This window comes from Dryobates pubescens, chromosome 16 (genome assembly GCF_014839835.1).
Source record: "Dryobates pubescens isolate bDryPub1 chromosome 16, bDryPub1.pri, whole genome shotgun sequence".
NCBI lineage: Eukaryota > Metazoa > Chordata > Aves > Piciformes > Picidae > Dryobates > Dryobates pubescens.
In genome coordinates this window covers 6,308,615-6,871,800 of record NC_071627.1, presented here as the reverse complement: position 1 = coordinate 6,871,800, position 563,186 = coordinate 6,308,615, and the positions used below count along the sequence as shown (strand labels likewise).

The 563,186-nt window shown below is 51.9% G+C and overlaps 10 protein-coding genes and 1 non-coding gene across 17 annotated transcripts; 5 read left to right on the top strand and 6 right to left on the bottom strand.

Annotated features, from left to right (window-relative positions):
• The first annotated feature begins 143,842 nt into the window (after positions 1 to 143,842).
• On the top strand, positions 143,843 to 305,930 carry CTNNA1 (catenin alpha 1). Of its 2 annotated transcripts, XM_054168576.1 has the most exons (18): positions 143,843 to 143,983; positions 167,147 to 167,253; positions 170,102 to 170,297; positions 179,689 to 179,855; positions 181,133 to 181,252; positions 185,977 to 186,243; positions 190,113 to 190,316; positions 235,331 to 235,411; positions 236,220 to 236,372; positions 255,737 to 255,829; positions 275,222 to 275,378; positions 285,456 to 285,656; positions 287,163 to 287,314; positions 291,138 to 291,248; positions 293,029 to 293,210; positions 294,867 to 294,972; positions 301,269 to 301,403; positions 305,544 to 305,930. In XM_054168576.1, the coding sequence occupies exons 2-18, from the start codon at positions 167,149 to 167,151 to the stop codon at positions 305,829 to 305,831; spliced, it is 2,718 nt and encodes a 905-aa protein (XP_054024551.1). In that variant the 5' UTR covers positions 143,843 to 143,983; positions 167,147 to 167,148; the 3' UTR covers positions 305,832 to 305,930. The 2 variants fall into 2 exon arrangements, with proteins under 2 accessions (XP_054024551.1, XP_054024552.1); XM_054168577.1 differs by lacking the exons at positions 143,843 to 143,983; positions 167,147 to 167,253; positions 170,102 to 170,297; ... (2 more) ...; positions 185,977 to 186,243; positions 190,113 to 190,316 and adding an exon at positions 226,050 to 226,205.
• On the bottom strand, positions 222,916 to 225,939 carry LRRTM2 (leucine rich repeat transmembrane neuronal 2). Of its 3 annotated transcripts, none has more exons than XM_009896915.2 (2): positions 225,381 to 225,939; positions 222,916 to 225,006 (listed from the first exon to the last, which is right to left on the bottom strand). In XM_009896915.2, exons 1-2 carry the CDS (start codon positions 225,382 to 225,384, stop codon positions 223,460 to 223,462), a joined length of 1,551 nt encoding a protein of 516 aa, XP_009895217.1. In that variant the 5' UTR covers positions 225,385 to 225,939; the 3' UTR covers positions 222,916 to 223,459. The 3 variants fall into 3 exon arrangements, with proteins under 3 accessions (XP_009895217.1, XP_009895218.1, XP_054024557.1); XM_009896916.2 differs by having other exon boundaries at positions 222,916 to 224,578; positions 225,381 to 225,938; XM_054168582.1 differs by having other exon boundaries at positions 222,916 to 224,557; positions 225,381 to 225,938.
• Positions 305,931 to 310,001: 4,071 nt separating the features above from the next.
• SIL1 (SIL1 nucleotide exchange factor) lies at positions 310,002 to 430,854 on the bottom strand. Its single transcript, XM_009906265.2, has 10 exons — positions 430,700 to 430,854; positions 406,330 to 406,444; positions 401,161 to 401,296; positions 362,242 to 362,362; positions 360,321 to 360,417; positions 357,236 to 357,427; positions 351,087 to 351,208; positions 312,878 to 312,974; positions 311,270 to 311,434; positions 310,002 to 310,364 (listed from the first exon to the last, which is right to left on the bottom strand). Exons 2-10 carry the CDS (start codon positions 406,432 to 406,434, stop codon positions 310,014 to 310,016), a joined length of 1,386 nt encoding a protein of 461 aa, XP_009904567.2. The 5' UTR covers positions 406,435 to 406,444; positions 430,700 to 430,854; the 3' UTR covers positions 310,002 to 310,013.
• A 22,912-nt stretch (positions 430,855 to 453,766) lies between these two features.
• LOC128897980 (small nucleolar RNA SNORA74) lies at positions 453,767 to 453,970 on the top strand. The gene has a single exon (XR_008462650.1). It is a non-coding gene; the product is annotated as a small nucleolar RNA SNORA74 (small nucleolar RNA).
• A 3,931-nt stretch (positions 453,971 to 457,901) lies between these two features.
• Positions 457,902 to 489,088, top strand: MATR3 (matrin 3). 4 transcript variants are annotated; one of them, XM_054168581.1, is made up of 14 exons: positions 457,902 to 457,934; positions 472,706 to 472,767; positions 473,831 to 473,872; positions 474,141 to 474,244; positions 475,495 to 475,547; positions 476,574 to 476,699; positions 477,072 to 477,197; positions 477,751 to 477,921; positions 479,046 to 479,177; positions 481,022 to 481,065; positions 481,517 to 481,907; positions 485,105 to 485,498; positions 486,144 to 486,265; positions 487,918 to 489,088. In XM_054168581.1, coding segments are annotated over exons 3-14 (1,716 nt in total). In that variant the 5' UTR covers positions 457,902 to 457,934; positions 472,706 to 472,767; positions 473,831 to 473,870; the 3' UTR covers positions 487,969 to 489,088. The 4 variants fall into 4 exon arrangements, with proteins under 4 accessions (XP_054024556.1, XP_009904557.1, XP_054024553.1 ...); XM_009906255.2 differs by lacking the exon at positions 457,902 to 457,934 and adding an exon at positions 466,903 to 467,825; XM_054168578.1 differs by lacking the exons at positions 457,902 to 457,934; positions 486,144 to 486,265 and adding an exon at positions 466,903 to 467,825.
• Positions 489,089 to 493,822: 4,734 nt separating this feature from the next.
• Positions 493,823 to 503,505, top strand: PAIP2 (poly(A) binding protein interacting protein 2). The gene is made up of 4 exons (XM_054168585.1): positions 493,823 to 493,958; positions 498,188 to 498,347; positions 500,905 to 501,084; positions 502,819 to 503,505. The coding sequence occupies exons 2-4, from the start codon at positions 498,210 to 498,212 to the stop codon at positions 502,882 to 502,884; spliced, it is 384 nt and encodes a 127-aa protein (XP_054024560.1). The 5' UTR covers positions 493,823 to 493,958; positions 498,188 to 498,209; the 3' UTR covers positions 502,885 to 503,505.
• A 5,083-nt stretch (positions 503,506 to 508,588) lies between these two features.
• Positions 508,589 to 513,686, bottom strand: SLC23A1 (solute carrier family 23 member 1). The gene is made up of 15 exons (XM_054168587.1): positions 513,629 to 513,686; positions 513,111 to 513,182; positions 512,814 to 512,918; positions 512,546 to 512,703; positions 512,376 to 512,464; positions 512,230 to 512,297; positions 511,968 to 512,149; positions 511,744 to 511,864; positions 511,486 to 511,642; positions 510,986 to 511,133; positions 510,762 to 510,867; positions 510,555 to 510,684; positions 510,182 to 510,325; positions 509,004 to 509,099; positions 508,589 to 508,845 (listed from the first exon to the last, which is right to left on the bottom strand). The coding sequence occupies exons 1-15, from the start codon at positions 513,662 to 513,664 to the stop codon at positions 508,589 to 508,591; spliced, it is 1,869 nt and encodes a 622-aa protein (XP_054024562.1). The 5' UTR covers positions 513,665 to 513,686.
• Positions 513,687 to 514,087: 401 nt separating this feature from the next.
• MZB1 (marginal zone B and B1 cell specific protein) lies at positions 514,088 to 515,279 on the bottom strand. Its single transcript, XM_054168584.1, has 4 exons — positions 515,088 to 515,279; positions 514,693 to 514,799; positions 514,426 to 514,530; positions 514,088 to 514,327 (listed from the first exon to the last, which is right to left on the bottom strand). Exons 1-4 carry the CDS (start codon positions 515,277 to 515,279, stop codon positions 514,150 to 514,152), a joined length of 582 nt encoding a protein of 193 aa, XP_054024559.1. The 3' UTR covers positions 514,088 to 514,149.
• A 1,312-nt stretch (positions 515,280 to 516,591) lies between these two features.
• On the bottom strand, positions 516,592 to 521,093 carry PROB1 (proline rich basic protein 1). Its single transcript, XM_054168652.1, has one exon. The coding sequence runs from the start codon at positions 521,091 to 521,093 to the stop codon at positions 516,594 to 516,596; it is 4,500 nt and encodes a 1,499-aa protein (XP_054024627.1). The 3' UTR covers positions 516,592 to 516,593.
• Positions 521,094 to 527,560: 6,467 nt separating this feature from the next.
• On the bottom strand, positions 527,561 to 549,114 carry DNAJC18 (DnaJ heat shock protein family (Hsp40) member C18). Its single transcript, XM_054168583.1, has 7 exons — positions 549,055 to 549,114; positions 548,792 to 548,937; positions 545,161 to 545,346; positions 540,875 to 540,987; positions 538,514 to 538,623; positions 534,973 to 535,145; positions 527,561 to 529,111 (listed from the first exon to the last, which is right to left on the bottom strand). Exons 1-7 carry the CDS (start codon positions 549,090 to 549,092, stop codon positions 528,987 to 528,989), a joined length of 891 nt encoding a protein of 296 aa, XP_054024558.1. The 5' UTR covers positions 549,093 to 549,114; the 3' UTR covers positions 527,561 to 528,986.
• LOC128897972 (proline-rich protein 2-like) lies at positions 549,091 to 561,634 on the top strand. The gene is made up of 4 exons (XM_054168651.1): positions 549,091 to 549,296; positions 555,690 to 555,843; positions 556,928 to 557,167; positions 561,410 to 561,634. The coding sequence occupies exons 1-4, from the start codon at positions 549,091 to 549,093 to the stop codon at positions 561,632 to 561,634; spliced, it is 825 nt and encodes a 274-aa protein (XP_054024626.1).
• Positions 561,635 to 563,186: the final 1,552 nt, after the last annotated feature.

The window sequence follows — 563,186 nt, the reverse complement described above, 5'->3', positions numbered from 1 at the left end:
CCTCTCTTGCCTAGCTGTGATTTTACGCCTTATTGCCCCTCTACCCCCTGCCCTCATTTTCCTACTCTACCATGACTCTGTATTCCCCTTGGAGCAGCTCCCTGCCAGCCAAAGCACAGCAGAGGTTAGAGAAGGGTTTAATTCACACTCCTTGCCCTTGCTGCCCTCTCCTCTGCACCCACCATGCCCCTGCAGCTGGGACAGAGATAGAGAGGCGGTGAGGGCTGTGCCGTCCCAGGGTGCTTTCGCTGCGAGGGATCCCCTGCCCACGTGTACCCCTTGATGTTATAGCTCTGCAATGCAGCCTGAGCAGTAGCTGAGACCTGCAGGTGATGAGGAAATCAGGGCTAATTAGAACTGCTAATTAGATCTCTGCTGAAACACTGCCTCTGCTCTGTGCTCACGGGCTGTGCTCTGACGGGCCCCTCCTGCTCCAAGGGGTCCCTCTGCCACCCCGCAGGAGCACACACAGGAAGCAAAATAGATAAACAAAAATCAGATTCAGTCTTTTGACAGGACTGAATTATTTCACATCACACTCCCACTGACTTGGGCAGAGCTGCAGCTCTGGCTCCACTGAGGGCACCGAGCCAGGAGCATCCAAGGAAGATCTATTGCTCTTGCCATTTATTCAGCTCAACCTTTGGGAAGAAGCTGCCCAGGCAGTTGGGGTAGCTCCACACACATTGGAAGGAGCCCAGCCATCCATTTTTGCAGCACTAGTGGTGCTCAGTGGGGACCCACCTGCCAGGATGCCCTTGCCTTGGGGTTCTACGGTGAGCAGAAGTCCTGCAAGCTTTGCCACAGGGCTCTGCAGTATGTCTGCCCATCTCTGGCATCAAAACCCTTCCTGAAGAGCCCTTTCCTCCTCCAGGAGCAGCAGTGCACAGCACAGTGACCTCCCTGGGCACAGCCAGCTCCTGGCCCCTGGACAGACAGCAGTGTCATCTCAAGCATTTTTGCTCAAGGTTTTCCAACCCTTTCCAAGCATCAGCAAAGCCTTAGGTTAACTCAACTACTCCTGTATGGACACTCCATGGACCCATCACCTCCAGGAAGGTAGAGAACCACCTGCTCCTCCTCAGGGAGGGGACAAAGATGAAAAACTCCCCTGGACTGGCAAAGCACCAACCCACATGCAACCAGGAGCATTGGCAGTTTTGGGTTCCTCCCCAGGTTTGCTGGCAGGGGGGCAGTGCCAATGTGCCCACCGAGGACACCTGCAGCAGAGCCACACAGACCTTTTGGTTTGGTTGCCAGGACCATCAGCATCTGTCCTGCAGGATGCAGCAGTGACCAAGGCAAACGTAGCTGTGGGTCGATACTGCCGGCTGTTTATATCAGCAGCCCTGACGAGGAGTGCCAGGGTAGGCTATCAGGCCCTGATTTACCGGAGCACTTAAGCTGTGCCTAACTTTAAGTACAGAAGCAGCTCCATTGACTGGGGTGGTTTAAGGTTCGGCAGTTGTAAGTAAGTTGCTGAACAAGGGCCTACATTATTCATCCGGAGCCCCAGGTAATGCATTCTTAGGAAATAACTGTAGCAAACTCTCCAAATCCCTGCTGAAAGGGCACCCTAAAGCTCTGACTAGATAGAGAGATTAGCTGGGATTGCTTTGCAAGCGCTGTGCATGTGTGTGTGTACAAACAGAGAAATAGGCACACACAATACGTATTTTTAACTCAGGCAAGGCAAGGTTCAGACCTGGGGTGGTCCCAGCTGGAGCTCAGGAGAAGGGATGTGGCAGCATAGCAAAGCATCCTAGCACAGACCAGCCCTTCCCATAAGGCAGGCATGTAGGGGACGATGCCATTAAGCAAGCTAATTTAAGTGCAAATGGAGGTGCTTACGCCACAGACATTCAGGCAGCACCAGCCATAACTGCAGCCCCAGCTCGGCTCCTGGTGCGGAATCGAGATGATAGAAAACCACGCAGAGCTAAGAGACAGACATAAAACGCTATGAGCAGAGGAAGGAGACAGCTCCCTGATCCAGGGACACCCCTCTAGAGCAGCTGACTCCCCCTCCCGACAAAGTGCAGAGCCATAGTACCTGCAGGAGATGAGCATACAGCCCACTGACAGCACCAGCCACAGCCCAGGGGGTCACCAGGTCACAGGGATGGAGGAGAGCAAAGAATGAGCCTGGGGAACCATACACTCAACATAAACCATCCTATCACTCGAGCAAGGGACTCTGCTTAAATGCATCTCCCAAGCTAAAGGGGGAGGCTCCCAAATTAAGCTACTCCCACCTCATTAGCACCCACTCATGTGGCATCCACCCACCCTTCACACCTACCCCCACACCCACCTGTCCTTCACAACCATACCCACAGCACCCACCCCTCCACACCCACCTGCCCTTCACACCCACCCCCATAGCATCCACCTGCCTCTGCAGCAGAAGCCCTGGATGCAGCTGTGCCACACCAGGACCCTGATTCTCAGAGCTTCTTGAGCACTTTTATGGCATGCATCAATTAATCCTTCCCCCCCTCACCCCCCCCTCCAGGCTGGGAATCAGGTGGCTGGGAGGGAAAGCAGCGGTGGTGTGGGCAGGATGCATCCAGCTGGCTGCAGGGGTTCATAGTAGGAGGCTGTAGAGAGGTGGGGGTTAGTCTGCTCAACCAAGTAACAAGTGATAGAACAAGAGGATATGACCTCAAGTTGCTCCAGGGGAGATTCAGGTTGGATATTGCAAAGAATTTCTTCCCAGAAAGGGTTCTCAGGCACTGGAACAGGCTGCCCAGGGAGGTGGTGGAGACAGTGCTGAGGGACATGGTTTAGTCAAGGACTTGTCAGTGTTAGGATTGGATTTGATCTTAAAGGTCTGTGCCAGTCTAGGCAGTTCTGTTGATTCTGTGAACATCCATTTGCAAGAGACCTGGAGATGCAGTGACCCTGCTGCGTGCTTGCCCAGGCACTGGTTTTGGTGTCTGCAGCTGTGGTTCTCCCCTGCAAGTTGTCAGGAGCAACCTGCTTGGCACTGGTGAGGAAAGCACTGCCCAGGCTTTGCTGCCAGGGTCCAGAAGAAGGCTGGCAAAACCCAGCTGGAACAACACAGCTTTGAGCTATTTCACATCGTGTAATGGAGAACGCTATCCCCGTGCTGCCGTTCTAGGGGGAAGCTGCAGAGCCTCAGAAACCTGCCAGAGGCTTCTCGTCCTGCGCTCAGCCTGATGGGAGGGCTCCTGGCTGCGTGCAGGCAGGTTCCTTGGTGCCCCACAAGCTGCGCTGTCACTCTGCAGAGCCTTTCCATACCTCGCACCACCTCTGGGTGACCACCTGCGGCTGCACGGGTGGGGGTGTCTGTGCCTGCAGGCAGGTCCTGTGCCAAAAGGCAGGAACTGTGCTGCTGCTGCTGCTGCTGGTGAGACTGGAGCAGAGGGAAGGAGGAAGAACCAAACGTTATGGATCCCTCCACCACTGTTATTTGTCCCCCTGTGCATTGCTGGTATTTTACATTGAAATATATGTTGTTAAATTTATGCCTTAATATATATATCTCTCTGTGTAATATGGCTGAGATACGGTTGCTGGGGGAACTATAACTTTCTCGTTTCTTTCTTTCCTTTTTTTTTTCTTCCAAGAGGCTGTTACACGTCTTATTATGTGGTATCATCTGGAGGCTGGCTGGCAACAAGATTGCTGCTGTTAATCCTTCAGCCTGGAGGGCTGATGAAACCCAGCCGGCCCCTCCTCGGGGCTGGAGCGGCTCCTGGGCAGCCCTTAGCTCGCAGGCTCTCCTTAGAGCACTCCTTCGGGCAGAGGGGAGCATCACGGCGTGGTGCATCGGTGCGAGCTGGTTGTTGCTTGCTTACCTGCTGGGAGGTGGTGAAGGGGGTCGGCTGAGGACAAGCCCAGTCACACTCGGGTTGAGGACCAGCCGTGCTGCTGCTCCCACCTCTCCCATTCTCACTGCAGAAGACCGAGGAGCTCACGCTCCTGCTTCCCCCAGAGGGGCTGGGGACCAACAAGGTCTTTCTTCCTCCACAGTGACAGGATTTAGGTTGGAGCCCGTTCCTGCCAGTCTGAGCCTGTCTCCATCTCTCTCCTCTTGGGAGCTGGGAACCGGCAGAAGGGCAGGTTCAAGCCCCCGTGAGATGCAGCCCCATGAAACTGCCTGCTCCTGCCCCACTGCCATCCCTGCTAGTTGGCATCAGTGGGGCATGCCCAAGCCCCATGCCCCGGGGTTTGCCCCCAGGGGAGAAGCCCCTTCCACACCTGGTCCTAGCACAGCTCCACAGAGGACTTGTCCTCTCACCTTGCCTGGCAAGCTCTTGGGTCTTAAAGGTCTTTTCCAACTGAAACAATTACGATTCATCCTCACATACAGCGAGGAGGCGGCACCCGGGGGCACGGAGGCACTGCTGGGACCTCCGTCGCACCAGACACCACTGAAGGCAGAGATTTGCTCCCGAAAGCCAGGCGCTGGGTCCTGCCAGCGCCTCGGCAGGGTTTGTTTGTGTTTGGTCGGGCTGCGAGTCACCGAGGTGGCTGATTAAAGGCTGTAATGGGCCATGGAGCAGGCTGATTTGCTGGGAGGCTGCTGTAAAAAGCTGGGAAGGCTGCTCGGCGCCTCGGTCACTGGAGGTATAAACAAAGGATGGATTTTTGCTAGCGCATGTCCACTCTCCTCGTAATGAAACGCAAATTGCTCGCCGAGAAACTGCTCCGGGATATAGATGCTTGTGAGAGGCTAAATGGGCTTCTTACTGCTCAAATATTTATTCATTTTCTCCTGTTGATTTTTATTTTGTTTTGTTTTGGTTTACTTTTAATTTGCAGCAGGCACCCCCCCTAGAAAAGCTTCAGTGCCCAAGAGTTAAAGGGAAGTCGTTGCTAGCTGGGAAACGCTGCCCCACCGGGACCCTCCCTGGTTGCTGTAGCAGCTCCATCCCCTGTGGTGCCCTCAAGAGCAACACTGAGGGACCCCCAGGGCTGAAACTCCTGGCACTGAGAGGCAGCACTGCCTCCAAACCCCAGCTGCAACCCCCAGATGGCACATGGTGTGTGTGGGGGACAACCCAGCAGTGCTAGCTTCAGAGCGATCCTTTGGCACACTTGTGCAGGGCTGGGAGCTGTCAGCCCCCAAACCCACCTTGCAGATGGGATTTGGGGCACTGGGAAGCCTGGCAACGTGAGAGGCTTTTCCTTTAGAGCATCGATCCCAGGTGGGCTCAAGGGTCTGAGAGCTGGCCCAGAGAGGTTCCAACCCACAGTCACACAACTACACCTCCCCACAGAGGACAATGTCCCCCACACCTAGATGTTTCTCCAGAGCATCATGGTCTCCCATCTCTTTCCTGCTAGGGACAATTTATGCCAGACATAAATGATCCTCCAAGTGAGGTTCTGGGAAGGAGTTATTACAGAAGGGGGATGAATCTTGCTGCAGGGGGATGTTCCCACATAACTAATGGCTTTGGGAGCACTATTTTGAGCCTGATCCCACTGAAAGTAGGTCAAGAGGTAGGGGATGGGATGGGAACAGGATGGTTTTGGAGTGTTCTTAGCCCTGAGCCTCCAGAAGCAGTCTGGTGGGACTGTAGGAGGAAAACAGACAGGAGGGGCTTCCCTTGGGCTTTGTCTATGTTGGAGTATGTTCCAGTTCTGGGCCCCTCAGTTTAAGGAGGACATTGAGACACTTGAATGTGTCCAGAGAAGGGCAGCAAGGCTGGGGAGAGGCCTTGAGCACAGCCTTGTGAGGAGAGGCTGAGGGAGCTGGAATTGTTTAGCCTGGAGAAGAGAAGGATCAGGGGTGACCTCATTGCTCTCTACAACTACCTGAAAGGTGGTTGTAGCCAGAAAGGGGTTGGTCTCTTCTCCCAGGCAACCAGCACCAGAACAAGGGGACACAGTCTCAAGCTGTGCCAGGGGAAGTTTAGGCTCGAGGTGAGGAGAAAGTTCCATGGTACCAATGCAGGTCAGGTTGTTTGGGGCTCTAAGCAACCTGCTCTGGTTGCAGATGTCCCTGCTGACTGCAGAGATGTGGACTAGATGACCTTGAAAGGCCCCTTCAGAAACTCAAACCACTCTGAGATTCTATGATCCTTCCCTGCCCAGTCACAAAGCAGGGAGCAGGCAGTGGGTGGCACTGATGGAGAAGTGCAGTGGCAGAGATCTCCCTTCCCCAGAGCTGATATTTAACTTTTATTGATGTACTAAATGTATCTGGGTTGCTATTGTCTCCACAGCTCCATTTACTGTAAGGCATGCAGCATGAATTCAGCATCGAAGGCTGTGTGCTGCAGAGGGCTGCTGGGCAGCACAAGCACTGTGAGAAGAAGCTCCAGCATCCATGCTGCCCTTCCCACCACCCCACTGCTGCCTGACCTTGGCCCAGGGGCTTACTGCTGCATTTGAGCAGGGCAAATGTAGACATCGAGGTCTGCTCTCTGAAATTTGCTTTTCAGCTGTACTAAGATGCAAGAGGTAGAGGAGAGCCAGGGTGGCAGGGATGGGGCAGTGATGTTTGGATTGTGCCTGGGTGCTCCTGCTCCCATCCTGGCCCTGGGATGGCAGTAGGGTTGGGAGAACCTCAGGGACAACACATGGAAGTTCTGCTGCCTGCCCTCCCTACGCCTCGGTTTCCCCATCTGCAGAACGAGGTCGCTGAGCTCCTTCAGGTGGCCGCAGTGAGGGTGAGTTCGGTGTCTGGCAGCCCCGCGGCAAAGGCACCTCCCAAGCTCTGTTCCTGGAGCCACAGTGCCCCACTGTGAACGGAGCCAGCTCCCTGTCCGCAGCACTCTGCTTTCTTTGTCACCCGGCGTCCATCCACCTCAAGCAGCTGCATTTCCAGGAGCCCTGCCCGTTTGTGCTCGGCATGACATCACTCAGCTTTGCAGTGTACCTTCAGCTCTTCACGGTTTATTCCTGCCCTTGGTTCACTGTGTGATTTACAAGTCACTCCTGGCCGCTCTGCCCCAGCTCTGCCTCTCCTCTGGGTTTTCTCCTGGTGCCTGCCTGGTGTTGGGCTCTGCACCACCTCTGCCAGTCACCCACGCTCTCTTCTGCCTGATCCACGTTATTAATCCTTTCCTTCTTCTTGCCCTCCTCATCCTCCCCCCTTGTGTTATTTGTTGCAATTTGGGTTTCTGACGTTCTGTTGGGCTTTATTTTTCTTGGCATCTCATCTTTGGGGATTTCACTCACATCATTTCAGCCCCAATTTACATTGACATCATTCTGTTTCTTCTCTTCCTCCTGCTCGAGTCTCCTCTGCAGCCAGCCCTGTCTCAACCTTCCCTGGCATGGTCTGGGGACAGGGCTCTCTGCCCTTATCCAAGAGATCTCTCGTGGCGTGAGATCTCTCATGAGCACATGCCTGGCCTCGGGCAAGCGCAGCCAGAGCCTGCTGCAGCCTTTCTGGGCTGAGCTGGGGAAGCCTTCCCCAGCCTGGAACATCAGCAGCTTCAGGGCCATGACCCAGCAGAGAGCAGAGAGCTGCTGGCAGCCTGGCACCAGCCCCTCCCAAGCCAGCCCCTTCTCTCTGCCCCCAGCACCCTGAGAGCAGTGCCTATCCGCCCTGTCCTCCAGAGCGGTGCAGGGCTGTGGTGATGGGTGTTGGGTTTACAGTAAAAGAGGGAGATTTAAACTTGAGAGAAGGAACAAATCTTTTATTCTGAGGGTGGTGAGACCCTGGCCCAAGTTGCCCAGAGAGCTGGGAGATTCCCATTCCTGGAACCATTCCAGGTGAGGTTGTTTGGGGCTCACAGCAACCTACTCTAGTAGCAGGTATCCCTGCTGACTGCAGGGGCTTGGACTAGATGACCTTGACAGGTCCCTTCCCACCCAAACCACTCTGGGATTCTATCTTAGGTTGACAGTTGGACTCAATGACCTTGGAGGTCTTTTCCAACCAAAACAATTCTATGATTCTGTGATCATTGAAGGTTGCTGCTCACCTTAAGGTAGGTTCCAGGACAGGTGAGAGGAGGATGGGTTGGCAGCGATGCCACCCAAAGGCTCTAGGGTGTCTATACTTCTGGTCCTCACCTGCTGAATGGGCTTAGGAAGCCTGATAAGCTTCCTGGCATCAGGTCCTTCCTCCCTGGAAAAACACCATAATTATACACAGCATGAATTGTCTGGTCCAGGACATGCAGAGATGTGACAAAGCAGAGCAGGGAGATACCAGCAGCAATGCAGGTACTAGGTCAGTGCTCAGGTAAGGAAAAGCACATAGATTCCCCAAATGATCATGGCTGTATGATCTACTCAGTTACTAGTTCTTATCAGGGAGAACACTCCCTTGCTATATAGCTCCTGGGGAGGTGATTAGGAGGAGCTGGACAGGCTGATTGACCACCCTCAGGATGTACCAACCATCACATCAAGCCTGGGAACACCCCAAGGAAAGAGGAGAGGGATCCTCAGCAGCAAGACCACAAAATTCTGGTGGACTCCAAGGTGGAGTCTTACAAGAGGCTCCAAAAAGCAGCAGCAGGTCCCCTGGACCCCTCACCACATCATCCTGATGCCTGTGAACAGACAAGGTGTCATGGGGGTGCAGCCATGAGGGTTGCATGGCCACTGCTGTCCATAGGCAAAGACTGTGGCCACGTAACCCTGTGCCAGGCTTTGCTCCAGGGCCAGCTGCCAGGGCTGGGAGCAGGCTGAGCCTCAGCATTGTGCTGCTTGTGGTGTGCACAGCTTGGGGCTGCGCCTGGGAGTGGAGGCGCTCAAGGAGGAGAGCTCCTCCACCGTGCTGTGTGATCCTGACTGCCAAGTGCATCCTCCCAGGCTGAGCCTGCCAAACAGAATTGGAGCCTCATCCTACCCCAGCTCCAGGCACTTGGGAGCTCGGCTGGAGCCGCCAGATTTCACATTCAGCACACACACACACACACGAAAAAAGGAGGTGGAAGATGCATGGAGGGAGCCAACAGGAAACCAAGAGGACCAGACATCCTGAATGGCAGAGCAAATGACAGCATGGCATGTCTGAGCAGAGCATTGCTAGCAGCCCATGCCCTTTAGGTCTTGCTGTGGAGGAGAAGGATCTCAGCATAGCAGCTCAGGGGGGAGCGGCGAGTCCCTGCTTGGCCAAGTACATCTGAGGTTTACTTTTAGACTCTCTGGGAACTGCTGGCTTAGGGGAAGCTGGCAAGACATCTCCATTTGCAGTCACAGTGGTCTGGGGAAATCAGTCTCTCTAAAGTCCTTTGGAAACCTCGGTCTGGTTGCTTTACATATTTACTGGATTCCTGCAGAGTAGATCCCCAAATGGCAGGGCACCTGCTCCCAGGCAGCAGGTTGGTTTTAGATGCTGTAAGCCTCCAAAGCAGGGACGATGGAAAATAATCCTGAACGTGATTGTGATTTGCAGTTGGGAAAAAAACCAACCTGAAATGCTTTGGAAGTCGGGAAAAAGCAGGAATGTCCTTCATGCTCTGGGCTGGCAACGAGAGCAGGACAAGGAAAACCCACGTTTCCCCCACCTGTGCATCTCCTGCTGCAGGCACCAGCCAGAGAAATACCAGCCTGAGGCCATCTCCTGGCGCTTCTGTGGGTTTGGATGACCTGACTGGGGAAACTGGAAGGCAGAGATAATGCTTGTCCTGCTGTGTAGCTAATGACATTGCCATCTCAAAGGCTTTAAAGTGGCCGGAGTGAGCATTAGGAGTCTTTGGGATCCATCATTTTCCCTCTTAAGCATAACAGCAGGTAACAGCTATTTTCCCTCCTTTAAAGATGCCTCTGATGTCCCTTCCTGCATCGCAGAGAAGCTTTAATCAAACCCTAAAAATTCAACAAGACTCTGGAGAGGGAACTTTTCTCACTTCATTGTGACCTCTCCCAAAGTGACCAAGCCCCTTGCCTGCTCCCTCACCTTACCAGCATGGGGTGGGAGGACAGGATGAGTGGCTTCCCTGCACTTCAGGCCACCAAAATCCAACAAAATTGCTGTGGTTTGCTTTACCTACACCTAGAGCCCCAGCCTCATCCAGCCTGACTTTCACTAGCGCTATCAAAGGAGAAGCAGAGGAAGGTGGTGTAAAACCAGAGCACTGCTTGAGCCCTGCCTATCTGCAAAACCACCTCACCCATCACTTTCCATTCCCCTGGTTCCTGCTGCTGTTTGCCTCCTGCCAACGGTGATCTCGATTTTAAAGCTGAACCCCCGAAGAGGGGGCAGGTTAAAAACCACGTTGGCAAAGAAGGTAGAAACACCAGGGGTGGGGTTGAGCAGTTACTTGTGATGGAGCTCTCCCCCTGCTTGGATGCACCTTCACTGCAGAGCCAGGCATGCACGGGGCTCCCCAGCATCTCTGCAGGGATTTCCCAGGCACACGTGGCAACTGGGGAGGGTAGTAAAGGCTCAGCCTCTTGAGGGCTTGCTGTGACATGGGGACAGGGCACCAGGCTGTGCAGCACCAGCAGGGCTAGAGCAAGTCTCCTTGTGCTGAGGATCAGAGTGAGCCCTGCTCCGCAGTCAGAGCTCTTGGGTCCAGACAGCCAGGGAAAACCATAACAGGCTTATCAAAGACTAATTAGGGACTATCCTAGCTCCTCTCTAGTCAATAAAGTTTTGCTATTAACTATTATCAGGGCTCGATTTTACCCAAGGAGATTTCCTGTTAAAATGCAGCTTAATTAATGCAGGTGGAAAGTCCTCCTAAGTCTCCCTACTCCCACCCCAGCGACCCAGGCAGTTGGGTAACAAACACACTGACTTACAGACCTGAAACAGGGATTGAAGGGAGATAAAAGGAACACAGAGAGCCCAAGGGCTCAGCTTTCACAGGGGAGCAGGGAGATGGTCCCCTTGAGCAACCTCGGAGCACAGCATCACCCCACACCCCTTCCCCGACTTGCACCCCCAGCCTATTCCCTTCTGCCCTACCAGAACATTCTCCGCTCAGCAAAGCCCTCCCAGCTCCTGGCCTCCCCCAGGAGCCCTTCCTTTCTTTAATTGAATTTTTTTCTTCTTCCTGCAGATATTTTAAGCACCTGCTGTCCCCAGACTGTTTGCTCTCTGATGGAAGCAGGCAGCTCCACTCCTGTCTGTTAGGGTAGGCACAAGCGGAAGGCAGCAGGGTATGGGCCAGCTCTCCTGAAGCTGGGTAATAGCTTTATGTAACTGGAATAAAAGAGCCAAATTCAAGAAAGCTCCTTTTAGCCTCATCCTGCCACAGACTGGAGGGTATGGATGTGCCAAGAGCTCTGCTTGTGCTGTGGTTTCCCAGCTGGCAGCAGTTCTGGGGTTTGGGGCTTGTGGGGTACACAGCCCACCTTGGCTGCTGAGTGGGTTGAGCTCTCATCTCCCTCCAGACCAAACCAAAGCATGATTTTCCTTCAGCCTGGGGAAGCTTGAACTCCCCAGGCTCCTGCTGGCACAGGGGGTTGCTGCAAAGCTCCAGTTGGGATGTTTAAATTCAGGCTTTGGAGGACATATTTTGCATTAATCACACAAATGCATCATGTCAGGCATTTTCCATTGCAACCTCTGAAACACGTGCTGACTAAATGACCAGGACATGAGCAAATGGTCTGGGTCTAGAGGATAGGGGAAGCAGTGGAGAGTCTCCCAGGCTGTGAGCTCTGCGCTGAGTGGCCTGCTGAGGACAGAGCCTTGATTAAGTGCTGGTTAATCCATGGATGTAGAAAAGGTAGTTGCTCAAACTTGCTGCCCAAGCTGAAGAGCACTAAGGGAGCTTTTCTTTGCAAGACCTCCTAATTCCCTGTACAACCTGCAGTCATCTCTTACAAAGAGCCAGAGATAATTAATCCAGCTCTAGCTTTCCACAGAAGAGTTTGTGGTGTGCTGAGGCCGCACAGGAGACTTCCCTGCAAACCTTCCCAGCGCAATGAGGTTAAGCTGTTCAGACTTAGGCTCCTGCATGCAATAAATGACTTGAGCTGGTGGCTGAGCTGCTTGTGGCATGAGTGGCAGCCAGGCACTGCGGAGAGAGGGGCGACAGCCCGGCTCAGGGTGGTGCAGCAGCTCATTTAGGTAAGCATCCAGCAGGACAGGAGTTCAGCTAATCCTCCCCTGTGCTTGCTGCTTCTGCAAGGAACGGGGGGAACGTGGTGAGAAGAGGATTTGTTGCAGCAGCACTGGGTCTTTCCAGGAAATGCTCAGAAAATGGAGTGTCCTAAGCTGATCTGGGAGCTCGGAGGGACTGGCAAATACAAAATAATTGCTGGAAAGGAATGTGGAAATGATAGCTCCTTTTTTCTGCCTGGCGTTAAGCTTCACTTCTCCTGATGGAGAGTTCAAGAGCCAGCTCTTTTTCCTCTTTTCATTAACTCCTCTGACTACATACATTTGAGAAAAGCTTCCATTAGTCACAGCTGCTTTCCTACTCATCCTTCATGCCTCTCAGCTCCGAGACCAGGCTAACCAGCACCCGTATCAAATAGATTTCATGATGACAAGCATTTCCCTAAGTCCAGCTCTGATCTGAACCTCGTTATGTCTGCATAGCATTACCTCTTCCTGAGGAGTCACCATTAGTGGAAATGCAGAACAGAGTGATTTGGGACAGAGAACTCATGTCAAACAAATCCTCACTCCGACTCCTATCATCTCCACTTACCAGTGAGGAGCACTGGGCCACGAAGTAGCATCGTTGGTGGGATGATCCCTTCCAGTTTCCTGGAACTTAGCAGGTCTGTGCACTGGGAAGCTCCAGCCTCCTGCCAGAAGACCACCAGCTATTTACAAAGGAAAGCTGGGGAGGGCTGAGGGTGCTGGGGTTGTTCAGCCTAGAGAAGAGTCCAGGAGGACCTTAGGGCTGCTTTCCAATACCTGAATCCTACAGGAAGGCTGGGGAGGGACTTGTCATGAGGGGGTCTAGAGACAGGACAAGGGGCAATGGTTTGAAACTAGAGCAGAGTAGGTTTAGGTTGGACATTAGGAAGAAGTTCTTTACTCTGAGGGTGGTGGAACACTGGAACAGGTTGCCCAGGGAGGTGGTGGATGCCTCATCCTTGGAGATATTCAGGTCAGGCTTTATGGGGCTCTGAGCAACCCAATCCAGTTTGGGATGTCCCTGCTGACTGCAGAGGGGGTTGGACTAGATGACCTCTAGAAGTCCCTTCCCACCCAATGCATTCCATGACCAGCCATCTCTGGCACTCCTTCTGATCTTGAAGCTGCCAAAGCCATGGAGGACCTGAGTGACTTCCCCATCAAGGCTTCCAGTTTAAAACCAGAGGTTTCCATACCTGCTCCCTGGTGAGTGCAATGTTTTCATAGAATCAACCAGGTTGGAAAAGACCTTAGAGATCATCAAGTCCAACCTACTACTTAATACCTAACACCTCCTGACAACTAAATTATGGCTTCAAGTGCCACGTCCAATCCTTTTTTGAACACCTCTGGGGACAGGGACTCCACCACCTCCCTGGGCAGCACATTCCAGTGGCCGATCGCTCTTTCTGTGAAGAGCTTTCTCCTCACCTCCAGCCTACATCTCCCCTGGTGCAGCTTGGGACTGTGTCTTGTTCTGCCATGGGTTGCCGGGGAGAAGAGATCAACCCCCAACTAGCTGCAACCTCCTTTCAGGTAGTTGCAGAGAGCAAAGCCTATATAATGGGAAATAAATCCACCTTCTGTGAGCAGAGGGACTGCCTTCCCCAGGCAGGAAGAATTCACAGTGAAGGCGAAGGGGCAGCTCAGCAGCTGGAAGGGAGGGAGGGAAAGCAGCAGGAACATCAGAGGAGCCAGCCCTTGGCACAGGCTGCCCGAGAAGCTCTGCTCCAGTGAGTTATCCTTTGCCCTTGGTCTGAAAAGCTCCACGACATATTTTTGCCTTCCCAGCTCACCACCCACGTGCGGAAACGTGGGCGAGGAGGCAGCGCCGTGGCACGTGCCAAGGGTGCCGTGCCCGCCAGCCGCTCCAGATGCCCGCTCTGCTGAGAAGCCAGTTGCCCAGAGTTGGCACTGTTTGCAAACAGGAGGAGCAGGCTGCTCCCCTCCACGCTTGTTTAGCTGGCACCTCGACCGTGGCACACCCTCATGGGCTCGGTGCCACCCTGGCAGATGGGCGACGTGGCAGAGCTGCAGGAGGAGCGGCAGGCAGGGCAACCAGCGGGCTGTGAGCAGAGCATTTCTGCTTGGGAATGTGGAAACAGCAGTGCAGTGCCCTGGCCCCTCTGGTGAAGAGACACTGTGGTGGCACCACCAGCTCCCTGAGCCACTGCAGGGTGAGCAGGGGATGTGATGGGGACTGGGAGATACCTGGGAGTGCAGCTACTGCCATACATCACCATGGTGCTGCACCTCTGCTCTGCTGAGACCCCCCCCAGCAGTGCTGGGGCAGCCCTGGAGTCCTCAGCACAGACAGGGACCTGTGGGAGCAGGGCTAGAGGAGGTCACAGCAATGCTGGCAGGGCTGGAACCCCTCTGCTGTGAGGCCAGGCTGAGAGAGTTGGGGTTGTTCAGCCTGGAGAAGAGAAGGCTCCAGGGAGACCTTCTGGTGGCCTTGCAGTGCTTCAGGACCTGTTGCAACAGGACAAGGGGCTTAAACCTAAAATAGGGGAGATTTAGATTGGAAAGAAGGAAGAAATGTTTTCCACTGAGGGTGGTGAGATGCTGACCAGGTTGCCCAGAGGTGGGAGACGCTCCATCCCTAGAACCATTCCAGGTCACGTTGTTTGGGACTCAGAGCAACCTGCTCCAGTTGCAGATGTCCCTGCTGACTGCAGAGGTGTGGACTAGATGACCTTTAAAGGTCCCTTCCAACCCAAACCATTATAGGATTCTGTCCTTTCTGAGCCACACAGACTCTGCAGTGGACCTCTGAGGTTCTCAGAAGAGTCTCCATCTGGATGTGCTAATGCTCAGCAGAGCCTCTGACCAAGGTCCTTCTTACCCAAACTGTTCTTTGATTTTGTGATTCTAAATCCCTGCACAAAGCCTTGCAGCTCTTTCCCAAGTGTTCAGCACTCCTCTGGGCAGCAGCCACAGGCACTCCCAAGGCTTCCACATGAAGGGAATGTGAGCATCCTTCTCAGCTCCAGCCAAGCTTTTTATAGATGCCTGCAGCCCATCCCCATGCTGTGCAGAACATGCTCAAGCCTTGGCCTCTTCGATTATTGCAGCTGGAGCTGGGGAACAACCTCAAAATAACAATAGGGACATGCTGTGAAATTCCTGCATGAAACAACAACAACAAAAACCTTTATTGCTGTTACTAAAAGTACTAACAGCAGCACTTTGTTCAAGCTGAGTTTTAAGGCCAGGCTCTGAAAGCCTGCCCAGGGGATACATGCCCATAGTGCACAGCCTCCACCAGCCTCCTTCAGAAGCTCCAGCCCCCCAGAACCTTATGGATTGCTTAGTGGATAGTCTCCTTCTGCAGTTTTTGTGTCAGTCTTCATTTGTGCAATGAGGAAAGGAAAAAACCCAACAGTTTTGGGTCCCTTTGTGCCAACCCCTGAAGATCACAGAATGTTAGGGGTTGGAAGGGACCTCAAAAGCTTACCCAGTCCAATCCCCCTTCTAGAGCAGGATCATCTACACCAGATCACACAGGAACATATCCATGTGGGTTTTGAATATCTCCAGAGAGGGAGACTCCACAACCCCTGCCCTGGGCAGCCTGTTCCAGTGTTCCATCACTCTCACAGTGAAAATTTTTTTCCTCCTGTTTCCATGGAATTTCCTATGCCTCAGCTTCCACCATTGTCCCTTGTGCTGTCATCAGGCATCACCCAGCAGAGCCTGGCTCCAGCCTCTGGGCGCTCACCAGGGTGGAGTAGAGGGGAAGGAGAACCTCTCTGACCTACTAACTGCAGCCCTTCTAATCCACCCCAGAATGTCATTGGCCTTCTTAGCCACATTGCTGGCTCATGGTCAACTTCCCATCCACTAGGACCCCCCAGGACCTTCCCCCCTTCACTGCTCTCCATCAGGTTAGTCTCCAACCTGTACTGATACCTGGGGTTGTTCTTTCCTAGGTGCAAGACTCTACACTTGCCCTTGTTGAACTTCATTCAGTTTCTCCCTGCCCACTTCTCAGCCTGTCCAGGTCCTGCTGAATGGCAGCACAACCTTCTGGTGTGTCAGTCACTCCACCCAGCTTGGTGTCATCAGCAAACTTGCTGACAGTGCTCTCTGTGCCCTCATCCAGGTCGTTGAGGAATATATTGAACAGCTCTGGTCCCAGTGCTGACCCAGGACTGTAGGATTACTGTATCCTAGTGAAAAGGAGTAAGCAGGTTCCAAGACTTTAAGAGCCAGCAAAACTGGCCACCTAACCTTTGAATGCTTCTTGTCACCACTCTCTCCACCTGTTTTGTGCCCATTTAACTGTGGTGTTAGGTACCTGGCCCTATCTACCCAGCAAGTGAAGATCTGATGACAAGGCTCACTAGGTTCCTGTGTTCGCTGAGCTACACGAGCAGAATGCCACTGGCATGGAAGGGGAGCACAGAGGCTTTACTGAGATGGAGACTCTTCTGGGAGCCTCAGAGGTCCACTGCAAAGTCTGTGTGGCTCAGAAAGGACAGAATCCTATAATGGTTTGGGTTGGAAGGGACCTTTAAAGGTCATCTAGTCCACACCTCTGCAGTCAGCAGGGACATCTGCAACTGGAGCAGGTTGCTCTGAGTCCCAAACAACCTGACCTGGAATGGTTCTAGGGATGGAGCGTCTCCCACCTCTGGGCAACCTGGTCAGCTTCTCACCACCCTCAGTGGAAAACATTTCTTCCTTCTTTCCAATCTAAATCTCCCCTATTTTAGGTTCAAGCCCCTTGTCCTGTCACAGCAGGCCCTGCTCAGAAGTCTGTCCCCAGCTTTCTGATCAGCCCTTGAAGCACTGCAAGGTCACCAGAAGGTCTCCCTGGAGCCTTCTCTTCTCCAGGCTGAACAAGCCCAACTCTCTCAGCCTGGCCTCACAGCAGAGGGCTTCCAGCCCTGCCAGCATTGCTGTGACCTCCTGTGGCCCTGCTCCCACAGGTCCATGTCCTTGTTGAACAGTTATCTGTAACTGTTTTTTGTCTCCTAGACCCCACACCTCCCCTCTCCTTCAAGTGCTTTTCCATGGTTTTGAATGGAAAGCCATGAAGCTTCTCAAGCAGTGTGCCCACAGCTCTCTCCACTTACAAGCAAACAAAACTACACTGGATTCTGACCACCCCTTGTTGCCTCAGCAGTGTGCATTTCATGTATGGATGGATTAGCTTTTTGGTGGCTTTGAGGTCTTGTGATAAATCAGGGACAGATCTCCAACAGCCCTCTGTGAGCTCATTGGAAGAAATCAGGGGGCAGAGGCAGGAGGATTTCCTTCTCTAAATCACAGAATTGTCAGGGTTGGAAGGGACCTCAAGGATCAGCCAGTTCCAACCCCCCTGCCATGTGCAGGGACACCTTACACTACATCAGGTTGTTCACAGCCACATCCAGCCTGGCCTTCAAAACCTCCAAGGATGAAGCTTCCACCACCTCTCTGGGCAACCTGTGCCAGTATTTCACCACCCTCATGGAGAAGGACTTCTTCCTAACATCCATCTGAATCTATCTAGTTCTAGTTTTGCTCTGTTCCCCCCCAGTCCTATCACTCCCTGACACCCTCAGAAGTCCCTCCCCAGCTTTCTTGTAGCCCCCTTCAGGTACTGGAAGGCCACAAGTCACAGTGTTTGGAAGCACAGATTCCACCCCACTTGTCTGGTCCTCTCTTGGGCAAACAGGAGAAGCTCACTGAAGAGCTGGAGGGAGGTTTAAGAGAAAAACAAAAGCTGGGTGAGGAAAACAAGGCATGCACGGTGACGCTCCTCACAATCTCATATCCAGCCTGGTGAGAAAACCCATTTGCCTCTTCTACCCAGGCTCTGTGCAGTGCATGAGAGGAGACAGGATAATAAAATGTGCCCTGGTTTTCATTTTTGCTGTCAGGATAAGCAAGATGAGAAGGTAGTGCCATGGTAGGGCACGGAGAAAAGCTGTCTCTGAGTGATGCCGCACGACTCAGGGCTCAGCTTTGCTTCTGCACTTCAACTTTGCTTAAGTCTTTAACTTCTAATTTTCATGCACTGTCACACCAGGGGATGGAGGGGCAGATGCAATCCAGGGCACCTCTCAAAGGTTACACATGACTCTTCTAGGAGAAAAAAGACAATCTATTTTCTTAGTGTCACGATAGCTACGGAGCTGGCAGAGCGCCCATCAATCAGCCAGGAATGCTCTGCAAGGGTAGCAAAGCACATGAGAATGAGGAGCTGGAGAGTCTTAGCTTTGAGGTGGATGCAATCAAGGCCCTTCTGAAATCACAATGCTTCTCTGATAGCTAAGTGAAAACATCCCTGGAGTGGTGCTGGCATGCCCGCAGAAAATGAACATGCTCCACGCTCTCACCACTGAAGACCCAGCAGTCTGTGCCCCTAAAATAGTGTAACCAGGAGCTCTTCACAGCTTCTGGGACATCATAGAATGGGCTTGGATTGGAAGGGACCTTAGACACCATCTACTCCAACCTCCCTGCCATTGGCAGGGGCACCTTTCAACTTGACTGATCAAGTCCTCATCCAGCCTGGCTTTGAATACCCCCAGGAAGGAGGAATCCACAAGGTCCCTGGGCAGCCTGTTCCAGAGTCTCACTACCCTTGAGCTGAATAACTTCTTCCTAAGATCAGTCTAAATCTACTCTCCTTCAGCTTCAAACCCTCAGCACCTCTTCTGTTAAGACAGTTAGTGCTGACTGTCCTTCAAACCAGCCCCAGTGCTGTCTTGCTTTTTAAAGACCCAGCTGCTCAACTCATCCCTCGGCCCCAGAGGGGTTGTGGAGTCTCCCTCTCTGGAGGTATTCAAAGCTTGTCTGGATGCATTCCTGTGTGATCTGCTGTAGGTGACCCTGCTCTGGCAGCGGGGTTGGACTGGATGAGCTTTGGAGGTCCCTTCCAGCCCCTGAAACTCTGTGATCCCTTCAGTAGCACTTCAGTAGGCAAGAGCTGTCACAGTATCACAGTATCACCAAGGTTGGAAGAGACCCCAAGGATCATCGAGTCCAACCTGTCACCACAGACCTCACGACTAGACCATGGCACCAAGTGCCACATCCAATCCCCTCTTGAACACCTCCAGGTACGGTGACTCCACCACCTCCCTGGGCAGCACATCCCAATGATGAACGACTCGCTCGGTGAAGAACTTTCTCTGTCGAGCTCACCCTGATATTTACTGCTGGACCCTGCACTCCGTCAGCGCCTGCACCAGTCTGGTTCGGTTCCTCCAAGCTAGCTGCGCAGAGGGACAGCCCTGTGCCGTGCTGGTGCTTGGCCGTTTGGCCGAAGGGGCTCGCAGGCGGCTGTCTGAGTCCTGCCGGAAAGCCCGAGACGCTGGCGCCGGATCGTTTCCCTTGCAAGCCCTCGTTAAAAGCGTGCGGCGCGTGGGGACTGCTGCCAACGGCCCAATTACCGTGCCTGCCCACCACGCAGAGGCATGGTGAGAGCACCTCCCAGCCAGGCAAAGTGCAAATCAAAGCAGCACAAGTTCTCTCATTTCTGTGGGGTCAGAGCTTCTGGCCGAGGACCAGCAGTGCTGGCCGCGTCCTCCTCCCACGTGAATCCCCGGCACAGGGGCGTCTCGGCACGCAAAAGCTGAATAAATGAGCAAACCGAGATTGGGAAAGGAAGGGGAAGCCTGTTGGAGCTTGAATATAGGTACCAGAGCAACTCCAAGCTTTACCTGCTTCTCCTTGATGCAGAAGCTGTAGCCAAGCCAGGGAGGAATGCTGCTGTGCCTCATAGATGTGTATGGAAGGTAGCTGGGTGGGTTTTCAGAAGGTTTCTGCCCTGGAAATTCCCTGTTTCTTTGGCCAGGCCTCACCCACTGTGATGGCACAGCTCAGGAGGTTGCTGCCATGCTGGCTGAGGGCACTGGTTTGCCAAGTGAGAGTCTGGTCTTGGCTCTAGAGAAGTGCAGGTCCCCGTCGGTGCATGTGGCAACTGTGTGAGGCCTTCCCTGCAGGAACAGAAGCCAAGAAGAAGTGTCCAAATCTACACATGGGATCAGCAGCAGAAACAGAATTACAGCAGAAGTCTTCCCCCTTCCCCCCTCTCCCTCCCCCCATTCTGTTATCCTACAAATGCGATCAGTGACAGAGCAAGAGGGAACAAACCTGAAACCCAGTTACAGGATGCAGTCAGTGCCCATTGCCTTCTGCACGCTGGACACTGCTCACTGGACTCAGCACCTCCCAAGAGCCCCAACAGCTCACCACTGGCATTTTGAGATGTGAAGGGTTCAGCACATTTCCTGCCATCAACAGCACCAGCAGACAAAGTTATTTCCAATCAGCACAAGACCCACAAGCAGGTCGAGATCAGCTCACCTCTCAGATGGCTGAAGAGCAGGAGCTGTGGAGCCCAGGTGTCATGAAGACAGAGCTGTCTTTCCCCAGACCTACCCCAAAACTAAAGAACCAACCCAAGACTTTCCTGGGCTCTATGGAAACAGAAAAAGAAAAAACAACAACAAACTTCGATGTGCCTACCCTTGACTTTCATGCAGGATGAGTAGAAGCTGAGCCAGCAAGGGTGCTTGCCTGCCCTCAGGTCCGTCCTCGGGACAGCAGAGCAGCTTGAATGGGCCCCAGAGTTGTGAAGGGGGCTGGAGGAGCTGTGGCTTGGGGCTGGTGTCTCTTGGCTCTTTTCCCAAGGCACTGGTGATGCAGCAGGGATGTGCTTGCTTCTCCACTGGAGCTGCATCACGTCAACCCAATGAGAAACAGCCCCCCTCTGAGGGCTCTGTTCTCAGGCTCTGGTCATCCTAAAGGGAGGCTGCAGCCCAGGGTGCTGGAGGTGGCCTGGCTTTAAACACTGTGGAGAAGACCACCACAGTGCCACCACTGCTGGGAAGGGCCTCAGCTCCACACACCATGTTCTCCAGTGGAGAGGACCAGGAAGAGCTGCAGGGGTGCAGATCTGACTTTTCAGCAGAACATTGCCCAGGATGACCCTTCCATCTCTCTCTGACCATACCTGCCCCAGGGCTTCAGGCACTCTGCCCAGGGCTGTGAAGAGCTGCTGGCTCCCAGCTCCAGCTCTCTGCAGCTTTCCCGTCTGCAAGCTGCTGTTCTCAGAGCCCCGCAGCCATCGCACTGCGCTGCACTTGGATCACTCCTGGAGGTAGCCATTAGCTGCAGTCAGGTGGGGAAGGCTGCTGAGCTCAGCACCAGCAGTTGGACTCGATGGTCTTTGAGGTCTCTTCCAACCTTGGTGATACTGTGATAGATGTGGTCAGTCCCATAAAGCAGGCTCTAAACTCAGCTACCTTAACTGGGGTCCTCCATTTGTCAGGTGGTAAATCTCTGCAGAGACCATGGTCCTCCACCGTGTAACAGCTGAGGAGCCAGGGATGGGTGAAGCAGCTCCTCCACCTGCAGTACCTAATGGCCTTCTTCAGTCAAAATCCTCCTCCTCAACAGGCTTGGAAAGACCTTTTTTTTTTTTGGCTGGCAAGTAGGAGCTAAGTTCTTCACATGGGAATAATCCTACAGGAGTAGAGTCCACAGTCAGCAAGGAGTTGCCATGCTGGGTATGACCTCAGTTGTGTCATGGGGAAGATGCACCCAGCCCTGTCAATAAAGGTTTTTACCAGTCAGTATTCTCATTGAGTCATTTTAGTTGGAAAAGACCTTCAAGATCATCCAGTCCAACCCCTAACCTAGCACTGCCAGGTCACCACTAAACCACATCCCTCAGCCACACATCTACACAACTTTGAAACTCCTCCAGGGACAGGGACTCCACCACTGCCCTGTTCCAGGGCTTGACAGCCCTTCTGGGGAAAAAATAGTTCCTCATGTCCAATCTAAACCTCCCCAGGCACAACTGGAAGCTGTTTCCTCTCATCCTGTCACTTGCTCCTTGAGAGAAGAGACCAAGCTCTACCTGGCTCCAACCTCCTTTCAGGGAGCTGTAGAGAGCAACGAGCTCTCCCCTCAGCCTTATCTTCTCCAGGCTAAACACCTCCAGCTCCTTCAGCTGCTCCTCTCCAGCCCTGTTCTCCAGACCCTTCCCCAGCTTGGTTGCCCTTCTTTGGACCTGCTACAGCCCCTCAATGTCCTTCTCAGAGTGAAGAACCCACAACTGATCTCAGTATTCAAGGTATGGCTGGTGCTGAGCACAGGAAAGCAATCCCTGCCCTGCTACTGCTGGCCACACTGTTGCTGATCCAGGACAGGATGCTGTTAGCCTCCTGGGCACACTGCTGCCTCATGTTCAGCTGCCATCAACCAGCATCCCCAGGTCCTTTTCCACCAGGCACTTTCCAGCTATTCTGCCCCAAGCCTGGAGCATTCATGGGGTTGCTGTGACCCAAGTGCAGGTCCCAGCACTTGGCCTTGTTGAACCTCGTCCCACTGGCCTCAGACCATTAAACCAGCCTGTCCAGAACCCTCTGTAGAGCCTCCCACCCTCAAACAAATCAACTCTCCTGCAGTAATCTGCAAACTGAGGGTGCCTTGCTCCACTCAGCCAGATCATTTATAGAGATATTGAAGAAACCAGACCTCAAACCTGAGCCCCAGGGAAGTTAAGTCCAGACACCACCACTCTCATTATTATTTGCATTCTTTGGGTCTGAAACCCTTTGCTTCTCTGCCATGCTCCTCTTCAGAGCTTTTTGCTCTTGCACTAGGTCTGTATTTAGTTCATATCTGGAGCTAAACTGTCGCAGCAGCTCTGCCACCTGATGAGCCCTCCCCAGCAGAGAAGGAGGATGGGGAAAAGGAGAGGAGACCTGTGGGCTGAAATTCAAGTGGGTTTAGTGAAAGAGCCAAACTCATCCCAAAGCAAAGCAGACAAAATTCTACTCAGCCTGCTGAACCTGTGGTGGTCACAACAAATAGGACAACAGCCCTGGGGAGCAGCACGGTAAGCAAGCCCCTCCAAGGATAAAAAGAACAAAAAAGGAGGAGCTCCATCCTCTGCAAACTTCCCCTTTTATATTGAGGATGGCCTGTGTATTATGGGATACATCTGTCAGCCATCTGGTGAGGGGTTTGGAACACAAGCCCTGTGAGGAGCAGCTGAGGGTGTTTAGCCTGGAGAGAAAGAGGCTCAGGGGAGACCTTATTGCTCTCTACAACTACCTGAAGAGAGGTTGTAGCCAGGTGGGGGTTGGTCTCTAATTCCAGGCAACAGTGACAGAACAAGAGGACACAGTCTCAAGCTGTGCCAGGGGAGCTTTGGGCTGGATCTTAGGAAGAAATTCTTCCCAGAGAGAGAGAGAGAGATTTGCCATTGGAATGTGCTGCTCAGGGAGGTGGTGTAGTCACCATCAATAGAAGTGTTTAAAAAGAGACTGGATGAGGCACTCAGTGCCATGGTTTAGTTGATTGGATGGTGTTGGGTGATAGGTTGGACTTGATGATCTCTGAGGTCTTTTCCAACCTGGTTAATTCTGTATTCTGACTCAGCTGCCCTGGCTTTTGCCACTCTCAAATTAAGCTCCTGGCTGCCTCCAAGCTGCTAATGACCAGCAAAAGCAGGACATGTGGTGATGACCAATAGCTTGCTGTTACACCCCCCTCTCCACTCCCACTCCCCCCACCCTTACCCCCAGCAGTGCAGCCCCAGCCAGTTTGACATTGCAAAGCATCCTCAGTGATTAGCCACACCAGCTACAGGAGCTCTCAGGCTTAGGCTGGGTTTAAACATATCTCATGTTAAAATACAGCTATCTTAGCTTTAATTTCTTTTTTCCCAAACATCATTTCAGAAGCTTTTGCTCTAGCTGGGGCTTTCTGTGGGGTCAGACAACTCATGCAGCTTGGCCAAGCGGTCAGATGTCTCTTCTCTCTTTCCTGTCCTTTGGGTTTATGTTAATTATATGATTACCAACGCCTTTGAGCTTCAGTTTCTCTACAGCTTTGTGCAATTGCATGATTTTCCCCTCCATTACAGAGCTCCTATCTGCAGAGAGAAGTTCAAACAAACCTCCTTAATCGTGGCACCACTGCACAGACCAGTGGGAGACTGCAGGTTGTAACCCAGCTGGCCCCAGCACTGCAGGAGGGGTCTCAGCAGATCACAGCAGAGGGGCAGAATCCCCTCCCTGCCCCTGCTGCCCATGCCTCTGGGGATCAGCCCAGGACATGGCTGGCTGTGGCCTGGCAGCACTTGGTGCTTGGGTATCAGCAACCCCAAGTCCTTCTGACATGGATCTTCCAGCCTGCATTGATACCAGGATTGTCTCCACCCTGGATCTTGGCTTTGTTGAACCTCATGAGGTTCACCTGGCCCCACTTCTCCAGCTTTCCAGGTTCCTCTGGATGGATCCTGTCCCTCAGGTGTGTCAGATGCAGCACTCAGCTTGAACCTCAGGAGGCAGGGGAGAGGTCTGGTGCTCTGCCTCTTGAGACTGGCTTTCTGTGGAGCAGGAGTTTGCAAACAAACACACAGACCTGTAATGCTGTCCAGTGCAGACCAGTTAAGGGAGTGATTTGGGAAGAGAGTCCAAAGCGAGGGGTTTTTCACACTGGACCTGTCAGCCTGGCCCCTGCTGCTGTGGTCAGAGGAGCAGCTCTCAAAACACTGTGCCCCATAAGTCCTAACCTCCTGAACCAGGAAGGAAACCAGAGTTACCTCCTGGCTACAAATGCTTGGACACCAGCTTGTCTTCCCAAGGCTTGCTTGAAAACCCAAGTGGACAAGAGTGCCTTTGTCAACAGCCAGCCTGAAATGCATGGAGGGGTTTGGGTTTTTGAATGATGAATGTGACTTTGAAATTCCAAGCTAAACATCCAGAGTCTCCTTCCAGCTGGTGAATGGCAGATGCTGAGTCTTACTCCACTGGCTTGGCTTTGGGTTTAGCTGTTCCTCGTGGAGGACATCTCTGGGCTAAAAAGCCTCAATGATTTAGATGCACAGCTGTCTTTCTGCTCCTGGGCAAGCAGCACCCAGGATGCCCAAAGCAACTGGTGGTGGTATGAGTGGTTGGAGCAGAAAATCAACCACACCTCCTCACTCTGCTGCTCCTGGCAGAGGACAGGGCTGGTGTGTCCCACCCCAGGAACTGACAATGCAGAGTATCCCTAAGGCACTTACAGCCCAGAGGTAACAGCTCATTTGCAATGTTGCCTTAAATCGACAGCTTTGTGTGGAACAAGGTAACAGCTTGTCCTAATGAAGGTGTGATTTATGAACTACAGAGTCTCACAGTGGCTTTACTGCCACATAGGAGCCTGTGGAAAGGCAGATTAGGGGCACAAGTTACCTGGGCTCAGGTCACAGCTGCCCCACCATGGCAGAAACAGCTCAGCTGTGGGTTGGAGAGATGGGTTTGCACTGAACCCACCACATCTGATAAGTTTAAGTCAATCCCTGAATTTCTAATTAGGGGATTAACTGGAGAAAAGATTGCCTTGCACAATACTTAATCATCATTTTGCTAATTGTGAAGGATCAGGAGTGAGGACCCACAGCTGCCTATTAGTAGCAGCAATAGAATCATACAATGATAGGGGGTTGGAAAGGACCTCCAGAGATAATTGAGTCCAACCCCCCTGCAAAGCAGGGTCACCTAAGACAGGTCACACAGGAACATGTCCAGGCAGGTTTTGAAAGTCTCCATAGAAGGAGACTCCACAACCTCTCTGGGCAGCCTGCTTCATGGTCCAACACCCTCACAGTAAGAGGGTTGAGATGGAATTTCCTGTCATTGAGTTTACATCCATTCTCCTTGTCCTGTCCCTGGGTATCACTGAAAAGAGCCTGGCTCCATCCTCCTGACAGCCACCCTTCAGATATTTGCAGACATTTATAAGGTCCTCTCTCAGCCCTCTCTTCTCCAGACTCAACATCCCCAGGCCTCTCAGCCCTTCCTCATAAAAGACATGCTCCAGTCCCTTCATCATCCTCACGGCCTTCTGTGGAGCCCTCTCCAGTAGTTCTCTGTCCCTCTTGAACTGGGGAGCTCAGAACTGGACACAATATTCCAGATGTGATCTAACTGGGACAGAGCAGAGGCAGAGGAGAACCTCTCTCGACCTGATGGGTTTACTCTTCTTAACACACCCCAGGATACCAGTGGCTTTCTGGACACCAGGGCACATTGCTATCCCATGGACAACTTAGGACCAACCAGGACTCCATCAGGTGCTAGTGCAGCTGCTTCAACAAGGATATTGTCACTCCCTTAATTAACCAACACTAGAAAACTCCCAATGCTTTCATTTGTCACAAAATGCAACATCGCAGTTCCCTGGGTTCACAGGCTCACAGGATGTTAGGGCTTGGAAGGGACCTCTGCAGATCACCAGGTCCAATCCCCCTGCCAGAACAGGACCATAGAATCCAGCACAGGTCACACAGGAATACATCCAGACAAGGCTGGAAAGTGTCCAGAAAAGGAGACTCCACGACCTCTCTTCCAGTGCTCTGTGACCCTCACAGTGCAGAAGTTCCTCCTCATGTTGAGGTGGAGCCTCCTGTGCTGCAGTTTATATCCATTGCTCCTTGTCCTATCCCAGGGTGCAACTGAGCAGAGCCTGTCCCCTCCCTCTTGACTCCCAGCCCTCAGTTATTTATAAACATTGATTAAATCCTCTCACAGTCTTCTCTTCTCCAGACTAACCATCCCCCAGGTCTCTCAGCCTCTCCTCATAGGGCAGTGCTCCAGTCCCTCAATCATCCTTGTAGCCCTCCATTGGAACCTTCCTCGATCTGCTGGCCACGCTCTTCCTAATGCACCCCAGGATCCCATTGGCCTTCTTGGCCACCAGGGCACATTGCTGTGCCACGGAGAACTTGTTACCCACCAGCACTCCCAGGTCCTTCTCCATGGGGCTGCTCTTAGCAGATCACTTCCTAACCTAGACTGGTGCAGGACTCTGCACTCACCCTTGTCGAGCCCCATGACGCTCCTCTTGGCTTTGGCTTTCCAACTCCAAAGCATTTCGATGATTTCTGAAACGTGCTCTAACGAGGGAACAATTTCCTTTAAAACAAAAGCTGGATCTCTTCCAAATCGTTTAGCTTCCAACAGTTTGAATTCTTGAGTTTAAAAAAAAAAAGGGGGGGAAAAAAACCCCCCACAACTAAAATCCAGCTCGAGGACTTCTAATGAGAGCATCACAATTATACTTAGCCTGCCACGTGGGGCTTCTCTTTACAGCAGCTTGATTCATGGGGGAAATTAACTGGTTTAAAAGTAAGAGTTTTTAATAGAAACGTTCTGCTGACTCTTCTCCCTCTCACATCAGCTGGAATCTGCTCTGCCGCCGCAGCACAAGGTCCTAGCGGCTGGGCTGAGCGCCTGGCTCCCGCAGCCCGCTCCAGCGACAGGGCTCGCACCGAGCAGGCTGTGGTAATTGTCTTTAAAGAAAATAGAAACAAAGAGGCAAAAAAACCCAAACCCAAAACCCCTACCCCCCAAACAATTTAAAGCTTTGCAAACTTCCAAAGTCAGCACTTGAAGGCAGATGAAATGCGGTGGATTGATGAGCAAGGGAGAATGAATCATTAAAATTGCATCACCCCGACGCGGTCCTGAGTGCATCTCCCTTAATGTTCTCACAGTCTGAACAATTGATTAAGAAAAACACTGCAGCACACACACACACACACACACACAGAGGCAATTGGAAACGGTTAAGAAGAGACAGGATTAGCAAAGTCTTACAGCAAAAGGTCAATTATTCCTCCCCATTTATTGCTAACCTGACATCTGTAAACAAATCGCTAGAGGAACTCCCCGAAGGCTCCGCTCTGTCAGACAAGACATCCTAATTAATGAGGATGTGCTATGCAAAAGCAAACAGAAGGGGAGAGATAAGATCTAAAGCCAGCCTTCAAAAGATGCAGTAGAAGAGGGTCACCCCGGGAGGTTGTGGGAGATCAATAAAGGAGAAGAAGGTTCGGGAGGCTCAGAATTTGCTGCGAGATGAATGGGAGCAATCTGTGAGGTTATCAGGGCTGTGGTGGCTACAGCAATTGAAGGATCTGAGAGAGGACTTGGTGAGACTGGCTTAAAAATGGAAGAGGGTTGAGCTGAGGGCTCAGCAAGGGGGTTTGGGTGCCCTGCCTGCATGGCTTTAGATGCTCTTGCATTTAGCGAGCATCAAAGCCAAGTCCTTGTGCTCAGAGAGTGCTCCAAGGAGGTGCCTGATCCCACCATTGCTTCAGATGAATTTCCAGACCCAAAGGTTGGGTTTTTCTCCTCTCTGGCTGCCATCTGTGCCAGGGGAGACCTTATTGCTGTCTACAACTACCTGAAGGGAGATTGTAGCCAGGTGGGGGTTGGTCTCTTCTCCCAGGCAACCAGCACCAGAACAAGAGAACAAGCTTCACAGGGAGAAGTTTAGGCTTGATCTTAGAAGGAAGTTCTTCACAGAAATAGAGATTGCCCACTGGAATGGGCTGCCCAGGGAGGTGGTGGGGTCGATGACCCTGGAGGTGTTTAAGAAAGAGCCTGGATAAGGCACTTAGTGCCACGGTCTAGTTGATGAGATAGGGTTGGGTGATCTTGATGATCTTGGAGGTCTCTTCCAACCTGTCTGATTCTGTGATTGAGTGCCATGCACCAGGGAGGCATCCTCTCCACCAGCCAAACCTGCTGGCCCAGAGCCCTCTGTGAGCAAAGCTGGCCAGTGGCAGCTCCCATTAAAGATTCCTCTTCATCAGCATCCCGGCGATTAAAAGCGTAGAGAGGCAGCCGAGATCTAATTTATTTCTTTTGTGTTGGAAATTCCTCTTCTTGTTGGCTTCTTTTTTTATTATTTCCCCCCCCCCCCCCACCCTGAGCTGCTTATAATTGAGACCTTCAGACAGAGCTCAGCATGGCTGGCAACCAGCCACCCTGCTGCTGTAGCCCACCCATTTAACGTGCAGCCTCCTCCCCTGCTCCTCATCAGCCACGAGATTCTTTTTTTACTAATTCCAGTAATGATTTGATTCCCTTCTCTCTTAATGAGCAGAGTGACACTGCAGTGAGTCACTGATGGGCAGCTTGCTGCTTTATCTTTTTTTCCCCCCCCCCCTCCCTTTGGAAAGTTTTCAAAATATTTATAAATGTTCACAGGAGCAGAGAAAGGAAGGGAGCGGAGTTGTGTGTTGTGTTTATTTGGCTGGAGCTCCCCCTGCTCAGTCTCAGCTGCAGGGACTGTCGTTCAGCCCCTGTCCTGGCTGCCACTGGGTTGCCTTCAGCAGATGGATGCTCGGTGTGCCCTCATCCCTTCTTGATGGGCAGGGATGCCAGCCAAGCGTGAGGTGGTGTAGTGGGTGATGGAGCTCATCTGAGGGTAAGGGCCACCACAGGAAGGATTGGAGACACATGCACCCACTGACCTGCACCTTGGGGTTATTGCATGGGTTGTCCTTGGGGAGTGCTTTGAGGTCTTTAGGCTGACATGAATACCACCCAAAGTGCAAACATCCCAGAGGAGCTGCTGGAAAACCCCATACTGGAGAATGCCCCACAGTGATGGCATGGGCAGCTCTCCTCTGGAGGGTCTTCTGCTGCCCTCCCAGCTTCACTACCCCAAAATGTCAGGGAGGAGAAGTCACACAGAATCACACAGAATCACAGACTGGTAGGGGTGGGAAAGGACCTCTGGAGTTCATCGAGTCCAACCCCCCTGCTAAAGCAGGTATGCCTAAAGCAGGTTGCACAGGATCACAATGTCCAGGTGGGGTTTGAAAGACTCCAGAGAAGACTTCCTCTTGCCTGACATCATCACATGTGAGCAGATTAACAGCTGAACTTAGTGGTCTTAAAGATCTCTTCCAACCAAAGGAATTCTATCATTCTACCAATAGCCATGAAAGCTTTAGGAGCTACAGAAGTGCCCAGAAAGTGTCTGCATCCAAACACTGGCAGGTCTTATGGGAATTCTGCTGGAGCATCATGGTTAGGAGCTGCTGGTTCAGCACCATGTCCCCAGGACAATGCTGTACCCAGGATGTAAGCCCAGCCAGGAGGAATCTGCATGAAGTATTTCAAGAGCTGTCACCCACATGGGGGGAAAAACATAGGTGCTGAGCTGACTGCAGAAGGAGATGACACCAACCATGCTAGCAAGGGATGCACCAGGCTCATGCAGAAGGTCACTACCCAGCTGGATGATCAGGGGACTGCTTCAAGGCAGAGAAGTGTAAGGAAGGAGATGTCTAAGGAGTAAGATGTCTTTGGTAAGCTGAATCATGGTCCTGGAGACTGTGGATGGACCTTCAGATCTGATTCAGCTCTTCCCATGTGACATGAGATACTCTCTGAGTACCTGGGGCAGACCTGAACCCTCAACCCTCAAATGCAAACACCAGTGTTGATGTGCTCAGCAGGGCTAGGGACATGCAGGGAGTGTGGCACTGGGGCAGCGTGACCCAGGCAGTAAATGGAGATGCCCAGTGAGCTGTCAGCTCAGAGCTTCTCAGTAAGGGGACTTCCATGTCTGTTCCTGCTAAGACAAGACTTCAGAAGCTATTGCACAGAATCCCAGCATGGTGTGGTTTGGAAGGCACCTCTGGAGATCATCCAGTCCAACCCTCCTGCTACAGCAGGATCACCCACAGCAGCTTGCCCAGGATCACAATGGCTGGGTGGGGGTGGAATCTCTCCAGAGAAAAAGACTCCACAATCTCCCTGGACAGCCTGCTCCAGGCCCCCAGCATCCTCACCATAAAGCACGTTCAGATGATGCCTCCTGGGTTCCAGTCTGTGCCCACTACCTGTCCCTGGGCACCACTGACAAGAGTCTGGCCCCATCCTCTTAACCCCCACCCTTTACCTCTTGCTGGGCATTGATCAGATCCCCTCTCAGGTTGCCCCAGGGCTCTCAGTTCCCCTGTGCCAACCTGGCTCCTGACACCCCAAGGACACCTCTGTACCCCAACATCCTCCACCACCCAGATCTCCCAGGCTGAGTTGAGGCTCTTGGCTCTTTCCTGGCACGGTGCCTCCAGCTTTCTCCACACCAGCTCGTGCAAAATCTGCCAGCAGAAGCACAGCTCCCTCCCACAGCCCCGGTGTGCTCTGCAGCGAGGAGTGACTCTCCCTCCAGATGGCTGTAAAGGTTAACAAGGAATTTATTCAAAGTTCCATACAAATCAGATTGTCTTTTTTTTTTTTTTTTTTTTTTTTCATTTCCCCCCCTTTTCCAAGAGGGAACAAAAACAACCACATAATTTCAAGCCCACACAGGCAGCACAGCCTTCCAAGGTGGTTCAGTTGCTATAGACGACCGCAGGCAGCCGAGCTGTCACGCTGAGCCCCGTGGCATCGTGGGGACCCACCGTGAGTCAGGGGATGGGGGTGAGCTCTGCTTCCTTCCCCCTGTGCCACCCCCAAGCTTGGCACCCTGCTCCCTCGCCCCCCTCTCCCAGGATGTGCTGGGAGAGGGATGAGCTGGCTGCCCAGGCTGCCTTCCCACGGGCTGAGGAGGAGCTGCGCTTCTTGAGGCTGGTGTCCAGCCCCATCTGGTTGTGGCTGGTGGAGACAGGAGGCCCGGTGTGGCACCTGATTAAGAGGATGGGGTGGGTTCCTCCATAGGGTGCTGCAAAATTGAGGAAATGGAGATGTGGAGCAGAATCCACCACTGGAGGTGTTCAAGGCCAGGTTGGATGAGGCCTTCAGCAACCTTCTAGTGGAAGGTGTCCCTGCCCAAGGCAGGGGGTTGGAACTGGATGGACTTTAGGGTCCCTTCCAACCCAAACCATTCTATGAATCTATGAATGTGAAATCTAATGGTGGGTTTGCCATCCACCATAGACACTCATCTTGGAGCTGCTCTGTCCCCATCGGTCTGCTCCCTGTCCCCCTTAAAGCTTTCCTCACCATCACACAGGAGCCTCAGAGCTCATGGCCAAGCCAGTCCCTACAGAAACTCATTATGCCACCTGCCAAACCTTGCCCATGGCCAGCCAAACAGCTGCTCCTCACGGCACCCTCACCACTGGTGGCTCATGCACCAGCTCTTAGGGAGCAGAACCACCAAACACTTTTGCTACAGTCTGCAAACCACCCAGCACATGTCTGGACTCCAGGTAGAAATGGGTAGATGCAGAGACAGAGTAATAGAATCACAAAATTCATTAGTCTGGAAAAGACCTTTTAGATCATCCAGTCCAGCCATTAACCCAGCACTGCCAGGACATCACTAACCCATGGCCCTCAGCACCACATCTACATGGTTTTAAATGCTTCCAGGGGCAGAGACTTCATCACTGCAAGGAGCAGCCTCTTCCAGGGCTCCTCATGTCCAAATTAAACCTCCCCTGGTGCAATTTGAGGCCACTTCCTCTTGTCCTATCACTTGTTTCTTTGGAGAAGAGACCAACCCCCACCACACTCCAACATCCTTTCAGGGAGTTGTAGAGAGCCAGAAGGTCTCCCCACAGCCTCCTTTTCTCCACACTGAACAACCTCAGTTCCCTCAGCTGCAACTCACCAGCCCTGTTCTCCAGACCCTTCACCAGCTTGGTTGCCCTTCTATGGATCCACTCCAGCCCCTCACCACATGAGCTACAAGAACCTCCTGCTTTGCACCAAGACCTGCTTGTGGACAGCTCATCAGTGACCAGGAGCAGCCTGCTCCAGTGTTGGATCTCCCTGGGGAACGGTGCTACAGCAGCTCAGCAGCTCAGCACAGAATGGTGGCAGTGGGACTGAAGTGGTGACAGGCTGGCTGCATTCCAGGCAGTCAGCTCCCAGGTCGCCCAGGGCTGGGACATGAATCTCAGATGTGGAATTGTTTTACCAGCCTAATAAACCTCTCCCAAACTGTTAATAAAATCAGGGGGTTTAGACATTTCAGCTAGATATGTAAAGGTCACTGAGGATGCGCTCGAATGAGACCAGCACAGTCATGAAGGACTGTGGGGGACACTGATGGGCGTCAAGCATCTCATGCTGCTTCACTCCCAGCAGAAGGCTTGGCCAGGGATGAAAACCTTCCCAATTTTTCACCCAGGATTGCTCTGCTGAAGGGGTGGTGGCAGCAGGAACGTGGCTCTCACCACTTCACATTGACGAGGAGCGCACGGAGGCTGGATTAGGGGGAGGAAGAGGAAGAATGTTTCTTCCTCCCCTCCAAGGGAAAAGGTGATTTATCACCAGGTTCCCCGTGCCTCCTCTGGGCTTGTTAGTGGGGATGAAGAGGAATGGAGAGGTTTCATTTGGGTTTGCAGAAGGCAAACCCCACGCTGTCAGCTCTGCGGGGGCTCGACGCATCATCTGACATTTTTAAGAGAAGTATTTCTGGCCAGATTGAATCCTGCTATTCCTGCCACACAGCCTTATTGATCAAATAAAGCCAATGCCTAGGCTACCTTGGATGGAAGACAAATCCCCAGCCCTCCCTTTCGGATGGATATAGCAAGCGAATTTGTTCATCCCACCCAGGAGACAACTGTGCTCCGTCGGCGGAAGCCCTGCAGGTTCAAGGCAGCCCTTCAGAACAACCACTCTGTCCACCTGGGAACGCTTGGAGCTGTTTAACAGCAGCTGGATCCCCACAGCAGAGCGGTGGGAAGCAGGAGGAAGAGCTGAAGGAGGAGCTGTGGGTAGTTATTAGCAGCAGTGAGAACGAGCAGACCACGTGCCGGCGTTAGGAAGCCGCTTCTGAAATGTGCTCCTGGGCTGTGGGTTTGCAACATGTGTGTCTTCTTTTTTAGCACTGATGTGCAGCACAATCCAAAAGATCTGGCACTGTGGGTTGGGTGGTTTTTTTTATTTCTCCCCCCCCCATCCCTCCAGCCTGTCCTGTTTCCCAAATTGCTTTGGCTTCAAACATTAGTTCCCTTGGGTGTCTGTTATTCGCAGACCTCCCGATGCCAACTGAACAGCTTCCAGGAGCTCTGATGTCTCTCTCTCTCTCTCCTCTCTCTCTCTCTCTTTTTTTTTTTTTACATTTTATTTTATGTATTTTTTTTTAATACTGTGGTGAATCACTTCATTCCATCCACCTTCTGGAACAATTCCCTGGGGAGCATCGGTTCTGCCGAGCATCTGCTTGGTGCAGGAGAACCGCAGCCGCTCCGCCACCCGAAGTTTTCACTCCTGCTCGTTCAAGGCCCTTCAGCCCCCCCCATTTCCTGACAAATCCTGAGGGAAATGCACCAAAAGATGTTGTCCCTGCAGATATCTGTTGCTTGGATCAACAGCTGGCTAGATATGAGCCAGCCTGTGCCCAGGTGGCTAAAAAGGCCACCAGCATCCTGGCCTAGATCAGCACTACTGTGGTCAGCAGGCGCAGAGCAGGCATTGTCCCCCTGTACGCAGCGCTAGTGAGGCTGTACCTCAAACACTGCGTTCAGTTGCACTCCAAAAGGTCACTGAGGTGCTGGAGAGGGTCCAGAGAAGAGCAAGATAGTCGGGGAAGGGTCTGGAGAACAGGGCTGAAGGAACTGGGGTTGTTCAGCCTGGAGAAAAGGAGGTTGAGGGGAGACCTTCTGGCTCTCCACAGCTCCCTGAAAAGAGGTTGGAGCCTGGCGGGGGTTGGCCTCTTCTCCCCAGGGACAGGTGAACGGATGAGAGGAAAAGGCCTTAAGCTGTGCCAGGAGAGGTTTAGGTTGGGCATGAGGAACAATTTCTTCCCTGAAAGGGTTGTCAAGGCCTGGAAGAGGCTGCCCAGGGCAGTGGTGGAATCCCCATCCCTGGAGGGAAGCAATCCTGGGTGAAAAACTGGGAAGTTTTGTATCTCTGGTCAATCCTTCTGCTGGGAGTGAAGCCATGGTTTAGTGGCAATCTGGCAGTGCTGCATTAATGGTTGGGCTGGGTGACCTGGAAGATCTCTTCCAACAAAAATGATTCCACAGAATCATAGAATTATAGAATCATTTTGCTTGGAGAAGACCCTATAAGATCATCAAGTCGAAGCATTATCTCACGATAACCGATTCCTGGAGCCCACCCCCACTCTCCCAGACTCTTGATACCCACTGGGACCATGGGCAGCTGGAGAAGCTGTTCTGTCCCATCCCCTTCCATGGGTGACAGTTTTCCCATGAGTCCACAAGTCCATGGCTTTCCCCAGAGTTTCCCTTAGACCCTACGTGGAGGCTCAGTGGAAGAGGAGAGGAAAGGACTGGAGAGTGAAATGACAGCTTTGATGCTTCTGAATTATTTAGGGTATTAAGGACAAGGGCTGGCTGTGAGGAATTGCAGAAGGACCTTGTGCTGAGTGACTGGCCAAGAATGTGACAGGAGAAATTCAGTGTGGATAAATAGAGGTGCATGTGGGGGGAGCCCATTCCCAGCTTCAGAAGGAAAATGATGGGCTCTGAGCTGACTGTTAACTCTCAGGAATGAGATCTTGGGATTATAATGGATAGTTCTCCAAAAACATCAGCTCAGTGCTCAGCACAGGTAGAGGGGAAGAAAAAACCACCCCAAAACCAAGCAGCATCCTGAGTGCTAGGGATTACTCAGAGAAGACCAGAGAAGGAAGCAGCAGCAAAATTCACCGTGCTGCTGTATCAATCCCTCATGCACCCACACATTCAACACTACACAGGTGAGAAGGGATGTAGTAGAGCTGGGAAAGCTTCAAAGGAACCTGGGAAGGATGATCCCATGTGCTGAATGGCTTTTGGGCAGGGAGTGAGGATGTAGGTGGGGAGCTCCGAGGCTGGACGGAGCTGCACCATGGCCTTTTCCTTCTGCTGGAAGACAGCCAGTGGCCGTGGCTCAGCCACTGACTCGGTGGCTCCTTATCAGGGGGTGATACAAGCCCACAGAAGGTGCTTCACCTGGGTTTCAAGTTGGTATTTCTGCCACCCCCTCCTCTTGCCACAGAGAAGCTGATGTCCACCACGCACAGCACTGTGCTCCATGGGCACCGTGAGTCCCCCACGCTGGACAAGCTGGGCAGGCAGCGTGGGCACTGGGGAAGAGGAATTGGAGGAGCTTGGCAAAAGAGCAAGGGATGGGTGCCAAAAAAAGAGGAAAAGGAGGAAGATCTAGCTTCACCTTCTGTTCTTATAATTCTTCTGTGCTAGCAAATTGGGTGGGAGGAGGAAAAGGGGGAAAAAAAGGCAGAAAATCCAGCCCATGGTGGAGGCAGGATTATTGCTCTGGACAGACACAAAAGAAGTGAGAGAGTTTGGAGTGAAACCCATTCACCACCACTGGAAATGCTCCAGCCCAAACTCCTCTTCCCAGCCAGCCAGTGGGGGAAGTTTGTATGTTTGTAGAGGGAGGGGACAAACTCCAACACCACACATCTTCTGGTGTTTGGGAGCAAGGCAGTGGACAGCTGAAAAGAGAGGCAGAGATGCAGAAAGAATGATGAGAGGAAGGGAACACTTGTGCAACAAAAACCACTTGTGCAAAGTGGCACTAATGAGGAGGAGGACACTGGGACGCACCCTGGGGACTTCTGATCAGCTAGGGTGGCATGAGTGAGGAGCATGACCTGCACCTGCACTGCTGGTGCCACAGCATCTCCCTGGCCAGTCCCTGTTCAGGGCCTTGCACTGAGAGAGGTGCCCTTTGCAAAGGCAGAGCAGAAATCAGGTGTGAACACATGTTTGAGCAGGTCTTGAAGAAAAACTGAGATGCAGGAGTGGAAAGACAGACCCAAGAGCATGCCTTGATCTGTGGCACAGACAGTCCCAGCCTGGCGCTGCTGTTCCCTGGCTTTTGAATGATGCATCCCCTGAGGTCCTCTGTGCAAAGGTTCAGCACTCCACCAGGTCCTCCTGACAAGGACAGAACAGTCCTGGTGAGGGAGAGGATGATATTTCAGCTCCTGAGGACTGGTCATAACATGTGTCTTCATTTGGTACGCATGGGTTAGTTGGGGATATTTATTGCTGGGGTGACTTGTCTGCTCCCAGCACAGAGCTCCTACATTCCTGGGGCAGCAGACACTGCGCCAGGAGGATGGAGGCTGCTCACTCAGCCCTTTACAGGGCCATCTTCATCTATTCCCATTATTTCTTCCTTGGGTCTCCTCTGGCATCCCCTGGTGCTGCCGAGGAGGAATCAAGGCTCACAAGAAATTATGAGGAAGTCACTTTGTCCCCATATAAATTATTAACTTTAATCACATGAAGAAGTAATAGACTCCACCACACACCAGCCTTCGCTCATCAGGCAGTGTCCTTGTGGATGCAGTGACCAGAATTCGCCCTCCTTGGAGACGTTTGCAAGAGTTGGCCATGTTCTGGAGCAGGGGAAGGATTTCCACCCGCTGCTGGAGATCTCTAACTTCCTGTCAGAAAAATAAGAAGGTCCTCATGCTTGCAGTGAATTGTTTCTCCTTGGTCTTCTGCTGCCCAAAGTCGAGGAAATTACCTTTAGGAGGACATCACAGACATGAAGAATGGGTTGGGCCTGAGGGCTCTTTTAAAGGTCTAGAGCAGGTTGCTCAGAGTCCCAAACAACCTGAACTGGAATGGTTCCAGGGATGGGGCATCCACCACCTCTCTGGGCAACCTGGGCCAGGGTCTTCCCACCCTCAGCATAAAAAGTGTCTTCCTTCTCTCCAGTTTGAATCTCCCCTTTTTAGTTTAAATCATCATCCCTTGTCCTGTCACAACAGGTCCTGCTCAAAAGTCTGTCCCCATCTCTCTTGCTGGCCCCTTTAAGGACTGAAAGGCCACCAGAAGTTCTCCTTGGAGCCTTCTCTTCTACATGCTGAACAGCCCCAACTCTCTCAGCCTGGCCTCACAGCAGAGGGCTTCCAGCTGAGAATCCCCTCCCACCTGCTGCCCACAGTGCTGGGGATGCACAGGGCATGATTGGCTTCTGGACTGAAGATGCTGCTCCGTGTGTGAAAGCCCACAGGGAAGCCTTTAAATGCTGCTTTCCTCTTGGGATGTGTCCACACCTGAGCTCTGGTGAGGAAGCCACCCAGCAAACTCCTGCAGTAGCACAGCTGATGGTCCCTCTCCAGCCTGCTCTGTGGGGGCTGGCTGTGCAGTCTGTGCTGGGTGGGGGTGCTGAGCTCCTGGTGTGATACTGGGGACAAGCTATCCTTGGACTGAAGTTCATGGAAGCAGGATGCAAACCTGCTGCTGAAGGCAGACAGAGTGCCTTGGGGTGGCGTGGATCGCTCAGTCAGTCAGATACCCCAAACTGAATCAGGTGCCTGGAAACACCCAGAGTCTGCAAAAAGCCTTCCCTGTCCACACCCCAGGAGCAAGCCTGCATATCAGTTCACCAGCTGCCTAGCACCTTTCCAGCAAGAGGACAATATGTATTTATGGCTTTAATCAAATCCACTAGGTCAGCACAAGACAAGAAGTTGCGGAGTCTCCCTCTCTGGAGGGAATCAAAACCCCCCCAGACCATTGTGATCCTGGGCAAGCTGCTGTGGGTGCCCTGCTTTAGCAGGGGGGTGGTGGACATGGCACCTAGGGACATGGCTTAATGGCCTTGGTGATCTTAAGTTGAAGGTTAGACTTGCTGATCTTAGAGGTCTTTCCCAACTGAAACAATTCTATGATTTTATGATCAGATGTTCTCTAGAGGTCACTTCCAAGCCCCAGCAAGGTGGGGTTGTGTAAGAGGCAGCTTTCTCTGGTTGATGCCTGGAGTGTGGAAGGAGGGGAGGAGGCATAAGTCTGCTAGGTGCTACCAGATACAAGGCAAAATCCAGATGTCCTCTGCTGTCCTGCCCTCTGGCCACACTTCCTACCACTGCTTCTCCCAGCAGACTGGGATCTTCACTGAGAGAGTCGTTTGCCATTGGAATGTGCTGCCCAGGGAGATGGTGGAGTCACTGTCCCTGGAGGTGTTCAAGAGGGGATTGGACGTGGCACTTGGTGCCATGGTTTAGTAGTCATGAGGTCTGTGGTGGCAGGTTGGACTTGATGATCTTTGAGGTCTCTTCCAACCTTGGTGATTCTGTGATTCTGTGATCTTCTCTCCCTGGAGATACTCAAGGTGAGGCTCAACAGGGCTTTGGGCAACCTGATCTAGCAGAGGAAGTCCCTGCTGACTGCAGAGGGGGTAGGACTGGATGACCTTTGGAGGTCCTTTCCAACCCAGCCCATTCTGTGGTTCTGTGCTTCTCCCTCTCCTTTTGCAAAGCTCCTTTGATCGCCAGCCTTGCAAAGGGTCCTTTTGCAGCACCATTTCGTTTCCCTCTCCTTTCCCCCCCACCCCCCTCCCCATCCCTCCTATTTCTGTGTTTCCCTGGTTTCCCAGGGCTGTGCATGGGATTATGAATAAGGCATTGTGAGCCCAGCTGAATGTGTTATTTAATGAACTGTATGAAATATTAAACCACGCCTGGCATAAAGCAGGCTGACTTCTGTAAGAAATAATCTATCACACTTGGGGAGGGCTGTGAGGATAATCAAGTGTAATGAATGAATTTTTAGCATGGGGGCACACAGACCTTAAAGAAGTCGAGCTGGGTTCGTTGCGAGCCTGAATTATACGCAACGGCCGTGGAAGGCAGGTTCCTCCACTGCTTGTTTTCTCCTGGTGTGAATGACATTATTGTATTTTTTGTTTTTTAACCCCATTTAACATAAATCTATTTTACAGAAGGCTGCTTTCCCCCCCCCCTCCCCTCCCCAGCCCCCCTCCAAATGGCATCAGCAGATCCCATTAATCACGGCGCTCTCAATCACTCAGAATTATTTAGAGCCTCTTTTGTGTGTCTCTGGCTCTTCCCCCTCCTCCCCCCCCCCCGTTTCTGATTAAACTTAAACTAAACCAACTAAATAAATAAAACTGCAAGGATCCAAAGAGCATCTCTGTGAAGGTCTCATTTAAGTGAAACACATGATGACAGCTTAGGAGCTGTTCCTGTGAAGGTTGGGAATTTTCTGCTTCTGGAGGTTTGAGGTGGAGCAAAAAAGCCTCTTGGCTCCCAAGCAGGAAGCTCAGTGTGGAAAGGAGCTGACGTCTTGACCTCGGCACACCTCCTCCTTCTCCATTCTGGGACCTTTTCATAGAGCCAGAGAATTGTTAGGGTTGGAAGGGACCTTAAGCGTTATCTAATTCCAATTCCCTCCCTGCCATGGGCAGGGACACCTCACACTACAGCAGGTTGCTCACAGCCATATCCAGCCTGGCTGAAAAAGCCTCCAGGGATGAGGCTGCCACCACCGCCCTGGGCAACCTGTTCCAGTGTCTCACCACCCTCATGGGGAAGAACTTTTTCCTAACATCCACGCCCCATTCTTAGCCCCATGGCTACCTGCAAGGGTGGGGCATGGAGATGGATCTACTTTTGGGCTCTGCTCTGGGTTTCCATGCCAAACTGAGCCAACCTACTCATGAGATGTGAGAGCACACCGCTGCGCTGGCATTTCTATACCTCTCTGTTTCCCAGGTGACGATTGCTATAGCAATGCCACCCCTGCCACCTGCGAGGAGCCAGCTACACCCCAGCAAACCAGCCCTGCAGGTGCTTCTCTGGCAAAAATCCCCAGTAAATCTCCAGCTGGACACCTCCATGTACAAAGGTGCTGCTGTTCCTGCAGCTCAAGCAGTGGCATTGAAAAGGTGCTGGGTATTAGAGCCCCCAGTCTGAGCACACTTGGCAGGCTGTGCACCAAGTGGACTGCCAGCAGAGACAAACTCTTGCCTGATACCTCCTGGCAGAGACAGACCTGGACTCGAAGAGAGTTGGAAGGAGCCATTTAATTCTCAGTGTCATGGCCAGGGAATGCTGCAGTCAGCAGATTAGTACAGTGTTCATATTTTAGAGAGAGCCTTTCCTTGATGGAAACCCCAGGATGCTTGATGAAGCATGTCAACAGCACAGACAGAGAAAAATATCTTTGCTGTGAGGGTCCTGGAGCCCTGGAGCAGGCTGCCCAGAGAGGTTGTGGAGCCTCCTTCTCTGGAAGAGATTCCAAACCCACCTGGACACATCTGGGCACCCTGCCATGGATGACCCTGCTTTGGCAGAGGGGCTGGACTGGGTGTTCTCCAGAGGTCCCCTCCAACCTCCACCATCCTGTGACATCTGTATGACAACCCAAGTCCTACATCTTCATGTTAGTTAGTGATATATATTTATTTCTGCTGTTCATATCCACATTTGGGGCTCAGAAATATCATGGATGTGTCACAGACCTCACAGCCACCAAGGCCTCCCTTCTGTTCGACTTCCACAGCCCCTCACCAGTGCACTGCTGGCCAAGAGGATGATGTGTGCTGCAGGGGTGTCCAGGATCCAGCCTAGCCTCCCAAACCACCAGAGGTGAAATGAAGTACTTGCTGGGTGTGGGCTGTTAGGACTAAACCAGGCAAAACCCCAAAGATTGCTTTAAATGCGCATCTCTGATGCTCTGCCTCCTCCCTTAGCATCCCTTCACTCTTGGTCTGGCTTTGGCTCTCACTAATAAACTAATTGATGCAGCTTGGCTATCCAGAGCCCTGAGTCACTTCAATATTGAACCTCAGCTGAAATGAATTCAGGCAGTGCCATCAACAAGCCATGGGCAATGCAGGGACACTGCTGCCACCTCAGGCAGCTCTAATCCCCTCTGTCCAAGCTGAGCACAGAGAGGGGGGGACAGTGGCTACAGCTCCCAGGTGGGGTAAACACCCCAGGAAAACATGGATGGAACACCAGGGACTCCTGTCTACTCAGAAAACATATAAAGGATCCAGCACAGATCACTGTGGCTGGAAAAGACCTTCAAGATCATCGAGTAATTGGCCAGGGGAATGTGCTGCCCAGGGAGGTGGTGGAGTCACCATCACTGGAGGTGTTCAAAAAAGGATTGGATGTGGCACTTGGAGCCATGGTTTAGTTGTCAGGAAGTGTTAGGTCATAGGTAACAGCTTGGACTTAATCTCTGAGGTCTTTTCCAACCTGGCTGATTCTGTGATTCTATGAAGTCCAAGCACTACACTATGGCCACTTCTACACCATATCCTTGAGCACCATATCTAGATGGCTTTTCAATACACCCAGGAATAGTGACCCCCATCACTTCCCTGGGCAGCCTGTTCCAATCTTTGAGAACCCTATCAGGATAGAAATTTTGCCTTATGTCCCACTTAAACCTCCCCTAGAGTGACTTGGTGCCATTCCCTCTTGTCCCATCAGCTGTGACTTGTGAGAAAAGACCAACACTCACCTCTCTGTAATCTTTTTTCAGGTAGTTGTAAACCACCTTCATCTGAGACACAGCCCAGGCTCCCCACTGAGTGCTTGCTTCCTTTGGAGCTGTCATTTTAGGGTTTGGAGGCCAAATTATTTTAAATGCAGGAGCTTAACAGCCCTGAAATCAGGGCAGAAGTCAAGTGCTGAGGTGAGGATCCCACCCCATCACACCTTGATTGATGTGCCTTCCCCAGCCATGCTCAGCCAAGTGTCCCAGGCTGCCTGGAGCATGAGGCCACCCTTGGGCATACAGGAAGGCAGGACAGGGCTGAACAAGTGCCTGTCATGTCTGGAATATTACTCCTGAGCCATGAGATAGGTTTTTTTGGAGCCTTGTGAAGTCATGGGGGATGGGGGCTGTGGAGCAACAGCATCATGTCTTGTTCAGAGAGCCCAGTGAGGAAGCTGGGGAGGAGGAAGGACTTTTTTGCCAGGAGACAGAAAGGCTGCTAATAAATAATAGAGGGCAGTGTTATTACTTTTTTATCTTACGAAGTCAGACCAGCTTATGAAACCCAGACTGGAGCAGAATGCTAATCAGTGAGACTTGGCAAGATGAAGTTGCTGCTCCTGACCCACACAACAGTTAACTGGAGCCCCAAGGAGCAGAGCCTCCCTTCCCTGGGGATTTCCATGCACAGATCCTGTCTCCCTAAAAAACACTCTGCTCCAACCCCTGGAGCACACCTGGCTGCCAAGCAGAGCCTCCTCCCAGTCCTTTTCTTCTTTATTGCTCCTCTGATAAATACCAAGGAGATAATGAGAGCCTTGAGAAGCTCTGAGACCTTGGGATCCCTGGCTGGGCATGAGTGTGGCACACATGCGGAGTGCAGCACACATCCCGGATGAGACATGGTCCTTGTCCTGTGGGGTGAAACCACCATGGGGATGGCCAGCAGCTGGGGACTGGGAACCCAAGAGCTGCTTCACTTCTTTGTCCTCCTCCCCAAATAGGCTGGGTGGTCTCTGGAGGCCAAGGGTGGTGCCCATCATCACTGGAGGCAGTGATGCCTGCCCTGGCTGGGCAAACTCCCTCTGCACAGAGTTCTGTGCACACTCCCAGTGGATTGCCAGCTCCAGAGATTCCCAAAACCTCAGGCACAGCCAATGAACTCCAGCAATTAATGCTTCTGTGTCTTGCTTAGAGAGGAGCAGACAGGTCAGCAGAGGAAGCACCACAGAGCAGTTGTAAAGAAAGGCAGCGCAGGTCAGGAGGAAGGGGCAAGCAAGGCTGGGAAACAGAAAGAAAGCAAAGACTGAGATGCTTGGGATGAGAATGTCTCAGAGGTAAGAGATCAGCTGGCTTGCAAAAACCTCCTGATGACTTTGTCAATCGTGTACAGAGTGTGCAAAGCTGTGGGCTGCAGCCATTGCCCCTAACTGCACTGGGGGCTGGGGAGGGGTCTGCTCAGAGTCTGGGCAGCAGAACAACAGCCAAGTGCAGCAAGTGCATTCTAACTTCAATGCTGCTGCTATTCTGCAGCTCTCAGGCTCCTGTGCAGTTTGTGACCCCCCTCCCCCAGGCTCCCAGCCCTTCACACAGGCTGATTTCAGATAATTCCCCAAGATTTGTTTTTGATAACCTGCTCTTTAGGTGTGCTATTTACAGATGGTAGAAGGCACTAAATTAGGAGCCTGCAGAGAGCAAAATACTCTGTTTATACACATAGGAGGCAAATCTGATCCTTGGCAGTGTCACCTTCACTGCTGTGCTGGCACTGCCTGTGGGGAGGGTCCTTTCTCAGAAGGACCAGAGAGTTATAGAACCAGCTGAGGGTTGGGACCTTGCACTTGGCCTTGTTGAACCTCATGAGGTTCACATGGACCCACTTCTTGAACTTGTCCAGGTCCCTCGAGATGGATCTTGTCCCTCAGGATGTATCCTGTTCCTCAGGTGTGCCAACTGCACCACTCAGCTTGGTGCCATCTGTAAACTTGCTGCAGGCGCACTCAGTCCCACCGCAGTGTTGTTGCTGATGATATGAAGCAGCACCAGCCCCAGTATGAACCCCTGAGGGACACCACTTGTCACTGACCAGACTCACCCTACACGCTCAGAGACATGGTACTAGCTGCTTTCAGGGCAGCATCTCGGTGGTGGTTCAAACAGGAGCTGTGGGTGATGCTGGCAGAGGCAACATCACCTCTAGGCTTGTAATGCCACCTCGCCTATCCCGAGGAACCAGCACCCACACCACAGTGGTGGTCTCATGGTCCCCTCTGTAGCAGCCCTTTCCTGGTCCTGCTCATGCCTCAGGGCTGCCCTGGGCTGCCAGGGCTGCCACAGAGTGATGCTGGCTGCAGGGAGACTCATCTGTCTGCCCAGAAGAGTTGCAGGGCGAGCATCGGAGCTCTGTCACCCTCTGAGTGATTTTGCCTCCTTCCATTGGCAGCCTGGCGCAGGCAGGCCGGCAGGGCTGTTTGTCTCATGATTAGATTTTACTGGAAATCAATAAGCAAATAAGGGGATTTTTGGATCCTAATCCCTCCCATAGCTCTCCTCGCAGAGCCCCTGGACTGCCAGCCCCGCTCGGGGACTCTTCCAGTGCTGTGATGGATGGCTCCTGTCTGACTCCGCTCAAGAGGTTTGCTGGTGGGGGAGGTTGGATCAAGAGGGTGAGATAGGGTTAACCATGATGTGAAGATGAAGCCCAGGATCATAATCCAGGATGCTGGATTCCCTACAAGCCCTGCTGCCCGCTCAGAAGGACGTGCGTGTCCCTCGCTCCCAGAGCTGCCTGAATTGCCTCTTAATTTGAGCCCTGTCGACACAAGAGCTAAATGAAGAGCCATTTGCTGTTTGAAGGAGTGCTCTGAGGCAGAGGCAGGCTCTTCTCCTTCACCATGCATCTTGGAAAAAATTAAGAAGAGGAAAAAAAAACCACACATATGCATGTTAGTGCTGCAGGGGACTCTGTTTCAAAACCCTGGCCTCATCCTGTGCTGAAGCAGTGGAAGAAAACAGTGAAACAGGAGTGGTTAGAATCAAAGAATCACAGAATGTACTGGATTGGAAGGGACCTCTAGAGGTCAGCTAGTCCAAGCCTCCTACAGAAAGCAAGGACATTCCAAACTAGATTGGGTTGTTCAAAGTCTTGTCAAGCCTGACCTTGAATGTCTCCAGGGATGGTGCCTCCACCACCTCCCTGAGCAACCTCTTCCAGGGTTCCACCACCCTCATAGTAAAGAACTTCTTCCTAATACCCAACTTAAATCTCCTCTCCTCTAGTTTCAAACTGTTTCCCCTCTGTCCTAGTGCTACAAGCCCTTATACACAGTCCCTCCCCTGCCTTCTTATAGGCCCCTTCAGATACTGGAAGGGAGAGGGAAGGAGGCAAGTCATGAGAAGTGCTCAGCACAGCCAAACCCACATGATCCCCACTGTCAGGGTCCCCTGGGGCTTGCTTCTGGGCACCCCAGTTGTCTGGGGAACACCCAAGTCCCTGGCTGAGGAACATGGCTTACAACAAGACCTTGTGGAAAAGAAAAGGGAAAAGGGGAAAGAAAAGGGAGAAGAAAAGGGAAAAGAAAAGGGAAAAGAAAAGGGAAAAGAAAAGGGAAAAGAAAAGGGAAAAGGGAAAAGAAAAGGGACCCCCCCAACAGACCAGCCAACCATCCAAAACCACAACCAAACCAAAACTAAAACCAAACAACACAAACAAGCCCCCCTACAAACCCAGAGAAGGCTGGGCTGATTTAAACAACCCTGGAGTGAATAAATGAGTGGGGGAGCAGGAAGGAGCAGGTGGATTACACAGGAGCCTGAGATAAAAGCAGCTGATGAAGGGTGGCTCCTGCAATTAATTCAGCCCGGGCTGAGCAGCACTGAAAGCAAAGAGTAAGCGGAGCTGGAGGGTGGTGCGTGTCCCTACCAGGGCTGGAGTTAATGAACACTCTTGGTCAGGACCTCTACAATATGTCAGTGAAAATACTCAGTTATAAGGGCAGACCTAGGAGGAGGGGCTGGAGAAATAATGAGAGGGGGGCAGGCAGAGCAGAAACACCAAGAGGGGGGCATGCTTGCAGCTCTCTGCTGACTCCTTTTCCCTCCTTTTCCCCAGCCTTTTCCCTGTTTCCCCTAAATCTGGAACAGGGACCCTCTGAAGGTGACCTCAAAATTTGTCCAGCAGAGACATAGGGACCCAGGGCTGGAAGAGACCTCCTCAGTCACCATGCTCTGTGCCCATGGCAATCTCACAGGCATCATCTGTGTTAGTGGCTCAGCTCCTCCTGGTGGAAAGCAGTCCAGGGAGCCACGGCTTTGCTGGCCAGAGCCATGCTTCTGGCTGCCGGCAACGCACATGGGGCACTGAGACATGAGAACAGGAGGTGACCCTCAGCTGCATCTCCTAGAGCCTAGAAAAGGGGGAAAGCGCAGTGATCTACTGTGAGAGGCCATTGCATGTCACAGCACAGAGCACAGCAGTGCTAAAACCCACACTCCAGCCCTCCTCAGCCTCTGAGCACTGACCCCCCGATGGCATTGCTACTGACCCCTGATGGCATTGCTACTGACTCCCCGATGGCATTGCTACTGACCCCCGATAGCATTGCTACTGACCTGATGGCATTGCCACTGACCCCCCGATGGCATTGCTACTGACTCCCCGATGGCATTGCCACTGACCCCCTGATGGCATTGCTACTGACCTCCTGATGGCATTGCTACTGACTCCCCGATGGCATTGCTACTGACCCCTGATGGCATTGCTACTGACTCCCCGATGGCATTGCTACTGACCCCCGATAGCATTGCTACTGACCTGATGGCATTGCCACTGACCCCCCGATGGCATTGCTACTGACTCCCCGATGGCATTGCCACTGACCCCCTGATGGCATTGCTACTGACCTCCTGATGGCATTGCTACTGACTCCCCGATGGCATTGCCACTGACCCCCTGATGGCATTGCTACTGACCCCTGATGGCATTGCTACTGACTCCCCGATGGCATTGCCACTGACCCCCTGATGGCATTGCTACTGACCCCTGATGGCATTGCTACTGACCTCCTGATGGCATTGCTACTGACTCCCCGATGGCATTGCCACTGACCCCCTGATGGCATTGCTACTGACCCCTGATGGCATTGCTACTGACCTCCTGATGGCATTGCTACTGACCCCTGATGGCATTGCTACTGACCCCTGACGATATTGCTACTGACCCCCTGACAGCATTGCTACTGACCCCTGATGGTATTGCTATTGACCCCCCGATGGCATTGTCACGGACCCCCTGATGGCATTGCCACTGATCCCCTGATGGTATTGCTATTGACCCCCCGATGGCATTGTCACTGACCCCTGATGGCATTGCCACTGATCCCCTGATGGTATTGCTATTGACCCCCCAAAGGCATTGCCACTCACCTCCTGATGGCATTGCTACTGACCCCTGATGGCATTGCCACTCACCCCCTGATGGCATTGCCACTGACCCCCCAATAGCATTGCTACTACCCCCCCGATAGCATTGCTACTGATCCCCTGATGGTATTGCTACTGACCCCCTGATGTCATTGCTACTAACCCCCTGATGGCATTGTTACTGACCCCCTGCTAGCTTTGCTACTGATCCTGTGATAGTATTGCTACTAACCCCCTGATGGCATTGCAACTCATTATCTCTGGGGCTTAAGAAAGAGGCTCCAGGGCAGAGCATCATCCTACCACCAGCATCCCCTTGGATCTCAGGCACGCAGGGGCTGCCTCTCTCGAGGATTTGCCATCCTGCCTCTGGGCTTCCCCCCAGCGACTGCTGCTTCTTCTGAAGGTGCTTGATCTGCTCACACTGAGGCAGCTCCCACCGTGTCAAACCTAATGCCTGTAATCCTGTTAGTTGCTGTTCAGCCTGCCTGGCGTGTCCCCTTTAATGCCCACCTCCAAGTGCTCTAACCTTTAGATGGCTTCTGCTCCGCAGAGCACACCCGTGTGCGAAACCCGTCCAGCCCTGCGAGCTGGGGAGAGGAACAGGCACAAGATCACTCTGATGACCGAGAAGCTTTGTGCAGGGCTGGCTGAATTCGGGGTGAACCCAAAACTTCCAAGCCAGAGTGCCATGGACACCACCAGCCCAGCTCTGAATTCAGGCCGGCACTCCTGTGACCTAAGACGCTGAAGCAATCTTCTCCCGCAGCCTTTCCGTTTGATCATCTGCGATCTGGGGGAGGCTCTACTTCATAATCCATATATCTTGTGACCCTCTGGAAGCCTGACAACTATTTCATGCTCTGATGGCTCCTTGCTCATCTTCGCCCATGCACGAAGAGCGTGTCCTGACTGGCACAGGAGTCGTCGTATTTCCATCATGCCCAGACAGTGATTAAACGCTGCCAGCCAGGCACGAGGCAACTGCAGCTGGGTTTGTTCTTTGAGGACTGGGAGGGCTGGGAACGAGGCCAGAGAAAGAGCAAGAAGGCCCTGACTGGGCAAAGGCTGGAAAATGATACTTAGAGGTAGGATTGACACCTCCGGCAAATCTTGCTGGAGCCTGTTGGAAAACTGAGGGTTGTCTGAAAGCCAGGACTGCTCCCTGCTCTCCTGGTGTGCCCAGAGTCCCCTGGGCAGGTGACTGCCACCTTCTGGGTGGCAGTGCCAGAGCATGGAGTCTCCAAGCCTCTTGTACCCCTCCTCAACCTAGGATACAGATTGCCCAGGGAGGTGGTTAAGACCCCTTCCCTGGAGGCAGTCAAGGCGAAGCTCAACAGCACCCTGGATAACCTGATCTAGTTGGGGATGTCCCTGCTGACTGCAGGGAGGTCAGACTGGATGACCTTTGGTGGTCCCTTCCAGCCTGGACTGTTCTTTGGTTCTATGATACCCCCCAGAGAGGAAAGAGTGTGGGGAAACCAAGGCACCACTGAACCCACTCACTCTCCTTGACTCATTTTTGACGCTTTGCACATCACTGTGCAACAGAGAGTTGGCGTGGCTGTGCTTCCCGTGGCTCAACCCCTGCTCCTGGCACCGTTATCTGGCAGCACCCCTGCGGGCACAGCACCCAGCCCAGCCCAGCAGCTCTCCCCAGGCAGGAGGCCAGGCGGTGCCCAGGCAGGAAGGTTGAGGAGCAGAGGCAGGATTTACTCTGTGAGTACCAAGCCGCCGGCCGCAAATAAACCCTGCTAATAGAAAACCAGTACAAAGGGAGCCGGGCTCTTGGGGCCAGGCTGGAAGTGAGAGCAGTAAATTGGAGGATAACACAGTTGCTGTAGCTGCTGGTCAGCCCATATTTCATCATTTCAGCTTGCAGTAAAAGAGGAAACGTTGATTTCACGGTCTCATGCCGGCGTCCCTGAACCCGGCGCGTGGAAAGAACCAGAGTCCTGCACGGCCTCCTGGGCTTTGCAGGCGATTAAATGCTTTTCATGTATGCCCTGCCCCCACTTCCCCTGCTCATGGTGCCAACCTGTGCCCTTCCCATCCTCAGCGGTCATGCCGCCACCAAGATGTCTGCCCGAGCCTCCAACACCCATCCAGTGCAGGATATGGAGGTGATTCTCCCCCTCTGCTCTGCTCTCATGAGACCCTGCCTGGAGTACCGTGCTCAGTTCTGGTGCCCCCAGCACAGAAAGGATGTGGACCAGCTGGGGTGGGTCCAAAGGAGGACCACGGAGATGATCAGAGGGCTGGAGAACCTCCCCTCTAGGGACAGGCTGAGAGCGTTGGGGCTGTTCAGCCTGGAGAAGAGAAGGCTCCAGGGAGACCTTAGAGCAGCTTTCCAGTACCTGAAGGGGGCTACAGAAGAGCTGGGGAGGGACCTTTTACAGGGGCTTGTAGTGACAGGATGAAGGACAATGGCTTTGAGCTGGAAGAGGGGAGATTGTGACTGGAGGTTAGGAAGAAATTCTTTCCAGTGAGGGTGAGGAGACACTGGAACAGGCTGCCCAGAGAGGCTGTGGATGCCCCCTCTATGGAGGTGTTCAAGGTCAGGCTGGATGAGACCTTCAGCAGCCTGGGCTAGTGGAAGGTGTCCCTAGGCATGGCAGTGAGGGTTGGAACTGATGATCTTTAAGGTCCCATCCAACCCAAACCATTGTGTGGTTCCATGATCTAAAGCAAAAGTGTAGCTCTGTGTGGTTTGTACTTCTGATTTTCCTAACATTAAGTTGGGTATTTCTCCTTCAGGGAGTGTCACCGTCCCAAGGTGCCTGTGTTGGGTGCATAGGCCAAGAGAAGGGATGGGCATTTTCCCAGGAAGCCAGCTGTGGGGTGCACAGAAACCTCAGTACTTTATTTGGAAACCACCAGGAACACAATCCCACAACCCCAGCATGATGGAGGTTGGATCTCTGCCTCTGGAGATCATCCAGTTCAAACCCCTGCTAAAGCAGGATCACAATGGCCAGGGGGGGGTTGGAATCTCTCCAGAGAAGGAGACTCCACAACCTCTCTGGGCAGCCTGCACCAGGGCACCAGCACCCTCACAACAAGAAAGATTTTCCTCATGTTCAGATGGAACCTCCTGGGTTCCAGTTTGTGCCCACTGCTTGTCCCTGGGCATCACTGACCAGAGTCTGGCCCCATCCTCTTTCCCCCCACCCTTTATCTCTTGCTGGGCATTGATCAGATCTCCTCTGGGGCTGCTCTTCTCCAGGCTCAACAGCCGCAGCACACTTTGGTTGCTCACAGCACTCTGCAAACATGGTCTGTGCAGCCAGCAGTGCAGGACCAGGAGATTTACCAGATCATATTTCAATATTTTCACAGTTTTCCAGCCAGTCCCTCTCCCTGCAGCTCCTTACAAACACTGCTAAGCCTACTGCTGCTCTCCAGGCAGACAGCTTCTCCCTTCTGTAGCTGCTGCAGATCAAGCCCCAGCCGTAAGTGCTGTGCCAGGGGCTGGACCAGGGCTCCTTGGCATAGCTGCCCTAAGAGGTCAGGATTTTCTCTGTGCCTTCCAGCTCCACTTGCACCTGCAGCACTGCAAGGCTCTACCAACACACCCTGCTCCTGCAGCCAGACCTTCCTAGGCTCCTTCCCAACTTCCATCCACACCCTTCAACCAGCACTGAGACCTTCCCAGCATTCTTAACCTTCATCCAGACCTTCCCAACCTCCATCCAGATCTTCCTAGTCTCCTTCCCAATATTCATCCTCACCCTCCAACCACTATTCAGCCCTTTCCAGCCTCCTTCTCATCCTCCATGCCTTTCTAACCTCCGTCCAGACCTTCATGCAGACCTTCCTGGTCTCCTTACCGACCTCCTTCCACACCCTTCAACCTCTTTCCCAACCTCCATCCACACCCTTCAACCTCCTTCCCAGACCATCTTGACCTCCCTCCCAGACTTTTTAGTCTGGAGAAGACTGAGAGGGGATTTAGTCAAACTCTATCAATATCTGAGGTCTGGGGGTCCAGAGGGAGGGGGCAGGCTCTGCTCAGTTGCACCCTGGGATAGGACAAGGGGCAGTGGATATAAACTACAGCACAGGAAGCTCCACCTCAACATGAGGAGGAACTTCTTCACTCTGAGGCTCACAGAGCACTGGAACAGGCTCCCCAGAGAAGTTGTGGAGTCTCCTTCTCTGGACACTTTCCATCCCTGTGTAGAGGTGTTCCTGTGTGACCTGTGCTGGATTCTCTGGTCCTGCTCTGTCAGGGGGGTTGGACTTGGTGATCTCCAGAGTTCCCTTCAAGCCCTAACATCCTGTGAGCCTGTGACCCTCCATCCTCCTTCTCAGCCATTCCCAGCCTCCTTCCCCATAGGTCAAAGCTCGCCCAAGGACTTTGCTGTTGCCCAGTAGCCTCGGAGGAGCTGTTTCCCTGGGAACACTCAGCTTCCTCCATATGTCTGGTGAAAGCATGAAATATGATAAAAGATGGAGATTGATCAGGTTGGACAGCTTGGCCCTTTCCTGCTGCGCCTATAAACGCCGGGAACGATGCCATCCATCAGCGGGTCGGGCGGCGGCGGCGGCGGCTCTGGCCGAGGAGCAGGCAGCTCTGCCAACCCCTTAAGTAATCCCAGGTTTCATTAAGGAGGCAAGCTGGAGGAGGGCATCACTTTGAATTCTCCCTCTATTCTTTCTTTCTTTCTTTCTTCTTCCTCCCCAGTCAGCTGCAGGACTCACACAAATTAACCATGGAATGGATGGCGGTGGGTGACTCGGTAAAATTAATTACGGCCGTAATTAGGAAGGTCCAGGAAGAAGAAAACCACAGGGAAAAAACCCCCCAAACAATTAAAAGGTCCATGGAAATATACTCTTCTATAGTCATATTTTAAAGTGAAGTGTCCCCCCCCCCCAAAAAAAAATAAAGAAAAAAATAATTGTGCAGCTGCTTTATTAATTTAAATTAGAAGAGGTGGCTTTGGTTTTTTTTCCTTGCCTGGCTTCAGAGGGTTGCTAATGGAGGGGGGCTGCTAGATGAGGCATTTCAGAGGAAATCAAATAACCTCATAAATAAATGAGGTTTCTTCTTCCCCCCCCCCAGCACATAACCAGCTTCATTCTTGCAGTATTCACAGAGCGTCGCATTACAAGGGAAAAGAGTGAGGAGGAGCCTTCAGGCTGCTCCTGCATCCTAAGGACTAGCTTATTCTCCAAGCTGAGTCCATCCTGCCTGAGCTTGCAGCAGGGCAGCTCTGTGAGAAGCTGCTCCCTGCTTCAGTCCTTGGGTCTGCTCTGAGCAGGGCAGGGAGACAAGGTTGTGCCTGTGGCTGCTTCTCACCCTCCTGCAAGCATTTCCCTCCCTGTTAACCTGAGCAGAGATCTCCAGCAGTGCCATGTCCCTGCTCCAGTGACAACTGGTGGCAGACCCTGGATGAAGAAGAGGAGGTTGTGGAGTCTCCTTCTCTGGAGGCTTTCAAGACCCATATGGATGCATTCCTGTGCGATCTGTGCTAGATTCTATGGTCCTGCTCTGGCAGGGGGGGGTGGGACTTGAAGATCTCCAGAGGTTCCATCCAACCCCTAACATCCTGTGATCCTGTGATCAATGCCACACAAGGTCATGAGGGCCACAGGTAATGACTCCTTCAATGGAGGAAAAAGGTGAAAAGCAAAGCCCAGGTACCAGCATTCCCACCTGCAGATTACTGGGGATTAGGAAAACCACATCACTACTGCATCCCACTCACCCTGGTGATGGGCTGGCCACAAACGGGGTTGTGGACCCAGCCACAGCGTGAGCACTGTGGGTCAGCAGAGCTGCAGTATCCAAGCTGCCCATCAGCCAGCAGTGTGCTCTTGTGGCCAAGCATAGTCTCCTGGGGTGCATTAAGAAAAATGTGGCCAGCAGATCGAGGGAGGTTTTCCTCATCCTCTACTCTGCCCAGTGAGGCCACATCTGGAGTACTGGATGCAGTTCAAGAGAGACAGGCAGCTCCTGGAGAGAGTCCAGCAGAGGCTAAAGACTAATGATCTCCAGAGGTGCCTTCCAACCCCCACCACACAGCTGTGATCCAGCTCCTTTGCAAACCCTCTTTGCTGCTGACAGCCCCACCAGCCAATCCCCCCCACTGCCAGCACGCATCCCACTGCAGGTCGCAGTGCCGTGTGCTGCACAGCCTGGCCCTGGGTTCAGTGACCGTGCTGATGGAGGCAGGGAGCATCCAGCAGCAGCCAGCTCTGGGTAACGCCGCCAGCAGCTGCAGCGTGAGCTGCTCTGCTCTAATTCTGCAATGCTCTGGGGTAAGGAGGACACAGGCAGTTCCCTCTGACAGAAGTGTTGTCCTCTATGTCCAGACACCAGCTGGTAACAAAGGCATCACACCCGCTCACGGCAGGGAATGGCAGGGTCAGCGCTCGCGGTGCAGAGCGGGGCAAAAGGGGCATGGACAGATCCAGAGACACAATCACAGGACCCACCTCGACCTTCCCACAGCAGTGGTGAATCACAGAATTGTCAGGGTTGGAAGGGACCTCAAGGATCAGCCAGTTCCAACCCTCCTGCCATGGGCAGGGACACCTCACACTACAGCAGGTTGCTCACAGCCACATCCAGCCTGGACTTCAAAACCTCCAGGGATGAGGCTGCCACCACCTCCCTGGGCAACCTGTGCCAGGGTCTCACCACCCTCATGGGGAAGAACTTCTTCCTGACATCCAATCTAAATCTACCCATTTCTAGTTTTGTTCCATCCCCCCCAGTCCTATCACTCCCTGACACCCTAAAATATCCCTCCCCAGCTTTCTTGTAGCCCCCTTCAGATACTGGAAGGCCACAAGAAGGTCTCCTGGGAGCATTCTCTTCTCCAGACTGAACAGCCCCAACTTCCTCAGTCTGTCCTTATAGGAGAGGAGCTCCAGCTGTCTAATTGTCCTTGTGTCCATTCTCTGGACACCTTCCAGCACCTCCAGATCCTTCCTGTAATGGAGGCTGCAGAACTGGACACAGTACTCCAGGTGGGGTCTCACCAGAGCAGTGTAGAGGGGGAGAATCACCTCCCTGGCCCTGCTGGCTATGCTTCTCTTGATGCAGCCCAGGATGTGATTGGCTTTCTGGGCTGCAAGTGCTCACTGCTGGCTCATGTTGAGCTTCTCCTCCACCAGCACCCCCAAGGTCTTTTCTTCAGGGCTGCTCTCAAGCCAGTCCCTGCCCAGCCTATATCAGTGCTTGCCCCAACCCAGCTGCAGAATGTCACACCAGCTAACAGCATCCTCGCATGTGCAGGGGGCCAGGCTCACCCTTTTCTCAGTTACCTTCTGTATCAAGCCACAGAGATTATCTCACTGCCCAAATGGTCCTAAGGGTCCTTTGCACCAGTAAGGTGCCACAGACCCCTAGCCTGCAAGCATCTACCCAGCAAACCCATTGCTAGGCAAGTGGCATCTCTCCTGGTTTCCTTACTGATCATCCCATCCCTGCTAAATTTGGGTTCAGCAGGAAAATTAGACCTTTGAAGCAATTTGAAGGCACTAGAGCTGTAATGAATACAAAAGCTGGCTTGGGCTCCATAGGGATCTTCCTTTAACTGCCTACCATCTCAGTCCAAAGCACTCAAAGACCACATGCCCCTTTGCAAAGGCTCAGCAGGTTTTGGATCCCAGCACCAAACCCCAGGTCCTTCTTCCCATGAAGGCAGGACATTCACAGACGTAACAGAGGTGACTGCAGCACTGCGGTCATTTGGCTGGGGTACACACCTTGTTGATGAGCCCAAGACATGCTCCTGGGAACAGAATAGAATAGAATAGAACAGAATAGAATAGAATAGAATAGAATAAACCAGGTTGGAAGAGACCTTCAAGATCATCGCGTCCAACCTATCATCCAACACTGCCTAATCAACTAACCCCCTCTCAAGTCTCCTCCTGAACACCTCCAGTGATGGTGACTCCACCACCTCCTTGGGCAGCACATTCCAGTGGGCAATCCCTCTCTCTGTGTAAAACTTCCTCCTAACCGCCAGCCTAAACCTCCCCTGGCGCAGCCTGAGGCTGTGTCCTCTTGTTCTGGTGCTGGCTGCCTGGGAGAAGAGACCAACTTCCACCTGTCTACAACGTCCCTTCAGGTGGTTGTAGACAGCAATAAGGTCACCCCTGAGTCTCCTCTTCTCCAGGCTAAGCAACCCCAGCTCCCTCAGCCTCTCCTCGTAGGGCTTGTGTTCCAAACCCCTCACCAACTTTGTTGCTCTTCTCTGGCCTCGTTCCAGCAAGTCAACCTCCTTCCTAAACTGAGGGGCCCAGAACTGGACACAGGACTCGAGTGCAGCCTAAGCAGTGCAGTGTACAGGGGCAGAATGACCTCCCTGCTCCTGCTGGCCACACTGTTCCTGATGCAGGCCAGGATGCCATTAGCCCTCTTGGCTGCCTGGGCACACTGCAGGCTCCTGTTCAGCCTACCATCAACCATCACCCCCAGGTCCCTCTCTGCCTGGCCGCTCTCCATGCACTCTGACCCCAGCCTGTAGCCCTGCATGGGGTTGTTGTGGCCAATGTGCAGAACCCGGCACTTGGATGTGTTAAATCCCTGCAAAGCTGCCCCAATGTCCTCCACTGGAACACCAATCCCTGAGGGAAAATCAAAATTAAACCAGCACAGCAAAGCAGAGGATGGCACCAGCACGGGGGAGGGGTGGACAGCAGCTCTGCAGAGAGGGACCTGCGAGTGCTGGTGGACAGCAAGATCACCAGCATGCTCTTGTGGCCAAGAAGGCAAATGGTCTCCTGGGGTACATGCAGAAGAGTGTGACCAGCAGGTCACAGGAGGTTCTCCTCCCCCTCTACTCTGCACTAGCGAGGCCACACCCGGGGCCACACCCAGAGCCAAGAGCCTTCAGCTCAGGGATGCTGCTGCCTCAGTGTGTGTGCCATGGGCATGTTAGCCCAGGGGGAAAGATCTCGGGGATGCTCCGTGTGGAGGAAAGCCTGGGCTGTGCTCCTGCACATTCTGGCATGGCAGCAGACCCAGCTCCCTTCACACTGCTGAACCGAGCTGGGCCAGGTCTCTGCCCCACACCCCACCTCTGCAAAGCAGGGATGCACCTCCAGCACCCGAGGGCAACAGCAAACACAAAGATGTCAACCTGCAGATCCCAGGGGATCCGTGCCAAAAGGCTCAGGAGTTTCAGCTTTCTTTGGCTTTGTTCACTGGTGGATTTTCAGCCTGCTTTGCTATTCTGCACTTCCCTCCACTCAACAGCCCAATTTCCTCCTGACAAAGAAATTCATTAGGAAACTTTCAAGCCGATCCCGACCATGGCAGCTAGTTGAAATTGCTCAAATCCTCTCCAGAAAACCTTCTCACAATACATCCATCTCTGTCTCCCTTTGCATCCCCCTGGTAGCCGATTCCAACTCGTAATGACCTATGAGCCGCCTGCCTACTTAGGCCGGCTCCGCCGCTCCCCGAACCTGGCAGGGCAGGAAAATATTCTCACAGATTTATTTCCAAGCACTATTTCTGCACTGGGGTTGTTTCTCTCAGCCACCCTCTTTCATGCCACCATGGCAGGAGAATTTGCAAAGCAGCAAAAAAACCCCAAACCTTTTCAAAGAATCACCAAATTGTCAGGGACCTCGAGGAGCATCCAGTTCCAACACCCCCCTGCCACGGGCAGGGACACCTCACACTGCAGCAAGTGGCTCACAGCCACGTCCAGCCTGGCTGCAAAAACCCCCCAGGGATGAGGCTTCTACCACCTCCCTGGGTAACCTGTGTCAGTCTCTCACCACCCTTATGGGGAACAACTTCTTCCTAATGTCTAATCTAAAGCTCCTCTCCTCTAGCTTGATCAGCTCTCCCTCAGTCCTATCACTCCCTGACACCCTCAAAAGTCCCTCCCCAGCTTTCTTGTAGCCCCCTTCAGACACTGGAAGGCCACAAGAAGGTCTCCACGATGACACCTCCTTTCCCATTGATTACTCTTCACTTTCAGTGTAGGAAAGGAGGGATTCAAGCAGACAGCACCTCCTGCTACAGAGGGGCTGGGTGGCCTCTGCAGGATATGGAATAGCAGCAGAAGCAGCATGGTTGTGAGGATCATAGAATCATCATAGAATCATAGAATGGCCTAGGCCAGAAGAAATTTTAGAGATCATCTAATCTAACCTCCCTACCATGGGCAGGGACACCTTTCAGCTAGACCAGCTTACTCAAGACCCCATCCATATTGCATCCAGTTCTGGGCTCCCCAGTTCAAGAGCAACAGAGATCTACTGGAGAGAGTCCAATGGAAGGCTGTGAGGATGATGAAGGGCCTGGGGCACTGCCCTATGAGGAGAGGCTGAGAGACCTGGGGGATGCTTAGTCTGGAGAAGAGAAGACTGAGAGGGGATTTAATCAATGTCTATAAATAGGGCTGGGGGTCAAGAGGGAGGGGACAGGCTCTGCTCAGTTGCCTCCTGGGATAGGATAAGAGGCAATGGATATGAACTACAGCACAGAAGGCTCCACCTCAACATGAGGAGGAACTTCTTCACTGTGAGGCTCACAGAGCACTGGAACAGGCTGCCCAGAGAGGTTGTGGAGTCTCCTTCTCTGGATACTTTCAAGACCCATCTGGATGCACTCCTGTGTGACCTGTGCTGGATTCTGTGGTCCTGCTCTGTCAGGGGGGTTGGACTTGGTGATCTCCAGAGTTCCCTTCCAAGCCCTAACATCCTGTGAGCCCGCGATCCAGCCTGGTCTTGAACGTCTCCAGGGAGAAGGATGAAGAGATGGAGCTGGCCACACGCAAACCATCATCCCCGAAGGACCACGTGGTGGCTCATTAGCCAAAGAAGAAAGGGCTAATTTTAGCTCGGGTGGCAATTAAAAAGCATTGTGTTATCCTTCCTGTGCTAAAACAGGCTGTCAAAATCTTTGGGTAAAACAGCAGTTAAATGAGGGGCTGACGGAGCCTTACAATAAGGCAAGACAATGGCATCATTATATTGGGATTTATCTTCCTGAGACAGGATTGTCCTCATTATTCAGGAGCGGTGTACCCAAAAGCTGCTAATAAGGCTCCCTCCCAGGGTGCAGATAAATCCCAAACCTTTCCAAGACTTTTGAATGTAAATGCTCTGCAGCATTCAAAGCACCCTTTGATTTCAGTGCCTGCATCGCTCATGCCAGCGCTGCTGGTGCTGCTGGAGGTTAAATGGGCTTTGGGGACTTTGTGGGTCAGGCCAGCCGGGACTAACCTCTAGGACAAGGAGGCCAAGCTCCTACAGAGCTCCAGGCTCCTACAGACATTTAGATCAGCTCAGTGGGGGGAGCTGGGGAGTCCCAGCCACATGGGACTCAGCTGAATGTGCTCCTGGGTGACCTGCAGCGGATTCTGTTGTCCTGCTCTGGCAGTGGGATTGGACTAGACAATCTCCAGAGGTCCCTTCCAACCCCTAACATCCTTTGAGCCTGTGAATTGCTGTGGCTGTAGTGGCTGTGGTGAAGATCAAAGGGCTGCAGAGAACAGGATCATCTCCATGGGGTGGTGAGACATTGGCACAGGCTGCCCAGGGAGGTGGTGGAAGCCTCATCCCTGGAGGCTTTCAAGGCCAGGGTGAATGCGGCTCAGAGCAATCTGATCTAGTATGAGATGTCCCTGCCCATGGCAGGGGGATTAGAGCTAGATGATCCTTGAGGTGCCTTCCAACCCTAACAATTCTATGATTCTGTGATTCTATCACACAGAGGCTCCTGATTTGGGGCAGGTCAAGGGTGCTCAGAAACTGTCTGCTAAAATGCAACAAGGAAGGAAACTGTAGGAATCCAAGCAAGGGGAGAGAAGTTTGTAGGATGATGCCAAAGCAGCTGACGATGTGTCCCTGTGCTCCCCAGTGAGCTGAGGGCAGTGGGAGGCCAGGAATGGCAGCTCAGCTCTTCAATGCTTTGTAGCATAATTAAATTGTATTGACCAAAAGAACTCCTTCCCATTCATCATGCAGAAAAATCTATGCTTCAGATATAAGTAGGACACTTCCTATTTTAATGTTGTAAAATAATAGGGTGTTATATATTCAATCCATAGAGGGGAGGTACTGTGCTGGTTCAACTGCTGGGCTTTCACCTTTAGCCTGTTCCAATAAATCTCTCTCCCCCCCCCAAATAAAAGAAAACACAACAAAAATCCCACTAAAAGCTGCAGGTGTTGGTATGGATTTGGACAGACACATCAGCTCAGCTGTCAGCAGCAAGGTGGAAAAGAGGAGGGCTTTTTCTGCTTGGAAAAGGGCTTGATGGGGTGCAAAAAGTGCAGAGCTGGATCCTACATGGTCAGTGCTGAAGCTGCTGGTGTCCCCTAGCCCAACACCAGCCTGCTTTTCTACCTTCTGATAAGGGCTGGCATGGAACTACAAAGATCCTGCTAGCAGAAAGGATGTGGTGCCCACTTTCCAACCTCCTGGTGGAGTTCAATTCCACCCACTTTCTTCAACAGCACCCAAGGTGCCCGATGCCTGAAGCACAGCCCATTTCCCCCACATAGCTCTGTGCCCATCAGAGCTGCTGCTGCTGCAGGGAAGCTGGAGGAGGAGGAGAGTCCATAACTGTCTTTTTTTTTTCTTATTATTTTTAGTTTTTAAGAGGTAGAGAAAGCACAAAAGACTTTTTAATGGAAGGAAAGGGCAACTTCAAAGGTGGGAATGTGGCACCCTGCCACCAGAGAGGCAAAACCTGAGCACAGGCAGGGCGGTGGGAAACGCTGGCAAACCCCCCCTCGCTGGGCTGAGGTTGGGGGGATTTTTAACAGCAGAAAATGTATTTGCTGAGGGCTTCCTGATGGCTGCCATGGTGGAGCCACAGGAGACAGGTGTGAACAGGCAGGCAGATGAGTTAGAGGGTGACACTGCTGAGGTTGCCCTCACTGCTGGAGCCTCTGAGGAGAGCAGCACCACCATGCTGGTGGAGCTCTTTCTTTTGTGGTGGCCAGAGCAGGGGATTTTTCTGGGCTTTGAGAGCATAGCAGATCTGATGGTAAAACCCCTAACCAGTATCCCTGCTTCTTCCTCCCATGGCAAACCACCACAGCAAACCATGATTCTCTGATTCTAGAGAAGAGAAGGCTTCAGGGACACCTTAGAGCAGCCTTCCAGTACTTAAAAGTGGGACTACAGGGAAGATGAGGAGCCTAGACAATAAGTCTTGTGAGGAGTGGCTGAGGGAACTGGGAGGGGAGAGACTTCATTTCTGTACCTCATTTCTCTCTACAGCTACCTGAAAGGAGTTTTAAGTAAGGTGTGGGCTGGTCTCTCTGCTATCAGATGATAGGATGGGAGGAAATGGCCTGAAATTGTGCCAGAGAAGGTTTAGATTGGATATTAGGAAAAGGGGTTTCTACTGCAAGAGTGGCCAGACATTGGAACAGGCTGCCCAGGGAGGTGGCAGAATCACTGTCCCTGGAGGTGTTCAAGAAACCTGTGGATGTGGCACTGCAGGATGTGGTCTGATGGCCAGGGGGTGATAGGTTGATGGCTGGACTCAATGATCTTAACAGGTCTTTTCCATCCAAAACAATTCTATGATTCTATGACTCTGTGATTTTGTGATTCTGCGATTCTATGATTCTATGACCCTGTGATCCTGTGATTCTGTGATTCTGTGATTCTATGACCCTGTGATCCTGTGATTCTGTGATTCTATGACCCTGTGATTCTGTGATTCTATGATTCTATGACCCTGTGATCCTGTGATTCTGTGATTCTATGATTCTATGACCCTGTGATTCTGTGGTGCTATGACTTTGTGACTCTGTGATTCTGTGATTCTATGACTCTGTGACTTTGTGATTCTGTGATTCTATGACTCTGTGACTCTGTGATTCTATGACTCTGTGACTTTGTGATTCTGTGATTCTATGACTCTGTGACTCTGTGATTCTATGACTCTGTGATTCTGTGATTCTATGACTCTGTGACTTTGTGATTCTGTGATTCTATGACTCTGTGACTTTGTGATTCTGTGATTCTATGACTCTGTGACTCTGTGATTCTATGACTCTGTGACTTTGTGATTCTGTGATTCTATGACTCTGTGATTCTGTGATTCTATGACTCTGTGACTTTGTGATTCTGTGATTCTATGACTCTGTGACTCTGTGATTCTATGACTCTGTGACTTTGTGATTCTGTGATTCTATGACTCTGTGATTCTGTGATTCTATGACTCTGTGACTTTGTGATTCTGTGATTCTATGACTCTGTGACTCTGTGATTCTGTGATTCTATGACTCTGTGACTCTGTGATTCTATGACTCTGTGACTTTGTGATTCTGTGATTCTATGACTCTGTGACTCTGTGATTCTATGACTCTGTGACTTTGTGATTCTGTGATTCTATGACTCTACGATTCTATGAGTCTATGATTCTGTGGCTCTCACCCTGCAAACTGTGGGCACCAGGTCCCCATGTCAGCTTACACAGATCTGACAGCTCCTGCAGGCTCAGCATCACCCAACATCACCCACCCAGTAACAAAGTCCCTTGGTTCATTTATCTGATGGTGCTTGGGGATCCCCCCCCGGAGCAGCCCAGAAGCTCACAGCATCCAGCCCTGCATCCCACTGAGCTACACAGCACTCTGTGCCTTCCTCCAAACTGTTCATCTTAACAAAACCATTTCACCACTGCCCTTTTCTATTTCACCACTGAGGGATAAAACCCCCTTTAAAACAAATATCTGGTGGCTCCTGGTGGGTGCTGGGATGGTAATGGGGTTGGTACACCCGCGGAGCGCCGCGCCAGCAAACAAAACCCACCGCAAAATGAAGTCTCCTGGTTTATTGTTCCTGATGTTATAAAGATTGACTCTGCTATTAGATCTTCCTGGAGGATTTCTCCCAGATAAAAATCTCTGACTAGCAGAATTTAATCAGTTAGGGATGAAAAACAAATTTCAAGTGGCAGCAGCTTTTAAATAGGTGTTAACTTGCTTTCGGAAAAAACCAGGATCTGCTCTGCTAATAACCCCTCCTGCACAGCCAGCCTGTCCTGCCCAAGCCTGCACCACACACAGAAGGAACAGCAGCTCATTACTGACCTCGAGGGACTGGGAACACTCTGGCCCCACCACTCCATGCCATATGGAAAAGCCAGAGCAGACCTCAATGAAGTGCTCTGACCTATGGATGGGAGGGCAAAGGATAGAATCATAGAATGCATTGGGTTAGAAGGGACCCTCAAGGATCCTCTTGTCCAAACCTCCTGAAGTGAGCAAGGACATCTTTAACTAGAATAGAATAGACCAGACCAGGTTGGAAGAGACCTTCAAGATCATCGTGTCCAACCCATCAACCAATCCAACACCACCTAAACAACTAACCCATGGCACCAAGCACCCCATCAAGTCTCCTCCTGAACACCTCCAGTGATGGTAACTCCACCACCTCCCTGGGCAGCCCATTCCAAAGGCCAATCACTCTCTCTCTGTAGAACTTCCTCCTAACATCCAATCTAAACCTCCCCTGGAGCAGCCTGAGACTGTGTCCTCTTGTTCTGGTGCTGGCTGCCTGGGAGAAGAGACCAACCTCTGCCTGACTACAACCCCCCTTCAGGTAGTTGTAGAGAGCAATAAGGTCACCCCTGAGACTCCTCTTCTCCAGGCTAAGCAACCCCAGCTCCCTCAGCCTCTCCTCATAGGGCTGTGCTCCAAGCCCCTCACCAACTTTGTTGCCCTTCTCTGGCCTCGTTCCAGCAAGTCAACCTCCTTCCTAAACTGAGGGGCCCAGAACTGGACACAGGACTCGAGGTGTGGCCTAACCAGTGCAGTGTACAGGGGCAGAATGACCTCCCTGCTCCTGCTGGCCACACTGTTCCTGATGCAGGCCAGGATGCCATTGGCCCTCCTGGCTGCCTGGGCACACTGCAGGCTCCTGTTCAGCCTACCATCAACCAGCACCCCCAGGTCCCTCTCTGCCTGGCCGCTCTCCATGCACTCTGACCCCAGCCTGTAGCACTGCATGGGGTTGCTAGATCATGTTGCTCAGGGTCCATCTACTTTGACCTTGAACATCTCCAGGGATGGGATCTCCACCACCTCTCTGGGCAACCTGGCCCATTGTGAAGAACTTTCTCCTGATGTCCAACCTAAATCTCCCCTGCTCCAGTTTCAAACTATTGCCCCTCATCCTATCCCCACAGGCCCTTCTAAACAGTCCCTTCCCAGCCATCCTGTAAGTCCCCTGCAGATATTGAAATGCAGCCCTAAGGTCTATTCAGGCTTTAGGTACAGCATTCTTGGACCAGAGTAAAGTGGTTTTCATGCTTGGTGCCATTCAAAAAGCCCAGCCCCAGATAACATCGTGGGGAAGGGAGGAGGAGAGCTTCAGCCAGGCAGAGGAGGAGACTGGGGCTGCTGCCACAGGCTGGGCAGCATTGTGGCTGCTGGGCTCCCAACACACAGCTTGGAACTGATGGCCCTGGAAGCCTCCTGCAAGGTGGAGAGGCTCCATCTGCACCCAGCCAGACATGGGACCCTTGTGAGGGTGGGGGGCTCTGCCCAGGGGGTGTTGTCCCAGCTCAGAGCTGAGGGTCTCCTGTCCTCCTGCCTCTCTCCACTCCATCCCTGGCTTGGGCAGGCCAAGTTCAGCTATTACACAGTGTCAGGAGATGAATTACATGAAATTGTAATTACATTACCCTTGCCTGCTCTGGGCAAAATGCAAAAGGTCATCTTCCCTCCCCTGCCTGCCTGATCTTTAATATGTTAGGCCACTTATAGACACTGCCATGACATTTACAATCAGTCCAGAGAGAGATGCTGCACAGGCAGCTGCACATCTTCCCTCTTCCAAGGGACTGGGCTCAGCTGGAGCCAGGCAGAGCCAGGCTGAGCCCTGCAGCTTTGGGAGCTGGGCTTTGCTGGAGGGCTGAGTGCTCAGCACCCTGCTGTTATGAGAAAGCCATCTCCCAACCCAGAGGGGTGCAGAGGTCTGGGGCCATCACCATAGCACACAGCAGGTTTTTCATCTCTTAGCTTGGAAGCAACTGTGACTTGAGGAGTGGCAATGCCTGGGTGGGGGTGAAGTGCTGCCAATGGGAACAGTTTGCAGGGCAGAAGAGCCCAGAACTGTTCAGAGCAGGAGGCTGCAGGGGTCTGTCCTCCCGGGCAAGCAGCACCAGAACAAGAAGACACAGTCTCAAGCTGCACCAGGGGAAGTTTAGGCTTGAGGTGGGGAGAAAGTTTTTCACAGAACGAGTAATTTGCCATTGGAATGTGCTGCCCAGGGAGGTGGTGGAGTCACCAGCCCTGGAGGTGTTCAAAAAGGATTGGATGTGGCACTTGGAGCCATGGTTTGGTTGTCAGGAGGTGTTAGGTATTAGGTAATAGGTTGGACCTGATGATCTCCGAGGTCTTTTCAAACCTTATTGATTCTATGTTTCTGTGAAATCAGAGGTGGCAGCTGCAGGGAGGAGCAGCCAGGACAGGTGAGCCTCAACTGCCCAACAAGGGATTGCAGCCCATGGATGGCCTCTTCAGGAGCAAGCTGAGGGTCAAGCCTCTTCTTCCATTGCAGGTGTCCCAGGAGGACTCTGTCTGATCTGTCTTTGATCCTGATCTGTGTGATCCTGATCTGTGCGTTCCTGAATGCAGTTCCAGAATCCAGCTCCTGAATCTGGTTCCTATCTACTGCTGAGTCCAGTCTGGGACTTGCCCAGTGCCTGCCACAGCATCAGTGGTGCCAGTGGTGCCATCATTGCCCTCAGGGGTTGGGTTCCATATTGGCTTATGTCTCTTTGTCTCTCTTTCATTGGATTGTTCTCATTTCCATCCCAGCTGGTTCAGTTTCTTTCCCATCCCATCAGCCTCTCTCCATCTTCCCTTTCTCTTCCCTCTGGGCAAGCACAGGGGTTCATGGAGGGTATCTTTATCTGGTTAGGGCTGGCCCAGCCCTAACCCTTGACAGGCCTCCATCCTCCTGAGACACATCCCTGAGGATAACCACATCATTCAAAGACTCTAGGTACCATCCAGCCTGAGCTGACACTGAGGTTGGTGACTTGTGCCTTGCTAGGTGCTGCAGCACCAACCACCTGAGGCAGACTTGGCAGCCAGTGCCAAGCACACCTTGCTGTGTACCTTCAAGCCATCAGTGGAGGTCACTTCAAGCAATCCTGCAAGACCTGAACTCAGAGCCACATGGACCAAGACAAGAGACTGATGCCCTGGCTGGGAGCTAAGGCCACCCCATGGCACACCTGTGCTGCAGTGAGTTGGGGCTGGGGTCCCTCAGGGGCAGTCACAGCTCCTGGGCATGCAGCTTGCTCTGTAAGGTGAGAAGCCAGTTTCCTGCTTTTCACAGCAATTTTCTTCAACTCCAGTGGCTGCAAGCTGCTCTGCTGATGGTAAATAAATACAAAGGGAGCTTGGCCCAAAATAGAAAGCAGAGAAACCTCCCTGGCTCAATAAACTATAATAAGCACTCGCAGGCAGAGAGAGTGTAATTTGCAGGGCCAGCTCTCCCTGCGGGGTGCGACTCGGCCGGGCTCCGGCTGGCTTCCCTTCATCCTGCTCCATCAAGGATGGCAAGAGAGGGCCCTGGCCCCGAGGCAGCTACTCTGGGCTGTCCAGCTCCTCCCTCTAGTGATGCAGTAAAGAAAGCCGGGGAGGGACTGTTTGTAAAGGTGTGTAGCACCTAGGACAAGGGGCAATGGTTTGAAACTAAAGCAAGGGAGATATAGAAGGCACATTGGGAACAAGTTTGTTACTGTGAGGACTGGTGGAATGCTGCAACAGCTTGCCCAAGGAGTTGGTGAGGCCCCATCCCTGGAGACATTCCAGGTCAGGCTTGATGGGGCTCTGAGCAGCCTAATCTAGTTGGGGATGTCCTTCCTTACTGCAGGGGGGTTGGACTAGATGACCCCTAGATCTCCCTTCCAACCCAGTTCTATGATTCTAAGCTTGGGGCTAGAGGCTGGTTCCTGCCCAGGGCTGTGCTGGGAGGTCCCTGAGGGTCTCCTCCATGACATATGTCCCTGCTCAAAGCTGAGGTCATATGTGAGTATGGCTCCCCACCCTAGAGACACTCACTCCTAGGACAGCCCTTGCAGAGGGCTCAGTCATGGCTGTTTCTTTGGGCATCACAGAAGAGAAGCAGTTCTAGATGAAACAAGTGTCTGCATGCACACCCCCTCTCCTGCCCCACATCCTGCCATGTGCTCTAAGGCCAGAGCTTCTCCTCCACCTCCTCCCCATGCCAGGAGGCCACTCACTCCCTGCCTCACAATAAGCAGGATCCCCCTTCCACCAGCCCCCATGTTCTCCAGGAGTTCCAGGCAGCTCTGCCCTGGGGTGCTGCTGTACAGGGCAGCAGGACTTATGTACCCCACCAATGCCACACCTAGATGTCTGGTGCCATGGCCCCAGGTGTGGTGAGTGTCCCCACAGTGCCTGTCACCCCAAGAAAGGTTCCAGCTTGAAGGGCACCAGGTCCTCTCCCTTTGATGCCCAAAGCAGCTCTTGGGGGCATGCAGCTTTCCATGCAAGAGAGGCTCCCATGGAAGGTAAAGAGCAGAGGCAGAGATTTTTCCAAAGGAGCCAGGGATATTCTAAGGCAGCCACAGATGTGTGTGACAGTGGCTTTAACAGTTAATGAGAAGGAGAGGTGATTAGCCACGGGAATAAGTCACTGGGACATGGTGGGAGTCACCAACTCCTGATTTTCCATCAAGTCCCAGCCTCCTTGTCACCCACTTCAGCCAAGTATGTGCTGAGCTACTGATCCTGGATGAAGTCTGTGAATAGCCCCCCCCAAAAGAGCTTCACAACAGCTCCTTGCCACCACAAGGCTTCACTAGAACTCCTCACCCCCATGATGCTCCCATGCAAGGCTTCACAAATGCACCTTGCCACACCATGATTCTCCATACAAAGCTACACAAGAGCATCTCACCACCCCAGTGCTCCACACCAGGCTATCCAAGAACATCTCACTGGCCTCTCCCTGCTTTCAGCACCCATCACATTCAGGGGAAATAGCATTATTTCATCTTCTGTCATCCTTCTATGCTCCTAAGAGATTTTGTGGCCCCACCAGCTTGGGACCACGGGGGCCCTCTGGTCACCTCCATCGCTGGCAGCTTTGTGCTAGCCCAGCATGGTGGTTTTAGCTGTTTGACCGTGGCAGGTTCCTTCAAGTTTGTGGTTTGCTGTGGTTTCTCTCCTCTGATCATTTGCAGGAGGCTTTTCTCCTCTAAGCCCAGACCTTTGCAGCAGTGGTTTGCCATCCTATCCACAGTGTCAGACATTCTCTTCCACTGTAGGGACACTGGGAGGAAGATTTCAGAGTCCTCTGAGCTATGATGCAAACCTTTGCACCACAGCAAATGGTGGATATTTCCACTCACTGATGTATTTCTATCTTCCCAGGGAGGTCAATAACAGACTATCCCCTGAGCTGGGGGGAAAAAAAATGATGAGTGATGTCTAGTAATTACAGAGACCATAAGGCGACACCAAATCTCATTTTGACATTAAAAATCCCGAGCAGCACCTCCATCTCCTGCTTTATCTGCTGGTTTGGAGGGTGAGGTCCACTGCTGTGTGCAGGGAAGGGATGTCTGCACACAGGGCACGTTTGGGGGCTGCTGGAATCTAAAGCAATTAACTGCTTTTGCCTCTCTCGCTTCGCTGGTGTCGCGCCTGACCTTGCATACGATTCGCCTTCCTCGTTTGTGTTAGATGTTTGCAAGTCATCTTGCTTTGAGCCATGCAGGCTGCAGTGGGGATTGGAATGTCTGATCCAAGCCTCCTTCCCCTGGTGCTCAGAGTGGAGGCAGCCAGAGTGCCGGCGGAACCAGGGGTAAGAGCTGAGTGCTGTGGACCAGCACCGGGAGCATGCTCCCCGGGTGGATCGTGCCCAGCAGCTCTCCAGTGAGGGGCACTTTGCCCTGCAAACACCAGCACTCCTAATGCCCAGATGTCTGTGCCAGAGGAGGAGGAGGATGGAAAGAGTGTTTTCCTTCCCATTTCACAGAATCACAGAATTAACCAGGTTGGAAAAGACCTCAGAGATCATCGAGTCCAACCTATCACCCAACACCATCCAATCGACTAAACCATGGCACCAAGTGCTTCATCCAGCCTGGTTTCAAACACCTCCAGTGATGGTGAATCCACCACCTCCCCTGGCAGCCCATTCCAATGGTCAGTCTCTCTTTCTGGGAAGAAAGAGCCCAAACCTCCCCTGGTGCAGCTTGAGACTGTGTCCTCTTGTTCTGGTGCTGGTTGCCTGGGAGAAGAGACCAACCCCCACCTGGCTACAACCTCCCTTCAGGTAGTCATAGAGAGCAATAAGGTCTCCCCTGAGTCTTGTCTTCTCCAGGCTAGGTTTGTGCTTCAGTTGCAGATATCCAATACTTTGCCAGAGCACTAAGACCTCCCCACCCAGGCTTTCCAAATGCTGGAGGAAGCCAGCAAGACCTCCAGCACATCTGCACACAAGGAGGCATGAAAGCCAGGGTACTCCATCTAGGATCATAGAATGTGTTTGTCTGGAAGGAATCCTTAAAGGTCATCCAGACCAACCACCCTGCAGTGAGTGGAAACATCTTCAACTAGATCACGTTGCTCAGAGCCTCAGACAGCCTAATCTGGAATGTGTCCACAGGCATCTATGACAAAACCCCAGCATGGTGGGGTTTGGAAGGGTCCTCTGGAGACCATCTAGTCTAACCCTCATGTTAAAGCAGAGCCACTCAGAGCAGCTTGCCCAGGATCACAATGGGTGGGTTGGAATCTCTTCAGAGAAGGAGACTCCACAATCTCTCTGGGCAGCCTGCTCCAGGGCTTGCTCACACCAAACAAGTTTCTCCTTCTCTTCAGATGGAACCTCCTGGGTTCCAGTTTGTGCCCATTGCCCCTTGTCCTGTCACTGGCCACCACTGACAAGAGTCTGGCCCCAGCCTCTTGCCCCCCACCTTCTGTTTCTTGCTGAGCATTGCTCAGATCCCCTCTGGGGCTGCTCTTCTCCAGCCTCAACTTCTGCCCCTGGTTTGGAGAACTGGGTTAATCAACTGAGATGTTGGTAAATAAAAGCAGGAGGCTTTCTCTCTAAAGCAATCACATCTTTTCAGCTCTTCCATGGCTTTTAGGGGAAAGTATGAAAAATGCCACAGGAGATGTGACACTGCTTTTGGAATGATGCAGAACAGAGGGCTGGATCGGACCTCCAGCGATGACCCTGCCTCCGTGTAGGGTTGGCTCTTGCATTATTCCCCAGAGATGTTCCTCCAACCTCTTCTTAATCAGTTCTAATGATAGAAACTCCACAGCCTCCCCAGGCAGAACCTCCCAGTGCTTAATTGTCCTTACAGTGACAAGATTAGAAATCTCCTTCCCTGCAACCGCAGCACTAATTCCCATCTTGAACCTCTGCGGCTGGAGCAGAGAATGTTCCATCATCCAGGTCGTTAGGGAAAATACTGATTCCTATTAGAGCTGGGATGGATTCCCACAGAAACTCACCCAATCCATCCTTTCATCTGACAGCAAATCATTGACCTCCCTTGCCTGCTTTCCAGCCATGTTTCTTGCCTCTCCCACAGCAGCTTTGTGGGGACCTTTTCAGGAGGAGTATCTTTGTAGCACAAGAGAACCCTTAGAGAAACCAAGACATCAGGCATCTCTGGCTTCTCAATCCAAAATACTTAGTCTCATCACACAAGGAGATCAGGTTGGCTTGACATGTGTGTGTGCTTCTCCTTTGGGGAAGGATTCTTTTCTTTCTGGCACTCAGCAATGATTTTGTTTCTGGGAATTGATTTCAAGCTGTTCTAACACAACATGAGCAACAATTCTGCAGAAGAGAAGACTCCAGGGGGACCTTAGAGCTGCCTTCCAATACCTGAAGGGAGCCTACAGGAAGGCTAGAGAGGGACTTTTCCTAAGGGTGTCTAGTGGCAGGACAAAGAGGAATGGTTTGAAGCTGAGGAAGAATAGGGTTAGAGTGGATCTTAGGAAGAAGCTCTTCAGTATGAGAGTAGTGAGACTCTGGAACAGGTTGCCCAGGGAGGCTGTGGATGCCCCCTCCCTGCAGGTGTTCAAGGCCAGATTGGATGAGGCCTTGAAGAACCAAGTCTAGTTGAGAAGTGTCCCTGCCCATAGCAGGGAGGTTGGAGTAGACGATCTCTGCAGTCCCTTCCAGCCCTAGCCATTCTCTGACTCTATTACCTCTCTGTAACTACAGGATTTACCTTTACCTCTGCTCACTCTCTGGAGCATTGTAACAGCCTGGAGATGGCTCCTGCCCTTCTGGATCAATCTGAAAATACTTACCTGCAGCTTATCACCATTTATAGTCCCTGTTGATTGCTCAGCATTTTGCATCAGCATCAGGCTGAACTGGGTTCTGAGCAACCTTGCTCATCTCAGAGAGGTTGGACTAGCAGACCGTGAAAAGTCCCTTCCAACCCAAATCATTCTACACTTCTATTCTCTGGAGATATTCAAGACCTGCCTGGGTGAGTTCCTGTGTGATCTGCTCTAGGTGATCCTGCTCTGGCAGGGGGGTTGGACTGGATGATCTCTTGAGGTCCCTTCCAGCCCCTAACATTCTGTGATTCTATGACTCTGGTTACAACCTCCTTCTTCACCCCTTACTAGGCAAGGAAACACCACCAGATGGAAAGGTGCAGCGCATGCATGCAGCCTGGTGTCTGTGGTGCTTCCTCTGCCAAGCCAGACAAACCAACAAATCACTGTCAAGCACATCTTCTCCCGGCGTCTGGTCACACTGACACGCGCAGAAGATAATCATTCCAAGCAGCTCATCATCCCTTGCTTTCCGTCAGGAGAGATCAAAAATAGCGTTTGCTACGGGAGGCTTGTGGCTGTGACAGGCTTTTGTGCGACGAGACAAGAATAGGTGCTCGCAGGCTGGGGAGGGAAGGAAGCGCAGCTGAGCTCTGGGGGCTCTGGGCAGCTGCGTGCGAGCTCCAGCCCGAGCCGCGGCTGCAGCCCAGGGCATCAGGGGGCCGCGGCCAGCCGAGGCGGCGCACACGGGACCCAAGCTTCCAGCTGGCAAGGCTGCATACGGGGGAAGGACAACTGCCCTGACATTGCCGTTGTGGCACACAGAGCTCTTTGTAATCAGCCACTCTTTCATAATTGCATCTGCCCCCCAAAGGATTTGCTGCGGCTTAGGGATCCCAGGCGAGCGCCGGGAAGCAAACTGTGATTAATTCTGCTCAGCTTGCTCAAGGTGTGCTGGGGGTATGCACACAGAGGCAAAGATGGGAAATAAAAAGGGAAAACAAAGTAACTAGGCTGCCTTATTTTTCTTTCTTTCCCTCTTTTTTTCCCCAGCAATGAAGCTCTGAGTCGGGAGGAATCCTGCCAAGCCCCACTGTGTTCCCAGGCAGTGCACCTTGAAGGCTTCCTCCCTGCAGCACCCTAACAGGCTTGGTTTGAACGGGGGATACTCCTGGGAATATCCCATGTCTCCCAGAGTGCATGAAGGAGAGTGTGGCCAGCAGGTTGAAGGAGGTCTTCTTCCCCCTACACTCTGCCCTAAGGAGACCACAGCAGCAGTACTGGGTACAGTTCTGGGCTCCCAGTTCAAGAGACAGGGAAATACCGGAGAGAGTCCGGTGTAGATACAAAGATGCTGAGGGGCCCTGGAGCAGCTCTGTGAGGACCAAAGGCTGAGAGCCCTGGGGGTGTTGAGCCTGGAGAAGAGCAGCCCCAGAGGGGATCTGAGCAATACTGAGTAAGAGATAAAGGAAGGGGGGCAAGAGGCTGGGGCCAAACTCTTCTCAGTGGTGCCCAGGGAGAGGACAAGGGGCAGTGCGCACAAACTGGAACCCAGGAAGTTCTGTTTGAACAGGAAGGAAAAAAATCTTTGGTGTGAGGGTGCTGGAGGCCTGGAGCAGGCTGCCCAGAGAGGTTGTGGAGTCTCCTTCTCTGGAGAGCTTCCAACCCCCCTGGCCATTGTGATCCTGGGTGAGCTGCTCTGGGTGCCCTGCTTTACCAGAGGGGCTGGACTGGATGGCATCCCAAGGTGCGTTCTAACACTCACCATGCTGGGATTGTCCCTGGCAAAGTTCAGCAGAGCTTCTGTCCACTTCAAAGCAAGCATTAGAGTGCTTTGCTAGAGCTGGGTTTAGTCTGGGAGGAGACTGGATGGAGAACATAGAAAAGCAGAAGGACTGACTGCCAAGAGGTAACCCCCATAGATTGCCACCAATAGTGCCTGGAAGTCAGGTGGGCCCTGCCTCAAGGACAGTGACATACCCCTCCTTAGCAAGCCCCAAGAGAAAGGAGTAGGACAAGGCTCCCCAGAGCTCTGCTGCCCTCCCTTCTGTGTTCTGCAGGACCCACGCCACAGGGTCAGAGGCCACATTTGGCCAGGTCCCCCCAGCTCTCCCCAGAAGCAGAGACAGGGTTCGTTAGCAGCACAGCCCCCGTGCAGCTCTGCTGGCTAATCAATAAGCCATTTCTCTCCTCAGCTGAGGGCCATTTGTCACCGACACGCTGACAAATACCCTGCTCATCAGGAGGCACTGCCCCCAGTCACCACCCCACGGCCGGTGCCCACCGCCAGTTCTGAGATCTCCAGCCTCGTCCATGGTGGCCTCAGCCTCCACCTCCCAGGCAGCACCAGTTTCTCTTCCTCTCCTTCACACACTATCAGAAACAGATGCCACAGGAATATCTGACCAGGAAACAGGGAGGGATCCCCTCCTCTCAAGGCCCTTACCTTCAAGCTTAGGTGGGAGGTAGACCCTCCACATGTGACTTGGTCTTAGAGATATGAACCACTGCAAGATCACAAACAGGTTGAGAAGAGACTTTCAATCACTGCACAAGTGCCACCACACTGGGGTCCATAAAAGCTCAGAGATGCCTTCAATCCACCCATCAGAGTCCTCTTAGCTGGGCTGGGACACCCAGCCATGTGCCTTCAGAAGCCCAGCTGAACTCAGGGGGTGTGTGTGTGGAGATGGCAATGCCCTAGTTACTTCTTGGTCATCAGCTGAGGAGCACGGGAAGAAGGTTTATGCTCTTGGGAGAGAGGGATGGTAGTCCCCATGGCTTCCTCCCTGCACCAAAGCAGCACACCTCATTCAGAAGCTGCTCTGGTTTTGCTTTCCAGGCACTGCCTCTGTCTGCTTCTCAGTCATCTGTGAGGCTGCTTCCTGCATCCCTCAGGGCCACCTTTGCCAAGAGGGATGATCCACACCCCCCCTAGTGTGTGACACAACAGCAGCTGAGAGGCAGTGAAAGGGTTAAGCAGGGAGTCAGGGTTTGAAAACAATTCGATCCAGGCAAGAGCATTATTTTAGGATGGGGAATTTCTCCCTCTAATAAATATATATGGGAAGGGAAAACTGCTGCCAGTAGAATTACTCATAATGTTATAAATGAAAATGGATCTGGGGAGGCTGGGGCTTCTTTTTTTTGCACAGCAAGGAAGACTTTTAGACCATTAAGCTAGAAACATTCATTACTTTCTTTCCATATACGTGGCACAAAACAAGGATTCTTAGATCTGAATGTTCAAGAAAGCCTCACAGTGGTTGGTTTGAGCATTATGAAGAACACAGCTTTAAATTACATGAAAAGCAAGAGAATGATGAAAACACAGAGAGACATTCACTCCCTGTTGCATTTCAGGTGAGATTGGTTGGCAGTGCTCATCTGGGGCACAGAATGCCAGCATGGTGGGGCTGGAAGGGACCTCTGGGGACCATATAACCCAATCCTCCTGTGGGCACCAGAGCAGCTTGCCCAGGATAACAACAGCCAGGGTGTAGGGGATGGAATCTCTCCAGAGGAGATTCCACAACCTCTCTGGGCAGCCTGCTCCAGGGCTCCAGCACCCTCACACCAAACTTTCTTCTGTTCAGATGGAAACTCCTGGGTTGCAGTTTGTGCCCATTGCCCCTTGTCCTGTCACTGGGCACTACTGAGGAGAGTCTGACACCAGCCTCTTGCCTCCCATCCTTTATCTCTTGCTGAGCATTGCTCAGATTCCCTCTGGGAAACACATTTGGAATCATAGAATTGTTAGGGTTGGAAGGGACCTCAAGGATCAGCCAGTTCCAATCCCACTGCCACAGGCAGGGACACCTCACACTACAGCAGGTTGCTCACAGCCACATCCAGCCTGGCTGCAAACACCTCCAGGGATGAGGCTGCCACCACCTCCCTGGGCAACCTGTACCAGTCTCTCACCACCCTCATGGGGAACAACTTCTTCCTAACATCCAATCTGAATCTCCCCATTTCTAGTTTTGCTCCATCCCCCCCCAGTCCTATCACTCCCTGACACCCTAAAAAGTCCCTCCCCAGCTTTCTTGTAGCCCCCTTCAGATACTGGAAGGCCACAATTAGGTCTCCTGGGAGCCTTCTCTTCTCCAGACTGAATAGCCCCAACTCTCTCAGTCTGTCCTCATAGGAGAGGTGCTCCAGCCCTCTAAACCTACCTCTGGCAGGGCTGCCTGGGGCTGGAGGCAGCAGCACATGCACTGCTGCAGGGTGGAAGCTGTTTTCCAGACCTGTCAGCTGGGCACTAAATTCCAGCAGAAAAAAAAAAAAGAAAAGAAGAAATGAAAGAGCCAGGCAAACAGCTTAAATGAACCCAGGAGGCACATCTGAGTGACAGAGCAGGGAAGGGGACAGGCATTCTGGAGCCTGTGTGCTGAAAACATTAAGCAATAAAAATAACATAAAAAGCCCCCAGTTTCCTCCCAGCATTGCAGTGTGAGTGAGCAGGGAGGAGATGGCTGCTTGGGACGTGGTGCTGCTGAGCTGGAATGTTCTGCTCTGTGCTCCCATCCACTAAGAGTCACAGGGGAGCAAGCTGGTACTTGCTGCTGGCAGTTGTACTTGATGGAAAGTGGGACCAGACCGTGAGAGGGAGCAAGGCAGAGTGCCATCCATCATCTGAAGCTGGAGGGGCTGCTGGTGGCAGCTCCTAATGCTGCTGAGAAGCTAGAAGCTGGATGCTATCAAGAAGTGTGGTGGTCTGCCAAAGCTCATCCCTGCCCAGGAGAGCTGAGACAGGAGGGAGCTGGGAGGACCATGGTGTCTGAGCTCAGCCTGTGCTGCTGGAGCAACTACAGCCACAAGCCTGGAGAAAAGGCAGCTCTGGAGAGACCTTAGGGCAGCCTTCCAATACCTGAAGTGGGCTACAGGAAAGCTAGGGAGGGACTTTCTACAAGGGCTTGTAGTGATAGGGCAAGGGGCAATGGCTTGGAGCTGAAGAGGGCAGATTAAGAATGGAGATGAGGAAGAAATTCTTTCCAGTGAGGGTGATGAGACACTGGCACAGGTTGCCCAGGGAGGCTGTGGATACCACCCTCCATGGAGGTGTTGAAGGCCAGGCTGGATGAGGCCCTGAGCAGCCTGGGCTGGTGGGAGGTGTCCCTGCCCATGGCAGAGGGGTTGGAACTGGATGACCTTTAAGGTCCTTTCCAACCCAAGCCATTCTATGAATCTATGGATGTAAGTGGAGGTGAAGTGGTGGAGCTGAAGGAGCTGGCTGGAGCCACTGTGGGCCACCCACAAACATCTTCAGAGGAGGTTAACAAGTGCCTGCCAGGTGACCCATGACAGCCCCACAGACCACCCAATTATATGCCCAAGGCTGAGAAAGGGGAGAAACAGCAAAGCCTAAGAGGGATGCAGGCTCATAGCTTTGTAGGTAGGACCAGTCCAAGCTCCCCTGAAGTGTCTCCCTGAATTAGTGATTTTGAACGTGGAAAGCTTCCACTCTTCCTTTTGAAACCATGGGTGAAGGAGAATCCATCACGAGCCCTAGCAAATTGCTCCAATTGCTGATCACCCCTCCTGTTACCCTGGATTTGTCTGCCTTCACCTTTCAACCAGCAGATCTTTGCATGTGAAATTGAAAAGCCCTCTGTCAACAATTTGCATCCTTTAACCTTCCCCTGGAGAGCTGCAGGCGCCGCAGCGTGAGGAGTTTGCGCTAACCTTGAAACAGCCTCGGAAATCACAACGAGGAAACTCTGTGCCAGAAGTTAAGTGGGGCAAGCAGGAGATTTGGGGGTCTAATGAAAAGGCAAATACTCCAAACTGCTGTGGAAAAGGGCTTTCTGAAAGAAACCCTTCCTCCTCCTACACCGCTGGGCTGACGGACACGAAGCCTGGGAGCGTGGAGTGGATACCAATAGCTCTTGGCCTCAGAGCAGAGCAGTCCGGGTGCCTGGTGGGGAACTCATCCTTCCTTTTCATCCCAAACTCCTGTGGGAGCTACCAGGAAATCAAGAGGGTTCTGAGCTGTTGAAAAGACATGGTGTGAAATGCCTGTGGGAGGTGGCTTGCTGTGATGGTGACACCACCCTCTCTGGCCCTTTCTGCCCAAGCAGAGCTGCCAGGTGCTTTCCCTTGCTCCATCTCTGCTGGCTAAACCAAGGCACAACATCCTCAAAGCCAAAAATCAGCTCCTGCCATGCACTGTTTCCCCATTCTGAGTGCAGCCTGGCTGGGTACCACAGGATGTTAGGGGTTGGAAGGGATCTCCAGAGAGCAAGTCCAATCCCCTTGCCAGAGCAGGACCATAGAATCCAGCACAGGTCACACAGGAACACATCCAGATGGGTCTTGAAAGTCTCCAGAGAAAGAAGCTCCACAGCCTCTCTGGGCAGCCTGTTCCAGTGCTCTGTGACCCTTACAGTGAAGAAGTTCCTCCTCATGTTGAGGTGGAACCTCCTGTGCTATAGTTTATATCCATTACCCCTTGTCCTATCAGCTATGTTCCCTGCATACCCCTGCCCATGACACCCTGATGGGCACCCACAGCCTAGGGCTGCTGACCCCTCTTGACTCACCAATGGCACAAAGTATCCTTTTATGCTAGAAGCTTTTATGAGGCTTCTCCTCCCAGAAGCTGAAGATGAGCCAAAGAGTTTGGGTTTTGCATGTACCTTGTCCCACTGCTGAGGCTTCAAGATTTTGGCCATGCTGGTGGCACAGTGGGCTCCAAGGACTGGCCAGTGGCCATGGGGACATACACCCAGCCCCATTCCCTTTGGGAATGAGACCTGCAGTGCATGGTAGAGCTGCTGCTCAGGGATTGTTTCCCATTCTCTAATGGTGTGGGGCATCTCCTGATGCACACCTTGGCCAAAACTGGCTCTAGGTTCCTTCTTTGGTCTACATGCTGGGCTGGACTCTGTGAGGAGGGATAAGGTGGTCCTGGGGTTTCCCTGGTTCTGTACCCAGAGAAGCTGTTGCCTGATGAGGTAACCCATTGAGGTTGGCAGCTCTCAGCCTTTGCTCCTCACAGAGCTGCTCCAGGCCTCTCAGCATCGTTGTGGCTTCCACTGGACTCTCTCCAGTAGTTCCCTGTTTCTCTTGAACTGGGAAGCCCAGAACTAGACACAAAACTCCAAGTGTGGTCTTCTGCTTACATCTCAGGCAAGCTTTAAGGAAGGTGGCTTTGGAGACCAGCAGCACACACTGTGCTTGAGGACATGTTTCAGATTGCCAGCAGCTGGGGGCCAGGATGCTTCTTGAAGGCAGGATGCTCAGGGACCCTGATTGGATGTGCCATGGAGGCATATGACCTGCTGGGAAGGGGTGCAGCATATGGTGGGCTGTCATCCAGCTGGGGATGAGGATGAGATCCAGGGAGGAAAGAGGTCTTCCAGTATAAACTGGAGCAAGCTGTCCAGAGAGGTTGTGGAGTCTCCTTCTCTGGAGGCTTTCAAGACTCATCTGGATGCATTCCTGTGTGACCTGCCAGAGATGACCCTGCTTTGACAGGGGTTTCTGGAGGTCCCTTCCCACCTCCACCACTCTGTGATTTTATCCTCTGCACACACAGGCCAGCAAAGCCTGACCGTGGGTTGAACGCCACGGTGAGATGCTAGTTCAGCTGCTGTGGAAAACAGCTGAGGAAGAGATGCCATAGGATGGTGAGTGGCACTGAGGGGGACAGGGCCACCAGAGCAGCCCACTGGTGGGATGTGCCCAAGCCCCAAGCCTCTGCCCACATCCCTCAGGGCAGGCAGAAGGAGATACTCTGCTCTGGGTACTCAGAGCTGTTTTACTGCAGCCTTCCCAAGGGTGCCCTCGGCCAGGGGGTTGCCTGGCACCCAGCAGACCCCCTCTCTGGGGTGCAGGGCTTGCTCTCTGGCTGGCACACTCTGCTCCTGCCCTTTGGGGGCCTTCTGTGATGCCATGGCTGTGCTTCATGCTCCACTGAGTCATTGCCAACTTGGTTGCTAATTCGCATCAGGAGCTGTGAGCACTGGCAGGGTGTTTTGGGGCTGATCTCAGCCTGTTTATTGCTGCCATGTTTCCATGGTGATTAACAATGCTCTGCTCCATGCTACGCCCCTCAAACACCTACACCAGGGATGAGCTCCCAAAGTCCTTGGGAGCCTTCACCCAGATCCCCCCTGCCCACGCCACGGTTCTCCCTGCACCTCGTGCTCAGCCGCATCTCCTCCTGCCCCTTCCCTGGCCCCAGAGAGGGCCACAGGGACCGCTGCAGGGACTCCTTCTGTTTTGCCACACAGAGACTTGACATCCCCAGGGAGTTTCCAAAAGTCTATGGAGTACACAGAGGCTGACAGGAGGGTGAATGCAAGATCAGAGCCAACTCTGCATGCTGGTCCTCGCACAGAATCCCAGTGTGGTGAGTGCTGGAAGGGACCTCATCCAGTCCAGCCCCACTGCTAAGGCAGGGGCACCCACAGCAGATCACAGATGACCACAGTGTCCAGGTGTCTCCTTCTCTGGAGAGATTCCAAAGCCTCCACAACCTCTCTGGGCAGCCTGTTCCAGTGCTCTGTGACCCTCACAGTGAAGAAGTTCCTCCTCATGTTGAGGTGGATTCTGTGCTGTAGTTCATATCCATTGCCCCTTGTTCTATGCCAGGGGGCAACTGAGCAGAGCCTGTCCCCTCCCTCTTGACCCCCAGCCCTATTTATAGACATTGAGTAAATCCCCTCTCAGTCTTCTCTCCAGACTAACCAGCCCCAGGGCTCTCAGCTGCTCCTCATAGGGCAGTGCCCCAGTCCCTCTGTCATCCTTGTAGCCCTCTATGGACTCTCTCCAGCAGATTTCTGGCCCCCTAGTTTCAGAGGGACAGGAACTGGATGCAATATTCCAGGTGGGGCCTCACTGAAGCAGAGTAGAGGGGAAGGAGAACCTCCCTGAATCTGCTGGACACACTGCTCTGAATGCAGCCCAGGACCCCATTGGCCACCAGGGCACATTGCTGCCCCATGCAGAACTTGTTATGCACCAGGACTCCCAGGTCCTTCTCCACAGGGCTGCTCTGCAGCAGCAAAGACCATTACCTCTGCCTGCCCTGCCCATGCCTTGCAAGGTGAAAGCATCAAAGGATGAGCTCCTTGCTCCAGGCCAAATACTGAGACAGAGCAGCAGGCATCTTGCCTGGCATGGCTGGCCAGAGGCACAACCCACTCCAGAGGGGAGCCAACCTCTGGCCAACCCCTCAGCCTGGCAAGTATTAATCTGCATCCCGAGGAGACATCTATTTAATCTCCAACTCTTGTGTTTTTCTGACATATTTATGAGGGCTCTGTCTCATTAATCTGGTGAGTATGCACAAGGCTTTTCCTTTCCTGAGAGAATAGCTAAGGGCAAAAGCCTCTATTTATCTGTTCAGTGCCAAGGAACCTTCCTCCAGTCAACTGGATGGAAGGGTTTCACCTTTTAAAATCCTTAATAGAGTTTTCCCAGCAATATGTCTTCTGTGTTGGACAAAAGAGCCAGCTTCCCCTTTATGGCACGCTGCAGGTTCATTCCTTTCATTACCTTGACAAGATCCAGCTCCCCTCCCCACGCCTGCCTCTCTTCCCCAGCCCACATTGCCCTCACACGCCTTTCCAGCTCAAGAGTCATCTGTCATGGTAACAGCCTTATGGCAGAGGCTTCACAATGAAAAATCCAAGCTAAAGGCCCCACAGAAGGTTGTCTGAGTGGCTTTGTGCTCAAATCACCTTGGGTGGGATTGCCATGGATGGGTTGCCCACAGCAAGGCACCTTCCTGACAACCCACCGCTGGGAACCACTGCGCTCTACCCCAGCCAAGGCTTTACCAAGTGGTTTGGGGCTTGTTGGGGGTGCAAATGTTGCCCCAGGCATGTGCTGCAGACAACCTTCTTCCAGAACCTGAACCTGGAGAGAGTCACAGGATCACAGTACATTAGAGGTTGGAAGGGACCCCCAGAGATCAAGTCCAAAGCAGGTTCACTTTGGGTAGTCTGCACAGGAATGCATTCAGGTGGGGTTTGAAAGGGTCCAGAGAAGGAGACTCCACCTCTCTGGGCAGCCTGCTCCAGTGCTCTGTGACCCTCACTGTAAAGAAGTTTCTTCACATAGAATCACAGAATTGTCAGGGTTGGAAGGGACCTCAAGGCTCAGCCAGTTCCAACCCCCCTGCCATGGCCAGGGACACCTCACACTACAGCAGGTTGCTCACAGCCACATCCAGCCCGGCTGCAAAAACCTCCAGGGATTAGGCTTCCACCACCTCCCTGGGCAACCTGTGCCAGTCTCTCACCACCCTCATGCTGAAGAACTTCCTCCTAACATCCAATCTGAATCTACCCCTCTATTTTTCTATTCCCCTTAGTCCTATCATTACCTGACACCCTCAAAAGTCCTTCCCCAGCTTTCTTTCACCTCGTGTTGAGGTGAAATCTTCTGTGTTCAAGCTTGAACCTGTTGTTTCTTGTCTTATTAGTGTACACCACTGAGCCCATGGTGACCACCAGCAGGTCCCTGTCTGCAGGCACTGGCCAAATGTCTGGGTGGTTTATTGATGGAAGCAGCCTGCCCATCCATAACTCTTCATGCCAGGCTGGCCAAGTGCTCATTTCCAGGGCTCCATAAATAATAATAACTGCTGAGGTCCCCACGTGAGGATCCTTTCCATTAGAGCACTCTCTAATAATTGCTTTTCATTTGCTCTTTCCTTTTTGCTTTTCCTTTAGCAGGGGTCTCCTCAGCATTGTCTCTAAATCAATATTGTAATTAAAACCAAAAAAAAATATCTCAGAAAAGCCACAAAGCAGTAAAAAAAAAAAGCACCCAAAACAACCCCAAAAAACTAAACAACAACAAAACAGGGAAGCAATTACAGGAAAGCTTCAAGCATTAGCTCTGAAAGAAATAAAGGAATCAAAGCTCACAGAGCCCCATTTGAAACATTTACAGAAACATTGCAGTGCAGCAAATGGCCTCTCAGAGCATTCCCTCCTGGTCAGGCCACGGAGTTCCCATTTGCTGCTATTTCTGTGTACTCTGAGCTTCATGAAGCACATCAGGATCATTTCTCCTGGGTTTCTGTCCTCACTTTCCCCCCCCTCCAAGCCCGTGTCCATGCACATGTGTACCCACCCGTGGAGACTTGGGCTCCTACCCTCTTTCAGCCCCCATTCCTGGAGACTCTCAAGCTTAAGCTTGATGGGGCTCTGAGCAGCATGCTCTAGTTCAAGATGTCCCTGCTTAGTGCAGCAGGGTCAGACAAGATGACCTTTGGGGGCTCCTTCCAACCCGATGCGTTCTGTGATTCAGCAAAGACTCAAACCAAGCCCAGCTGCTCCCCTCCCCTGTTTGCCTGATCATCTCCCACCTCCAAGCCAGCACCACCCATCCCACAGCAGCTTCATCACCACCATCTGATAGATTTCATCCTCAGATGTTTGTGGGTGGCCCAGAGTGGCTGCAGCCAGCTCCTTCAGCCCCACCACCTCCACTTAGACTCATAGAATCATAGCATCACTAAGGCTGGAAAAGACCTTTAAGATCATCGAGTCCAACCATAACTCAGCTACCATCACCACCAAGCCATGTCCTGCAGTACCTACATCTACACACTCCTTGAGCAGCTCCAGGGATGGCAACTCCACCACCTCCCTAGACAACCTGTTCCAGTGCCTTACCACTCTCTCAGTAAAGAAGTTTTTCCTGACTTCCAACCTAAACCTTGCCTAGCACAACTTAAACCCACCTCCTCCCATCCTACTGCTGTTTGCCTGGGAGAAGAGACAAACACCAGCCTCACTCCAACCTCTTTTCAGATAGTTGTAGAGAACAAGAGGATCTCCCCTCAGCCTCCTCTTCTCCAGACTAAATACCCCAGGTCCCTCAGCTGCTCCTCATATGATGCCCTCCAAAGCCCTCATCAGCCTTGTTGCTCTTTTCTGGACAAGCTCCACGACCTCCATGTCTTTCCAATGCTGTGGCACCCAAAACTGAATCCAGTACCTAAGTTGGGGCCTCACCAGGGCTGAGTAGAGGGACACCATTGATTCCCAACTCTATGACAATTCATAAAGTCCTAGTTTCATAGAATGGTTTGGGTTGGAAGGGACCTTAAAGAGCACCTAGTTCAAACTCCCCTGCCACGAGCAGGAGCTCTTTCCACTAGACCAGGTGGCTGAAGACAACATCCAGCCTGGCCTTGAACCCCTCCAGGGAAGGGGCATCCACAACCTCCCTTGGCAAGCTGTTCTCCTTGTGCTCTGCCTTCATGGCCAGCCTCGATTAGAGCCACAACATCACATTTCCCCCCTGACAGGCTGCCCAAAGAAAGGGAAGCGACGGTGGGCAAAGCCCTACCCAATGATTGGATCAGGCAATGAGAGGGAGCAAACACGCAGCAAACAGATGGGGCTGGTGGTGGCTTGAGAAGTCAATCTGTTTATCTACTAATTATTTAATGTACAAGACAATTTTGATGCTTAACCCCCTTGATCCTGGGAGCTGCTTTGGTATTAAGTATGGGAGTCAGGCGATGTGCTGCTCATTAGCATTTAGCACCGGGAACTCTGGAGTAGGCAGCTCTGAAGTTCTGAATAACAAATGAACAGGAGTCAGACAGCTTATTCATCATCCAGGAGGAAGATGTCAGCTTTGGAGATCCCAGCCATTATCATAATTGCCAGCAATAGCCATCCATAAATGCACATCCAGCAACACCTCTGCCCAAGAGGCTGACTCTGCCCTGCCCCTTCTCCTTGGGAAGGTCTCAGCTTCTTTGGGAAAGACACAGAATCACCCAGGTTGGAAAAGACCTCGGAGATCATCAGGTCCAACCTATTACCTAATGCCTAACACCTCCTGACAACTAAACCATGGCTCCAAGTGCCACATCCAATGCCCTCTTGAACACCTCCAGGGACAGCGACTCCACCACCTCCCTGGGCAGCACATTCCAATGGCCAATCCCTCTTCCTGGGAAGAACTTTCTCCTCACCACAAGCCTAAATCTCCCCTGGTACAGACTTTGTCCCCTTGTTCTGGTGCTGGTTGCCTGAGAGAAGAGACCAACCCCCACCTGGCTACAACCTTCCTTCAGGTAGTTGTAGAGAGCAAGAAGGTCTCCCCTGAGCCTCCTCTTCTCCAGGCTAAGCAACCCCAGCTCCCTCAGCCTCTCCTCACAGGGCTTGTGCTTGAGACCTCTCCCCAGCCTCATTGCCCTTCTCTGGACCTGTTCAAATGTCTCAATGTCCTTCTTAAATTGAGGGCTCCAGAACTGGACACAGTACTCAAGGTATGGCCTAACCAGTGCTGAGTACAGGGGCAGAATGACTTCCCTGTAGGGAAGGTGTTTGCTGGCCATGAGGAGGGCCCTGATGTCTCCTGCATTGTGTGTGGGTGCTCACAGCTAACATGCATGAGTAGAGAGGGGCTGTGATGTTAGTCATGACACTGAATGATCCCATTCAAAGGAGACAGAGCTCTTACATCAAATCCTCAGAGAACAAGGCTTGTGAGGAGCAGCTGGGGGAGCTGGGGGTGTTTAGTCTGGAGAACAGGAGGCTCCATGGAAATTTCTGGCTCTCTACAACTCTCTGAAATGAGGTTGGAGCCAGGTGGAGGTCAGTTTCTTCTCCCAAGTAGCAAGTGACAGCACAAGAGGAAACAGACTCAAGTTGAGCCAGAGGAGGTTTAGGTTGGATGTGAGAAAATTTGTTCCCTAAAAGGGTTGTCAAGCCCTGGAACAGGGCAGTGGTGGAGCCCCCATCCCTAGAGGGCTTGAAAATCTTTGTAGATGTGCTGCTGAAGGCCATGTGGTGACCTCATAGTGCTGGGTTAACAGTTGGACTTGATGATCTGGAAGGTCTTTTCCAAGTAAAACAATTCTGTGATTGTAAGCAATCAAGCATGGTCTGAGACAAGTGATAAGAAGGGCAGGCTAGAAATGAAAGCTGCTCCCTGTTTCCTCTACAAAAGGATTGTTCTCACAATGAGAACAATCAGCTGTTGCAACAATCTGCTCCTCAGGGAAGTGGTGGAGTCCCCAGCATTGGTCACTTTAAAGATTCATCTGGGCAGGAGCTGGGCCAGCTTGTCTAGAACACGCTCTTGCCAAGAATGGCTGGGCCAGATGACCCTTGAGGTGCATTCCAACCTGGAATTCTGTGGTTCTGCGAAGGACACGCGTTGTGACAGCTGCAGAATGAAGCAGCAAAGGGCTGGCCCCACAGCCCAGCAGCTCTGCCCTGCAGGCAGCTACCCTTACCCTGCCTCCAGCTGTCAGCAGTATCACTGCCCCAGAGCAAACATGACATGGGTTCTAATGGGATCTGAGAAGCAGGATCAGAACATGAGCCTTTGGAGGTTCATGGGCACCTTCCCTCCCTGGCAGTGCTAAGAAGAAAGTTTGAATAAAACATGAAAGAGGCTGGGAGTGAAGACACTGCCTGAGTTGCTTTGCAAGGTGCTGCCTGGCCAAGAGCAGCCCTGAGAAGGGATGCTTGTGATTCTGCTCAACCTGTGAGCATCTCTGCCCTGATCCCCTACCTACATCCAGACTGGCCACAGTGACCACATTTGCTCCAACATGGGCTGTGCCCAGGCCCAGACTCTGTTGCAGGAGCTCTGATCCCTGCATGCTGACATCTCCACACCCATCCTTGCTGCTCCACTTGTCTTCATTGGGGACAGAAGGTCCTTGCAACTGCTCCTTACAGCATCCATCTCCTTCCTCCAGTCCCTCCCCTCGTCCTGGGGCTCTCTCCCTGTCCACAGTCCCCTCTAACAGGTACCAGTCTGGCCACACACCCTTCTCCAGCAGCTCCCAGCCAGTAAAGAACAGCAGCAGTTTCCAAGCAGTCAGGAGCTCTAGCAGCATCCTTCCCTCCAGGAGCTCAACAGCAAGTATGGAAGGGGCTGCTTTTATGACACCCCATAATTTTCGAGTGTCCCAGTGCTAGCTCTTCCCCTTGGCTTTACAGCTGCGGAGCCACATCCATCTCGGTGCAGTATTTCCCCATCGTGGGCAGCTCTGCCGGCAGCAGCCGCGGCAGCCACAGGCGCTGACCAGCACTGCGTTATGCTGCCGGATGCTGACTCCCGGTTTACATCCAGGGGAGATGCTGGGAACTTCAGCACTGCAGATGAGGCTTGCTGGGAATGGGAGGCTGGCATGTAGACAGCCCAAAGAAGCCCTGCCTCTTTGCTTGCCCTCGCTGAGCAGACCTGCCAGTAACACCTTCAAAGCACCTTGGGCTCTCAGATCCCAGGTGAAATCCCAGGTCCTGGAGAGAGCTGATGGCCAAACTCTGCATTAAACCAAAGCCACTTTTCTCCTATCCCTACAGGTGTGTGCTGCTCAAACCACCTGCCCAGTTCATACCTGCCCTGCATCCAGGTGAGGGCTGGAATCCAGCATCACACTGCCAAGCAAACCGGAGCCAGCACCACCTCCTTCCGAGAGGGCTCCCGGGTCTCCCCTGGCTTTGGAGGGACAGATTAGGCTCCTGTTTGGCAGCCTTTATGAAACCATCACTTCCCTCCTCTGTTTTATTAAATTCAGCATCTGCTTTTTATGAGAAAAGGATAATTACAGCCGGAAAGGTCGCTGTTATCTCTGCTCTGTGGGCAGGGATCACCCAAGCTTATTGCCTCTCCCCTCAGCTGAGCCAAGCCCCAGCAGCTCTGGGACCAGCTCAGAGGTGCCCCCAGCACGTGAAAAGCAGTTGGGCTGCCCTTGACCAGGCACTGCTAACACCTTGCACAAAGTGGCTTATCCCCATCACAAAGCCATGTCCTGCCAGCCTGGGGACCAGCTGCATTTGCTGACTGCAGGGGTGAGACCCTCCCAGCAGCTCTCAGCTGGTGCCTACCACCAGGCTGGCACGGAGGGATGCTCTAAGGAGGCTTCTTCCTTGTTTTGCTCTAACTTAATCAGCTAAATGGAAAAGAAAAAAACCCAAGCAAACAAAAAACCACCCCAAACAAACAGCTAATTCCTTTGATTTATGACTCCCATACTCAGCAGGGTCCCCAGCAAGGCTTGCTGGAGAGGATGGTCAGCATGGGAGCATGAGGCCAGCCAAGGCCCTGGAAAGAGGCACTTGGTGCGTTGTTCTGCCAGAGATTTTGTCAACAAGGGCTCCTCAGCTCAATGGGTCCAAGGCAGTGAAGAGACAAAGAACCCCCACAGAGTGGTTACCAGGCTTGTGTCAAGCCCTGGGTCTCTGCTGAAGCCCATGGGCATGGTGGTGCTCTGGGCAAGCTCTGCCCAGAGGCAGGGCAGGTTTGTGGGGGTTGTCTCCCCATCCAGCACATGGATCTGCTGCCACCACTCTCCTATAACATCTGTCTGCCAGGAGCTGGCAAGTCCTTCCCTGCTGCTGTGAATCTACATGCCAGCTCTATACCCACCCCACAGTCACAGCCCTCCACCTCCCAAGGGAAAACCATTTCCAGCAGAACATGGGGACACTGAAGGGAAGGTTTCTGCACGGGAGCAAGGCTGAGAATATGAGTACCACTGCAGGGGGGAGGGAGGGAAGAAAGGGCTGCAGTTCTTCCCCAGTCCTGGCAGCACCTCTCACCCCCTACTTGCCCACAAGCTTCCAGGGTCCCACAGATGTTGCCCTCAGCCACACACACATCCATGCCACAGGGGTAAGAGGGTGCCTCAAGCCTCATGTAGATGCTGTGCTGCAGTATGCTGTCCTACAGCCAACTCTCTGGGGTGATAGCCTCACTCACTGCCATTTTGGGGTCAGCTGTGGCTCCTAGGAACACTAAGCAACCTAAGCCTCCACCACCAGCAAAATGCCTCTGGAGAAGACACATTTTGAGGACCTTTACTGCAGGATCTCACCCTGATGCAAGTGATGCAGCAAGCTTGTTCTTTCCTGCCCATGTTTTTCTCTTGATGCTCAGTGGCTAAGGATTCATGCCAGGACCTATCTTCTCTCTCTCCCTTCCTGGCTGTTCCTCTCTTCTGCAGCTCAGCAGAGGGCTGCAGCCAAGTCCTGATGGCTGGATGGTGGAGGGGAGGTTCTTCCCTCAGCCCTCTCTTCCCCTCACCCTCCCGTTTTCTCTTCTGAACTGGCAGCAGAGGCTTTGGGCAGAAAAAAACCTGATTTGCAATGAACTGGTGGCCTGCCAGCACCTGACTCACCCATTCAGTGCACAGCCCCACACTGCCCAGTGCCCACCCTGCCACCCAGCTGGGCAGGGGCACTGCCAGAGACCACAGGCACTCAGGAGTCCTAAAAGGCTTCCAGACAACACCAGCATGAACCCAAGCCATGCAGCAGGAGTCCCAGCATGCAGAGACCACACCACAGACCTACACAGCAGAAGGCAGGCAGCAAAAGGTGAAAGCTGGGAACCAAAACTCACCAAGCAAGAGGAGATTCAGAGCTTTAAATACACAATTAATCAGGCTGGAAAAGGCCTCTAAGATCATCAAGTCCACCTGTCACCCAACACCATCCAATCAGCTAAACCATGGCACCAAGTGCCTCATCCAGTCTCTTCCTAAACACTTCCAGTGATGGTGACTCCAGCACCTCCCTGGGCAGCACATCCCAATGGCCAATCACTCTTCCTGGGAAGAACTTCTTCCTAACATCCAGCCCAAACCTCCCCTGGCACAGCTTGAGACTGTGTCCTCTTGTTCTGGTGCTGCTTGCCTGGGAGAAGAGACCAACCCCCACCTGGCTACAGCCTCCCTTCAGGGAGTTATAGAGAGCAAGAAGGTCTCCCTGAGCCTACTCCAGGCTAAGCAACCCCAGCTCCCTCAGCCTCTCCTCACAGGGCTGTGCTCCAAACCCCTCCCCAGCTTTGTTGCCCTTCTCTGGACACCTTCCAGCAACTCAACATCTTTCCTAAACTGAGGGGCCCAGAACTAGACACAGGACTCAAGGTGTGGCCTAACCAGTGCTGAGCACAGGGCACAATGACTTCCCTGCTCCTGATGCAGGACCAGGATGCCATTGGCCTTCTTGACCACCTGGGCACACTGCAGGCTCATGTTCAGCCTACCATCAACCAGCACCCCCAGGTCCCTCTCTGCCTGACTGCTCTCCAGCCACTCTGACCCCAGCCTGTAGCTCTGCATGGGGTTGCTGTGGCCAATGTGCAGAACCCGGCACTGGATGTGTTAAATCTCATGCCATTGGACTCTGCCCATCTGCCCAGCCTGTCGAGGTCCCTCTGCAGAGCCTCTCTACCCTCCAGCAGATCAACTCCTGCCCCCAGCTTGGTGTCGTCAGCAAATTTACTGATGATGGACTCGATGCCCTTGTCCAGATCATCAATAAAGATATTAAAGAGCATGGGGCCCAGCACTGATCCCTGGGGCACACCACTGGTGCCTGGCTGCCAGCTGGATGTGGCACCATTCACCACCACTCTCTGGGCTCGGCCCTGCAGCCAGTTCCTAACCCATCGCAGTGTGCTCCCATCCAAGCCATGGGCTGACAGCTTGGCCAGGAGTTTGCTGTGGGGGACGGTGTCAAAGGCCTTGCTGAGGTCCAGGTAGACTACATCCACAGCCTGCCCCACATGCACCAGGCAGTCACCCGATCACGGAAGGAGATCAGGTTGGTCAGGCAGGACCTGCCCTTCCTGAATCCATGCTGGCTGGGCCTGTCCCTTGACCATCCTCTAAGTGCTGTGTGATTGCACTCAAGATGATCTGCTCCATAATCTTGCCTGGCACTGAGGTCAGGCTGACAGGTCTGGAATTCCCTGGTTCCTCCTTTTGGCCCTTCTTGTGGATGGGCACCATGTCGGCCAGCTTCCAGTCTTCTGGGACCTCTCCAGTGAGCCAGGACTGCTGCAAAATGATGGAGAGCAGCTTGGCCAGCTCATCTGGTGAGAGCATGGCTGGAGAGGGCAAGGTGCTCAACTGATCCACATGGAGAAGCAGGAAGATGGAAAGCTACAGCCCCCTGCACAGCCTGCAATCCAGCTGGATCCCTGGTAGCCCAGAACCATGTCCTGCATGCCATGCATGGCCCATGTGCCAGGGGGCTGGAGGAGTCTGTGTTGGAGTAACTGACATAAGCCTGTCCCTGGCTCATGGAGAGGGCACCAATTTGCCTCCAAGAGCAAGAAGGTGTCTAAGGCTGGAGCTGCTGTTAGTCAGCACCAGCTTTCAGGACCCCACTTCTACTCTTGACTGTGGTGGTTCATCCTGCCCCCACACTGGCTGCCTTTCCCTGCTCCCAGCATGTGGGATTAAACAGCACTGAATTATTGCCACTGATGGGTGTGTGGTTGCTGGAAGTCACCACACCACATCCTTGAGTTTATTTATCCCAGTGCTCCTGCCCAGCATGTGCCCATTTGTCAGGACCCCCAAGGAGTGGAGAGGGAACAGGCATCCTCCAGAGCCACAGTCACCCGCCCTTCACACTAGTCAAGGACACCCCAAATCATCCTCCAGAGCCACAGTCACCTGCCCTTCCATTAGCCAAGGACACCCCAAATCATCCTCCAGAGCCACAGTCACCTGCACTTCCATTAGCCAAGGATACCCCAAATCATCCTCCAGAGCCACAGTCACCTGCACTTCCATTAGCCAAGGACACCCCAAATCATCCTCCAGAGCCACAGTCACCTGCCCTTCCATTAGCCAAGGACACCCCAAATCATCCTCCAGAGCCACAGTCACCTGCACTTCCATTAGCCAAGGACACCCCAAATCATCCTCCAGAGCCACAGTTACCTGCCCTTCCATTAGCCAAGGACACCCCAAATCATCCTCCAGAGCCACAGTTACCTGCCCTTCCATTAGCCAAGGACACCCCAAATCATCCTCCAGAGCCACAGCCACCTGCCCTTCACACTAGCCAAGGACACCCCAAATCATCCTCCAGAGCCACAGTTACCTGCCCTTCCATTAGCCAAGGACACCCCAAATCATCCTCCAGAGCCACAGCCACCTGCCCTTCCATTAGCCAAGGACACCCACCACACACTCCAAATCAAAGACACTGGCATCCAAACACCTTCAGAGCCAGCACAGGGATGCAAGACCCACTGGGATCTGAGACTGAGAGCTTCCCTTGGCTGCTGAGAGTGGGGACTGGCACAGCCGGATGGGCTGAACCTCGGGGACAGGATGGAGAACGATGCTCTGGAGGGAGGTGAGAGATGGGCAACCAAATAACCCATCAGGACACCCAGCCTGCTGGAGGGAGGGGGGGGGTGTGTGAAGCAGCCCCATCCTGATGCCCCACTCCCTAGCTCTCCATCAAAGCAGAGCAGCAACGTTTCACATGAATCCCAGATAATTAAAATCAGGGCCGGGGGGAGGGGGAAAAAATCTGACTCTGAATAGTTAATATAGCCACACTGCTCTGCAAGAGAGAGGGGGGAAAAAAAAAAGAGTCCCTCAACAGGCCTGTTCCAAATAATAATTCAAGTTCTTTAGAAAGCAGGTCAGCAGCACTGAGTAATAAGTTCATTATAATCTAATAAAGTTCATTAGTCCTTGAGAAGTCTCAAACGCAAGAGCAATATCACCGCCACAAATCGCCCTCTGGCGGGATCGTTCCTGGGTGGGAAAAGCAGGGATTTGAGATAAAAGGGAATAAAAATAGGCAGCAAGAATTGGAAGCAGGAGAAGGCATCGCTGGGAGGGGTGGGAAAGGCCCCAAAGCACAACCAAAGAGCTGCTGCTCGCCCCGCAGGAAAAGCGCCGGGGCTCGCCCAGCTCTGGGCAGCGGCGTGGGGGGGATGGCAGCTGGCTGGACACAGACACCGCCCTGCAGAGGGTCACACAGCGCTGCAACAGGCTGCCCAGGGAGGTTGTGGAGTCTCCTTCTCTGGGGGCTTTCAAGCCCTATCTGGATGTGTTCCTGTGTGACCTGTGCTGGATTCCATGGTCCTGCCCTGGCTGGGAGGTTGGACTCAATCTCCAGAGGTCCCTTCCAAACCCCTCCCATCCTGGGAGCTTATGATCTAGGGGAGGAAACAGCCCTGCACAGGGGAGGAGAAAAGCCCTAAACTCAATGTCAGCGTGGTCTGGTGGGGGGGGTGGGAAAGACAAAAGAGCCAATACATGATTCAGCTCCCAGCCACTCAGGGACATCTGTATTCAGGTCCCTACACAGGCAGAGTGTTCCTGCAAAGTCAACAAGAGGAGTAAAGGAAAGCAAACAAACAGCACAGAGGCTCCTGGCACTGCCAGCACAGGCACTCCTGCCAGCCACTGCTACAGAGCCACCAGTCACCTTGTGTGCACACATCTGCTGCATGGGGAGCACAGGGAAAGGCAGGTGTGAGTCACACAGCCCAGGCACGCAGAGGTTGGAAGAGACCTCTGGAGATCCTCCAGTCCAACTCCCCTGCTAGAGCAGGGCACCCACAGCAGCTTGCCCAGGAGCACAATGGCCGCAGGGGGTTGGAATCTCTTCACAGGAGAAGACTCCACAACCTCTCTGGGCAGCCTGCTCCAGGCCTCCAGTGCCCTCACAACAAGAAAGTTTCTCCTCCCGTTCAGATAGAACCACCTGGGTTCCAGTATGTGCCCCTTGTCCTTCCCTGGGCACCACTGACAAGAGCCTGGTCCCAGTCTCCTGCACTGCCTCCCCTTCCCCCTTTATCTCTTGCTGAGCTTTGCTCAGCTCCCCTCTGGGGCTGCTCTTTTCCAGGCTCAACACCCCCAGGGCTCTCAGCCTTTGCTCCCCACAGAGATGCTCCAGGCCCCTCAGCAGCATTTTAGCCTCTACCCTCTAACAGTTCCCTGTCTCTCTTACACTGGAGAGCCCAGAACCAGACCCAGTTCTCTAGACATGGCCTCAATAGGAGAGAGTGAAAAGTTGCAGGAAAGATGGGAAGTCATCATATGCATATGTGCAGGATGGGACCTGCTTTCAAGAAGCATCCCTGTGTTGAGATTAAAAAAGCCCAGGAAAGCAGCAAATAGCAGTCCTAGGCTCAGGAGAGGCTGTGAGCTTCGTGGGGTTGTACCTGAAAGCAGCTGCTGAGTAAGTGTTGCTCCCTGTTCTGCTCTTGCTGGGTTCAAATTAAGTAGGCAATGCAGAATCAGCTGCAAATCTGATTCATCACCCAGCAGGGACACTGCCCTGAGGTAGCTCCCTGGAAGAACAGGGGTTCTGGGGATGGAGCCAGTGCACTGGCACCCACCACTGCCCAACCCTTGTGACAGGCAGGGCCAGCAGGAACTGCCTGCAGCATGGGCAGCTCACCCCCCCAGCTGGCTGCAGGAGTAAATCCCCACTAATGAGAGCTGGGGACAGCACACAAGTAAAAAGGCCAGGAGGATGTGTCCTTTACTGCAGGTTTGGTGGTTGATCCACTGGGATTCAGCACTCTGCAGAAAAATTACCACTTGGTCTAATTTTGGACACTTCAGCAGAGGCACCGCATCAGAGGCGGCTTTGGCAGCCAATCCAGGGAGCAAGGGCTCTGCCCCAGGATGGAGAGGGGGTACCAAGTACCAAGGGCAGGGACCTGGCCCCTAGGCAGCTCCCAGGCCTTTCAGTGCCCTGCTTTCCAAGTGACCCTTAGACCTTCCCCTGTGGATGGAGCCCCCAGATGCTCCTAGGACTTTCCCAGGTGGATGGAACCCTGTGGGGAGAGCCCAGAGCTGCTGTCACTCCGTGGAAGCAAGAACAGCATCTCTATGGGCAGCAAGGATGGGTCAGACCAAGCAGAGAGTGCTGCTCCCTCCCCTGCTCTGCCTCTTACAGTCTTTGTCCTGAGGGAAATGTGTGAGGGATCAGCCACCAAGAAGAAGAACAGCAGCAATTTCGCCAGCACATATTGACTAATTTTTCCTCTGTCTGCCCCCCAAAAGACAGTTATTGCTGTCCCCAACACCAGCAAGACAGTGGCCAAACAAGGTTATGGAAACTCACTTTGCTTAACAGGAGCAGGGATAATGGGGATGGTAAATAAATACTTCACTGGAGGCTTTGTGTCTCAAGCCTCCTTCTTCCAGGTGGCCTCCACATCTTCATAAAACCAATTGTTTGTAGCTATGGAGAGTTGCTCTCTGGATCCTTAACGTGACCCACAGCCTCAGCCCTCACCTGCTGCCACAGTCAAGGGACATGAGATGGTCCCCAGCTCTTGGGACTGAACAAAGGGCTGTGATAAAAAGCCACAACTACAGCAGTGAGCCCAGCTCTGCCACCAGGACAGCCCAAATAACATCTCACTAGCAGCAGCATCAACACCCACAGCCACTTCCCAAGCAGGATGGAGGAGCTCTGCGGTGGAGAGCAGGAAGGTTCCCAGGAGTCAGTCACATTTTCATACAACCCCAAACTGGTTTGAGCAGGAAGGGATCTTTCAAGGTCCTCCAGTCCAACTTCTCTGCGGTTATCAGGGACATCTGCAACCAGAGCAGGTTGCTCACAGCCCCAAACAACCTGACCTGGAGTGGTTCCAGGGATAGAGCATCCCCCACTTCTCTGGACAGCCTGGGCCAGGATCTCCCCACCCTCAGTGTAAAAGAATTTCTTCCTTCTCTCCAGTCTGAATCCTCTCTTAGCTTCAAACCATCACCCCTTGTCCCAGGGGAAAGCATTTGTCACCAGGCTCCGTCTGGTCTTTGAGCCACCAGTCCCCTCTGGATGTGATCATCCAACCAATTCATTATCCAATGAACAGTGCAACAGTCACAGCCATGTGTCTCACGTAGAGAGAAGGATGTTCTGAGGGTCCAAAGGCTTCACAGAAGCCAGAGGACATCTATAGCTCTTCCCTTGTCCACTGATGTAGTCACTCCATCACACAAGGCCACCAGGTTGGTCGTGGAAGGTTTGCCCTTGAAGCCATGCTGAATGTCTCAAACCACCTCCCTGCCCTCCATGTGCCTTATGAGAGCTTGCAGGAGGACCTGTTGCATGATCTTCACAGGCACAGAGGTGAGGCTAGCAGGTTGCTAGCTCCTAGGGTCCACCTTTCTAAAAACAGATGTAATGTTTCCCTTCCTCCAGTCACCAGGGACTTCCCCTGTCTACCAGGACTTGTTAGCTGCTCTGGAGAGTGGCTTGGCAGCTCCATCAGCTAATTCCTTCAGGACTCTGAGGCCTCTATCTCAGGCTAAAACAGTTACATTTAGTCTTTAAAGAGTAACCTGATGAAATTCTACAAGGCCAAGTGTAGGATCCTGCACCAAGGGAGGAAGACCCTCCAGCACCAGTACAGGTGGAAAGCAGCTCCATGAAGGATGCATGAGTGCCGGTGGACAAGTTCACCATGAGCCAGTAGTGTGCTCTTGTGGTCAGGAAGGCCAATAGTATCCTGGTGTACACCAAGACTGTGACCAGCAGGTTGAAGGAGGGTCTCCTCCCCCTCTACTCTGCCTTGGTGAACACACATCTTGAGTACTGGATTCAGTTCTGGGCTCCCCAGTGCAAGAAGGGCAGAGAACTGCCTGAGAGGGTAGAGCCAAGGGCTACAATGATAATGAGGGGACTGGACCATCTCTTGTGAAGAAAGGCTGAGGGTTTTGGGGGTGTTTGGCCTGGAGAAGACTGGGGGGGTGGGATCATCCCAATGCTTATCAGTACTTAAAGGGTGGGTGTCAGGAGGATGGGGCCAGTCTTTTTTCAGTGGTGCCCTAAGCCTTGATGGTTCAAGGGGTGGTTGTGACCCGAGTGCAGGATCCAGCACTAGCCTTGATGAATAACAGCTGGCCTCAGCCCATTGCTCCAGCCTGTCCAGGTCCTCCCACAGAGCTTCCTACCCTCAAGCAATCAACACTCCCACCCAAACTGAAGTTGTCTGCAAACTTGCAGAGGGTGCTCCAGTCCCCTCATCCAGATCATCAATGAAGGTATTGAAGAGAACAGGTCCCAGCACAGAGCCCTAGGGAACATCACCAGGTGTTCTGCAGAAATACCAATCCCCTTGTGGAGCTTCACTCAAACTCCACAATATCACCAGCAGACATCCTCAGCAAGCAGCTCCTCAGTGGATGTCTCTCTGTTGGGGCCACTCTGAGCTCACTGAAGCCACTGCTGGTGATGCTCAGCACTGAGGACACAGCATCAGCTTTGCTCCTCACCCCCAGGGTAATTTGTCTGACTCAGCCACAGAGGAGGAAAATAAAGATCTGAATGAAGAACACCTCTATCTATCCAGGCTACAGGAGAACATATTGAGAAAGAGCTTGAGGTAATGAACTTAAAGATTGATTCTCTTACCCAACGCTGCGATGGGCCACAAATTAAAGCTAGAGGGGAAAGGCTGCGGTTGCCCATAATAGTGTGGAGCTGAGGAAAAACAGACAATGGCAGAGGAAAACTTCATTGTAATTAGAGAGAGGTGGTCAGATTCTGATGGCAGTGACACAATGTCAGTCCAAAACCATTGCAGAGGAACAAGCTGTGTTTCCTCAGAGGAACATCATCATCTTCAGGAGACAAGGGAGAAAGTGCCCCTGGACTCAGCACTGGTGAGGCCATACCTTGAATGTTGGAATCAGTTTTGGGCACCTCACTCCAAGAAGGACATTGAGGAGCTGGGGCAGGTCCAGAGAAGGACAACAAAGCTGGGGAAGGGTCTGGAGAACAGGGCTGGGGAGAAGCAGCTAAGGGAACTGGGGCTGTTTAACCTAGAGAAGAGGAAGCTGAGATGAGACCTCATTGCTCTCTACAGCTCCCTGAAAAGAGGCTGGAGTGAGGTGAGGGTTGGTCCCTTCTCTAACAAGTGATAGGATGAGAGGAAATGGCCTCAAGTTGCACCAGGGGAGGTTTAGGTTGGAGATTAGGAACAATCTGTTACCTGCCAGAGTGGTCAGAGATTGGCACAGGCTGCCCAGGGAGGTGGTGGAGTCACCATCCTTGGGGGTGTTCAGGAAACCTGTGGCCATGGCTCTTGGGGACACAGTGGTGTTAGGTCAGCAGCTGGACTCAATCTTGGAGGTCTGTCCCAGCTGAAATGGTTCCATAAAAGGTGAATGCATTTCTTTGTCATTTCCTGCAGAGTAGATACATCCCTCATGGTCAGAAAAATTCAGAACCAGACCGTTTTGGGGCAGCAATGAGTGGTTTGACAGAACTGGGAAGTGCCATGGAGATTTTTATCAAGTGCAGCTGGAAACCAGGCAGGGTTGGGACTGCCCTTGGAACAGATCCCTAAAGCTCCAACGGTCCTTAGAGCCAGGAGAGAACTTCATGCCTCTCCAGGGAGAGCAAGATGGTATTTTTCCAAGTCTGAATAAATCTCAAATCCAGAAAAAGAAAACCCTGAGGGCACAGATGCCTTCAGACATCTGCTCTCAGTGCAGCTCCCTTCAGAAAGCACATCTGACACAGCACCTCCACGTGACAGCCCTTTGACAAGTGATGCAAAACCCAGCTTAAAATTGCTCATCAAATGCTGTTAGGGGGCAAACTCAGCCTATTGCAACCCAAATATAGCTGCAGACTGTGCAAATCATCCGGAGTTAAAAGGGAAGGATATCTAAAGGTCCAGGAGCTGAGTAGGAAGGGATGGGAGATGCAGGCGCAGTGTGAAATCATTCCACCTTTGAAGCCAAGAGGAGTTTAGTCTTTGACTTCAGCAGGGTGAGGATTTCACAGGTGTCTATGAAGAGATCTGAAGCAGCTCTTCAGGGGAGCATGGACAACACAGGCTGTATCCTGGTTTCACCCCAGGGAGCTGGGTGGTAGTGCTGGAGGCTGGCAGGCAGGAGCTGAAGCAGTGCAACGCTGAAATGGAGCCATCAAATGCTTTGGGTGGGAAGGGACCTTTCAAGGCTACCTAGTCCAATCACCCTGCAACCCCAACTCTCTCAGCCTGGCCTCACAGCAGAGGGCTTCCAGCCCTGCCAGCATTGCTGTGGCATCTTCTGGCCCTGCTCCAACACATCCCTGTCTGTGTTGAGGACTCCAGAGCTGCCCCAGCTCTGCAGGGGGGGTCTCAGCAGAGTGCAGCAGAGGGGCAGAATCCCCTTCCTGTCCCTGGTGCCCACACTGCTGGGGATCAGCCCAGGACAGGCTGACTCCAGGCTGGCAGCACTCGGTACCAGCTCCTCTCCAGCTTTGCACTCCCAGCACCCCCAAGTCCTCTCCACAGGGATGCTCTCCAGCCCTGCATTCCCCCATCTGGATTGATACTGGTCCTGACCCAGGACCTTGCACTTGGCTTTGTTGATCCTTATGAGGTTCCCCTGGCCCCACTGGATGGATCCTGTCCTTCAGCTGTGTCAACCACACCACTCAGCTTGGTGTCACTTGCTCAGCTACAAGATAGACTCAAGACTAAGGTCAGAGCAGAGCTGGAGGACTACACACTTCCAGATCTGCCTGCAGATGGGCAGCACAACATGGCTGGTCCATGAGTAGGTGCAGGGATTGCTGTGGGGGAAGAGATGCCTTGCTTGCATGGGCTGCCCAGCCATGCTTGGGGATGCTTTTTCCAAGGCTGGAATGGGATGTGAGGCTAGCACAGCCAGTCTGCAGGTGAAAAGGGTTTCTTTCAACTGGCCTTTAAAGAAGCATGCACTCCAATTTTGTATCAAACTGGAGAGGTCTGGCCAAGTCCACATGAGGACTCTGGTCCCAGGACTGCATGCAGAAGCAGATTTCCAGGTGACATTCTGATCCTAGCAGAACTCCTTAGCATTCAGAGCAGCAGAAGTGCTTCCAGCTTACATCTCAGAGAGAACTGGCAACCAAAATACCTCCAGCTGGTGTGAGCTCGGTCTGTGCCAGGAGGGCTTGCAGGTCTACCACTGGCCATGCTCACACTGTGAGCAGGACAGATGAGACACATCACATCAGATTAGTATGAAGGTAAACCGCTCCTAACAAACCTGCAGGAGCAGGGACTTGCAGAAGGACTGTGTGGAGGGCTCCCAGCAATGGGAACTACCCTAGGAATGGTCCCCACTGCTGTCTGCTCGAATGATAGCACAGTGATGGGACCCAACAGCATGCAAGTGTCTCCTCTCCAGGAGCCACTGCTTCCCTGGAGCTGTGGATGCATCTCCCAGCCCCTCAGCTGACTCAACCTTCTTCCAGCACATTTCCCAGGCACTGCAAATGCTCACACTGGTGTTTTGTCCTCCTAACCCTTGCCAGCACCAAGAGTGACAGCAATGATAGGATCTTTCCACAGCTCCATGATTCTGGGTGAGGGAAGAACACTTGCTACTTGGATCAATAATTAAAGATTAAAGGAGAGAAAGCTCACAGCACCAAGATATGGGATTGTATCCCAGTTTCTGCAGGGATCATGTGCAGACAGTGAGAAGTATGGTCCAGCAGCAATGGCACCAGCCTTAGGCTTCCAAGGTCTGGTTCTGCTGCTGACCATTTGGGGCAGAGGTTGTATTTCTCAGGTAGCATCTCCAGCCTTCAGCAGCAGCCCCTCATACCTCTAAGTAAGAGGCACCAAGGGGGATACTGATCTTTCCAGGGGCTCCAGGCCTGCAGCTTGATTTATTCACTGCTTATAGCCATCCTGAACTGGGAACATTTGTTGCTGGAAGTGGCTTTGCCTGTTGGTGACTCTTCTTGGAAGTAGTGGCTATGGACCAGGCAAGCAGTACTGGACCAGCACAGGACAGTCCTGGGCTTCAAACTAGAGGAGAGAAGATTTGGATTGGATGTTAGGAATAAGTTCTTTACAATGAGGGTGGTAGAACCCTGGAACAGGTTGCCCAGGGAGGTAGTTGAGGCCCCTTCCCTGGAGATACTCAAAGTGAGGCTCAACAGGGCTCTGAGCAACCTGATCCAGTGGAGGATGTCCCTGCTGACTGCAGAGGAGGTTGGACTAGATGAGCTTTGGAGGCCCCTTCCAACCCAGACCATTCTATGGTTCTATTATCAGATCTCTGCTGAGGAGTTTCAATCAGATGCCAAGTCTGAACATGAAGAACAGCAACAAGAAGGGGAGAAGAGCTGGTTCCAGGATGGGGTAGCTTGGATGGGGACCCTGCCCCAACCTTGCTCCCAGGACAAGGGTTGAATCAAGCTGCTGGCTAACAGCAAGGTCAGGATTGCCTTGTTTGGGCAGTGAGTCTCTGCTCACACAACACAGTACAGAGTCCCCCCCTGCTTTACAGCCCCTGGCACACAGGCACCACTTGGCCTCGGATCCCCTTTTAAGTTCCTCTTTGATTTTCTGCACTCTGTGTTTGGGGCCCAAATTGACTTCATGGATGATAACCCTCTGGTTTATGGTTCCAAGGAGCACTTCCCCAGCTCCCTGCCCGGCTTTATTTAGAACACTTCTTCTGATCCAGGTTTTTCAAAGAGGAACACAAGTGTTTCAAATACCAATACAGATCCAAGACCTGCACAATGATATTTGACATGGAGATGGTCTTGGGGCAGAGCATCCAGGTGCTGTCACTGCAGTTGTCCACTCTCAGGGCAGGTTCCACCCATTGCACATCACAACAAACACCCCTCCAGGATGGTTTTCTTTTTTCCCCCATGGATGGTTGCCACAGGCTGCAGGGGGAGATGAGCTGAGACTGCCAAGGTGGGGCAGAGCCTGAAGCTGGAGGTAGGTGTCCTGGCTTGCCATATGCTGTGTTGACCCACAGCTTGCACCACACCTCCATCTCCAACATCCACAGACCACCCTGAACATCCTAGTTTGCACTCAGCCACTTGCAGGGTTGAAAGCAGGGAAGGAAACCAGCGAGCACAGGAAGTAGGAGTCAGTGTGGGAGTTAGGTTTGAAGTCAGGAGTGGTGTCAGCATTCACCACTCTGCTGTAACTGCAGCAGAACATCACCACCTCTCCAGCCCTGACCCAGCCACCTGCCGCCCAAAGGCTTTCAGTGCTTTGTGAGGCTTTGCTGAGCTGCAGCAGCTTCCTGGGGCGCAGGCAGGGGATGGGTTTCCAGGGGTATGGATCAGATCATCCCAGGCACAAGCTCTGGCAGCTCCCTCACCCACCACAAGCTTTGCATGCCAGCAAGCATCACACCAGTGGCTGATGCCACCCCAGCAAATCAAAGACCAAAAAGAAGCCTGCTGAGTGACAGCCTACAAATAAACCACTTGTCTTTGCAGAAGGCACTGGAGCAGGGGCCAGGCTGTCACCAACCACCCCGCGGGCTTCTGTGATGGCCTCCAGCTGTTTCTGAGTAGCCTCCCCAACAGCCCAGATGTTCAGACATACATGGACCCACAGAGCCTACACCTCACCAACACCCCTGCATGGGCAGGTGCTGCCTTGGAGCAGCAATGGAGTAACCTTGCTTGCTGGTTCAGCAGCCCCTGCTGCACAGAGCATCTCTTTCTCAGAGTCCCTGCCCCAAATCACTTCCCCAACAAGCCAACCCCCAGGCTCCAGCACCTTTGGAAGGAGCTCACACCTGTTGTGACAGAACAAGGGGTGATGGTTTGAAACCAAGAGAGGGAGATTTAGACCAGATAGAAGGAAGATGATTTTTACACTTGAGGGTGGTCAGACACTATCCCAGGCTGCCCAGGCAGGTTGTAGATGCCCCATTCCTGGAACCATTCCAGGTTAGGTTGTCTGGGGCTGGGAGCAACCTGCTCAGTTGCAGATGTCTCTGCTGACTACAGGAAGGTTGGACCAGCTGAGCCTCAAAGGTCCCTTCCAACCCAAGCCTGATTCTACACCCAAACCCCTGCTGCTCACTGCATCAGAACTTTCTTGCTCAGGGGCTGCCTTTTCCCCCAAGTAGATCACTAACTCTATATCATCACCTTCACTACTCAGGCTTCAGGGCTGTCCACAGCCTCATTTTCTACACAATATGAACCCTGCCCCACACTGGGGAAATAAGTGCCCAAGAATCTCAGGATGTGCAGAGGACATCAAGGTGGTGAGAAGCAGGAGATGCTGCCAGCCCATCGGTACTGAGCCCAGCGTGGGTGCTCACACCAGGGCCACCTCAGACGCCACGCAGCACCCTAATGCCACCACCATGGACACAACCCTCCCTAGAGCAGCTTTGCTGTGCCACACAAATTCCCTCAGATGCCAGAGGGGTGGGTTTGCATGAGCCAGCCATGGGCTTTTCATCACTGCAAGGTGCCAAGGCAAGGAGCCAGGGACAGCCACACATGCAGGGGAGCAGGCCCAGAGAGCAGCAATCGGACTCGGTGATCTCAAAGGTCTTTTCTCACCTGGTTAATTCTATTCTAATTGGTGCCCATCTAGGGCACACCTACCAGCACACCCCTCAGCTCTCCAGCCCTGCAAGACATGCTGCCATGGCAAGCAGAGAGAAAGAGCTGCTAGCCACAGCTGGGCAGGAGCACCCAGCAGCACGCTTGCATTTCCCTGGCCACCTCTCAGACTCACTTTGCCTTTGAAATCACAACGAGCAAAGCAACCTGAAGCTTCAAGCAGGTATGTGAAGCAAGCTGAGTGCTGTTCTCCAAGGAAAAAAAACCACAAAAGAAATAAATCCCAAAGCCTTCTTCTCTGGAGAAAGGGCAGGTTTCCTTTGATTAGGTTGGAATCACACTTTGGGCTTGCTCCTGTGACATGCTTTATGCTTTCCAAGCTCTGCATAGGATTAGCTGGTTAATTAATACTTCCTATTATCCTCACAGATGGAGAGAGCTTCTGAGAACTTAAGGTAAAATATTTTAGCAATACAGATTTGTGCCAACCTATATTTATACCTCTAAGGATAATGAGATGAGCAACAGGGAAAAACAACAAACACCACCAACAAAATGAGTACTAAAACACAGATCTTTTGTGCTCGTCCTGCTCTCTGCCTTCAGAAGTCTCATTCTCGCCCTGCACAGCAAGAAGGTTTCAACTCAGGAGCTGAATGAAAGCAGGGGTTAGCAGCCAGGGTGCAAGGACCATGCAGGAGATGCAGAGTGGCAAGTAGCATTGCAAGGGAAGGTCTGCAGGGGCTGGGTCAGGCATTGGAACAGGCTGCCCAGGGAAGTGGAGTCACCATGCCTGGAGGTGTTCAGTAAATGGGTAGACATGGCACTTTGGGACATGGTCTAGTGGGCATGGTGGTGGTGGAATGATGGTTGGGATTAATGACCTTAGAGGGCTCTCCCAACCTGTGGTGGGTTGAAATCACCCCCCCACCCGGCTAATCTGGAGAAACTACCTCACCCCCCCAAAAAAAACCAACCCTAAAATCACCAGAGTAGCTCAGTTTGGGATGGAAGCAAATGAAGCTCTATTTACAAGAAATATGAAATGCAAGGAACAGGCATAAACCAGAAAATATCTGCACTATATATATTTACAGTTTATAAACACTAACTCCTCAGACCCCCCATGGATGGATCCAGGGCACCATTCATTTCCCCCCCTACTCCCTCCCTCCTTCCCATTACCTCACACAGCAGTCAAAACAGAGATCCCCTGGCAAGGCCACAGCAGAGACAGAAGTTGCAAGCATAAGCAACAGGAGAAATGAGCAAGAATTGTTTATGCCACTACTCTATATCTCCATTAGCAAGCCAATGAATTCTGTAGACCTTATCATTATTTTACCTCCAATGGTAATTTATTTTCCTTTCAGTCTTTGCAGTCAGCATCTAGGCTAAAGTCCCCTCTTCAAATGGTAATACAACCTTAGCAACTCTATATTTCAAATCACAGCTGCAGAGGGTCCACACCTCCTGCTCCTCACCCCCATTGCTCTGTGGGTCTGGACTGAGCTGTGCCCATGGCAAGAAAGCTGGGGAGGGACTTTTTAGGGTGTCAGGGAGCAACAGGACCAGGAGGAATGGAGCAAACTAGAAATGGGGAGATTCAGATTGGATCTTAGGGAGAAGTTCTTCAGCATGAGGGTGGTGAGAGACTGGCACAGGTTGCCCAGGGTGGTGGTGGAAGCCTCATCCCTGGAGGTTTTTGCAGCCAGGCTGGATGTGGCTGTGAGCAACCTGCTGTAGTGTGAGGTGGAGTTGGAACTGGATGATCTTTGAGGTCCCTTCCAACCCTGACAATTCTATGGTTTTATGCTCAATACCATCACCTACCTGCTCTGTCTGCTTGTGCCACAGTGCCCAGGCCAGTCACTGCCCCACAGCCACCAAAATGGCTCAGCACAGCAGAATCATCCCACGTGGGAGTGCAAGATAAGGCTGGCTCAGCCACAGCTCATTTCCCACCTCCAGGCCTGAGCATTTTACAGCATTTCCCTGCTCTAAGTCAGATAGAGCAGGAAAAAAAACCCCACAAACCAACAATAAAACAAACTAAGACTCTCTGAAAGGAATCCAGATGAGGTCAGTAAACATTTTAGTTTGGAATCCTTCTCTTCACACCAGCCTTTTCCAGCTCCTTTCAAAGAACCTTGCAGTTAAACTGTTTTGACAGAGATTTTGAAGGTTCCTTCAAGACATGGGGAAAAAAAAAATCCCACCACCAAAAAAAAAATCAGATTTGCACTGAAAACCAACAATGAGGTCTAAACTCAAAGCTGGATCTAGCTCAGGGTGGGTTTGATCTTGGCAGAGGGGCAGAACAGATGATCCCCACAGCTCCTTCCAGCTTTTTCCATCTTTCCATGCAAACTAGTTTAAAGCACTTTCAAATATTTTGTCAGGAGGAGCCTCCTCAGTAAATAGCCTTTTAGCCAGCAGCTGAATCTTAGCAGCAAAAGAGCATTTTAACTTGCAAAATGCCATGGCACTCTGCAGGCTCAGTAGCTTCACACAATCACATCTCAGATCCAGCTCAGCTGTGACTTGCTCCCAACTTGCATGGCCCTCTGCTTGCCTTATTTAGGAAGTTAAAATCCTGAGCAAGCAGGACTAAGTTTCATCTTTTTCAGGTAAAGTTCATGGATTTGTAGAATGGTTTAGTTTGGAAGGGATCTCAAAGATCTTCCACTTCCAATCCCCCTACCATGAGCAGGGACAGCTCCCACCAGCCCAGGTTGCTCAAGGTCTCATCCAACCTGACCTTGAACACCTCCAGGGAGAGGGCATCCACAGCCTCCCAGGGCAACCTGTCCCAGCATCTCCCCACCCTCAGTGGAAAGATTTTCTTCCTCCTCTCCAGTCTAAATCCCCTCTGCTCGAGCTTAAAGCCATTCCCTCTCATCCTGTCACAGGCAGTGAAGATGGGACCACAATAAGCAAGCTCAGGGTCTGCTGAGTCCCTGGAGATGCTTTTTTTGGGTGTAGACAGGTTGCCCACAAGCTGCTCTAGCTATCTGGGGTACTGGCAGCATCTGGCACTCCTGTTTCCCAGCATCCAGTCCCAAGAACTCCACACTGAGACAGCCTCTGAATCACAAGTCTCCCATCCTAAATCTGCCACACCTGCAGAGCAGCTTAGAGGGCCCAGCATCACACCAGCCCATCCCACTCAATACAGAGTATCACCAGTTGCCAGCCACACAGGTGCATGAGTCACCCCAGCCCTTTCAGGCTCTATTTCTGGCTCCCTACATGCACAACAGGATCACACACTGATGTGTCAACATCCCCTTTTGGTTTCCCTTCCCCAGAGCAACATCCCATCCATCCGGAGCTGAGGGCATGCCCATGGTGTTGGTACCACAGCTCACTTGCCACCAGGCTGCTGGGGCTGTCTGCTCCCCTCAAGTATTTTTCACTCTGGGGGGAGATCACAGTATCACAGCCCCACAGATGGGGCTGGTATGGTCATGGTTGGACTCGGTGATCTTAAAGGCCATTGCTAACTGAAACTTCTGTGATTCCATGAACTGGGGTTCAGAGCAAAAAGTTGGTGTGGGTGGAGGGAGAGCTGCACGTCTCCTGCTGCCTGGGCATGGCCAGCTCCCAGGTGTGCACAGCAGCCTCTCACCCAAGTCAGGGCAGCTGAGCCTGTGTTGCTCCTGCCACCTGATTTTGTGGGAAACAGCAAATGCTGGCAGTCTGGTGAGGGGAAAACCCCTAAATTCTCTGGGCACTTCACTGGAGAAGCAAGAGTAACTAAGCTAGGGCCACAAAAAGTCTCCTTACTGGAGCCTGGGACAAGAGCAGCCCTGGAGCAGCTCCTTTCACTAAACACCTGCTCCCATAACAAGGGAAGGAGAAGGAGCATCCCCAGGGCATCTGCAAGTTCCATTTGTTCCACAGGAGAGAGACAGCAGATCCTGCCTTGGTCAGGGGACACCGATGTTCCTCCCTGCAAGGATAGCCTGGCCAGCCTGCATGTGGCCCTCCTTTGGGGGTTCCCAGTGAAGACAAGCTGCTTCTCTGATTCTGGGCAAGGAAAGATGATCCTTTGAGCAGAAGTTTCCTGCAGCCTTCCCAGCTGTGCAGGATTATCATCTCAGTTACACCTTAAAATAGAGCAGAGCATTTGCTGCTTCCACTCTGTGTGGAGACAGTGGTAATTAGAACAAAGAGGAGCCTGAACTTTGCAGTGATGGGAACTTCAGTGGGGAGAGATCACAGTGGTAGAGGAGGGAAAAAAACCACGTATATCAATCCTCTGCTAAAAGGGAAGAGAAAATAAACCAAGCCATGAGGCCAGGGTTGCTTCACTCTGACTAGCAGCGTGTTCAGCTGCATTAGAAGCCCACAATTAGCTCAGATGAAGGAAAGACTGACAGAAAACCTGCATGAATAAAAAGAAAACCCTGACCTAAATAAGATTTTTTTCCAAAGGTGACATCAGTGTGGAGAGCAGCTGTGGTCCAGAGCAGCACATCCATCCTCAGCTGGGTCAAGGTCCAAAGCAAGAAAAATCTCGTTTAGAGGTCAGACCAGATGAGCTTTAAAGGTCCCTCCCAACTCATTCTGTGTTCCTGCCCTCCCTGGCCCCAGCAGCACTGGTGCCTTTGGAAGGAAAGCCAGGCTTGCAGGGGAGACACAGCCACCAGGTGAGACAGCCCAGGAGGGGTTAACACACCACACGCTGCAGGGATATTAATTCAAGGCTCTTGTTTGGAGTCCTCAGGGTTTAATTTTAGCAATTACAGCTCATCAGGAGTTACTCACTGAACCTGGAAACAACACACTGAAAGGAAGAAGCAGAGGTGCTCCTGCCAGCCACATCTCAAAACCAGCACAGCACAGGAGCCAGCCTGGAGAGGGAGCAGAGCCACCTAAAGCCTTGACAGAACCCCAGAGCAGGCTGCCCAGAGAGGTCGTGGAGTCTCTTTCTCTGGAGAGATTCCAACCCCCCCTGGCCGCTGTGCTCCTGGGCAAGCTGCTGTGGGTGCCCTGCTGGAGCAGGGAGGGTGGACTGGAAGATCTCTTGAGGTCTCTTCTAACCTCACCATTCTGGGATTCTGTGACTGGGAGCAGCCCTGCAGGATTCTGGGAAACTCTGGCAGCATGTAAAGTGCTGAAGAGATGACAGAGAAGGTCCCACTGGTGTGGGGTCCCAGGGTCTCCCTGGCTGGGAATCTCTGCTGCAGGGTGCAGCTTCCCATGCCAGCAGCCAAGGGTCTGCTCCTCTTCTACAGTAGAGGAAAGTCTGCACCTGCCCAAAGCACACAAGAGCCTGAAAGCCAAGCTGAGACAGGCACAGCATCCCCAAATTCCCAGGTCAAAGGCTCAGCCCCTGCTAGGGATATCACTGGGAATCACTAGGAGATATGTTGTGGTTTGGGGTCTGTGAGTGGTCTCTTTCTGCTTCTAAAGACCATTCAGCCCTGGTGTGCACATTGCTTGAGAGCACAGCCCAATCTCCCTCAAACCCTCCTGCCTCTGTGTGGGGGAGTCAGGAGCTGTGAGAAACCCTCAGTGACCAGCACTAGGTGGGAAATGAGCGCAAGGATGCTGGGATGGAGGAGAACACCATGGAAGCACTTGTCATACCTCCTCTCATAGTACCATGCTGCAGCAGCTACAGCATAAACCTCTTTAGGGCCTGGACATGACTGTGGATCAAGCAGACAGGACCCAGGACTGGTGTAAGCCAGTATCATCCTTGCTGACTTCACTCAGGCCAGGGCAGGGCTCAGGGAGCCCAGCAAAGCCCCTGGCATGGGACAACATTCCTTACCCAGCACTTGAATGCTTGGAGCAAGCATCTGCAAGAGAGAAATTGCTGTATGGGGGTCTGGGGTGGTTTCCAGGAGGGCAAGGATGTATTTAAACCTGCCCCATCTCACTGTGGTGTGTTGCTGCACATCACCTTCCATCCTGCCCCACACTCCTGCTGGGTTCTGCCAGGGATGGAGACCAACCCAGTGAAACCACTCCTGCATCCCACTGGGGATACACCTCTATCTCTTCCCCAGCTTTGGGAAGAGAGGCTGGATGGGCTCTAGGATCAACACCCCAGGAGGAGCCCATGGCTAGGACAGACAGGAAGGTCCCCAGGACCTGCCATCACTCCCAGCCCAGTTCCTGCAGTTGGAGCACACAGAGGTGGGTGACATACCTGCAGGGCCCAGGAACAGAAAGCTCCCAGTGCTATATTTAGCCTCTTGCTTATGGAAATACATCATTTGGTTTCATAATGGATTTTGTAGCCTATTGAATTCATTGGTGGTGTTTGGAGAGGACAGAAGTTACCCCAGACATGGTAACCCACCTCACCCTAAGCTAGCACAACGTTGCAGGGTCACCCAGTGTCATGGTCCCAAGCCACCCTCCACCTTTCTTCGTGCCTCTGGCATCTTCAGGAAAGTATCCACTGCTATTAACCAGCCTTGCTCTGACTCAGCCACCCATTTTTGAGGCAGCAGGGACCATTCCCACCCCTCCAGCCTCTTCAGTATTACCTCCACTCTTGATGAGAGCCTGAACCCCCAGCTCAGCAGCCCCCCACCTCCAAACAGGCTCCACAACCCCTGCACCCAACACCGCAGGCTGCAGCCAGCACTCCCAGTCTGCAATTCAATTAAAGGCAACATTTGTTTTGCTGTCACCCAGTCAGAAAGCATTACAAAGACACTGCACATCAGAGGCAGTTGGAGGCAACACAATTCCTGTGGAGAAGGGGGGGGGGTGGTGTCTCCCTGGGTGCTGGCTCTAAGTGACACCCATTTATGGAAGCTTTGGAAGTTAGCAGTTGGGTGAAACTCATTATCTAAATCATCAGCTAAATGGCACTGCTTAGCCTCTGAGGCCTCCACAAGTTCACCAGAAGGGAAAGCTTCATGAGTCAGCTAAACTGATAGGAAGAGGAGCCCCAACCGGTGGCTGGTACCAGCCCAGGACCACCTCAGCCTTCAGCCCTCCTCTCCTGGGAGCAGGGCATGGCGCAAGGGGACGCCCACGGCAGCTGGAGGCAGCTCCCACTGCCCCCTCTCCCTTTCCCTCCCCCAGCCCCTCTTGACACTCTAATTCCTGCTAGAACCCTAACTTTAATTTGAAAGGGCATAATTTTTAATTTATGTGTTGCCATGAACAAAGAGAGCAGAAGTAGGTCATTACATTATCTGCTGCCAGCCTACGCTGCCAAGGAGCCAAGACATGGAGCTAAACAAAACCACCACCCAAGGTTCAGGATTTTGTTTGTGGGGAGGAGAGGAATAAAAGGAGAGAAAGGAAAAGGTGGGGGAGGGGGGAAGGGAAGGGGGGGAAGGGAAATGGTTATTTTTCTACTTGCTTGATTTGCACATCTTGGATTGCAGAGCATATTTAGTTTGGCTTTATAGCCTGCATTTATTGTGACTGTCACATTCGATAAGGCTGCCTATGGTGGAGCGGCAATCTTTCATGGCTACACTGTCTCCATTTATAATTCAATATCACAGCTCTGAGAACTCCTACAATAAGTCAGCCAACAACAAAACAGCCCCAAATCTCTATGCAAATAAACACGTCAGTGCATGAATGAACACCTTCCAAGGAAAAGGCACTGCCAGCTTCCCTCCGTGCTTCAGACCGCTGCAGCCAGCTGAAGGGCAGGGGAGAGGCAGCAGCCCAGCTGGTGGCAGCTATGCCCAGGTCCTGCCAGGCTCCATCAGGATGCGCTGTGAAGGATGGGTTGAGGGAGCTGGGGCTGCTCGGCCTGCAGAAGGGAAAACTCCAGGGGGGACCTTGGAGCTGCCTTCCAATACCTGAAGGGGGCTCCCCGAAAAGGGGCAGGGAGGACGTCTCCTAAGGGCCCCCCCCCCAGAAAGGGGCAGGGGGGGGGCTTCTCCTAAGGGGGACCCCCCCCTGGAAAGGGGCAGGGAGGGCATCTCCTAAGGGGGACCCCCCCCGGAAAGGGGCAGGGGGGGGGCGTCTCCTAAGGGGGACCCCCCCCCCGGAAAGGGGCAGGGGGGGCTTCTCCTAAGGGGGACCCCCCCCAGAAAGGGGCAGGGGGGGCTTCTCCTAAGGGTGTCTAGAGACAGGATAAGGGCTAATGGTTTGAAGCTGAAGGAAGAGCAGGTTAGAGTGGAGCTGAGGAAGAAGCTCTTCAGTACAAGGGTGGAGAGACTCCAAGAGTTTGCCCAGGGTGGTTGTGGATGCCTCCACCCTAGCAGTGTTCAGGGCCAGGTTAGATGAGGCCTTAAGCAAGCAAATGTAGCTGAGAGATATCCCTGGCAGGGGGTTGGAGTAGGTGGTCTCTGAAGTCCCTTTCAACCTGAGCCACTGTATGATTTGGGGAGATGCTGGCAGAGTAAAGAAAACAGCTCAAGCATAACAGAGACTGCACCATCTGAGTTTATGTGGTGCCATGAAGGATTCCTCTCCTGCAGGCTCACCGCCTGACAACAAGCACCTGACCACCTCTAAGCAGCACCCAGGAGGACCTGACTAGCTCAGGACTTCCCCAAGACTCAGCATTTCCACACTACACAAAGGAAGCCAGCCCACTAGTGGCACACACTCCGTGAGACACAAAGCCACACACAGAAGACCACCCAAAACCCAACAAAAGCCAGCTGTACGCCAAGCCTATCAACCCCCAAACCCTCTGCCCACAGGTAGGAGCCCCACTGAAACCCAGACATCCCTCCCAGTTATAGCCATGCTCATGTCCTACCTGCATGAAGGGACCACTCTGGTGTAGAATGATGCTTCCTCTCCTCTACTTCCCAGCTCATGAAATGGTTTCCTGGAGGACAGCAGACATGCTGCAGCTGAACTTATCTTCAGCTCAGTCTCCTGCACAGCTCCTGAGAATTACAGCCTTACTGTCACCTGTTCCTGGGGTCACTTCACAATGCTCAAGACTGCCAATGAAGCTGTCATCACTGAGCTTCTGCTCAGTCCCAGGGCACGGTACTCAGAGCAGTGAGGGCACTGCTGGGGTAACACCAGCAGAGTAACCCAGCTCCAACCACCCTCTGAGATAGCTTAAGCTGAAAAGCAGCAAGGGAGGAGCTGGAGCTTCTATAGAGCTTTGTCCAGCTGGGGCTGGTCAGGGAAATTAAGACCAGTTATAAAAGCAGGGTGTGGTAGGTCCTAACTGCTCAGACAGGTTTCCTGCTTGTAGCTGGGGTTTTCTGGAGGGGTTGGTAGCTGAGAATGCTTCTGGGACCTGTGGGGTCTTTGGTAGGAGTTGCTGTTGTTATGTTTCTTGGCCATAGTACCTCTTGGAGTGCCTGAAGAGATAGGTGCAGTAGCTTGGCCTCAATAAGCAGGGCCCTGTCTTTACTAGAGCAGTCTTTCTCTGAACCCTGTGGGGCAGGAGAGGAACAGGTCCTAGAAAAACCTAGTCTGGAATTGGCTGGGTGTTAGACCTGAAATCATACCCAGTTTGCCTGCTGAGACAGAGCTTTGGGTGCTTGCTCTGAGCCCTTGCTTGCTGGCAACATTTTGGCTCAAAGGAATGTGCTCCTGTTTCCCACTGTGAAACTGTCCCCATCCTGTGCAGAGCCTCTTGAGGTAGGTCCTGTGGGGAGCATGGCTGTGGCTGACCACAAAGCTTGGTAATGGAGGACCTCCAAAAGCCTCAGGTGAGCAGGAAAGACAAAGAGCAGCTTCTGTATCCATCTTCAAGTCAATTTTGTGGCTGGTGTATGTTGAGCTGAGAACCTTTGTGTGCTTCCCAGGACAGTGCTTCTTGAGTGAGCTTTCAGTGGGAAGGGGAGAGCAGACCTGAAGGACCTCTCAGCTTGCAGGGGGTGAGGTGCAGATGGCACCATTGCCCTGAGACCTGTCTTGGCTGCTTGGGAGTGAGACCTTTCTCTGCTTTAAAGCAGCCCTGTGTCTGTGGTGAGGGCAGGCTTCACAGATTAGTTTTAGAAGGAGGGAAACACATCCAGTCCTTGTGTGGTGCTGGAGGAATGGCAGAGCCCTGGACTAAACAGGGATGTTTGGCATCTATCTACAGGTGGCATCCAGGGTGGGAAGCTTCACTGCCTGGCACTGTGCTGTGATGGCAGAGGAGGGCTTTGCTTCATCTGCAGAGGTTTCTGTGGCCACCAGCATCTGCACTTGGCAAAAGGAGTTATTGTGTGGTGGAGGTGGCTCCTCAGGCTGCAAAGGCCAGCAGGTAAACTGAGCCCCCTGGACCCTCTGCAGGTGCAGTAAGTATGCACCAGGGAGACAAAAGAACACTCAGCTCTGCAGCCAGCCTGGGGATCCAGCAGAGCCTCCAGCAGAGGGCTGCCCTGGGGAATGCCTTGCATATGGGGAGGGGACTGTGCTGTAAGACTCCCCCCACAACGCGGCTCAGAAACCCCCAGGGCAAAGCTGCCTCTGGCAGGAGCATCTGCTGCCAGTTTTGTCTGTGGAGTGGGGGATGCCCCAGCACACTGGGGCAGGTTGCTTGAAGTGGGGGGGGGAACTGAACAGATGGAATAGCTTTGGCTCCCAAGCACAACTGAAGAGATGGTGACATTCTCAGAGTCCTCCCAGACTGAGCCTCCTGTTGTCTGAGTTACTGCTCTGGCCTGACTGGAGGTGGCCACCCAACCATCTCATCCTACTGCCAAGGGCAAATTTCTGCTGTAGGCTGTGGTTTGCCCTCCTCCAGTGCTGCTTGCTGCATCTGGGTGCTGTGTGTAGGAAGGTTCACCTTGATTTTGAAGCCCCAAGACACTAGCAGGTCATTGATCCCCAGTTTTAGGAGCTCCCTGAGCAGGCACAACATGATCCAGTCTACCCTAGAGAGAATCTGTGCCTTCCACTCGGCCCTGCATCCCCCAACTCCCCTGAGAGAGGGTCTGGAGGAGGTTTCACAGACCTTCCCTCGAGTCTGATGGCTAGCAGAGGACTGCCAGCAATCCTTTTTAAACCAGGCTGATGACCTGGCAGAGCAGAAAACCCAATTGCACAGAGCCCTGAAGGATAGCCTGCAGTCATTCTATCTCCTGCAAGGCAGGAATTCCATCTCCAGAGGGCTGGGTGCTGAAGGATGCTGAGCACTTGCATTTTTCCCTGGCAGCTGGATCAGTCTGTAGCAGTTTAACAGGCTGAGGAGTTTTGCTCTTGCCCACTGACATATGAAATGGTTTTGTGTGAGGATTAGGGAGCAGAGGTGGTGAACATCTTTATCTGCTAATGAGCCTCTGAATTATACATGTTTAGTGTGCAGGCATCTGAAGAGGAAGCAAACACAGCCATTTGCTGTGGGATGACCTTTACAGCAGCCAATACATTTACATTTAATTTAGAATTACAATTATTAGGTCAACTGGGGAGCAAGTGGAACTTACATTTCTTGAGAAGAGAGGGAAATTGGTCCTTCTGCCTTCACCCAGCTAAAAGCTGCTCTTCTCTGGCATAAACCCCATGTTAACCACTCAAAGGGGGATCTCTGGGAGGGAGCCAAGAGCAGCCCAGAAGACTCTGAGCAGCATCACTTGTGTTCGAGCTGGGTGAAGTCTGGAGACTTGCTCTGGGCTTTGAGTACCAGTCCAGGGGCTTCCATCACCCACTGCTGCACTCTGGATGAAGCCACTTCATTCCCCTCCCCCCATCTCTTTGCCACATTTATGCATGTGGGCAGAGCCTGTTCTGGGAAGTCCCTCATGGACAGACCACCTGCTCTGCCACAAGGCTCTTGTGCATCTCCCACACTCCATGGGAGGCAGTGGGGCTCCTGACTCAGCACAGATATATCCATCAGGGCTTCCCACTGCCCTGGTCTCCATCTAGCCAGAAGTTCACCTCAGTTTTTTTAGGGTAACCTCCCTGAAGGGTTTGAGATTGCCTCTAACCATTTATGAGCACCACACCTTGGCTGGGTTGTTGCAGGTACTCTGTGTGCACTGAGCCATCAGGGGTGGCAAGGGGCTGCAGTAGCACAGAGGGGTGTTTGGGGTTGGTGGCAGCATTGCTGTGTTGTGGCTTCATGCACTGCAAAACTGATGTGCTGCCCTTAAAAGTGGTACTGAAGGGCTTTTTGATGCTCCCTGGGGGCAGCAAGCTCCTGGGAGGTACAGGTCTAGCAAAGGGCTCTGCTGGAGCGTGGGGGAAAAGAAGAAGAGAAGCTACAGCAGGCAAAAACCTGGCACTTTGACCCCCCAAATTAGCAGGTGGAAAGAATTAATGTCAGTTCACAGTCACAGAATGGTTGGAAGTGACCTCTGAAGATCAAGTCCAACCCTCCTGCCAGATCAGGATGACCTGAACACAGGCACACATTCAGGAAGGCCTTGGAAATCTACAGAGATGGAGGCTTCATCACCTCTCTGGGCAGCCAGCCCTCGTGCTCTGCCACCCTCAAAGTACAGAAACTCCTCCTCATGCTTAGATGGAACTTTTTACATTCAAGTTTATGCCCATTACCTTTTGCCCTCTCATTGGGGACCACTGAGAAAACCCTGGCCCCACCTTCTTGACACCCACTCCTTAGACATTTGTAAGCATTGCTGCATTGAGGACTCCAGAGCTGGACACAGTACTCCAGGTGAGATGTTCTATCATGCCCAGAAGGACTTTGTGCCCTTTGGGGTAAGTATGCCATGAGTATGTGTGAGGGATGGGTGTGATGAGGATGGAGCAGGGTGTCAGACCTCCAGCATGATCCCAGGTGCATGCCCAGAAATGTGACCCTGATGAGAGAGCTCAGCATGTGGAACTCTCACAGGATGTTAGGGCTTTGAAGGGACCTCTGGAGATCAAGTCCAACCCCCCTGCCAGAGCAGGACCATAGAATCTAGTGCAGGTTGTACAGGAACACATCCAGAGAGAGCTTGAAAGTTTCCAGAGAAGGAGACTCCACCACTTCTCTGGGCAGCCTATTCCAGTGACCCTCACAGTGAAGTTCCTCCTCACGTTGAGGTGGAACCTCCTCTGCTGCAGTTTGTATCCATTGCCCCTTGTCCTATCCCAGGGTGCAACTGAGCAGCGCCTTCCCTCTTGACACCCAGCAAGCAAGAGAGGGTACAGCCCTTGGAGCTGGCAGGGGTGACAAGGGGCTCTGAGTCAGCATGGCAAGTAGAAATGCAGCCTTTATTTTATGCATAGTATGAGAACAGTCCAGAATATCCTCTTCTGTTGGGTTTGTCTCCACCCTGCTCCCTCAACACAGCTGTCCATGGTCACTCCTATTGGCCACCATCCTATGGAGTCGTCATCCCTGGAGGTATTTAAAAGGTGTTTGGACAAGCTTAGGGATGTGGTCAAAGTTGTGAGAGGGAGATGTTAGGTCCTGGCTGGGCTCAATGATCTGAAGGTATTTTCCAACCAGGTGATGTTGTGATTCTATGATTGCTGGTACCAAGGGCCCTGCCATTGGCCAAGGCCATCCTGAGGGTTTCAGGAATCTCCCCATGCAAGCCCAGGCCAGCTCTCCACCATGACCCCAGCCCTTCCAGTGGGTGCCTGGTGCCTTTCATCCCAGCTCTTTCATTCCCAGCTCAGAGGGAGCAGCTGAACCTGCTCCAGAGCTAATTGGAAGCCACATCAGAGGAGGGTTGGGGAGCTGAAGGCAGCAGGCTGCTGTTTCATCATCTGGCCTGACAGAGACAGGCTAGCTTAAATCTGGTGCTGGATTTTGATTTCCAAGCCTGTCACAGTGCTGAGAAGGTTATTGAAGCTGTTTGGATGCAGTCTCACCAGGGAATTCAGCTGAAGAGCTGCTTTCTGTAAGCCAGCACCTTCATGTCCCAGGCTCTGTGATCACAGCAGCACTTCAGCTCAAAGTTCCTTGTTTGCCAAAAGCTGCCTCTCAGGGTGGCCAAACCCAGCAGCAGTGGGTGGGATGTGTGGCTTTTCCCACCATGTGCATGTGGTTCCATCCAGGAGTCCTCAACAGGCTCTCCCCACCCAACTCAGCCTCACTCTCATTTGTAGTGGTCTGAATTCAGAGCCCCTTTGAATGCTGGCCCCCTGTTAACAGCTGTAACCACAGCTCTGAAATGCTCACCTTCTCTGTGCTGCTTGGAGAGATGATTCCTCCAAGCAAAATGCCCAACAGCCTCCTGCAAAGCACATCAATGCTGGCTTTGGTGTATTTCTGGCCACCTGCTACCCCATGCCTTGGTCACTCATTGCTGCCTGGGCATGGAGTCGGCAATGGTGGAAAGCTCTTCTGCTGCAGAGGAACTGCCCACTAAGGTGCTCAAGGGATTGCTCTGAGTTTCTCAGGGAGTGAGGAGAGAGGTCTGTGTGAGGTAAGAGGAGAGGACATGCCAACCTGGAGACCAGCATTGGGCATCTGAGCTGGTGAGAGGCTCTTCTCCAGGTAAGGGGAGAGCAGGAGCACCTCTGTCTTGTGATTAACCTCCCCAGATGTTGAAGTGGCAGGATGTCCCACAATCCATGGACTGACCTGGATGTAGCTGGGGCAAAAGGAAAAGGCCAGTTATCACCTTGGCTCACCAACAGTGCAGCTTCCTCTCTCAGTACAGAGCTGGTAGGAAGCCATGAAGAAGTTTAAAAAACCCCTTCCCAGTTCCTTGTCAGTGGTGGGAAGAAGTCCAATGTCCACAAATTACTGAGGATCCAGCAGCAAGTGCAAGAACCTCCAAACACCTGCTGAATCCCACCTCAAGATGGCCCTTGCAGAGGGTGACAAGCTGGTTGGTCTCTGCCAGACAGGAAACATCCTTATTGCCCCAGAGGCAAGCCATGAACCAGAAACTGGTGGCTCCACTGCTGCTGGTCATCACACATGGCTCAGAAGCGAGCCTTCTGCCAGCACATCCATGACCAGATCCACCTTCAGCATCTGCTGACCTTCTCCTCCCATCCAAGCATGGACCAGGGCCAGAAGAACAATGACAGGGAGTGAGAGAGCAGGCAAACAGCACAGATCACTTCAAAAACATTTACATCCCAAGCAAAGCCCCAGACAATCCATGTGCATGAACAGGCTGCTTGGAAGAGCTCCAGCCAAGCCCTCAGCTCAGGTGGCTTCACCACCACCCCTCCATGCCACCTTTCAGCCTGAGAGAGATGTTCAAACCCTGTCTTTGCTCCTGCAATTGGCTTTGGCAGCACCACGAACCCCTGCAGTGATGAGGTTTCACTCCATGCACCCAGCTGCTTCCCCTGGGAAAGAAAAAGGCTTATTGTCAATGAAGAAAATAAGCCCAAGCAGGGGATTGGCTGCACTGTTAACCCTTTGAGTGCCACAGCACTCCTGGCACAGCAGCTGAGGACAGACACGATCACACAGGATATCAGCATGGAGGGGCTTGGAAGGGACTGCTGGAGATCATCCAGTCCAATTCCCCTGCTAGAGCAGAGGAACCCACCACAGCTTGCCCAGGATCATAATGGCCAGGGAGGGGTCAGAGTCTCTCCAGAGCAGGAGATTCTGCAACCTCTCTGGGCAATTTCCCCAAGCCTGGCATCCTTTCAGCACATTTACATTAAGTGACAGAGATCTTCCAGGGAGCCCAGGAAGCGTGAGTGATGATCCTTGGCTCAGCAAGACTGAGATCTGATAGAGGTGAGGCTCAGACTGATAAACTCCAAGTTAACTAGCTAAAAAGATAGGGTTAGTGGCCAATTGTGTGCAGGCAAGGAGCCCAGTGAAGAAAAGAGATAATCTTCTTATGATGGGAGTGTAACCACCACTTCAGGTTCCCTGCAAGCAGCTGGATCTTCAGGGAAGTGTCACTCTGGCAGGGCTTATTTTGGCTTGATGCCTTGGCTAGGAAAAGAGATGTCTTCTCCAGAGGAGTGGCCACAAAGCCCAGCCCAGAGGTCCTCTCCTGTGCCCTGGCTCCCACCCTATTGTGCCTGCAGCAGAGGAATAAGCAAGAGCCCATCCCCAATGAGATGACAGAGCAGGGAGCAGCAGTGACTCTGCACTGGAGATGACTCAGATCACACTAAGCAGCAGCTCACTTTTAGCTTGGGGACAGAGGCAAAGGTCAGCTCTGGCCAGGAAGGGGTTCAGAGACCATCCTGGTGTGATACCTTTGGACAGTCTGGGCACTGGTTCAGCCTTCTCCCAGCAGGGACACCCAAAATTGAGCTGTGCCTTGTTTTGCTGGAGATGAGATGACTGCTTTTTATGGACAAGTGCTCTTTAAAGGGGGTGGGTAGTCTGGCCAAACAGGACAGGGATGCTTGGAACAAGCTTCATGGATTCTCACTGAACATTGAAGCAGGTGGCTGGCTCAGAGCATCTCCTCTTCAGCAGAGATGCTGGGAGACAGCTTAAGGGAGGGATTCCATTCTGGGTGGTGACACAGCCACTGACAACACCTTGGAGGGACAGAGGGTGAAAGGGACCCCCAGCTTCAGCATCACCCTCCGGGGCAGCCCCTGCCTGTGCCACCAGTGGTGGCTCACTGGGGTGAAAGGGCCCCAAGCTTCAGCATCACCCTCCAGGGCAGCCCCTGCCTGTGCCACCAGAGCCATTGCTGGTGGCTCTCTGGGTGAAAGGGACCCCCAGCTGCAGCATCACCCTCCAGTACAGCCCCTGCCTGTGTCACCAGAGCCATTGCTGGTGGCTCTCTGGGTGAAAGGGACACCCAGCTTCAGCATCACTCTCCAGTACAGCTCCTGCCTGTGCCACCAGAGGTGACTCACTGGGGTGAAAGGGACCCAAGCTTCAGCATCACCCTCTGGGGCAGCCCCTGCCTGTGCCACCAGAGCCATTGCTGGTGGCTCTCTGGGTGAAAGAGACACCCAGCTTCAGCATCACCCTCCAGGGCAGCCCCTGCCTGTGCCATCTCTGGTGTCTCTCTGCAGCCAAGGCCCAGCCTGGATGGGCACTGAGGGAGGAATAAGGATTTTCTGCATTTGCAGCAGGTTTTTCCAACCCTTTCCCAGAAGAGGCTTCACCACTGAATCCAAAATATCATTTACAACCAAGAAACTCTTCACCTTGCCTTTGGGCATGAATTTTTCCTCCTGCTTAGATCAGCCCACTGGGCACCCAGGGTTATTTCACAGCATCTCTTGGTGGCACCATGGCTGATTTGCTTCCAAGGAGCATGCTGTGCTGCCACGAGGAGGGCAAGCTTCATGTGGACTTTCCCTCCTCTTGCCTTTGCCTGGTGGAACATCTTCTTGATACATGGAGCCCAGTGATGAATTCCTGGCAGGACACAGGGGTTAGTCTGAGGTGGGAATGTGATGAAGCAGTTGAAGAGCTTCCTGGACAGAGGAAACTGCAGCTGCAGTGGTGGGTAATGAGAGTATCCACCTGCTTGGAGGAGGTGTCAACATCTTCTGCCCTGTGTTTGGTCTGATAGCTGCATGCTGGGTGGAGCACAGACAAGGGGCACTGGCTGGAAGCTGAGGCAGAGGAAGTTCCATTTGAACATGAGGAAGAATTTTTTTCACTGTGTGAGTGACAGAACACTTGGAACAGGCTGCCCAGGGGGTGTGTGGAGTCTCCCTCTCTGGAGATATTCCAAACCTGCCTGGATGTGCTCTGTGTGATCTGCTCTAGGTGATCTTTCGAGGTCCCCTCCAGCCCCTGACATTCTGTGATTTAATAACAGCACCTGAGTCTTCTATTTATACAATGCCAGGCTCTTGGTGGAAGATATAAAGGGAGAAATATTTCTTCTTTTGGTTTTTTTTAGCATCTATTTCAGAGATTCACAGAATGGGTTGGGTTGGAAAAGACCTTAAAGATCATCCAGTTCCAACCCCCCTGCCATGGGCAGGGACACCTCCCACCAGCCCAAGTTGCTCAAGGCCTCATCCAGCCTGGTCTTGAACACCTCCAGGGAGGGGGCATCCACCACCTCCCTGGGCAACCTGTGCCAGTGTCTCCCCACCCTCACTGGAAAAAAATGTCTTCCCAATCTCCAGCCTAAATCTATCCTCTCCTGGGTACATCAGCCTGGCTTCATAGCAAGCGATGGGACAGGAGATGGTGTGGGAGCATCTCCTTCCACTGCCACCAAATGCCACAACACAGGAGACTCCTCTTCTGCAAAGAGCAAACTTCTAATTTTGCCTCAGAATTCATCACAGAATCGCTCATTTCCCCCAAATCCCTGTGACACTTTGTCAAAGGGAAGTCAGGCTTGCTCAGAAAGGATTCCTCTTGCCAATGTTGTGCCCAGGGCAGGTCCCACCAGGACCGGGTTGCAGAGCCCAGCCAGTGGGCACAGACTCTGCTCATCACCCCAAACCCACCTGGGCTCTGTTCCTGGCTGCTCCCCTTTGCTTTGGGCTCTTGGCTGGCAGCAGGTCCCATTGGGGCACACAGAGCTGCAGCCTGACTTGGTGGGACAGGGGCAGGCTGCCCGCGGGGGCTTGCGCCACCATTCCCTCCTGTGCAGCAGCCTGAGAAGTGCTGGGGCAGCGCTGCCGTTCAGCACTGGCTATTTATATCCCGAGAGGCAGATGAGGAGCAGCCCTGCAGCTGAGCCAGCCCCTGCCAGCGGGGGATATTTTTAAGCACGGGGTTTGAAAAGGTTGTAATGAACCCACAGCTTCTCTCAGCAGCAGCTGCACCCAGCCCCAGCCTGCTGCCCCTGGACCCAGACCCTGCCCAGGGATGCTCCAGGGGAAGAGTGTTTTGTCCTAGGTTCAGAAAGGGGAGGTCAGGGCAGACTGAAAGGAGCTGGCACAGCCCTGGTGGCTGCCAATGCACTGCCTGGCTCACTGCTTGTCTCTCCATGCCCACCAGCCCAGCTTTACCCTCCCCACAGCCCAGGATGCCACAGGTGGGGCAACCACAGCTCACTTGTATGCAGGTTATCAGGTGCCATTTGGGCAAACCAAGTGTGGCACAGGAGCCCTTTGGTCAACAGGTCCAGCAGCTCTTCTGGTTGACAGCAGCTGAACATGAGCCAGGAGTGTGCCCAGGTGGCCAAGAAGACTGATGGCATCCTGGCCTGCATCGGAAATAGTGTGGCCAGCAGGAGCAGGGAGGTCATTCTGCCCTGTACTCAGCACTGGTTAGGCCACACCTTGAGTCCTGTGTCCAGTTCTGGGCTCCTTAATTTAAGAAGTACGTTGAGACACTTGAACGTGTCCAGAGAAGGGCAACAAGGCTGGGGAGGGGTCTGGAGCACAGCCCTGTGAGGAGAGGCTGAGGGAGCTGGGGTTGCTTAGCCTGGAGAAGAGGAGGCTCAGGGAAGACCTTATTGCTCTCTACAATTGTTGTAGACAGGTTGGGATTGGTCTCTTCTCCCAGACAAGCAGCACCAAAACAGGAGGACACAGTCTCAAGCTGCACCAGGGGAACTTTAGGCTGGAGATGAGGAGAAAGCTCTTCCCAGAAAGAGCAATTGGCCATTGGAATGTGCTGCCCAGGGAGGTGGTGGAGTCACCATCCCTGGAGGTGTTCAAAAGGGATTGGTTGTGGCACTTGGAACCATGGTTTAGTTGTTAGGAGGTGTTGGGTGATAGGTTGGACTTGCTGATCTCTGAGGTCTTTTCCAGCCTGGTTGATTCTGTGATTCTGTGAAGCATCAGCCCTCAGTGTCTGGCAGGTCCCACCACCTGCCCATGTCCTTGAATGTGGCCTGGTAGGATTGGTGCCCCGTGTCCTTGTTAGCCAGGTCCCCAGGCTCTGCTGGTGGCACTGGAGATGACTCAGTCATGACAAGCCTCTCCTGCCCTCTGGACCCATGCTGGTGCCAATGCTGTCCTAGCACATGGGGAATTCACAGTGCAGGGGCTGCATGGTGCTCCTGCTGTGACTCCAGTCCAGCAGCATCCCCTGGCCAGGCAGCTCATCCTGCCAGCCCAGCCCTGCACAGACAGAGAGGGGATTAAGGCAGACACGGGGCTCAGTCTGAGCCCCTTGTCTGGTGCAGATGAGCTGATGCTGCACTCAGCTCAGCTCTGCAGCCCTCTCTCCATTACTCTCCACAGCCCTGTATTGATGAAAGCTTCATCAAAGCCCCATTTGTGCTCCCCAGGTGTGGCCAGGCTGTGGCTGGTGTCCCTGTGAGAGCCTCATTTGGCATGTCCCAGTAGTGAGCAGACAGGGACCCTGCCTCTCCCCAAGGCCAGCACCATAAGTGCCAACAGCACCCCTTCCCTGTTCTCTCTGTGTACCCACTGCCAGCTGTCCCAGCAGGTGCCAGATCCCTGGGGCTGCACACTGAGATTCATTTGGACCCTTCTGGGGGCTCCTGGGCAATGGGAGATGAGTGCTGCAGGGAGGACTTGTCACCCAAAAGGCTCCTCAAAGCAGGAGAGGAAGGAGGTGGGGAGAGGTGTGGGAGATGGGGATGCTGGAAGCACCTCTGTGCGAAGGCTTCCCAGAGCTGAGCCCATGGATGCTCCCAGCACCCCCCTGGGAGGGTCCACAAAGCACCCCCATGCTCAGGGATGCTGCAGGGGCTTTAGAGGGGAATTTGAAGTGTCCCTTCTGCTTCTCCTCTGTCCACAGTGCCAGCCATGGGGTGTCTGTGTCCTCGCTGGGGCAAGAGAAGCTGTCCCCAGGGCTGGCAGGGAGCTGGCTGGGTGCATAGGTGACTTTTTCTGCTCTAAGGGGACACCTGCAGCCATGCTGAGAGGCAGCATCTTTATTGGGCATTAGCAGGTGGAAATCAATGCAAACAATGGGAGCAATTTGGAGAGGAAAACAAGGAGACATTTTCAGCCTGGCTTGGGGAAATGAACATTCCCTTGAGCACTGAAATGAAACCAAACATTCCAGGTTCCCCTCTTTCTCTTCCATTTTCCTCCTGAGAAAGCCAAGTCCCCAGCTCAAGTCTGAGCTTCTGCCCAATTTCATGGGAAAGCAGCAGGACTATAAAGTAATTACAGCTGATTCCCTGAGATGAAGATGAGTCCTGCTCTGGAGCAGGGGGTGTACAGGGACAGGAGCCATCCCTGGTTACTGCTGAGCCCCTGGGACAGGATGACTTTGAGGACCTGTCCCCCCACAGGGACAGCCTGTGGCCACCCAAACAGCCCTGCACTGCCCCACCTGAGACTTCCTTGCCTGCCAAAGGGTGGGAAGGGGATGCTGAGTGCCTGGAGTCTGAATCCATCCCTTGTGCTTGGGGAGCCCCCAGGACAAGAGGAAGGGGACAGAGAGCAGCATCCTAAACATGCCAGACTCACCTCTTTCATTTCCCCATCCCTTCATGCACTCATAGTGAGGGTTTTATCTTCCTGAGGCCAATCCAGCTGGCACTGAGACCAAGTGAAAAACTCCAGTTGATCCCAGCCAGGCAGGCCAGGACCGTGGGTGGGGTGGTGGAAAGCAAGCTGGGTACCCCGTTTGGGGATAGACCTCTTCATCCCTTGGGATACACTGGGACTGTGAGGTGGAGGACCTACCAAAGCAGATCTTTCCTCCCCAGCCAGCCACTTTGGAATCCCTCTGATGTGTTTTCATTTCCCAGACTTTTTCCTCCGAAGCCAGGTGGGTTTGAGCCTCTGGGCTTGGGGGAGGGGGGCTGCTGGGGCTCTTCTCTCTCCATTAGCTTTCTTATTGAGTTGTCTCTCGCAGCAGAATCCGCCACAGGCATATTAAGGATTCTCCATGCAAAACTGATAAGCTGAAGCCTCATTATTATCCCACAAAGTGATTATCTCTCCTTGATGAAGTCTCATATTTGCCCAATTTCAGACGGAAACCTTCCCCTTTTTCAATTTGAGACTAATTCATTCCTTGACTCCTGGTTACAGTGCAAGATATCACAAACACTCCCAGCCTGGGCTGGCTCTGATTTATATCGTTAAGAATCATTTACTTGCAATTAAAAGGAGCCCTGGGGGCTTTTGCAAACAAGCAGGATTAGCTCCCAGTAAAACATTTGCTTTTTGCAAACAACCACTCCAGGCGATGAAACTGGGAGGGCAGAGAACCAGACAGGGCTGCCCCAGGGCTGGGGGTGGAAGACAGCCAGAAGGGACCTTGCAAATTTCCCCCTAAATCCCCCCCAGCAACCCTAAGAGCTGGGATGCTGCAGGCAACCTCCCACGGGGGTGCTTGGGTGCGTTGCCAGGCTCAGCTCTAGGGAGCCCCCAGTTCCCACCCCTATGTTCCACATGTTTCCCTCCTGCTTTGGGGAGCCCTTCGGGTGATGGGTTGCTCGCCTACTGCTCAAGACTTGTCCCCCATTGCTCAGGAGCCCCCAGAGAGGGTCCAGACAAGTCTCCATGTGAAGCCCTCAGGATTTGGGACCAGAAGGCTGCAGCGCAGGCCTCTGGTGGAGCTGTCACCTAACAACACATCCTTCATAATTAAGATAATTAACAATAGGAGCATGTAATTGGCAAACCCTCCCGCCCTTGGCTCCTCTTTTACAGCTGCTCCAGGCCCTGAGCAGTAAGAGGACAAAGCTGCACTGTACACATCAGCAGCTTATTCCAACAACCTTCTTAAAACATTCACTTGGCCAAATCCTGTGAATGCAAAGAGCACAAATCCCAGCTTGGAGACCCCACACCATGGGCATGGCATGGAACTTCTCTGCCCTAGTGTGGCCACATCTGCTGTACTGGGTCCAGTTCTGGGCTCCCCAGTTCAAGAGAGGCAGGGAACTACTGGAGAGAGTCCAGTGGAAGCTACCAAAATGCTGAAGGAATTGAAGCATCTCTGTGAGGAGGAAAGGCTGAGAGCCCTGGGGGTGTTGAGCCTGGAGAAGAGCAGCCCCAGAGGGGATCTGAGCAATGATCAGCAAGAGATAAAGGGTGGAAGGTAAGAGGATGGGGCCAGACTCTTGTCAGTGATGACCAGGGACAGCATAAGGGGCTTTGAGGACAAACTGGCACCCAGGAGGTTCTATCTGAACAGGACGAGAAACCTGCTTGGTGTGGGGGTGCTGGAGCCTTGGGGCCCTGCCCAGAGAGGTTGTGGAGTCTCCTTCTCTGGAGAGATTTCAAAGCCCCTGGCCATTGTGACCCTGGGCAAGCTGCTGTGGGTGCCCTGCTTGAGCAGGGGGGTTGAACTGGATGATCTCCCCAATCCCAACCAACCTGGGATTCGAGGATTTTCTTATCCTCAAGCCTTCCCTAGGAGAGGCTATCCCCATAGTGCTGCTCACCCACAGCTGATGTCCATCACATGTTATTTAAGGGACCCAAAGCAGGTGCCCCTTGTTGTGGTGAATGGAATGGTAGAGCTCATCATTGTCCTCAGCTGGTGGCTAGGGAAAGAGGCCCCCTGTGTGTGCTCATCTACAAATAGCTCAGAGGGAGCACCTAACCCATACCAAAGACATAGGTGGGGTGGTTTCTGCTTCCAGGCCAGGAGAGCACATCCTCTGCTGGCCTAGCCCTAGCATGCTGCCTGCAGCTAGCAAAGCTGTGCTGAAGCAGTGAAGATGGTGGTACAGGGTTCTGTGGCCATGTCCCTACCTGTCTCCTCTCTGTACCAGTGTGCTGGGAGTCCTGTGGTGTCTCCTTTGGAAGCCTGGGGTGGAAATGAGAACAATCCAAGGAAACAGAGGCAAAGAGACACAAGCCTATGTGGAACCCAACCCCTGAGGGCAATGATGCCACCATTGGCACCATTGATGCCAGCAGGCACTGGGGAAGTCCCAAACTGGACTCAGCAGCAGACGGGAACCAGACACAGGAGCTGGATTCTGGAACTGGATTCAGGAACACACAGATCAGGATCAAAGGTAGAACAAACAGAGTGCTTTTGAGACACCTGCAATGGAAGAAGAGGCTTGACCCTGGGATCCCTCAGCTTGCTCCTGAAGATGCCATCCATGGGCTGCAATCCCTTGTTGGGCAGCTGAGGGTCACCTGTCCTGTCTGCTCCTCCCTGCAGCTGCCACCTCTGACTTCCTGCTCCCCAAGGTGAGGCACAAGCTGTGGCAGTGCCCTTGGTCTGCAGAGGAGCAAGTCTCAGGCAGAGCCTTTCTGCAGCCCAGCCCTTGGCAGGAACTCTTCTCATCAGCTTCTCCCGGCTGGAAGCAGCCCCTGGCTGTGCCAACCTGCCCTGAACTGCAGCAAGTGCCAGGACTGAGCAGAGCCTGAGCTGGGAAGTGACAGCACTGAGCAGAACTGGTTCTGGTCTAGCTCAAAGCAGCACAATTCCCTTGAAGGAAAAAACCTGGGCTGTACAGAGAGGCTGGTTGTGGGAGAAGGGTCTCCTCGGTGAGCTGAGGTCACTGCTCAAAAGCCACTCTTGCTTTCTGAAGACCTCTGAGCAGGACATGAATTCCCTCAAGTGATCAGCTGCAGCTTCCTGTGATTACATGTGGTATTTATTTGGTGACTGGATAATTTGAACCTTTAGAGTTATTAATTATGGCCTTAATCTGATCATCTCTTTGTTCCACTTTTAATTAGCTCCCTAAAACTGGAGTCATTTAACTGGGTAATATACTTGCTTAAGTGCACCTCTGATTGCACATCCTTTTTATATCCATCAGAAGCACTTGGGACTGGCTCATTCCATCAATCTGCAGCCCAGGGCAGGAACTCTGAGCAAATCCCAAGTAACATTAACTTTACTAGCAGGCTGCTCCACTGTGAAGGAGCTGAGTAGGCCCCTGGACTTGTGGAAGGGCTGGCAGCAGGAGCCAGGAGATGGATAAAGTGGTCAGGCAGTGGGGGACGAAATGGGGATTTGAGCCCCAATGACTGTGCAGTCAAGAATAGAATAGAATAAACCAGGTTGGAAGAGACCTTCAAGATCATCGTGTCCAACCTATCATCCAACACCACCTAATCAACTAACCCATGGCACCAAGCACCCTGTCAAGCCTCGTCCTGAACACCCCCAGTGATGGCGACCCCACCACCTCCTCAGGCAGCCCATTCCAGTGGGCAATCACTCTCTCTGTGTAAAACTTCCTCCTAACCTCCAGCCTAAACCTCCCCTGGCGCAGCCTGAGACTGTGTCCTCTTGTTCTGGTGCTGGCTGCCTGGGAGAAGAGACCAACCTCTGCCTGACTACAACCTCCCTTCATGTAGTTGTAGAGAGCAATAAGGTCACCCCTGAGTCTCCTCTTCTCCAGGCTAAGCAACCCCAGCTCCCTCAGCCTCTCCTCACAGGGCTGTGCTCCAAGCCCCTCACCAACTTTGTTGCCCTTCTCTGGACTCGTTCCAGCAAGTCAACCTCCTTCCTAAACTGAGGGGCCCAGAACTGGACACAGGACTCGAGGTGCAGCCTAACCAGTGCAGTGTACAGGGGCAGAATGACCTCCCTGCTCCTGCTGGCCACAGTGTTCCTGATGCAGGCCAGGATGCCATTGGCCCTCCTGGCTGCCTGGGCACACTGCAGGCTCATGTTCAGCCTACCATCAACCAGCACCCCCAGGTCCCTCTCTGTTTGGCAGCTCTCCAGCCACTCTGACCCCAGCCTGTAGCTCTGCATGGGGTTGCTGTGGCCAATGTGCAGAACCTGGCACTTGGATGTGTTCAATCTCATGCCCTTGGACTCTGCCCATCTGCCCAGCCTGTCGAGGTCCCTCTGCAGAGCCTCTCTACCCTCCAGCAGATCAGCTCCTGCCCCCAGCTTGGTGTCGTCAGCAAATTTACTGATGATGGACTCAATGCCCTCATCCAGATCATCAATAAAGATGTTAAAGAGCATGGGGCCCAGCACTGATCCCTGGGGCACACCACTAGTGACTGGCCGCCAGGAACCACTTCATCCCGGCGGGAGGTTTGGAGGAGCACAAACCCAGCACCGCTCCTCCTGAGCAGAGGGCGCTCAGTCTCTGCAAGCTCTCGTGGCTGTGGGTCAGTGGAGCAGATGGATGCTTTGGAGTTATCTACTCCAGAGATTTTTAGTGACACTCAGGGGAAGTTTTTATCCCAGAGTCTTGGAAGGAAACTGAAGCTGCTGGCAGAGGGCGTGGGGCTGGGCAGTCCTGGCTGCATCTTGGACTTGCTGGCATTGAGATAGCCCCAACTGCATGGGCCAGCTGGGCTCCGATTTTACAGTCTTTGATGCTGCAAAATGACATCTTGATGACATCTGATGACTTGTTTATGGCCCAAGGGCTGATATTTCCCTGACTTGGGCTCTTTCTGCATTCCCAGCTCTCCTGGGTTACACAGGGCAAATAATTTTCTTGGTGCCTCCATCTGTAAGGAGAGGGTAATGATGCTGGTAGCACTGCTGGGCTCTTTGAGAGCCATGGATTCGAGATGCTCTCACTGAAGGCAGTTTACTATTGCCCTTTCCAACTCCCTCACTTTGAAACTTCTATGGAATTTGGGATGGCTTCTGCATGTATAAGGAGATACTGTGGGGCTCTGGCTATCCTAAGGATATGTGCTGCTGCTTTGCACCATAAACTACCTCCTGCACCATCCCCCAGGGCCACATCCATGCCCTGCAAAGCCAATACAGGTGCTGGAGGGGAACACATGGCACAGATGGGATTTGTAAGTGGTGTATTAGAACAAGAAGGTCACAGCAGTTCAACAAAAAGTGGTGTTTCTCCCTTTTTCTCCTCACTGCACTGCTGGCCCTTGCAGGAGCACTTGTCCCAGGAGCTGGGGTGGTGAAGAGTTGTGGCGTGGCTGTGGCAAGCCAGGAGCGGAGTCTACACAGGTTTGCCCAAATGGTGTTGTAGTCACACTTGAAGCAGACAGAGGCACTGGGCACAAGAGCACTGATGAAACACAGACACTTCCCTGATGTGTTTTCCCCTGCCTTCTGCTTCACTGCTTAATTCTCAGCAGGGCTGCTCCACAGCCATGCTCTTGGGACTGAGTTTAAGCAGAACTGTGTTTAATCACCTGTCTCATTAATCCCTGATATTCTCTGTGCAGGCCATGCTACCAGAGCCGTGTGGGATGGCAGTGCTCAGGTGGGAAGGAATTAAACAGAGTTTTCTCTTATCCTAAGAGCAAACCAAATCACCAGCTCCTCAGCTGCCAAATGCTGTACCTCTTACTGGTTTCACTGGAGGATCATAGGATCACAGGGTTGGAAAGGACCTCCAGAGATCGTCGAGTCCAACCCTCCTGCCAGAGCAGGACCAGAGAATCCAGCACAGGTCACACAGGGACACATCCAGATGGATCTTGAAAGTCTCCAGAGGAGACTCCACAACCTCTCTGGGCAGCCTGTTCCAGTGCTCTGTGACCCTTAGAGTGAAGAAGTTCCTCCTCATGTTGAGGAGGATGTGGCCCAAAATCTCCCAAGTGCCTGAGCATCATGTGGTGACAGAAGGATGGATGCTGTGGAGTTGGAGCAGGGTGATGCATGTCCCAGGGTGATGCTTGTCCCAGAGCTGGATCCAAAGGGCTTCTTGCTGGCATCTGCATCCAGCAGGTCCTGTTACGGCATGGTTGTCCCTAACTCCTGGGAGCTGTTTGCACCTGACTGGTGGCACAGGTGGTAGTGCCCATCTCCAAGTTATCCAGGGGGAATATCTCCTTCAGGTTGCACCTTTTTACCCTGGAAAATGCAGGTGGCAGGAGAAGTGCCTGCTTGCTGGGGGGCAAGGGGTTGCAGCAGGGAAGGATGTGGCTGAGAGGATTGCTATGGTTACAGGCACTTTCCTCACCAGCCTTTTGGTTTGTAACCACTGCTCAGGGTGCTGCATCACAAAGCTGAGCGAAGGTGCTGGGATTTCAGAGCCTCCCTGATACTCATCTTCCCTAGGACAGAGAAGATAAAGTCTGTTCCCCAGCAGAGAGCAGGGCCCCCCAGCTAGTGGTTCCCTTCACTTGTCTCATTTAGACCAGAAGAAGATGCTTCATTTGTCTTCAAACCATCCACCTCTCCCCAGGGTTCACCTCATGCCACTGCCTGGCCATGAGCACTAGTCAAAACCAGCAGGGAACTTGGTAAGGGAGTCTCTGTACAGCCATAATTATGAATTTATGTCCAGCAGTCACACAAAAATCGTTCCAGCTCTTGCCTGGCATGTGATGCTTGATGTCTTTCTGTCCCCTGGTCTCTCATATTTGCCCTCTTTCATCTGCTCTTGCTGCCATGTGTCATGTCAGACTGTGGTCCCTTCCTTCAACAGGCAGAGACCTGCGATGCCCACCCGCTGCGCCAGGCCCTTGGCAAGCAGCAGCCCTTCCAAAACACAGGGAAAGGAAAAGAGGCAAGTGTAGGTAGATGATCCTCCTCTGGAGGAATTCCCACAGCTTCCCTTCTCCAAGCTGCTGAATCTCCAAGGCATGCACTGGTCACAACCTTTGGGTCTCCCAAACCTGTCCTTTCTCCCTGACCTGCCAGGAGCAGCCTGTACTTAAGGAGCCACCCACCCCACTTGGTAATTAATACTCAGGCAGGAAAGCAGCAGTGGGCACACCTCATGGGGGTGATAATTTAGGGCTATGTGCCTGGGTGAACTGGCTCTGCTTTAGGTTGTTTGCACTCTGCTTTTGAATACTGCTCCTTTCTCCTTGCTCCTCATAACCCTGACCTGACCTCCTGACTGTCACTGTGTGAGTGGTGGGCGATGGGGACCAGGCACACTCTGCTCTGGCAGAACAAATGATGTTGGTTTGTTTGTTTTCCCCTCACATTTCAGCTATAAAAAATTAGAGCATTTTCAGACTCCATTTCTGCCACAAGCCTCTAGAGGGAAGGGTTTGGATCTCATCTACAGGTAGATTTGGAAGCAGTGAGAGATGGATTTGTACTGCTCCTGCCTGGCTGGCACCTGCATTCATTCACCTTGGAAAGGCTCAGCCTGCTCCTGCAAAAGGAAAAACTGCTGGCTCCTGAGCAGCCCAGCAGCAACACCTGTGCTTGGGGACACCTCTGTGTCCCCAGCCCTGGCAGTGGCACCTGAGAGGTTTGCTGCTCTGGGTAGGGCACAGCATCAAATTCACCTGGAATACTGTGTCCAGCTATGGGAACCCAGCACAAAAGAGAGATGGACCTGCTGGAATGGGTCCAGAGGAAGGCCTTAAAGATGATCAGAGGGCTGAGGCACCTCTCCTGGGGGGACAGGCTGGCAGAGTTGGGGCTGTGCAGCCTGGAGAAAAGAAGGCTCCAGGGAGACCTTAGAGCTACATTTCAGTATCTGAAGGGAATCCACAGGAGAGCTGGGGAGGGACTGTTTAGAAGGACCTGTGGTGATAGGATGAGGAGCAATGGTTTGAAACTGGAGCATGGCAGATTTAGGTTGGACATCAGGAGGAGGCTCTTCACAATGAGAGTGGTGAAAAACTGGAAGAGGTTTCTCAGGGGTGTGGTTGAGACCTGTCCATGGAGACATTAGAGATCAGACTTGATGTGGCCCTGGGCAACCTGATCTAGTTGGACTTGCCCTTCTCATGACAGGAGGGCTGGATAAGTTGACCTTTGAGGGTCCCTTCTAATTCAATGCAATCTGTAAATCTGCCCAGGACATCCCACAGCAGAGCAGAGCATGTGTCAAGGGCAGCCAAAGCCAGGGCAGAGAGGTCCTCTGCAAGGACCTGTCCATGGGAACAGACCCATGTCCCCTGGGATGGGCATGGAGCAGAAGTCCCCCATGGCTCAGGGTGTTTCTGTGTCCTGTGTGGCTGATTTTCAAGGAGGAACAACAGCCTGGAGCCTCAAGGCCTTTTAACTGGCACTTCCTGTTGTTCTGCAAATAACAATAGTGGGAGGCTTATGTTTCTTCTTTTCTTCCTAATTCAGCCTTTCCAGTGGTGTTACAATTGCTTAAGTGGAGCTTTCCCTGATGTGATATCAGGGTAAGCTCTGTGGCAAAATCATAGCCAGCTGAATTAGAGCTCCGTTTTCTGCTGCTCTCCAGCATTTGCAACAACTGTTAGCTTTCTAGTGCCTAAGTGAGCGTGATCCTTTCACCAGCTAAAACTCCCCAGTGCCCTGGATGGCACCAAGACCTGTCCAAAGCTCAGCATGAGCTCCAGGAGTGATTTAAAGTGCCTGACATTGTGCCTGCCTGGCCAGCCTTTTCCATGCAATACCTCCCAGCATAGAATTGTTTCAGTTGGAAAAGATCATCAAGTCCAACCATTAATCAAACACTACCAAGTCTGCTGCTAAACCATGCCCCTCAACACCACATCTGCATCCTGCCTTTGAGTCCTGCCAAGAAGCTGGTGAGCAGAAAGATGCTGAAGTTGCCAATACTTTACCAGAAAGATCCAGAAATGAGCACTTGCCAGGGGTACAGGTTACCTTCCAGGCTTTCAATAGAATAGAATAGAATAGAATAGAATAGAATAGAATAGAATGGAATGGAATGGAATGGAATGGAATGGAATGGAATGGAATGGAATAGAATGGAATGGAATAGAATAGAATAGAATAGAATAGACCAGACCAGGTTGGAAGAGACCTTTGAGATAATCAAGTCCAACCTATCATCCAGCACCACCTAATCAACTAAACCATGGCACCAAGCACCCCATCCAGTCTCTTGCAGAAGATGGGTGAGACTCTACATCTTCTGGACATTCACCTCATGCCCTGTGAGCCAGGCTCAGGCAGACTGAGGCACGCCTCTCTGTTCTGCCCATGCTTTAAAGCCATGTAACTAAGCTAAGGCAGCTCCTTGCCCACCCCTCCCTCCCCCCCAAACTGGAATTTCTCTGAATTTGCTTCAGCAGACTGAACAAAATGGGATTAGATAAGTAAGGAAAGGACAGGAGATGAAACATCTTCTTGAATGAGAAAGCTGGGGCAAGGCTACTGCTGTTCCTGGGATCACAGAATCATTTCAGTTGGAAAAGACCTTTAAGATCATGGAGTCCAACCATTATCTAACTCTACCACGGGCAACTGCACACAGGCTGGATGGGTCCAGATGGATAGGTGAGACCTGAGCTCTGTGTTTCTACCTCTGTGTCAAGTGTGCAGAAACATCCCATGCGGTGTCCAAGCTTGCAGAGAGCTGGGAGTGATCATGCAGAGGCATGGGAAAGCCCCAGACACCTTATGTAGGGGACATCATTGAATCCAGCAGGATGCTTCCTCATTCAATGTTACTTTGTCCTTCCTCATGTAAGAAAAAGCAGAGATCAGCACACACACACACAGAGAATACAATCCTGCTGGGTGTGATCTTCATCCCCTTGTTACAGTCCTCCTTGTTTGGGAGGTTTGATCTGGATGTTAGGAAAAAAATTCCTAAACAGAAAGAGGGATTGGCCATTGGGATGGGCTGCCCAGGGAGGTGTTGGAGTCACCATCACTGGAGGTGTTTAGGAAGAGACTGGATGTGGCACTTGGTGCCATGGTTTAGCTGATTGGATGGTGTTGGGGGATAGGTTGGACATGAGGAGGGAAACCCAGCTAATTTTTCTCCTGGTTAAACAGGATCCTGGTAAAAGGATTCATTCAAGTCTTGTTTGAGAATGCTGCCCCATTCTTCCTTCCCCCTGGGGTACAAACACAGCACAGCCCAGTTCAAAGACTGCTCTGGTTAGGCCACACCTTGAGTCCTATGTCCAGTTCTGGGCCGCTCAGTTTAGGAAGGAGGTTGACTTGCTGGAAGGTGTCCAGAGAAGGGCAACAAAGCTGGGGAGGGGTTTGGAGCACAGCCCTGTGAGGAGAGGCTGAGGGAGCTGGGGTTGCTTAGCCTGGAGAAGAGGAGGCTCAGGGGAGACCTCATTGCTCTCTACAACTACCTGAAGGGAGGTTGTAGCCAGGTGGGGGTTGGTCTTTTCTCCCAGGCAACCAGCACCAGAACAAGGGGACACAGTCTCAAGCTGCACCAGGGGAAGTTTAGGCTGGATGTTAGGAAGAAATTCTTCACAGAGAGAGTGATTGGCCATTGGAATGTGCTGCCCAGGGAGGTGGTGGAGTCACCATCACTGGGGGTGTTCAGGAGGAGACTTGATAGGGTGCTTGGTGCCGTGGTTTAGTTGATTAGATTTAGTGTTGGATGATAGGTTGGACGCGATGATCTTGAAGGTCTCTTCCAACCTGGTCTAATCTATTCTATTCTTATTCTTATTCTTATTCTTATTCTTATTCTTATTCTTATTCTATTCTATTCTATTCTATTCTATTCTATTCTATTCTATTCTAAAGACAGTGCGGAAATATGACTTTCCCCCGGTGTCTTTCCTCCCACTCATCCCAGCTGCCATTTGTAACAGCAGTGGACGCCAGACCCTCAGACCCCAACCTGCTTTTATTCCTCAAGTGATGATGTCCCCTTTCATAACAAATGCTGCCAGCTCCCAGCAGTGACAGCTCACAAACAATCGGCGAGAGGATGGCGGGGAAGGCTCTTGGAGCTGCTGCATGGAATAGATCATCCACTGTACAGCAACAAATCAAATTTAGGAAGAAAGAATTTGAAAACAAATTACCAGCAAGATATTTCAAACTGACAGCAATTTGGAGCAACTTAGGTCTGTCTGGTAAGAATTGTATTCCTTTTATTTCCCTGTCAATAGCAGCTACCTCCTAAGATTGGTTTCACGTTGATAATTCTCTTGCCTGGAACAGGAACTCCTGAGTACACTTAAGTTGATAACTCTCTCTTTGATCACATTTTGGTGGCAATGCTTCTCACCCTGACAGCAGGTTTTCTCCCTCTGCATGAAGTTTCAGTGCCTAAAAGGCCCTGTGGTTATGGGACTTCCAGCCTCAGGGCCTTCCAATGGAGTGCAGGCAGAGTGGTCTTGGGTTTGTGTCCTGGTTTGAGCTGGACTAGACCCATTCTGCTCAGTGCTGTCACTTCCCAGCTCAGGCTCTGCTCAGTCCTGGCACTTGCTGCAGTTCAGGGCAGGTTTGTACAGCCAGGGGCTGCTTCTAGCAGGGAGAAGCTGATGAGAAGAGTTCCTGCCTAAGGCTGGGCTGCAGACAGGCTCTGCCTGAGACTTGCTCCTCTGCAGACCAAGGGCACTGCCACAGCTTGTGCCTCACCTTGGGGAGCAGGAAGTCAGAGGTGGCAGCTGCAGGGAGGAGCAGACAGGACAGGTGACCCTCAGCTGCCCAACAAGGGATTGCAGCCCATGGATGGCATCTTCAGGAGCAAGCTGAGGGATCCCAGGGTCAAGCCTCTTCTTCCATTGCAGGTGTCCCAGGAGAACTCTTTGTCTCTTCTGCCTTTGATCCTGATCTGTGTGTTCCTGGACCCAGTTCCAGAATCCAGCTCCTGTGTCCAGTCTGGGACTTGCCCAGTGCCTGTCCCCAACATCAGTGGTGCCCGCAGGGGTTGGGTCCCATATTGGTCTGTGTCTCTGTGTCTCTTTCTCTCCCTTTCATTGGATTATTCTCATTTCCATCCCAGCTGGTTCAGTTTCTTTGCAAGCCTATCAGTCTCTCTCCCTTCTTCCCTCTGGGAAGCAGAGGGACTCACAGAGAGCTTCTGACGCTCATCTAGTGGCTAGCTCAGCCTTGTCCCTTGACAGCCTGGACTCAGGACTGGAAATGGTGGGGATACAAGATCAGGGCAGGAGCTACAGGGATATAATCAGTAACCTGCTCTGCCTCAGTTTCCCTGCTGCCACAGGAGCCTAAAAACTGCTCATGTGCCCTTCTCCCTTCATGAGAAAGGGGTAATGAACACCGGGCAGTGATATCTTCCCCTGGGTAATGCTGAGACACTAAGGGTTAAGGGTACTCCTCCCCAGGGCTGCCTGTGCAATCACACAGCCCTGCCCTTGCTGCGTGTTAATGTCACAGGTGGAGCTCAAGTGCAGTGTGGCCATCAGAGATGCTGGGGTGGAGATGGCTGTCAGGAGGGACCCCACTCTACAGGCATGAGCTATGCATTTCTCCAGCACCCTGCTGACACAGCACTGAGGGCTCATCCCCTGCTGCTAGATGTGTTAATTATGGAGAGGGGTCATTAAGAGCCGTCAGAGACACGGCAGGAGGACTGTGTAGGGGGTAGAGGGAATGCTGCAGCAGTGCTGACATGCCCCGAGCAGGAGAGACATAAAAAGAGCCCCCGAGTCTGTAATTTGCCTGCAATTTCTCCTTGGGAAGCAATCAAAGTTTTACAACCAGCCATGGCAATGCCCCTGCATCTCTCCCAGAGACTGCTGGTTAAAAATAGCCTGGAATTGCACTGGGCAAAAGAGAATTTGGACGTTCCTTTGAAAATTCTTTGGGGCCAAATGCTCCCAGCCCGTTTTGGCTGAGTGCTTAGTAAGAGGGATGCCAGCTGTGGCTGACAGCTCTTTGGTTGGCTTTGGTTTAGCACAAGCCACGCTCATGGGCAGGAATAAGTCCCTGCTGAGGGAAGGCAGCTGAGCAGGGCAACTGGACTGGTTTAATGTTTGGAAATAGAAAGGAAGGGGATTGTTTTGGTGGTCATGTCAGTCCTGGCACGGGAGGACTCTCTCCATGTTGCTCTCCCACTTACCCACTTGGTGCTTAGGGCCGTCTTTTAGCTCGCTGAAGCCTCAGGCAATGCTGCTGAGCTTCCAGGGAGTTTGGTGCTCTGAGTGTAAGGTCAGCTGCTGTCAGCATGGGATTTGCTTTCTCCCCTGGCTGCTCCTTTGGGTCTAGCAGTTGGGAATAACTCACTCACCAGGAGGGAGGAAAGCCTTGATCCAACCATGTGTAGCTTAAGATGTGGTCCTTGAACACCCTAAATTAAAATCACCCAGCACTTGTTTTGCACTGTATCCCCCTTGGATAAAGCCAGCAATCCATGATGCAATTCATTCAAGCAGTGCCTTAGAAACCAAAATCTTACTGTCTGTTCTCCAGGGATGTGAAATAATGATGTAAAAAAGGTCTATTTAAGATTAAGAATCTGTTCCCCCCCAGTGCCCTTGGCTAAGCTTTCCTTCCCTGCAAGGTCCCACCTCTCTCCCCGGGAACCACATTTCATCCCTTCTGTACCCCCTTAGTCTTTTAGGATCTTTCTGGCTTGGAAAGTGCCATAGAAATGTAAAACCTTATTAATTAAAGGCTGAAATAGATGCAGTGTGTGGAGGTCAGTGACTCATGCAGTTGGATTCTCAGGCTTCTGCTATGCATTGCCTCAGGGTGCTTTTTTGAATGTTTCCTTCTCTGGGGCTATGACAGTTTATTACACAAAGGCTGTGTGAACTGGAGGTGAATGCAAACTGCTCCAGCAGAGCAGCAAACAGTGAACCCAGTTCAGGCTGAGCCTTTTGGGAGAGAATAATTTCTCCTTATTATGGTTTCTACCTGTTTTGTTCAGGGTGCCTGTGCTGTGCAGTGTGCGTGCATGGGGGGATGTTGCGCCGTACTGGCTCGTGGTTATGGATTGCTTCTGGGTTGCTCTTTCTGGTGGAGGAAGAGACAGTGGCTTTTGGTAAGGCTCCTGTTCTTGAGTATGAACTGGGGTTCATACTTTTAATTTTTAATTAAAAATTAATTTTATTTTTTAAGCTTTGGATGGAGCTTTTGACAAACAGGAGAAGGAGAGACACATTCAACTGGGAGTCCAGTTCTGGGCCCCTCAGTTTAAGAAGGACATCGAGATGCTTGAACATGTCCAGAGAAGGGCAATGAGGCTGGGGAGAGGCCTTGAGCACAGCCCTGTGAGGAGAGGCTGAGGGAGCTGGGGTTGCTTAGCCTGGAGAAGAGGAGGCTCAGGGGAGACCTCATTGCTCTCTACAACTACCTGAAGGGTAGTTGTAGCCAGGAGGGGGTTGGTCTCTTCTCCCAGGCAACCAGCACCAGAACAAGGGGACACAGTCTCAAGCTGCACCAGGGGAACTTTAGGTTTGAGGTGAGGAGAAAGTTCTTCACAGAGACAGTTGTTAGCCGTTGGAATGGGCTGCCCAGGGAGGTGGTGCAGTCACCATCCCTGGAGGTGTTCAAGAGGAGGCTGGATGTGGCACTTGGTGCCATGGCTTAGTAGTCATGAGGCCTTGGGTGACAGGTTGGACTTGATGATCCTTGAGGTCTCTTCCAACCTTATTGATTCTATGATTCTTCATATCTCCTTTCCATCCACAGCTGCCTGAACTTAAAGCCTTCCAAAAGGGATTCTCAGGCACCTACATGAGTAATCAAGTGGTTGTCTTGTAAGTTAGAGAAACTACAAGAGAAGAAATTGGGGGAGAATTTCCCTTTGCAACCTCTTCTGGGTCAGATCTGCCCATTTAATAATTTCCATCACTTCATAAAGCACAGAGAAAAGGTTACTCCCTCCCCATCCCACCAGAGCTGTTTATAAACTCAGGACAGAGTCTCAAGCTGCACCAGGGGAGGTTTAGGCTGCATGTTAGGAAGAAGGTCTTCATAGAGTGATTGGCCATTAGAATGTGCTGCCCAGGGGAGGTGGTGGAGTCACCATCACTGGAGGTGTTTAGAAAGAGACTGGATGGGGAGCTTGGTGCCATGGTTTAGTTGATTAGGTTGTGTTGGATGATAGGTTGGAATTGATCTCAGAGGTCTCTTCCAACCTGTTTAATTCTATTCTATTCCCATGTCAAAGGACTAGCAGATGTTTGCAGTAGTCCATCTGGGATTAACCAACAAAAACACTTAATCAGGTTCAGAGAAACTCTCCTCACCGAGCGAGTCATTTGTCATTGGAATGTGCTGCCCAGGGAGGTGGTGGAGTCACCATCCCTGGAGGTGTTCAAGAGGGGATTGGAAGTGGCACTTGGTGCCATGGTCTAGTCATGAGGTCTTGAGTGATAGATTGGACTTGATGATCTTTGAGGTCTCTTCCAACCTTGGTGATACTGTGATAAAAATCAAAGATCTGAGCTGAGTTTAAAAAGATGCAACAGATTGGGAGTACAAGTCCTTTCCATATCAGGATGCCTTAGCAAAGAGCTCTAAGAGGAAGTCTGGAGAAGAGAAGGCTCTGAGGAAACCTTATTATGGCCTTCCAGTATCTGAAGGGGGCGTACAAGAAAGGTGGGGAGGGACTATTTATGGTGTGGTATTTATGGTGTGATACTGTGATACTGTGTCAGGGAGTAATAGGACTGGGGGGAATATAGAAAAAATAGAAATGGGTAGATTCAGATTGGATGTTAGGAAGAAATCCTTCACCATGAGGGTGGTGAGACACTGGCATAGGTTGCCCAGGGAGGTGGTGGCAGCCTCATCCCTGGAGGTTTTTAAGGCCAGTCTGGATGTGGCTCTGACCATCCTGATCTAGTGTGAGATGTCCCTGCCCATGGCAGGGGGTTGGAACTGAATGATCCTTGAGATCCCTTCCAACCCTGACATTTCTATGATCCTATGTTCCTAGTAGACAGTTATACTTGGAGAGGGTGAGCAGTGATGGTGAACACAGCAGCCCTGGAGCACTGAGCACCAGTGGCTGCAGCTCTGGCTGCCCGTGGAAAGCAGTAAGGGCTGATCCTTGGGCAGTCAGTGGTGCCAGGAGGAGCCCCAGTATAGAGGCAGGTGTACTGGTAAATCCATTCTCACCCTTGGTGAGGTTGATTTCATGGAGGTGGGTGTTTAGCTGTTCAGCTTAGGTGGCATAGCTGCAGTCCCACCAAAACCACCACCTATTTCCAGCCTGCTAGTGAAATCCTGAGGCATATGTGGCCCTGGGACACTGGGACTTTCTTCCTGGCTGTGCAGATGTGGATTTCTGACTGGATCTTGGGAGATGTTTTTATATCTTACTTCTATCTTACTTCTTTTTGTATCTGAGCTCTGAAGAGGAATGTTGATGCCTTCCAGCTACATGGGAATGCTGAGACCAACGCTGAAGAGCCCCTAGGATTTGATGTCATAGCATCCATGAGGTGATGTTTGTGCCAGATCTTCAGTTTTGTCCCTTTGCTGTGTTGTGGGCTTCCTCAGAGCCACCAGTCCTCATAGGAAGCTGTGTTCTGGGAGAGGGGCCTCCATAGAGAAGCTCATCCAGCTGCAAGGTCCCTTACCCTGCTCTTGGCCCCCTTGTTGACACCTCTGCAGTCAGAGCAGAGGTGACAGCACTGCTCCTCTGCAGTCAGAGCAGCTGGTGGCACAGCACGGCTGCCCTGGGGCTGTCCTCCCTGCACAGCATGACATCAGCTTGCAGATAACCTCAGCCTGCTGGTATTTGGACCCTGAGATTCTTTTATCACAGATTTTTTTTTTCCTCTTTCTATGTCTGACTGCTGCCTGTTCACCCCTCCTGCAGCAGCTTCTGCCCATCCTGACACCGCTCTACATCTTTTCCACTTTTATCTCCTTCCCTCTCTCATTACCATCTCCTGACTGAGCAGTTCCTGTCTCTGCACCACTCACTCCTGTTTCAAAGCTGCCTTCTCACAAATAACAAAACTAATCTAACAAAAACCCTGCAAAGATTAAACACATTCTGAAACAGACCTGAAAGGATGCATGGAGCAGTGACTTCATTTCAACAATGTTGTGACAGAAATGGAAAACCCAGTTCCAGCTGAAGCATTTAATTTAGATGCCATGTGTGCTGGGGCTTGCAGACAACGTAGCTGCATAAACAAGGAGTGTGGCCAGCAGGCCAAGAGAGGTGATTTTTGCCCCTTGTGAGATACCACCTTGAATACTGCATCCAGTTCTGGTATCCCCAGCGTAAGAAGGACACAGAGCTGTTGGAGTGAGTCCAGAGTTCACAAAGATGATCAGAGGGCTGAAGCACCTCTGCTATGAGGCTAGGCTGAGGCAGCTAGGGGTGTTCAGCCTAGAAAAGACCCCAGGGGAACCTTAGTGCTGCCTTCAAATACCTAAAGGGAGCCTACAGGAAGGCTGAAGAGGGATTTTTCATAAGGGGATCTACAGATAGAACAAGGGGGAATGGTTTTAAGCTGAGAGGGAGTAGGTTTAGATTGGATCTTAGGAAGAAATTCTTACCAGTGAGGGTGGTGAGACACTGGAACAGGTTGCACAGAGAGATCATGGATGCCCTCTCCCTGGGTGGGGGGTGTGTGTGTTCAAGGGCAGGTTGGATGAGGCCTTGAGCAACCAAGTCTAGTTGAGAGGTGTCTCTGCCCATGGCAGGGGGTTGGAACTGGATGATTTTCAACATCCCTTCCAACCCAAACCATTCTATGGTTCTATGAATCTCCCCTGACCACCCCCATGTGTGGAGCAGGAGATCACTAATGTTCCTCCCAGCCTCAGCCATTCTATGATGACCCTTCCTTGCTTGGCACACAAACCTGCCTCAGGATTAACAGTGAAAGGGCAGCTTTCCTGCTGTGACTACACCCACACAGGTGTCTTCAGGCACAAGTCAGGGACTGACCCTGTGCACACATCTGACTAATGTGAACTCTCTGCCAGGAGCACACAATCACCAACCACATTCTCTGACGTGCTGCACCTTGAATCAGCCTGACAGAGGAGAGACTGGAAGCCTTGGTTTACATTGTGCACTTGACAACCTTCCTGTGGCCTCTCCTTGCCTGTCCTCTTCCTGGGCTTAATGTTTGGTTTTCACCAAGAGAAAAGGGACAAAAGAAATGTTAAAAAAACAAACCAAACCACAGCACAACACAACAGGAAAATGGGATTGCTAAACCTGCAAGCACAGTTAAAAGGAAGATTCAGGGTCAAGCAGAAAACTTCCAACTCATTGTAGAAAATGGATTAGCTTTCAGGCTGCCAGCACAGCCTGATGCTGTCTTAATGACATTTACTGGATGGGAAATGTTAGCTATTGTTCCTGGGTGCCTGTCGAAACAGCACCCTGCATCTTAGGCTCCCTGACAGAGCCTGCCACCGTGTTCCAGAGAGAGTTGTTAATTAAGAGACAAAGTCCAATCTCCACCTAGCTGGCTCTATCTCTCTCTATATATATAATATTTTTTTGTTTGCTGAGTCTTTTAACTCTCTCCACGAGCCGACAGGGCTGCCAGCTGATCTACTTTTTGCTTTGCTTTTCAGCGGCGCGGTGCAGAACGTGTGGCTCTCCACAACTCCAAGTCTTCTACCTTTGAATCTGGAGTTTGAAAAGGGCTTTTAAAATTTTATATATTTTTTTTTTATTATTTTATTTTATTTTATTTTTTTTTTCCCCCAGATCTGACATTTTGTCCTGAAAGGCTGTGAGACGTGCAGAACTGCCGAATGTGGAAGCCACCACGGGAGACCAAGGCACGATATTAAAAGGAGTAATGAAAGCAAGCAAGCTATTGAAGTGTAAACTCAATTTTACTGAGAGTGTGCTGCAGATCAGAAATGAGTAGTTTGAATCCCTGGTGCAACTGACACACACACACACACACAAAAAAAAATATTAATGGTTTGGTACAAGCAGAAAAATAAAGAGCTTAAAAAAAATATAACAGTTTTCTCTGTGTTTCCAGAGGAGAGGCTGTTTGTTAAGGCACTGCAGCCCCTGTATTATTTCAATAACAGGTATCTCAGGCAGTATCCTAATTACAGATTTCACTTTCAATTAGCTTCCCTCACTGCCAGGACTTGGCTCTCGATTCCCATTTGCTTGCTGGATTGTAAAACAACAGTGCTCCGTTTATTTCCTTGTCTGGGATCCCTGTCTTGGATTAAACCTGCAGGAAGGGAAAATGCAATCTCAGTCGCCGCAGGACACTGCCTCTCTTCCTGCACAAATCGGAAACGGGGCCCTGCTAAAGCTGTTGAACCGGGAGTAGAGCCGTGGTCTGGTGTCCCCATCATAAGAAGGACATGGGACTGTTCTAGTGAGTCCAGAGGAGGGCCACAAAGATGATCCAAGGGTTGGAGCACCTCTGCTGTGAGGATCGGCTGAGGGAGCTGGGGTTGTTCAGCCTGGTAAGATTCTGGGGAGACCTTGGAGCTGCCTTCCTGTACCTGAAGGGAACCTTCGGGAAGGCTGCAGAGGGCCTTTTCAGAAAGGTGTTTAGTGACAGGACAAAGGGGAATGGTTTTAAACTGAAGGAGAGTAGGTTTAGACTGGGTTTTTGGAAGAAGTACTTCAGTGCAAGGGTAGTGAGACTCTGGAACAGGTTGCCCAGGCTGGACAAGGCCTTGGGCAACCAAGTCTAGCTGAGAGGCATCTCTGCCCACGGCAGGGGATTTGGAGTAGATGATCTTTGATGTCCCTTTTGAACTAAGTCATTTTATGATTCTATGAACCTTGTGTGCCTTTGCTGTAACATTGACATGGGGGCCAGACACCTTGGGAACTGCATGGGCTGCCTGTCTGCCTTGGCTACATCACCTACCTGGAGTGAACCTCCCTGGGAGGCTGCCCAAACTCTCTCTGTTTTGCTTCGTATCAAAGGATGGAGCGAGTAGATTCAGATGCCTCAGAAGTGCTGGCAAATGATTCATGAAACGTATTAAATTTATGCAGCTGTTCTTACAATCCAGTACAAGTGTAAGTTCTGTAAGAGACAGTTGTATTAAAAACCTTCTGAAAACACACCATGAAAAATCCCAGAGTAATTTGTTGTAGGATAAAAACGGTCACTCTCACATGAGAAGCTCACTGAGGCTTTTCAAAGAAGCCTTTGAAACAAATTACCTCCTAAAGACAGCTCTCCCGCTCTGCAAGCCTATCCCTCTGGGGTGAGGCTGGGTCCTCAAAACCTCCCTCTTGTCTGAGAGAGGCTCTGCTGGCCCTGCTTGTACTCCTGGGATTTCTTCTCCCCTGTATTCTTGTTCTTAGAGACACTGGCATGAAAACAAGACTTTTCCTAAAAGTTCTCAAGAAGGTTAATGTACTTTAGGTTTCCAAATCAAAACTCCAATTCACAAAACCCAAGAGGTAATAAGCTGTATTTTTTTCCTTCCACCTCTTTCTAATGCCAGTATTCAACAATGGGTGGGAAGGGACCTTCAAAACTCATCTAGTCCAACCCCTCTGCAGTCAGCAGGGACATCTGCAACTGGAGCAGGTTGCTCAGAGCCCCAAGCAGCCTAACCTGGAATGGTTCCAGGGATGGAGCATCTCCCAGCTCTCTGGGCAACCTGGGCCAGGGTCTCACCACCCTCAGGGTCAAACATTTCTCCCTTCTCTCCAATCTAAATCTCTTTCAGTTCAAACCATCACCCCTTGTCCTGCCACACCAGGTCCTGCTCAAGAGTGTCCCCAGCTTTCTGCTCATACCCGTGAAGCACTGAAAGGCCACCAGAAGGTCTCCTGCAGCCTTCTCCTCTGAAGGCTGCCCGAGCTGAACTCTCTCAGCCTGGCCTCACAGCAGAGGGTTTCCAGCCCTGCCAGCATTGCTGTGGCCTCCTCTGGCCCTGCTCCAACAGGTCCCTGCCTGTGCTGAGGACTCCAGAGCTGCCCCAGCACTGCAGGGGAGGTCTCAGCAGAGCACAGCAGAGGGTCAGAATCCCCTCCCTGCCCCTGCTGCCCACCCTGCTGGGGATCAGCCCAGGACAGGCTGGTTCTGGGGAGCCTTGCGTTTCTGCTGCGGGGGCCGTGGCCCCTCGCCAGGAGGCTTCTGGCCCTCACCTGGCGGCGGGCGGTGCCGGGAAGGGCGCGGGGGCGGCGCGGCGGGCGGTGCCGGGAAGAGCGGCCGGGCCGGGCCGGGGCCGGCGGGGCGGGGGAGGCGCCCGGAAGAGCCGATTTCCTCCGCGGGACGGCAGCGGTGTCGGGAGGCAGAGACAAAGCGGCCGGGGCAAAGCGGGCGGCCGGCGGAGAGGCGATCCTGCAGCTTGCCGGTAAAGTTGCGGGGCGCTGGGGCGCTGGGGCGCGGGGCGCTGCGCTCGGGCTCCCGCGCTTGGAAAGTTTGTGGCGGGGCGGCGGGCTGGGCCCCGCCGGCTCTCTGCGCGGGGAGGCGGCGGAGCGCAGCGCCGCGGAGAGGAGCGGGCCGCGCCGCTGCCGCCTCCGGGGCGTGGGCCTCGGCCGGCTCGGAGGCCGCGCTGGGCCGGGCCGGTGCGGAGTAAGGGGGCACCCGGCTGCGTTTGGGCTTGGTGCGCCTTATGTTCTGGAGGAAAGGCGCCAGGCCAGCCCGGCTCCCGGAGAAGTTTCGGTGGCGGTGGGGCTGTGCGGAGAGGCTCCTCCCCGCGCAGCCGGGCACAGCCCGGCGGGGCCGCCCCGGCGCCGCTCTCCGGCCGAGGGCCCGGGTAAGGCGGAGGCAGCCCTGCCCCGGTGCGCTCCTCCTTCTCCTCTCGACCCCCGAGTTGCTGGGGGCGGTGCAGCTCAGGTGAGCAGGCTGCCTCCCGCCCGAGTTGGTGTTTGTGGCTGAGCGCTTAGCCCCCAGCCTCTGCTGGCTGGGAGCACCGCGCCGCCTCCTCGCCCTCGCTTGGCTCTGGCACGTTTTCTGACACCCACCTCTAGTGTGGTAGCGTGCAGCAGGGCGAGCGCTGCGCCTTCGCTGACGAGAAGCTGCCTCCTACTTTTTACGGCCAAAAGGGAGGGCAGGTATCAACTCCCAGCCGCCCGTTTGGCCACGACCCTTGTCCCCGCTGCCTGTAGCTGGGGGGTCAGCGTGCAGTGGGTGTCGGCCGGCTTTGATTCACCCACCCATCGCTCTTGCTGCTTCAACACGTGGGATCCTCCAGGCTGGAAAGTTGGCAGGAAAGTTCAGTGAGGAACTACTGCACTGGGTGTGATCCAGTCTCATTCTCTATCTGCCCTTGGCCCTGCCCCGCCCAGGAGGCGACTGATTGTGTTCTGGCGAGAGGGTTCGATCGATCGCTCCCACCCAATGTGGTGTCCGAGCCTCCGTGACCCTGTCCTCATTCCAGCGTTCGGAGCTGTGACCTAAGGCACTGTCTGGGTTATCTGGGTTAGCTGTATTGAACTAGTGTGGGAGCTCTTCCCCCCCCCCCCCCCTTTTGTTCTTTTTCTCCTGGCGTTGTTGTTTTACTTTGCCTTTTGTTTTTGCGCTGGGGGTTGTCGGAGGCACTCGTGGTGCTGGAGTTTCCTGCTTTTTTTCCCTGCGCTGTGAGTGGGGAAGGGGGGAGGTGGGAGAGGCTCTGGCAGTTACACCCTTTTGCTAACTCCCATCCTCGGGCTTGCAGTGCTTTCCAGCCCGGCTGCTGGCTGTGGGGTTGTTTCGTTGTTTTTTCCCCTCCAGGTTGGTTTGTAAGCAGGTTTGCGTTTAAATGGAGGTGAAGCCCAGTTTATAGTAAGCCTGTTAAGTGCCCTTTGGTCTGTCTTGGGGTGCTAAGGCCAGGTGTGAGTGTTTCATGGGACTGGTTTCTCCCTGCTGAATCGAAACTTTGTTTAAAAAGGGCATAACTTTGTGTTGAGTCACTGTTCATTTACAAAGACACTGTTTTTAAAGCATCAAGGAAATGGAGGTTGTTGGTTTGGTGGGGGTTTTTGTTTTGTTTCGGGTTTTTTGTTTGGCTTTCCTCAGGAGAAGAATGACAAAGGTTTGTTAGGGCAGAGGGTTTTAAAACACCTAACCTTTTCTGTACTAAACAACATGCCTCTAGCCTTCGGATTTTATCAGCCAGCTCTAATAATAGGCCTCTGCATCAGAGATTAAAAGTTTACCCAAGGTGGCAGGGGGGGAGCACAGCGGGCAGGGATTAGAAATCCCCCTCCAAACCCATGGTTTTAAAATCCCAATGTAAATATTTACCCACGATGAATTCCCGAGCTTTGTGAGGCATCAGCGTTTTCTGTGCTGACAAGGGGTAATGGCAGACATTAATGTGCAGCTTCTTTGTAGGGCTTCCATTGGTTTGATAAAGTGAACTGAAAGATGTAATAGAAAAAGTAATTTGTGGTGGTTTTCTTTTGCAGCGGCAGCAGCATGAATGTCTGCCTTCTGCAGCTGTAAGATGGAGAAAGTGATCCTTAGGAAGGAATTCACATTAGTGGAAATGCTCGAGCTGGAAATGTGCTTTAAGTGGGGCTTAAGGCTTCCTTGAAATGAATATCCACTATTTGATTTCTGAATTGCCTTTCTTATGCAGAGAATTAGTTAAATATTTAGCAGCATAATAAGTCTGCTCGTAGGTGGATAGTTAGACAGGTGGCCTGTGTTTCTGTGAAAGGATTTGCTGTGTCCTGGTTTACTGGCGTCTCTTGGCTTTGCTGGACACCAAAGGAAACAGGATGAAGAAAAGAGGACTGAGGATGATTTTGTTAGGCCAGTGCCATGTTGAGACAGTCATCCAGCACTGTGATAAATGCCTGTTGTTTTCTGCTGTTGTGCCCTCGTTGGAAGTCACTCAAATCACCTGCAGCACTGCATCCAGTTCTGGGGCCCCCAGCATAAGGAGGACATGGAACTGTTAGAGTGGGTCAAAGGAGGCCACAAAGATGATCAAAGGGATGGAGAACCTCCCCTGCAGGGACAGGATGAGATAGTTGGGGCTATTCAGCCTGGAGAAAACTCCAGGGAGACCTTAGAGCAGCCTTCCAGTACTGAAGGGGCTACAGGAGAGCTGGGGAGGGACTTTTGACAAGGTCTTGGAGCAACAGGATGAGGGGCAATGGATTTGAGCTGGAAGAGGGGAGATTAGGAAGTAATTCTTTCCAGTGAGGGTAGTGAGGCACTGGAACTGTTTGCCCAGTTAGGTCATGGATGCCCCCTCCCTGAAGGTGTTCAAGGACAGTTTGGATGAGGCCTTGAGCAACCTGGGCTAGTGGGAGGTGTCCCTGCCCATGGCAGGGGGGTTGGAACTGGATGCTCTTTTAAGGTCCCTTCCAACCCAAACCATTCTGTGACTCCTTGAAATTCTTGTGCTGTGAAACTCCACTGTGTATCATCTTGAGGAGCTGAATGCCTCCCTGCTCTGGGAGTTCACCCCGATTCAGTTCTACAGCTGATCTGCAGCAGCTCTATTCAGCGAGTCTGCAGCTTGTGTGCTGGTTAAACAGCAGAGCTGCAGCTATAGAGAAAGTGCAGATGTTTGATAATTACTACTTTTAACTCTGCACTATTTTAATCCAGCGTATGAGACTTAAAATAGAGCCTACCACAAAATTGTACAGCAGCAGGCTTGCTGGAGGAGCCACGCTGGGAAGGCGAGGGGTTGAGAGGGACCTGCTGTGCCACAAACAGAGGTGGGTGCAGGAGGATTTGTTGAGGTGAAGGAGTTGCAGAGGAATGCAGCCCGTGCAGCTGCCAGTGGGAGCTTTCTCCTTGGATGACAGAGACTGGTTATCTTGCAGTGGGGGTGAGAAGGGGTGTTAACGCCCGTTTCTGGTGTGCAATGGGTTGGTGTAGACTCTTCTGTTGGCAAAGCTGATACATCAATATGATTCATAGTTCCTCCTTGGCTGTCGTATTTAAAGAGCCAGCTACCTTTTCTCTGAACCTGATTAAGTGTTTTTGTTGGTTAATCCCAGATGGACTACTGCAAACATCTGCTAGTCCTTTGACATGGGAATAGAATTAACCAGGGTGGAAGAGACCTTTGAGATAGAGTCCAACCAATCATCCAACATAACCTAATCAACTAAACCATGGCACCAAGCTCCCCATCCAGTCTCTTCCTAAACACCTCCAGTGATGGTGACTCTACCACCTCCCTGGGCAGCACATTCCAATGGCCAATCACTCTATGAAGACCTTCTTCCTAACATGCAGCCTAAACCTCCCCTGGTGCAGCTTGAGACTTTGTCCTCTGAGTTTATAAACAGCTCTGGTGGGATGGGAAAGGAGTAACCTTTTCCCTGTGCTTTATGAAGTGATGGAAATTATTAAATGGGCAGATCTGACCCAGAAGAGGTTGCAAAGGGAAATTCTCCCCCAATTTCTTCTCTTGTAGTTTCTCTAACTTACAAGACAACCACTTGATTACTCATGTAGGTGCCTGAGAATCCCTTTTGGAAGGCTTTAAGTTGAGGCAGCTGTGGATGGAAATGAGATATGAAGAATCATAGAATCACCAAGGTTGGAAGAGACCTCAAGGATCATCAAGTCCAACCTGTCACCCAAGGCCTCATGACTACTAAACCATGGCACCAAGTGCCACATGCAGTCTCCTCTTGAACACCTCCAGGGATGGTGACTGCACCACCTCCCTGGGCAGCCCATTCCAACGGCTAACAACTGTCTCTGTGAAGAACTTTCTCCTCACCTCAAACCTAAAGTTCCCCTGGTGCAGCTTGAGACTGTGTCCCCTTGTTCTGGTTCTGGTGCTGGTTGCCTGGGAGAAGAGACCAACCCCCTCCTGACTACAACCACCCTTCAGGTAGCTGTAGATGAAGGATATTATAGCTGTGATTCTTTTCAGTTAATAAGCTGGTAAGAATTAATGCTGTCAGGAACTTCATGGCATGTGGGTTTTTTTTTCTCCCCTCCCCTGCTTTTCCCACTCCCCCAGGGTTCACAGAGCTTTTGTTTTGTTTTATTCTGGTTACTTTTAGTGGCAACATCTCCACAGATCTAAGGCTTTCCCTGTCTCTTTCTGGGTGGTAGAAACCCAGCCCAGAGGATCCACTTAAACAAATGGTCTGCACAGGGGTTGCAGTAGCAATATAGCTTTATGTAGCCAAAAGGGTCAGGTTAATTTTTCATGTAAACAAGGCTGAGCTGTGTGCCTATAAAACGGTGTTTAACCTGTGTAACACTGAGCAGGTCAGTATTCATCTTTGTAAAGTGGAGCCTCTAGATGGGTAAATGGTTTCCTTAATTGACTAGAGTAACAAATTCAGAGGCAGTGTAGCAGAGGACAGAGCTGGTGGTAGGCTGAGAAGCAAGAAGGTGCAAGCAGGCATTGCTGTGTGTGAGCACTACTAATCAAGATGTACAAGCTGCCTGGACTTCACTTGCTTTCTTTTTGAGTGTGTGCCTCTAGTATATCCTTGCAAACCTAATTGTTTTCTTCTTGACTTAAAGGCCTAGTGAGTTGTGTTGAAGAGTTGTTCTGCAACCTTGGATAATTCAGGATGGGCTCTGGACATGTATGCAGGTGACAAGTCTCATATAAAACTCATGTACAATTTACTGTCAAGTTAATCTCAACCCATGCCTGATGTCCAGGTGTTTCAGAGTCTTGGCATCTTAAAAATGAAGTTATCTATTCATTTAGAGGATGAAAAGTTGAACAGGTGCACGGGGGACTTTGTGACCTGATTAGTGAAGCCAAGAGCCTAGTGTCCTGTCCCAGAATTACAGGATGGTAGGGATTGGAAGGGACCTCTGGAGATGATCCAGTCCAACCCCCCTGGTGAAAGAGTCACCCACAGCAGCCTGCCCAGGATCACAGTAGTCAGGGTGATTTGGATCTCTCCAGAGGAGGAGATTCCACAACCACTCTGGGCAGCCTGCTCCAGGCCTCCAGCACCCTCACACTAAGCAAGTTTTCCCTTTTCAGATGGAACATCCTGGGTTCCAGTTTGTGCTCTTTGTCCCTTGTCTTGTTATTGGGCACCACTGATAAGAGTCTAACCCCAGCCTCTTGCCCCCCACCCTTTATCTCTTGCTGAGCATTGCACAGATCCCCTCTGGGGCTGCTCTTCTCCAGGCTCAACAGCCCCAGTGTTCTCAGCCTTTCCTCCTCACAGAGATGCTCCAGGCTCCTCAGCATCTTTGTAGCCTCCCTTGGACTCTCTCCAGCAGTTCCCTGTCTCTTGAACTGGGGAGCCCAGAACTGGACCTAGTATTGCAGGTGTGGCCTCAGTAAGGCAGAGTGGGAGGAGAACCTCCCTGGATCTGCTGGCCACACTCTTCTTAATACACTGACCCCATTCACCTTTCTGGCCGAGAGGGCACGTTGCTGGCTCATAGTGAACTTCTTGTCCCCCAGCACTCCCAAGTTCTCTGCAGAGCTGCTTTCCAGCAGCTCAACCCCTCACCTCTGCTGGTGCAGGGAGTTATTACTCCCCAGGTGTAGGACTCTATGCTTGCCCTTGTTGCGCTTCATGACTCTCATCAGGAGGTTTCGGCTGTTCTGCTGCCATCAGCTTATTAGTCTGGCTCTCATCTGAGGCCCTAAATTCCAGTCCTTTGCTTGCCCTTGGCCAAGCTGGCTGTTAACACTATGAGGGGGCAAAAAGGCAGGAACTTGGGGGGTTATTTCCATTTTCACTGCTTGTCACACTGTTGAGCACTGTCCTCTGGCTCCTTTGATGCCTTAGAGGAGTGATGCATGCTCTTGGGTTGTCTGGTGTCCCTTTCTGGTTCCCTGATCATAATCTTTGACCCTTGCCTCCTTTCTTTTTATTGACCCCTACAATTGTTTGGCTTTCCTTTCCTGTATCCTGCCCCTACCTTTTTATTTGAGTGGTGACAATCAATGTGTATTGCTTGCTCCTTAAAGAGCAAGCAATAAAGCCATGAGTGCAGGGCAGTGGAGAAGCACTGCTTGCCTGAGGTGCTGTGCCAGGCTCCTGCAGTGTGGGAGCTTCCTGAGCCAGGAGTTGGGGCCCAGGCTGACTTCTGATCTGCAGATTTGTCCAGAGGCTCTCATGGCTGTGCTTTGAATGCTGGTGGGCTTGTCTGCAGGTGCACACCACCTGTCCCTCTGCTGTGTCCAACAGTTCAAGGACTTCATTTATTTTGCATTTAGAAACCTGCTTGAGAGTTGGAAAGCTTCAGAGCAGGTACAAGTGAGATGAAAAAGACAGTGTATTTTTTTTTTTCCAGAATAGAAAGCAAGGTTCTGGTTTGGCTGTGTGAAAAAGCTCTGGAGTGGTTTACTTTTCTGGTCAGAGTATGGCTTTGTAGTCACTGCCACTTCCACTGCTTGGGAGCTGTTTGGTTACAAACTGCTGCCCCACAGCTGGGAGCACATTTCCTGACTGGTGTTAAACAGGATGAAAGCAGAGATGTGGGGAAGGCTCTTAGGGAAGGAGACATGGTCCTGATTTGTTCCACTGCTGCTGCAGTCCCCAGTCACAATACTCTTTGTATAGAATTACAGAACTGCTTGCTTTGGAAGAGACCTCAAAGATCTTCCAGTACCACCACATGGCCATTAGACCATGTCCCCAAGTGCCATGTCTGCACATTTTTTGGACACTTCCAGGGATGGTGACTTCTCCACCTTCCTGGGCAGCCTGTTCCAATGCCTGACCACTCTTTCACTGCAGAAATTTCTCCTAACCACAGAATGTTAGGGGTTGGAAGGAGATCTAGAGATCATCTAGTCCAAACCCAGTATCCAATCTAAACATCCTCTGGTACTTCTGGCTCTCTGGCATCCCCAGCACTCTCCACTGGTATAGTGAAGAGTGTCATATCATATTGTGAGTGGTTTGCTTTCTCCCCCTCTCCAGATGAGATTAGGGATAAAAATGACCAAAGGTGCAATGAATAGTAGCAAACACTCCAACCCAACCATCCAGAAGGCTTATTTGTAGCTAAACAGAATAATGCAAAGGAGTTGTGTGTGGTTAAAAGTTCATAACCTCAAGGAAAGATCCATTTCTGGTCTGTGTGCATCAGTACTTCAGCATCAGGTGTTTTAAGCTGTTTTACTTAGTTTGCAGGAATAGGTGAAGACAATTTGATGTTGAACAGAATATTGTGGTGGGCCCAGGGAAAAAGCAGCAGAACCAGAGGCGAGGTGCTGGTGCAGAGCCAACTGAAGGGGATTTCTTAGCTCATCTGTTTGCTTCTTGTGTGTGTGTGTGTGGTAGCTTTGTCTTGTTTCCTGTTTCTGGGGGTGAGGAGAAGGGGTGGAAAGAGAAAATGAATCAGATCCAAGTTGGGTTCTGCTCAAGAAGTGGCTGTGTTGCTAGCTGAAAATCCCTGTGTTTTCCTCCAAGGTGAGCCAAGCAATGACACCTTCCTGTTGCTTTTATGAAATGTGGGTGGCCCATGACAGTGGTGGTGTTTAACCAGAAGTTGCTTTAATTGGTCGTCCAGTGGGTGTAAGCTGGAGCACAGGAAGTTCCACTTCAACTCTAAGGAGAAACTTCTTTGGTGTGAGGGTGCTGGAGCCCTGGAGCAGGCTGCCCAGGGAGGTTGTGGAGTCTCCTTCTCTGGGGAGATTCCAGACCTGCTTGGATGTGTTCCTGTGTGACCTGCCCTAGGTGATCCTGCTTTGGTAGGGGGGTTGGATCTGACATCTGGAGATCCCTTCTAATCCCTAACATTCTGTGATTCTATGATCCACATGCCAAGGCAGTGACTGGAGCGGATTCCTGCCCAGGCAGCTGTGGATTTCATGCCCCTCTGTGCACCCTTAGCGAGTTAGTACTTGATAGAAGGTGGTTGTGGCTTTGCAGGTAACTCTTAAGTATCTAAAAATGAGCTACACCAGTGTGTTTTTATTAGTACTTGTTTGCTGTCCTGGAGGAGCTGCTGAGTTCCTGTCAGTCTCTGCCCTCTGTGTTCTCAGTGTCTGCAGCCTTGTTTGCAGTTTGTGGGAAGAGGAAATTGCAGATTGGTTGGGGTTGGAAGGGACCTCTGGAGATAGTCTAACCCCCCTGCCAAGGCAGGTTCACCTAGAAAAGTCACTCAGGAACACATCCAGGCAGGTTTGGATGCCACCACCTCTCTGGGCAGCCTGCTCCAGGGCTGCATCACCCTTAAAGAAGTTCCTCTCTATGTTTAGATGGAGCTGCTTATGTTCCAGTTTGTGCCTGTTACCCCTTGCCCTGTCACTGGGCACCACTGAACAAAGCCTGATCCCATCCTGACACCCACTCTTTAAGTATTGATCAGCATTGATGAGATTCCCCCTCAGTCTTCTGTTTTCCAGACTAAACCCCTCCCTTTCTCTCCTCCTTTCCTCACAAGAGGGATGTTCCAGTCCCTCAGCATCTTTGCAGCCCTCTTCTGTACCCTCTCCAGCAAGTCCCTGTCCTTCTTGAAGTGGGGAGCCCAGAACTGGACACAGTACTCCAGATGTGGCCTCACAAGGGCCTTGGCCTGGTGGCCACACTCTTCTGCATGAACTCCAGGATTCCATTGGCCTTCTTGGCCACCAAGCCACATAGCTAGCTCATGATCATCCTGTTGGCCACCAGGTCCTTTCCCCAAGGTGTGAGCTAGAGCATCCATCCTACCTTACATGTTCTTCCTGAGAGCTGCAGTCACTTCCAAACCTGCTAAACTCATCGTGACAACACTTCTGCATTACCTTCATGCTCACTTTTCTCCCTGCCATTTGTGTTTTGTGATAATGTTCTTTTTTCCTTTCGTTCCCAGCTTGTGTTGGTGGAGCTGCAAGTTGAGAGTTGTGTGTGGGTGTGCAGTGATGGTGCAGTTCTTCCTGTGAAACCAACCATTGTTTGTAGCTAAGAGATGTTGCTGGAGGTTGCCGTGGGCATTGAGTGAGATTCTTCCCCTCATTGCTTGTGGGTTTTATTTCTTTTTTTTTAAAAAAATGATTGGTTTCTAATGCTGAGGTAAGACTGACAGTGTTCCTGAATCAAAGGGAGTGACTGAAAAAGGAATTCTAAATGACTTCTCCAAAGTTTCAACAGTGTGTTACTTTGAAGAGTTGTCCTGCTTTGAGTTGGAACAGAACCCATTCTGTTCAGAGGTTTGACTTCTCCGCTCACTGAGGCAATTCCTGCAGCTCAGGGCAGGTTTGCAGAGCCAGGGGGCTGCTTCTAGCAGTGACAATGCTGATGGGAAGAGTTCCTGCCAAGGGCTGGGCTGCAGACCAAGGTCTCTGATAAGTCGTGTGTACTATATGTGGGAGCAGAGTGAAAGGCTGCATCTGTGGAGCAGAGGGGACAGTTCAGGTGACCCTAAACTGACCAACAAGGGATTCTGTCCCGTGGACATCATCTTGAGGATAAAGCTGAGGGATCACCATGGTCAGGTGCTTTGCTTCTCCTCCACTCTGCTTCATTGGCCCTCGTCCCAGGAGGACTCTTTCTATTGTGCTTTTGGTCTTGGTCCTTGAGTTTCTGAATCCAGCTCCTGAATCTGGTTCCCCATCTGCTGCTGAATCCAGCCACAGTGGTGATGATGACCAGTGGCTATCAGGGTGTTGGGCTCAGTATTGGTTTGTGTCTGTTTGTATCTGTTGCATTTTATTGTGCTGATTTTCATTAGTTTCAGTTTCCTGCCCCATCAGTGTCTCTCCCTCCTTGCCTTTGGGAAGGCAGAGGGCTTCACAGAGAGCGTCTGGCACTTGTCTAGTAGCTGGCTCTGCCTTGACCCTTGACAAGAATCTTTACCCTCATGTTTTCTCCAGCTTCAGTGGGTGCTGCCCTTTTGGTAGCTTTTAGAAATGGAAAAAAGCTGTGGCAGACTCTCCCCCCTCTTGTAGCACTGTGGATTTTTGTTGCTTGGGCTGGGCATGTTGTATGAGAGGCTGGTATGTGAGCTGTGTTAATGCAACGCTGTCCACTTCTGCTGAAGCAAATTGTCTGATCAAACCTTTAATTATAGGAGTCTCTCTTTTATTTTATTTCTTTTTTTAAATAACCCACACAGCAGCTCAAACAGCTCCAGGATTTGTGCACTTCTGCCTGCTTTCAAGTGGTTCCTGAAGGGCTGGATTTGGGAGATGCGGCCAGCTGAAGGCAGGGGAGGGTGTTGCATAACAACATATCAATTTAGCAATGAAAATGCAGTTGGAGTGGGGTCAGATTCTGATCATTTCTGACTTTCTAGCTTAAATAGCACTTTTCAGTGCAGATTTCATTCTGATCCTCAGCACTCAAATACCTAGGTTTCCTTTTATTGCCAGCCATCAGTGGGGTTTTTGCAGGCTAAGCAAGAACTGCTTTTGCAGCACTGGCAAATTCTTGTGCCAGCAGATAAAGTAGGCTAATTCATAACAAACTTGGTGGTTTTCTCCTTATTTGAGGAATGCTCGTGGCAACCTCTTAACAAATTAAGTTTTGCCCCTTCTTGCAGTCATTGCTGACTGCAGGTTGGTAATTGGAATCTGTGCTGGTGGTGTTTGGAGTTTGAAGAGCTGTGCCTAGTTATTACATCTTCAGAGGCTGTATCATCTTCAGTGACTGTATCCCTAGGGTCTGAAATGCATCCTGTGGTTCTGAGAGTGGCTGTAAGCTGCTCTTCCATTCTTTCCCGATGATTTTAGGGAAGCTTTACACAATTTTCTGCCTCTAGGGTGGGAAGAAACCCTGTGAGGTTGGAAGAGTTCTCAGTAGGTGGAATCAAAGAGGTCCAGCAGACATATATTCACAGGTTGTATTGGGTTGGAAGGGACCCTCAAAGGGCATCTTGTCCAACCTCCCTGCAGTCAGCAGGGACACCTCCAACTAGATCAGGGTGCTCAGGGCTGCACTGAGTCTTTGAGTCTTGTCTTGACTGTTTCCAGGGACAGGGCTTCAACCACATCTCTGGGCAACCTGTTCCAGTATTTTACCGCTCTTAGTGTGAAGAACATCTTCCTGATGTACAACCTAAATCTCCATTGCCCCTTGTCTTGTCACTCCAAGCCCTTCTAAACAGGCCCTCCCCAGCTTTCCTGTGGGTCCCCTTCAGGTATTGAAATGTAGCTATATATCTCACCTGAGCTCTGCTGTCCTCTCTCCAGACTGAGTCCCCTTGTTTTGAAGTTCTATCCCTACACACTTCAGTGTGGGAGATGTGACAGACAGGGCTGGGATTCTAATGTTTGAAATTAACCATTGCTGTGGGGATAACTTAAGTTGAAAGTTGCTGCTTCCTGCTTAAATGCAAGTGTGTTGCCTTGCTGTGTGGCCTTTCTGGGGGAGATCATAGTATCACAAAGGTTGGAAGAGACCTCGGGGATCACTGAGTCCAACCTGTCTCCACAGACCTCATGACTGGACCATGGCACCAAGTGCCACGTCCAGTCCCCTCCTGAACACCTCCAGGGACGGCGACTCCACCACCTCCCTGGGCAGCACATCCCAATGGTGAATGACTCTCTCAGTGAAGAACTTTCTCCTCACCTCCAGCCTAAACTTCCCCTGGTGCAGCTTGAGACTGTGTCCCCTTGTTCAGGGGCTGGTTGCCTGGGAGAAGAGACCAACCCCCACCTGGCTACAACCACCTTTCAGGTAGTTGTAGAGGGCAATGAGATCACGCCTGAGCCGCCTCTTCTCCAGGCTAAACAACCCCAGCTCCCTCAGCCTCTCCTCACAGGGCTGTGCTCAAGGCCTGTCCCCAGCCTTGTTGCCCTTCTCTGGACATGTTCAAGTGTCTCAATGCCCTTCTTAAACTGAGGGGCCCAGAGCTGGACACAGTACTCAAGGTGCAGCCTAACCAAAATCCTCTCTGAAGTGGTGTTTTGGTACCCTCTCGGTTTTCTTTACGTAGCTTGAGTTCTGGTCCCTGCAAACCATGCAGCACTAAACTGGATGCTTGTTGGGAGATACCAGGGTATTCATCTGGACACTGAGCTGCTGGCTATGAGCAGCAGTGTGGTCCTTGCATTCTTTCAGGATGCTATCTATGAACTGGAGCCTTAGTGGGACATAAATAAACCACTAAGTGCCTGTGCTCGCTGTCATTTGGCTTGCCATGCGCTTCCTTTCTAGCTCCTTTGAGGCAAAGCAGCCCTGGCAAAAGGAAACCACTCAGAGCCGAATGCTTATGTAACTGAAAGCAAGAGGCCCCTGTTGGCACTGGTGGCTCCAAAGAGTGGCTTATTTGTGGTTGTGAAATCAGTGCTGTGGTTCCAGGAACGCCACCGGGAAGCTGTTTGCGCGGAGCGTGCCTCCTGTCCTCTTGACAAGAGCCAGAGCAAAGTGAAGGGCTGAAATCCTGTTGTGGGAGCGCATCCCTGCCTCTGGAATGGAGATCATAGAATGGCCTAGGATGGAAGAGAACTTAGAGATCATCTAATCCAGGGACACTCAGGTTACTCAAGGCCTCATCCAACCTAGACTTGAACATCTCCAGGGAGGAGCCATCCACAACCTCTCTGGACAATCCATTCTGGAGTCTTGCCACCCTCATAATGAAGGCTTTCTTCCTAAGATCCAGTCTAAACATATTCTCTTTCAATTTAATTCGTTTCCCCTTGTCCTGTTGATGGACACTGTTGTAAAAAGTCCCTCTGCAGCCTTCCTGTATGTTCCCTTCAGGTATTGGACGGCAGCTCTAAGGTCCCCCTGGAATCTTCTCCAGGCTGAGGCTGAACAACCCCACTTCCCTTAGCCTATCCTCATAGCAGAGGTGTACCTCTGAATCATCTTTGTGGCTTGGATCCATGGTCTTGCAGCAGTTGGTAAGCTGCAGGAGATATCATGTGCTGCTTTGGCATGTGTGGTGCTGCTTCATCTGATGCCATGCCCTGTGCTTGCTTCCATGTGAGAGTGCATCATGCAGGGTAGGTTGTGCTTCCAGATGGGACAAGGTGACAGGCTCTGTGGCACTCTGCTGGCTTCAGTAAGAAGGTAGCAGGCAGGAGGTGACACCTCCTGTGTGGAGGAGAAAACAGAGTTACAAACCTCACTGTAGGGACAGCTACAAAGGCTGCATCTCAAGTCAGCAGCTAGGCCTGAAGATTTGCTAAACAAAGGGAGAAGTAGAGAAGAGTTTGTTTGGTAGTGGCTGTGGAAGGCTTTCTGATGAGTGCTTTCAGGTGCTTCTCTACAGGCCTTCTCCACAAGAGCAGAGGGAACAGAGGGGAAAAGCATCCCAAAACAGATCTGAGAGCTGGAATGGTGAGAAATAGGCTGATCTGAACCGGAATTTCTTCTTTTGGCTTGGCTGGTTACTGCAGTCTGGGGGGAAAATCACAGCACAGCTGAATAGACTGATGTGGCAGAAGTGTGTGGAGAATCACACAGAATGCCAGGTTGTAAGGGGCTCCAAGGATCATCTGATCCAACCTTTCTAGGTGAGAGTGGAGTTGAAATGAGTTGGCCCAGGACTCTGTCAAGCTGAGTCTTAAAACTGTCCAGGGTAGGGGAATCCACTTTTTCTCTTGGGACATGATTCCACTGCCTGACTGTCCTCATGGAGAAACATTTTATTCTGGAGTCCAGTGGGAATCTCTCCAGCAGTAACTTGTCCCCATCACCCCTTGTCTTTTCCATGGGACTCTATTAAATGGGAGTCTCCATCCTCTTGGTAGCCACCCTTCATGTACTGGTCCACGGCAATAAGGTCTCCCCTAAGCCTTCACTTCTCAAGGCTGAACAAACCCAGCTCTCTGTCTTCCCTCTCCTGGCAGGGCTTCCATGGCTCTGATCATTCTCGTGGCCCTTCCCTGGATACTTTCCAGCCTGTCCACACCTTTGGTTTTTTTTGCACAGTGGGCACCAAAGCTGCAAGCAGTGCTCCAGGTGTGAAACAAGCACAGAATATAGGCGATGCAATGTCTGAGTTTGTATTCATGCTTCAGGTTGGAGTTCCAGGGGTTCCTAAGAAGGTGGCACTTTCATGGCACCTATGGTAGAGGAGAAGACTTGACAGCTGAGCAGAAGATGAAATTTAAGATTGAGTGCTGTGTTAGAAGAGGGTAACTTTGTATTAAATAAACCCAGCTTAAATCTAACCTGCCTCAGTCCTCCTTGAAAAGCATCACGTATCCCAAACATCCTTGGCTAGCTGAGAGGAGTGTGGCTTTGTTTGTGGAATGGAGCAGATAAATTTATTTGGAAACTGAAAGGAAAGAGGAAAGAATGAAACTTTTTTTTCTGGGTACTCTTAGTTCTGTGGAAAACAGTTCTGAACTGTCAGTGAGTCGTCATGAACTGCCTGCGTGTGAGCTGGGCTTTGAGGTGAAGTGGGTCTAAACCTTTTGGAAACCAGCACTGTTCAGAAGTTTAGTGTTAGGAGTGTGTGTTAGATACTCCTCACAAGTCTTTATCTGTTGTCAGAGGTAAAGGATTCTGTCTGGCTCTCATGTGGGTTAGGTAGCTTAGCTCGGTAGCAAACCCCAAAGGATTCCCTTGGGAACTAGGAAGTTGGTTCATTTTCTGGCTGGAAGTTGAAGCTGAGTCTTTGTTGTGAATCCCACTGTGAACCAGCCTCATGACTTGGGTGATGGAATAAGATCTATAAGGTCCCAGTAAGAGTGGCAGAGGCCAGGATTGTCATTTGAAATGCCTGTGACTCCCTAAAGAACTAGGAGAGAAAGAAACAAGCTGCAAAATAGTATCATAGAATCATTAGTGTTAGAAAAAGACCTTTTAAGATCAAGTCCAACTATAATCTGACTGCTATGTCACACCACTAAACTCTATCCTGAAGCATGACATGCTTCTTGAACACCTCCCAGTGAAGCCTGTTCCAATGCCTGACCGCTTCTAATCAGCCTAAACTTCCCCTGGCACAACATTTCCTCTTCTCCTGTGCCTGGGCACAATCATCTGCCCTAAAAGGGGAACAACCAGGCAGGCAGCACAAAGGGTGTTAAGGTGGAGAATGTTCTCTTAGGTATAAAATGTTCTGTACTATGCTCTTTTATCAGTTTTGGGGTAGCATAATGCTTAAATCCAGCCTGTGAGCCTGGCCCAGGTCAGCCCCACACTGTGCTGGTGAGGCCAGTTTGAGTATCATCTTCCCTGAGAAGGGGAACTTTAGGCTGGATGTTAGGAAGAAGTTCTATATAGAGAGTGATTGCCCATTGGAATGGGCTGCCTGGGGAGGTGGTGGAGTCACCATCATTGGAGATGTTCAGGAGGAGACTTGATGGGGTGCTTGGTGCCATGGGTTAGTTGTTTAGGTGGGTTGGATTGGTTCATAGTTTGGACACGATGATCTTGAAGGTCTCTTCCAACCTGGTCTATTCTATTCTATTCTAGAAGAGTACAGCAAGTGTAGCTGAAAGCTTGTGGAAAGCAGCCTGTCAGGATAGCTAGAAATTGAAGACTGATAGAAGATGGCATGTGGAAGACTCCTCAGGTAGCACAAGGTGGTGGGGCTGAGGTTGCAGCAGCAGAAATGGGCAGTTGGATCTTCCACTGTGCAACCAAAGGGAGTTGCTGTGGTCTGGAGCTTGGGAGGTACTGCTCTTGGTACAGGGCAGGTGGAACAAACTAGCTCAGCAGTGCCTGAGGGAGAGGCAGCACTGCCTTTGGGGGTGTGTGGGAGTGCAGCCTGGAAAAACAGGACCATGAGCACTGGATCTTTCCATGATGCTGTTGGAGCTCGCTGCTGAAACAATGCCCTTCATGGGCTTCTGGGAAACGTCTCTGGTGCCTTCGGGATACTGCTGGGAAGAAGCTGCAGAGTTGCATTCCTGTGCTTCCCAAAGTCTAGGAATGATTTGCATGCCAGTATTCTGAAAGTAGGCATCTGAAGGTCATCTTAAAACCTTGAATTACCAGTTTGTGAAAGCCCTGTGACCTTTAGTTGGGGCCTTTGGAAAGAGCACTGCGTTCATCACCCCCAGTGCATCCACACGGGCCAGCATGTGGTGAGTGTCTGTAGCCCTCAGCAATTTGGGACTGCTGAGCAGGGCCTGGGTTTGGGGCAGAGCTCATGGCACTGCTGCTGCAGGCACACCTTCTTCTTCAGGATGATAACCTGGCAAGGTACTTTTGACAGCTCTTGGCTTACTCTGAGGCCCTCTTGGCTCCACAAAGTGTCTCACCACATAGGTGGGTGCTTGTCCCAGCAGGTGTGTGGCAGAAAAGGAGCAGTAGGACTGTGGCAGTGTTTGCTTAAAGCCTAGCAGAGACTTCTTAAGCTTTAGCTATTGCTGAGGTCTCGATTCTTTGTATCAAGCAGAGCCACTTGTTGGCTGGGAATTGTGGAGGTTCTGGAGGCACCAGAGCGATCTGGAAGTGACTTCTTTAAACTCCTGTTCTTTCCCTCATGTCCTTGCAAGCACACTAAACCCCAGCAAGATATAGTTGTAGTAGTGAGCACCACCAAAGGGTTTGCAGTTACTATGCTAGGCTGTTAACATGGTTGGAGCTTCACGTGCCTGAGCATTCCATGCTTTGGGACACATCCTGCTCCCTGCAGCAGCTGTGCTTGATGCTCTGTTCACAGTGGCACCAGGTTGGACTCAGTGTGACATCTGACTTTGCCCCATGTTTGTACTTGAAGGGCTCTGCCAGTGGTGCCAGCTCCTCTTGCTGCTGGCAGTTCTGCTCGCAGTGGTATCTGTGGTGGCACAGTGAACCAGATGGGCATCTCAGCCCACCCCACAGAAATGGATTCCTCCCCTCTACTCAGATCAGCTCTTCCCCATCTGGTTAATCACTCAGCCATGGGGAAGGCTGTGCCAGTAGCGAGGGGGTGTGATGTGAAGATGAGAATGAGTTCCTAAAGGGGTGTGGGAGGATGAATGTTGGGTTTTCAGCAGCTTTTCTGCTGCTTATGAAACCATAGGCTGGGCAACCACAACTCCTTGTGTGCTGGTGGCTTTCTATATATTCCAGCACTTCAGATTCAGTGTCACTTGCTCCCTTCCACTGCATGCTCTGTGCTGCCTGGGCCCTGAGATTCCTGCTTTGAGTGCCTGCCCTGTGCATTACCATGCTCTGTGGTGTGGAGAACCTCTTTTGGTTACAACAACTCCATAAATGCTCCAGGCTTGGGGAAGAGTGGCTGGAAGGTTACCCAGAAGAGAGAGACTTGGGGGTGTTAGTCAATAGCCAGCTAAAGGTGAGCCAGAGTGTGCCCAGGGCACCAGGAAGACCACCAGCATCCTGGTCTGGATCAAGGATAGCATGGCCAGGATGACCAGGAAAGTGATTGTTCCTCTGTGCTGGGCACTGCTGAGACCACACCTTGAGCACTGGGATAATTTTTGGGGCCTTCACTTCAGAAGGACATTGAGGTGCTGGAGTGAGTCCAGAGAAGGGCAATGAAGCTGGTGAAGGGTCTGGAGAACAGGGCTGGTGAGGAGCAGCTGAGAAACTGGCAGTGTTCAGCCTGGAGAAAAGGAGGCTAAGACCTTCTGGCTGTACAACTCCCTGAAAGGAGGTTGGAGCCAAATAGGGGTTGGTCTCTTCTCCCAAGGAACAAGTGGGAAGATAAGAGGAAATGGCCTCAAGTGGCACCAGGGATATTTAGGTTTGATATTAGAAGAAACTTCTCAACTGAAAGGGAACAGACTGCCCAGGGAGGTGGTTGAATCCCCATCACTGGAAGTGTTTAAAAGCAGATGTGGTGCTGAGGGATGTGGTTTAGCACCAGCCTATCAAGTGAGTTGGTGGTCAGACTCCATGATGTTAAAGGTCTTTTCCAACTGTAAGGATTCTGTCAGTTTGGTCACCCCTGCTCTCTGAGACCAGTGCTATGCTGTCCTGCACTTGGGTCCAACTTCCAGAGGATGCTCTGTTTGTTCATGAGCTGCTGCAGTTATTGCAAGTGTCGTGGAACTGTTGTGTGCTCTCCAAGGGCCAACGATGAAGTGCTCTACTACAGCATCCTCTGGCTTGCTTTACTCTGTTACCAGTGAGGTGAGAGCTTGAGCAGTCATAGGGACAAGGCAGATTCCAGAGAACTGGAGTGTTCTCATGATGGGTGCTTTAAGGTAGCTCTCGCAGTTAGACTCATGGAATGCTTTGTGTAAAGGTTATCTAATCCAACTCCCCTGCAGCCAGCAGGGACATCCTCTACCAGATCAGGTTGCTCAGAGCCTTGTCAAGCCTGACCTCGAATAGCTCCAGGGATGAGGCCTCAACTACCTCCCTGGGCAACCTGTTGCAGTGTTCCACCACTCTCATGGTGCAGAACTTGTTCCTTGCATCCGGTCTAAACCTTCTCTTCTCTCATTCCAAACCATTGCCCCCATCCTGTCACTGCAGGCTTTTGCAAACAGTCCCTCTTCAGGTACTGAAAGGCTACTATTAGGTGACCCTAGAGCCTTCTCCAGGATGGGAAGGTTGTCCTTTTATCCCCCACACCCTCCCCACCATGCACACTTCTGTGCTTTCACCTGCTCATCTCTTCTCCCCAAGGATTTAACCGAATCACATCTTTGCTACAAGGCACAAACGCTACCCAAGTCGTTGCTGCCAGCCAGTGCAGTGGATATCGACCTCCTCTTCCTGGGTAAACTCAGCTGAAGTTCATGCTGAGTGGTTTTCTAGTCCATTACTTTGGGCTGAGTGGTGAGCTAGCACGCCAAGGTGGCTGCAGATGAATTGCCCTCATTATTCTAAGCCTACAATTAATGCATCTTCTCACCCCGTGCCGTGGCGCTGCCAGAGGCAGAGCAGCAGTAAATAGCTGGCAACAGCTTTTACCTAGAAACCTAATGGGCTTTCCAGAGCCCTGGGTGTGTTTCTCAGAAACCATGAAGCCTTTCAGGGTATTTTTCTTGCCTGCTTACGTAGGAAGCATTCCCAATGAGCTAATGGGGAGGGAAGCAACCGGTGACATTCCTCGCTGAGGACTTCACGCAGCTTGCTGGAGTCTGGGCTTTGTCAGAAGCCAGCGCAAAGCTGGAGCAGCAAAAGTAAAAAGGGGTGATGAGAGAAGGATGTTTAGTGAGTTCACAGGACTTATATACATGTCAGAGGTAAGGGGAGGAGGAGGAGGTGGTCCTCCTTCCTGCCTCCTGCAGCTAGCTCCCTGAAGAGTCTGGTGCTGCAGCCTGACATGGAATCATAGAGTGGGCCCTTAAAGATCATCCAGTTCCAACCCCCCCTGTCATGGCCAGAGGCATCTCCCACTAGCCCAGGTTGATCAAGGGCTTATCCAACTTGGCCTTGAACCCCTCCAGGGAGGGGGCATCCACAGGCTCCCTGGGCAACCTGTTCCAGCGTCTCCCCACCCTCACTACAAAGAATTTCTTCCCAATTTCCAGTCTCACTCTCCCCTCTTCCAGCTCAAAACCATTGCCCCTCATCCTGTCACTACAAACCCTTGTAGAAAGGATCCTTGTAGGATCCTTCAGGACCTTCAAGCTTTTGGATTTAAAACCATCAGGTATGTTACATGTTTGCTAGCATGGATCAGTCTCAGCTGATAATTCTCTTGTGTGTTAGGCTTTCAGCTTTCCAGTGTGGGTGTAAGTGGCAAACTTGAGTACAGGTTAGGTGACTATTCCTGCTTTGCACTTTGCAAGGTTGTGCTTCAGTGGGTAACAGCCTGCAGGCTTTTCAGGGCAAAGATGTGATTTCTGGTAGGGTAGTGAGAGCTTGGTCCCTCATGTGGTGTCTGTGGTGTCAGACAGCCTGTGTGTTGCCTTGGGATCAGCTTGGCAGGAAGGTGCAGGTGGTGCCAAGCCTTAACTTCTTTTTGCCCTCTCAGTCTGAGCTGCTCGAGTGCCAGTGGGGAGGAAGGTGCCCTGCCCAGGCTGTCTGTGCAGTGTTGGTACGAAGGGGCTGGTGGTTGGTATGTGTCAAAACCATCATTAGCCACCAGAATTGGTGCCTTGCCTCCTGCTCCTTCAAAATAATGGGAAGTCATGCTGGCAGCTTGGGGACATCTGGTGCTGTCAGAGCAATCTGGCTGTTGAGACACCATGCAGAGACAATGCCCTGTCCAGAGAGATTAAAAATAGTGCCTAAGAAGCTTCTAAATTGGCTTCAGCAGTAGGTGTTGGGAAAAGGGGTAAAAGGACTTTGGAAATGTTTCTCCTCATGACTTTTTAAAACCTAAAAGTTACAAATGTGGCTTTAGTCTCATCCTGACTCTTCAGGGCAACCCGGGGCAGGAGGGGAGCTGGAATCTGTTAAGCCTAAAGTGGTGTGAACTGGTTTTATCATAGAATGGCTTAGGTTGGAAGGGACCTTAGAGATCTAGTTCCAACCCCTTTGCCATGGGCAGGGATACCACTCAAATAGACTTGCTTGCTCAAGGCCTCATCCAACCTGGACTTGAACACCTCTGCAGAGGTGTTCCAGCATCTCACCACCCTTGTACTGAAGAATTTCTTCCTAAGATCTAGCCTAAACCTACTCCCCTCCAGCTCAAAACCATTCCTCCTTGTCCTGGCTCTAGACACCCTCATGAAAAATCCCTCTGCAGCCTTCCTGTAGGATCCCTTCAGGTGTTGGAAGACAGCTCTAAGGTCCCCCCAGAGTCTTCTCCAGGCTGAACAAGCCCAGCTCCCTCAGGCTATCCTCATAGCAGAGGTGCTGCAGCCCTTGGATCATCTTTGGCCTCCTCTGGACTCATTGCAACAGCTCTGTGTCCTCCTTGTGCTGGGAACAACAGAACTGGATACAGCATTCAGAGTGGGGGTCTCACAGGTGTGGAGGGGAATAATCCCCCCCCCCCCCCCCCATAACCACTTAAAATCAATTTCTTACTGACATTGTGGGTCTGGATATTCCTTTGCTGTGCTGTACAGCATCACAGTGTTCCTCTAGTGATCTGGTGTAGTTTATTTTTAATACTTCTCTGTCTTAGGCTGCTGCTCTCAGAAGCAGAGCTGTCTTCAGTAGTTGGAGTAAAGTTTTCCCATAGTCATATTTGCTGTTCCATTGGGATGTTGATATCAAACTGTAACAGGAAGGAATGACTCAGTGACAGCTCTTAACAGATCTCTTCATGCAAATCTGCCTTTTCCTCCTATGTAAATGTTAAAAAAGAGGTGTAGTAGATATGGAAGCTGTTGAATATGAAGCAACTGGATCTTCTGGCTTTATAAGGCTTTGATTCACTACTTTGCCTTTATACTCCAAAGGGTAAATTGGGTGAAGGGGCAGGTTGAATGGTGTGGGTTAGGACCTGGTGCTGTTGCAGTTGAGGTGTTGCCTTCTGCTGCCCTCAGAGCTGGTGTGGGAGCACAGGCTGGCCATTCCAGTACCTGAAGCAGGCCTGCAAGAAAGGGACTTTTGGCAAGGGATTGTAGTGATAGGACAAGAAGGAATGGGCTGAAGATGGAGGAGAGCAGATTTAGACTGGAGGTTAGGAAGAAATTCTTTCCAGTTAGGGTGGGGGAGACATTGGAACAGGTTGCTTAGCGAGGTTGTGGATGCTTTAGACTGAAGGTTAGGAAGAAATTCTTTCCAGTTAGGGTGGGGGAGACATTGGAACAGGTTGCTTAGCAAGGTTGTGGATGCTTTAGACTGAAGGTTAGGAAGAAATTCTTTCCAGTTAGGGTGGGGGAGACATTGGAACAGGTTGCTTAGCGAGGTTGTGGATGCTTTAGACTGGAGGTTAGGAAGAAATTCTTTCCAGTTAGGGTGGGGGAGACACTGGAACAGGTTGCTCAGCAAGGTTATGGATGCCTCCTGCCTGGAGGTGTTCAAGGCCAGGTTGGATGAGGCGTTGAGCAACCTGGGCTGGTGGGAGGTGTCCCCATCCGAAGCAGGGAGGTTGTAACAGGATGATCTTTAAGGTTCCTTCCAACCCAAACAACTGATAAACAGACCAACCACCACCTGTCATGCCATTGCTCTGACAAGATGGTATGGCTTTTAGGCAGAAACATGGCCAGTAGATAGAGAGAGGTGATTCTCCCACTTCACTCTGGTAAGACCACACCTGGAGTACTGTGCCCAGCTCTGGAGCCCTCAACCAGCAGGGTCATGGACCTCGTGGATTGGGCTCAGAGGAGGGCTATGAACATGATCAGGGCTGGAGCACCTCTGCTACGAGGATAGGCTGAGGGAGCTGAGGTTGTTCAGCCTGGAGAAGGCTCCAGGGAGACCTAATAGCAGCCTTCCAGTACCTCAAGGGGCTACAAGAAGGCTGCAGAGGGGCTGTTTGCAAAGGCCTGCAGGGACAGGATGAGGGACAATGGTTTGAAACGAGAGCAGAGCAGATTTAGATTGGATGTGAGGAACAAGTTCTGCAGGATGAGGGTGGTGAAACACTGCAACAGGTTGCCCGGGGAGGTGGTTGAGGTTCCATCCCTGGAGCTATTCAAGGTCAGGCTTGACAAGGCTCTGAGCAATCTGATCTAGTGGAGGATGTCCCTGCTGACTGCAAGGCAGTTGGATGAGATAACCTTTGGAGGTCCCTTCCAACCCAAATCATTCTGTGATCCTGGTGTGATTGTTTTGTTTTGATTTGGTTTTATTTTCTAGCAAGAATGTCTGTAGCAAGCAGCTGTTAAAGTTCTCTCCAGTTCCACCCAACCCTGAGACGGCGTAACCTCCATTTACAGCAAGTGACCACATTGTGCATCTCTCCACTGTTTTATAGTAAAGAAATAAAGCAGCATCTGTGTTCTTAACAGTTCTTTTTCTTCTTCTAGAAATGACTGCTGTTACTGCAGGCAACGTGAACTTCAAATGGGACCCCAAAAGCTTGGAGATAAGGACGTTGGCGGTCGAAAGACTGCTGGAGCCTCTTGTTACACAGGTAGGAAGAAAAAAGGGGGTGGCAAATGAAACCTTCATAAGGATGAGAAGGCTCTGAGGAGACATTGTTCTGGCCTGAAAGGGGCCTACAAAAAAGGTGGAGAGGGACTTTTTTAGGGTGTCAGGTAATGATAGGACTAGGGGGAATGGAGCAAAACTAGAAATAGGTAGATTCAGATTGGATGTTAGGAAGAAAGTTGTTCCCCATGAGGGTGGTGAGAGCCTCATCCCTGGAGGTTTTTGCAGCCAGGCTGGATGTGGCTGTGACCAACCTGCTGTAGTGTGAGGTGTCCCTGCCCATGGCAGGGGGGTTGGCACTGGCTGATCCTTGAGGTCCCTTCCAACCCTGACAGTTCTGTGATTTTATGATTTACTGTCCTGATGGATTAATTAATTAATTAACTTCCAAAGTTTAAATTCCAGGAGTAAAAACACTACAAAACTAAAGATGGAGAAGTTGTGTCAATAACTCCTTCACTTCTATTATAACAGAGTTATGGCTTAGTGCTGCCCCTTGAGTTCTGGATCAGTTTGGATTGGATGATCTTGAAGGTCTCTTCCAACCAAATATATTCTGTGATTGGGCACAAGACTGAAAAGGTGCAGCTGATGAAGCAGCAGATTTCAGTTAGCAGTGCAGAAATGCATGCTGGTAACTCACCTTCCATGGCTGCTGAGCTGTTTCTTGCCTGTGTTTTGGGTGCTCTGCTGCTGATCTGTGGAGTCTTACAAAAGCTGTGTGGTATCACATAGAAACTGGTGTCTGGGAGGGATGGAAGTCCCTGCAATGAAGGCTTTAGTGCTTATAGAAGGAGGGTCTCATATGTGTGGTAGGGTGTGTTTGTATATTGGTTAGTCTTGTTGTTGTTTGGGGGTGTTGGGTTTTCTGGGGAGTAGGGAGTGTCTTGGAGGAGTTCCCTCCCTTTTTTGGGGGGGTGTGTGTGGGTTTTTGTTGTTTTGGGGGTTGTTTGGTTTGGTTTTATTGATGTTGGTTTAGGGTTTATTTAGGGGGTTTGGTTATTTTTGTTTGGTTGTTTTGGGGTTTTGTTATCATTTGGTTTTTATTTTTGGGTTCTGGGGTGTTTTGGGGAGGGGTTGTGGTTTTGTACAATTTTTTTTTGTTTATTTGACTGTTTTGTTGGTTGGGTTTTTTTTGTTTTGGATGTCCTGGGTTTGTTTTCTTTCTATCTGTGTTTTGAGTTCCCTTTGGAAGGAGGTTCAGGTAAACTGTGAAATGCGTGGTGGGGGATGTTTGCAACCTGTCTAGAGCAGCCTCAGCTAGGTTATTGACCCCTCTTCCACCCAAGGAGTATGCTTTGATGACTTTTGGTACTGTTCAGGGTATCTTTTACAAGATGCACATGCTTGCTTCTCATTTCTGCTGATGCTTGTGACTAAAAGCCTATTTCTTCTGCATGGTGTGCATTGCTCAGTGAAATGCACAGGAGAGCCTAGAGTAAGTCTTGTGAATGTAAGCTGCATGCACTGGGTGTTCTGAAGCTTCTTGGAAGAGACTTTCTAGGAGGCCTGAGAGAGGAGGTGCACTTGGAGACAGGGAACTCTGTCTTCTTCAGCATCATTTCAGTGATTGTAGGAACTCGTCACAAACTCCTGCCAAGCACAGCCTGCAGCAATCAGGGTTCTGTTTCCAGTATTAACATCCCTTTAATCACCAAGCTGCTGCTCCTACCTGTCCAGATACTCAGATGGGCAGTTGGATCATCTTCTCTGTAGCTTTTTAGCTGGAGCTACTGAGGGAGTCTGTCTTTATGAGAAATTGCCCTAATCTGGTAAATGTAACTGGGCAGACTTGTTTATAAGACCTTTCTGTCAGTGTCTGTAACCTGCTCCTCCAGTAGCTCTTCTGGCAATCCCGAATGTTATGAATGATGGGGCTGCCAAAAAGAGAGGAAAGAAGAGTAAGTTGCCATGTTGCAGCTTGTCTGTGGAGCACATGATGAACTGAAGCTACCCAGTATGAAAGCCTCCTGTTAACCATGAGGGCTATTCCCAGCTGATGGCTTTCTCTCGCTAAATCAACCTACTGAGAAAATGGATTCAGCCCTGAGAACCTTTGTCAGTGGTCCTTGGGCTCTCTAGAGGAGACATTTTTTAATGCTGTGATTTCATGTCCCTCTGAAGTAGCTTAAACTTAACAAAAGGAGAGGGGGTGAGAAAAAGGCAAATGGAAAAGCATCTGTGTGGATTTTGTGGCCTCTTTCTGATTGAAGGGAGTGGATCCTGAGCTGATGGAGAACCCGGTGGTCATCTGGCTGCTGCTGACCGGTGCCTAGCAGGGTTTCGGTCTAAAGCAGAAAACTTGGAAGTATTTGTTTGTTGCAGGAGGACTGTGAGAGTTCATTTTGCGTTGTGTAAGGGAAATAATGAGCTGCAGGAAGCCCTTTTGCTCTGCATTCAGTCCATTGGCTATAGAGCTGTTTTGGACTGAATAGACACCGTGTTGCTAGCTTCCTGTACATAATGACTGCAGCCTTGTTTGGGATCCTTTATGCCTGCAGAACTATCCCAAACTAATTATCCCAACTTGGTTTCTTTTTATGTGGTGCCAAATAGCTCTGGCCTGTTCCTGAGACAGCAGTTTATGAAAACCACAAATAGATCTCAATGCTCCAAATCAGATTTTCAGGCCTGCCACTGATAAGCACTTTAGACAGATTTATAATGAGAAACACTTGTTCGAGTTTAACCTTTGGAGCTGGCAGTAGTGCAGGTATTGATACACTGTCTAGAAAATAATAGTTTGCCTTGCTGTCAAATTGATAAACTCCTCATTTGCTTCATGGGTTGCTTTTGTTCTGTTTTTCCCCCCCCTTCTTCCATGCCTCTAGGTGACAACGCTGGTGAACACCAGCAACAAGGGGCCCTCTAACAAAAAGCGAGGGCGTTCCAAGAAGGCCCACGTTTTGGCTGCTTCAGTTGAACAAGCAACAGAGAATTTCCTGGAGAAAGGAGACAAAATAGCAAAGGAGAGCCAGTTCCTGAAGGAGGAGCTGGTGGCAGCCGTGGAGGATGTCCGCAAGCAAGGTAAGAGCTGTGCCTGATGGATTGTACGAGTTTGGGCTCTCAGAGCAGCTACAATTGTTCCTATTTCTCTTTTGCTGATGTTTCTCATGACTTGGTGCTTCTCTGCTTGTGTGGATGCTCACTTGACTTCCTGGCTTCCTTGAGAAATAAATAGGATGAACTGGGCAGAGCTGGAAACTGGATGTCCCAAGTAGAGACTGAGAAGAGAAGCAGAAGGGCTGATTCTTCAAAGAGCATTTAAAACTCAGTCTAGGGTAAAAAGTCAACTTCCCCCCCCTTCCCTTGCCTATTAATGTTATGGAATCACATCTTAAATATGTCAATAACTTCACCATTTTAGTGTGTACAAGGCAGCATTGTAGGAGGAAGAGCTGAGTGTTGACTTGACAGAGCCTGGTGTCTTGCATATGCAAAATGTAAACAGCAACAAACAGGATGCAAGGACCTTGATTAAATATTCTAGGCTTCCTCCTCCACCACTGTTGGTTTTGATAATTTTCTCTTTTACTTTCTTGGAGAAGACCTGCAAGAAAAGCCCATGGAGCTGGCTTACTCTAAAGTAAATATTGCTGCTCATAAATCATTTATCATTCTTCCAGTCGTGAGCCTTTTCTATGCTTCAGTGGAACCCAGTCAGCTGGTATTAATGGTGATGGCTGCTGCTGCTGCTGCAAAAAAGGGAAAACTCATTAGCATTAATTACTTGTTTGTAGTTGAAGTTACCCAGTGATGAAATATTAGTTGAAAATGGGTCTTAAGTTCTGGATGAGTCTGGTTGATGGACCAGAGAGAGATCAGCGTAAGGAGGTGGCAATATAAGGGGCTAATTGAGTTGGCTTAATTTAACAACAGCAAACAACAGCAAAAGAGACCCCTTTGTCCTGAAGCCTTTAATTCTTGGTGGTTGCTTGATTGCTGCTTGGAGCTGAGAGTTGGATCTCAGCTGTGAGTACCTTCAAATGACTCATGGTGATGTTAGAGAGCGAGGGAGCTGCACTCAGTCCTCAGGATTGGGAAGTTCCATTAGCTGAATTTGTGTTAGCATATTGCAGTAAGAAGCTGGGAAGGAGGGGAAGAACAACCTTCAGGGTGACCTTTCACTTGTTTCTTGGTCCCTGCTTGATTCTGAGCCTACACACAGACAATGCCAAAACCTCTTTGGCTCTCTTGATCTTTGAGAGAGGAGGTGGAGCTTGTAGCTGAGAGGTGCTGGAGTGAAATAACTCTCCATCTTAATGTTGCTTCATTTCTTCCTCCCTTTATAGTCTTTGTGCATAGAGACAAGAGCTGTGTCTGCTTCCTGAAGCTGGGTAGATGATGGTTAAACTTCAGTGATTTGACTGAACATGACACATGAGGGAAAGTTTCTTTGGTGTGAGGGTGCTTGAGCCCTGGAGCAGGCTGCCCAGAGGGGCTGTGGAGTCTCCTTCTCTGGAGAGCTTCCACCTTCCCCCTGCCCCCAGCCATTGTGCTCCTGGGCAGGCTGCTGTGGGTGCCCTGCTTTAGCAGAGGGGTTGGACTGGATGGTCTCCAGAGGTCCCTTCCACCCCCCACCATGCTGGGGTTCTGTGACTAGTGCCCACAACTGTTTTGGGAATGCAGTTGCAGCAGGGATGGACTGCTGGGGAGAAAAAACCTGTGCCCTGTCATGGTGCCAGTGTTCAGTCAGGTTTAGCAGAGCAGCTCTCCATAATGAAATGAAAAAGCCCAAACCTTTAGAGGAAATTAGAAGCAAATGGTGAAAAATGAGATAGAGCAGAGGGCAGGTTTATTGCTGCCAAAGCCTAGGGGAGAAAGCAGCTCTCAGCAGCACTGATAACAGGAGAAAGGAGACAGGCTCACAGTGTAGGTGTTTATAGAGGTGTGCTCCTGGGAGGAGCAGCTGAGGGAGCTGGGCTTAGTGACAGGATGAGAGGAAGCAGCCTCAAGTTGTCAGGGAAGGTTTAGGTTGGATATTGGGAAAAATTTCTTCCCCAAAAGGGTTGTCAAGCCCTGGATCAGGCTGCTCAGGGCAGTGGTGGAGTCCTCATTCCTGGTGGGAATGAAAAGCCAGGTGCTGAGGGCTTGGTTTAGCGGTGGGCTCGGCAGTGCTGGGTTAACTGTTGGACTGGATGATCTCAAAGGTCTTTTTCAGCCTAAACACTTCTGTGATTCTGTGTTCCACAGTCTATGCACTTCAGAAGTGTTTTCAGCAGTGTGGTGGACCAATTCAATTAACAAACTGGAGACCTGAAGGCAGTGCACCACACAGCCTCTGCACGCATAGAGCAAAACTTCCAGGTCCTGAGACCCTCCTCTGCCTTTTGCAGTGGGGGGGCAGAAGTGGAGAGGAGTGTCTTGGTCAGCAGTGGGGTGATCACAAACTGGCAGCCTCTGGGTGGCTGGTGGCAGCAGTGGGATTCCTGCTGTAGAGCACAATTTCTCTTCAGCAGAAGACAGGAAAATAGGATTAATAATGCCTCTATTTGGAGTGGGGAGCGCTTTAGTTACCATAATAAAAAAAGATGAATGAATGTAGACAGAGGTTATGAAGATGATTAGGACAATAGATAACTTGTCTCATCAGAGAAAATTAAAATTTTTTTTTATTTTTTTTCCCCCCAGCCTGGCAAGAAGAAGATGGAGAGGGTACATGATTGTAGTGAGCATGCTTGTTCATAAAATCTCATTTGCTGGGGGTAAAAACAAAGAAGGGAAGAAGAGCTCTTTAGGATGAGTGATCGTTCAGCTCCGTCCTAAATCAATGGAAGTGGAGCTTCAAAGTCTTCCTCATTTTTTACAGTGGAAGAATAAATGACAACTTGCTTTAAATATTAAGCAAGTTTGTGAAGTATCCTGAAGTAAGATTCCTGGTGCCTTTAAAGCTTTGCACTTTTGACTTCTCTTAAAGTAGTGCAACTTGGAGAGAGTCCAACGGAGGCTACGAGGATGACTGGGGATCTTAGACATCTATGAGGAAGGACTGAGAGCCCTGGGGCTGCTTAGCCTGGAGAAGGGAAGGCTGAGAGGGGATCTTACTCATGTCTCTAAGTATCCAGAGGGTGTCAAGATGAAGGGGCCAGGCTCTTTTTTTGGTGGTGCCCGCTGATAGGACAAGGAACAACCAAAAGTTCCACCTGAACACAAGGAGAAACTTCCTCACTGTGAAGGTGCTGGAGCCCTGGAGCAGGCTGCCCAGAGAAGTTGTGGAGTCTCCTTTGGAGACTTTCAAAGCCCACCTGGATGTGTTCCTGTGACTTGCCCTAGGTGACCCTGCTTTGGCAGGAGGATTGGACTTGATGATCTCTACAGGTCTGTTCCAACCCCTGCTGTTCTGTGGTTCATCAGGTAAATTTTGAACAGAGCAGTGGAGACAAAGAACCAAAGTGTTTTTCAGAGCAGATCCTGCTGCAGTTACAGAAGAGACTTAGGACTGGGGAAGTGTCTGGTGTGAACATCTCGGATTTCAGCCTCCTTACAGCCTCTGTTCCATTGATTTCTGCTGCTGGAGTTTTGCTGGGTAATAGAAGAGGCAATACTGACCTTGCTCAGTCGTAGTCCCTGTACACTAAGCTATTTGTAGAGTTTTATCTTCATCGAAAGCCCTGAAGATCAATTGTGCAGTGAAATGATCTTCTGGAGCTGTTAGGGGGTGTTTTGGAGCTGAACTGCTTTCTTAACAGGTGTTTGGCACTGAGAGAGGTTACAGACCTTCAAGGTCAAGAAGGAATTCCAAACCCACCTGGACATTGATCCTGGGCAACCTGCTGCTGGGTTTGAATTAAAAAGCTGCGTAGGTGTGGTGCTGAGGGACATGATGTAGTGGTGACCTGGCAGTGCTGGATTAACAGTTGGGCTTGATCTCAGAAGGGTCTCTTCCCTGACCAGGCTGTTCCTGGTCTCCCATACTTCACTGCTTCTATACACCTGTGCTGGTGTGAGGCTCCATGGTATTAATCTGTGCTCTTACTGTTGTGCTGCTTCCTATGATAATTTTACAGGAAGGACCAGAAATGAAAGCTTGAAATTAAAAAGCTGCAGCCTGTGTATAGGGTTTGAGGTAAGAGGATGGATGGATGGATGGTCTTGGCAATCTTGGGGACTCTGATCATGTTTCATGGCTGCAGATGCAGGGGTGTGAACCTCCTAATGCAGCGTGCTGTCGTCCTGTCCTGTGTTGGAGCGAAGCTTTCTCAAAACTGAACAGTCATGCAAGCTGTGAAAGGGCAAAAACATTTCTTCAGCCGCCCTTCACATGAGCTGTGCGGCTTAAGGGTTTCCCAGGAACAGGAGGAGGCCAGCTGCAGAATTACTTCAAGTTAAGCACTGACTTCTTCTTGGAAAAGCAACTTTAGAAGTCTGTTGTGACCTGCGAGCTTAATTTCTTGGAAGGAGGCAAAGAGTTCTCAGCTGTTCTCCTGCAAGAAAAATGTTGAGAAGTGTGCCACTTGTATTAGCAGTGATCCTGCAGCCAAGGACTGGAGTTCTTTGACAAGCCATAACCTCAGGGAGCTCTGAGACAGCTCTTGGCAAACTGTAGGAAGAGTGTTGTAGGCAGGATATGGATTTAATTGAAGGTGAAGGAATTAACAGAAGGTTTTGATGCCGTAAGTATCAACTCCCCTGTTGGTATGGCATTACTGAGGGCTACAAAAATGATCAGAGGCCAGGCTGAGAGACTTGGGCTTGTTCAGCCTGGAGAAGAGAGAGCTCCACAGGGACCTTCTGGTGGCCTTTCAGTGCTTAAAGGGGCTGATCAGAAAGCTGGGAACAGGCTTTTGAGCAGGGGACAGGAAAAGTGGTGATAGTCTGAAACTAGAAGGAGACTTAAACTAGATAGAGGGAAGAAATGTTTCACAATGACAGCTATGAAACACAGGTTCAGGTTGCCCAGAGAGGTGGTAGATGTCCCATCCCTAGAACCATTCCAGGTCAGGTTTTTTGGGGCTCTGAGCAACCTCCTCAAGTTGCCGATGTCCCTGCTGACTGCTAGGGGGTTGGACTTAGGTGACCTGTAAAGGTCCCTTCCCACTCAGACCAGTCTGGGATCCTGTGACTGGGAGATCCAGGGCCTTGTCAGTCATGGTAGAAAGCAAAGGCAGCCTGTTGTGACACTCGTGGTGAACAATGAAGATAGGACTCCAGTATCCAGTCCAGTGGAGTCTTGAAATTGATTCTGCAGGGAGCTGTGGCAGTGCTGTGAGCAGGCAGGAGGATGCCCTGATGTTACTGCGTTCCAGTGCTGCCAGCAGAGCAGCCTGGGGACTGGCTGTGAGCTGGGAGGTGCTGAAGGGCACAGGGTGATGTGTGGGCACATTTCTAGCTTGGGGATAAAGGCATCGGTGTCCCTGTATGCCCTGGGGCCAGCCTGCCTTGCCTTGCTTGTCCCTTTTGCTGCTGTCCCATTCAGTCAGGGCTGGAGCAAGCCCTCTCTGCTGTGGTCATCCTGCACTGTGCTGCTGGGGAGGATTAATGGTGCTGTCTGAAAATGCCATCGGAGCCTCTGGGCATGGAGGGAATGAGGATGGGAAATGGTAATTTTCTTCTGATGGACTAAAATCTTACAGTTTCAGAAATGGGCTTTGTTCCATTAGATTTAATTGAATTCTTAGTGCTTTATTGACAAGATCAGAGCATGGCTACCGTGGCCTTCTCTTTTCTCAACTATGTTTTATTAGCTTTCCCTTGTAATATCTGGTGAAAATCTAAGGTTATATTGGAAAAACAGATTACTCATACAAGAGTCTGTCCCAGCTCTATAATCTGAGCCTCATAGTCTGACACATCTGCAGTGTTTCTTTTAACTCTTGAAATCCTGCTTTCAAACTTGCTGAGTTACCTCTGAAAATGGGAGGATGGTGCTGGATCCAGTCTGAACTGCAAGTGCTTGCATGTGATGCACTCACTGCATGCTTAGGGCAGAGCTCTGTCCAGGGGCAGGGCTGTGCTGGCCACCAGATGAATGCCAGGGGCTGTGAACTCCTCTGCCTTCCCAAAGGGAAGACAGAAGAGAGACTGATGGGTTGAGAAGGAACCAAACCATCTGGGGTGGACATGAGAACAATGCAATGAAGTAGAGAGAAAGAGACAAACCAATATGAAATCCAACCCCTGATGGCAATGATGGCACCATTGGTACCACTGATGCAGGGGCTGGCACTAGGGAAGTCCCAGGATGGACTCAGTGGTAAACAGGAACTGGATTCAGGAACACACAGATCAGGATCAAAGGCAGAAGAGACAAGAGTTCTCCTGGGACACCTGCAATGGAAGAAGAGGCTTGACCCTGGGATCCCTCAGCTTGCTCCTGAAGATGCCATCCATGGGCTGCAATCCCTTGTTGGGCAGCTGAGGGTCACCTGTCCTGTCTGCTGCTCCCTGCAGCTGCCACCTCTGACTTCCTGCTCCCCAAGGTGAGGCACAAGCTGTGGCAGTGTCCTTGGTCTGCAGAGGAGCAAGTCTCAGGCAGAGCCTGTCTGCAGCCCAGCCCTTGGCAGGAACTCTTCTCATCAGCTTCTCCCTGCTGGAAGCAGCCCCTGGCTGTGCCAACCTGCCCTGAACTGCAGCAAGTGCCAGGACTGAGCAGAGCCTGAGCTGGGAAGTGACTGCACTGAGCAGAATTAGTTCTGGTCTAGCTCTAATCAGGCCAAGTTCCCTCTTAGTCTTTGGATCCTGCTAAAATCTACCCCATGTTGGTTTTTCTGTGTAAAAGCAATCTGAAAGCCAGCTGTCTTGAATTTGCAGGGGGGAAAAAATAGATATGCAACAACTTTAAATATAAATTTTGCTTTAATTCTGGGAAGCTGGTTATCTTTTGACACCCTGACAAGTTGCTTGAAACTCTGAATCTTTCGAAGCCTCTGGTTAAAAATGGATCATGTTTTATTTCAGGACTGGCTTGCAAGGTTGCAGTTGATGGGATGGGTGGAGGATAATTTTGGTTTTTAACTTTGCTACCAGTTTCAGAGACTCTCCTAAAGTGAGTGGCCACCTCAAAGTTGTTCAAAGTGGGAGATGAATGAAAACAACCTCCCTTTCTTTTGGCAGTTGGAGAGGTGGGAATTTTACCTGGAAGTAAATAAGGGAGGAAACAAGGGGCAGTGGATGTAAACTACAGCACAGGAGGTTCCACCTCAATGTGAGGAGGAACTTCTGTACTGCAAGGGTCACAGAGAGTTTGTGGAGTCTCCTTCTTTGGACACTTTCAAGCCCTGTCTGGATGTGTTCCTGTGTGACCCGTGCTGGATTCTACGGCCTTGCTCAGGCAGGGAGGTTAGACTCAATCTCCAGAGGTCCCTTCCAGCCCCTACCATCCTGTGAGTTTTGTTTCTGACATCTATCCTTAAATCCTGAGTTTGCTAATCAGTGTCATACCTGTGGTGCTGACCTGAATTTCACTGCTGTTAGCCTGTTCCAGAAGGAATCCTGAAAGGGGGATGCCAGCCCTCTCAGGGTTTTATAATCTCAGGGCTGGTTGCAGTTTTTCAGCACTGAAGATGCATCATCTTCCACCCATCTGGAAATCTGGGGCTCTTAACACTTGATAAAATCAAGAGTTGTGTTCCTCCAATGGCTGGGCCAGGGATAGCTTTGGGTTGATATTTATAGCTGGTCTGTACTTGGACAGAAGCCTTTTCCATATCTCACAGCACTGAAGTAGCATATTTTTTTATCTTAAAATGTTGTGTGCCACTCTTGGTTGTATTATTTAAGATGATGGAAGGGTGTTACATGGGAGGGAGCAGTGGAACAAAACTGAGTTCTTGCTGTAGCTGCTTGGACAAGCTGGCAGCTGTGTTTGGGCTGTATTTAGCTATGAAGGTGGAGAATGCTTGGGGGGCTAGAAACTCTTTCAGGGCTAGATATTAATTGCTTAATGGTAAGGATGTGCATGGTTTACCCCAGGCTCTCCAGCTGTAGGTAATCCTGAGTAGTTAAAATAGTCATTACAGTGCAAGTGAAGCCCTTCCCATCCTGTGCATATGCTGTGCTGGTTGCCTAGCTGTAGGAGCAGGAAGCCCTTGGCAAGGTGAGATTCCAGTGGGGATCTCACCCAGCCCCATTTGGCAGTGGGCTCCATGGAGCCTCTGTCAACTTTCCCTAATGAAGCGCTGTCAAAGGTTCTTTTCTCATCTGAGCCATGCTATTTTGGTCTGGTGTCTGGCCATATGGCCACTTGTGCTTGCAGGTTTGGGAAGCCCCTGACACAGCAGTTAGCTGTGACATAGCTCACCTACGCTCTGGTCATCTCCAGCTGCCACAAGTTTTTGGCCTTGAGTACCTAGGGTTTTCTCGGCTAAATCCTAGCTGATCACCAGATGTTTCTGAACTGCAAAGAGATCCAAGAATAATAATGTGGATTCCAAAACTTCCTGCTGTGTAGGAGCTGTGGTACAGGAAGCAAAACACTGCTCCAGAAAGTGGGAGAGGGATCCAAAATTTCCTCCTCTGCCTGTACACAGACGTTCCTTTTATGCTTTCCAAATGCCTCCTGGAGGAATTTCTGTAGCTCTGTAAAGTGGCCTTTGCTTTTTCAGAGTTAACCAATTGCATTGTTCCCATCTGAAACCCAAGTTCTTTCCTCCTGCACCAGATGCAGGCCCAGGGGCTATGGAACGCTGGAGCATTTTAACGAAGCGCTGCCTTGCTCTGAATGCAAACCGGGGACCATCCAGCCAGGCCAGCGCCCTGAGGTGCTGACAGTCCCAGGAGCTGGGGCCTTTGCTCGTGTGCTTGCAGGACTCTCTGCTGCTTTCTGCTTAACTCCTGCATGTACACAAATCAAAACTGTTGCTCAAGCCTCAGAAGCACTATAGTTTGGGAAATGCCTGCAGTCCTGCAAGCTGAATTCGGCTCTTTGGAGGATTCTGGTGCGTTAAAACACCTGTGCAGTTGGAAGTAGAATCATGGAGTGGTTTGGCTTGGAAGGGACCTTAAGGATCATCTGGTTTCATCTCCCCTGCCATAGGCAGGGGCACCTCCAGCTTGCTCAAGGCCCCATTCAACCTGCCCTATGAAGAGAGACTGAAAGCCCTGGAGCTGTTTAGTCTGGAGAGAAGAAGGCTGAGAGTGATCTGATCAATGTCTATCAATATCTGAGGGATGGGGGGCACTCTTTTGGGTGATGTGCAGTAGTAAGACAAGGAACAATGGATACGGAGTTGGACATAGAAGGTTTCAGCTCGACATGAGGAGAAATGTCTTTAGAGTGAGGGTGCTGGAGCCCTGGAGCAGGCTGCCCAGAGAGGTTGTGGAGTCTCCTCCTCTGGAGCCTTTCAAACCCCACCTGGACGCATTCCTGTGTGGACTACCCTGGGTGACGCTGCTTTGGCAGCTGCGGGGAGTTGGACCTGGTGATCTCTGGAGGTCCCTTACAAGCTCTAACATTCTGTGATGATCTGCCCTTGCACAGGTGAGCTGATGAAGAGTGCTTCAGGGGAGTTTGCCGATGACCCCTGCTCCTCAGTGAAGCGCGGGAACATGGTGCGGGCGGCGCGCGCCCTGCTGTCCGCCGTCACGCGCCTGCTGATCCTGGCCGACATGGCAGATGTCTACAAGCTGCTTGTCCAACTCAAAGTAGTAAGTGAGGTCCTCTGCTGGGGTTCTTTGCCAGGCAGTGCTGGGTGATGGTTTGCTCAATGTGTGCACACAGCAGGTCGCTCCTGTGGCAGGGAGGCTCTCGGGGGTTTTGTCGTGAGCAAAAGGAGTGCAGCGGAGCTTTCTCGCTCGTTTGCACGCTCCTGGCCAGCAGCTCTGGGCATGGTGTGGCACTTCATTCTGAATTTGTAATATTGAAGCTAGGTGGAGGAAGCAGGGAAGTCATTCTGCCCCTGTACTCAGCACTGGTTAGGCCACACCTTGAGTACTGTGTCCAGTTCTGAGCCCCTTGATTGAAGAAGGACATTGAGACACTTCAACATGTCCAGAGAAGGGCATCAAGGCTGGGGAGGGGTCTGGAGCACAGCCCTGTGAGGAGAGGCTGAGGGAGCTGGGGTTGCTTAGCCTGGAGAAGAGGAGGCTCAGGGGAGACCACCTTGCTCTCTACAGCTTCCTGAAAGGAGGCTGTAGCCAGGTGGGGGTTGGTCTCTTCTCCCACGCAACCAGCACCAGAACAAGAGGACACAGTCCCAAGCTGCACCAGAGGAGGTTTAGGCTCAAGGTGAGGAGGAAGTTCTTCCCAGAAAGAGTATTTGGCCATTGGAATGTGCTGCCCAAGGAGGTAGTGGAGTCATTGTCCCTGGCAGTGTTCAGAAAAGTATTGGATGTGGCATTTGGAGCCATGGTTTAGTTGTCAGGAGGTGTTAGGTATTGGGTTGGACTTGATGATCTCTGAGGTCTTTTCCAACCTGGTTGATTCTATGATGCTCACAACTCTGGGTCATAACTAGAGGTTTTTGTTTTCCTCTGAAATAATTTGGCTTGCTTATAAGCAGCACTCCCTTGTAGCTCCTAGGGATGAGTAGCTCTGGTAGACTAAATAAAATGAGTGTGGCACATTTCAGGAAGTGTTCTCTTCCCACAGCTAAGAGGGAGGGTGGGTGTTTGGTACAGAATTTGGAATGCCATGAGATTTGATTCTGGGCCCACTTTCATGGCAGGGCTTTGAGGACTTTCCTTGTGCCTGTTGGCTGCTGCCAGGGCCCTGGACTCCTTCACACCCTTTCAAACTGGGATGTCTCCGGTAGCTGGTGACTAGGAAAGGAGTAGCTTGAACACTATTAACCTTTGAATAAAGAAAAGATTAAAAGGGCTGGAGGAAGATTGCTTTTTCTGTCTTTGATGGAGTACATTTGGAATGACTTCCTGAACCTTAGCCTGTGTGACTTGGAAAAACATGTGACTGTGTGTTCTTTCAGGTGGAAGAAGGCATCCTGAAACTGAGAAATGCTGGCACAGAGCAGGATTTGGGTATCCAGTACAAAGCCCTCAAACCAGAAGTGGACAAGCTTAACATAATGGCAGCCAAAAGACAACAGGTACAGTGATGGCAGCTCTGTCTTCTATGTTATTTCTTCTTTTTCAAACTAAGAAGAAAAGGCAGCCTTGCTGCTGTTGGGCACCACCCCTTGCTGTTGGGACTTTAGCACCGAGTGCTTTTGTCTTGCACTGGGCTGTGTTTAGGAAATTGGAGCTTGCCTGGCAAGCAGGAAGCCAGCTCAGCTGTAGTGTGCTGCTTCTGGCTGAATTTGGTCTAGGGGCATTTGTTTATGTTGATGCTCTAGTACCTTAATGGAATGCTGCTTCCCAAGCCTGGTTCTTCCCATTTTGAAGCAGTGCAAATGTGGGTAAGGAAAGAGAAGAGAGCTGTGGCTTGGTGCCGGGTGCACTCACCGTTAGACCACACTGGGCATGAGCGTGTCCACAGGGAGTGAAAGTCACAGAATCCCAGCACAGCAGGGGTTGGAAGGGGCCTTTGGAGATCATCCAGTCCAACCCCCCTGCTAAAGCAGGGCACCCACAGCAACTTCCCCAGGATCACAATGGCTGGGGGATTTGAAAGCTTTCCAGAGAAGGAGACTCGGCAGCCTCTCCAGGGCTTCAGCACCCTCATACCGAAGAAGTTTCTCCTCCTGTTTAGGTGGAACCTTCTGGCTTCCAGTTTATGCTCTTTGCCCTTTGTCCTGTCCCTGGGTACCACTGAGAAGAGTCTGGCCCCGTGCTATTGCCCTCTGCCCTTTGATATCAAGAAGCATTGATGATATCCCTTCTCAGGCTGCTCTTCTCTAGGCTCAATATCCCCAGGGCTTTCAGCCTTTGCTCCTCACAGAGATGCTCCAGGTCCCTCAGCATCTTCATAGCCTGTGCTGAACTCTCTCCAGTAGTTCCTTGTCTCTCTTGCTGGTCACACTCTTCTTAATGCACCATTGGTCATCTTGGTCCTGAGGGCACATTGCTGACTCATGGTAAGCTGCTTGTCCACTGGCACTCCCTGGTCCTTCTCCACAGAGCTGCTTTGCTGCAGATCACCCTTCACCTGTCATGGTGCAGGGGCTTCTTCCTTCCCAAGTGCAGAACTCTACACTTGCCCTTGTTGACCTTTATGGAATTTCTTCTGCCCACCTCTCCAGCCTGTCCAGGCCTGACCAAATAGCAGCACAACTTGATAGGGTGTCAGCCACTGCTCTCGGTTTGGTATCTCCAGCAAACTGGCTGAGGGCCCACTCTGTCCCTTCATCCAGGATGTTGATAAAGATGTTGCAAATTGTGGCTGGGCACTGAATTACAGCTCTTTCCCAGGGACTGAGGGGTGGTGCTGGGTAGTCCTGCTCTGAAATGCTTTGGGGAAGGGCTTTACACTGCTGTTTGGTGTGTGTGTGTTTTGTGTTTGCATAGCTTGTGCTCAGCCTTAAATTGCCTGTGAAATTTGTGTTGTTCAACACAGCACTGCTGTGACTCATTGCTGTGTTCAGAAGAAAGGAGAGGTGTAGGCAGCCCCACTTATCAGAAACACCATCATTCCTGTAGAGCATTTTCAGTTTGTTCTACTGTTTATACAAACCAGAACTGCTTCTGCCCCTCTGACACTGCTGGGTTGGCTGGTTTTTTTTGTTGTTTTCCCCCCCCACCCCCATTCAGCTTTGCAAGTAAACTGGGTCCAGTCTAAAATGGATTGTCAGTTGGTTATGTATCTCCAATCTGATTGCAGTAAATGGGAGTAGGGTTGCGATGGCAATGCAATAAATGTTCTTAAACTGCTTTGTGATGGATTGTGCCACGCTTTGGGAAGTGCTTGTACTAAATCTGTACATCTGTAAGGCTGCTTGGAGTGCCCTCCCTGCTTAGTATGTATCTTACAGAGGTCACACATTACCCATTCATTTTCAAGAGTCTGTCAGAGTAGTTTTTCCCTCCTCTCGGTAAGGCAGGCCTCTGCTTCATTTTCATCACACATTCGTCTTGGAAGGGACCCTTGAAGGTCATCTTGTCCAACACCCCTGCAGTTAGCAGGGACACCTCCAACTAGATCAGGAGCCCAGGGCCACAGCAAGTCTGATCTTGAATGTCTCCAGGGAAAGAGCCTCAACCAAGTCCCTGGGCTATGTGTTCCAGTGTCACCGCCCTCATGGTGCAGAGCTTCCTCCTGATATCCAACCTAAATCTCCCCTGCTCCAGTTTCAAACCATTGCCTTTCATCCTAACCCCACAGGCCCTTCTAAACAGTCCCTCCCCAGCCTTTCTGTAGGTCCCCTTCAGATATTGAAATGCAGCTCTAAGGTCTCCTTAGAGCCTTCTCTTCTCCAGGCTGCACAGCCCTAATTCTTTCAGCTCTCCCTTAAATTTAAGAGGTGACTTTAAAATGATGACTCAGCTAACAACTGTGTTGATTCTTCCTTTTCTAAATTTGTGGCTCATGCTGGACTCAGAAGCTTTGACTAACCATAGTGCTTCTATTCCAAAATGGTGGTGTTGGTGCTTCGGAGAAATTCAGCAGTAACTGTTTGGGAAAAGGTGTGAACTTTGCTCCCTGATATTAAATTAGTGGTAGTTAGTCATTGGATTAATTTCCTCTCATTGGAGATTAACAAGAAGGTGAATTAGGTGTGAGAGTTGTTCCTGTAAAATTAAGTACTCAAATCTCTTGAGGAATGTCAACTCCAGCTTCTAGGTGTGATTAAAGAAAACATTCTGCTTGTGAGGCTTGGAGTTTAAATTAAAGATGATCTTGCTCCTCATGTGCAAGCACAAGACAATACTGCAGGGGAAGGCTCTTGCTAAATTGATAGTTTACAATTAGCTTGGTTCTTAAGTTAGCTAAAAATGCAGGGTGTTCTGGTTTGAGGATTTAGGTTTCTTTGTGGTGTGTGTGTGTTTGGGTTTTTTCCTTGGTTTAGATGTGGTGGTGGTGAGAGAAAGTTCAGTTCTCCCCCCCCACACACAAAGAAACCACGGCTAACTCAGTCAGAGAAGCAGAAATGAGAGAAGTTATATTTACTAGCAGGATGAAATGCTATATATACACAATATACAGTATTTACAATAGATACAGAAATACACAGCAAAGAATGTAATACAGAACAAAACTCCACCCTCCAACCAGGAGGGTCCCCCCCATACACACCCTCTCCCCCTACCTCCCTTTTTTCCCAAAAAGGGTTAGAGAGAGAGAAAAGGTAATTATTAAGGAGGAAATTCTGTTGGCTCAAAGCATATGCAAGAACTAGTTTCTTATCTCTTAGTTCAAGGTTAACTCCATCCAGCAGCTGTTGCTCAGAGAGAGACTGAAACAGGCTGAAAAAGAGACAGACAGACTGAGACTGAGATTCAAACTGAACTAAAACTTAAAGTTGCATTCTACCAATCTACTAAAGAAATTTGTTTAGACTTTATCTTTGTTTTTGTTATTATTCCAAAACACTCATCCAGAGTGTTCCAGCCACTGTCCCGTTCTTAAAGGCACAGCCTCAAACGGTCACAATCCACCCCTTCTAAGCAATTTCATTGGCTGGTCGTGCTGTCCATCCAGTCTAAAACAGTATCTGCAGTTTGTAAGTAAAGTTCATAGTCCATTCCAGCTATCCTCAGATGTGGATGATTCAGAAGTCCAAGAAAAATCAGGAAACAAGAAAATGGAAAACAGCTTGTCTCCTCACAGACAAAGCGAAGAAAAGGGAAACAGGGACACAGGGACTCTCAGTTGACTCAGGGCTCTCAGGGTTCGTGCACTGTAGATTCCTCAGGGATTCTTCCTTTGGGCACAATGTACCTGTACAACACTCTGATATCAAACTCTTTCAGCTGAAGTTAAATTTCTTTGGTGAAATTCAGTGTATCCCACATTCTCTTGCATTACACAATAAGTGTGACCCAGACCTTCAGCTGAAACCACCCCTCGGACAGGTTTAGCCTCTCCTGAGGGCGAAAATACCCAAACAGTTTTACCTAACAGATTCTTTTCTCTAACAACAGGAACTCTATCACCTTCTACTTTCTGTAGCATATCTGAGTGTGCAGGTCCAGCTCAGTTCACTGAACCTCTACTTTTCACCAGCCAGGTTGCTTGTGCTAAATGTTTTTCAAAGATCCACCCCCCATGGCTTTAAGAGTGGTCTTCAACAAACCGTTGTAGCGTTCAATCTTCCCTGCAGCTGGTGCATAGTAGGGAATGTGGATTTGGTTGTGGTTTTTTTGTTTGGTGGTTGTAGGGTTTGTGTTTGTTGGTTTTTTTTGTGTGTAATAGGAATTACAAGGAGTGGGGAGGAAAATGTGTGCTTACAACTTGTGTGTGCTGACTTTACAGCTTTCAAAACATTCTCTAGTGCAGAGAGGAGCAGAAATGCAACTTCAGATTTCAAACCATGGAGTTGTGAATCGCAGAATGCTAGGGGTTGGAAGAGACATCCAGAGATCATTCAATCACCTTACAGTAAAGGGTTTTGTCTTTATGAAGCTCTTGTGTTTTGAAGACAACTGGGAAGATCTCTGCCACCTCCCTGGAAGTTTTCAAGGCCAGGTTGGATGAAGCCTTGAGCAACCTGGGCTGGTGGAAAGTGTCCCTGACCATGGCTGGGGGGTTGGAACTGGATGATCCTTTCCTATCCAAAATATTCTGTGACTCTATGAAGCTAGTTGACCCCTTAAGAGGAGTGATCCTCCATCAGAAGGTTTGATCAGACTAAGAGAAGATGCAGGGAGGTGGTGTACGGCTGTTAAATGTGGGGAATGTCCTCCAGTGCCATTTCTGCTTTACTTTTCCTAATAGGAATTGAAAGATGTGGGTCACCGTGATCAGATGGCAGCAGCCAGAGGAATCCTGCAGAAGAATGTCCCCATTCTCTACACAGCATCCCAGGCCTGTCTGCAACACCCTGATGTAGCTGCTTACAAAGCCAACAGGGACCTGATCTACAAACAGCTCCAGCAGGCAGTCACGGGCATCTCCAACGCAGCGCAGGCCACCGCCTCAGATGATGCTGCCCAGCAGCAGGGTGGAGGTGGAGAGCTGGCTTATGCTCTCAACAACTTTGATGTAAGTTTGGAACCCTTCCTCTGAAACAAACAAGTAGTGGTAACTCCTACTTTTGTCTTTGTTCACCTGATGCACAACATCTTGCTTTTGTTTGTACTGCTGATCACTTCCTGCTGCAATACAGCAGGTCCCAGGTAAACCAGGCTTTTATTTCTTTAAAAAGTCTTCTTCCAGGCAAGGATTGATGGGATGTGAGGAGTTACACAAGTGATTCTAGAAGACTGAAGGCTGTCAAATTAACCTAGCTCTGAAATAGCAGCTAGCCTCCTGCTACATTAGATGTAAGGGCTGGGTTTATTTGAAATTGATTATTTCATCATATATTTATGTAATGTGTTCTTGCAGGTGACAGAAATGACTTATTAAAAGTGAATAATGCATTTGGAATTGCCCAAACAGCCTACTGAGTGAAACATGAAGTGGGAAGTTTAATGTGATCTTTGGGTGGGAATGAAGTCCTTTCAGTGTTGGACTGCTCTGTCGTACACCTGATCTTGTATTCAGGAGGGTGCTGAGCAGAGGCATGCATTTTTACTGAGAACACTTCCCTTTTGAAGCCAGTATTCTCTGTCTAACACTGATCCAGCCTCTGAATTTTAAACACCTTGGTGCTAACTTACCTCTAAAACTTAATTTAATATTGCAAAGCCATCACTCAAAAGATGTTGAACGCTTTGGGGTTTGCCAGATGTTCATGGAATGGTTTGGGTTGGAAGGACCTTCAAAGGCCATCTAGGCCAACCCTCCTACAGTCAGCAGAGAGGTGTTCAGCTAGATCAGGTTGCTCAGACCCCCAAACAACCTGGAGTAGTTCCAAGGGTGGGGCATCCCCTACCTCCCTGGGCAACCTGGACTTGGGTCTCACCACCCTCAGCACCACAAATTTCTTCTTTCTATATCTGGTCTAAATCTGACCTCTTCCATTTTAATCCCACCACTCCTTGTCCTGTCATAAGTCCTGCTCAAAAGTCTGTCTCCATCATCCTTAGAGGTGTCTTTTAAGCACTGAAAGATCACCAGAAGGTCTCCTCAGAGCCTTTTCTTCTCCAGACTGAACAACCTCAACTCTCTCAGCCTGGCCTCACAGTAGAGGGGTTCCTTTGGGTCATTTTTGTGGCCTTTTTTGGATCCCTCTGATAATTTTTGTTGCTCTTTTCCTGTTTGCTCTTACCTCTCTTGTTCCTCCCCTACATTACTTTCTGCTTGTCTTGATCTCTGTGACTAAGTTTGCTTTTAAATCTCATCAATTTTATGTTCAGCTATGTAAGCCTTCAGAATGTGCCTCAGGTTAGCAGCCAAGGGATGTCAGGTTTGAGCAGGGGTCTGTGGGAGGAAAGGGCAGGTTCTGTCCCAGCACACAGCCTTGAGGACTGGCTGGGGTTCTGACAACTTGAAGAAGCAATTAGTTCAGGTTCATGGACTGGCTAATCTAGCTCAAACCATTTAATGTGGTTTCTGATGTATGGCTCTATTTTACAGATGAAGTTTCTAATAAGACTTAAGACTTTTTTTTTTTGAGCCTTGCAGTTCAGATGGAGCTTTTGGATTTTCAGCTCTGCTTTGTGAGGCTGTCTAATAGCAGCAGGGCCTGTTGAGCAGGCCAGCCTCAATGCCTTGCATGTGATAGCTTTGTCATCTCCTTCCTGCCAGAGGAGACTGACAAAACAAATGTCTTCAGGTTCTTGGCAGATGTTATCCCTGCACTTCATTTCCTGCTGATGTTTGAGTGTTATTGCACCCTTGTAATAAAGGCTGTGCGCACGCACACGTGCCCCCAAGTGCTCCAAAGCTTTTGCTGCCTTGGCAAAATATTAAATGGCTAGCAGAAGATAACAAGGTAATCATTATCTCTGGGGTTGATGCCACAGCTCTGGACTCAGTGTGCTACCACTGTGTGATCACCATGGCTAAAAGAAGGCTGTGGAGAGGCCTTAGAGCAGCCTTCCAGTACCTGAAAGGGGCCTGCAAGAACGCTGGGGAGGGACTTTTTGCAAGAGTCTGCTGTGATAGGTTGAGGGGTAATGGTTTTGAGCTGGAAGAGGTCAGATTGAGATTGGAGATGAGGAAGAAATACTTTCCAGTGAGAGTGGTGAGACACTGGAAGAGGTTGCCCAGGAGGATTGTGGGTGTCCCCTCCCTGGAGGTGTTCAAGGCCAGGCTGTGTGAAGCCTTGAGCATCCTGGGCTCCTGGAATGTGTCCCTGCCCATGGTGGGGGAGATTGGAACTAGCTGATTTTTAAGCTCCCTTCCAACCCAAACTCTTCTATGTTGTTTTCCTTAATAAACTTTAAACCTGTTTAAATGGCCTGAAAGTACTTACAAGGTGATAAATCTGCCACTGCTGCTTCCTGGTGACCTTCTGTGGGTGGTGGCATTGGCCTTTTGGAAAGCAGATCCATCAGCACTGCTGCTGCAGCCTTAAGCCTCTCCAGTATGAACTGTGGTTGCTAACACTCTGTCAAGAGAAGCCTGTGACAGTTTTCTGCCCTGAAGAAATGAATTTTTGTGCTGTGGGCAACATCTGTGGTGGTGTTTCACTCAGGGCTTGGAGAACACCATTGTATTTACCTGCAGCAGCGTGGAGGGGAGGAAGATTGGATAAAGTAGGACAACAGAGCAGTCCACAGAGGGCTAATTCTGGCCATTTGTTTTCCTTGTTATCTTGTTGCTCATGATGGGATAATTCTCTCTGACAAGTTAGCTAGTGAAGCCATGTCTGGATTGACATGTAGTTAAGGAGAGTTCTCTACTTTGAACCTTATTTGTGCTGGCATGGTGGGTTTTATTTTTTTTTTGCCATTCATGTAATGAGGCTTCCTGTGGCCAAGTTGTGTTTAGCTGTCAAAGCAGCTCAAGAAATGACTAGTGTTGTCATCTGCTGGGGAGCCTTGGAGTAGTTTTACACAGCCACTCATGCAAATCCTCCTGGCTGCCAAAACTGGGCCTTGTTTGCTGCTCAGGCCCCATCAAGCATTTGCTGTTCATGGTGGTGGTCTTGATGACCTGGACCAGCTGGAGAGGTGGCCCAGGTGAAGCTCAACAAGAGCAAGTGCAGGGTTCTGTACCTGGGCCAGAACAATCCTCATTATCAATACATGCTGGGGGATGAGATGTTAGAAAGCAGCCCTGTGGAAAAGGATGGGGGTGCTGATGGATGAGAAGCTGGACATGCGCAGGCAGTGTGAGCTTGCAGCCCAGAAGGCCAATGGCAGCCTGGGCTGCATCTAAAGTGGTGTTGCCAGCAGAGCCAGAGAGGTGATTCTGCCGCTTTGCTCTGCTCTGTTGAGACCTCACCTGGAGTACTGTGTCCAGCTCTGGAGCCCTCAATACAGGAAGGACATGGACCTGATGGAGAGGGTGCAGAGAAAGCTATGAAAATGATCAAGGGGTTGGAGCACCTCTGCTGCAAGGACAGGCTGGGGGAGCTGGGGTTGTTCAGCCTGGAGAAGAGGAGGCTCCAGGGAGACCTAATAGCAGCCTGCCAGTACCCCAAAAGGCTACAGAAAGGATGGAGAAAGACTGTTTACACAGGCCTGCAGTGACAGGACGAGGGACAATGGCTTCAAACCAGAGAAGGGCAGATTTAGATGGGGTATCAGGAAGCTCTCTGCTATGAGGGTGGTGGAACACTGGAACAGGTTGCCCAGGGAGGTGGTTGAGGCTCATTCCCTGGAGATATCCAAGGTAAGGCTCAACAAGGCCCTGAGCAGCCTGTTCTAGCTGAGGATGTCCCTGCTGCCTGCAGGGAGGTTGGACTGGATGACCCTGGGGGCTCCCTGCAGCCCGGCCCATTGTACAATTCCCTGGCTTAACACTTAGCTTCCTGCTCGTTCTGCATCCTGATTTCTCGCTCTTTCTCTTCTGGCCAGAAACAAATCATCGTGGACCCCTCCACCTTCAGCGAGGAACGTTTCCGGCCGTCGCTGGAGGAGCGGCTGGAGAGCATCATTAGCGGGGCGGCGCTGATGGCCGACTCGTCCTGCACCCGCGACGACCGGCGGGAGCGCATCGTGGCCGAGTGCAACGCCGTGCGACAGGCCCTGCAGGACCTGCTCTCCGAGTACATGGGCAATGTGAGCCTCTGCTCTTCTCTTTTGTTTTTCTTTTTCTGGCTGGGGTGGGTGACGCAGCAGAAGGTTGTGCTGCCGTTCAGCCAGACTTAGGCTGGAGAGCTGGGCAGGGAGAAACTTGATCGAGTTCATCAAGGGCAAGTGCAGAGTCTTGCTCCTGGGAAGGAACAACTCTGTGCACTGGTACAGGTTGGGGACAGATCTGCTGGAGAGTGGTGAAGGGGAAAAGGACCTGGGGGTCCTGGTGGATGGAAGGAATGGATGACCATGAGCCAGCAATGTGTTCTTATGGCCATTGTCCCTCATCCTGTCACTTCAAGCCCTTGTCAGAAGTCCCTTCCTGGCTTTCTTGTAGTCCCCTTCAGATACTGGAAGGCTGCTGTAAGGTCTCCCTTGGAGCCTTCTATTCTCCGGGCTGAACAGCCCCAAACTCTCCCAGCCTGTCCCCACAGGGGTGGTTCTCCAGCCTTCTGATCATCTTGGTGGCCTCTTCCGGACATACTCCGGCACTTCCATGTCCCACTTATGCTGGGGACACCAAAAGTAGACACAGTGCTGCAGGTGGGGTCTGAGCACAGCAGAGAGACAATCCCTTCCCTGTCCTGTTGCTTTCACTGCTTTTGAGGCAGCCCAGCACGTGGCTGCCTTCTGGGCTGCCCGCAGCCACTGGTGAGTTTGTCATCAGCTGACACCCCCAAGACCTTCAAGTTGAGACTCCTCTCGGAATTCAGATTGTCAGACTCAAGCTCCTTACTGCTGCTGTTCAGTTTGAGTGGAGGTGATAACCAAAGTGAAACATTCAGTAAGAAGCCTGAGAAGGGTTTAGGATAAATATTGGCTTCTGAGGAGTTTTTTCCAGTGTTTAGGCATTTAATATGCACACAGCATTTGAAGCCCAGGAGTGCTGCTGCAGTTAGGGTAAGCATCATGTCATGCGGATGAGCTTCTGCATCTGAGGGCATCATGGTATAAAATTGGACTTCTTTCCCCTCATTGCCTCTTTGTTCTTATCCCAGTGGGTTTTAGTCTGAATAGCTCTTGCTGTGCTGAGAGGTGAGGTTGGGCTATCAGAAGATTTAGATCCTGTCTAGACTTCAAATACTGTCAAAGTTGATTTAGGAAAGGAAAGTTGCAGAGATGGTAACAGCTTGAGCAAAGCATGTGGCTTGTAGCACTGTGACAAGTAAAACTGACTGAAGAAACCTTCCTGGCATAAGGTGAAGTCTTATTTGTGCTTTTGAGCCTGTTTGAGGTGGAATTTATTTCAGAGATGCCTTTGTTAGACAGTAGAGTTGATTGAAGAACACTGCTGTGTTGTGCTCTTCCCCCATGTGAGTACAGCCTGGGGGCTGATCTGTTGGAGAGCTGCTCTGGGGAGAAGGATCTGGAAGTGCTGGTGGCCAACAGGATGATCAGGAGCCAGCAATGTGGCTTTGTGGCCAAGAAGTCCAATGGCATTCTGGGGTTCATTGAGAAGAGTGTGGGCAGCAGGGTGAGGGAGATTCTTCTACCCTTCTACTCTGCTCTGGTGAGGCCACATCTGGAGTACTGCGTCTGGTTCTGGGCTCCCCACTTCAAGAAGGACAGGGACATGCTGGAGAGGGTACAGAAAAGGGCTGCAAAGATGCTGAGGGAACTGGAACATCTCTTGAAGGAAAGAATGAGAGAATTGGGGGGGTTTAGTCTCAGGGGGAGAAAAGAAGACTGAGGAGGGGCTCTCATCAATGCTGATCAATACTTAAAGGATGTCTGTCAGGAGGATGGAAGCAGGCTTCCTTCAATGGTGCCCAGTGAGAGGACAAGGAGTAATGGGTGCAAGCTGGAACATAAAAGTTCTGTTTAAACATGAGGAGGAACTTCAAGGGTGCTGGAGCACTGGAGCAGGCATCCCAGAGAGGTGATGACATCTCCAGAGATGAAGATGTTCCAAACCCACCTGAACGTGTTCCTATGTGACCTTCTCCAGGTGACCCTGCCTTGGCTGGGGGGTTGGACTGGATGATTTCCAGAGCAACTTTCCAACCCCTTCTATTCTATGAGTCTGTGCTTGACCTTGAAATCCTTGGGTGAAAACCTTCAGTGTGGATTAAAACTGGTCCAGAGGCAGATTGGGGTGAACTAATTTGGAGAACAGGTGCAGCACATGGTAGAGAGGGAGTAAAACAAGGATTTCTATTTACCACAGACAAGGACAAAGTAATTGAACAAAGCTGTAAGCCAAGTGTCCTGTAGCCTGCAGGCTGAGGTAGGTGCTTGCTGTAGTCTTAATTGCCTGTGAAAAGTGGCTTGCACTCAACACTGACACGAGCTAGAACTTCACACTGCAGCTGGGAAGCAAGCAGCTAAGTTGTGCAATTCTACAATCCCTTCCAGAGCAGGGTGTTCTATTAGTCTGTGATGCATCTGTAGTAATCCCTCTAACAAATGTGCTGCTGTCTTCATGATTCAGAAGAAAACATCCACCAAATGCTCATTACAAATGTGGCAGAGGGAAATGCTTAGTCTGGCACATCAGAGCTGGTGGCATTTCTCTCCCTGAGGGTTGGTCAATACCTCTGTAGGATTGCAGAGCTGTGGTTTCCTTTCACAGAGGCGCCTGGCCTCTTCCTCTGCTGTGTGCTGTTGTCTCTGATATGCAAGGTAAAGCCACGGTGCTGTGCTAGAAAGAATGTATCCCCTCTGTTATCTCTCTTAACACATTGTGAAATTAGTGGAGCAGGCTGAATTTTGTCAAGTCACTGCTATGTTATGACTGTAGACAGTGGAGTTGGGGAAATGAGATTAGAAATTCAGTGAAATGGAGTGGAAAAAGCAAATGATAAATTATGGTGGAGATGTGGGATGGGGTGTAAAAAAAAAATTAAAATAAATCCATACTGAGGGTAGGGGAGGAAAAAAAGAAACCTCAATGATTAAGCTGAAGAGTGGATAATTGGGCATCTCAACAGTGAAGAGGAGCTGATGCATCTCCAGCAAGAGTGGGGATGTGCTGGCTTCCAGTAGCAGTAGAGGAGCTGTCATATCATGTGTATGTATGATAAACCCACAGCTCCAGTACCCTGCCACCTCCTGCTTGCCTTTTCCCCAGGCTCCTTTGAAGGAGGAAGTGGATTGGACATTATATCTGTTAATTGCACAGCATTTGCAGTGCATCGCAAATCCCAAGTGCTGGAATGAGAGGGATTCATTGGCCAAGTGCAAAAATGCAGAGGGAAGATGGGTTGAAGAATACCCTGGAAAGGCTGAAGCACAGGAATGTCTTGAGGCAGATTCCCTTTTCATTTTCAGTGCCTTCTGTTGCTGACTTCCTCTGGCTTTTGGGGTTTCTTTCAGGTCTCTGGCAGTAGAAAGGCTGTTTCCTAGACAGGTTACAACTCAGTGTTTAGGTTGTTGGACCCATGGTTGAATTCCTGTCCCTGGGGGTGTTTAAAAGATCGACACATGCTTAAGGACATAGAATAGACCAGGTTGGAAGAGACCTTCAAGATCATCGAGCCCAACCTATCATCCAATACCACCTAATCAACTAAACCATGCAACCAAGCACCCTATCAGGTCTCCTCCTAAACACCTCCAATGATGGTGACTCCATGGACATGCTTTGTCACCAGTTACAGTTAGATAATGGTTGGACTTCATCTTTTCCAACCAAAATGATTCTGTGATTCTGAGCCAAAATGCTGATGTAGACATATTCTGTAGTCTTCTCCTGCATCTTGTCTGGATCTTCAGATTCCCTTTGAGGTGTGGAGCTCCTAGGAAACCTTAATATGGCCTTCCAGTATCTGAAGAGGGCTACAACAAAGCTGGGGAGGAACTTCTTAGGGTGTCAGGGAGTGATAGGACTGGGGGGAATGAAGCAAAACTAGAAGTGGGGACATTCAGATTGGATGTGAGGAAGTTGTTCCCCATGAGGGTGGTGAGAGACTGGCACAGGTTGCCCAGGGAGGTGGTGGCAGCCTCGTCTCTGAAGGCTTTTAAGGCCAGTCTGGATGTGGCTGTGAGCAACCTGCTGTAGTGTGAGGTGTCCCTGCCCATGGCAGGGGGGTTGGAACTGGATGATCCTTGAGGTCCCTTCCAACCTTGACAGTTGTCTGATTCTGTGACCAGAAATGCAGCTGCCCTGTAGGCAGTGCCAGGGTCTCTTCTGCTGCTGTTCTCCAGTCTGGTGTTAACAGTGCCTAACACTTGATATGCTTTTTGATAGCTGCTGAGGGCTGAGCTGGGATCTCCATGAAACAGCCACCATCAGCATTTAGCTTCTGAGCCGCAGTGGTGGGAGTCTGTTCTTGCACATGTTAAGTTAGATGTTTTTCCCTTGAGCATCACTTACTACCTATGTCCACTGAGCTTCAGCTGCCATTTTATGACCCAGCCTCTTGGTTTGTAAGCCAGATTCCTTAAAATGCCAGCTGTTCATCCCTTAATTGTAGCAGCTGAGTCTTTTTGCTTTCCCCCCCTCATCTTCTCTTTCACCTAGGGAGAGCTGGTTTCCACTATGGCTTTTGCTCACTTCTCACAATTCCAGCAACAAATACTTTTCCTTTTTAAACTTGCATTGCAGATCCTTCCTGGATTGAAACAGCAAATACAAGTGTCTGTATGCATTTGACTGTCATTGCTTGGTGTAAATTCTTACTGGGTTCTTGCTGCTGGTGGTGAGACACTGGAACAGGTTGCCTAGGGAGATGGTAGAAGTCCCATCTCTGGAGGTTTTTAAGGCCAGATTGGATGTGGCTCTGAGCTCCCTGCTGTAGTGTGAGGTGCCCCTGCCCATAGCAGGGTGGGTTGGAGCTAGATGATCCTTGAGGTCCCTTCCAACCCTGACAATTCTATGATTCTATGAATGGTAGAACAAAGATGGGAAGGCCTAAAGAATTTAGTTGACTGACTACTGGTGTGAAAGTGGAGTGGTCCAAGGACTTGAATCTGAGATCAGCTGCCTTGAATTCACCACATCTAATGACCACATCAATCCTAGCAGAGTTTGTGATGTGCCTGATTGATGGCAAGGTGCAGATCTCTGTGTGGTGTTGCAGTCAGGTGTGTGGTAGATCAGTGAAATGAAGACACTTCAAGGCATGTTTGAGTTCAGCTGGACATTGACACCAGATTTAGGTAAGGACAAGGACAGCACAAGGCACCTACTTGAATGATTGCAAGATTGTTAGTACACCAGTGAAGGAATTTGTAAGGAAGCAGAGTCCAGCAGGACAACAAAATACAACAGAAGCTGGAGAGGGACTTTTCATAAGGGTGTTTAGAGACAGGACAAGGGGGAATGGCTTGAAACTGAGGGAGAGCAGGGTTAGACTGGATCTTAGGAAGAAGCTCTTCAGTATGAGGGTGGTAAGGCTCTGGCACAGGTTGCCCAGAGAGGTGGTGGATGCTCCCTCCCTGCAGGTGTTCAAGGCCAAGTTGGGTGAGGCCTTGAGCAGCTGAGTCCAGTTGAGGTGTCCCTGCCCATAGCAGGGAGGTTGGAGTAGATGGTCTCTCTCTTCCAACCTGAGCCAATCTGTGATTCATTTGGTGTCAATCTTGTGTGGGTAGACATTGACCACTTGCAGTTTGCTCCCCATAAAGGTATGAAGCAGAATATTTTTTGACAGTACTACCAATTTATCTAGTGTTACCTTTGTACTAGCAGCTAGTGATGCCTCTCCCAGTGCAGAGAGCAGGTACAATTCCCCTCAACATCTCTGCTTTTCTGTGCTGTACTTATTAACTGCCTCAAATTTAGGGCTGTAACTTTGAGTGCAGTTACATTATCCAAGCTACTTGAAGTAGGTCCATAAAGTAAGAACAATGGGCTGATGGAGCTCAGATACTCCTGCATCTCTGAGAAGCTGGTGTGTAGAATGGAGAGTTCATAGGTTTGTAGAATGCTCTGGGTTGGATGGGACCTTAAAGATCATCTAGTTCCAACCCCCTGTGCCATGGGCAGGGACACCTCCCACCAGCCCAGGTTGCTCAAGGCCTCATCCAACCTGGCCTTAAACATCTCCATAGAGGGGGCATCCACAACCTGTTCCAGTGTCTCCCCACCCTCACTGGAAAGAATTTCTTCCTCATCTCCAGTCTCAATCTCTCTTCTTCCAGCTCAAAGCCATCGTCCCTCATCCTGTTACAAGCCCTTGTAAAAAGTCCTTTTCTGGCTTTCTTGTAGACCCACAGTTGAGAAACTGTCTACAGGCACAAAACCTCACAGCTCTTAAGTCATGACATGGTGTGTGCTGTGCTGAAAGTCTCCAAGGGTGTTATTAGCACCAAGCCTGGGCAGCTTGCCTGGATCTCAGCTGCTGTGTGACACAGGAGGTGGTGAGTTTTGAGCCTGGGGTTTTGCAGTCAGGCTTTAGCGAATTAGGAAACGCAGGCCAGAAGTTTCCACTCTGCTCTGTTTGACTGTGGTGAAATTGCAGAAGACATCAGTTAATCCAGCTGACATGTAAGACTGGAAGTAAAAACTTCTTCAGGCTTTTGCCAGTCCATTTTTATTGCTTGATGCAAGTGCCCTGAGGGACAGGGACAGTTCAGCTTCTCTCTATCAGCACTGGTTTAGAGCCATTTCCCAGCAGTGATCTGAGGGGTCCAGCTCTGTTTGGTATGCACAGGAGCATGCAGAGAGCTCTCATTTTAAGCCTGTTCTGTACCACATCAATTTTTGCTGTATGTAGCCACCCTTTCATGTCCACCCCAGCAACTCAGCCATGTGCTAGCAGAAAGGTTGTCAGCTATTCCAGTTTGGCTGGTGTGGAATGTGAACCCAGAGCCCCCCTTGTGCAAAGTGCTCTCATACAATAAAATCCCTTGTTCCTACACTTGGAAACCATAAATCATGTTACAGAAAGTAGCTTGACAGGTCCCATTTTAATGCTTTCATATTAACAGTCTGATTGTGTCCTTGAATGTCTGGATTGCATGAGAGGTGCTTGACAGCAAGTTGAGGAAAACCATTGGGGGCTGATTTCAGAGCAGGTGTTCCAGGCACAGATTATTAGTGATAGGATGAGAGGGAATGGATTGAAGCTTGAGGAGGGGAGATTGAGACTGGAAATTAGGATGAAATTCTTTCTAGTGAGGGTGGTGAGACACCGAAACAGGCTGCCCTTGGACGTTGTGGATGCCCCCTCACTGGCAGATTGGATGGGGCCTTGAGCAGCCTGGGCTAGGGGAAGGTGTCCTCACTCATGGTGGAGGAGTTGGAACTGGATGATCTTTAAGGTTCCTTCCAACCCAGACTATTCTATGAATTTCAGCTGACACTTTTCTTTCCCCTCAGATTCCATCTTCTGCTTGACTTCATGTGGTTGAGTACCATGTCTGGGTGGGTTGTGTTTCTCTTAGCTTTTGATGTGATTTGCTCTTGTTAAAGCACAGCTTTTGGAGGTGGGCAAGGCAGTTGATCTCTACACTGCCTAGCAGGAACTCTTGCAAGCTGACCAGTGTGATCTGGCTCTTAGGGTATCTGAAGTAGGTCTCTATGCTTCTGTTTTCAGTCTTTTTGGTCTCACAACTTGCTAACTGCCTGTTCAGCACCCTGGTGCTGTTTAATGTGCTTATGGAATTGCACTACTCCAAACAGGCGTGTTTTGTCCTCAGTCTTTATTGCACTGTTTTGTTGTTCTGCCCTAGGTCTCTGAGCGTCAGTGATGCTTGACAATGAACAGGCAAGCTTATCTATTTGATGACAGGGAAACACAGAATGCCAGATTGTGGACTTTGGGGTCTCTTCCAAATATCTTGTGGCAGAAGATATGTTGTCTCCAGAATTGCCAGGGAAGGGTATTTCTGTTCCTGGCACACTTGTGATTTGCAGAATCAAGTTGTGTTTTCACTCTTAATAGTGGAAATCCATAGCTTTGTATTGCTATCAAGGATCCAGGCTTGGAAAGGAACATGTCTGAATGGTCATGTTTTCTATGTTCAAGCCATAGAATCACAGCATGTTAGGGATGGGAAGGGCCCTCCAGAGATTGAGTCCAACTCCCCTGTAGGATCAGCCAGGGCAGGTTACCTGGGGATGCATTCAGAGGGGCTTTGAAACTCTTCAGAGGAGACTCCACAACTTCTCTGAGCGGCCTGCTCCAGGGCTCCAGCACCATCACAGCAAAGAATTTTCTCCTTATGTTGACATGGAACTTCCTGGGTTCCAGCTTGTACCTGTTGCTCCTTGTCCTATCACAGGACATCACCACAAAGCCTGGCACCTTTGTCTTGACACCCACCCCCCCAGGTATTTAAAGGCATTATTAAGATCCCCTTTCCACCTTCTCTTCTCCAGGCTCAACAGCCCCAGGTCTCTCAGTCTTTCTTCATAGCAGAGATGTTCCAGTCCCTCAATCATCCCCATAGCCTCCATTGGAGACTCTCCAGCAGATGCCTGTCTTTCTTGAGCTGGGGAGCCCAGAACAAGACCCAGCCTGTGTGCATTTGGAAGGGCTCTGGTGTGGCTCGAAGTGGAAGGCTGTGTTTGTGGGGAAGGAGATGTGAATTCAAATGGCAGTGTGATCAGTGTGCATGATAAAGATGCTGACAAAAATTCTGCCTTGAGATAATCTGCACTTTCTTCTTTAATATCGTTGCTGTCAGTGTAAGATGCTTGAACGCTGACGTGATGGACGGGGTTTGAAAGCCTCGATGGCTTTTCCTGTCGTGGCCCTGCCTGCTCTGCAAAGAGAGCTGTGCTGTGGTGCTGGGCACTAATTTCCATAGACATTATCAGCTTGACAAAGATGCTGCTCTGAAAAAGAGAAAGATTCCTGCAGTGATACAGTTTTGAAGTGTAATGCTTACAGGCTGACACGGGGTAAATAATTCAGCATGCTCAGAGTGGAGCCCGATGAGGAAGATGAGAATCTCCCACAGCATCAGTTAGGTGCTTTCAGGCCACAGAAACAAGCTTCCAGGTTGCTTACCCAACATCATCCTCTTGGGGACTGAGCAGGGAGCATGTTTGCAGAAGACATTCTGGAAGCTTTTATTTCTTAGGCAGTAACACTAGGAGGATGGAGCTAGGAGGATGATGAAGGGACTGGAGCATTTGTCTTATGGGGAAAGGTGGAGAGATCTGGAGAAGAGAAGGCTGAGAGAGGAACTTATCAGCATCTACAAATACCTGAAAGGTGGCTATCAGGAGGATGGAGCCAGACTCTCTTCAGTGACACCCAGTCCCTGGGTGAGGGGCGATGGATGTAAACTCAATCACAGGAAATTCTATCTCAAACAGGAGAAAAAACTTGGATGTGAAGGTGCTGGAGCACTGGAACAGGCTGCCCAGAGAGGCTGTGGAGTCTCCTTCTCTATAGATCTTCAAAACCCACCTGGACCCATCCCTGTGTTACCTGTCTTAGGTGATCTTGCTTTGGTTGGACTCAGTCTCTGGATGTCCCTTCCAACCTCTGGCATTCTATGATTCTATGGAAATACACAGAAACCACCTCATGCAGAGCTTTCAGCCCTAGGAGCTTTGGCTTGGAAAGCTCTTCTGAGCTCTCTTGTCAACCCAGCAGCTGCTCTGGGCTCATCTAGATGTGATTGTGGAACTGCTGCTTCAGAGATTCCAGACAGGTGTTGCCATGAGAGTGCTCAGCCTGGCAGGGGCCTTGGGCAGCACATCTGGGCTCCAGTGGTTTGTGGTGGCTGGTGGTAAAGGCACAGCAGCCAGTCTCTACTGAGACTCCCAATTCATTCGTGCAAGGGGCACAACTTGAAAGTTGTCAATACTTTTCCTGGCTCGGAGCAGTGTTTGTGCCACATGCTGAGGGTGCACTTCTTAAAAACCATAGAATCATTAAGGTTGGAAACAACCTCTAAGATTGAGTCCAACCATAACCCAGCTCCCATGACCATTAAACTCTATCCTGAAGTGGCACGTAGTCCTTGTTTTGAAGAACCAAACAAATCCCAAGGCTCACACCTGAAGTCTAGTTCCAGCACAAGCCTAGCATTCTATGGAAATCTTAAATCATTGCTCTTCTCTTTCCTTTACCTTCAGCCTTTCCTGCTTGTTTGGTGCACAATTGCTAAGAACAACTGTGCCGTGGAGCAGATTTAACAGTAGCTGAGACTTGGTCTAAACTGCTGTGTCCAGCAGTGCTCAGCCTTGCAGGTTTTCCATGCTTTGTAGACTGCTAACACATGTAAAAGAATGCAAGTTGCTGCCCTCACTTCCAACACTTACTCCTTTCATGTGTGCAGTGGAAGTGAAGTCCAGTGCTGCCTCAGGTTGGGAATTGAGTCCTGTGTGTGGCAGCGAAGGCTTCTGGGCTTCCATTCTCTCGTTCTCTCCTCACCCCTTTAGGTTTCTGCTGATGAAACATCTCTCTTTGTTTTGTTTTGTTCTTTTCCTTTCTTGTGAGACATACATCTATCTCCAGTGCTCACACACATCTAATACCACTTCAGATTGAGGAAGATCTAGGTTTATAAAGTGGATCAAATAACGTGTAGACCTGAAAGGAGAGCTGAGCCAGCACGGTGTGCACACTTGTTTGGGATATGGCAGTAGGCATTTAGCAGCATTTTACTTTTATTGAGCTGTAAACCACTTTACATAAAAATGCCATAAGGTGATGCATGGATTCAGCTTTAAAACTCTGTGGTTTGTGACTCAACTCACTTGAATCCCACTGATTTGGAGGAAGAGATTTGAACTCCTGTCTGCCTACGTAAGGTTGAATACATCCTCGCTCCTAATGAAGCTCCATTTGGTGATACTTGAGTGTGCTCTCAAAGCCCAAGCTGAGGAGAAGAGATGGAGCAGAGCATGTAAGATTGTACAGCGCCTACTGATCTGTGGATAAATAGGCTTTTAGCCTCCAGCAGGATCATGCTCTCAGTGTGCAGAAGTATTACACACACAACTGGGCTTTTGAGTTTCCCCTCTTGGAGGCAAGAGCTTATAGAATTATGACAAAGTTGGAATAGTCCAATTCTTGCTTTACAGCTAAATATTTTCATCTCAGATCCTTGAGTTCCCCTTTTTAATATTTTTGAGCCTTCATCTAATACAAACTCTGGATTAAGTTCCTGTCTTTCTGCAGGATGAGCTTCAGAAGATGATAAAGTGAGAGATCCCAGTGCCAGCAGTACAGGTCTTGACAGGAACCCAGAATTTCTGTGCTAGATGTGGTGTTTAATGTCTGGACTGTGCTCTTTTTTACCTCCTTTATGCTGGGTAAGGAAGCTGATGTTCTGTAATGCTTATAATGTGTCCTGGAGCTTTAGACCTACTTTGTCCCAGAAAGTCAACTCAATACAGAATAAGTAGCTGTTGTGGCTTATCCAAGTTATGGCAGCCCACTTGAATGTAAATGGAGGCACAAGAGTGACTTAATCCTTCTCATGGTGGAGGAAAAGATGAAGGTTAAGCTGTGTCTTCGAAATAGAGGAGAACTCTGCTTACTGCAGAGCAGGTTGGACTAGATGACCTTCAGGGATCACTTCCAACCCAGCCCATTCTATGATTCTGGCTTTGTTCTGCTCTGTACAGGGACACATTTCTTCAGCAGGAGGGACAGGAGCTAGAGGCCAACAGGCAGAGGAGAAAGAGCAGGGAAAATGTGTATATGCCAGGCTTAAGAAGCTTGGAACTAGATGGTCTTTAAGGTCCCTTCTGATTCAAGCCATTCCCTGATTCCTCTGCTCAAAGCTATTTGAAAACACTTCCTGACTTTGGAGACCATGCACTCCAAGAAGGATTTTTGCTGAACTGACCCTCCAAAAGAGTGGTGTCTTTACAGTGACAGCAACAAAGCTATGGGCTCTCAGGGCAAGAACTTGCATGCTAAGGTGTGCTACAAGGGGCATTTTCCTCAGCACCAACTGCCAGTTACCCTGGGCTCGAGGTCCTGAGAGGAAAGCCAGAAAGAGCAGCAGGCAGAGAGAGGACAAAGCTGTGTGGTTCTGAGCGCGCCTTCAGCACCAGCTCTGCCTTTCAGCAGTGGAGTGCATTTTTCTTTGCTGCCTGCGTGTTTCAGAGGGAATGCAAATGCTGTGCCATGTGCAGCCATTCGTGGATTATTGACTCGTGCTGCAGCTCTGTTAACCTCTGACTGTCAAGTGAAAAAGGGTTTGCCATTCGCTGGGTGCTCCGCTGCTGCCATATGTGGCCAGGGTGGGGGAAGTTTCTCAGCTCAGAATCTCTTCTGTATGCCTGAGGTGCTGTCATCTGTGCTTTACTGGATATGATAATTTGGATTGACATTATCAGTTACTTTGTGGAACCTGGGGAAAGAGTGTGGAAAATGAAGCCTGGTAGCTCTTGGGGAATAAATAAAAAGGCTTTGCAAACAGGAGGTTCTTGGGCTAGGAACTGTTTAACTTTCTGGGTATGGTATCTGGAGAGCCAAGGTCTCTGTGGAGCATAGAAAACCTGGGTGATGTGGGAGCCTGCAGTGGACTTACTGGAGAGAGATGAGGCACAGGTCTTGTGGCTGCACACAAGTTAGGCTTGGTGTTGCCAGCTCTGCTAGGCTGAGGTGTTGGCAGCAGGCAGGTGCCTTTGGTGGAGGGTTCTCTGCCCACCTAAGCCCTTCCTGCTTCTTGTCTGCTCTAGATTTTCCTTCTAGCTTCATTTTAGGGACTATATTTTGGTCTCATATTTTAAAGATTACAGAATGGTGGGGGTTGGAAGGGATCTCCTGAGGTCATTGAGTCCAACCTCCCTGCAAAGCAGGACCATTTAGGGCAGGTCACATAGGATTGTGTCCAGGTGGGCTTTGAAGGTCTCTCTTCTTCCTAACATCCAGCCTAAAACTTCCCCTGGCACAGCTTGAGACTGTCCTCTTGTTTTGGTGCTGGTTGCCTGGGAGAAGAGACCAACCCCCACTTGGCTGCAGCCTCCCTTCAGGTAGTTGTAGAGAGCAGTTAAGTCTCCCAGATGTCCCTCCCTGTAGTAGAGAGGTTGGACTAGATGACTTTTAAAGATCCCTTCCAACTCCAACCAGTCTGTGATTCTATGATTCTAGTGTTGGGAGGTGTGTGGATGTTTCTCATTTTCAAATGGTACCCCGAGTTATCTACCTTCATTTACTTGCTGTCCCCTAATACTGATCCTCAAAACATCTGAACTAAACCTCAGCTATTCATTCTACATGTGCAGAGGTTGAGCAGCTGGCTACATTGTCTTGCCCAGGTGCCTTCTCTGTCTGTGGCTTCAATTTCATTCCCCTTTTTCATGTGTGTATCATCCCCACCTCACCAGTCAGCTGCTTGAACTGTGTAGGGAAAAAATCCTGGGGCTTGCTTGCTCTTCACTGCTGTGCCTTTTAAACCTCTCCTTTGAGAACTTCCTTCTTTGAGTCATTCTGGGGAAAGAAGGTGACATGAGAGCTCTGATGTCAAGTACAAAATCAGATTGCAGCTATATCATTTGATACTGTTCCCCTTAAATGCCAAATTGTGAATTTCCTTAGAGGCAGAATGAGTTTTTGGGCACCTCTCCAGGAGTCAAAGAAGCCAAATTCTAGAGGTCACTGGACTGAAAAGAGCCAAGAAAACGAGAAGTTAATGCAGAAATAACTGAAATGCTTTAAAAGGCAGAAAGTCAAAAGCCCTTTTGTCTTGCACCTCAGCAGTCTGACCCCGTTGGAGCTAATGGCCTACAAGATGGTTGTGTTTGTTCCCACAGGAGGTTTTAATTGAGGAAGGCAGGGTGTTCACAAATCAAAAGTTTATGTTCCTGTGTTGTGAGAGCTGGTTTGGAGCAGGCTTGGCTCTCCTGTAGCTGCAGGTAAGATTGCTGCTCAGGCTCACCTGGCTACGGAGGGCTCCCTGCTCATCTCCCACGGCTTTTTCTCACCCCAAGAGGCGGCGGCTGCTGTGTGTGCAGGTGCTGTGGAACTCTACTCTGGGAACTGTGACTGAAATGAATGAGGAGATCCTCTGAGGAATGTGTGTGCAGAGAGAAAGGTAGTAATTAAGCAGCAAATCTGTGTCCTGATACTCCCCCATACGCTGTCATGAAGGCGTATCCACAGAGAACGCAGAGCTGGCGTTTTGCTGAGAGAAGCTGAAGTCTCCACGCTTCCTGGAGATTTTTATCCTCAGTCAGTTTTCTAGTGCTGGGGAAACATTTTCCCCACCACCACAGAATCCCAGCATGGTGAATGTTGGAAGTCCAGTCCAACCCTCCTGCTAAAGCAGGGCACCCACGGCAGCATGGCCAGGGGGGTTGGAAGCTCTCCACGGAAGGAGATTCCACAACCTCTCTGGACAGCCTGCTCCAGGGCCCCAGCGCCAAAGAAGTTTCTCCTCCTGTTCAGACAGAACCTCCTGGGTGCCAGTTTATGCCCATTGCTCCTTGTCTTGTCAGTGGGCAGTGCTGAGTCTGGCCACATCCTCTTGCCCCCCACCCTTTTTTGTTCAGCACTGATGAGATGCCCTCTCGGTCTCCTCACACAGACAAAACGCTGCATCCTTTCAGCTGGAGCTGAGGAGATCTTTTCGAAGCAGCAGGACTGCATTAAGTACACAGAGAACTTGAGTCCCCTGAGAGCATTGCTGGTGTCATTTCCAGTAGATGGATTAATTTATTGTATGCATTTGCTAGCCTTGCTGCGTGACTTTGGTCGTAGTACCCACTCCTGGAGCAGTGAAGCTGCTCTCGGGCCCAGGCTGCGGTGAGGTGCAGCTTCACTTGAAGGCTTGTTTCTTGGTGGAAAACCGAATTTAACCAGCTGGCTTTTTCAAATCACTGTCAGTTTAAGCACATCCAATTTCCCTGCTGCCTCTCTTTTTTTTTACCCTGTGCCAGATTGTACAGTTCTGTACACGAATTCTGTTTGCTTTGAATAGCTGCTGCTTTATCATCTCGCTAATGCTAATTTAAGTCATCTATCTAACGATTGCTTTCCAAGTGGGGGCTGCTAGAGCACAAATGCAAAGCACCTCTGCAGCCCTTCGCTCTCTGCCTTGCTTCCCACAGGTGATGCCACTTCCCCCCCGCCCTCCCCTCAGATGTGCTGACTGCTCCTCGGTGCTTTATTCCCTTTGACATTTGTTTGCTTTTGAAGAAGGGCAGCCACTTTGTATGTGTCAGGCTCATGGTGGAATTTCAAATGCTTTAATGCAGTCTCATTATCTGCAAGCGTGGCTAGCTAATTAGTTAGCTTAGTAAATAATGGCTTGATAATGTCTCTGTAAAGATGACGTTACACGTGCCATCATTTCAGTGCCTTTTGAATCCTCACTTGCTCCAGGGAGGTGGGAAGAAGTTTGCTGGCTGGCTTTAACTGCAATCAGTGGAGTCAACCTGCTGGTCAGAGAGAGGCTTCTTGGCTTCTCTGGAGGCAAGAAAGTTACTAAGATGCATATTGATGGACATGGAACTGCTGGAGCAGGTCCAGAGTAGACCATGAAGATGATCAGGGGGCTGGAGAACCTTCCCTGTGGGTTTGAGAAGAGTTGGGGCTGTTCAGCCTAGAAAAGAGAGAGCTCCAGGGAGACCTTAGAGCAGCCTTCCAATACCTGAAGGGGATGTACAAGAAAGCTGGGGAGGGACTTTTGACAGAGGCTGGGAGTGACAGGACGAGAGGGAATGGCTTGAAGCTTGAGGGGGGCAGATTTCAACTGGATGTAAGGAAAAAATTCTTTCCAGTGAGGGTGGTGAGACACTGGAATAGGTTGCCCAGGGAGGTGGTTGATGCTGCTTCCTTGGAGGTGTTCAAGGCCAGGTTCAATGAAGCCTTGAGCAACCTGGGCTAGTGGAAAGTGTCCCTGCCTATGGCAGGGTGTTGGAGCTGGATGATCTTTAAGGTCCCTTTCAACCCAAACCATTGCATAAGTCTATGAATATGGGGGAGGGAGAGGAGACCCCTGTGCTCTTGGATGCTGGTGAGACTGGAGGTGCTTGATAACTACTGATGCTTTTAATGCAAATTTCCAGTGTTTAATGCCTCTGGCTTCTCATCAAAGGCACCTTCATATCTAGGGTTTTTTGTTGCTATATTGCAAGTTAAGGCTGCTGAATCCCTTGTTACAGGAAATGCTTAAAAGCCTGTCCCAAACTAAAGCTGGATGTATTACTAATAATGAACAAAGGCTACAGGAATTCCAGCCTTGAATGTCTTCTGGTTGGATTGGTTTATTATCTGTTTCTAAGCTGTCTTGCCAGGAGTTAGGTGGCTTTATTCCCAGATTTAGAATGCATTCTCTTCCTCTTGGAAAGGGCATATGCTGTCTTGGCTCACTCTTTTTTCAAGTTGAGTTTTGCAGGGGTCTGTGTTGTTCCTATTTTAGTTGTTCTATTTCTAAAGCTTTTCACATGCATGTAAAATATGATTAAAAAAACCTCAAGTGCTTCAAGGCTCTTACAACTGCTGAGGGTGTAAACTTCAGCCTGCTTTTCATATTTTTGGATGTAGCTATTAGTTCATGTAATCTGCAAAGGAAAGACTTGAGATGTTCTTTAGATAAGGTTACTAATTAACATCAAAAAAGCAAAAATCAAGCCTTGTAAAGGCAGCTCTGCAGTAGTGGATTACTCACCAGCCCCAGCAGCTGTCTCCTGGCTCCTGCAGAAGTGTTTTGTCCCTCTGATTTGGTATGCTGAGACGCTCCCCCATCCATCCTGTGACTCCCTTCTACCCAGCCATGCTGAAAGTGAGATGAATTGACCTGTTGCCAAGCTTAACTAGTCGTCATTCAACAGAACCACTTGTGAGGAAACAGCTCCAAGTATTGACAAAATATTGTGCTGCCCTCCTTGAGCTCCTGGCTTGTCATTCCCGAGCAGCCTGCAGTAGACCTCACCTGGTCTGAGGGCTCAGCAGCCTGCTCCTTGTCTGCATGCTGCATGAAGAAACGCTGGAGACTTAGAGCAGAACTCTCACCAGCAGTTCTGACACCTCTCCAAGGCCAGTGTGGGGCTTTTCCATCATACGCTTTCCCCTATGAGCTGCTGCAGCTTGTGGCTGTGGCCCAGGATGACCTCAGAGGAGATGCCTGCCTGGGGTCAGCTCTTGTACTGTAGAGGCACAATACCCACAGCAGAGCAGCTTAGACCTGGGATGCTGGAGCCTTGAGCCCCAGCTCCTGCACACAAACTGCCTGCTGATGGAGGGAGAGAAGAGGAATGCAAGCCTGGGAGTTTCTGAAGGAGCAGGATGCCATTACCACCACAAAATAACCCCTTCATGGCTGGAGCTATGTCAGATAGAGCTTGAATGCTCCATCTGTTGAACAGGCATGAACTGCCAGGCCATGGAGGTCTCTGGGGAGCATGCATGCTGCTGCATCACAGAATGGCTGGGGTTGGAAGGGACCTCTGGAGACTTAGTCCAACACCTTCTGAAGGGTTGGGGGGTGGTCCATCACTTTTGCAATCCATTTGTGTGAGTTGTCATTCTTTTGCCCCTCTCAAGGGCAAGACAGGATCTGCCTGGCCTCAAACCAGGACACCAATGCAGCTTAGAGCCCTTCAGCCTGGCTCTTGGAGCCCAGCTAGAGATTACCCTCAAGGTAACAGGAACCACAAACCTGTTTTTGCAAAAGATTTGAGATACCTTCACTTTGTTCATGCTGGGGCCAAAGCCTGGCTTGCAGAATCTGACCTTTGCCCCAGCATCGTGATTTCATGGAAGCTAGGAAAACTCAGTTCAATCAAAACTCAGTTTTGGCACATGATGTATTACTGCTGCTTTCAGTTTGCTTTTGAGCTCTTAAAGAGAAGATGCATGGTCTTGCAGGGGGATTTTTTATGTTTCCTTTTGGCACCCTGGCACTTTCTTCCCATTATTTTGCTGTATGAATAGATAGCTTTGCCTCAGTGGTGGAAATGTGCTGCAGAAGTGTGTGTGTGTATATGTTTATATGTATATAATGATGTGGGGCTGTTCAGCCTGGAGAAGAGACAGCTGCAGGGAGACCTTAGAGCAGCCTTCCAGTATCTGAAGGGCGCTACAGGAGAGCTGGGGAGGGACTTCTGACAAGGGCTGGGAGTGACAGAACAAGGGACACTGACTTTGAGCTGGAAGAGGAGAGGTTGAGACTGGAGATGAGGAAGAAATTCTTTGCAGTGAGGGTGGGGAGACACTGGAACAAGTTGCCCAGGGAGGCTGTGGATTCCCCCTCCCTGGAGGTGTTCAAGGCCAGGCTGGATGAGGCCTTGAGCAAGCTGGGCTGGTGGGAGGTGTCCCTGCCCATGACAGGGGGGTTGGAACTGGATGATCTTTAAGGTCCCTTCCAATCCAAGCCATTCCATGAATCTATGAACCTGTGTGCTCTATACTCTAAAATCCCTCCTGTTCACTGCTTTAACTACAAGAATAAGAGAACACCACAGGCTCACAGGGGTTAGGGGTTGGAAGGGACCTCTGGAGATCAAGTTCAGCTCACCTGCTAGAGGAGGACCACAGAATCTAGTGCAGGTTGCACAGGAACACATCCAGATGGGTCTTGAAAGCCTGCAGAGAAGGAGCCTCTGCAACCTCTCATGACCTCACCAGCAGCTTCATTACCTGGCAGTGGTACAAAATGTTTGAGAATCTATTGTTTTCCAGACCAGACAGACATCTCTCTTCATCCTTTCACCTCCTTCCCTGCAGCACAGGTCAAAAATAAAGCAAAATTACTTTGTGCTGTTGCATTGCCCTGGAGTGGGAATTCTGGAGCAGGTTGCAGGAATTAGGAATGGGTTTTGGCCTGGAGCAGTCCTGAAGATTTTGGTCAGCTGCCATTAAAGTTACAAGGTGTTATGAAATTTGGAAGGAGAGTAAGTTGTGTGTTCTGTAGATTTATTTCCCCCCCACACCTTTTCTTTTGTTGGGGAACAGGCTCTGCAAGGGGCTGGTTACAAATTACAGCTCTGGTCCAAGGAAGTAAGATCCTTTGGAGGTGTTTGGTTTTTTTCTTTACATATTAATGAAGTGACTGGAAATATGCTCCTGAATTTGAAATATCTGTTTCAGAGGCAGTGGAATGCTTTTGATGAGGGGCTGGTAGATTTCATAGAATCACAGAATTGTTAGGGTTGGAAGGCACCTCAAGGCTCAGCCGGTTCCAAACCCCCTGCCATGGGCAGGGACACCTCACACTACAGCAGGTTGTCCAGACCCCCATCCAGCCTGGCCTTAAAAGCCTTCAGGGATGAGGCTTCCACCACCTCCTTGGGCAACTTGTTCCAGTCTCTCACCACTCTCATGCTGAAGAATTTCTTCCTAACATCCAATCTGAATCTACCCATTTCTAGTTTTGCTTCATTCCCCCCAGTCCTATCACTCCCTGACACCCTACAAAGTCCCTCCCCAGCTTTCTTGTAGCCCCTTTCAGATACTGGAGGGCCACAAGAAGGTCTCCTCAGAGCCTTCTGCTCTCTAGACTGATCTGGCCAAATTTGGCCTTCCCTGATTGTTAATTGCATTACAGAAACCAAAAAGGAATAACCAAACCACTTGTCCAAACAGTGCTCAGGCTGTGTGATAGCTTCTACCAAGGCTCTTTTAATAATCACAAAGGAGCTCTTTTTTTCTTCTGTTCAGGATGGTTGTGTGGTGGTGGTGGTGGTTTTTTTTTCCCCTGGCTCAGATCACTGAAACCTGTTCTCATGTTCTTTATCCTATTTTTCACCTTGTCTCTGTGAGTAATCTGAGGCACATGTGTGGACTTGTCACTTAGACCCGATCCTGGCAGTGCTTGAAAACGTTTCTCTTGCATAAGCAGGTGTAGGAAACAGTATGTACTAATTATTTTTAACAAAACCAAAACCTGGGAGAAAAATACAGTGATATTTTTAGTTTACTTCTGTATGGCAACTGAGCTGGAGGCTTAGGCACCAGGAGATAGCTGAAGTTCAAAAGGGGTCATCTGCAGCTGGTAATGGGTAAAAAGGTCAGGGAAAAGCTGACTGTGAAGTAGCAGAGAGACAGTTTTAACAGATAGAGGTTAGGATAAGATCATCTGATACTTCTGTGTAGGTAAGGATAGCATTAAGTAGTTGGTTAACATAGTAGCAGAGATGTCTGGTACTAAAAGGATCTCTGTGTCCTGGAATCTGTGCAGAGGGCCACACAGAATTCCAGCATGGGTGGGGATTGGAAGGGACCTCTGGAGATCATCCAGTCCCACCCCCCAGCTAAAGCAGGGACACCCATAGCGGCTTGCCCTGGATCACAATGGCTAGGGATGTTTGGACTCCCTCCAGAGCAGGGGACTCCACAACCTCTCTGGGCAGCCTGCTCCAGGACTGTAGTAAAGCAATTTCTCCCCCTGTTCAGATGGAACCTCCTGGGTTCCCATTTGTGCCACTGCCCCTGCAGAGGCCCAAACTCTTCCTAAAACTCTTTGAGTTGTTTAGAAGCTTTTCTGCCTTCTATAGATGAACTTCACCATTAGTGAGATGTTTTATGAGATGAACTTTAGATTTGAAATCCAGGATCACTGGTTGCATCCATTTCATCTTGCTTTAGGTGCATTTACTGTGTTACATATCTGTTAGATTATCATCTTCATCATTGCATGTGTGTGTGTGATTAGTGTTTTAGAGGTAGCTGGGTTGTTGTTTACATAGCCTTGTCTTTTTCAAGTGGTTTCCTTGCATTTTCTGGTTCCCAGTGGGTGTCTGATGGTCAATGAGCACAGACTAAGTTCTGTTCTTGGCAGTTACAGCACAGAATGAAGTCAGAGGAGATGCAGTGCACAGAACGTGCTGCAGCATAGCCAGGTTTGCATAAGCAACTGAAGCTGTTCTTCAAAGCTGATGATCACTTCCTAATGTGCCTGAAGATTGCTGTTTCTGAAGGAAGGGGCAGTAAAAGGAGGTGTCAGAAAGTTCCTCTCTTGATGATGCAGCTTCACTGTGGTATATTCATATGATGGAGTGCCCACTAAGAAGAAGGAAGCAGTCTCAGTCTGGTGGCATCAGCTCATTTGAATGTGGTATAAAACTTTGGGATGGGTCTCTGGATGCTCATTGTTGTGCTTTGTCAAGGTAATTGTTGTCCACAGACAGTTGCAAATATGCAGGGGTAATATCCCTGGAATTTATCTGCACGGTGCACTGCAGTCCTCCTCCACTCTGGCAGGGCTTTGGTTTGCAGTGTTTTATGGCCTGCTGTCAGACAGCTTTTAGTCATGAGGAGGTCCTGGAGCAGTCTTCAGCTGTTACAGGAGGGTGCTGAGCACCTTCACATGCCATGTCCCTCTGTAATGCTACTCCTCTTTTGGCACGAGGACCTTACAGCGTGTCAGGTGGCTGTCCTGGTCCCTGCTCTTGAAGGTACCTTTGCAACATGGGAGCAAGAGCTTTGAATTCATTCCACAAACACTTGTCAGAGATGGAACAAAGTGCTGATTTCTCTCCAGGTTTCAGATTTGTCAACAAATATGACAAGCATTTGTAACAAATCCAAAGCTTTGAGTGGAAGAGGCACTGCAGCTTGTTCAGCAGTTCCCAGCACTGAAGGTATCTTGAGGTTGCAGATGTGGTCTGTAGATACCTGACTTGCCTTCATCCTCAGGTCATGGTCACATTCTGGTGTGTGTTGGGCTGTGTGGGAGTTCAGGTATCTTAACTATGAGCAGCAGGTGCCCCTCATCTGGAGGCCTGACATGTTTTAGCAAGCCTCTAGAGGTTTGCTCTCCACTCACAGGCAGAGAGCAATACCTGGCTAAAGCGAGTGACACCCTGAGCATGCCACTGTGCCTTCAGAAAGGATGCACAGATCATACAGTCCTAGAGTGGTTTGCATAGCAAGAGACCTTAATCATCTAGTTCCAACTCCCCTGCTCATAGTCACCTTCCACCAGCCCAGGTTGCTCAAGGCCTCATCCAACCTGGCCTTGAACATCTCCAGGGAGGATGCCTCCACAGCCTCTCTGGGCAGCCTGGTATCTCCCAGAAGTGAACTGTCACTGCAGAGCACGGTAACTTGCTGCAGGTATGTGGTACTTCTGCTCTCTAAGGAGAGTAGTGTCATGTTAGACATGTAGTACCTGCCAGCACTTGCTGTATCTTTTTTTTCCTCTAGTTCAACCTAATCCAATGTCTAACCTTAGCCTTTTTTGAAGATTCTGGTGTCTCAGGACTGGATGCTAATTCCAGGCAAAAGGCATCTGTCATGCAGTCAGAGCTCTCTCGTTTCTGAGCTCCACAGCTGCCACAGTGCTAATAGAAGTCCCAGAGCTAAACCAGTCGTCCACAGAGAATAATGTAAACTAGAGATGGCTTTCTCTCTCTGCCTGTCTGCCTTGTGGCTGTTCAGTTCTTGAAGACCTGAACCCTGAAGATAGGCAGTTGATACCCACAGAGCTTCCAGCCCTCGTTAGAGCTACCAAATTTGGCTGGCTGTGCTCTGGGTCTGCCTTGCAGTGCTGTGCTGGGAGTCTGGCCCAGCAACTCTATTTCCATCTTCAGGACTATCTGGAAAGATTGAGGAGGAATTTCTTAGCCTTTAAATTATTCAAACAGAATTTCAAGCATGGAGTTAATGCTAAGTCTCTGCAGACCTTTATAGAACAGATGTTGCTGTTGGTTTGGGGACAGCTTCAGGGCTAGACTCAATCAATAAGTGGTTCCACGTCTTTACTGAAGCATGTTGTCTTGTCCTGAGGACAACAGAGATGATGCTTTAATATCTCTTGCTCTTTAAATGAGAGCTATGCAGCTGGGCCTGGGGGCTTGCAGAATGGCCTGCTGTCTGCTTTTCCCAACTTAGTAGCTTGTTCCTGGCTGGCATCTTTTGATAGCTGCCTGCTGAGGATATTCATGAAAACCATCGGGGGCTGGAGCACCTCTGCTATGAGGACAGGCTGAGGGAGCTGGGGGTGTTCAGCCAGGAGAAGAGAAGGCTCTGGGGAGACCTAGTAGCAGCCTTCCAGTACCTGAAGGGGGCTGCAAGAAGGCTGCAGAGGGACTGTTTACAAAGGCCTGCAGTGATAGGGTGAGGGGCAATGGTTTGACATGTGAGAAGAGCAGATTTAGATTGGATGCAAGGAGCAAGTTCCACACCACGAGTGTAGTAAAACCCTGGGACCGGTTGCCCGTGGAGGTAGTTGAGGCCCTATCCCTGGAGATATTCACAGTCAGGCTTGACAAGCCTCTGGGCTGCCTGATCCAGTGGAGGATGCCCCTGCTGACTGCAGGGGGTTGGACTAGATGACCTTTGGAAGTTCCTTCCAACCCAAACCATTCTATGATTCACTGAGTCAGATGTTCTGGGTCAGGTGAGTCAGCCTGGGGAGCAAAAATGTGATCTGAAGTTGAGCTTGTTAACCAAGCTTCTGAAAGTGTCTGCAGTGCAGGGGAGTGCTGATGTGTTTGCACCTTGTTAACTGCTGTGTGCTGCCTGGAGAGATGGAAACTCGCTTGGAGTCGGTGTCGCTGTCCCTTTCCATGTTCTCCCTGCTAGCAGCTGCTGTCATTATTAGCTTCACTAAGAGCTATCTTAATTTCCTAAGTGGCTTTTGGTGTTTTCTTCTCTAAAACTTAAGGTGGTATTAGGGTTGAAACAATCTATTTGAGGGCAGGAGTGGGAAGTCCCAGCTAACAGCACATGGCTCTGGAGGCAGGGTATGTGATGGATTATTTAGGAGTTAGTTAAAGGGAAGAGAGCAAATGCATCCTGGTAAGAATCCTTGCTGTAGGGTAGAGCTGGGTTGTGCATTAACACTCCTCTCCAGGTTTTGAGCTCTTTGCAAACACACAAGTAAAGCTGCTTGTTGCAAGGAGCCTTTCTGCAGCGTTTTGTACATTTCGTGAAGGGTGTTTCAAGACTTGGTAGCTATGAAGGATCTTGGAAGGACCTTTCTGCTTGAAATGCATTTCCTGTATGTAGTGCTGTCTTTTAATCTCATGTGGTCTCACAAACCCATTCTACCTATTAAATATGCAGTGAAGCTGTTCTGTTTGGTAGGATATTGTGTTTAAACAGCAGAAGTCCTCATTGCTCCTGTACTTGGAGATTAAAAATTCAGCTGCAACACCACCTGCAGATTCAGGGCCATTAAAATGGGGGTTCCAGATTTATTCTCCTGATTATAATGCAGAAAATTAATTGCTTTTGACTGTAAAGAATGATGGCCTATTCATTATTCAAGGGCCTTCTTGATGGATGAAGCTTTTCCACTTGCTTCAAGACTTTTCAGAAGCTGAGGCTGCTTATTTAAACTGGGATGGAGCACAGTGCACCTGTGCTGACCAGGGGATGCACTCTTGAGGGGTAAGGACTGGTGGAAGAGAAACCCAGTGCTTAACTCTGTCTGGTTTGCTTCAATATTCCACATACAAGTAGCAGAGACTGCTACAAGCAGTGAGTGACTTGAACAGCATTTAGAATAAATGCTTTGCTTTTCTAAAAGGATTTATTAGCTTTCTAAAATCCTGGTAGGAGAGAGCACCACTTTAGTTCTGCTTGTGTGTGTTTTGGAAGTGTTTGTGTTACACACTGAAGAGAAGACCTTGCATTTAGCTTTAGACCTATTCCTCTCTGCTCCTCGTCGTCTCCTAGCAGCTGTTTTGTATGCTGCCAGCTCAGGAGGTCTCAAATGATTTTTGTGTATATTTAAGTCTTTGGTCTTGTCCTTTTAGCAGGCTAAGAAAGTCCAATTTCTTAGACCTTGTTGATTAAAACCAATTAAAATACTGAACGAAAATAATGTTTTGGTTACCTTTTAACCCAGGAACCTTTGCTGCATGCTCTTAGCAGCTGAACCTCCACAGTCATGCATCACAGAAGAAAAGTTTTGTTGATGAGGCAATTGTAGTAATTTATGTTGTTTCACAGGATCCCAGACAGCTTTGGGTTGGAAGGGACCTTTAGAGGTCATCTATTCCACAGGGACATCTGTAACTAGAGCAGATTGCTCAGAGCCCCAAGGAACCTGACCCGGAATGGTTCCAGGCATGGGGCTTCTGTCACCTCTCTGGGCAGCCTGAGCTGGTGTCTCACCACCCTTGGTGTAAAGAAATTCTTCCAAGGTGACTTCCAGAGCTCCTGGTTCCTCATGTCTCTTCTGACAGATAAAGCTTGAATTCATTATAGTCCAGTAGTTTGCACTCAAATGTACAGATGGCACCTTGCCCAAAACCCCTGCAGTCAGCAGGGACCCCTCCAACTAGATCAGGCTGCCCAGGACCACATCAGGTCTAATCTTGAACATCTGCAGGGACAGGGTCTTGGCCACATCCCTGAGCAACCTGTTCCAATATTTTACCGCTCTCACTGTGCAGAGCTCCCTCCTTAACGTCCAACCTAAATCTCCCCTGCTCCAGTTTCAAACTGCTGTCCCTTGTCCTATCACTCCAAGCCCTTCTAAACAGTCCCTTCCCAGCCTTCCTGTATATTTTCTACCATCTTCATGGTAATGAAGCTGTGATTAGGTAGGGATGATTTCATGAAGCCTTTTTTGCTGCAGAGCAGCTTCCAGTGACGATGAGCGTCGGTTTTCCTGGTGGGTGCTGTCCCTTAGCCTGTGCCCTCTTTGGGGGAGGGAGCTGGCACCTTCCCAAATGTGCTGCAATTTTCACTTCATTTGTGCAGTCCACTGAGGTCAGGCTCTTGAGTCTCAGGTTTTTTTGCAGTTGTCTTAACACAGCCTACATTTAAGAGGAAGTTGCTAGTGATGTTGACATTTCCTTGCTACTAATTGGATTTAATGGTTTTGCATAGTCAAATACTCTTTTTTCCCCTTCTCTTATCTATCTTACCTTTGCTTGTGCAACAACTGGGTTTGCATTTGAGACAGAGACTTTTTCCCCTTTTATCTCAAAATGTGTCTCTTTGAGAGTTTAAGAGAATAGATTTATCATGTCCTGCTTTGAAGTGTTAGAAGGATTTGAGAGGCAGTTAGCCAGCTGACATTTAAAACCCTTGAGAACTTGTTCCAGCCAAACCTTGTGCAAAAAAAAAAGTAAATGCAGCTAAGGCTTAGTGACTAAAATGATTTTAGCTGGCAGCTTGGTGTGTGTAATCATCTCAGAACATCCTGCAACTTGTTCTTTTGTTCAGCTGTAGTAGCAAGGCTTTGGGCTTGTGCCTGTGAGCTTGTCCCCGCTCTAAATCCCAACTTTCCCCTGTTGTTGGAGCACTCTGGCTCTGAACGCCCTGTTCATTGCTGTTGCCCATCAAAAGGACACTTCTTGCACAGGGACTGCATTTCTGACGCTATGTAGATGGCTGTAAGTCAGAGCTGAAGAGATGTCTTGTTAGCTTGACATCTCTAAATGGTAGGGATTGTTTGTCCTTGCTAAACTCCTGGCAAGGTAATAAAAAATGTTTCTATAAATACATCACCAGCAGAAGGAGAGCTCAGGAGAATCTCCAGCCTTGAATAGAGCAGGGAGGAAAAGTTCTGATAAAGGCTGAGGTTCTCAATGCCTCCTTTGCCTCAGTCTTTTAAGAGCAAGAGCAGCTGTTATCTGGGTACCCAGCCACTGGGCTGGGAGACAGGGAAGGGGGAAGGCAATGAGGCTCCTGAGCTTCAAGGAGGTTTGTGATCTGCTGCACCATTTAGATGCACATAAGTCTATGAGACCAGATGGGATCCACTCAAGGGTGCTGAAGAAACCGGCAGAAGAGCTCACCAGGCCACTCTCCCATCATTTTTCCACAGTCCTGACTCACTGGTGAGGTCCTGGTGGACTTGAAGGGCTAGTACTTGTGATGCCCATCTACAAGAGGGGCCAGAGGAGGATCTAGGACACGACAGGGCTGTCGGCCTGACCTTGGTGCCAGGGCACATCATGGAGCAGATCATTTTGAGTGTCCTGTTGGACATGTCATGCTCCTGGCTGGTATCAGGATCAAGGAGTGGGTATGGTGGTCCACCAGGCAGCCCAAGGGGAGCAGCTAGGGTCACACCCAGCAGCCCTGCAGGCAGCCTCTGCTGGGTTGTGCTGGAAAGGATGCTACTACCTGTGCTGTTTCTCATGCAGGTGTGCACAGGGCTTCAGTCTTAAGAGTCTGGATTTTACTCTCATGTCTTGCACATACAAAGAGATTTTGCTAGTCATGAGGCCTCTTACTTGGGGAGAAGCCACACAGCAAACCAGAAGGTGCAGTATTCCATATGGTTATGGCAAATCACTGACCTAAACCTGCCTTGTCCGCTTTGGATGGTGGGTGTGGACTGGTCTTTATGTATTGAGAGGATGAGCTTTGCACACCTCTGTTTGCAAAGGGAGGAAGGAAGAGGCAGATGCACTTTTTACAGTATACACAATTTTAATAACAAAATTTGTCTGTACACTGCACTTTGTTTTACTCCATTATTTACACCCCCTCCCACCACAAGTTGGCTCTTGAAACAGAAGTTAAATACAACACGTCTCGGACTCTCTTTCATCTCCGGTTGCTAAGCTGGTAGAATAGTTCACTTTCTAATGTTTTCATTAGTAAAAACCAAAATGGGGTGGCTTTTGCTTGGGGTTTTGTTTTCTTTTTGAACAGAGGAGTGGTTGAAGGATAGGAAGTGCTGCTTTCCAGTGCTTACACCTGGGCTGCACAAGTTGTGCAGGGTTTTGCCCCCCATCTGAGGCTTCATTATAACCATCAAAGCTGCTGTCACCTTTCCCTAGATACCTCTCCAAAAGATTTGAATGCAAGATGTGAAATGCTGAGGTTCCAGCTGACTCTGAAATGATCTTTAGGCATCCTGCTAGTGTGATGGCTTAAAATGCAAATCCCAGCACCAGTTTTAGCCTGCAAGACTTCTTGCAGGGGAGGGAAGGTGTGGGGAGGGAGTAGCTGCTGCTCTGCAACTGCCTTTGATATTTTTGTTGTTTCCTTGATTGTTCTTTTATTATATTTTTTGGGGGGGTGAGGAGGAGAAATACTGTATTCCTCTCTGAACTTTTAATTTTTATGGGAAACTTCATAAGAAAGATGAAATTGAGCTTGTGGGTAGGTTTCATAGGTCTGAACAGATGGATTTTGATAGCTGTGCAGATCACAAAATTAAATCAGCTTTATTTTCATGGAAGTAGTGCAGAAATGAACTTAGCCACATTGAAAAAAAATAAGTGTGCAGTGCAGATTTCTGGTGGTTTAAAGCCACTGGGTAGTTCTGACTTGACATGTTAGTACTAGGCCGCTCTCAAAGGACATGGACCTGATGGAGTGGGTCCAGAGGAGGGACATGAAAATGATACGGGGATTGGAGCACCTTTGCTAGAAGGACAGGCTGGGGGAGGTGAGCTGAGGGTGTTCAGCTTGGGCAAGAGGAGGCTCCAGGGAGACCTTAGAGCAGCCTGACAGTGCCTGAAGGAGGCCTACAGGAAGGATGGAGAGAAACTGTTGGCAAAAGCCTGCAGTGACAGGACAAGGGGCAGTGGCTTCAAACCTAGAGAAGGGCAGATTTAGACTGGATATCAGGAACAGGCTCTTTACTATGAGGGTGGTGGAGCACTGGGACAGGTTGCCCGGGGAGGTGCTTGAAGCCCCTTCCCTGGACATATTCAAGGTAAGGCTTGACCAGGCCCTGGGCAACCTGCTCTAGTTGGGGATGTCCCTGCTGACTGCAGGGGAGGTTGGACTGGATGACCTTTGGAGGTCCCTTCCAGCCCAGACCGTTCTATGATTCATCTAATGTTGGGAGTCATAGGATACGAGGTTGGATGCTTAGATTCGCATTCAATCTGGGCATATCAGTGAAAAATCAGATCATTTCTGCTTGGGGGGAAAAGCAAACAAAGCCAAACATTGATAGAGCAGCACTCATTATGCTTCCATCTGATAGGGAACGGGAGCTCTGTGCAGGGGAGCGCTTCAGCTGGAGACTAAACGCTAACCCATTTTACTCCTTCTCCGGTGATTCTTAGTTGTGTGCATTTAAAGGATGATCTAATGCCGAGCGACTAACGAGAGGGGAACTGGGAGCATTAATTCAGACCTGTTCCACTGTGCTGACTCAAAAACTGAACTTGTGCTGCTGGGTCTGCCTGTCACTGCCGTGAGGGTGGGGAGGAGGGAAAAGCTGCCTGGAGATCAGTGAAGGCTGGAGGAGGTCTTTGGATGGCGTGAGGATCTGCAGAGCAGTAGAAGACATTTTTATTTCTAAAAGGCCCTGAACGCTTGTACGAAGCTGTGCCTGGAGGTTGTGAAGCACCTAGAATGCCATTTAGTGTCTGTAGAAGCTGAGCCCCTTCAAAGGGAGGTGGTGCTTGGAGAGCCAGTTAACAACCTCTTGTCATCAGGCAGCGCTCGTTCTGAAATAGGAACCGTTTAAACCAAATCATTGTGGTCCTCGTTCCATAAACAAAATAAATCAAGGACTGCTGAGTAATACAATTATTACACTACCCTCCCTGCTTGGAAGAGTCACAAGCCATTGAGAATGGAAGACAGTAATTTTTTTTTGTTGTTTGGTGGTGTTGGTTTTTTCTTTTTCTTTTTTTTTTTCACAAACCCAATAAATAAAGCAGAAATTAACAGCCTCTGGTCGTGTCCTTGGGTAGAAGTGATGGCTCTGCCTGCTGCTTGCTGTCCCTCCTGAGGGAATTCAGGCTGACTTCACTGCTAGTGTTTGACATTCCGTGAGTTTTATGATACCTGTTACCCTAAATGTAATGTTTGCAGAATTGCTTTGCTTACGCCTGGAACCTGGCAACAAATGGGTTTGGAAATGGCAGACATAAAGCACAGCATTTGGGAGCCTGGCTGCGCATTAGTGTCCTAGGGAGAGCCCAAGTGCAGGGGGAACAGGGTTGTTCGAGGGTGGGGCTGCTGGCCTCCTGCTTTGCTCCCTGGGCATCTTGGCTTCTTGAGTGTGTTTGCTTTGAGAGATGCTGGAACAGTGCTTTAATGCTTGGGAAATGGGGAGGAGTGGTATGGAGAAGAGGATTACAGCCAGTGCTGCTGGAACATCTGTATTTACTCTTTTGGGGCACAATTATAAACTAATGAAGGTGGAGTTGGGTTCCTGTGCAGAGCTGGGGCAGGAGCTGTACAACAGGGCTGATTAGGAGTGGCTGAGGGAACCAGGATTGTTCAGCCTGGAGAAAAGGAGGCTGAGGGAGACCTCATTGCTCTCTACAGCTCCCTGAAAGGAGGTTGGAGCCAGATGAGGGTCAGGCTCTTCTTCCAGGGAACCAGTAACTGAACAAGAGGAAATGTCGTCAAGTTGCAGCAGGGGAGGGTTAGGTTGGACATTAGAAGAAACTTCTTCCCTGAAAGGCTTCTTAAAGATTAGAACAGGCTCCGTAGGACAGTGGTTGAATCCCCATCCCTGGAGGTGTTTAAAAGCCACAGGTGTGGTGCTGAGGGATGTGGTTTAGCACCAGACTTGGAAAGAGAATGGTTGGACTCGATGAGCTTAAACATCCTTTCCAACCAAAATGATTCTATGAAAGCACCTCCTGGGGAGGGACCTCAGTGCTTCAGTCAAGTGGCCAGGTGGCCAAATGACGTGGTAGCTTCAGAACTGTCTTACAGCAAGGGCTCCTCCTGGCATGGAGTAGAAAGGTGGAATTCCTTCCTGCAAATGCAGTGAGGCCATCAGTGCTCACTATTGACATCTGATGGTGTTGCCAGCTTATTTACCTGCCAGTGTAATTAATGAGGTCAATTATAACTCTCAGCTGCACATGATCATCCCCAGTGCAAGCTTTCCAGCTCCCCCCAGTGCAGACCATCCTGTCAGTCACCCAGAGGTGCTGCGGCATGGGCTAGCTGCTGGGGAGATAGTGAGGTCCCTTCTCTTGCCCTGAGCATAGCACTTCCTCATGGTAAGGAACACAGCAAGGTTTTCTACAGCCAACTGGAGACACATGGACACCAGTGCGATTCTGTATTTACTGGCTTAGCTCTGGCCTTCTGGCTCAGGTGGGATTTAAGGGTACAGAATATTTGCTCTTTGCCCACCTGCCCCACAGGATTTATTGTGCTCGGCTAAAAGCAGTAATTGATTTCCTAGAATAGGTGTAAATCGGCTCATCTCAGTCTAAACAGTGAGGAGGGTTCAGAGGTACCTCTGTGGAGACCTGTTAGGCTCCTCTGAGCCTCTTCCATCGGAGCACAGAGTCACAGGAAGTAAACAAAAATCTGTGTTTTGTAACAAGGGCAGCGCAGGTGAAAGCAAAACGATGCCAATTAATCTCTTCAAACCCAGTCATTGAAAAAAATAAAATCTTTTATGTCAGATGGGAACAGAAGTCACACTTAGCTTGCTGTAATTGGCCTTGGACTAATTCATTTCACAATAAAACGTCAAACCGCCGGCTAATTGCACCCTAAATACCTCACTGAGTGGTTAACACAGACCGAGAAAAGCCGAGTGAAACAGCAACCAGGTTTGGGACGCGGTGATTGTTCTGCTGGCAAAGTTTGCAGAGCAGTTGTTGAGTACAAAGACAATTAGCACACTGTCATTAACTGGTTTTGTTCAAGGTATGGCAACACCGAGAGGAATCCCTCCGTTGGGGGTGTGCTGGTAAATTGTTTGAACACTGCAGCATCGGACACAACACATTTTGTTTAGTTTATACATACAGGTATATATAGAGCTTAAAATAAAAGTCACCCTCCCTCTGGTCCTTTCAGCTTTGGTTAGAATGGTTTACAATATTGGAGCAGTTGACTTCAAAGTCATGGAATCCTTTATTATTTTGTTGTTGCTGACCCTCCCACCACCACCCCCCCTCTACCCCTGTGGCATCCGAGTACCACCCTGGCTGCATAGATCTGCAAATATTTACATATCCTTTCATCACCTAGCATCAACAGCAAGATCATACTTCTGGCTGAAGAAATCACATTACTCCTTCCCCGTGAGGGGTGTGTTTGTGTGTGTGTGTATGTATTTATATAGGATTTTCTGCTTGTTTTTTTCTAGTTTAGATTCTGTCCCACATCCAGTAAGAAAAAACATTTCCTTCAGTGAACTATTCTATAAACTAATCATTATTATCCTAGCTTATCAGAAGGTAGGTTGGATTTGGGGTGGTTTGGTGGCTCGTTTGCTTGCTTTTTTTTTTTTTACCTTGAATTTTGAAAGAGGAGGACAAGTGAGAGCTTATATTACAGGGGCTAATTCTGTTTCCAGAGAAACCAGCAGAGTTAGTGCATGAAAATAGCTTCCAGGCTGAGAGGAAGCCTCAGCTCGGGGCAGGGCGGGGGGGAGCTGCGGGGGGACAAAGAGAGGCTTCTTCCTTCCTTCCTTCCCTCTTCTCCTTAACCTCCTGGTTGATATTTACTTTTAATTAAGCAAAAGTTGATTAAGGATATTTACACATGAGCAGGTGTTGAGATGCTGTTTGTTCCTAGCCTGAGTTAATGGAAAGCATCATCCAGCCAGAGCAGAGAGCTGACAGCAATTGAATGCACTTCATATTTCGAATCCATCCCCTCGCCCTCAGCCTTCCTCCACTGCCTGCTCTGTGAGCGCCGGCAGAGCTGTCCAGCTCATTTGTGCCCAGCCTGCTCCCTTGTGCCCAGCTGAACTGCTCCTTTCTCTGGCTGCTGGCAGCTTCAGCAAGCTCCTTTCTAACAAGCCAAACTATCAACGTGCAGATAGAGAAACCGTACTTCAAATAAATTCACCAGTCCCTGCTGCACTGAAATCCCCACCTGGACCTCAGCTGCTCTTTTTGTTTCCCCGGCCCTTTCTTACTGGAGTGAAATTATCGGGAGGGAGGTTTGGGGAAGGGGGTGGGGGTGGGGGGGGCGGGAATCCTCCTCCAGGGCTGACTTTCGAGTGAACGCAGAGCCAGCTGGAGTGTTTGGGATCCTCCAGCTGCAGTGGAACAAACGTAGCGTATGTCCCCCCGCAGAGCTCTGCACAGCCAGCCACTGTCCTTCCCTCGCTCCCTTTTCAGTAGCAAAAGTAGAATATGGAGCCTGGGGTAGAAATGTTTACACACGGCCACATAATTACAGAACATGGAACAGTTCACATCGTTTGAGGTGAGCATCTCTTGAGACTTCTCCACACCAGCAGTGCAAGTTTAAATGCAATCATTGCTTCTGTACCACTGAAAATATTATGGATTCATATATATATATTTTTTTTTTAAATCATCTTTAAAAGAAAAACACAAAACAAGAAAAACCCAACTTAAAAATAGGGCACCACTCTGTGAGCAATGGTTCCAGTAAGGAGCTTGGGGAAATTAGGCTCTATGTCAACGTTTGTAAAAATTAGACTCTGCTGTAGGTCCCCTACAAGTTTAAAATAAGGTTACTTATCTGACTTGAATTTGAGAGGGCACGTGGGCATTATACCTCACATTCTTTGTACGGCAGCTGCTGGCACTTGCACTGTCCGTAGCCGTTGATGATGATGAAGGGTCCTTCGTGGGTGGGTTCGTATTCGTTATAGGGTCCTTGGTCTGACATGTTTGCCATGTGCAGCCGCGTCTGGGACCGGAGCTGCCTGTGGTTTTGAATCATGGAGCACTGCCGAATTCTTCTTAATGTGGGAGGGCAGCACTTCCTGGAGATGAAGACTATAAAAATGATAAAAAAGAAAGAAAACAATAAAGCCATTGTTCCTGTAATTACCCTCTGAGTGAAGATGGCATTGTTTGACTCGGGGAACTGTTCTTCGGTGGTAACGACCATGCCTGCCGTAGTTGGAATCTCTTTGTCTCCCGTATGGAAATGAGAAGAGCTGATCCTTTTCGTGTACTCAGTAGTTGGAGCCGCGGACGTGGTAGCCACGGGCGTAACAACAGTTGATAAATTCCAGCAAAGCTGAAAACCATACACTGCATCCAGAATATCCTCTCCCTGGGTGTGGTCGGGGCTGTGGCAGAGGATGGAGTGCTCCCACCGACCTTGGAAGCCACTCAACCATGTGGCCAAGGCGCAGATCTTTGGGCTGCATTCCCACAGATTGCCGGAGAGGCCCACGGTGGTGAGGGACGTCAGCGATCCCAGGATCTTGGAATCCAGAGTGGTGAGCTTGTTGTTATCCATTAGGAGGGTTTTAAGGTTAGGCATGGTTTCAAAGACGGTGAGGTCGATGGCTTTGATTTCGTTCCCAGTCAAATCGAGCTTCTCTAAGGTGCCCCAGGTCCACTCCATCCCGCACGTCAAGTTGCTGATTTTGTTCCACTGCAAGAAGAGCGTGTGCAGGCTGCTCAGCCGGAGGAAGTGAGCAAAATTAATCTTTGTCAGCTGGTTGTGCTCTAGGTGCAGCTCCCTCAGCTTGATTAATCCTGCAAATCCGTTGCGAGCCAAACTTCGCAAGCGGTTTGTGCTCAAATCCAGGAACTCCAGGCTACGACAGTCCCAGAACAGGCGGACCGGGATGGTCCGCAGGGAGTTGGATCGCAAGTGCAAGGTCTGTAGCTTGCGAAGGCCGTAGAAGAGCTCGGGGTGCAGAGAGGATAACTGATTAAAAGAGAGGTCCAAATTCTGCAGGTTAAGCAGCTGGCTAAAAGTTGTGTTTGGCAAATGAAAGATTTTGTTGGAACTTAAGACTAATTCCTTAAGTTTATACAGTCCTTGAAAAGAATCTTCTCTGACTGTTGCAATTTGATTATGATCTAAGTGAAGCCAAGTAAGTTGACTGAAGCTTGCAAATTGATCCCTTTCAAGTTCAGAAATAGAATTGTGCCTCAGTGACAAACCTAGCGAGCCCTTTTCAGTGGTGTTTGGCACTGAGTGAAACCCCTGAGAGTCACAGTAAAAGAGCAGCTTCTCACAGCGACATTTTGGTGGACAAGCCATGCCCAAGGCAGGCAGCATTTTTAAAACCATACTCATTGCATATAGTGCTGCCAGCATACGAGCCCCTAATGGCCACTTGAAATGTAAGCCTGCAGAATATAATTTAGGAAAACAACAAGATAGGACAGCCTCATCAGTACACTTGGAACATCACGGTGGAAGATTTCACTGCAGATAACATTGCCATGCATTTCCGACACGCTAAGCTTCTAAAAGCAAGAAACAACTTAACTACCAAACACGGAATACTCGGGTATTACACTTAGGAGGAGTCTTTAGCTCCATCACTGAGGGTTACAGTGTCACAATCAGAACAACAGTGGTAATTTTTATTATTATTTCTTTTCTCTCTCTCTCTTCTCAGTAAGGCTCAGCGCAGGGAAACCTGCTTCAGCCCCCTAACTCTCCTTTCAAGCACAGCCGGTCACTCGTTACACAAGGGATAGAGAAAGGCAGAACTTACCCATTCTTTTGAGTACATTGGAGGTTGCATTCAGTCGTAGTTTTTAGACCCAACGCCGTGAGTCTGTAAAAAGGCTCTAACGTGAGATAGCCTTTGAGTAACTCACTGGGCTCAGCGTCCTTTGATATCAGTGCAAAACCGAATCCACGATGCCCTCTCGGGATATTCCTGGTGAAATCGCCGGCTCAGTCCCCTCTGACAGCTCGGCGATTTCCGAGTCAGTGCTTCAGACAAGTTCTCATCCTCAGAGGCTGCTCAGCTGCTCAATTGAAGCTCACGTTTCCTTTTCCCGTAGCTGTGGCTTCCCTTAGTCCTAACTTGTTGATGGCAGATGGGTGGCTTATTGCTGGGAGAAGCTCCTGTAGTAGCATGAGTGCATTTACTGAAAAGCTTTTCAGGGAAGCGGTACAAGAATGGGTTTGCTTATGCGCTGCGACCACACAGGGCTGTATATAGGCTGACGTCACCCGGTGACGTTCCTTTTGTTTGGGTTTTCCAGAAGCTTTGCTGCTTTAAAGCATTGTGCTGCATACTGCCATCCTGTTCCAGACCACTGGTGGGGGGGCGGGGGGGGGAAGAGGAACAGCAGTAGGAGTCCTTGGTCCCCGCGCTAGAAGGAAGAGGGAAGGCTTGCCCCAGCCCGCTCCCCCCCGCCTGCAGCGGTGCTTGGCCGGTGAGAGCGAGACGCAGGGCTGCGGGTGGAAGTGGCAGAGCGCTGGCAGCTGCCAGCTTTCTGCTCGGGGTCGCTGCAGGAAAGGAACTTTCAGATGCAAAGTGTGCACGGTAGGAGCAGAGGGTGCTGGCTGCCACCGGCTCCTCACAGAGGTGAGAGGGGGTTTGGTGGCTTAAAGCCGCGCATAACAGCTGCGTGCGACTGTGGTCCCTGCAGAAGTGTGAAGGCAGAGAGCAGCGCCGTAGCCGAGGGTGCTGTGTCCAAGTGTAGCACAGAGCTCCCCGGGCAGGGGACAGGAAGGAGCCTCTCAAGCCGTGAGAAATTTCTGGAAAAAGTAAATCTTGCATTAAGGTACAGGAAAAATGGAAGTGGATCCCGGCTTGACAGCACGCGGTTATGAAACTAGAAAAGCTGTTTTTTCTCCCCAAATGGTGGCTTCTGTGCTCGCTTTTTCCTGAGGACTGGAGCGCAGGAGAGAAAATCCTGAGGTTGGCATTTACCGTCGGGGCTCCGAGCAGCCTGAGGGCTTTGCTGTGGCCACTGATGGCATTTTGGCATCGTATGCCCCCTGTGAAAGGGGGGACAGCGCTGCCCCTAGCATCTGCCCGCGGGGTTGGTCCACAGCAGCTACCCTGGGAGGTTCAGAGTCGCAGGAATTTGCATTTGCAGGAAGGGTGACCCTGTAAAGCTCTCTGTGCTGTTACAGCCTGGCTGGTCTGCGGCTGGGGGGTGCGCGCACAGAGTGGAGGAGGCAAATGTGCTGTTGGGGCTGCTGGCTTTGAAAGTTCATTGCCTCTTTATCTGGAGGGACAGCTGGTACCAAAAGGTAAATGCTGAAGGAACAGGTAAAGAAATAGACTTGATTTAAATCTTTGTATCAGGAGTTTTTTGTGTGCCTGTGCAGGAAAGCCTTGGAGCAGCTGCTCTGGCCATGATTCAATGTGGATGAGGCAGGGGGGTGCTAGGTTCCTGCTCCAAGCAACTTGGGTTATTTTCATCTTGAGATGCAAAGCAATGAAGTAGTAGAAGGCACCTGAAAATGTTTGTGCTGTAGCAGCTGAGGTATCGCTTACAACCTCAAGGTGTGGAATGAGCTGAGAACAACGAACCTGCCATGCAGGTGGAGGAAGTGATGAACTATCTCACAGGATGTTAAAGCAAAATGGCTCTTCAGCTTAGTTAGTAAACTTTGGCTCCTCAGAAGTGCTTATTTAAACCAGGACTTGCTTTTTCCTGCGTGCTGCTCCCATCCCTGTCCCAGTGGCCTAACTGTGATCCTAACTGTGATGGGAAGTAAAGGAATGGAGAAGGTGAACTCTTAGAAAGCAAACAAAAAAACCCCTCAAATCCACCCATAAACCAAACCAAAGCTGAAAATCCATTTCCAGACTTGGAGCCTTCACAACCTCTCCGGGCGACTTGTCCAGGGCCTCACCACCCTCATGGGGAGGAATTTCTTCCTAATGTCTCATCTAAATGGAGCTTCTTCCAGTTTAAAGCCATCACCACTCAGCCTGTCACTCCATGCCTTTGTTAAAAGTCCCTCTCCAGCTCTCCTCTAGGCACCTTCAAATACTGGAAGGCTGCTCTAAGGTCCCCATGGACCCCAGCTCTCTAAGCCTGGCCTCACAGCAGAGGGCTTCCAGCCCTCCCAGCATTGCTGTGGCCTCCTCTGGCCCTACCCCAACAGGGTCCTGTCTGTGCTGTGCTGAGGACTCCAGAGCTGCCCCAGCGCTGCAGGGGAGGTCTCAGTGGAGCGCAGCAGAGGGGCAGAATCCCCTCCCTGCCCCTGCTGCCCACCCTGCTGGGGATCAGCCCAGGCCAGGCTGGCTCTGGGCTGGCAGCACTCGGTGCTGGCTCATGCTGAGTTTCTCATCAACCAGCAAATACATGCAAAGAAATTCCATAAAGAGTTTCCTCATGTTTAACGTTCAGTGTACAAAGCATGCAGCAGCTGAAACCCAGCCTCAGCTGTCAGTTGCCAGCTGTCTGAGGAAGCTGCTGCACCGAGGTACCTGTGCTTGAGCTTTCCCATAGCAGCTCATCTGGTGCAAACCCCTTGTTTGAAGTGTTGATTTGAGAGCATTTGACTATGAGAATGTTTAAAAGCAACACTCCAAAGGGTGCCATTAATAAAATGCCGAGGGCTGGAAGGTCAAGTGTGGCTCCTCTCCTGTGCCACCTCTTTTTTGCTATTATGGGAGGCTGGAATGAGGTGTCTCTTGGAAACGTTTTGCCGTTCTGCATCAGTAGCTGTTGGTGGGTTCCTCCCACATTAAGATTGTGTAATTTGGCACAGAGTGAAGAGTTAATGTTCAAACATGGGAAGTTGCTTCCCTTCTGAAGCTCTCCATTCTTTGGCCTGTAACCAAACAAGGGCTATTTAGCACCTTGCCAGCCAGTTTCCTGTTTGGGAAACCGGTACCGTGAACTTTCTGGGCGCTTTCCTTAGCTAAACGCTCGTCATGAAATAGCAGGTACAGCCCTGAGCCTGCCTCTGATGGTCTGAAGCGGGGCTCTGCAGTAACATTCACATTGTTCCCTGGGAGCTGCCTGAGCTGTCGAGATGAAATAGGCTGGGAATAGACCTCAGCTGCCCGCAAAACTCACTCCATTGTGCTTCTCCCCAGCCTGAAAACTTGCTTGCGTGCCAAGGAAAACCACATACCAGTGCCATCTGGGGACTTGTGCTGGAGTGGGTGCTGAGAGTGCAGAGCCCATGTGCACCACGGGGAGGGGAGCTGGCATGTCCACTGCAGGAAAGGGCCTGCTAGGACCAAATCAGCCTTTTGGGGGCTTCTCCCTTACCCCACTCTTCAAGCAGCAGCAGCACTGGTTTTCTGGCTAAGCGGATTGGAGAAGTAGAATTGCACCCTGAGGCCAGTGTTGTCATTTAGTTAGGCTGACATCTTGTGGAAGCCTTCCTAGTGCATTAAGAACAAGACAAAAGCTGATCTTCCCTGATGTGGTTGTGGGCTGTGTGGTGCTGGGAGGCCGGGGCAGCTGGGGTTTGCAGCCGTGGCTCCGGCACCACGCAGCCAGCCAGCTCGTCCTGCTGCCTCAAGAGATCAGTGCTAATTTTGGCTGCATGTTAGCACATGGGGGCTCCTGGGAGGAGTTGCTGCCTTTTTGCTAAAAGATAAAAGTTGTGCTGTGTCAGTGAGGTGGTGAGGTGAGGAGGTGAGCACAGGAGTGTAGCTGTAGCGTTACTGTGCTTGTACTGCCACTGGGATGTGCTGCCATGGAGCTGAGAGCGCAGTGGACATGGGAGATGCTCCACTGGGCTGGAGCATCTCTGTGAGGGGGAAAAGCTGAGAGCCCTGGAGCTGTTGAGCCTGGAGAAGAGCAGTCCCAGAGGGGATCTGAGCAATGCTCAGGAAGAGCTAAAGGGTAAAGAGAGTGGCACCAGACTCTTGTCAGTGGTGCCCAGTGGCAGGAGAAGGGGCAGTGGGCACAAACTGGAACACAGGAGGCTCCATCTGAACAGGAGAAACTTGTTTGGTATGAGGCTGCTGGAGGGCTGAAGCAGGCTGCTCAGAGAGGCTGTGGAGTCTCCTTCTCTGGAGACCTTCCACCTCCCCCAGGCCATTGTGATCCTGGGCAAGCTGCTGTGGGTGCCCTGCTTAAAGCAGGGGGGTTGGACTGGACAATCTGCAGAAGTCCAGCTTAGAAGTCAAGATTACCTGAAGCAGAAACCTCTCTCTCTGCAGGGGCGGGTGGGCTGTGAGGGCTGGTGCCAGGCAGGAGGAACCATTTTTCTCAATAGCTCTGTGGTCTTGACTTAATCTGAACTGCTGCTGAAGCATTGAGATCAGTGTTGATATTTAGATATAAAAGGATGTTTTTGTGAGTAGCTTGTTGTCATACCTGTGCTGCTGGTCCTGGTGGCTTTAAGACTGAATTCATGCAGCACCACCACTGTGCCCCATCGCCTCTGTATAAATCAGTTGAGGCTAGATTTTAACAGCAGCAGTGATAGGAAAGACTTGGTTCAGTGTTTGTTTGAATTTGGATGGCAGGCCTACAAAGGGAACGCTTCCTGACAGGGATGGTGATTCCACTTGCCTCCATGTGTATACAAATCCCCCTGCTTTGCTCTCAGCCATTAAAATAAACCCCACTGGGGATAGCTGTGCGAGCTGGAACAGCAAGGATGCAACTGTGACTGCTTGTGGTGTTCTCCAAGCAGCAGTGATGGTGGAAGACTGCGGGGGCAGGGGGGAAACCAGCCGTTTTTCACTCCAATTCTAGCCTCTTTGATAAAGATCTGATTTCGTTGGAAGTGAAATTGCTGTCTGGGTGAAGTTGTTATCCATGATACTAGACACAGCTGTGGTATCCTACTGCAAAATGACTGGCATGGTCAGCCTGACCCTGTTAAACCTGCTGAATCTCTGAGCTGCTTCCTGACTGCAGAACTGCTGGTCCCTCAGCAGAGTTTCGTGCTGGAGATCTAAAAATCCCATTAGTAATCTGAATATTCAGGCTTTGGTATTGTGAGTCCTCCTAATCCCATGGATAAGAGAAGCTGATAGCTGGGAAGAGTTGTGCTGCTGAGTCATTGGTTAGCTGGCTTCTCAGTGAAGGTTTGGAGTGAAAACAAGGACCAGCTTTCAATAGTGAGGGAAACTGGTTACTGGAGAAATGACCCAGAGGTGGAACACTGTCACCTGGAGCCTTGCAAACATGTTTTATTACTTGAGAGACAGAGACAGACTACCCCAAAGTGGACATGTAAAGAAACACCGGGAGGAGGTGAAGGGAGGGGATTCTGCCCCTCTGCTGCACTCTCCCGAGACCCCCTGCAGTGCTGGGGCAGCTCTGGAGTCCTTAGCACAGCACAGACAGGGACCAGTTGGAGCAGGGCCAGAGGAGACCACAGTAATGCTGGGAAGGGCTGGAAGCCCTCTGCTGTGAGGCCAGGCTGAGAGAGTTGGGCTTGTTCAGCCTGGAGAAGAAAAGGCTCCAGTGAGACCTTCTGGTGGCCTTGCAGGGCTTCAAGGGCTGATCAGAAAGCTGGGGACGGACTTTTGAGCAGGGACCATTGTGACAGGACAAGGGGCGGTGGTTTGACCTGAAAGAGGGAGATTCAGGGTGGAGAGAAGAGAGAAATGTTTGACACTGAGGATATCCCTGCCCAGAGAGGTGGGAGTTGCCCCATCCCTGAAACTATTGCAGGTGAGGTTGTTTGCGGCTCTGAGCAACCTTCTGAGCTCTAAGGCTTTTCATGTGTTCCAGCAATCACTGTTCCATTAGCTGCCTCCACTTGTACCTAATGAGGTGTAGCTGGTCCCATAGTTACTGCTTTTATGGATCATTTTATGCAAGAAGAGGTCAACAAAATTCAGATGAGCAGAACTTCACATTCCTGTCCCCAGGCCAGGTTAGATTGACTGTGATCATAGAATGGTTTGGGTTGGAAGGCACTTTGAAGATCATCCAGTTACAACCCCCCTGCCATGGGCAAGGACACCTCCCACCAGCTCAGGTTGCTCAAGGCCTCATCCAGCCTGGCCTTGAATACCACCAGGGAGGAGGCATCCACAGCCTCCCTGGGCAACCTGTTCCAGTGTCTCCCCACCCTCACTGGAAAGAATTTCTTCCTCATCTCCAGTCTGAATATTCCCCTTTCAAGCTCAAAGCCATTGTGCCTCTTGTCCTATCACTTCCAGCCCTTGTAAAAAGTCCCTCCTGAGCTTTCTTATAGTCCCCTCCTTGTACTGATGATGGTTTAAGATGTTCAATGGTGCAGATGTCCATCAGGCCTGTCCTGCTCTGCCCCAGCCCTCAGGAAGGAGCTGTGTCCATAGCTGTATGTGCTAAATGGTTCGATTCCCTCACCTATGTTTACAGGGGGGCTTGGTGTTGCAACCTGCAGGAGGACTTTCTGTTAGTACCTATGACAAGCTTCTGTGCTGAGATGTCTGCATACCAACAAGGTGGAAATCAGCTGGAGCTGCCTTGCTAAACTCAAGGGGGTTTAGCTTGTACAGCTCTGTCTGTGCTCAGATGTGGTATAGCTTAACAGGAACAGATCGGCATCCTGAGGTGGTGCTGCCCAGGCTCTGCTGTCTGTATTGCACACTCTTCAGGGCATTTACAAAGCACTGGCTGAGCTCTGGTCTCATGAACCCTATGTCCATTAGTAGAAGCAATCTCTTGGTTTTTTGCTCATCCAAAAGGCATCTGGGCCTCGTGCACCAAGGCTGCTCTAGGCTGTGAAGCCAGGGACAGCAAAGTGGAAGCGATGGGCGGACTCATTTCAGCAGCGTGCTCCTGCCTCATGCTAAAATGGTAATGGAGGGGCACCCAGGGAGAAGTAAAATGGCACTTCTTGAAACAGCTGAATGTTTGCCTTTCTGCATAATACATGAGCCTGTATCTGAGATCCAAAGATATTCCTGAAATAAAAAGCCACCCCACATGTACGGGGGGCGTGCCATGGGTTGGTGATACGGTCATGCTGCAGTGGTGTGAGAGCATCAGGAGCAAGCAGCTGCAATCACAGCCTCGTGTCTTGGAGCAGGCATTTAGTTCTTGCTGTGCCAATTAGCAGGTTTCATTTTGGGGGGTGAATCACCTGCTACCCACCTCAGGGTGCAGGCAGCACCCACCAGCACCAGCACACCCAGAGCTGCCACTTGGGACAAAGCCATCGTGTTCAGCACACACAGAATGGAAACTTCACAGTATCACAATATCACCAAGGTTGGAAGAGACCTCGAGGATCATGGAGTCCAACCTGTCACCACAGACCTCATGACTAGACCATGGCACCAAGTGCCACATCCAATCTCCTCTTGAACACCTCCAGGGATGGTGACTGCACCACCTCCCTGGGCAGCACATTCCAATGACGAACAACTCGCTCAGTGAAGAACTTTCTCCTCACCTCGAGTCTAAACCTCCCCTGGTGCAGCTTGACACTGTGTCCTCTTGTTCTGGTGCTGGTTGCCTGGGAGAAGAGACCAACCCCTTCCTGGCCACAACCAGCTTTCAGGTAGTTGTAGAGGGCAATGAGGTCACCCCTGAGCCTCCTCTTCTCCAGGCTAAACAATCCCAGCTCCCTCAGCCTCTCCTCACAGGGCTGTGCTCAAGGCCTCTCCCCAGCCTCGTTGCCCTTCTCTGGACACGTTCAAGTGTCTCGATGTCCTTCTTAAACTGAGGGGCCAACTTCCTAACCTAATTGCGGTTTGGTTGTCATGTCCACCAAGCATGGCAAGAGCAACAAAGGAGTAGAATCATAGAATGGGTTAGGTTGGAAGGGGCATCAGAAATCATCTACTCCAACCTCCTTGTCATGGGCAGGGAAGCCTCTCAACTTGACTTGGTTGCTCAAGGCCTCATCCGACCTGGCCTTGAACATCTCCAGAGAGGGGGCTTCCGCAACCTGTTCCAGTGTCTCACCACCTTTGTACAGAAGAACTTCTTCCTAAGATCCAGTTTAAACCTGTTCTCCCTCAGCTTCAAACCATTCCCCTTTATCCTGTTGCTAGACACCCTTATGAAAAGTCTCTCTCCAGCTTTCCTTAGGTGCTGGAAGGCAGCTCTAAGGCTCCCCCAGATTCTTCTCTTCTCCAGGCTGAACAACCCCAGCATCCCCAGCCTATCCTCATAGCAGAGGTGCTCCAGCCCTTGGATCATTCAGCTTTGATTTATGGTTAAGTTAAGAACAAGCCAACACTGGGTCTGCTGGGGCTGCGGTGTAGTCAGAAGGAGCTCCTGGTTTTGATTTCAGTCACTTTTCAGTTACCTTTTGTGAGGAGAATCAAATTACCTGATCAGGGAGGTGACAAATCTTCAATAATTCATTAAACTCTAATGACATTACAACGTCCTGATTCGTTCCCCTCTGAGTTTGTTTCATTTTTATTTCTGCTGTAGCATGGACTCCATGTTTTAGAGCCAAGGCTGCTCAGGCAGGTATTGCAAACCAGCCTGTCACCTGGAGAATTGATAGCTGGCATAGCCTCACTGTAGAGCTGCTAAATGAGTTTGCTTCTCAACAGGATAATTATATTGATCGTGGCTTAGAACTTAAGCAATTGGATTGTGGTTGCATAAAGTGTGTTTCAAAACTCTGATATAAGCTGTGCTAGAGAGAAAAACCTCCCAGCAAACCCAGATCACCACCATTGTGTGATTTAACACTGCCACTCTGATACAAATTAAGGGATTTTCAACCCAGAGTCTGCTTTAAAAAGAGAGAAGCTGCCACCACTTCTTGGCCCTTTGCCCTCTCTGACAACAGGGCTAATGCAGAACTTGCTGTGTGGAACCTTAGTGCAATCCAGCTCTCAGCAGACACTTGGAATGTTGGATTTCAGCCCCAACGAATGTTCTGTGAGGATTTTACCTTGAAGAGAAATTATCTGGGGCTTTGGAGTTACTGCTCCAAAGCAGTCTCCTGGGATAGTGGGGCATGAAGGTGGTTTGGGGTATGGTAGTGGGGTGTGACGGTGGTTTTGGGTATGGTAGTGGGGTGTGAAAGTGGGGTTGGGTATTGCAGTGGAGTGTGAAGGTAGTGCTGGGTATGGTAGTGGGGTGTGAAGGGGGCATTGGGTATAGTAGTGAGGTGTGAAGGTGGTGCTGGGTATGGTAGTGGGGTGTGAAGGTGACATTGGATATGGTAGTGGGGTGTGAAAGGGGCATGGGGTATGGTAGTGGGGTGTGAAGGGGACATTGGATATGGCAGTGGGGTGTGAAGGGGGCATTGAGTATGGTAGCAGGGTATGAAGGTGGTGCTGGGTATGGCAGTGGGGTGTGAAGGGGACATTGGGTATCATATTTGTGTATGAAGTTGTTGCATATGTAGTAGGGTATGAAGGGAGCACTCCTGTGTTGGATGCACAGCCCTGCGGACTGCTCTCCTGGTGGTCATACCTGCAGATTGAAGGTAGTACGTGAGGTGTGCATGAAAGTTCTGAGCTCAGTGCAGTGCCAGGCATGGTTGACTGAGCTGGCAGAAAAGAGAAATGTAAAACTCAGAGGTTGAATATGGTCTCCAGCTGATCAGGAGCAAAAAGACCAAAAAGGCAAAAAGCTTGCCTTTTCTTCTGAAGGCAAGCTGAAGAGTGTTAGAGGTATCTTAAGATGTCAGATGTTACTGTTCTGCCCAAGACAGCCAGCAAGACAGAGCCTGATCAGGGAGGTGGAGACTTGACTTGTGGTGTGCATAATCACTTTGAAGAAGCTGACAGCATCCTTGAGATGAATACCACTGGCTTGACTTTAAGACCCTGCATGCCCATTTACCTCCTTGCCTCTTGTTTTTCAGGCTGGGCGCAAAGAAAGGAGCGATGCCCTCAACTCTGCCATTGATAAGATGACCAAAAAGACCAGAGACCTGCGGAGACAGGTAACTCACACAGAAACTGCCTGCTTGCTGGGACAAAGGAGAGCATTCCTGCATGTCTGCCCTCCTCTGTTGCTTTGTGTCCTACTGGGCAGTCCTTTTACCTACTGAATTAAAAGCTAGAAGCTTCCAGGGGAAGCGCAGGGTGGAAATGTAGTCCCTTGTTGGCTGTGTAATAAAGGTGTGGGATTCATAATCATCCTGACGACAAGAGAGCTGTAACAAAGCAAAACCAACTCCCCTTTTATGGATTGTGAAGCTAATCAGGTATGGGTTAGGGATTCTGATGGCATTCAGCTCCAGAGAGGCTGTTTGCTTTGAGGGCTGTATTTATGTAACACGAATCTTTTGTCCCTTTGGGTTTTAAAGCACTGTATTCCTCCTTTCAAGTAAATGTGACTATGGATCAGGTTTGTTGGGGGAAAGAAAAAAAAAAAAACAGAAAAAGAAGAAAATGTTTTTATTCCAGTAGAAAAATAACACAGTTAAATCAGCATGTTGTTTAATCAGCCAAGGGAAGGCAGCAAATTTACTCAGGCAAAACCAATATGAACTGTTAGATCAATATTTGTGGCCAAACTGGTGACTTGCACTTATATAACTAATCCAGTTTTTTAAGGAGATTTAATTTAAATTGACAAGATATAGACAAGACTTAGTGCAGGGAAAGCCTTGACCACACAAAGGAAAAAGGATCAGCCACAAAAAGTGCTTAAGCTTTACATAGTCATGCAGTAAAAGGGAATCAGCAGTGGAACACTACCTGAAAACCTCTCCCTTTCTTTCCTGCTTTCTTTGCTTTTTGTTGTAGCTCCGCAAAGCTGTAATGGACCATGTGTCAGACTCCTTTCTGGAAACAAATGTTCCACTTTTAGTATTGATTGAAGCTGCCAAGAATGGGAATGAAAAAGAAGTGAAAGAATATGCCCAGGTTTTCCGTGAACATGCCAACAAATTGATTGAGGTAAGGTGGGACAAATACAATTAGCGCTGGGTAAATGGAGGAGGAGGCCTTCGGGGCCAGGTTGGATGAGGCCTTGAGCAACCTGGGCTGGTGGAAGGTGTCCCTGCCCACGGCAGTGGGGTTTGAAGCGGCTGATCTTGAAGGTCCCTTCCAACCCAAAGCAGTCTATGAATTTATGAATTTTTCAATTCTGCTGAAAGAAACAGCAAATTCTGCAATGAATCTGCTTTTCAAAGCTCTTTGCAATGAATTGAAGTTTGAGTTAATATTTAACTAAAAATGTAAGCTCACCAAAAAGCAGCAGGTACTGTAACATAGCCCAGTTAGCTTTAGATGTTACACTATGGGAGTATGTGATGCTGTTACCTGTACTTGAGTTGTTAATTGGCGATCACATTATCACAGACTGGTGGGGGTTGGAAGGGACCTGCTGGCCACACTCTTCTTAATCCACCCCAGGAGACCATTTGCCTTCTTGGCCAGGAGGGCACACTGCTGGCTCATGGTGAACTTATTCCCCAGCGCTTCCAAGTCCTTCTCTGCAGAGCTGCTTCCCAGCAGGTCCAACCCCTCACTTGTACTGGTGCAGGGGCTTCTTCCTCCCCAGGTGCCAGGGAACTTGCACTTACCCTTGTTGAGCTTTGTGTGGCTCCTGTCCATCCATCTCTCCAGCCTGTCCAGGTCAATATGTTGATGTGGAGAAAGGGAGACTGTGGCATGAAGGTCCTTCTGTACAATTTGAAGAACTGGAGCCTGGAGTTTTTTTCTTTTAAGTCAAATACCTGGGAACATATTCTTCTTCTGTGGAGATTTTTGGATGCAAACCTGCTTGTGTTTGTAGACAGCAAACAAGGGCCAGGCAATGACAAGAAAAGTGCTCCCTGCCACCTTTTCCTAATAAAACCCCAAAGTCTCTCCAACTGATGTTCCTCCAGACTAGAGGGAGGATCAGCATAGATAGGACTGGCCTCCCTGAACTGAAATGCATTAAAGATCTGCTCTCAGATGTAACAGTTTTCCAACAGGTAGCAGGTTTACAAAGAGCAACTAGAGTTCATACCCTGAGCTCAGCTCGGTAACCTTGTCCTCTTGCTGCTGTTTTGCCTGAGAGTTTTGTGTCTCACGCTAAATGCCAAGGAGCAAACATCTGTAGGTATTGCTGAGGAGCCATGCCAGTAGGAATAAACTTCAAAACCTCCTCCTGTGCATTTCAGGACCCTTTGAGGCACCAGCTGGCTCCTCTGCTTGACCTCAGCAGCTACCCAGGAGCAGCCAGGCACTGGTTAATGTGATTTTGCTCTTGGTCTCACTGCGTTTGACACTCCATGTGTCTCCTAGGCTCGTGGGGAATACTTTCACACAACTTGACAGATTTAAATTACTCAAGACACAAGTAAAAGTCGTTTCTGTCTCTTGCTCAATATGGTTTTCTCACTTTTTTTAAAGCCTTGAGGGCTCTAAGCATGGTGCTCAACTGCCCTGTAACTGGTGTGACACCAGTGTGGGGTGTGTGAAGCTAGCCCAGCTCCTCAGAGCTGCTGTCTGAGCAGTCAATAACTTTACTTCTTTGAAGATCTCTTTTTCACTCTGGGTGCACTGTGTTGCAGTGTAAATGCCACCTTCATACCCTTTCAAAGTTATTTTAGTCTAAATTGTAAGTAACTGACATTGTTCAGCAGAACAAGGCAGTGCTGCTGTGCCCTGCCCTGCCCTGCCTTAGCAGCAGGACGTGGCCATGCCATGTCTAGTGGTGGCAACACTTTGGAAGGTTTTGTCTGAAGCTTCCCTTCTTCATGTTGCAAGCCTGATTTAGCTAGAAAAGTCTTTTTAAGGCTTGTTTACAGAAGTTGACTGGCAGAAGGAGATGAGTGCTTGTTCTGTCATAGTTCTGCCACCTCTTCAGTGGATGGTTGGTGTCCACACGTGGGTTTATTGGCTTAATTACAAAGGACTAATTGTACTACTCCATCTGCAAGCTTCCCTCCTGCCCTGGCTAGGGAAACCCTTACTCCCTGCTCCTTCAGAATCACAGAATGGCTGAGGTTGGAAGAGACCCCAGAGATCATCTAGTCCGAGCCCTCTGAGGTTGGAACATGTGTGCTGGATGAAAAGCGACGAGTGGCTGTCCTCGCTGCCACCTAAGAGTGGTTTCTACTGACCTTACCTTATGTGCAAAATGCCAAGCTGCAAATGAGTTTTACAGCACTTCCATTCAGCCCAACAGCCTGTCTCTCAAGAAAGACTATTCCCCTGGAAGTGTGCATTAAACAATATTTCTGACTGGCATCAAAAGGTTCTGCTAAAATGATATGCTGCCGCAACAACGTTTTGAAGGCTTGCTTATTGCTTTTGCTGTCTGAAATGTAACTATAGCTATAGAGGAGCATGATCTAGGTGGCTTATAAACCTCTTCCATGAATGTAGATGGATTAATATATACACTCAGCTTCGACAGCAGGGGAATGGCACTCCTGCAGAGCCCTCGTCTCCGGGGGATGGAGAGCCACTGCGGGGCTGTATGCGACGTCACATTTACTGTGAAGGAAGACAGGTCGGGGTGGGTTGCACTTACAACATCTCGCTGTGCCTCTGCCAAAATGGAGAAGGATGTTTGCAAGTTGCCATCTGATTCTGCTCTCGGGCAGAAAACTCAACTGCAGGTATCCAGAGAAACAATAAAAGATTGTGTAAGAGCGGGAGAGAAGATGTTCCACTTGGTGAGATGAGAAGTGATTGCTTCCCCCTGTTTTCTGAGGAAGATAAGTGTGCAGGGGAGTTTGTCGTAACTACCCTCAGAAATGCTGCTGAGTGACTCAAGACATCAAATGTGACAAAACAGCTGCAGTGCAGAATGGAGCTGTGTTGTGTATCATGCTGTGATTGACAGCCTCCTGTGTTTTACATGTAGAAGAGAATGTGTCCTTCCCTCTAATGCAAGGAGGGTTCGTGAAGGAAAGGCAGAGATCTGCTCTGCACCAGATAACTTGTAAGGTCCCCATCAGAATTGTCCTGTGACCTGGAGGACTCTGTGCTGCTCTCCTGCTGAACCAGCCCTGGAAGGGACTGTGATAAATATATATATATATGTGTATATTGAACACTAGAAACTGCTGCAGGTGTTGGCTGGATGGGAGAAATGGCAGTGCTGGTTCTGCCCTGGGTTAGCACAGGGAGCTCTTCCTCCTGCAGGGCAGAGGCATGTGCAGGCCTTCCAAGCAGCTGCAAATCCCAGAATTCCTGCATGGTGAGGGTGGGAAGGGACCTCTGGAGATTATCCAGTCCAAGCCCCCTGCTCAAGCAGGGCACCTACAGCATCTTGCCCAGGAGCAGGGTGGCCAGGGGGTGGTGGAAGCTCTCCAGAGAAGGAGACTGCACAACCTCTCTGGGCAGCCTGCTCCAGGGCTCCTGCACCTGCAAAAAAGTTTCTCCTCCTGTTCAGGTGGAAACTCCTGAGTTCCAGTTTGTGGTTCTTGCCCCTTGTCCTGTTGCTGGACACCACTAACAAGAGACTGACCCCATCCTCTTGCCCCCCACCCTTTATCTCTTGCTGAGCATTGCTCAGCTTCCCTCTGGGGTTGCTCTTCTCCAGGCTCAACAGTCCCAGGGTTCTCAGACTTTCTCCTCACAGAGATACTCCAGGACCCTCAGCATCTTTGTAGCCTCCACTGGACTCTGTCCAGCAGTTCCCTGTCTCTCTTGAACTGGGGAGCCCAGAACTGGACACATTAATCCAGGTGTGGCTTCATACCTGCAGATGCCAGCACATGATGCAAGTACCTGAAGGGGGCTACAAGAAGGCTGCAGAGATGCTGTTCACAAAGGCCTGCAGTGATGGGACAAGGGGCAATGCTTTGAAATTGGAGAAGTAAAGGTTTAGGTTGGATGTTAGGAACAAGTTCTGCACCATGAGGGTGGTGGGACACTGCAACAGGTTTCCCAGGGAGGTAGCTGAGGCCTCATCCTTGGAGATATTTAAGGTGAGGCTCAGTGCGGTTCTGGGCAGTGTGATGTAGTGGAGGATGTCCCTGCTGACTGGGGGGGGGTTGGATTAGATGACCTCTGGAGGTCCCTTCCAACCCAAACCATCCTGTGATTTGGGTATTTTTATTTTGAAGCCCTACTGGCAGCAGAGCACTGTCTGCTCTGTGCTCCCTAACGTCCAGGCAGCCAAATATGACCAAAAGGTGCAATAACCACAAAAATCAGATTTGCCTGCTGGATCTGTACCTTCCGGTGAAACCATACCAAAGCCATGACTCAAGAGGCTTCCACCTGATTTGTTTCTCATGTAGGAAATCCTAAGCCCCTGAGCCTGCCTTTTGAAAACTGAGTGATGGTTGAACAGTGAAAGGAGACTTGTCTTGGCTAAGTAACACGTTTCAAAACGGCTCTGTGCTAACAGTCCTTAACTAGCCAGCACTCTTGCCTGGCTTTTGTTGTAGGAGTTCAGTTCAGGAACTGAGAAGCCAGTTAAAATGCAGCCCACAAAAACAACCAGAGAGGCAGCATTTTGGGAGCCAGCATAAGAAAAAGTTTACATTCACTTGTGAACTCCTGAAAGCCTGCCTGATTTACGGCTCGTCAAGTGCTGATTTGTGTGCCAGTGGTTTTTGTAATGCTGGGCAAAGTAGCCTTGGCTGTCCAACCTGTAGCTTTGCTCTTGAGGCACAGCTTGGCACTGGCATCCTTAGATTCAGTGTTCCTCCGTGAAGAAGCAAGGCTGTCCTGCGACGTGGTGCCTGTGTTTAATGATGTCACTTAGCACCATGCTGACTCTTTTGTGTGTTCCAGCCTCTGAAGTGTGCCTCCTGCACAAGTTGCTTTTGTGCTGCTCCCTGTAGTCACTGCAGGCACAGTTCTGGGAAATAAAAAAAGCCACAAAGGTCCAGAAGCAACTTTGGCTGCGCTGTTGAATGCTTTAGAGAAACAAAAAAATTAGGTTGTCAGCTTGTCACTGGTTTTATACTGGGTGCTTTACATTGGAAAAGCTTTTCAGACCTTGAGAAATTAGGTAGTTAAAAGGTAGATGAAGGGCAGAGTCCAGTTTAAAACCTTCCAGTAGCTGTTTGCTTCACGAAGAAGATTTTGGAAAGGCAGGGTTTGTAATTCCTTCAGAACATCAAATAATCTTCTCTTATTCTGCAAGCCAGTACCCCTGTGTCAAATATTTGTCTTCAAATTTCATTTTGAAGCCTCTCTCTCAGAGAAGCTTTGGTAGGACCAGAGAGGCAAAAGCTCTCAATGATGTTTCATAAGCATCTTTATTTTTTTTTCCCCCAATTGCTTTAATTTATCCAAAAAGACTGCTCTGTGCCTTTTTTTAATGCACTGGGCTGTATCTTGCATATGGAGAGCTGATTTTCTCATCTTCACTGAAAAACCCATGAACAGATGCAGACTGCAAATTTATTTGCTTGGAAAGAATCACATTTGGGCACTTAACTCCATAAGCTATCTGTAGCCTCTCGCGCTGACATTTTCCCCTTCTGTTGCCCTAACTGCCTGGCCCTGATGTCCCAGAGTAATGCCTCAGACCTGACTCTAAAAATACCACTCTCCAAAAGCCCAAAGCCTTGCACTCTTGACAGCATTTCTCTGATAATTTGCTCTGATTTTGCCCATACTTGCGGCCTAGATATTCTTCAGAGAGTCTTAACAGCTGCAGGTTTTACATGTGAAAGGCTTTGTAAAGAATCTGAAGAGGGTAAAAATGTAGCTGGGCTTTGAAAGAATCGCTGCCTTTTGGACTTCAGGCACAGCAGAGGTGTGGGGAAACTGAGGCTTGCCTGTCCTCCCTTCGTGAGCAGTGACTTGCCTGGGCATAGCTTCATGATAAAGGTGTTTGTGCATCATGGAATTGTGGAATAGAATCACAGAATGATCTGGGTTGGAAGGGACCTCCAAGGGTCATCCAGTCCAACCCCCTCTGCGCTCAGCAGGGACATCCTCCACTAGATCAGGCTGCCCAGAGCCCTGGCCAGCCTCACCTCGGATATCTCCAGGGACAGGCTCAAACCGCCTCCCTGGGCAACCTGTTCCAGTGTTCCATCACTCTCACAGTAAAGAAAACATTCCTAACATCCAACCTGAATCTGCTCTTCTCCAGTTTGAAGCCATTGCTCCTCATCCTATCACCACAGGCCTCTGCAAACAGTCTCTCTCCATTCTTCTTGTAGCCCCCTTCAGGTACTGGAAGGCTGCTGTTAGGTCTCCCTGGAGCCTTCTCTTCTCTAGGCTGAACAACCCCAGCTCCTTGAGCCTGTCCTCACAGCAGAGGTCCTCCAACCTCAGCACCTTTGGAGGTGGGAGCAGACTGGCTTTGCTCATTCAATAGATGTTCTGTCTGCACACTTGCCATCAGAGGTCTGTATCAGTACTGAAAGACAGGTGATGGATCTTAGGTGAAAAGGGCAGACAAGCAGAGCACTTGACAGCCAGATCAGATACTGATTTGGAATGTTTTTCTGAACTCTGGGCATGTTAATCTCTCAAAACTCAGCATTTTCCAGGCTGCAGTCATTATCAGTCATTACTGTGCTATCCTGAGCACCTCCTTTTTCTGTTCAGTAAGCTAATTTATAGGGTGGGGGGTGGGGAATCTACAAGCTCAAGTTTGTCTTTGACTTGCTTTTATTTGTAAAGTAATTGTGTATTATAAGAGCAGTGTCATTGCAGTTATGGGCTGGCAAAGAGAGGCAAAGCCAGGCCAACTCCAGGGTAATTTCCCATGTGAAGGAGAGCAAAATGCCTCTCCCAAAGAGCTTGCTTTCTGTAATTTGTCTATAGATAACCTTGGCAGCAATTTAAAACAAATGGCTTCAGTAAATGGCCACTGGAACTCTTAATGTGCCCTCTGAAGTCTGACACTCTACAAGAACCCATGCACTTCCCTTGCAAGTTCATTTTATTAGTCAACTAATTATAAATAAATTAAGTTCTGCTTACAGAGCAAGCTTTCCTCACATTCATAACCACTAAAGCAGGAAAGCCTCAGGAGGGGGAAAAAAAAACCCACCAAAACAGTCCTTCCATTTTCCCACAAAACTGGCTATACAAATTTAATCCATCATACATAAGTAAAAGCAAGTGACCTTTTAATAGGATAACTTTTGTTCTTGTAACTGGTTGTTGGGCGTTTTTTGTGGCCAATCTTCTTAATGCTGCACCAAATTCTGCCCTGCTGAGACCTCACCTGGAATATTGCATCCAGTTTGGGGCTCCCCAGTTCAAGAGGGACAGGGATCTGCTCAAGAGAGTCCAAGGGGAGGCTACAAGGATGCTGAAGGGACTGGAGCACTGCCTGGGGAGGAGAGGCTGAGAGCCCTGGGGCTGGTTAGTCTGGAGAGGAGAAGACTGAGAGGAGATCTAACAAAATCTATAAATATCTGAGGGCTGGGAGTCAAGAGGGAGGGGGCAGGCTCTGCTCAGCTGCACCCTGGGGTACGACAAGGAGCGATAGATACAAACTACAGCACAGAAGGTTGCACCTCAACATGAGGAAGAACTTCTTCACTGTGAGGGTCACAGAGCACTGGAATAGGCTGCCCAGAATGTTTGTGGAGTCTCCTTCTCTGGAGACTTTCCAGCCCTGCCTGGATGTGTTCCTGTATGACCTGTGCTGGATTCTGTGGTCCTGCTCTGGCAGGGGGGTTGGACTCCAAGATCTTTGGAGGTGCCTTCCAACCCCTAACATCCTGTGAGCCTGTGAAATCACATATGAAAGGAGAATGCTGGTAGAGATTAAAAACCATGTTGGAAGAGGAGTAAGAGACCTCAGGGGTAATCTTTCTGTCCAGGTTTCATTGTAAGTCCACATGGGAGAAGCAAGGGTCATCAGTAATCTGACAGTGAAACTGGTGAAATGTTTAAAGATTAATTTGAACCTTCACATATGTGGACAGTGATTGGGGTGTTGGAGACATTCTGCTGCTTGAAGAACGTCCTGGTTAGCTGCCGCTACACGGAGGAGAGGCGTTTCTGCCATACTTTTCCCATAGAGGCAGTCATCATGGTAGATGAGTGTGGGGCCTGGTGTTCAAGTACTCAGGCCTAGGGAGGTGCAAAGGTGTAGAAGTGGGAGGTGAATGAGGTTCAGGCTTGAAAAACTATTCATAGAATCATAGAATGGTTTGGGCTGGAAGGGACCTTAAAGATCATCATGCCTCCCACCAGCTCAGGTTGCTCAAGGCCTCATCCAGCCTGGCCTTGAACACCTCCAGGGAGGAGGCATCCACAGCCTCCCTGGGCAACCTGTTCCAGTGTCTCACCACCCTCATTCTGAAGAATTTCTTCCTAATCTTCTTTCTCAGTCTCCCCTCCTCAAGCTTCAGTTCATTCTCCCTCTTCTATCACTACAAGCCCTTGTAAAAAGTCCTTTCCTGGCTTTCTTGTAGGTACCCTTCAGGTGCTGGGAGGCTGCTCTAAGGTCACCCCAGAGCCTTCTCCTCTCCAGACTGTTAATGTCCTCTCACCCCATCAGAAAATCAGCCCTATATTTACTCTGTTCATTTTCCCTTTGGAAACAGAAGCACTTGGCAAAATGGCTGTCTGGGAAAGAGGTCAGGAAGGATAAAGCACAGCTGAGTGTAGGCGCTTTTGACTTGATGTCTTCAGAAGCAGGTAAAAAGCAACAGAGTCCTGGGCTGCTCCATTTTCCAGAGAGAGAGTGTTAATTCCAGCAGCATTTTTAAGTAGCTTTTTGGGCAGCTTTTAGGGCTGTGACATGAATGTTTTAATTCTTGCTATACAACTAAAAGCCTTGATGCCACGTCTGGATTTTCATCATCTTAGTCATTAGCAATATTGGATTATTAGTCATGTAGTGTCATCAAGGAGTTGTCTGAAGTCTGTGTAGAGCTCATTCCTCTTAGTATTTTGTCGCCTCCTTCAAGAGCATAATGGACTTCTAATTACCGTTAAACTCGCCATGAAGGGTTGTCTGAATCACCACAAACTAGTTTCAACAGCACCGAGCTGGAAGCCTTTAGGCAGGCCATAGTGCGGCATGCTCTGAGTGATCAGCAAAATGAGATAGGGAGGAATTATGAATTCCCACTTCAATCAACACAGAGGCTTTGTTATCATAGAGTCACAGAGTGACCCGGGTTGGAAGGGACCTCCAAAGGTCATCCAGTCCAACCCCACTGCAGTGACCAGGGACATCCTCCACTAGATTAGGTTGCCCGGAGCCCTGTCAAGCCTCACCTTGAGTATCTCCAGGGATGGGGCTTCAACCACCTCCCTGGGCAGCCTGTTCCAGTGCTCAGCCACCCTCACTGTAAAGAACATGTTCCTAACATCCAAACTAAATCTCCTCTCCTCTCATTTCAAACCATTGCCCCTCGGCCTTTGCGAACAGTCCGTCTGCAGCCTTTGTGCAGGCCCCCTTCAGGTACTGGAAGGTGGTGATTAGGTCTCCCCAGAGCCTTCTCTTCTCCAGGCTAAGGCTGATTGTTCAGGTGCTGTCCAAACATCACTACTAGAAGCACTTTTATTTGCTTAGAGGCATCCAAGATGAGGATTTGCTTTGCAAGATCAGGTCTATGTTACATACCAGTAGGGTGATTTCTGTCATGGCAGCTCAGAAGGACTCGTGTAACTAATGTGTTTTGTGCTCATAACAACATTTCATCCCTTTAACTTGTTTGTCTGGGGAAGCAATCCTTCCTGTGCCAATAGTTACATCTGCTGCTACAGCTGCATGGATGAGGGGCACGGTGCCCACGTAGCACACTGCTGTTCCTTTACCAGCTCTGCTCTCTGTCAGGCCTATAGGAAGGATAATCCAGCAGTTTGGAAAGAAAGGTATTCCTGTGCTGCTGGCACTTTACTGCTGGGGGTGTGTTCTATGCTCTAGATGTATTGGTTCCCTTCAAAAACCTCTTCCCCCCTCTTTGATTGAAAACCCTTCCTCTTGGCACGAGAGAGAGAAGTGCTCTTCCTCCTGCACTTGCTGCTGAGTAAATGGAGCCCAGTTCAATTTGTCATGTTGCACAAGCTCTGGCTTTGCCCAACTGTGTGAAAATTTTCCCTTCTTGATGAAACTTCTGCCATCACGTGGGGCTGCATGTGTTGGAGACATTCATTTCCTGGGGGGCTGTAAGGAGCCTGCCAGGGCTTCACGGGACAGCTGTGCCGAGAATGGCAGCAGGTAGCTGGAGATGGCTTGCTAATGAAAATGCAAAGCTGTAATCCTCACTCAGATTTTCAGACACACAAATACAACGTGAGAGGTGCTGGGTTTGAGATTTAATTCCAAAAGAAAGGTGGTTACCCATCAAAATATTAAGCAGCTGCCCTCAGCATTCTGGGGAGCAGAAATTTACCATCTCTGATCCCTGTCCCCTTTCAGTCGGCTGCCAGCCTATTGAAATAAAAGCCCCTGAAGCCCCCCATTTCTCATGGTCTAAAAGTTTTGAATCAAAGATGAAACTGTTCTGTTGGCCAGTTTTGTCCCATCTAGCTGAAATCTCCCCTCCATGTGTGCCTACCCAGACTCGAGGCTGCAGAGCTCTGGAAATAGAAATTCTCTCCGTTTTAGTCCTTCGTTCCCCTCGGTGCTTTACATCTGGAGTTTTCCTGTGTGCAGCCTCTTTTACTTAAAGACTTTTACTATTTTAAGTTAATACATTTGGATTCTGTTGCCTACAAGAAGCTCTTGCAAGGTACCTTCTGTGGAGCTGCAGCCACTCACAAGTCACATAAAATCACAGAGTAGCTGACAGTGTAACTCCTGGTAGCTTACTCCAGAGTCCCAGCAGGCTTGAGCTGAAGTCCTCCTGCCATCCCTTCATGCACTGGAGAAGTGAAAGTGTTTTGAGTGATTCATAATTAGCAAAACTAAAGAGTTTATAGGGAGTACAGCTAGAACACAGCCTCATGCAGTACCTCTTAGGACTGGACGTTAAAATGGTCACATTTGTCTTGAATATTGCCTGTAGTGTACAAGGGAATGAATAAATGTATGGGCTTGGTGAATAATAAAAGCCCTTTTGAAAGAGGGATGGAGGTTACATAATTGACATCTCCTCTGTGAGTCCTCAGAGCCCTCAGTTGCCACTTAGTTTTGTCAGAACAGTTGTTTCTGCAGATAAATTAATTTCATGGGCTTTGACCATCATGACGTGAATTTGGGCTGTTTTCTTAATAGGGGGGGAGGAAGGAATTAGCTGTGCTGTATTGGTGTTCTGTGAGAATGTCAGATGCACTCTTCTTTAGCAGGTCCTCAAGAGGAAAATATTGAATGGCTGCCTGTCCTTTTTTTTTTTTTTTTCCTTTTTTTGAATTGCATTTAAAATGGGTGATTTTAAGCTGCTTAAGAGTGGGAATTGGCATTCCCAGAGACGGTATAAAACAAAAGGCAAAAAGAAAAAAGCTAACAAGAGCAAGAAGCAGAAGTTTTGTAGTCTCATCAGGAATTCAAATGCCAGGAACACTTTTGAAAAGGTTTGTTTCCATGTTGTTGAGCTTCCCCCAGTATAAAAGGGTTGCAAATGGGTGTATAAAGGGGTATGTTAGTTTTGCATGAGGGTCTGTGGGGGTGAGAGTTTGTGTATCCTCTCCTCCCTCAGTTGGGAGAGGATACACAAACCCTCACCCACAAACTCTCTCCAAACTGGTATTTGGAGAGGCTACAGGTTAGTGCTAAACTGAAGGAAGAAAAAAAAAAGTTTTTCAGTGGTAAGGCCATCTGAAAACTCTTTATTTCTGCAGTGCTGTGTTTACAGCTGCAGCTTCTGAGTAGTCAGGCTCTCAGAATTCCATTAGTGTTTGATGTAATCCTTCCTTATAATAATGCTGTGTGGCAGAGGCAGCTCTGCCCATTTTAAATTATGCAGCAATAAACACATTACTGAAGCCTTCTCCAGGTTGCACTGTTGCTGGGGGATTGCACCCAGCACCCATTTGGAAGGGCTGGACCTCTCTGAGAAGCTGTCCTGAAAACCTGACCCGTAAACGAGGAGGAGAAACTCAAGGTTGCATCTCTGATGTCAATCCAGGTGCACAAAGCAAAGCCTTCGATACCAATCTTCAGTGTCAGCCTTTGAAAGCCTTGGGAAAGATGATTTTGTGTGTTAGAGATTCTGATTCCTTTTTTTTCCCCTCTTGTGTCTTTTGTCTCTTATTAAATAAGCAGTTTGTTGATCCTTGAGTCAACAGCTGCTGTGAAGAATCCCTTCTACCTGAGCAGCCAGGGCATCTGTACACGGGGAAGGTTTAGCAGTACAAAGCTGTAGCAGTTTGCTTGATTGTTTCCAACAGTGTTATGTAAGACTCACAGAACCATTTTGCTTGGAAAAGACCTTTAAAAACGTTGAATCCAACCGTTATCTAGCTCTGCCAAGTCTGGTGCTAAACTGTGTCCCTCAACACATCTCTGCATCTCTTAAACACCTCCGGGGAGGAGGATTCAGCCATCTCCCTGTTCCAGGATTTGGAACTATTCCAGTATTTCCCTTTCAGGGAAGAAGTTTCTTCTAATACCCAACCTAAACCTCCCCTGATGCAACTCGAGGCCATTTCCTCTTGTCCTATCACTCACTACTAGGGAGAAGAGACTGACACCCACCTCACTACAACCTCCTTGTAAGAAGACCACGTAAGAAACTTGGCTAGGACCCCAAAACTCCTGTAACTGAGGCTTTGCATTGCTGGAAAACACATCTCCTTAGTCATTATTTGAACAAATTTCAAGTGAAAGAAAGAAAGGAGAGGCTGAGGGAGCTGGGATTGTTTAGCCTGGAGAAGAGAAGGATCAGGGGTGACCTCATTGCCCTCTACAACTACCTGAAAGCTGGTTGTGGCCAGGAAGGGGTTGGTCTCTTCTCCCAGGCAACCAGCACCAGAACAAGAGGACACAGTCTCAAGCTGTGCCAGGGGAGGTTTAGACTCGAGGTGAGGAAAAAGTTCTTCACTGAGCGAGTCGTTCGCCATTGGAATGTGCTGCCCAGGGAGGTGGTGGAGTCACCATCCCTGGAGGTGTTCAAGAGGAGATTGGACGTGGCACTTGGTGCCATGGTCTAGTCGTGAGGTCTGTTGGGACAGGTTGGACTTGATGATCCTTGGGGTCTCTTCCAACCTTAGTTATACTGTGATACTGTAAAAGTACTTTAGGTGCTAAAGGTACAACCTGCCCATTGTTAGAGAAGGCAGTTGTCTCCAGCAGCTGCCAGCACAAACACAGGCTGGCAAACTGTCACTAAGGGAGAATAAAACTGCTTTAGAAACACCAAGTTTTTTAGCTCATGCAAAATAAGTAAATTCTGAAGAAGCAAACTAACTGGAAATTGAGATGAAATCACTCTGTGACAGATGGTGCAGTCTATTTTTCATGTTGGGATTTGACCTTCTTGCTGCTAAGGTGTTCCTGCCTGACCTTGTGCACTGAGGTAGCACCTGTCTCTAGAAGGAACCAGTTCAGGTGAATGCCTCCTCCAGAGAATCACAGAATCAACCAGGTTGTAAGAGACCTGCAAGATCATCACGTCCAACCTATCGCCCAACCCTAACTAACCGACTAGACCATGGCACTGAGTGCCTCATCCAGTCTCTTAAACCCCACCACCTCCCTGGGCAGCCCATTCCAAGGGGCAGTCTCTCTTTCTGTGAAGAACTTTATTCTAAGATCAAGCCTGAACTTCGCCCTGCACAGCTCAGGACTGTGTCCTCTTGTTCTGTTGCTGAGGCAGCATCCCATCTTGCGGTCCTCTGATGTCATCATCCATACCAATCAGATTTGAGTTTCAAAACTGCTCAGTGCATGAAACCCACTTTCCAGCTGAGTTCATCCAGCTTGGAGTTCTACTTGGCACCGGTTCCTGAGTTCAGCTTGAGAAAATGGTTGTGCCTCTGCGCTGGTGCTCAGTGCTTTTGTCACGGGGTGGAATGAATTTAAGCTCCTTCGGCCAACCGTGGGCAGCTGCTTGGGGTCCATCCTGCCTTTTGGGCTGCATGAAGCCACCTGTGGGACCTGGTTGCGTACTCTGTGAGTGGAGAGAGCCTGGCTATTGCAGCAGGAGACGCTTTAAATGGCTGTGTCAGTGCTGAAGAGGGATCTGAACGGCGTCAGTCTGGTTTCTCCAGCCTGTCTTCCTTCCCAGGGTATTTTTAACTTTGTTCAAGAGATTGCTCGTTATGGCTGATTGCATTATTGGCCATTTTTTCTTTTTTTGCTCTCCTTTGATGCCTGTGCCAGTGGTGCTTATGTAAAGGGGCTTGATGATGTTGAATGGTAAGAATGAACAAATGCAGCGGGGATTCAATTGCTGTTTTGCTCTCGAGCACAAGTGTTCTTTCTAAATCAAGGCTGACCACTTACTGTGTCAGTCAGCTATGTTTGTTGGAGACATGGAGAAACTATTCCATTTGCATTTGATTTAAGGAGAAATTTTGTTTGCTTGAGGTTCTCTGTTCTATTTGGAAGTTTTAGAAGTGTCTGATTTGTGAGTGCTCTGCATGCTTTAAAACAGATTTGGTTGCACCTGATCTTGCGCTCAGCTGCAGAATCCTGCATGTACCTGTCAAGTAACTGGACAACAGTACCCTGTCCTCTTTCCAGAAGGGGCATTGGAAGTTATCAATGGGTTATTGATGAAGGGCTCTTTCAGGTAGTCTGAAGATGACTCACACAGCCATCCATCTCAGGTGGTCCATGCAATTCTGGAATTCATAGATTCAAAGAATGGTTTGGTTTGGAAGGGACCTTAAAGATCATCCAGTCCAACCTGGCCTAGGACACCTCCAGGGATGAGGTATCCACAACCACTGGGCAACCTGTTCCAGTGTTTCACCACCCCCACTGTCAAGAATTTCTTCCTTGTCTCCAGTCTCAAGTCTCCCCTCTTCCAGCTCAAAGCCATTGTCCCTCGTCATGTCACTCCAAGCCCTTGTCAAAAGTCCCTTCCCAGCTTTCTTGTAGGCCCCCTCCAGGTACTGCTATAGAGCACCAGATAATGATGCTTGAGAACACCTCCCTGCAATGACATTTACTACTTGATTAATCAGTTGACACAGCTCTTACATTTCAAGCTTTAAGAGCTTTGTGAGTGTTTTCCAGCAGTTCGGCAGAGTCTTCCCACGGATGCAGTAAATGCTGGGTTGCTGTGAATTGAGGGACATGTCATGCTCCAAAGTCATCTCTGCTGCTGCCACATCCCTTGCTTTGCTCTGATGTTTAGCAAATAGCTGGCTGGGGAGTTAGGCTGCTACTCTGGCAGGGAAAGTCACCCTCCAGAGCGAGTTAGCTTTCTTTTGGCCCAGCGGGCTGAAATGAAGTGTGGAGATTGGGAGACGCAGCAGTGGGATGGGATGTGGCAGCCAACAGTTGGATTGTCTTGAACTGCCAAAGCCCCTCAGTCAGGGAAGCACACACACTTCTTTCATCGAGCTTGGCAGGCCCGGCCAGGCCCTTTCTGAAGAAGAATTGCCATCAGTGAGGTATTCAGGAGAAAAAATGACTGTTCAAAAATGACTGTGCAAAAAAAAAGAGGCAAAAATTTCATCATACCATGGCGGGGACGCTCGATTATCAACTTCTTTGCCTCTCTGTATTCAGACAGAGCGGGGTTTCTGTGTGCTTGATTCATCACACTTGGCTTGAGAGAGAGCACAACATCTCCAGATAGCGGCGAGGCTGATTTTGTAGTGCTTCAATGTCCCTTTTATTCGGCCCCTGCTCAATAGAGCTTTGTGGACTTCTCTCTCCTAGAGACTGTAACTGCTGCGGCAGAGGCAGGAGCGGCGTGGAAATATGGACCATAAAAAATATTGGCAAACTGGTGCTTCTCAAAAATATGACCTGTGCTTAAAGCAACAGCAAACTCTTTATTTGACTTTTAAATCATGGCATCTCGGTGGCTTTTGATTCTTTGGAGCCTCTAAACAAAAGCGTGATATACTGCAGCTGGCTGGGAGCTAGGGGTTTAAGCCGTGGCAGATCTACAGGGGGAAAAATACCACTATATTCAAGCTGAAATCCCTTCCTGATAGGGCATTACAGCTGTTGGTGGCAGTGCCATGCAGAGAGGAGCTGAGCTGGAGCCTGCAGCAAATGTGGCACCAGAAAGGAGGAAGAAAAGAGCCTTGGCTAAGCTGGGTGCAAACTGCACAACCTTGCAAAGAACTGAAGACTTGCTCCTATTCCACCTCCTATTACATAGGTCTTGTCTGAAAGATGGTGGAAAAGGAGGTTGAGGAGTAAAGCACTAATGTTCCTGACAGCTGGCAGAGTGTTTTGTTGTGGTAATGCTGTGTGGTCTTTCAACTTCAGTTTGTTTCCATAGAATCTTAGAATGGTTTAAGCTGGAAGGGACTTTAAAGATCATCTAGCGCCAACACCCTGCCTTGTGCCTCCTACTAGACCAGGTTGCTCAAGGCCCCATCCAACCTGCCTTTGAAAACTTCCAGGCTTGGAGCCCCAAAAACTTCTCTGGGCAACCTGTTCCAGTGTCTCACCACCCTCACTGGAAAGAATTCTTCCTAATATCTAATTGCATTAAAGCTTCTTCCATTTGAAGCTGTCCCCCCTTGTCCTCTCACTCAATGCCTTTGGGAAAAGTCTCTTCCCTGCTCTCAGGTCCTGGAAGGCTGCTCTAAGGTCTCCCTAGGGTCTTCTCTTCTCCAGTTCTTTCAGTCTGTATTCATAGGAGACGTACTCCAGCCCTCTGATCATCTTCATGGCCTCCTCTGGACCTGCTCTAACAGTTTGATGTCCTCCTTGTGTTGGGGGATTCAGAGCTGGACACAGCACTGAAGATAAGGTCTCATGAGAGACCTTTCTCATCCAAAGAAATGCTGTTGCATCTGTTTACTTGGTTGGTCAGTGGGGGAAACCTGTCTCTCTTCCTGACAGCAGACTGTGTTCTGTCCTTTGGAACTTCATTTGGAACTGGAGGGAGGAAGTGGCACTGCACTTTGGGTTTTTGGTCCCAAAATTAATGATGGGATTGATGGAAAAACACTGCTCAAGTCTACTGGCACAGGGTTGATGGTTTGTGGGACAGTGATGTGTGCTAAGTGGGAACATCTGCCATAAGGGAATGGCTTGGGGAGGAGGCAAAACATGGGACAGAGCTGCAGATACGACTACAGAATGGCTTGTGTAGAGGGCAGCTTAATTAAAGGAGAATGGAATTTCTCCAGCCTACAGAGAAAAGTGTATGGAGAAGTTTGGTTCACTGGTGTTGCCGAGTATCTGCTGGCTTGTGATGATGCTGCACATTGCTGAGGGGTTTTGCAGGTTGCTGTGTCTCTGAAAGGACAGCACTCGGTGTTCATCTCCCTTCACTTGGTGCTATTTTTACAGCTCTCTGTGTTCAGCTGGCTCAGAATAACGTGCTTGTCATTCACCTGTCAGCCAAGAAATGTAACTTACTTCAGACTTCCTTCCCCTGAGAGTAGCTCCAATAGGAGGAATATCTTAATTTACCAAAAAATTCTGTGCTGTCCCCTTCCTGTGTGCTCTTAAAAGGCAGGTGTTTACAAAAAGGCCTCTGTTGCAGGGTGACCTAGTTCAGGATGCTGCTGTGCAGCAGGTCAAGGTCTTGCAGGAAAGTTTTTAGCATCGTAGGATGCTGTTGGAATTGTGGATGGGATCTTCCAGATCACCTGTACCAGCAAATGGGTTTATTTGATGAACTGAAGCATAACTCGAGGAGCATGTGCCTGATTCTGCAGTCTCTGAGTAGATTAGAAGTACACTGTGTATCAGAGTGGCTTAGTTTGGAAGGGACCTTAGGGATCATCTACTCCAACCTCCCCACCATGGGCATGGACACCACTCAACTAGGTTCAGCTGCTCAATGCCTCATCCAGCCTGGCCTTGAACATCCTCAGGGAGAAGGCATCCATAGCCTCCCTGGGCAGCCTATTCCAGAGACTCCCCACCCTCCTACTGAAGAACTTCCTCCTAAGATCCAGTCTAACCCTGCTCTCCCTCAGCTTAAAGCCATTCTCCCCTTGCCCTGTTGCTAGGCGCCCTTAGGAAAAGTCCCTCTCCAGCCTTACTGTAGGCTCCCTGCAGGTATTGGAAGGCAGCTCTAAGGTCCCCCTGAAGCCTTCTGTTTTCCAGGCTGAACAACCCCAGCTCCTTCTGCCTGTCCTCATAGCAGAGTTGAAGACAGCTCCTTCACGAACCTGTGTCCTGTCGCAGAGGTGTGCTCTGTGCAGCATCAGCAGAACAGCTTGAGCTTTGCAACCCCACTGCACCACTTGCATGGCTGAATTGCTTGATGAGCCTCTGAGTCCTTCTGGGCTGACGTGCAGGAGGGTATAGAAATGTTGCAAGCAAAAGGGAGCATCCCTATGGACATCAGAATCCTTAATCCTCAGATGCAGGGGAGCTGGACTAGGTTTTTGAGCTGTATGGTTGCTGCTGTCTCACTCAAGTGGGAATAGACTTTGGAGCTGGAACTGCAAGGGCTGCCAGTGATGCTCCTGCTCCTTTGACTGGAGAGAGCTTAACCCGGTCAGTGGTAAAAGCAATCTGGCTGCCCTCTTTGCTTGACTCTGGGTTTGTGATGTGTTATGATGTTATGGCCAGAGAAGGAACACATCTCACCAGTGGTCCAGAACTGATTGGATGTGAGCAAACCTGGATGCTCTGTAGCTCACAGAGTCACAGAATGGTTTGGGTTGAAAAGGACCTCAAAGATTATCACAGGCTCACAGGATGTTAGGGGTTGGAAGGGACCTCTGGAGATCTTCAAGTCCAACCCACCTGCCAGAGCATCTGGCACAGGTCACACAGGAACACATCCAGACAGGGCTGGAAAGCCTCCAGAGAAGGAGACTCCACAACTTCTCTGGGCAGCCTGTTCCAGTGTTCTGTGACCTTTACAGTAGAGTTCTTCTTCATGTTGAGGTGCTGTAGTTTACATCCATTGCCCATTGTCCTATCAGAGGCACAAGTGAGCAGAGCCTGTCCCTTTCTTCCTGACACCCAGTGCTCAAATATTGATATACATTGATTAGATCCACTCTCCTCCAGACTAACCAACCCCAGGTCTCTCAGCCTTTCCTCAGCAGGCAGTGCTCCAGGCCCTTCAGCATCCTTGTAGCCTTCCCTTGGACTGTCTCAAGTAGATTCCTGTCCCTCTTGAACTAGGGAGCGCAGAACTGGATGCAGTACTCCAGGAGAGGCCTCACCAGGGCAGAGTAGAGGGGGAGGAGAACCTCCCTCGATCTGCTGGACACACTCTTCCTAATGCACCCCAGAATCCCATTGGCCATGGGCAGGGACTCCTCCTACTAGACCAAGTTGCTTGAGACCCCACGATGGGTTACTGGTGATGGCTGGGGGCAGATAAAATGTTTCCTGCAAAGTAAACCCCAGTTCTGACACCTGTGTTCTGTTTTCTCCCACACAGGTGGCCAACTTGGCCTGTTCCATCTCGAACAACGAAGAAGGCGTGAAATTGGTTCGCATGTCGGCCAGCCAGCTTGAAGCCCTGTGTCCACAGGTAAGGAAGAGAGTAAGAGCATAACACATACCTTAACAGACTGGGCAGCTTCTCCTCTTAATGCACGGTTTGGCCTCTTAGTGCTGTCTGTAGACTAGCTGCAGAGCTCCACTTTTTCCTTAGTACATGCAAAGAATGCTGGAAGGTGTCCAGAGAAGGGCCACGAGGATGATCAGGGGGCTGCAGCACCTCTCCTATGGAGGCAGACTGAGACAGTTGGGGTTGTTCCGTCAGGAGAAGGGAAGGCTCCGAGGAGACCTTCTTGTGGCCTTCCAGTATCTGCAGGGAGCTACAAGAAAGCTGGGGAGGGACTTTTTAGGGTGTCAGGGAGTGATAGGACTGGGGGGAATGGAACAAAACTAGAAGTGGGTAGATTCAGATTGGATGTTAGGAAGAAGTTCTCCACCATGAGGGTGGTGAGACACTGGAACAGGTTGCCCAGGGAGGTGGTGGAAGCCTCATTGCTCGAGGTCAGGCTGTGAGCAACCTGCTGTAGTGTGAGGTGTCCCTGCCCATGGCAGTGGAGTTGGAACTTGCTGATCCTTGAGGTCCCTTCCAACACTGACAATTCTATGATTCTAAATGAAGTTTGAGCATCAAGACCTAGCCCCTTTAATGTACATGACAAAGGAATTAGTGAGAGGAAAAAGTCCTTTTTCACAGAATAGCTCTAATTTCATGTGGCCAGAGCATTCCAATAACCAGCAAGTCAGTGAACTGGGGAGGCTTTGGTGGTTTACTGTGCACGGTCGTGCTGCAGGGAGATGTCTTCTGAAGATGTTACCACTGCTCCTGTGCATGCTCTAAGATGAATTATAGATAAGTTATGTTTTGCCTGAGTAGAATATAAATACATCCCTAATAAAATTTTCTTCAGAGAGCAAAAGCAAGGGAAGCTGGCAACATGTGAAGAGTTTGAACCTGGCTGAAACCACCATTAAATTAATAACCTTTTAAAGGAAACAAGCAAATGAACTTTCTCTAAGCACTGGACAATCCTCTTCCATTTTGACAGCCCTGATGTTTCAAATGCCAACCACCAGACACTTGGATGAACCCCTGAAGACTACAGTCAGCTCTTGCAATTCACATCCTTGAATGCAGCAGGAAATTCAGATCTAAACCAGACAAACAAGCTGTTGTTGTTAACGAGGAGCTAATAGAAAATGCATGCTGCAAAAATCAGTCCAGGGACATTTTATGAAAGTAAAGTTTATTAGCTCAGGATTATTTGGAATGTGTCCAGGTTTCCCCATATTTATTGGTCTCTTTTAAAACCAGTTGAAAGGAAGAGAATTAAGTTCATCTATACCTGCCTCAGCAGGATGGGAATTTGAAGGCAATAGGTGCAGGAAGTGTGAAGAGCAGAGCTGATTTACCTTTTTATTACTCTTAAGGGCTATAAAATAGGTGAGGATTCCAACCTTAATGATTCTGAATACAAACCATTAAGTACTGTCTAGGAGGTCTTCTGTCCTGTGCTTCATAGAATGGTTTAGGTTGGAAGGGACTTTGAAGATCATCCATTTCCAACCCCCCTGTCATGGGCAGGGACACCTCCCACCAGCCCAGGTTGCTCAAGGCCTCATCCAGCCTGGCCTTAACACCTCCAGGGAGGGGGAATCCACAACCTCCCTGGGCAGCCTGTTCCAGTGTCTCCCCACCCTCACTGGAAAGAATTTCTTTCTCATCTCCAGTCTCAATCTCTCCTCTTTCAGCTCCAAGCCATTGTCCCTCATCATCCCCTACAATCCCCTGTCAAAAGTCCCTCCCCAGCTCTCCTGTAGCCCCTTCAGATACTAGAAGGCTGCTCTAAGGTCTCCCTGGAGCCTTCTCTTCTCCAGGCTGAACAACCCCAACTGTCTCAGCCTGTCCCCATAGCAGAGCTTCTCCAGCCCTCTGATCATCTTCATGGCCTCCTCCAGACCTGCTCCAGCAGTTCCATGTCTGTCTTATGCTGGAGACACCAGAACTGGAGGCAGTGCTGCAGGTGAGGTCTCAGAGAACAGAGCAGGGAGGCAGAGTCCCCTCCCTGTCTTGGTGCTCACACTGCTTTTGATGCAGCCCAACACATGGCTACCTTCCAGGCTGCCAGCACACATGGTTCACACTCCTAGTGTCAGCCCCTGGGGCTGGTGCCTCAGCTGTGCTGGCTGTGCAGTTCTGTGCCTCCTGCATCTGGGGCAAGTGGTGTCTATTGCTCATGAATACTAAAGGTCAGTTTTTAGAGTGGGAACAAAGCATGTGGAAGGAAAAGCTTTTAAAAATACATCTTACCTGGTATAAGGTCTTGCTGTTTCCTCCAGGAACCAACTGGGCCTGGTGGAGTACTTTGAGTTCTCACCAAAATACAAGTGTCTAATGTGTGTTGTTCCAAACAAACACTGCTGCTTTGGAAAGTCATCATCTTAAGGAGAGCTTTTCTTTGAATCTCAATGTTTCTGGTAGTTGTCCAAGTCTGTGGGGGTGTTTTCCCCTCCTCAAATGCAGAAATTGTGTGTATTTCAAACTCTTCTATCTTTGCTTTTCCAACAACTACCTATTTAAATAAATCTCCTCTAGAAAATAAACACTGTGCCAGTCAACATGAAATAATGAGCAGACTCCAGTCCCCAAAGCCTGGGCACGGCTGCTGAAGTGCCGTTGTTAACCTTTGGCTTCAGGGATTATGGAGAATATATTTAACAGACCTTGGAAGCTTTGATTATCTATAAATGGGCCAGGGCTATAACTACAGGATTTGGGCTGTCCAAAGGTCACATCCGAACCTCCAAGCCTGCAGTTTAGATGCTCCACTCCACAGTCTCGCCTTAATTTCAGGGTTGTCACCGAGAGATTAGTAAATGACACTATAGATGTTTGTAGCACTTGAAGGAGTGCTTTTAAGTTCCATTACATGTTCTCTGCTTGATTCCTTAATGCTCCCAGAGTATTTAAACATGTTGCAGATCCTGAGAGATAATGAGGGGCACTTGTCTAAACTGTTTTACAAATGGCATCTGTGTTTTCTCCTAACAATGCAGAAGGCTGGCTTGTGCCAGTCTAAGTGACACAGCACACTTCCATCCTCCTCAACAGCCTCACTGCACGCTCCCCCAAACTTGGATTGTTCTATGGAACCTCTAGGTATAAAGAACAGCCAGAAATGTTAGGCACTTCTCTGTTTATTTTGCTGTTTGTTCCTGATGAGATTCCCAGCTGCCTCCCAAATCTTTTTATCATAGTATCAGTCAGGGAGGGGAAGGGACCACAAGGATCATCTAGTTCCAACACCCCTGCCATAGGCAGGGACACCCCACACTAGATCAGGCTGGCCAGAGCCTCATCCAGCCTGGCCTTAAGCACCTCCAGGAATGGGGCCTCAACCACCTCCCTGGACAACCCATTCCAGGGCTTCACCACTCTCATGGGGAAGAACTTCCTCCTCACCTCCAGCCTGAATCTCCCCACCTCCAGCTTCATTCCATTCCCCCTAGTCCTATCCCTACCTGATATCCTGGGAAGTCCCTCCCCAGCCTTCTTGTAGCCCCCTTCAGATACTGGAAGGCCACAATTAGGTCACCTAACTCCTTCAGTCCCAACTCCTTCAGTCTGTCCTCACAGGAGAGGTGCTCCAGCCCTCTGATCATCCTCATGGCCCTTCTCTGGACACGCTCCAGCAAGTCCATATCCCTCTTGTAACAGGGGCTCCAGAACTGGAGGCAGTACTCCACCAGAGCTGAGCAGAGTGGGAGAATCACCTCCCTTGACCTGCTGGCCCCACTTGTGATGCAGCCCAGGATCTGATTGGCTTTCTGGGCTGCAACATAGTATCAGGGTGGCTGTGCTGAACAAATGTGTGAATGAAGCAGGACGTGTCAAGAAGGCTGGGGAGAGGCCTCCAGCACCGCCCTGGGAGGAGAGGCTGAGGGAGCTGGGGTTGCTTAGCCTGGAGAAGAGGAGGCTCAGGGGAGACCTCATTGCTCTCTACAGCTACCTGAAGGGAGCTACCTGCCAGGAAGGGGTTGGTCTCTTCTCCCAGGCAACCAGCAGCAGAACGAGAGGACACAGTCTCAAGCTGTGCCAGGGGAAGTTTAGGCTCAAGGTGAGGAGAAAGTTCTTCACAGAGAGTTGTTAGCCATTGGAATGTGCTGCCCAGGGAGGTGGTGGAGTCACCATCCCTGGAGGTGTTCAAGAAGGGATTGGACGTGGCACTTGGTGCCATGGTTTAGTAGTCATGAGGTCTGTGGTGACAGGTTGGACTTGATGGTCTTTGAGGCCTTTTCCAACCTTATTGATTCTATGATTCTAAGTACAGATTTAATCCAACATTATCTGCTGCCTTTTGTTTTGTGTTGTTTTGCTTGGAGGGGATTTCTCCAGGAAAATGCTGATCTCACAGTCAAGTCAATCAGTAATTAAAATAGTCTCTGAAACTCAAGTGACTCTATCGATACCACCCAGAAATGTGATGCATGAAACTTAATTCAAGGTATTGCTGTGGCTGCAAAGATGAAACTGAGATTTAATGCACTTGAGTCCCAGGTAACCTCTTAAAGAGCGTGGCTGAGTGGAGGCCAGTCTGGGAGCAGGGAATTCCAGGGGTAAAGAATGATTTCTGCAGAAATCAATCCTTAGAGTTAATTATAAAAGCTGACTCTCCAATAGAGCACTTACTCAATCCTGTGCCAGAGCAAGGCTCTCTGAGCCTGCAGCAGAAGTAAGGAACGTGCCACACTTCAAAGTGGTTAGGGAAAGCTGGGGAGTTCTGTTACACAGACAAAACAGTCACTGCCAGTGTCACCCACATCTTCAGGCATCCTCAGGTTCGAAATGTAATTCTTTGAGGAAGAAGAAGATGCAGCAGATTATTCATCTGAAAAGTCTCTCCAGAATCCTAGAACAGCTTAGGGTGGAAGGGACCTCAGACCTCAACTACTCCAACCTCTCTGCCATGGGCAGGGACAGCTCTCAGCTAAACTTGGCTGCCCAAGGCCTCATCCAACCTGGCCTTAACACCTCCATGGAGGGGGCATCCACAAGGACTCTGAGCAACCTGTTCCAGTGTCTCAGCACCTACCACCTTCATACTGAAAATATTCTCTTTAAGCTCCAGTTTAACCCTGCTCTCCTTCAGCTTTAAACCATTCCCCCTTGTCCTGTCTCTGGACACCCTTGTGAGAAGTCCTTCCCCAGCCTTTCTGTAGGACCCTTTCAGATATTGGAAGGCAGCTCTAAGGTCCTCTCTTCTCCAGGCTGAACAACCCCAGCTCTATCAGCATATCCTCATAGCAGAGGTGCTTCAGCCCTTGGATCATCTTTGTGGCTTTCCTCTGGACCCTCTCCAACAGTTCCATGTCCTTATGGACAGTTCCATGTCCACCTCCCTGGAGGTGTTCAAGAGGGGACCGGACGTGGCACTTGGTGCCGTGGTCTAGCCATGAGGTCTGTGGTGACAGGTTGGACTCCATGATCTTTGAGGTCTCTTCCAGCCTTAGTGATTCTGTGATACTGTGGTGATGGGCAAGCAAGCAGTTAAATTTCTTTAGTGTTCCTGGAAATCAGAAGAGTAAGATCATCCTTCCTGTTTGTGAGCCCCCAGCCAATGAACACAGAAACTAATGTGAGGTTGAAGACTCAGTGTTTTATTTAGAGCTCCCTTTTGATGGTGCAGAAGGAGCTGTGCCTGCTCCACAGTAGCCTGCTGGGTGACTTGTGTTAGTCTGGGGTTACAGGGAGGGAAGAAGGCAGCATTAGGAGGTCACTGGTGTTTTTCATGATGGAGCCATGACTGACAAGCCTGCCTGCCTTCCATTTGTTTTTTGAGAGCACTGCATATCCAAGTGAAACAACTTTGTCAGGTATCTAAGCAGGAGCCACCTGCAGCTTCATGCCTTGCCTGGGTGGTGAGGGAAACAGGCCAGCCTGTGGTGGGTTAAGATGAAGGAAGAAAAGTCCTCCAGTTAAATGTTTATAAAGGGGGAAAAAAAATTGCTGAAGGCATCTTTCATGATGGAAATGGAAAAAGTACTGCTGTGAATTGCTTGGAACCATTGCCTGTGCTTCCATTTGCCTAGCAGAGCACTGGGGGAGGTTTCCTTTGCCTTCTTGCTAAACACAGAGCTTGCCAATGGTAAATTAGCGCAAAGATTTTGTTTATCTCAACTCGAAAACCTGGATCCTCACTCATAACTCTGGCTTCTGAGTGCTGTTTCCAAGAAGCACTTGCTTTGGAAGCCTGCAAAAGCTGTTTTGTAACAGCATTTTGCATTAAAGATGTCTGAGAAGAGAGCTGAAGCTTTGGAGTGTTTCTGATCATACAAGCTGTAGGTGTTTAGAAAGCAACAGTGAAAATGCCCCAGTGCAGCTCTTGAAAGGGAAGAGTGTTGCTCCAGCCTTTTGATGTGACAGTCTGCTGTCACTTGGAGCTGCTCTTACCAGCTATATGTTGACTTGCTGGTGCTTTAAAGCCTCTCTGAGGTTCATCTCTCAACTTCTAACCCAAGCTGAGAGTTTTAGAAGGTAATTGTGGATTAGAATTTCTATCGGGTTGGGGGTTTGCTTCTGCTGGCAAGAGCTGGAGGCTGTTGCCCTTGAGGCTTACCATCTTCTGGGAGGTGGGTTGCAGGAACAGGGTAGATCCTGTACTTACCTGATGTGGACATGCAAGACCTGTTCTTCCATCTGGAAGGTTCTGAGCCAGTGCTGGGTTTTTCCCATCTGCTGGCCAAACAGCCAGCTCCCCCTCTGCACCACTCTGTTGAGGCCCCACCTGGAGCACTGTGTCCAAATCTGGAGCCTCTAGTACAGGAAAGATCTGGAGGTGCTGCAATGTGTCCAGACCAGGGCCACGAGGATGGGCAGAGGGCTGGAGCTGCTCTGCTATGGAGACAGACTGAGACAGTTGGGGTTGTTGAGTCTGGAAAAGAGAAGGCTCCAAGGAGACCTTCTTGTGGGTGGTGGAGTCACCATCACTGGAGGTGTTCAGGAGGAGACTTGATAGGGTGCTTGGCTGCATGGTTTAGTTGATTAGGTGGGTTGGATTAGTTGATAGGTTGGACGCAATGATCTTGAAGGTCTCTTCCAACCTGGTTTGTTCTGTTCTATTCTAATATCTGAAGGGGGCTCTAAGAAAGCTGGGGAGGGACTTTTTAGGGTGTCAGGGAGTGATAGGACCAGGAGGAATGGATACAAACTGGAGGAGAGTAGATTTAGATTAGACATTAGGAAGAGGTTCTTCCCCATGAGGGTGGTGGGACACTGGCACAGGTTGCCCAGGGAGGTGGTGACAGCCTCATCCCTGGAGGTGTTTGCTGCCAGGCTGGATGTGGCTGTGAGCAACCTGCTGTAGTGTGAGGTGTCCCTGCCCATGGCAGGGGGGTTGGAACTGGCTGAGCCTTGGGGTCCCTTCCACCCCTGACAATTCTGTGGGTGGGAGGGCACCAGGCAGCATTCCCAGCTGCCTCTGTACCTGGCCTAGCCCTGAGAGCAGGCTCGGCCTGGCTCCCCGGCACGCTCGGCTGAGCGCTGCCCATTTAACAGACTCCAGACAATTCTGGGATTAAATTACATTTCATATATTTTATATTTTTTTTTTAAATGGAAATAAATTGGCCTTTCTCTTATTAACATCTTGTTTTAATAATTGCTGTTCCACATCCTTACATTCCAATTTTGAAATGCATGCGAAGTAATTTGCTGCTTATAGATTTCTGATGAGGCAGATGGTTACATATGCTGAGCACACCTACTGACACAGATAGACAAAATACCACCAGAGCAGAAGGGATTCCATGCACAGCTTCCAAATAGCATGGGGGGAGAAAAAAAACCCCAACAACTTTTGTTTCAAACTTGCAGCATCTTAGAGCTAAAACAGCAGCCCTCCCCTCCAGTCCACCCCCTCAGATCAGCCAGCCCCAAGTGTGACTGGCAGACTTTCTCTCCTCCCTGAGTCCCCAATTACTGCCAGTTCCCTGGGGGCTGTTGGGGAAGGAGGTAACTTCATTTTCATTGCAGTTAAAGACTTAACAACACTGAACAATTGTCCCCCTTTTTTTTTTCCCCCCCCTTCTCTTGGAAAGCCTGTCAGATATTTTGAATGTACTAATGAGCAGATCTCTCTCCAGACTTTAATTACAGGTGTTTGAAGCATTTTATTGGCATGGAGTAGGAATACTTCTATTAAAAACTTAACACTTGGGTAGCAGTTTGGTGTCGTGCAGGCTTGCTGTGAAGAAGAGTCAGCACAGGACAGGAGTTGCCATCAAAAAACACTATCAGGAGCTTGAGCAGTTACTGATGCATAAAAAGAAGCAAAGACAGGAGGAAGGGATGAAATTCTGTAGAAGGAGATAGTGTTTAGGGACCCTGTGTTTTTGTTGCGGGCACAGTGTGATCTGTACTGTGCAGCAGCAGAACAGCTTCCAGAAAAGGCACACAATCCCTCCAACCCCCAAAGCCTCCAGCACCTGAAGTCAGTGAAATACAAAATGAACACAAATGGACACCAAAAGAAACGGTGCTGAAGTTCCTACTCTCATGAGCCCCCACCTGGAGCACTGCCTCCAGTTCTGGTGGCTGCAGCATAAGAGGGACATGGAGCTGTAGAAGCATATGCTAAGGAGCCACAAAGGTGATCAGAGGGCTGGAGAACCTCCCCTGTGGGAGCAGGCTGGGAGAGTTGGGGCTTTTCAGACTGGAGAAGAGAAGGCACCAGGAAGACCTTAGAGCAGCCTTGCAGTACTTGAAGGGGGGCTACAGGAGAGCTGGGGAAGGACTTCTGCAAGGGCTGGGAGTGACAGGAAGAGCGTTGATGGTCCCTCCAGTATCAACCATGGGTGCTGGCTGGGCCTCCTTACTGGGGCTGAGCTCCTCTCTGTGGTATCTTGCAGCAGCACAGGGAGGGGATTCTGCCCCTCTGCTTTGCTGAGAGCTCCCATGCTGCACAGTGCCCACTTCTGGTGCCCCCAGCATAAGAGGGACATGGAGCTGCTGGAGTGGGTTCAGAAGAGGCCTCAAAGATGATCAGAGGGCTGGAGAACCTCTCCTGTGGGGACAGGCTGGGATTGCTGAGGGAAAGAGAAGTGTCTGGGGAGAGCAGCCTCCCAGTGCCTGAAAGGGGCTACAGGAGAGCTGGGGAGGGGCTTCTGACAAGGGCTGGGAGTGACAGGATGAGGGACAATGGCTTTGAGCTGGAAGAGGGGAGACTGAGGCTGGAGATGAGGAAGAAATTCTTTCCAGTGAGGGTGGGGAGACACTGGAAGAGGTTGCCCAGGGAGGCTGTGGCTGCCTCCTCCCTGATGGTGTTCAAGGCCAGGCTGGCTGAGGCCTTGAGCACCCTGGGCTGGTGGGAGGTGTCCCTGCCCATGGCAGGGGTGTTGTAACTGGATGATTGTCAAAAGTCCCTTTCAACCTAAACCATTCAAGGATCCTTCTAGCTTCTGCATTGGCTGGCACTACAATACCAGTCCTCAGCCACACGTGGAAATGCCTTTTCTGTCTGTGGGGAACTTGACAGAATAATATGCAAAGAGCACATAACTTGCCAGCAGTAGGTGCTAACCTGGGGAAGGTCACGTTGTGCCAGTAACCGTATCTGTGGGTCGTTGTGGCACTTTAACAACAAGAGTAAATCATCCAGGAGCGCTGCAGAGGTGCCCCCAGTCACTCGGTGCCTATCTGGCAGGAAAAGGAAGTGCTCAAACTCCCTTTCATACGCTGGAACAAAGTATCGGCTATCAAAGCAAACTTCTCCTCCTTCTTGTGGTGCCTCTGTACACTTGCTGGTCACTGCCGTTATAGCTCGTGACAGTGCAAAACAATCCCTGGGCTGTTTTGCTTGCAGGCATTTCAGCTCAGCAGAGCCTGCAGAGTGCTTTTTGCTGTCTGGGAGTAGGCAGAGGCTGAGCACACGCAGACATGTGGGTGCACGTCCGGGCTTGGATGTAACTGGAAGCGACTGAGATGTCCTGCTTGGGAACCTTTTTTCCCCACGCAGAGCGAAATGCAGTTAGGAGCAGGGAAGGAGACATGAGCAGGGTGAACATGAGCTGGAGGTAACTGGCATCTGGCAGATGTAAAATTAAATGATGAGCAGCTCCCTACAAAGTGCTGGTAAGCAGGCTGGGCTTGCTCTAGGACAGAAAACCAGGGGCTCTGAAAGCCACCTGGGCAAGGGCTGAGTCCTGGCTGGGCTCAGCTGCTGTGGCAGCTTTGGTGATACAGTCATGACTTCAGTTGCTGAGCATTTGGAAAGCTCTGATGTGGGAGTTGTGGGTTTGCTTCTTACTACCTTACAACCAAGCCTCCATGTCACAGGAGTGTCTGCGAGGCAGCAATCAGAGTCACTGAGGGGCACTGCCTGGTGCAGTTAGTGCTTTGGGCAGGTGGAATAAGAGGCTTCTTCCACCCAGCCTTGTGCTGAGGTTGCTCCAAAAGGCCAAGCTGAGATCACTGCTTCTGCTCTGCCTGCACATGCTCAGATTCATAGGATGGGGTGGGTTGGACAGGACCTTAAAGATCATCCAGTTCCAACCCCCTGCCATGGGCAGGGACACCTCCCACCAGCCCAGGTTGCTCAAGGCCTCATCCAGCCTGGCCTTGAACACCTCCAGGGAGGGGGCATCCACAACTTCCCTGTGTCTCCCCACCCTCACTCTAAAGAATTTCTTCCTAATATCTAAGATCTTCTTCCCAAACCAGACCTGATCCTGTGGTGTGCTTGATGAGCTCCCTTTGAAATCCTCCAGACCAAAACTGATTGTGTGTCTTAGCTGAGGCTTGGTTTGTGCATGCCCCTTTTTCCTCTACCCCTGAGCTGCTAGTTGGTGGCTGGGTGTTTGGTTTAGCTTTCATTCTCCAAATGCAAAGCATCCTGGAATTTAAGGCCATGGTGCTACTTTCCAACTCATTACCCAAATGCCACCAGCAAACTGGTAAATCAGGATCTCTATTTAAAAACAAACAAGAGAGTTATTTAGGAAGTGCAGATATTTTGGTTGTAAAGAAATAGTGTAGTGAGGAGAGGGGAGAGGACTGGGTGTTTGGTTTAGAGCTTTGGAAACTGAAAACCTCCTCTCTCTCTTGTGGCACAGTAGCAGCCTAAAACCAATCCTGCAGGGAACATGGCAGAGTTCAAGCACCTGCAGGAAGAACATTCTCCTGTAAAGAGCTAAAAGCCTCTGTCAAAAAGAGTGAGGCAAGAATTAAGCAGTGCTCACAGCCATTGAAATGGGGAGTTGTGTGGCTGGCAGGCATGGTCTGCACTGAGAGTGTACTAAGCTCCAGCACCTAGGAATTGCTGTGCAAAATAAATAGGTGATAGATCTCTTCTCCCAAGTGATGGTTTTTCCTATGGCCATGCCAGCCAAGTGTTCAAAACTTCATTGTGGGAACACCATGACATATAAAAGCTTTCTTCTAGCCTCTGTCAGTCTTTCAGCTGGTTGCTATAAAGGTGAGGCTGGAAGCCATCCTAAATGAAGCCTATATTTGAAGAAACTTCTTCACTGGAAGGGTTCTCAAAGACTGGAACAGGCTCCCCAAGAAGGTGGCTGAAGCCCCATCCCTAGAGGTGTTTCAAAGAGGCAGAGGTGTGGTGCTGAGGGCCATGGTTTAGCCCCAGCCTTGGTAGAGTTAAGGAATGGTTGGGCTGGATGATTAAATGCTTAAAGGTCCTTTCCAACTAAAACAATTCTATGATTCCAAAAGAAAATGATTTTTGGGGTGCCTCAGTGACTTTAATTTACCCACAAGAAGAATACCTAAGGTTAAGGTGGTTTCTGTCCTGGAATACCTCTGCTTTGTAAGAGAGCTTGAGGGCAAAGTAGCTACAGTCTTCTAACTCAGGTAGGATAACCTTAGAGAGTCCTACCCTGCAAAGGTGTAGCTGTAAAATCAGAAGTGAGGGAAGAAAACAAGAAATGGATCTTCATGAAAGACACAAGAAGAGGATTTATCCTGGGCTGCATCCAAAGCAGTGTGATGAGCAGGATGAGGGAGGTGATTCTGCCCCTCTGCTCTGCTCTGCTCAGACCCCACCTGGAGCACTGCATCCAGTTTTGGGGTCCCCAGCATGAGAGGGACATGGAGCTGCAGAAGCAGGTCCAGAGGAGGCCACAAAGATGATCAGAGGGCTGGAGAACTTCCCCTGTGGGGACAGGCCAGGAGAGTTGGGGCTGATCATTCTGGAGAAGAGAAGGATCTTGGAGAGAACTTAGAGCAGCCTTCCAGTCCAGAAGGGGACTGCGGGAGAGCTGGGGAGGGACATTTTGCAAAGGCATGGAGTGATAGGATGAGAGGAAATGGATTGGAGCTAGAGGAGGGGAGCTTGAGACTTGAGATTAGGAAGAAATTCTTTCCAGTGAGGGTGGTGAGACACTGGAACAGGTTGCCCAGGAAGGCTGTGGATGCCCCCTCCCTGGAGGTGTTTAAGGCCAGGTTAGATGAGGCCTTGAGCAGCCTGGGCTGGGGGAGCTGTCCCTGCCCACGGCAGTGGGGTGGAACTGCATGATCTTTCAGGTCTCCTCCAACCCAACCCATTCTGTAAATCTGTGAACCTGTGTTTTGAGGGACAACTTGTGACATCAGTTGTAAGCATTTTGAATCTGGACCCTTGCAGGAGGCTGGGAGGTGGAGGAGGGCAGCTCCAAGTAACCTGCTGGCAGCAGGTTGGGGAGCGTTGGGCTCCGAGTCGAGCGCCGCAACTGCTGCACGAAACAAAGCACCGATAAAAATAGTCTGTTTGCTTGCCAGGCTTCATTTCCTCCTGCATGGGCTCAGAATGTCCCTGCTTCCTTCTCTCCTTTGTACCACTTCAGTGAGTCACTGTGATCACACTGCTCCAGCAGCAGTTGGAAAAGCTCTGGAATGCAGAGCGTTGCCCTGAAATTGCCAAATGCTTTACGTTTCAGGTAGGCTGGAGATCTTCTTCCTCTATTTTGAGCTACAGATACATAGAGATCTCCTTCCAGTAAGGGTTACTCGTGTTTGAAATGAATTCCCCAGTGCTTTGAGTCTTTGGAGAAGAGTTAGTGTGCTTTAATCAGTCCCTTCCCCTCCCCCTGCCCCCCCCCCCCCCCCCCCCCCCCCCCCCGAGCTAATCATATGGAGGAATCAGAGTCCTGCTCCAGAATCACAGAATTAACCAGGCTGGAAAAGACCTCAGAGATCATTGAGTCCAACCTATCACCCAACACCGTCCAAGCAACTAAACCATGGCACTGAGTGCCTCATCCAGTCTGGTGTTAAACACTTCCAGGGATGGTGACTCTTAACACCTCCCTGGGCAGCACATGCCAATGGCCAACCTCTCTTTCTGTGAAGAGTTTCTTCCTAACCTCAGCTCAGACCTCCCATGGTGAGCTTGAGACTGTGTCCTCTTGCTCTGTTGCCTGGGAGGAGAGACCAACCCCCACCTGGCTACAACCTCCTTTCAGGTAGCTGCAGACAGCAATAAGGTCTCCCCTGAGCCTTCTCTTCAGGCTAAACACCCTCAGCTCCCTCAGCCTCTCCTCACAGGGCTGTGCTCCAAACCCCTCCCCAGCTTTGTTGCCCTTCTCTGGACACCTTCCAGCAACTCAACATCTTTCTTGAAGTGAGGGGCCCAGAACTGGACACAGGACTCAAGGTGTGGCCTAACCAGTGCTGAGCACAGGGCAGAATGACCTCCCTGCTCCTGCTGGCCACACTGTTCCTGATACTGTCTAGGATGTCATTGTCCCTCTTGGCCACCTGGGCACACTGCAGGCTCATGTGCAGCCTCCCATCAACCAGTACTCCCAGGTCCCTTTCTGCCTGGCTGCTCTCCAGCCACTCTGACCCCAGCCTGTAGCACTGCATGGGGTTCTTGTGGCCAATGTGTAGAACCCAGCACTTAGACTTCTTAAATCTCATGCCCTTGGACTGTGCCCATCTGTCCAACCTGTCAGGGTCCCTCTGCAGAGCTCTCTTACCCAAATCAACTCCTGCCCCCAGCTTGGTGTCATCAGCATACTGATGATGGACTCAATGCCCTCGTCCAGATCATCAATAAAGATGTTGAACAGGATTGGGCCCAACACTGACCCCTGGGGCACACCACTAGTGCCTGGCTGCCAGCTGGCAGTGGCACCATTCACCACCACTCTCTGGGCACGGCTCTCCAGCCAGTTCTTAATCCAGCCCAGAGTGCACCTGTCCAAGCCGTGGGCTGGCAGCTTGGCCAGGAGTTTGCTATGGGGAACAGTGTCAAAGGCCTTGCTGAAGTCCAGGTAGACTACATCCACAGCCTGCCCCACATCCACACAGACAATTTGAGATCCAGCTTCCCTTTTGCCATGTCCATCTCAGGCTCTGCTGGAAAACAAACCAATCACTCGGTGCCAGATAGCAGGCATTGTGTAGGAGCACATTTACTCAATGGATAATTAGCAGGGGGTTCTCAGTAAACCCCTGGGACATGCCCTCAAGCAGAGGTGTGGGACATGCCACATAAATGCTAGGCTGGGCAGAGTGAAGGGTGCCAAAGTGGAATGTGGTGACCACTTTGTACATGTGCTACTGAAAACAAGGCTGGTGAGCTGTGCCTGCTCCCCAGCACACACCTGCCTGGATGGGTTTCCTCAGCTGGGGTTTTGTCTTTATCTCCACAGTGACAGTTGATAGCCTTCCATTTCCTCACTGGGTTGTCCACATCTCCAGCACTGCTGGCTGCTTTCCAAGGGCAGGACACAGCTGTCTGTAAGGCAGATCTCACAGACTGGTCTTGCTTGGCCTTTCTCCTCAGACACCTTGTCCTCAGCCATGCATTTCTGCTGCTGTAATGTATTAAGAAACTGCTTTTTTGTCCAGCTGGAAGGCTGCCTGTTGGGAGGATGATGGTGCAGCCTGTGCCTCCTGCATTTAGATTTGGTGCTGATGCCTTCTATGAGTTTCTTGAGCACATGCAGAGCCCTCTATCTATGACAGCTCTTCCATTACATGTGAGGAGTTGCTTAATGCAGGCATCTGGGGCTGAACATGTGCTGTTGACAAGGATTAATTGTCCAGACAGATGCTGCTGTCCAGACATACATCAGGCAGGTACATGAGCCATATGTTCCTTCAGCTTTAATGCTGACCTGTCTCAGTGCTTAAAGGATGCTCTCATATCTGATATTAGCCAAGGCAGCTAGAAGAGAGCAGGAGAAAATGTCCTGACCCCTGGTATCACCATCCTCTCTCCTCAGTGCTTGCAGTTACTAGCAGGATGAAAGCTGAAGCAGATTTCTGGGGCATTGTCTGGTTTACCCTTATTTCCAAGGCACTTGATAGACTCATCAAATGCTTTGGGTTAGAAGGAACTTTTAAAGGTCATCTGGTTCAACCCCCCTGCAGTCAGCAAATATATCCCCAGCCAGAGCAGGCTGCTCAGAGCCCCAGACAACATGACCTGGAAGGGATCCAGGGATGGGGCATCTCCCACCTCTCTGGGAAACCTGGGGCAGGGTCTCACCACCATCAGTGTAAACATTTCTTCCTTCTCTCCAGTCTGAATCTCCCTATTTATGTTCAAACCATCCCCCCTTGTCCTGTCACACCAAGCCCTGCTCGAAAGTCTGTCCCTAGCTTCCTGATCAGCCTTTTAAGCACTGAAGGGCCGCCAGAAGGCCTCACCAGAGTCTTTTCTTCTCCAGGCTGAACAGCCCCAACTCTCCCAGCCTGGCCTCACAGCAGAGGGCTTCCAGCCCTCTGTTCATCTTTGTGGCCTCCTCTGAACCCTCTCTAATGGGTCTGTGTCCTTCTTGTCCAGAGGAATCCAGAGCTGGCCCCAGCACTGCGGGTGGGGTCTCAGCAGAGTGCAGCAGATGAAATGGCAGATTTAAGAAGCAGGGCTCTTGGGCAGAGGACAGATTTCCCTTCATAAAACCTCTCTTTCTGGTTTTAAACATCACTTTGGTGGGTGCTGCAAGGCTTTTGGGGGGGGACTTGCAGGCCTTGAAATCCATGATCTTAGCAGGCAGTGTGAGTGAGGGTAGCAGAGCATGGATCCTTCTTTGAAGGGCCATCCTGATTACTGCAGCTGCCTACACACCAAATGTGTCTTCAGTGGCTGGTTTGAGAAAGGAGAAGCAGCAGAGGGCCTCACCTTCTTCATGAAGGACAAGGACTCTGTTGCTGCTGCCAGGGTTCAAAGCAGTGTCCCATCCATGCAGGTCTCTTGAGGAGGTTGCTGTTCATGCCAAATTGTTGCTCACATTTGTCTGTGCTGGCAAACCCATGGAGCTGCTTGTGATTCGTGACCCAGACTCACAGCCTCCACCTCCAGAGCCAGGATGGGAGGGTGGAGAGAAAGAGCAGCAGAGCTTTGCTGGGGATTTTCCTCAGTCAGTGCTAACTTCTAGCATCCCTAGGGTGAATCGGCCTCTTTCTGCCTGATTCAGTCAGTGCCATCCTGATGTGTTTGCCATCAGCACCATTTCCCTCCTTAGCCACTTAGATAGGCTTTAAAATGCTTTGTGACACTGGAAAACAAAGCAGGTAGAGGGAAGTGGATTTGGGGGGACCAGGGCCATCTGGTGCTGGCGTGTTTGCTTCAGCAGCTTTGTGGAATTCATGTGGTCCTAAAGAACAGGAGAAAAATTGTACCCTGGAACTTGTTAAGTTAATCAGCTCTAACTCCCAGGTGCTTGGAAACAGGGTTGGGATTGTTGTGCTGGTCTGACTGTGGGTGGTTTCTCATGCCTGGTGCGTTTCCAGGTCGCTCTGCTGAAGCACAGTGCAGCAAGAACAGGAGCAGGCTCTCACATTGCTTTCTTCCTGCCCAGTCAGTTGATACAGCACAAACTTTGTCACCCAGCAGTGTGTGTAGCATTTGTTCTGCTTTGGGGGGGGGGAAAAAAAAGGATCAGGAGTAAAATAAGCACAAATCCAGGCTGGGCGAGGAGTGGCTTGAGAGCAGCTCCTGGAGAAGGCCTTGGGGGTGTCAGCTGGTGACAAACTCCCCATGAGCCAGCAATGGTCACTGGTAGCCCAGCAGGCAGCACTGTGCTGGGCTGCATCCAAAGCAGGGAGAGCAGAATCACAGAATTAACCAGGCTGGAAAAAAACCTTCAAGATCATCAAGTCCAATCTATCACCCAACACCACCTCATCAACTAAACCATGGCACCCAGTGCTTCATCCAGTCATATTTTAAACACTTCCAGGGATGGTGACTCCACCACCTCCCTGGGCAGCCCATTCCAATGGGCAATCTCTCTTTCTGGGAAGAATTTCTTGCTAACACCCAGCCTAAACTGCAAAATGGTTTAGAATCACAGAATTGTGAGGGTTGGAAGAGACCTCAAGGATCAGCCAGTTCCACCCCACCTGCCATGGGCAGGGACACCTCACACCACAGCAGGGTGCTGAGAGCTGCATCCAGGATGCCCTTAAAACCTCCAGGGATGAGGCTGCCACCTCCCTGGGCAACCTGTGCCAGTCTCTCACCACCCTCATGGGGAACAACTTCTTCCTAACATCCAATCTCAATCTACACATTTCTACATTTTTTCCCATTCCCCCCAGTCCCATTGTTACCTGACACCCTAAAAGCCCCTAACCTGCTCCATTTCCCCCCTTTTTCCCTTCAAATCCCAGAGCACCTGGGCTCTCTTGGAGTCTCTTCCCACGCCAGATGAGGCCACTTGGCCTGCCCCACCCACTCCCCTTTTTAACCACACCCCACCTCCACCCCACCCCCTGGGAAAGGCAGAAGCCCCATGATGAGCCCATCTGGGCTGAGGGATCCTTCTCTCATCACTGGTGAGTCCCCATGGTGCACACCAGGTGATGGTGGTGGTGGTAACAAAGGCTGGGGGGCCTGGTGATCCCCTGCTTGGACAGGAAGAGGTTGATGGTCCCTCCAGTATCAACCATGGGTGCTGGCTGGGCCTCCTTACTGGGGCTGAGCTCCTCTCTGTGGTATCTTGCAGCAGCACAGGGAGGGGATTCTGCCCCTCTGCTTTGCTGAGAGCTCCCATGCTGCACAGTGTCCACTTCTGGTGCCCCCAGCATAAGAGGGACATGGAGCTGCTGGAGTGGGTTCAGAAGAGGCCTCAAAGATGATCAGAGGGCTGGAGAACCTCTCCTGTGGGGACAGGCCGGGAGAGCTGAGGGGAAGAGAAGTGTCTGGGGAGAGCTGAGAGCAGCCTCCCAGTGCCTGAAAGGGGCTACAGGAGAGCTGGGGAGGGACTTCTGACAAGGGCTGGGAGTGACAGGATGAGGGACAATGGCTTTGAGCTGGAAGAGGGGAGACTGAGGCTGGAGATGAGGAAGAAATTCTTTCCAGTGAGAGACACTGGAAGAGGTTGCCCAGGGGGATTATGGATGTCCCCTCCCTGGAGGTGTTGAAGGCCAGGCTGGCTGAGACCTTGAGCAACCTGGGCTGGTGGGAGGTGTCCCTGCCCATGACAGAGGGGTTGTAACTGGATGATCTTTAAGGTCCCTTCCAATCTGAACCATTCTGTGAATCTGTGACTCTGTGAAAACAGGGTCTGAAGGAAATTAGTAGAGGGATGTTCAGGAGGAGCATCAAACAGAATCCTCTTGTCCTGTCACCTGGCTAATCTGACTCTCTAACAGCTGTAACAGAGATCCTAAGGCACTGTAACAATTTCTGCCAAGGTAGAGAGTGAAGCTGTAGTAAGGTAAGGATGATTAGGGCAAAATCCATCTTTAATTTTATATTTGCATAGCTCTTCTGCTTTCAACTCTGCAAGGGTAATCCTTTTTTGACCTTTTTTCTCAGGTTCTGTCAAGTAGCTTAGGAGATGGAGTCTCCAATGTACTAAATGTCATCCTGTCTGAAATCCTTAACAGCACAACCTGCTCTCAGAAAGCAACAACTTCTTAGCAGGAGCTGCTAAAGCAGGGTGAAGCTCACTCCTGTGAATACTTGCCAAGTGTTTTGCTTGTGATGGCTAACCCTAATAAGTGTGGAAGCAGGCGTGGGAGCAACACAACAAACACTTTTGGTTTTAAACATCAGGCTCCTGAAAACTTATTGAACTCCCTTGGTCTGCTCTTGAGTTCTTTGAGAGGGGGTTGGAGCAAGGAGTGGGACAGCCTCTTCTCCCTGGTGGCAAGTGATGTAAGTAAAGGAAATGGTTTCAAGCTGTGGCAGGGAAGGTTTAGGCAGCATAGCAGGAAATATTTCTTCAGTGAAAGGGTTCTCAAACCCTGGAATGGTCTGCCCAGGGCAGTGTTGGAGTCACCACCCCTGGAACTGTTTAAACACCGTGTGGACCCGGTGCACAGGGACATGGTTTAGTGTCAAGCTCGCAGTGCTGGGTCAGAGGCTGGACTGGATGATCTTGAAGGTGTCTTCCAACCACAGGTACCCTGTGATAAAGGTGGGGAATGTCACTGTTTCTTGAAGGGCGTGTTTTAAAAGCCAGGGGTGTTTTGCAGGTCATCAATGCTGCCCTGGCTCTGGCTGCTAAACCCCAAAGCAAGCTGGCCCAAGAGAACATGGATCTCTTCAAGGAGCAGTGGGAGAAGCAAGTCCGTGTGCTGACAGATGCTGTGGATGACATCACTTCCATCGATGACTTCCTGGCTGTATCAGGTAAGCAGGGCTCCCGCCTCAGCAGCCAAGCCTCTGCCAGCGGAGCTCATCCCTGCTAACAGGTGGTTGCAGCACCTCTCAGGGAGTCTTCTGGGGTTTGGAGAAGGAATGCTGTTGGTACACTTCACCTGGCAAGCATCCTCTGCTGCTGAGCAAAGTGTGAAAGCAAAGCAGGAGCTTTTGGCAGGGGGAGGAGAGGTATTTTTGTAGTGTGAAGGCAGCGACGGCTCCGTTGGGCAGGTACCCTGGAACCCTCCCTGCGCTGCCTGCTCCAACGGCTGTGTTTACGGCTCAGCACCCACAGCACCTTCAGCACAGGGGAGGCACTTCCTGGCTCGAGCTTTGGGGGTTGCTGCCTCAACTACCCATGAGCTACCAGCTAGCTGCTGCACACAAACCTCACCAGAACATCAGTGCATAAGGAATTGGTTGGATGATAGCATCTGAAGGGTCAGGGGCTCGATGTCCAGATGGAGACGGGTGACAAGTGGTGTCCCTCAGGGTCTGTACTGGGACCGGTGCTGTTCAATATCTTCATCTCTAACACCAACAGTGAGATTGAGGCACTCTCAGCAAGTCTGCAGATGATAGCAAGCTGAGTGGTGCAGCTGATGAGACTGAAGGACAAGATGCCATCCAGAGGAGCCTGGGCAGGCTGGAGAGGTGGAATGAGGAGAACCTCATGAGGTTCAATAAGGCAAAGTGCAAGGTCCTGCACCTAGGTTGAGGCAATCCTCAATATCAGTCTGGGCTGGAGTGTGATGAAATTGAGAGGAGCCCTGCAGAAAAGGACTTGGGGGTGCTGCTGGATGAGAAGCTAGACAGGAGCCAGCAATGGGCACTTACAGCCTGGAAGACAAATGGCAGCCTGGGCTGCATCCAAAGCAGTGTGGCCACAGATGGAGAGAGGGGATCCTGCCCCTCAGCTCTGCTGAGACCTCATCTGCATCCAGCTATGGGGCCCCCAACACAAGAGAGACATGGACCTGCTGGAGCAGGTCCAGAGGCCACCAAGATCAGAGAGCTGGAGCACCTCTGCTATGGGGACAGGCTGGGAGAGTTGGAGCTGTTCAGCCTGGAGAGGAGAAGGCTCCAGGGAGTCAGAACTACCTGAAGGGAGCTACAGGAAGGCTGGGGAAGGACTATTTAGAAGGGCCTGTGGGGCTACAGTCTGGGGCAATGGTTTGAGACTGGAGCAGGGAAGATTTAGGTTGGACATCAGAGGGAGTTGTGCACAATGAGGGTGATGAAATACTGGAACAGGTTGCCCAGGGATGTGGTTCAGCCCCTGCCCCTGGAGACATTCAGTGTGAGACTTGCTGTGCCCCTGGGCAGTCTGTTGTAGCTGGAGGTGTCCCTGCTGACTGCGGGGGGGTTGGGCAAGATGACCTTTGAGGGTCCCTTCCCACCCAGTGCAATCTGTGAACCTGTGAGTCAGGGGAAGGAGTCTGTTTGTGTTCAAGTCGTGAAGTAGCACAAAAGATGAGCCCTCAGTTCACTTCAGACTCTTCTTATGTAAACAAAATGAATACCAAACCAGAGTCACACAAGTTAATTGCAGCAAAACTGTTCGTGCAGAAATGTTCTCTGAGTGTTTTCAACTGCCTCAGTTTTAGGAAAATTATAAAAAGATCATTATAACAGAGCAAGGATTCCATTTGCAGAGGGCTTGCCAAGGTCATCTGTTTTAGCACCACCACTGATAAGACCTCCTGTTGGCTGCTGTCACCTGTAAATGAGGGGGGCCTTCTTCTTTCCACACCCTCTAATTCTGCTCTGCTCAGAGGGCATGGTGATAGAACCACAGGAATTGTGTCTGCAGTAATGTTCCAAATGACTGCTACACACTGAGGGGCTGATTTTGCTGGTGCAAGCAAGCTTGGGCAACTCAAATTCCAGTTGTAAAGAGAGATTGCACAGGAGGATGTGTGGAGTCAGAAGTACCAGGTGCACACAGCTAGAAAACCTACAGCACAAAATCCCAGCACGGCGTGGGTTGGAAGGGACCTCTGGAGATCATCCATCCAACATCCCTGCTCCAGCAGGGCACCCACAGCAGCTTGCCCAGCAGCACAGTGCCCAGGGGGGGTTGGAAGCTCTCCACACAAGGAGACTCCACAACCTCCCTGGGCAGCCTGCTCCAGGCCTCCAGCACCCTCACACCAAACAACTTTCTCCTCCTTTTCAGAGGGAACCTCCTGAGTGCCAGTTTGTGCCCATTGCCCCTTGTGCTGTGCCTGGGCACCACTGAGCAGAGTCTGGCCCCAGCCTCTTGCTCCCCACCTTTTATCTCTTGCTGAGTCCCCCTGGGACTGCTCTTCTGCAGGCTCAGCACCCCCAGGGCTCTCAGCCTTTCCTCCTCGCAGAGCTGCTCCAGGCCCTTCAGCATCTTTGTAGCCTCTGCTGGGCTCTCTCCAGCAGCTCCCTGTCTCTCTTCAACTGGGGAGCCAAAATTGGACCCAGTCCTCCATCTTTGGCCTCACTAGGGCAGAGTAGGGATCAAAAACTTAAGGTCCTGAATGAAAAAGAAACAAACCCAAGCCATGTCTGTGTGGTGGGCCCCCTCTGTCACACACCTGTTGTACTGTGTTGCCCTGGGTTCTGAGTCAGTTTGCAGTGGGCACAGACACAGAAGGTGGTTGCAGATGCCAGCTCCGTGCCTGCCTGGCCTTGCAGTGGTGGGTGAGATCACACAGCTGTGAGGAGCCTATTTTGGGGGAAATCTATTTAGAGACAATTGCCTGCTGAAGTTCATGGCTCCACCAGTGAACAGCACGTTTCCAAGAGAACAGGCTGCTGCTCTGCCTGGAGCTGCTTTGGGGTGTTTCACCTTCAGCTGTGGCTCAGAATTGGGTCAAGCCACGGGAGCTAAGTGGTGTCCACCCCCTGTATAGGTCATTCAAGGAGATGGGTGCTCTGCTTTTGAGGGGACAGCTGATGGTGTTGGCCCACTGCTGAGCTGCTCTGAAGGCTTTCAAGGGCTTGGTAGCGAGCAGGGAATGCTTCTTTTCCAGGGGGGTGGCAGGCTGACACGTGAGAGAGTTGCCCTCAAGCATGTCCTGGTGGACAGCAAGTTATCCATGGGACAGCAATGTGCCCTTGTGGCCAAGAGGGCCAATGGCATCCTGGAGTGCATCAAGAAAAGTGTCTAGCAGTCTGCCCTGATGAGACCACACCTGGAAAACTGCCCAATTTTGGGCTCCCCAGTTCAAGAGAGAAAGGAATCTGCTGGAGAGAGTCCAGTGGAGGCTACAGGAATGACTGGGGGGACTGAAACATCTCTGCTGTGAAGACTGAGAGACCTGGGGCTGTTTAGCTGGGAGAAGGGAAGGCTGAGAATCAATCTGATCAGTGTCTATGAATGTCTGAGGGGTGGGTGCCAAGATGAAGGTGCCAGGCTCCTCTCAATGGTGTCCTGTGGCAGGACAAGGAACAATGGATATGAGCTGGAACCCATAAAGTTGTTTGGTGTGAGGGTGCTGGAGCCCTGGAGCAGGCTGCCCAGAGAGGTTGCGGAGTCTCCTTGTCTGGGGACTTTCAAAACCTGCCTGGATGTGTTCCTGTGTGGCCTGCCCCAGGTGACTCTGCAGGGGGGTTGGACTGGATCATCTCCAGAGGTCCCTTCCACCCCCTGCCATTCTGTCCTTCTGTGTGTTGCCCCCCACAGTGATGCCCTGGAAACGGTGTAGCTTGAGACTACTTCTGCTGCTCGAGTGCACCCAGCAGTTGTTTCTCTGGGCTGCTTTATCAAAGGGATGTTAGAAAAACATGAAAGCAATAAGCACTGTTTGTGTGAACTTTGATGAATCTTTTCCATCTAACTGCCACAGCTCTGCTCAGTCTGCTGGAGGTCTGAGCGTCCCCTTGGATACACTCATGATGAGTGTGATTTATACCAGCTTCAGTTCAGGGTTATTGGGGTGTTTGTCTTACTTTGTATCCCTTCCTAACTGCAAAGGAAGCAGAATGTAAAAGAGTTCTCCTGAGTGTATCTTGTGTGTGTGTGTACACACAAACACCCTCACAGATTCCTACCATGTGGAATTGTTTTGGTTGGAAGAGACCTTCGAAATCCTCAGGGCCAACCATTAACCCAGCACTGCCAGGTCACCACTAAAGCATCACAGAATGCCAGGGGCTGGAAGGGACCTCAAAAGATCATCCAACCCAACCCCCCTGCCAGAGCAGGATCACCTAGAGCAGGTCACACAGGAACACATCCAGGCAGGTTTGGAATGTCTCCAGAGAGGGAGACTCCACAAGCCCCCTGGGCAGCCTGTTCCAGTGTTCTGTCACCCTCACAGTGAAATCATTCTTGCTCATGTTTCCATGGAACTTCCTCTGCCTCAGCTTCCACCACTGCCCCTTGTGCTGGCATTGGGCATCACCCAGCAGAGTCTGGCTCCAGCCTCTGGGCACTCACCCTGCACATCTTTATCAAGAGGAATGAGGTCACCCCTCAGGCTCCTCTTCTCCAAGCTAAAGAGTCCCGGCTCCCTCAGGCTCTCCCCATAAGGGAGATGTTCCACTCCCTTGGAACCATGGCCCTCAGCATCACATTGACACAGGTTTGCAATTCCTCCTGGGGTAGGGACTGCACCACTGCCCTGGGCAGCCTCTTCCAGGGCTTGACACAACCTTTTTGGGGAAGAATTTGTTCTTCATGTCCAACCTAAACCTCCCCTGGTGCAACTTGAGGCTGCTTCCTCTTGTCCTGTCACTTGAAGAGACTGAGCCCACCTCACTCCAGCCTCATTTCAGGGAGCTGTAGAGAGCCAGGTGGTCTCCCCTCTGCCTCCTTTCCTCCCAGCTGAACAAGCCCTGCTCCCTCAGCTGCTCCTCACATTACTTGTGCTTCAGAAAAAGATTTGTGCATCATGAAGTGTTTGTTTCATTGTTCAGCTTCTGCTGCAGAATGGCAGCAATTATCCACAAGTAAAGGCGTGATGAAGGAGGTGTGTGGTTTAGATAACAGCACAGTACCAGAGAAGGAGGATGCTCAGTGCACAGTGCTGCAGATCAGCCTGCAGCCTGCAACCTTTTACGAAGGGCCTAGCACAAGGAGGACCCTGTTGAGTTTGGACAAGGGCCTGGTGATGGCAGAGGCATAGGAGATTAGTAGCAGAGGAGTCCTGTAGCCTGAAGATCTCTCACAGAATCACAGGATGGCGGGGATTGGAAGGGAGCTCTGGAGGTCATCCAGGCCAACTCCTCTGCCAAGGCAGGTTCACCTAAAGAAGGTCACAGAGGGACACTTGGGTTTTGAATGTCTCCAGAGATGGAGACTCTGCCACCTCTGTGAGCAGCCTGCTCCAGGGCTCTGGGACCCTTAAATTCAGCAAGTTCCTCCTCATGTTTAGATGGAACTTGTTGTGTTCCAGTTTGTGCCCATGATCCCTCGTCCTGTCCCTGGGCACTACTGAAAAAAGCCTGCTCCCATCCTCCTGACACCCACCCTTTAAACAGTGATCAGCATTGATGAGATCCCCCTCAGTCTGGTCTTCTCCAGGCCAAAAAAGGCCCCAATTCTCTCAGTATTTCCTCATCAAAGAGATGTTCCAGTCCCCTCAGCATCTCTGCAGCCCTTTGCTGTACCCTCTCCAGCAAGTCCCTGTCTTTCTTGAATGTGGTAGCCCAGCCCTGGACACAGTATTCCAGATGTGGCCTCACCTTTCCTGAACTCTCCCAACCATGAGTGATTTGCAGCTCAGAGAGCTCCACCATCAGAGGGGCTATCTACTGAAGATTTCTTGACTGGTTTCTCTCCTTTCACCTTGTTGCCCTTCCAACCACCATAAACTAGTGGCACCTCTGGAGAATTCACAGCTCGACTGTGCTCTGTGTGAAGAACCAGCTCAGTTTTGCAGTGTCACCTATTTGCTTCATTTGATGCCCCAAGATGTAGTGGCTGGTGAAAGGGCTTTACTTTTTTTCCCCTGCTGGCTTTGTTCATGCTGTCTGTAAACGTGCAGGCTTCCGTGGTGTGCTCAGTCAGTCACCTCTCACTTGACTGCAGGGCCTTTGCCTGTTTCATTGCTCCTCCTTTCAAAGCTCTTCTGTACCTCCTGCGATTCTTAGTCCTCTCGTCAGTGCCTTCCCTAAGCACTCTGGGTGTGTTTCTGTGCCTACTATCTCCCTCCTTTCGAGCAGCTGCTGATAGCACCGTGTAAGTGTCGCATTCAATGTTCTGCAGTTACCTGGATCTCCTTTGAAGCCCTCTAAAAAAATCATTCCGTTTGCCGCCTTCTGTTCCTGCGCTGCTGACGGAGCTCCACGTGGGAGACTGCCCATCACAGCAGAGCTGGTTTGTCTTCAGAGCCCCCAGATGAACATTGCCTGAGCCTGCTGATTGTCCTCCTCCAATACAAGCGGAGTAGTGTCTTTACAAGTGCATGAGCACTCGAGTATTTGTTCCATAACCCTGTCTCCTGACACTGCTGCTTGACCTGCTTCCTCCTGAGTGCCTTGTCAAGAGAGGGTCCAACGTGGAAACTAAGACCTTCCACGGGGCACACAGCAGAGGAGCAGCTGTATTCATGCATCTCAGGCTTGGTCTCCTGACTACTGCTCCTAGCTTTTGATCTCCTGGAGCTCTCAGGCTTCCTCACAGCCTTCTTGGGATGTTTGGAAGAGAAATTCTTAATCCCTGTAATGGGGATGTGGGTGGAAGTGGAAGGTGTTTCGTGGGAGTGGATTGAGGATTGACAGTCAGGGGCTGAATTCTGTTAGCTTCTCAGGTTTATGCATTTCCTTGCTTGCTCTAAAAACCCTTTTTGTTGGAACAGTGGCATTCCTCTGACCACCTGCCTTGCTGCCCAACCACACCATTTCCCCCTGCAGTTGTTTTGATAGGGCAGGTTCCCTTTGCCTTGATGCTTGTGGTGGATTCTGGGTGATGTTCCCTTGCTGCGAGGGCTTTCTCAAGGCTGCTGGCTTTGATGCAGGCTGGCATTGCCACGTCCCCCAAGGTGCTGGTGCTGCACCTGTGTGTCAGCATTTCCTGGGCTCTGCCACCCCCAGCCTCTGCAGCTGCCATTTGCTGCCAGGCGCTCGGGGTCCATATGCCTGTGGGACGGGCAGCGGCGTGCGCGGATACAAGCGCCCAGAACAGTGTCAGCTCCTGTTTGTTACCATCCAACCAGGAGACTCTAACCAGAGTGGATGCCCCTGACAGCCCCCTGACTCCCCAGGGCCCCTCACAGACCGCCCATGGGGGGTGACCCTGCCTCAGAAGTGTCTCTGTGGCTGCTTTGCATCTGCAGCAGACGTTAAATGATCGGCAGGTGTTTAAATCTCCATCCTCATTTTGTCCCTGCCCTTTATTAAAGTTCCCGCAGTCCAAACTGGTTTTTACATGGTCTGTGGCTTAATGGTTAAGGAACTGAAGCACTAACCAGGCTGTCTTTTGGCCTGCTGCCGGGGCTGCTCCTTGCCCTGGCAGCTTTCAGGGCTCTCTGCCTCTTGCTTTAAATCCCCGAACTCTGCGTGCTGCTTGCCGCAGCCCTGTGCCTTGCCTGCCTGCTCACCTGCCTGTCAGATCACTAATGAACCTGCACTCCTCCTCTCTCTCAGGGCCACCTCCTGCCCTGGGCTGAACTCCTGGAGGCTGGGTTGCTTCAGAGGTGTTTCACAAGGGTGGGATTGTGTCCAGCTTGCTTACAGCATTGCAGCTGGCTCAGTTAATTCCCTGTCACTGAAGCGTAGCGCTTCCAGCAGCAATCCCTCTGGCCATTTCATACAGTCCTCCATCAGTCACCTCAATGTGCTTCTCCCCTCCACAAACTCCTGCAAAATGGCTCTTTTACTACCTGCATAGGGAGTAAAAGCCACTCCAGGGGCTGCACAGGTTGGCACTGTGCCTTTATGAAGCCAGTGGTAAGTAATGCTGGAAACTGTGTTAAGTGACACAGCAGAAATGTTTCCAAGCTGGTTTCTTACCAACCATCCCAGCTGCCGATGCTGGCTGGCAGTGTCAAAGTGTTGACACTGACATATTACAGAGGCCACTAACAGAGTTTGGAAGACCAAAAGGTCTGACTTTCCAAAATGGTCTTCTAATGGGTTCCTTAAATCATAGATTCATAGAATGGGTTGGGTTGGAAGGGACCTTAAAGATCATCCAGTTCCAACCCCCCTGCCATGGGCAGGGACACCTCCCACCAGCCCAGGTTGCTCAAGGCCACATCCAGCCTCTCCCCTCCAGGAAGGGGGCATCCACAACCTCCCAGGGCAACCTGTTCCAGTGTCTCCCCACCCCCACTGGAAAGAATTTTTACCTCATGTCCAGCCTCAGTCTGCCTTCTCCCAGCTTAAAGCCATTGCTCCTCACCCTGTCACTCCCAGCCCTTGTCAAAAGTCCCTCCCCAGCTCTCCTGCACGCCCTTCAGGTACTGGAAGGCTGCTCTAAGCACTCCCCAGACCCTTCTCTTCTCCAGTCTCAACAGCCCCAACTTGCTCAGCCTGTCCCCTCAGGGGAGATTCTCCAGCTCTGTGATAATCTTGCTGGCCTCCTCTGGACCTGTTCAGTGTGTTGGTGGCCCCAGAATGAGACACAGTACTCTAGGTGGGGTCTCACAAAAGCAGAGTAGAGGATCCTATCCTCTTTAGGCCTCTTCAGAAATCTCTTAGGAGGTTTTACTCATTCAGGGCTTCTTAGACATGATAAATGGGGGGAAATATCTCCATATAAAAGCCAAAATGTACCTCCTGAAAGTAAATTGTGGCGATCCTGGCCTTGCATTTCGTTTGCCGAAGAGGCGATGAGTGCTCTGTGCCTGGAACACCTTCTGCATACATCACCACAGGTGTTAGAATAAACCAGGTTGGAAGAGACCTTCAAGATCATCGCATCCAACCCATCAACCAATCCAACACCGCCCAAACAACTAACCCATGGCACCAAGCACCCCATCAAGTCTTCTCCTGAAAACCTCCAGTGATGGCGACTCCACCACCTCCCCAGGCAGCCCATTCCAATGTGCAATCACTCTTTCTGTATAGAACTTTTTTCTAACATCCAGCCTGAACCTCCCCTGGCGCAGCCTGGGACTGTGTCCTCTTGTTCTGGTACTGCTTGCCTGGGAGAAGAGACCAACATCCGTCTGTCTACAACCTCCCTTCAGGTAGTTGTAGAGAGCAATAAGGTCACCCCTGAGCCTCCTCTTCTCCAGGCTAAGCAACCCCAGCTCCCTCAGCCTCTCCTCGTAGGGCTTATGTTCCAAACCCCTCACCAACTTTGTTGCTCTTCTCTGGACTCGTTCCAGCAAGTCAACCTCCTTCCTAAACTGAGGGGCCCAGAACTGGACACAGTACTCAAGGTGTGGCCTAACCAGTGCAGTGTACAGGGGCAGAATGACCTCCCTGCTCCTGCTGGCCACACTGTTCCTGATGCAGGCCAGGATGCCATTGGCCCTCTTAGCTGCCTGGGCACACTGCAGGCTCATGTTCAGTCTACCATCAACCAGCACCCCCAGGTCCCTCTCAGTCTGACTGCTCTCCAGCCACTCTGACCCCAGCCTGTAGCTCTGCATGGGGTTGCTGTGGCCAATGTGCAGAACCCGGCGCTTGGATGTGTTCAATCCGCGGTTTACACCTGGCTGGAGGACTAACAGTTTAATATTCTCTGCTGGCACGTGTGTGGTTGCAGGCAGGCACCGTGCAGGAAGCTGGGAGCGTGCAGCGAGCACCCAGTCTGTCAGAGCAGGGAGCGGCTTGGGTGTGGCGCTGGGAGGGGAGGGGGGAGGGGCTTGTAAATGTTTGGAGTAAGGGCTTCGGCAGTCCAGGGGAGGAATATGGGAAGAAAGAAGTCCAGGGAGAATTCAGCCGAGCTCGGCTTTTCTGTTGGGGTAATTGAGTACAAAGAGGGGCAGGAAGTGTGGGTGCCGGGGGGTGGGTGGAGTGCTGAGGCCTTTGCTGCCTGGCGTGGAAGGGCAGCTGTTCGCTGCTGGAAGCTTCACCATTAGTGCTTGACAGCATCTTGGTTTATAAGAGCAGGTCACGGGCTGAGCCAGTGCCATGCTGACGACTGCAGCAGAAAAGGAGATACTGCCATCTAAATCCTCCTTCCTTTGCCCCCAGAGAACCACATTCTAGAAGATGTAAACAAATGTGTCATCGCTCTGCAAGAGAAGGACGTGGACGGCCTGGACCGCACAGCTGGGGCCATCCGGGGGCGTGCTGCCAGAGTCATCCATGTTGTCACCTCTGAAATGGATAACTACGAACCCGGGGTCTACACAGAGAAGGTCTTGGAAGCCACCAAGCTGCTGTCCAACACAGGTAGGAGCTGCTGGCTGCCAAGAGCCCCGCCTTCATCTTGCTTACAGGCAGACGGGCCAGGGATACTAATGTAGCCCTGCAATGTATTCAAGGCTCCATTTACATAGAGTAATGGGAATTAGTGGGGGCTGTTTGCAGAGCTGTTGCAGTAGGAGAAATGTAATTTTCCTGTGTTGACTGCCTTAAAACTCCACGGCACACAAGGTCTCCCTTGGTGCACCCGCTGTCATCAGCTGAGCTGCTGGATGCTGAAACACCAGGGAAATGAGTCCCAGGCACTTGAGTCAAGGCTTGAAAGTTGTGCTGAACCTCTTGTGCCAGGCTCTGCAAAAGGGTTCAGGATCCTGAAAGAAGATCTCTGCCATGCTATCATAGAGTGGCTTAGGTCGGATGGGACCTCAGAGGTCATCTACTCCAATCCCCCTGCCAGGGAACGCCTCTCAACTAGGCTTGGCTGCTCAAGGCCTCATCCAACCTGGCTTTGAACACCTCCCGGGAAGAGGCATCCACAATCTCCCTGGGCAACCTGTTCCAGAGTCTCCCCACCCTCCTACTGAAGAACTTCTTCCTAAGATCCACACAAACCCTACTCTCCCTCAGCTTCAAGCCATCCCTCCTTGTCCTGTCTCTAGACACCCTCATGAAAAGTCCCTCTGCAGCCTCTCTGCAGGGTCCCTTCAGGTGTTGGAAGGCAGCTCTAAGGTCCCCCTGGAGTCTTCTCCAGGCTGAACACCCCCAGCTCCCTCGGCCTGTCCTCATAGCTGAGGTGCTCCAAGCCCAGTAGAAAAAACTTGGGGTGTGAAATTTTGTAAAACACCTTTAAAGCTGCTAAAAAACCCATTGAAGGTTGGTGGTGCCCAGCACCTGAGCAATAAACCTGGGTGTTTCCTGTGAACCAACCGGTAAGTAACATCCATATAGGGTAAGGAATGCTTCGGGTTGCCGCAGCGAGCCCTGTGCCAACTGGTAGTTGTTGGGTTTGCTGTAATTACTTTGCTGAAGAATCAGGGGTGACACTGAAGAAATGAGCAGACTGTAAATGGTTCTCTGATGTTCTTCCCGGGGTGCAGTGAGTCACTGAAGTACAGCACTGCAACCTGCCCTCTTCCACTGCCTTGTTAAGCTTGAGCTGGGTGCTGGTAATAGCTGCTTGGTTTGCTTTGGGTTTTACCCCCGAACCCAACCTGCAGCTGCAGGGAACATTAAACAAACGCTGAGGATTTTATCCCATAGCTCCTAGCAGCTTCTCCTTGTCCACTGGAAGGGGGTGATAAACTTTTACTGTCTAAGGGGGGAAAACCCAAACAAATAGCAGCAGAGTAAATAGCAAATGAAATGGAGAGAGAGTCGGTGTCCTTCTCTAACAAGTGCTTTGAATTGAAATGGAAGCGGCGCCCAGCTCCCAGCCGCAGCTAAGGAGGAGGCACAGGCATGTCTTTTACGGGAGCATGCAGCAGAAGTGGCGTTGGGGTGGGGCCTGACCGCTCTTTTGTCTTCTCAACGCAGTTATGCCGAGGTTTACTGAGCAGGTAGAAGCTGCTGTGGAAGCCCTGAGCTCAGACCCTGCTCAGCCGATGGACGAGAACGAATTCATCGACGCTTCGCGCCTGGTGTACGACGGCATCCGGGACATCAGGAAAGCCGTGCTGATGATCCGGGTGAGCACAGCCTGCTCCAGCAGCTCGCTCGCTCTCGCTCTCTCTCTCTCTATTTTTTTTCCCCACTCACTTTCCCCTTACTTTAGTGAACTGACAGGCATCAGTTTTATTGGGAGCAGACAGCGTGGAAGATCTGCGTTTAGCTCCTATTAACATGCGGAGTCTTAAAAAGCGCTAATCGCTCTGTGGAGTGCTTCAGAAGCAGGCTGTGATTCACGTTCATTAAACAGAGCTGAGCGCCCATGATAGCCCGAGCTGTGATGCTAAACACCCTTCATGCATCTTCTGTAATGTCATGTTAATGTCTTGCTTGTTAATGTGCTAAAATCACTGACCTTTGGTTTAACAACAGCAAGTGGATTCCGAAGGAAAGATGCTTTTTGATGGGTTGAGAGCCTGGAAGTAAAACTTGATGGCTGTTAAGGAAATGTTGAGAATTAATGCCAAAACAGGTTTGGGCTGCAGTTCCTGGAGCATGTAATTCGTTAATTGGTTAACCTCAGGAAGCAGGGAGCAGTTCGGAGAGGCTTTGTCTCCTCAGGTGCAGTGAGTGTGACTTGGAAGTCCTTTGGTTTCTGGCAGGTCAGGCAGCATTTCGGCTGGCAGGAGGCATGGGGGAAAGGCACAGAAAGGCTCCTGAAGTTCATTGAAGGGGTGCAGAACAGAAAGTTCTGGGGCACAGTTCTTGAAGCTGAGTGTGCTAAGACTGGGCAGGAGTCAGGCACAGCAACAACAAGTGTCTAGAGGTGGTTCCTTCTTTTGTTTTCCCCTTGTACTCTGACTCAAGCACAGATGCCTGGCAGAGGAGCTGGCTTTGTCTTTCAGAGTGGCAACTATGGCACTTCGGTGAGAAGCAAATTAGGGCCCAGAATATGTGTGATTATAGTAACCATTGCAATAGTATCTGCCATGTTTGCTGCTCCAAGCAAAGAATCAGATGGGAAAGCTGACAACCACATATGTGCTCTGCATGTCATTCTCCTCAGACTTCAGGGCTTTATAGACAGCCAGTGCTGGATGAAGCTATCAATGCACTCCTGCTATGCAGACAAGCTACATTGATTCACCCCCTGCCACAGGCCTTGTTATTCAGGACATGAAGGCACCGCTGCCAATGCCACGTCGCCAGTAATTAGCTGAGCTGGGGCTGCCAGGAAGCCTGACGTTTCCCCTCATGCCACCTCTCTGATGCCAGGGTGCCAGGGCTTTGTTGCAGCTGCCAGTAGCTACCGGCGGCGCTGCTGACACATCCCTGACCTATAAAGGAGTTCAGACGCTGGCGTTTGTTAGCCAGAGGTTTGGGATGTATTGGGAATGGAGAGAGCTGTCCAAATGGAGGTACCAGGCCACCCCTTCCCCAGGGCTTTGTCTGACACTGCAGCACAGGAGGAACCTTGCTCACAGGGGGATGCTGCCAAGGTTGGCTGGGGCAAAACGAGCCAAGTCCCTTGAAACTGTGTCTGGTGGCTCTTGCTCCTTACACAGGATCCAGGAGGAATAGTCACTCAAGCACCTACTTGTGCTTATGCAAAAACATTTCAAACCAAATCTTCCTGTATCTATGAGTTACTGGAGAGAAGCTTTTTCCTTCCCGATCCCCAGGCAGTCCTTCATCACCCCCAGAGGAGATTTTGCCCCTGGTGACAAGTTGAAAGGCAGAATGACACTGAGTATGCCTCAGGTTGTTTGAGCTTTGGGAGGGCTGGGCAGAAAAGGGGGCTGGGGAATCACAGGACGATTCCTAAAGCTACAGCAGGACTGTTGGTTTCCCTTCTTTGATTGTGTAAATACTGATACGCTGAGCTGCTACTTAGCACATGGCCTTACACAGCTTTTGTGGATGTACTCTGTTCCTCAAGACTTGGAGAGGAGATGGCAGCTGCAATCACAGAGTCATAGAATTGTAAGGGTTGGAAGTGACCTCAGTTATCATCTAGTTCCAACCCCCCTGCCATGGGCAGGGACACCTCACACTGCAGCAGGCTGCTCACAGCCACGTCCAGCCTGGCCTTCAAAACCTCCAGGGATGAGGCTGCCACCACTTTCCTGAGCAAGCTGTTCCAAGAAATACTCTGGGTCTCGATGGTCAGGGTGCTCACCTTTGCTTTTTGGCAGCTGTTTTGGGTATCCCTCTTAATTTTGACTGGATCACAAGATGCAGACCTATTGGAAAACAAGTAAAGCTCAAACCATAGGGAAAAGAATCTGAGGAACAGGGACTTCATTTGCATCTTCTCTCTTGATCCCAATTTATTGCATAAGCACAAGAATCAGGTGTTTGAGTGACTGTTCCTCCTGGAGCCTGTAAAGAACAAGAGCCACCAGACATAGCTGCAAGGGAACTGGCTCATTTCATAGTATCAGTCAGGGAGGGGAAGGGACCACAAGGATCATCTAGTTCCAACCCCCCTGCCATGGGCAGGGACACCCCACACTAGATCAGGCTGGCCAGAGCCTCATCCAGCCTGGGCTTAAACACCTCCAGGGATGGGGCCTCAACCACCTCCCTGGACAACCCATTCCAGGGCTTCACCACTCTCATGGTGAAGAGCTTCCTCCTCACATTCAGTCTGAATCTCCCCACCTCCAGCTTCATTCCATTCCCCCTAGGCCTATCACTACTTGATGTCCTGGGAAGTCCCTCCCCAGCCTTCCTGTAGCCCCCTTCAGATACTGGAAGGCCACAATTAGGTCACCTCAGAGCCTTCTCTTCTCCAGACTGAACAGCCCCAACTCCTTCAGTCTGTCCTCATAGGAGAGGTGCTCCAGCCCTCTGCTCATCCTCATGGCCCTACATGGATCTAAAAGCATTTCACTAACCCAGGCAGCCCCTACCAGACACTGAACTCCTGCATGGTTTTGTTGGGATACTAAAAGGAAGCAGCTTCCCAGTCTGCTGCTGCCAGGACAACACCCTCGTTGGAACAAAGTGCTCCAGGACACTTGAAGCAGCACACAGCTCTGGCATGGAATGTTGGCAGCACTGCAGGAAGCTTGTACCTCTAGAGAGAAGGAAATGTGGAGCAGCCAGTCCCAGCCAGCTCACCTTAGCAGCATCCCCCCGTGAGCGTGGCCCTTTGCTGCTCCACCTCTGCATAACAGTCATGAGGTGAAGGTGTAGCATTTTGACAAACATGCTGTTTAAACTTGATAAGCTGCATAAAAACTCTGCCAGCTCTTAGACTGGCAGTAGCAAAAAATAAATGCTAGGCAAGCAGGAACTGGGTCAGATGTGTTTAGCCTCCAGCAGAAAAGCTGGCCCTTCCTAGCTAAAAATTGCTCAGCTTTTCCTGGGGGGAGGGGGGGGGGGTAAGAATAAATTTCTCTGTGTTTTGTATCTGTCATTAATTTGGCTAATGCTTTGATGCATAATTGTGCTTGAAGACAAGGGGCTGTGGTTTTGAACCAGGCCTAAGAGCTCTTTGGAGCTCTGTAGCTTCAGCCTGGCGAGCAAAGCTCTTACAGTTAACCAAGTGGCAAAAATACCACTCACTGCAAAGGGGAAAAAAAACACCCCAGCACTTGTTTTCTGTGTCTCAAACCCTGAGTGCATTAGTGTCCTGACAAACCTCAGATGTGTAGTTGCTTGGTGTGTAATTTTGGAGATCCCCATGGTGTCTAACAGGAGCAGCCAAGCATTTATAATCACACGTGTTCAACAGGCTGGATGCAGTCCCTGTATTTACCTTTTTGTGGAACACATTGAATAATTTTTGCCTTCACTGACTTCCCTTCTCTCTCTGCTTGAAAAACAATATTCTGGTGGATTTTGAGAGCCATCAGATCTCTTGTTTGACTCTGCCTGAATTACTCTTTCCCTCAGACTCCTGAAGAGTTGGATGACTCTGACTTTGAGACCGAGGACTTCGACGTCCGGAGCAGAACGAGCATCCAGACCGAAGACGATCAGCTCATTGCTGGACAAAGCGCCAGGGTAAGGAGGAAACCTGAGCATTACAAAACCCTGACCTTGCTTCCAAGAAACAGTCCAGCTTGCTTTGAAAATCCAGGTTAAAGCTTTGGGGGGTGGCAGTGAACTGGCTGGATCAGAGAAGCGGTGTTCTTTGTTCCCAGTTGTCTTCTGAAAAGGAGGTTAAGTGGCATGCCAGGTGTGTTGGGCTGATGGATGTGAGAAACCGCTGGTCTTTCATTTGGGATGCTCTGAAAGATCAAAATCCCTTCAGTACCCATGAACTACTTTCTGCTTTGACACTGCAGACGTTGTGGGCACTGCCATTTCGTTGGGTGGGCTCCTGTGGAGAGATGCAGGGTGAACTCTCCCCTTGTTCTCACACCTTCAACGGGCAAACTCTAAGTTTGTGGGCAGGGAATGCTTTACCAAATGTCCTCTCATGAATGTGTGGGGTTTGGCCACTGGGCATTTATCAGGACAGCGTTGAGAGGAGCTCAAGAATAAAACCATTCAAACTTACTGCATTTCCTATGACTGTTGAAAATGATGGGCAATATATAATCATTAATAGGTGAAAACTTAAAATCAGTACATTGAGGGGAAAACCAGGCCTTCGCTCTTGTTTTTATTTGACATGTCCCCTTCTGGATCAATAGCAATTTACACTCCTGGGAAAGTGCCATGGAGGAGATTTTGTGAAGGCTCTTCTAGCTTGAAACCAGGCAAGAGGCAGCTTGGGCCATCTTTAGCCAGCTTCTGCCACGTTGGTTTGGGGATGACACTTAACTGAGAGTGGGGTTCACGCTCCCCTTCCTTGCACAAGCACTTGAGAGCCCTGCATTCCCCTCCCCCTGTTATTGAAATGCAGACATTTCTAATTTACATTTTCACACTGCTGCTGCCAGGGGCTTTTTAGTACTGAAGATTCCTTTTCACCTGCTCCTGAAGGCATGAATTCTCCTGGTATTTATGAGGGCGAGAGCACTGAGTCTCATACAAGGCTGGAAACCTAGCCTAATAGATTTTATTCAGGAGTAAGCACATACTCTTTATTTTCACTCACCCTTTCCTCAGCTATGCATGTTTCAAAATAGTACAGCTAGCTTTTTGCAGGGAAGAGCTTCATATTTCTTCTGTGCACTGCACCACTGAAATATGCCCAAGTGGAAGTGCCTTTTAAAACCCTCACATTCTGCAGAAGAGGCAAATCCCCTCCCTCTTCATGCAGCTGAAATGTACCCAAGTGGAAGTGCCTTTTAAAACCCTTACATTGTGTAGAAGAGGCAAATCCCCTCCCTCTTCATGCAGTTTTGCTTTGAGGGATGCTAAGATGTGGCAAAGTTGTCTGGAGTCTAATGGTTTTATCATGCAAATGGCCACGTTTCAGGTGTCAGTTTGTCTTTCTGGGCATTCTGTCTTAAGAAAGAGGTGGTAAGAGCCTGGCACAGGTTGCCCAGGGAGGTGCTGGAAGCCTCATCCTTGGAGGTTTTGAAGGCCAGGCTGGATGTGGCTGTGAGCAACCTGATCCAGTGTGATGTGTCCCTGCCCATGGCAGCACAGGGCTTGGAACTGGCTGAGCCTTGAGGTCCCTTCCAACCCTGACAATTCTATGGTTCTATAAACCTCGATTCCAAATGGAAGGAAATGGCTCTGGGAAGCCTCTAGGTAGAGGCTTGCAATTAAATTTTATCCCCCATCTGTGTGACTTAAATTAGTTATTAGTGAAATGTTCCAAAAAGCCTTCTCCAAGTGGCAGCACAAGGTGACATGAGAAAACTCTCTCTCTCTCTCTCTCTTGCAGGCTATCATGGCTCAGCTCCCTCAAGAGCAGAAAGCTAAGATTGCTGAGCAAGTGGCCAGCTTCCAGGAAGAAAAGAGCAAACTGGATGCTGAAGTATCAAAATGGGATGACAGTGGTAACGACATCATTGTCCTGGCAAAACAGATGTGTATGATTATGATGGAAATGACAGACTTCACCAGGTGAGGCTTGCTCAAGCTGGGCCCTCAGCAGCTGGCTGGGCTGCTCAGCTTCCAGAGAAATATTGTGCAAGAGTCTTTACTTCTTGTAATTTCCTCTAAGTGTTACCCTCTGGAAGCCTGTGTGTAACTCAGGAGATGCATTACTCTGCAGTGCCTGGGTGGTAATAACTGCTGGAGTTGATCTGGAGATACCCAGCAGTTAGTGCCTTGTCTGTCTGTCTTTCTTAGGGGTGATTCTTGTCCCAGGCAATATAGATAGATAGATTTTTTTATAGAGATATTTTGCTCAGTTCTTTACAACATTAAATTCTATAGGTTCTCTATATTACTGTGGTGCAGGAAGCCTTCCTGGCACAGTCATTTGCAAAATAAGGAGAAAGTTCTTCCCAGAGAGAGTTGTTGGCCATTGGGATGTGCTGCCCAGGGAGGTGGTGGAGTCACTGCCCCTGGAGGTGTTCAAGAGGGGATTGGACGTGGCACTTGGTGCCATGGTTTAGCAGTCATGAGGTCTTGGGTGATAGGTTGGACTTGATGATCTTTGAGGTCTTTTCCAACCTTGTTGATCCTATGAAAAGAGAGAGAGGGGGTTGGATGCCTTTGGAAATTCATTTCCCAGGTTTTATCCAGCTCTGGTCACAGGATCACACAGGCTCACAGGATGTTAGGGGTTGGAAGGGACCTCTGGAGATCTTTGGGTCCAACTCCCCTGCCAGAGCAGGACCATAGAATCCAGCAGAGGTTGCACAGGAACACATCCAGGCAGGGCTGGAAAGTCTCCAGAGGTGGTTTTTAAACCTGGTGTGAGAGTGCCATGGAGATTGAAAATGTGTTTTCCAAAAATATTATCCCCTATTATCGTTAGGTTGCTCACACACAGTAACACTGGTGTTTAGTCTTACACTTACCTGAATGTGGGGATAGGCTGGAGGGGAAAACTGCCCTGAAAATGAAGGAAGTTCTCCTCCCAATTTATTCTACCCTTGTGAAGCCATAGCTGGGGTACTGGGTCCAGTTCTGGGCTCCCCACGTCAAGAGGGACAGGGAACTGCTGGAGAGAGCCCAGCAGAGGCTACAGAGATGCTGGGGGGCCTGGAGCAGCTCTGTGAGGAGGAAAGGCTGAGAGCCCTGGGGGTGCTGAGCCTGGAGAAGAGCAGCCCCAGAGGGGAGCTGAGCAATGCTCAGCAACAGATAAGGGGTTGTGGGCAAGAGGCTGGGGCCAGACTCTGCTCAGTGGTGCCCAGGGACAGGGCAAGGAGTAATAGGCATAAACTGGCAGCCAGGAGGTTCCATCTGAAGTTGTTTGGTGTGAGGGTGCTGGAGGCCTGGAGCAGGCTGCCCAGGGAGGTTGTGGAGTCTCCTTGTGTGTGGAACTTCCAACCCCCCCATATCGTTGTGCTCCTGGGCAAGCTGCTGTGGGTGCCCTGCTTGAGCAGGGACCTCTGGATGATATCCAGTGGTCCCTTCCACCCTCCTCCATGCTGGGACTGTGGGCTTCTGTGTGATGATTACACCTGCCTCTTTCTGTGCAGCCCTACCCATGCAGTTTGGGTGAGGAATCAACTTCCAGTCCTGTATGGAGCAGGAAGAGAAAAGCAGTGTTTACTTCACTCCTCTGGTCATCTGGTGCTAGCAGGTAGCCTGTGTTCTGTTTTGCAGAGGTAAAGGTCCATTGAAAAATACATCAGATGTGATCAGTGCAGCCAAGAAGATCGCAGAGGCTGGGTCAAGGATGGACAAGCTGGGACGGACCATTGCTGACCATGTAAGTCACAACTCATCTTCATAAGCCTCCAGCACCAATGAGCCATGGGAGGTGTTCTGGTACTTGCAGGCCTGATGAGCAGAAGACAGTATGCTCAGTTTTGAGCTTTGGGGTGGGTTTTTAAGCTGAGCTTCCTAATCTGCTGCTGGAAAATTCTAGCCTTTTCTTTCTGGCTGCTGTCCTGCCCCCTTCAACAGTGTAAGCAGTGAAATAGGCCCAGCAGTGAACCCAGCAGCTCCTTAGCTTGCATCAAGCACTTCACCATTTTAAGGCAGCAACACCTCTTGACATCACCCAGTATCCAGGCCAGCTTCTGCACCTGACCAGGACTGGAGCTGAATTCCTGGTGCTTCTCTCATGGCCAGAGTGTGCCCAGTGCTTTCCAAACCAGTGATGAGGCTGCACAAGCAACACCATCATTACTGCCCCTGTTGCACAACCTTCAGTATCATTTTTGAGGCAGCTTTTTGATACTAAGTTTGCAGATGCCCCCCAGAGTGAATGGAGAGGTGATCACAACTTTGGTATTTTGGTTGGTGTCCAGTCAGGCTCAATGAAGACTCTGAGCCAAGCAAATGGCGACCTGAATGTTTTCTGTGCTGTCTCAGGCTGGTCTTGTGAGACATATAGAAAAGGATTCCCTAGGCTGGGCAGGGACTGGCTTGAGAGCAGCCCTGGAGAAAAGGCCTTGGGGGTGCTGGGGGAGGAGAAGCTCAGCAGGAGCCAGCAGTGAGCACTTGCAGCCCAGAAAGCCAAGCAGAGCCTGGGCTGCAGCAAGAGAAGTGTGGCCAGCAGGGGAGGGAGGGGATTCTGCTCCTCTGCTCCACTCTGCTGAGACCACAGCTGCAGCTCTGTGTCCAGTTCTGGAGCCCCTGGTACAGGAAGGCTCTGGAGGTGCTGGCAGGTGTCCAGAGATGAAGGTATCCACAAGGATGAGCAGAGGGCTGGAGCTGCTCTGCTCTGGAGACAGCCTGAGAGAGTTGGGGTTGTGCAGGCTGGAGAGGAGAAGGCTCCAGGGAGACCTCCTTGTGGCCTTGCAGGATCTGCAGGGGGCTCCAAGAAAGCTGGGGAGGGACTTTGTAGGGTGCTGGGTAGTGACAGGACTGGGGGGGATGGATCCAAGCGAGTGGAGGGGAGATTAGGATTAGACATTAGGAAGAAGTTGTTGCCCATGAGGGTGGTGAGAGCCTGGCACAGGTTGCCCAGGGAGGTGGTGGCAGCCTCATCCCTGGAGGTGTTTGCAGCCAGGCTGGATGTGGCTGTGAGCAGCCTGCTGTAGTGTGAGGTGTCCCTGCCCAGGGCAGGGGGCTTGGAACTGGCTGATCCTTGGGGTCCCTTCCAACTCTGACAGTTCTGTGAGTCTGTGATTTGAGCTTAATTCCTGTAGCAATGAGCAGGCATGGCCAGCTCAGGGGTTTTATGCAATGCATCTGCCTGTCCTGAGCCACTTCACAGACTGGGCTGGGCCAAGCAAAAGTGCCTTTGGTCTCAGTCCACACCCAAATTGCAGAGAAACATCAGCATTAGTAATAGTATTACGCCTTGCAGAGAGACCCTGAAATGCAGGTAGGTCAAGTCTGAGGTCATGGGCCAAACTTTGTTTTGTACAGCTGACACTTGCCTTTCAGCCCTTCCTAATGCAAGGTTCTCAACAGAACCCTGGCACTTTGGAGGTCAATCTTTGTACTGCAGATCTCTCTTTAAACCTTTCATCCAGAGGATGTTGCCTTCCCCCTAACTTATGAATGGTGCAGTGAGAAATACTCAATGGGCAGATGAAGCTGAAAGGTGTTTCCTTATAGAATCACAGAATTGTTTGGGCTAGCAAAGCCCTCTGAGCTCATGCAGTCCAGCCATCACCCCAACACCACCATGGCCACTAAACCGTGCCCCCAAGTGCCACGGTCACAGCTTTCTTGAACACCTTCAGGGATGGGGACTCCACCACCTCCCTGTTCCAGTCCCTGACCACTCTTCCAACAAAGAAATTGTTCCTAATCTCCAACCTAACCCTCCCCTGGCATAATTTCAGGCCATTTCCTCTCCTATCACCTAGGAGGAGAGACCAACCCCTGGCTCCAGCCTCCTTTCAGGGAGCTGCAGAGAGCAATGAGGTCTCCCCTCCGCCTCCTCTTCTCCAGGCCAACCCAACCTCCCTCAGCTGCTCCTCATAGGACTTTTTAGCTAGATCCTTCCCCAGCTGTGCTGCCCTGTGGGCAGCCAGGAGTGGTTCTCCTTGCTGCAGCATTTTGGCAGCCCTGTTTTGGGAGGCATCTGGGTGCACTGCTGCTGTGGGTAAGGGAAGCAAGGAGCAGTTTGTGGTGCAGGTCTCGGGAGGAGCTTGGGCTGAGGATTTGCCGTGCTTTGGGGGGGTTTTGTAACTCACCTGCTTTATGCAAACTCAGAGCATGGCCTTCTGCACCAAGCCAAAACACAGAAGAAAACCGACTGGCTCCCTGCAGCAGAAGCAGGGGCCTTAAGGATGTAAAAGATGAAGCCCGTGCTGGAAGATAAATCCCAGCAGGACTGCACAGTTAGTCATCCTGACAAGGATATAGCCTTCCTCTTTCCCACTCCATACTCTGCTAATACTTCCAGCCTGCATATTTCATTAGCTGTGCTCACAGCCTCTTTAGGAACTTGTTCCTGCAGAACTATCTGACAGTTACAGAGGAGGTACAAGGGCAGCCTGGCAGCGCAGCACCGCTGCCTGCCTCTGCCTCCCAGGGGCTCCCAGCAAAGTGCTGGGGATTGTGTCCTGCTGGCTGGGTGACAGCAGGTACATCATGACCCCTCGTGTTAGTGTGTCAGGAGCTCCTAACTCCTGCCCCCAGGCAGTTTTACAACACACTGCCCTGGAAACCAGGAGAGCTGTTCCCCTGGGTAGCTCACTTCTGTTGGCAAGGGTCTGGCCGTGGCCTCAGAGCTGTCCCGGAGGTGCTCCAGCTGGGGAGGGGGCAATGTGGAGCAGCTGGGAGCATGGCTCAGGTGGAGGTGATTTGCAGCAAGGCAGTGAATGGTTCTCTGTGGGGGGCTTTCCCTGCTCCTTTCACAAAGCAGAAGAGTTCTGTTGGTTTGTCCCTTTGGCAGCAGGGGGAGGCTGTGGTTGCACCAGTCAGTGAGCATGTCACAGGTAGGGGTTACCCTGCTTCCCTGTCAGACACTCCAGCAGCCTCTTGCTGGCGGGGCTGGTGCACACACTGTGGGGGCTGGCACAGGGACATGCCCTGGACGCAGGCTGATGGCTCTCCGGGGTGGCAGCTGCTGGCACACATCGCCATGTGCCCTGCCTGCTTCCCCTGCCTGCCTGCCTGCTTCCAGGTTCTGTGCCCAGACAGCACCAAGCCCAGCACTGAGCCCAGCTGCCACACTCTCTGGGGAGCATCTTTTTGTGAGTGATGGTTACAGCAGTGCCTGTGCCCTAAGCTGGAGATGGGTGGAAGGAAGAAACCTCTCCGTGGCTGCTTGCTTACACCTGCCAGGCACAAGGGGATGGGGGCTGTGTGCTTGTCTCAGTCTGCACACACCATGGGGCAGCTCTTCTGTCCTTCCCTGCCCCTTTTCTTTGCAAAAAGGGAGAAGGAAGTGGCTCTGCTGCTCCTCAGGCTCAGCTGGGGCCGTAGGAAGTGTCCCTGTGTGTTGGCTCTGTCTGGGATGGATCCTGGTTTGACTTGGAGCAGCCACCTTAGCTTTTGCCACAGCCTCCCCCAAGTGTGTGGCAGCATCTCATTCTGGGGGGCTTGTGGAGGTGGGAGTGTGCCCCTCCCCCCCCCCCAGCATTTGTTTCTGCCTGTAATGCAGCTGCCTGCTGGGGCTGTGCTGTGGGAATCCTCCCAGCCAAGCTCTGCAGGCAGGGGGTTGTGCAGTCAGGTGATCTTAATCTGGGTGGAAATTGTTGCTTTGAGGGGCTTTTGGTTGTTATTGGAGTACTCCTACATAGGAAAGGAAGACCAGGGCTCACATAGGCATCCACAGTGCCTTTTGATGTTGTTCCTTCTCCTCTTGTGTTCCATCCCTGGCACCTGCCTTTGGGTCCTCCCCCGTGCTGGTGGACACAGCACACATTATAGGCTGTGATCTATACAACCACATCACCTTCCCTAGCCCACTGCTTCCCCCACCAACCTTTCCCTGCCTTCTTCAGCCAGCATCAGTAAACACAGGGCAGCCTCTTTCTCAGAGATGCCTTCCCTGAGATGGTTTCCATAATTCAGAGCCCCAGAGCCCCGCAATGTCCTGCTCCATTGTGTGGGTGTCACCACCCCAGGCAGGCCTTTGTTTGCTGAGCCGTTTGGGAGATGGAGAAGCCCTTTCCCAAATGGTAATTCCAGCTTTTCATTAGCTCTTTGGCCCAGGCTATTTGTGGTTTTCCTCTAAAACATCTTGTACTGCTGACTAATATTGATTAGCTTCAAAAAAAACCAACCTGCAAGCTTTGCTGCTCCCTTCCTCACTGCCTCGATGCCTGGGGAAGGGCTGCAGGCTCAGAAACGCTGGGGGGGTTCATTTCCTTCCTTGGGAAGGTGATTTCTGTTTAGGCAGAGGTGTTTGTGCTGTCAGTGTGGTGTCCTCAGCCCCAAGCAGCAGGTTATGACCTGTTGGATTGTAATGTCTCCTGCATCCCTTTTGCAACAGCTTCTGCCAGCCTAGAGTCACAGAATGCTGTGGGCTGAAGGGACCTTCGAAGGTCATCCAAGTCCAAACCCCCTGCAGCCAGCAGGGACATCTGCAACTGCAGCAGGTTGCTCACAGCCCCACACAACCTGACCTGGAATGGTTCCAGGGATAGGGCATCCACAGTCTCTGGGCAGGCTGGGCCAGGCTCTCACCACCCTCAGTGTCAAACATTTCTCCCTTCTCTCCACACTCTTTTAGTTCAAACCATCACCCCTTGGCCTGGCACAGCAGGCCCTGCTCAAAAGCCTGACCCCAGCTTTCTGATCAGCCCTTGAAGCACTGCAAGGCCACCAGAAGGTCTCCCTGGAGCCTTCTCTTTTCCAGCCTGAACAACTCCAGCTCTCTCAGCCTGACCTCACAGCAGAGGGCTTCCAGCCCTGCCAGCATTGCTGTGGCCTCCTCTGGCCCTGCTCCAGCAGGTCCCTGTCTGTGCTGTGCTGAGGACCTCCAGAGCTGCCCCAGCACTGGTCTCAGCAGAGCACAGCAGAGGGGCAGAGAATGCATCCAGGCTAGTTTAAATTCTGTCCTAGGTGCAGCACCATCAGCTACAGCCGAAGGTCAGAGCCTCCCCAAGTGTTCAGCCAGCCGTGAGATGTTTGGTGGCCCAGGCTGGGGTGCAGGCAGCCACCAATGCCTTGTGACTGCTACATGCCTAGGGCATGGCCTTGGGTTTATTCGGTATCATGAGTGTCTGGTGGGCAAGGGGGGTGTGGAGTTCAGTGCCAGCTGCTTTATTGCCCAGTCTGTATCCCCCAGTGGCTCTGCCATGGCTCGTTGCTCTCTGGAGCAGCTCTGCTGGCCACCATGCCCTGTGATGGTTCTGAAGATCCTGCAGGGCTGGCATGGGTAGGCAGGGACTTCCCAGAGCCCTTTTGTCTTAGGCTGTGCTGATCCTGTTTTGGATGGCAGCTGCCCCTCGGCAGGGCTCCTGTTGTCACATCCTGGCTCATTAACCCCCCCTGCAAAGCCAGGGACGGTCCTGTCCGAGGAGCAGCTCTCTGAACTGCACTGCGCTCTCCACTACCTGCCCAGGCTTTCAGCTTAAAGCTGTGACAAAGTTACTTTGATCTCCCGGATGAGTGCTTCAGCCAGCACTTTACAAATGTTATTTCATGCCTGGTGAGGAATCTGCTTTCCACACTGCTGAGAAATGGGAGAGGTGTCGTGCAAAACATCTCCTTCACTGCCTGTAATTGAGTGGCCGTGAGGTTATCCTTACCTGCCTTAAAACACTGCAGATGGAGAACTGAGGCTGCAGCTGGTAACATCTGCTGGCTGCAGCTTGACGTCTTGGATGTCAAATCATTGCTGCTGCGTCATGTGCAGTGTGCAGGAAGGACCTCTTAGAGTTAACAGACCTGGAAGGGTTATGCGGCCCTCCCCTTTCCCTCCCCCCTCCCCGCTGTCCCCTCTCCCCTCTCCCCTCTTTATTGCTCCTGGGTTTCTCTGTGCATGTGGTGGTGCTCAAGTTGTCTTTTGAAACCCAGAGCACAGCAGGAGGAGGAAGGATCCGAGGAGCACGTTGACCATTCCAGAGGGGGGTTGTGCAGCGCCCCCCTCAGTGCTGTCTGCTGTGGTTTCTGTGGCTGCACAGTGACTCTTGGCCTCTGTCTCTGCAGTGCCCTGACTCTGCCTGCAAGCAGGACCTGCTGGCCTACCTGCAGCGCATCGCTCTCTACTGCCACCAGCTCAACATCTGCAGCAAGGTCAAGGCCGAAGTCCAGAACCTGGGCGGGGAGCTGGTGGTGTCCGGGGTACGTATGCACTGGGGGGGCTGTGCAGGAGGCTCTGGGGAATCACAGAGCTGGTCCAGTTGGAAAAGACCTCTGAGTCCAGCCACCCACCCAACCCCACCGTGGCCAGCAGACCATGGCTCCAGGTGCCATGGCCACAGGCTTCCTGAACAGCTCCACCGCCTCCCTGGGCAGCCTGTGCCAGTCCCTGACCACTCTTGCAACAAAGAAATCATTGCTTAATCTCCAGCCTAAACCTCCCCTGGCACAACTTCAGGCCATTTCCTCTTGTTCTGTCACCTGATACTAGGGAGAAGAGACCCACCCCCACCTCACTGCAACCTCCTTGCAGGGAGCTGTAGAGAGCAGTGAGGTCTCCCCTTCTCTTCTCCAGATTAAACAACCCCAGGTCCCTCAGCTGCTCCTCCCCAGCCCTATTCTCCAGACCCTTCCCCAGCTTTGTTGCCCTTCTCTGGACCTGCTCAATGTCCTTCTGGGAGTGAGGGACCCAAAACTGAACCCAGGATAGAAGCTGTGGCCTCACCAGTACAGGGAGACAGTCCCTGCCCGGCTCCTCCTGGCCACACCATTGCCGATCCAGGCCAGGACGCCATTGTCTTTCTTGGCCACCTGGGCACAGCCTGTCTCATCTTTAGTGGCTGTCAGCCAGCACCCCCAGGTCCTTTTCTGCTGGGCATTTTCCAACCACTCTTTCCCAAGCCTGCAGCATTCATGGGGTTGCTGTGACCAATGTGCAGAACCCAACACTTGGCTTTGTTAAACCTCATACAGTTGACCTCTGCCCATGGATCCAGCCTGGCCAGATCCTTTTGCAGAGCCTCCTGCCTTCAAGCACATCAACACTCCCACCTGGGTTAGTGTCACCTGCAAACTTACTGCAGGTGCACTCAATTCCCTGGGAGAGAGATTTTCTTCCAGGGGTAACAATGATTCCAAGCCAAGTGTTTCTGTCAAACATTCTGCAACACAGGAAAGAGGTTTGGGAGCATTCAGCCAGAGTTCTAAGGCCTGCAAAGTTCAGGATGCTGCCTGCACTGCCACTTTGTTGTGGGAGGAACCACTGAAAGGGGCAATACAGCTTCACTTCTCCTCACTCCACAGTGTTTTCAGGCACATTCCCTTCACTTTGGTGTAATCTGCTGCTTTCCAGGCCATTTTCACTCTTGGTGAGGTTAAATCACTTTAATCAGTGCAGCTGAACCTGCCCCAGGTCTCTGCACAGCTGTGGACCATGCTGAGTTCCTGCAGTGCTCCAGAGGTGGTAATAGTTCAAACCTGCTGTGCTTTGAGCAGGGGCTTTCAGGGGCTGCTCTGGTTCCTGGCAGCTGAGGCTGCCCCAGGCCGGCCTGCTCCCTCATTCCAGCAAACCATTTTGTCCCTGCAGTTCAGGAAATGCTTTCTCCTAGGAGCAGTCTGCATGATGGGTGTCTGGGGGAGGGGAGTGGAGCCAAATTCTTGTTTCTTCTGGCACTGCAGGCAGCTCTGGAGCCCTCAGCACAGAAAGGACACGGACCTGATGGAGCAGGTCCAGAGGAGAGCCATGAAAATGATCAGAGGGTTGGAGCAGCTCTCCTACAAGGACAGGCTGAGGGAGCTGGGGGTGTTCAGCCTGGAGAAAAGAAGGCTCAGAGCAGCCTTCCAGTACCTGAAGGGGGCTACAAGGATGGAGAGAGATTGTTTGCAAAGGCCTGCAGGGACAGGGCAATGTCTCCAAACTAGAGCAGATTTAGATTGGATGTTGGGAACAAGTTCTGCACCATAGGGGTAGTGAAACACTGCAACAGGTTGCCCAGGGAGGTGGTTGCAGCCCTGTCCCTGGAGATACTCAACAGGGCTCTGAGCAACCTGATCCAGTGGAGGATGCCCCTGCTGACTGCAGAGGGAGTTGGATTAGGTGACCTTTGGAGGTCCCTTCCAACCCAAACCATTCTATGATGTTCTTCCTTGCCCTGGATGAGTATGTTTGGTGACTGGTGCTTTGTCCTTTCACATCATGACTGAGGGAGGAGGGGTGAAGAAAGGGCTTCAGTGGCTGATGGCCCAACACTGCTGCTGGAATCCTTAAAAGCCAAGGGAAGAAAACTTAACCACCCTGTGCCTGTGAGGTATTTAGCAGCACATCTTTTGTCCCTGCAAACAAGCAGCAGCTGTGGAACGAGTGCTGTGGCAGGTCTGCAGTGGTGGTGCTGGTGGAGCACACAGGGAGCTGGGCTTGTCCCTGCACCAGGCTGCTACCAGGCGCACCTGCAGCCCAGCTAGGAGGTGTGGTGACAGCATGTGGCTGTGTCCCTCTGTCCTGTTAGCTGGCAGGCTGAGGGCAGGCTGCTGTCACAGCAGTGGATGTGGCATTCTGCAGGGCTCCCTGCTCCAGGGTTTCACTGCAGCTACTCTGTGTCTGCAGAATTTACAGATCCTTCCCCTTGGAGTTACTGCCATGAACAGGCTGCTGCCTGCAGTCTCACCTGGGCTGAGCTGCTCTCCACCACTCTGCCCACTGCCAACAGCAGTAGTGTGAAACCTCTGTCACATTACCAGGTGGAGACCTCTGCCAGTCCAGGGACTTCACCAGGCTAAGAGTGAAGCTCTCCTCAGTGTTACCATCCTGCCCCATCCACCTACTATCCGAGGCAGGCAGGGCAGTCCCACAGTTCCTTTAGGAAAGTGCCTCCATGCCCTCCTTGCATTTAAAATGGTTGTTCCTGCTGTGGAGATTCCTGGGAGTGCACTGGAGGTGTTTTCCAGCATGGGGGCTGGGGTGGGGAAAGCAGACAGCACTGCTTTGCTGGGGGGCACAGACCTGCCCTGCTGTTGCAGCACTCAAAGCCCAGCCTGATGGAAAGCAAGGTAGCAGTGCTGTAAGAGAAGCAGCTTGGTGTGCTGCTAGGCAAGCAATGGCTTCCAGCTTTCCCCCAACACCCTCCCTAGATGCCCACAACACAGGAATTTCAGGGTGTAGACCCTGCCCAAGACCAAAACCCTGCTGAAGACCAACACTTGAGCCCAGGCCATTCAGTATTCACAAGCTGAAGGTCCTAGCCAGAGCAGGGCACTAGGCCCTGGAGCAGTGGGATGCCAGGTGAGGTGTCCTGCCCCATTTTTTTGCCCTCCACCTTTGCTGGCACTAAAGCTTCAGCTTTTTTTCTCTACTGTTATTGTTTTTTCCCTCATTCTAAAGCTGTAACTCGGGAACCTCCTGGGGAAGGGCTGCAGGCCTGGCTGAAGATGCAGTCCTGCTCCTTCCTTTCAATGTAACTCAATATGCTGGGGTGATTTAAATATCTATTAGCAGTGATTAAGACATTATTACAGCTTGATTAACTTCATTAGGGAAGAAGCTACTGTTCAAGCTTAGTCACTGTGGAGGGTTGGTCCTGGCTGGGTGCCATGTGGCCACCAAAGCCACTCTGTCACTCCCCTCCTCAGCTGGGCAAGGGAGAGAAGATAAAAGGAAAGGCTCATGGGTCAAGATAGGGACAAGAAGGTCACTCAGAAATTGCTGTCATGGCCAAAACAGACTCAGTTTGGGGAAATTAGCTTAATTGATTGCCAATCAAGTCAGAGTGGTGATGAGAAATAAAGCCACACTTTAGAACAGCTTCTCCTGCCTCCCTCCCCCCCACCACCACCTTGTTCCTGCTAAGCTTCACTCCTGACTTCTTTACCTCCTCCCCACCAGCAGCACAGGTGGATGGGTTGTGGTCACACCACATCTTGACTCTGCCACTCCTCCCTCCTCAGGCTGAAGGAGTTGGGGCTGTGCAGCCTGGAGAGGAGAAGGCTCCAGGGAGACCTTAGAGCTGCATTTCAGTGTCTGAAGGGGACCTAGAGGAAGGCTGGGGAGGGACTGTTTAGAAGGGCCTGTGGGGATAGGCTGAGGGACAGTGGTTTGAAACTGGAGCAGGGGAAGTGTAGGTTGGACATCAGGAGGAAGCTCTGTACCATGAGGGTGGTGAGACACTGGAACAGGCTGCCCAGGGATGCGGCTGAGGCCCTGTGCCTGGAGATGTTCAAGATCAGACTTGCTGTGCCCCTGGGCAGCCTGATCTAGTTGGAGGTGTCCCTGCTGGCTGCAGGGGGGTTGGACAAGATGCCCTGGGAGGGTCCCTCCCAACCCCATGCGCTCTGTGTTGCCCTTGGCAGGTGGACAGTGCCATGTCTCTCATCCAAGCGGCCAAGAACCTGATGAACGCCGTGGTGCAGACCGTCAAGGCCTCCTACGTGGCATCCACCAAGTACCAGAAGTCCCAGGGCATGGCCTCCCTCAATCTGCCTGCTGTCTCCTGGAAGATGAAGGCACCAGAGAAGAAGCCTCTGGTCAAGAGGGAGAAACAGGATGAAACCCAAACCAAAATCAAGAGAGCCTCCCAGAAGAAACACGTCAACCCCGTGCAGGCTCTCAGCGAGTTCAAGGCCATGGAGAGCATTTGAAGAGGCCTCCCCGGCCTGCTTCTCTGTGGGCTCTGCCCTCCCACTGCTACTTCCCTGAACTCTACTTTGAATATTCCAAGGAATGATTGTTTGGTTGGTTGTTTTTTTTTTTTTTCCCAGCTCCAAATGTATTTACTTAATATAATTTTGGTAACTTTGTTTTAGATTCCCTGGGGCCATCCCCACCCTTCCCAAGTCCTGTCAATCACTGTGGCCCTCAGCCTGCAGCAGTGTCTTCTGTTAGGTGGCTTTTTAGATTGCAGGGGTGCAGTTTTAGCTGAACCTGGGTTGGTTTGGGGGGGTCTGGTTTGGGTGGGGGTGGTTTTTTTTGTATAATCTTGCTTTAAATCAAATATTCTATAACCAAAGAGGGTCTGACAGCAACACTAACAGGTTAACTCTGACGGGTGAGGCGTGCTGCTCGGAGACAGCACAGGTTGGGTTGTGAGCCGGAGAGGATAGCGTAGATCTGTTCAGGAAGGGGTAGAAAGAATTAACTCTTGGTCTCTCTTAGCGGCTTCCTGCCGTGGGGTGCAGAGGGAGCGAGCTCTGTGCGCTCAGAGCACACCAGGGGCTGGTGCTGCCGCGGCTGGAACACAAACCCTGGGCTGGGCTGGGGTTGGGGATGTCCTCGGTAGTGAGTTGGTTATGTGACGCTGCCTCCCCGGGCTGCCTCGGGGCTGGGTCGTTGTGACTTTTCGCGGGGGGGGGGGGGGTTTGGTGCTCCCTTCAGCTTGAGGGAGGCACCCAGAGCAAAGCCAGCTCGGCAGGCGAGGCTGGAGGCGGCCGATCGCTTTCTGTGTGACACCAGAGGGGAATTTTAATGCCTGGTTACAAATGACTAATGTGTTTTTTTTTTGCTGCGGGACACTAATAAAGTTGCTTTTACCAGCTGGTGCATTGTGGTGCTGCGAATGGAGCCGCCCCTGCTCCCCCTCCCCACCATTCAGATGCAAATGGAGCTCTGTGCTCACCAGCTCCTAATTGCTCCGGCTCCCGGTGCCACCCAGCAAAGAGCCTTCGCGGGGGCCGCCGTTTAGCCTCCGCGTTATTTGTGCTGAGCGCGGCTCCAGGGTGCTCATCCCCACGTTTCTGTTTCAATTTGGAGAATTCCAGGGTGTTTTACACTCGCCAGTGGGGCGCGGGAGGGGAGGGGACGAGCTGGCACAGGTCAGAGCCGCCCTAAAGCAGCCATGGAGCTGGGAAGCAGCCTGCGCTGTGGCCTTCCAGAGCCTGGGCCGTGGGCTGCTGCAGTTTCATTTCTCTTGATCGGCTCTGACTGACTGTACCAAGGTTGTTGCTGTCGTGGCACCAACACACCGATCAGAATTAAGCTAAATTAAGCTAAGGCTGCGGGGTGGGGTGGGGTTTGCCACGTTTGTTATTATTTTCAAGCGTTTCAGCCTCCTGAGTACAAATAATAAACAGCTCAATTCTATCCTGGTTTTCATAAGCCACCACAGAATCCCGGGGGGGGGGAGGGGGGCTGGAAGGGGCCTCTGGAGCTCACCCAGTCCAACCCCCCAGCCCCAGCAGGGCACCCACAGCAGCTTGCCCAGCAGCACAGTGCCCAGGGGGGGTTGGAAGCTCTCCACACAAGGAGACTCCACAACCTCTCTGGGCAGCCTGCTCCAGGCCTCCAGCACCCTCACACCAAACAACTTTCTCCTCCTTTTCAGAGGGAACCTCCTGGGTGCCAGTCTGTGCCCACTGCCCCTTGTGCTGTGCCTGGGCACCACTGGGCAGAGTCACCACAGCCTCTTGCCCCCTCCCCCCCGCTTATCTCTTGCTGAGCATTGCTCAGCTCCCCTCTGGGGCTGCTCTTCTGCAGGCTCAGCACCCCCAGGGCTCTCAGCCTTTGCTCCTCACAGAGCTGCTCCAGGCCCCTCAGTAGCGTCTGAGCCTCCACTGCACTCTCTCCAGTCTCTCTTCAACTGGGGAGCCCAGAACTGGATCCAGTTCTCCAGCTGTGGCCTCACAAGCAAAGTTTCTCCTGTTCAGATGGAAGCTCCTGGGTTGCACAGACACATGCCTCTGTTCTTAGCTCTTCAATAAATAGCAGCTTAGTTTGTGCTACCATCTTGGAGCACCAGGTCACAGCTCCACCTGATGCAGGCTGGTCTGAAAAACCCAGCTGGGGAGCAGGCCAAGCTTAGGCCTCTTAGCTCTGTGAGGACAGAGGGGACCAGCAGCAGCTTCGGGCAGGGAAGTGCTGTGAGACTCTGCAGATCCACCACCTGCATGGGTGAGAGCTGCCCATGGCTGCTCCCTGTCACCACCTCCAACACCCTGAGAGGGTTGTGGAACAGGAGCTGGCTGTGGCTGCTCCCTGTCACCACTTCCAACACCCCAAGATGCTGTGACATGTGGAACAGGAAGGGTTTGGGATGGTTCTGCTCTGCTGTGGCACTGGAAGCACTCAGTGAGGCCATGCCTGAGCCCAGCAGCTCTCCTCCCGCCCTGGGAGAGGGGACCTGGCTGCACAGGGCAGCTCAGGAGGCTGAATCCTGCATCATCTTTTAAAGGGTGTCAGTGGAACCACAGCAAGCCCCCAGGAGAAGGCCTACTGCCAAATTTCAAGTGCTCTGAATTCAGTTCAGTGGTGAATGAAGTCACACTGAATTTATGCTGCTTTAACAGCTTCTCCTGCTGCCTGGCTTGGAGATGGGGGATGGGGGCTCCCCTGGCTGGCAGGGAGGGCCTCATGAGCAGGGCAGGATGGGTGTGGAGAGGGTGAGCAGAGCACCCTAAGCTGCATTGATGGGCAGCAGCCAGCATGGATGCCAGGATCAAACCAAGCCAAGGAGGCCAACCCCCAGCCATGCAATTATGTGGGAAGGCAGAGTGGGGGAGGGTCCAACCCCCCAGCACATGGGCAGGGAAGCTAACATCAGCTGCTGGAGTGCTGAAGGCTCAGGACTGCCCTGTGCTTGGAGCCTGGCAAGCATCCCAGGGAAGCAGAGCCACTGTTGTCTGCTCCAAGCCCCTTCCCTGCCCACCCCATGCCAGCATTTGGGGTTGGGGGAGCTGAAGTGGGGCCATCGTGACCCTCTTGATGTTCCTGTGGGCACAAGGAGCAATAAGGCTGCTGCTGGCCAGGCTGTGTGTGCAATGCCAGCCCAGACAGGCTGCTTAATGCTCTACACCTTGGCCATGGGGACACTGGCGGGGGGGGTCCTGCTATTTCCAAACCATACCTGGGGTCCCCATCTGCCCCAGGACTCCCCTAGTCCCTGCTTGCTCAGTGCCAGGACCATGGTGGCAGTCCCAAGGAGCTGCTGGGCCAGGCTGTGCCAGGCTGTGCCAGGCTGTGGGAATTTGGGTCAGTGGGATGTGAGTCAGTGCAGCAGGACAGGCCTGTGACAATCCCGTGTCTCTGCTCCCTGTGCACAGCAATCCTGTCCTGCCCCTGTCATTGTCCTGCCCACAGCCACTGAGGGAGAGGCTGGCAGCAGGGCAGCAGCCCTGTCATTACCCCAGGCTGTGGACACAGACCTGTCATTAGCAGGGACACCAGACTGGGCTGGCTTTTGTGACAGGGACATTGCCCCAGTGCTTGCCTGCACTTCTCTGTCACCTTCCAGAGGCACGTGGGGACAGGCAGGACACCAGACATCTTGGCTAGCACCAGCTGGGCATGGTCCCCATGCAGGACACCAGACACCTGGGCTGTGTGGGCCAAGAGAAGGCAAAAGCCTGGTGTGAAAGGTTCCCCTCCATGCACATGGCACAAGGAGAGGACAGCAGGGTGGAGCTCTGGGGCTGTCCAAGTGCTGAGATGCATCCTGCAGAAGCCAAGCAATGATGACAGGCACCGTGGGTCAGCACCAGGCAAGACCAAGAGCAGGGCAGGGCTGCCCAGCAAGGACAGTGCCTCATCCCCCAGTCCTTCCCACCCCGAGCAGTCCTGCAGGCAGGCTGAGGACACTCCTAACTCCATGGGTGGAGGCAAGGTAAGCTGAGGCTCTCCCTGGCTCCCTCCAGGGCTGTGTGCTTCCAGCAGGAGGCTGTGTGAAAGAGGTGGCCCACACAGGGCTGGGAATAACGAAGCCATCAGCACCCCCAGCCCCTGGTGGGACCCCATCCAGCCCAGCAGTTTATTCCAAAGTGCTTTTACACTGGGGCCAGCAAGCCTCCCTCAGGCTGCTGCCTCGAGTCCCTGAAGGGCACCTGCAGCTGCCCTCACCCTAGCTGCTGGATGATGGTGTTGACAGAGCCCAGGAGCTCACCGAAGTAGCCGTCCTTGTCCCCTTCGCTCCGCTCCTGGGCCGCCAGCTCCTCGTACTCGCGCCGCAGGAGGCCCAGGGTGCTGCTGAGGGCCCGGTCCCCCCGGTAGCGCTCCCTGCAGAAGGCCATCAGCACTGCCACCGTCTTGAGCGCCTTCTCCCGGGTGTCGTGCTCGGGCGCCGCCAGCAGGCCGGACACCGCCGCGCACCAGTCCTGCTCCACCACCGCCGGCACCAGCCTCACCTGCCGGTACTGAAGGATCTTCTCCTCCAGCTGGTCCTCCTGCTGGGAGTCCTCCAGCAGCAGCTGTGGGGAGCAGGGGGACAGGGGGGGGTCATTAATACCTTCACCAGAGAGCAGCTGCTTCCAGGAGGTGCCAGGCTGTGGGGGAGGAGGCTGCGTGCCCCAGGACGCCTGCCCAGGAAGGTGACTCGCCACAGAAGGTGGTGACCTAGTTCCTCGCTCTCTGTGCGTGGAGTTGGCTACAGAGCTGGTTGCCCAACCTGCAAAACTCAGATTTGGGCATCACAAAGCCCAGAGAGGGGACCCAAGGGAAGGAAGGTCAGCAGCAGGGCAAGAGCACGGGGCCAGAGTCTGCCCAGGGCCTGACAACAGGTCAAAGGACAACAAGAAAAACTTGTTTGGTGTGAGGGTGCTGGAGGCCTGGAGCCCAGGCTGCCCAGAGAGGCTGTGGAGAGCTTCCAACTCCCACTGGCCACTGTGCTCCTGGGCAAGCTGCTGTGGGTGCCCTGCTGGAGCAGGGGGGGTTGGACTGTGTGATCCCCAGAGGTCCCTTCCAACCCCACCATTCTGTGACTCTCTTCTCTGAAGGGGCAAGAGATACGACAGGAGGAAAGGGCCTCAAGTTGCATCTGGGGAGGTTGAAGTTGGACATGAGGAACAATTTCTTCCCTAAAAGGGTTGTCAAGGCCTGGAACTGGCTGCCCAGGGCAGTGATGGAGTCCCCATCCACAGAGGGACTGAAAACTCACATGGATGTGGTGCTGAGGGACATGGTTTAGTGGTGGCCTTGGCAATGCTTAGTCAATGGTTGGACTTGCTCCCCTTAAAACTCTCTTCCAACATAACCAGTTCTGAGACTCTGAAAATATCATCATTGTAGCTGAAACTCCACAGCCCCTTCAGCTGAGCAAGGGGGTGAGGGTTGGGAGTGCCTGGCTGGGTGCCCTCCCTCCCTCCTGGCTCCTCACCTTCTCCACAATGAGGTCGTAGAGCAGCGTCACCACACGGACGTGAAGCGTCTCCATTCCCTTCTGCCTGAAGAGGCTCCTGAGGACCTGGAGGCCTCCCAGCTTGAGGAACTGCTGCTGGGCGTAGGGGAAGTGTCTCAGCATGGAGGACAGTGCAAAGAGAGCCTGGTGGGGAGACAGGTCCTGGTATCAGCATGGTGGCAGCTCCATTGGCACAGCCTCTCTTCACAGCACCCCATGGCAACAGGAGAAACAGACTCCAACTTGTTGGTGCAGAACCCCTCAGGAGATGCAAACTTCCTCTCGTTGAGGGTCTCTTCCCTTTTCTTCTGATCCCAACCCAAGCCACAGTCTTGCCCAAACTTGGGTGACTTCCACCCAGACTCCAAGGCAGACTCTCACCATGTTTGCTAGAATGATAACCCAGAGGGACCTGTGGCCAGCACCTGAACAGACCCAGCACCATCACCTCTCCTACTTCACCCACACTGCTCCTTGGGACAGAGGCTGGCTACAGGCTAAGGACAGGGTGAAGCAAGGAGGAGGCATCCAGCACTGCTCAGCAGAGCCTGATCCTCTCAAGATGATCACAGGATGTTGGGAGTTGGAAGGGACCTTTGAAGATCAAGTCCAACCCCCCTGCCAGAGCAGGACCATAGTCACAGGACAGGTCACACAGGAACACATCCAGACAGGGCTGGAAAGTCTCCAGAGAAATAGACTCCATAACCTCTATGGGCAGCCTGCTCCAGGGCTCTGTGAGCCTCACAGTGGCAATGGGGTGAAGGAGGAGGGGTCCAGCACTGCTCAGCACAGCCTGACCCCCTTGAGATTATGAGGCACAGGGGAACATTCTCTCTTGTGCAACCAGTGGACATGACCATGATGGGTCCCAGCCTGGACCTCCTCATACCCATGGCCAAAAGCAAGAGAGCTCCTCAGCCTGCCCAGTGCCTCTCCCTGGCTGGAGGACTCTCCCCACGGCCCGAAGGGGCCGGCGCTTGTGGGAGCCGCTTACAGCACGGCCCTGGCTGGCTGCAGGCCGGCAGGGGCACCAGCGCTACGGGCAGGGCCGGCGGCTGCTGGGGCTGCAGAAGCCCCTCCGGCAGGAGGGCAGCCGCAGAGCCGTGGGGCCGTGTCTCCGGGAGCAGCCAGCCCCATAAGCAGAGGTGGCAGGGCACGCTGCGGCAGGGTAATCGCATCTCATGCTCCAGGGAGCCGCCGAGCAGGGCCCCCCCGCCCGACGGACAGCGCTGCACATCTGCCTGGGGGCTCCGCAGCCGCCGCCGGGGCAGGACGCGGCGCTGGCCCCGCAAATTAGCTCCTTCCAAGCCTCACCTCCCACGGCTGTTGGCCCGTGAGCCTGCTGCCTGCCATGGGCACCCTGCCCTCTCCTCCCCCAGCAGCCCTGTCCCCTGCAGAGCTCCTGTGTGTGCCAGGGCTGAGACTCGTGGCCAGCCAGCGCGGCTGGGGGAGATCTGAGCCACTGCACCCCTGGGGAGCAAAGCCCTCCCAGCGTGGAGTGCCACACGCTGCCCATGTCAGTGCTGTCCTGAGGAGCACTTGCAGCCAGTTCAGCACAGCCATGGCTTCACCCCACTTGCTCACCTTCTTCTTGACAGCCAGGGGCTGCTCGGTGGCCAGGATCACCAGGAGCTTCTGCAGCGCTCCCCCCTCGATGGCTTCGATCTGGACTCTGGGGTTGCTGCAGGGAAGAAACCCAAAGGCATGTCAGGAAGAGAGCATGGCACAGCAGGAAGGCATGGACACCAGCTCTGCCTGGACTCTGGGGTTGCTGCAGGAAAGAAACCCAAAGGCATGTCAGGAAGAGAGCATGGCACAGCAGGAAGGCATGGACACCAGCTCTGCCTGGGGCAGCACCTCATGGTGCACATGGATGAGGGTCAGTCCAGCTTGATGCCAGAGCAAACCCCACAGGCTCACACCAGCCACACAGTGGTTATGGAGAAGGTGCAAAGCCCTGCAGGCCACCTCCAGTACAGCACACAACCAACACAACCTGAAGCAATGTCCACAGGGCTAGGGAAGGGCACCCTGGGCCATCCACAGCACCCTACCATGTGCCCACATCCTCCCCTCTTCCCCAGCCAGAAGCCTTCCTCGGTATGTCACCCTCAGCTACGAATCCTCTCGCTCTGCATTGCTCCTGTTGCAGAATCCCAGCATGGGGGGGGGGGGGAGGGGGCTTGCCAGGGAGCTCTGGGGACCATCTAGTCCAACCTCCCTGCTAAAGCAGGGTCACCCACAGCACGTGGATTCCTCACCAGCCCTTTATTCCAGCTCCCCTCTCCCCCCTCGCCTGCTCCTCACTCGCTGTGAAGATGCTGATTTATGCAAAGCCTCCTGTGCTGCAGCAGCTCCATCCCTGCAGCTCACCTGCAGGAAGGTCCTGCTTGGCCCCAGTGCCTCTGAATTACAATCTGTGCCTGGTCTCACCACCCACACATCTCTTGCTGGAAGAGCTTTTCCCCAAGGACTAAAAATGGCTAAACACATCCTTCTGCCCACAAGAACCAGGCCATAGTTTCAGGTCTGGATGTGAAGAGCTGCTCTGGGTGGAGATGAAGAGAAGCCTTGCCCCTGGGTACCAGCTGCCTGGGCAGGGGCACCTCAGCCAAGCAGACACTTTGCAAAGCTGCTTCCTGTATGCCTTTGAAGGTGGCAGAGAGGTTAGAAGCTACAGGCTCCCTCTTTGGCAGGGCTCTCACTGCTGGAGCACAACAAACCAGCTGTCTGCATCCCTGATCCCAGGGCTCCCACGCTCTGAGGAAGAGCTCCAAGCACTTGACTTTGACTTGACTTTGAAGCAGCAGTGGCACCGTGGCCAGGCAAAGGTCACACAGCCCTGCTGCAGCACCACACCCACGGCTCCTAGAGAGCTGCTGGAGCAGCCAGTGCCAAGCATCACCCAAGAAACGAGACACACAGGCAGACAGGGTCACACAAACCAACAACAGAAGGCCAATGCACTTGGGCAGGGAGCAGCTTTGAATTAAACCCAGGGCTCCCAGAAATGCAGCAGCAGAGCACTAAGGGCAGCTGGGCCAGCCAAGGTGCTGGGCAAGCTCCCAGCCCTCCCTGCTCCATCCAGGCCTTGCTTCTTGCACCGTTAGGGGTCATCCACAGCTCAGAGGTGGCAGATCTGCTGGGCAGGCTCCTGGCTGCAGCTCCCACTGTGGTAGTTTTAGGCTATGCCTTTAAACCAGTTCACAGATCTTGAACAGAAGGTGGCAAAATGTATACAAAGCACTACTGGGTGTAAAAAGGAAAATAATGCCAGTTCTAAGCAATGCCATTGGAGAGTTACCTACCATATGAGCTGACCTCCAGGCAGGGAAAGGTGGGCTCTTGAAAACCACCTTGGATTTCTCCTCCCTCAGCCACTTGCTGTGGCAGGCACCCAGGCAGAGCCACGGCACAGGCAGCTCGCTGAGGAGCGAACATCTGTGACCGGCCCAGAGAGGGCAAGAAGGAGAAAGGGAAATCCCAGGAGCTTCAAGGTCCTCCTGCAGGAGGCATTTGGCCAGCATGGCCCAGACATGTCCCTGCAGACTGAGGCAGCCCCGGCAGCCCTGGGAGCAAACCAGCTTGTGACGGTGCCCGAGTCCAGGGGAGATCTGATGATGCACACACCAAGATATGTTTGCCTCCCACCCTCACCATGCCAGCAGGTGCAGCAGGCTCCTCCTGCAGCAACAGGAGAGGTCTACACATCTTTGAAAGCCCTCAAGGCAGGACAACTCAGCCCTGAGCAGCCTGTTCCAATGCTTGACAACTCTTTTGGGGTAGAAATTGCTCCTCATGTCCAACTTAAGCCTCACCTGGTACAACCTGAAGACATTTCCTCTCATGCTATCACTTGTCACTACGGAGAAGAGCCCAATTCCCTTTCAGGGAGTTGTAGAGAGCCAGAAGCTCTGAGCCTCCTTTTCTCCAGGCTGAACAGCCCCAGAATGAGAGAAGACAAAACTCCATCTGCATTTCCAAACCTTAAGGAGGAGCTGGCACCTCTGACACATAGAAAAACACAACTTCAGATCCAAACATCTGACCAAACGTCACCTGCAGGTCACTGTGGGCAAGGGAGAGAGCAGCATGAGTGCAGCCCAAGCTTGCAAGCAGGCCCTGCACTGTGCCAGTGACCCCTTCGTGGCAGTCAGACGTGGCCTTCGGGACAGCCAGGCTCTCCTGTCACATCTGTCTGCAATAACTAACAGAAAACTCCACAGCAAGGGGCACCACTGAAAAAAAATCAGCCTGCCTCTTACTGCTTGGCTGGTCACCTGCAGGCCTGGATCTAATTAAAACCTCTGAAGCATGGAGCATTTGCCAAGGAGCACGTCTGGAGGCTGGGAAGCCTTCCTGGATGGCAGCCGTGCTGCTCACTGCTCAGCTCTCCTGTTGCTTGATGGCTCTACTGTCAGCAGCCTGACATTAACAGCAGTGCCTGCTGGAGAGCTTAGAGAACCCAGCACAGCTCTGGACAAACTCAGGGAACATCAGCCTGAACAAAAGAAATCACAGAGTGGCAGAAGGGACCTCCAGGGATCATCGAGTCCAACTCCCCTGCCAAAACACGGCCACCCAGGGTAGTCCACACAGGAATGCATCCAGGTGGGGCTGGAGAGGCTCCAGAGGAGACTCCACAACCTCTCTGGGCAGCCTGCTACAGGGCTCTGTCACCCTCACTGTAGAATCACAGAACCAGTCAGGGTTGGAAGGGACCACAAGGATCATCTAGTTCCAACCCCCCTGCCATGGGCAGGGACACCCCACACTAGATCAGCCTGGCCAGAGCCTCATCCAGCCTGGGCTTAAACACCTCCAGGGACGGGGCCTCAACCACCTCCCTGGACAGCCCATTTCAGGGCTTCACCACTCTCATGGTGAGGAACTTCCTCCTCACTGTAAAGAAGTTTCTCCTCATGTTGAGCTGAAACCCTTCTCTGTTCAAGTTTGTATCCATTGGTCCTTGTCTCATTCCTGTGCACCACTGAAGAGAGCTTGGCCCCCTCCACCTGACACCCACCCCTCAGATATTGATAGACATTGATCAGATCCCTCTCAGTCTTCTCCAGACTAAACAGCCCCAGGGCTCTCAGTCTCACTTCACAGGGGAGATGCTCAAGTCCCCAAATCATCCTCCTGGCTCTCCCTTGGACTCTCTCCAGCAGGTCTCTGTCTCTCTTGAACTGGGGAGCCCAGAACTGGACACAGGATTGCAGGTGTGGGGTCAGCAGGGCAGAGCAGAGGGGGAGAAGAACCTCCCCAGACCTGCTGGCCACACTTTTGGAATCAGGGAATCATGGAATGGTTTGGGTTGGAAGGGAAGACATCCCCACCATGCTGGGACTGTGGGATTCTGTGCAATCAATATTCAGAGCGTGTCCTTACCAGAGCAGCAGAGATGAAGGCATTTGCCTGCCTGCCCTGCTCTGTGCTTCAAGCCCCCAGGTCCCTCCACACATCTTGGCTTTCCTGTTGGTGTTTTTTAATTTAGATCTAATTTTGCTGCTGTGTTGCAAGTTCTCACCTAACTCCAGAGCCACTGTTGCCTCAGGGCTGAGCTGCTGCTTTTCAGCCTTCCCACACACCTTGCATGTGCAGTCTGGATCAACTTTGAAAGGTCTGTCCTAGATTTACGCACCTGGGGTCATCCTGGGAGTGTCCTGCTTTGAGCTAGACCAGACCCATTCTGCTCAGTGCTGTCACTTCTAGCTCAGGCTCTGCTCAGTCCTGGCACTTGCTGCAGTTCAGGGCAGGTTGGCACAGCCAGGGGCTGCTTCCAGCAGGGAGAAGCTGATGAGAAGAGTTCCTGCCAAGGGCTGGGCTGCAGAAAGGCTCTGCCTGAGACTTGCTCCTCTGCAGACCAAGGGCACTGCCACAGCTTGTGCCTCACCTTGGGGAGCAGGAAGTCAGAAGTGGCAGCTGCAGGGAGGAGCAGACAGGACAGGTGACCCTCAGCTGCCCAAAAAGGGACTGCAGCCCATGGATGGCATCTTCAGGAGCAAGCTGAGGGATCCCAGGGTCAAGCCTCTTCTTCCATTGCAGGTGTCCCAGGAGGGCTCTGTTCTGCCTTTCATCCTACTCTGTGTGTTCCTGAATCCAGTTCCAGAATCCACCTCCTGAGTCCAGAGGAGGCCACAAAGATGATTGGAGAGCTGGAGAACCTCCCCTGTGGGGACAGGCTGAAGGAATTGGGGATCTATAGCAGCCTTCCAGTCCCTGAAGCGGGGCTACAAGAAAGCTGCAGAGGGACTTTTTACAAGGGCTTGGAGTGATAGGACAAGACATGATGGCTTTGAGCTTGAAGAGGGAAGACTGAGACTGGAGATGAGGAAAAATTATTTCCAGTGAGAGTCTTGAGACAGTGGAACAGGTTGCCCAGGGAGGCTGTGGATGCCCCCTCCCTGGAGGTGTTCAAGGCCAGGTTGGATGAGGCCTTGAGCAACCTGGGCTAGTGGAAGGTGTCCTTGCCCATGCAACAAGGTTGGACTGGATGACCTTCAGAGCTCCCTTCCAACCTCTAGGATTCTATGATTCTCTGCCCCTGCTGACTGCAGGGGGGTGGGACAAGATGACCTTCAAAGGTCCCTTCCAACCTGAAGCACTCTATGATTTGTGTGAGTCCAGGAAGCCCAAAGCAATGCAAGCAGGGACACAGATAGAAAGGCCAACCACATCTGCAGAGATCTGGGTATCTGGAGGGTTTCTGACAGCCCTGGTAAGTACATTCATCTTAAAAGCACCTGGCAAATAACAGACAGGGAGGCAAACCTGGTCATTACAATGTCAACATTTAAAGGCTTGACTGGAATTCAGCAGCTCCAGCCCTAACTACAGCTGTAAGTCTGAGACTCTGAGTGAGGGCAGAACAAAGAGGCAGGATGAGGAGCAGCTCATTAGCGCCTGCACGACTGCCTCTGAGATTGGAGGGTGAAGAAAAAGAAACAAAAAGCACTAAAATAGTCCAAGTGAGAGGTGACAGGTGTGGGGAACCTGCTGCCTCGTGCAGCCAAAGCACTGCTGGTGGTGTGAGCTCAGAGGGTTGTCAGCAGCAGCACTGAGTCTAGCTCATAGAATCCCACAGTCCCAGCATGGTGAAGGTTGGAAGGGGCCTCTGGAGATCATCCAGTCCATGCCCTCTGCTAAAGCAGGGCAGCCACAGCAGCTTGCCCAGGAGCACAATGCCCAGGGTAGGTTGGAAGCTCTCCAGAGAAGGAGACTCCACAACCTCTCTAGGCAGCCTGCTCCAGGGCTCCAGCACCCTCACACCAAACAACTTTCTCCTCCTGCTTAGATGGAACCTCCTGGGTTCCACTTGGCATCTGATGTCCCTTGTCTTGCCCCTGGGCATCACTGACAGGAGCTTGGCCCCAGCCTCTTGGCCCCCACCGTTTAGTTCTTGCTGAGCACTGAGCAGATCCCCTCTGGGGCTGCTCTTCTCCAGGCTCTCAGCCCCAGGGCTCTCAGCCTTTCCTTCTCGCAGAGCTGCCCCAGGCCCCTCAGCAGCTTTGTAGCCTCTGCTGGACTCTCTCCAGCAATTCCCTGTCCCTCTTGAAGTGGGGAGCCCAGAACTGGACCCAGTACTGCAGCTGGGCAGAGCAGGGGGGAAGGAGAAGCTCCCTTAACCTGCTGGCCACATTCTTCATAATGCTCTCCAACAGACCATTGGCCTTGGCCATGAGGGCACAGTGCTGGCTCACGGTGAACTTGTCCTGGCTCTGTCATGTCAGGAGATGATTCTTAAGTGCAGGCTGCTGAATCTCTTACATTAGCACAGAGCATTTCTGTTACTGCAGGGTCCAGGAGGACACTGCCAGCCAAAGAGCCGTTTGCATGCACAGCATCAGGTGCACAGAGTGGTGATCAAACAGCCCCAACCTCAGCGAGGCTGCCTGTGGCTGTTTGGAGCTAGGAGGAGAAGGAGCGATGAAGCACCCAATGCCCTCACTGAGGTCTGCAGGCAGCAGAACTGGCCTAGAAAAGCCTCAGCTCAAACCTGAGTTTATGGCAGACAAAGGCCTTCAGAGCTGCGACTTAAGGAGATGAAAAAACCCCCAGAAAAAAAACGGAGCCCTAAGTAGTTGTGGTGATCAAAATAGAGCCCAGAAGAAAGTGGGGGCCGGGGGAGGGGGGAGAGGAACCCGACAAAAGGCAAACGAGGTTTCAATAGGCAACACAATACAACAATTTCCTAGGGAAGATGTGAGGCATGAAAGCAGCCTCAGATGTTCAAAAGCAGGGAATACAGGAGAGACTGACACAAAAGGCCCCCAGAAGATGAAAATCTCCACTTCAATGCGAGGCTGCCTGCTCACTTTCGGCCGAGCCAGGCGCTCGCCGCGGGAGCAGGGGAGCAGCAGCAGCCCTCAACGTGACATAATGGATGACAGGATGCCAGCACAGGCTGTAATGAGCAATTAGGTTAGGGAGGGTTTGTTGCTAAGAGGAGCAAAGGGACCGCGGAGCTGAGCCGGGGCCCAGCACGTGACGGCGTGACTGCCATGGGCTGGTGGAGGCTGGAACCCAGGGAGCCTCTGAGTCACCCCCGAGGTGGAGCACACCCCCCCAAAGCCTCACCAGGGCCTGCCTGCACCACGGCTAGCAAGCCAGAAGAAAAGCCCCTTCCCTTCCCTTCCCTTCCCTTCCCTTCCCTTCCCTTCCCTTCCCTTCCCTTCCCTTCCCTTCCCTTCCCTTCCCTTCCCTTCCCTTCCCTTCCCTTCCCTTCCCTTCCCTTCCCTTCCCTTCCCTTCCCTTCCCTTCCCTTCCCTTCCCCTTCCCCTTCCCCTTCCCCTTCCCCTTCCCCTTCCCCTTGAGCAAGAGGACACCACAGGAACTCCAGGGGGCAGGAGCAAGAGGAGGACACCACAGGAACTGCCACTGGCAATCACCCCAAGCAATGCTTGATTTCGAGGCTGTGTGTGCCCTGCTCCCAGCACACTGCCTGTTATTTGAGGTCTGGTGAAGCGCAGATGGGTGCCCAAGGGTGGGCTGGCTCCTCACAACCAGAGAGTGCTCCTCCAGGAGGCCAGCAGAACTCCTGCACTGCCACACTGCTTTGGCTCCAGCCCTCAGAAACTGTGTTGCTTTCTTTTTAAAAATTACAGCCCAGCAAGGAGGAAGAACAATGCTGGAGGATTACTGCCATGTCCTGGAGCTCACCCAGGGCCTTTCATCAGAGTGACTTCAAAGCAGCCCCTGATTTATCGATGGGGAAACTGCAGATGGTGCAGGCAGCAGCGGCACCAGGGTGCAAGTGTGAGTGCTGGGCTCCTGCCTGCCTGCTCCTGCCCTTCTTCACACTCTGCATGCCTCCAGCGTTCTCTCTCCAAAACTCAGCCACCCTGGGATGGTGGCAAGTGCAAGACCTGAGGTCTGACCTGCCTCCTGGCTGCTGCTTCGGAGCCCCTGAACAAGACCTCTCTGCAACAGTCACTTACAGTGAGGCAGCTTTGCTCTGAAGCATCCCTGACAGATCTGCCACGTCACAGAATCACAGACCCTCTGAATCCCAGCATGGTGGGAGTTGAAAGAGACCTCTGGAGATCATCCAGTCCAACCTCCCTGATAAAGCAGGGCACCCACAGCAGCTTGCCCAGGATCACAATGGCAAGGGGGGGTTGGAAGTTGTCCACACAAGGAGATTCCACAACCTCTCTGGGAAGCCTGCTCCAGGCCTCCAGCACCCTCACACCAAGGAATTTTCTCCTCCTGTTTAGATGGAACCTCCTTGGTTCCAGCTTGTGCCCATTGCCCCTTCTCCCATTGCTGGACACCACTGACGAGAGTCTGGCCCCAGCCTCTTGCCCCACACCCTTCAGGTGCAAGAGGCTCAGGCTGCCCTTCTCCAGGCTCACCAGCCCCAGGGCTCTCAGCCTTTCCTCCTCACACAGATGCTCCAGGCCCCTCAGCAGCTTTGTAGTCTCTGCTGTACTCTCTCCAGCACTTCCCTGTCTCCCTTGAACTGGGGAGCCCAGAACTGGAACCAATACTGCAGCTGTGGCCTCACTGGGGCTGAGGAGAGGACGAGCACTGAGCATAATTCAAGGCTTGCAAAATTACACAAATCTTCCACCAAAAGCCTGAGGCAGCACAAAATCACTGCAAAAAGCTGTCTGAAGGCACCAAGAGAAGCAGCCCTGGTGCTAACTGCCAGGCTCCCAACACTTCAGCTCAGATCCTCCAGCAGCAGCTAGTTCCCAGCTAACACATCCCACTGATTATCCTGAGAGACAGGAAAAGGTGGCCCGAGGAAAAGGCCTTCCATTGTTATTTGCTTTATTTGTTTGCTTGCTCATTTGAGCTGATTTCTCTTTAAGACAAGTGCTAATATTGTATACAAAAAACAAGCCTCAGCAGGAAGCCTTCTCCTGCCGTGTCCCTGCTGGGAATGCCAGCAGAGCGCAGGCACTCTCCAGCTCTTCCCCAAGACACAAAGCGAAGTGTGAGAACAGGCACTTCGCTCCTCTCCCTTCCAGCAGCAGCTCCACCATGCTCTGTCCTATTTTAACCCTGCCATCTGCTTCGCAGCTCACCGCCTTCCTCCCCTCACCCATGCAGGCAGAGCCCCGCAGCAAGCAAAGCCTTCCCTCAGCTCCCACCTGCTCTGCTTCCCGGCGTGCCCCGGAGCACCCCCGGCCACCGCCACCCGGGGTATGGCTCCTCCTGAGCCGAGCTGCTCCTCACCTGCAGAACCACAGAATCACACAATGACAGGGGCTGGAAGGGACCCTGAGGGATCATCCAGTCCAACCCCCCTGGCAGAGCAGGAGCACCTACAGCAATCACACAGGAACACATCCAGGCAGGTCTTGAATATCTCCAGAGAGGGAGACTCCACAACCCCCCTGGCAGCCTGTGCCAGTGTTCTGTCACCCTCACAGTGAAATCATTCTTCCTCATGTTTCCATGGAACTTCCTCTGCCTCAGCTTCCACCACTGCCCCTTGTGCTGGCATTGGGCATCACCCAGCAGAGCCTGGCTCCAGCCTCTGGGCACTCACCCTGCACATCTTTATCAACAGGAATGAGGTCACCCTCGGGCTCCTCTTCTCCAAGCTACAGAGCCCTCAGCTCCTTCAGGCTCTTCCCGTAAGGAAGATCTTCCACTCCCTGAATCATTTTCATGGCTCTGCCCTGGACTCTCTCAAGCAGTTCCCTGAGGTCCTTCTTGAACTGAGGGGCCCAGAACTGCACACTGGCATCATCTCAGCCCAGTCTGCTCCCCTAGAGCTGCTGGCACACAGGGAGAGTCAGCCCCACCACGATGCCACGTGTGAAGCTCTGGCTGCTCCCAGTCCCACCAGGTTTCACAGTGCCATCAGAATCATTTTGAGTCAATTTGTTTCACTGAGTCATGATTCAGACCCCAGACTCTGCTCCCTTTCCAAAACCAAATCACCACCTTGCAAATGCCAAGCAGAGATTTCAGCTCCAAAAGTGAGGCCTGGGCAATGCTTCCAGCCAGGGAGAGACAGAAGATAAAAGCTGCATCTACAAAAGCTGGGGAACCTTCATTGTTCAGCTGGTTTGCATAACAGGAAAACGTGGCCTGTGGAACAGCAGCTCCTGGAGAAACCTCAGCAACTTAATTACCTGGACCTGAGCAAAGCCTTTGACACTGTCCTGCACAACATCCTGGTCTCCAAACTGGTGCAGGATGGGTTTCATGGATGGACCATTCAGTGGGTAAAGAATTGTTTTGATGGCCACACCCAAAGAGTGGCTGTCTATGGGTCCATGGCCAAGTGGAGGCCAGGGACAAGAGGAGTCCCTCAGGGATCAGCACAAGGACCAGTCCTGTTTAACATCTTTGTTGGTGACATGGACAGTGGCACTGAGGCACCCTCAGCGCCAAGCTGTGTGGTGCAGCTGATAGCTGGAGGGAAGGGATCCATCCAGAGGGACCTGGACAGGCTGCAGAGCTGGGCCCAAGCCAACCTCATGAAGTTCAATAAGACCAAATTCAAGGTCCTGCAGCTGGGTTGGGGCAATCCCAGGCAGTGATATAAGCCGGGCAGGGACTGGCTTGAGAGCAGCCCTGGAGAAAAGGACTTGGGGGTGCTGGGGGATGAGAAGCTCAGCAGGAGCCAGCAGTGAGCACTTGCAGTCCAGAGAGCCAAGCAGAGCCTGGGCTGCAGCAAGAGAAGTGTGGCCAGCAGGTGAGGGAGGGGATTCTGCCCCTCTGCTCCACTCTGCTGAGACCACAGCTGGAGCTCTGTGTCCAGTTCTGGAGCCTCTGTTCCAGGAAGGATCTGGAGGTGCTGGAAGGTGTCCAGAGAAGGGCCACGAGGATGAGCAGAGGGCTGGAGCTGCTCTGCTCTGGGGACAGACTGAGGGAGTTGGGTTGTTGAGTCTGGAGAATGCTCTGAGGAGACCTTCTTGTGGCCTTGCAGTATTTTAAGGGGGCTACAAGAAAGCTGAGGTGGGACTTTTTAGGGTGTCAGGGAGTGAAAAGACTGGGGGGAATGGAGCAAAACTGGAAATGGTTAGATTCAGATTGGATGTTAGGAGGAGGTTCTTCCCCATGAGGGTGGTGAGAGCCTGGCACAGGTTGCCCAGGGAGGTGGTGGCAGCCTCATGCCTGGAGGTTTTTGCAGCCAGGCTGGATGTGGCTCTGAGCAACCTGATCCAGTGTGAGGTGGTAAGGTGTCCCTGCCCATGGCAGAGGGGTTGGAACTGGCTGATCCTGGAGGTCCCTTCCAACCCTAACAATCCTATGACTATGATTCTAATCACACCTCAAGAGAGGGAAGAGTGAGAGCAGGAGTGGCCACCACATGAGCAAGACTGTGATGTTGCCACACAAGCCCCAGGCAATTCCAGCCAGTTCCAGGGTGGGAAGCCCTTAAGGAAAACTTGGGAGTCACAGAAAGCAGCAGCAATCCTTTCTGCTTTCTGATTCATCCCTGCTCAAACACCCACGTGCTGCCACGGCAGAGGAGGCTGGAACTGCCACATTTAGGATGACATTTAAAAATCAAGGGTGTGCTGCTGATGGTCATTAAAAATCCAACAGCATGTCTCAGGAACAAGTGGGTACTGGCATCCGTGTCCCTGCCAACTCTCAGCACAGCAGGAATTCTTCTGGCAGCCTCACTTCAAAGCTGAATTTCACCCACCTATAATTGCTGTTGTTACTGTTGGTTCTAAACATTCCCTCCATGCCTTTATGTTTTCTAAATACATAATCAGATAGAAACATTTCCCCAAACCTTTCAAGGTGTCAGCTTCCAGGCACCTAAAATGAAGGCACGCAGCGCAGAAGAGCTGCCTGGGCTGCCTCAGTAAGTCATTGCAACCTGCCCTGCAGACCCAGCCACTGCTTCTCTATCTCCACAGGACTTGCCCAGGCTGATCCAGAAAGGCAAACCCATAGTGCAAGGCCTTAGATCCACTCTAAAGGGGGTTGCATCTGTTTTGGAAAGTGTCTGGGAAATTCCTGGTCACCAGCTGTGAGCAGAAATGGTGATTTGTCCCATGGGTCTTTGGCTCTTGCTTTTTGGAGGACGATTTGCCTTTTGGAGGGGTCTCTCTTCCTTGGTTGGAGATGGAGCCTGGATAGTTACCTGCATGAGTTCCCACCCATGTAGGAAGACTGAAGGTAAGTGATGTGGAACCCTTCTGCAAAAAGAGGGTGAAGGGAACACCTACTTATGCCTGAGTCAAGCTGTCAAGGACCTAAAATGACCAAGCTAGCCAATAAAACATGGTCATAATGCCATGAGCTCATGTGCCTATGTAAGAAACAAAGCCATGGCAGGAAGAGCAGCCCAGCTGGATGCTCAGGAAAGGCTGGAGCAAGGAGCACTTGGAGAAGGAAGGGAGCATTTGGCATAAACCATTCAGTAAGGTGAAACAATTATGGAATGACAAAGAAAGCCAAGGTGGCAATCAAGCTTTAACGACCCCAAAGGCAAAGAGAAAAAGCCCTCATCTGCCACGTGGAGGAGGGAGCAAACAGACTTAGCTGGGCAACAAAATGCTCAGGAAAAGGCAGCCCCTTGGAGAAGGACCTGGGAGTCCTGGTGGATAACAAGTTCTCCATGGGTAACCAATGTGTTCTTGTAGCCAAGAAGGCCAATGGGATCCTGGGGTCCATTCAGAGGAGTGTGTCCAGCAAATCCAGGGAAGTTTTCCTCCCCCTCTACTCTGCCCTGGTGAGACCTCACCTGGAGTATTGTATCCAGTTCTGTGTTCCCCCGTTCAAGAGGGACAGGGATCTGCTGGAGTCCATAGAGGGCTAAGAGGATGATGAAGGGACTGGAGCACTGGCCTAAGAGGAGAGGCTGAGAGCCCTGGGGCTGTTCAGTCTGGAGTGGAGAAGACTGAAAGGGGATTTAATAAATGTTTATAAATATCTGAGGGATGAGGGTCAAGAGGGAGGGGACAGGCTCTGCCCAGTTGCACCCTGGGATAGGACAAGGGGCAATGGATATAAACTCCTGCACAGGAGATTCCACCTCAACATGAGGAGGAACTTCTTCACTGTGAGGCTCACAGAGCACTGAACAGGCTGCCCAGAGTCTCCTCTGGAGACTTTCCAGCCCTGTCTGGATGTGCTCCTGTGTGACCTGTGCTGGATTCTCTGGTCCTGTTCTGGCAAGGGGGGGTTGGACTCGACGATCTCCAGAGGTCCCTTCCAACCCCTAACACCCTGTGATCTGTGATCGTGAGATGAACGCTGTCATAGAGAGCAGTGATACAGGCATCAGAGGCAGCTTCTGCAAAGGGCTTAATCAGCAGGACAGCAGAAAGCTCTGAGTGGTGGCAGATGAGCTGCCTGGCTTCAGCAACAGCTTGAAGGGTGAAGCAGGAGGCAGGGATCAGTGTCTCCGGAGCTGTGGAAAGGCAGACGCCAGGCAAATGTGAGTTGTGATGATCACTTCCCACTGCCAGACTCGGGAGAGGACGGGAAGGTGACAGCACCAGGAGCTCACACATGGGCTGTGGAGGCGCAGGAGGAGACCAGCCTTGCCAGCAAGTGCCAGGAGGTAAAACCCCACTCAGCTGGAGCCTAGTAAACAAATCTGGGGCTGCGTTCCCACCTGCCCCTCACCGAGGACAGGAGGAAGCCACGGCCCGGTGGGCCTGCTGCGGGTGCGTGCTGCCAGCTGGTCTGCCTGCCCTGGGGGGATCAGGATGTTATGACTGCCTTTGGAAGCTGTAGGTGCTGAAGGACATCGCTGCACAAAGGGATGGTCCTAAACGACTGCTTCCTGCACCTGGGTCCAGATGGATGCCTGTGGAGGCAGGTGGGAGCACCCCCATGTCGAGGTCCATCAGCCCAGCACACAGCAGTCAGACTGATTTGGGGCTGCTGGCACACAGGAAGCTGCCATGACCTCCAGCTGAGCACACAAACCCTACAAGAGGAGATGCTGCCCGCTCTGCGCCGATGACAAACGTCACAAGTGCATCATCCTGCCTTGGCTATCCCCTGGACCATGACACACCAGCCTCCTTCCTGGGAGCAACTGCTGTTACCTCCTACAGGCAGTGTCCACTGCTGATTTGTGACAGTGACATCAGCATCCCCAAGCATCCTCCTACATTCTGGCCTCAATATGAGCCAGCCTCAACATGCAATCCGGAAAGCAAATCATATCCTGGCTGCAGCAAGAGAAGCGTAGCCAGCAGGTTGAGCTGAGACCCCACCTTGAGTACTGTGTCCAGTTCTGGAGCCCCTAGTACAAGAAGGATCTGGAGGTGCTGCAAGGTGTCCAGGGAAGGGCCATGAGGATGAGCAGGGGGCTGGAGCTCCTCTCCTCTGGAGACAGACTGAGAGAGTTGGGGCTGTTCAGTCTGGAGAAGAGAAGGCTCCAAGACCTTCTTGTGGCCTTCCAGTATCTGAAGGGGCCTACAAGAAAGCTGGGGAGGGACTTTTTAGGGTGTCAGGGAGTGATAGGACTGGAGGGGATGGAGCAAAACTGGAAATGGGTAGATTCAGATTGGATGTTAGGAAGAAGTTCTTCTCCATGAGGGTGGTGAGAGACTGGCACAGGTTGCCCAGGGACATGCTGGAAGCCTCATCCCTGGAGGCTTTTAAGGGCAGACTGGATGTGGCTGTGAGCAACCTGCTGTAGTGTGAGGTGTCCCTGCCCATGGCAGGGGGGTGGGAACTGGATGATCCTTGAGGTCCCTTCCAACCCTGACAATCACAGTATCACAGAATCACCAAGGTTGGAAGAGACCTCAAAGATCATCGAGTCCAAGCTGTCACCACAGACCCCATGACTAAATCATGGCTCCAAGTGCCACATCCAATCCCCTCGTGAACACCTCCAGGGATGGTGACTCCACCACCTCCCTGGGCAGCACATTCCAAGGGCTAACAACTCTCTCAGTGAAGAACTTTCTCCTCACCTCGAGCCTAAACTTCCCCTGGCGCAGCTTGAGACTGTGTCCTCTTGTTCTGGGATTCTAGGATTCTTACTGACATCCTCCCAGCAGCAAGGACACCAACTGGACACCACTCCAAAAGGATCAGTAAAGCTTCTCATCTTCCCTCATTGATGGGCTTGGCTCTTCACCTGACCCTACAGCTGATGGTATGGAGTGGTACCAGCACAGCAAGTGAGGCGTTCCCCATGCAGAGTCCACGTCAACAGCTATCAAGACTGACTTGACCTATCCAAGCACCTGTCTGGAACCCATTAGCCCATGGAGGAGCAGCCATCACACTGATCTCCCTCCTTGACACTCTTCTTCTGCCTGGTGTGCAAAAAGCAAGGAAAACTTCTCACTTTGATCTCAATTGATCAATTAGAAATTCATTAATGGTTGTCATCCTTTCTTCTCCCCCAGGAGGGCTCACTGGACAGCAAGAGCTGGAGACAAACCAATTATCACATTGGGAAACAGGGCTTGGACAGGCTTTGTTCAATCTGTCTTGCAGAACCACTCTGTTTAGTTCAAATCCTCTCTCCTTTGTGTGCACTCTCTGTGAATTCCCCAAATGCAGCATGAACCTTCTAGCACACTTGCCTTGGGATGAATCTGGGCAAGCTCCTGGCCCTCACACACTCATCCATGTTTATGTCCTTCACGCTGTGCTGGGGCAATGCGTGTGGCATAATGCCTTGGACAGTCTGGGTCCACATAGCTATTCATAGAAGGGTTTGGCTTGGAGGGGACCTTAAAGATCATGCAGTTCCAACCCCCCTGCTGTGGGCTGAGCCACCTCCCACCAGCCCAGGTTGCTCAAGGCCTCAACCAGCCTGGCATTCAACACCTCCAGGGAGGGGACATCCACAGCCTTCCTGGGCAACCTGTTCCAGTGTCTCCCCACCCTCACTGGAAAGAATTTCTTCCTCATCTCCAGTCTCAATCTGACCTCCTCAAGCTTCAATCCATTCCCTCTCATCCTTTCACTACAAGTCCTTGTCAAAAGTCCCTCCCCAGCTCTCCTTCAGGTACTGGAAGGCTGCTCTAAGCTCTCCCTGTATACTTCTCTTCTCCAGTCTGAGAAGCCCCAACTCTCTCAGCCTGTCCTCACAGGGGAGGTTCTCCAGCCCTCTGATCATCTTCACGCCCTCCTCTGGACTCGCCCCAACAGTTTCCATGCCCTTCTTATGGCAACGGAACAAAGCTGGGGAGCTACAGCTGAGTGGGGACACATTACTGGTTCTTGAAATGTAGGCCAGGAAGCCACTTCAGTTGTGCTTTAGCTTGTAACTCAGGGGCTTACACGTGTAGCTGTGCTGCCCATCAGAGCAAACTCCAGCAGCGGCAGCACGCTGCCAGCAATTATTCCTGCCTGCCACAACTGCCTGTGGAGCTGAGAGACAGCCTGCAGAAACCTGGCTCCTCACTCCACACAGCCACAAACTCATCCCCAGGGCTTGCCCAGCAGCTTTTCACTTTGGGGAACAACCTGAGGGGGTCTCACGCTGTAACGCCGCCGCTCACAGTGCTTAGGTCGCAGGGTCTGGAGGTGCGGAGGAGGAATCTGCCCTGCAGGCTCAGAGAGGGGGGCTCTGGGAAGAGCAGAGCTGATCTCCATCCCTTGGCATGTAGGAGACAGAGCAAATGATTTACAGACAGCCCTTCTTGCCTGCCTCTGTGCTGTGCCAGCAGCCAGCCTGCAGATGAGCTGCCATCCCTGGAGATGACACATGATCAGCAACCACAGAATCATAGAATTAGAGAACTGTGTCAGCTGGAAAAGCCTCTACGATCGTGGAGTCACCACCACAGCCGCTAAACCACGTCCCAAAGTGGCCTGTCCACACGTTTCTGGAACTCCCTTAGGGATGGTGACTCCACCACCTCCCTGAGCAGGCTGTTCCAATGCCTGGCCACTCCTGCAACAAGGAGATTTTTCTCAGTCTCCAACCTAAACCTCCCCTGGCACAATTTCAGGCCCTCTCCTCTTGTTTGAGCACCCGATACTAAAGAGACCGACCTCAACCTGACTCCAGCCTCCTCTCAGGGAGCTGTAGAGAGCAACAAAGTCTCCCTTCAGCCTTCTTTTTTCCAGGCTGAACAGCCCCACTTCCCTCAGCCACCCCTCATAAGACTTGTACTCCAGACCCTTCCCCAGCTTTGCTGCCCCATGACTGTTGTGTGCAAGAGTAGAGATGCTGACTCACTGTCCTGGACAGGTCCCACCAATTAACAGTTACATCCTTGATGATAAATTGCTCCTTCAGGTCAAGCCACAAACAGCACATTGCCTATTGGTCTTCTTCAACCAACCATGGCTATGTCTCACTGCAGCAGGGCAATGTGGCCACTCCAAGACTTGCAGCATGAACAACGGAAGGGATTCTGCCCCTCTGCTGTGCTCTGCTGAGACCCCACCTGCAGTGCTGAGGCAGCTCTGGAGTCCTCAGCACAGACAGGGACCTGTTGGAGCAGGACCAGAGGAGGCCACAGCAATGCTGGCAGGGCTGGAAGCCCTCTGCTGTGAAGCCAGGCTGAAAGAGTTGGGGTTGTTCAGCCTGGAGAAGAGAAGGCTCCAGGGAGACCTTCTGGTGGCCTTTCAGTGCTTCAAGAAGCTGAGAAGAATGCTGGGGATAAACTTCTGAGCACAGCCTGATGTGACAGGCCAAGGGGTGATGGTTTGAAACTAAGAGAGGGAGATTCAGAGTGGAGAGAAGAGAGAAATTTTTGACACTGAAGATGGCTCAGGTTGCTCAGAGAGGTGGGAGATGCCCCATCCCTAGAACATCCCAGATCAGGTTGTCTGGAGCTGTGAGCAAACTACTTGAGTTGCAGCTGTTCCTGCTGGGGGGAGCTGGACCAGAAGACCTTTAAAGGTCCCTTCCAACTCAAACCATTCTGGGATTCTATGACCATTCTTTCTGCTGTGCACCTTTCTCACCCACACCACCAGAGCAACCCGCTGTAGCACACTGCTGAAAATCAACACAGCCTTCCTTAACAGCAAAGACCCCACTGTGTGGTCCTCAGAAGCCCAGCAGACAGCACTCTGCTGAGACAGTATCAGTTGTATTGCTTTGACAATTAGCAAGATTGAAAGCCACCAACGCAGAGAGCAGAGCGAGGCTGGAGCGACTGTCAGGGTGCTCCTGCAGCCTGATGTGCTGGAAGGTACCACCCAAGCGTGGGTGACTACCAAGCAGCTTTTCACACAGCAAACTGGCATGTCACCCATACCAGTGCCCTGCAGAGCAACTCTCAAGCCTTCTCCTTGGGCCCTGCTGAGTGAAACACAGCCACCTATCCAAGGTCCTACAGACGGCCTACTCATACAACCACTGGCCAAGGGCTTCAGGGTCCATGGTCAAACAGCCTCAGGTTCCTCCAGCATCATACAATCATTAGGGTTGGAAGGGACCTCAAGCACTATCTAGTTCCATGGGCAGGGACACCTCACACTACATCAGGTTGCTCAGAGCCACATCCAGTCTGACCTTAACAACCTCGAGGGATGAGGCTTCCACCACCCCCCTGTGCCAGTGTCTCACTGCCCTCATGGAGTCATGTCCTTTGCTTCCTCAACACTCAACCAGACAGCAGCATATTTCTCCCATTTCAGCAGCAACTTGGAGCAACAGAGTTAGCAGGGACCTTCAATATGCTTCCAAGGTTGGAAGGTCTGAGTTACCAACAGGCTTCCTTAACCACGAATCTACCATTGGATGCTCTGCTTTAGCGTTCCTGGTTGGTCTTCTCCTGCTTTAAGCAGGAGCTGAGCACGAATGAGAAGAGTTCTGCAAGGACTGCCCTCCCCCTACTCCCTCTGTAAAGCTTCCTTCCTGCTTCAGAAATCTTCTGTTACTACCAACTTTCAGTACCTTCCGAAGGAACCTGCATTCGTCACCGTTCAGAAGGGACCTTCTGGCCTAATCCCCACTAGAGAAAACTGCCAAACTGATCCTCCCATTTCACAATGAACAGCGACATCCCGGGCGATGCGGTGCTGCTATGACAACAAGAACGGGAGACTCATTAAGGGCCTCGTCGAGAGGGCTGAGGAGCAATCAGGGCTCACAGAGGAGGAGGAGGTGGAAATCAAGGAGAGCTGTTGATACCACAACAGTTCTCCGGCTCGGGCTAGGTAGTGGCTTTGAAAAGTTGACTGGCATCGGTAGCGCAGGGTGGCCCTGCGAGTACAGCTTCTGAGGACAGGCAGATTCCTGGGGAGTGGAGATGAATATTCATGAAGGAGCTCAGTTCGGGAGAGGAAATGAATCAAGTGTGACAAATGCCGCCCATTAGGAAAAGAGGGTGGCCTCTATTTTTAGCCGAGTTAAGCAAACATTCAAGCTCACTCTCTAAGAACTCCAAATAATAGCACTGCCTGGCTCTGCCTCTCCATCACCAGATAAGGACTCAGCAGCACGTTGCCACCAGCCAAAACCCACTCGCCTCAACAGAAGGATTTTCTCCCCCCTCCCCATTTAGCCCCCGTATGCGTTTTATAAATACAAAACTTTTAATCTCTAATCTGCATAGGAAGATGTGATGGTTTCCACCAGGATTTATGGGTTGGGGGGTTTTTTTTACCCCCCACCCTCCTCCCCCCTCCCCCCAGTCCTCTCCCCCTCCGGAATCAGGAAGGCTTGAAGGAACCTTTTTCAGCCGGAGGAAGAAAACGCCGCATTCAAATCTCCTAAAAGAGCTCTCAGGCGGAGCTGTAATCACTTCAGATGCAGGGAATTATCGGCAGCAGAAAAAAAATTCATCTCACTTAGAATCAAGACCCAATTTGAAAGCAGAAAGGAAAGAGGCTTGGTTTGGCTGCCGTGCCAAGCACTCAGACTTTTCACTGAAGTCAAAGAAGCTCCAGCTGCTCCCAGCCATTGGAGATCATGCCCTGAATCTCTAGCTGGCAGCGGGGCTGGGGAGGATGCTGACTGTCCCAAACGTTATTGCTTATTTTTAGACATCCCTAAGCCTGTTGTTATTGTTAAGCAGAGGTGGAGCATTTACTGCCTCCTTCTCAGCCATCTGCAACAATGGTGCCTTTCAGCAGGCTCCCCTTGTCTTCTGATGAAGACGAGGGAGTTGCCTTCTCTTGCTTTTCAGGCTTATGAGGGGCACTGGGTGGAAGCTGAAGCACAGGAAGTTCCATGGAAACGTGAGGAGAAGTTTTTTCACTGGGAGGTTGATGGAACACTGGAACAGGCTGCCCAAGGAGGTTGTGGAGTCTCCTTCTCTGGCAGTACTCAAAACCCACCTGGATGTGTTCCTGTGTGACCTGGTCTAGGTGATCCTGCTCTGGCAGGGGGGTTGGACTGGATGAGCTTTTGAGGTCTCTTCCAACCCCTAACATTCTGTGACTGTGATAAAATGTCCACCTAAATAAGTCAATAGAGATAAAACATTGCCTGATAAAAACAACACAATGCTCACAACCTATCTGAGAGGCCTTGATGACCTAAGACCAGAGAGTTTGGAGAGGTGTTTCCAGTGTTCTCTTAATGATGAACACTCAGAGGACCCCTGAGCAAGGGGAGAGCATGAGGGATGAAGGGCCCTCAAAGCAGACTCTCCAGGATAAGTCAAAGCTGGTCTCTGCACTCTCCCTTGCCCTGACTCTTCAAGTCCTTTCTTACCAAGTCCTTCACCTTCACCTGCTTCTGGCAGCTCTCCTAGAAGCATTCAAATATGGTCTTAAAGACAGCTTACAAAGCAGCAGCTCTGAAATTAGACATGTCAAGTACTATTATTGATACGTGCCTCTGGCAGCAGTCAGGTTGGGTGAGGATAGGCAGCAGAACAACACGTCTTTCCCAGAGCAAACAGACCCTGGGAAGTCATCTGTGACTCTGGGATGAGAGGTGGTGTCATTCCCTTGAGCTTCTCTCTCTGGCCTTTCCCTCCCAGTCAAACAGGACCATGATTCCCCCTTGGCTTTCAGGTTAGGAGCTCCCTTTTCACCTGGAGAGGAAGATGCCCACCATTAACGAAGCATGGCTTGTTACTGTGTGTTATGGGGCAACCTGCATCTCCAGCATGTGGCTGGGTGCCCACCAAGCCAACAGCCAGGGAGCTCACCATGCATCACCTCCTTGGTGCTTTACATGTCATTCCTCAGCAAAGTTTGGTCCATTGTCCTTCCCAGAGCACATCTCCATCCCTCATTGTGCTGGTCCTCAGCAACTGTTGCCATGGTTATTACATATGAGAGCTTCTCATCAAGAAGATGCTGCCACTGCTGAATTGTCTCTTGCAAGAGTTATTTAGGAACAACTAGTTAGTCAGTAGGAACAACGGGTTCAGACTGCCCACAGAAGCCAGAGATCCCAATTATTTTTCCTTTGATCCTGCTTTCTCTCTAGTCCCTGCCAGGTTCAGCTTTAAAGTGGGGGTTGGAGATAAGCAGAAGAGAAGGAACGTTTCCTGAAGGGAAACACACTTGGCTGTGCCAGGAGATTAAAGGTCTCTGTTCCAACAAAGCCTCTGCTTCTCAATCAATCGTAAATAGGCTCTAACGAGGCACAGCAATCAACCCGCGGACACAGAGCCTCACCCGGCCGGTTCAGAGGCAGGAACGAGGTGGTTCCATCGCACTAATTGTTCATCAAGATACCACGGACACAGCCCAAAACCTTGGCTCATCGGCCAAGGGGAGTAACCGATGTCCCAGGGCTCTGCTCCTGCGGGGCATGGGGCTGTGCCTGCCCCAGCAGCGAGCGCGGCTCCGCCGGCAGGCAGCAGCCCACGGCTCTGCCGGGGTGCCGGCGCTTCGCCTCCGGAGGCAGCCAGGCTTCAGACCCACTTTTGGCTTCACAAAGTGAAGGAACAAAGCCTGCTCCGGAGAGCCAAGGCCGGTTTTGTTCAGCTGGCATTGAAGGCTCTGAAGAGCGACTGGGTAATGATGGAGCTGGTTTCCCCCTGCAGATGGGGGTCCCACAGCGTCGGCCGTTAGGCTTTCAGCCACATCGGTGACTTTTTTCTGCTCTGCGTTAGCCCTGGCACAGATTTTGGGTAGGGAGGTGCATACCACAGGGCCTGAAGACCTGTGCAGCTGAAGGAGAGCCACGTGCAGCCTGCTGCAGCCTCTGCACCCACCAGAACCAGTGGTCCCCAAACTGCAGGGCCTGAAGAGCCTTGCAGCTGAAGGAGAGCCACGTGGAGTCCGCTGCAGCCTCTGAACCCGCCAGCACCAGTGGTCCCCAAATCCCAGCCCAGAAGGGGCTGCTCAAGGCATTGGGATTCTCCCCCTGGCAGGACCAAAAGAAGGAGGAAGATCTCAGCTTCATTCACATTTTGCCCACAGGCATAAAAATCCATCTCGAATGTAAGCCAAGCACATCCCACGCCTGGAGCTGAGCAAGCACACAGCGCAGCGCCACCAAGGCACCCAGCAGAGCTGCAGCACTGTGTTTTCACAGGGCCCCTGCCCAGCAGCAGCTGGTGGCAACACCTGAGTCTCTACCAGGGGAATGGAGCCACCAGCCTGGTGCAGCTCCCTGAGGTTGAGTCCACCTCTACATTTGTACTGGCCAGCAGAGAGCCACAGCCCCCTTCCACAGCACTCTGACACACTGTGCAGCAGTGCCCCATGGGTGATGAGCTCCATCTTGCAGACTATACTGTACTGCACTGACACAACAGCCACACACACAACAGAATTTGGATTGTGTGACACCCAGAGAGGTCATGATACAAGCCAGTGTGTACCCAGGTGGCCAAGAAGGCCACCAGCATCCTGGCCTGTTCCAGGGGTAGTGTGGCCAGCAGGACCAGGGCAGGGGTTGTCCCCCAGTACTGGGCACTGGTGAGGCTGCATCTCAAATACTGGGTTCAGCTTGGGGCTTCTCACTCCAAGAAGGACACTTAGGGGCTAGAGCAGGTTCAGAGAAGGGTAACAAAGCTGCTGAAGGGTCTGGTGAACAGGGCTGGTGAGGAGCAGCTGAGGACCTGGCACTGGTTAGTCTGGAGACAACGAGGCTGAGGGGAGACCTTCTGGCTCTCTACAACTTCCTGAAAGGTGGCTGGAGCCAGGTGTGGATTGGTCTCTTCTCCCAAGTAGTAAGTAATAGGACAAGGAGAAATGGTCTCAGCTTGCACCAGAAAAGCTTAGCTTGGACATCAGGAACAATTTCTCCCAGTGGTCAAGCCCTGGAACAGGCTCTCCAGGGCAGTGATGGGCTCCCCATCCCCGGAGGGCATTTTAAGATGTGTAGATGTGGTGCTGAGGAATCTGAGTTAGTGATGGGCTAGACCTGGCAGTGCTGGGTTGACCACTGGACATGATGCCCTTAAAGGTCTCTTCCAACCCAAACAATTCTATGATTCAGCCTTTCCCAAAAGAGATGGAAAAAGACTTCACTTATTCTAGCTGAAATAGCTGGATTTAAAGAAATTAAATTTGTCAGTTCATTAGTGTGTAACAGAAGAATGGAAAATGCATTTCTAATTCCTGATCCACTAATCCACAATCTGCTGATTTGCAATCCCCAGAGTCCCCAGGGAAAGCAAAGAAAATCCAAGGCAGCCTTTCAGTGTTTCTTGAAGGTTCCCTGGCCAGGTCCTGCAGAATGAGCTCACACCACGGAGCCTTCCTCCCTTCACAAAGTACACCTGGGCAAGTTTGCTGCCGTACTGGGGGCAGGGAGGCTAAGATTCAGATTGCATTTGCCAGAATAAGTGAGCAGCAGATGCTTGTGAGGTGCTGGGTGTGATGCTTCACCAGCTCCCCACCGACCTGCAGTGTCGGTCCCACTCCTTAGGACTGTTAGCAAGGTCCGAGTCATGCTCCCAACTCAAAAGCACACCTGGAATGTGTTCCTGTGTGACCTACTCTAGGTGACCCTGCTCTGGCAGGGGGGGTTGGACTGGATGAGCTTTTGAGGTCCCTTCCAAGCCCTAACATTCTGTGATTCTGTGTGAGTCTGTGAGAGGGTGCTGGCACCTGTGAAAGGACCATCCTGGTTGGACCTAGGAGATGTGTCCCTCTGGACCTTCTTCCCAGCTGATGCTCACCCATGGACGCTGCTCCTCATCCATTTTGCCCCAGGAAGATGGATTCAACATACCCCTGGCAAGGGTGCAGGGAGTGCAGAGCAAGCCAAACACGTCCACAGTCCCTTGACCACTTAGAGCACCCTAAGCCACAATCTCCACAAGCAACATCAACTTCTGACACCAAATCCTTCTTCAGGCCCCTCTGCCTTGCTCAGCTAGGTGAAGGTGAAGGCATCCAGTCCTCTCTCTGGCAGGCATGCCCCATGTCAGCACAACCCTGTGCACAGAGCCATGGGGTGGGAAACTGGGCCAGCTCCTGGGGCTGCCAGCACTGCAACCATCCCCTTCACCCTCTCTGCAGACAGACATACTGACACAACTCCACAACTCACCCGGGTTTGCCTTTGCAAAGCAACTTTGCTTTCACTTGCTGCTTCTCCTTGTAACTCCATAGCTGCTCAGAACTTGCCACCCATGTTTGCCTGGTGGTGGTCTGAGCTGTAGAGCTGGTTTGCATGGGGAGGACTTGCTCCCAAAGCAGGATGGAGCAATGTTCTGCAATGGTTTTTCTTCCTCATTTCCAGCAGGTATGTTACAAATGCTGTGAAGGTCTGTGGCTACAGGCTCCAGAAACATGCATTAATGCCAAAGCCAGTGCAGATAACACCATCTGGTACGGCTCCCCTAGTCCCTTTTGAAGTCCATCCTCAATGTCACAGGCATGAACATGAAACCACAGCCCCCAAGGAAACTGTTCAGGTCACACATGGAACAGAAGCCCAGAGCAGAGCCTTAACTCACTGCCAAACAAACAACCACTTCCACACCTCCACATTCCTACTTCCAAGATTCTGGAGCATGTCTCAAAACATTCCCCTCCTCCCAGCTCTGCTCTCCATCGTAGCAGCCACACAAGGGCCACTGTACACAGCTGTGGGAAGCCCGAGGCCAGAAATAGCAGCTCATTACTAAAGCTCATCACCAGGCACAAAGCACCCCCAATTCCACCTCCCCTCTCCAAGCCCTCCTCCAGCAACAGGTCCCACCCAGAGGGGACAACCCAGGGCCAACTCTACCAAGTGACATCTGTGTTTCTCCTGCTGAGCTCCTCCTGGAGATTCACACACAGGCTGAATTGATCTCCAGACACTGCCAGGGTAGGACCAAGCCCCGACTCCGTTCTGCTCTTGAAGGTTCCAATTAATCATAAAGTCAATTCCATTTTGGGCTCCATCTGTCTTTATTCCTTCAGGGACTAATAATGCCTCACCGTGTGTTTTCACACAGTAGCTGAGCTGAAATTAAGACAGATTTCAATATGAAGTGCCTGAGCAGAAAATGCATGTTTTAAAAGGGAAATTTCAGAGCCATTACCATTCTCAGCTTGGAAAAGGCACTTGGAAAGGAAAAGCAGTGGGGTATTAATCTGGAAAACAGCTCAGGTGGATTCTGGCCCGTTGCAAGGCACACAAACACACTCAAATCATAGTTCTGGGCTTTTAGGATGGAGAATGGATGGAAATGTAACCCAGCCTGCTTCCAAAGGGAGGTGAGGAACATGCAGAGGGAGATCTGAAATGCTCATGCGTGCAGCTGCTGACCAAAGCAGCAGACCCTGCTGCTCCAGCAGCCAGAAACCTCCTTCAACCCTGTTGCACTGACAGAGAATCAGGGAATCAGAGAATTACAGAATGTTAGGGGTTGGAAAGGACCTCAGGAGATCATCCAGTCCAGCCCCCCTGCCAAAGCAGGGTCACCCAGGCCAGAAATAGCAGCTCATTACTAAAGCTCATCACCAGGCACAAAGCACCCCCACTTCCACCTCCCCTCCCCAAGCCCTCCTCCAGCAACAGGTCCCACCCAGAGGGGTGGTCACATCCACACAGGTCTTGAAAGTCTCCAGAGAAGAAGACTCCACAACCTTTCTGGGCAGCCTGCTCCAGGGCTCCAGCACCCTTGAAGAAGTTTTTCTCCACGTTGAGGTGCAATTTCCTGTGGTCCAGTTTGTGTCCTTTGCCCCTCGTCCTATCACAGGCCACCACTGACAAGAGCCTGGCCCCTGCTTCTTGCTCCCACCCTTCAGATATTTATAAACACTGATCAGATCCCTTCTCAGGCTGCTCTTCTCCAGGCTCAGCAGCCCCAGGGCTCTCAGCCTTTCCTTATCAGGCTGATGTCCCAGTCCCTTCATCATCCTCACAGCATCCTTTGGACACTCTCTAGTATATCCCTAGAAGAACCCAAGAGCCTTGTGGTTCACCACATATGGCAGGTTTTAGCCCCTTAGGGCTCAAGGAAACCTTAATCTGTACCATTACTACCCTGGTGTTTCCATTCCTGCCTCTGCAAGATCCAGCCACAGGGGCCTCTGGAAGGCAATTCCTACACTGATCTGGTGGTTTAGATAAAGCCACAGCCCTAACTATTATCTTGGCAGATGGAGCTATGGATTAATGACCCATCCCTTGAAACAGCCCCCGTGGGGCTCCTGGCAGCACTAAGGCACTCACTCAGTCCTCACCCATGCCAAGACATTGTCCCACCTGGGTGACAGCCGAGGCTGATGCAGGCTCAATGCACAGGCCAGCTCCAGGGTGATGAACAGAAGGGAAGAGGTATGGCTGGGCAACAGGAGAGCACACCAGAGAGTCATGAAAGTGGAGAGAAGCAGGGTGACAGGACATTTGCCACGACCCACGTATCACCTGGGCTCCAGCTAACACCATCTGACTGCGGGGAGAGGCCTTTCGCCTTCCCATCCCCTGGCTCCAGGGCATTCAGTGAAAAAGAAGAAAAAGGAAAAAAATACAAGGAGAGACAGTCTGGAAAGGCTGGCTGCAAGAAATTATGCACCACACTCCACGTTAAATTCACAAGAGACAGAACCAGAGAGAATCTGTGAGAAGCTGAAGCACGCTGGAGGGACAGCCAGGCACTTGTGATGGCAGCAAAGACGCCAGCCTTTCATGGTTGCCTTCTGGAACTGGCTGCAGTACCTTGGAAGCTCATTAAATGCAGCAGAAAGGACAAGTGACGTGCATCTATTGATGCTCTGAGCAGCAAATTAGCTTTCAAATCTATTCAGGGCTCATTTTGTGGCACCAAGGGGCTAAGACTCGGTGGGAAGCAGCCATGATAATGATTCTCCAACTCGGGTGATGACTCTGAGCTGGGGAGGGGGGTTGCCCACCAGTCCAGCTCCCCAGAGGTGTCTCACAGCCACAGGCAATTGCCCTCACCAGCAGGTCTCAGAGGTCTGCACAGTTCCTCGTGCAGCCAAATCAGTGAGACACCCTCTTCCAAAACATCTCAGGCAGCTCTGAGGCCCTCTGATGGACATCTCCTTTTAAGTAGGAATAGGACCATCTAAACCAGAGAGAGATCAAAATCCAGCTCACAGGAAGACACAGGATGACAGCACCTGAGGGCAGAGCAAGCAGCCAACAGTAATGATGAGTTTCTTCAGAAGAATCTCCAGTAAGCTGTGGTGTTCTCTCTCCACAGAAGATCAGCCTCCTCAGCCACGTGGAGAGCCTTGCTGGCAGCAATCTGATGGAAGACCTGAGGAACTGCCTTCAAGGATGAATAATCAAACTCTTTCAATGAATCTTAAAGCACAGGAACAGACAGATAAAGAAAAACTTATCAAAGCACTCCATGAGGAAAACGGGTTGGGCTGGAAGATGTCAATGTGGGAACAAGGTCCCTCGCTGGGACTTGAAGCTTCCTCAGTCAGGACAAGAAAGGGCCAGTCTTAGATGCCATGAGAGCCTATGGCTGCTGCCTCATCTTGGTTTGCCTCCTATGCAAGCTCTGAGTCCAGAAGCTCTGCCTGCTGCTCCTCAGCAGCACAAGGGGAAGAGGGATGATGAGACAGCCCATGAGAGCTAAGGGCAGCCCCACCAAGAGCACTCTGAAAGTCTGGCACCATCAGTCAGACCACGGCCCTGGCCGGATCTGCCTCTGCATGCTGTGTAATGCCTGCCAGCAATTAAAGCCAACAAAGGCTGCAATCAGGGAAGGAGTAGGAGGGAGCAGCCAGCAGGACATGCAGAGGAGGAGCTGGGGTCTGGATCCTCTCACAGAAGCTCAGACAATGGCTGAAATCATAACCACTGGGTCAGTTCTGTTCCCCCCCAAGCCCTGCTGGGTGTGGGTAGGTAATTGAGGCTGGATCCTGCTTCTCCCGCTCCCATTGTTCATCTTGCTCCCATTCTCCATCTCTTTGTTCTATTCAAGGCACTTTTCCACCCTCCCTTGTGAAGTGCATCACCAATGGGCTGCTGCAGCCTCCTGTGGGCCCTGACTGAAGAGGACAACGCAGATGCCTCCTCTTTGAGGAGCCTTTTGCACCTGTTGAGGGGAATGCAAAGAGCAGGCGACATGGGAGGTCACAGCAGGTCAGGGAAATAACAGAGGTGGGGAGGGAGGGAAACCTTAGAAGCTGGTGAAGCCACTAGCTGAGTGCAGAGGGAAAAGGATAAACAGACAACATGGGTGAGGGATAAAGAGTGGCTGAGGAGATAGAGGAGCACATTGCACCCAGTGATGAAACCAGGTCTGTGCTGAGCAACAGCAAGTTTGGGCCAGGTTTTTTCTGCAGGCAGTGATGAGGTAGCCAGGCCAAACCCTCCTTTGGCATAGAAACCACCACGAGAACTCAAGCACTTCAGCAGAGAGCAGTTACTAAACGAGAGGAGACAAACCCAACGTGCTTTACATAACACAGGACTTGGCTGCCAGGAGTCTCTCCCGCAGGTTGTGTCACCCATCTCCATGCTCCACAGCACGCCCAAATCCTGCCACATCCTCAGGCAGCACTGCAGGGATGTGTTTTCAGGGCAGGTCACCACACACAGGTCTTAGAACAGTGAGCAGCAGGGGACCAGCAAGACCCTGCACAGCTCTAGGAGCACTCACCTCCATGTGAGGTGGAAGAGAGCTTCCCACACGGAGTAAGAGACCACCTGCATCATTGGTCTCTTCCTCACATCTTCCTGGAGCTGAGTCATCTTTGGAGCCCTCAGCACAAGAAGGACATGGACCTGTTGGAGCAGGGCCAGAGGAAGACACAGCAATGATGGCAGGGCTGGAAGCCCTCTGCTGTTAAGGCCAGGCTGAGAGAGTTGGGCTTGTGCAGCCTGGGGAAACCTTCTGGTGGCCTTTCAGCGCTTCAAGAGGCCGATCAGAAAGATAGGGACAGACTTTTGAGCAGGGCCTGTTGTGACAGGACAAGGGGTGATGATTTGAACTGAAATGGAAGGTTTAGACTGGAGAGAAGGAAGATATATACCATAAGGTTGGTGAGCCCCTTGCCCAGGCTGCCCAGGGAGGTGGGAGATGCCCCATCTCTGAAACCATTCCAAGTCAGGTTGTTTATGGCTCTAAGCAACCTGCTCTAATTGCAGATGTCCCTGCTGACTCCAAGGAGTTGGACTATGTGACCTCCAAAAGTCTCTTCAACTCACACCACTCTGTGTTGCTGTGATCAGAGCCCAGTGGTAACTAACAGGTCAAATGCAACAGCAGCCATTGCTGGAAGGAACCACACAGGTTTTCTTGCTGCCAAAGTGTGATGTGAGGCCAAATACTCCAGCTTCATCAGTCTGCATCCTCACTGCTTGACCTCCTTGTCCTCCTGTCTTACCCCATCAAATCAGAACCCCTAGATGGGGTAACTCACTTGACAGCTCCCACGCTTTACAGAGGTGACCACATCCTCAGCCTAAATCCAGACCCACAGGGTGAGGCTAAGATGTCACAGAATCATAGAATGTTAGCGGTTGAAAGGGACCTTCAGAGAGCATCCAGTTCAAGCCCCCCACCAAAGCAGGGTCACCTAGGGCAGGTCACACAGGAACACATCCAGGCTGGCTTTGAAAGTCTCCAGAGAAGGAGACTCCACAACCTCTCTGGGCAGCCTGCTCCAGGGCTCTGTCACCCTGACAGCAAAGAAGTTTCTCCTCAAGCTGAGGTAGAACCTCCCAGGCTCTAGCTTATATCCATGATTCCTTGTCCTATTACCAGGTGCCACAGAAAAGAGCCTGGCCCCTTCCTCTTCACACCCACCCCTCAGATATTTATACACACTGATCAGATCCCCTCTCAGCCATCTCTTCTCCAGAGTAAACAGCCCCAGGGCTCTCAGCTTTTCTTGACAGGCGAGATGTTCCAGAGCCTTCACCATCCTCCTAGCTCTTCATTGCATCCCCTCCAGTAGATCCCTGCCTTTCTTGCACTGGGAAGCCCAAAACTGGACATCCCACCTGGTCAACTCTCCAGCAGCTGCAGGCATCCTGGCACAGGATGAACACCCAACCATGCCCTTCCAAACACCAACATCTCCCTGGCATTTAACCTGCCAAAGTATTTCCAGGCACTGAACTAGGAGCGAACCTTGGATTCTAGATTCTTCTCCCTGCCTATCTTCTTCCTGAGAGCAGCACAAGGATGGCAGCTTACTATTTAATTGTTAATTACACTTCCATTGCTGGATTTCAGATGCTGAAAAATGTTTAGTGATTTGTTCTTCTGTGTAATTAACCATCATGATGGAAACCCTGGGTTAGACCATGCTGCAGTTTTCAATGAGGTTATTCATAATGGGGAAAGGCCAAATAGGTTGAGTTCATTATTGTTACAGGAGGGGGAGGGGAAATAAATGAGGTGACCCAATCAAATTAATTTGAAATTAAGTGCAGTGAGGCTGGTAACTCCACACAAGTCAGGAGTTCAAGTAAAAATAGAAGAGACAATCTACAAAGTCAGAAATTGCAAGTGGGCCAGGGAGTGGAGCTGGAACGAGTGCAACAGGGAGGTGGCAAATGCATGGTGTTGGCAAAGGGGCACTGAAAACCCACTGAAGATGGGTAAAGACATGGGTAGAGGCTGGAGGGCGTCAAAGGAGAAGCTGGAGGAGGAAGGGACGAAGAGGAAGACGGGTTTGAATTAAATGGGCAGGGACAGAGCTTGTTAAGCTAACCAGATTTATTTCTCTGCCCAGGAATTCTTATGTCCCTACAAGACAGCAGCGAAGCAAGGTCTTTAATTTTCCTTTTCCTGGGTTTATTGCTTGGGCTTTAATGTTCTCTAACAGCAGGGAGCATCAACCAGTTTCACTGCAAAGCTGGACTTAGCTCAGAATCGTTAAATCTGGTGAGAGCTCTTCCCACATCCTGAAGGAGCTGCTGCCTCCCTGACAAACCATGAAATTGGGCGCCCCAGGGCAATGGGCACCACCAAAATACTGATGGATAGAGCAGGGATGACAGGGAGACAGCATTTCCTTATCCCTTCTCCCAAAGGAAAGGAGATGAGAAAGCAGGCCTTAAGCCAGATGAACATCAGGATGCTGAGCACTGCTGGGACACCCCAGCATGACACTGCACAGGGAAAACACGGAGCCCATCACTCCAGGCTCCTCTTTTAGGCTTATCTTGAAAAGCAGAGACATGCTTTATGCCTCTCTTGGCTTTGCAAAACAGTGTGAGTTCTGGACAAGCCCCAGAGCTGGGTAACATGAATAATCATAGAATCACAGAATGGGTTGGGTTGGAAGGGACCTGCAAAGGCCATCCAGTCCAACCCCCTCTTCAGCAAGCAGATCTCAATTAGATCAGGCTGCTCAGAGCATTGTTGAGCCTGAGCTTGGACATCTTCAGGGGGCCTCAACTACCTCCCTGGGAAACCTGTTGCAGTGTTCCACTACCCCCATGCTGCAGAACTTGTTCCTACCATCAGTCTAAACCTGTTCTCTAATTTCAAACCATTGCTCTTCATGCTATCACCGCAGGCCTCTGCAAACAGTCCCTCTGCAGCCTTCTTGTAACCCTCTCAGGTACTGGAATGCAGCTCTAAGGTCTCCCTGAAGCCTTCTTTACTCCAGGCTGAACACCCCCAGCTCCTTCAGCCTGTCCTTGTAGCAGAGGTGCTCCAGCCCCCTGATCACCTTCCTGGTCTCCTCTGGACCCACTCCATCAGGTCCATGTCCTTCCTGTATTGAGGTCTCCAGAGCTGGACACAGCACTGCAGGTGGGGGTCTTACCAGAGCAGAGCAAAGTGGCAGAATCACCTCTCTGGTGACTGGGAAGTTCCTGATGTACACTGTCATACTTCAAGGGGTTTAATTTCATGGGACATGGTTAAGAGAAGCAATATCCTGATGCAAGCCACCTCTAGGAGACTCTTGAGTGCTGCTACAAGATGATGCTTGAGTTATTGCCTGGGATGAGTTTACTCCCAAGTCTTTACCAAGTCCTGTAACATTTGTTTTTCCCCCTAGAGCCAAAGGAGGGAACAAGCAAGATCCCAGTAGCACTGGGCTTGTTGGAAGAGGCTGTGCTGTCACTGGGACTGCCCCATGCCCTGCTAGGACATATGGGCAAACTCATCTCAGCCCATCAGTCTGAACTCCTGTCCCCAGTTGCCCAGTTTGAACAGCAGGCTGGTTTTTAAAGGACTGGCCACAACACCACAAACCTCTCAGTGCAGCTGCACAAGTGACTTTCCTCCTGGTTCCCCACAGTGGCCATGTCAAAATCTCACCCTTGGCACATTTTGTACTCTCCCCACGGAGTGCAAACTGCTGCTCTTTGCCTTCATGGTCCCAGGGCTTAGCTGCTCTCTGTCCCCACCTCTAACAAAGCCTTTGGGGAGCGCTTTGGATAAAGCATTCGACAGAAATTGTTATTCCCCTTCTAAAGGGATTACAAAAAGCCTTTTATTCCAAAATATTAAAATGTTCCAATTATTGGTGTGGAAAAAAAAAAGAAGAAAAACCCCAAACAATACATTTCCTGGAGGTAAAGTTTCTAAAAAACTGAGGTTTTAATCACAAGACAAATCCCTTCTGGCTAACAGTGCCAGGCTGGTGAAACCACCAGACGAACTGCACCAGGCTGTGCTGTGAACAAAGGAAGATCATAGAATCAGGGGATTGTCAGGGTTGGAAGGGACTTTAAGGCTCAGCCAGTTCCAACCCCCCTGCCATGGGCAGGGACACCTCACACTACAGCAGGTTGCTCACAGCCACATCCAGCCTGGACTTCAAAACCTCCAGGCATGAGGCTGCCACCATCTCCCTGGGCAACCTGTGCCAGTCTCTCACCACCCTCATGGGGATGAACTTCGTCCTAACATCCAATCTGAATCTACCCATTTCTAGTTTTGCTCCATTCCCCCCAGTCCTGTCACTATCCAACACCCTAAAAAGTCCTTCCCCAGCTTTCCTGTAGCCCCCTTCAGATACTGGAAGGCCACAAGAAGGTCTCCTCAGAGCCTTCTCTTCTCCTGAACATCCCCAACTCTCTCAGTCTGTCTCCATAGCAGAGCATCTCCAGCCCTCTGCTCATCCTTGTGGCCCTTCTCTGGACACCTTCCAGCACCTCCAGATCCTTCTTGTACTAGGGGCTCCAGAACTGGACACAGAGCTCCAGGTGGGGTCTCACCAGAGTGGAGTAGACGGGGAGAATCACCTCCCTGGCCCTGCTGGCCACACTTCTCTTGCTGCAGCCCAGCATACGATTGGCTTTCTGGGCTGCCTGTAAATAGCTCAGAGGACATCAGAAGACACTTCCCTCATCAGCAAGCTCTTTTCTTTTCTTTTTTTTTTTTCCCCCCAGCTGAATATAGCTCCTCTTTGCATAAAACACTGACATTTTTGCAGTGTTTTGGACCCAACGGTGCGAACGCCGATCGTCACCCAAAGACGCTGAAGAACGAAGCACAGAACAGTTTTGCAGGCAACAGCTTTGCTTTGCCTCCAAAAATGCTGGATCTTAATATTTCATACTTTATATATATATATATATTTAAATGTTAGTAGCACTGGATAAATGCTAACATGCTTTTATGCTAATGCAATCACTGAAAACGCCCCAGATCACGTCGTGTATTGGCACATAGTGTCGGTGAATTATGGATACCTAAGTGTACAATCCCACATGCCTGGCAATTATTTTTGTTAGGGCATTTAACTTTTATTTGCAATCAGAGCACTTGAGGATTGTTCAGATGGAGCCTGCTTTTGCAAGCTGCCGGGTGGAGAAACGTTCTTGTGGCAGGTTTGAGCAGGGGAAAGGGCTGCGGGCGAGGTCCGTGAGCTGCACAGGATCACACAGTATCACCAAGGCTGGAAGAGACCTCAAAGATCATCGAGTCCAACCTGTCACCACAGACCTCATGACTAGACCGTGGCACCAAGTGCCACATCCAAGCCCCTCTTGATTACCTCCAGGGATGGTGACTCCACCACCACCTCCCTGGGCAGCACATTCTAATGATGAATGACTCTCTCCATGAAGAACTTTCTCCTCACCTCCAGCCTAAACTTCCCCTGGCACAGCTTGAGACTGTGTCCCCTTGTTCTGGTGCTGGTTGCTAGAGAGAAGAGACCAAACCCCTACCTGGCTACAACCACCTTTCAGGTAGTTGTAGAGAGCAATGAGGTCACCCCTGAGCCTCCTCTTCTCCAGGCTAAGCAACCCCAGCTCCCTCAGCCTCTCCTCACAGGGCTGTGCTCAAGGCCTCTCCCCAGCCTTGCTGCCCTTCCCTGGACACGTTCAAGTGTCTCGCAAGGGCCCTGCTCAGAGAGCGCCACCAGATGGAAGGATGTTTGATTTGGTCACAAGCTTGGTGATTACAACCCAAATGCCTAAAACGAAGGATATGTAAGAGAGACAAGAGATGAAAGCTTGAGTCCTTTCATATCAGGTCACCCTCTCCCATGGCAGAGGCTCACAACAGAGGCGAATAGAATAGAATAGAATAGAATAGAATAGAATAGAATAGAATAGAATAGAATAGAATAGAATAGAATAGACCAGGTTGGAAGAGACCTTTGACATCATCGTATCCAACCTATCATCCAACACCATCTTATCAACTAAACCATGCAACCAATCACCCTGTCAAGTCTCCTCCTGAACACCTCCAGTGATGGTGACTCCACCACCTCCCTGGACAGCCCACTCCAATGGGCAATCACTCTCTCTGTGTAGAACTTCTTCCTAACATCCAGCCTAACCTCCCCTGGCACAGCTTGAGACTGTGTCCTTTTGTTCTGGTGCTGGTTGCCTGGGAGAAGAGGCCAACCTCTGCCTGGTTACAACCTCCCTTCAGGTAGTTGTAGAGAGCAATAAGGTCACCTCTGAGTCTCCTCCAGGCTAAGCAACCCCAGCTCCCTCAGCCTCTCCTCATAGGGCTTGTGTTCCAAACCCCTCAACAACTTTGTTGCCCTTCTCTGGACACGCTCCAGCAAGTCAACCTCCTTCCTAAACTGAGGAGCCCAGAACTGGACACAGGACTCAAGGTGTGGCCTAAGCAGTGCAGTGTACAGGGGCAGAATGACCTCCCTGCTCCTGCTGACCACACTGTTCCTGATGCAGGCCAGGACGCCATTGACCCTCTTGGCCACCTGGGCACACTGCTGGCTCATGTTCAGCCTACCACCGACCAGTAAGGACAGGAGGATGCCAGGAGGACAGCATCCATGCAGGCAGCCAGATCTTGGGACCCTTTGCCTTGAGGACCAAACTGCCAAGCTAAGGGCTGCTTTTCAATTCCAGTATAAGCCGAGCAAATAGAAGAGATATCAGGAGAGAGATATCCTGAGCTGCCCCTGATGTGCCTTCTCCTTCTCCTGCCTTTGCTGATCCAATGTCTTGGCCAGCCACCTGGCCTCTTGGCTCAAGATGTTGATCCATTTGAAACCCCTTCATCCCAAATTGGTTTTCATCACAGCCAGACTTCCAAGACAGGTTCCAGACAGACTGGGTGATGCAGCTGGTTGCTCATCCCTTATCTAGTTCACTGATTAGAGTTAAGGACAAGGCAATGTTAAGAGTTGGAAAGTTCTGGATGTGACCCAAGCACACTCATTGTCTAGTGGTTTTCTCCTGCATAAAGTACCTTGCCTGCCAACAATGCCAAGCTGCCTCTTCCAGACTCAGCTCTGCCAGGAGTTAATGACCTCTTGAGCTGGTCTGAGGAGCTGCTATGATCACAGAATCACAGAATGACAGGGGCTGGAAGAGACCTCAAAAAATCATCCAGTCCAACCCCCCTGCCAGAGCAGGAGCACCTACAGCAATCACACAGGAACACATCCAGACAGGTCTTGAATATCTCCAGAGGGGGAGACTCCACAACTCCTCTGGGCAGCCTGTTCCAGTGTTCTGCTACTCTCACAGTGAAAAACTTCTCCTCGTGTTTCCATGGAACTTCCTCTGCCTCAGCTTCCACCACTGCCCCTTGTGCTGTCATTGGGCATCACCCAGCAGAGCCTGGCCCCAGCCTCTTGGCACTCACCCTGCACATACCTATAAACATGTGCAGGGTGTTTATAAATACCCTCAGGCTCCTCTTCTCCAAATGGGCAGGGCATGATCATGCCCTGCTTGTCCTCGGGGAAGGTTTGCCTGGCTGGAAACCGCTGGCCTGAGCCAACCTGGCTGAAGAGACCTCAGAGGTGGCCATTTGGTGAGCAGCAGACCACCTCCTCTTGCCCAGGCAAGGCTGCGCATCCAGTACAGGAGTGCAGATCAGATCATGTCCCTACAGCCCAGCGAGCTGTAACCTCTGGAATGCCCTGACACCTAACTGAGGCCCTCAGGAACAACCAGGAGTGAGGGAAGCAAGCAGCAAGCCCCAGAAGAACACAAGACATCAGAAAACACTTGGTGTGAAGCACTCAGGCCGCCCGTGGCAGCTTCAGCGGAGCAGGGAGTAAGCTGACAAAATGTATGCACAAACAAATTAAGCTGATAGCAGAAAGCAGATGAGTTGGCTTGTAGGTGCCTATTGAGAAAGCTTAAGTACAGCAAGGGGAGAATAAAGAAAAAACCAAACCAAACAACCTAACCCAAGAACCCCAGGCATAATATTCCTCTCCCTTTGGAACTGAGCTCTCAGACAATACCTCACCCAAAGCATTCAGAATTACCATCTGTCAGAATGTCCTTTGAAGAAACAAAAAGAAAAGGTCTGCAGGTTTCCAAAGCTGTATTTTACTATTGTCAAATTAGAAAAGGGACTGTTTCTCTCCTAAGAAAGGCATTAGCAATTCACTGAGGAATCCTATACAAAGCCATTAGGCTGGTGGCCACTGCTGCATGCTCATATCAAGACGACAATGATTTCCTGAGCCTCACAGGCTCACAGGATGTTAGCAGTTGGAAGGAACCTCCAAAGATCATCAAGTCCAACCCCCCCTTGCCAGAGCAGGACCAGAGAATCCAGCACAGGTCACACAGGAACACATCCAGATGGGTCTTGAAAGTCTCCAGAGGAGACTCCACAACCTCTCTGGGCAGCCTATTCCAGTGCTCTGTGAGCCTCACAGCAAAGAAGTTCCTCCTCATGTTGAGATGGAACCTCCTGTGCTGTAGTTTACATCCACTGCCCCTTGGCCTATCCCAGGGTGCAACTGAACAGAGCCTGCCCCTCACTCTTGATCTCCAGCCCTCAGATATTTATAAACACTTGTTAAATCCCCTCTCAGTCTTCTCCTCTCCAGACTAACCACCCCCAGGTCTCTCAGGCTCTCCTCAAAAGGCAGTACTACAGTCCCTTCATCATCCTTGTAGCCCTCAGTTGGACTCTCCCAAGTAGAGCCCTGTCTCAATCACATCACATCAGCTAAATCAGGAAAGAAGTCACTGAATAGGCCTTGACAGTGTGCAAGTTAACCTGCAAGTGTTTCCAGAGCCTCTAAGTGAATTTCTCTTTCTGAAACATATCATTAAGGCTCCACCTGCTACTAGAGAACCTAAGAAAACAGTTACATAGTGCTTCAAGCATCAAGATACACCTTGTGAAGAGTGGGTCTGTGTTTCTGATGTGGAAGAGCACATCTTCTGGTCAGCAAGTTAAACAGAATCACAGAATTGTCAGGGTTGGAAGGGACCTCAAAGATCATCCAGTTCCAACCCCCCTGCCATGGGCAGGGACACCTCACACTACAGCAGGTTGCCCAGAGCCACATCCAGCCTGGCTGCAAAAACCTCCAGGGATAAAGCTTCCACAATCTCCATGGGCAACCTGTGCCAGTGTCTCACCACCCTCAAGGGGGAGAACTTTTTCCTGACCTCAGTGGTGCTCAAGGATAGGGTTAGATAGAGGAGAAGACATTTTGGACTTTATGAAAACAAGGAACCTAAGGAAATCAAGAAACAACCTACAGCTTCCACGCTGAATTACTTCTGGCTGAGTGTAATGAGCAAGAGGAGGACATGTTAACAACCAGACCAGGGTAAGAGGTGCTCAAGGATAGGTTAGACAGAGAAGACATTTAGGTGTGTTGCCAGATGGCAGCTTCTGCTATTAGATGTCAATCAAGAGAGAGAAAGAGATGCACATTGCTCTCTTCACCAAGGTCCTCACCCTGCCACCCAAGGCAGGTCAGAGCCTACCTGGACAGTGCAGCTCCCAGGACAAAGGCAGCATGCTCCTTCAGCACGGCCTCGGTGCTGTTCAGCCCCTCGATCACAAGCTGGAGTCCACCCATGGAGAGGAAGTCCTTGGCATTGTCCACCTAGGAGAAAGCAGGTCCCCATCAGTACAAAACCCCCAGCCACCTTCCACTCAGGAAGTCTTTGAGAACATCTTGTTTCAGATAGCCAAGTGTCTCTTCCCTCCCAGTTAAACCAGCCCTGAGTTTGACAAGCAATTAAACATTAAAAGGCTGTGAGTAGGACTTGAGCTTTGTACAACACTGCCTGCAAGCAGGGGATCTCATGGCTGCAGGAGAGCAGTCTGCTGACATGTGGCACTCAGAAGGCATTCCCTTGGGACACTGGGCAGTGGGCACAAACTGGAACCCAGGAAGTTCCATTTCAAAAGGAAGAACTTGTTTGGTGTGAGGGTGCTGGAGCCTTGGAGCAGGCTGCCCAGAGAGGTTGTGGAGTCTCCTTGTGTGGAGAGATTCCAACCCTCCCTGGCCATTGTGCTCCTGGGCAAGCTGCTGTGGGTGCCCTGCTTTAGCAGGGGGTTGGACTGGATGATCTCCAGAGGACCCTTCCAACCCCCACCACGCTGGCATCCTGGGATCAATTAAAACTCCAACACTTTGATTAGCTCTCAAAACCATTCTTGCCACGTATTCTGGTAATGCAGGTAAATCCAATGATGTAAAAAACCCCACAGTTCTTTGCTCTCTCACCTGAGCAGGCCTTTGTTGGCAACCCAGGGAATTGTATGTTTTGCAAATGTAATTAATTAATTGATGCTCTAATTGCAGCACCAGGAGCGCTGTCAGCAGCCTGTCAGCAGCAGTACACAGGCAGCGTCGTCTCTGCTCACAGCGAGGTGCAAGGCTGGTTCTGGGAGCTTGTCATGAGTTCCATCAACAGTTTCTTGTGGATGTGGATAGAAAAAGCAGGCCCTGCTTGGAAGGGTCAACCAGGAGCTGCCCCTTGGGGCAGCCTGAGCAGTGATTTTCCTAAAGCAGAGGATATTGGACTTACTGCCACTGACCAGGACAGGGTTGTCCCTCTGCACTGGGCACTGGTGAGGCCACACCTTGAGTACTGGGTCCAGTTTTGGGCTCCTTACTCCAAGAAGGACATTGAGGGGATGGAGTTGGTTCAGAGAAGGGCAATAAAGCTGTTGAAAGGTCTGGAGAACAGGGCTGGTGGGTAGCAGCTGAGGGAACTGGGGTATTTCAGCCTGGAGAAAAGGAGGCTGAGGCTTCCCTTTAGAGACCTTCTGGCTTTCTACAACTCCCTGAAAGGAGGTTGAAGCAAGGTGGGGGTTGGCCTCGTCTCCCAGGTAACAAGAGATAAGATGAGATGAAATGACCTCAAGTTGCACCAGGGGAGGTTTAGATTGGACATTGAGAACAATTTCCTCCCCTAAAGGGTTGTTAAGCCCTGGCACAGTCTGCCCAGGGCAGTGGTGGGGTCATCATCCCTGGGGGGGGGATTCCAAAGCCATGGAGATGTGGTGACCTGGCAGCGTTGGGTTAACAGGTGGACTCAATGATCTTGAAGACCATTCCCAACCTTAATGATTTTATAGTTCTCTAAGAACAAAATTCAGCCCAAAGAGAAATGAATGCACTTTGGGTTCCAAGCATTGTTTTGCAGTCTAAGGGGGAATCTGAGGGATGCTCAGAATTGTGTGCACAAAAACTTTGGGTTTAGAATTTCCACACTTCTCCTCCCTGAGAGACAGGGAGACCACAGCATATGTTGGAAGATGGAAATAGAACCTAAAAACGATTTACCAGCTGGGCAAACAGACCTCCATGGCTGCAGTGAGCAGACCCCACTGCTGGGGTGGGACAGAACCATCACCACAAGGCACATCTGGCACGTCAAGCTCAGGCTCTCGCTCCAGCCTGAGCACTCTCTAGTCACCAGTGACTTCATGCTCAGGGTTATTTTTATCTCAGCCATGTCCCTTCACCAAAATTGGCCACAAGATGGATATTTCAGGTACCCAAAAGAATGAAGAAGCTACTCAGCTTTATATCCTATGGGTATGTCTTTACCAAAGCAAGACCTGGGGAGCTACGTCTCATCTCCTTTCCCCAGTGGGACAATACCCACCCCTCGCTCTCCCTCTGCAAAGCTGGCAACAGAAAGCTGATCTCTGCAGGTCTGCTGGGGCTGATTCAGGATTTGCAGCAGCTTTTGTGTCCTTTCAGGTCCTATTTTAGCTGTCCCTATAAACTGGACCTGCCAGAACTCTTTAGCTTTCTGCAGGGCCCATCTTTGTCTACAAAGACATCTAGGTAGCAACCCACTTTCAGCTACCAGTGGGTCCTTTTGTTGCTCAGCCTCTGTGAAAACTCTGGGGCTGCTTTAATGCTGGAATTGGACGCTGACTTCTGCTGAAGAGGGAATGCAAAGCCAGGGAGAAGTCTGCATCCAGCATCAGCTGTTGCTCTAACCTCCTCAGCTCCAGAGCCCTTCGGGCCAGCCCCAGTGAGCCACCTCCACTGCAGAACAGAAATGGTGCTGGAGAGCTTAGTTTGAAGATGCCTTCATTCTTTTCCAACACTGGAGTCTGTTGCAAGAGCTCCTTCCCTCACTCACCATTTTAAAACCAACAAACCCCCCAAATCTCAACAACTTGAAGGTATTAACCTCTCTGGGGAGTGGAGGATGCCGCCAGGCAGCGGCTTGCGCCTCGCTTCAGTCTGCTGAAACCGGCGCAGAAGAAAGCCAAAGATCAAAAGAGCTCTTGAGGAAAGGTGGGTGAGGAGAGGGATGGGAGAAGCACAGATATGACAGCAAGTTACTCGGGGAGAGGCTTTGAATTGGAGGAGAAAGGAAAGAGGGAGGGAAGGCAAGAGAGGAAAACGTTAGAAAATGAGAGCAGGGAAGAGCAGCATGTCAGGCGTCCGCGGCGGAGAGGAAATTAGCAGAGAGAAATGGTGTAGTGTGTCAGAGGAGGGGAGAGAGGGAGATAAGGAGAGTAAATAATTGAGAGAAAGAGCCTGCGACACGTGGAGCGGGTCCTGGCTCCGCAGACTGCTGTGCAAGCACCGTGAATCCTCTTTATAAATGAGTTATGCTCTGGCCTCTTCACATTTGCATTTGGGTTTTATGCACTAGAGATAACCTAGCAGGCCAAACCCTTCCTGCTCTTTCTCCAGGATGAGCTCCCAAACATGCCAAGTTGAATCCTGACTGATGAGAAGCAAAGCAGAGCTGGCAACCAAAAGCTGAGCAAACATGGAGCCCTTGGGCTGACTCTTCAAGAGCACGGGAGACAATCTCTCCCCTGGCTCCTCACTGGCCACAGCTTCCCCTCTAGTCCCTCACAGCAAGCTCAGAGGCATTCACTGCTTTGCCTCCCTGCACTCCAGGATGCTCATGACCACACTGTGGAGCATCCTTGGCTTGCAGACCCTCCAGGCCATGGCATTTTCCACTTGACAGGCCACTGTGAGCCCCACAGGCAGCAGCAGGATGGCTGGGAGATGAACGATTATCAAAAGCCATGGCATGTTTCCATTCAGATGGAGACTGGGGGAAGAGGGAGCAGCAGAGGCAGCACTGGTCCCACACGTGGGTGCACGGTGCCCTGGGCCACCCGGCCCTGCAAGGATCCCTGTCCTCCTCCAGTGGCAGGGCTGTGGCTCGCTGCAGAAGGCTCCTGACAAGTTCAGCCCTTGCAGGGTTATGCGGCACAAGCGTCTTTGGCTGCTGTTCAGTAATTACATTAAGCTGGTGCTGCTAAAGTCAGTACCAAGCAGAGATAATGCTCTGGACGCATTCAACTGGCTGGAAGAAGAAAGAGGAGGAAAAGCCATGCTGGCTTAGAGACAAGTCATATTTCTTATCAGCTTCCTGCCTGATGAGAAGGTGCTGCCCAGCCATCTGCCCCGACAGCGCAGGCACAGAGCAACCTTGTGATCGAGGCACAAAGGAGTCCTCTGTGCTCCCTGCCAGCCTCCCTGCCACTTCCCCCTTGCTGACCCCTTTGATGCTGATGTGGTTCCCTTTGATGCTCCAGTCCCTGCACAGGGAGTGGGAACCACTTCCCTGCTCCTCTTGCCTTTCTGCAATGCTTTGCCCCATTCCGTGCTACAAGCAGGAGGGATTTGAGGCTGGAATAGTCCAGACCATTATGCTGGAATCCAAAGCATCCCAGGGCGTTTGGAGGATGCTTTTTAGCATGCTGGCCTGATGCTCTGGCACCCTTAACCAGAGAGAATCAGCCCTGAGTATAAACATGAGGCTCTTCAGGTGCCCATTGTTCACACTTCTTCTCTGAGTCAGACAGATGCCATCAGTGAAACAAAAGCGTGGAGAATAAACAGCAAGGAAGCCTCTGCATGCATGTGACAGAGATTCAGTGTGGAAACTGAAGACAAAAGGCCCTGGAAATAACAATTCTGTTAGCTGGAGCCTGGACTCCCTCTCTCAGCAGCACACTCCTCCAGCAAACATCCCCCAAAATACCACATCTGCTTTTAAGACATGTTCCAGGGAAAGGTCTTGCACTGGCATCTCCTGAGAGTTGTCCTCTCCACCCTCTGCAATGATAAAGTCACTGAGCAAGGCACTGGAAGTTCTCCCAGTCTGCTTGAGACTCTCCCAGTTGCTGGGGAGGGAGATGCTCGGTCATCCCCCATGAAGCAGAACAGGACCTCAATGCCCAGGCACCCACCCAAGCCACTGCAGCATGGAAAGGCACTGGGCACAGGGAGGAGAGTGATGTGCCCACAGCCTGCAACCAAAGGGACATAAAAGTGTGTGAGCTGAGAGACCAGAGGGAGGGGAAGAAGTATGAGCAGCAACCTGAGGAAGCAAGACTTCAGGAAGTACCTTCAACCTCCCACCAAGGTGACAAGCACAGCTCAGCTCCTGCTCAGCAGCCCTGCCCTGGCCTGAGCCTTCAGTCACCACCGCCCCAGCACCACACTTCTGACAGTGAAGCAAAACTCAAGCTGGGGCAGAGTGGCTGCAAACTGCCCAGCAGAAAAAGACCTGGGGTTGTTGGCAGACAACCAGCTGAAGATGAGCCAGCATGTGCCCCCAAGGCCAAGGAGGCCACCAGCAGTGGTGTGGCTGGCAGCAGGGCAGGGATTGTCCACCTGTACTGGGCACTGGTGAGGCTGCACCCAGAATACTGGGGTCAGTTTTGGGGCCCCTTACTCCAGGAAGGACACTGAGGGGCTGGAGAGGGTCCAGAGAATGTCAATGAAGCTGGTGAAGGGTGAGGAGAACAGGGCTGGTAAGGAGCAGCTGAGGGAACTGGGGGTGTTTATTCTGGAGAAGAGGAGGCTGAGAGGAGACCTCATTGCTCTCTACAGCTCCCTGAAAGGTGGCTGGAGCCAGGTGGGGTTGGTCTCTTCTCCCAAGCAGCAAGAGTTATGACAAGAGGAAATGGCCTCAAGTTGCACCAGGGGAGATTTAGGTCAGAAGAAACGTCTTCACTGAAAGGGTTCTCAAAGACTGAGACAGGAAGGTGGTTGAATCCCCATCCCTGGAGGTATTTCAAGCTGCAGAGATGTGGTGCTAAGGGCCATGGTTTAGCCCTAGGCTTGGTAGAGTTAGAGAATGGTTGGGGTTAATGATTGTTAAGAGTCTTTACCAGCTGAAATGATTATGTGTTTCTATGACTCTATGACCACACAGTGTGGCTGCTGTCTACCCTGCACAAAGACAATGTCTGCAAGCTGGTGTGAGCACACCTACATCGTATTAACACAGATATACAGCAGCACAGAGACTGCCCATGGAAGCAGTGAGAAAAATCACTCATTTTCTTAGCCACCACTGCTCCACTTACCCAAAAGCATCAGATAAAGCCCTCTGTGTAACACTAAGCACACACAAGAAGGAAAAAAAAGAGAGGGGAAGAAAAAAAAAACCCCAACAGCCTAAAACCAGAGAACAAACGAGGTACCACCAACCCCTAGGAAAGCGCTGGCTACTGGCACGAGTGATGATTTATTCCAGCCTGGATAGAAACCCAGCCTGCAGGTTCTTGTCCTAGGATTATGATAATGAAGCAATTTGTATTACCTGACACTGATAAGCAAAATAAAGCCCCGTGTCTGACACTGGCTTGTCCATGGGAGCTGCTAATGCCTTCCTGTTACCTGGTGCACGTAATACTCCAGATCGTAAAGCGCTGCCACTTTGTCGGCCAGCGTGGAGGCAGAGCTGTTGAATTTGCTGATTAATTTGACCATAATCTCATAATCTGTTTCCATCTTCACATTCAGCTTTTCAAACTCCTCCTTCAGCTGCTCTATGGGCCGGAACTTCTTCCTCACCTCTTCCTCGCGGGCCTGGAAAGCGGAAGGAGGAAGGCAGATTAAGGAAGGCAAACGATAATGAGAGGCAAGAAAGATGCAAGAAGAAACCCCAGCCCCAAACTGACATGGGGAACCTGGCTGAGCAAACATATCTAGAGATGAAAGGGCAGCATTGGTGAAGCCTTCTGAGAAGCCCAGGAACCCATTTATCTCTAAGATACCTACCCCTGGGTACCAGAAAGCCCTCCCCAAGCCTGTACCTAGGGCTTTGTACACCATTTCCATGTCCTACACACCTTCCAAAACACCATCAGCCCAGAGGCAGGCAGCACTGCTGCTCTCCATCTACCTGCAGTATCTGAAGGGGGCCTACAAGAAGGCTGGGGAGGGACTTCTCAGGGTATCAGGTAGTGGTAGGACTAGGGGGAATGGAATGAAGCTGGAGGTGGGGAGAGTCAGGCCGGATATGAGGAGGAAGTTCTTCACCATGAGAGTGGTGAAGCCCTGGAATGGGTTGTCCAGGGAGGTGGTTGGGGCACCGTCCCTGGAGGTGTTTAAGCCCAGGCTGGATGAGGCTCTGGCCAGCCTGATCTAGTGTGGGGTGTCCTTGCCCATGGCAGGGGGGTTGGAACTAGATGATCCTTCTGGTCCCTTCCAACCCTGACTGATACTATGATACTACTTTCACAAAATGGTTTGGGTTGGAAGGGACCATAAAGATCATCTAGTTCCATCCCCCTTGCCATGGGCAGGGGTATCTCCTACTAGATCAGGCTGCTCAAGGCCCCATCCAATCTGCCTTTGAACACTTCCAGGCTTGAAGCTTCCACAATGTCTCTGAGCAACCTATTCCAGCACCTCACCACCTTCATGGGGAAGAATTTCTTCCCAATGTCTAAACTCAATCAAGCTTCTTCCAATCTGAAGCCATGCCCCCTTGTCCTCTCACTCCATGTCTTTGTCAAAAGTCCTGCCCCAGCACTCCTGCAGCCCCCTTCAGATACTGGGAGGCTGCTCTAAGGTCTCCCTGCAAAAAATTTTACTGCCAAAAGATTTTACTTGGGCATGTTCACAGACACTTTCATCATCCCAATCACTTCACAGGTTTCAGGATGGCTTTGTCTCTCCAGGAAACACAACCACTCACTCTTGGGGACAGTAGTAGTCAGAAAGCAAGGTGGGAGGACCAGCTGAGACGGGGGCAGCTGCAGGACCCTGCCATGGGGCTTGGCCAGGAGACAGCCCCAAGGGCTGGGATGAGGTGAGAGCTGCAAAAACACATGTGGTGAGAAGGACAAGGATCTGCCAAAGATCTGAGAGAGCCCAAGAGCCTGCAGGGATCAGCACTGGTGGCACTGGGACAGGTGTGGACAGCACTTGCTGCTGCAGGAGAGGGAGGAAGCAGAGAAGTCAGGCTGAAGATGGGCTGCCCCAAGAGCAGGAGAAAGCAAGAAAGAGCCTTTTGGAAGGGGTTTGTCATGAACACAAATATCAGAGCATGCTTTAGGAAGGGGCTGAACCCCAAATAGGGGGTTTGCCCACACAGAGCTCTGCCCTGCTCCCTCACATATGAACATAAGACAAAGGCTGGGGCTGCTGGAGAGAAACAAACTGAGGGATGAAAGTGAGAGCTCTGTCAGTCTGATACCAGCCCCACACCTGGGGCTAATGACCAGGCCAAATTACTGCAGGTGCCAGGTGGTGCCTAGAGAGAACACCATCCCCACCCCAATCACACAGAAGTGCTCCTGCAAGAGCGTGGATGGGAAGAGGCTTGGTGGAAGTCCATTTACTCTGACACAGTTACTGCAAGGCTGAATTTGCTCCCTGCAGGAGTGATTTTAAATGGAGTATTTTAGGTGCATTAGATGTAGCTGGGTTTAGCCCCGTTGCTGGGACAATAGCTGCTCTAACAGGGGGTTGGAAATATGGCTTATTTTCACATAATGGAGTATCACTAATTCTTGCATTTAAATGACACTCATTTCCAGAAGTCCTGCTATCTGGAATGCTGGCTGCTACCTAAATAATCCTGCAGGAAATGGAAGAACACCCCAGTGCCACACAGCAGAAAAAAGACTTTCTGCAACTCCTAAACTTTAGAGCCTCAACTCCTGTCTCAGACAATGCCAAGGCAGCAGGAAGAGCAAAGGCCTAAGGCAATACTGCAGAGTGGAAGCTGAGGGGAGAAGGCTGTGGTCCACCTAATGAGTGGTCCCACCAGTGTCATGGGACCAGGTCCAAGCTTGGAGAGGGATAAAAGAAGCACTTCAGTTCCATTTGACTTTGGTTTGTGGGCTATTTGTAACTACATGGGAATCACAGAGTGGTGGATGTTGGAAGGAACCTCTGGAGATCATCCATCCAACTCCCCTGCTAAAGCAGGGCACTCACAGGGGCTTACCCAGGCTCACAATGGCCAGCTGGGTTTGGAATCTCTCCAGAGAAGATGACTCCACAACCTCTCTGGACAGCATGCTCCAGGCCTCCAGCACCCTCACAGCAAGGAAGCTTCTCCTGCTGGCTGATGTGTGGCTGATCCCAACCCACTCCACCACTGGACCATTCTCCCCCTTATTACCAGCAAACATCCTGAACTGGGAGGGGAGCACACACTGCACTTCTTGTCAGCAGCTTGCAACACAAGGCCTGGAAGTTTGGAATTAATAAACTGGGCCTGAACAAAAGCTTTCCATTCTTACAGAACCCCCAGGATTAGCATAAAAAGGGGTGAGAGTTTCTCAGGGAACTATCTCACTAAGAGGCTTGCAAAGGTATTTCAGGTCCATATTCACCAGAAGATTAGTCTGCACAGGATTTTCCCAAGGGATTAGTTCAACCATCACACTTCTGAGGTGTGTAACGTGGGGTGTTTGCATCTGGGCACTGGGAGCTGCTGGAGACACAGGGAGCTCTCCTCACTCACCTTTCTTTCTGCCTTCTCACTTTCCTTCAGTTTAGCCAACGCCTTTTTGAGCTCCTGGGATGTGAAGGAATTTGCATCAACGTCCACCTTGGCCAGCCTTGCAGGGGAAACAAATCAAAACATGTTAGGAGTGAAGAACTGTGCCTGACACCTTTTCATTGTGATATGCAAGGAAGGGAGAACATCAGGAGGAGAGGAACTAAGAGCTCTGCATTTCCATGCATCTCACTTTAAAACAGACAAAGAAAACCCACACCCAAGAAAAGCTGAGCCCAAGGGCTGGATCTTGTGTGTGCTTTGCAGATGTCTCCCACTGACAAGGAGAAAAAGGCTCTGCATGCTGACCCAAAATCTCAAGTCCTAGTACAATAATAAAAGTCCTTCATTAATTTATGCCTCTGACTTCCAGGTTGCAATACAGAAAAGGAGGAAAGGCTTCAGAGGCCACTAAATCATTGCTAAGGACTTGCAAGCTTTAAGAGGGAGCTTTACAGGTGAAGAGCTGGTGATGGACACACAGAAAGTAGGGAGAAGGCAAAATCCAAGGAGAAATTACACAGAAATACTAAAAGCAAGAGAATCCCAGACTGGTTTGGGTTGGAAGGGACCTTTAAAGGTCACATCTAGTCCATCCTCCCTGCAGTCAGCAGGGACATCTGCAACGAGAGCAGGTCGCTCGCAGCCCCAAACAGCTTGGCCTGGAATGGTTCCAGGGATGGGGCATCTCCCACCTCTCTGGGTAACCTGGGACAGGGTCTCACCACCCCCAGCATAAAAAAACCACTCTTCCTTCCCTCCTACATCTCCCTTTTTTAGTTCAAACCATCACCCCTTGTCCTGCCACAACAGGCCCTGCTCAAAAGTCTGTGGTGTTGCTCTTTATGCCTCTCTCACTGGTTCAGGGATTGTTTACCTGGGCCACAAACACTTGCAGAGCAAAAAGGAAAGGCAGCTTTGAGACATCATGAAAGTAAAGTCTCCCCAGGCTCTGAACAGGAGCAACTGGAGGAGGGTGGGAAGCAGAGGGAAATCCCTCTTGCTTTAGGAAAGAAAATTGCCCATGGTAACTAAACCTGTCTTTGTCTGGAGGGAGCCACAGGGAAAGTCAGGAGAACTTTTAAATCAAATGGAGAAATGTGGGTGCAGGGAGAGCTGTGTGATCTCAGAACATCACAGTAACTGATGTGTAAATGAATGCTGACTGCAGAGGTACAAGCAATGTTGCCTGGCTCAGGTCAGCACAAACAAAGCCCCTCACAACTGCTCTGATGGTTTAAGCTCTCAAAGCAGTTTCAGACAGATCACCGAGGATGTTTCCAAGGACTAAATGTCATTTGAAGAAGCCATATGGCAAACAGTTTCAGCATGAGAAGCCATGAAGGTGTCTATGCAGACATGTCCTGCTCTAGCAGAGGGGTTGGACTGGATGATCTTCAGAGGTCCTTTCCAACCCTTATCATTCTGTGATTCTGTGACATGCTTAGGGCCCATCTACAGCCATCCCAAAGGGATGTCAAAGAACAGGGCTTGGCTCCCACAGAATCTCAGAATCCCAGCATGGTAGGGGTTGAAAGGGACCTCTGGAGGTTATCCAGCCCAGCCCCCCTGCTAAAGCAGAGCACCCACAGCAGCTTCCCCAGGATTACAGTGACCAGGGGGGGGTTGGAATCTCTCCAGAGAAGGAGACTCCACAACCTCTCTGGGCAGCCTGCTCCAGGGCTCCAGCACTCTCACACCAAACAAGGTTCCATCTTGTTCAGATGGAACCTCCTGGCCTCCAGTTTATGCCCTCTGCCCCTTGTCCTTGCTCTCACTACTGAACCCAGCAGGTAAGTCTCAGGCATTGCACCAGGAACTTGGCTTCTGATGAAAGCCACAAACCCCACAGCCCACCCACCCCTGACATTCTCCACCAGGGTACCTTTTTCTCCTTCTCTCTTCTCTTGCCTCACTTTTTCCATCCTCACTGTCTGGGAGCTTGGCTTCTCTCTCTCCTGTCTGCAGATTCAGTTGTACATGTGAGCCTGCAGGAACAGCTTGACCTACAAACAAAGGTCAGGTGATGTCAGGGCATCATTCCAGCTTTGTGCAGGAAGGGTTTGCTGAGGGCACACAGCCCCACCCAAGAGAGAGATGTAAAAGCCCTGTCCAACGTGGTGAGCAGAAGCAGGTTACCCATCACCAAGCTCTCTCCCCTCCAGCAAGGCCCCTCTGGCCCAAGTGCCACTTTAGCCTCACAGAGATGCCTCCCAGACCCATCAAATGCATCCTCATGTAGCCAGGCAGACTGCATGCCCCAGGGAGAGAGGGATCTGCTGGAAAGCATCTCCACAGAGAAGGAGCCAGCAGTGCTGTTGGATAAGTTCACCACAAGCCAGCAATGTGCCCTCATGGACAAGAAGGTCAGCAGTCTCCTGGGGGGCATTGAGAAGAGTGTGGCCAGCAGATTGAAGGAGCTTCTCCTCCTCCTCTACTCTGCCCTGGTGAGAGCTGAGCCCAGCAGAGCTGCAGCTCCCTCCTCCATGCCAAGAGAGCACTACATTCCACAACTCAAATGGATCTGGAGACCTGGAGAGAGGGGGATTGGCTGTTGATTGGGGTAGAGAGCATAAACTCCAGCTGCCAAGGTGAAATCAAAGCACACTGTGGAGCACAGCCAGGTAGGCTGATTGCATATCAGCTGTACCAGGGGGAGGCTGTTGGGTTTGGAAATATTGTATTAAAAGGAATATAAGATCACTACAATCCACCACCCAAACTACAAGCAATACATCAAGCTCTGCCTTTAAATGCAGAAAGGGAAGGGAAATCAGACTGCTTTCTCCTGGTACAATCTACCCCAGACACATCCTGGTGGCCAGTGGTGGCACTGGGATGGAGGAGGGGAAATATTTGGTTGTTTCTTGGTGTTGTTTGATCTTACTGCCCTGCTGAGCAGGGCAGGGAGGTAGCTGAATGACTATGGAGGTCTGAGCTGCACATGGATGGACAGACAGACACTCAGCTGCTCACGCAGCTGCCCTGTTCAGCCTTTCCCTCATCTGTTCCCTGTTACCTAGAGAGAAGCCTAGGACAAAACAATGCAGGCAGGAGACAGGCAACAGCTCCTGCCAAAGGGAAGCCAAGCCAAGGGTAATTACTGCACACAATAAATGCATGTTCTCCAAGACAAAATCCTCCAGTCTGGGGAACAACTGGATTGATCCCTCCCTCTTCAACACCAAAGAGACATCTCCCAGATCAAAGGGCCTGGTGCTTCCTACACAAGACTGGGATGTTTGTCACAATTCAAGTGAAAAACCATTTCAAAGCCTAAAGCCAGGCAGCAGGAACAAGTGCATATAGAAAGAAACCCAGGAAAATCCAGTTTTTGAGGACTTCCTATCAAAACAGGATGCGTTTCTAAGAGCTCTTCTTTCTCTCCACCATACTAGGTGCAGCTCTGGGCTCCTCAGCACAAGAAGCACATAGAAAGCCATAGCAATACTGGGAGGGCTGGAAGCCCTCTGCTCTGAGGCCAGGCTGAGCGAGCTAGGCTTGTTCAGACTGGAAAAGAGAAGGCTCCAGGGAGACCTTCCAGTGCTTCAAGGGCTGATCAGAATGCTGGAGGCAAACTTTTGAGCAGGCCCTGTTGTGACAGGACAAGGGGTGATGTTTTGAACTGAAAGAGGGCGATTCAGAGTGGAGAGAAGGGAGAAATGTTTGACACTGAGGGTGGGGAGACCCTGGCCCAGGTTGCCCAGAGAGGTGGAAGATGCCCCAATCCTGGAACCATTCCAGGCTCTGAGCAACCTGCTCGAGTTGCAGATATCCCTGCTGGCTGCAGGGGTTGGACCCAAATCATTCTGTGATTCTATGGCACCCTGTCCATAGGAAGCTGCTTTGGTTGGCTCTGTGAGGGCACAGGTGTGATTATAATTTCATTCTAAACTCCACAAGGCCAGGCTAGAAATGTCCCCTCCACACTTGGCTCTCTTTGCACCAATGGACCCAAACCTCCTCCTGCTCCTTTACTTGTGATATGCAGGAGTTTCAATCTTATACCTATCCAGACAGGCATCTTCCTAATTTGCTGGGACAGCTGCAGGTGCTGCAGGTCAAACAGGGGTTTGTAGGAAGGCCATGGAAGCACCAGCACTTCTCATCCTGCTTCAGGAGACACAAGCAGGGAAAAAGAAAGCCTATTTAAATAGCCTTGCTGAACATGCAGATGCACAAGGACATCTCCCTCCTGCACAGGCACCAACACCACTCAGGGGAGCGAATGAGGGGCCAGCTGGGGCCTTTCCTCATCAGCTCACAGCCACTGGGCCAGCCCAGGTCACAGGCACAGCACCCACTGAAGCAGCTCCTGAGTTGTCAGACACAGCCAGAAATAAATGTCCCAGTCTGAAGAGCACAGGAGATTCTGGCTGCCCTGCTCCAAGAGCTTCTGGCCACGCTCACTCACTTGCTTGCCAGGAGAGAGGAAGGAGGCTGATGGGCTTGGCTCAGCAGAAACATCAAAGAGGAAAACAATGGGAGCAGCTTTCTCCAGGAGGGCTGAGGGGCTCCCGTGGGACCAGCCCCCCCCAGGAGGGCTGAGGGGCTCCCGTGGGACCAGCCCCCCCCAGGAGGGCTGAGGGGCTCCCGTGGGAGCAGCCCCCTCCAGGAAGGCTGAGGGGCTCCTGTGGGACCAGCCCCCTCCAGGAGGGCTGAGGGGCTCCCATGGGAGCAGCCCCCTCCAGGAGGGCTGAGGGGCTCCTGTGGGACCAGCCCCCTCCGGGAAGGCTGAGGGGCTCCTGTGGGAGCAGCCCCCTCCAGGAAGGCTGAGGGGCTCCCATGGGAGCAGCCCCCTCCAGGAAGGCTGAGGGGCTCCTGTGGGACCAGCCCCCTCCAGGAAGGCTGAGGGGCTCCTGTGGGAGCAGCCCCCTCCAGGAAGGCTGAGGGGCTCCTGTGGGAGCAGCCCCCATCCAGGAGGGCTGAGGGGCTCCTGTGGGACCAGCCCCCTCCAGGAAGGCTGAGGGGCTCCTGTGGGACCAGCCCCCTCCAGGAAGGCTGAGGGGCTCCTGTGGGAGCAGCCCCCTCCAGGAAGGCTGAGGGGCTCCCGTGGGACCAGCCCCCTCCAGGAAGGCTGAGGGGCTCCTGTGGGAGCAGCCCCCTCCAGGAAGGCTGAGGGGCTCCTGTGGGAGCAGCCCCCATCCAGGAGGGCTGAGGGGCTCCTGTGGGACCAGCCCCCTCCAGGAAGGCTGAGGGGCTCCCGTGGGAGCAGCCCCCTCCAGGAAGGCTGAGGGGCTCCCGTGGGAGCAGCCCTCCCAGCTTCCATTTTCCATGATCAGTAAATAAAAGCAAACAAGCTCACAAACCCAGCACGACTGAATTATTGGAGAAGACACAAACCTTTCTTGCTTCTGCCTCTTCACACTTTCCTAAACCAGATGTGACCAAGCCCATCTAGACCCCAGAGCAGAAATCTCAGCCTGGATGTGCTCGAAGTGGCTTTCATTGCTATGGGGATTCCTCAGCACCCAGCACGGCAGCGCAGGTTGATGCCACAGCAGGACAAAGGTCCTGCTGCACTAATAACCTGAGACAGACCTCTCTGTTTGCAGCAGAAAGACTGGCACAGCACTGCAAGGTATCATAGAATCATAGAATTGTCAGGGTTGGAAGGGACCTCATGGATCATCTGGTTCCAACCCCCACTGTCATGGGCAGGGACACCTCACACTACAGCAGGTTGCTCACAGCCACATCCAGCCTGGCTGCAAACACCTCCAGGGATGAGGCTGCCACCACCTCCCTGGGCAACCTGTGCCAGTCTCTCACCACCCTCATGGGGATGAACTGCTTCCTAACATCCAATCTGAATCTCCCCACTTCTAGTTTTGCTTCATTTCCCCCAGTCCTGTCACTACCCAGCACCCTAAAAAGTCCCTCCCCTGCTTTCTTGTAGCCCCCTTCCATACCAGAAGGCCACAATAAGGTCTTCTTAGACCCTCCTCTTCTCCAGACTGAACAGTCCCAACTCTCTCAGTCTGCCTCCATAGGAGAGGAGCTCCAGCCCTCTGCTCATCCTTGTGGCCCTTCTCTGGACACTTTCCAGCACCATTTTCCAGACCTTTCCTGTAAGAGGGTCTCCAGAACTGGAGGCAGTACCATCCCAAACGTCTGGGATGGGATGAGGTTAGGCGCTTGTTTAGTCTGGGCTATTTGGAAGCACGATTCCTAAAGCGTGCTTGAGGGTGGGTTGACTTGAATAATGTGATTAAAATTGCTGATGTCAATGAAGCAGACTGCAAGCCTTGCATTTTAATCACGTCCCAACATGGAGCTGCTAGACACTTCCCTTAAAAACAGTTGATTCTCTGTGCCTCCTCTAATGTGATAGCATCCAACAAGCAGCCCTACGTGTGTCAGCAATTACACAGCCCCACGTGCCCTTCACACAGAGCCAGGCTCTTAATAGCTTTTCTCCTGGAGGGATTCATTTTGTACTTAGTGTTTGTATTAAGTTGTATTTGGGAAATAAAACTCAATTAGGAAAAAAAAAAAAAAAAAGAGAGAGAGAGAAAAACAAGTTTCTGCTTAAGCAATTTTCTGACCTCTTTTTTCTTGTCTCCTTAGAGAAATAAAAAAGTCTTTATCCAAACAGGAGCAGGTTGGTTGCCCATAGTGTTATTGAGTGGAGCTGAATGGGCTTAGCTTTCCAGGGATCCCCAAGCCCTACACTTGCTGCATCTCATCCTGCCCTCCTCCCTCATTCCTTATAAAGGGAAAGAAGAGATTCCCTTCTAATTAATTTCCCACCTCCAAATCAGCTACTAGAAGTAGCTGTGAAACCCCTCTGTGATCCTCCAGAAGAGGCTATAAATGTTGGAGGAGGAAACTTCTTCCCCCACAATTGCTTTGTATTCTTTAACACTTCAAAAATATCCCATCCTTGGAATGTCTCTCACCACTTCAAGAACATCCCAGCCTTGGAATGTTTTACACTACTTTAAAAATATCACAGAATTGTCAGGGTTGGAAGGGACCTCAAGCATCAGCCAGTTCCAAGCCCCCTGCCATGGGCAGGGACACCTCACACTACAGCAGGTTGCTCACAGCCACATCCAGCCTGGCTGCAAACACCTCCAGGGATGAGGCTTCCACCACCTCCCTGGGCAACCTGTGCCAGGCTCTCACCACCCTCATGGGGAAGAACTGCTTCCTAACATCCAATCTGAATCTATCCATTTCTAGTTTTGCTCCATTCCCCCCAGTCCTATCCCTCCCTGACACCCTCAAAAGTCCCTCCCCAGCTTTTTTGTGGCCCCCTGCAGACACTGGAAGGCCACAATTAGGTCTCCTTGGAGCCTTCTCTTCTCCAGACTGAACAGTCCCAACTCTCTCAGTTTGTCCTCGTAGGAGAGAAGCTCCAGCCCTCTGACCACCCTTGTGGCCCTTCTCTGCTCCAGCACCTCCAGATTCTTCCTGTAATAGGATTGAATCCCATCACTGGCTGCAGAGGCATCAGGCTTGGGAGATGTGGGAGAGAAAGCCAAGCCTGATGCCTCTACCTTACACTGCTCCCCAGCAAACCTCTCCCATGCCTGGGCTCCTACCACACATCCAAGCACCCACAAAACACATTTAAAGTAGCAGGGTGTGTGTGTGTGTGAGAGAGAGAGAATTTAATTTCTAGCCCTATTCTTTCCATTTTGGTCAGCCAGATCCTTTCAGGCATCTGTTTCTTCTCTTCTCAGAATGGATTAGGTGGAGCAGCAGCAGCAGAGCCGGCGTCGAGGAGTCGCTCGCAGGGGGCTCTGCTGACATTTATAAACCGCTGCTGTTCCTCTCTTGTGTTTTTATTGTTATCAGCTAAAGCTGTCAGCTGGAATTATTGCCTTGTAACCAAATCACAGTTATCTGCTGTGCAGGCTTGCTGAAGCTCCTACACCTCTCTCAGGCTCGGCAGAAGCTGGAAACAAGATGATAAATAAATAAACAAACCAAGCGAAGGCAGAGCAGAGCAGGGTGCCAGAGGGCTCCCGGCTACTGCAACAAGCAGCTGCAATGCCCACAGGAGAACCGCCAGCAGGAGCTGCTCTGCTGAATGTGCACCACAGAGCAACCTCCACGTAAGCCAACCCCTCCTTCGCTGCACCCACTGTCAAGGGACAGGGCTGGGCTGCCCGCCAAACGAGTGCCACAGGCTCTCCATGAACACCTCTGCCTCCCAAAGGGGAGAAGGGAGACAGGCTGATGGGCTGGGAAAGGAACTGAACCAGCTGGGACGGAAATGGGAACAATCCAAAGAAACAGAGACAAAGAGACACAAACCAATATGGAACCCAACCCCTGAGGGCAATGATGGCACCACTGGCACCACTGATGCTGGGGGCAGGCACTGGGCAAGTCCCAGACTGGACTCAGCAGCAAATGGGAACCAGATTTAGGAGCTGGATTCTGGAATTGGATTCAGGAACACACAGATCAGGATGAAAGGCAGAACAGACAGAGTCCTCCTGGGACACCTGCAATGGAAGAAGAGGCTTGACCCTGGGATCCCTCAGCTTGCTCCTGAAGATGCCATCCATGGGCTGCAATCCCTTGTTGGGCAGCTGAGGGTCACCTGTCCTGTCTGCTCCTCCCTGCAGCTGCCACCTCTGACTTCCTGCTCCCCAAGGTGTGGCACAGGCTGTGGCAGTGCCCTTGGTCTTCAGAGGAACAAGTCTCAGGCAGAGCCTTTCTGCAGCCCAGCCCTTGGCAGGAACTCTTCTCATCAGCTTCTCCCTGCTAGAAGCAGCCCCTGGCTGTGCAAACCTGCCCTGAACTGCAGCAAGTGTCTCCCTGAACAGAGCCTGAGCTGGGAAGTGACAGCACTGAGCAGAATGGGTCTGGTCTAGCTCAAAGCAGGACCAGCCAAATGACCAACTGCGTTTCTTTGCTAAAAGAAAGACCTCACCCTGCACAGGCCCTTTCCAGTCCATGATTCCACTTAGTGCTGGCCTCAAGTGGGTTTGCATTTCTGCATGGGGACAAGGCCGAGCCCCAGCTCACTTCACAGCACCAGGCAGGCATTCAAAAGAAGAGGGCAGGTTTCCCATCACACACAGACATGCAAATCTCATTCTGAGATCATGCACTAACTCACTGTGCTCCTGCAAGTGGCCTCCTCACCCCTGACCCACTCTTTGCAGCCCTGAGCTACCACCTATCAACCTGCCCAGCAAGAGAAGCCCAGGAGGGATAGGAGACTCTCCCTTCTCCACCTTCAGATACACTTTCTGGCACCACTTTGCCCCCTACAGCAGAGAAATGTTTCCCTGGGAAGGCAAATGTCCCTTGAGGAAGGAACTTGTGCCCCTGGGAAGGCTTCAGCAAGCAGAAAACAGGTGATCCATCACACCGAGGCAGATCTGCTGGTTCCTGCCCAAGCCAGTGTCCTCACTTGCTACTGGGAAAAAACATAAATCTATTAATGGTGTGCAAACGAGCCCCAGTTATGAGTCAGTTCTCAGCAATCACCTCAGCCCCTGAGCCAGCACCAGATAGCATCTAACCTCTCTCCACTCTTTGTTTCTCTCCCGCAGGGGAGTGAAAGGAAGGGGACATTCTCGTACAGACAACAAAAGGATCCGCAAATCAATCCCGGAGCGTTCCCAACACAACAAGCTGGCAGCGCTGCGGCAGCAGGGATAATAAGGCTGCAAAAGACTGGCAGAGCAGCCACAAAAAGTTATCTGATGGCACCACACTCCTCTAATAAAATAATGATTAGGGGGAAAAAAAAAACCAACCAAAAAACCCCCAAACAAGTCACAAGGAGACAAATCCCAGAAAGATGCAGAGCTCCCCTCGCCACATCGCTGGCTCCAGCTGCCACCAGCGGGTAAAGGGGAGAGGATGGGGCACTTCGGGCTGGTGTGCACAGGAGGACACAACTGCTCAGGCACCTAGGCTGCCTGCTCCTGCCACAGGCTCTGCCTGGGGAGGGGATGGGGTTTCATACAAACACAAGGCTCTGGATGCATGGAGATGGGGAGAGGAGAAGAGGACCCAGCCCTGGTGTGGTGGGGCTGGGTGCATGCTCCCGCTCTGGACTCCCTGGAGCTGTGGAGCGAGGAAGCAGCAAAGCCTGGCTTCTTGTTTTCTCTTTTTTCCCTGTAAGGGTGAGTCACAGTACTCCTCAGCTTGCCTCTTAACTCAAAACAGAACATTTTTACATACAAAAGGCAAAGAAGATGTGTAGAAAACATAGGTCAAGAAGAGACAGATTACTGATGGGAAAAGGAAGCCCAGCGCCTGAATCTCATTTTGCTGCTTCCTGTCCTTTCCTCACTCATCTGCAGCCTTTTCTATTAGCTCCTTCTCTGGCACTCAAAGCTCCTCCCAGTTAAGTACCACAGGAAAAGGTCATTAATATGCCATATATCACCTCCTGCTGAGAGCTGGCACAGAGGGTGAACAATACCAGGCCTGGGAGCAACGTCCAGAAGCCACCCCAGCACCTGGCAGCGTTTCCCACCGCACCTCGCCCACAGGGCAGGCAGGGAGGGAGTTCAGACACCAGTGCCCACATGTCAAGGAGGAACTCTACAACGGGTTCAGTCCTCTACTCAGCCACTTCACATGCATCTGTTACTGCCATCAGTCCTGCACTTCTGCTGGGAAACCACAGCTGCTGTTAGGCACAGCCCACCCCTGGAGAAGCACCCTCCTTGTCACTGCCCAGTGCTCCTTGATTTTTCAGGTCCACACCACCACTGACAGCAGAGGCTCTAATAACCTTCTGTAGTTAATTATAAAGAAAACTGTTTTATACTCACTGCATCTTTGCCATAAACTGTTCCTTAAGCACATGCTTCCAAGCATCTGTAGGGCATCCCTGGACCCCAGGATCCCAGCATGGTGGGAGTTGGAATGGACCTCTGGAGTTCATCCAGTCCAATCCCCCTGCTAAAGCAGGGCACTTACAGCAGCTTGCCCTGGATCACAATGGCCAGGAGGGGTTGGAATCTCTCCAGACAAGGAGACTCCACAACCTCTCTGGGCAGCCTGCTCCGGGCCTCCAGCACCCTCATAGGGAACAAATTTCCCTTCCTTTTCAGTTGGAACCTCCTGGGTTCCAGTTTGTGCCCACTGCCCCTTGTCCTGTCACTGGGCACCACTGGCAAGAGTCTGACCCCAGCCTCTTGCTCCCCCGCTTTATCTCTTGCTGAGCACTGAGCAGATCCCCTCTGGGGCTGCTCTTCTCTAGGCTCAACACCTCAGGGCTCTCAGCCTTTCCTCCTCAGAGAGATGCTCCAGGGCCTCTCAGCAGCTTTGTCACCTCCACTGGACTCTCTCCAGTATTTCCCTGTCTCTCTTGAACTGGAGAGCCCAGAACTGGACCAAGCACTCCATCTGTGACCTCGCCAGGGCAGAGCAGAGAGGGAGGAGAACCTCCCTTGATCTGCTGCCCACACTTTCTTCATGCAGCCCACTAGACCACTGGTCCTTCTTGGCCACAAGAGCACTCTGCTGGCTCATGAGATGGGCAGGTGGATGAACTCCTGCTGTGACCCACCACCTCCATTCCCACCATGCCACTCCTCTCAGGGCTGAAGGCAGTCCTGCTGCCTCTGCCTGCACATGAAAACTCCAGTGGTGTCAGGCTGGTTTTGTCACTCTTGTATTGTCTCATCATTGCCCCCCTACATGGACAAACACCCTGCTGTACAGAGAGCCAACAAGGATAAAGAGACACCCATCCCTTCCTGGGATTAGAGACAAAACCATGATGTAGGAGTTCTGTCCTTACAGTATGAGCAAGCAACTTGAAGAGCTCTTTTCTCCTGCTGCCAGAGCACACAGAAGGGCCTGATCCCCACCCACACCCCCCCAACTCCCACCACTGTCTGCCAGGAGTGCCTGAAGGTGATGAATTCTTGAGGGAGTGAACAAACAGTTAACAAACCTCAACAGAAAAAACACCCTGTTTCCCATAAGACACTTTAGTTGGCTCATTTATCTGACAAATCTTTTATATAATACTCCAAGCTATGCTAATAAATATCCTGCAATTTGACCTGTCAAAGTGGTGATGTCTAAAGAAGACATCTTCTCCAGCACTGATTTAGCTCCATGCTGCAGCAAAGCAGGGACATCTGAAACATTTTCAAGCTCACTGAGTGTGAATCGGGTCAGAAGGTCGAGGGAGGTTCTCCCCCCCCCACTGTGCTGCCCTAAGGAGATCACAGATGGAGTATTGGGTCCAGCTCTGGGTTCCCCAGTTCAAAAGAGAAAGGAAAGTGCTGGAGAAAGTCCAGCAGAGGCTACAAAGATGCTGCTGAAGGGCCTGGTGCATCTCTGTGAGGAGGAAAAGCTGAGAGCCCTTGGACTGGTGAGGATGGAGAAGAACAGCCCCAGAGGGGATCTGAGCAATGCTCAGCAAGTAATAAAGGGTGAGGGGCAAGAGGCTGGGGTCAGACTCTTGTCAGTGCTGCCCAGGGAGAGCACAAGGGGCAATGGGCACAAACTGCAACCCAGGAGGTTCCACCTGAAAAGGAGGAGAAACTTGCTCCCTATGAGAGTAATGGAGCTCTGAAGCCAGAGGGGTGTGGAGTCTGCTTCTCTGCAGAGATTCCAACCCCCCCTGGCCATTGTGATCCTGGGCAAGCTGCTGTGGGTGCCCTGCTTTAGCAGGGGGGTTGGACTGGCTGATCTCTAGAGGTCACTTCCAACCCCCACCATGCTGGGATTCCTGGACACTGTGAATCTGTTCCTAGTTCCACATTCAAAAGCCACCCTCATGAAAACCTCAAAATCTGCATGGACACATCCCCACACAGAGTGCCACCATTGCTGCTCCTGCCCAGGTTCCATCTGTGTCTCAAGGAAGCAGCACAGCTTTGTGCTGCTCTGGAACCCTACTCCAGCAGGGTGCAGAGAAAGAGTCATTTCCATTCCAGTGTCTTATTTTGCATGAGAGAAGCTACTCAGTGGTGCTTTCTGGGCTACTGCTCTCCCATAGCTGATGTCACTACATGAAGTCAGGGTGCCAAGGGCTCTGCAGAGGCAGGATTACAGAATCACAGAAATATTCAGGTTGGAAAAGACCCTCAAGATCACCAAGTCCAACCACTAACCCTACTCTACAAGGTTCAATCCTAAACCATATCCCCAAGCACCACATCCAAACCACCCTGAAACACATCCAGGGTTGGTGACTCCACCACCTCCCTGGGCAGCACATTCCAACACCTGACCACTCTTGCTGGGAAAAACTTCTTCCTAATGTCCAGTCTAAACCTAGCCAGTTGCAGACTGAGGCCATTCCCTCTTGTTCTATCACTAATTACCTGTGAGAAGAGACCAGCAACGTCCTTCCAGGGAGTTGTAGAGAGCAATGAGGTCTCCCCTCAGCTTCCTCATCTCCAAACTAACCAGCCCTAGCTCCCTTAGTCATTCCTCATCAGATTTATTCTCCAGGCCATTCCCCAGCTTCCTTGCCCTCCTCTGGACTAGCTCCAGCACTTCCACATCTCTCCTGTACCGAGGTGCCCCAAACTGGACACAATACTCACTCAAGGTGAGGCCTCACCAGAGCTAAGCATCAGGGGACAATCCCCTCCCTGCTCCTGCTGGACACAGTATTTCTGATACAAGCCAGGATGCCACTGGCCACCTGGGCACACTGTTGGCTCATATTCAGTTGCCTGCTGATTAGAACCCCCAGGACCTTTCTGCCTGAAAGGGAGACCTGTGCCTGCAGTGAACCTCGGGAGAATCTCCCTCCTTCCATCCCATGATTTTTAATGCCAAGCTCTTGCTTGCTGCAGAAATAACCATGCTTTTAAACAGCATCCATCAGGCCTACAGCTCAAAGGTTTGTTTCTCTGAAAAGGGTTTAAGAGCCACTCTTTTTGTCCTAGAGCTGAGAGGTCTTCTCTGTAATTTTGTTTCCCTCAGCAGACAGAATGAAAACGTTTTTTAAATGATGCCAGCATCAACTCCCTGCTCCCGCAGCTCAATCTGCTGCTAGCAGGGAACAAAGCATGGCAAGGAAGGGGCTCTCCAGCAACTGGGACTTGGCTGGAGATGTGAAAGCATCACTCAAACGTGGACACTGGGCTTGGACAGCCACTCCTGAGTGCCAGTTTAACTCACCCAGCGCTGTCCCACAGCAGCAGCATTTATGTCCTCTCAGCTGCTCTGCAAGCGCCAGGGGCCATCAGCTGGGGTATGCAAACCCTGCTGGCACAGGCTCCTGCCACCTCCTGCCAGATCCACCTGTGCCTGGCTTTGCCTCCAGCTCCTGCAGCAGAAGAGGAAGGGGAGGGAGAGGCAGGAGAACCTGGCAGTGATGGGCAATGGGCCCCAGATGATGCTGTCAGAGAGGGTTTGTTCAGCTCCTGTCCACCATCGCGGCAGCATGCACAGAGCTGAGCTGAAGTCCATCCAGCCTCCACCCTCTCCTGGCACGATAACCCCCAAGGAGAGAGAGCAGGGCAGAGCATGCACCTCCCACCAGGTGTCTGCTGCTTTCCAGGGTGCTCAGAGGTACAGTCTGAGTCACAGAAACGTTCAGGCTGGAAAAGGCTTTTAAGATTGCCAAGTGCAACCTTAACCCAGCACTGCTAAGTCCACCACTAAACCGTGGCCCTCAGCTCCACATCTACACAGCTTTTAACCCGCTTCAGAGATGGGGACTCCCTCACTGCCCTGGGCAGCCTGTGCCAGGGCTTGATAACCCTTTCTGGGAAGAAATTGTTCCTCATGTCCAACCTAAACCTCCCCTGACACAACTTCAGGCCATTTCCTCTTGTCCTGTCACTTGGAAGAAGTAGTTAACCCCCACCTGGCTCCAACCTTCTTTCAGGGAGCTGTAGAGAGCCAGAAGGTTTCCCCTCAGCCTCCTTTTCTGCAGTCTAAACAATTCCAGGTCCCTCAGCCACTCCTCCCCAGCCCTGTTCTCCAGACCCTCCACCAGCTTTATTGCTCTTCTCTGGACATGCTCCACTCCCTCAATGTCCTTCTTGAAGTGAAGGGTCCAAACCTGAACCCAATATTCAAGGTGTGGCCTCAACTGTGCTGAGTACTGGCAGACAATCACTGCCCTGCTCCTGCTGGCCATACTGTTCCTGATCCAGGCCAGGATGTTGTTTGCCTTCTTGCCCACCTGGGCACACACTGGCTCAGTTTCACCCAGCCTTCAACCAGCACCCCCAGGTCCTTTTCCACCAGGCAGTTTCCAGCCACTCTGCCCCAAGCCTGGAGCATTCATGGGGTTGTGTGACCCAAGTGCAGGACCCAGCACTTGGCCTTGTGGAACCTCGTCCCACTGGCTTTGGCCCACCAATCCAGCCTGTGCAGGTCCCTCAGTAGAGCCTAGAAGCCTGGGCTAGCACAGAAGCAATAGAAGTGAAGCTGGATGCTAGCAAGGTGCCTGGGGGAGAAGGCTTAGGGAAGGAAGATCAGGAGAGGACATATGGTGCCTCTGTGAAGGGAGCCGCTGCTGTAGCATCTGCTGATCCATCTCCTGCTGCTGCCAATGCAGAAAAGCTTCATATGGCACAGAGCTCCTCGCAACAAGTGCTTCTGCCCTTCCACCTTCCCCTCTGCCAAGGCTTCTCTCCTGCTTGCACTGCAACAGCAGAAAATACACCAGGAGAAAAATAACAGCAGGGAAGGAAGAGGAAGGGGTTGCCCCTTTGCAGAACTGGCAAAAGCACGTTCCAACTTCAGAAGCAAGCCCTTATCTCCAGCCTCGAGCCACACACTTCTTATGCACTACCACAGCCCCCTGGCTACAGCAGAAGGCTTGTGCTCAGCCATTCAAAATGAAGATTTCTTTTCTCTTCTGACACTGGGCTCGATTCTGTGAACTGCAGCAATTTAGAGGGTTTAATCCCACAAAGGCCTGGGCAGCAGAAGAAAGGGTGGAGATGAAAGGTGTCCAGCCCCGCTCTGATTATTTCAGCTATCAAGCAGCATGCTGGGCTGAGACCTCTCTCACCATGCCATCAAGCCAACATCCAACAGAAACACTACATACCAAAGCCAGGCTGAATCCCTCTGCAGCTCACTAAGTTATTTATCCCCAAGCCTAAGCTACTTCATAATGTCCCTGCCATCTATTCAATAATTGTCGTCCCACAGGAGCATTTGTTATAGCTGAGAGTCCTTCTGGGAAGCTGGAAGGCTTATCTATGTTCAGAGAAGATCTATGCAGATCACAGGCAGAGGAGGATGAGGGGGATGACCAGGAGAACTGAGAAGCAGACAAAAGGAACTGAGGATGATATTTATCCTGCCTAACTTTAGGCCTCTAACACCTTTCTGAGCCAGGCATATTTGGCTTCTTTACTATAGAATCACAGAACTGTCAGGGTTGGAAGGGACCTCAAGCATCAGCCAGTTCAACCCCACTGCCATGGGCAGGGACACCTCACACTACAGCAGGTTGCTCACAGCCACAGCCAGTCTGGCCTTACAAGCCCCCAGGGATGAGGCTGCCACCACCTCCCTGAGCAACCTGTTTCAGTGTCTCACCAACCTCATGGGGAAGAACTTCTTCCTAACATCCAATCTGAATCTACCCACTTCTAGTTTTGTTCCATATTCCCCCCAGTCCTATCACTCCCTGACACCATAAAAAGTCCCTCCCCAGCTTTCTTGTAGCTTCCTTCAGATACTGGAAGGCCACAAGAAGGTCTCCTTGGAGCCTTCTCCTCTCCAGACTGAACAGCCCCAACTCTCTCAGGCTGTCGCCATAGGAAAGGAGCTCCAGCCCTCTGATCAGCTCACAAAGATCAGCACCTCCAGAACATCAGCAACCACAGCTGTCACCCTCAGAGAGCCTCCCTTCCTCTCTGCAGTGCCTGCTGAGGTGGCCACCATGAATGAACATAAGTGCAGAGAAAACCACTCCTGAACAAGGTGGCAGCACAGGGGCATGGAACGGCCACAACTCTCGGGAGGGATAATCCAACACCAGTGTGAGAAGCAGGAAGTCTGCCTGGGTGTGTTCATGCTGGCACAGCTTCGTGCTTCACACCAGGAGGTTTAGGTTGGACATGAGGAGTAATAGCTTGGACATGAGGAATAATATCTTCCCAAAAAGGGATGTCAAGGCCTGGAACAGGCTGCCCAGGGCAGCAGCAGAGATTCCTGGAGGGGTTTCTAAGCTGTGTAGATGTGGTGTTGAGGACCATGGTTTAGTGGTAACCTCATGGTGTTGGGTTAACAGTTGGACTTGATGATCTTAAGGATCTTTTCCAACCAAAACAATTCCATGGTTTCCACATGCCCTCCTCACAGCTGAGTTTGCAACAAGTCCAAGATAAGACAAGTGGTGTCGTGGCATAAAGGCTAGTCCAAGGCTTGCAGCTTCCTGCATAAGAGCTGCAAATGCCCTTTCCTGTGCAGTTGCCACTCAGAAGACACACCAGTACAGCCTTGTCCCAGCTCTGGAACAGGAATCAGCTTGCAGAGGAAGCCTGCAGAAGCAAGAGCCTGGGCTGCAGACTGGAGGGCAGGAGGGTGGCTCTGCTCTGCTCCGGATTCTGCGCTCACAGGAGAACTAAATCACTGCAACAGCCAGAAATGTCCCTTGGGAAGGAAATCCTCTCAAAGATAAATCAATAACTCAGTGTGATTGCATGCAGCCAGGAGAATTTACATTGCCAGGAGGGCCGAGAGCTCTGCCACGGAGACAGAGTCACAGCATCATCAAACGACCCTGCAGCAGCACAGGAGCTCAGGGGCTGAACATCTACCACAAAGCCAAGAGCCTGGGACCTCCCCAGACCCAACACAGAACAGCAGCAGGGATGCAGTCCTGCAAAACTCCCTCAAGACAGACCTGACTTTGTCCAGCTGCATCCCAGCCACACTCCTCTGTGGTGCTGTGGCTACTCCTTGAAGCAGCCCAGGCAAATGCCCCCAGATCTCACAGGGCAAGAGGTGTCCAGGCATGAACTAAGATGAGCACAGGAGCACAGGGGGAATGCCCCAGCCACAGCCCTCACCCTTGGCCAGGGTTACAGGGGCTCCCCTCTGCAAAATGAGATGAGACAATGCTGTGCTGCAGCACACTGATTAATGAGTCTGCAATTTACCTAATTATATTAATGCAAAGTGGGCCTGGAGCAGTAAGTTCAGGGAAACAAACGACACTTCACAGCAGAGTTCAGTGCTGGGCAGGAACTCCAGCAAAAAGCACCAAAAAAAGGCACCTAATTATTCAGCAGCTCTTCTCCTCCCCGATTCTCAGGGTCAGCTTGGAGGAGAAGGTGGCCTGAATTATATTTTCCTTTCCAGCACATCACCAGAATTGCTAACGAGGTCCCAGCAGCAAGGTCAAAGCTTGCTCATCATGCCCCTCCCCAGTGCCAGCTCCAGTAGTACTGCTGGGCTCACCACGGTGCCAGCTTGCCCATGTCCCCTCAAAGAGCACCCATGCTGTGTGCTGCTGCTCCAGAGCCATGGCACAGGAGCCACTGCCAGCCCTTTGCTCTGCTCCTCAGCATGGATGCATAAACTACAACATCTGGGGGTGAAGGGCTGGAGAGCAGCCCTGTGGAGAAGGATTTGGGGGTGCTGGGGGTGCAAAGCTGGACATGAGTTGGCGCTGAGTGCTGCCAGCCCAGGCCCAGCCTGTCCTGGGCTGATCCCCAGCAGTGTGGGCAGCAGGGGCAGGGAAGGGATTCTGCCCCTCTGCTGTGCTCTGCTGAGACCCCTCCTGAAGTGCTGGGACCAGCTCAGGAGCCCTCAGCACAGCACAGACAGGGACCTGTTGGAGCAGGACCAGAGGAGGCCACAATAATGCTGGCAGGGCTGGAAGCCCTCTGCTGTGAAGCCAGGCTGAGAGAGTTGGGGTTGTTCAGCCTGGAGAAGAGAAGGCTCCAGGGAAACCTTCTGGTGGCCTTTCAGTGCTTCAACGGCTCATCAGAAAGCTGGGGACACTTTTGAGCAGGGCCTCATGTGACAGGCCAAGGGATGATGGTCTGAACTAAAAGAGGGAGATTCAGACTGGAGAGAAGGAAGAAATGTTTGATACTGAGGGTGGTGAGACCCTGTCCCAGGTTGCCCAGAGAGGCTGTGGATGCCCCATGGCTGGAACCATTCCAGGTGAGGTTGTTAGGGGCTGTGAGCAACCTGCTCTAGTTGCAGATGTCCCTGCTGACTGCAGGGGGGTTGGACTGAATGACCTTTAAAGTTCTCTTCCAACCCAAACCATTCTGTGATTCAAATTCCTCAGAAGCTAAACCTGGCCTGGTTTAGGTGGGTAGGAGTTGAAGTTTGCTGAAGATAATCCTGACAACAAACACCCCAGTCCAGCTGGCAGCAACTTGATGTACACGCAGAGCACTGCCACATCTCACATCACTGCAACCAAAGCATCCAGCAGATGTGGAGCCTGTTCTGGGAATGCACAGAAGGCCTGGAAGCAGCCTGCTCACAGGTAGGTCAAGAAACAAACAGATCCATACTTGGCTGGAGAGCCCTGGAGAGGAACTGCTCACCCCCCTACTTCACAAGAGGCACCTGCAAACCCTTCCTGCATAGAAAACTTCTGTTGCTGCTCTTCCTCCTTTGAGATTTTCAGACTTGCCATGTGCAGACACTCAGACCCCTGTCCTCCTCAGCATGTGCCCTGCCCCTGCTGCAGCCCACCTGGAGGAATGGATGCATTCTGGTTTGGCCACAGCTGTGTCACCCCTCACACCCTCCTTTGGTCCCAACGAGCTCTCAAACAGATGTGCCCATACTGTCAGTGCGGATGTGCTCCAAGAGCCTCTATCTGCAAACCCAGCTCTACAGCACCTACAGGTGTGGTCTGCTGTGCCACCAGCATCTCTGAAACACCAACACCCGCTAGCAGAGCTCATCCATGGGGCAGGTTAGCAGGCTGCCCACAAAGGCTGGGCAATCTCCTCCTCTGGAGACTTTCAAAACCTGCCTGGATGTGATCCTGGGCAAGCTGCTCTGGCTGACCCTGCTTTAGCAAGGGGATTGGACTGCAGGATCCCTGCCAGTCACCACCCTGCTGGGGTTCTGTTATCACAGTATCACAGAACATTAGAGTTTGGAAGGGACCTCAAGAGATCATCCAGTCCAACCCCCCTGCCGGAGCAGCCTCACCCAGGGTAGCCTGCACAGGGATGCATCCAGGTGGGGTTGGAGAGGCTCCAGAAAAGGAGACTCCACAACCTCTCTGGGCAGCCTGCTCCAGGGCTCTGTCACCCTCACTGTGGAGAAGTCTCTCCTCATGTTGAGGCGAAATCTTCTGCGTTCAACCTTGAACCTGTTGTTCCTTGTCTTATTACTGCTCACAACCAAAAAGAGCTTGCCCCCCTCCACTTGACACCCACCTCTCAGATATTGATAGACATTGATCAGATCCCCTCTCAGCATTCTCTTCTCCAGACTAAACAGCCCCAGGGATCTCAGTCTCTCTTCACAGGGGAGATGCTCAAGTCCCCTAATCATCCTCATGGCTCTCTGTTGGACTCTCTTCACAGGTCTCTGTCTCTCTTGAACTGGGGAGCCCAGAACTGCACACACTATTCCAGGTGTGGTCTCGGCAGGGCAGAGTAAAGGGGGAGAAGAACCTCCCTAGCCCTGCTGGCCACACTTTTTTTGCTGCACCCCAAGATCCCATTGGCTCTCTTGGCCACAAGGGCACATTGTTGTCCCATGGAGAACTTGCTGTCCATTAGGACTCCAAGATCTTTCTCTGTGGAGCTGCTTTCCAGCAGGGCAGCCCCTAACCTGTACTGGTAAGAACTGATGCCAGCACTGATCCAAAGAACTCAAGACAACCCCAAACAAAACCAGGACAATCTGTCATGCACTTAGGATGCAGAGGATGAAGCTGCCCTAGAAGCCACAGTATCACTAAGGTTGGAAGAGACCTCAAAGATCATCCAGTCCAACCTGTCACCACAGACCTCATGACTAGACCATGACACCAAGTGCCACGTCCAATCTCCTCTTGAACCCCTCCAGGGACGGTGACTCCACCACCTCCCTGGGCAGCCAATTCCAATGACGAACGACTCAGTGAAGAACTTTCTCCTCACCTCCAGCCTAAACTTCCCCTGGCACAGCTTAAGACTGTGTCCTCTTGTTCTGGTGCTGGTTGCTTGAGAGAAGAGACCAACTCCTTCCTGGCTACAACCACCTTTCAGGTAGTTGTAGACAGCAATGAGGTCTCCCCTGAGCCTCCTCTAAGCAACCCAAGCTCCCTCAGCCTCTCCTCACAGGGCTGTGCTCAAGGCCTCTCCCCAGCCTTGTTGCCTTTCTCTGGACACGTTCAAGTGTCTCAATGTCCTTCCTAAACTGAGGGACCCAGAACTGGACACAGGACTCAAGGTGTGGCCTAACCAGTGCAGAGCACAGGGGCAGAATGACTTCCCTGCTCCTGCTGGCCACACTATTCTTGATGCAGGCCAGGATGCCATTGGCCCTCTTGGCCACCTGGGCACACTGCTGGCTCAGACAGGACAGAATACCTCTGTGCAGACAACACAGAAGAGAAGCCCTCACAAGAGCACCTCAAATGGCCACATGTTCAGCATCTCAACATCACACTCACAGGCTGCAAGCCAGCAAAGCTCTCCTGGCAGCTTGCAGGCTCAGCAGCAGCATCCTGCACAGAAAGTCAGCTCAGGGATGACGGGCAAGGCACAGATGAAGCAATCCCTCCCAGGGCAATCTATGTGCACCCAGACATCCTGCAACACAATCAGAAATCAATAGCAAGCCGCAGAAGCCCTCAACCACCCAGCAGAACCTGAAGAACACTTGTAATATTGATTTTCAAAGTGCCTCAAGAGAAGACACTTGCAAAGGAGCCTGAGAAAGCAAAGCAAAATGCCTGGAATTGAAGCCTTTTCTTCCTTGAGAAGACATTAATAATGGATTTTCAATGCAAGGAGAAAAATTGAAACCCACACCAGATTCTCCTGGTAATAACAGCTTTCTGCAAAGCCCAGCTATTAAATGTAATAGGGACGTCCATCAATCAAGCACACTCAAAGTACTTTGAGAGCTAAAAAAAGGAGCAAGCAAACATCTGCTTTTGGCAACTTAAATTTTTGCCCTGAAGTGCAAGGAACATAATAAATTATCAGAAAGTTGGGCTTGAACTCCGCTTCTTCTAACCCAGACAGCTGCTAAGTGCTGAGGACGGCGGGGGTAAAGGCAGGTAACACATCACTGCTGTGATTGGTACTGAACAAAAAGTGTGGGAAAGGCACAATTTTGATTTATTGAGTGAGGAAGCCCTGAAATGCACCAGTGCTGTCAGCAGCAGCAACAAGTATCCTTACTATCAGGTGACAGAATGAGAGGAGCCACCACTGCAGCCCAGCCTCAATCAGCTCTGAAGAGTGACACTCACAGCGACGGTAGGGAAGCCTGGGTTGATTGTCTCCCCAAGCTTTCTGTATCCAAGGTGCTGCCTTACACTTAATAACAGCTTTCCTCCCCAGCTGCCAGGGTTGCAAATACTGCCTGACACCTGAGAAGCTAATGGTTGGGGTTAACCTCCATCCAGATACACCTTCTCCACCCAGCAGAAAGCTTTGAAGGTGTGAACAGGGATCAGTGATTAAACTAGCACTGCCCAGCACAGAATTAGAATAGAATTAACCAGGTTGGAAGAGACCTTTGAGATCATCAAAGTCCACCCTAAATCAACTAAACCATGGCACCAAGCACCCCAATTAGAACCATCGAATCATTCAGGTTGGAAAAGACCCTTGGGATCACCAAGTCCAACCATTAACCCTACTCTACAGAAGTTCACCCCTAAACCAAATCCCCAAGCACCATATCTAAAGGACTTTTAAACACATCCAGGGATGGTGCCTAAGCCACCTCCCTGGGCAGCCTGTTCCAATGTGTGACTTGTCTCCCGGTCTCCCTGATGTGCTGGCTGCACAGGGCGGCCTGCCAGGCAGCAGGAGGGAGTCTTTGTCCCTCTAGTGCTGATGGAAGCAATGCAGACAAGGAGAAGCTGCTGTGGGATGAGACCTTCATGCAGAGTGATGTTTCACAGCAGAAGCCTGCTGAGAAGGGCCAGGGGTCATTTGCTGTACAGTCCCAGCAGCCCTCCTGGGCTGCACCATGGCCTGTGCTGGCAGAGCAGCCCCACCAGCACGCTCCTGCCTGCTGTCACAACAAGCCCTGTGTGAAGCAGCAGGAGGTCATCACGGAGAACCGCTGAGAAACGCAGGTTCTCTGGCTCCTCATGAGAGAACTGCAGGAAACTTCCCTGTCCAAGGTTCCCATCTCCACTACCACTGCCAAGGGCACTGCTGTGACCCCATATTTGGCTTTTAGACTCTGGGTACAATCTTTCTGGAGCGTGGTCTTCACTGAGTGTCTTGTTTTATCTTTGTGTAGCACACAGTCATGATAGGACAAGAGGAATTGGGCTCAAGTACACCAGGGAAGGTTTAGGTAGGACCCAAAAGGGTTGTGGCCATGAGGTAAGTCTGTTCCCTATTTCTTCAAATCCCCAGGATGTATCATTCTTGGTGACTTGATGTAAAATTTGAGTCTATTCCCAGGTTTCTGCAGGAGTTCTACCGCTGTGATCAACCTCCTGTGCTTTATTGGTACGACAGGGAATGGCCTCAGGCACTTCAGTATCTGAAGGGGCCCCACAGGAAGGCTGGAGAGGGACTGTTTAGAAGTGCTTGTAGTGCTAGGATGAGAGGAAATGGAGCTTGAGGAGGGGATACTGAGACTGCAGATGAGAAAGCAATTCTTGACAGGGATGGTGGTGAGTCACTGGAACAGGTTGCCCAGGAGGTTGTGGATGTGCCCTGCCTGGAGGTGTTCAAGGCCAGGTGCAAGCTGAGCTGGTGGGAGGTGTCCCTGCCCCTGGCAGGAGGGTTGGAATTGGATGATCTTTAAGGTCCCTTCCAACCCAAACCATTCTATGAATCGATGACTCCTAATTGCCTCTGTTCTTTTAGGGTGTCAAAGGCAAGTATGTGACTGCTTCCTGCCTTCTCCTTCGATACCAAATATCCACTGATTCCCCAAGAGTTCAAGAGGCCAGGGAGAGACATTGTTCTCTGGTTCCTGCTGCAATTAAGGTATCACCCACAAATCCTCCAGCATAGTCCCTTGATTATTTTCCTTTCTCCAGATTTCTAACTCTTTTGCCAGTTGGTTTCCAAAACCCACCAGGTTAAGGTCTACCACCTTAAAGGCCTGTGGTAGCACACTCCAGGTTTGCTGCTTCTTTCTCCCTGTCTCTGCATTTTCCCATTTGAAAGCAAAAAGCTCCTGACCCTCAGTATCCAGAGGAGTGCAGAAAAAGGCATCTTAAAATCCAAGACTGCAAACCAACCCTGGTTGGCCAGCAAGGGCTGTTAGCAATATCCATGGATGTGCCACTCCAGGACCAATGTCCTGCACAGTCTGGTTCGTTGCTCTAAGCTCTGAAACTCATTCAGTAATCTCTGCCCTTAGCCTTTCTGACTGGCAGGTTGGGGGGTGTTGGAGTTTGATTCCCATGCTACCAGTAAAATGTGTTTTAGAAAGTTCTGAATTATTGGTGCTAACTCAATCCTTCCTTGGACAAGGACATGTGGTATAAGCTGGAACCCAGGAGGTTCCACCACAACATGAGGAGAAACTTCTTTACTGTGAGGGTGGAAGCCCTGGAGCAGAGAGGTTGTGGAGTCTCCTTCCCTGGAGACTTTCAAGAGCCATCTGGATGTGTTCCTGTGTGACCTGCCCTAGGTGATCCTGCTCTGGCAGGAGGGGTTGGAGTGGATGATCTCTGGAGGTCTCTTCCAACCCCAACCATTCTGGGATTCTGTAATCCCAGCTTTAGAGGTTATTGTTTAATTCTTACTGACAATGACTCTGGTTCAAAATTGACTCTTACTAGACCTTCCCAGGACTTCTCCAGTCTACACAACATGGATCTGTACAGCATCCTCCACTTCTTGGGGCATCTTTTCCTTCCTGAGATCTATACCCTGTAACAGCAGGGCTGTCACCTCAACATACTTAGATCCTGGATTTCAAATCTCAACCTTTCCTTCACATTTCATTTCTGCTTGTAGTTGTTGGAGGAAGTCCCTCCCCAGCAGTGGTTTTGGAGAGTCTGAGGAGTGACCCATCCATTGCCTCCCCAATTTCAACGACCAAGGTTTGGAAGCTGGCCAAGTTCCATGAATCCCCTGTCACACCACTGACCTTCATGTTTCCATTACTCAATTCCCCTGCCATAGCATTTCAAACACAATAGGTAGCTCCTGTATCAATCAGAAATTCAATTTCCCATTTTCCAGCCTTCCTGTAACCTGAGGTTCTGCTGGGAAAGATTCCTTCAGTTCCCTTCAGTCCTCTTGTATTGAGAGTAAGGGATTTGGAGGGGGTTTTCACCTCACCTTTCCAGTGCCCCTCTTTTTTACAACAAGCACATCAGGGGCTTGGGTTTGGGTTTTTTACAATGAGGTGTGGAAAAACCTGTTGTCCCTGGTCCCTTCCTCCCCTGATCATTCCTAGGCTGAACAGTTTCTTCTAACACTGCTCTCAGTCTGCTCTTTGTGGTATCTTTTTGTCTTTCCCTCTTTCTATATACTGTCCATGGCACATCCCCTTCCTGTTCATAGACCTCTGTCCTGTGCTGTCTCTTCCTTTTCTCCCTCTCTAAAGCCAAAACAAGAGGTTCCAGATCTATACCACATTCTTTTTGCCATCCTAGATGATTTCTTCTAGTAAAGAACACATCAGCATCTGGAACTCCAGCCCATTGCTGCTCTTTTCTTAAACCCAGCATGAATTGTAACCAAGTATTCCAACTCCAGGTGCCATCCACAAGCCACTTTCCCCCTTCTTCCCATTGGCATAAAGACCACCACTGATTACAAGACTTAATCCAATTTCCCCTAGTCACAGCCCCACAGGGGGGAGTCACCATCCCTGGGTGGGGTTTAAAGCTCTGTAGATGTGGTACTGAGGGACATGGTTCAGTGGTGACCCAACACTGTTGGGTTAATGGTTGGACTGGATGATCTTAAAGGTCTTTTCCAACCACACAACTCTATGATTCTGTTCCTAAGACTGCAAGAAAATCCCCTTTGGACAGAGGGCTGAGCCAGCTTGTTTGGGGTGTGGTCTTCCCAAGAAAGATAGACCAGATGATCCTTGAGGTCCCTTCCAACCTGGTATTCTAGGGTGTCCCTGCCCATAGCAGGGGGATTGGAACTAAATGATCTTCAAGGTCACTTCCAACCTAAACCATTCTGTGATTCTGTGAATCTAAAATTCCATGATTCTCTGTCAGCAGCTTCACTCTGCTCCTGCTTCAAGACATGTCCTGTCCACTTCAGGATGTAGTACAAAGCTTTGAAGAGTAACTGAAGAGATAAAAGTGGATGGAAAGATGATAAAACAAGTCTTAAGTGAAAGTTCTCATGGCTTATCTTCCAGCAAATGCTCTGGTCCCACAGGGTGCCTTCATACCAGCCTCTGGCTTCTGGCTCCAGTCCTGCTGGACTCAGTTCCCAGCAGCTGGTCTCAGACACTCCTTTCGACTGCTTCTCTCCACAGAAGTCTTCAACAACTCTTTCTGTGTTTGCTCTGCTCAGATTTCAGCTGATGTTAGCAAGGGGAAACAATCAGCATCACCACCAGGATTTACAGCTCTGTGTGGAGCCTGCCATGAGATCTTCTGCCTTTAAAACAAAGCTGCCATACAGAACTGCAGATCAGTTGAGGTTGGAAGACACCTCTGGAGATCAGCCTGCCCAAGCCCTGCTCAAGCAGAGTCACCTCAAGCATGCTATCGAGGCCTGTGTCCAGTTAGGTTGTGAATGGAGACTCCACAACCTCTCTGGTGGAGCTGACCTGCTCCAGGGTTCGATTTCCTACACTAAACCAAACTGTTCTCTGTTTAAGCAGACCTGTAACTGTTGAGATCCCTCTGCAGGGCAGCAAGCCCACCCAGCTTTGTGCCACACAGTCCATAAACACCTTCACAAGACCTGTAAGAGCCTTCACAACCTGCCACCCATTACAGCTCTAGCTGCTCAAGACACAGAGAAGTCTACTGACTTAGAATCATAGAAGTCAGCATGTCATCAGCTGCAGAGCAGTGAGATAACTGCAATTAGCAGCAAACCTGGTTAGCAGGTTAAATGATAGTGTCATTAATGATGAGCAAGTGGGCAGCAGATAATATCAAGATGTAAATGCAGCCTGGGAGAGAACTTCAAGGTGCTCTCTGGACCACCAGCAGACAGGAAGGGAAAGGTTCTGCTTGGGCTGAATGACAAATCCTAAAAATAAAGCCTGGTCTGGGGTTCAAATGGAAATGTTAATGGAATCTATTTATTCACTCCCTGCAGTGATGGGACAGACACACAGCTTAATGCTGCTGCTTCCCCTTTGCAGGATGATAGGCACGTTCCTCCTGCTGCCGTCGCTGCCTGCAAGGTCTTTGCAACCCTGGGAGACCTCCAGCAGAAGACCAGAAGAAATACCAAGTGACAGGCTGCATGCATTAATTCAGCATTCAGATAACATCCTGCTGCAAGTGAATGACCCAAGCAAAACTTCCTGCAGCCTTAAGGAGCAGGCAGAAAATCAGGAGAGAAGAAAAAAACCCGACTCTCTGGACTGAAGAAAGTTCCTCTGAATCAGAAATGTTCTCCTTCATTAGAATCTCAACCACCCCTACTCCTTCCACAGCATAAACACATCCCATAAGGTTCAGCTGGGATAGGTGGTGTGAGAGTCCTGGCAATGAATGGGAATCAGTTCTGCAAGACATCAGGACAGGCCCACAGAGGTCATGTTTCTTTCCCAGGCTCATGTTGGTAAAGCGGAGCAGGAAAAGCAGGCAGACTTTTATTTTGTAACTCAGAAGCTTCCTGGAGATGCTAAAAGAGATTGTTTCAGGAAAGCAGAGACACTTGGTGCGTAGAATCACACAATCATTTAGGCTGGAAAAGACCTTCAAGGCCATCATGCCCAACTGTTAACCCAGCACTGTCAGGTCACCACTAAACTCTCTACAATTACCTGAAGGGAGGCTGTAGCCAGGTGGGGGTTGGTCTCATCTCCCAGGCAACCAGCACCAGAACAAGAGGACACAGTCACAAGCTGTGCCAGGGGAGGATTAGACTGGAGATTAGGAAGAAATTCTACACAGAGAGAGTGATTGCCCATTGGAATGGGCTGCCCAGGGAGAAGGTGGAGTGACCATCATTAGAGGTGTTTAGGAGGAGACTGGACAGGGTGCTTGGTGCCATGGGTTAGTTGATTAGATGGTGCTGGATGATAGGTTGGACGCGATGATCTTGAAGGTCTCTTCCAACCTGGTTTATTCTATTCTATTCTACTCTAAACCATGCCCCTCAGCACTACAGCTCCACGACTTTGAAACCCCTCCAGGGATAGGGACTCTACCCCTACCCTGGGAAGCCTGTTTCAGGCCTTGACAACCCTTCTGGGATAGAAATTGTTCCTCAAGTGCAAACCTTCCCCAGGCTATTTCCTCTCATCCTGTTACCTGGGAGAAGAGACCGAGCAGGGAGCTGTAGAGAGCAATGAGGTTTCTCCTCAGCCTTCTTTTCTCCAGGCTGAACAACCCCAGTTTCCTCAGCTGCTCCTCACCAGACCTGTTCTCCAGGCCCAGCTTCACTGCTCCTCTTTGGACTGCTCCATGGCCTCAATGCCTTTCCCAAGAGGCCCAAAAACGAAGGCAGCATTCAAAGTACAGCCTCACCAGTGCTGAGCACAGGGGGATGATCACTGCCCTCAACTAGAAGTGTCTGACTATCAGGTGACTCTGGAACCCAAACCACTCTTTCTGAAAGCCACTTTCCCATAACCCCCAGCTAAAATGTTGGACTCAAGGTCCTGGTGTGGCTGGTTGGCTCTGGAAGGAGGAGGGAGCACACTCCAAGTGGAGATTCAAGACAACCCAAGGCTGGATGCGCTCCCAAAATGTTTTCCAGGAGGCAAAACATTTTTCTTCCACAGCAGTTAGGAGCTTCAAATAAATGTGCTGTTAGATAAAGACAGAGATAAAAATAGGCTCGTTATTAAATACCTCTTCTGTAATGAGGTTCATCCTTCTAAACAGTCACAGGGAGGTTATTAACGTCAGAGGAGAAAGCAGCATGCCTGCACTCAACACCAGGGCCAGATATTCCTCATCCTCCCCCCAGTACACATTCCAGCACCTCTCAGCAGCTCACATGCTCACAGCATCCCTGCCTTGGCCAGGAGGAAGATAGAATCATAGAATCACCAAGGTTGGAAGAGACCCCAAGGATCATCAAGTCCAACCTGTCACCACAGACCTCATGACCAGACCATGGCACCAAGTGCCACATCCAAGCCCCTCTTGAACACCTCCAGGGATGGTGACTGCACCACCTCCCTGGGCAGCACATTCCAACGATGAACAACTCTCTCCGTGAAGAACTTTCTCCTCACCTCCAGCCTAAACCTCCCCTGGCACAGCTTGAGACTGTGTCCCCTTGTTCTGGTGCTGGTTGCTTGAGAGAAGAGACCTACTCCCTCCTGGCTACAACCACCCTTCAGGTAGTTGTAGAGAGCAATGAGGTCACCCCTGAGCCTCCTCTTCTCCAGGCTAAACAACCCCAGCTCCCTCAGCCTCTCCTCATAGGGCTGTGCTCAAGGCCTCTCCCCAGCCTTGTTGCCCCTCTCTGGACACGTTCAAGTGTCTCAATGTCCTTCTTAAACTGAGGGGCCCAGAACTGGACACAGGACTCAAGGTGTGGCCTAACCAATGCAGAGTACAGGGGCACAATGACCTCCCTGCTCCTGCTGGCCACTACTCCTAATGCAGGCCAGGATGCCATTGGCCTTCATGGCCACCTGGGCACACTGCTGGCTCATGTTTAGGCAGCTGTCAATCAGCACCCCCAGGTCCCTCTCTGTTTGGCAGCTCTCAGCCACTCTGACCCCAGCCTGTAGCTCTGCATGGGGTTGCCATGGCCAAAGTGCAGCACCCAGCACTTGGACTTGTTGAATGCCATCCTGTTGGCCTCTGCCCATCTGTCCAGTCGGTCGAGGTCCCTCTGCAGAGCCTTCCTACCCCCTAACTGACCAACATCTGCTCCCAACTTGGTGTCATCTGCAAACTTGCTGATGACTGACTCAATCCCCTCATCCAGATCATCAGTGGATATTGAACAGGATGGGGCCCAGCACTGATCCCTGGGGGACACCACTGGTGCCTGGCTGCCAGCTGTGGCACCATTCACCACCACTCTCTGGGCCTGGCCCTCCAGCCAGTCCCTAACCCAGCACACAGTGCTGCTGTCCAAGCCATGGGCTGACAGCTTGCTGTCAGGAGTTTGCTGGGGGGGCAGTGTCAAAGGCCTTGCTAAAGTCCAGGTAGACCACATCCACAGGCCTCCCCACATCCTGATCATAGAAGGAGATCAAGTTGGAGAGGCAGGACCTGCCCTTCCTAAATCCATGTTGGCTGGACATGGGAGATCTCCTCTCTGGGAAACAATTTCTCCCCTTCCAAAGAACTTCTCCCCCTCCAAACAAGGGAAATAAAACCAGGTGGATGGTTCCCACTGCTTATGGCTGTGGCTAGACAGCTGGTCACAGGACCAGAGAATCACAGCTTGGTTTGCATTGGAAGGGACCTTAAAGATCATCATCTAATTCCAACCCCTGCTGTGGGAAAGGACACCTTCCACTGGATCAGGTTGTCCAACCTGGCTTTGAACACCTCCAAGCCTTGCAACTCTGCTGAGTTAAAACCTGCAGGTTGAGCAACTGACACCCAACAGCCCAGGATGAAAAAAGGCTGAGAGCCCTGGGGCTGTTTAGCCTGAAGAAGGTTGAGAGGGGATCTGATCAATACCTATAAATAGCTGAGGGGTGAGTGTCAAGACAGAGGTGCCAGCCTGGTTTTGGTGGTGCCCAGTGACAGGACAACAGGTACAACCTGGAACACAGGAGGTTCCAACTCAATGTGAGGAGAAGCTTCTTTAGTGTGAGGCAATGAAGCACTGGAGCAGGCTGCCCAGAGGGGTTGTGGAGCCTCCTTCTCTGGAGATTCCAAACCCACCTAGATGTGTTCCTATGTGACCTGCCCTATGTGATCCTGCTTTGGGAAAGGGGTTGGACTAGATGATCTCTGAAGGTCCCTCCCAACCTCTACCATTCTGTGATTCTCTGATTCAGCAGCAGGAGTTGCACAGTTCTGAGGGCTCACATTATCAATATTTAAATACAGATACAGACACCTCCTGCATTTACAACACACTACAGAGCAGAGCATCCAAACTGCAGTGCTACACTCGTCCAATTCCAGCCACAGAGTGGTTTATAAAGTGAGAGCCCTTTAGATTGCACTGCACATCTTTAGGGGTGGTCCTATCAATTTCTCTTATTTGCTGCTGGTTCTCATCCCACATTCCTCTATCAGGGCTTGGGCAGTGAGCATTCCCCCAATACTCAGCACTGGCTACACCTAGAATCCTGGGTTCAGTTTTGGGGCACTCACACCAAAAAGGACACTGAGAGGTTGCATCATGTCCAGAGAAGGGCAAGAAAGCTGGGGGGACAAGAAAGTCTGGAGAACAGGGCTGTTGAGGAGCAGCTGAGGGAACTGGGGGTGTTCATCCTGGAGAAGAGGAGGCTGAGGGGAGACCTCATTGCTCTCTACAACTCTCTGAAAGGAGATTTGCAGTGAGGTGAGGATTGGTCTCTTCTCCCAAGAAACAAGAGATAGGACAAGAGCAAATGGCCTCAAGTTGCACCAAGGGAGGTTTAGGTTGGGAATCAGAAGACGTTTCTTCACTGAAACAGTTCTCAAACACTAGAACAGGCTCCCCAAGGAGGTGGTGGAATCCCCATCCCTGGAGGTGCAGGGATGTGGTGCTGAGGGACTGCACTGCTGATGCTGGCCTGTATCAAGAATAGTGTGGCCAGCAGGAGCAGGGAGGTCATTGTGCCCCTGTACTCTACACTGGTTAGGCCACACCTTGAGTCCTGTGTCCAGTTCTGGGCCCCTCAGTTTAAGGACATCAAGACACTTGAACGTGTCCAGAGAAAGGCAACGAGGCTGGGGAGAGGCCTTGAGCACAGCCCTATGAGGAGAGGCTGAGGGAGCTGAGGCTGCTTAGCCTGGAGAAGAGGAGGCTCAGGGGTGACCTCATTGCTCTCTACAACTACCTGAAGGGAGGCTCTAGCCAGGAGGGAGTAGGTCTCTTCTCTCAAGCAACCAGCACCAGAACAAGAGGACACAGTCTCAAGCTGTGCCAGGGGAAGTTTAGACTGGAGGTGAGGAGAAAGTTCTTCACAGAGAGAGTTGTTCATCATTGGAATGTGCTGCCCAGGGAGGTGGTGGAGTCCCCACCACCTGGAGGTGTTCAGGAGGGGATTGGATGTGCCACTTGGTGCCATGGTTTAGTCATGGGGTCTGTGGTGACAGGTTGGACTGGATGATCTTTGAGGTCCTTCCAACCTTGGTGATCCTGTGACTTGGTTTAGAAGCAGCCTTGAAAGAGTTAAAAGGTCTTTTCCAACAAAAATCATTCTCTGAGTCTCTGACCACTGAGTGCCTGTATTTGCAGTGCTGTGTGGAAGACAGAGGGAGAAAGAAAATATTTTCCCTCATAGCATCCTTGGGAAGCAGACTTTGCTGCCTGTTTTTTCCAAGTCATGTGTCTTCCAAACAAAGCAGGTATTGTAACATCTAGGTAAGACAGGACATCACATCTTGACACCGTCTTTTCTCCTGGGTAACAAGTGACAGGATGAGAAGAAACAGCCTCAGGTTGTGCCAGGGGAGGTTTAGGTTGGATGTTGGAAGAAATATCTTCATCAAAAAAAGTGGCTAAGCCCTGGAACAGGCTGCCCAGGGAAGTGGTGGAAGCACCATCCCTGGAAGAGTTCAAAACCCAGGAGGTGTGGCACCTAGGGACAGGGTTTAGTGGTGGAATTGACAGTGCTGGGTTGGACTTAGCGGTCTTGGAGGTCTTCTCCAACCTTAGTGATTCTGTGATTTCTCAGTGTGAATGACACAGGCTCTGCAGCTTTGTCCTCTTCTGGAAAAGGTCAGTGTTGTGCCAGCCCACTAACATTCATCATGTGAGAAATTTTTTATGTTCAGGATGGTGGGACCCTGGCCCAGGATGCCCAGATAGGTGGTGGATGCCCCAATTGTGGAACTGTTCCAGGTGAGGTTGTCCGGGGCTCTGAGCAGCCTGCTGTAGTTGCAGAAGTCCCTGCTGACTGCAGGGGGGTTGGACTAGATGACCTTTAAAGGTTCCTTTCAACCCAAAGCATTCTATGATTCTATACCACACTGATTGAGCATCTCAGTCCCTATGCTGCCCTCTCAACAACAACAGGCAGGGAAACACTGTGATCCCTCTTCCACAGATAAGGACTAAGGGATGGAGAGCTTGCTTTGTTTGACACATCTGCCCTCCAGTGCCCCTCACCAGAGCCAAAAGTGGTACGTGGGGCCTCAGCCCTGGCTCTTTTGCCAGAGAAGACTTTGAGTGTAAGGAGGAATTAAGCCCCAAGAGGTGTTATGGAGCTCATGCATCCTGTGATGTGAAGGTGAGATGTCAAGAAAAGCCCAGAGGTCTGGGGAAGGCCAGAGAGCCGAGCATGAAGGCACCCGGTAATGAAAAGGAGGACAACCACAAGATGTGTTTACGGTATCAGAAGCTTCCTATGCAAGAGGGCAGGTGGAAAACAAGCAGAGGCAGAGCTACTGGTGACCATAACTCTGCCTCCAAGCGCTGGACATTTGCAACCACTCTGCAGACTGCCTGGGCTTTCCTACCTGCTGTAATCACCCTGCAGCTCTCCCTGCTGCTGGCCAGAGAAGATTATAACAACAGATTACCCACCCATCAGTAACCAGTTCTTTCATTCAAAAAACCCTGGGAAAGAATCATTTGCTCTGGTATAAATAAGGGGGTTCAAATCCCATTTGCCTTCCCTCTTCATGCAAATCTGTGCTGAGCTGATGAGGCTCCTGTTTCCTGGATCGCACACACACAACCCAGCACACCCTGGTGCTTTCACACCCTTCTTTCACAGCCCTCCCCTCCACTCTGCTGACAGGAAGATTTCAGAGCCCTGCACACACCTGCTTGGGTCAGCTCTAGGCCACCAAGAAGTCAATTCACAGATTCATTAATTCAGCAAAGCAATTAGCAGGAGCTGGTGCAGCTCAGGGCATCCTGGTGAACAGCCGGAGCAAGATAGCCACCAACAAGGTGCAGGAAAGTGCTGCTGCCACCACATCACCCACACAGGCTGTGGGACAGGCCCTGACACACAACTCCTGAGCCAAAGGGATCCCTCCTGACATAACCTTCTCCTCCCAGCTTAAAAAACCTCTTGGCTTAGAGCAGTGCTGGCTCACTCAGTCACTGAAAGCCCTTGAAAGACAAAGACTGGACGCAAAACTTGATCAAGTTATTCCCTACCCCGAGTCCCCTTCTCTCCAAAACCACAGCAAGTCCTTCAAAGCAGCTTCTGAAATTACCTCTCTGGTGTGAATGCTTTCTCTGAGAACTGTGTTTCCATATCTGGAAAACCTTGTTTGGGGAGTAAACAAGACAGGGGAAGACCTGAGACAAGTATGAACAGCAAAGATAGCTTCCAGCAGAGAAAGCAGCCCCAGGATGAGTGGAAGCTGCAGTCAGGGATATGTAAATGCTAAGCAAGGTGTCATCGGCTCCCTACTGAACATGAGATGGTTTCATCCTTGCAGAAGCAGCCACAGGAGCATGCTCACAGCAGCTTCACTCTGGCAGTTTGATCAACAGCAGCAGTCATGGCTTCTTATTTTTAAACTGCAATATAATTAGGCACTTGGGAAAATGATTCTGAGCAGCACAATTGCTACCAAGTGACTGCAGCTCCCAGCACAGAGCTCTGCGAGGCACAACGTGTCACCACAGCTGGAGGTGCAGGCCAGCAGAGCTGGCTCCTCTGCAAACCTGAGAGAGATCCAGCACTGCCACCTCTCCATCACCAATGTTGCTCTGCTACTCTGGGCTGCAGGGAGCTGCACCAGACCAAAGGCAGCCTTTCTGTGCCCCCACTGTGCTCCTCTCAAATGAGAAGCCTGGGGAGCAGGCTGGACATGGTTTGCTATTTTGGGCAGATGAGGGTCCTGCTTGGACAGTGGATACATTAACTCCCAGCTTCAAAGTGTCAGCTGAGACACCTGCCAGCCAGTCTCTGCCTGTCAGGGAGCTGCCAGGGAGGTGAACACAGAGCCCATCTTGCAGAGGCACTGGGCTGCTGAGGAGGAGATGATTCACTGCCTTTTGCCTTCCCTTGTCTCTTATCTCCTTGTTTTTAATCTTCACAGCAACGTTTTCCCAGAGGAGTCACCTCAGACCCTAATGTTGGGTGGGAAATCTGCTGGTCAGTGATGTGAGCAGATGGTCAGAGCAATCCAAGTTTCCATCATCACCAGGAAAACAGAGGGAAGCAAGGTGCCCAAATAACAAAAGTAGGTAATTCCAGGAAAATTAATCATTCTCATGCTGTAGGATGTTGCATGGCAGATTTGAGGTCACCTGGGCACATGGAAAACATGTTCTATATACAGAAACTCCAAAACAATGTCACATTGACAGAGAAGATCACCAGCCCCATCCAATCTTTCTATTCATCTCTGCAACCTACAAAGATCAACCATCAAGCAAGACCCCCCTTCAAAAGCGGCAGGGTGTTTCTGCTGACAGACTCAGCTCCACACACTCAGCAGAGCTTAAGGTAGGCAGCACCAAAAGCAAGTCACCTCTGCTATGCTTCTCCAGAGAGCTTCTGACTCACAAGGCTACTAGAGAACCGTAGGAATGTTTAGGTTGGAAGACTTGGGAGAAGAGACCAGTCCCCCACTTCACTACAGCCTCCTTTCAGGCAGCTGTAGAGAGCAATGAGGTCTCCCCTCAGCCTCCTCTTTTCCAGACTGAACACCCCTCGTTCCCTCAGCTGCTCCTCAACAGCCCTGTTCTCCAGACCCTTCACGAGCTTTCTTGCCCTTCTCTGGACATGCTCCAGCCCCTCAATGTCCTGCTTGGGGTGAGGAGCCCAAAACTGCACCAATACTCAAGGTGTGGCCTCACCAGTGCCCAGTACAGCGGCACGATCACTGCCCTGCTCCTGCTGGCCACACTGTCCCTGTTCCAGGCCAGGATGCTGATGGCCTTCTTGGCTACCTCAGCACACCCTGGCTCATCTTCAGCTGTCTGTCAACCAACACCCCTGGGTCTTTCTCTGCTGGGCACTTCCCAGTCACTCTGCCCTAAGCCTGGAGCATTTGTGGCTTGTTGTGATCCAAGAGCAGGACCCAGCACTTGGCCTTGCTGTACCTCATCCCATTGGCCTCAGTCCATTGATCCAGCCTGTGCAGCCCCCTTTGCAGCCCAAGAGGCCCTCCCAGCTTAGTGTCATCTGCAAACTGACTGAGGGTGACCTCAATCCCCTTGTCCAGATCACTGATAAAGACGTGACAGAGAACTGGCCCCATGCTGAGCCCAAGGCACATATATCCTACTGCCTAAGCCAGCTGGCTGGGGCAATACTCAGAGCCAAGGTAGGCAGCAGCAACGGCTAACTAAGAGTTAAAGGACTCAGAAGTTTGACCAACCTTTCCACAGCCCATCAGCTGCCCAGCTGCTGGCAGAAGAGACAACAGATCTCCCTGCTTGCAGACCACAGGCAGCAGAGCTCTTAGGGGAACTGTCTCTCTGTGTTTGCATCCAGCTCCCTCCAGCAGCCTGAAGTGTGCAGGGAAGCACCTGATGAAATCCCAGCTCGCACCTCAGGCAGCAAGGGAACAACTGCTCAGAGCAGTGTCACCTGCACAGCAACAGCTGGATTTGGTAAAAGGGATTTGACAGGTTAGAGGCTGATGACACCACTGCAGGCTCGGAGGAAGCATGGTTTGGTGCAACAGGGAACGGGGAAGAGCAGAGCAAAACTGGAAACACACGTGGTAATGTGAGCAACAGCAGGGCCAGGCAGCAATGAGATGAAACAGGAGGGGTGGTGGGGGGAAACACAGCTCTGAGCTCCCTGCCACTGCTCAAGACTGAAGATCCAGACTTTAAACCAAAGCATTAGCTTCCCCAGGAGAGACTGTGACTGTTTGCTGCAGGGATACAATGGAAGATGCTGTGAGGGCACCCTGGAGAGCAAACCTTTGAGCACTGTGCTAAGCAGACACCAGCCAGCTGAGCTAGGGCTCTGCTCAGCTATGAGGGAGTGAAATCCCATCAGCAGAAGATTAGATACACTGCCAAGGTGTCTAAAACACTGCTAAAGGACTGCAAGGCATATCCCTGGTGCAGCCACGCTGGCTGCTCCCCTCGTTGTGCAGGCTAGCTCCCTCCCCAGCACAGAATTGCACCAGCAAGAGAGAACTTCTCAAGGTTAGAGGCTGCAGGAATGGGCTCAGGGTTGCCCAGCCTTGCTTTGGGTAACACATGAGCTAAAAGAGTGAGTCACAGCCCACACACAAGGTTTTGCTTCAGAGACATACACACGAGACCCAAAAACAGGCTGCTCGGAGGAGAGTAAGGAGGACTCCTCTTTCTGATATATTTCCACCTACACCTTGAATACTGGCTTCAGTGTTGGGGCACTTGCTCCAAGAAAGACATTGAGGGGCTGGAGTAGGTCCAGGGAAAGGCAATGAAGCTGGTGAAGGGTGTGGAGAACAGGGCTGGTGAGGAGCAGCTGAGGGAACTGGGGTTGTTCAGTCTGGAGAAGAGGAGGCTGAGAGGAGACCTCATTGCTCTCTACAGCTCCCTGAAAGGAGGCTGGAGCCAGGTGGGGTTTGGTCTCTTCTCCCATGTAGAAAGTGATAGGATGAGAGGAAATGGCTTCAAGTGCACCAGGGGAGGCTTAGGTTGGATATTAGAAGAAACTCCTTCATTGAAAGAGTTATTAAACATTGGACTAGGCTCCCCAGGGAGAGGTTCGAACTTCCATCCCTGACAGTGCACAAAAGCTGCAGAGATGTGGTGCTGAGGGCCTTGCTTTAACACCAGACTTGGCAGAGTGAGATAATGGATGGACTGGATGATCTTAAAGGGCTTGTCCAAGCAAAATGATTCCATGATTCTAACACTGCACACGTCTGAAATGAGGATCCCTGGGGGCTAGACAATGAGCCAGGTCACCATTTAAGCCTTTTACAAGAGTGACTGAATGGTGACAAGTTCCCCACCTCCACAAGCCCCTTGCTGCACGTGGAACTCCTACAAAAATGAGGCAGAACAAGCCACCCAAGCCATGGAGGAGGTGCTTCTGAACCCAACCAGCAACACTGCTGGTAATGACTGCAAGCTTTACACACATTCTGCTTCATCAAGGGTGGTGGGGACCTGCCAGCCTGCATGCTGAGCAGGGCCAGCACATGCCTGCCATACATAATGGTATCAAAATGCAAGAGCAGTACACAGTGCAGCTCTGGGAACTGCAGGGGCTTCTGCTAGGCACTTACCTTATACAAAGATTTACCTTTGGAAAAGTCCTTCTGCTGTATCTGGCAGAAACTTTGAGACAAATGTATCCTGTATTTATTCAGTCAGTGACAATGCTGAGCCCAGGATAAAGCTCCTCTAAATTCAGAGCACTTTAGAGAAATTAATTACCAGGTAGTTCACCCTTCTGAGGTGGGGAGGTATTACACCTGCATATACATGAGGACACCAAAGCACAAGTGGATTAAACACCTTGCTCAAAACCCCAGAGGCTGGCTTACTGATCATCCTAATTGCTGAAAGCTGTGTGCAGAGGCAGCTGGGTGTGTGTTTAAAGGGGCTTATCCTCTCCACAGCCTTCCCCAGTGCACCAGTTTTGCAGTGAAGCCAGCCTGCTTACTTGTGTCATAGAATCACTGAATGGTTTGGGTTGGGAGGGACCTTAAAGATTATCTAGTTCCAAGCCCACTGCCATGGGCTGGGACATCTACTACACCACCTGCTTTTGAACAGTTCCAGGCTTGGAGCCTCCACAACTTCTCTGGGCAACCTGTTCCACCACCTCACCACCCTAATGGGGAAGAATTTCTTCCTAATGTCTAATCTCAGTCAAGCTTCTTCCATCAGAAGCCATTACTCCTTGTCCTCTCACTCCATGCCTTTTTACAAAGTCCCTCCCCAGCTCTCCTGTAGCCCCCTTCACATACTGGGAGGCTGCTCTAAGGTCTCCCTGAAGACTTCTCTTCTCCAGGCTGAACAATCCAAACTCTCTCAGCCTGTCTTCATAGGAGAGGTGCTCCAATCTTCTAATCACATTTGTAGCCTCCTCTAGCCCCACTCCAACAAGTCCCTGTCTGTGCTGAGGACTCCAGAGCTGCCCCAGCACTGCAGGTGTGGTCTCAGCAGAGCGCAGCAGAGGGGCAGAATCCCCTCCCTGCCCCTGCTACCCACACTGCTGGGGATCAGCCCAGGATATGGACAGATTCTGGGCTGTGAAGACATGGTGCTGGTTCATGTTGAGCTTCTAATCAGCCAGCACCCCCAAGTCCTTCTCCTCAGACCTGCTCTCTGCCCAGCCTGTATCTGTGCTTGACATTGCCCCGACACAGGTGCAGGTCCTTGACCTTGCCTTTGTTGTTTTCTCACCATACATGTCCCATACTCATCTAATAAAAGACACCAAACAAAACCTGGGTAGAGCACTTTTGTGGGATGTAAAAAGGCTGGATTTGACACAGACAAGGAACAGGAAAATCCATTGTTAAAAGCTGTGTGGCATCACGTTGCTGGTTCCTAATCAGCCTGCCACGGTGCAGCGTTCCAGCAGCCCACACTGGAGCATGGCAGAGCTGGGACCCTGTGTGCCACCAAACCTGAGAGAAGCTGTCCCTTGCAAGCCTACAAAGAATGAAAGGGCTCCTGAGCTAGTGACAGAGGTACATAGAATCATAGGATCGTTAGGGTTGGAAGGGACCTCGAGGATCAACCAGTCCCACCCCCACTGCCATGGGCAGGGACACCTCACACTACAGCAGGTTGCTCACAGCCACATCCAGCCTGGCTGCAAAAACCTCCATGGATGAGGCTGCCACCATCTCCCTGGGCAACCTGTGCCAGTCTCTCACCACCCTCATGGGGAAGAATTTCTTCCTAATAACCAATCTGAATCTACCCATTTCTAGTTTTGCTCCACACCCCCTAGTCCTATCACTCCCTTACACCCTCAAAAGTCCCTCCCCAGCTTTCTTGTAGCCCCCTGCAGATACTGGAAGGCCACAAGAAGGTCTCCTTGGAGCCTTCTCTTCTCCAGACTGAACAGCCCCAGTTCGCTCAGTCTGCCTCCATAGGAGAGGAGCTCCAGCCCTCTGCTCATCCTCATGGCCCTTCTCTGGACACATTCCAGCACCTCCAGATCCTTCTTGTACTAGAGGCTCCAGAACTGGACACAGAGCTGCAGGTGGGGTCTCCCCAGAGCAGCACAAACAGGGGAGAATCACCTCCCTCACCCTGCTGGCCAAGTGTCTCTTGATGCAGCCCAGGCTCTGGATGGCTTTCTGGGCTGCAAGTGCACACTGGTGGCTCATACTGAGTTTCTCACCCACCAGCACTCCAAGTCCACATCACCACCCACGAGCCGAGTGGCAGCCCCCTGGCCCTGCTTCAGTGAGCTGAAAGCACTTTAGCGCCGCTCCCATGGGCGGTCAGCTCGGTGACAGCCTCCTGCCCCTCCACTGGGGCGCCGGGCCTGCACCTCTCTGGCTGCACGGCAGCAGGGGAGCTGACTGTCACGGGAACAAAGAGGGACTCAGAGCCCTGTGAGGCTCCTGGCAGCGCTGACAGGTGGGGGTTCAGCGGGAGGCTATAATTAGCCAGCAGCAAGTTACCTGGGCGGAGGGTTTGCCACTGGTGTGTGGGGTAAAACACTTCCAGGTCCTCAGGATCAGCATCATCTTCTGTCAGAGGCTCTTTCCCACTGTCATCTTTGAGGTCGCTCTCTTCTATTTTTGTCAGGGCAAACTCCTTTTGGATAGAAGAGATTCAGCTCATTAGCAATTGCAGCTGGGTAACGATTTACTGCCAGCTGAAAAGACAAGATTTTGCTCCCTCACCAGCAGATAGCATTTTATTATCATTGGTTTGGGTTGTGGTTTCGTGGGGTTGGGTGGTTGGGGTTTTTTTTTGCAAGGTTTTTTTTTTTTGGGGGGGTTGTGGGGTGGGGGTCTTTTTTTGGTGACATCCAAGCTTCTTTCCACATGGTTAAATTTAGACTTAAAGCGGTATTAAAGGTTAAAGATGCATAACTAGCGAGACGTTTGTGCTGAACAAAGCACTTGCCGCTTCTTTTCCTGCTCCTGGAGGTTTCAAAAGCAAGGGCCTCACCTATGGCAGAGGCAGGAGCCCTGGCTGTTCTCAGGGTTGTGTAACACTGGCAGGCCCTATTTTCCCTTGCCTAAAAATATGTCAAACTTTTAACTTTCCTTCAGCTGAATTTCTTCCACACGAGTGGAAGGCCTGAAGCGTTGGGGGGTGGTTTGTTGGGTTTATTATCTTCTATTTTTTTTGTCTTTTCCTTTTTTTTTTTTTCTTTTCCTTTTTTTTTTCTTTTCCTTTTTTTTTTTTCTCTTTTTTTTGTTTTCTTTTTTGTCCCTTAAATGCATTTATTTCAGGCTTGGAGAAGATTTCAGCTAAAATAGTTCAGCTCCTTCCAAAATAGGACACGGGGAAAACACACCGGCTTGCCCACAGGATTCAAAACAGGAGCCTCCTTTTCCCCACCTGTTCCCAGTGTCCTCCCAGGCTTTTAAAACAATGAGGCAGCAATTCCATCACCACCCACACAGGAAGTGCAGCATGGGGATGGCAGAGGTGTGGTAGATCAACTGGCATGAGGGGTGCAATGTTACAGAGGGAAAAATAGGGGCTGCTCAGCCTGCAGAAGAGAAAGCTCTGGGGAGAGCTTAGAGCTGCATTTTGGTATCTGAAGGGAACCTACAGGAAGGCTGGGGAGGGGCTGTTTAGAAGGGCCTGTGGGTATAGGATGAGGGACAATGGTTTCAGAGTGCAGCAGGGGAGATTTAGGCTGGACATCAGGAGGAAGTTCTGCACCATGAGGGTGGTGAGACCCTGGTTGCCCAGGGATGTGGTGGAGGCCCCATCCCTGCAGACATTCAGGATCAGACTCAACGTGGCGCTGTGCAGCCTGATCTAGTTGGAAGTGTCCCTGCTGCCTGCAGGGGAGTTGAGCAAGATAACCTCTGAAGGTCGGTTCCAACCTGATGCAATCTGTGAATGTGTGGGGAGGAAAAAAAAAAAAAAAGAAGGATGAAAAGCAGGGGGTAAAATAATTTCTTGCTGTGAGGGAAACCTCGTGGTGGACTGGAAAAGCTCCCTAGGGAGCTGGTGGGAGTCAGGCAGAACCGCGAGGGGTAAAATTATGGAGAGCACGCAGCAAGTAACGACCTGGTACTATCTCACCCCAGGCTATTAAGTGCTCTGCAAGCAGGGCTTTGCTGGGCTGGTTTTCATAGGAACAGATAAGCTGGCCCCAGCCAGCTCAGCTTCCATAGCAGGGACCATTATCAGCTCCTGATATCGCCAAGGACAACACCGCTGAATAACTTCAAATAACCAGGGAAAGATTACTCCTAAGTGGGGGCAATTAGAATAAGAGTTACAGCTCACTTCAGGAAGTGTTTTGATATTAATCCTTAGAACAGTTTTCACAGAGGGGGGAAAAAAACAATTGGGGGCGGGGGGGAAGTCGATTAAAAGGTTAAGTGGAAGTTTCAGACCATGTTCTGCCTCCACCTCTTTCACCTCTTGGCACAAAAACCTCTCTGTATTTTCTGGCAGAACCTGGGTGCTTTGCATGTAAAGACCCATTACCCAGCCTAGGAGAGGCTTTCTGAGCAAGAGAAATGCCAGCCTGAGCACAACATGCACACATAGACCTGGTGGAGTGGGTCCAGAGGAGGGCCACAAAGATGATCAGGAGGCTGGAGCACCTCTGCTACGAGGACAGGCTGAGGGAGTTTGGGTTGTTCAGCCTGGAAAAGAGAAGGCTCCAGGGAGACCTTAAAGCAGACTTCCAGTACCTGAAAGGGGTTACAAGAAGGGTGCAGAGGGACTGTTTGCAAAGGCCTGCAAGGACAGGATGAGGGACAATGGTTTGAAATGAGAGAAGAGCAGGTTTACATTGGATGATATGATCAAGTTCTTTACCATGAGGGTGGTGGAACACTGCAACAGGTTGCCCAGGGAGGTGGTTGAGGCCCCAGCCCTGGAGATATTCAAGGTGAGGCTCAACATGGCTCTGAGCAACCTGATCTAGTGGAGGATGTCCCTGCTGATAGTTGGTGGGGGGTGGGGTTGGAGTGGATGACATTTGGAGGTCCCTTCTAACCCAAAGCATTCTATGGTTCTATGGATTAGCCCCCACAATGGCAGCACTCAAAGAGGGGTGACAAACCTACATAGATTTTTATCTGTCAGGGGGGATTGACATTTGGGAAACACACCAGGAAGCAGAGCTCCACTCCTTCTTTCCCTGTGCATCAGGGCCTTCCAAGTGATCAGATGATGACAAATGGTTAAAGCTCAGTACCAATCAGAAGCATCAAAAGCCAGGTTCCACTAATGAAAATCAATGGTAACATTTTCTGAGCCAAGACACCAACAGGACTAAAATAAATGAGTCAGAGCAGTTATTACTTAGCTTATTTATGCCACTATATTATTATCCAAGCAGAGCTTAAGGATACAAGGCATTGTAAATTTACCAACAGGCCTCCCAGTGTTGTATCTGTTAAAACACATAATGGTGATGGCTGATGTTTACCAGCTCTAAGTGTGCAGTAAGGATAAAAGGATGTGACTTGCTTCATTACAACGTTTCTGCCTCTGCTTGGCCTCACAGCTCCTTTGCTACCCTCCATTTTCATCAGTATTTATGGCAAAAAAAAAGGTGATTCTTCACTGATGCAGAAATTAGGCAGAATCCTTTTTTTGGTTGGTTATTTGTTTTTTTTTGGCTTGTTTTCATAATTAAAATAGTAGAAAGCAAGCTGTTTTCTAAAGAACAAAGAGCATTTCATTACAGGCAAAAAAGCCTCCTGGCTTTAGCAGCCTGAAATCAACTGCAGCAGGCTGAAAAGCCTCAGCGGGGAGGCTGAGAGACAACCTGAGGTCTGTGTGCAGTAAAGGAGGGATGTGGCCACCACAGAGCTGCTGCAGGGCAGTGCAGGCAAAGGTGAATCACAGAATCATAGAAGGGCTTGAGATGGAAAGGACCTTGAAAATCATCCAGTTCAACACCCCCTGACATGGACAGAGGCACCTCCCACTAGGTCAGGTTGCTCAAGGCCTCATCCAATCTGATCTTGAACACCTCCAGGGATGAGGCAGCCACAACTTCTCTGGGCAACCTGTTCCAGTATCTCACCACCCTCACAGTAAAGAATTTTTTTCTAATGTCCATCCTAAATCTACCCTGCTCCAGTTTCAAATCATGGTCCCTCATCCTGTCACTCTCAGCCCTTATAAAAAGTCCCTCCCCAGCTCTCCTGTGGTGCCTTCAGGTACTGGAAAGCTGCTCTAAGGTCTCCCTGGAGCCCTTTCCTCTCCAGGCTAAACAACCCAACTCTCTCAGCTTGTCCCTATAAGGGAGGTGCTCCAGCCCTCTGATCACCTTTGTGGCTTCCTCTGGATCCACTCCAACAGGTCCATGTCCTTCTTGTGTTGGGGGCTCCAGAGCTGGACACAGTGCTCCAGGTGGGTTCTTACAAGAGCAGAGTAAAGTGGCAGAATCAGGATCATCACAGAATGGCTCAGGTTGGAAGGGCCTTAGAGATCATCTCCTCCAACCTTCCTGCCATGGGCAGAGCTAACAACCCACTTCATTAATCCTGCCTGAACCTCAGCTTCAGGCTGCCAGCCAACTCAGGCACCTATCACTGGATGCCTATCCCAGTGCTTACTCTCAGCTGGGATGACTGTGCTCTATCTCCAGCCTCCTCCCACCCCTCTCTGAAATAAATCATCTCATCATTACAGGACTCCAGGTGGGCCCCAGGTTTGTGGCTGTTCAGCCTGGGGAAGAGTAGGCTCCATGGAGACCTTCTGGTGGCTTTCAGGACTTAAAGGGGCCTAGAAGAAAAATGGGGACAGACTTCTGACCAGGGCCTGTTGTGGCAGGACAAAGGGGTGATAGTTTAAATTGAAAGAGAGAAATCTAGACCAGATAGAAGGAAGAAATATTTTAGACTGAGGGTGGTGAGACCCTGTCCCAGGTTGCCCAGAGAGGTGGGAGATGCCCCATGCATGGAACCATTGCAGGCCAGGTGGTTTAGGGCTGCGAGCAGCTGCTTTGGTTGCAGACACCCCTGCTGATTGCAGGGGGCTTGGACCAGCTGAGCTTTAAAGGCCCCTTCCCACACAAACCAGTCTGGGATCCTATGAATCTACTGATCTAGGAGGGTCTGGCACCTGGGGCTCAGCAGCAGAACCCAAACCAGGGGAGCTGTGCACACCTGTTTGGAAAGGGCCAAGGAGCATCCACGCAGCTCAGCTGCCACTTCAGAGTAACACTGCTAGTAGCAAAATCCATCACGTGGGACACCAGGACCTGAGAGGATGCTCTTCTAAGCCTGACTCACTTGCAATGACTCAGCAGAGGAACCTAATTGAGGACAGCTCTTCCCCTCTTTTTTGCTACTAGACCACATAATTAGCATTGCTCTTGCCATGGGGGGAACGTGTGACAACTCCAAATAGAAAAAGTGGCACCTAGCAAGCCAGAGCTGCCTGAGTTGCACTGTCCCCATTGCAAAGCCTCCACATCAAGCATATTGCTGATTTCCTGGGGTGCAGCAAGCAGTCTGGAGAAACAAACCCTTCTGAGATGTTCTCATTGGAGACCCACTGTGGAGGGGAGGTGATTCACCAACCTCTGCTACACCCTACAGAAGGATCAGGTAAGCCTGTCCCCACCAGGGACTCAGTGGCTGGACAGCTGTTTGTGAGCACAGCTCCTGGCCAGAGTAGCCAACACTTACAGGAACTCTGTCACTCAGGCTTGACCAGGAAAACAGCACAGCAACCACCAAGAGCAGCAGGTTGACTTTGGCAGCAGCAGAGGGGAGTCCAGCCCAGTGAGACATCGCCACCAGCCTGAAATGCAAAGGAAAACAAAGCCAACAATCTCTGAGTCCATGTTTTCACAAGTTTCAGCAGCCTTTCTGTGATGTTTTGCAACACAGCAGGGGTTCAGGGGTGTGACACTGCGGGACAGAGAACAGCTCGAGGTGTTAGCGCACAGCAGATAGCAGGGGGGGGTGGATTTTAACTGCTAATGGAGTTTGTGACAGGTAATGACAAAGCAGCTTCTATTGACCCTGCAGGGGCTGATACCTCCCCTGGAAAATATGAAGATAGCTGCAAGTGTGGTTTAAAATCCCTGTGTTAGTGCCATGGATGACAGCACCAGGGAAAAACAGAGACCAGCACAACCCCATGAAGGCTTCTTACGTCTGTGCCTCGTTTCAAGCACAGAGGAGGCTGTGATAATTCCAATTAAACAGATCTACTACAGCCACTGAGGGAAAAGAATGAGAAAAGCAGCCTGAGAGGGGATCTGATCAATGCTCAGCAAGAGCTACAGGGAGTGGGGGGCAAGAGAATGGGGCCAGGCTCCTGTCAGTGGTGCCCAGTGGGAGGACAAGGGGCAATGGGCACAAACTGGAACCCAGGAGATTCCACCTAAAGAGGAGGAGAAAATTCCTTGTTGTGAGGGTGGTGGAGGTCTGGAGCAGGCTGCCCAGAGAGGTTGTGGAGTCTCCTCCTCTGGAGAGGTTCCAGAGCCACTTGGGTACTGTGATTGTTGCATTTCATCCTGCTTGTAAATATAGCTCTTAGCCATTTTGCTTCTCCAACTGAGTTAGCTGTGGTTTCTTTGGGGGGGGGGGGGGGGAGGGGGGGAGAACTGAGCTTTCTCTCACCACCACAATTGTGCTCCTGGGCAAGCTGCTGTGGGTGCCCTGCTTTAGCAGGGGAGAGCCAGCAGTGTGCCCAGGTGGCCAAGAAGGCCAATGGCATCCTGGCCTGCATTAGGAATAGTGTGGCCAGCAGGAGCAGGGAGGTCATTGTGCCCCTGGACTCTGCATTGGTTAGGCCACACCTTGAGTCCTGTGTCCAGTTCTGGGCCCCTCAGTTTAAGAAGGACATTGAGACACTTGAAGGTGTCCAGAGAAGGGCAACAAGGCTGGGGAGAGGCCTTGAGCACAGCCCTGTGAGGAGAGGCTGAGGGAGCTGGGATTGTTTAACCTGGAGAAGAGAAGGATCAGGGGTGACCTCATTGCCCTCTACAACTACCTGAAAGGTGGTTGTAGACAGGAAGGGGTTGGTCTCTTCTCCCAGGCAACCAGCACCAAAACAAGGGGACAGAGTCTCAAGCTGTGCCAGGGGAGGTTTAGATTCGAAGTGAGGAAAAAGTTATTCACCGAGCGAGTCGTTCATCATTGCGATGTGCTGCCCAGGGAGGTGGTGGAGTCACCATCCCTGGAGGTGTTCAAGAGGGGATTGGACGTGGCACTTGGTGCCATGGTCTAGTCGTGAGGTCTGTTGGGACAGGTTGGACTTGATGATCCTTGGGGTCTCTTCCAACCTTAGTTATACTGTGATACTGTGAGACACTTGAACGTGTCCATAGAAGGGCAACGAGGCTGGGGAGAGGCCTTGAGCACAGCCCTGTGAGGAGAGGCTGAGGGAGCTGGGGTTGCTTAGCCTGGAGAAGAGGAGGCTCAGGGGAGACCTCATTGCTCTCTACAACTACCTGAAAGGTGCTGTAGCCAGGAGGGGGTTGGTCTCTTCTCTCTAGCAACCAGCACCAGAACAAGAGGACACAGTCTCAAGCTGTGCCAGGGGAAGTTTAGGCTGGAGGTGAGGAGAAAGCTCTTCACTGAGAGAGTCGTTCACCATTGGAATGTGCTGCCCAGGGAGGTGGTGGAGTCACCATCCCTGGAGGGGTTCAAGAGGGGATTGGACGTGGCACTTGGTGCCATGGTCTAGTCATGAGGTCTGTGGTGACAGGTTGGACTGGATGATCTTTGAGGTCTCTTCCAACCTTGGTGATACTGTGATCCCCTTCCAACCCCCACCCCGCTGGGATTCTGGGGTTGTGTGATAAGGGTTTTCTCTCACTCCACATGTAGCTATTTTTAGGAAAGCAACATTTGCAGAGGTGAACAAGCTTGGTTTAGGTGGGGGTTCCTACAGTACAAGGCTTTCCCTGCTCCTCACAGCACCATCTCCTCTGACCCAAGAGTGCAGGAGCCAGCTCTGCCTGTGCCTGCAGAAAACCACAAAGCAGTCCCATGTCACACAGCCACCCTGACCCAGCACAGACCACCTAGTGACCAAGAGAGGGGAGAAAAGAGCAGGGTGCTGCTCTGGTGGCTGCCAGCTGCCCCATGTGGAGCTGGTATTCCCACCAGCGCTGCTGGAACCAGGCTCTGGCACACATCAGCCCCTGCTGCCTCACCACACCGGGCCTGAAACCCACCTCCAGCACTGAGCTCTCTGCTGGGGCAGGGAATGGAGCAGCCTGCCAGCACACAGCCTGGAGAAGTGTTTCCTTTGATTGGCTCTAAATTTACACGCTGCTAAATTAAACCAAATGAGGTCCTTTGAAAGAAGATGGGACTGATTAGTTCCGTTCAAACACTCCTTTCATTACTCATCCCGCCATCAAGCCTGCTCCTACTCCTCTCCAGGTTTTAAAGGATCTCCTCCCATACATGCAAGTTCTAAATATCCTCCTTTCTGTCTCTGTTGTCCATCATATCCCAGATTGGTTTTTTTTCTTCCCTTCCATGAAGCAACCATTCCACAAAGCAAAAAACATCCTCACAGGCCCACCCAACAACAACTCCTGCCACCAAAAGCCCTCTTCCCTCAGTCGACTGTGGGGACGTGGAGGGAGGGCAGCCCTCACCTCCCACCCCTTTCCTGCTATTCTGTCTCCCCACTCTGTTACTTACAATCACAGAATAGTTTTGGTTGGAAAAGCCATCAAACCATGTCCCCAAGTGCTATAGCCACAGGTTTCTTGAATACCTCCAGGGATGGTGGCTCCACCACCACCTCCCTGGGCAGCCTGAGCCAGTGCCTGACCACTCTTGCAGCAAAGAAATTATTCCTAATCCCCAGCCTAACCCTCCCCTGGCACAGTTTCAGGCCATTTCCTCTCATTCTATCACCTCATACTAGGGATAAGACACCAACTACTTTGACTTCTTCCTCTTCCTGCTTGGTTTTTGCTGTAGCAAAACTGAAAAGGCAAAACACCACATCAGGCTGGTCAGAGGCGGACTTCTGGGAAAAAGCAGCAGAGCAGGGAGCAAAAATAGTTGTAAATCTGATACACATCTGCAGCTTCCAAAATCTCTTGGCCCAGGGTCTGCCTGAAAAGTAGCTTCTACCTGAAGGGTGGTTGTAGCCAGGAGGGGGTTGGTCTCTTCTCTCAAGCAACCAGTACCAGAACAAGAGGACACAGTCTCAAGCTGTGCCAGGGCTGGAGATGAGGAGGAAGTTCTTCACTGAGAGAGTTGTTAGCCCTTGGAATGTGCTGCCCAGGGAGGTGGTGGAGTCCCCATCCCTGGAGGTGTTCAAGAGGGGACTGGATGTGGCACTTGGTGCCATGGTTTAGTCATGGGGGCTGTGGTGACAGGTTGGACTTGATGATCTTTGAGGTCTCTTCCAGCCTTGGTGATTCTATGATTCTATGATTCTATTCTGTGATTCTTAGCTTTGAGCTTCAATCCAGATCAAGCAAATCTGGGGTTCCCCATTAATTGCTTTTGGAGCAAATCTGGGCTTTTGACACCCACAGCTCCCCTCAGCAATGACTCCTCCTGCTTAACTCACCCCCTGCATGAAAGCACCACCTTGCATTTCTGACCTGCTATTCTTCCTCCTTCCATGTCTCCACTTATCTAAAGAAGCAGAGAACTACCTCGAGGATCCACATGCCCAAATCAATCTACAGAGCAGAAGAAAAAGCATCTGCTTTCAGAAGGCAGGCAAAGACAACCTGTGGCCAACTCCTGTCCTCTCCTGGGGCACTGGCAAGTGCAACCAGTTTATGACCAACACCCAGGTCCTGGAAAAGCCACAGCAGAATTTCTGGGCTCAAACCCCCTTAGCTCCCAAAAGATCACAGAATGATAAAGCTGTTTAGGTTGGAAAAGACTCTGAAGATCATTGTGCACAACCATCATCTAAACTCTACCAAGGCTGGTGCTAAACTGTGTCACTCAGCACCACATCTCTGCCCTTTTAAAACACCTCCAGACATGGGGATTCAACCACCTCCCTAGGCAGTCTGTTTCAGTCTTTGAGAACCCTTTCAGTCAAGAGGTTTCTTCTAATATTCAACCTAAACCTCACCTGGTGCAACTGGAGGCCACTTCCTCTCATCCTATCTCTTGTTTCTTGGGAGAAGAGACCAGCCCCCACCTGGCTCCAACCTCCTTTCAGGGAGTTGCAGATAGCCAAAAGGCAGTCCCCCCTTCAGCAGTCCCCTTTTCATCAGACCTCTGTTCCCCCTGCTGCTCCTCACCAGCCCTGTTCTCCAGACCCTTCATCAGTTTCACTACCCTTCTCTGGACATGCTCCAGCCCCTCAGTGTCCTTCTTGTAGGGAGAGGCCCAAAACTGAACCCAGTACTCAAGGTGTACCCTCACCAGTGCCATTTACACATCACTGCTGTGGTCTGATCCTGGCCAGGATGCTGGTGGCCTTCACACCCACCTGGGCCCATACTCAGCTGGCTGATGACCAAGACTCCCAGGTCCGTTCCTGCTGGGCACTTTCCAGCCACCCTGCCCCAAGCCTGGAACATTCCTGGGGTTGCTGAGACAAGGACCTGCCAAGTACCCTTCTGGCCAAGGCCACAGTGTGGACCTCAGTGTCAGACCCACACAGCCCTTCCCTCAACTCACCTTGCAACAAACTGCTGCTTCATACACAGGATGAGAGGGGGGGGGGGTGGTTGGGTTGTTGGTTTTCTTGGTGGGGTGTTGTTTTTTTTGCTCTGTAGTTATAAAACAAGCAGCAAAAACTGGGATAATGAAAAATAGATGCATCCCTAAAACTCTACCTGCAATAAGCCTGGCAATAGAGGAGAGAAGAAAAGAAATCCAACAAAGCAAGGCTGAAAGAAAACCTTCACTCCCATAAAAATAGAGCTCACGTGTACCCAGAAGGCTGGGAGCAAACGACAGCACAGCCTCTTGAAAGCCTACAACCTCATGCCTGCCTGCCTGCAAGATGACATCTGCACAACAATTAGCAGTTTGCTGAGGTCCCAGGTAGGCAGGAGGAGCTAACAAGTGAAACACACGAGGGTTTGAAGCTCCTGGAGGAGAAGCCTGCACAGGCTGGCATCTCACTACAAGGCAGACACATGAAGAGGGCGTGAGAGGATTCCCAAAGCCAAGGTTCTGAGGGTCCAGGGAAGCTTCAGAAATGACCCAAAAGCAGCTTGCAAAGCAGAAAGGGTGGGAGCCTTGGCACTGCCTGCACAGAGAGCATTTGATCTGATTTAAGGGCAATCCTCAGTATCAATGCAGGCTGGGGATGCAGGGCTGGAGAGGTGCAAAGCTGGAAATGAGATAGCACTGAGCACTGCCAGCCCAGCCCCAGCCTGTCCTGGGCTGATCCCCAACAGTGTGGGCAGCAGGGGCAGGGAGGGGATTCTGCCCCTCTGCTGTGCTCTGCTGAGACCCACCCCCCACGCAATGCTGGGGCAGCTCTGGAGTCCTCAGCACAGACAGGGACCTGTTGGAGCAGGGCCAGAGGAGGCCACACTAATGCTGGCAGGGCTGGAAGCCCTCTGCTGTGAGGCCAGGCTGAGAGAGTTGGGGTTGCTCCGACTTTTGAGCAGGGCCTGTCATGACAGGACAAGGGGTGATGGTTTGAACTGAAAGAGAGAGATTCAGGCTGGAGAGAAGGAACAAATGTTTGACACAGAGTGGTGAGACGCCAGCCCAGGTTGCCTAGAGAGGTGGGAGATGCCCCATCCCTGGAACCATTCCAGGTCAGGTTGGTTGGTTCTGTGAGCAACCTGCTCTAGGTGCTGATGTCCCTGCTGGCTGCAGCGGGGTTGGACTGGAAGAGCTTTAAAGGTCCCTTCCAACCTAAAATTTTCTATCATTCTATGGTGGTTTTGGCTGCAGCAGCACTCACATACAGCTGCAGAAGTGCTACAGCAGGACCACAAATTCCCCCTGTGCAGGGGAAGGTGTTGGGGGTTTTTTTTCCCCAATAGTCTTCTTATGTCAAAGCAAATCAAGTGCTAGGGAACAAGGGAAGGTTTTACACTCCAAGAAACCTGCATTTGTGGCAGTGTTCTTCCCATCAGAGCAGGCAATATTCTTGGCCTCAGCAGTGCAGGGAGGTTCTGCTCCACAGCTCCAGAACACCTCATCTGCACCCCTGGCCACCAAAACAGTGGCAGCGTCCTTCTGTCGTCTATTAGCAGGGACACTCTCCCTGCTGTCACTAGCTGTGCATCAGTGAGAGCTGCACACCCCCCTGAATGTGCTGCTCTAGTGGCAGCTGACAGTTCAAAGCAAGTCAGCAAGAGGAACAGATTTGATGTTCCTGCCTTCTGCTGCTGGGGACACACCACTCTTCCTTAGTTTGGGTTGGAAAGGATCTTAAAGATCATCTGCTTCCAACCACCCTGCCATGGGCAGGGACACCTCCCACCAGCCCAGGTTGCTCAAGGCCTCATCCAACCTGGTCTCTAACAACTCCAGGGAGGAGGCATCCACAACCTCCTTGGGCAACCTGTTCCAGTGTCTCACCACTCTCACTGGAAAGAATTTCTTCCTTATCTCAAATCTCAATCTGCCCCAAGTTGGTTGTCATCAGTTCTCCCAGGATGAACTGGGAAGATGCCAGCTCCTCCCAGGCAGGATCAGACTTCTCTGGGGACAGAGGCACCACGCTGGGCTGGCACAGCCTCTGTGCAGCTCCACTCAAGGTCTGATGTTGCACTTGCTTCTGCCACATTCAAGATGCTCTTGGCAGCTCTGGTCCTCGAACCCTAGAGTCACAGAATGTTAGGGGTTGGAAGAGACCTCCAGAGATCATTCAGTCCAACACCACTGCCAAAGCAGGGCCACTTAGGGCAAGTCACACAGGAACACATCCAGATAAGTCTTGAAAGCCTCTACAGGAGACTCCACAACCTCTTGGGGCTGCCTGCTCCAGGGCTCCAGCACCCTCACACCAAAGAAGTTTCTCCCCATGTTGAGGTCATATCCATTGTTCCTTGTCCTATCACTGGGCACCATGGAAAGGAGCCTGACACCTTCATCTTGGCACCCACCCCTCAGGTATCTATAGACATTCATAAGATCCCCTCTCAGCCTAAACAGCCCCAGGGCTCTAAGCCTTTTTTCACAACAGTTCCAGTCCCCCAGTCATCCTGCTAGATCTCCATTGGACTCTCCAGACAGATCCTTCTCTGTCTTGAACTGGGGATCTCAAAACTGGATAAAGTATTCCAGGTGTGGTCTCAGCAGCTGTGGTCCCCTCCTGGTGTCCTGCTGTTGGGAAGTACACTTGTGCCTCCAGCCAGCGTGCCCAGCTCCATGCAGGAGTTCCCTGCCTCTGACCCTTGCTGGAGGATGCCACCTGTGCAGGAAGCCTCACACACCTGGGTGAAAGCCAGGAGAGAGAGCACCACTTGTTTGCAAACAGCCACCCAGCACCAAGATCTCAGTGAGAGGCTGCAGCTGCAATCCAGACTAGCCCACTGACACCACTTCTGAGATGGCTTAAACCCAACTTTGATTCTTCTTGCTTGCTCCTCCTCATTTACTCCTACCAGGGCGCTGCTCTGGTGTGCTAAAAACACTCCCACACAAGGGAAAAGTTGTGGGAACACCTTCCCATATTTGGCTGGCTACAGAGAGCCCATAGCAGCAAGGAGGCCACATCTCGAGGTTTGCAGGAATAAAATCATGGCTTGAGCTCTGCTGGTTAGGCACAGCTCCTTCTCTGACCTCAACTGGGACCAGTGCACAGGGAGATGTTTTGACACAAAGCAGACGGGATGGGGAGGGAGGAGAAGGATACCAAGGCAGGAACAGAACACAGGCAGTGGGATTGAGTGCAACCTCAGCAAGGCTGCAGATGAGCCCAAGCTGAGTGGTGCAGTTGGCACATCTGAGGGACAGGATCCATCCAGAGGGACCTGGGCAAGCTGGAGAAATGGGCCCAGGTGAACTTCATGAGGTTCAACAAGAAAAGTGCAAGGTCCTGCACATGGGTCAGGGCAATCCCCAGTATCAACCCAGGCTATGGGATGCAGGGCTGGAAAGCAGCCCTGTGGAGAAGGACTTAGGGGTGCTGGGGACTACAAAGCTGGACAGGAGCTGGCACTGAGCACTGCCAGCCCAGGCCCAGCCTGTCCTGGGCTGATCCCCAGCAGTGTGGGCAGCAGGGGCAGGGAGGGGATTCTGCCCCTCTGCTGTGCTCTGCTGAGACCCACCCCTGCAGTGCTGAGACCAGCTCTGGAGCCCTCAGCACAGACAGGGACCTGCTGGAGAAGGGCCAGAGGAGGCCACAGCAATGCTGGCAGGGATGGAAGCCCTCTGCTGTGAGGCCAGGCTGAGAGAGTTGTGGGTGTGCAGGCTGGAGATGGGAAGGCTCCAGGGAGAACTTCTGGTGGCCTTTCAGTGCTTCAAGGGCTGATCAGAATGCTGGGGACAGCCTTTTGAGCAGGGCCTGCTGCGATGGGACATGGGGTGATGGTTTGGACTAGAAGAGGAAGATTCAGAGTGGAGAGAAGGAAGAAATGTTTGACGCAGAGTGGTGAGACCCTGTCCCAGGTTGCCCATGGAGGTTGTAGATGTCCCATGGCTGGAACCATTCCAGGTCAGGTTGTTTGGGATTGTGAGCAACCTGCTCTAGTTGCAGATGTCCCTGCTGACTGCAGGGGGTTGGACTGGATGAGCTTTAAAGGTCCCTTCCAACCCAAAGCATTCTCTGGTCCTGTGCCTCTATGAAACACGTGCTTAGAGAGCCTGGCATCCACGCTGCAATCATGCAACTTTTATCACTGCCACTCACTAACAATAACAATAAATATTAACAACCCCTGCAGGCTACTTGCTTGGCTGTCAGCTAACATCACCCCTCTAAAGGCAGCCTGGCTATGATACAATCTCACTTTGCTCCTTCCTGCACCTGCTGCTGGGTGCCAATGCAAGCAAGAGCAGAACACAGACGTCTGCAGTGACAGGAGATGGCACAGCACTGCTCAGGCACAGTAAGGGCAGCTCTGGCTCTGCAGAGGGTAGAGAAGTGGGTTGCTGTGGGTCATCTCTGGATAAAGCTACAGCAACCCTGACCTTGCACAACCAACCTCCCACAGCTCAGCATTAAACACCGTTTAGGCTATTAATTAGGTTGACTTAATGAATTCCTTCAGAAAGCAGTGCTCCCAGCAAACACTGCTCTCCAAAGAGCACCAGCACAGCTTTGTGCTTGGTGGTTTGAAGTCTGAGTGAGGCTGTCACCATCCTCTCCACCCACCCCTCAGCAGTGATGGCAGGAGGGGCCACTCTCCCAGGCAGCTCTGCAAGATGCCTGACTCCAGAGACCGCAGCCCCCAGCCCCTCCACACCACATAGTGTCAGGGCCAGGACAGGGCAATCTGCTCCACTCAGGATACAGAGCATGCCTCAGAGACCAGAGGACTGAGTCTATCATTTATTATTGATAAAAAAGGCTTCTACTTGACTCTCTGGCAGGGCTCTGCACACACACAACACTCTGCAGAGCTTCAGGGTCAGTGAGCACATTCAGCTCTGCACCAGGGCACTGGGACTGATTTACACCAGTTTAGGACTCATACAGAGAGAAGAGATCTGCATGACCTTCAAGACAGACATCTGTCTGAAAGCTGGCATTGCCTGACTCAAGCTTAAGGAAGAGCTTGTCCCCTCCTCACTCCCAAAGCCCAGCTGAAAACTCCTCTCCTCCTGACTGTACCTGTTCCCTTCTCCTGCTCCTTGCTGCAACTCCCCACACCCAGCACATGCAATTGAGTGATATTTCCCCCACCATGTGTATTTATCATTTCTCTCAGTCCCTATTTGCAAGGTGACACCTTGGGTTGGACTAACCTGGGAGGCTGCCAGAGTTCTGCATAATTTTTTTACCTCCTCTGCATTCCCAAGCTTGGAGAATCCTGCAGGAAGCCAGGCACACACCACGCTAACCAGGGCACCCTGACATCCCACTGCAGCTGGGCCCACACAGAGCCAGAGACTGAACTGGCATACTCCCAGACACTCTGGAAGCAGCTTTTTGTTCTCTCCAAGTTCCTGCTGTTCACTCATGGCTCTCACATGGAATAACAACCTCCTTCCCCTGCCAGGTGCTGGCTTCCCTACGAAGAGACTCAATTAAGAGGTTAAAAGATATGCAGAATCCAGGCTTGGCGCTCCTGAAACCCAGCACTGATGGACCATGCACTGAACTCCCACAGCAGCACCCACACCATGCCACCTGTCCCCCCCTCCATCTGTCCCCATCAGCACCCTCCCTGCCAGCTCCACCTCGGGCAGGAGGCTTCCCTGGGGACTGCCACCTCCCCGGCAGCGAGGACGCCTGCAGCCGCAGCCCTGCGGAGCAGAGGGCGAGCGAAGGGCTCCGCCAGCGGCCCCATCGATCTACCAGAAATGGTGAGCTGGGAAGTTGATGAAAAATGCATTTCCTCACCTCCCCACAGAGCAGCAGGCAGCAGTGACAGCTCTTACTCGATGTGACAGCCCACAGGTACAGGTCACAGCAGGCAGCAGCACAGCACATGGGTGGCAAGTGCGTGGCTAACCCTCCACGGCCTCTGGCCAGCACTAACCCGGCACAGCAGGCCATGGGACTAACTGCACAGGGTGCCTGCTGAGAAGCCCAGCTCAGGATCTCCCTTGCAAGTGAGCTGAGCTTCCTTATGCTTCCAGTTTTGTGGCAAGATAAAATCTGAACAGCTGGAGGGCCACTGGGATCTGCCTTGTGGTCTAAAGCCACTTAGGATCTGCCAGACGAGCCACTGGCACCAAAACCCAGAATCAAGTCCTAGTGAACCAATGTCAAACCCTCCCCTGAAGGGAAATAAGGAGTAAGGCCCTAAGAAATAAGAAGTAAGGTCTAGTTTGGGGCTCCCCGGTTCCACAGAGACAGGAAACTACTGAAGAGAGTGTAGTGGAGTCTACAAAGCTGCTGAGGGGCCTGGAGCATCTCTGTAAGGAGGGAAGTCTGAGAGCCATGGGGCTGTTGAGCCTGGAAAAGAGCAGCCCCAGAGGGGATATGATCAATGCTCAGCAACAGCTAAAGGACCTGTGGGGGGGCAAGAGGCTGGGGCCCAGTGGTGCCCAGTGACAGGACAAGGGGAAACAAGCACAACCTGGAAGACAGGAGGCTCCACCTGAACAGGAGGAGAAACTTGTTTGGTGTGAGGCTGCTGGAGGCCTGGAGCAGGCTGCCCAGAGAGGTTGTGGAGTCTCCTTCTCTGGAAGGATTCCAACCCCTCCTGGCCATTGTGATCCTGGGCAAGCTGCTGTGGGTGCCCTGCTTTAGCAGGGGGGTTGGACTGGATGATCTCCAGAGGTCCCTTCCAATCCCCACCATGCTGGCATTCAGGAGCTCCCTAGGGATGAACATAACCTACTGCCAAACAGGTTCCCTCGGGACCACTCCTGGTTTTGTCCCGAATCTCTACGAGTCATTCCCCACTCCAGGGCTCAGCTGTTCCACTTTGAAGATTAACACCACAGTTATAAATAAGGGGCTCCTTCCACTAAGGTCCTCAGTAATATCTTGCTTGGAGTATCCAAGTGTGTTTTTCTCCCTGCATTAGTACTTTCAAAGCGGTCTCAGAGGATGGCTTTCACAAGCAATTAAAAAAGCCCTGGGACAGTAATGAGCACAAAGGGAGAACTGAGAGACAACCATTGTGATCATCTAGAAGCGACTCTTGTGATGATTTCTATTCTTCTACCCAGGCATTTCCCACCAAGATTAAAAAGCAAGTCCTGCTCCCTTGGGATAAGAGCCTTTCCAGCCCAAAGCCAAAGCAAAGCCACCAGGCAGCAGCAGGCGGCATCCCTCCAGCAGCTTTTCCTAAGGAAAAGGAGAACAGCAACGAGCTCCAAGGGCTGCAAACACAGCAGTGAATGCACAGAGATGGGAAGCTGAAGGAGAACACAATCCCTTCCCTCTCCTGCTCCTCATCACCTGCCACCTCCACTTTGGGCAGTGCCTTGCTGCTTGTGAGATGCTTGTAGGCTGACACACACTGGTGCTGCACCTAGGACCAAGGTGCTCCAGGCTTTATTGCTCCTTGGGCCCTGTTTGAAGCTTAATGAGGATCAGGGCAGGAAGAAAGGGAACTGCCTGCGTGCAAAGCACCATCAAATGCAAGGAGGCCACAGCTGAAAAAGACATTCCTTCTCAGCTCTTGTCAGACAGGGAGAGCTATTTTAGATGTTACTTTTAGCAACAGAGCGAAAAATAGCTGAAAATGTGACAGTGAAGCATCCTCTTAATTAAACAATCCCTCAGGCAGTGCAGAACTGCTCTGGCCAGGCACAGGACACTGCACATCCACCTCCTCAGGGGCAGACGCAGGCCTGAGTCCTCCAGCAGAGGAGGATGCTTCCCAGAGCCTTCTGGAGGCTTGCCTGCCATTATTAGATGGCCCAAATCATCCACACGGGCTGTGACCTTTCTGCTGTCATCCTGTCTCTGCTAAGCAGAGCTTTGATCCCTCAAATGACTCCTGGTTCCTTCTTTCCTTTTGCTGCCCAGACATGAAGGATGCTGAGCTGGAGTTTCTCAGCATCTCAGTTTGTGATAGGCAGACTTTAATGTTGCAGAGTGTCCATCTGCAACTCGTTTGGTCTCTTCAAACAGCTGCAGACCCCTGCTTGTGACTGGTGTGAAGCAGCATTCTCCTTGGGGAGGGAAAGCCACAGCAATGCTCAGCAACACCTTGTCATGGCAGAACAGGCTGCACTGCTGCTTCAAAGAGCTCCTCAACCTTCAGTCCTTACACCACAGTGACAGATCAGGGAGTTTGCCTCTGTACAGTTCATGAATCCCAGCACAGGTTGGGAAACAGCAATTCCATGAACACCAGCAAGGGAGCCTACAGGAAGGCTACAGAGGGACTCTTCATGAGGGTGTCTAGAGGTAGGACAAGGGGGAATGGTTTGAAGCTGAAGGAGAGCAGGGTCAGACTGGGAGCTGACCAAGAAGCTCTTCAATAGGAGGATGGGGAGACTCTGGAACAGGCTGCCCAGGGAAGTTGTGGATGCCTCCTCCCTGGAGATGTTCAAGGCCAGGATGGATGAGGCCTTGAGAAGCCGAGTCTTGCTGAGAGGCATCCCTGCCTATAGCAGGGGAGTGGGAGGAGATGATCTCTGAGGTCCCTTCTCTGATTCTATCTAGTCACTCACAGTGGTCACCATACTCAAGGGCTGCAAGGGCCACACAGCTCAAATAACCTCTTCATGCAGAAGCCTGAACTGCAAGTCTGGGCCTTAGAGGTGTGCACAATGAAGGGTCATGAAGAGAGACCCAAGAGTACTAAACCTTCCAAGCAGGAATCCTGCTCCCAGTCCACAGGTCCCTCCTGAGCTCCATGACCACACACACTACTCTTCAGAGCTGTGGGGTTCAATCAGCAGCAGCAGAATCATAGAACTGTTTAGGCTGGAAAAGACCTTTGAGTCCAGCCAGTAACCCAACATTGCCAAGCCTACCACTAAACCATGTCCTTCAGCACCACATCTACATGTCTTTGAAATCCCTCCAGGAAAGATGACTCTACCACTGCCCTGAGCAGTCTGTTCCAGGGCTTAATAAACCTTTGAGGGAAGAGTTTTTAACTGACACCCAACCTAAACCTCCCCTGGCACAATCTGAGGCCATTTTCTCTTGTCCTATCATGTTACCAGGGAGAAGAGAGCAACATCCACCTGGTTCTAATCTCCTTTGAGGGAGTTGTAGAGAGCCAGAAGGTGTCCCCTCAGCCTCCTTTTCTCCAGACTACACAATCCCAGTTCCCTCAGCTGCTCCTCACAAGACTTGTGCTCCAGACCTTTCACCAGCTTCTCAACACCTCCCCGCCTGCTGTAAAAGCCAAGCTTCCTCTCTGCTCAGAACAGAACATCCCAAGCACCTTCCTCCACACCCCGGTAGGAGATGTCAAGTCCATCACAGCACTGCCAAGACACAGTTGTATGGAGGGCGCTTGTCCCATGAAGACCCAAACTTCATCTGTCCTCTCCTGTGACAGACAAACTATTCTGAAGAGCTTCTCCATCAGCTGCCATCTAAACCAAGCTGCCAGGCAAGGCAAAGCTGCTTCAGTGACAGCCTCCAGTGAGCACAGATGTCACACCTCAAGACAAGCTTGGGCACTGACCCCGACCCAGGGAGCAAGAAGCCTTGAAGCACCCAGAGGCAGGCAGCAGTGGAAGGGTTTGCAGCAGCAGGGTCAGGCCGTGTGTATTTTGGGAGCAAGTCCCCTGTCATTGCTGCATTCAATGGCACATTTGTTCTGCTGTTCAGGAAGGAATCGTAATTACAGTGGCCTCCAGTCTCCAGCTCTTTCAGCCTGTGCTTAAAGAAAGGGCAGAGGAGGGGAGGGAAAAAAAAGGACCAAAGCAAAGGAGGCTTCCACAAAAGTCCCTGCACCAGCTTTTAGCTGCTGGACAAAAGAGGGCCCAGTGCCTGGCTCCTCATTGTCCTCTCTAATTCCTGTTTCGTAACAGCAGCCAGGCACTGCGGGCAAAGCACTTCAGGAGGCAGGGCAGCTCGGGTGGCTGAGCAGCCCTGCCCTTCAGCCTCCTGCCTCACCACAGTGCTGCAGGTGTGCCAGGGCTGCCCACACTGCCTCCTGCTCCAATCGTGGCACAGGCAGCCCTGAGAGCCGGCCCAGGCTGCAGGTGTGCCAGGGCTGCCCGGAGCCGTGCTGCCCACACTGCCTCCTGCTCCAATCGTGGCACAGGCAGCCCTGAGAGCCGGCCCAGGCTGCAGGTGTGCCAGGGCTGCCCGGAGCCGTGCTGCCCACACTGCCTCCTGCTCCAATCGTGGCACAGGCAGCCCTGAGAGCCGGCCCAGGCTGCAGGTGTGCCAGGGCTGCCCAGAGCCGTGCTGCCCACACTGCCTCCTGCTCCAATCGTGGCACAGGCAGCCCTGAGAGCCAGCCCAGGCTGCAGGTGTGCCAGGGCTGCCCGGAGCCATGCTGCCCACACTGCCTCCTGCTCCAATTGTGGCACAGGCAGCCCTGAGAGCCGGCCCAGGCTGCAGGTGTGCCAGGGCTGCCCAGAGCCATGCTGCCCACACTGCCTCCTGCTCCAATCATGGCACAGGCAGCCCTGAGAGCCGGCCCAGGCTGCAGGTGTGCCAGGGCTGCCCGGAGCCGTGCTGCCCACACTGCCTCCTGCTCCAATCGTGGCACAGGCAGCCCTGAGAGCCGGCCCAGGCTGCAGGTGTGCCAGGGCTGCCCAGAGCCGTGCTGCCCACACTGCCTCCTGCTCCAATCGTGGCACAGGCAGCCCTGAGAGCCGACCCAGGCTGCAGGTGTGCCAGGGCTGCCCAGAGCCGTGCTGCCCACACTGCCTCCTGCTCCAATCGTGGCACAGGCAGCCCTGAGAGCCGGCCCAGGCTGCAGGTGTGCCAGGGCTGCCCAGAGCCATGCTGCCCACACTGCCTCCTGCTCCAATCGTGGCACAGGCAGCCCTGAGAGCCGGCCCAGGCTGCAGGTGTGCCAGGGCTGCCCAGAGCCGTGCTGCCCACACTGCCTCCTGCTCCAATCGTGGCACAGGCAGCCCTGAGAGCCGGCCCAGGCTGCAGGTGTGCCAGGGCTGCCCAGAGCCATGCTGCCCATACTGCCTCCTGCTCCAATCGTGGCACAGGCAGCCCTGAGAGCCGGCCCAGGTGGCCGTGGGCTCTGCCTGCCTGAGTGCTGCCCAACCCTGCTGGTGCACACCACGGGGCTAGAGATGCTCTCCACAGCACACAGCTCTCCTCACAATCAAGCAGGCACTGCTGTTTCAGCACAGATCTAGAGAATCAGAGAATCATTTGGGCTGGAAAAGACTTTTAAGACCATGCAGTCCAACCATCAACACAACACCACCATGGTCATTAAACCATGTCCCAGAGTGCCATGGCCACAGGTTGATTGAACACCTCCAGGGATGGGAACTCCACCACCTCCCTGGGCAGCCTGTTCCAGTGCCTGACTATAAGGTCACTCCCTGGGCAGTATTTTCCAATGCCTTATCATAAGGTTGATTCTGTCACTCTATAGAATCACAGAATGGCTTAGGCTGGAAGGGACTTCAGAGGTCATCTACTCCAACCCTCCGGCCACGGGCAGGGACACGTCTCAACTAGACCTGGTTGCTCAAGGCCTCATTCAACCTGGCCTTGAACACCTCCATGGAGGAGGCATCCACAACCTCCCTGGGCAGCCTGTTCCAAAGTCTCCCCACCCTCCTACCGAAGAACTTCTTCCGAAGATCCACTCTAACCCTACTCTCTCTCAGCTTGAAGCCATCCCTCCTTGTCCTGTAACTAGACACCCTCATGAAAAATCCATCTGCAGCCTTCCTGTAGGATCCCTTCAGGTATTGGAAGGCAACTCTAAGGTTCCCCTGGAGTCTTCTCTTCTCCAGGCTGAAAAACCCCAGCTCCCTCACCCTATCCTCACAGCAGAGGTGCTGCAGCCCTTGGATCATCTCTGTGGCTGCCTCTGGACTCACTCCAGCAGCTCTGTGTCCCTCTTGTGATGGGGACACCAGAACTGGGTGCAGTATTTGAGGAGGGGTCTCAGCAGATCAGAGTCAAGGGGCAGAATCCCCTCTCTTGCCCTGCTGGCCACACTCCTCTGGCTGCAGCCCAGCACACAGCTGCCTTCTGGGCTGCATGAGGGCACTGCTGGCTCACAGGGAGCTTCTCAGCAATCAACACCCCCAAGGCTTTTTCTTCAGGGCTACTCTCAACCCCCTCTGCACCCAGCCGATTGAGAGGGCTTTCTCTCAGCAGCAGTAATAGATGGAGAGGAGATGAACATGGAGATGAACATGGTAATTATTCCCAAAGTTGCAAATCAGGGTGATTCCTCACCCTGGGACAAGTCTGGAGCACAAGATTTAAATGCTTAGGGGACGTATTCTCAAAACTGCAGGTAATAGAACAGCTAAAATGTATTTACAGTGTCTCACAGGGGACATGTGCTTCTGCTGCTGCTGAGGAATATTCAGCTCTTCATTACACAGTTAAAAGGGTGCAAATTAAGGAAGTGTCTTTAATGGCAGCTGGGTCTGGCTGCAGAAATGCAGGATCTCTTCTCCCATCCCACACACCGAAGCGTAAGGAGAAACACAATGAGAACCCGCAGGAGCACCCAGCACACAATCATCTAAACAAACAGCACAACCTAACAACTGGCAAAAATGAGGCTGGAACAGGAGGTGGGCTCAACCTCCCTTCTAGGAGGAGGAGGAAGAGGAGGGCAGGTTTCCCTTCCCTAACTTCCCCGGCGCCCGCGAGCCCTGTCTGCCAGCGAACAGACTGCGCCTCAAGTCCCTGCCAGCAGAAACAATTTGTCATGTGTCAGATCAAATAAACTCTTATGAGACCACTCTGCTCCCTGCAGCAGACGGCTGCCAAACTCCAAAGGAGGAATCCAAGAAGCCTAGCTGGCCCGTGGCAGCCCCAAGTGCTCCTGAAGATCAGCACACTCCTCATTTTAGAACCCATCGGTACGACACAAGCTGTTCCCGGGCAGCGCTGCCGCGCAACACAGCCATCAGCAGCATCTGCTGAAGGAATACAGAGAACCATGGCAGGGGCTGGCTTGGAAGAGACCTTCAAGATCATGCAGTTCCAACACCCCCACCGATTTCCTCAGCAAATTCTGGTTGCTCCTGAACAATGGACAATTTCCCAGCTGCCGTGAGAGAACAAACCCTGAGCCAGCCACCAGAAACCAGTCAGAACCCAACGATCCTCCAGCCAGCAGCCTCACTCTGCTCCTCCAGCCAGGCTCTGCCCAAAACCAAACAAAGGAGCCCATTTACATCACCACCAATGAATTTCTTTGCCCCTAGAAAACTTGTACAAGTGCCATTATGATTTCCAGCAGCCTCCTGCTGACATTGAGCAGATTTCCAAGCCTCCCTGCATGCATTTTGTACTTGATTACTCCACCCTCGCTGGAAGAAAAGGAACAAAATGCACTCAAGAGCCACTTGCTTATTCCTGAGTTAGGTACCACAATATCATTTGCACCTCCCAAGTGGCTGACACATTCCATATCCAGCAAACAAAGGCAGGTTGAAATTGGTGATCTTTAAGGTCTCTTCCACCTCAAACCATTCTATGATTCTGTGACCCTGGTGAGGACCAAACTCTACAAGCCACAACGCCAGCAGGATGAGGGAGATGATTCTCCTCCTCTACTTTTCTCTCATGAGACCTGTGCAGCACTGCATCCAGTTCTGGTGTCCCCAGTATAAGAGGGGCATGGAACTGTTGGAGCAGGTCCAGAGGAGGCCACAAAGATGATCAGAGGACTGAAGCACCTCACCTATGTGGACAGGCTGAGATAGTTGGGGCTGTTCAGCCTGAAGAAGGCTCTGGGGAGACCTTAGAGCAGCCTTCCAGTACCTGAAGGGAGCTTGAGAAGAGCTGAGGAGGGACTTTTGCCAAGGGCTGGGAGTGACAAGATGAGGGACGATGCCTTTGAGCTGGAAAAGGGGAGATGAAGACTGAAGATGAGGAAGAAATTCTTTCCAGTGAGGGTGGGGAGACACTGGAACAGGTTGCCCAGGGAGGTTGTGGATGTCCTCTCCCTGAAGGTGTCCAAGGTCAGGCTGGATGAGGCCTTGTGCAAGCAGGGCTGGTGGGAGGTGTCCCTTCCAACCCAAAGCATTCTATGATTCTGTGATTAAGCAACACCACAAACTAAGCGCGGCACACGCAGCACAACTTAGATCACCCAAGACTCCTGCTGGAAGCTTCCCACAGTGTAACAGTTTATTTTGTGGGCAGGAAGAGATCAAGAAAATTAATTAAGAAGGGGGAAAAAACCAAAACAACCTTTCCCTTAAAGTGAGTAACTGCACTAAAGCTGCACTCGTGGGCAGGCCAAGTACATTCTAAGGGTTATACATTTTCACTTCCACAGTCTTGGAGAAGAAAATGGAGTGCCTTTGTTCTGTAAGCACATTGTCCACCATTTGTTATTGTCTGTCTATTGATGCCTACTTGGAAAACAAAATTTAATTAAACCCCACAGTAGTGCAGAGCCTGGCTTTGAAATACGCCCCCATTAGTGGATCATTACAGTGAATGAAATACAGCTCCGGAGCCTATCCCTCAAACAACGTCCCCACAAACATTCACAAATTAAACAATGCTCTTGCAGGGAGAAATTAAAAGACACAGTGTTTAGCAAGGGCAAAGAGATGTTTACAGATGAAATCTGAAATGAGATGTGGAGGCAATGAGGCAGAGAGGTGCTGCAGGGCTTTTCTAGGTCTTGTGGAGGCAGCTCTCTGTGCACCAGAAAAGAGATCAAGAGGTGCACTGGGGGCCGGCAGGCAGAAAGGGCAGTGGCCCCAAACGCAAGGAGGCTTCAGGTTCTGTGGTGCTCCTCTGCATGGAGGACAGCCCAAGGCACCTGTAACATCCTTTGGAAACCCAGTCAGAGCCACACTGCCTATAGGGAAATAAATCCTTGCAACTTGGAGCAATGAACAGCAGGAGTCTCATGGGACTGAGGAAAGGGATGCAGCAAGGTGCAGCTGGGGCAGGGTGAGGCATGCTGGAGCATGTCCAGAGAAGGGCAAGGAAGCTGGTGAAGGGTCTGGAGAGCAAGGCTGGTGAGGAGCAGATGCAGGAACTGGGGGTGTTCATCCTGGAGAAGAGGAAGCTGAGAGGAGACCTCATTGCTCTCCACAACTCCCTGAAAGGAGGCTGCAGTGGGGGGGGGGGGGGGCAGGGGGTTGGTCTCTTCTCCCTAGCATCAGGTGATAGAATGAGAGGGAATGGCCTCAAATTGTGCCAGGGGAGGTTTAGGTTAGAGATTAGGAACAATTTCTTTCCTGCAATAGTAGTCAGGGATTGGCACAGGCTGCCCAGGGAGGTGGTAGAGTCGCCATCCCTGGTGGTGTTCAGGAAATGCGTGGGCATGGCACCTGGGGACATGGTTTAATGGCTATGGTGGAGCTGGGCTGACAGCTGGACTCGATCTTAGAGGGCTTTTGCAAGCAAAACAATTCTGTGATTCTATGACACACTGCTAATATTGACAGGGAGGAGAGAAGCAAAGGGAGCTTTGGTTTCTCAGGGTAAGCAGGTTAGTGAGTCAGCACCGGTCGTGGCAGCAAGGCCTGATGTTGAGCAAAGCAAAGCAGCATGTTAAAAAGCAAGTGAATATTACATGAGCCTTACAGCTCAGGCTTGGAGACATCCAAGACCTGTCTTTTCCTTAATAGCATCTGAGGGGCTGCCAAGTGTTCTTTGACAAATTGTTTACTCTGAGAATTCATTTGCCCTAACCCAGCACAGCCCATTCCCACAGCCTTCTTCAAGTGAGCCTGGAAAAGGCTGGGCCCTGCAGTGCCTGCAGCCCCAGCTCCATGGCGGTGCACCGATGGAGGCCCAGATTCCAACAAGAAGGCAAATTTCCCCAGAGGAGAGGCTGAGGATGGCAGAGTTCTCCCCGGTGTGGGGCCTGGGAAAGGTGTGCTGTGCATGCCGAGCATGTGTGGTGCTGCCAGGCAGGGCTTTCGTGAGAAGCAGAGCCTGCCAGCCTACCAGCCAGCTGGAAATGAAGAAGAGAAGCTGGCAAGGGCATCTCTGGAGCCATTTTACAGGAAGATAGTCAAAGATTCACAGCTGCTGCCCATGTCAGGGACCAAGCAGCCGACAGCCCAATTCCCGTAGGTCCTCCTCAGTTCTCATCAGCACTGCTCAATCTATTATTGAAAGGAGAAAGGGTCAGCCTGGCATCTAATCATTAAAACCTGTCAGCCCCCAGCTTATGGAGAGTTTCCTTTGATGAAAGGATCCTCCCCTGTGCACCAGGAGCTCCTCACCACCTTCACCTCACACAATTAGAAGGAACAGCTGGGGGTGATCCATTATGCATCACCTTATCGGTTCTACAACCCCAAGACACCACAGAGCACAAGACAAGGTTGGACAAAACCCACTGGAACAGAAGAAATGCAGCCCAGAGCCCTTCCTAAAGAAAAACTATGGTGGTGGAGAGGCACTGGGAGTGACAAAAGAGTTGGCACACAGACATCACAGAATTGTTTAGGTTGGAAAAGACCTCTAAGATCATCAGCTCCAAGCATTCTCTAACTCTGCCAAGGCTGGAGCTAAACCATGGCCCTCAGCACCACATCTTTGTGTCTCTGAAACACCTCCAGGGATGGGGATTCAACCACTGCCCTGGACAGCCTGTGCCAGTGTTTGAGAACCCTTGCAGTGAAGAAGATTCTCCTAATGTCCAACCTAAACCTCCCCTGGTGCAATTTGAGGCCATTTCCTCTTGTCCTGTCTCTTACTGCCTGGGAGAAGAGACAGACTCTCACTTGGCTCCAGCCTCCTTTCAGGGAGCTGAAGAGAGCAATGAGGTCACACCTCCATTTCCTCTTCTCCAGGATGAACCCCAGTTCCCTCAGCTGCTCCTCACCAGCCCTGTTTCTCCAGACCCTTCACCAGCTTCCTTTCCCTTCTCTGGACCCTCTCTCCAGCACCTCATGCCTGGAGGTTTTTGCAGCCAGGCTGGATGTGGCTCTGAACAACGTGATGTAGTGAGAGGTGTCCCTGCCCATGGCAGGGGAGTTGGAACTGGCTGATCCTTGAGGTCCCTTCCAACCCTGACAATCTCCACCTCTGAACCCACCAAGAGTGAGTTCTGAGCCTGGCAGTCTGCTGGAGAAAAGGAGAATGGAATGTCTGACATGGAGACAAGGGTGCAGCCCAGAGACCTCTGACAGTGCCCTGCTTTTGCAAGCTGAAGGTTAAACATCTCCTTTGCACCAATTCCCGACTCTGCCTCCCTCCAAAGCCAAGCCAGGTAATTAGAATCATTAGAACTATTATTAGACCATAATATTGTTATAGCATTTTTCCTACACTTGACATCTGTTGGCTGATAGATTCAACTGGTACATAAGAAATAACTGCACATAGATTTCTGGCAAAGGAGCACCACCACGGAAGGCATTAAAGCATTTTGTGTGGGGAAGGGAAAAAAAAAATGTTCATTTTCTGGAAGCATGCTTGAAATAAACCTGCTAAAATTAACAGTTAAACCTCTAAAAACTCTCATTAATATAACTGCTTGGGTTTCATCTAGACAGGCATTAAAAAAAAATAAATCAATCCTGATTTCAGGTATGTACCTGGCCCAGATCAACACAAGCATCTGCTTCCCACCTATTCCAGTGCTTCAGAGGTTTCTAAATCCTCCTCCCAGCTTTCTTTTCTTCTCTCTGCAGCAAGCTTTGGAATTATTTGGGCAAAGAGTCTGACTGCACAGAGAAGCAGCATAATCAGGGCTCTTACAGCCTGCTCACTGGAAATCCTACAGAATTATCAGCAAGCACACCTCTAGAATGTGCCACAGCTTCTGGCATCCCACGAAGCGCAAAGGGCTTTGCAAACTGGACCTGGGACGCAGCTGATCCACCACTGAGCTGTGGCTGCAATCCAGAGTGGAACACAGCCTTCTACCTGTGTTTAACTACAGCAGGCAGCTCCCCAGAGAGAATCACAGAACCACTGAGGCTGGAACAGACCTCTGACATCATCAAGTCCAGCCTATAACCTAACACCACCACACCGAACTCAACCATGTCACTAAGTGCCACATCCAATCCTTCCTTAAACACCCCCAGGGACACCGACTCCATCACCTCCCCAGGCAGTCCATCCCAGTGTCCAATCGATGATCTGGATGAGGGCATTGAGTCCACCATCAGTAAGTTTGCAGACAACACCAAGCTGGGGGCAGGAGTTGATCTGCTGGAGGGCAGAGAGGCTTTGCAGAGGGACCTTGACAGGCTGGACAGGTGGGCAGAGTCCAACGGCATGAGATTTAACACATCCAAGTGCCAGGTTCTGCACATTGGCCACAGCAACCCCATGCAGAGCTACAGGCTGGGGTCAGAGTGGCTGGAGAGCAGTCAGGCAGAGAGGGACCTGGGGGGACTGGTTGATGGGAGGCTGAACATGAGTCTGCAGCGTGCCCAGGCAGCCAAGAGGGCCAATGGCATCCTGGTCTGTATCAGTAACAGTGCAGACAGCAGGAGCAGGGAGGTCATTCTGCCCCTGTACTCAGCACTGGTTAGGCCACACCTTGAGTCCTGTGTCCACCTCTGGGCCCCTCAGTTTGGGAAGGAGGTTGACTTGCTGGAAGGTGTCCAGAGAAGGGCAACAAAGCTGGGGAGGGGTCTGGAGCATAAGCCCTGTGAGGAGAGACTGAGGGAGCTGGGTTGGTTAGCCTGGAGAAGAGGAGGCTCAGGGGAGACCTTATTGCTGTCTACAACTACCTGAAGGGAGGTTGTAGCCAGGTGGGGGTTGGTCTCTTCTCCCAGGCAGCCAGCACCAGAACAAGAGGACACAGTCTCAAGCTGTGCCAGGGGAGGATTAGGCTGGATGTTAGGAAGAAATTCTTCAGAGAGAGAGGGACTGCCCATTGGAATGGGCTGCCCAGGGAGGTGGTGGAGTTGCCATCATTGGAGGTGTTCAGGAGAAGACTTGACAGGGTGCTTGGTTGCATGGTTTAGTTGATTAGGTGGTGTTGGATGATAGGTTGGACACAATGATGTCGAAGGTCTCTTCCAACCTGGTTTATTCTATTCTATTCTATTACCCTTTCCACAAGGAAATGCTTCCTAACCTCCAACCTAAACCTCCCCTGGCACAGCTTCAGGCCATAAGGAAGAAAGAATCCAACAGAAACCACAGGAAATCTTTAGGGAGGCTGAGTTTTCTCTCAAGGAACTGGTCAGGACACCCACCCTCAACCATGGACCATTAGAACAAAACACACAGGGCACAGCTTTTCCCTCCCATTGATGATGTCCTTGGAGCACAGCCTGAGCAGTCAGCTGCAGTTGGTATCTCCAGCTGCCAGCCTTCGTAGGAGGAAGAGATAACCACAGGGGAACTCTGTGTTGCCCTTTAATTCAGTGGGGCCCAAACTTTATCCCACAGTTGCACCCATGGGTACAGAGGTTGGAAGTGCACTTCAGAAAAGAACCAGCCTCTTAACATTCACAAAGCTGAAGGCAGAAGCTCAGTACTTACAGAACTCAGAGGCAGTTAAAGCTGGTGGTGCTCTTTGGACAGTGATGTTTTCTCCACTTCAATGTATTTAAGTTGAAGTAAAGCTTAGCTCGTGCTGAGAAGGTGACCAGCAGAGCCTTGGTGGAACAAGGTGTCCTGCAACTGCTCCCACAGTGACAAACTGTTGAGGGATGAAAATGAGGGTAATTAGTTTTTTCCATAGCAAATCTTTTTTGTCCTCCCACAGCAGAGCAACCAGACAAGGAACTTGGAATTGCTGGAGGAGAAAAGTACATTTTTACCACCTTAGTCAGATAGAGCTAAGCCCAACTCTCACTGAGGACAGACCTAAGGAGAAACAAAGGGAAGAAGGACATTGTAGACATGGGTCCCCCCTCTGCCACCAAAGCAGACAGCTGGGGGGTGGTCTCAGTGGAAAGCAGGGCTGAGTAACCAGAGGGTTGCCTCTGAGTGATGCTGGTCTCAGTGGGTGCTGCTGAGAAGCCCCAGATCAAACAAGATTCTGGAAAGCTCTTGAAAACCACCTGAGTCTTCAGGAATGGGGGCACAAATCCTCCTCACCAGAGCTTTGCCACCAGACCTCCAACCAGCACAGTGGTGTTAAAGCAGGGTGTGCATCCCACACTCCCAGGCAGAGCAGAGGACTCACAGGAGGTGAGCTCACCTTAACGAGGCACAGTGCTCGTTACAAACCAAAGCAACTCCCACACACACACAGACTTCAGGGGTAGCTCTCAATGATTCCCTGTCACAGTGAGAGAAAGCTTCACGTAGCAGCCCTTGGAGCTCAGTCCAGGAATGCTCCTATTCATCCTTTTCATTAATGGCCTGAAGAATGGAAGAGAAAGTACTTTTCTAAAAGCTGAAAGGATGCCCAGCAGCTAAGAGCTCGAAGCACTCCGGAGGTCATGATCAGAATTGATAAACTGCAGAAAAGTTCCAAACCCAGCCATGAATCAATAAAAAGGGAAAAAAGAAAGAAAACAATGCAAAGACCTGCTCTTGAAAGCAGCAAAACCAGAGATCAAGCACACAAACACAGCACAGGGGAAGCCTCTCTGGACAAAGGTAACGCCACGGAAAATCAGGGACTGAAAATGGGGCCTGTGGCAGCACTGTGACACTGCAGCTCCAGCTGCAAAGAGCTAAATGCCATTTTCTCATTTAAGAACAGCAAATTCCCAATTCTGGATTGGAAGGCCACACTGGGTGCTGGGTATCACCCCTAAGAAAGTCACAGACAATGTGGGGGGGTCTGGGCAATGACCAGTCAGCAGCCCCTCATCAGCTGTGGGAGGGATTCTCCATCCCTGCTCCCCTCCAGGGTCATTACCAGCATTTAAAAGGACAACCAAACCTTCTATGAAGGGAGGAGGCAAAGTGTCCTGTTCAATTTGCTGCAAGCAGCAGCCAGATGAGTTGTCAGGCTCTCTGAGATCAGGATTTCAACACCTCCCAGAGGGAACTTGCCCTCATCTGCAGTTACACCCACTGCTGCCCAGCCTGGAGCTGAGCATCTCCCATCCAGCTTCAGGACAGAGCCATGGACAAGGAGGCTTTCCCAGCCCTGCATTTCATTTTAGCATCCTCCACCCTGGCCACTCCTGCACCACTAGAGCAGTGACATCTCAGAGCTCAATTACCAACCTGCTCTACCCCAAAACACAGCCCTCACAGTTCCTCACCCTGCCCAAGGGCATCCACACAGCGAGGCAGAGCAAGCACAGCTGCAGCCCTTCCAATTCATATCTTCACTGCCCTTCAGAAACAAAGCTGGGCAGCTCCATTTGCCACCAAGCTCCTTTGGTGCTGAAGATGCTGCCTGTAGGGAAGGGCAAGGCTTCCCAACTCCTCTCTTAGCCCAAACCACCCCACCCACCTGTAGTCCATAAAGGTCACCACCCAGCCCCAGACTGAGGAATATGAGGTGACGCTTGCAGAAGACAAGTGACAGGAAGAGGGGCAATGGCTTTAAACTTGAAGAGAGCAGATTTGGAATGGATCTTAGGGAGAAATTCTTTCCAGTGAGGGTGGTGAGGCACTGGAACAAGCTACCCACGGGGCTAATGGATGCCCCCTCCCTGGAGGTGTTCAAGGCCAGGCTGGATGAGGCCTTGAGCAACCTGGGCTGGTGGGAGGAGTCCCTGCCCATGGCAGGGGGTTGGAACTGGATGACCTTTAAGGTCCCTTCCAACCCAAACCATTCTATGAATTCTATAAAATCACTGAAACAAGGTGTTCCAAAGCAGGGCAGGGCAGAGCAGGTGATGCCAAACCCCAACTGCAGCCTCTGAAAGAAATCCACCAAGGGGAAAAGATCTTACACAAAATCTCCTGAAAGGAGGTTGGAATGAGGTGAGGTCATTCTCTTCTTCCAAGAAACAAGCACTATGACAAGAGGAAACAGCTTCAAGTTGCACCAGGGGAGCTTTAGGCTGGACATGAGCAACAAATTCTTCACTGAAAGGGTTGTCAAGCCCTGGACCACGCTGCCCAGGACAGTGGTGGAGCCACCATTGCTGGAGGGATTTAAAAGCTGCATAGACGTGGTGCTGAGGGCCATAGTTTAGAGGTGACCTGACAGTGCTGGGTTAAGGGTTGGACTGGATGATCTTAAAGATGGATTCCAACCCAAATGATTCTATGACTGTATGAAAAGCTGGGCTTAACTTCCAGGAACACTTAAGATTTCCCAGTGACTCAAGAGGATTTGGGAGGGTTTTGAGTCAGAGCTTTAGATGCAGGCTGCCTCGTGAGCCGCAGCCAGGGGAGATCTGACAAAGCCTTTGTTAGCACGCACTGTCTCCTTTCACAGGGCTGCTTCCCAGAAGATCCCCAGTGTTGTGTCATTCTTCACTCCAGGTGCTAAGAATATCTGTGCATTAATGAAAAAATAGTAACCAGCTTTAGAGGGAACTCATCAACAAAGTGCTCAACCAATCTCAATTAAAGCTGATTCACCTACCTCACGAGTGCAAGTTAAACATTAGTTCTCAAGGGGAAAAGCTGAGTGGTAAGAGAGCTGAGGTGGGTAACCAAAGCCACAGAGGAAGCCAGTGACAAAGAGGATTAGCACACAGAAAGGCTGACTATCATCCCTAAATTTATCCCAAGGATCCACTGCCTTGCCAGTTCCCAGGGTAGAGCTGACATGCTTTCAACCACACCTGCCCAGCTTGGCCACAGCTCTATTTGAGTAGCCACAAAAGAGCAGACAGGGAGAGGGTCTAAGGGTGCTGGAGGGTTTTACAGGTGGTTTATTGCTCAGGCTAAAGAAATTCTCAGCTGTGAAAAAGGAGAAGGTGGTGGTGGTGGTAGCACCTGTGCTGGTCTTGTGTTGCTTTAGGGCACAGAGACAGTGCTGTGGGTTCAAGAGTTGTTCTGACAGTGCATTGGGAATTGCCAGTTTCCACAGAATCACAAAATTATTTATGTTGGAAAGGACCTTCAGATTGTTGAGTCCAAGTGTTGACCCAGCACTGCCAGGTCACCACTAAACCATGGCACTCTGCACCACATCCACATGGCTCTGAAATCCCACCCAGGACAGTGCCTCCACAGCTTACCCAGGCAGCCTGTGCCAGGCCTTGACAACCCTTTCCATGAAGAAATTGTTCCTCAGGCCCAATCCAAATCTCCCTTGGTGCATCCTGAGGCTCTCGTCCTGCCTCTTTCTCCTTAGTAGAAGACAGTGACCCCTACGTGGCTCAAATCTCCTCTCAGGGAGTTGTAGAGAGGTCTCCCCTCAGCCTCCCCTTCTCCAGACTAAACACCCCCAGCTCCCTCAGCTGCTCCTCACCAGACCTGTTCTCCAGACCCTCCCCCAGCTTCCTTGCCCTTCTCTGGACATGTTTTAGCCTCTCATGTCCTTGGAGTGAGGGGCCCCAAGACTGAACCCAGCACACAAGGTGTGGCCTCACCAGTGCTGAGTACAGCAGACTGCCCTGGTCCTATGTAACAGAAGGAGATTGGTATCCCTTGCAGTCTAGTAAATACACAGTCACATATGTAGCAGACCCTACGAACTTGCTCTCATCTCCATCAGCTGCACTTCTTAAGTGTCTGTGGCAAGAATTCAGATGCTTCCACCATCTAAACACCTGAAAAATCCCAACACACTCCAGGCTGGTCATTTAAAGACGGAGTTGGTGGAGCAGGGTGAAAGAGAGCGAAAAAGCAGCCTATTCCTTAGTGATGCTACTCCCAGAGCACAAATTAACTCAAGAGGCTCCCAGGGAGAAACAGCACTGCGGCAGCGCTCGGTAAACGCTGGGGTGTGTCAGCAGCTTCTCAGCCGTGGACTTCTCTGCACTTAAAAAGGTTTCCTGCCAGGGCTGTGCGCTGGAGCAGGCTCCCCACGCGGGCAGCTCTACCCACAGCAGTGCCTGCGCGCAGCCCGCTCCTTTGGCAAGCCAATTAAAGCCTATCCGTGAAGCTAATGCTTTCTGCCTGCCAGCCACATTTGTGCTGGGTTAGTTTCTATCAGCAAAACACTGCAAAATAAATAACTTGCCCCGAAGAAACTGTGTCTACAGAAGTTGCGAAGTGTAAGCCTAGGCCGTCTTGCCAGGCGGGGTAGTGTTGATTATTTGTCAAAGATTACTTCTCTTGCAGAGTGTTAGTCAACCGCTGAAGTTAAACGGTTTAAGGCAATATTCCAAAGAGTGTTTACATACAAAACTCTCATTTGCTCAGTTTTTCACTCCCTGGCTTCGCCCCACGTGTAGTTTTCACTGGTTCTCAGGCAAGAGAACCATATGCAAGCTTGCAGCAAAATAATTAAACAGCTTTAAAAATCCAGGCCCCGTGTTAACCACGTGGAAGAAAAAGCCATTTCCATGTCCCAGAGCGGTACCAGGACACTTGGATTCCATACCTGGAGGGGGCTGGAGATCTCCAAGCCCATCCTCACGCTCAGGGCAGAGGCCAAACTGCTCCCGTTTCTGTTGCACTTGTATTCAAACCCCTCCGACGAGGCACCCCGGTCTGCCGAGGCACCGTGCCCCACACTGCTGCCACACAGCCCTGCTTTTCGGTCACTTCCAGGGGAGGAAGCCCAGGCAGGTGCCGTCACTGCCCAGCCGTGCCCGAGGCACGCCGAGCCCCCAGAGCTGGGCCACAGGTGGTCAGTCCGCCTCAGAAGAGCTTAGGAACCCGCCCGGCGGGGAAGCAGCGCTGCGGGCAGCCCCTAGCCCCGGCAAGGCCTCGCCGCCGGCTCCTCTCCCACAAGGGCACCGGCAGGACGCGCTCAGGCGCGGGAAGCCGCTGCCCGGCCCCACAGGACTCCCGCCCGGCCCCACGCCCCGCTGCAGAGCACCCGCCCGGGCCAGGGGTGTCCGGCAGCGCCCCCCCGCCCGCGCCCCCTCCCGGCACTCACCGCTCCGCACCGCGCAGGCGCCGCCAGGGCCCGGCCCGCCCGCCGCTGGGCCCGGGAAGGGACCGCCCCCGGGACCGCCCCCCCGAGTCCCAAGATGGCGGAGAGGGGGCTGCTGCTGGAGGCCATCCAGTACTCAGCGCTGCTGGAGCAGGGCACCCACAGCAGCTTGCCCAGGGAGGGTTGGAAGCTCTCCACACAAGGAGACTCCACAACCTCCCTGGGCAGTCTGCGCCAGGCCTCCAGCACCCTCACATCAATTTGCTCCTCTTCAAGTGGAACCTCCTGGGTGCCAGTTTGTACCCATTGCCTCTTGCCCTGTCACTGGGCACCACTGACAAGAGTCTGGCTCCAGCCTCTTGCCCCCCACACGTCCTTATCTCTTGCTGAGCATTGCTCATAACCCCTCTGGGGCTGGTCTTCTCCAGGCTCACCAGCCCCAGGGCTCTCAGCCTTTCCTCCTCACAGAGATGCTCCAGGGCCCCTCAGCAGCTTTGTAGCCTCTGCTGGACTCTCTCCAGCAGTTCTCTTGAACTGAGGAGCCCAGAGCTGGACCCAGTGCTCACTGGGAGAGAAGAGAATCTCCCTCAGCCACATGAAAAAGTCCAGAGAAGGGCTTCCAAAGTGATCCAAGGATGGGGAAGTTGCCGTGTAAGGAAAGGCTGAGAGAACTGTGCTTGTTTAGCCTGGAGAAAAGAAGGCTGTGCGGAGACCTTATCACCACGTTGCAGCATTTAAAGGGTGGCCCACAAAGAAGATGGAGACTCCCTTTTTACAAAGAGTCACATGGAAAGATGAGGGCTAATGAGGACACGTTAACTGAGGAGATGCCAGTTGGCCACAAAAGGAAAAGCTGTCACCCCAAGGACAATCAGCCATTGAAATAATCTCCCCAGGGAAGTGGTGGATTCCCCAGCACTGGGCACCTAAGATTCAGCTGGACGGGGTCTAAGCCAGCTTGTCTAGACCATGCTTTTGCCAAGAAAGGTTGGACCAGATGATCCTTGAGGTCCCTTCCAACTGTGGGATTCTGTGGAATCCAGCCACCCTGAGGGAGGGACTGGCTGACTGATGTTCATAATGGTTCCATACCAGTTGCAGTGGAAAAAGGTAAAGAGCTTTTCTGAACAGCACCTGCTTTGTTTTGGGGTGGCCTTTCACTGCAGCTGTCTGCATGAAGACTCTGAGCACCACAGCCTTTGCTCGTTGTGCATCATCCCTTGGACTTGTGTGGGATCACCCTTCTCACACTCACCCTCCAGACAGCCCTGAGGTGCTGGCAGCAGGTGGCTTTGCTGGGGGGAAATGGAAAAGCAACAGGAAGGCCATGGTTACAGCCCTGAGCTCCCAGACATCAGCCAGGGAAGGGTGCCTGGCCCTATGGGTCTTCCCTGCCAGGGCAGCTGGTCATGGGGGCAGGCTGCTCCAGCCTCTACCCATCTGTAGTAGGGTGCTCCGAGCTCCCCCTGTTCCCTGCACCAGATGAGTAGTGGGGAAGGAGATGATAACTGTAAGGTTCATGAGATGCTGTTGGCCTTACACATCACATCTCCCCTGCCACTGGCTGCTTCAGCCCCCTCCCCCTCCCCCTTGTCTTTCACACATTTTGAGGGGGGCAGTAAAGTTTCAGGTGAGTATGAGTGTGTTAATTCACAGCCTTGGCACCTAAAGTCCTCTGGACCAGGCTGAAGAAGAGGTGAGAAAGGCTGGAAGGCACATGGACTGCCAGGCTGCCACAGGCGTGAGCCCACGGGCCCCTTCTGCCTCGTTAGCTTGCAGCACCACACTGACTGAAATCGGGTGCCAAAGCATTTCCCACCCCTCTCCTCGCTGCTGGCTGAGCCATGGCAATGCAGAAGTGACAGAAAAGCCACAGCCATGAGCTGTGCAGCCTTCCTCCCCGCCAAGGGCTGGGCTGAGGAACAACTGGTGCACGAGGATGCCCATGGGCTGCACCACGGACCAGGCAGTGGCCAAAAAAAGACCCTGCCAGCCTCAAAATTGAACCTGCAATGCTTAATTATCTAGTGAAGGATGCTCAGTGGCAGCAAGTGACAACCAAAAGGCGAACAGGGGACCAGTGAGAAGCTGCATGCTCACTCTGCCCCCTGGACCAGTGTGCCCACACCCCCACTCAGCCATGCCCCTTGCTTTGCTGCTGGTACTCACAGAGATCCTGGAGGCAGGAGATTGATTGTAAACAAACTTCAGCTGTTTTCTTCCAGTAAATGAAAGGTTTTCAGTCTTCCCAGGTTGGATGTAAACACTTTCAAATCAGAATCTGGAATCAAAATTCACAAAGCCCACCAGGAGTGATCCACAGGGGTTCACGTGTTTTGTTGGGGTTGATGGGTTTTAAGGCATCTGTGTGTTTTCTGGCAAGACCTAACTCCTGGCCTTTGGAGCTGTGAAAGTGCTGTCCTACTTCAGCCTCTTCCTCCCTTTGGGGACCTGGTCATCTCAGCTCCCAGAGCAGCCTTGCTGCAGCCTCAGGGTAGGGCTTATCCAGCCTGCCAGCTCTGCCCTGCTGTGGTCTCTGCAGCGGGATCTTCCCTTCAGCTGGACCTTCTGAGCTCTTGCCCTTGTTCCTGGCAGGTGGCACAGCACTGACAGGATGAGGAGCCATCTCCCTGAAGCTGTACTGAGCCTCCTTTTCAGGTACAGCACTAAAATCCCTTCATGCTTCAAACTCAAGGTCAGCAGTCACAGAACCATTGAATCATGGAATTGTTTAGGCTGGAAAAGATCTTTGCAGACATGGAGCCTGGCCATTAACCCAGCACTGCCAACTCCACAGCTAAGCTACGTCTAACACAGCTTTTAAACCCCTTCAGGGATGGTGATTTCATCATTGCCCTGGGCAGCCTCTTCCAGGCCATGACAAACCTTTTGGGGAAGAAATTGTTCCTAATGCCCAACCTAAGCCTCCCATGGTACAACTTGAGTTCCTTTTCTCTTGTCCTATTGCTTGTTGCTTGGGAGAAGAGGCTGACCCCCACCTCACTCCCACCTCCTTTCAGGGAGTTGGAGAGAGCAATGAGGTCTCCCCTCAGTCTCCTTTTCTCCACACTAAACATCCCCAGTTCCTCAGCTGCTCCTCACCAGCCCTGTTCTCCAGATCCTTCCCCAGCTTTGTTGCCCTTCTCTGGACCTGCTCCAGCCCCTCAATGTGCTTCTTGTTGTGAGGGCCCCAAAAGTGAACATGATATTCGAGGTGCAGCCTCACCAGTGTACAGGGGGACAATACCCACTGTAGTCCTGCTGCCCACACTATTGCTGATCCAGGTCAGGATGCTGTTGGCCTCCTTGGCCACCTGGTCACACTGCATAGAATGGTCCAGGCCAGAAAGGACCTCCCAAGGTCATGCAGTCCAACCTCCCCACAGTCAGCAGGGACATCCTCAACTAGATCAGGTTGCTCAGAGCCCTGTCAAGCCTTACCTTGAATACCTCCAGGGAAGGGGCCTCAACCACCTCTATGGGCAACCTGCTCCAGTATTCCATCACCAGTCAGGTAGGCCTGGCCTCTCCTCACCTTGCAGCTCAGGATCCAAACATCACACTGGGGCATAAGGAAGAGGAGCCTCTCGCTGACCAGCCTCAGGGCCCTGCCACAGCCCCAGGTGGTTTGGGAAGACTCCCTGAGGCACTGAGTCCATCACACTGCTGCAGACCAGCCTAATCCCACCGTCTGAGACTGCTCACACATCAAAGAGATTAGAAAACAGGCTCTGCATGCATTATCTTCTGCAGTTGGAGTAGTTGTGTTTGATCTGATGGGCTGGAGGTTTCTTTTCAAAGGTATTGGAGAAGATGGGTGTGTGAGAGAGTAATTTAAGGGCCGGGAGTAATTTTTCATCAGTGTACTTAAAGACAATCACAGCGCTAGGAGGGAGGCCTAATTGTGGAGTTGTGTAATTAGTTTTTATGTCACTGCAATTATTCTGTTGGCTACATATAAAGAACATGGCAAAATGCAGCACTTAATTTTAAATCAAGGCTCGATTCTCTTTTAGTAGGTAATTGATGTTGATCACATCACTTAGCAGCGACTATAAAATGCTCTGTTTAGATTGCAAAAGGATGGAGAAAAAGGCCTAAGCAGATAGGTAATTGATGGATTGCAGGCTGCTTTTGGGGTGGGGGGAGGCAGCATTCATCCCTCAGACTTCAGCTGTCTTTGTTTGCAGCCACTGCTGGGCATCGTTAGCAGCCCAGGGTGTTAATGAGCACAAGTCCCTGCAGCACAACGGCCAGTGGCTGCTCTGCCCCAGACAGCAGCAGCCACAGGTGGATTTACTCTGCACTTGATTCCTTGTCTTTAATACCTTCTTGATGGATGGACCACTGGGTGGATGAGGAGCTGGCTAGATTGTCACACTCAAAGTCAACAGCCCAATGTCCAAATGAAGACTGGTGACAAGTGAAGTTCCTCAGGGGGTCTGTCCTGGGTCTTTAACATCTTTGGCAGGCACATGGACAGTGGGGTTGAAGCACCCTCAGCACGTTTGCTGATGGCACCAAGCTGTGTGGTGCACTGGAGTCACTTGAGGGAAGGGATCCATCCAGAAGGATCTTGACAGGCTTGGGAAGGGGGCCAGTGACAACTGCATGAGGTTCAACAAGTCAAAGTGCAATGTCCTGCATCTGGGATGGGCCAATCCCAGGCACAAACCCAGGCTGAGTGCAGAGGGGGTTGAGAGTAGCCCTGAAAAAAAAGCCTTGGGGATGTTGATTGCTGAGAAGCTCCCTGTGAGCCAGCAGTGCCCTCATGCAGCCCAGAAGGCAGCAAGAGAGGAGATTCTGCCCTTTTAATCTGATCTGCTGAGACCTCTCCTCAAATACTGCATCCAGTTCTGGTGTCCCCATCACAAGAGGGACACAGCTGCTGGAGTGAGTCCAGAGGAGGCCACAAAGATGATCCAAGGGCTGCAGCACCTCTGCTTTGAGGACATGCTGAGGGAGCTGGGGTTGTTCAGCCTGGAGAAGAGAAGACTCTGGGGAGATCTCAGAGATGCTTTCCAATACCTGAAGGGATCCTACAGGAAGGCTGCAGAGGGACTTTGCATGAGGGTGTCTAGAGATAGGACAAGGGGAAATGGTTTGAAGCTGAGAGAGAGTAGGGTTAGAGTGGATCTTCAGAAGAAGTTCTTCAGTAGGAGGGTGGGGAGACTGGAACAGGTTGCCCAGGGAAGTTGGGGATGCCTCCTCCATGGAGGTGTTCAAGGCCAGGTTGGATGATTAGATGATTGCTGAGGTCCCATTCAACCTAAGCCATTCTATGATCCTTTTGAAATCAAGTGCTGCTCAGAGCAGCTCAACATTGAGCACAGGGAGATTTAGGGATGGTCTCCCTGGGCTGAGCATCCTGGCCAGGTGTGTGCCACATCCTGCATACTCTCCTCTGCCACACAGAAGCCACCAGGAACTGCCAGGGGCTGCCTGCAAGCCCAGAGCCACTGGCATCCCCAAATACCTCCTGAGGCATCTCAGCCTTCCCTTGTCAATAGCCCTGGGCTGCTCAAATGAAGAAATCAGAAAATCTGAGGATGCAGCAATGGGTTATTCCCTCAGAAACAGCACTGATTGTCTGCTCAGTCAACAGCTTCTCAAGTTCAGCAGTGAACTGGGCCAAGGGCCCAGGAAAGTGTGGCCAGTCCTGCAGCCAAGCAGCAGCACAGCAGCAGGAGAGCTCAGTATCCACCAGGCAGGATGATGCAAGACTTGCCCTTGCTCAGCACAAGCCCAGATCAATAGCTTGACACCACGGTGAGATTTGCTGTCATGATAAAGTCAATAAAACCTTTCCTTGTCTTTGCAACTGGCCCCAGTTACTTCAGTTCAAGGAGTGCTGCCTCCCCAGGCAAGAGCTGGAGGTGAGATGGTGCCACTACTGCAGGGACTGGTTTCCTGTGACTCCTAGGCTATTACACACTCAGGTTTTCCCCAGGAAATGGCATGTGGGTTTGTGCCCAGCACTGCTGCATGCTCAGCTGGAGCTGCCTCTCCTCCTTGTACCCTCTTCAGGACCATCCAGCTTCTCCAGCAGCTCTGCCATGGCAAAATGTCCTGAGTTTGGTCAGAAATGAAATTACCTGGCTGGTGCTGATTACTCCCTGAGACATAATTTGAAACTCAGTTTAAGTCCAAAAGCAAAATCAAGTAACAAGATGCTACTCTTTCCAGTGAGGGTGGTGAGACACTGGAACAGGTTGCCTAGGGAGGTTGTGGATGCCCCCTCCCTGGAGGTGTTCAAAGCCAGATTGCATTAGGCCTTGAGCAACCTGGGCTGGTGGGGGGTGTCCCTGCCCATGGCAGGGGGTTGGAACTGGGTGATCCTTAAGGTGCCTTCCAACCCAACCCACTGTATGAATCCATGACCTACTGTGAAGCCCCACAGGGCTGCCTCTCAGCAGGTAACTCCTAGGTTTTGGTAGTTTTTTCATGCTGAAGTACCAGCAAGTAGTTTTGGTTGGGTGCAGACCCAGAAGAGAGCCACAAGGTGCTGTTCGGTGGAGAGTGGAGCAAGGCTCAGACAGGCACCAGGGACCTCCATGTCCCCCCCATGCCAGCACTCTTCCCCAATCACCCTGATGCACTCACAGGGCTCCTGCTCTGGGTTGCTGTCACCAGGAGGGTTCCATTGCTCTTTTTGCCCTAGGAGGAGGACAGCAGGCATGCATGTGCCATTCCATATGGCATGGAAGATGTCATTCTTCCAGCTAATAAGCAAACTCCACAGGCTGCAGGAGATTCCTTAGGTTGAGTTTTCAGGTGGCAGTTGCAGGCATTGCAGTCCACAGTTGCATCAAAACAGGTGGATTTGTGGCCAGGCAGTCACTGGGAAGAGAGTCCTACAGGAGTGTGGTCTGAGACACTTTCACCTTCAAGCCTTGCCTTCCCCTTTTGTAGCTCCAGAAGAAGAGATGAAATCCAGGCTCCAATAGACATAATTAAGGACCTGCAGCTCCAGTGCCATGCTACATCACCTCCCATCACCTGCCCTAGCCAGCTTCACCCCTGTCACAGAGCTGGCAGCAGCCACTTTCCACACTGAGATGCTGAAAGACATCTTTACAACCCAAGAAGTGGGTCACAACCCAAGCTGAGTTCAGAGTAGATGAGCTGTGCTGTGCATATACATCCAGAGGGGACAGAGGGGGATCCCAGGCTGGAGCTGGGGTGGCATGGCAGCTGCAGGATTACTTCACTTGCTTTTCAAAATGCTTTTTCTCACCCATTTTTGTGTGGTGGGATGCAGGCCCATGTCAGCACCAGCCCTTCCAAATCAGTGTAAGGATCAGATGGGGCCCACTTGCAGCCTCTCATCACCACCAGCCCCCACAGCACTTCATTCACCAACCAAAGGAAAAGACTCATCCAAGGCCTTGGGCCATCAATCCCTCAGAGGCTCCAGAGCAGTAAATGGGATGTGATGAGCTGAGAAGCCATCTCTGCTCCTGGGGAGGCTCTGCCAGCAAGGCCAGGGGGCAAAGCATGAAGGTTTCTGGGTGAGCTGCTGCCAGCACTGCGCCGGCACAGCCTGGGGTCAGGATCCTGGTGGGTGTCAGCCTGCGATGACTTTTCTCCCTCTCAAATGCATCCACAGGACAGCTCAGCCCTCATGAGAGCCTGGTGGCTCTAGCCTGGGCAGAGGGCAGGCTCTGCCTCGTTTCAGGAGCCTGGCAGTGCCAGATGACTCCAGCATTTCATTACAGGTTATTAATGACACCATTCATCACAGCCAAGTGGTTTGCTGTGCCCAGGCTTCCCTTGCTTGCTCCCATCTGATACCAGGTTTGGATTAAATTAGCTAAGGTGGCAAGGGTGATCAATTCCAAGCTGCTTTCCTAGGAAGCCATGCACAAATGATTTAGAAGCAGAGAGGAGAATAAAGCCCACAGCAAGAGCTGAGGGACCTGGTGGATACACAATTGAGGTGTGAAAGGAACATCAAATTTTTTAGTGCTATCAGCCCAGGACTGTGAGGACAGTAGGGTCTTCAGGGACCCTTCCTAGAAGCAGTCACCTCTAATGATCTGAACAAGAGCCTTTCTAGGTGTCAAAGCAGGATAGAGGTAAGAATAAAGTCACAAGAATGGGGTACTGGAAGGAAACTGCAGGCACTGATGGGGCAGCTCCATCCTGCCTCCTGCCCAGGGACACAGTGGCCCCAGGCACAGACTTGCAGTCCCAGTTACTCCATGCAGAGCATCCTGGGGTGAGCCAGGTTCCCTTGTCCTGCAGGCAGATGGTCCCTCCCAGGACTAAAGGTCTCAGACCCTTGGGATGTTGGCAGAAAGCACACATCCCTGCGGCCTCCCCTGAGAGCAGCACCCTGCACTACCACCTCCTCTTCACTGTGTTTGCCACACCACAGCAGACAGGAGTAGAAGAGCAAGAACATGGACAATTCATAAACCCCTTCCCATCAGGTGGAGGCAAGGAGACTGTAAATCTCAGTGGTGTTGCATGATTAAAAGAGAGTGAGCCTGCAAAAATGAGCTTTAAATCACCTTCCCTCACCAACACCCTGCGCTGGGTGCTCTGAAGTTGGCCAGCAAAGCCTTTGTGGCTCCTTTCTGCCATGGTGTGAGTGGACCACAGTGCTCATCACCTGCAGACCTCTGTTGTGCCTTGGAACCCACATTCTTAAAGCCCACATTGGGGCTTTTAAGTCTGAAGACTGAGAGGGGATCTAATCAATGTCTATCAATATCAGAGGGCTGGGGGTCAGTAAGGCAAGGAGAGCCTCTGCTCACTTGTGCCCTGTGATAGGACAGGGAGCAATGGATGGAGACTACAGCACAGGAAGTCACTCTGAAGGCCACAGAGCACTGGAACAGGCTGCCCAGAGGATGTGGAGTCATCTTCTCTGGAGACTTTCAAGCCCTGTCTAGATGTGTTCCTGTGTGACCTGCTTTGGATTCTATGGTCCTGCTTTGGCAGGGGGGTTGGACTGGGAGATCTCCAGAGGTCCCTTCCAACCTAACATCCTGTGATCCTGCTGCTGCTCATGGTATCCACCAGGGAAGAAAACAGCCCTGTAAAACACCAAGACCAAACATGGTGGGGGGTTTAGGGTCTCAGGTCCATATCCTGTAGTGACCAGGCTGCAGCCTTTGGAGCATGATTGGCAGGGCATGGGGTGCTCCAAGCAAGGACCTGCTGTTCCATTCATCCCAGCAGCACTGCTGGGGAAATGGAGATGTTCTGGAACAGCAGCAGCATGGTAATTAAAAGCTCTTTGCTGCTGGAACTCTGCAGGCTATCAGTGAGCTGCTCCTCACAACACTCTTTCATTTCCTCCCTGTTTCCCCTAAAGTTCCCATCATCTTCCTCATCTATCTGAGCTGCAATGAGAAGCATGGAAATAAGAAGGCATTCATGGCCCCTCTGCTGGACTGGGTTCATGTATAAATAAGCTGAGCTCATGGCACCTTCCTCTCTACAGCCACTGGCTTGGGAGCAGCACAGTGAAGCTTTCAGGGCAGCAAGGTGGCAAAGAGCAGTGAGTGCTGCCAGCCACATCTCAGGTCACTGGGAGCAAACAGCAGCAAAAGGGACAAGGCAAGCCAGGCCCATGGAGATTTCTGTAGTTAGAAGGGGGAAAAAAGCAACAGCTGAAGCACTGGCAGTGTGAAGCATGAAGAAAGGCTTTAATTCTCACAAAAATCTCTTAATCCATTCTTCACAGGGAGAATTCTACACCCAAACCTCCCTCTCACTTAATGCCATCCTGAGATCATCCAAGATGGTAATAACTGTTTGGCAGGGGAGTAGGAGGAACAAGGTGGGACAGGCTGAAGCCGTGGGCTTGTCTCCAGGGAGAGGAGATCAACCCTCAATAGCTACAAGCCACTGAAGGGATGAGCAGTGAAGATGACCCAGCAGCAAGAGAACCACAAGCAAGCACCAGGGACATTGGTTTCCTCAAAGGAGGATGTTCCACTGCCTACTGCATCTCTGGAGGTTGCCTGCAAAGGCTGGACAAACCTGCCTGGATGCCTGAAACAGAGGTCCTAGGGATTGTAAGAGCAGACTAATATCTTCCCTCCACTACCATGCCCTTCCCCTCTGCACACACTGCTGTGGTGTTCCTCCCCTTGTCCCAAAAGATTTGGGGTGTGCAAAAATCATTCTGGACACAGAAGAAAGCACTGGCAGAACAGTAACTGAGCCCCCAGGCCCTCACTGTAGGTCAGAAGGCCCTGGATACCTTTGTGATGCCATCCGAGAAGGCTTTGTCATGTCCTCCAGCCCTGAAAAGCCACTGGGCTTCTCTACAGCACCTTTGTGCTGGGGCCTTCCAGGGTGGTCATGAGCCTGGGAACCCTCCCATTGACAGTGAGTTTTGCTGCAGAGACAGCAGCTTGTGCCAGCAGATTCAGAGCTGCCCAGAACATTCCTTCGCCATAGGGGTCCTGAGCTGCTGCCTTCAAAAAGCATCAGCCTGTGCAAGTCAGGCAAGGGGTCTGATCTGCCTGATTTGAGGGCTGGCTTAAGCTCTTCCTGGCCTTTTTCTCAGCTGGACTGATCCATCCCCTGATCCTCACCTCGTGCTTTACTCAGGTTTAACCCATTCTGCTTCCACACCCTGTCCTTTGCTTCCACTCCTGACATTGCTAAGGTCTCCTTTTCCCACGATGGTCCCACAGACCTCAGACCTTCCTGCCATCCAGCAGGAGCACATTAGATCTGCAAACCCCACTGCCTTCCTGAGGCTGTTAGCTGCTTTCCTCACAGGAGAAAAAGAGGAAAAATTAGTATTCTGCTGCTTCCTGGAGAAATCAATGTGAGCTCAACTCACTGTGAAGTTCCCTGACTGTTAGAGATGCTGCAGTGGTAAAAACTAATCCTCAGAAGAGTGGAGGGAGAAAAGAGGAAAATAAATTCCAGTGACTAAACAAGGCTAAAATGTTGCAGAGGGCTAAACTCCTGCTAGTGCTGGAGCTTGTTTGGAAGTCCCAGAGCAGGGAGGGCTGTGGAGTGGATTCAGTCCAGCTGTTGGGGAGTTAGACTAGATGATCTTTCAAGGTCCCTTCCAACTCCCAATGCTCTGTGATTCTGTGTTTGTCACCCAGCTAAGAAGCAACTCTAATTGTTAATTAAAGCTGGGGGGAATGTAATCAAGAGTTTCCTTTCAAAGAAAAAGAAAATTAAAAAGACATTTCAGCTAAAATTCAAATTTGGGATTGGAAAATAAAAAAGGGGGGAGGGGGGGAGGGGAGGATATGTTGAAAAATCTTGGAACAACCCATTTCAGCATTTTCAGGAGGGAAAGGGCTATCTTTTGGTTGTAAAATGCATCATCAATGTGTTTTATCTCACAGCCTGAAGAGCAAAAAATAGCTTTCAAATCAAAGGAAAAAAATTTGTATTTTTAGGCTTTTTCTTAAAGAAAAAAACCCCAACACTATCTGAGGGTTTCTGTCCTAATTAAGAATGATTCCTCCCTCCCCACCCCCACCCCCCCTGTTTCTTATTCTTCCTTTTTTTTTTTTTAATGGGATAAGCTGTTCCCAGTTAACTTTCCTCTGAAATGCTGGGGTTGGCTTTTCTTGGTGCATCCACTCATCCCCACCTACCAGCCAACCCCAGGATACATGGATCATGCTTAAATCACCCTGCTCCTGGCCAAGCTCCCCTAGGACTTGAGTCAGGCTTCACAACACCTCACAGATTTAAACCACCAGCAGCAAAATGGCCCTTGGTGTAACTGGGGTTTATTATCCTCTTGTGACTTAGAGTAATTACAGATCCAGAACAGCCCACTTATATGCTCCTGTTGGCCTAACTCCAGCTCTTCTCCACATACTTAGTCCCATACTTTGCCACTTGCCTCACAGAGCTTCTTCCTTGCTGGAAACAAGCAGTGGGACAGGTTGTTCAGAGAAGTTGTAGAGGCTCCAAGCCTAGAAGTGCTCAAAGTCAGTCTGGATGGGAGCACCGAGAGAGGAAGAGAAGTGAAAAAATGGAAGCTGAATCACACAGAATCAACCAGGTTGGAAAAGACCTCAGACATCATCAAGTCCAACCTATTACCTAACACCTTCTGACAACTAAACCGTGGCTCCAAGTGCCACATCCAGTCCCCTCTTGAACACCTCCAGGGATGGTGACTCCACCATCTCCCTGGGCAGCACATTCCAATGGCCAATTACTCTTTCTAGGAAGAACTTTCTCCTCACCTTGAGCCTAAACTTCCCCTGGCACAGCTTGAGACTGTGCCCTCTTGTTCTGCCACTGCTTGCCTGGGAGAAGAGACCAAGTCCCACCTGGCTACAACCTCCTTTCAGGTAGTTGTAGAGAGTAATAAGGTCTCTCCTGAGCCTCCTCTTCTCCAGGCTAAACAACCCCAGCTCCCTCAGCCTCTCCTCACAGGGCTGTGCTCCAGACCTCTTCCCAGCCTCATTGCCCTTCTCTGGACACATTCAAGTGTCTCAATGTCCTTCTTAAATTGAGGAGCCCAGAACTGGACACAGGACTCAAGGTGGGGCCTAACCAGTGCTGAGTATAGGGGAAGAATGACTTCCCTGTCCTGCTGGGAGCTGGGAAGAGAAGGGGACACCAAGCAAGGAGCCTGGGCCAGCAAAGGGCTTGACAGGAGGGCTGGGAGTGGAAAGGAACAGAGCTGCAGGGCTTTGCCAGAAACAAAAAGAAATTGCTCTGCAGCAGTTTCAGATTTGAATAGAGGAAACCACACAGGCTCCTCATGCTGCCTAAGCATGTTTGGAACAAGAGCGAGCCCCAGGCTCTGGAAGGGAGATGGAACCCAGGCAGGCCTGGGGAGAGGGGCAAAGAGGGCAGGCAGAGTTCTCATGCTTCTGCCCAGCCTGATGCTGAGCAGCCCTGCTCTTGGCACACCTCAGGCAGGCTGATCTGGGTTGTGTAAACTGTTTTGATGGCTCTTTCCTCTGGGCCAGGGGAGACTGCTCCTCGCTCTACAGAGAAAGAGACAGCCTGAGCAGCATTTCCCTGTGCTGCCCAAAGGGACTCATCAGCTACAGCCTCACAGACAGCTCAGCAACACATCTTGCCCCACTGCCAGCCTCAAGCAGCCATGCCCAGGAGAGCTGTCGCCCTAGGAATGAGCACAGCCACCCATCTAGCAAGACAGACAAATACTCAGCCCTGGTGGGAGGCTGCAGGGCCCCTGGCTAGGGAAGGAGATCATAGCTATCTCTTGGAGGGAGCAACTGGTGGATAAATCCTGGAGCACCCCCTCACAAGGAGGAACAGCAAGCCTCATGTTAACCCTGCATCTTCATCTCCTGATACAGTTACTGAGCAGCACAGCAAGACAGCTCCCTCTGTCCCACTGGGATCCTTTCTGGGTCCACAGAGGAGCAGTGTTAGTGCAGAGGTTCACAGGGTTTGTATTTGTTCTGTAGCAATAAGATGATGGGCCCAGCAGGGAGCAGGAAGAGCCAGCTGCTCCCTGAGGAAAGGGGAGCCAATATGATTCCACCACAGACACCATTTTCACCAGCAAGCAAGAATCCTACTAGGTCTGAGCACAGGCACGAGCTAGTTTACAGGGTCCACCAGCAGTTCCAGGTCTAGCTTACTGAAACCCAGGTCCAGAACATACCTAGGAGCAAGAGAAGATAAGCCAAGGACAAGGCTGGAAACAGAGCTACAATATGGGTCCAAAGCTCACCTAGAAGTAGAGCCAGAGACACAGTCACAATATGTCTGAGAACACTTCCTGGAGCCAAGGAGTTCATCCAAGAGCAGAACCAGAGGCAGGACTGAAGCCAAGCACTCCTGCAGCATCATTCGAGGGAGTGATAAAGCCTCACAGCTGAGCTTAATAGGGCCCCTGGTGGAGGGCTCTCAGGTGAGGTTGGTCAGGGCCATTAGGGGCTGCGGGTCTCTTGGGGCTGAGCTGAGCTGCATTTAACCCCCTGCAAACTCAAACTACTCAACAAGTGAGCACAACTCTGGTAGCCTGACCTGGGCAAAGCAATACCTGTTCTGATGGCAGCACCAAGGGCAGAAGGGGAGCCCAGTCCCATGGGAGCCAAGGCCATCACTGGTGTCTTCTAAGGGGATGGGGCAGCACGTGGGGCTGAAGTTTCCTCACCAGTGGGGCCAAGGCTGTTGGCTGGGGGTCGTGCCACGTGGGCAGAAAGCCCAGGGCAAGCTGCATGCCCGTGAGGGCAGAGGTAGCAGTGGGTATGCAGAGGGCATAACAAACGGCACTGAGTCTTTCTGCAACTAACTCCAAATGAGCTGGGTTTTTTGTTAAATTATGCCTAAGAAGAGTGATTTTTCTCTTTTTTTCACAATTACTTTAGAGCTGTAAATTATTGCAAGGCTGGTGGTAGCTCTCCCAAACCATTCTTAGGCAAATCAAAGGCAGTTCTAAAGCTGCCAGCGCTTTGCAGCAAAGTGAGTCGGGTGCCTTTTGCTCACGCCTCGCCCTTGGCTCCCTTCAGGCCTGTCTCAAACTACTTCGCTGCTTGGTCTGATTGGTGGTGACTCCTCGGGGGGTAGAGGAGGCCCTGGAAGAGCTGGAGGTGATGCAGGTCAAAATTAAAGTGCTCTGCATGCCACTGACTGTCAAAACTATAACCAGCTTCAATCAGTGCCATTAGGTGGCTCACGTCGTGGGAGTGAGGGCTGCAACGCTTCACCACTGTCAGCTGTGTCAAAGCATAGCCTTGGAATGAAGGAGCCGTGATTAAAGGCAAGTGTCAAGCGCTGGGAGCTGGTGGAGGAGCTCAGCAGGTGGGGCCAAGTCCACAGCTGCTGCTGGGGTTGGGCACCCCAGGGTGTGGGAAAGATTTCCGAGCATCAGCAGAGCCAGCTCAACTTTTAAGGCTGTAATGCCATCTTGTGATGTTAGCTGGAAGTGAGAATTGCAGGGTTCCCTCTGTAGAGCCGGGTGGAACCAGGTGGCTTATGGTCAGATGGATGGAAAGCCCCAAAACAACCCAGTTTAACAAGCCAGGGGCTAAGAGCAAACTTGTCTGCAATAGAAAAACCTCTATCCTTGCTTTGAGAGAGTGGAAATCATAGAATCAGAGACTCATTTTAGCTGGAAGGGACCTTTCAGATAGAGTCCAACCACAATGATGTCAGATTAAATAGGCCCCAAAAAAAGTAATTAATTCTGTTAATATTTTTCTCTCTAGTTCAATTATCTGTCTACAAAAGCTATTTTTTCCAGGCTGAAGAATCTGACTTGGGTCTCTCCTCAGGTGCTGAAGGCTAATTCTCCTTCTCAGCATGGAAGGATGCAGTGCTAGCTACGGTGGGAACACATCCGGTTCAAAGTGATAAGGGCCATTGCCTACAGCAGTTCCCCAGCAATGTCCACAGCATTGGCTTGACCACCTGAGAGCTGGTTTCATGGTGGCTTCCTCTGCCTAGCTGTGTCGGCCTTCCCTCTCTCCCAGGCCATAGCTGATGTCAGCTAACATCTTTGATACCGAGAGCCCTGCTTGGCCTGTTGCTCCTCCTAGCCTGATGGAAGCTAAGCACAGCCTTCTTTTCTCACTGCAAGTGCCACACTGGGGACTGAAGGGACTGAGGTGCTTTGTTTCAAGCCAAATTAGACATATCAGCTAGCACACAACAAAAGCACAGCCAGCCCTCAGAAGAGCTCTTCGAGCCTAGACACAGCCTCCCTTGAACTCCCTGCATCCCAATGCAGCCCTCTGTGTTCAGAGCAGCTCAGCAGGCTCCAGAAGCCTGTCTAACCCCTGTCGTGTGAACACTGGGTTACAGAATAAAGGAGGGATCACACCCAAGTGATTTTGCTCCTGTAAATTAGGAGGATGGGTTAAATCAGGACATGAACCCACTCTCTGCTGGTACAGCTCATCTGCCCATGGGACCTGCAGTAGCATGGAGCTGTGATGCTTCAAAAACATGCTGCAGGCCTAAGATGGGACAGACCAGTGTCTGGAGATCCTGTAACAGCAAGAGCCATGCTTTAATGTTATCCTCAGCTCCAAAGCTGCCTGTGCCTGAGAACTCACTGCCTGCCCTGGATCTCCTGCTCTTCTGCATCTCCAGGCTTCATACCCTGAGCCTTCCGTACCTGTCCGGCTGTGGCTCAGCAGCGGCTGCGCTGAGGGTCAGAGCCTGGAGCAGAAGCAGGAGCAGTGCTGTGAGAGGGGAAACAAAACTCAGTACATGGCGGCAGGACAAGTTATGCAGCCTCGCTGCGCCTGCGGCCCCGCTTCCTTTGGGCACCTGGCTGTGACATGCAGCCCGACTGCAGAGCAGCTGTGGGGCATTAGCCCTGATGACAAGCTTGCACTTCAACAACCCTACTTGTCTATGGTAGCTGGGGACGGTGACAGGCTGGATTTGCTCCTACGAGCACTGCGTGACGACATACAAGATAATAACTTGTTCTGACTCCTCACACGAAGAAGCAAGTAGAGCCGTGCCGTCCCCGCTGCTTTTTCCTCTTTTCCACGACTCTTCTCATCGTGCTCTCATCCAGCGTGGTCCCCCGGCCTTGCCGGGGTCTGCCTCCGCCCTCCGCGCCGGGCGGGGCGGGGCCGCCCTAGGGGAGTGGCCGACGCGAGTGGGCGGCGCCTGCGGAACCACCTGGGCGGCGGAGCGGGGCCTGCTCTCTTTCGGAGCCTGCTGCCATGGGGGACGGTGGCCTGCTGGAGCCGGCATGATCACTCCGAGGGGAGGTGGAGGCGCCAGGATTCTCCTGCTGTGAGGTGAACTGTCTGGGCTCCCCTCATCGTGAGGGGTGTTGTGAGATGCGGCTTGGCCCTTGCCAGGAGGTGAAGGGAGGCTTGGCGCCGGGACTCACCCCGTCCCCTGCCGCCACGAGGGGCTGTGGAGGCGCCGGACTCCCGTGCTCCGGTCGCCATCAGTTGTGCCGGGATTCCCTCGGCCTGGTCGCCGCGAGGTGGGGGTCTGGGGTGCTTCATCCTTCTCTGGGTCTTTGACGACGGAAAAGGTGAAATAGTTCCCTTTTCTTAATTGTCAAAATGGCCGCAGGGCGGTCGTGCCTGGCGGCCCGCGCTGGCAGACTGTGTGGTCGAGGGACCGAAGGGTAATTTCTTCAGGTTGTGCTGTTTAGAAGTAGTTTCTCAGCCTGCTGTTCAGTTTAATTTTTTTCCCTTCTGCAAGCCACATCCCAGCAGTTTAGCTCTATTAATAGAGATTTAATTAATTGAATGTTTCAAGTGATGTTTCTCTTGTGTTGTCTTCAGGGCTCCCAGCTGATACCGCAGCTCAAGTGTGTGTGAAGGGATGGCTATAACTCGGAGGTCATCGTGGCAGAGCTGTCTGGAAGATGCAGCCCTTTATAACAGGTCCTCACTAGTAGCTTTTGTTTAAAAAAACCTCTGAGTCCTGCCCTTGGAGAGGAGATGCCAATGAATAGCCTGCATGTGAGGCACAGGGAGAGCCATCTGAGGTATGAATGAGATCTTGCCTCAAGCCAGCAAAGGGAGGTGGGCAAAAAGACTGTTCTGGCATGCTGAGTAAAGTAAATGGCCTCTGCAGGCTTGTGAATGGGCTGTTTGGCCATCCTCTGGTGCTGCAGGGTGGAAATAACCTGTTATTTCTAGTGAAGCATGCTGTGCTTCCCATTGCTGCAAGAAGCCCTGATAAGAGGAGGGGTTGGAAGCCAAGCCCACACTACCAGAGAGATGTACTTCAGGCCTCTACTTCTATCCTTCCAAAACTTCCTACTGAGTCCTGTTTCACCCAGCAGTGGTCAGCTACATATTGCTGCTCAGTGCCTGTGATAGTGTTACACTGCTGGGAGAACAATGTGCTGCCAAGCTGCTCCTGGCACCAGCAGTGCTGTCTTAGTGCTGCATGATGCCAGGTTTTGGCAGCACGCTGCATGCCTGAGAGTGGAGTAACTCCTGCTTGGTGGAGTTAATCCTAGATTGGATGCAGACAGTGCACAGTCAGAAAGTAATAAATTCTGTGGCAGATGTTTTGCTTAATACTGCATCTTTCTGTATAAAAATGAAAGTCAGCTAATTAAGTGCTCAGTGTTGAATTTGGGGTCTTGAGAGATGCTTCCTGCTAACTCTTTTTTGGTGGGTTTTAATTAAAAGCAAATGGTTTGTGTGTTTTGCTGCAGACAGGGTCTTGCTGGAGCGGCAGCACTTTGTCAGAAGAAAGAACAACCTGCTGGTGCTGCTTTGAAGAGCCTCATTTGAAAGAGAAGATGGAAACTTCCTCTATTAAGACTGCTGGAGAAGTGTTTAGGGTCTGGGTGTAGTAAGTGGAACTATCAGGAGAGGCTTGGCCGGCAAGGTGTAAGAGGAATTGCACAAATGGCAGCAAGAGAAGATAACAATTGTCTATTACCTCTATTTATTAAACTTATTTATATTTGAACCTGTCTCATTTGGGGTTTCATTATCATTAAGGTCAGGGGGTACAGCAGGTTGTGTTCTTGTCTGTGGGAGATTGGAGAGGCAGGAGTGTGGCCCTGGGTGGCTCGTGCTCTCCTCCATGCTTCTGCTGCCAGGGTAGGTTTCTTTTTCTCTGGCACTTGCAAGGAGATGAGGAGTTTCATGCTTTTCATAAATTACATTGTCACAGAATTGTAGGGTGGGAAGGGACCTCTGGAGATCATCCAGCCCAAGCCCCCTGCTAAAGCAGGGCACCCACAGCAGCTTGCTCAGGATCATAATGGCCAGGGGGGTTTGGAATCTCTCCAGAGAAGATGACTCCACAACCTCTCTGGACAGCATGCTCCAGGCCTCCAGCACCCTCACACCAAACAAGTAAACAAGTTTCTCCTGTTCAGATGGAACCTTCTGGATTCCAGTTTGCTCATTGCCTTGTCCTGTCACCTGGTACCACTAAGATGGGTCTGACCTCATCCCCTTACCCTTTAGCTCTTGCTGAGCCTTGATCAGATTCTCTGTGGCTGCTCTTCACCAGGCTCAATACCCCCAGGGCTCTCAGCCTTTCCTCCTCACAGAGATGTTCCAAGCCCCTCAGAAGCTTTGTAGCCTCTGCTGGACTCTCTCCAGTAGTTCCTAGTCTCTTGAACTGGACCCAGTGCTCCATATGTGACTGCCAGTGCAGGGTAGAGGGGGAAGTGAAAGTCCCTCAGCCTGCTAGCCACACTCCTTCGTACACCCCCAGACCATCTGCTTTCTTGGCTGTGAGAGCACATGGCTGGTTTATGGTGAACTTGTCCACCAGTGCTCCCAGGTCCTTCTCAGAGCTGCTTCCCAGCAGGTCAACCCCTCACCTGTACTGGTGCATGGAGTAACTTCTCCCCTAGGGGTAGGTCCAAGACACTTGCCTTTGGTGAACTTCATGAGGTTCCTCTCCAACTAGCTCTATGGTGTGTGCAGGTTTGGCTGAACGGCAGCCACTCTCAGTTTTCTCTCATCAGCAAATGGGCTGGGGGACCACTCTGTCCTTTGATCCAGGTTGTTAAAGATGTTGAACAAGACTGGACCCAGTCCTGACCTGTGGAAGGAAATAAAGTCTGTGGTGAGTACAGGAGGATGATCCATGCCCTAGTCCTGCTGGCCAGACTGTTACTGATACAGGGCAGGATGCTGTTTGCCTTCTTGGACGGGTTTCCTACTGATTTACAGTGTGCCCAGCACTCACCCAGGAGGGGAGCAGTGGGTGCCCTGCTGCCTTTGGTGTGGGCTGCTGCCTGCCAATAAACAAGCTCATTGTCAGGGGCTCTGCCTCTGTACCAGGTACTTCTGAAACTGACAAAAAGTGAGGAATGTACACTGTCAGCCACATAAAGCATGTGCTCTCTGGACTATAAATACATGCTGGCTGGCTTATTTCCTTGAAAAATTGTTTCTGTGATAAAGCTCTAGTCCATTTGTCTCAGGGCTGAGCCCCAGACTGCAACAAAAAAAAGGAAAAGAAAAGGACAAGGATTCTGCTGGCAGGGGTGGTTATCCCATCAGGGTGCTTAGGAACGGTGGCAGAAGTCTGCTCAATGCATGAGGGTTCCTCTGAGGCCCCACAGCTCCCAGGCAGCTGCAAGGGTACTGCTTATTTTCTGGAAAAGAAAACACACAGGAATGTCATAAATGTTCTCCAGTGATCAGCCCAAGTAGGGGCTTAGGGAACTGGAGGTCTGCATCAGCACAACAGCTGTGTCAACAGGGCCAGTGCCCTGTGGTGCCTTCTGCAGCATGAATGCGATCAATAAAGGTCAAAAAGGTTCACTTTGCTCCTGGTTTGGTGCCTTGACCAAAGGCCAACAAAAGAAATGGAGAACCCTTGTTCTCCAAGAGGAACAAAGTACTGGCACTGAAGTGAAGGGAAATGGAGCAGGGCTCACTTTGGTACTCAGGAGGTACCAACATGATTTATGATTCTGTTTATTACCACCATGTATTTTGCAATCTATAGATGACTTACACTGGGCAAAAGTGGTTCAGCTGCTTTACATTTCATCAGGGTGCTTTGCTTTTACTGGAGCACAGAGGTATTGTTAACTTAGATTTATGCATTTGCTGTTGAGTACTTAATTGTTCATTATCCTGAGCTTGTTAAGAGAGCTGAATTTCTTGTGATTGTTCTCTGAGCACTCTCATATTATCTCAATACGTATTTTGCACCAAACCCCTGGGTTTGTCAAATACCTTCTGTGTTACTGTTTGATTGTTCTCTGCAGCCACATACAAAGAAAAAAAACCCACAGCCTGTGATGAATTCAAAAGGCAGTTTTTTCTTTTCCCCTGGGGACTGCCACACTGCTTCACCTTTGTACAGCTGCTGGAAGACAGCAGCTTCCAAGATGATGGGAGAAACTGGTTCCTTAGCCACGAAATGAAACTGGAAAGCAAGATAATGAAAGACTTTCAAGGCATAAATACTATGTGCCTGATGGTACAAGGACTCCCTTGGTCAAAAGCTGAAGCAATCTAAGAGGACACAGTCTCAAGCTGCACCAGGGAGGTTTAGGCTGGATGTTACGAAGAAGTTCTTCACAGAAAGAATTGGAATGGGCTGCCCAGGGAGGTGATGGAGTCACCATCACTGGAGGTGTTTAGAAAGAGACTGGATGGGGTGCTTGGTGCCATGGTTTAGTTGATTAGATGGTGTTGGACTCCACGATCTCAAAGGTCTCTTCCAACCTGGTTAATTCTATTCTTATTCTGCTAAAGCACAGGAGACGTGAACTTCCCTCACACAGCAGAAGGTGGCAATATTGGCTTGGAGGAAAAGGCAGGCCTTGGACGTTAAGCTGGAGGGGTTTTACCAGAATCTTCTAATGAACCCAAGAGGCACGGAGAGCCCATTGTTTTAACTGTTCCAGAGATGGTGACACCTTTGCTGCGCAGAGGAGAGCAGGCCCTAGGCTCAGGCTGACAGACCCCGGCCTAGGGAGCTGCAGGGACTGGGACTGTCTGCCCTACTGCGAACCTAACAGCTTTTTGGGGTTTAAAAATCCAAGCGGCAGTCAGCAATACTTATTATTTGGCGCTTGGCTGGTGTTACTCGTTCCTCCTCCGTTCCAGCCACGGAGACGCAGCAGCTGGCACACACCCTCAGGGGAGCCCTGTCTCTACCTGAGGCTTCCCTCCTCCAGGGCGGGGACCCGGGTTTACCTGCGGGAGGGAAATTCAGAGGTCACCGACCCTGGGACTCTTCTTCTTGTGCCCTCACATCGCTCCACAACAGCAGAGCTGCAGGAGAGCAGAGAAGGCTCGGGGCGGCCGCGAACCCCTAACCCTCTCCCTTTCCCTCCCGCCACTTCCCTCAGCCCCGGCGCGGGGAGGAGGGGTTGGAGAGGTGGAACAAGCGGGCGCCGCCCCCGCGCGCATTCCCATCGGCCCCCGCGGGAGCGCGCGGACAATGAGCCGGGTCCCGGCGGCGGTCTGGCGCTTCACGGCGTGGCGCCCCTCTCGCGAGAGCAGGGTAAGCGGCCCCTACCTCTCGCGAGACGCGGGCCGGTCAGCGCCGCCTCCTCTTCCTCCTCCTCTTTCACCTCCCGGCCACATCCACACACGGAGGGCGGGGCGGAGCAGAGCACAGCAGAGCGGGCGGCCGTCGTCAGGCGGAACGGAGCGGGGCGGAGGCACGGAGCGGGGCGGCCGCCGCCGGGCACGTGAGCGGGCGGGCAGCGGGCGGGCGTGCTCTCGCGAGCGCGGCGAGACGTTTGCGGGGCGACCGCAGCCGCCTCCCTCCCTCCTTCCCTCCTCCCCGCAGTCCCTCCGTCCGTCTCTCCCCGCCGCTACTCCCACAGCGAACGGGAGGCGCCGTCGCTCTCCCTTCCCGCTGCCCTCGGTCCTCAGGTAGGAGCAGCGCTGCGGCCGCCCACGGCCCGCCGCCATGTTGGGAACTGGCGGCGGCGGTCGCCGCTCTGTGAAAGAGGGAGGAGAGGGGGAAGCGACCGTTAGGAGCGGCCGCGGGCAGGGGGGCGGGGGAGAGGGACCGGTGCGCGGCGGCAGCGCGCATGCGGGAGCGGCGGGCCTGGCCCGGCCGGTGCGCGGCCCCGCTGGCTGCCCCGCAGGCCGTCCCCGCACCCGGCGCCCCCGCCCGTCGCCTGCTGGTACTGCGGGCGAGCCGGGCCGTGCGGCCTCCGCCGGGCCCGAACAAAGCACGGCCTGGCCTGGCCCGGCCTGCTAGCCCTCCGCAGCTCCCCATATTGCGCCGCGTCCTGGAAGGGCTAGGGCCAGCCACGACGGCGGTGTGTGGCCTGCGTTGCTTCGGGCTGGGTGCCCTTTCCTCGACCGCCTCGCGGACTCTGCCTAGCGGTCGCTGAGGGCAGGAAGCAGGCGTCCTGCTTGGTGTTTCGGCACGACAAACATGTTCTCGGGGGTGGCCCCAGGCTTCTTCTGCTGGTTGAGACTTCACCGGAGCGCCCTGACGGTGCCTCTGGTTCCCGCTGAGGCTCTGGAGTCGGCATCTTTCCTCCTCAGCCCCCCAAAACCTTCGCTTGGAAGGTTAACGGCGTGTCAGTACCATGCGGGCCTTCTTAACGTCTCTAATGGCTGTTAGTCTCCAAAACTGCTGGTTTTGATGTTCTTCTGGCATTAAGAATTAATGAATCGAGCATTAAGACATACAGTGGAAGCATCCTCTTTCTGCTCAGTTTCACTTTCATATAATTTAGGCTGTGATTACAAATCGTGCTGCAGGGACTGATTTATTTTTCCTCTCCTGTGGTGGATTATAACGTTCTGTGCTTTTTATGTACGTGTTTTGTTTCCAGAGTCAAAACAATGTGATACAAAGTTGGCTTATGCTGAAAATAAGCCAAAGTTAAAAAGAACTTTCTGGGAACCCGAGGAACGGCTTTGTTCTGATAAATGAAGTGTTTATGCTTGTTGATGTGAGGCGCTCTACCTTTCCACAAAGCACACCTTTGGGGAAAAAAGTACCTGATACTGCTTTAAACAATTGAACAGTCTTTATTCTTTTTACTCAACCTTAAAATTCTTTTGGTTTATTACTTTTGCAGGTGAGTAGGGAGCAGCTCTTGTTGAAAGTACATCTCTTAAAGCAGTCTGTGGTTTTCATGTCTCAAAAAAGGGAGCATTTATTGCTAGTTTTTCTAAAGGATACATTGAGCAATGGTTTAATCTTCCTGATCTTTGAAACGTAAATATATTGTAATTTTTAATATATTAAAAAGCACCGGTTTATTCCCCCCCCCCCCCCCCAATACATAGTGAAAATCTGGTACCAGGACATTAATGAACTTGTGGCTTGAATTTGATCAAAACCCACACAAAATGATTCATTATTGAATTCCACGGAATAATTAAATTTGAGGCTACTGGGACTTAAGCCTTGTTTGTGTTCAGTGGTAGACCAGTAGCTGTATTTTGACGTTGTGCACTAGGTAAAGAGATTTACATCTGAACAAATTAAAGGGGTTTGGTTGCTTCTTAATGATTCTGGCGAGACTCGGTGTCACATGAGCCTTTTTGTGTGTGTTAGAGCAGTTCTCTGAGCTCAGCATGCATTGCAAACTTCAGTGTGCAGTGGTTTGCACACATCTAGATGCTGCATGCACCCCTGCACTAAATGATGGGGAAAATAACCAAGAGAAATCTCTAAAGGCATTCTTAAAATGTGAATCTCTTTGTCCTTAAAGGTATAAAGCTAAAACCCAATTGAGGAGGAAGGAAGAAGAGTCAGGCTTTGAGTTTGTGAACTACATTAAGGATTCATGGTGTTGTGATCCTTACAACTAGAAATATGACGCACCTGTTTTATTCAGGACTACACTTAAAATTCTCACAGGTTTGTAGGGAAGTAAGTAAAAGATGTCTCCAGCCCTCTTCTGTGACTTGCTGCATCTGTGCTGTGAGCTTTGCTGAATGCAGAGATACTTTGTAATTTAACACCTAATAGTGCTCAAGGTTGCCCAGCAAATCTGTGTGAGAAGCCGTTAGAAGCAAAGCTGCGGATAAATTATCCCCATTCAGTTTATCTGTTCATTTATGAGTGGTTTTGTGTAGCCTCTGTGCTGTTTGCATTCTTCCTCAGTGCTCTAAGTCAACAAGTCTTGAACAAAAAACAAATCCCCCACGTGTAATGGGTTGGGGCAGATCCCCTCCCCACCACAGGCAGAAATAACGACTCAGGCAAACGGATTGCAAAAGTGATGAAAGTTTAAATAGAAAGCAGTGAATGTTACAGAAAACCCAAAGCGCAGTGACAAAGAAAGATCCCATCCCCACCTGAGGGTGCATGCAAAACCCCCAGGGCTCCTTCTTCCCCCTCCCTCTGCTGGGCTAGTCTCAGCTGGCCAGGCCTGAGACTGCCCATCCCCCTGTGGCCTTGGGCCTAATCAGGCCCATGGCCGGGAGATCTCTCCCCCAGTTACCAAGTCTCGGAGAGGGAAGGAAAGAGGAAGTGCCAGGCTCTGCACTGGATCTTATAGTGGTGCAAAGAATTATGGTAGGAAATACACAATTTCCTGTGTCCATCCCTCTGGGCTGGACTTCTGGACACAGGAAGTGAATGCACCAGGGGGGCACCCAACTCAAACTACAACACCACGATATTTCCCAATTAATTAAGTTTGCAAGTGTTTCAGTCCCATATTTGTAGCCATAATTTATATAAGAGGGTTTTTATTTTGAACACAAAACCAGGCAAACAGTCCCTTGATTCTTCTCTGCCACTCGAATACATCTGCACAGCCTCATGCAAAATTTCAGCAAGGAAAGAATGTGATTTTATCCCAGCTCTGGGAATGCCTGGAGGCAGACTTAGACTGGCTGATTAGTCAGAAGGGTTTTTAGATTACCTACTGCATCACAATACAGAAGTGTTCTGGTTTGGCTTTGGAAGAAAAGGTAAAAATGGCTTCTCCGTTACAGTGATTAACTCTCTGATTTGGTCTGTTTATTTTATAAAATAGTGATGGTATGTGCTGTGATTGTTGTCAGAGCTTTGGTGCCCATCAGGCTATTCATCTCCACAACTGACATGGATGAATAGCGATTGTCTACTCGCTCTGCCAAGCGCAGCAACATACGCTCATTATTACCACAGCTTCCAGCCTGAGGTCCTCTTGCATTCCCCAGTGACTCTGGTTTTGGCAGATGCCTTGTGTTCAACCAGATCTTAGTGGCTTCATGGAGCATTTCATATGTGCTGGAACCTCTGTGTGCATCTATCTTATTCCAGAGTGGAAGCTCTGAAGGTAGTGACAAAGAGTGGACTTAAACTGGTAGGAAGGAGTGGATGGAAGCCATCAAGGTAACTGTCAGTACCCATGATAGTTATTCTTTATGTTCCTGGCTATTTCTGTTTTCTCTTTCTAAAAATGTACCTTTTTTTGCCTCTTCTGCTTTTTTTGTACTGTTCCTTGGACCCTTTTTTCACTTCCTCTGAAGGAATAAATGCACTTTCCTCCTGTGTATGTATTACAGGAAGAAGAATGTTTGAATTTATTATATTGCAGAAACAGAAAATTCATGTCTTATACAGTGCTTTTTTTGTGTGCATTCAAATGTTAAAAACTAATTCTTTGAACTAAGTTCTTTTAATGTTCTTAATTGCTGAGCTAGTTGTTTTAATTCCTCATTTATAAACAAGTCTTTTTCTAGCATAATATGTCTTGTTCTGAAGCAGTCCTCTGCTACAGTAACTTCAGATCTCAGTTCATGATGTACTCCCCTGATCCAGCAAGTCATTGAGATGAAGCTGAACATAATCCTAAGAAATGAGACTCTTCCAGTTGTTCTGCAGGGCCTGAGACAGACTGATCTGCACAGAAGAAAAAGCACAGGCATCCAATGTGCCAGGTGCTGCTTAGATTTTTGAGGTCACTGACCTTTGGAGCTCAGTTGGACAGGATGAGTTTTCTTGCATGTGAACCAGCAATATTAAATGACCGCTCTGAATACTGGTACCTGAAATGGGGAATAATCTGCATTTTCTCTAAGGCTGCTAGACAATTCCTCCTTTGCCTTTGGAAAGACAGGGGCCTTTTTGGTATTGTCCAAGATTAAATAATCCCCTAGGTTCCAAATCCACTGCATTCAGCAGATAACATCTGCTTCTCATTTGCTTGCAAGTTTTTGGTTTTATTACTGTTAATTCCCAGAGCAGCAAGGGGAGCTGTCTACATTTGTCACTTGGACTTGAGATCTTTTCCCTCAGTAACCTTTTTTGCCATATGCTAGTGACAGTTCCTCCGAGAAGAGTATGAGTTCTTCCACAGTGGAATAGATGGATGGCTGCATGAGTGTCACACATGAGGGAGGGGTGGAAAACCCCTCTAGATTCTTAATCCCAAGAGCATGGATTGTGGGTGCAAAACGTCTTAGAGACTTTTTTCCCCAAAGGTGCACTATCTTAAGTCTCGAGTTGTTACAAACTGGAGCTGGTTTTCAGCTTACAAATTGCTTAATGTTTTCACCATAATTGTGATGCTTAAATTCCATATGCTTGGTGTAATTTTGGGATTGAAATGAAAGTGAAACTGAGTAGAAAGTGATTTAATTTCCCCCCCCTTCCTTTTTGAGACATTTCTATAAGTAAGGAAAGAGGAATGAGTAAAAGATGAGTTGTTGTGAGAACAAGATTGGTATTAAAGCTATAATATGTATGCACAGGTTAAAAAATACCCAAACAGACAGTGATAGAAGGAACAGGGAGTTAAGGGAATTATTTTCAACCTTCTGGTGTTCCATAAAAGATGATAATCCAGGGTTAGCATATCCAACATGATCCATGTATTCCAAGAACACTTAACGTGGAGGAAGAGTTCTATTGAGAAGAATTTATAAGCAGTTTTACGTGCAAAGAAACACCTTCTGTATGTAGTGTTGGAAAATCAGCCTCATTTTGGCTTTTGCTAGCAGCATATCTCTAGGATCCAAATTTCTTATTGTCTGACTTTACAGAAAACTCTTCTGCAACTTGTAGATCTAAAAAATGTTTGCCTGCATTTGTCTGGAAGTCCAGTAACGGTTTGCCTTTCAACTTGTTTCGACATTGCTTTGTATTGTAGATTTTTTTTCAAGTCTTTAACATGGCCAAATTTCTTCCTGCAGATCTTAAAAGTGTAGATCTGAAAAGCATGTCTGTGCCCAGTATAGCTGAAATGAGCTGAAGAACAATTAAGCATAACGCTTTCAACCAGCCTAAATCACGTCTGGTTCTTTAGACAGCTTTGTTCAGTCACACTCATCTTGTTGCCGTGACTCAGCCGATGGCACACGCGCTTCCAGGCTGGCACTGGGCCCTGGGAACCTGTCTCTATCAGATACTGACATGAAATCCTTCCCGAGTGAACTCAGCCAGTAAACCTGACCACATGGAAGTTAAACATTCCTTGGTAGGATTTTAGGGCTCTTCCTTCACCTTGTTTTATTGTCTTCATCTGATCTTAAAGAATGGGGGTGGTTAGGAGTAGAGAAGAGCAGCAGTTGTGAGGTGGCAGTGATGGGGTAAACAGAGAGACTTTGGAGCATAACTGAAGCTTAGTTTTCAGAAATCCTTCCCTTGAATACCTCAGGTGTAAGGCAGTTCACTGGCTAGCATACCAAAAGCCAAGGTTATAGCCTATCTTCATCATGCAGTTGTCTTCCTGTCCCACTTCATGCTTTTTCATAAGATTGTCTTGGGGTTTTTTTGTTGTTGTTTGTTTGGGTTTTTATTTTTCCCATTGCCTCTCCTTTTTATGAGCGCAGGAGCAGCACCACCACGGTGTGGTTATGTAAAACCTTCCTGTGTACATGGGGTGACAGCATGGCATGTCACCAGGGTCCCTGCCACCCAGCTCCCTGCCAGCCTGTGATGTGATGGGGTTTGTTCTCTGCTAATCTCTCCAGAGCAGTGGACAATGAGCTCCCAATTGAGAACTGGGACCTGAGGATTAGCCAGCATCTGTTCAAAGGGAAAGGGTGGCTTGGGAGAGTGGAGAACTTTCCTGACCTAAAGAAAACTTGAATAACAGTGGGTCCTTGTGTTAACAGCAGGGTGCACTGTGCCTGACCCTGTGGTTGTCTGCTGAATCACTGTCAGGGGTTAGCCTGTGAAGCCCTCTAGAGTACCTGATTTATGAAGACCCTAGTAAGTTCAGCTTGAAACCATTCTGTGAGCATGTGTTTGAACCAGGAGGGAATTTATCTGAAAAAATGGAAAGAGTAAGGATTGATCTGTAAAATTGTCATGAAGTACTTGGAAGATAACTCTATGTAAGACAAAACATGGTACCCAGGTGAATATTAATGTTTCTCTCATGCTTGACCTCAAGAGTCTTGCTTTTTACAATACAGTTTTTAGATGCTTTCCATCCAGGTGGATGTTTGGGCAGTTTGTCCTGGGTATCTCACTGAGATTTTGCCTCCTTTACTCTCCCTGTATTCTTGTTTTACTGTTTTCCTCCAAACTTTCTCCAGTGCACTTCTGTCTTCTGCCTCAGATGCTTTCAAACTTACCATCCCCATGTTTCTTGATCTCTAGTTCTTAACCAGCTATTAAACAATTGAGCTTACTTCAGATGACTTCAACGTATTTAGATCTTAAAGGCATGGCTGAGTTCAGATATACTGGTAGCAGAATATGTAGCAAACTCTGTAAAGCAGTTTTCAAAGGTGGAGTTGGGGGCAGGGAGTATCTCTTTTCTAATCCTTCAGAATCCATTGTTTTTCTACATCAGTGCTTAGGTTTGTAACACTCTGTTGCCAAGTGCTTTTCGACTTGATACAACTTTGTGCTACTGAAAGAGGGCTCTGGATTGAGTAGGCAGCAGGGTTAGAGACTGCTCATAACCTTGATGTTTTTTCTTGTTTCCAGTACAAGCTTTCTGTAGAACTGCTCTCTTCAAGGAAAAATCCTTGTTTTGTTTTGTCTTTCCCATTCCTCCCCAAATGTACCTGCTCTCTTAGAAGCTGAGTTCATCTGGAGCTGTGCAATTTGGACCTGTTTCTTTTTCCAAGTGCTGATGCATTTGATGTGCCTCTGACAGGCAGTGCTGGAGGAGCAAAACTGCTCTGCAGAGATCTGAAAGGGCTTTACTGCACCAGGGGCCTAAAACCAGCTCACTCCTGGTGCAGTGTTTGTATGTGTGTTGCACTGCTTTAAATTTTGTGTATCTGTCCCAGGGCTGAAAAGGGTTTGGGGAGCAGTGTTACAGTGTTTTTGCTCTCCACTACAGATAAAGAACATCACATTGTAATTATACTGTGGATATTGATAGTCTATTGAGCTAAATCTTCAAGCAAATGCTGTTGAACCAAATGTTTAAATACAAGGTTAATATTCACTGGGGCATGAGGCAGATATCTGTCTTTTTGGAGCATTGTCTTGGAGTCTTTAACTATCACATGTGGTCGCTGTGTCGGTGTCAGGCCTGAAGCAAGGCAGCAGCAGTTTGCTGCAGAGACAGCTGGAGCGTGGTGCCATCTCCTGACTCACCTGGCAACTCTTTCTGCAGGAGCAGGGTTTTCCTTGGGGCTCCTGTCCCACAGCTGAGCCTGACCCTTGGTTAGCTTGAGCTCTGCAAGTACAGGCTGATGTCACAGCTGCAGTATGACAAAGAATCGCTTCCTGAGTGCTGTTACCTGTAACGACTGCAATTTGAGCAAGGGGTCTTGGTTACTTCCTGCAAAACGTAACACTTATTTTCTTGCTCACATCTGTCTTCACAGCGGTAATTTGAGTTTTACTGCATAAAGATTGAATGTTATGTTTGCTCTCATTTTACCAGGTCTTACAGTAGAAACTTTTTTGCCCAAACTTCAGTTGGCTTTTAACTTCCTTTTGTCCTATTCTGTGATGGTATAGGTTTCATTTTCAAATGTGTTACATGCCAAAGTCATCTCAGATTCTGTGGGCTTAAGTTTGGGGGTTTTTGTGGTCTTCTCATAGACACAACAACGTAGGGTATAAGCCAAACCATTAACCCCAGAGATCAAGGCTTATATGCTTGTAAACTTGAGATGCTTTCAGACATCCCAACCTTCTGCAATTCACTTGTCTTCGGTATGAAAGTAGCTTTTTGTAGAAGAGGAGTAGCATGTATCAGAAACACTGCTGTATTTTTATTAATTTTTTTTTTTAATCTGAAATGATATTTGTAGGCTCTGGGTACCTCTTGAATCTGTTAAGTTATGTAATAAAAGCCTTGTAAGATTGAGATCTTTTAATGTTTTTTGTTTTTTTGTTTTTTTTAGATCAACATGATGCATAAGTTTAAAACTGCATCTGTTTCAAGGGATTTATGACTAAAACTGCTTGTTTTTCTACAGAATTGTCTGGTGTTTCTCAGCTTGACGAAGATCTGCAGTCATTATTGATCCTCTTTCTTGGCGTTACCATTTTCGAAGTGAAGTTTGCCTAGCTTTCTAGTGTGAGCTCTCTTTTCAGCCATCTTTAAAAAAAAAAAAAAAGGAAAAAAAAAACCACATTTTTTTTTGATCCATAAAGTAGACAAGCTCTAGTTCTACAATGTCCAAGTCATTCCAGCAGTCATCTCTGAGTAGGGATTCACAAGGTCATGGGCGTGACCTCTCTGCAGGAATAGGCCTTCTTGCTGCTGCTACCCAGTCTTTAAATATGCCATCTCTTGGAAGGATGAACCAGGGTACTGCACGCCTTGCTAGCTTAATGAATCTTGGGATGAGTTCTTCATTGAACCAACAAGGATCTCATAGTGCACTGTCTTCTGGTAGTACCTCTTCCCATAATTTGCAGTCTATATTTAACATTGGAAGTAGAGGTCCGCTCCCTTTGTCTTCTCAGCACCGTGGAGACGCAGACCAGGCCACTAACATTTTGGCCAGCTTTGGTCTGTCTGCTAGAGACTTAGATGAACTGAGTCGCTATCCCGAGGACAAGATCACTCCTGAAAACTTGCCTCAGATCCTTCTACAACTTAAAAGGAGGAGAGCTGAAGAAGGTTATGGTAGAGATGGCAGATCATCCGCACGGGAACCACCGTACAGAGTACCTAGGGATGATTGGGAAGAAAAAAGGCATTTTAGAAGAGATAGCTTTGATGATCGTGGTCCTAGTCTCAACCCAGTGGTTGACTATGACCATGGAAGTCGTTCTCAAGAATCTGGTTATTATGACAGAATGGATTATGAAGATGACAGATTAAGAGATGGAGAAAGGTGTAGGGACGAATCTTTCTATGGTGAGACTTCGCATAACTATCATAAATTTGACAGTGAGTATGACAGAATGGGTCGTGGTCCTGGTCCTGAGAGATCTCTCTTTGAGAAAAAGAGAGGTGCTCCTCCAAATAGCAATATTGAAGACTTCCATGGATTCTTACCGAAGGGTTATCCCCATCTGTGCTCTATATGTGATATGCCAGTTCATTCTAATAAGGTGAGTTACGCACCAGATACTTCTATTTTCCTTTACGTTGTAGTATCTGTTCTGTTTTTACCTATTTCTTTAATTATTTCTATGAGCCTGGTTGCTTTTGAAATGATCTGAAAGTTGGTTGGAGAGTGGAGAAAAAAAAAAAAAGGCACTTGGTTTATTTACAAGGTAATTGTTAACGCTGTAAACCAGGGCTTTACATTAATGTGTTTTGTTTGCCCAGATTGCTTAACTTCCAAGTCAAACAAGCTATCATCTGCTGGGATATCTTATTTATATTTTACATCTACATGTTCTCTTAACCACAGACATCTGGCATTCAAGCAGTTTTGGGGTGGGGTGTTTTGGTTTTTGGTTGGTTTGGTGGGTTTTTGCAGCGTATCTGCTGTGCTGTTCAGGAAGCCAGTTTCAGCTCTCCTCCACATCTGTCTTGATTGCTGATTTATATGTAGCTACGATGCGTTCTTGCACAGTTCTGCTTTTTCCCTGTCCAGAGGGAAAGAGTTAATGTAGAGCCCTGGAACTCATTTGCAAAAGTGAACAAAAAAAAACAAAACACAACACCAATCCCCCCCCCCCATTTTAGATTAGCTCATTCTTGCCTTTTTAATTTCACTTTAACAATCTATCTCATACTGTGGCTGAAATTTGTCGTCATTTTTCTCCTTTTTCACAACTTTCTTAGACACTTCAGACTCACTTTTTATTGTCCCATGTTGCATCTCTCCCTGTAGACTCTCCCAGCAATCAGTCTGCTGCTGCAGTATCCCGCTGCTCTGTGTTCCTAGTAGTGTTCTTCACTTGCCTGGCCACTAGAGTGGATCTTCGGGGAGATTCGGTTATGCTGAGCCTTCCCTCTTAGTTTATTCACCAGTAGCTCAACTCTCTGCCAAGGTAGCAGGTTGCTCAACACAGCCTGTTTATTCAGATGGTATTTTCAGAGCCTTCTCACTTGCAGCTTTTCCAATGGTACTCATCTTGCTGATTTTCAGTCCACTAGGCAATTTAATTGGCTAATTGGCTAATGCAGTGCCCCTCTTGTCACAATTAGTGGCTAATTAGCTTGAAGGCCTTCAATTGAAAATATAATACATGCTTATTACTGTGAAATTGATACAATGTGGAATTGCTGTTACTAACCATTTCTTTACAGTTACCTCTCACAAAGTGCTGCTTCTCTGCATCTAATCTTTTTGAAACACGGGAATTGTTCTGTCCCTGCGAGGAAATGATCAGACCAGTTGTAGAGCACCCGCTGTATGACTCCAGCTGATCCGACAGTTTGGGAACTTGTGCTGCTTTAATGACTTTTATTACATATAAATTCACAGTAATCCGGGTTTCTTCTCTCCTATATTTTGCCATTTGTGTTCACAAAAGGTTTTCAGTGTTAACAGTTTAGATGCCATGCTCAGTTCTGTAAAAGGACTTCACTTGGTTAGCTTGAAAGCATAAACTTCTGAGGCCCTTGAAGATGGCAACCAGTAAATCCTGTAAGTAGGGTTCTTTTTAGCACTTTGTTTTAAATCCTTGTTGGTTCTTAGTTTGCTCTGCTATGAAGATCTATCAAAAGGATATCCAACATGAAATAGCTTTCCAGGTATGAGAAATACCAAATTCTTTTGACAGCATAACTTAAGGAGCTGACTTCTTCTGTAACATGTAAAATCATCTGGGTTTTAGGAATATACTTTGACTTAAACTGCTGGCACACCATAAAATAATGGAGATTGGAGCATCTGTTTCTTACAACCCAAGTTTGGGCTTTGTTTCTAATTACAGAAGTCATATCACCACCAGAATTTTTCTCTCTTCTCTCCTTTTTTCCTCTGCTTTGCATACCTAACAATTCCAGAAGCTCTTATTTTGTGTCTTCCACAAAAGAGAATTGAGTAGAACCTGTAAAGTAGTCTGATCTGAACCAAGATTTCTGGAAAGCAGAAAGGGAAGGCTGTTCTTTGCTGGGACAATGCAGACTTCATGCTGCAATATCAGAATCTCATTTTGCCCACCACATAAAAAAAACATAGAGGATTTTTTTTAAAACCCAAGATAAAACAATGTGTATTTCCAGCCCCAGCAAGGGGTTAAATACCCTTTGTATCACTTAAGATGGCAGAGCAGTCATCTGGTTTGGGTTTTTTTTCTTTTAGCAGTGTTCTTAATTTCATCTTTAATTTGTGCCTATGTTGTAAGAGCCAGTTTGTTTTCTTTCTAACTGGGGAGTAAATTGTGCCCCAGCATCTTGAGGCATTTTGTCAATCCAGTTCCCTTTGTCAAGGAATGAGGTGTGGCCTTCCAGTATCTGAAGAGGGCTACAAGAAAGCTGGTGAGGGACTTCTTAGGGTCTTTGATAGCGATAGAACTAAGGGGAGTAGAGTTAAAATAAAGTGGGTAGATTCAGATTGGATGTTAGGAGGAAGTTCTTCACCATGATGGTGGTGAGACACTGGCACAGGTTGCCCAGGGAGGTGGTGGAAGCCTCATCCCTGGAGGTTTTGAAGGCCAGGCTGGATGGGGCTCTGAGCAACCTGATCTAGTGTGAGATGTCTCTGCCCATGGCAGCACAGGGCTTGGAACTGGCTGATCCTTGAGGTCCCTTCCAACCCTGACAATTCTAAGATGTGGAGGGGCTGTTTTCCCTGCCAAAGAAAAAGGCTGGTGCAAGACCAGCAGATGAATGTGGAGGTTAAGCAGTGGAAATGGTAATAGATCTCAAAGGAAATTGTGGCCCTGTCCCCGATAAGAGGGCTGTCTAAAATTAGGTGCTTAGGTTTGGCCTGATTTTTCTCAAGAACAGCTCGTCCTCTTGCTCACAGCATTAAGGCAAAAGGTAATCTTCAGGATTTAAAGAACTCACTTCAGATTTGCTCCACCTTGACTTTGAGCATTCGTACTAATTAGCGTCTGTCAATACCCAGTGCCCTTAGACCTCAGAGGAGTGATGCCTCAGGCTGGATAAGGGTAGGGAGTGAAGTCCAGGTTAAGAATTGTATTGAGTGAAAAATGAATAGTCTGGGTGAGCTATTGTTCTGAGAACCTCCCCTGGGGAAAGAGAACATAGGAATTTTTTTTTATGTCAGATCTCCCTTTTTTTGCCCATTGAAAAGTATTTGAAGTATAATGAGAGCTAAATCTCCCAAGCTTTGCCTCTAGTTGCAGATAACTTCCACTTCAGTTCATAAAAGTATTAAATTGGTGTGTTAGAACAGCTTCAAAGCATGTTATGTCTAGCAGAACCAGCCCACTGGGGCTTTACAGATTATGCACCCAAATGTGGAGGGGTTTTAGTGTTTAAAAGATTTTCCTGTAGTGTAGGACTAAATAAATATTAAACTGAAGAAACTTAAAGCCAAAGTATGGAATGTTTTGTGGGCAGGTTTACTTGTGGGAGTTTGGTGAATTTTTCATCCTAGTTGCCAGCATATTTATTACTTTACAGTTGCAGAACCTTTCATCTTGTGCAGTTAACAAGAAAAGGTGGAGCTGTCATTTTACATATCTATAAAACAAATGAAGTGTCTGTCTTGCTCCACATTCTGTTGTGCATCATGGAGTAGTGCAGCTCAACAACATTACTGTATGGGAGGCTTCCAATCCAGCGTTCTTTCCTTTGTGGACAGTGTGAGGTAGATGGTTAGCATATGGAAACACTAGAGTAAGACTCAGGGGTGGGCATCTTGCATCCAAGAGGGTGGCTGTAGTGTGGTGGAGACTGAAAATCAGTAAAGGTGAGTCATCAGGGGAAACAAATGATTTATAAGTGCTGAGCAGAAATAACTATGTAAGAAGAGGCATGTAAAAGAATTAGGCAGTGAAACACAGGTGCTCACATGGAAATGTAGGTGTTGAGAGAATCTGCAGCTGTTAAACTGCCTCCCCCCCCCAAAAAAAAAACCCCAACTTTGTTGCTGTCCCCTTCATTTCTTTGTGAGCCTGAAGTTAACTGACCCCATCTGTCTCTGCTGGTCCCTTTGCTAACTGAGCAGCAGCAGAGTGGCTCACAGACCTGCAGCAGTGGAACTTGCAAAGTTCTGTCACTTTATTCAGGTGAATATAGCACAGCCTAGTGCTGTCTGGATATGGAGAGCAGGCAGTGTGATGCAGGAGGAGTCCCTGTGCCTTCTCTCGTGAAAGAAATGACTCCATAATCAAAACAGTCTGCAGAGGAACAGTGGGAAGCCCTCATTCCTTTCTAGGAACCAGAAGGAGGTGCCAGAAGCAGGTGCTGCAGCAGAAGCAGGTGCCTGATGTGGTTTAATTCCATTATTCCTCCATTGTACCCTGTAATTTAGATCTTTTTTTCCCCCCTTGATTATTCACCTGGAATCCTGCTATGTTTTTGTTTCACCTGTCTACTTGTAGTTTGCCCTGGCTACATACTTTGGTTTCTTTTAGTCTTTCCTTTCTGTATTCCTAGCGATTTCTTGGCTGCTTTATGGTTCTAAAACTCAAGTGTTTAGTTGAAATTAATGTGTAAAAGCCTGAGGAAAGAAGCAGAGAGAGTGGAGGAAATTCTCAAATGACAGAGGACAAAAAAAACCCTCACCTCAGCATGCAGTGGGAGAGGTTGGAATGGCAGCGATACGCCCCATGTGCTGTAGCAGCTCTCCCTGGGTGAGCTTTGTGCCTCTGAGGCAGGATCCTACCCTTAGATTGCAGCAGATATTTTTTCACCAGCCACCTTTTCACCCAGGTTAGGAGTTGAGAGGTAGGTCCAATTTCAGGGTCTCTTTAAAGCGCTACAGAAAGGGGGATTTTGTTATCCATGTATCTTCCATACTTCAGCTTAGAAGAGCAGATACTGCGCTGTACAGCAGGATTGTGCTCCCAGGGGCTTGTCAAGTGTGGCTGCTAATCTGGAACTGTTTACTTTGCTGCAGGAGTGGAACCACCATATCAATGGAGCGACTCACAGCCGACGCTGTCAGCTGCTGCTTGAAATGTATGAATTTAAACAACTCTACTCATTCCTGGGGCAGGAGGGCATGGACAGCTAAAGAGTGGTCAATCACGGGGCACAAAGCAGGTTTAGAGAACGTGCAGTGCCTTGCAGGGAGTAAAAGCAACTTAAAAGAGCATGTTCAGGACAAAAGGGATGGCACTGAATGACTTCTGAATCCTACTGATCTATATGCAGCATTTTAAAGAGTTGGATCTTAACAACTGCAGAATCCCAGCATGGTGGGGTTGGAAGGGGCCTCTGGAGATCATCCAGTCCAACCCCCCTGCTAAAGCAGGGCACCCACAGCAGCTTGCCCCAGGAGTACAATGGCCGGGAGGGGTTGGAAGCTCTCCACACAAGGAGACTCCACAACCTCTCTGGGCAGCCTGTTCAGGGCTCCAGCACCCTCACACCAAAGAATTTTCTCCTATTCAGTTGGAACCTCCTGGCTTCCAGTTTGTGTCCCTTGTCCTGTCACTGAGCACCACTGAAATCCACATCCTTATGATGTCCCCTACCCTTTATCTCTTACTGAGCGTTGCTCAGATGCCCTCTGGGGCTGCACTTCTCCAGGCTCAACAGCCCCATGGCTCTCAGCCTTTCTTCCTCCCAGAGAGGTTTCTGTCCACTTGGCATTTTTGTAGCCTCTGTTGGACTCTCCAGTAGCTCTCTATCTCTCTTGAACTGGGGAAACCACAACTGCACCCAGTGTTCCAGCTGTAGGCTCACTGGGGCAGAGTGGAACTGGAGGAAGACCTCCCTCGACTTGTTGGTCCCACGTGAGAGTTCATTGCCAGTTTTCAGGAGTCCCTTAGCCCAGCTTGTAAATATTTGTTGTAAACCAAAGGTGCAGTTTGTGTTGTAAACTGACAGCCCTGTTCTGTAGGCAGCCTGTCATGAGGCATGCTGATGGTTGATAGATTCTCCTTGTTTCTCCTGCAGTGGGCACTGTTACCATATGTTTGTGGTAGCACAGAAGGGCATTGCTGCTTGTATGGAAATTGTAACACAGCTGGAGCAGACTTTCTCTTACCTTTTTTTTTTTATTGTTGCTTCTTTTAAGATACCCAGAATGGAATCCTGACAGTGATTCAGGACATGGAATGTAAGTAGTAATGAATTTTTAAGTATTTATAATTCTTGACTTGAAGTGGAAGATGTTGTTAACATTTCATGTGAAACAGCACCCTTCCTTCAGACAGATACCTCCCTTTGTGTGTTGCTAATGAAGAGCAGCAGTAAAAGGAGCTGAAGCTGACTTCTCCTTAGATGCTCTGCAGAGATTGGAGTCTGTTTCAGAATGAAAGCCTCACAGATTTTGCATGTTTGGGTTTTTTTAAATAAGATTTCTTTTTTTTATCCCCTCTTTCTAGGGGTGATCCCTTTATGTTGCAGCAGTCCACAAACCCTGCACCGGGAATTCTGGGACCACCACCACCTCCATTTCACCTTGGAGGACCTCCTGTTGGGCCAAGAGGTAATACCAACAAGCCCCTACTTTTACAAGACTTAGGTTCTTGATTTTTTTTTTTCTTTTCTTTGTCTGTTTTGTTATCAGTACTTCACCAGAACAAAACACTTTTCAGTCCCTCCCTGCCCAAAGACTCAGATCTCCCACACTTTCCCCTTTCTACCATCTCTTGGCTACCAGCTATGTGATTATAGCTGGGGTTTTGAACAGTTTGATTAGCCATGTTGTTTGGACTTGTACTTTTTCTTGTCTGGAAGTTCTTTGCATCGCTCTTTTTGGTTACCTACCTCTTGGTGGAGATTTTCTGGTGAAACTTGCAGTAATTCAGCCTTTTAAGTAATTCTCCCCCTCCCCTTAAGTTCAGATTAATTTGGCGAATAGATTTGAATGGCAACTGAGAAAGGCAAAGGTAGTTGGTGCAAGCCTTTCCTTACAAGAAGGCAGACTTAAGAATTAGTTTCTTGCCTGAATTTTCCCTATGTTTTAAATCATTTGAGTAACTAAAAGAGCCAAACTGCTTAATTTACTCAAGTCCTGACAGAGTGCAAGTATTTCAGATGCTGTAAAGGAATTCTTAGGTCTTAGGTGCCTTCATTTTGTTAAAATAATGCTTTGCCAAACCTCTCAAACATAACTTTGAGCCAAGCTATCTGAAAGGCTTTTTCTTGGGTGTTTCATAGTAAAATGGGCATTATGGTGTTGGTTTAGAACCAAAGCTCATAGTATCAGTCAGGGTTGGAAGGGACCAGAAGGATCATCTAGTTCCAACCCCCCTGCCATGGGCAGGGACACCCCACACTAGATCAGGCTGACCAGAGCCTCATCCGGCTTGGTCTTAAACACCTCCAGGCATAGGGCCTCAACCACCAAAGCTATGGAATCTTTCTACACCTAAAACATCCATTTTAAAAGGAGTCTCTTTAAAGAGGCTTCACATCTTGCCTGTGCAGAGGTGGTTTTGTTGTGGCAAATCTTACTGATTTTCTGTTACTTCTGCACTCAGTACATGCAGCTCTTTCTCCAGTGTTAACCTGCACAGAGTGATCAGGAAGGACCACCTCAAGTTACCAGAGCTCTAAACCAAACAAGTTAACAGCCTTTTCTGACCCTAATGAAATAATTGGGGTTTAAAACTTGATGTCATTGTGGTTGAGTAACACAAATGACTTGGATCTCTTTAAGGACTTGTGAAGAGACATGTTAATGCCAGTCTTGCAGGCTGAACTAAGCTTGTTCGTTCTTTTAATTTCTCAAAGGAGCTGGAAATGGAAATATGCAAGGACCCAGACACATGCAGAAGGGCAGAGTGGTTAGTATTAAAAATTTATTGTTGGGTGGAGGGTGTTTTTTTCTGAACTCCACAATTTTGTGATTTAATTTTGGTTGCTTTCGTAGGATTTCTTTTGAATGAATGGATTGTTTTAAACTCAAGATATTGAATTTTTGTGTGTGTGTGGAAATATTAAAGCTTTAAAGTAATTACTGAAGTAATGCTGCCTTCTTGCCCAGCTGACCAAGGAGGCCAGCAGCATTCTAGCCTGTATCAGGAATAGTATGGCCAGAAGGAGCAGGGCAGGGAACATCCCTCCCACCTCCTGTAGGGCACTGGTGAGGCCACACACCAAATACTTGGTTCAGTTTTGGGCACCTCACTCCAAGAAGGACATTGAGGGGCTGCAGCCTGTCCAGAGAAGGGCAAGCAAGCTGGGGAAGGGTCTGAAAAACAGGGCTGGTGAAAAGCAGCTGAGGGAACAGCTCTGCAAAGCCATGGGAGTAGGTCTCATCTTCCAAGTCACAAGTGATAGGACAGGAGCAAATGACCTCAAGTTTCACTGGGGAGGTTTAGGTTGAACATGAGGAACAATTCCATCACTGAATGGATTGCCAAGGCCTGGAACAGGCAGCCCACAGCAGTGGTGGAATCCCTGTTCCTGGAGTGATGAAAAAGCCACTTGAATGTAGTGCTGAAGGCCATGGTTTAGTGTTGGACTCTGTAGTTCTGGGTTAATGGTTGGACTTGATCTTAAAGGTCTATTCCAACTGTAATGATTCCATGATTTTAACTGTTCTCCAAAGTACAGGCCCTGTTAAAACATCCTCACCTGACGAAGCTGTGAGAAATGAACATTCAGGCACCTTTGGCAGACACCTTCCTCTGGAAGTGTCTGGAGGTTCCATGCCTTTATGCATCTTGGTTTGGTTACTACTGAAGGGTTAAAAGCTGAAAAAGAAAATAATGGTACAAGTAGAGCAGAGCCTTGACAGACTTTGTTTTTAAGGTTAGTTGATGCACATTGTCTTTAAATATTGTGTGTGCATGCTTTACCTTCAACAGGAGACAAGCAGAGTTGTTCACATCATGGATTTCCAGAGGGGAAAGAACTTAAGATACCAGCTGCTTCAGCTTGTTGAACCATTTGGGATCATTACAAATCACCTGATTCTGAACAAGATCAATGAGGTGAGATAAAGTCCTTTAGTTCAGCGTTCTCTGAAACACACTGAGAGGGTAAATTCTGCTCTTGGTCTGTGTGATAGAGAGTCATGGGTTTGAGTGTGGAAAAAACCCAGTATCACAGAAAAGAAAAAAGCAGGAAGTAATTGAATGTTCTGAAGCCAAATCTAGGTAGAATGTAAACAAATGGTTCTGTTTGTGCACCTAAATAAAGCCTGCAGAATTCATGCCAAGTTCTGCCAGGTCAGTTAATGTCCTAACCAAAAGGTAATTTTCCTGTTTGATGCAGCTGTTTTTACAGGACAGCAGGGAAGATTTTTAAACAGAACTCCTGCTTCTTGGAGGAGAAGTGTTTAATTTCTTTCTGTATTAATTCAGGCATTTATTGAGATGTCAACCACTGAAGATGCCCAGGCTGCAGTCGAATACTACTCGACGACACCTGCCCTGGTGTTTGGTAAACCAGTCAGAGTCCACTTGTCACAGAAGTACAAGAGAATAAAGGTAAAACTGTACTGCTGCTCTTAACCTTGCCTTATTTTCTCTGGGGCAGTCAGTGGTATGAGGCTGTTGTATTTGAGTTATTCTTCATGTACTTCTCACCTGTATCATCTTAATCATCTCTCCTATGAGGATAGGCTGAGAGTTGGGGCTGTTCAGTGTGGAGAAGAGACTTCTAGGGAGACCTTAGAGCAGTGTTCCAGTTCATGAAGGAGCTACAGGAGAGCTGGGGGGGGGCTTTCTGCGAGAGCTTGTAGTGACAGGGGGACAATGGCTTTGATTTAGAAGAGGGCAGATTGAGACTGGTGATTAAGAAGAAAGAGTGAGAGTGGTGAGACACTGGAACAGGTTGCCCAGGGAGGTCATGAATGTCCCCTCCCTGGAGGCGTTCAAGGCCAGGTTGGATGAGGCCTTGAGGCCTGTAGGAGGTGTCCCTGCCCATGGCAGGGTGGTTGGAACTAGGTGATAATTAAGTTCCCTTCCAAACTATTCTGTAAATCAATGTATGTTTTATGTAATGTGTGCTTTAAAAAGCTTCATTCCCTTTTCATTGTAGAAGCCTGAGGGTAAGCCTGACCAGAAGAATGAGCCTCCCAAACCAGAGCTTGGTCGTGTGATTCACCTGAGCAACTTGCCTCACTCGGGTTACTCTGACAACGCAGTGCTCAAACTGGCTGAACCCTATGGAAAAATCAAGAACTACATTCTCATGAGGATGAAAAGCCAGGTAACTGAGCAGAGGTTGGGCTGTCCTGTGAAGAGATGCTGTGCCTTTAACTGGTGCCTGTGTAGGCATGCTGCTCTAGCATGGGTATGGACTGACTGGAGACATGTAGGTGACCATTTAGCACAAAGCTTACTGGGACATGTTCCTGTTGTGTGAGCTGCTCTGAGGAAGATGAACTTGGCCTTGAGGTTTAAACTTTGTTATGAAGGTTTCTAAGAGCCTTGCAACTTTGTTCTAAGGCTGAAAGCCCATTACCTATGAAACAGTAACAACTATATTTCACTCTTACATGTTTCTGTCACTTAACCTTTACTTCCCATTCTTTAAAAGCAGTCCTACAGTGGCTCTGTGACTCAAGTTTGAAGTTAGTGCCTTGCCTGTAAATGCTTTGGATGTACACATACAGGATTTCTATAAATAGGAGTTTAAAGTATTCAGCTCTGCTTATTTTCGAGCTTTGCTGTCCCAGTTTGTTCCTCCCTTGAGTTAAATGGGAAATCCCAGTGCTTTTTCAGAGATGAGTGTCTGAATCCCCTAATGCCACATTTGTGGAGTGAAACATTGCTAGAATCTATCCTGTGACCCCTAGGAAGTTCTCCCTGATGTCGTTTCATTGGAAAATTGAAGCCTCCTGCTGTCTTTTAGATGCAGAAACAGCTTTTTCTCTCTGCTAATGATACTTTGGCCACAAGTGTGCTTTAGAAGTGTGTTCAGCAAACTTTGTCACAAGCTTGTGCCATGGAGGATCACCTCCCAAAGCAGGACTTGTCAACCAGCAGCTGCTGCTTTTCTGTTTCAAGCATACAGATAAAATACAGAGGTAGTTTCTTGGCTTTCCTGGAGTTCCCAGATAGTGTTGAGCACCAAATTTGGAATCATTTTACTTCATGGGCATTTTTCCCCCCCACATTATTTAAATGCCTGTTTTTTTACTTCCAGAACTTGCTGTGGGACAGATCTTACTGGGTTGAAAAGCTCAGGGTATTTAGAGCTAGTTTAGAGAGGACAGTCATAGCTGAATCTCACCATTCTGACTCGGTACTTGGAAGTGTTTCAAATAGCTTTGCCTGCAGAAGTGGTGTGTGTTTCCCAGGCATTTTTAATGTCTGTTTCAACCTTTTCAGGCTTTCATTGAGATGGAGACCAGAGAAGATGCTTTAGCTATGGTTGAGCATTGTGCTAACAAAGCACTTTGGTTCCAAGGCAGATGTGTGAAAGTGGATTTATCTGAAAAATACAAGAAACTGGTCTTAAGGGTAAGTAGTGGGTTTAGGTGTTTAATGGTAGTTGAAGGTATGAAGGGACCACAAGGGTGATCAGAGGGCTGGAACACCTCTCCTATGAGGACATGCTGAGAGAGTTGGGGTGGTTCAGTCTGGAGAAGAGGAGGCTCTGGGGAGACCTTATTGTGGCCTTCCAATATCTGAAGGAGGCTATAAAAAAGCTGGGGAGGGACTTTTTAGGGTGTCAGGTAGTGATAGGACCAGGAGGGATGGATCCAAGCTAGAAGAGGGTAGATTAAGATTAGACATCAGAAAGAAGTTCTTCCCCATAAGGGTGGAGAGAGACTGGAACAGGTTGCCTGGGGAGGTGGTGGAAGCCTCATCCCTGGACGTTTTTGCAGCCAGGCTGGATGTGGCTGTGAGCAACCTGCTGTAGTGTGAGGTATCCCTGCCCATGGCAGGGGGGTTGGAACTGGATGATCCTTGAGGTCCCTTCCAACACTGACAGTTCCATGATTCTAAGATGTGGAGGGGCTGTTTTCCCTGCCAAAGAAAAAGGCTGGTGCAAGACCAGCAGATGAATGTGGAGGTTAAGCACTGAAAATGATAATACATCTTCAACCCTGATGATTCTGTGAAGTACAAGACAGGTGTCACAGACTGTGAGGATTCAGAGCTGCTTGTAGAATGGATTTGCTTTAGTACCTTTTGGCTATTAAAGTGCAGTGGTGTCAGGCCTAGAACAAGGGAGAAGGATTTTTCTTTCTGTTAAAGCAAGCTCCCAAACAGCTACTAGTATTCAGGTGTAGATTTTATTGAACACTTCTCTATTTAGGATGTGTTGTATGGTGGGTTCTGCTTTTCTTGCTCTCTCTGAAAATGGTAAAGCTGGGTGGCAAAACCATCTCCTCATACATCAGTTCTTGGCTGTTCACAGCTTCTGCTCAGTTTGTCCATTTTGTGGTACATGTCCTCTTGTGTACAGCAAAATGACAACATAGATTAGGGACTCCCTTTAAACTATGGCTATCACAAAAGAATAAGTTTCCTGCACTGGATGTCATCTAAAACCTTTCTTCAGTACCAGAAGGTGTTTTGATCCCTGTGATGCACACAACCCCAACAACCCAGACAGATTGTTTTATGATCCAATTTTTAAGAAGCAGTTGTGTTAGCACTTAGAGTGTAACCTAGGAGAGAAGGGGTGGCTGATAACTTTGCTTTTTTGACATTAACACCCCGTTGATACTCTAAGCCTTGTTCCAGCAGGCTTAGGACCCTGGGTAGAAAAGTAGAAGAAAGCTGAACTGTCAAGCTGTCTGTAAAAAGAGCAGCTTTCTATGGTGGAGTATGAAGAAATCTTACTGTTGCATATGATCATGCCCCAAAAATGAGCACTTTGGGCAAACCTGAATACTTCACCAATGCATTGAATAGTTGTTTCCATGTTACTGCCATCCAAGTGGAGTTTCCTGTTCAGTAACTCCTAAACAAGTGATGTGAGTCTGCTTAAAGCTTTCCATGTAGCCCCACTGCTGGTGGCATGGAGAAGAAAGGTAGATGAAAAGTGATCTGTGCCATTGGCTGCACCACATTGTAGCAGCTCATGAACCAGAGGAGTTGTGTGTGCATTCTCTGGAGCAGGATATCCCACTTGTATTGAGTAAGTGGTAATTACTGTGAGTAAAGACATGAGATTTCTAGGCTGGCAGGGTTTATTTACTGCTTGGTGGGTGGGCATGGTCAAAGAGAACCTGTGAAGGAGCGTTAACTGGAAGTGCTTGGCTAGGTGGTGCTGCCTGCTCCGAGTTAATGCCGCAACACTTGGATAAGTAATGCTCTGCTGGGACTTACGAATCCTTTCCTTTTGGTTTTAGATTCCAAACAAAGGAGTTGAATTGCTGAAAAAGGATAAAACCAGGTAATTTCCTATTAGTAAAGCATCAAGTTGTTGCAAAGAAAGGTGAAAATAGCTCACTCAGAGTATACAAATGATGCAGAAGGCAGCCAGGCAAGTTCTGAGATCAGATTATTGTTTGTTGTGCCCTGAGATTAACTTTCTAATGTCCTGCCTACCCTCTTCCTCTGAGGCTGGAGAGCTCACATCCTCCTCAGGAAATCTTTTCCAGTCCTGAATTAGCCTTCCCTTCCTGCCATTTAAACTCATGAGCAGTTGTCCTGCCCTGCAAGGACAGTTCCTCCTTGAAGTAACCTTTTCATGTTCAAGGAATGGAATCCTTCATGTTCCCCTCCACCTTCACACAATCTTTTATCAAGCTTGTCTAGAAAAATAGAACCTGCCTTGTTCTAATCATTTGTGGGCTCTCCTCAGGTCCTCAGGCTCACATGCAAGTGTTCTTTGTTCTTCACAGGAAGAGAACATACTCTCCAGACAACAAAGATTCTCCAAGCGATAAGAAGTCTAAAACAGATGCTCCTCAGAAACCTGAAAGTGGCAATGCAGAAGACAAAGTAAAAGAGGAGAAGCCAGAGGATGCTGCTGAGCCATCGGGCACTAAAACTAATGAACAGACAGAGCAAGATGAGCCCAGTTTACTCCTGGAGTCCGAAGATGAGCTGCTTGTGGATGAGGAGGAAGCAGCGGCACTGCTAGAAAGCGGCAGCTCGGCAGGGGACGATGCAGATGTCGCCAACTTAACGGATGTGACCGCAGAGGAAAAGAAGGACGCGGCTGAGGACGTCGCCGTCAAAACCGAGGGGAATGCTGCAGCCAGTCCAGCAGCAAAGAAGAAGCTGAAGAAGGTAATTGTGAGGGCCTGGGTGTGCAAACCCTGCCTGGCTTAGCCCACCGCAGACATTCTGCTTCAGATCTTTCCTGGAGGTCTTTAAAGCGTGCGCATGGCACGCCTCCGAAGAGAAATGGGTGTTACAGCTCCTGGGAGGGAAGGGAAGGTCCCATGGGATGCAGCTTCCTAAGGAAAATGGTTAGAAATCGCTGATTTGACAAACTGTCAAATTCTGTCTTGCCAGGAATTATCTTGAGGGGTGCCACCCAGGAGTTTCTCTTGCCTCTCACCCCTTTTCTGCCTCATTCTAAGCAGCCAGGAGCTGAGCAGTCTTTCATGACTGCCTGTAGTGGCTTCCTATGAGTACACTGCAGGACAACGAAATCCCCAAAATTACTTATTTGGGACTTGAGGTTAATCTAGACTTGGACAGAATTGTCTGTACATCTCCACTTCATGCTTAGCTGGAAAGGTAGCTGAGTCCACTTTAGGTTAGCCAAGGCCCATTGCCAGTTGGCGGAAAAAAAAGTTTGAAGGTGTCTCCAGTCACAGCCTCCTTGCTGTGTGAGTTTCCTTGTGCTCCCCTGATGATCCCATGCTCATCATGCCTTGTCCTACCAGCTGCTGCCTGATAGGGAGTAGCAAGCAGAGTTTAGTAACTTTATTGACTTGGAATCCTGTTTTGCACAAAGTGAGGCATGTTCCTTGTGTAGCTGTGCAGGGGTTTCAGTTTGGGGGTATCCTTCTGCCTGGAAGCCCATTAAATGGTGTTGGGATTTAGAGTGCTAACACACAGCAGGGGAGTTTCTGCCTCAGATCCCAAACTTGCTCCCTTGAAGACCTTTAAAGCTGATGTTGTTTCAGTGCTGCTCATGATTGCTGTGAAGTGTGTGGATTGCTGATGCTTCCATCAGCAGGAGTGCTTCCAAAAACTCAGGATTCAGGCAAATTTGCTGTCTTCTGACAAGGCTGAGTTTTAAAAGACCTCCCAGGTTTGGGGGCTGTTTTTTTGGGGGGGATGTTCGGTTTCTTTGTTAGGTTTTGGTGTGGATTTGTTTGGTTGGCTTTGGTTTTCTTTGGTGTTTTGTTTCTTTTAATGTGGAAGCTCCAAGCTTTCCACTACTTGAAAGAAGAGCTCTTAATTACTTTTTTTTTTTTTAATGAACTTTCATACTATTAGTGGGCACAAAATTGTGCTGGTAGGGTTCTTTCATTCAGGCATGAAGGTGAGGATTTTGTAGGGCTCTCTCAGATGAAAACAAAACTTGTGGGTTCCAGAATGACTTCCACTTAAAATACTCAGGTTAGAAGGAGTTTTGAAGTAGGAATAGAGTAAAAACAGCCTGAAATGTGCAAACTGAAGGTCAGATGTTCATGGGGGAAAAAAAAAATCCTTATTCTAAAATTGATTCTGGGTGAGTGGGTCACAGGCTCACAGGATGTAAGGGATTGGAAGGGATCTCTGGAGATCCTCGAGTCCAACCCCCCTGCCAGATCAGGACCATAGAATCCAGGGCAGGTCACACAGGAACACATCCAGACAGGGCTGGAAAGACTCCAGAGAAGATGACTCCATAACCTCTCTGGCCAGCCTGTGCCAGTGCTCTGTGACCCTTACTTAAAGAAGTTCTTCCTCATGTTGAGTTGGAACTTCCTGTGCTGTAGTCTCCATCTATTGCTCCTTGTCCTATCACAGGGCACAAGACCGGAGGCTGTCCCTTCCTTCCTGACCCCCAGCCCTCTGATATTGATAGACATTGATTAGATCCCCTCTCAGTCTTCAGACTTAAAAGCCCCAATGTGGGCTTTAAGAATGTGGGTGCCAAGGTACAACAGAGGTCTGCAGGTGATGAGCACTGTGGTCCGCTCACACCATGGCAGAAAGGAGCCACAAAGGCTTTGCTGGCCAACTTCAGAGCACCCAGCGCAGGGTGTTGGTGAGGGAAGGTGATTTAAAGCTCATTTTTGCAGGCTCATAACCATCCCCTCTCCTGTAATTGTGCAAGACCACTGAGATTTATGGCCTTCTTGCTTCCACCTTACGGGAAGGGGTTTATGAATTGTTCTTGCTCCTCAACCCATGCTGCTGTGGTGTGGCAAACACAGTGAAGAGGAGGTGGTAGTGCAGGGTGCTGCTCTCAGGGGAGGCAGCAGGGATGTGTGCTTCCTGGGAACTTTCCAAGGGTCTGAGACCTTTAGTCCTAGGAGGGACCATCTGCCTGCAGGACAAGGGAACCTGGCTCACCCCAGGATGCTCTGCATGGAATAACTGGGACTGCAAGTCTGTGCCTGGGGCCACTGTGTCCCTAGGCAGGAGGGAGCTGCCCCTTGTCCTGTCACAGGGTACAAGTGAGCAGAGGCTGTCCTTTCCTTCCTGACACCCACCCCTCAGATATTTATAGACATTTATTAGATCCCTTCTCAGTCTTCTCCTTCTCAGACTAAAAAGCCCCAGGTCTCTCAGCCTTTCCTCATAAGGCAGTGCTTCAGTCCCTTTATCATATTTGGACTCTCTCCAGTAGATGTGTGTCACTCTTGAACTGGGGGGCCCAGAACTGGGTGGAGTCTTTCAGGTGGGGCCTCACTAAGGCAGAGTAGAAGGGGAGAAGAACCTCCCTGGATCTGCTGGACCCACTCCTCTTAATGCACCCCAGGATCCCATTGGCCTTCTTGGCCACAAGGGCACATTGCTGTCCCGTAAAGAACTTGTTGTCTACCAGGACTCTCAGGTCTTTCTCCACGGGGCTGCTGTCTAGCAGATCACCTCCTAACCTGTACTGGTGCAGGGCTCTGCACTTACCTTTGTTGAGCCTCATTAGGTTCCTCCTTGCCTAGCTCCTCAGTCTGGCCAAGTCTTAATGGACAGCCAAGCCACACAGCCTTCAGGTGTCTTAGCCAAGCCTCCCAGTTTGGTATAGTAAGCAGATGCTCTGCCTGTCTGCATGCCTGTCATTAATATCATTGATAAAGATGTTGAACAGGGCTGGAGCCAGCACTGATCCCTGGGGAACTCCACTTAGCAAGCTCTTTTGGCATGTAACTACACCCCTGCTGGCTGAGTAGCGTTTTGTAGGAGCGAGGCAGGTCCTGAAGGAAGAGTTGGAGTGTTTTTCCAAGAGGTTTGTGTAGAAGATGGTTCTTTGCTGCTGCTCCAGCCAGCTTGCAGGAAGTATTTCAGAGCAGCCTGACTGAAGGGAACCCTTTTCTCCACAGCGCTATGTGGGTGGCTTTCCGCGGAGCATGGAAGGCTTCGTCACTCTGGATGAGGTTGGTGACGAGGAAGACTCCGACCACCAGAAGCTGCGCAAGGCAGGGTTGGCTCTGAAATCTGCTGCCAAAAATGATGACAGCCTGGCAGAGATCAAGGTAGACAAGATTGAGGAGGCGGAGCAGGAGAGCGAGACGTTGGAAAACGGCACCAAGCCCGAGGAGAACGTCAGGGTTGAGCCTGTTGAAGGTTCTGACGCCACAGCGCCACAGGATCCCGAGAAGAACGCCCAGGAAAGCACAGAGCCTCAGGAGGAGCAGGAAGCAAAGAATGTCGCAGACAAGGCTCTCATTCCAGATGAGTTCCGGATTGGGCCCTACCAGCCAAACGTTCCTCTTGGTAAGGCTCTTTCCGTTCCTTCCCAAACCCGCCTCTGAGCACCGCAGTAGCATTTCTCATTCCATTTGACTTTGATTTCTGGCAGCGCATTGCCTCTGAACCTTTCATTTTAGGGTTTCCCACTCTCCTCCCCTTCTTCACTCCTCCCCTCACCCCTAGAATTTTCTTTCTTTTTGTTTTTTTGTTGTGGTTTTTTTTTTCTTCCCTCTTTACTTTCATACAGTTCTCCATAACACTTTCCTTAGGCAGAAGCAGTTCAATTGGAAGAGGTATATTCTAGCAGCACAAATTCAATGCCTAGCACAAAGCACGGCAGTGTACTGAGCTTAGAGTCATACTGAAGCCTCAGGAATTGATCACAGAGCATTGTTAGTTCGTTTTGAAGGCATAGAAACGGACCCTTCATTTCAGCTTAATGAAGGTGGCTTTTAAAGTGGAAAGAAGAAAAGCAAAAGCCTGCACAGACTTAGTTCTTCCTCGGCCCCTGCTTGACTAAACTTAAACCAAGGAGTTTGAAAGATAAAGCAGCTGTTAATGTGAAGTGAATGAATCGTTTTGAGCTTTAGCTGAAATGACATATGACAATTGAAAAGCAATGCTGTAGAGTAGATCTCTTAGTTTATTTTGTGGTGTTTACTTCTCTAGGTGTGAATTATGTGGTACCCAAAACAGGGTTTTATTGCAAATTGTGTTCCCTGTTCTACACAAATGAAGATGTTGCAAAAAAGACCCATTGCAGCAGCCTTCCTCATTATCAAAAGTTGAAGGTAAGGCAAAAACCTTGTTCATTTTAAATGGCGTGATTCTTTCCTGGGGAACAGAGCTGAACGAGACTGGACTGAGGAGCCAAAAAAACCCCAAACCAACCTTTCAGGCAGTGGAAATTGGCTTCTTCTAGAACTCCTTTTAACTCTCCAAAACTTCATCTTGTGCAAATAACACGCAGGAGACAGGTTTCAAAGAGGGGATTTCCTTGTCAATTTGGATTAGAGGCCGTTCCAGTTGGAGTAAAAGCCAGGGTTAGCAGTAGGGGTGCAGAGTAAAATACAGATGACGCAAATCCCTTCCAGGTCTCCCTTTCAGAGTGGTTTTTAATCAGTCAGCAGAGCTTAAGCTCAAGTTTTTAGATACCCCAAAAAAAGAAAAAGACAAAATAAATCCATATTTGCAACTTCTGATTTTGTGAGCATGTTTTACAACTCCTGATTGGATTAGGTGTCCCGTGATTGCATGGCATGAATGATAATGCTGCTGCTCTATCTTCCGCACTGCGAGCTGCTTTTCAGTACCACCTCCCAGAGAGGCAAATCCTAAAGGAAATTCCAAGAATCATGCAGTGTTCACACCAACTGTGTCACAGCAGTTGCTTACTGAGCTGAAAACAAACCCTGGGGGCTTCCACGGCTCGGGCTCAAAACGTTTGCTTCCTCCCTTGCAGTAACGAGTAGGGCACCCTAAACAAATCCAGGGCCCTCCAAGGCAGGTGATACAAATCAGTATCACAAAGCAAACATTAGCAAGGAGCAGACAGAAACTCAGCTACCATCTTAGAGTGAGAGAAACCCACCTCATCCATCACCCATAGCTTTTTTTGTTCTTTTGGTTGTTTTGTTGTTTTGGTTTGGTTTTGTTTCTTTTGGTTGTTTTTTTCCATTGAGGTACCTGATGATGGGATGTTAAAGGCTTGATGTAAGAGGGGAGGTGGGGGAAATAATCCCAGCTTACTAGCTTTTATCACTTAAATGAAATGTGATTTTGATTTTGCCTTTTTGTTTTTTCCCATGGCATGAAGGACTAGTGAGCTGCTCTGGAATGACTTTTAGCATTGGTGTGGCTTGGGGATGGGGGATGGAAGGAAGTAGGGGGGGGGGGGGGAAATGCAGCTTCCGTGTCACAGTGGCAAGGCACTTCTCCAGCTGGGAGCCTCCTTCACTTTGAGAGCAACAGGAGTAAATAAATCATGATAATTGCTACTAAATGACATCAAAGTGATCCCAAATCCCTCAAACTTCCAAAATAACCCTTCTGGGGTGGGGGGATGTGTTGACCCTGCCTTTATTAGGTAGCAAGCTTCACCCAGGTAAGTGGCACAGCTGCTGTCACAAGCCCATGAAAAAATGGCAGGGAATTGTGGTAGCTCACCAGCCTGCCACAAGGTGTTCCCAGCAGGAGCAGGTAATGCTCCCAGAGGCTGCCACTGGGCCTCTGCTGGCAGCGAGCTGTTCGGTGACAAAACGGATAGTGGCCCACTGCAGGGGAGCTCCACTCCAGTACATGGAGAAGTGCCAGTCCTGTCAGTGAATATTCACAGATTTTTAGACTTGCCAATTAGATATTTTGTGTGTGTGTGTGTGTGTTTTTTATTGCTGTGAGAAACTCCTGAAACCTACCCAAAACCTTGATTGCTTTCTTTCCACAGAAAATTCTGGATAAAATGGCAGAAGACTACAGGCAAAAGAAAGAAGCTTAAAAGAAAGCTGTAAGGAAAGCAGTGGCTTTGGTTTTTAATGTTTAATCTTTTTTAAAAGCAGTACAAGTAGTAGATGGGAATACTGTCTTCTTTTTGGGTTTAGTGAAAAACAGTAGGCATTTTAGGTCTGTTCACGTGTTTAAATGTTGTAGCAAAAAGAAAGGAAAAAGGCATAAAGCAGTTAAGTTAACGACACAAATTTGTTCTTCATGCGAGAATGGCAACAAGTTGTTTTTGTTTTGACACTTCAACATGCTGTTAAAAATCCTTGCACCCTTGTGGAAAGCTCATCCATGGGAAGACAAACTTGATTTAAGTGGAATTTACCTGCTTTTCAAGCTTTCAGAAATGTGTCTTTTCAGTTCCATTCTCAATAAAAGCTAAAAAGCTCCCCCCCCTCTGTATTTTTGAGTTTTATCTAGAACATTCCAGATTTCAGTCTGAGCCTAGCAGCTGTTTAATTTCCAGTGTAAGGTTGTCATTGCATTTCATTTCTGGAAGAAGTCTTTAAATGTAAGTTGCAAATTTCTTAAGTGTCGAATTGCAGTTTCTTTTAATGTCATTGCTGTTCTATAGCAGATAGGAAAACTTTAGAGATTAGTCAGCTTTACAACTTTGTGATGATTTCCCACCCCCCTCCCAAAGCTCTTGGTAGACTTGCCCATTCAGCTGTTCCCTGTATTTTTAGTGACAAGTAAATGCCCATTCTCCTCTGACCAGTATTATTTCCTCAAGCTCTTCCTGCTTTTACTTGAATCTTGTAGCTGTTGTCCATCTCTGGTAATGTTCCAAAGCAGCATTTTGAGTCCTGAAATGTAAAAAAAAAAACAAACCACCCCAAACAAAACAAAAGTATCTTTATATTCTTCACCTGTAATTTTTTTCATACCTGCATTTTAAACCCTTTTTACTTTTGTTGTTGCTGTTGTTAGGATCTGGTTTTGTCAAGACTCCTTAGAACTGTGCTCTTTAATGTACCTGCACATGTGCTATGTGACCAGGAATTTGCATGTGTAACCTGTGTTTCTCTGTAGTTCTTTTCTTTTGTTCTTTACTGCTTCTTTGTGAATTCAGGTTACTAAAAGTGAGTTACCAATAAACAAAGCTTAGGTGACAGTCATTTTGGTAGAGATGTTTGGCATGTTAACCACTGTGTCTACTCAGCTCTTGACTCTCCTGTGTTCATGGTACCACACTGAAACTCTTAGCTCTCTAAAATCTGCATGTTTTAACACCTGTGACTGAGCAGCTTGCTGCATAACTTTTACTTTTCTCTTTCCTAAACCTTCTTTTTTGTTTCCAAACAAATTAAAATGTCACTTGTTAAAACACCCCTAGGTATATTCTGCTGCCAGTTTTCTTTCTGAGGTTTGATGGTGTTATCAAAGCTGAAGTTCAAGCCACATCAGGATGATGTGGGTAAAAAATTTCCCCTGCATTCAACACTGCTGAGGCCACACCTTGAGTACTGGGTTTAGTTTTGGGCCCCTCGCTCCAAGAAGGATGTTGAGGGGCTGCAGAAGGTCCAGAGAATGGCAGTGAAGGTGAAGGGTATGCAGAACAGGGCTGGTGAGGAGCAGCAGAGGGAGCTGGGGTGGTTCAGCTTGGAGAAAAAGCAGGATGAGAGGGAGGCCTCACAGTATCACAGTAACTAAGGTTGGAAGAGACCCCAAGGATCATCAAGTCCAACCTGTTCCAACAGACCTCACAACTAGATCATAGCACCAAGTGCCACGTCCAATCTCCCCTTGAACACCTCCAGGGACGGCGACTCCACCACCTCCCTGGGCAGCACATTCCAATGACGAATGACTCGCTCAGTGAAGAACTTTTTCCTCACCTCGAGTCTAAACCTCCCCTGACACAACTTGAGACTGTGTCCCCTTGTTCTGGTGCTGGTTGCCTGGGAGAAGAGACCAACCCCCTCCTGTCTACAACCACCCTTCAGGTAGTTGTAGAGGGCAATGAGGTCGCCTCTGATCCTTCTCTTCTCCAGACTAAACAACCCCAGCTCCCTCAGCCTCTCCTCACAGGGCTGTGCTCAAGGCCTCTCCCCAGCCTTGTTGCCCTTCTCTGGACACGTTCAAGTGTCTCAATGTCCTTCTTAAACTGAGGGGCCCAGAACTGGACACAGGACCCAAGGTGTGGCCTAACCAATGCAGAGTCCAGGGGCACAATGACCTCCCTGCTCCTGCTGGCCACACTATTCCTAATACAGGCCAGGATGCCATTGGCCTTCTTGGCCACCTGGGCACACTGCTGGCTCATGTTCAGGCAGCTGTCAATCAGCACCCCCAGGTCCCTCTCTGTTTGGCAGCTCTCAGCCACTCTGACCCCAGCCTGTAGCTCTGCATGGGGTTGCCGTGGCCAAAGTGCAGCACCCGGCACTTAGACTTATTAAATGCCATCCCATTGGACTCTGCCCATCTGTCCAGTCGGTCAAGGTCCCTCTGCAGAGCCTTTCTACCCTCTAACTGACCAACATCTGTTCCCAACTTGGTGTCATCTGCAAACTTGCTGATGACTGACTCAACCCCCTCGTTGCACTCTACAACCCCCTGAAAGGTTGGAGTGAGGTGGGGGTTGGTCTCTTCTCCCAAGGAACAAGCATTAGGACAAGGAAATGGCCTCAAGTTGCACCAGAGGAGGTTTGGGTTGGATATTAGAAGAAACTTTTCTGAAAGGTTTTTTTGGAGACTGGAAGAAGCTGCCCAGGGAGGTGGTTGAATCCCCACCTCTCTCTCAAAGAGGCAGAGATGTGGTGCTGAGGGCCATGGTTTGGCACCAGCCTTGGTACAGTTGGAGAACAGTTGGACTCTGTCATCTTAAAGGTCTTTTCCAACTACAGTTTTGTGACTAGGGCACAGTCCTTCAGCCTGAGCTTCCTGCCTAGCCAGGAAGCCTCAGTGCTAAGAAGGGTTTTACAATGGAGGAGGCTGAATCTTGCTGAAGTTACATGGCCAAATCCACCTAGCAGACATGGGGTGGGGTGTTTGGTGGAAGCAACCTCTTGCTAACTTGTCTTCCCTGTCCTAGTTTTCTGCTGATGCATCCTCCCAAAAAGGGGAGGTGTTGCAAGAGTTCAGTGTAACTTCAAAAACCGTCTGCTGTGCTGGTAGCAGTTCCCCTGGGGCTTCTGGGCTGAGTGGTGAAATGCTAATGAGCAGCTAATGGTGCAGATTTGATTTAACTCACACAGCCACCTCACAAAACCTTCCCAGGCACTGCCTGGTTCCTGCTCCGTAACAAAGAGAAGCTGCTGCTCTCTGCACACCCCTCGCTGGTGGCTGTATGAAATCATCTACAGTGATGGTCTTAAAGTGCTCTGCATCTCTCCTAGGGCCCTGAAAGGAAGTGTAAGCAGCAGCCCTGCACTCAGCTCTCTTCTGCCCAAGTCAGAAGGCTGTGGTTGGGCCCCCACTCACTCATGCTGTCACTTGTCATTCATCTGTCTCCAACAGGCTGCTGAGCTCATCAGCCGAGCAGAGGACCCAACTTCAAAGCAACCACCCACTGTTTGGCAGTGTTTGTTTTCTCTCTCAAGGTGGTAGATGTACATTAATTTGGAAGGTTTCACAGAATGCTAGGGGGTGGAAGGCACCTCCAGAGATCATCCACTGTCAATCCCCCTGCCAGGGCAGGGTCACCCAGGGCATGCTACAGGAATGCATCCAGGAAGGTCTTTGACGTCTCCGCAGGAGACTCCACAACGTCTCTGGGCAGCCTGCTCCAGACTCTCTCACCCTCACAGTAAGAGTTTTCCCTTCTGTTCCCATAGAACCTCCTCTGCTCCAACTTGCACCCCTTGTCTTATCTATCATTGGACATTCCTGAGCAGAGCCTGGCTCCATCCTTCCAGTACTGTCCTTCACATCTTTATCAAGATGAATGAGGGCACCCCGCAGGCTCTGCTGCACCAAGCCCCCAGCTCCCTCAGCCTGTCTGCACAGGAAGTCTTCCACTGCTTTCAGCAGCTTTGTGGCTCTGTGCTGGACTTCTAAGCAGTTCCTTGAGGTCCTGCTTGAACTGAGGGGCCCAAAACTGGATGCAATGTTCCAGATGCACCCTCTCCATCTCTTCCAAGCATTTCAAACTTCCTCCCACCCTGTAGCTAAGATTAATTACTGAAATGCTACACTTCTGTGTGCTTTCTTTGGAGAAGCAGCATTGACTTAGCCATCCCCTGCAGCTTCAGCATCCTGCAGGGACAGGCTTCAGCCTCTTGTAACTGCTGCAGATGAAACTGGAGGAGGATGTTACATCCTCTATAGTGTCCCAGCACAAAAACTCTCAGGTGGAAAGTATCCATGACGTAGTCCAACTTTAGCCTCCAAAAATTCCTTGCTCCCAGCAGCTCTTGGTTTCTGATAACACTGGGTGGTAGATGTTCACCAAGGTCAAGCGCTGGGTCCTGCACTTGGGTCACAACAACCCCATGAACACTCCAGGCTTGGGGCAGAGCAGCTGGAAAGGGCCTGGTGGAGAAAGACCTGGGAGGGGAGGAAGGAGAGTGTGGTGACAGCACAGGAGACCTTGCAGCCTCAGAAGGTGGTGGTGTGATGGGAAGAGCTCTGCTGAGCAAGTTGGTCTGCACCTTCCTGGCTCACTTCTTCAGCCCAAGCAAATCTGCTCACCTTTGGTATCTCTTCAGTCATTAATGGGTTCCAGGGTAAGCCAAGGTTCCTCACTTCTGTGCAACAGACACTGAGGGGCTTTGTAGCTGCATACAGAAACATTCCCCATCCACTCAGTTGCCAGCTTGCTGTTGGGGCAGGTTTCATGCTCGTGGTGGTGGTTAGCTTCCGAATCTCCATGCCCAGGTGGGTGTGGAGGTGGGTTTGCAAACACTGCATTTTGACTGCAGAGCCAGTAAGGTTGCATTCAGCAGTGGCTTGGCTGGAACAAAGGGCTTTTAACTGGCAGGGTCTGGTTTCTTTGCTTTTTAAGAGACTGTAAAGATCAGAGGACTGGAAAAGCCTGTACCGAGGCAGACACTTGGGTAAACAGCCAGGAGCACAGCCTGGCTCTGATCACTGCTAAAACCTGAGTGTTTTACTAGGTGCTGTTGGAAGGAGAGAGGCATTTCTGTCTTGCCTTTGAGAAGGAGGAGGGGAAACAAAGGAGAGAATTAAAAAAGTGCTTTTGTTTTAAACCCGTTTTGTAAACAGGGCTGAAGTGCAGGCTCTTAACGTGGGTCCCAGCAGAGTGCTCATTGGGTCCTGTTTCCTACTAGAGCTTTAAGCTGAGGCTAGTGCAGAAGCACTTGGCTTGTAAACAGAAGATACTACAGCTCGTCAGGTACTCTATTTCCTTGCCCCCAGTGAAGCCCAGCGCTCAAGGGCTTGCCCGTGCAGACCGGTGCCCCCCGAGGGCGGCTGGGAAAGGTTCGGGAGTCCCCGAGGCACGGCACGGCAGGGCAGCCCGCAGCGCTCTCCGAGGCTTCTTCCCTCCCTGCTGCCTTCTCCTTCCCCGGAGAAGGCGAAGCGGAGCTGCACAGCGGGTGCGGTGCCCTCCTCGCTCTAGTGCCACTACAAGCAGGATCAATCTATTAGCTCTATTAACCTCCGGCGACTCCCCGCCGCCCGCGCCGCCTCCATGCCAGCCGGCGCCACAAGATGGAGGCTCGCCCTGCCCCGGCGGAACTACCTTTCCCGGCGTGTCCCGCGCAGCAACGCGAAATGGCCGCCCGGCGGGACTACAGCTCCCGGCATGCCGTGCGGCGGCCGGCCGGACTACAGCTCCCGGTATCCACCGCGCCGCCTCCCCAGCAGGGCTGCCTGCCTGGCGCCGCCACTTCCGGGGAAGCACGGGGCGGTGCCTGTGAGGTCACACAGGTAGCGGAAGTGACTTCATATCCGGCAGGCTGCGGCGCTGGGAGGTGAGAGGGGCGGCGGGCACGGAGCGGAACCGGGGAGCGAACGGGGAACGAGGCAGTGGCAGAGCACCTCGAAGCCGGCGTGCGCGACCGCGGCCCATTCCTCTGCGCGCAGGTGAGGCGGCGCGGGAGGGAGTGCGCAGGAGGGGCCGCCGCTACCGTCGCGGAGGCGGGGGGGGGGGGATTTGGGGGGGAACCACCCCCTCCCCCGAGGCGGTGCCAGACCCCGGCTCCCCCCATCCCGTCCCGCGGTGGCGGGGCCTGCGCGGCCGGACGGCCCCGTGGCATCGTCTTTATTGTCTCCAGCTTCATCCGGGTCCTGGGGAGTGATGGGGGGGGGGGGGGGCGCTCGGCGGCGCGGGGCCTGACGGGACGGAACCCCCGTCGCGGGGGCGGCCCTTGTGGGCGAACAAAGCGGGCGGGGGAGGGGGCGGCCCCGGCCGTCGCGGCCGAGGCGCTGAGCCAGGGAGGCCGTGCAGGTTTCTTTGGGCCGCGGGGCTCGAGGCGGGGAGGTTCGGTGTGGAGCCCGGACCAGAGCCGCCCGTACCGGCAGCTGGGAATCTGCGATTATCCCCGCAGCGGCTGTGTGGTCGCCCCCGGGCGGGGCAGCACCCGTCTCGTCGCCGAAAGCGAGCTGATAATCAGCTGGGAGCGAGCAGCGGAACGCCGCGTCCCGGCGGGTTCACCCGGCTCCCGCTGAAGCGAAGCGTCGGCCCTTGTGGCTGCCGAAATCATCGGCACCAAGTCGGGTGTGCTGCGGAGCAAACGCTGCCTCCTGCCAGACGTTTTGTGCCTCCCTGGCTCTCCGCGGAGCTGCTGCCCTCTGGGAGGGCTCTGCTCGTTGCAACCGACTGGATTTTTTTCAGCCCCGGTTCTGATACAGTGCCTGGGCTGTTCACACCTAAACTCCAGTGGAGTGCTTTGAAATGTTGGTGTCAGATAGCAGCCCTCCTCATCTCGATGAAGAAATGTGTTTATTGCACGGTGTATAATCAGTTCACTCGAGCACTGCCATTTGCTAATCTAATTAGATAACAAGCAACTCGGCCAAGCGCTCCTGACTCACAGGAGTAATCACAGGGTGATAAACAACTGCCACCATCTGCAGAAGTTCAAAGTGCTCCTTGCTCCACAAACAGCTCTGCTTACACTTCAGCTGATACTGAAACCCCAAGGTGCTGCTTGCTGTTTGCTGCTGCTTTGGGGTGCCTGAAGTAAATGCCTTCGTATTTGACCTGGGGTTTGATGTCTGGAGCTAGCCCCTCCCCGAGTTAGGCAGCAGATCATCTCCTTCCATTGGGGTTTAAATGCAGAATCTTCACTCACAAGGCTTTGAATTTCAATGATGGGTGGTTTGGGGCACTTCTCTGTTGCAGATGCAGCAGAATTCAGAGAAGCAGGTAAATTAATAAACCTTAATGATAGTCTGGACTAACAAGTCCCACACTCGGGACAGAAACCACTTTGAGTCAGCTGCAAGCCCTGTTGCTCTACAGGATCTTTTAATTTCTCTTTTCATGCCTGAGATAAAAAACCTTTTTTTTTGTCTGGTTTTTCCTCTGCATTTAAGCTGTGCCTTCTGCATCTCCCCCCACCCCCTGACTGAATCCTGGAATAACTTGGGGCTGGGTCTCCAGTCACAGCCCTGCGGTGAAGTTCTCCATGTTTTCTGTTCCTTAGCACCGCTAATGTTCTGTTTCCTGTTCTGGTGTGAGGAGCTTTGCCATCCTCTGCTTTCCACCTACACACAGATGGAAAATGGGTTATTTTTATTCACACCCTGTAGTATAGCCTGTCACTGGGACTTTTTTTTTTTTTCCTTCCTGCAGCAACCCTCTCAGATTGTGACTTTCTGCAAGGCTTAGAGGTATTTGGCTCTCCTCCTCAGAACTGCCTGTAGCTAGTGACTGAAAACCCTGGATCTGGTGAAACGAGCCCGGGCTTGTCCTGGCCAAAGAGCACAGAAAGCCAGCTGGTTTGTGCCTTGCCACGGTGCAGTGGCAAGCTCCCTCTGCAGTGTTGTTTTATTACAAGTTGCAGAAAATCAAATTACAGGGAGTGCTTGGGAGTAAGGGACTGGCCCGAGGCTCCCTAACTGTTCGTGCAGGATGGTTGTGGACGTGTTTTCCTGTGGGAAAACCTCGGCAGGCTTAGGGCTTCATCAGATAAACTTCAGCTCTGCAGCTTGAGCCTCTGGGATCTTGAAGATAATCATCCAATCGTCCTTGGGCAGCAAGGGGATGAAATGTTTCAGCCTTCAGCATGGAGCAATGCCCTCCTCTTCCCTCCCTCCCTCCCTCCCTCCCTCAGCAAATCCCTTCTGCGCTGTGGGAACGCTTAAGAGATTGGCAAACCTGTCCATGATTCAACAGATCAACCTTTGAGGTTTTTACACAAAGGAGCAGGGGTGTTTTTGTTGCTATTCTTTTCACCTCCATGGACTTGTTTAGGTGCTGTTTTGGCTGGAGTCTGGCCCCCACTACCTCACCCTGTTGATGCAGAGTTACTCACCTGCAGTGTGAATTGTTGGTGTGTGGAAGCCCAGTGGAATATTAGTAGCAGGATTCACTCCACACACACACAAAAAAAGGTGGAAAAAAAATAAAGAAATTAGGGTTTGGGTTTTTTTTTTCCAGACTTGGACCTCTTTTATTTCTTTGAGCCTGCCCTGTTGGTTAGCTTGTGAACAGCTGAAGTTGCTTAAAGCCATCTCAAGCTTGAATCGGGGTACTACATGCAATGGCTTTTCCTGACTGATGTTAAACGCTGCCGGTAATCCCTGGCAGGTTTGTTTTGAAAGCACATCAAAAGCAACCTGTTTTCTCTGGTTAGAATGCCCGGGTTCTGCTCTCATTTGTTGTACTTCCTAGGGAGCTAAAGTGACTTCCCTACTTTGATTTCAAAGCCTTGGAACACAGTGAAGCCAGGCAGGTTCTCTTCAGCTGTGTGCTTCTCTTAATTGAGCAGGTTTGTGACCTGCTGTGTTCCAGAACACACTTTGAACTGAAACTTGCATTAGTTCTGGAGAAAATGGCACCAGCTGATAGACAGAAAGCAAACATGAGCTGCTGCATGGTAAGCCCTTGTACTCTTCATAGCAATGGGAGGCTGTAGTTGGATGTCCTCTCAGTTTTTGGTACACAGTGAGCCACAACACTTCTTGGGAAGAAAAGAAAAGGATTTCCCCTCACTGCTGCCTTTTTTTGTTGGCAGTTTCTAGCAGTGTTTGAAAACCATTCAAGATGTGTTTTCTGGAGCCTGTTGCCTGCATGCTTTGTGTGCTGTTGTCAAAATAATCCCCACTGCCTGTGTTGGTATCTACAGACACTTGGCTGTTCCAGTGGCTGTGCTCCAGCACCATGTAGGGGAAAGGGCACCCCTGGGTTATTTAGGGTACCTCACAGCTAAGGTTTTCAGTTAGAAGCTGGACTTTGAGCAGACCTGTCTCTCTGCGCTCAGAGAGCCCCTGGCAGGGCTGTGATGCCATTCTTAGGACCGGGATTCAGCCCCCATGTGTGGTTTGTCCGTCACTTGGTGCTCGCCAGCTGTACCTTCGCGGCTGCGGCTCGGGCTGCCTGGTGTCACGTATTGTGGGCACGCAGAACTCTCGACTGCTCTCCAGGCCTGACAGTCCCTCTTAATGACGTGGGACAAGAGCCCAGCACAGACTGTCTGCCAGCACCCTATGGTGTGTCTTCACCTGCAGCTTCCCAGGCAGTGGGCTTTTGCCAGGGAGGCAGCCGTGGGAGCTGCTGTGCTGGCTGGGCTCCGGAGGGAATCGGCGGGCAATGGTTTCTGCCTTGCTCACAAGGTGAAGTGGTTGTAAAGTTGGTTCATGCCACACACAGAACATCCCATAACTGAATCTGAGGAGGCTGAAAGTCACACCCAGATGTTCCCTACCATGGGCATATCCTTGGGAACTCTCCTGAAGTGTTGTTTGCCCTCCTTCTGGACACTGGGCGGTTGATTCCCAGGGGACATTGTGGGAACTCAAGTGGGAGCTTTCAAAGTGTTTTGGCAAACAAATTGTCCTTTTGTTTCTGCCTTTACTGTTTTCCTACTGCCTAGCACATGTGCTTTGTGGTTTTGTTTTCTGTCACTGTTCTCTGGCCTTGGTGAGGTTTCATTTGGGAAACAAGTTTGTCCCTGGGAGAATCCACATTCTGCCAAAACAATGCAAACAGCACTTCTGGGACTCTTGGACTCCCTGGCATTAGCAGAGCTCCTCTGCTAGGCTACCTAGAGCCTTCCAATCCAGCTGCAGCCTCCCTTTGGGCAGGGCATGTGCAATGTGATGAGTGACTCTGCACACCTCTTAATGACTGCTTTGCTTAATTGCAGACCTGCAGTCAAAGCAGCAGCCATGAAAGATCCGAGTCGCAGCAGTACCAGCCCCAGCATCATCAGTGAGGATGTGATCATCAATGGGCATTCTCATGAAGATGACAATCCCTTTGCAGAGTACATGTGGATGGAGAATGAAGAGGAGTTCAACAGGCAGGCAAGTCATGGCCCTCCAGAAAGGCCTCCTGGGCTGCTTTGCCATGTTCTAGCTGAAGGGAGTGGTGCCGTGGCTTAGCAACCAGGCTGCGAGTCCTTGGGAGAAGGAGTTTTTAGATAGGCTTGCTAGAAGCATCGTGGGGAACAGGCAGAGCTCTGTCTCTAGCATGAAATTCTTCTTTTTCTCTAATCTTGGTGGGCAATCTGGGAAGTGCAGCACATTCTAATGCATCTGCCTCTGCAAGATGGAGTTCAAAACAAGATGAGAGGCTTAACATGGCCCTTTGGAAGGGACAGGTCCTGCTAGGCTGTGAAGCTCTGCATGTGCAGACATGCTGGCTGTGGCGGTTCTGAGCTGGATATGTCTGGGCACATCCCTGCCTCCTCAACAAGGCTGCTGTTCCTCAGAGGGAGAGCTGTTGGGTGACAGCCCTGTTTGTTGTTTAATACTTCAGTGTCATCCTGCTGGTCCTTGCAGTTGGGCTGCAAGGAAGCCTTCGCTTCATCTCTCACCTTGCATCTGGATGCAGCTTCCTCTCCTGCAGAGGCTGTCAGCAGCCTGCTTCTGCACCACCCCTTCCTTAATCAAAACTTGGTCTTTGCACTTGAGCAGCTGCTTGTGCTGCACTCCAGCAGTGTGGCTCTGCTGCATCTGAGCTGCAGCAGGCTCTGTTTGCTGCTCTCTCTGGGGTGCCAGCAGGGCTCAAAGCTGATCTGGAATTCAGGTTGCTCACAAAAATCTACATTCTCTTGTGCACAGGCCAGAATGGTCCCAGTATCACTGTCTCTGGGGTGGGTTTTTCTTTCTGGGGACTATCCTGCAGTTAGCAAATGGGATGTGTACTTCTTGGGCAAGGACCTGAGAGCTGTGCTGCAAATAAACTGGTTTTGGAGTGCAGAATGCTCTCAGAGAAGAGGAAAGGGGAGAGCATGAGGGAGAGCGGTCTCACTGAGGCAGGCAAACACCGTGTGGCAGCCTGGTCACCTGCAGCTGCAGGCACGTCTCAAACTTGGGCTGGACAAATACTATTAATTCCAAGACATTTGGGGGAATTAAACTTTATTTGGTACTTCTGGAGGCACCTGTAAGTGTACAACCAGGTAACCGAAGCCCTGGAGCCAGGCAAGCCCCGCTGTAACACGAGCTGGTGGCTCTGTGCCCACAGCTGCCTTTAACCACATGCAGCATGGAGGCAATGCCTCACCAGCAGGACTGACTGGAAACTTGCTGGGAGTGCTTACTGGGGAAATTACTAAGTCAGTGTTCCATGTGGGAACAGCTGTCTGGGCAGTGGCTCTGAGCAACAGGGACTCAGCTTGAGTGCCAAGGGAGCTGCTGGATGTGTTTGCCCACAGCACAGGGGAGCTATATCTTGCAGGAATCTCACACTGGTGTTTTGTCACCTGGTGTTTGTGGTATGTGACTGACTTTCCCCTTCAGGATCAAGAATGTGTTTGGTTTGAGTGAAGGATAGATAGGAAAAACTCATTCAGTCTTCCACTGAGTGAGTTTCTGGGTCTGTCCTGGATCATTTCCCACTCCCTTGTGTCTGGCAAGCCATTCACTCCAGCTTCTGTTTCCCTGCTTTCCACTCCTAAGTAAGACCATGCAGGACATGGAAAATTTGTCTGGATCAACTCCCCCCAGAGCTTGTTTACTGCACAACCAAGCAAGACTTTCCTTTCTTCTCAGCACTGCCTGTCAGTTCTGCACTGGTTGAGTCCTCCTGCTTGTAGTGCAGCAGATCAGCATTCTGAACAGCTTCTAAGACCATGTAGATAGAGGTGCTTAGGAGAAGCACACTGGGTGAGCAGGTAGTCCACAGCCAAGGAGATCCTGCTGGTTCCAAGTGACAGGCAGTGGTTGGTTTTTTTTCCCCCTGGAAATCTTGCAGAGCCCTTTCCTAGTGAGTGTGCATGGCTGCATGGCAGTGCTGTGTCCAGTTCAAGAGAGGCAGAGAACACTGGGGAGAGCCCTGGAGGGCCACAGGGATGATGAGGGCACTGAAGCTGAGAGGCTGAGAGACCTGGGGCTCTTTAGAGCCTGGAGAAGACTGAGAGGTCATCTTCTCAATGCTGATCAACCCTTTAGGCTGGGGGTCAAGAGGATGGGGCTGGGCTCTTCTCAGTGGTGCCCAGTGATACAAGAAGGGGCACAGAGTGGAACACAGGAGGTTTCACTTAAACATATGTTGCCCCTGGTTCCCTTCCTCATGTGTGCAGTGAATTCAGTCCAGATTTGTAGGTACAACTTCAGTTTTCACTTGGAACTGATCTTTTCCTTCTCCTTGCCCTTGTAACAAGCTGCAGGTGGAACAGCCAGGGCTGGGGGCAGGGGGGTGGTGTTCTCCTGCCGTTCCCTTTTGACTGCAGCCCATAGTCCTGGGACAGAACAGTTCCCTGCATTCAAAAATGAAATGAAAGCTGCTTGCCTTCCTGCAGCACAGGTCTCACTGCAGAGCCAGGGAGGAGGTGGTCAGCTGGGTGCACAGCTGTTGGCATGGAGACCCAAGCTCTCCCTGAGCTGGTTGCTGAGGCAGTTTGTTCTTGTTGCACAGATTGAAGAGGAGTTGTGGGAAGAAGAGTTCATCGAGCGCTGCTTCCAGGAGATGCTGGAAGAGGAGGAGGAACACGAATGGTTCATTCCAGCCCGTGATCTCCCACAGACAATGGATCAAATCCAGGACCAGTTCAATGACCTTGTTATCAGTGACAGCTCATCACTGGAGGATCTGGTGGTAAATTCACTTTCTGGTCATATTTCTAAAGCTTGACAGCTCTCTTTGTCCAAGGCTGACTTCTTTTGTGGCTGATAATGGCAAGAGTAAACTCTTGACACGTGGGCCCAGAGGCTCTTAACCCCTGCCTGCCTCTGGTGGAGGGGAAATGTGGAATGGTTGGGTAGGGGATATTCCTCTAAGTGACATGACCTATTCAGTGACTTCCTTCTTAACCACAGGGGACCTTTTCCTAGCCCATGGCTTAAATTTTAAGTGGCTTTGGGTAGGCATGCAATGTTCTGCAGGAAGGGCAGGTGGATGAAGCATGCTGGCCCTGTGAGCTGCCAGGCAGTGGCAGGACTGCAAGCATTTAATACAGCATCTCTTGAGTGCTGGGTAGGTGCAAACCACCTTCTAAGGGCTGGTTTGGATCATGGGAAACATGGCAGATCTCTCTAGGAATTCTGAGAAAGGGGGAAGCAGTTAAAGTAGGATTGTTTATATGGGGAGTGAGGGCTCCAAGAAGGACATTGAGGTGCTGGGGTAGGTTCAGAGAAGGGCAGCCAAGCTGGTGAAGGGTCTGGTGAGGAGCAGCTGTAGGAACTGGGCTTATTCAGCCTGGAGAAAAGGAGGCTGAAGGGGGACCTCATTGCTCTCTACAACTCCCTGAAAGGAGGTTGGAGCCAGGTTGGAGTTGGTCTTTTCTCCCTAGTAACAAGTGACAGGGTGAGAGGAAGCAGCCTCAGGTTGCACCAGGGGAGGTTTAGGTTGGACACTAGGAGAATCTTCTTCACTGCAAGAATTCTCAAAGCCTGGCACAGGCTGCCCAGGGAGGTGGTTGAATCCCTATCCCTGGAGGTGTTTCAAAGAGGCAGAGACGTGGTGCTGAGGGCCATGGTTTAGCCCCAGCCTTGGTAGAGTTAGAGAATGGTTGCAGTTGATCTTGAAGGTCTTTTCCAACCAAAACAATTCTGTAGTTGTGTTTCCCTGTTTGTTGCCGTGTGACTCTCTGCAGAGCTTAGCTAGAAGGAAGGGGCAGCCTGGACAGGCTTCTCCCTACCAAAACACAAAGTTACTGATCCAGAGTATGAAAACCAGCTGCTGTGAATTTCAGCTGCAACCCCCTACTCTGCCAAGCTGAAGCAGCTGCAAGGCAGCACTTTCTGACTCAGTTAAGAACACAAAAGCCTAATCCTCTGTTTCTTTGTGATAAAGAGCTCACTTTGGGTATCTGCCTGCCCACCTCTAACTGCAGGACTTGCTGGAGCAGCAGCTTGCCAAGTGGGAGGACAGGGTAGACACAGAAATGTAAACATTCAGTAGTGCTTATGTACATTCAGAGCCTGGAAGTGGCTGGAGGGAGCCTCCTCTTGATTAAATAAGCACGATCTCCAAAGCTCCTGGCACGTCTGAACAGCTCAACTGCAGAAAAAGCTGCTTCAGCACTAAGAGAAGTTGCTGTGCACAGTGCATGCCTGTGGTTTGCTGCTTTCCTCTTCCCCCCACCCTTGCTCTGCCTGAAACATCCAGGTGGTGCTAAGGGAGGGTGGATAATTTGGGAGCTGGCACAGAGGGGTGGAATTTTGCAGTCACCACGGAGACTTGGTGTAGGCAGCAGCCCTGTTGTGTGCCCCTTGCTCGAAATCCCCCACAGCATTCCTAGTGCTGCCCACCCAGGGTTGTGTTCAGCTTGACAATGGAAGATGAAAGCCACAACTTCACCTCCACTTCTGTTTTTTTTCCCTTCCTCAGGTCAAGAGTAACCTGAATCCAAACGCAAAGGAGTTTGTCCCTGGGGTGAAGTACTTAAACATTTGAGTAGACTGGGCCCTCTCTTGGTGGATGTAGCACAATTTCCACACTGTGAAGCCAGTATTAGAAGATTTAATTGTTAAAAGCTCTCTCTTCTTGTCACTGTGTTACACTTATGCATTGCCAAAGTTTTTGTTAGTCTTGCATGCTCAATAAAAGTGCTGAGACTGTTACTAAGTCAATCTCTCAATGGAACCATAGCTGGGGCTGCAAGCTCAGAAGCACCAGTGGAGCTGGGACAAAGTACCATGTTTCTAAACCTTCTGCAGACTCTGTCTTTTTTGAACTAGGACTCGGGATGTGCTCCAGGTGGTCTGGTTTTTGACTAAGGATATGTTAACCGGTGCTAGCCTGCACCTGATAATGCCTTAACTTAAAAGTGACAGCGAGGAGATCTGATTGTTATGCAAATCGGCTAACTCCCCTTTGGAATAGCAGTATTGTGACTAACGTTAACGTTCCCCCCACTCTCCCCGGAGAACTTCCAGGCTCCTTGGAAGCAGCAGGAGCTTTTAACAGCAAGCTTGACAGACCCGTGCAGAGTCCTAGATCTCAGCTACCCAAATTTAACACCCCGGCAGGAAGGAAATTCCCTCGACTTTGCAGCGTGGCATCACGTTCCAAACCTTTTTTCCCCCCCCTTGATGTTGGAGGAGTTTCATCACCCCCTTTTCTTCCCTGCCCCTCCCCCCCCCCCCCTTTTCCCACATCCCTGCATAGCTCTGCCTGTGTTATCTCCTAGGGTACAGCTTTTTACCACAGTGGGATTTCAAACCAGGAGGACCCCTCCCCCACCCCCCAGCGTTAGTGATTGGAGCGGTGCTTTTCCCCCCCCCCCCCTGCCTCGCTTTGTTGAATCATCACTACACAAATAGTCTACAGCACAACAACTTTTCTTTTTGGTTTGGGGTTGGTTGTTTTTTGGGGTTTGGTGTTGGTTTTTTTTTTCCCTTTTGTTGTTTTTTTTTTTAAATCTTTGGGGGGAGGGTTTGGGTTTTTTTGTTTGGGTTTTTTTTTTTTTTTCCTTTCTTTTAATAAAAAAGCTTAGAACAGTTTTGGCTTCTTAAACTTCATACTCGGGTAGGGTGAAGCTGCCATACGTGTTCAGTGTGAATAGTGTTGAAGTTGAAAATATTGTAAAAAAAGTATATTTTTTCAAGAATATTTAAAAAAAAAAACAAAAAAAAAAACAAAAACAAAAACCAACAAATAAATAATGGTAGAACTGACCTCTGGTGGCTGTCTGGTGAATGCTCTGCCTCTCGTGGCAACCTGTGGAGAGAAACAAAGAGGGGGCGGTGTTACCGGGGTCGGGGTTGGAAGGGGGGAGGGGAGGGGGGGATACGGTGCCCAGGAAGCTGTTTGGTAACACATCCAAGTGCTGGGTTCTGCACATTGGCCACAGCAACCCCATGCAGAGCTACAGGCTGGGGTCAGAGTGGCTGGAGAGCAGTCAGGCTGAGAGGGACCTGGGGGTGCTGGTTGGCGGTAGGCTGGACATGAGCCTGCAGTGTGCCCAGGCAGCCAAGAGGGCCAATGGCATCCTGGCCTGCATCAGGAACAGTGTGGCCAGCAGGAGCAGGGAGGTCATTCTGCCCCTGTACACTGCACTGGTTAGGCCACACCTCGAGTCCTGTGTCCAGTTCTGGGCCCCTCAGTTTAGGAAGGAGGTTGACTTGCTGGAACGAGTCCAGAGAAGAGCAACAAAGTTGGTGAGGGGTTTGGAACATAAGCCCTACGAGGAGAGGCTGAGGGAGCTGGGGTTGCTTAGCCTGGAGAAGAGGAGACTCAGGGGAGACCTTATTGCTGTCTACAACTACCTGAAGGGAGGTTGTAGACAGGCAGAGGTTGGTCTCTTGTCCCAGGCAGCCAGCACCAGCACAAGAGGACACAGTCTCAGGCTGCGCCAGGGGAGGTTCAGGCTGGAAAAAGTTCTACACAGAGAGAGTGATTGCACATTGGAATGGGCTGCCTGGGGAGGTGGTGGAGTCGCCATCACTGGAGGTGTTCAGGAGGAGACTTGATGGGGTGCTTGGTGCCGTGGGTTAGATGTTTGGGTGGTGTTGGATTGGTTGATGGGTTGGACACGATGATCTTGAAGGTCTCTTCCAACCTGGTTTATTCTATGTATGTATTCTATGTATTCTAACACAAGCACCTGGAGTGCCCCCAGCTGAGGTTGGGCTCTGGTTGCTCTTCTCTTCCTTGCCTCCTCTTTTCTGCACGCTGTTGGGGATGAAGAGGAGCAGAGGGCTGGAGAACCTCCCCTCTAGGGACAGGCTGGGAGAGTTGGGGCTGTGCAGCCTGGAGAAGAGAAGGCTCCAGGGAGACCTCAGAGCGGCCTTCCAGTACCTGAAGGGGGCTGCAGGAGAGCTGGAGAGGGACTTTTGACAAGGGCTTGGAGTGATAGGATGAGAGGGACTAGATTGAAGCTTGAGGAGGGCAGATTGAGACTGGACATGAAGAAATTCTTTCTAGTGAGGTTGGTGAGACACTGGAACAGGTTGCCCCGGGTGGCTGTGGATGCCTCCTCCCTGGAGGTGCACAAGGCCAGGCTGGATGAGGCCTTGAGCAACCTGGGCCTGTAGGAGATGTCCCTGCCCATGGCAGGGGGGTTGGAAGTAGATGATCTTTAAGGTCCCTTCTGACTCAAACCACTTTGAGTCTGTGAAAGTATTTTCCTTCATTCTCACCACTGCTAATCCCAGTTCAGCTCTGCTGCTGCTGGCAGCAGGGGTAGACCTTGATAACAGCTGATGGCACTAAATAAAGCCCTGGCACGGTCCAGTGCATGCAGCCAGGGGCTTTGGCATGGCAGCTGTTAGAGCTGTGAGCATGAGAGCTGCTGCAGGCTGTACATGAGTTGTGTGGGGGTGGCAGTGCAGAAAACGACTTTGGGGTGCTGGTGGATGAGAAGCTGCACAGGAGCCAGCAACTGGCACTTGCAGCCCAGAAGGCCAATGGCAAGCCTGAGCTGCATCCAAAGCAGTGTGGCCAGAGATGGAGAGAGGGGATCCTGCCCCTCTGCTCTGCTGAGACCTCACCTGCAGGGCTGTGTCCAGCTCTGGGGCCCTCCACACAAGAGAGACATGGACCTGCTGGAGCAGGTGCAGAGGAGGCCACCAAGATGATCAGGGGGCTGGAGCACCTGTGCTGTGGGGACAGGCTGAAAGAATTGGGGTTGTTCAGCCTGGAGAGGAGAAGGCTTCAGGGAGACCTTAGAGCTGCATTTCAATATCTGCAGGGCACCTACAGGAAGTCTGGGGAGGGACTGTTCAGAAGGGCCTGTGGGGATAGGCCAAGGGGAAATGGTTTGAAACTGGAGCAGGGGAGATTTAGGTTGGACAGGAGGAGGAAGTTCTTCACAGTGAAGGTGGTAGAATACTGGAACAGGTTGCCCAGGGATGTGGTGGAAGCCCCACCTCTGGAGACAGACTTGATGTGTCCCTGGGCAGCCTGACCTAGTTGAAGATGTCCCTGCTGGCTGCAGGGGGGGTGGACAAGATGACCTTTGAGTGTCCCTTCCCACCCAGTGCAATCTGTGAACGTGTGGCAGTGATGGCCTCCAGCAGCTTTCAAATCCCAGTCTGCTTCACTGTGCTTCACGACTGTGCCAGCCTGGCTGTTAATATCTTCCTGATGTTAGGAGCATTCTTGTGCCCAAAGGGGTTGTTGAGGCCTGGCCCAGGCTGCCCGGGGCAGAGGTGCATTCTCCATCCCTGTGGGGGTCTAAAGCTGTGTAGCTGTGGTGCTGAGGGCCATGGTTTAGCGGTGACCTGCAGTGCTGGGTTAATGGTTGGACTGGATGATCTTCGAGGTCTCTTCCAACCAAAACACTTGCATGGTTCTGTGTTAATCATCACTGTGTGAGGCTGGCTGCAGGTGGAAGAAGCTCCCCCTTCCAAGGACAACTCGTTTTGCTGCTGCTCCACAAAATGTTCATGACTGCTACCCTGAGCTCCTCAAGCATTCCCTTCCCTAGCCTGACTGCTGACCTTCCTAGAGCTGCAAAAATCAAACCCTTCTGGCCTTCCCACTGACTTGGAGATGGTTTAGATTTGAGCACCTAAAGACAGAAAAGGTCAGGAAATAACATCCTGCCATGCCCCAGCTTGCTTTTAGCTGGAGTGGGAGTTTCAGCAGACAACCCCCACGCAGCTGGCAGCAGTTGCTTGTCCGTGAGCTTCCTCCTAGAGTATCAGCTTGGGTGTGATCAGCTCAGGGTGGTTGGCAGCTCTGTGGTGCTGCTGCTGCTGGGAGCCAGCTTGTTGTGAAACAGCCACGGTTTGCTGCCTTGGCGTTGGTTTGTTTTTTCCCCCCTGCTGTCTCCCAGCCAACTGTATCACAGTGGCAGGTCCTGTGAAGAGGTGAATCTCCTGCTGGTGCCTGCTGGGAGGGAGAGGCTCTTCTCCATCTCAGCCTCTGCCCTGCTGCTTTTGGAGTGCCAGCACACCAACCTTCTGCCTGCTGCTTGCACAGCATCAGGGCTTGGTCTTTGTCTTGCTCCAGCCCCGGGGAAGTAGGCTTGGGGTGGGCAAGAAGTTGGGAGGGGGCACAGCAGGCCGAGAGGGTGTTGCACACCATGCAAGGTCACCCAGGGCAGCAAAACTGGGGCAGCAGCAGCAGGGAGGGAGCTCCTGACTGCTCATGGTCTGGCTGGGCACTGCTCTGCCCGTGGGAGGGAGCAGGTGACTGAATTTGCATCGCCTGGGGGGCACTGGTCGTTATTTCCCCCCCTGCTTCACTTATTAAACTGTCTTGCTCTCGACCCGTGGGGTTTTCACATCTGCTCTCCCTGCTCAGGCTGGGGAGTGTGTGTGTGTGGCTATGCCACCATGCCACTGTGCCCAGGCCAACAGGGTCATGCAGCCTTGGCATTCTGGTGCCAAATCCAAGCCCAGAGATGGCCTTGACTGTTGGCAACGATGCCCTCAGCTGCCTTCTGCTGGAAACCACCCAGCTGCAGAAGGCAGCAAGTGGGATGGAGCCAGCTGGCCAGGGCTGCCCAAAGCGGGATGGGTTTGCCAAGGGCTTGTGCTGAGCACCTCTCCTGCTGTGCCAGGGGCTGGGAGAAGCCCACCAAAGGTGGTTGCTAGAGCTGAACAAACTCCAGCATGTTGGGCAGCCTGGGAGAGAGCATGGGGAGGCTTCACCATGCAGGAGGGACAAGGGAAGAGCCAAGACACTGGCAGGGCAGGTGTGCTTGGATTGTTTATTGCATTTTTTTCCCCATTTATGATCTTAAAGGAGGCATCTGAAACTGAGCTGGATCGGATCTGATCTGGATGCTGCACCCCTGCACAGAGCCCTAGGCAGCCCTGCTGAAGCTGAGGGCCCGGCAGCGAAACTCATGGCCCCTGCTAGGAGCTCTTGGCTGCTGGGAGTTCTTGGCTCGGGGACTCTTGACCGGCTCTACTGGTGGCTAATGAGCTTCAGCAAGTGGCTAATGAGCTTCAGCAAGTGGCTAACGAGCCTTAGCCAAGTGCCGAGCGAGTCTCGGCCAGCTAAAGCTCGAGGTGGAGCAATGTCACAAGGGTGGTGGTCCCCGGGCCGATACCGCGGGAGCTCAGGATGGCCCCGAGACGGCCTCGCCTTTGAGGCGAGCCCCGGGAGGCTTTGGCTGTGGATTGGCAGGCGCTAACGCGCTCCGGCAGCGCCGTGGCAGCTCGGCTCGGCGTCTGTGGCGCCGGGGCAGCAGCGCTGCCCTCGCTCAGACCTTGGTGCACACCGAGACAATGTCCGCGGCGTCATGCTCGTCCGCGGGCGCCGCCGGCGCCGTGCCGCAGCCTCCCGCCCGGGGCCGGTAGCCGGTGAAACCCGGGCAGATGGGCACTCGCCGCAGCCAGCGGCTCCTGCGCACCGCGCTCATGCCCACGGGGAAGTCGTAGCTCCTCAGGCTGGCCTTAGACGTGCTGTCCGAGTGCGCTCCAGCCTTCCACTGCACCAGCCCCCGCTCCTCCTGCGTGCCTGTGCCAGCCAGCACCCCCTCAGTCCGGAGCCCGGCCTCTGCCTGCCCCCCGGCGTCAGCCTCCTCTGGCCCTCCCGCCCGCCTCCTGCAGCTCTGGAAGTGAATCTGCCTCCAGCCTGTGCCTTTGCCTCCCCCCGGCTCAGTGCTCTTTGTTTACCTGGGATGGTGTTGTCCAGGACGAAGGCGAGGGTCCCTCCGACGAACATCTCCGTCGTTAGCAGCACTGTCAGGATCTGGTCCAGCTCGGGGACGCCTGTGAGAGTGTGGGGACTGAGCTGGGACATGCTCTGATAACCTGCACTTACCTAATGGATTGGTGCTCACTGGGGGTGTGCTTATTGAGAAGTGCCAGTGAGATCTGCCCTCCTCACCCTCAGCACCCAACGTGGTGCCCCCAGGGCTCAACACTGGGACCTGTTCTCTTCAGTCTTTATCGATGATCTGGATGAGGGGATCCAGGCACCCTCAGTCACTTTATAGGCAGCACCAAGTTGGGGGGCAGTGTTGATCTGCTTGAGGGTAGGGAGACCCTACAGAAGGACCTGGAAGGCTGCATGGGCTGAGGCCAGTGGGATGAGGTTCAACAAGGCCAAGGTCCTGCACTTGGCTCACAGCAGCCCCATGAATACTCCAGGTTTGGGACAGGCTGGAAACTGCCTGGTGGAAAAGGACCTGGGGGTGCTTGTTGACAGACAGCAGAAGCTGAGCCAGTGTGTGGCCAAGAAGGCCACCAGCATCCTGGCCTGGATCAGCAATGGTGTGGCCAGCAGGACCAGGGCAGGCATTGTCCCCCTGTAGTGAGCACTGCTGAGGCCACAGCTTGAGTGCTGGGTTCAGTTTTGGATCCTCACTCCAAGAGGGACATTGAGGGGCTGGAGCAGGTCCAGAGAAGGACAACAAAGACGGGGAAGGGTGGAGGACAGGTCTGGTGAGGAGCAGCTGAGAGAACTGGGGTTTAGCCTGGAGAAAAGGAGGCTCAGAGGAGACCTTCTGGCTCTCTACAGCTCCCTGAAAGGAGATTGGAGCCAGGAGGGGGTCAGTATCTTCTCTCAAGGAACAAGTGGTAGGACAAGAAGAATCAGCCACAGGTCGAACCAGGCGGGGTTTAGGTTGGACATGAGGAACAATTTCTTCCCTGAAAGGCTTGCCATGCCCTGTGGCAGGCTGCCCAGGACAGTGATGGAGTCCCCATCCCTGGAGTGATTTCAAAGCTGTGTAGACGTGGTCCTGAGGGCCTGGCAGTGCTGGGTTAATGGCTGGACCGGACAGTCTCCAAGGGCTTTTTAAACCAAAAAGATTCTCTGTTCCAAAACCGGGGCCTGTCATGGTGGGTACCTGTGCGAATGGCCCCGGGGTGGGAATCCAGGTAGTTGGGCAGGGTCAGCCCAAAGAACATGGAGAAGCCCAGCACGAAGAGGTTGCGGGAGGAGTTCATGTCGACGAACTGCAGGTTGGAGAGGCCGACGGCCGTGATCATGCCTGCCAGCAGAGACAGTGCCCACGCTCTAGGTGGGCAGTGGGGGCCACGCTGTAGGCGGGCAGCAACGCCCACGCTGCTGCTGCCACCGGCAGGGAGCCGGCCAGTGGGCAGCCAGGGGCCTTCCAACACCCGCCGTGGTTCAGTCCCAAAGCTCCAAGCCCCCCCAGCATCCGGTGGGCTGAGCAGCCCCCAGGGCTGCTGGCAGCAGGGCTCTGGGCGGGGGGTTACCGAATAAGGTGCAGAACATGCCGCCGAGGATGGGGTCTGGCAGGGAGGCGAACAGCGCCGTGAACTTGCCGATGGTCCCCAGCACGATCATGATGCCAGCCCCGTACTGGATCACCCTCCTGCTCCCCACCTGCATGGAGAGACTGGCAGCAGGTGACAGTGCCCGTCCCCCGCGACTGAGCCAAGACCCCTCCCTGGCCCCCGTACCTTCGTGATGCCCAGGACACCGATGTTGGGGCTGGAGGAGGTGGAGCCGTTGCCGGTTCCCAGCAGCCCCGCAATGATGCAGGAGATGCCTTCAGTGAAAATGCCCCTGAGGAGCGGCAAGAACAGGCTGGGCCCAGCCACCACCCTGCTGCAGCATCCCCGCCTGCTTCCCAGGGATGGCACGGCATGGGCAGGGTACTGGGGGTGGGTGCAGCTGGCTGTACCTGTTAATGGCATGCACAGGGGGAGCAGGGGCTCCTGCCAGCCGGGCACAGGAGTAGTAGTCCCCAATGGACTCAATGATGCCTGCCAGCGTGGCACTGAACATCCCCAGCACGGCTGCTGAGGTCACCGTGGGCAGACCCCACTGGCCTGCCCGGGGGCAGAAGGAGGTGTCAGGGTGTGGAGCACCCTGGGACCCAGCCCCCCCGATGCTCACTACTTTGGGACCTCCCAGGTGCTCCCCAGCTCTGGTGATACTGTGCCAGGTCCCTGCATCCCCCCCGAGTGAAGAATCACAGAATCAATCAGGTTGGAAGAGACCTCCAAGATCATCGAGTCCAGCTGATCACCCAACCCTGACTAATCAACTAGACCATGGCACTAAGTGCCTCATCCAGTCTCTTCTTACACACCTCCAGGGACACCGACCCCACCACCTCCCTGGGCAGCCCATTCCAACGGGACAGCGGGGAGCCCACGCGTGGGGCCGCCCGGCACTCACAGGGGTAGGGCACCCGAAACCAGGGTGCCACGGAGAGGATCTCCCCCCGTGCGTCCGTCCTGGCCTTGTATCCGTAGGCCTCGGGCCGGCTGGGCAGGACGCCGGTGCGCGTCAGCACGTAGCAGAGCAGCCACACCAGCAGGATGGCCAGGATGATCTGTGGGGGCACGCACCCCGTGTCGCCCCCAAGCTCGTGCGTGGGGTCGTGGGGAGCCTTTGGGACGCCCCAGGACCCAGCAGCCCTCGGCCGGTGCCTACCGGGAACATCTTGAAGATCTGGACGCGGAGCAGGACGAAGCCTTTGCCCCGCCTGTAGCCGGGCAGGCAGGTGGTGACGTTCCGCAGGTACTGGGCAAAGAGCACGACTAGGACGATGGTCCTGGTTGGAGAGAGAGGCGCGGTCACTCATCCAGCGTGCTCCTGGCTCTGGCTGGGGGCAGCTCTGCCCCCCTTACCGCCCCGTTCCCATCCCCACGCCGTACAGCACAGCAATGCCCCAGTGGGAGCCGGCCCGCTCGCTGGCCGCCTGGAAGACGGAGAGCCCGATGAGGGACACGGTGGGGGTGACAGTCAGCGGCCCGATGTAGCTGAGCAGCGCCCCAGGCAGCCCCAGCAGCCCGATGGCCACCTCCACCAGGCTGGACACCACGATGGCCCCCTGGATCTGCGGGGCAGAGAGATGGGCGGTCAGCAGCCCTCGGCGGGGGCCGGGGTCCCGCGGGGCGGTGGCAGGAGGGGACCTACCTCTCGCATGCGGGGCTGCCAGATGTGGGAGGTGTTGAGCGGCAGCGTCCAGTTACCGTAGATCTGCTCTGGGGATGGAGGGGCGTGAGGTGGACCCTGGAGGTGGGGAACAGCTGGGCGCTGCCCCTGCACCTCCCTGCCCTCACCTTCAGGTGGGCATCGCCACTTCTCCAGGGCCAGGATGGACTTGGCAGGGATGAGGAAGGCCAACGCGCTCGCCTGGAAGAGGGGCAGCCTGGGGGGGGTGAGAGGGGATGTCTGCACCCATGGCCTGGGCATGGGCAGGGGGGCTTCCCCACCAGGGCCACGGCTCTACCTGATGCCCACGGTGGTCTGGATAAGGGTGGTGATGCCCACACAAGTGAAGATGGTGCCAATGAGGTAGCTGACGGTGAGCTGGTCCTTACCCACACATAGGCTCTCAGCCAGCAGGAAGGGGACAGCAATGGTGCCACTGAAGCAGGTCAGGTAGTGCTGGGGGGCAAGGAGGGGGGTCAGTGGGGCTGTGGGATGTCCCACATCACAGGGAGCTGGGGTTCGGGCTCGGGCTCTGCTGGTGGGGGTATCCCCTTTCCAGGCCATACCTGGAAGCCAAGCAGGATGCAGAGGTACCAGGGGGGCACGTCCTCAATCTTGTAGAGCATGTCCACCTCTGTCCGGGGGGACCCAGTGCTCACTCTGGGGTCCTGCTGTGCAGGGGGCACAGCTCAGCCCTGAGCTATCCCTGGGGAGCTGGGGACACCCCACACTGTCCCCACGGATGGCACAGACTGCCCCACAGGACGCTCTGTGCCTTCAGGGGTGGGGAGGGGTCCTGCTGCTGGTCTCCATCGATGTCACGTTACAGAAGGATTTGCCCACAGAGGTGCCCTGGTACTCACCCTGCCCACTGCAGGCAGCTCCTTCCCAGGGGGGTGTGAGGGGCTGGCAGGAGTGAGAGCTGCATTCCCATTCTGGCAGTGAGGGCAAGGTGGGAGCTGGATCAGTGTTGTCTTTGGTGTCCCGGGGAACGGGGCTGGGCTCTGCCCCGGGGACGCAAAGGCCACCGGGCCACAGCTCGACACACGTGGCTGGACAGCCCCACCCGGCACCGGCTCTGACCCCCGAGAGGGGTCTGGGCTCCCAAACCCACCGATCCCTCCCCAGGGAAGGCTGGAGGGGACTCCCCACTGACCCGGGGCTGCCTGCATCACGCTACAGATACCAGCATCCCAGCAGGTGCCCTGCAGCCCCAAAGCTCACCCCATCTTTCACCGGACCCAGCTGGGCATCAAGGCCCCGAGCTGGCCATCACCGGAGTCAGTACCTCCAGTGACCTGCCTCCCTCCCCACTGCCCTGCGATACGGCCAAGAAGGGGATGGGGACGGGGATGGGGACAGCGACAGAGGCTGCGTTCACCTGGGGCTGAGCCAGGTCTCCCGAGCGAGTCCCCATCCTCCAGCGACGTGGCCGTGGTGGCGATGTCACCGCGCAGGGGGTTTTATGGCAGTGGGAAGGACTTTAGTCGCTGTCACCCAGGCTGTGGCGCGGGGTGGCAGGCTGGGAGGCGACCATTGGCTGCGAGTTGTGAAACCAGGGAGCGCTGCCTTGGGGACGGATCAGCTATTAACTCCTTTAATTAGGGCTGGCACTGCCAGCGGGGCCGGGGCACTCCTGCCGCCAGCACCGTGTTGGTAAAACATTAGAGGCGGTGGGTTACAGAGTAATGCCCGGCTCGGGGGTGGGCGGTCCGGCGACGCTGGGCACCGGCTGCCACCGGCACCCTCCTGGCACGGCCGCGCTGGGCGCCGAGGGACGGTCAGAGCGCTGGTGATGGGCAACACCGGGATGGTGCCCAGCTCCCGACACGTGTCGGCTGTCTCTGGGGACGAAGTCGGCTCCGAAGGTCAGCGGGGCATTAAGCATTAACCGCCGCGGGGCTACAGCTCGTTCTGCAGCGCCTTGGCTGGGGCTGGCCCCCCGGCCTTGCCGCTGGCACAGGGCCCCTTCTCCCCATGGCAAAGCAGCTCCCGCAGGGTGCCCGCGCCCCGCCGGTGGGCTTCGTAGATCTGCGCCTCGCCCCACTCGCCCAGGGAGCCAAGGCACATCTTTGACAGCCTGTAGGGAGAGAAGTGTGGATCACGCTGCATGCCCTTGCCATGGTGGCGAGCGGGCAGTGCCCAGTACGCCCCCCGCCGCCAAATCTCCCAACTTACCGTCTCGGCCAGGGTCCCCCTGTCACCATCACGCTCATGGGCTCCTGTCTCAGCAGCCCTGGCCCCGTCAGCCGCTTCACCCCATCCAGCTCCTGCACCCCGTAGCTGCGGGGAGAAGCAGGGGCTGGTGAAACCTTGGTCCTTGGAGACATCCCTGTCCCTGGGGACACCCCATCCCCTGGGACAACCCTGTTCCCAGGGACATCCTCATCCCTTGGGACATTCCTGTCCCCAGGGACACCCGGATCGTGGGAATGCTCCACTCACCTCTCCCAGCTCGTTGAGCAGCTCCTCTCCAGCACCTCCAAGTAGTCGGATTCGCTCAGCGCTTTCCTGCCCATCTTTGCCTCTGCCTTGTGCAGCTGCTGCTCAATCTGGGGTGGAAAAGGGTAGAAACCACCCAGTGAGGGTAGCAGCCTCCCTGTGACCCACTCCTGAGTGGGTCAGGGTCTGCACCCCCTTCCTTGCAGCCCCAGCACTTGTGCACAGGGTGGTGGGTCTGTAAACAGCTGCAAGGGGCTCGCTGGCCCTAAAGGGACTTTTTGGGGTAGTGGGTAGTCATCAGTGGATGCCCCAGGGGATCTGGAAGCACCTCCCCAAGCCAGAGCATCCCCACGGGTGCCCTGACTAGCCTTTTGGGGTGTCAACTCCCTGATGCCCACCTGGAAGGCGATGGCGTGGCAGGCGTCGCAGCGCAGGGCTTCGGGCATGTGGGGCGAAAGCCGCTCCTCGGGGCTGAGCTGGGGCGCTGCGATGGAGCGGGCTGGGGCGGCGGGGGGGTCCCCGCACTGCTCCTCGGCCCCTGTCCCTGCCAGCAGGCTCAGGACCAGCCACGCCGCCAGCACCGGTCGCATCCTGCCACGATGCCGAAAGTGGCGGGGCGGAGGCGGGGGCCGGCTACAAACCCCGCGGGGCTGGCGAGCGGCTGCTGATGCGCGGCTCCAGCACCTGCATCCGGCTGGGGCGGCCCCGGGGGGGTCGGGGTTGGTGTCTCTGAACCGGCTCCGGGAGGGTTTCGGTGTCCTCCAGCCCCGTAACACCTCCTCCACCCACACCCGCCCGGGGCTGGTGTGCACCCTCCTGGAGTGGCATTTTGGGGCTCAGGGCTGGGGTTTGGGATTCAGGGACAGAGATCAGGGTTCAGAGCTGGGAGCTCAGTGTTGAGTCTGAGGTTCGAAGAGCCTGGGGTTCAAGGCTGAGGGTCAGAGTTTAAGGTTCAGGGATGAGGCTCAACGTTGGGATTATGGATTCAGGGCTGAAGTCTGAGGTTCAAGGACAGAGTTTGGGGTTCTTGGCTGGAGTTTGGAGTTCTGGGCTGGGATTTAGGGTTCAAGGATGGGAGCTCAGGGCTGAGGTTTGAGGTTCAGGACTAGCTTTCAGGGCTGTGGGCTGAGGCTCAGAGCTGGGGTCTGGGATTCAGAAATGGTGCTCAGGGTTGGGATTTGAGATTTAGGGCTGAGATTCAGGCCTAGAATTTGGGGTTCAAGGCTAGGGGCTCAAAGTTGAAGTTTGAGGTTCAGGGATGGGATTTGAAATTCGAGGACTTGGGTTTGGTGCTCATGACTGGAGTTCAAGGGCTGAGGCTGGGGGCTCAAAGTAGGGTTTGGGGCTCAAGGGCAGGAGTTCAGGGCTCACTGATGACAGCAGCACCCCTCCCATGGACTCAGATTCATCCAGTGGCCTCTCTGGGACAGACAGACTGTGGAGTGCACCCCTGGAGGGGCGGTGGGACTCCCTCAACCCCCTCCCCTTTACAGAGCACACCGAGGCAGGGTTTCAATGCTGCCTCAGCAGTTTTATTACTAATTTAGGGTGTCCACCATGTCTGCTGGGGGCTGGTGGTGGCCCAGCTACCATCCCTGTGTTCCAAGCAGCTCCAGATGCCCTTGGGATGGATCCAGTAGTACGAGGAAAGTGGGGGCCATGCATCTGGTCCCTTTGCTGGCCTGGGCCTGTGGCTTCAGCCCCCTGCAAGGCTGCCACCATGGAAACCACTCTCTGCCCATTCCCGTGAGGCGCTGGTGAGGTCCAGCCGGTGCTTGTTACCCTCAGCACTTCACCAGCTCAGCCGTGGGCAGGGGAACCTGTCCTGTGCCAAGGATGATGCTGATTTGGGGCTTAAAGCCCAGCTGCTCAGGACGGGACACGCCGCACAGCCCCAGGGGCCATCACATCCGGAGCATCGGCCCCTTCTCGGGCTCAGCAGGGCTGGCGTGGGCAGGGGGCTGGCTGGGGCCGGGGCTGGCCCGCATGCCCGTGGGGATGTAGTAGAGGCTCTCCAGGTAGCCGCAGTCAGGACCCCCGGTAGCGGGCGGCCCCTCGGCCTTGGCGGCAGAGCTGAAGGTCCCGGAGAAGCTGGGATTTTCGGCAGCTGGCTGCTCAGGGCGCACTGGAGAGGGTGCAGAGGGTGGCTGGGGTGCCGTCAGCCCCGGGAAGCTGCTGTAGGGCACGTGGGGTGGGCCGTAGACCCCCGGGGCCACGACCAGGGGATTGAAAGGAGCCTGGTAGAGCCCCGTGTGCGATGCTGCCGGTGGGATCAGCACCTCCAGGTACTGCCCGGTCTCGGGGTCGTAGAGTGTCTTCAGCTGGGGCTGCCGCGGCGGCTCCATGTAGTAGCACTTCCCGCTGTCGGGATCCACGAGCATCCTCCGGTGCGGGGGCGGCTGGGGGGCAAAGGCTTTGGTGGGGCTTGGCATGGTCTTGCTGCTCGGTGGGGCTCTGTCGGTACTCCCTAGGAAGTGGGGAGGGTCCTCGAGGCGAGGCTGGGGCTGGGCTGAGGGCAGCAGCACCGGGTGCTCCGCAGCCACCAGGCCCTTGGGGGGCTGGGGCAGGGGGGTCTCGGGGCCAGGCTTGCTCCAAGGTGCTTCCCCACTGGGCAGGGGATGCAAACCAGTTCCCAGTGGAACACTGGCTGGGTTGGAGACCAAAGGGGTCCCAGAGGACATGCTGGCTGGGTTAGGAACTACAGAGGTCCCAAAAGATGTGCTGGCTAGACTGGGGACTGATGGGTGCCTAAGGGAGGTGGGGACTGGGTTGGTGATCAAGGGGGACCCAAAGGGTGCACTGGATGGACTGGGGACAAAGGGGGTCCCAAAGGATGAGCTGGTTGGATTGGGGAACAAAGGGGTCCCAAAGGATGCACTGGATGGATTGGGGGCCAAGGGGGTCCCAAAGGATGCACTGGATAGGTAGGGGATCAAAGGGGTGCCAAAAGACTTGTTGGTAGGATTGGAGGCCAAGGAAGTCCCAAATGATGCACTGGCCAGGCTGGAGGCTGATGGATAGCCAAAGGGTGAATTGGTCATGTTAGGGACCATGGGGGTCCCAAATGATGTGCTGGTGGGCTGGTTAGGGACTGCAGATATCCCAAAGGACACACTGGTTGGGTTGGGGACCAAAGGGGTCCCAAAGGACACACTGGTTGGGTTGGGGACCAAAGGGGTCCCAAAGGACATGCTGGCTGGGTTGGGGATAAAAGGGGTCCCAAAGGACACGTTGGATGGATTGGGGACCAAAGGGGTCCCAAAGGACATACTGGCTGGGGTGGGGATCAAAGGGGTTCCAGAGGACATGCTGGATGGATTGGGGATCAAAGGGGTTCCAGAGAACATGCTGGCTGGGTTAGGAACTACAGAGGTCCCAAAGGATGTGCTGGCTAGACTGGGGACCAAGGGGGTCCCAAAGGATGTGCTGGCTATGCTGGGGACTGCAGAGGTCCCAGAGGATGCGCTGGCTGGGCTGGGGACCAAGGGCAGCTTTGGCATGGGAGAGGATCTGGGGGCTTTCACAGGAATTGCCAAGTAGTTGGAGGTGTCTGCTGGGGCAGGAGGCAGCTGTGGCTCAGTGACCGCCTGCCATTTGGGTAAATGCTCCCAGGCCTCCCTCTGCTCCGGCAGCTGGCCAGAGGCACCTTTACCACCCTCCCCAGCTCCAAATGGGGCAGCAGGGCCAGGGCCAACAGCAAAGCCACCACTCCCTGCTGACACCGGCTGGCTGACTGGCTGCTTCTGCCTCTGCTCTCTTGTGAGTGGCTCTGGTGCTCTTCTTGCTCCTGGATGTGCAGGCTGTGGGTGCACGACGTCGCCAGCCGGGGGTCCAGCGTGGGGGTTCCTGCTGTCTCTGCTGCCATGCTGATGCACCGTTGACTCAAGCTCCTCAGCCCCTTGGAGCGCTCTTGTGCCACCATGGCTACGTCCCTCCTTCCCCTCCGTGGGACTCGATGGCGATGGTGGGAGGAGAACGGTCTTCTCCGTCCGCAGCACCGCAGTGCTCTGAGCCGGGGAGCCCTCCCTGGCCGCCTCCGGGCTGGGGACTGCAGAGGTCCCCAAAGAAGCGCTGGCCGGGGACCTCCGGCCCACAAGGACGTGGAGGTGTGTCTCCACGTGTGGCACGCCCTCGGCTGCCGGTGCCCGTGGTGGCACCCTGAGTTCGCTCCGCTCTCGGTGTGGGGGTGATGTCGGCGGCCCCTCCGCAGCGGTCACCCCTCTCCGTGTGGCCTGGACCCTCGTGATGTGGACAGGGGAGCCCTGAGTGAGCAAGGGCTGGCTGCTGGTGAGCTTCGTGGGTCCCTCGGCACACGCCGGGGCTGGCTCTTGGCTGGTGGCTGCCAGCCCCTCCTCATCCCCAGGCTCTGCCACAGGCTCCTGGCGTCGGACCGAAGTGCAGTGGATGACAAGCGGGGCGGCTGGGGGTGGCTCCCCACTGCTTGCTGGTGCCACGGTGCCACGGGATGTGCCACGGGATGTGCTGGCAGTCCCGAAGCAGAGGCTGTAGCTGTTCTTCACCAGCTTGCGCACGTCCCGGGGCTGCGGGATGCAGACCTTCCCCTTCTCCTTTGGCTTAGGGGGAATGGCTGGTGGGCACCCGCGGGTTGGGGAGCCAGGGCCGGGCAGCTGGTGGGACACCACTGGTGGCTTCTCCTCCTGCTGGCTCTGTGGCAGCAGCTTCACGTCCTGCGCCCGGGAGGTGAAGAGGTGGCGTGATGGCATGGCGGGGAGCGCCCGGCTGTTGGGCTCGCAGCGGCGGGGCTGGGGGTGGCTGGGGCAGATGGCTCGCTCCCTCAAGCTGGGCCAGGGCTTTGGCACCCTCTCAAATCTGGGGGCAACATCCAGCGCCTTCCCCACCCCACAGTGGGTTTCAAACAAGGCTCGTGCTCGCCGGTAGCGAGTCCTCTCCGACTCGGGCTCCTCATCAGCGTCAGGCAGCCGGTGGCCCTCCAGCACCTCCTGATACTTCATCCTCTCGTTGAGTTCGTTGAAGGTTTTTTTCAGCTTGCAGACGTTCTCCCTCATCGCCTCACTCAGCACCACCCCCCTGGCGGGATGCGTGGTGGTGTCCCCCACCGTCACTGTGTCCACCGTAGCTGCCAGCATCCCACTGCCCCGTAAGTCTTCGGCTGAGAAGCTGCAGTCTGAGCGGGAGAGTGAGCTGGACTTGCCCTCCAGGCCATCCCCTAGCAGGTCGGTGCCAGTGGAGGACGGCCCCGAGGAGGTCGAGCTGCCCCGCAGTCCCTTCTGCTCCATCTTGATCATCTGCTCGTACTGCATCTTCTTGGCGAGGACGTTTTTCACCAGGCTAGAGGCTGCTCTGGTCTTGTCAGCGCTGGTGTCCAGGGACGCTGTCTTCATGAACTGCTTGTAGTTGAGCCTGAAGTCCTCTCCGACGGCCCTGCCCTTGCTAAGGGGCTCCTTCCTGGTGGGGGGCAGAGGTTGGGGGACCGAGATGTCCCCCCTCGGGCCAAAACTTGTCTCCTTCCTCTCCTTCCTCTTCAGCAGGATCTGGCGCTTGGGTACGGTCCTCTTCTTGCAGTGGCCCTTCCTGTTCTCCCCGCTCTCCAGCTCCACGTCCACACACTCGAACTGCTCCTTCCCCAGCAAGCCCAGCAGCTCCCCGTCCACGCTGGCGGGGAAGGGCCATCCCACCCTACCGTGGAGGGCTGCCACCGTGCCCCGAGCTTCGCCGCTGTCCACTGGCCTCCGCCGTGGCCGCCCGCCGTCCTCCGACAGCGAGTTGGAGAGGCTGGAGGAGGTGTGGGAGCTGTACATGTCGAGGTGGGCACCGGGGAGACCTGAGAGGCTGCGGAAAGCCCTGGCTGTCAGTGCCCGTACCTCGCCGTCCGCCTCGTCCGAATCGCTGGGTGCCCCTCCGAGCATCCCCCCGGGCGGCCGGGGCAGAGGCAGCTCTCTGCTGGCGGTAGTGGCAACGGTGGCAGGCTGCCGGTCCCCGCCGAGGGGACCCATCCTGCCCCCCTGCCCCAGCGCTGAGCTATTCTTAGCCGCGACGGACAGCTGAGCCTGCTGCGGGCGGGCGAGGGGGACGGGCGGCGGGGGGACGCTGGGGGCCTCCGTCACTGCCCAGCGTCCCGGGGCAGCCCCCTCTGCACGGCTGCCCCTCTGCCCCGCGTCCCTGGGCACCGGCGCCTCCTCGTCCAGAAACTCCAGGCAGTCCTTGAAGGTCTCGGTCCCCTCGGAGCACAGGGCAGAGTGGTAGGAGGAGACGGAGGAGCCTGACATGCTCTTGGTGAGGTCGTCGCGGGGGAGGCCGGGGAGGTGGCCTTCCTCCTCCGACGTGGACCTCCGGCCCTCGCAGCTGCCGCGGGGACCCTCGCCATCGGTGACGGGCAGCTCAGCGTGGGACAGCAGGACGGGGTCCGTCTTCCCACGAGGCATTATGACCCCGGGGGGTGCCAGCCTGTGCTGGGGGTCCCACCTCGGTGTTGGGGACACTCCGCCGGGGCCGCTGGCTCGACCTTCTGTCTCTGTCGCCGTCGCGGCGGCGGCTGGACCCAGCGCCGGGACGGAGCAGCCCCTCGATCACATGGACCTCAGCGAGCGCCAGCCCGGGGGAGGCGATGCCAAGAGCATTGCAGGGATGTCACTGCCACCCCCGGCTTGAGGGGTCTGCCGGGGGGCTGCCAGCTCTGCCCTCTCAGCCCACGCCACTGCTCCCCAGACCTGCAGGAGAGGTGCCAGGGGATATCTGTACCCCACAGGGGCGCCCAGGCTGTGACCCCTGGTGTGGTGGGCTGGGCTGCCATGGGGCTGGGGGACCCGCAGACCCCTCTGGGGACATCCCATCCTCAGTGCAGAGGGCATGGCCCGGCCCCGGGCTGCTGCTCTGTCCCTGCCACTGCTCCTTTCCCAGCACCTCTGCCTGCCTCACTGCAGGGGTGGCATGTCCCCATCTCACGGGCTTCACCCAAAACAGCCCTGCCCCAAGCAGCAGCTCCCCCAAAACTCATCACGAGTGGCCAGGAGCAAACTCAAGGCTTGAAATTAAACCAGCACCTCTGCCTGCCTCACTGCAGGGGTGGCATGTCCCCATCCCGCGGGCTTCACCCAAAACAGCCCTGCCCCAAGCAGCAGCTCCCCCAAAACTCATCACGAGTGGCCAGGAGCAAACTGAAGGCTTGAAATTAAACCAGGCACCGAGCAATGCTGGGACTCACAAGAGCCAAGTGATGAACAGCTTCTATTTGCCTTTTTTGGGGGGGCTCAAAGCAAATGGCCAGGGTGCCCGGCATAGCCCGGGGGGTCTCTGCAGCTTGCTGGCTCTGACAGCCACACTGAAGCTCAGTCCCAGCTTTCAGGGGGGCTTTTGCAGTGAATCAGCAGTAGCAGGTGCTCCCTGGTGCTGCCAGCCCTGCAGCAACCTGATGCCCAAGTTGTCCGGGTTCATGCAGGGACTAAATTTAAACCTTGGCAAGGAGAAGGACGAGAGGAAAGCTCCTGATAGCTGCCCGGTTGCTAGCCTGGTACTTAACCCTTCACTGCCCAGCAGGGCTGTGCTCACAGGTGGCATTTGTGCCAGGAGGTGACCTGGCGTGGGCAGCTTGCCAGCATGGTAGCCTTGAACTCTTAAGAGAGAGTGTGTGTGTGCAGGATTTCAAATCCCCAGATCCCTGCAGCCTGGCTTTGCAGGGAGCTGGTGGGATGTGGCTGCCAGCAGAGGAGCTCCCTGTGGATGGCAGGTTGCACCCCAAAACCTTGGGCTGCTCTTGGGTGCTGCAACCACCCACAGTCCCCATGTGTGACGGGTGCAGCTCTGTGCCTGGCCAGAAGCATCCCCAAGCCTCCCGGGCTGGAGTCATGGCACTGCAGCCCGGTGGGCTCCTGCTGAGTCACTGCTGGCTCCAGCCCTGGCACAGCACAGCCGGGAACACCGCGGGGACATGCATGCAGCCCCCTCCTGCTGGCGGGCTTGCAGTACTAGGAGCGGGGGAGAGTATAGACCCACAGTGGCACGGGATGCAGTTCCTCTAGGGCTAACCTGACCCCTCAGACCCTGGCCTCCAGATCCCAGGGTGATGCTGTTTCATTCCCTTCTCCACTGAGGGTTGTGCCCAGTGTCCCACTGGAAGTTGATTGGTCCAGCCCAAGGTCACGAATGTCCTGCCAAACCTCCCTGGAGGAGGCTTATCAATGACTTCAGTGCATCTGGGGTACCACTACTGCAGGTGGGGACGAAGAGCAGAGTTGGCACAGGGGGAACATGGGCTGCAGAAGCTGGTGAAGCTCTGGACAAGGTAAAATAGTCAGGCCAATGGGAGGATCCCAGCAGCTCTCCCTGGGCACAAAGAAAAGGTTCCTTGTGCTACTGCCTGCAGGTCCTGCTGTCCCGGCAGCAGGTGCAAGGCAGATTTAGGGCTCACATAAATGCTTTAAACCTTCCTTTCCTCTCCCTCCTTCCCAGCTTTTGCACTAGGCACAACTCCCGGTGCTGCTGCTGCAGCAGCTTTCACTCTGCCATCCAGATCCTGCCAACACCAGCACGGTCAGAGAGGCAGCAGCTGCCACAAAGCTGCGGCAAGACCGGAGGCTGCGGGGGTGGCTGGAAAGCACCGCGGCACGCCCGGTGTCCATCCGCCTCCTCGCTCCCAGCGCTGCCGGGGAGGGGCTGGCCCCCACACCCCTGCTCCAGCGGGCCAGCGCTGTGGGAACGCGTGGCTGGGTCGTGGCAAGGACTGCTGGCTCGGCTGCTCCTTCCAACCCCCCCCAGGCTGCCAGGAACACCCCGTCTGGGTGTGTCGCTGGAGCACAGAGGGAACCAGCCGGGCAGCTCCGTCTCACCGCCACGGCAGCAAGCTGGGGGGCCAGAGCTGACTCCAGCTTCCATCTCTTCCTCCTAGGCCTGCCGTGCATCACCCCCTCCTCAGTGTGGCTCTTGATTTTGGCACAGGAACAAGAAGGTGGCATGGCAACGATCCCCAGGGTCCTCCTACCAGTCAGTTTTATGCTAAGAGGCTGTAACTCATCTGCTGGCACCCAGAACAGTTCAGGGGGTGTGTGAGCAGCCTGTTAGGCACAAGCCTGTTACAGAGCAACGTTACAGAGTGAGGCTGTTAGCAAACAGAGTCACTAATGAGACACGGATTTATGTTGAAGCCAGCAGGGTACTGCCCTTAGACTCACCACTGCATTGCTCATTAACCCATTCTTTCTTTGTGCCAGCCCTATGCCAGGAAGCAGCGAGAAGGAAGAGGAAGGCTGGTGGTCTCTCCCATGCCACAGCTGCTTTTGTGTAACTCCAGAGGAGCAAGAAACTCTGGCCCTGCTTGGCAGAGGCTTTGGAAACTGCCCCTGAGGTTTGGAAGGGAATTTGGCATCTGAGCTTGGGGCAGATACAAACAGCTTGGCTGCCCAAGCCTGGAGAGTGACCCACAGCCAAATCTGTGCAAGGGCTTCACACCACTGTCCTCTTCTTTTCCATCCCAATGTCACATGGCTACAGGCACCCAGAGCTGCACAACAGAGACCACCATGAAGCTCCGGTCTGCTGAGCTGGTGGCTTAAAACAAGGAACAAGTGATATGACAAGAAGAAATGGCACCCAGGGGAGGTTTAGGTCGGACATGAGGCACAACTTCTTGCCCCAAAAGGGTTATGAAGGCCTGGCCCAGGCTGCCCAGGGGAGCGTTGGAGTCCCCATGCCTGGAGGGGTTTCAAAGCCGTGCAGATGTGGTGCTTGGGGCATGGTTTGGTGATGACTTGGCAGCGCTCGGGTAACGCTTGGACTCGATGACGCCTTGAGCTCTCTTCCAGCCAAACCGAGTCTCTCCTGTGGCTCAGGAGGCAGCTGCCAGCGCAGGGGCCGGGGCCCAGCACAGGCGGAGCCGCAGGGACAGGTTGTTTCGGGGCCGTGACTCCCGCCCCCCTGCGCCCGCGTCTGCCCCGGCGCGGCTGGCAGCGGCGCCCCCGCCACGTTCGCACGCGCGGTGCCAGGGGGCGCGGCCTGCGCTGGCCCCGCCCCCCGAGGGGCGTAACGAGCGGCTCCGCCCCCCGCGCACAGCCCCCGCTCCTCGGGCTGGGGGACCCCGCAGCGAGGGCCTCGGCGCTGCGGCGGCTGCGGTTCCGCCGCTGGAGCCGAGCTCCCGGCCCCGGGAACTGCCCAAGGCTTCAGCGCCCGCCGCCGTCTCTCGCACCCCCGCGGCAAATGGCGGCCACCGCCGCACCGCCCCCAGCTTCAAGGGGCCGCCCCCGGGAACAACCGCCCCACCCCAAAGCCCGGTGCCCAGCTCCGGGCCGCGCCCGGGGAGGGGCTCAGCTGCCACCGGGGGCACACCCGCGGCTCTCCCGGGCCAGCTGCCGGCTGGGCACGGGGCTGGTCCCCTGCCCACGCCCGCGGGTGCTGCCCCGCCGCCATTTGCGCGGCAGGGAGGCGCAGGCGCCGCGAGTGCCTGGTTCCTAGCCGGGGCTGCAGGGCGGCACAGCCAGGCACGGGAGTGCCGAGGGCTCCCTGTAAACCGTGAATAGAGGCAGAGGGATAAGGCCCTGTGCACGGCCCTGGTGCTGCCCAAGGAATGCCAACAGCCCAGTGCCCACCCGCACCCAGGGTGCTGCTGGCAGAAGCAGTTCTGCTCTGGGAACTCTTTTTCTCCCTTCAGGGACCCTATTAATAATTGGAAGTCAATCCCATCCTGACACCTAACCTTCACTTAACGGCAGCCATGGGCACAAATCAGGCTTCTCCTTCCCTTTTTGCCCACGCTGAGCAGGGTGCCACTGGCTGCCAGAAAGAAGCTCTCATGTGGATCAGCAAGGAGAGTTCAGAGCCTTTATTGACACCCTCCAAGAGCAGCACTCAAGTCACCTGTGACAGCCCTGACTGCAGATAGGGACAAAGAACAGCTTATTGCTTTGGGTACTTACCTCACTTTCCAGCCTCCTCCTCCATAGAATCATTGGATGGCTTAGGTGAGAAGGGCCTCAGAGATCATCTACTCCAACCTCCCTGCCATGGGCAGGGACAGCTCTCAACTATACTCATCTAGCCAGGCCTTGAACACTTCCAGGGAGGAGGCATCCACAACCTCTCTGCTTCACCCTGGCCTCTTTCCTAGTCCCCAAGAAGACTCCTACAATCATTGTGCATCTCTCAGGAGGTCTCCCATTGCCATAAAGCACCTGTAGATCTTTGGATGAAAGGTGCAATCTGGTTTAAGTGCAAAATACTTAGGGATGAGTTCAGGCTCTGGCCAAGACATCAGTGATCCAGTGAAGTCAAGGTGTTTGGTCTCCCCCCCATACCCCTTCACGGCCAGGGGAGTCAAACAGGAGGGTCAGGCAAGACCCCAAACCTGGAGCCAAGCCCAACCCCTTCAGCAGATTCCAAATATATTCTACAGCCTTATTTCATGTAGAAAAAGTAACATCCAAAGAACTTTGCTTTCTGTACACTTTGCAGTACCTTCTCACAAGTGGCAAAGACCAGCATGAGGCTGTCCTCATGCGAGGCTGGTGATCTGGAAACCAACGCTTCTGCCCTCACAGCCTCCCACACTACAGCTTCTCCCCAGCAGCCCCCTGGAAATGCCTTCTTCAGCAGTGCTCTTCCACTCCAGAGTGGTGATTCTGTGACTCTGCTCAGCTTCCCCAAGCCCTCTGACAGAGTAAGGACCAAATGTTGACATCAAAATACTGTTTTAAGGGGTTGGGTTTTCCCCCCCTGCCACTGTTTCACAGCAGCAATACTGCTGCAGTTGTGACGGTCACATCACGTATGGGATGTCTGCATCTCTCCTGCAGAAGGCTAACAGCCCTCTGTCTGGTGCAGAGTACAAAAATCATGGAACAGAATCAGAGAATGGTTTGGGTTGGAAGGGACCTCCAAAGACCATCTAGTCCCAAGCCCCTGCAGATAGCAGGGACATCCTCCCCCAGGTCAGGCTGCTCAGAGCCTTGTTGAGCCTCACTTTGGGGCCTCAACCACTTCCCTGGGCAGTTCCAGTGTTCCACCACTCTCATGGTGCAGAACTTGTTCCTAACATCCAATCTAAATCTGCTCTTCTCTCCTTTCAAACCACTGCCCCTGGTCCTGTCCCTGCAGGCCTTTGCAAACAGGCCCTCTGCAGCCTTCTTGTAGTCCCCTTCAGGTACTGGAAGGCTGCTGTTAGCTCTCCCTGGAGCCTCCTCTTCTCCAGGCTGAACAATCCCAGGTCTCTCAGCCTGTCCTTGTAGCAGAGGTGCTCCAGCTCCTTGATCATTTCATGGCCTCCTCTGGACCTGCCCCATCAGGTCCATGTCCTTCCTGTGTTGAGTGCTGCAGAGCCACAGTACTCCAGGTGGGAAAAGCTTTGCTTCTGCAGGGGCCTGCTTTGATTGGTGCCCAGCCTCCCACTGCTGTAATGAAGGGGACAGGGGCACAAAGGGGACATGTTCTGGCACCAATGGTCCCAAGTCCCTGTCCTCAGTCCTAGCCCTCTTGTGCCACCACACTGGCAAAACATCCTCACCGGGCAGAGCGCTGCTGTGTGACTGCACCACCACCCTCAGGCAGGTGGAGACCCGAAGCTGAAGCCCTACCTAAAGGCAGTTTGAATTCTGGCACTTCTCAAACTTTTGAGCACTTTGTTCCCTAGGTTCAAGCCAAGGCCACCCTGTGCTACTCACAGCTGGTTTTAGGACTGGGGGTAAGAAGAGCCTAGCTCAGTGTTAACAGATGGGACCTTCTGTGAGGGAGAGGGGAGCACAGCTACTGCCACACAGGGCTGGAGGGCAGAAGCCTGCACCTGCAGTGCCAGCAGCACCTGGAGATGGCCTTTGTAAGAGTATCTCATTCCACATGGGGCATCCCCCCAGAGACAGGGGCTCAGGGACAGTGCTCAGATGGAGTAACACTCTGGTCCCTGCTGCTGCCATCCTCAACCTGCCTCTAAAGGCCTGGCTTCTCAAAGGAGGGTCAAGAAAAAAACAGGACACTACTACACAGAGCTTTCTCTTTACAGTACTAACATTGAAACATCCAGAACTGCTCAGCAGAGTAAAAATGTGCTACATCAAAACTGTACCAGAAAAAAACAAACAGAAAGAAGCAGGACCCCTGTACCAGCTGCAACAGAAGAGTCTGCAGATACAACAAAATCAGAGTGAAACAGCCAGCTGAAAAATATGCCCATGAGAAGATGAAATAAACACAAGTTGTCCTTTCTCTACAGTTTGGCAGATGCTGGAGATGGTGCAGCTCACAGGCTCTCAGCTTCTTGCCTGCTGGCAGCTCAGTCCGTTGTGTCACCCCAGAAGGGAACAGGCATGGCCCTCAGGCAGGCAGGGATGGGGCTCAAAGTCAGACAAGGACACCATTACATCCCATAGTCCTCCAGTGGATACACCCCATGGCCCTCAGCCAGACAAGGATGGGCTCAGTCCCATAGCTCAAAGTCAGACAAGGACAGGACTGCAGCCCATGGTCCTCCAGTGGTTAACATCCCGTGGCCCTCCAATCAGACAAGGATAGGGGGGTTGTGCCCCATGGCCCTCCAGTGGTTTACAGCTCATGGCCCTCCACTCAGAGGAGGACCTGCTTGTGTCCCATGGCCCTCCACTCAGAGGAGGACATGCTTGTGTCCCATGGCCCTCCACTCAGAGGAGGACATGCTTGTGTCCCATGGCCCTCCACTCAGAGGAGGACATGCTTGTGTCCCATGGCCCTCCACTCAGAGGAGGACATGCTTGTGTCCCATGGCCCTCCAGTGGTTACATCCCAAGGCCCTCAATCAGACAGGGACAGGGCTCCATCCGTGGCGTCAGGGGGAGCTGGGAGCCCGCTGGGGTGCTCACCTGCAGCAGGTTGCTTGACTCTTCCAAGTCAAGGGTTGGCTGTGACACTGGCAGAAGAAACAGCTCTGTAGAAGCAAGGAGGCCCAGGTGGTGTCAGCAGGAGAAGGCTGCTGCAGTCAGCTGCTGGGGGATGGAGTGAACTGCAGGTCCTTGTCAAACACAGCAAGCAAAGGCGTTGGGCTGCTCTCCTGGGGAGTCTGGGTGGCAGACAGAGCAGCGATGGAGACAGCTTCCAAACTAAGGGTGTTTCCCAGGGGATTAATGTACAAAGTGCCACTGGTCCTTGGAACCCAATCTAGTGTGTACAGTGTCTGTGGTACAGCAGGCACCAGCTCTAGAGCTCAGCTGGGCCCAGCTCTGCACTACATGCAGAAGGAACCAAGTACTCAGGTTCTTTACAACAGACTCCTTCCCTTTTCTAGGCAGAGGAAAATAGAAAGGAAAAAAAAAAAAGGGAATTCAATTAAACCAGCAATAAATAAAAAGTCCAGAAGGTGCCTGCCAGGCTCAGCCCCCTTTGTGCATTCCAATCAGACTGGAGAGCTTCTCACAGTGCTCAAGTTTCAGGGACTCTGCTTTCTGCTTTAGCCGCTCGTCTCTGTACAGCTTGGCCAAGTTGGACAAATCAGACTCTGAAAGAAGGGCAAAAAAAATGCTTATTAGGGTGAACCACAGAATGGGTTGGGTTGGAAGGCACCTCCAAAAAGTCATCTAGCCTAACCCCCACTGCAGGCAGCAGGAACATCCCCCAAAGCCTTCTTGAGCCTCACCTTCTCTGTAAGGAGAGGCCGTCAGGTTCAAGCAGGTTGGCTGCTTGGGGAAGCAGCACTTTCATGATTGCCTGGAAACTCAAACAGGTAGAAATGACCCTCCCCAGCAGGGCACCAACCAAACCAAGCCCCAAGACTGATATTATTGCTGTCTACAAAGAAAATGCAGACTGCAAAAGTATGGCTTAGAAGTCCCATGAGATTTGAAATGATGTTAATTATCTAGAGAATAGCTGATGGCCTTAAAATAAAGGTCTATGGTTAAGCTGACTGCATGGAGGGTCCTGCACTCAGGTTGGAACCATACTCGTTAGCAATCCAGCCTGGGGGGTGAGGTGAGAGATGGCAGCCCTGTGGAAAAGGACTTGGGGGTGCTGGTGGATGAGAAGCAGGACAGGAGGCAGCAATGGGCACCTGCAGCCAAGAAGGCCAGTGGCAGCCTGGGCAGCACCCAAAGCAGCGTGGCCAGAGATGGAGAGAGGGCATCCTGCCCCTCTGCTCTGGGGAGACCTCACCTGCAGGGCTGTGTCCTGATATGGGACCCACAACAGAAGAGGAACATGAACCTCAGGGAGGAGTTCCAGAGGAGGCCACCAAGATGATCAGAGGGCTGGAGAACCTCTGCTATGAGGAAAGGCTGGAAGTTGGGGTTGTTCAGCCTGGAGAGGAGAAGGCTCCAGGGAGACCTCAGAGCAGCCTTCCAGTATCTAAAGGGGGCTACAAGAAGGCTGCAGAGGGACTGTTTGCAAAGGCCTGCAGGGACAGGACCAGGGACAATGGTTTGGAATGAGAGAAGAGCAGGTTTAGATTGGATGTTAGGAACAAGTTCTGCACCATGAAGGTGGAGGAACACTGCAACAGGTTGCCCAAGGAGGTAGTTGAGGCTCCATCCCTGGAGATACTTAAGGCCAACAAGGCTCTGAGAAGCCTGCTGTAGGGGAGGATGTCCCTGCTGACAGCATGAGCTTTGGAGGTCCCTTCCAGCCCAATCCATGATTTTATAAAGAGCAGGTGATTGCTTTAAAATAAAGGTATATGGTTAAAGTAACTGCAGGAAGAGGGGGGAGCAGGACACCACCTGGTCTTCTACAGCACTGGGGTGATATTGCTATCTACCTTGGAGCTAGATCTCATCATGCTTGACTCCCCCTGAGATCTCCACAGGCTGGCAGAGGGGGTCACTCTGCACCTGCCAGTGGTGTTTAAGTGACAAGCCAGGGGAGAAGGATCCTCCTGGCTCTTCCCTGGGGCTGTGTCAGCTGCCTGCAGCTGACTAAGTGATGCAGGAACTGCCAGACACACCCCTGCCCACCTGACCCTTAACCACCAGTCTCTTAGCAGGTGCATTCTGCATACTTTGGAGGCAGAGAGAACTGGGGCTTTGGTATTGCAACTGCTCAGAACTCCAACTCTGCCTTTGCCCAGAAGTCATCAGAAAGTCTTTTCCTTGATGTGCCTCAGCACTGATGGGAGGACCCAAGGGACCTGGCTGAAAGGCCTCTGTGCCCATTCATTAACAGCACAGTCTTGAATGTACTCTGCCTGCTTTTCCCCCTTCTCCAAAGTGGCACAAGCCTGAAATGATTCCATTGTTTCAGTTTTGTCCCTCCCCCCAGCCATTCAAAATTATTTCCCTCAGTAATTCAGAGCACTTCCTTTTGCTGAGGAGGGAAGGAAATCTTCAGCCAGCTTTCTCCCAGCAGAACAATGCAGCTGCAGGATTAGATGCACCTCAGAGGGCCACACTTAATTGGTTTCTGCAAAGGTCAGCACTTCCCCTCAGCACAGGCTGCCTGGTGACACTCCACTTTCTCAAAGAGCTTTTCCACACCTCCCAAGCCCACCTCATTTGACACAATAATTCAGAGTGGAAAGAGCTTCAATAGGTCCTTTCACACCTTAGGTCCTCTGTCCCTGTCCTACTGACATGCAAAGCCATTTAACCCATCTCCTATGGCTTGAAAAGCTTAAGGAACTGACAGCCCTGAACCTTGCAGTTCAGATCAGGAATCAATTTTCAGGCTTTTGAACTAAAATGCCACTCAAGGAGTGCCCAGAGCCTTGACAAGCCTGCAGCAGAACTCAAGCTCTGCTGATTGTCTCCCAGTCCAGAATCCCTGGAGTTCAGCAGGGAAGAATCTTAATTTACACTTCTCCAACTGGGCAACGCTGTCCCCTGTAAATGCCTGCAGTCCTCACAGCACTCATCCTGTCAGGTAGGTTTCTTGTGCTTTTCAGTCCTCTACATGGAATTGCTCCTTTGAACCAAGCCCCAGAATACCAAATTCCAACAAGAGATCCTTAATCCTCTCTTGCTTACAGTTGTATTTGCTACAACTCAGAGCAATCTGCAGCCTTACTTTGCAGTTGTGCTACCACAGCTGGACCACCTCCTGGAAAAAAACCCCTGGGCTGTGCTTCTGGTACTTGAACACAGCAAAGATTTCAGGAGAAATGGCTGAGCTTTCTCATCATCTTTTCAGCAGAAGTCAACATGATGGAGTGGGTCTAGAGGAGGGCCACAGAAAGCATCAGGGGGCTGCAGCACCTCTGCTACGAGGACAGGCTGAGGGAGCTGGGGGTGTTCAGCCTGGGGAACAGGAGGCTCCAGGCAGACCTTAGAGCAGCCTTCCAGTACAAGAAGGCTGCAGAGGGACTGTTTGCAAAGGCCTGCAGGGACAGCACAAGGGACAATGGTTTGAAAGGAGAGAAGAGCAGATTTAGATTGGGTGTCAGGGACAAGTTCTGCACCATGAGAGTGGTGGAACACTGCAACAGGCTGCCCAGAGTGGTGGCTGAGGTCCTGTCCCTGGAGATACTCAAGGTGAGGCTGGATAGGGCTCTGGGCAACCTGACCTAGTGGAGGATGTCCCTGCTGACTGCAGAGAGGTTTGGACTGGATGACCTTTGGAGGTCCCTCCCAAACCATCCTATGATTCAGTGTTGAATGACAGAAACTTCCAAGGAAGCAATTTGCCTTCTGCCAGCCTTGTTTGGGTCTGTGTTGGAGCTCTGCCTGCAAGCATCCTGAGATGTCCCTGCTGACTGCAGGGGGTTGGACTGGATGCACTTTGGAGGGTCCCTTCCAACCCTCCCCATTCTGTGATTCTATTCTATGCTTTCACACTGTTCTGCAGTGAAGGGAGGAAGCCTGTCCAGTGCAGCACTGTAACAGCAGCTGGCTGAACCAGACACTGACAGAGCAATTGCTTGTGAAGCTCACTCAGGTAGCTGGAAACCAGTAGCACCCTTGAAGTCCTAAACAACTTTCAAACTCCATCTGTTCCTAGCTAACCAATCCATGGCCATTCTGCTGGTGCTAAGGAGAAATGCACCTTCAGTAAACAAAAGTCCTATTCATAGGCCTTCAACTGCCCAGAATGGGCTGACCATGTGAAGTTAAAACACTCCAACAAGCTTTAATGGACCAAAGTGATGAAGCAACAGCTGACTCAGAGCCCTCTCAACACCTCCAGAGAACTTTTCCCCAGCACTCTGTCTGGCATTCAGTTTATTTTTGCCAACCCAGCTGGACCAAGGTTAGCACAGTCTCTGCTGAGCTCATTACCTGCTTGCTGGCCTGGTAATCATTGTGCAGATGTGTGGGGGGGTTAATTACAGTGGTCTCCTCAGGCTACTGCTAATTGTGGACCTTGCAAATGCATCTGCAGACAGGTGACTAATGCAGTCTCTAAGTGCAGAAAGTGCCCAAGGAGCCCTGCTCTGCAGGCATCACTTGGCATTCCCTGCTGGATGGATCATCTCCCTCCCTCTCTGCCAAACTGTCTCTCACAGCCTTGCAAACCCTGTTGCCCATTGCCCATGTTGTTGAGAGATGCTCAAGAGAGACAGGGAACTACTGGAGAGTCAGAGGAGGCTACAAAAGTGCTGAGGGGCCTGGAACATCTCTGTGAGGAGGAAAGGCTGAGCGCCCTGGGGCTGGTGAGCCTGGAGAAGAGCAGCCCCAGAGGGGATATGAGCAATGCTCAGCAGAAGATAATAGGTGGGGGGCAAGAGAATGGGAGGAGACTGATCAGTGGTGCCCAGAAGCAGGACAGGAGGTTCCACCTGAACACAAGGAAAAACTTTGCTGTGAGGGTGCTGGAGGCCTGGAGCAGGCTGCCCAGAGAGGTTGTGGAGTCTCCTTGTGTGGAGAGCTTCCAAACCCATCAGGCCATTGTGCTCCTGGGCAAGCTGCTGTGGGTGCCCTGCTTTAGCAGGAGGGTGGAACTGGATGATCTCCAGAGGTCCCTTCCAACCCCACCATGCTGGCAGTCTGGGACTGTGTTATTCTGTACAGCTCCAAAAGCAGCAGGGATTTGCTCTATTGGCAGTGAGCTATCTCAGTACCACCTCACAAGTGCTACAACATGGGGTTAAAAGAAGCCACTGGCTGCCTTAGGACTGATGTGAGCACAACATCTCTGAATGCTCACATTTCTCTGTTCTCCTTCCCTCTATTCAATTCTTGTTTTTAAAAGACAATCTTGACTCTGGTGGAAAGAAGATCTCAAACTCATCTAAAGATAGAAAATGCAAATGAGCTCACAGCACAGGCACAGAAGCATGCTCTGAAAACTGATACCAGGAACAGTCCTCTGCAGGAGCAACAAAAGCACCTGCACAGGCTGTGGGCTCTTCTGTGGGGACAGGCTGAGAGAGTTGGGGGCTGTTCAGCCTGGAGAAGGCTCCAGGGAGGCTTTAGAGAGGCCTTCTAGTACCTGAAGGGGGCTACAGTAGAGCTGGGGAGGGACTGTTTAGAAGGGCCTGTAGTGAAAGGATGAGAGGTTTTCATGGGAAAGTTAAGCTAAACTTCTTATGAAAGCAAAAATAATTCTGCTCCAGCAAGGGGAATGTGGAATAGTTGATGCCTGAAGATCTTTTCCAGCCCTAATGATCTCTCAGGGCTTGATTCTGCATTTAAAACATCACTAAATGTTCCAGGATAAACAAAACTGAGTGGAAGAAAAAGAACTCTCTCAGCTGGTGAAACCTCCTTAATACTTGTCTCCCCAAGTGAGAACACAGAATTAACCAGCTTGGAAAAGACCTTCAAAAGTCCAACCTATCACCCAACACCATCTAATCAACTCAACCATGGCACTAAGTGCTTCATCCAGCCTCTTTTTGAACACCTCCAGGGATGGTGACTCCACCACCTCCCTGAGCAGCACATTCCAATGGCCAATCTCTCTTGCTGGGAAGAATTTCTTCCTAACATCCAGCCTAAACCTCCCCTGGTGCAGCTTGAGACTGTGTCCTCTTGTTCTGGTGCTGGTTGCCTGGGAGAAGAGACCAACCCCCACCTGGCTACAACCTCCCTTCAGGTAGTTGTAGAGAGCAATAAGCCTCTGAGCCTCCTCTTCTCCAGGTTAAACACCCCCAGCTCCCTCAGCCTCTCCTCACAGGGCTGTGCTCCAGACCCCTCCCCAGCCTTGTTGCCCTTCTCTGGACACATTTGAGCAACTCAACATCCTTCTTGAATTGAGGGGCCCAGAACTGGACACAGCACTCACCAGTGCTGAGTACCACAATGAATTTTGACAGCCCCTCAACAACAGCAAAACCTGAGTGTGCAGAGCAGATGTGAGAAACACCAGTGCAAGGCTGGAGCTGTTACAAGCAGTGGGAAGTGAGGCTAAACTCAGCAGTGCTTTGTCAAGCGGAGCCCTCACAGCCACCCAGGGGGGCGCAGGCAGACACGTGGGACCAAAAGAACTTACTTTGCTGCTTCTCCTTCCAGCAGCTGGTCTGAATATAGTCTATGTAATCTTTTTCAACTGTTTTCTCGAGCTCTTGCAGCTCTGCTCCTTGGTAGTTCCTCTCAAAGTTTTTATCAACATAGTAAGGCACCTGCAAGTTCTCCGTTTCTCTGCTGATAACGTGGCCGATGGACCTGCCAACACAGCGTGGAGAAAGAAGAGCTTTTAGCAGTCCAAAAGCAAAGGAACCAAAGAGAGGTGTTTCTCCATACCCACATTCCCAGAGGGCAGTATTTCCTGCTTCTTTACAGGCACTTTCTGCAGGGCCACAGCTCCCTCAGCCAGCCAGCCGGGAAATGACAAGCCGCCGGCACAGCGAGCTGTGCACCTCAAAAGAGGATTCAGGTCCCCACCCCCAGATCAAACCACAGGGAAAGAGCTGATGGTTGGAGAGATCTACAGAGAACTGGCTCTGGGCTGCCAGTGTTCCTTCCAAGCACTCTGTCCCCAGCAGCTCAGTCAAGACACTTTCAAAGTTCATCCCTCTCTGCTCGGGGGAGACCGCACCCGGAGCACTGCAGCCAGTTCTGGGGTCCCCAGCATCAAAGGCACCTGGAGCTGCTGGAGCAAGTCCAGGGGAGGCCATGAAGATGATCAGAGGGCTTGGAGGACCTCCTCTATGGGGACAGGCTGGGGGAGTTGGGGCTATTCAGCCTGGAAAAGAGAAGGCTCCAGGGAGACCTCAGAGCAGCCTTCCAGTACCTGAAGGGCTCCAGGAGAGCTGAGGAGAGACTTTTGACAAGGGCTGAGACTGCCAGGATGAGAGGGAATGGATTGAAGCTTGAGAAGGGGAGACTTAAACTGGAGATTAGGAAGAAATTCTTTCCAGTGAGGGTGGGGAGACACTGAAAGAGGTTGCCCAGGTAGGCTGTGGCTGCCTCCTGCCTGGAGGTGTTCCAGGCCAGGCTGGATGAGGCCTTGAGCAGCCTGGGCTGGTGGGAGGTGTCCCTGCCCATGGCAGGGAGATGGAACTGAATGATCTTTAAGGTCCCTTCCAACCCAAACCATTCTATGAATCTGTGAATGAAGGTTCCACCAACTTCTACCTGCTGGTATCTTGTGGTAAAATTGGTCCAGAGATCCATGGGAGTTGGTAGCAAAGGTAGAGGAATGGGAAACAGCCTCCATACTGCTTAGGATACACTGCAATGTGATCTGGCTTTCCCCAGTTTCTGAATCCTTTCCTAGAAACAGAAACTGGGAGAAGCTACCCAGGGAAGTGGTGGGGTCCCCCTCCCCAGAGGCCTGTAAAAGCTGTGGAGAGGTGGTGCTGAGGGACATGGCTGGGTGGTGACCTGGCAGTGTGGTTGTTGCTGGACCTGAAAATCTGAACCACCTCTTTCAACCAAAGCAACTCCATGAAATCAGGGGAGACTCAGGGGCTTGCCCTTTCCTTTAGGGCTATCAGGAAGTGAAGTGGGGCATGGAGTATCCCACAGAACATCCTGGAGGCAGAATCAGGCCCCCTGGCACAGCCACTGGGTTAAAGCCTGCTCTGATACCACACTGCCTAATTTGAGCAGAGGCTCCCAGGCAGGTCTGCAAATGGCTGCCCCGAGAAAGGGGCAGGCAGCCAAAACACAAAGGTTACACTGCCCAGTGGGATCCAGTTTGCCCCTTCTATCCCCTCAGCTCCTCTTGCCCTTCTCTCTGCCTCTCAGAGGTGTTGCTCTCTTTACATAAACTGTTTATTTCAGTTTTCAGGCTGCCACTGGCTTCTAAGGACATGATTTGGAGAAGCAGGCTGTGTACCAGGCTTAGACCTGACTATCTCAGATCAGCAGAAGGGGAAGGAGTGAAGGGAAGCAGGAGAGATTAGCTGCTCCAGGGGCAGCGTGGGAGGTTCCACATGGGACTGGCACAGATAGCAAAAACACTTGCTCAAAAAAAGAAGTAAGAAACCTCTACCAAACCACCCCAAAAAAGCTCCACCCTCCACTTTCTGTATCAGCTCCACACACTGACATCTTGTGGTACAGAGTAAGACTCAGCTGCTGTGGCAGTGCAAAGGACATCAGCCTAAACCCAAGGACTTTTTGCTGCCAGAAGGGAGCAAGGGGAGTGTCTGGAGCACTCTGCAGCTCCAAAAGCTGCTCATTTCCACTGCCATCACAGGCAGAACCAGTGGAGGTGACTGAACCAAGCTCTTCCCCACTACAGAGTTTCCCTCATCCCACCACAGGATGCTGAGAACAGGAGGGGTTGTTCATAGAATGGTTTAGTTGGAAGGGACCTTAAAGATCATCCAGCTCCACCCCCCTGCCATGGGCAGGGACACCTCCCACCAGCCCAGGCTGCTCAAGGCCTCATCTAACCTGGCCTTGATCACCTCTAGGGAGGGGACATCCACAACCCCCCTGGGCAACCTGTTCCTGTGCCTCCCCACCCTCACTGTACAGAATTTCTTCCTAACTTCCAGACTTCAGCCCCACAGGCTCAGATTACAGCAGGCCTGGTTGTGCTCCTTGTGCTTTCAGAGCTGAGCAGTCCAGTTTGCCCCTGCAGCTCCTGGGACCTAGGACTTTACAGATGTTAAACCTGGGCATTTCAGAGCTTTAATGATCTGGGAAGCTTGACAATTCTGCCAGTGGAATTCCAGAGAACATTTGGATTTATACTGCACACCACTGGCTTAATTTTTTAATCACTTGAGCCTGGGAACCTCAGTGGTGGCCCACAGAGCCCTGGGGCTGGGTAAACCAGAGACTGCTGAGCTACACCCACATTCCTGGTGCTGTATCACCATGCAAAAACCATTTCACAGCAGCTGAGAAAGCTTTGTGGCTGGGTGCCTCTATTGGGTCAGCACACAGTAGTACAATGAAGCTCACCACAGTTAACTTCACAGAATTGTCAGGGCTGGAAGGGACCTCCAAGGATCATTCAGTTCCAACCCCCCTGCCATGGCCAGGGACACTTTCCACTGGATCAGGTTGCCCAGAGCCACATCCAGCCTGGCCTTAAAAACCTCCAGAGATGAGGCTGCCACCACCTTCTGGGCAACCTGTGCCAGTGTCTCACCACCCTCCTAGGGAAGAACTTCTTCCTAACATCCAATCTGAATCTCCCCACTTCTAGTTTTGCTCCATCCCCCCCAGTCCTATCCCTCCCTGACACCTTAAAAAGTCCCTCCCCAGCTTTCTTGGAGCCCCCTGCAGATACTGAAAGGCCACAAGAAGGTCTCCTGGGAGCCTTCTCTTCTCCAGACTGAACAACCCCAACTCTCTCAGGCTGTCTTCAGAGCAGAGCAGCTCCAGCCCTCTGCTCATCCTCGTGGCCCTTCTCTGGACACCTTCCCAGCACCTCCAGATTAACTTCACAGCCACAACGTTCTGAAGAACTCCTCAGCACGGCCCTAAGGTATTGCCTTAGTTACAAACTAAGGGAAACTCCAGCATGAGCAGAACAGGACACTAAGGCTCTGCCATCAAAGCCAGCTTCCCATCTAGCTCCCTTGCTGCAAAGAGTGGGGACCAGAGCCACGTGCTGGCAAGTGACTTACGATTTGTAGAAGAGGCTGTAGGGCGGGTTGGTGGCCATCAGCTGAGTTATAACCGACACGATGATGATGATGAAAACAGGCATCAGCTGAAGAAATGCAGAGTAGGAGTTCTGGAAAGAACAGCAATGATTAGTCAAGGGAAGACCTAGATGGGAAAAAGATGCCTCTCCTCAGAGAAAGACAGCTAAATGTGAACTGAAAGGAAAGAAATGAGGGAGCGGTGCTGGATTGCAGGAGGGCGACAGAGCTTCCAAACAGCTCTTGAGGAGTTTTCTGAGATGATCAGTAAAGGTTGTTTGGAAGGTCTGTCATCTCCCTCAAATCTTTAAAGCCTTTCTTTCATGACATTTCTTTCACCTACAGCTTTGCCTTTAGAGCCAGGGAACTGCTGGAGAGAGTCCAGCGGAGGTTACAAAGCTGCTGAGGGGCCTGGAGCAGCTCTGGGAGGAGCAAAGGCTGAGAGCCCTGGGGGTGCTGAGCCTGCAGAAGAGCAGCCCCAGAGGGGAGCTGAGCAATGCTCAGCAAGAGAGAAAGGAGCTGTGGGGGGCAAGAGGCTGGGGCCAGACTCTGCTCAGTGGTGCCCAGAGGCAACAGGCATAAATTGGAAGCCAGGAGGTTCCATCTAAAGAGGAGGAGAAGCTTCTTTGGTGTGAGGGTGCTGGAGGCCTGGAGCAGGCTGCCCAGAGAGGTTGTGGAGTCTCCTTGTGTGGAGAGCTTCCAACCCCTCCTGGCCATTGTGATCCTGGACAAGCTGCTGTGGGTGCCCTGCTTTAGTAGGGGGTTGGAGCCTACAGGAAGGCTTTTCATGAGGGTGTCTAGAGACAGGACAAGGGGGAATGGTTTGAAGCTGAGGGAGAGCAGGGTTAGAGTGGATCTTAGGAAGAAGCTCTTCAGTAGGAGGGTGGGGAGACTGTGGAACAGTCTGCCCAGAGGTTGTGGATGTCCCCTCCCTGGAGGTGCTCAAGACCAGGCTGGATGAGGCCTTGAGCAACCAAGTCTAGTTGAGAAGTGTCCCTGCCCATGGGAGGGAGGTTGGAGGAGATGATCTCTGAGGTCCCTTCCAACCTAAGTAATTTTGTGATTCTGCAATCCTAAGAGGTCTCTTCCACAACCCCCCCTGCCCTCAGGCTGGGATTCCTTCACAAGGCAATAGATGTCCACAGTGGTGTAGCTGTCAGTGATTAGCTGACAGCCCAGCCTGAAGGAACAGGCTGCAACCCCTCTTTGTGCACAGCAATTTCTGTGCATCTTCTCTGCTCTGCTACCTGCACTCAGAATCTCAAATCTCCTTTCCCACCACTGGATGAATTGGCTGAGAAGTAAAGGGTTAAGAGACCCTACATAGTGTGACCTGGGGCAGGATGCAAGAACTTGGGCTTTATTGTTTGGATGAATTCAGTAGAACAAAAGAGTGGAAAAAACACTGAAGAGAAAACACAGAAGTTTACTTCTGTCCTTTGTTTCTAAACTGGCTTCTAAAATTCCTCTTCTTAGGCAGGAGCAAAATATAACCTGCCCCTGCTTAGGCTTTGCCCTGTGCCCTGGGAGAGCAGCAAGGATGCCTGATGCAGTAGTAAGTAAGATTCCTTTGCCTTAGCTTAGCTGTGTATGAAGGCTTTTCAGAGCTTGATTCGAAGAGACACATGGGGAAAAATTCATCTTCCCATGAGAATGATCTCATCAGGTTAACAGATTGCCCCCAGAGGAAGGTTATCCCAAGCCAGCTGGCATGTGAGTATGTGTGGCAGCAGCAAATGACACCTTGTGTCTCATCTGGAGGTTTCAGATGGTAGGAATGCAACCCAAATCCATTCTGCCCCAGGTGGGAAGAAGCTTAGGCAGCACCTGGGCAGATGTGGTGGATGAATTGCTCCAGAAGGACAGGTCAATGCTGTCATATCCAATATCAGTCCACAATCAGACTAATTGCTGCTGGATTACCAAGCTGTTGGAGTCTGCAAAAAGCAAACACCAGAGAGAACACTCAGTGACAGAAACTCCAGGGCCTGTGATCCTACCAGAACACTGAATCTGTAAAGCAGTGATCAACAGAGGACAATCCAGTTACTTCTGAAAACATTTTGGCTGCAACACTGAACACTTAAGGATGGGAAAGTCTGTCCTGGCTTCAGATGCAGAAGTGGACCTCTCACCCTAGGGAGATCGTTAAGCCCAAGGGAGGCTGCCCAGAGAGCTTTTGGAGTCTCCTGCTCTGGAGACATTCAAAGCCCTCCTGGATGTGCTTCTGTGTGACCTGCCCTGGCTGACCCTGCTTTGGCAGGGGAGTTGGAGTGGATGATGTGTGGAGGTCCCTTCCAACCCCTACCATTGTGTGATTCTGTGATCCCTCTTCCTGGCTACCTGTGGCCTGTTTTCTTCCTCCTCTTGCTCCTGTGTCCATGCTCTTTCAGCTCGGTGCCTCCGTGGGTAATAGTGTGAGTCTCTGGCTACATTTGAGAACATGTGGATATTTCCTGGGGAAAAGAAACCAAGAGACAGCTGTGATGTCCATCCTCCTGCTGCTACTCACCCAGAGCTCTGGCATTCCAGTTGATCATCCAGGCTTAGAGCAGACCACCTGAACCAGGGCTGGGATTAAAAAGCACAAACACATCAAACCAATTTGTCACCCCCAAAAGTGCAGCAGAGAAATGGAAGAGCCTGCCCCAAGATCACCTTAACTGAACTCAAAACTGCAGAAACAGGCTGTAATTTTGCTTGTGAACACTACTGCTGTCACATTCACTTGCAAGGCTGCAGCTGGTGCTGCATCCCCAGGCTCTGAGCAGAATTTAGTTGCTTCACTGGACTCCAGGCATGATTTATAGTCTCATAATGACCAAATGTGGTTGTCCACATTCATTTCTACTGCCTTCAAGCTATTAATAGCTTCACTTCATCACTTTATAACAAGGCCAGCAGATGGAGAGAGGTGATTCTGCCACTTTGCTCTGGGAACAGCTCACATGGAGGACTGTGTCCAGATCTGGAGCACTCAACACAAGAGAGATACGGACCTGATGGAGCGGGTCCAGAGCAGGGCTGTGAAAAGGGTCAGGGGGCTGAAGCACCTCTGGTGTGAGGACAGGCTGAGGGAGTGGGGGTGCTCAGCCTGGAGAAGAGAAGGCTCCAGGCAGACCTTACAGCAGCCTTCCAGTACCTGAAGGAGGCTACAAGAAGACTGCAGAGGGACAGTCTGCAAAGGCCTGCAGTGATAGCAGAAGGGACAATGGTGTGAAAGGAGAACAGAGCAGATTTAGATTGGATGTGAGGAACAAGTTCTACACCATGAGGGTGGTGGAACACTGCAGCAGGCTGCCCAGGGAGGTGGTTAAGGCCCCAACCCTGGAGATACTCGAGGTCAGGCTCAACAAGGCTGTGTGCATCCTCACCTAGCAGAAGATGCCCCTGCTGACTGCAGAGGGCTTGGACCAGACAACCTTCAGAGGTCCCTTCCAACCCACCCCATTCTGTGATTCTCTAAGGAAGGAGATTTAAAGTCCAAATGTTTTGAGTAAAAAGGAACAATTCAGGATCTCCTTTCTTGAGCACTGACTGCAGCTGATTTATTTTTAACCACTCTAAACTGAGGAAAGAGTTGCTGCTTGGATTTGAAGCCCCAACTCTGATTTTTTATCTCCATATGAATATCTTAATAACAGCTGGGCTCTCCTCTTTTGAAACACAGAATGTCTTTGTGTTAGAGAATTCCAGTCTCTGGCCTTATCACACCACCAGAACTGCACAGCTATTTATAAGCCCTGGCAATGATGTCACTTCATTTTATACCCTTACAGTGTCCTTGCTCTGAATTGCCCAGAGAGTTCAGCAAGAAACCTGGGAGGAAGTGACCTTTGCTGTGGTCAAAGCATCTGTTTAGTTGCTAGGCTGAAGATTTTCCCAAGGGTCTCAGGATGCTTGCAGGCAGAGCTCCAACACAGACCCAAACAAGGCTGGCAGAAGGCAAATTGCTTCCTTGGAAGTTTCTGTCATTCAACACTGAATCATAGGATGGTTTGGGAGGGACCTCCAAAGGTCATCCAGTCCAAACCCCTCTCCAGTCAGCAGGGACATCCTCCACTAGGTCAGGTTGCCCAGAGCCCTGTCCAGCCTCACCTTGAATATCTCCAGGGACAGGACCTCAGCCACCTCCCTGGGCAGCCTGTTGCAGTGTTCCACCACTCTCATGGTGCAGAACTTGTCCCTGACACCCAATCTAAATCTGCTCTACTCTCATTTCAAACCATTGTCCCTTGTGCTGTCCCTGCAGGCCTTTGCAAACAGTCCCTCTGCAGCCTTCTTGTACTGGAAAGCTGCTCTAAGGTCTCAAGCTTCAATCCGTTCCCTCTCATCCTGGCACTCCCAGCCCTTATCAAAAGTCTCAGCTCTCCTGGAGCCCCTTCAGGTACTGGAAGCTGCTCCAAGGTCTGCCTGGAGCTGTCTCTTCTCCAGGCTGAACACCCTCAGCTCCCTCAGCCTGTCTCCATAGCAGAGGTGCTCCAACCCCCTGATCATCTTGGTGGCCTCCTCTGGACCTCCTCCAGCAGATCTAAGTCCTTCCTCTGCTGCTCACCTGCTGCAGGCGAGGTCTCAGCAGAGCAGAGGGGCAGGATGCCCTCTCTCCATCTCTGGCCATGCTGCTTTGGATGCAGTCCAGGCTGCCATTAGCCTTCTGGGCTGCAAGTGCCCATTTGTGGCTCATGCCCAGCTTCTCATCCACCACACTCCCAAGCCCTTTTTTGCAGGGCTGCTTTCAATTTCATCATACCTCAGCTTGGATTGGTATCTATTGATAATGAATCCTCCCAACTCTTCAATTTCTTGTCCTCTTATCAACCCAGTGTGGAATTACCATGCTGAACTTGGCTCACTTTGCACACAAGGGAAAACTTCTCTACTTCCACCTAAACAGGAGGAGAAACTTGTTTGGTGTAAGGGTGCTGGAGCCCTGGAGCAGGCTGCCCAGAGAGGTTGTGGAGTCTCCTTCTCTGGAGAGCTTCCAAACCCCCCTGGCCAATTGTGATCCTGGGCAAGCTGCTGTGGGTGCCCTGCTTTAGCAGGAAGGCTGGACTGGGTGATCAGCAGAGGTCCCTCCCAACCCCACCATGCTGGCATTCTAGAACTGATCAACCACATTTTGAAAGGAGGTTGAGATGCTCTGAACTGCATGATGCTCCCACATAGACTAAGCTGATGGGAAGCTTCTAAACCACTATTTGTACATACTACTTGTGGTAAGTGGTGTGGATGGTACTTTACATCTTGGAGGTGAGGAAGATTACAAGAGTGGCAAGGCAATTTGTTAGATACTGCCAGGAAGATCCTTGAGCTTCCCTTGCCTTTCAGATTTAACCCAAACCTGTATTCCACTCATCCTGCAGGACCTCTCTAGCTTTCCTGCACACACAAAAGCCAGGGCTGGGCTGAGACACACACAGAGGTGCTACAGGCAGGGAAGGATCTAGTGCTGTTACTGGACACTGCATATCAGTAACAGCTGCCTGGCATCACTTTCTGAGCTATGGAATTTTAATTTCTTTCCCAGAGGCAAGCTGCTGCAGGCCAAGGTATCTCCTGTGTTCTACTTGTTACAGGGGCACTGAGATCACCATGCCAGGAGCTGCTGCCACGCTGTAAAGTGTCTCAAGAACAGCCCTACCAGCAAAGACACCTCTGAACCCTTCCCTCCATCACACTTATTTTACCTCCCATGTCACTTTTGGCTTCAGACAATGGAGGCAATAAAGGCAACAAGAAAAAGAAAGGTTTCCAGCTACAGCTGATGTTGAAATGTTGCCTACCCCAGGACCAAACAGCTTAACCCTGTGCCAGGCTGAAATGCTCCTGCCTAAAATTACTGGCAGAACCTTTAAAAAAGAGAGTGGGAGGTTGAGAACTTCCCCCTGCAGTAACAGCCAGGACCCCACTGGCAGCTTTCTCTTCCAGGTGCATTCCTGGAGAGCAAGGCTGGGCTTTGACAACCTATTTTGAGGAATCCAAACTTTAAATCCTGCCTCAAGGAAACTCTTCCAGGTATAAAAAGCTAGGATGGGAGAAAAGGGCCAGAGAAGGGCCACAGGGATGATCAGGGGGCTGGAGCACCTCTCCTATGAGGACAGACTGAGAGAGTTGGGGTTGTTCAGTCTGGAGAAGAGAAGGCTCCCAGGAGACCTTCTTGTGGCCTTGCAGTATCTGAAGGGGGCTCCAAGAAAGCTGGGGAGGGACTTTTTAGGGTGTCAGGCAGTGATAGGACTGGGGGGGATGGAGCAAAACTAGAAATGGGGAGATTCAGATTGGATGTTAGGAAGAAATTCTTCCCCATGAGGGTGGTGAGAGACTGGCACAGGTTGCCCAGGGAGGTGGTGGCAGCCTCATCCCTGGAGGTTTTGAAGGCCAGGCTGGATGTGGCTCTGGGCAACCTGATCCAGTGGAAGGTGTCCCTGCCCATGGCAGTGGGGGTTGTGAATGGCTGATCCTTGAGGTCCCTGCCAACCCTGCCAGTTCTGTGATGCTATGATTCTAGAAAGAGTCAATGCAAAGCAGTTGTTCTTCTTTCCAGGTGTGTCATCACCCCACGGAGCAGCACCCAGAGGAGGCTCAGCTGCCTTTACGGTCTGGCAGTGGCAGCTCAGTGCAGAGATACTGACCTGTAGGGAAGTGCCCCCCAAAAAAGACATTGAATATTTCTTCTGGTGTAATGTCTGCTTCGAACTCAGTGTAGCAGTCGTAGTGCCTGGCGGGGCCGGTGCCGAGGCGCTCCTGCTCGCTGCCCAGCTCGTCGTACCGCAGGCGCTTCTCTGGGTTGCTCAGGACCGCAAAGGCATTGCCTATGGCTGCAGAGGGAAGGCACAGGAGGAGGACTGGTCACACCAGGGACCAACAGCAACGTTTGCTGATGGTACCAAACTGGGAGGCTTGGCTGAGACACCTGAAGGCTGTGCGGCCATGCAGCGAGACTTGGACAAAACGGAGAGCTGGGCACAGAGGAACCTAATGAGGCTCCACAGGGATGAGTGCAGAGCCCTGCACCAGGCAAGGAAGAATAAGCTGCAGCAGGACAGGCTGGGAGGTGATCTGATGCAGAGCAGCCCTGGGGAGAAGGACCTGGGAGTCCTGGTGCATAACAAGTTCTGCATGGGACAGCAGTGTGCCCTGGTGGCCAAGGGGGTCCTGGGCTGCATTCAGAGCAGTGTGTCCAGCAGATCCAGGGAGGTTCTCCTCCCCCTCCACTCTGCCCTAGTGAGGCCCCATCTGGAATACTGCATCCAGTTCTGGACTCCTCGGTTCAAGAGGGACAGGAATCTACTTGAAGGAGTCCAGTAGAGGGCCACAAGGATGCTGAAGGGACTGGAGCACTGCCTTATGGGGCAAGGGTGAGAGCCCTGGGGCTGCTCAGTCTGGAGAGGAGACTGAGAGGGATCTGATCAATGTATATAAATATCTGAGGGCTGAGGGTCAGGAAGGAAGGGACAGGGACAGCCTCTGCTTGCTTGTGCCTTGTGATAGGACGAGGGGCAAGGTAAGCTACAACACAGGAGTTCCACCTCAATGTGAGGAAGAACTTCTTTACTGTAAGGGTCACAGAGCACTGGCACAGGCTGCCCAGAGAGGCTGTGGAGTCTCCTCTGGAGCCTTTCCAGCCCTGTCTGGATGTGTTCCTGTGTGACCTGTGCTGGATTCTCTGGTCCTGCTCTGGCAGGGGGAGTTGGACTCAAGGATCTCCAGAGGTCCCTTCCAACCCCTAACATCCTGTGAGCCTGTGATCAGCCATGAGAACGACCTCCCCAGGAAAGTGGTGGAGTCCCCAGCATTGGACACTGTTCGGATTCAGCTGGACAAGGTGCTGGACCGGCTTGTCTAGACTGTGCTTGTCTAGACCAGTAAAGGCTGGACCAAATGATCCTCAAGGGCCCTTGGGATTCACAGAACCAGAGAATTGTTTTGGTTGGAAAAAAACTTGTGAGATCATCCAGCCCAACCATCAACCCACTCACCATGGCCACTAAACCATGTCCCCAGGTGCCATGGCCACACATTTCTTGAACACCTCCAGGCATGGGCACTCCACCACCTCCCTGGGCAGCCTGTGCCAATCCCTGACCACTCTTGCAGCAAAGAAATCTTTCCTCATCTCCAACCCAACCCACCCCTGGCACAATTTCTGGCTATTTCCTCTTGTTCCATCACCTGATACTAGGAGCAGTATGGTATCACACAGTATTTCCAGATAATAGATAAGAAGAGGAATTAAAGAAGCCCAAACAGGCCTAGGAAATTTGTGCTTCACCCAAGACTGAGTCACTTCTGAAGGAGCTGCCTTTGTGAAAGAGGTGTCAGGACACCATTATCACCTGTGATGGAACCCTACATCCTGCTAGGGCTGACACCAGGAGAAAGAGAAAAGTGTTAAGGATGCAGGGAGTTGAAATATCTGTAAAGCTGAGGTGAGAGAGCCACGTCAGTCAAGAGACTGAGTGAGAATGTAACATTTTATCACACCAAAGAGCATCTCCATAGCCACATAACACAAAGTTAATAACCTCTGAGACTAACTGAAAGGCAGAACCAGGCTCCAAGCTGCTCTGGGAACCTGTGAGGCTGCACAGCATTTCTGCTTCACACTTCAAACCACCCAGCAGCATTCAACTGATTCACCTTCTTCCCTTATCTGTGACATAACAAGGCTGCAAACAAGCTCACAGAATCATGGAATTGTTTAGGATGGATAAGACCTCTAAGAGCACTGAGTCCAACCATAATGGTTCATAGAGAAATACAACCCTGACACAAAACATAAAGCAAAGACCTTCAAAAGCTCCTCATTCATAGTGTTATAGAATGGTTTGGGTTGGAATGGGCCTTAAAGATCATCTAGTTCCAACCCCCTGCTATGGGCAGGGACACTTCCTACTGGAACACCTTGCTCAAGGGCCTCCACAGCTTCTCTGGGCAACCCATTCCAGTGCCTCACCACTCTCCTGGTGAAGAATCTCTTCCCAAGGTTTAATCTAAATCACTCCTCATCTTGTCACTCCCTGCCTTGTCCTAAAAAGTCCCTCCCCAGCTCTCCTGTAGCCACCTTGAAATACTGGGAGGCTGCTCTAAGGTCTTCATGGAGCCTCCTCCAGGCTGAATAACCCCAACCCTCTACTCTGCCCTGGTGAGACCTCATCTTGAGTACTGCATTCAGTTCTGGGCTCCCCAGTTTAAGAGGGACAGGGATGTGCTGGAGAGGGTCCAGCGGAGGGCAACGAGGGGAGCACTGCCTGGTGAGGAGAGGCTGAGGGACCTGGGGCTGGTTAGTCTGGAGAAGAGAAGACTTAGAAGGGATTTAATAAATGTTCATAAATGCCTGAGGGCTGGGGGTCAGGAGGGAGGGGACAGGCTCTGCTTACTTGCTCCCTGTGATAGGACAAGGAGCAACGGATGTAAGCTGCAGCACAGGAGGTTCCACCTCAACACAAGGGGGAACTTCTTTACCCTAAGGGTCACAGAGCACTGGCACAGGCTGCCCAGAGAGGCTGTGGAGTCTCCTTCTCTGGAGACTTCCAAGGCCCAACTGGATGCATTCCTCTGTGACCTGAGCTAGGTTGTATGGTCCTGCTCTGGCAGGGGGGTTGGACTGGATAATCTCGTTTGAGTACCTTCGAACCCCTGACATCCTGTGAACCCCTGCAGCCTGTCCTGACAGCAGAGGGGTTCCAGCCCTTGCACCATGGTTGTAGCCTCCTCTGGACCTACTAAGCAGGACTGTGATGAGTATCTTATTTTCCTCACGCTGCCTTGCAGGGCTGCTGCAGACAGCATGGAAAAAGCAAACGGTGTCACAGAGTTCAGACACTGACATGGTGGACACAGGTTTGGATGGCTGCAAAGCCACACACAGGATATTGGGAGTCAAATCTCATCTGCCTGAAGCCATATATATATCTGAAGATAGTTTTATTTCCAACACAGAGCAGCTATTGATTACACAACACCACACTCTCCTGCACGGCCAGCATCATCTCCAAGCACTGCTCTGAACCTTTAGCAGCATCCAGGAACGAGGTTTGGGATACTTTTCGCTTTGCTCCTAATGGAAATCTGTATTTTGGGGATGAAAAGGCAAATCTCGCCGAGCAGCTGCAGGATGTTGTGGCAATGTCCATACCCGTCTATAAAACCAACACAGATACAGGGGCATGGGTGATGCCTTTATGTAAGGCACAGAACGGAGGCAGCCTGCCCTGCTTTGCACCTTGCCTTAGGGCTCAGGGGCCGATCCCCGCCTCTCACCTTTGAACGCCTCGGTGGCGCCGGGAGCGCGGTTCTTGTCGGGGTGAAATTTCAGGGCCAGTTTGCGGTAGGCTTTCTTCAGTTCCTCCTCGCTGGCGTCCCTCTCTACCCCCAGGATCTCATAGTAGTTCCGACACCGCTTTATTCTGCAACCGAACACAAGGTTACCGCCACCGTTTCTCCCCCTACACCCCACCGCAGGCCCCCACCATATAGCCGCTAAACGCCCCTACTCCCGGCCCGCCGCCCCGGGCCCATCTCACCGCCGCACGCCGTCCAACTGCTCCGCCGTGTAGGTCATGGCGGCTGCGGCGGGCCGCGGGGCAGCCCGCCCGCCCGCCCCCCACGCGCCTCACCACCCGCCGCCCCGGCCCGCCCGCGCCGCCATCTTCCGTGCGCGGGGGCGACAGCGCAAGGCCTGCTGGAGACGGGAGGCCCCCGCGCGCCCCCGCGGACCACAGCTCCCAGCGGGCACCGCGCGGGGCGGGCCGCAGAACAGGGCGAGGTGACGTCATAGAGAGCGAGCCGAGGGCGCGGTCTCGAGACAGTGGTGGGCGGGGCTCCGGTACGATATAAAAGCCGCAGCGGCAGGGGGCTCGCGACAGTCTCGGAGCCCAGAGAGTGACAGCAGCAGGACTGCCCCGGGGGAGACTGCGGACCGGGACGTGCCCTGGGAGAGTGGTGGCCAGGAGCCCCGGGAGGTGCCCTGAGAGATGAGAGGGGTGGCCGGAGAGAGAGATGAGAGGGGTGGCCAGAGAGAGAGATGAGAGGGGTGGCCAGAGAGAGAGAGTGATGAGAGGGGTGGCCAGAGAGAGAGTGATGAGAGGGGTGGCCAGAGAGAGGGAGAGAGAGAGATGAGAGGGGTGGCCAGAGAGAGAGTGATGAGAGGGGTGGCCAGAGAGAGGGAGAGAGAGAGATGAGAGGGGTGGCCAGAGAGAGAGAGAGTGATGAGAGGGGTGGCCAGAGAGAGAGTGATGAGAGGGGTGGCCAGAGAGAGGGAGAGAGAGAGATGAGAGGGGTGGCCAGAGAGAGAGAGAGTGATGAGAGGGGTGGCCAGAGAGAGAGAGAGTGATGAGAGGGGTGGCCAGAGAGAGAGAGAGTGATGAGAGGGGTGGCCAGAGAGAGAGAGTGATGAGAGGGGTGGCCAGAGAGGGAGTGATGAGAGGGGTGGCCAGAGAGAGAGAGTGATGAGAGGGGTGGCCAGAGAGAGAGAGTGATGAGAGGGGTGGCCAGAGAGAGAGAGAGAGATGAGAGGGGTGGCCAGAGAGAGAGAGAGATGAGAGGGGTGGCCAGAGAGAGAGAGAGATGAGAGGGGTGGCCAGAGAGAGAGAGAGAGATGAGAGGGGTGGCCAGAGAGAGAGAGAGAGATGAGAGGGGTGGCCAGAGAGAGAGAGAGATGAGAGGGGTGGCCAGAGAGAGAGAGAGAGATGAGAGGGGTGGCCAGAGAGAGAGAGAGAGATGAGAGGGGTGGCCAGGAGCCCCAGGAGGTGCCCAGATGCGGTGGGTGGAGAGAAGGCCCAGGTCTCCCTCCCCCACAAGGAAAGGAATAAAAGCCAAAGCACGGCTGGCGCAGTGGGAGAAGCAAAGGCATGCTGTATTTCCAGGCAAGACGGACTGCAGGTCGTACAGACACACTGCAGTAATTACAATATATACAGAAATAGACAGCAAAGGAAAAATAACAAAACAAAATTCCCTCCTCCGGAGGGTTCACCCCCTGTACCCCCCCCTCTCCCTCCCCCTACCTGCCCTTTCTCCCAAGAAGGGTTAGAGAGAGCAGGCAGTTATTAAGGAAGAGAATTCTTATTAGACCTCCAAGCGCATGCAGCATTAGTGCTTGTCGGGTACACAAGGTCAGACTCCGGCTGCTTGCTCAGAAGCAGACAGGCTGGAAAGGGAGAACAGAGAGGAACTGAGACAGATTCCAGCTGCACTCAAAGCTGCAGGCTACCGATCTGCCAATGAAATTCCTTGAGACCTATCTTGGTTGGCAAAAGATTCAGCCAGAGTGTGCCAGCACTGTCCCTTTCGAAAAGGCACAGCGTCAAACGGGCTCACCAGAGAGACCCAGTGGAGGCCAGGAGCCCCGGGAGGTGCCCAGAGAGACGGAGCGGAGGCCGGGAGCCCCGGGAGGTGCCCTCAGAGATGCAGTGGAGGCCAGGAGCCCTGGGAGGTGCCCTCAGAGATGCAGTGGAGGCCAGGAGCCCTGGGAGGTGCCCTCAGAGATGCAGTGGAGGCCAGGAGCCCCGGGAGGTGCCCTCAGAGATGCAGTGGAGGCCGGGAGCCCCGGGAGGTGCCCTCAGAGATGCAGTGGAGGCTGGGAGCCCCGGGAGGTGACCTCAGAGATGCAGTGGAGGCCGGGAGCCCCGGGAGGTGCCCTCAGAGATGCAGTGGAGGCCAGGAGCCCTGGGAGGTGCCCTCAGAGATGCAGTGGAGGCCAGGAGCCCTGGGAGGTGCCCTCAGAGATGCAGTGGAGGCTGGGAGCCCCAGGAGGTGCCCTCAGAGAGACGGAGTGGAGGCTGGGAGCCCCGGGAGGTGCCCTCAGAGAAGGAGAGGAGGCTGGGAGCCCCAGAAGGTGCCCAGAGAGAGGGAGTAGAGGCCAGGAGCCGTGCGAGGAGATCTCAGATGGAAGAGTGGAGGCTGGGAGCCCCAGGAGGTGCCCCCAGAGATGCAGCTGAACCCAGCAGCCCTGGGAGGTGCCCTCAGAGGTAAGTATGGAGGCCAGGAGCCCCGGGAGGTGCCCTCAGAGATGCAGCGGAAGCCAGCAGCCCTGGGAGGTGCCCTCAGAGGTAAGTATGGAGGCCAGGAGCCCCGGGAGGTGCCCTCAGAGATGCAGCTGAAGCCAGCAGCCCTGGGAGGTGCCCTCAGAGGTAAGTATGGAGGCCAGGAGCCCCGGGAGGTGCCCAGAGAGACGCAGTGGAGGCCAGGACCCCTGAGAGGTGTCCATAGAGACGCAGTGGAGGCCAGGAGCCCTGGGAGGTGCTTTCACAGGTAAGTGTCAAGGCCGGGAGCCCCGGGAGGTGCCCAGAGAGACGGAGCGGAGGCCGGGAGCCCCGGGAGGTGCCCTCAGAGAGACAGAGCGGAGGCCGGGAGCCCCGGGAGGTGCCCTCAGACAGACCGAGCGGAGGCCGGGAGTCCCGGGAGGTGCCCTCAGAGACGCAGTGGAGGCCGGGAGCCCCGGGAGGTGCCCTCAGAGACGGAGCGGAGGCCGGGAGCCCCGGGAGGTGCCCTCAGAGAGACGGAGCGGAGGCCGGGAGCCCCGGGAGGTGCCCTCAGAGAGACGGAGCGGAGGCCGGGAGCCCCGGGAGGTGCCCTCAGAGAGACGCAGTGGAGGCCGGGAGCCCCGGGAGGTGCCCTCAGAGAGACGGAGCGGAGGCCGGGAGCCCCGGGAGGTGCCCTCAGAGAGACGTTGTGGAGGCCGGGAGCCCCGGGAGGTGCCCTCAGAGAGACGGAGCGGAGGCCGGGAGCCCCAGGAGGTGCCCTGAGAGAGACGGAGTGGAGGCCGGGAGCCCCGGGAGGTGCCCTCAGAGAGACGCAGTGGAGGCCGGGAGCCCCGGGAGGTGCCCTCAGAGAGACGCAGCGGAGGCCGGGAGCCCCGGGAGGTGCCCTCAGAGAGACGTTGGGGAGGCCGGGAGCCCCGGGAGGTGCCCTCAGAGAGACGGAGCGGAGGCCGGGAGCCCCGGGAGGTGCCCTGAGAGAGACGGAGTGGAGGCCGGGAGCCCCGGGAGGTGCCCTCAGAGAGACGGAGTGGAGGCCGGGAGCCCCGGGAGGAGCCCTCAGAGAGACGCAGCGGAGGCCGGGAGCCCCGGGAGGTGCCCTCAGAGAGACAGAGTGGAGGCCGGGAGCCCCGGGAGGTGCCCTGAGAGAGAGGTTGGGGAGGCCGGGAGCCCCGGGAGGTGCCCTCAGAGAGACGTTGGGGAGGCCGGGAGCCCCGGGAGGTGCCCTCAGAGAGACGTTGGGGAGGCCGGGAGCCCCGGGAGGTGCCCTCAGAGAGACAGAGTGGAGGCCGGGAGCCCCGGGAGGTGCCCTCAGAGACGCAGTGGAGGCCGGGAGCCCCGGGAGGTGCCCTCAGAGAGATGGAGTGGAGGCCGGGAGCCCCCGGAGGTGCCCTCAGAGACGCAGCGGAGGCCGGGAGCCCCAGGAGGTGCCCTCAGAGAGACGGAGTGGAGGCTGGGAGCCCCGGGAGGTGCCCTCAGAGAGACAGAGCGGAGGCCGGGAGCCCCGGGAGGTGCCCTCAGAGATGCAGTGGAGGCCGGGAGCCCCGGGAGGTGCCCTCAGAGAGACGGAGTGGAGGCCGGGAGCCCCCGGAGGTGCCCTCAGAGACGCAGCGGAGGCCGGGAGCCCCAGGAGGTGCCCTCAGAGAGACGGAGTGGAGGCCGGGAGCCCCAGGAGGTGCCCTCAGAGAGACGGAGTGGAGGCCGGGAGCCCCGGGAGGTGCCCTCAGACAGACAGAGAGGAGGCCGGGAGCCCCGGGAGGTGCCCTCAGAGATGCAGTGGAGGCCGGGAGCCCCGGGAGGTGCCCTCAGAGACGCAGTGGAGGCCGGGGGCCCCGGGAGGTGCCCTCAGAGAGACGGAGTGGAGGCCGGGAGCCCCCGGAGGTGCCCTCAGAGACGCAGCGGAGGCCGGGAGCCCCAGGAGGTGCCCTCAGAGAGACGGAGTGGAGGCCGGGAGCCCCGGGAGGTGCCCTCAGACAGACAGAGCGGAGGCCGGGAGCCCCGGGAGGTGCCCACAGACAGACAGAGCGGAGGCCGGGAGCCCCGGGAGGTGACCTCAGAGATGCAGTGGAGGCCGGGAGCCCCGGGAGGTGCCCTCAGAGACGCAGTGGAGGCCGGGAGCCCCGGGAGGTGCCCTCAGAGAGACGGAGTGGAGGCTGGGAGCCCCGGGAGGTGCCCTCAGAGAGACGGAGTGGAGGCCAGGAGCCCCGGGAGGTGCCCTCAGAGAGACGTTGAGGAGGCCGGGAGCCCCGGGAGGTGCCCTCAGAGAGACGTTGGGGAGGCCGGGAGCCCCGGGAGGTGCCCTCAGAGAGACGGAGTGGAGGCCGGGAGCCCCAGGAGGTGCCCTCAGAGAGACGGAGTGGAGGCCGGGAGCCCCGGGAGGTGCCCTCAGAGACGGAGTGGAGGCCGGGAGCCCCGGGAGGTGCCCTCAGAGAGACGCAGTGGAGGCTGGGAGCCCCGGGAGGTGCCCTCAGAGAGACGCAGTGGAGGCCGGGAGCCCCGGGAGGTGCCCTCAGAGAGACGGAGTGGAGGCTGGGAGCCCCGGGAGGTGCCCTCAGAGAGACGCAGCGGAGGCCGGGAGCCCCGGGAGGTGCCCTCAGAGAGACGGAGCGGAGGCCGGGAGCCCCGGGAGGTGCCCTCAGAGAGACGCAGTGGAGGCTGGGAGCCCCGGGAGGTGCCCTCAGAGAGACAGAGCGGAGGCCGGGAGCCCCGGGAGGTGCCCTCAGAGACGCAGTGGAGGCCGGGAGCCCCGGGAGGTGCCCTCAGAGAGACGCAGTGGAGGCCGGGAGCCCCGGGAGGTGCCCTCAGACAGACCGAGCGGAGGCCGGGAGCCCCGGGAGGTGCCCTCAGAGACGCAGTGGAGGCCGGGAGCCCCGGGAGGTGCCCTCAGAGAGACAGAGCGGAGGCCGGGAGCCCCGGGAGGTGCCCTGAGAGAGACGTTGTGGAGGCCGGGAGCCCCGGGAGGTGCCCTCAGACAGACCGAGCGGAGGCCGGGAGCCCCGGGAGGTGCCCTCAGACAGACAGAGCGGAGGCCGGGAGCCCCGGGAGGTGCCCTCAGAGAGACGGAGCGGAGGCCGGGAGCCCCGGGAGGTGCCCTCAGAGACGCAGTGGAGGCCGGGAGCCCCGGGAGGTGCCCTCAGAGACGCAGTGGAGGCCGGGAGCCCCGGGAGGTGCCCTCAGAGACGCAGTGGAGGCCGGGAGCCCCGGGAGGTGCCCTCAGAGACGCAGTGGAGGCCGGGAGCCCCGGGAGGTGCCCTCAGAGACGCAGTGGAGGCCGGGAGCCCCGGGAGGTGCCCTCAGAGAGACGGAGTGGAGGCCGGGAGCCCCGGGAAGTGCCCTCAGAGAGACGGAGTGGAGGCCGGGAGCCCCGGGAGGTGCCCTCAGAGAGACGCAGCGGAGGCCGGGAGCCCCGGGAGGTGCCCTCAGAGAGACGGAGTGGAGGCCGGGAGCCCCGGGAGGTGCCCTCAGAGAGACGCAGCGGAGGCCGGGAGCCCCGGGAGGTGCCCTCAGAGAGACGGAGCGGAGGCCGGGAGCCCCGGGAGGTGCCCTCAGAGAGACGGAGTGGAGGCCGGGAGCCCCGGGAAGTGCCCTCAGAGAGACGGAGTGGAGGCCGGGAGCCCCGGGAGGTGCCCTCAGAGAGACGCAGCGGAGGCCGGGAGCCCCGGGAGGTGCCCTCAGAGAGACGCAGTGGAGGCCGGGAGCCCCGGGAGGTGCCCTCAGAGAGACGCAGCGGAGGCCGGGAGCCCCGGGAGGTGCCCTCAGAGAGACGGAGCGGAGGCCGGGAGCCCCGGGAGGTGCCCTCAGAGAGACGCAGTGGAGGCTGGGAGCCCCGGGAGGTGCCCTCAGAGAGACAGAGCGGAGGCCGGGAGCCCCGGGAGGTGCCCTCAGAGACGCAGTGGAGGCCGGGAGCCCCGGGAGGTGCCCTCAGAGAGACGCAGTGGAGGCCGGGAGCCCCGGGAGGTGCCCTCAGAGAGACGGAGCGGAGGCCGGGAGCCCTGGGAGGTGCCCTCAGAGAGACGGAGTGGAGGCCGGGAGCCCCGGGAGGTGCCCTCAGAGAGACGGAGCGGAGGCCGGGAGCCCCGGGAGGTGCCCTCAGAGAGACGGAGCGGAGGCCGGGAGCCCCGGGAGGTGCCCTGAGAGAGACGTTGTGGAGGCCGGGAGCCCCGGGAGGTGCCCTCAGACAGACCGAGCGGAGGCCGGGAGCCCCGGGAGGTGCCCTCAGACAGACAGAGCGGAGGCCGGGAGCCCCGGGAGGTGCCCTCAGACAGACAGAGCGGAGGCCGGGAGCCCCGGGAGGTGCCCTCAGAGAGACGGAGCGGAGGCCGGGATCCCCGGGAGGTGCCCTCAGAGACGCAGCGGAGGCCGGGAGCCCCGGGAGGTGCCCTCAGAGACGCAGTGGAGGCCGGGAGCCCCGGGAGGTGCCCTCAGAGACGCAGTGGAGGCCGGGAGCCCCGGGAGGTGCCCTCAGAGACGCAGTGGAGGCCAGGAGCCCCGGGAGGTGCCCTCAGAGATGCAGTGGAGGCCGGGAGCCCCGGGAGGTGCCCTCAGAGACGCAGTGGAGGCCGGGAGCCCCGGGAGGTGCCCTCAGAGACGCAGTGGAGGCCGGGAGCCCCGGGAGGTGCCCTCAGAGACGCAGTGGAGGCCGGGAGCCCCGGGAGGTGCCCTCAGAGACGCAGTGGAGGCCGGGAGCCCCGGGAGGTGCCCTCAGAGAGACGGAGTGGAGGCCGGGAGCCCCGGGAGGTGCCCTCAGAGAGACGGAGTGGAGGCCGGGAGCCCCGGGAGGTGCCCTCAGAGAGACACAGCGGAGGCCGGGAGCCCCGGGAGGTGCCCTCAGAGAGACGGAGCGGAGGCCGGGAGCCCCGGGAGGTGCCCTCAGAGAGACGCAGTGGAGGCTGGGAGCACCGGGAGGTGCCCTCAGAGAGACAGAGCGGAGGCCGGGAGCCCCGGGAGGTGCCCTCAGAGACGCAGTGGAGGCCGGGAGCCCCGGGAGGTGCCCTCAGAGAGACGCAGTGGAGGCCGGGAGCCCCGGGAGGTGCCCTCAGAGAGACGCAGTGGAGGCCGGGAGCCCCGGGAGGTGCCCTCAGAGAGACGGAGCGGAGGCCGGGAGCCCCGGGAGGTGCCCTCAGAGAGACGGAGTGGAGGCCGGGAGCCCCGGGAGGTGCCCTCAGAGAGACGCAGCGGAGGCCGGGAGCCCCGGGAGGTGCCCTCAGAGAGACGGAGCGGAGGCCGGGAGCCCCGGGAGGTGCCCTCAGAGAGACGCAGCGGAGGCCGCGAGCCCCGGGAGGTGCCCTCAGAGAGACGGAGCGGAGGCCGGGAGCCCCGGGAGGTGCCCTCAGAGAGACGGAGTGGAGGCCGGGAGCCCCGGGAGGTGCCCTCAGAGAGACAGAGCGGAGGCCGGGAGCCCCGGGAGGTGCCCTGAGAGAGACGTTGTGGAGGCCGGGAGCCCCGGGAGGTGCCCTCAGACAGACCGAGCGGAGGCCGGGAGCCCCGGGAGGTGCCCTCAGACAGACAGAGCGGAGGCCGGGAGCCCCGGGAGGTGCCCTCAGACAGACAGAGCGGAGGCCGGGAGCCCCGGGAGGTGCCCTCAGACAGACAGAGCGGAGGCCGGGAGCCCCGGGAGGTGCCCTCAGACAGACGGAGCGGAGGCCGGGAGCCCCGGGAGGTGCCCTCAGAGACGCAGCGGAGGCCGGGAGCCCCGGGAGGTGCCCTCAGAGACGCAGCGGAGGCCGGGAGCCCCGGGAGGTGCCCTCAGAGAGACGGAGCGGAGGCCGGGAGCCCCGGGAGGTGCCCTCAGAGAGACGGAGTGGAGGCCGGGAGCCCCGGGAGGTGCCCTCAGACAGACAGAGCGGAGGCCGGGAGCCCCGGGAGGTGCCCTCAGAGAGACGGAGTGGAGGCCGGGAGCCCCGGGAGGTGCCCTCAGAGAGACGGAGCGGAGGCCGGGAGCCCCGGGAGGTGCCCTCAGAGACGCAGCGGAGGCCGGGAGCCCCGGGAGGTGCCCTCAGAGACGCAGCGGAGGCCGGGAGCCCCGGGAGGTGCCCTCAGAGACGCAGCGGAGGCCGGGAGCCCCGGGAGGTGCCCTCAGAGACGCAGTGGAGGCCGGGAGCCCCGGGAGGTGCCCTCAGAGACGCAGTGGAGGCCGGGAGCCCCGGGAGGTGCCCTCAGAGACGCAGTGGAGGCCGGGAGCCCCGGGAGGTGCCCTCAGAGACGCAGTGGAGGCCGGGAGCCCCGGGAGGTGCCCTCAGAGAGACGCAGTGGAGGCCGGGAGCCCCGGGAGGTGCCCTCAGAGAGACGGAGTGGAGGCCGGGAGCCCCGGGAGGTGCCCTCAGAGAGACGCAGCGGAGGCCGGGAGCCCCGGGAGGTGCCCTCAGAGAGACACAGCGGAGGCCGGGAGCCCCGGGAGGTGCCCTCAGAGAGACGCAGCGGAGGCCGGGAGCCCCGGGAGGTGCCCTCAGAGAGACGCAGCGGAGGCCGGGAGCCCCGGGAGGTGCCCTCAGAGAGACGCAGTGGAGGCCGGGAGCCCCGGGAGGTGCCCTCAGAGAGACGCAGTGGAGGCCGGGAGCCCCGGGAGGTGCCCTCAGAGAGACGGAGTGGAGGCCGGGAGCCCCGGGAGGTGCCCTCAGAGAGACGGAGTGGAGGCCGGGAGCCCCGGGAGGTGCCCTCAGAGAGACGGAGTGGAGGCCGGGAGCCCCGGGACGTGCCCTCAGAGACGCAGTGGAGGCCGGGAGCCCCGGGAGGTGCCCTCAGAGAGACGGAGTGGAGGCCGGGAGCCCCGGGAGGTGCCCTCAGAGAGACGGAGTGGAGGCCGGGAGCCCCGGGAGGTGCCCTCAGAGAGACGGAGTGGAGGCCGGGATCCCCGGGAGGTGCCCTCAGAGAGACGGAGTGGAGGCCGGGAGCCCCGGGAGGTGCCCTCAGAGAGACGGAGTGGAGGCCGGGAGCCCCGGGAGGTGCCCTCAGAGAGACGGAGTGGAGGCCGGGAGCCCCGGGAGGTGCCCTCAGAGAGACAGAGTGGAGGCCGGGAGCCCCGGGAGGTGCCCTCAGAGAGACGGAGTGGAGGCCGGGAGCCCCGGGAGGTGCCCTCAGAGAGACAGAGTGGAGGCCGGGAGCCCCGGGAGGTGCCCTCAGAGAGACGTTGGGGAGGCCGGGAGCCCCGGGAGGTGCCCTCAGACACGGACTGGAGGCCGGGAGTCCCGGGAGGTGCCCTCAGAGAGACGCAGTGGAGGCTGGGAGCCCCGGGAGGTGCCCTCAGACAGACGCAGTGGAGGCCGGGAGCCCCGGGAGGTGCCCTCAGAGAGACGCAGTGGAGGCTGGGAGCCCCGGGAGGTGCCCTCAGAGAGACGCAGTGGAGGCCGGGAGCCCTGGGAGGTGCCCCCAGATTGACCCAGCGGAGGCCGGGAGCTCTGGGAGGTGCCCCCAGATTGACCCAGCGGAGGCCGGGAGCCCCGGGAGGTGCCCTCAGACAGAGCGGAGGCCGGGAGCCCCGGGAGGTGCCCTCAGAGAGACGCAGCGGAGGCCGGGAGCCCTGGGAGGTGCCCTCAGCCAGAGCGGAGGCCGGGAGCCCTGGGAGGTGCCCTCAGAGAGACGCAGCGGAGGCCGGGAGCCCCAGGAGGTGCCCTCAGAGAGACGGAGTGGAGGCCGGGAGCCCCGAGAGGTGCCCAGAGAGAAGGAGAGGAGGCCGGGAGCCCTGGGAGGTGCCCTCAGAGAGACGTTGGGGAGGCCGGGAGCCCCGGGAGGTGCCCTCAGATAGACGCAGCGGAGGCTGGGAGCCCTGGGAGGTGCCCCCAGAGTGACCCAGCGGAGGCCGGGAGCTCTGGGAGGTGCCCCCAGAGTGACCCAGCGTAGGCCAGGAGCCCTGGGAGATGCCCCCAGAGTGACCCAGCGGAGGCCGGGAGCTCTTGGAGGTGCCCCCATAGTGACCCAGCGGAGGCCGGGAGCCCTGGGAGGTTCCCCCAGAGTGACCCAGTGGAGGCCGGGAGCTCTGGGAGGTGCCCCCAGAGTGACCCAGTGGAGGCCGGGAGCTCTGGGAGGTGCCCCCAGAGTGACCCAGTGGAGGCCGGGAGCTCTGGGAGGTGCCCCCAGAGCGACCCAGCGGAGGCCGGTATGCCTGGGAGGTGCCCCCTGAGTGACCCAGCGGAGGCCGGGAGCTCTGGGAGGTGCCCCCAGAGTGACCCAGCGGAGGCCGGGAGCCCTGGGAGGTGCCCTCAGAGAGACGGAGTGGAGGCCGGGAGCCCCGGGAGGTGCCCTCAGAGACGCAGTGGAGGCCGGGAGCCCCGGGAGGTGCCCTCAGAGAGACGGAGTGGAGGCCGGGAGCCCCGGGAAGTGCCCTCAGAGAGACGGAGTGGAGGCCGGGAGCCCCGGGAGGTGCCCTCAGAGAGACGGAGTGGAGGCCGGGATCCCCGGGAGGTGCCCTCAGAGAGACGGAGTGGAGGCCGGGAGCCCCGGGAGGTGCCCTCAGAGAGACGTAGTGGAGGCCGGGAGCCCCGGGAGGTGCCCTCAGAGAGACGGAGTGGAGGCCGGGATCCCCGGGAGGTGCCCTCAGAGAGACGGAGTGGAGGCCGGGAGCCCCGGGAGGTGCCCTCAGAGAGACGGAGTGGAGGCCGGGAGCCCCGGGAGGTGCCCTCAGAGAGACAGAGTGGAGGCCGGGAGCCCCGGGAGGTGCCCTCAGAGAGACAGAGTGGAGGCCGGGAGCCCCGGGAGGTGCCCTCAGAGAGACGTTGGGGAGGCCGGGAGCCCCGGGAGGTTCCCTCAGAGAGACGTTGGGGAGGCCGGGAGCCCCGGGAGGTGCCCTCAGACACGGACTGGAGGCCGGGAGCCCCGGGAGGTGCCCTCAGAGAGACGCAGCGGAGGCCGGGAGCCCCGGGAGGTGCCCTCAGAGACGCAGTGGAGGCCGGGAGCCCCGGGAGGTGCCCTCAGAGAGACGCAGTGGAGGCTGGGAGCCCCGGGAGGTGCCCTCAGAGAGACGCAGTGGAGGCTGGGAGCCCCGGGAGGTGCCCTCAGAGAGACGCAGTGGAGGCCGGGAGCCCTGGGAGGTGCCCCCAGATTGACCCAGCGGAGGCCGGGAGCTCTGGGAGGTGCCCCCAGATTGACCCAGCGGAGGCCGGGAGCCCCGGGAGGTGCCCTCAGACAGATAGAGCGGAGGCCGGGAGCCCCGGGAGGTGCCCTCAGAGACGCAGTGGAGGCCGGGAGCCCCGGGAGGTGCCCTCAGAGACGCAGCGGAGGCCGGGAGCCCCGGGAGGTGCCCTCAGAGAGACGGAGTGGAGGCCGGGAGCCCCGGGAGGTGCCCTCAGAGAGACAGAGCGGAGGCCGGGAGCCCCGGGAGGTGCCCTCAGAGAGACGGAGTGGAGGCCGGGAGCCCCGGGAGGTGCCCTCAGAGAGACGGAGTGGAGGCCGGGAGCCCCGGGAGGTGCCCTCAGAGAGACGCAGTGGAGGCCGGGAGCCCCGGGAGGTGCCCTCAGACAGAGCGGAGGCCGGGTGCCCCGGGAGGTGCCCTCAGAGAGACGCAGCGGAGGCCGGGAGCCCTGGGAGGTGCCCTCAGCCAGAGCGGAGGCCGGGAGCCCTGGGAGGTGCCCTCAGAGAGACGCAGCGGAGGCCGGGAGCCCCAGGAGGTGCCCTCAGAGAGACGGAGTGGAGGCCGGGAGCCCCGAGAGGTGCCCAGAGAGAAGGAGAGGAGGCCGGGAGCCCCGGGAGGTGCCCTCAGAGAGACGTTGGGGAGGCCGGGAGCCCCGGGAGGTGCCCTCAGAGAGACGCAGCGGAGGCCGGGAGCCCTGGGAGGTGCCCCCAGAGTGACCCAGCGGAGGCCGGGAGCTCTGGGAGGTGCCCCCAGAGTGACCCAGCGTAGGCCAGGAGCCCTGGGAGATGCCCCCAGAGTGACCCAGCGGAGGCCGGGAACTCTGGGAGGTGCCCCCAGAGCGTCCCAGCGGAGGCCGGGAGCTCTTGGAGGTGCCCCCATAGTGACCCAGCGGAGGCCGGGAGCCCTGGGAGGTTCCCCCAGAGTGACCCAGTGGAGGCCGGGAGCTCTGGGAGGTGCCCCCAGAGTGACCCAGTGGAGGCCGGGAGCTCTGGGAGGTGCCCCCAGAGTGACCCAGTGGAGGCCGGGAGCTCTGGGAGGTGCCCCCAGAGTGACCCAGCGTAGGCCGGGAGCTCTGGGAGGTGCCCCCAGAGCGACCCAGCGGAGGCCGGTATGCCTGGGAGGTGCCCCCAGAGCGACCCAGCGGAGGCCGGTATGCCTGGGAGGTGCCCCCTGAGTGACCCAGCGGAGGCCGGGAGCTCTGGGAGGTGCCCCCAGAGTGACCCAGCGGAGGCCGGGAGCTCTGGGAGGTGCCCCCAGAGTGACCCAGCGGAGGCCGGGAGCCCTGGGAGGTGCCCCCAGAGTGACCCAGCGGAGGCCGGGAGCTCTGGGAGGTGCCCCCAGAGTGACCCAGCGGAGGCCGGGAGCCCTGGGAGGTGCCCCCAGAGTGACCCAGCGGAGGCCGGGAACTCTGGGAGGTGCCCCCAGAGTGACCCAGCGCAGGCCGGGAGCCCTGGGAGGTGCCCCCAGAGTGACCCAGCGGAGGCCGGGAACTCTGGGAGGTGCCCCCAGAGTGACCCAGTGGAGGCCGGTATGCCTGGGAGGTGCCCCCAGAGTGACCCAGCGGAGGCCAGGAGCTCTGGGAGGTGCCCCCAGAGCGACCCAGCGGAGGCCGTTATGCCTGGGAGGTGCCCCCAGAGTGACCCAGCGGAGGCCAGGAACTCTGGGAGGTGCCCCCAGATTGACCCAGCGGAGGCCGGGAGCTCTGGGAGGTGCCCCCAGTGTCCCAGTGGAGGCCGGGAGCTCTGGGAGGTGCCCCCAGAGTGACCCAGTGGAGGCCAGTATGCCTGGGTGGTGCCCCCAGATTGACCCAGCGGAGGCCGGGAGCCATGGGAGGTGCCCTCAGAGATGGAGTAAGTTCAGGCTGTGGCTGTGGTGCTCAAGTCTCCTTGGCAGCGCTGCTGTTCTGACAGAGGCATGGGAGATGGCCTTGAATCGGTGACTTGAGGCTGGAAGGGCTCTGCAGGAACACCTACCCCATGCCTCCTGCCCAAGCTTTGGTGGGAAGCCCCCTAGGGGCTTGTCCTTTGGCTCCTGCTGGCTGCATCCACGCTCAGCTGCTGCTGCTTGTTTGCCCTCTCCCCACATGTCAGGCTGGGCTCATGAACCCTGGGAATGGAGTCGTGATGTGAGGGAGCTGGGATCTTCCATCATTGTGCTCTGTGGGAGTGCAGCTGCAGGGAGATAAGCTCTCATGTGGGCAGTGGAGACTGGCAGCTGAGGCTCACATCAGTGGTTCTGTCTAGTTTTGATTCAGTGACCGAGATCCAAGTTGGAACTTTGCTTTTGGAGGTGCAGCAGGTTCAGGTTGTTTGTCAGGAGAGGCTATGGGGAAAAGGAGGTCAAAGGAAGGAAAACTAAAGCAGCAGTGAGATCTCATGGGAGAACCTTCAGGTGTGGAGGATTTGTCTCCTCCTCTTTAGGAGGGGTCATTAGTTAAAGCTTGACACTCAACTGAGAGGTCTCTCAGGTGCTTACAAACTGCCTTTCTGGTGTCTTCCTGGAGCTAAAACCCTACTTGTCATGCTTGGGCCACTCATTCGCTGCAAGAAGGACACAGCTGCTGGAGAGGATCCAGAGAAGGGCACCGAAGCTGGTGAAGGGTCTGGAGAACAGG

Coding starts and splice junctions, on each gene's coding strand:
- CTNNA1 (XM_054168576.1), top strand. CDS start 167,149: ATGACTGCTGTTACTGCAGGCAACGTGAACTTCAAATGGGACCCCAAA. Junction 167,254..170,101: donor TGGAGCCTCTTGTTACACAG/GTAGGAAGAAAA, acceptor CCATGCCTCTAG/GTGACAACGCTGGTGAACAC. Junction 255,830..275,221: donor TTGAAGCCCTGTGTCCACAG/GTAAGGAAGAGA, acceptor GGTGTTTTGCAG/GTCATCAATGCTGCCCTGGC.
- SIL1 (XM_009906265.2), bottom strand. CDS start 406,434: ATGTCTCACTGGGCTGGACTCCCCTCTGCTGCTGCCAAAGTCAACCTG. Junction 362,363..401,160: donor GTGGCAAACCCTCCGCCCAG/GTAACTTGCTGC, acceptor CTTTGTTTGTAG/GTCAAGCTGTTCCTGCAGGC. Junction 310,365..311,269: donor ACGACCTCATTGTGGAGAAG/GTGAGGAGCCAG, acceptor TGCTCCCCACAG/CTGCTGCTGGAGGACTCCCA.
- MATR3 (XM_009906255.2), top strand. CDS start 466,938: ATGTCCAAGTCATTCCAGCAGTCATCTCTGAGTAGGGATTCACAAGGT. Junction 467,826..472,705: donor TGCCAGTTCATTCTAATAAG/GTGAGTTACGCA, acceptor ACTTTGCTGCAG/GAGTGGAACCACCATATCAA. Junction 477,198..477,750: donor AGAAGTACAAGAGAATAAAG/GTAAAACTGTAC, acceptor TTTTCATTGTAG/AAGCCTGAGGGTAAGCCTGA.
- PAIP2 (XM_054168585.1), top strand. CDS start 498,210: ATGAAAGATCCGAGTCGCAGCAGTACCAGCCCCAGCATCATCAGTGAG. Junction 498,348..500,904: donor AAGAGGAGTTCAACAGGCAG/GCAAGTCATGGC, acceptor CTTGTTGCACAG/ATTGAAGAGGAGTTGTGGGA. Junction 501,085..502,818: donor CATCACTGGAGGATCTGGTG/GTAAATTCACTT, acceptor TCCCTTCCTCAG/GTCAAGAGTAACCTGAATCC.
- SLC23A1 (XM_054168587.1), bottom strand. CDS start 513,664: ATGGGGACTCGCTCGGGAGACCTGGCTCAGCCCCAG. Junction 509,100..510,181: donor CCCCGGGGCCATTCGCACAG/GTACCCACCATG, acceptor ACACTCTCACAG/GCGTCCCCGAGCTGGACCAG. Junction 508,846..509,003: donor CCTGGACAACACCATCCCAG/GTAAACAAAGAG, acceptor TGGCTGGCACAG/GCACGCAGGAGGAGCGGGGG.
- MZB1 (XM_054168584.1), bottom strand. CDS start 515,279: ATGCGACCGGTGCTGGCGGCGTGGCTGGTCCTGAGCCTGCTGGCAGGG. Junction 514,800..515,087: donor GCCACGCCATCGCCTTCCAG/GTGGGCATCAGG, acceptor TTTCCACCCCAG/ATTGAGCAGCAGCTGCACAA. Junction 514,531..514,692: donor TGCTCAACGAGCTGGGAGAG/GTGAGTGGAGCA, acceptor TTCTCCCCGCAG/CTACGGGGTGCAGGAGCTGG.
- PROB1 (XM_054168652.1), bottom strand. CDS start 521,093: ATGCCTCGTGGGAAGACGGACCCCGTCCTGCTGTCCCACGCTGAGCTG.
- LOC128897972 (XM_054168651.1), top strand. CDS start 549,091: ATGGCGGCTGCGGCGGGCCGCGGGGCAGCCCGCCCGCCCGCCCCCCAC. Junction 549,297..555,689: donor GGGCCGCAGAACAGGGCGAG/GTGACGTCATAG, acceptor GCCCTCAGACAG/ACCGAGCGGAGGCCGGGAGC. Junction 555,844..556,927: donor GAGGCCGGGATCCCCGGGAG/GTGCCCTCAGAG, acceptor GTGCCCTGAGAG/AGACGTTGTGGAGGCCGGGA.
- DNAJC18 (XM_054168583.1), bottom strand. CDS start 549,092: ATGACCTACACGGCGGAGCAGTTGGACGGCGTGCGGCG. Junction 548,938..549,054: donor CAGTTGGACGGCGTGCGGCG/GTGAGATGGGCC, acceptor GTTCGGTTGCAG/AATAAAGCGGTGTCGGAACT. Junction 529,112..534,972: donor CTGGAAGGAGAAGCAGCAAA/GTAAGTTCTTTT, acceptor CCCTTCTTTCAG/AGTCTGATTTGTCCAACTTG.